Source organism: Pristis pectinata, chromosome 2 (genome assembly GCF_009764475.1).
Source record: "Pristis pectinata isolate sPriPec2 chromosome 2, sPriPec2.1.pri, whole genome shotgun sequence".
NCBI classification, from domain to species: domain Eukaryota; kingdom Metazoa; phylum Chordata; class Chondrichthyes; order Rhinopristiformes; family Pristidae; genus Pristis; species Pristis pectinata.
This window is the reverse complement of record NC_067406.1, coordinates 60,726,436-61,303,151: the sequence shown is the minus strand read 5'-3', so window position 1 is coordinate 61,303,151 and position 576,716 is coordinate 60,726,436. Positions and strand designations below refer to the sequence as shown.

At 39.0% G+C, this 576,716-nt stretch overlaps 9 protein-coding genes across 27 annotated transcripts; 5 read left to right on the top strand and 4 right to left on the bottom strand.

Moving 5' to 3' along the window:
* The first annotated feature begins 65,546 nt into the window (after positions 1–65,546).
* On the top strand, positions 65,547–75,361 carry exoc1l (exocyst complex component 1 like). Its single transcript, XM_052040224.1, has 4 exons — positions 65,547–65,673; positions 70,352–70,482; positions 73,643–73,814; positions 75,354–75,361. The coding sequence occupies exons 1-4, from the start codon at positions 65,547–65,549 to the stop codon at positions 75,359–75,361; spliced, it is 438 nt and encodes a 145-aa protein (XP_051896184.1).
* A 3,909-nt stretch (positions 75,362–79,270) lies between these two features.
* On the top strand, positions 79,271–138,285 carry exoc1 (exocyst complex component 1). Of its 4 annotated transcripts, XM_052010002.1 has the most exons (22): positions 79,287–79,378; positions 83,572–83,669; positions 85,022–85,153; positions 90,694–90,824; positions 94,103–94,262; positions 94,986–95,006; positions 100,951–101,138; positions 102,544–102,771; positions 107,692–107,824; positions 108,584–108,693; positions 112,937–113,086; positions 115,905–116,010; positions 118,209–118,253; positions 122,315–122,478; positions 123,960–124,070; positions 130,103–130,182; positions 132,314–132,551; positions 133,686–133,869; positions 133,968–134,167; positions 135,221–135,415; positions 136,151–136,304; positions 137,922–138,285. In XM_052010002.1, exons 3-21 carry the CDS (start codon positions 85,030–85,032, stop codon positions 136,301–136,303), a joined length of 2,721 nt encoding a protein of 906 aa, XP_051865962.1. In that variant the 5' UTR covers positions 79,287–79,378; positions 83,572–83,669; positions 85,022–85,029; the 3' UTR covers position 136,304; positions 137,922–138,285. The 4 variants fall into 4 exon arrangements, with proteins under 4 accessions (XP_051865963.1, XP_051865962.1, XP_051865964.1 ...); XM_052010003.1 differs by lacking the exon at positions 94,986–95,006 and having other exon boundaries at positions 79,271–79,378; positions 136,151–138,285; XM_052010004.1 differs by lacking the exon at positions 118,209–118,253 and having other exon boundaries at positions 136,151–138,285.
* Positions 138,286–141,687: 3,402 nt separating this feature from the next.
* cep135 (centrosomal protein 135) lies at positions 141,688–224,855 on the top strand. 5 transcript variants are annotated; one of them, XM_052009996.1, is made up of 27 exons: positions 141,693–141,825; positions 147,278–147,346; positions 153,724–153,873; positions 155,461–155,651; positions 157,133–157,300; positions 162,944–163,085; positions 169,938–170,022; positions 172,773–172,901; positions 175,051–175,266; positions 179,830–179,895; positions 182,050–182,200; positions 187,816–188,039; positions 190,492–190,647; positions 192,017–192,160; positions 193,753–193,830; positions 197,304–197,455; positions 202,219–202,334; positions 203,318–203,472; positions 207,572–207,627; positions 207,735–207,903; positions 214,220–214,330; positions 216,884–217,069; positions 217,895–218,104; positions 219,368–219,570; positions 222,764–222,868; positions 223,209–223,366; positions 224,574–224,855. In XM_052009996.1, exons 3-26 carry the CDS (start codon positions 153,761–153,763, stop codon positions 223,357–223,359), a joined length of 3,477 nt encoding a protein of 1,158 aa, XP_051865956.1. In that variant the 5' UTR covers positions 141,693–141,825; positions 147,278–147,346; positions 153,724–153,760; the 3' UTR covers positions 223,360–223,366; positions 224,574–224,855. The 5 variants fall into 5 exon arrangements, with proteins under 5 accessions (XP_051865957.1, XP_051865958.1, XP_051865959.1 ...); XM_052009997.1 differs by lacking the exon at positions 147,278–147,346 and having other exon boundaries at positions 141,688–141,825; XM_052009998.1 differs by lacking the exons at positions 147,278–147,346; positions 179,830–179,895 and having other exon boundaries at positions 141,692–141,825.
* Positions 224,856–233,081: 8,226 nt separating this feature from the next.
* On the bottom strand, positions 233,082–248,024 carry chst14 (carbohydrate (N-acetylgalactosamine 4-0) sulfotransferase 14). Its single transcript, XM_052010017.1, has 2 exons — positions 247,656–248,024; positions 233,082–235,232 (listed from the first exon to the last, which is right to left on the bottom strand). The coding sequence occupies exons 1-2, from the start codon at positions 247,899–247,901 to the stop codon at positions 234,414–234,416; spliced, it is 1,065 nt and encodes a 354-aa protein (XP_051865977.1). The 5' UTR covers positions 247,902–248,024; the 3' UTR covers positions 233,082–234,413.
* Positions 248,025–259,927: 11,903 nt separating this feature from the next.
* Positions 259,928–455,724, top strand: cracd (capping protein inhibiting regulator of actin dynamics). Of its 5 annotated transcripts, none has more exons than XM_052009994.1 (12): positions 259,928–260,071; positions 360,568–360,648; positions 419,757–419,925; positions 429,217–429,346; positions 435,815–435,976; positions 437,562–437,627; positions 438,087–438,284; positions 439,870–440,470; positions 440,786–442,573; positions 445,411–445,601; positions 450,106–450,271; positions 451,899–455,724. In XM_052009994.1, exons 2-12 carry the CDS (start codon positions 360,582–360,584, stop codon positions 452,057–452,059), a joined length of 3,699 nt encoding a protein of 1,232 aa, XP_051865954.1. In that variant the 5' UTR covers positions 259,928–260,071; positions 360,568–360,581; the 3' UTR covers positions 452,060–455,724. The 5 variants fall into 5 exon arrangements, with proteins under 5 accessions (XP_051865954.1, XP_051865953.1, XP_051865951.1 ...); XM_052009993.1 differs by having other exon boundaries at positions 439,870–440,515; XM_052009991.1 differs by having other exon boundaries at positions 439,870–442,573.
* Positions 455,725–459,497: 3,773 nt separating this feature from the next.
* aasdh (aminoadipate-semialdehyde dehydrogenase) lies at positions 459,498–494,467 on the bottom strand. 4 transcript variants are annotated; one of them, XM_052038386.1, is made up of 15 exons: positions 494,044–494,467; positions 490,648–490,768; positions 487,218–487,552; positions 480,674–480,866; positions 479,060–479,301; positions 478,139–478,245; positions 474,779–474,951; positions 473,663–473,882; positions 466,807–466,928; positions 464,947–465,814; positions 464,322–464,485; positions 462,953–463,078; positions 462,411–462,542; positions 461,687–461,845; positions 459,498–461,550 (listed from the first exon to the last, which is right to left on the bottom strand). In XM_052038386.1, the coding sequence occupies exons 1-15, from the start codon at positions 494,358–494,360 to the stop codon at positions 461,407–461,409; spliced, it is 3,423 nt and encodes a 1,140-aa protein (XP_051894346.1). In that variant the 5' UTR covers positions 494,361–494,467; the 3' UTR covers positions 459,498–461,406. The 4 variants fall into 4 exon arrangements, 3 of the variants coding, with proteins under 3 accessions (XP_051894346.1, XP_051894338.1, XP_051894353.1); XM_052038378.1 differs by having other exon boundaries at positions 459,498–461,845; XM_052038393.1 differs by lacking the exon at positions 494,044–494,467 and adding an exon at positions 493,641–493,655 and having other exon boundaries at positions 459,498–461,845.
* Positions 494,468–495,416: 949 nt separating this feature from the next.
* ppat (phosphoribosyl pyrophosphate amidotransferase) lies at positions 495,417–530,326 on the bottom strand. Of its 2 annotated transcripts, none has more exons than XM_052032001.1 (11): positions 530,029–530,326; positions 521,861–521,927; positions 519,648–519,854; positions 516,373–516,485; positions 514,041–514,186; positions 511,932–512,010; positions 509,254–509,405; positions 508,641–508,768; positions 506,760–506,981; positions 506,401–506,521; positions 495,417–499,600 (listed from the first exon to the last, which is right to left on the bottom strand). In XM_052032001.1, exons 1-11 carry the CDS (start codon positions 530,154–530,156, stop codon positions 499,422–499,424), a joined length of 1,542 nt encoding a protein of 513 aa, XP_051887961.1. In that variant the 5' UTR covers positions 530,157–530,326; the 3' UTR covers positions 495,417–499,421. The 2 variants fall into 2 exon arrangements, with proteins under 2 accessions (XP_051887961.1, XP_051887969.1); XM_052032009.1 differs by having other exon boundaries at positions 530,253–530,326.
* A 126-nt stretch (positions 530,327–530,452) lies between these two features.
* On the top strand, positions 530,453–555,772 carry paics (phosphoribosylaminoimidazole carboxylase, phosphoribosylaminoimidazole succinocarboxamide synthetase). 4 transcript variants are annotated; one of them, XM_052032040.1, is made up of 10 exons: positions 530,453–530,480; positions 531,003–531,037; positions 531,669–531,866; positions 532,688–532,866; positions 534,507–534,686; positions 534,769–534,882; positions 535,977–536,060; positions 536,574–536,754; positions 544,728–544,886; positions 545,382–555,772. In XM_052032040.1, exons 2-10 carry the CDS (start codon positions 531,022–531,024, stop codon positions 545,540–545,542), a joined length of 1,272 nt encoding a protein of 423 aa, XP_051888000.1. In that variant the 5' UTR covers positions 530,453–530,480; positions 531,003–531,021; the 3' UTR covers positions 545,543–555,772. The 4 variants fall into 4 exon arrangements, with proteins under 4 accessions (XP_051888000.1, XP_051887983.1, XP_051887992.1 ...); XM_052032023.1 differs by having other exon boundaries at positions 530,475–530,661; XM_052032032.1 differs by lacking the exon at positions 530,453–530,480 and adding an exon at positions 530,523–530,630.
* A 123-nt stretch (positions 555,773–555,895) lies between these two features.
* Positions 555,896–574,215, bottom strand: lonrf1l (LON peptidase N-terminal domain and ring finger 1, like). The gene is made up of 12 exons (XM_052031987.1): positions 573,428–574,215; positions 571,899–572,017; positions 570,358–570,480; positions 569,693–569,836; positions 569,277–569,502; positions 568,700–568,793; positions 566,805–566,919; positions 563,360–563,481; positions 562,412–562,570; positions 558,893–559,055; positions 557,944–558,093; positions 555,896–557,132 (listed from the first exon to the last, which is right to left on the bottom strand). Exons 1-12 carry the CDS (start codon positions 574,044–574,046, stop codon positions 556,968–556,970), a joined length of 2,199 nt encoding a protein of 732 aa, XP_051887947.1. The 5' UTR covers positions 574,047–574,215; the 3' UTR covers positions 555,896–556,967.
* Between the last annotated feature and the right edge of the window lie 2,501 nt (positions 574,216–576,716).

Below are 576,716 nucleotides of genomic sequence, written 5' to 3'. Positions count from 1 at the left end.
ATTAACACACAGAAGCATAAACAGTAAACAAATCATAAATGTCCACTTGGATAGGTAAATATAGTTCAATATGGCTAACATATAAGCCATTTGAGGTCAAAATTAACATAACATGCAAAGAATAAAGAGTGCCATTCATCAGAATTTCTATGCCTTGCTTTCCCTTACTCTTGCCGCCATCTTTTGTAACTTGTGACCCATCTACAACAGTATCATGAATTAAGAGAGCCTGACAATAACTTGAATTACTGTGGGACATTTTAATGTCAAAAAGGAGAATGAATGGTGACTCAGGAAAAGAAAGATTAAGAACCTGAGCCAGAAAAAATTGACACAAGAAAGGAGTTATAAGTAAATTTTCAATCGTGGAAAGATACATGGCAATGGGAAGATGATGAGAAATGAGGAGCTCCAAGTAGAGAGCTCCTGAGAAAGACACTGATGTGACTGAAAGTACAGTCAGTGGAGAAATGGAAGTTGTGGGGAGGAGGTGCAGCGGTGTAGAGGAATGGATGGAGAATAATCATGTAGAAGCCCAAAATTAACTCACTCTGCAAGAAATTACAGACAAGAATAAGGATTTATAAGTTAGTAGAGTGCAGGATGGCGAGCCAGCGACATAAGAGAACTAGAAACAACAGAAACTATTTCAAAAAGCAAAAACTGGCTGCAAAAGCAATGGGCCCCAATGTGTCCAGTGTGGCAACAGAGGACATGCTTCCAGCTGGTGAAAGGAAAGATGTAAGATTTGGGCCCCTGCCCCTCCCCAAGAACTGGAGGAGATGTGTCCACAAATGAGGGGGAGATGCTTCCAAACAATATTTGTCATAACTGAGTAGGTAGCTCGAGAATTCCATGCAAGAAACATTGTAAGAGGTAGCATTTAAATTTCTTTAAATGTATATGTCTATTTTACATTATTTCTCATGCATCTTAGCATTTCAATACCATATTGCTGACACAAATAGCATTTGTGACATATGTTTGACAATTAGTGTTAGAATTCCATTCAAGGTATTGCTCAATCTTCAAGAAAGCAAATGTGTATGTAAAGAATAGCTCAAGCTGCAAATGAAGAAACGGGGCTATTAGTGATTAAAATAAAAAATTATTTTTGAAAGAACCAGTGTTAAGGTAGCTCAGGAAATCGGTGGTTCAAATGTAAGATTAAAGAGAACAATGATATCAAAAACGGAGATGGAGAGACAGAGAGAGACAGAGAAGCCATCACCAGAAGGAAGAGAATCCACTGTCAATAGAACACAGCAAGAGGAAAAGAAACCCTTATGGCAGTCACTCAGGGCTTCCAAGGAACAGACTACTGCAATTGTTAAATATTGCTTTGCTTTGTTCTACTGGATGCAATTTAATTAACAAACCTGTTGTGCCTTTTACCAATATACCTGCACCCTTGGTGACAGGCAGGTCTCTTCAATTAGCTTAAATTAAATCTTTAAAGTAAGATAAAACTACAAATTGGCAAATCTTGTAATGTTACCTCAGGGCTGCAAGATGTTTAACAATGTTACCAAAGCTTTCAAGGTGAGGTCTCAGCTCAATTACTTGCTTGGACATTAGATCCTGATTTAAAAGAAAACAAATTGAGTTCAGCAGCATTTGCAGAGGCAAAGGCATGGTCAAATTTTGAGTCGTGACCCTGCATCAAGTCCTGACTATCCCTTTGCCTCCATAGATGATGGTTAACCCACAGACTTCCTTCAGTAGCTTGTCTTTTGCTATAGATTCCAGCATCTGCAACCTCCTGTGTTTCCATAAGATCTTGATATATCTGTTTTCTACGGGTAACATTTATAACTGAAGTCAATCCTAAATATCAATGCCTGTGCTCCAAGGAGGGTGCCTCACTCACACCCTAAAACTGGCTCACTGTCAAATACCTGAGGTGCATTGTAGCCACATTTCTGCACCCAATTTCTGCAAAGTGGGGATCCCCATTGTCTCTGATTCAGTGATCAGAGACATAGTTATCCACTAATTATCTTATTTTAGCCATGGCTCCAGAATTTGCAGAGTTTGCCAATCAATGTGTAAAGTCACATACAATGTTTGCAGCAAGATTTTTGCTTGGTTAAGAGGGAAGCAAAGAAAGTAAACCAAATGTCAGTACTTAAAGGCAAATAGATTAGTCATTCTTTCTCTGAGGCTGTCATTATAAATGTTGTTGGTTTCTTTTTCATTCTTAATATAGTAGAAATGTCATTTTCCAGTCATCTGTCATTTTTCATATTTCCTTCACACTTTAACTGAGGATTGATACACAAGATTGAGGTATTGAAGAGATCCTTCTCACATCAGCACCAAAATGTATATTAAGGAGAGTTAAGATATGCATCTGAACCTTGACCAAAGTGAACTATTGGACTTGAAACAGAAATAAGGAGCAACCATTTGAACAGGTTTGTAATGTTTTTCTGATGACCTCATTCAAAGACATAACGCATCTGCGAGACATGTGTAAGATAGTTTATATCAGATGAAATCACTTGAGAAAAATGATGGTTTTATAGGGGTAAAGCACTGGCATTAAAACATCCTCATATTGCTATACAAGTAAAAAGGATATGTCTATCCATACCTCTAATTGGCCCTTATTTTAAAATGTTCTACGAAAGTTAATTCCTGGTATTTAGAAATCAGCATAATTATTGAGTCCTTCTAGTCATGTACAATAAGGATTCTGATTGTTGATGATGCTGCTCTATACACTTGGGTTTAAGAAAAATGTGAATTTTTATTGTTCAATCAACAATGGGATTAAATAATTCCATGGTACTAAATGGTTAACCAATCATTACTTAAACTATCAGCATACTCAAGCATGTTCATAGCCCATGTTATTACTGTTCTACTTACCTGCAGTATAGGATATCTATAGAACATGTGGATCAATAGCCACACTTCTCTCCATTTATCTACATTTGACAGCCATTTAAATGGGAGCATATGCAACCCAGCCAGATTTTTAGTCTTGTGATTGGGACAGAGATCTTGTTGTCTCCCTCACTGCCTGGTACAAATGACAATTATCACAAAAAACAAACTGAACATATTTTCAGAAGTAAACTATCCAGAGGAAGCAAGAAGCAATTCAGAAAACTGAAGCATATTTTTTCTCTTCTATTGCCGTCATTTTTTGGAAAACCTGCTGATGCTGCCCACCAACAGAGTATTGCAGGGAGAGTGCCCTGTCCAATACAAAATACACCAACTACTCACTGGTGCCTGACCTACTGGAGAAGATGGTCATGTGTCAATCTTCAGTGACTTCTTGTTGCCTCTTAATGGAATCCATAATGGAATCTTTGAACATGTTTTCATCTTTTTCAGCTGCAGTGGATCAGCACTCGTGTATTAAGCGCATTTTAAAATGTCGCTCTCAGTCAGTTCCTGCAACTGTTTTTCGGAAACAGTCTTGACCTTATTAACATGGCAAAATGTCATGGAATCATTTAAGATGCTTTCGTTATGTCAACTTTGTTGTTATTAGATTTATGTGGCATGATTGGAAAACAGTTCATTAAACTGTGAACAACTAAGTTGAAGACATTTTGTCTTGTTGAGAAATGGCACTTTTCTGATTGATGTTCAGACTATGATTTGTATAGTTAAAAGACTGTGAATCATCAAGTCAGCACATCACTTCTAGCTGTACACTCCTCTCCCAATAATAGGAGCAGAGCCCTACAATCATGGAAAAGTTAATCAAAGAAAAATCCCAATTAACCCATGAGCTCTGCGTTGGTAAATTACCACAATATTTCATTAATATTGCAGGTCTCATGAAAAAGAGATCTTTGTTTAAGTTTTCACCACAGATATGAGAGGATTTATAGTATAATTATTGATAAAACTAATGACAAAATGTGCCATGTTAAATTTATATCGTAAGTACTATAAAAGCAATAATACAATAATGGGATTTTCTGGCAATAAAGATGTTGCTGCTATTTGTGCTCACTATCATTTTGAAATACCAAACAGCAACTTTGGTGTCTTCAGTTAAGGAGTTAAATGCAAATATAATGGTTGCAGTCCATTTTGCTTGGATTCTTCACAAGCTGCACAGATATATACCTTATGAATAGATCTGACATTAAAATATATTTGTTCATTTTAATTGAAGATATTTCCTCACATCTTAGTCCTAAGTGGCTGACCCCTTATTTTAAGTCAGTGATTCATGGTTCAAGTGTCAACCCAACCAAGTAGACACTCTCCTATCATTTATCTGGTAAAGAATCACTCAGTAGGTAATGCAACATCTGTAGAAAGAGAAACAGACTTAACATTTCATGTCAAAAATTCTTTGTTAGAACTAAGAAAGAGAGAAAGCAATACAGGTTTAATTTGCAGAGAGATTGGGAGAGTGACAGAGAAGTCAATGGGAATATCACAGATACACTGTTGGTGAAGTCATCCGATTGAAAGACCAATGAAGGTAGTTAGAAAAAGAGAAAAGAAATAAAGGATTGTTCTCATGGACTCAACATAACTTGAGGAACAGCTTCTCGCCTTCCATCTGGCACTGTTGCAGCCTTCTGGACTCAATATCAATTCAACAATTTCGATAGCTCACTTTCTCTGATTGTCCCAGAACTGACCAGTTCTACCACAAATTATCCATCTCTGTTTCACAGCTTTGGTCTCGCCTATCAGAGATATTCCCTTTATCCTATCTATTCCACTCCCATCCTCTCTGCAACTTAAAACTAACTAGTTTTCTTTCTTTTGCAGTTCTGAAAAAGCCTCTTCAACTTGAAATGTTGACTCATGTTTCTTTTTCTACAGATGCTTCCTGACCTGCTGAGTATTTCCACAATTTTGTATTTTTATTTCAGATTTCCTGCATCTGCACTTCTCTGATTTTCATTCACGCCGAAAAAAAGGCCTTCTAGGAATTTCACATTTCAATGGGATCACCACTCATTCCACTAAAATATAAGAAATACCAAATCTCTCACATAGGGCAATTCCCTCATCCAAAGGATGGATGGTTAGGGAGAGACATGGGAGGGGGGGTGCCAGTGATAGATGGTCGGGGGTAGATGTCCAAACCTGGTGATAAATGATCAGGGTAAATGTCAAAGCCCAGTGAAGGATGGTCAAGGGTAGATAGTGGATGGTCAGAAGGAGCTATCAACTTGGCGATGATAGTCAGTGGGAAACATTAGAGCCCAGTGATGGATGGTCAGGGAGAGACATCAGAGCCCAGTGATGGATGGCTTACCAGCTCCCTGAGTAATTCCTCCAATGAAGGCATATAAACTCTCTACTTGTCACTGATGACTTTTAATGTGGATCAATTTGCTCCCCCTCCACCAACCCATCCAACAAAATTGTTCCATTATGCACCGATGACTCCACTTGATATGCATTTCTGAATATGAAATTAGTCTATCTATACCAGCTCAGATTTTTGAATGTGCTGAAATTGGCTGTGCATTAGGAGTGTCTATTTTGATTTTGATTGAAAGGGACAGTACAATACAGTGGGTTCATTATTTTATATACATGAAGCTGATTGCAGATGATAAAGGAATACCAGAACTGTTGACAAACAAGTAAAATAAACAATTTTCAAAATGTTATGTTCATTTTTTTAAGAAATACTGTGCCTAAAACAACGTAAAATTATGTACAGATCCTCGTAAATAAAATAATGTGATCAGTGCTGTAAATTGGTCTAGAAAATCAAGAGTACAAATCTGATATGTAAAGTGCCTAATACTTTTAGGTCTGGTTCCTTTCTCAATGTTGCCTGAATTGTGCACACTTATACGAAGGTCTGAAAAATAGGTTTCACATTGCCTAATTTCTGGGCCATATATTAATTAGTTAAAATGGTAACCTGAGCCCTGTTTCCACATAGTAATTAAAAACAAGTTAGAATGTTGTCATTCCTAAATTCACAGAAACAGAACTCTGATTTGCACGACTGCCTAGCAGCTGCCTGATAAGTCGAGCCTTGTACAAGCTCCATTCTTGCTCTCTGGCAAAGTTCTCTTTGATAGTTTGTTCATCCGGGTATGTATTCACCAGCTCCAATGCAACTTGCCTTGACTTTTCTGGTGCCTCACCCAAGAAGAGTTTCTTTGGGATGAAAATACATTCAGCTCCATCACTAACCTGAAAGTAGACAAAAAGTCTACTGATTACAAAATTATTATAAAGATAGTCAAACCAATATATTTTGTGTGCCTGGTACACATAAGTTTAAAGCATATTATATATTAAACTAAGTTTTTACTCACCCCAACACTTCACTCTAATCTTTTTTTAAGTTTATTTGTTAATAGAATATAGACATCTTTGGCAAAACCAGCACTGATTACCCTTTACATTTTGCTCATAAACTGAAGGAGCAGTTCTAGAGTCGACCAGGTTGGTGGGTTCTGAGTCACATATCGGCCAGACCAAAAAAGCACTGCAGGTTTCCTTCCTTGTAAGAGATTCATGAACTGGGTGGGTTTTTACAACAAGCTGACAGTTTCCTGGATACCATTGCAGGTATTGACTTTATATTCCAGATTCATTTAATTCCTCAAATTTAAATTCCCAGGTGCTGTGCTAGGATTGGAATTCATGAAATTAATCCAGTAACAACCACAATGCAAATGATTTCAAGCTACTTAAGATCCCAAAGTTGAAGAATTTGTGAAGCCAGAGTAAAAATTGGCTGATTCTGACTATAACATAATGGGCCATCATCCATAGAACGGTAGAGCTCAGGAACAGGCCCTTCGGCCCACAATGTCTGTGCTGACGTATGCCAAATTAAACTAATCCCATCTGCCTACACATGATCCATATCCCTCCAGTCCTTGCACGTTCATGTGCCTGTCTAAATGCCTCTTAAACATTACTGTCATATCTGCTTCCTTCACCACCCCTGACAGCGCATTCCAGGCACCTACCACTCTTTGTGTAACTTGCCTCATGCATCTCCTTTAAACTTTTCCCCTCTCATGTTGAAGCTAAAGCTATCTGGAATTTGACATTTCCACCCTGGGAAAGACTCTGTCTATCCACCCTATCTATGCCTCTCATACTTTTGGACTCTTGACCTCACAATCTACCTCGTTATGACCTTGCACCTTATTGTCTACCTGCACTGCACTTTCTCTGTAGCTGTGACACTTTATTCTGCATCCTGTTATTGTTTTACCTTGTGCTACCTCGATGCACCATGTAATGAATTGATCTGTGTGAACAGTATGCAAGACAAGTTTTTCACTGTACCTCAGTACAAGTGACAATAATAAACCAATTCCAATAATTTTATAAACTTCTATCATATCTCTCCTCATGCTCCAATGCTCCAGAGAAAATAATCTAAATCTGCCCAACCTCTCCTTATAGCTGATACCCTCTAATCCTGGCAACATCCTAGTAAACCTCTTCTGCACCTTCTCCATAGCCTCCATATCCTTCCTGTAATGTACAACCTGAACTGCACACAATACTCCACACAATGCTCCAAATGTGGCCTCACTAAAGTTTTATACAGCTGCAACATGACTTCCTGACTTTTACACTCAAAACACCGACCGATGATCGCAAGTATCAAAGCTGTACAACTTCTTTACCACCCTATCTACTTACATTGCCAGTTTCAAGGACTTTTGGACTTGCACCACAAGGTCTCTCTGTACATCAATGCTCTTAAGGGTCCAACTATTTAACGTACACTTTCGTTTTAAACTTGACCTCCCAAAGCACAATATCTCACACTTGTCTGGATTAAATTCCTTCTGCCAATCCTTGCCCACATATCCAAATGGCCTACAGCCTGCTGAATCCTTTGACAACCTTCCTCACTATCCACAACCCTGAAAATGTTCATGTTGTCTGCAAACTTACTAATCAGCACACCTACATTTTCATCCAAATCATTTATATACATCACAAACAGAGGTTTCAACACCTATCCTTGTGGAACGGCACTGTTAACAGACCTCCAGTCAGAATAACACCCCTAAAGCATTACCCCCTGTCTTCTATGTCCAAACCAATTCAGAATCCAAACTACCAAGTCTCCATGGATCCCATTTGCCTTAATCTTCTGGATCAGCCTACCGTCAGGGACTTTGTCAAAAGCTTTACTGAAGTCCATGCATACAACATCCACTGCCCTACCATCATTAATCATCTTCATCACCTCCTCAAAAAACTCAAAGTTTGTAAGACATAACCTCCCCTGCACAAAGCAATGTTGACTATCCCTAATAAGTCTATGCTTCAAGCTCCTGCATGTCAAGATCTCAGAGGATCTATCCCAGGCCTAACACATTGATGCAATCATGAAGAAGGCACTCCTACTTTGTTAGGAGTTTGAGGAGACTTGGTATGTCACCAAAAATTCTTACAAATTTCTATAGATGTACAGTGGAGAGCATTCTGACTGGTTGCATCACTGCCTGGTATGGAAGCTCCAATGTGCAGGATTGAACGAGGCTGCAGAGGGTTGTAGACGGAGCCAGCTCCATCACGGGCACAACCCTCCCTGCCATCAAGGACATCTTCAAGAGGCATCCATCATTAAGGACCCTCACCATCCGGGACATGCCCTCTTCTCATTACTACCATCGTGGAGGAGGTACCGGAGTCTGAAGACCTGAACTCAACGTTTCAGGAACAGCTTCTGCACCTCCGTCACCAGATTTCCAAACGGTCCATGAATCCGTGAACACTACTTCGTTATTCCTCTTTTGCACTATTTATTTTTGTAACTTAAATTAATTTTTATGTCTTGTACTGTACTTCTGCCATAAAACAACAAATTTCATGACATATGTTAGTGATAGTAAACCTGATTCTGATGTTCCAGATGCAAATAGATCCCATCCCAAAGAATCTTCTCCAAAAATTTCCCTACCACTGACGTCAGGCTCACCGGCCTATAATTTCCTACTGCCCTTCTAAAGCAGAGGAACAACGCTGCCTATTCTCCAGTCCTCTGGGACCTCACCTGTGTCTAAAGAGGATACAGAGATCTCTGTCAAGACCCCAGCATCTCCCCTCTTTCCTCTTTCAATAACCTGGGATAGATCCCATCAGGTCCTGGGGACTTATCGACCTTAATGGTCTTTAAGAGCTCCAACATCTCCTCCTTCTAGATATCAACATGCCCTCAAATATCAGCATACCCTCCCTGATCTCGTTATCTTCCATGTTCCTATCTTTGTGAATACTGATGTGAAGTACTTATATTTAGTATTTCACCCATTTCCTCTGGCTCCAGGCATAAATTCCCTCCTGAAGTAATCCTACCCTGTATCGAGAAATGTCTTGGGATTCTTGTTAATCCTACTTGCCAGGGACATTTCATGGTCCCCTTTAGCCCTCCTGCTTCCTTAAAATTCCCCAAAGCAGCAGGTTGTGCAAGTGTGTGGATTTGCGCGGATTGCAGAGAATCAGAGAGTGATAGATCACACACATAAAAACCTCCAGTTGTTCATTAACAGAACATAAAGTGTCCACTGTCAAATGTTTCTTATGTTCAGTGTTATGCCACTGGGGACCTTACATGATTCTTTCATTTTGAATCTCAGTGCGCTGAATGCTAAGAAAGATGGAACATGGTAGACCATGTGGGTGAAGTTGGACTTCCTCCATGCTCTGAGATATTTCAAGCATGATTTCAAGGAACCTTAATAATGATCCAAGCACCTTAATGTGCATGAGAAAGAATCTGCATCTGCCCCTGATACCCTCTCTTAGTCCATATCTGAGTCCTCCAGAATAGAACAAATGTGTGGCCTCATCCACTGGGAAGCTGGCACATAAGCCATGCATTCCTCAGCCTGGATGCTGTCCACTTGCGGCTGGTGACAGAACTTGTGCAGATCCCACCCTTCTATCATCTGAGCTGATAGTTGCAGGTGTCAGGTGGAGTGACAGGGTATCTTTTTCATTTTCTATCAGTTCTATGCAGATTGGATTTCTCTGGTATCTGATGGACCATGATCCTCAACATTCAAGTTACCTATCACATATGTATGTCTAACCAATTTTGGTCATAGAACATCAGGTTGAGAACACTTAGTCAATGAAAGAAGTGACAAGTACAACTGAGGATCAGTAGTTTCAATTGCAATCTGAACAACGGAGGATCAAGTTGTAGATAACTAAAGTACCATGGATCCTCACAGCCAGACTATAGTTGGAGGGTTCTGGTAGAGGCACAGCCCAAGGTAACTTCCTCAAAGGGGAAAGCAATGGATATATCTACAGCAAAGATTAAAAGGGAGAAGAGAGAAGTTTAGAAATTGTAAAGGAAGAAGGAAAGTCAAGATGTAAGGCACAATAAGAAGAGAAGCAGAAAAACAGAGAGCTCAAGGCAATTAGAGACTGTTACCACTGAGTTCATGATATTTAACAGAGTACCAAATACATTGTATAACTGTATTTGTTGTGGCTATTAGAGTTATTTAATATTTATGTTAAGAATAATGCAAACATTTTACTATATACAGTCCATTTAAAGTTATGGAGACAATCACATTAATGTAATAATTATGGAACAGATGCCAGACCAGACATGTAAGAGATCTATATGAAGAGATGATTTACTGGAATCACTAGTGCATGAAGTAAACTTTGCAGAGATTTTAAATATAGATTTGAGTGAAGAATTAAGGGTGAAAAATTTGAGTGTATTTATTTGGTTAAATTTATAACAGTGTAAGTACCTCTGTAAATAATGAATTAATTGTATAATTTCAAAACATAAATAGCTATATGATGGTATAATTTAATGTGCATAAATATATTGATGGTTTACATGAGTTTATTACTTTTTAAAGGGGAAACAGTGTTTTATGTATGTGTGACTATATCTTTAAGAACTGAGTGAGCCACATGGTGTAACATTAATCCCTTTTTTTATCAATGTACTATTTCATTTAAGAGTGGCTGCCTTCAATAAAAATCATTAGCACCATCTAGGCCAAGTAATAGCACTTGGCACAACACCAAAGAAACCATGGACACCACAAACCTGTTAAGTTATCTGTATCAAGGTGACTTTATATTGTTTAGCAATGAGCAATAGCTAACTCATTGCCTCTGAGGAGATTTCCTTTACTGTTAAACACTAACGTCTCAGTAGTGTTAGTCATCACCGATGTTCTCAGTGGGACCATGAAATGATTTTAAATTACTTTTCTCAAATGACTGTAATATGTTCCCTGGGATCACCTCTGACCACTGAATGCAATGAAATTACAAAAACTTCTCTTTGGACATGAAAGGTGACAGGATGGTAACCGCAAAAGCAGAGATAAAATCTGATTAGATTGCCAAACTCATACTTTATGTGAATGCAACACAGTTAGCACTTTTGCACTATATGAGTCTTAATGATGATTTAATCTGTTATCCAGATACGTTAACAGACAGAAAACCAGAGGCAAATGCCAAATTCCTAGTCAGTTTCCTCAGTAAACAAGGTTTCACAGCGGGAGCGAGATATTTTACATCCTGAACAGAAGTGTAGGAAGAACATGAATTCAAATATTATATACGTATATTGTAAGGCCAGTATACAATAATCTCAAGTGCAGTAATTTCTCATTCAGAGTGATCGATTCTCTGCCAGTTAGTAATACTCAAATATGCTCTGATACTTCCACATAATTTTACTATCATTATTTTTCAAAGTTGAGTGGAGGTGGGGAGTGGGGTACAGAAGGGACATGCAGAGAGGCTTCAGGGATGCGAACTGGCTGAGTGAGAGGGTGAGGACATGGTAGATGGAAATTAATGTGGAAAAATATGAGGTTACTCACTTCAGGAGCAATAATAGAAGAGCTGATTATTTTTTTAAATTATGAGAGATTATTGGTATTGGTTTATTATTGTCACTTGTACCGAGGTACACTGAAAAACTTGTCTTGCATACCGATCGTACAGGTCAATTCATAACACAGAAAGTGTTGGTGTTGAAAAGAATCAGGGTGTCCCTATACATGAATCATTGGGAGTTAAATGTTCAGGTAGAGCAAGCAATTAGAAAGGTAAATGGCATGTCGGCCTTTATTACAAGAAGATTTGAGTTCAACAACATCTTGTTCCAATTATATAGAGCACCATTGGGAACACATCTAGAATACTGTGTCACAGTCTGATCTCCCTATCTGGAAAAGGATATACTTGCAGTAGGAAGATTGCAAAAAAAAACACATTCAGTAGGTGGATTCCTTGGATGGGGAAAAGTGGGAGCATTGTCCTGTGCTAAGAGATTAAGTAGACAAGGCCTATATCACTTGACCTCAGAGGAAAGAGAGGTGTTGTTATTGGAACATAAAAATTCTTATGGGGCTTGTCAGGGTAAATACAGGAATGATATTTCCCATGGCTGGGGTGTTTAGAACATGATGTCATAGTCTCAAAATAGGGAATTGACCATTCAGGGCAGCGATTAGAAAAATATCTTCATCCAGGGATCATGAATCTTTGGAATTCTCTACCAAAGAGAACTGTAGAGACTCAATTGCTGAGTATATTCAAAACTGAGTTCAATAGATTTCTAGATATTCAGGGAATCAAAGAATGTGAGTTTAGTACAGGAATGTGGTACTGAGGTAAAATAATCAAGTATGTTCTTATTGAATGGTACAGCAGACGCAAAGGATGAAAGGAATACTCCTGCTCCCAAATCTTACGTTGTCATTCTATTCTGCTCATCCTTATTAAAGAATCATTCAAAAAGAGGTAAATATTCCTTGCATTTTTCTGAAAAGTTGACAGAAATGCTCTTCTGTGGGTCCTGGTTTATAGATAACCACAAACACATATGCTCACACAAGTCACTCACATCAGCACTTCCCTCTCCAGATACTGGAAAGTGTTTACCCTTTACTCCCAGATAGACAGGAAGATTGCATTCATACAATTTCTACCTCTCTGCTCTTTTCAAATTTAATTCCACATAATGAACTAGCCTTTCATCACCCTCAACCATAAGACCTCACATTTTTCCTAAGTCATAGGTCATGTGCTCGTTCATTCCCTGAAGTCCCTCTGCTTTCTCCTCACAACCCACACTGCAACAGAGCCTTGCATCACAATGACAATATAGTTATGTGCATGTTTGAAGCTTGCTAACCTGGGATCCAAGAATATATCCAATGAATAAGATAATTTCATCTATATTTCTACTTCCATTGGAATTTAACCAAAATAGTGTCTCTCGTAATTTTCTAGTAAGCCATTCATGGTGTTCATGACATTGGTGCAGTGAGATCACAGAAAATGTTATTAATTATATTCAACTCATGTAAAAATTGAGGATAAAAACTCAAGAGAGTGAAACCATCTAATATTCCCAAAGCCCATCATGGAAGACTGACTTACTGTCTGAAATAAGGTAGGGCTAGTTTACAGAAGAGGATAAGCTACAAGAGAGAAAATACAGAATGATCAAACAAGCCCGGTGATTAAGGAAGGAGGAGATGGTATGAGGAAAGGTATGCAGACTAATGAGACATACTTGTAAGCTGAGAGTGAGCTAAAAACCCAAGGCCAATGCTAGTATATAGCAAAGCAGCTAGAAATTAAGCAAGCACCCAGATGTAGGATTTTTGTTCAGTCATCCAAAGTTTCGCCTTGGAATCTTTTTATAAATCAAGAGGCCCTGGAGTATGTGAACTTGTTATTGAGGGGGACCCCACTTACTGAGGTACCTATATGGCTCTTTCTGTCATTGTTGCAATGCTGGGTATCTGACTAGTACACCCTGTGTCATAGTTCTTTTGCACATGATGATCAAGTTCAGGGTATCAAGGGATATTGGGATAAGGCCGGAAATTGGGATTAGGATAGTCTTTTTTCCTCCCCCCCATTTCTCATTTCTTTTTCTTTTTTCCTTTTTCCTTGGAGCAGACTCGATGGGCCAAATGGCCTACTTCTGCTCCCTTGTCTTGTGATCTTGTGAAATGGGTGTACCTCCCCTCACATCAGGCACTCTGGCAAGTCAACAGAGCATGAACTGGATCTGGAACCCTTGATTGAAAGGTGCCAGCTCTCCAGCCACTGCCCCAGGGCAGCACCTGGTTTAGGGCAACTGCTCAAGCACGGGAACCGATGGAAACTAGTTTCACTCTGGGTCTTAACTTCTATTCAATTGATCCGATCATTCAGATCACCCTGAAATCGTTGGCAGTTCACATGAATTTAGCTAAAGTACCAACACCTGGGGAGGTGATCAAACCCAGAAGCAGACCCAGAGTGGCCTACGCAGACTCCTCACTACCGCCCCTGGATTCCTCGTTCCACTCCCAAGTCTCCCCATTCTTTTCTAGGTGCTCCTGACTCCTCTCCTTGGGATCCATGCTTCACTCTCCTCTTTGCTCCTTTCTCCCCAGGTTCCTTACTCCTGTGCCCAGGCTCCTGGCTCCTCTTCCCTTTTTTCTCATATAATCATAGAAACAGGCCCTTCGGCCCACTGCACCTATGCTGACCATCATGCTCCTCACTATTCTCCCAGGGCTTCTCAAGTTCCTTGATCTTCTCTCTTCAGATGCCTTGCTCCTCTCCTCAGTCTCCTTGCTCTTCTCTCTAGGCTCTTCACGACTCTCCAGAGAAAAAGCTATTCTTAGTCCCTAAGCACAGGAGTGTGTTATTTGATATTGGACAACAAGGTTGTCGGTGGTGGAGCAAAGGAAATTGGGGATGTGCAAAAGTTTTAAAGGAAAATATTAAAAGAAAAGGACAATTCCACAGTAGATTTAAACATGCTGAGTATTTAAAATTGTACCATAACATCATTTTTCAGTGATATTTAGAAGCCAAGGCAAGACATATCCAAAAATGTTGGTACTCGATTATTTAACAGCATGTTGTTTAACAGAAAGTAATTAAATCTTGATTAGTTACTGTAAAGCTTTGGGCAATCGAGACTCATTTTTCTCATCACTTTATCATCCCTATGAAACATATCACATTATATTAAATGTCTTATGTAATATTGTAACAATGCAGTTCCACAAAAACTGTTTGTAATAGCAATATTAACCATTGATCTTACCAAGCTTAATTGTAGCTTACAAGTACTGCCAGGAATTTCTGTCAGTCCCTGTGAATAGAGAAAGATCATTCTGTTAAAACAAGCCATCAATGAAATGACAGAAATGAAAAGTAACATCAAGCCTGCAATTGTAAATGTAATTTTTCACTCACACTTTCATGTACGCCAAGAAATAATATGTTTATCTTAGAAAATGGAAACAAGGTGCAGGGATTCTCCATTTGTACAACCAATTACATTGGCATTCACTCCAACCATTGAAATGTTCAAGATTAAGAATGACAGATCTTTATAAAGTATGGTTGTTAAGTGATATAGAGCAACAACAGTAAATGAAGTTAAGATACAATTCAACAATAAACTACTTGCTGGCAGAACACAAGGACAAAATAAATAAGAGCAGAAGTAGGCCATTTGGCACCAAACCTGCTCCACTATTCATTAAGATGAATGCCTCCATGATTCATATATAACAACATGCAGCTCCTTCTGAACATCAACACCTTTCGATTTCCCACCATTTTAAAATATTACACTTTTCTACATTTTCTGCCAAGGTAAATCACATCATATTTTTTCACGTTATTTGGCTATTTCCTTGCCCATTCCCTTAACCTGTCTACATCGCCTGAAGCCTTTCAGAATTAGAATCATTATCACTGACATGTGATGTGAAATTTGTTGTTTTGTGGCAGCAGTACAGCGCAAAGACATAAAGGTCCATAAATTACAAAAATAAATAAATAGTGCAAAAAAAAGGAATAACAAGGTAGTGTTCATGGGTTCATGGACCATTCAGAAATCTGATGGCCAAGGGGAAGAAGCTGTTCCTAAATCGATGAGTGTGGGTCTTCAGGCTCCTGTACCTCCTCTCTGATAGTAACAAGAAAAGGGCATGTCCCGGATGGTGAGGGTCCTTAATGATGGATGTTGCCTTTTGAGGCCTTTCTGTCTTAAACGGGCAACCCCTTATTTTTAAGCAGTGGTCCCTCAGTCTAGATTCTCTCATGAGAGAAAACATCCTCTCCACATACACTCTGCCAAAACCCCTCAAGATCTCTGTACTTAACTAGGGGATTAACATAGAGATCATACCTGTAGAAGAACAGATCAAGAAGATGCAAGAATACTTAAAAGCAGAGAACAAGATAAGTTTGACAATGAATAATGTAATCAGACTTAGAAAAATAAAGTCCTTGAACTGGATGGATTGTACAAGCACATATGACAACAAATAGAGAAGTGACAGAGGAGGCACTAAAGCATTATATTAATGTCTTAGAAAAGAGGATAGTATTGAAGATGAGTGGATAATTAATGTATTTAAAAATGGAGAAAGAACAAGTTAATGGAAAGACAGATCGATCACTTTAAAGGTGTTCACTGGAAAATAAAATCCAATATCGACTGTGAGGCGCAATATTGTGGTTGGAAAAATAAGGAGGTCAAATAGGTCTGGGAAAATAAATGAGGTAGAGGAGCAGAGTAACCTCTGAGGAAGCAGATACACAAATGAAATATAGCAACGCATGTTAATAAACCCCAAAGTTATCAAGCCCAGAGATTCATTTTTGAAGGATGAGAAGTGAAAAACAGAGAAGGCTTGTTAACCTTGTATTGTCTGTCAGTAACAATTCTGGTGTCTGCTTATTTATAAAAATATGGACAGACCAGAAAAGATGTGAAAAAGATTCTCAAGAATGATACCCAAGTTTAAATAGAGAAGGGAAGATGGAACACATCAAGAAAAGAATGTAAGTGTATAGATCTTGAGCATTATTGAGGAGAAATATAAGTGCTTAGAAATTGGACCTTTTTGCATCAATTTTAATGCACAAAATCAAGCATAAAATTCCTTTTACACATGTCTTCATACATTAGACATCACTTCTGGAGGAAATCCCGCCCTAGTGGAAAATTGAACCGAGTACGAGTTACCTCAGTGCAACTGATGCATCCCTGGTATCATTTGTGTCCATAATGATGTCACTGATATGTGCAATGTTTATTTCTGATTTACCATCAGAGGTTGGCACAATAATGAGCAATCATGACCTTTGTTTAGATCTGCAAATGAACTATGGAGCATAACCCAAAACAAATCAGCAGCAAAACATGACTTAAGAGGACCCACTGGGACATCAATGTGCCTTTGTCTGAGTTTGATGTCTGACTTTGTAAAGCTGTCAACTTCACACGTCATTGCTGGATCTGACAGTGATTATTGCAGCTATGGACAGCAGTGATACATGCTGCGATCGCTGCAGAATGAAGAGCCCTTCTCTTTTGGTGGCTTAGGGGCAATCAAGACACAACATTCGATCTGCACCAACAAGTGAAAGGGGATAAGGGTGTGGCCAGACATACTGCAACCCCCTCCCCCTCCCAAATGTTTCTCCTCAACTTCATGCCAGCCTTTTCTACAGCCACCCTGGCTGCCATGGGGATTGCTCCTCTCATTCTCCGATCACTTCCCCTGCTTCCTTCCAGCTTCCTTGTAGCAATGACACGACAGCTGCCACGGGGAACTGCACTTGCTTTAATGCAGAATCCCGGTGTTAACAATCATAGCAATTTTTAAAAGAGTAATGTTTCCCAATTTTACAATATTTTGGGTCCCCCAATTAGGCATGAACACTAAATGCTGCATTCATTTAGCACAGCAAATAAGTGTGAACTCCAATTTGCAGGCAAGGAATGATTCCATTAGAGAGGAGACAAGAACTAGAGACCATGGAAGCTGGATGCGCCGCCGGCATAAATGCATTTAAGCAGAAGGTAGAAAAACAGGGGGGAGACAGAAGGGGTTAATAGGGATTAAGTGAAGTGAGAGCAAGCTCATAGGTTGTGTAAGCACAAGTATTGACATGACTGGGTCAAGTGGCCTATTTCAGTGTTGTAAATAGTTTGTAAACTATCTCCTTCTCACTATGTGTTCATAAAGATATTTCACATCTTTCAGTTTCATTGAAGTTATTAAAGTAAAAATGGTTTATTGAATAATTGCAATGAATTTTAGAAGATTCTGTTTACCTACTCAAATGTTTTGAAATAATCCAATATAAAGTTGGATCTGAACAGAATCATTTTGATGCCCCACTAATGAAATTGATTTTATAAGCGTTGAACATAAAACTGAAAATTGTGCAGTACAGAATAGTGATGATGATTATAAGGAAGTCCTGATTTAATAAAGTAATGCAAAGTGTAAATTTATAAGAACTAATGGGTGTATACAGTGTAATGAAAATTAATGAAGTAGATCCTATCTTGTTAGCAAGCACTGCTTCACACAAGGGGTAGCAAAAATATGGAACTTCCTCTCCCAAAGTTAACTTAGCTGACTAAAAAGTTCAAATTAAGTAAGATAGTTCTTAAGGCCAGGACATTAACAGTTACAGAGCCAAGGTAAGTAAATATAGTTCAAATATACACCAATCACCTAAAAAGCAAAACAGTTTGGGGTGATTAACATACTGCTTTTGCACCTTTATTTAATTAATTGCAAAATTAAAAATATTGATGCTTTTCAGCAATTTCATGACTTTGTAACAGCTCAATGACTCAAATAAACAATCAGTAAAAGATAATGACTAACTAGTAAAAGCTAGCCTGTAAACAACTCAGAAAAAAATTAGCTGAATTGAAATCTTAGGTTTGTCTCACACCAAAATCAGCGCCCAGTAATCCTGCACTTGGTAAGAACATTATGCATTACTGTTACCACCGCAAAGTCACATTGGAGTCACAAGCTAACATATCGGAAATGTCAGTCACCTTTAGGGCCTCCAAAATTTTTACAAATTTTTCTTGCCCTAATAATTTAAAATAATTTTATTCATTATCATTTCTTGTACCTAATTTAACACTGTGTAAACAATACAGCAAAGCAGAAATTTAATCCGAAGTAAAATTAAATTATTCAATAATGTAAAATAATTCATTTTGATTTAGGGGTGGTAATATATAAATATACATTTGGATTTTTAAGCAAAATCCTTGTGTTTTCAAATAATATCAAAGTAATAACAGAAATTCATAATCAAACTGTTTATTTTGTGTATCAAGGTAGATGTGTGTCATAAAACAAACCTAGTACGGACAAGTGTAAAGCAATTACAAGGTCAACCAGGGAGCAGCATAAAACAGTCAAACTGTTGCTCTGGGGTGGGTTTACTTGGACTGCTACTGAAGTTAAACCAGGTGTTTGATGGAACTCCTGAGGAAATTCTAGGGATATTATTCTGACAAGTTGTTGAAGGATAGTGGAGAGGTGAAATCGGCAGTTGACAGCATACTACTGAAAGCTTGATACATCCTTATGAATAACGTCATCAAAAACAATATGTAAATGCAGCCACTCTAGAGATGACTTTGCAAGTAGAAACTATAAACTTCCTTGGTATCTTAGCTTTTATAGACATTTTTTTGGGCAGATAGACAATAGAAACTGAAAAGTCAGCTCTTCTGGGTCTAGACAATAAAACTTACAAAAATGCCTCCCCGTTCCAAGCTTCCTATTTTCATAAAAGTCAATCGAGGATACTCTTGTGATGGGTTAAGCAGAATCTTTGGAAAAAGAACAAGTCAAATTTTTAATATTATTCTATCATAATGTAGGATATACAAACAGAAAATGTTGGAGATACTCAGCTGTCAGGCAGCATCTGTAGAGAGAGAGAGAGTTAATATTTCAAGTTGATGACCTTTCATATTATTCTTTATGCTTTTCAACATGTAGGATATTCTACCTTTCAGCAACAATATGGAAAATAAAAAGCAAAAGATTAGATTACCTGATTGTAGGTTTAATTATTGGAACTTATATTTTTTACACCATTTGCAAAGAACAATTGCATAGAACAGTACAGCACAGGTACAGGCCTTTTGGCCCACGATGTCTGTGCCAAGCATGATGCCAAATTAAACTAATCCCTTCTGCCTGCACATAATCCATATCCATCCATTCTCTGCATATTCTTGTGTCTATCTAAAAGCCTCATGAACATCACAATTGTATCAGCTTCCACTAGCATCTCTGGCAGCACGTTCAAGGAACCTACTGCTCTCTGTGTAAATAAACTAGGTCCACACATCCCCTTTAAACTTGCCTTCTCTCACTTTAAAGCTTTGCCCTCTAGCATTTGGCATTGTTACCCTGGGATATACATTCTGGCTGTCTACTCTACCTACGCCTCTTGTAATTTTATAAACTTCTAACAGGTTCCGACACTCCAGAGAAAACAATCCAAGTTTCTCCAACCTCTTCTTATAGCTAAAACCCTCTAATCCAGGCAGCATCCTGGTAAACCTCTTCTGCACCCTCTCCAAATCCTCCACAGGCTTCCTGTAATGGGGCAACCAGAAATGACTGCAATACTCCAGATGTGGCCAAACCAAAGTTATATACAACTGCATCATGACTTCCTGACTCTTATGCTCTATGCCCCTGACAATGAAGGCAAACATGTCGTATGCCTTCTCTACCACTCTATCTACTTGTGTTGCCATTTTCAGGGAGGTATGGACAGACCCCAAGATCCCTCTGTATATCAATGCTGTTAAAGGTCCTACCTTAACTATGTACTTTCCCCTTATATCTGACCTCCCAAAGTGCAACACCTCACACTTGCCTGGATTAAATTCCATCTGCCATTTCTCCGCCCATAACTGTAACTGATCTGTATCCTCTCTTTTCTGAAAATAGCATGGTGTCACTATGTGGTAAATTAATTTGGTCGGAGGTTAATTTCCAGATGACTGAGGTGGTTAAACTATTTATTGAAAGTGCATTTTGATATAATGACATTGTTTATTGCCAGTTATGGTTTATCAGTGAGAATAGGATATTATGTAAATAGTTTGGTGAGTAACTGTGCATGATGAACAAAATGGGTAAACGATTCATGTGTTCTTTTGTGTGGCAAAATTGGAAAATATATAGATTTTCTCTAATGTATGTAGCACAGATTTTCATTTAGCTTCTTCCACAGATAGCAAAGTAATTTGGAAGAAGAACAAGTTCTACTTCACCTGGAAGGAATGATCGAGTCCCAGGACGAGGAGAAGGGAGGAGGTAGAGGAGCAGGTGTCGCACCTCATGGTTACATGGACAGTATTTGCCCACCACCTTCCCCCTCCAGCCCCCTTTACAGGCCCCATTCCCAACCTCTCCTGGCCACAGATACTTCAGTCAATGTCACTGTGTTATAAGAGGCATTGCAAATTATTATGCTTGGCTTAATAACTTGAAAGAGCTGCTGAATCTTAATGGGAGTTATGGTTCTGTTGGATACTAACAACCAATGAAGGACAGATTTAAGCAAATGTTGAATTCCCTCCAATTAACCAAAATAAGCAAGATATAAGATTTTAATCCACTGATTAGATCCTTGATTTACAGTGCTTAACCATCATTCTGCACAAATGTACCTGGAGATTAAATATATTATAAATCAAGCAAATTATAGTTGGTTTATTTAATGTCCAGGAACTTACCTGTTCTCACATGATATTTTTCTGCCCTGTTATTCAACAGAGGCACTAGCTGTTTAAATATTTGACATTACAGTTTCTTTTAGAGGACTAGAATGTAATATATTAGACATTCATATGCAAAGAATGTCAACAGTGATTCCTGGGTCTTATCTTTCCTCTACTCTGCAGGCAGAGTCAATAAACCAATACCAATTTTCTGAGAATAACTTAGAGGGTCACAGTGGACTTTAGATTTTCTTACCTATTTGAATTTTTAGAGCATATTTGGATGTAATAAACAGTCCTAACTAAAGTAAAATTAAATGCATGATATAAATAGATGGCATATCAATGAAATCATAACCATTTAGTTGTAATTCACCTACTCATTAGCGAGCTGCCAGTTACTGTCCATCATGGGGGATCATCTTCTGTGGTTATATGAGCTGCCTTTGGTCACCCTCCTTCAGGCACTCCTCCTCCAGTCACCCCTCCTCATCTCCACCCTCTGCTCTCCCTGCCCGTCTCACACTTCCTTGCATTTTAAAAGTACTGATAAAAAGGTTATCCCTAACTGCCCCTAAACCAAGGAGGAAACAGTTTCTAAGACAGCCACATTGGTGAGTGTGGACTCATATAAAGCTCAGAGAAGACAAGGAGAGCAGATTTCCTTCCCTGAAGAATATTATGGAACCAAAGGTGTTTTTACAACAATATAGTAGCTTCATGATTATTGTTACATGTTTTAACTAATTCCAGATTTGTTCCTAATTTATGAATTTTTCAGGATATGACCATTGCAAGTAAGACCACCATTCTTGAACCAATTTTTCAGGATATGACCATTGCAAGTAAGACCACCATTCTTGAACCAATGCAGTCCTTCTGATGAAGGATGGGTACAGAGCTCCAGGATGTAGGCCCAATTCTAATAAATAGTGATTTATTTCCAAATCAGGATGGTGTGCAACTTGGAGGTGCTACCCTTTTCCCTCTTGATAATCGCAGTCCTGGAATTTAAACACGCCAGTTACCATGGTGGGACTTGGCTGCCAGTGCAGCAACCCAATAACTACATTACCCAAAGGGGTATCTCTTGTTGCTTGTAAGGGATGTGTTTTCCTCTTCTGAAGAAAAGCCCCAAGGAACCTTGCCCTCGTAAAGAAGACATGGATATTCAATCATTATCAACTCTTGAAGTAATTGAATGATTGCATCAATAATCTGGAATCCTTCACTACATCATTTTCTCGACTAAATTTCATCCAGTGAACTCTTTGAGGATGATTTGCTTACATTCAGGTAGCTGCCTTCGTTCTACTACCGAAAGAATATGAAGGTTAATTCAACAAAAATTATTGCTCCTTTGCCTAATTATTTTTATATTAATATCAATATATAAAATCATATTAATATACATCATTCATTTATTCATATTGTAACAGGCTCAAAAGTTTTGAACCACACAAAGACTATAGTTTCTCCTATTTTTAAACAAAAAACAGAAACTTCAGTACTTTAGTCAAGTTAGCATGTGGACTAACACCAGAAAATGCTGGAAACATTCAGTAGGTCAGGCAGCATCAGTGGAAAGAAAAACAGAGCTAATGTTTAAGATCAAAGACTCTTCATCAAAACTGGGAAGGTAAGAAAATAAGTTAGCTTTAAATTGCAAAGAGGGTGGATGTGGGGAGTTAGATAGGACAAAGAGACTATCTCTGAGAGTGTGAGGCCGGGGTTTTCCATGTGATTCTAATGTTTACAGAGCTATCTGGTTAATAGATTAATGACCAAAGTTCGAGAAACAGTGAACAAACATTTAACAGCAGCAGTGTAGTTTCTGCTTAATAGTCAGCATGGTGTCAAATGTAAACTGATTTATCTTTGAAACACCCCTTTGATTCCAAGTGGTAAATGTGAACCTAATTGTAATGATCTTACCTTTTTTCTTTCTTTATTCTGCTCATTGTCTTCATTATGACCTACAGATTGGCACAATTAATAATTTTTTAACAATATGTTACAAAGGATCTTTAAGAACTCCAACAGATTAAAAAGAAAACAGATGTTGAATTTATGTTGAATTAACAGTCTTAAATTAAGGGTTAAAGGCACATACTCTGAACAGTTTGAGAAATCGGAGGCCATACCGAGTTGTTTAGTGCAGCATGGTAATCTGAAATAAAGAAGCATAGTTTAATATTGCATGTGTTTTGCACTCTAGAGCTATATCTGCTCACCACATACTCTATAAGTGCATTGCACTACAACGCGAGCAGAGACGTGTCTGGAACGTGAAATACAGGTAGCTGAGAATGGCTTTTAGGCTTTAAACAAACCCAGTTGAAATGTTTAAATGAGCCATTCTCAAATAGTACCTCAACAACTTAAGCACAGAGTATAATCTTTTATTCACTTGCAGGGAGCTGATAGCCATGAGTTGTGAAGACATTGGGGTGGAATGTAATTAATAGGCAGCCATCCAGTGGTGCTTACTGGCTTACTAGATGTCCGACAACTCAGGGGAGATCTGCCCACCTCCAGATGGGATTGGGACTTTTGGAGATGTATTTTGTTGTTTCTTGTGTCCCATTTTCCCTCACTTTCCTAATGGAACCAAAGAGCTGAAATACTTGGTCAGCTACATTCACCCCAGTGGTATCCTACAGCTCACAACATACACCCCGGACAGCTGGAGGGTCTGCCTTTCAAGCCACAGTGCGGAATATGATTTGGTTTCTACGTAGTACATCTTCTGTATCAGTTGAGGGATTCCTTCTTACCAAAAGGTTTGGTAGCCTCCTGAGTCTCATTGCCGTCATCCACAGAGCTGATAATTATCTCAGGCATAGATTTAGCAGATCTGGTTGAAGGTGACTCATCTGTGGGAACAACAAGGACTTCACTGCACTTATTCATTTGAACAGATCTTGCAGGTGCCACAGAGGCACATGAGAATTCAGGTGGTTTAATTATGCCAAACAAAGACTGACCTTACAAACTGATACTAACAATTAAATTTGAATAATGTTTACCTACTTTCTACAAAACAATTACTAAATGAAGGAAATTTAGTTTTCACATTTACCAGCTTCTCCTAACTCTGAGGGTGCTGTAAATTTTAATATTGAACCATTTAGGTTTTTTTTGTGCTTTGTCACTTTTTTGTTGGATAGTCTTTGCAGATAATTGATAGCTTTATTTTTCAATTTATGGAATTTTATAAACTCTGGACATATCTTCCTCTTCTGCTAAAACTGCTCAGCACCCTGCTCTTTCTAAAGGATCCACATAATTTTATGCTGTGACTCCTGATTCTCATCAGTGCTTTAAAACTATATCATTGAGCATACGTTGTTGCACTCAGGCATCTAATGGGTGATGAATCAATATGAGGAAAGTATTTTCTTCCCCCTAATTTGGTGGACTAATTTCACCAAAGGCAGAGGGATCATCGGCAATGGACAGCAGGGTGCTGCTGTGTTTTTAGCTTCATTTTTTCCTCCTCACCTGTATGCCCTGCCTTGCATGGTTCCATCTCCTCAGGTTCATTGTTTGTCCCCTCTGGGATGTGTACAGCAGCACTGCCTTTTACTGATGTTGGTGTGAGAGGCTTAGATTCCTCTATGCTCAGGTCTTGTTCTGATCCACTAGCACTGATGGAAAGTTGCTCTTCCAGGCCTATATTGACAGAAAAAGAACAAAACTTAAAAAACTGGCACCAATGAAAACCTCCAAATGGAGTTAATTTCCAAAACTATATGTGCATTGCTCTTGTGGCAATGAGAGAAACAGAGAAGACATGAAGGCAAGATGATATCAGTATGAAATTAAAGGATGCCTCTGGCTTCACTTTCCCTGCCTCCCTCTACTCTTATATGCTCAGGTGACCAGTATGGCAAACACTTGTTTAACCTGTGGCTTTCACAGTATCATGATCTCCTGCAGCCAAGTCATACGAATGTAAAACTCCATTGAAAGGCAAGAGCACCAAAGCTCTCTTGTAGCCATCTGAATAAGTGCTTTGCTGAAATATGGACACGAGAGATTTCATTATAGAGAAATATAATACGAGACTTTGCCATCAATCTGCAGTAATCATGGAACAAGTGGAGAGGCAACACACTGTGGCAGCAATCCTGTGTTGCCTCCTCAACACCTGATACTGTTCAATATTCCTGCCTTGTCAGGTCCATTAAAGTGGTGCATTTCTCCTGAAATTGTCCTGCAAGCTTTGTTCTCAGGGCAGAACCTGACAGCAACGCCCTGCCTGGCCTGTACAGAGCCCTCAGCGAAAGAGGGTATCTTGAAATACCAAAAAGTTCCTAACACCTACTTCAGGCACAAGCAGAGAGCTGGTGATGAGTCAGTCCTTCACATGCCCACAAACATGGTGTCATATTGATTCACAGTGGATTTTTCTTCATTTCACTTTAGATGGCTGACCTGATGAGTAGGAAAAGATCAGCTCTGTTTGAATTAAGCAAGATCTGCAGGCCTTTGCAGAATCCCTGCTGCAAACCTGTGATGTGGTTGGTGAAACTAAACAATGGATAACTCACTGTAATCAGCAGAACACAGCAACAAGGATGAACACGTTAGTATCAAATATTGACTGATTGCAGCAGCAGAATTCACCTGAGTAAAAGCATCAGCTTTTAACAATGAGGCCGCAGTTGATATGTGACTAAATGGAAATTTATCCAATTAGCAGTCAGAGTAGAAAACACACAAAACAGTCTGCGAGAAACCCATGAAAATGTGTTAATACCAAACAATGGCTGCGAGCAATATAGAAAGAAGACCGGAAAAGCAGTTACAAAATTCAAGCAGATTATGAACATGTTTAATAAAACTGCAGCACATCTGCCAGATTACATGAAAGTAACCCTAATCCAATCAAACATGCAAGACTTGTTTGTCAGCAATGAAAAATGTTAGGTTTACTCCATACTTAGTTTACCAGGAATTTATGTTCCTCCAATGTTTTGGCACAATCTCTATTCAGAGAAAAGGGTAAATGAACAGGGAGAAAGTAATCATATTGTCTTATAACATTTTGTTGATTATTACAGGAAAAGCTATGTAAAGATAACACCTATGCTTTTTTCTTTTGTACTACCTTGATGTACTTCTATATGGAATGATCTGTTTGGATGGCATGAAGCGAAGCTTTCCACCTGTATCTTAGTACATGTGATAATAATAAACCAATTACCCCAGTTATACTGGGGTGGAATATGTGAAGCAATTAACAGTGAGATTATCAATGTTCACCCCTATAATGAAAAAACATCAGCCTCTTGAGTTTGCATGTGCACACAAACAGGTAAAACCAAAGTGGAAGTCTTAGAGTTGCTATCAGTGATTTGCTGCTCCTCCACAGAAAGCAATAATTTGTAGAAATGAATGAACTCATGAGGACTCAAAACACTTACAAATTATTTATACTGAAAAATACCCTGAAAATGCCTGCTATTTGAGTTTAATAATTACCATTATAAAACATAAAATTATGTTACTAAAACATAATTACCATTTTACAACCTCTCTAGTTCCTAAAAATCTAATTTTAAATATTTGCATTTTCATTCTCTCAGACAAATACTTCAAAATTCAAAATCAAATTTTCTAGCTTATTTTCATATGTTTGCTACAATCTTTATTCACAATTCATAAAATATTCAAAGTTAATTAAAATTAGAGCTTCTTAAAATGAAAACTGAAAATAAGGTTAAGCAAGTATTTGTGGAGAGACAGAGACAGATTTCCCAATGAGTGGTCATTGATCTGAAATATTAGCCTAGAGAGTATTTCCAGCATTTTCTGTCCTTATTTTGGAATTCCAGCACTCACACGGTTTGTATAACAGATTTTTAATTTCTAGTTTGCCATCTTTGAGAATTGTTCAAGGTTTCTCAACTAGCTTGACCACATCACTGTCATTGAACAGCAGAGGGCATAAACCCAATAGCAACCCACATTAAGAAAGGCAAAATTCACAATTCAGGGAGTGATGGACCATTGTAAACGTCTTTCTCGAAGCTTAGCAATTTACCTAGCTTATCCATTTGCTACTGACCACAAAATTTGGCCAATTATCAAACACATCTTTAGGCAATAATCCAGAAGCCATGTCCTATTACCTTCATATTCTGGTTCCTCAAAGCTACTTTCCTGAAGTATTAGATGTGTTGGAGTAGCTATTTCCTGTGAAGTAATTAATATATTTTAGAAATAAAACATCATAAAAGTCTAAACACAGAGGTGCTAATATTTTACTTATTGTACATTACAGCAAAATAGCCTCATAATGCTTTGGTGAGAAGCCCAAAATTTGTTTTTTCTCCTCTTCATCCTTGTATAGCCACACTTAGCAACTTGGAAATCTAAGAGCTTCTCTAGCCATGCCAGTTGTCATTGTCTCACTGCTGGTTTATTTATGCTTTTGTACTGAGATGTGATCTTATCAAAACCCTCGATTAATGCAGTAAGACTTCCTTGCTTTTATTCTGAGTCGCAGATGGTGTGTTGACTCCCTAATGCCACTGAAAGGGTATTGAGTATTCTGCAAGGGGAATGGAGAGAGCCCGCGGTTGTTATACACATCAATATCAACAACACAGGTTGGATTGTCTTCCTAAAATCTGGTAAGGTCAGCAAGATCCCACAGATTTAGTGTTGCATCAGTGTTGGTGGAAGTCCAATGGTCCATGAAGGAGATGCACCTAAAATTGCTAAATTCTTGGTCAATCTGAGATGAGATGAGATACCTTTATTAGTCACATTTACATCGAAACACACAGTGAAATGCACCTTTTGCATAGACCATTCTGGGGGAAGCCCGCAAGTGTCACCACGCTTCCGGAGCCAACATAGCATGCCCACAACTTCCTAACCTGTACATCTTTGGAATGTGGGAGGAGACCAGAGCACCCGGAGGAAACCCACGCAGACACAGGGAGAACATACAAACTCCTTACAGACAGCGGCTGGAATTGAACCGGGGTCGCTGGCACTGTAATAGCGTTACGCTAACTGCTACACTACTGTGTCTGCCATTTATTGAAGGATCTGGGGAATGTTAATCGTTTTTCTTTTTTCAGATGATATAATCCAAATCAGAACACCTGCTTGTCTATGGGGAGTTTTTCATTACACCAATCAATAAGCATCAATATTTGACAGAGGAGACTAGACAGTGAGAATTAGTGAACTATTTGACACAGTGTAGTGCCAGTGACATCCCCAGCTTATACTCAGGTATGTCCACTGAATGAAGTGATTCATTCTACTACTCTTAAAGTTTGAAGATACCTAAATGGCAAAAGGGTGGTTGTTTAAATTACTATTTGGGGATGTAGTTATTTGGTTAGGTAGCTACTGAGATGATCATATCCCACAAGAAATACAAGGAAAAGTGACTAATTAGTGATGTTAAATTCCTATTGCAAAATAGGAAACACGGCAGCCAGTTACTGCACAGCCAGGTATCATAAACAGAACTGAGAGAACAACCCAATAACAGCCTAGAAATTGGCCAGCTTTCGTTGTGGATCTGCCACAGCAAGGCATCGGTCATTGTTCACTGCATACTTTCCTTCACATGTTGTACAGCACATGAAGTGAAATACAGCAAGTCCATGATAAGGGATAGAAGAGGGGGCCAGCAATTAGGGTCTGATTGGGGGGGGGGGATATGGGTTGGGGTGGTGGGGTGCCTGGTGTGGCCAAATATTATTGTCTGTATAGTGAGATTGGGTTCTGGGGAATAATTAGAAGATTGTAAGGAATAGAGTGCTCAAAGTGAACAGGTGAATTAAGAAAGAATTAAAGAGAGTCCACATGGGTCAGATTCCTAGCACTGTGTTGGGAGTTGCTCAGGGACACCCTTAAATAATGCTTCTCCAAAGACAGCAGCAAAATGAAACCAAGGCCATTCCAGGAGTGCCCAATGTCAGGTGCTCCCTGGAACAACATAACCTAATTTCTCAGCTATTGTCCCAAAGAACAACTGATGGGGAAATTGCATCAGATTGGCAAAGGCACAATTCGACCCAGAAATGTTCACCATCATGTTCCATCCACACTTGAAGTAAGTGATTTTCAGACACCCTGCACTGAAGAAAGCAGTGCTGCCTGTCCAGATTTCTAGGCCAATCTGTTGCACAGGGTTGCTTAAAAAGTAAATCTGGGCAGGTCAACAAGTAAAGTCCTTCTCTGAATATTGCCACAGGAACATTAACATATGGCTGAGAGGGCAGAATGGGCCACAGTTCAACACCCAGTACAAAAGATATTACCTCCTTAATTGCAACATTCCTCCTGCTTCACTACAGCTGATCAAGCTTAAATGATTTTCTATTCTCTGCAATGGAACTTGAACCCACATTCCTGTAGCTCAGTGGTAGTTTGAAAACATAGAACAGTACAGCACAAGAACAGGCCCTTTGGTAGACTGTGTCTGTACTAACCAAGATGCCAATCTAAACTAATCCCAGTTGCCTGCACATGACCCTCTTCCCTCCATTCCCTGCCTGTTCATATGTCTGTCTAAAATGTCTCTTAAACTTTGCTCTTGTATCTGCTTCTACCACCTCACTTGGCAGCCTGTTCCAGGCACTTACCACTCTCTGGGTATAGTAAAAAAAAATTGTCTTGCAAATCTCCTTTAAACTCCCCATGCCCCCACATCATACAAACTCAGACACAGTCCCCATGACGACTGCAATGACCCCATTTTCTTTGGCACTGGCTTTCTAACTGGAAATGAAAGGTGACAACATCTCCATCGAAGTATGAGCAACCATAATAATAAATATGTCATTCACTTTGTTTCCCCTCCTGATGCATTACAAAGCTGGGCATCACAGAGGGGGAGGATGTAGAATTCAAAACTTTTCCAGCCAGGAAATGAATGGTATAGCTCATGCACCAGATTCAAATGCAGTAAATGTTCGTCTGGTTCAGAGGAGCCAGAGTGCAAGGTTACTGCAGGCTGCTGAAGCACCTTGTGACTGGCTACCCCTTGGCAGAGTCTGTAGAAATCAGCAGAACCAGTTAAAATTAGCTGAAGTTATCAGGGCATCTTTGTGGCATTGGATATTTCAGCACACATTAAAAATGGAAGATCTGTTTCACTACAACTGATCGAGCTTAAATGATTTTCTATTTTAATCAAACACAGATTGGGTGACTGCTTTGTGGAGAACCTACATTTAGTGCACATAGGCAACTCTGAGCATCCTATTGTCTGCTACTTTAGTTCACCATCCAATTCTCCGACTGTTATAATGAGGCCCAATACAAGGACAGGTACTTGGATAGGAAAGGACGAGAGGGATACAAGCCTAATGCAGGCAAATGGGATTAGCCTAGACGTGCATCACGGTTGGCATAGACGAGTTGGGTTGTAGGGCCCATTTCTGTGCTCGATGATTCCATAAGCTCAAGGAACAGCACCTCATCTTCTGTCTGGGTACACTGCAATCTTCCACACTCAATATGAAATTAAGCAATTTCAGATGACTCACTTTCTCTGTGTGTGTGTCAGAAATGGCCCATTCTGGTGCCAGTTATCGGTCTGTAATGTTGACTTAGTTTATTACTTCTGCCATTGGCACAGGCTGACTTGCAGAGCATTTCCTACAGCTCAGCATTTCACAGCTTCTTCAGGTCCAGTTATCGGTCTGTAATGTTGACTTAGTTTATTACTTCTGCCATTGGCACAGGCTGACTTGCAGAGCATTTCCTACAGCTTGGCATTTCACAGCTTCTTCAGGTTCCTTGTTTCCCTCTCACTAACCACCCTCATCAACCTATCAACTAGATGGCTTTACCAACACCTTATTGCCAGGATAACTGTGGCCTCACCCTATCAGAAATATTCACTTTGTCTAATCTATTCATCCCCCATCCTCCAATTTAAAAATGGTTTCCTCCCTTTCCCAGTTCTGACAATGGGTATTCATCCTAAAACAACAGACAATCTGCTGGAAGAATTCAGCAGGTCAGGCAACATCAGTGTGAGGAAAGGAATTGCTGATGTTTCGGGCCGAAACCCTGATTCAGTCCTGATGCAGGATTTCGACCCGAAACATCAACAATTCCTTTCCTCCCACAGATGCTGTTTGACCCATTGAGTTCTTCCAGCAGATTGTTTATTGCTCCAGATTCCAGCATCTCCAGTCTCTTCTGTCTTCATCCTAAAACATTAACCTTGTTTCTCTTTCCACAGATGCAGCCTTGAGCTGCTGAGTTTTCCACCATTTTCTGTTTTTATTTCAGATTTCCAGCAGCTATAATTTTTTTGATTTTCATTGCTATTTGATCCTGAACTCAGGCTGTAGATAACAGCAGATTTTAGGTCATTCACCTCTGCCTGCTAATTTACAAGAACTTATTTTAAATGGGATCTCATTATTTATAACACCGTGGAAAGGAAATTCGAGTGGCTGCTTCATTTAAACATTCACTACCTATGGCACAATTTATATGTGCTCTTACAATGTACCTAATACAAATAATCAGTGGAAGTCTTTCACCCATTCCCCCAGCCCACACCATACCATCACACTCCAGCCCCATAAACTCCATCTCTGATGTGGATATTTCTTTAATAACTGAAAATACATTTTTACAATTTAAGGGACATAGAATTTGTTGCTTATTTCTGCTAAGACAATCCATGCATAGATTCGACAGAAAAACTTCCCTACTTTTCTTTAGTACTTCCCAAGGTTGGGAATAAAAATATGGATGTTAGGTGGTAAGGATGTGGAGAGTGATCCATTAACTGAGAAATTTTTTGCAGTTTAATCTTCTGATCACCACAGATGTATTAAATTTTACATTTATCAAAATTGTTTTTGCAGCTTTATCGCATAGAAAATGAATATTTTGAGACATATGAAGTTTATCAGTGTTTCAAGTTTTAATTGATGCAACAGTAACAATTAAATCTTAGTATTTGTATCTGAATCATATTCTGGCCATAATTTAAATAGGGCGATGATGCCAATGTTATATTATGATTGCCTACATTAATATGAGGTATCAGAAATTAAAGGGTTTTCTTCAAGTGGATGAAGATAGCCCAGTTTTCCCCAGAGTAATGAACAAGAAGAAAACACAGTGAAATATTGCTGCATGACAGAAAATGTTAAATATTTTTTTTTCCAAATTCATGTGTTATAAAACTTGTGCATTCCATTTCCCCACTTGAGATTTCTGGCACTAAGATTAATTCCTGGGAATAAAACATGATCTTCAAATATTGGATGAGAAATTGACAGAACAGATTCTGCATTGTCAAATCCAACCAATTATCATTTATTGAATTTATTAGGATGAAAAATTAGTACAGGTGGACAATCTCCTCTATCAGATAACTCTGTAGATAATGAAGACAACAAATTTTCCTCACTCTTTATACCTTCAAAAACTAACTGCTCTTTTTGTCTTTTCTTGATAATTCCTTTCTAAAACTCAACTTTCCTACCGTACTTCTGGATTTTCTTGTTTGCTCAGTTTTTGTTGCTTCTTGTAGACCTCCTGTCCCAAAGCTTGGAGAAGCAGGAACTCCTAGGAAGAAATGAAACTATTCTATCATTGATCAATGATACAGTATTTTAACTTATTATTAGCAAAATTCCAGTAGCATAAAAGGTTATTCATTCCATCACAATAGCAAAATAGCTTCCTTCTGAACGAGAGCTATCTACTGCAATCCACTTCCCTTGCCCTGAAAACTTAAACATTCTTTCTTTCTTAATACTTATCCATTCACCCTATTGCTTAGTCAATATACATTCTACAAGATTTTACCATCTCTTTAAAACATTTTTCTATTTCCCATTTTCTTTCTTTTACAGATGACTTAGTGTTGGTACACTTTGTTCATGATTCACCAGTGGAAATGTTCTGTCACAATCAACCTTCCCTGATCCTCCTGATCTAGGCAAGGTACACAAGATCCCCCTTAACTTCTTCTGTTCCTGTATTAAAATTCCCAAATTGTCATACCTTTATTCATAAGTCTAACCTTTCATTTCAGGTGTATTTCCACTGAATGTTCACTAAACCCTTCCTGTGGTTCTGGTGTATTTTCTTTAATTGTTCACAAAGAACTACCTGCAATTCTAAATAAGCTAAGTAACATCTTGTACAAACCCAACACACAATGCAGATTTTTATATTCATTGTTGTGAAGCACAGAACCTAAACAGTCTATTCAATCTTCAAAACAGATCTTCATGTGCCCAAATACCAAGGCTATCACTGCAACTAGATTGCTGCTACACTTTACCTTCACATGAAGAACAAAGGAAAATACCAATCAGGATCAAGACTGGATTGGGGAGTTGGGGAAGGGGATGCAGTGTGGAAAGAGGTTTGGCAGTCAGGGGCTCAAATATGGTCTGGAGTTGAGGCTGGGGTGGTAGGTTGAACTACCAAGGCCTGATCAGATGGGAGGTGTGTGTGGACATTGGGTGCCTGTTTGGGATCTGTGGGAAGAGTGGATCTGGAGCTTAATCAGAGCTCCGTGGAGGGGTAGGTAGGATAGTGATGGAGTGTCCAAGTCCAACAGCTTCAAATCGGTGCCTTGAGCAGAGAGGTTAGGGAGACAGCGGTTGCAGCCAGTGGGCTGTGCTGATCTGTGATGGGGAGGGGCTGTGTGGAAGATGGTGGGTTCAGTGGGATCAGATGATGGTGGGGAAGCAAAAGGGTTACTAAATGATAGTGGCAAATAATGATTCAAAGTCTGAGTGGGATCCAGCCCTGTGTTACTAAAACCTGGTTGTTCTGTAAAGGCCAATGATGGTTGTTCTTTGGAACAACGTGCATGCACTTGTCTTGCAGTACCTCAAAGGATGTATTGCATAGGGAATGTTGTCGACATGACAAGGAGCCATTAGCTAGTCCTCATGACCAAACCTCCAGCAAACTACCACTGTCACATTAAACTCAGAGGAAAACCCAGCCACCAATGCTTACAACAGTACACCTGTCCCAAAGAAGTGTAATGGGACCTCTGCTTTGACCAGCTAACCCATGTAAACAGACATAACTTTATCTACACTGGGGAGTTGGTGATCGCTGTGTAAGCAGGGACCTTGGCCAGTTTGGGCCCACGATAACTGTTGCACTGGCCAGGCTAAGCTGCAAATTGACTTAAACCAAACCCAAGCAACTCTCAGATCAAGTTTTTCCATATATGACAAGAAAAGGATCAGAATGAAATGTTGAAGTAAGCTAAAGTAGAGTTGAAGTAAGTTGGCTTAGCTTTTATACATCTCAACTAGTTCTGAACTTGCAAACACTTTGGATTTTTGCCTTAAATACCTCTGGTGTACATGTTATTCACCCATTCTTAGGTCAGAATGACCAAGCAGTTACCTGCTATCTGGTCTTCCTCTAAATGAACATGAACTTTCTTTGAAAAAGCAACATCAATCCATTCTATTGAGCAAGTTGAAACTGAGAAATGCAAATTCCATTTCTTCTGATCAAAATCCCATGTGTTGAATAATTCACATGGAACTAGCCTGGAGGATATTATTTAAATACTTAATTATGTTTTTCTATCTTCTCATAGAACAGTTAATTCGTTTCCAGGAAATGGTTTAATGAGAGCAGATTATAAAATTGATTACTTTTCAATGGTGGCTTGGAACAGTAGGGTTGGAAAATCTGTTCAACCCAGGAAGCATCATTGCTGGTATTAATCCTATTGTCACATGACATTTACCCATGCACAGTGAATTCAGTGAGGTGTTGAAAACCTAGAAATTTTCCTTTCTCCAGCTCTATTTCCCTGAAACCAATTTCACTATCAGCTGTTGAAATTCTAATGATCAGCTAACTCAACATTGACTGAGGACCAAAGCCAGCAGTTACTTCTGGCTCAACTCTTCATTGCAACTACTGTGTAATCTTATTAACTATTCATATCCAAAGCCTCTTACTCTGTGGAGATTTTCCTGTGAATTTTGTTTCCTTTTTCAGCAAAGTCGGCACAGGAGTGTCCTCCAGGAGCACAGTTGATTTTTTTGGCCGTGGTCTCTGGTCCTGATCTTTACCACGTTGATCCATTATAAGATTTGTCACCATGTAACACTGGCCCTGATAAAATATGAATAGCAAACAGTAAATAGTGGTAATGTTATACGATGAATGGACATAACAGTAGATGTTGATCTTTCTTATGTTGGTTTCAAATGCCTCACAAATCATAGGCAGCAGAGGATCTGGAGTGTCAATTAGGTCATGCCAATTAGGATAAAAACAGGAATGTTTAAATTTTATATGTGCAATATTTTTAATGCATTACTTATAAAGTTCACATTCCGTTTTTAACAGAAACTCATTAACCAGTATTCTGAAAGATCACACAAAGGAATGTAAATTACTTTGATTGTTTGACCTTTTGTTAGCCATGTAATTACTGCATAAGCCAAAAATCCACACCTCTACCCTAACTTGGATGGAAGTCTGCCAGAAAGATCAAGAACTTCTGCGTATGGCCAATGACTGAGTTTGCTGAAACATGTTGGAATGCAGCTTCCGGGCATTATAGGAGATGGGGTGCATGGCCAGGACATTCCCAACACTGGATTCCAAGGCTCTGGCCCTGTGTACAGATGTTGGACGTCAAACCAGGTATCCTACCTTCTGAGAGACAGGTGGGAAACCCATCTAACGTCCAGACTGGCATTGTGTCTTGAATTACAATGAAGAAAGCCTAGCATTCTTTGTTCAATGAGACTCTTGTTCAGATGGATCCTTTAAGAATCATACAACTACTGGTATAGCGATACAGTTAATAGAGTTGCTGTCTCACAGCTGCGATCCTGACTTGGGTGCTGTCTGTGCAGAGTTTGCACCATCTCCCTGTGACCAAGTGTGTTTCCTCCAGGTGCTCTGGTTTCCTCCCATATCCTAAAAACATGTGGGTTGGTAGGCTAATTAGCCATTGTAAGCTGTCTGTAGTGTGTAAGTGAGTGGCAGAATCTTGGAAAGGTAGATTTAGTGTAATAATGGGAGCTTAGTGGTTAGTGTAGACTTGGTGAGCCCAGTGACTTGTTTTGGTGCTATACCTCGGTGACTCCATGATTCTATAACTATCACTGACACCCAAGTTTGAGAAGCCAGTGGATTCAGCGACAAAGGTTTCCACCTGGGTCAGTCCATTGCTCACATAGGGTCTCACGTCATAGTGAATGCTCAGAGTTTACACTTTTGTATTGATAAACATAAACGGTTATTGATTATTTTAATTTTACAATTATATTTACTAACAGAAAATAAATATTTGATGCTATACAGTAAAACTCTGTTAATCCGGCACACTTGATACTTGGCAGTGGCAGACTCGCGGATTTTCCAGACTATTGGATGATAGTGACACCATTTTAAACAGCACTAAAGAACTTGCAATTGTCCATTACATACCAGCCTGAATTCTCAACATGTGGGGGGATAGAGGAAAACCAGAAATTGCTGTGGATTTATTTCACCTATTGGGCAATTATCCAAACTATATTTTCCAAATGTTATTTTTTAAATTGGTAAATTGGTTTTATTATTGTCACATGTACTAAGATATAGTGAAAAACTTTGATCTGTATGGATGGCATGCAAAAGATTTCATCGCATCGGTGCATTGAGGTATTTCAAAGGAAAACAATAACAGAACGCAGAATAAAGTGTTACAGTTACAGAGAAAGCACAGTGCAGATAGACAATAAGGTGTAAGGACATAACAAGGTAAATTGTGAGGTCATAGTGCAAATACCATCACAACTAACTCACACCACATATGCTGGGATTCAATGAATATATTAAAAGAAAGAAGGTAGTTTGAATAAGTGTGGAATTTCTAGAGGACAAGACTAGGGAACTAATAACAGGAAACAAAGAAATGGAAAATAAGTTAAATCAATACTTGGCATCAGTCTTCACAGTGGAGGACACTGCAGGTATCCCAATGATACCCAGTGGACTAGGTTTAAACAGTACATAAGAACTTGTAACAATCACTATCACGAGGGGCAAGGTATTGAAAAAATTAACTGGACTAAAGACCGATCATTTATGTTATTGACCTGGAGGAAGGAGCAGAATGTAGGGTATCCAAGTTTGTCAATGAAATGAAAGTAGGTGGGAGGGCATGTTGCAGCGAGGATAATTAGACTGAAATATGATATCAGGAAGTTTAGGTGAGTGGGCAAAAACTTGGCAAATTGAATTTAATGTGTGAAAGTGTGAGGTTATTCACTGCAATAAGAGGAATCGAAAGGCAGACTATTATCTAAGTGGAGAAGGACTGCAGACAGATAAAATACAGAGGGGTCCAGGTGCTTATGTGCATGAACCACAAAAAATTAGCAGACAGGTCACGCAAATGGTTAGGGAGGCAAATAGTATTTATGTGCAAGAGGGTTGGAGTTTAGAAATAGGGAAGTATTGTTACCAAAATAAAGTCCTGGAAGAACTCAGTACCTGTGGAGGCAAAGGGATGTTCAATATTTCAGGTCAAGACCCCACATCAGTCCCTGCATCAGACTCTGCTCTAGATTCCAGAATCTGCAGTCTCTTGTGTTTCTGAAATACTATTACAATTGCGCAGTGTATTGGTGAGGTTGCGCCTGGACTTCCATGCACATTTTTTTGGCCTCCTGATCTAAGAAAGGATAAATTGGTTTCGGAAGCAGTCCGAAAGAAATTCATCTGGATGAGGGTGTTTCCTATCGTGAGTGGCAAAAGAAATTACATCCCTACATACAAGATCTTCTGGGAGCATGACAGGGTAAATGTTGAGATGTTTCCACCTGTGGGAGGGGACATAGTTACAAGATTAGGGAGCAGTCATTTAAAACTGAGGTGCATAGGAACTTCTTATAAAGGGTGGTAACATCCTGGAGGGTTGTGGAGGCCAGATCATAGGGTGCACTTAAAGAGGAAGATCAGGGAGCTGAGGGCTATGAGGAATTGGCATAGAAGAGATGAGACCTGGGGCAGGTCAGCCACGATCCTATTGAATGGAGGAGTCGGCTTGAGGGGCTGAGCATCCTACTCCTATATTCTTGTGTCCTTATGTTTTTTTGCCATTCAACAGGAATAGGTTCTAAACAAGGACACGAGATATCTTCTGCAATATGAAGGGAACACTGGGACACAGGGTAACTTTAACTTTTGCCTATAATAAAATGCACAATATCAGCTCAGCTGGCTGTTAATACCTTTTCCAAATTTTATTTTCAATTAACAAATGACCAAGCCATTATATTAATTTTCAAACTAAAGTATAAAAGTAAAAACTTCAATTTTAACTGCAAGATGCTGGAGTCTGATTCTTAATTTCCACATCCTTTTCCTGGAAATATTTTCCAGGTTGCAGATAAAATAACTTACTTTAATTTGACACCCATGTGGAAATCTATTGCATGTCCTACCGAATCTAATAGTACTAGCTAAAGCATTGTTCCATTCTGAGCCTCTCTCTCCAGGAAACATATACTACTTTACATTGTAATGAAGTAATCTTTCCCTTGCTTTGATTTTCTCATTAGGTTTCTACACATCAGTCCTGTTCCCTCCCATGACAATGTTCTGTTGTGTCTCAGACTCTTATCATTTCATTAACACAGTGGCTTAACCGTAGCCTTTGCTCTTCTGTTACCAAAACAGTTGATGCTACTCTCGTTCACACAGATAATTTATTGGAATAGAAATTGAATATCTTTTGATTGTTTTGGAGACATAAAACTAACACAACAGATTTGCATGTCCATTGGCCCAGCTAAATTCAGCCAGGTCTTTTTGCTTCAAGTAGCAGTGTTGGATGCGATGATTGACATCTTGCCCACACTTTTGGACCTATTTCCAAACAGATTCCCTGTTGATAAAATTGCATCAGCCAGTGAGTTGTGATGGAGCATGGCCTACATCTGACCTCGGAGCACTTGGTATATAACAAAGTCAATTTACTCAGAAATCAGTCTATTTAAGAGAAGAGGAAACAGAACTTAACAACAGACATCAGGGCAATTTTTCCCAGTGAAAGAAAGGTAAGTTTGCCAAAAGTATGCAAAGAGTGGAGATTGTTCCTTACAAATTACATGTGTCAGAGCCATCTCAATTGCTTGCAGCAATGAGATCACTAGATTTGATTGACAGGGGAATTATCCATTTGTCCCTACCGTGACGATGAATAATAATATCACTACATGCACCCTTTCCCATCCCAACTTAAAGCTTGGCAATACAGGAGCCTAAACAACTGTACTTAAAGGGCCACAGAGCAAACCTGCAGATTCTGCTTTTTTTCTAATTAACTTAGGCTAGCAGGAGCTTAAGTGTTTGGCATGGCTAAGGTTATGGCTAGGGTGTGTGTTCCCCACATGCCCCAACTCGTATTTTCACTGAGCCAATAGCTTCTGCTCAGTTGAAACATGGAAGCAGTAAGCTCTATATCGGAGCATTCATAGGATTGTTGAATAACTGACTGAAGCACAGCACAATGTCCTCCAGCTTTTGGTACTAATTGCATCTGCAACTGTTTACTGTTTAGAGATAGAGAGAGAGAGTTACAGCACAGAAACAGGTCCTTCAGCCCAGCAAATCCACACTGACCATCAACCACCCACCTGATATTAGCAAACAGTCTGCTGGAGGAACTCAGCGGGTCAAGCAGCATCCATGGTAGGAAAGGAATTGTCAATGATTCAGGTCGAAACCCTGCACCAGGACTTTCCCTCCGCAGATGTCACTCTCCAGTCTCCTCCAGCTGTCTGTTTGTTTTTTTTTATTCCAAAATAAACTTTATTCATAATAAAAGACAAATTATACACAATTATAAAACTGTTCAAGCCTTTACATTCTTGTACAGCTAATTCATTAGTACTACTTTTCTTTATTAAAAAAACAGCACCGATGCCACAAGTGTAGCTCCCTGAGGGCTACTCAGTCCCGTATTTACAATATTTAAGGGACTTTCTCGCCTGTCCCCGCCCCTCCCTCTCCAGTGGCAGAAGAACCCTAAACTGTAGTCCTTCCCCACCGAGCCTTTGCGTTGGCTGCACCCAGCTTCAGTGCGTCCCTCAGCACGTACTCCTGCAGCCTGGAATGTGCCAGTCGGCAGCATTCCCCTACGGGCATCTCGCAGTGCTGGAAGACCAACAAGTTTCGGGCTGACCAAAGGGCATCTTACACGGAGTTGATGACCTTCCAGCAGCTGATGTCCATCTCTGTGTGTGTCCCCGGAAACAGCCCGTAGATCAGAGAATCCTCTGTTACGCGGCTGCTGGCGATGAACCGTGACAAGGACCAGGGCAGAGAGGATTGAGAACTGTGAGGTAGATGCAAGGAGGCTCTTATGCAATATGAACAAAGTGGGTTAGTGGGCAAGTGTATGGCAGATGCAGTTTAAGGTGGATAAATATAAGGTTATCTAGTTCTAAAAAAATAGAAAGGCAGATTATTATCTGAATGGTGACAGACTGGAAAAATGGAAAATGCAAAAAGCCTGAAAGCAATTCACTAAAACAACTGTTCAAGTGTTGTAATTGGTTAGAAAGGCACATGGCATGTTGACCTATACAACAAGAGGATTTTAGTACAGAAGCCAACATGTTGTTCTGCAGCTGAACAAGGCCATGGTAAGACTCCTTTTTTTGTGTGCTATTTTAGTCCCCCTATCTGAGGGAAGAATGTTCTTGCAATGGAGGAAGTGCAATGAAAGTTTACCAAACTGATTCCTGGGAATGGCAGCATCGATGTACGAGGAAAGGTTAGATTGGTTATGTCTATATTCACTGGAGTATACAAGCTTGAAAGAGGATTTCATCAAAACATATGGAATTCAAACAAGACGAGAGAGACAGGATACGGGAAGGATGTTCCCAGTGGCTGGAGAGCTTAGAGCTAGGGGTTGCAGCCTCAAGATACAGGGATCTGGGATCCGAAGAAACTTTTACACCCAGTAGGTGGTGACCCTGTAGAATTCTCCACTATAGAAGGCAGTGGAAGCCAAAACATTTAATCTATTCAAGAAGGGGGTAAATATATTTTCAATGCTAAAGGGATCACGGGATATGGAGGGAAAGCAGGAATAAGGTGCTGCAGTGAATGATTGGCCTTGACCATGCTGAAGGTGCAGCAGGCCCAAGGGGCTGAATAGTCTACTCATAATCCTTTCTTCCATGTTTCTATGTTTCCAAATATCATTAGCTTCCTTATTCTCCTGCTGCAGCCAGCTATAAGCCAACTAGCTGATTTTATTGACTTGTGATTTCCATTCATTCAACTGATGCCTGGGGGTAAGTTTAAACTTCATTAGAGCCATCCATCCTTGAAACAACCTCCGCAGCAGGACCTACAAGTCATCAACAGCAGAGAGAGCAGCAATGTTCACATTTGTACTGCTTCATTGTGAACAATTAGTGAACTTCTCTCCCATAACAAAACTAACACCATTTACGATGAGCTATAAGGCTTCAGAAACAGTTGCTTACTTTATCTGCAGTCCCAGATTGATTATACTACAAGGAAAAATCTCTGCGCAAGAATATCTTGTGCAAGAAATCTATTCAGATGAGGGAGAGGGAGTCGCATTGTAAAATTCAGTCAAACATTATTTAAGAGGTGCCAGAACAGGTGAACTCTATTATAGACCACTTATCCAACTTGTAGCCAACTCACAAAAATTAGGACTTATAAGATCAAGACATGTCTCTCCAAATGATAATGTGCTGCCAATTAAAAGGTGTGATTGAATCCATGGTACTTTTAAGGAGACAAAGTAACAGGGGTGCAGCTTTCTGGTTTATGATTCATTTTTGCCTTTACATATTGTAGTGCAGCATTGGTCCTGTTCAGTGCAGCATTACTTAAAACTTTTTAGACAAACACCTACGTTTAATGGAACTGAACAAACACAATGAGAGAAGGACAATAACATAACAACTTTTCTGAAAAAAGCAAACATTTAGTAACAAAGCAAGTCAATCACATACTGTGTAGTATTTATGTACAATATTGATGTTGAATCAGCTTTGACTCACACCCTTGCATTGCATTGCAACATGCATTGCCTAAGCAGGGAGCCTGTTGGCCAAAGTGGTGGTATCAATGCATGCACAATATTCTTTTGAAGTCATTGCTACAGTACTGGAGTGTGAATATGTGACAATGAAGTAGGATGAACCTTGAGCAGGAATGGAGGTCTTAATGGTAGTAATGAGACACCCGGAGTGGTATTTATAAGGCGCACAATTTACCTAAGGCTTTGCTGACAAGACAATGATAAATCTTCTTCAGTGTACAGAAGAACCGACTTACTCAATTGTTTGCTGGTGGGGTCTGCCAACTGTTCTGATTAACTCCATGTCAGCGTTCTTCCACCATAATTGAGAAACGGAGAAATCAATTTCACAGATCTGTGTTGTGAATATTATGGAAACTGGACACAAACCCACTGCCACCCCCACTCCCAACCCTGCCACTCTCTGGAGTAGTTTCAGTAGAGAAGTGCGAGCTTAAGAGCTCCAGGTTTGTGCTTTATTTACAACAATAATTACACATGGTTAATGGGAGAAACTGTGTTACAGGCCCAAGGATTGCATGCTGTGCACCTGTGAAAATCATTTCCTTGTAACCCAAATGAAAGCCTCTGTTCATCAGTACTTTAGTGCATGTTTAGGTGGTCAGTGCAATTTCTAGCCCATTTTGTTTAATGGATAAAACAATGCACATTGTGATTATCTTTACAGCCTAACCACTTTAATCATTTTGCCTAATACAACACTGTACAAGTCTAAAAGATGTGAAGGACTGAAGCGTACTTACTGATTTAACAATAACTATAAAAAAGGAGTTGCAGCTTTCTGGAACAACTGCTGTTCCTGATCTGTGAAAGAACCAGAAACATCATTGTACAAGCTGTGCAGAAAATAGTGATTTAAGATCAATTGTCAAATGTTCTCCAGGCTCAATTGTTGCTATTGATGGTAGTTGAACTGTTCTCTAATTACAGCTCTGTAAAGATATCAGCAGCCAATACAAATTCCCTGGAGTACTGCTGTGCTCCCACATCACTCTCTCAAATCTCATGCTGTTTTGTGTTTCTTTTGCTTTTATGAGGTACTCACTAAAATCAAATGTTTCATGTTTTTGCTTAGAATGATCCTGTCTGCTGGCACAATATTTTCTCTGGTAACCACAGATGGTTGTTGTCATAAAACAAGTTGAAAAAATTGTTTTGACCCTTTATTTCTGTCTAGCTTTAAAGCGTCATTCATATTTCATTAGGTATTTTATAGCTTGTTAATTAATCTGCAGGGCTCAAGGACTTCAGCCATAGAAGCCTGTGAATTTTCTCAAATTCAAAGAAAAATAAATTTTCCAATGGCAGTGTAAAGTAGGTGATATCAGCTTCACTGCCCTCATACCTCTGTACCAATATTAATTTCATGTGTTTAGTCCCACAATTTAAAAATTATTACGGTAAAGACAAAGAATGGCAATCACACACTATCCAATAACACTTACTGGGTTGAACACGTGCCTGGATGACAAGGTAAGGGTAGATTCTGGCTTTGCAGTATTTACTATGACTGTATAGCTTAGTAATATTCATTGTCCAAAGACAAACACATAGGTGAGGTGTTTCAGGGTTAATAACACCATGATGCCTCTTATCAACAAATGATACTGAAAGGAGGAGCCAAACAGGTAGAAAGTAAAGATTAAAAAATATCAATCTCTGAAAATCAAGGAAGAAAAATAATGTCTTCAATAAGGAAAACCAAGAAAATGTCTTTTTACATATTAGTGACATTTCTGCAAAACTTTATAAAGTTAACAATCTATATATATGGCTTTCAATAATTTGGGAAGCAACATTGTTGACAATTTTAAGAAAGACTTTACTTTTTAGTCACAGCAAAACAAATTTCCAACCTGTAATAACGTAGCAGGGAACTGTGGGAAAGCAATGTCAGTTTTTCTGTTGTCCAGGATGTAAATATCGGGAGTGACCTGTCAGAAATATAATTGGTAATAGAACATAGCTGAATACTGATAAATTCTAAAACGATTGTCCTTATGTAAGTAAGAATATGTTTTAGAGTGTATAACTCTCCTGCTTCATTGATTTTAATGTTATTATCACTGGTTGCCTAATGATCTCTGTAATATTTACACAAGCAATGGATGTACAACAGTAACATATGGGGCTTGATACAAGTTAGAGCTTGGTAACCGAGCAGGTCAACTATTATAATGTATCTCTGCCTATCAGTCAGAGGTTGCCTTTCCTGCCAAAACATATAAGTGTTTATGTTGCTCCCTTATCTACATATAAAAGTGGAAAAAGTCTCAACCAGCTGAAATCATTCGGCAAAGCTTACTTCAGGAAACTGGATTATGACGACAAAAACATATCAATATTCATGAGACCTGTGGGATTCCATAATTTTCTTACTTATTACAACAAAGAAGGAGGCCATTCAGCCCACCTAGTCCATGGCAGCTCCAACAGAGTATTCCCATCAGACCCGTTCCTCTTCTCTTTCTTTTCCCTGCACCCTTGCAACAATTTCTCTCTCATGCCCATCAACTACCCCTTGATTCTTTTTCCCATATCCTCACCAAGGTGTAATTTACAGCAGCCAATCAACCTTCTGGCACATCTTTGAGATGTGGGAGGAAACTGGATTCCACGCAGTCACAGGGAGAATATGCAAACTCCACAAAGTCAGGAATGAACAGAGATCTCCGGTGCTTTGAGACAACAATGAAGACAAAAGATTTTGTTTTGCAGGCAGTCATGTGATGATCACAAGTAACGCAAGGGCAATTTAATTTTACTGTCTCACATCTGGGTTATTTCATCAAGTAGTGATAAAATGCAATATAAGACAAGGTGAAATAATTGCAAATGGAACCATCACAAAGTGCATTCCCAGGGATGTAAGATAATAAATGGATGATGCTGATACTAGGAAAGTGCAAAAGAAATCTGCACCATTTATACTTGCCATTCTTTAGTTGCTTGCCATAATTAAGAGTGAATGTCTAAAACTGAACCTAATTTAAATTAACTTCAGTGCTGGACAGAAAGCATATCTTTTCCTATTAACATTCTGAAAATAGCTGGGTCACATAGTAGATTGAATCCAATGATCAGAGGAGAAAGGCAAATTTTTTAAAAATGTAGTTCCTTTTTCAAAAAATAGTATGAATCAACTGACCTGAAAAATGGGAGCCTAATCTCAAACACCTATTAATTTTCATGCCTAATATTACACGGTACATATATTGTTTTGGAGAGTCTCATAAAGCCTTTAAAGCAAGATTTATAGCTTTAAAGGAAAGCTGAAAGCTAATTTTAGTCCCCCCAGCCATGACGGAAAATTACCGCCAATCGAAGCAGTGGTCAATTGGACTCCACATTTCGTCGCCAGTAATACATTAATTGAAAAGAAGTGCCACCCAAGAGCTTACATTCTACAAAAATGCAAAGTTATAGCTAAAGGTAATTTCACATCTACTGTAACTTTAAATAAAAACAGAAAATGCTGGAAGTATTCAGCAAGATAGACAACATCTGTGGAGAGAAAGCAGTTTATGTTTCCGGCTTCGTATTAGTATCCTTTGTATGTTTCAGTCAGACAGGTGGTAAAACATATGAGAAGGTAAGACATACGAGAAGACATATGAGAAGGTTTCAGTAAGACATATGAGAAGGTTTTCTCTCTTGCCTAAACAAAATCTCTGTGGAGGCTGTCTACCAATTAGAAATTATTGACTTTGCATAACATGAGGGACCTGCCTGAGGAGAACAAGATCCTGCATCTCAGAGGAAGGTTATGGTGAAATGCTTGCATAAAATCTGCATCTTCACACAGTGTTGCTGTACTTCTTCCAACAACATGGACTTCTCGTAAGAACCCGCATAGAGTCACTCTTTATCGGCAACGTGCATCGCTTTAACATTTCATAGAACATAGAACATAGAATAATTACAGCACAATTCAGGCCCTTTGGCCCACAAAGCTGTGCCGAACATGTCCCTACCCCAGAAATTACTAGGCTTACCCATAGCCCTCTATTTTACTCAGCTCCATGTACCTATCTAACAGTCTCTTGAAAGACCGTATCGTATCAGCCTCAACCACCATTTCCGGCAGCCCATTCCACGCACTCACCATTCTCTGAGTAAAAAACTTACCCCTGACATCTCCTCTATATCTGCTCCCCAGCACCTTAAACCTATGTCCTCTTGTGGCCACCAATTCAGCCCTGGGGAAAAGCCTCTGAATATCTACCCTATCAATAACTCTCATCATCTTATACACCTCGATCAGGTCCCCCCTCATCCTCCATCTCTCCAAGGAGAAAAGGCCGAGTTCCCTCAACCTGCTTTCATAAGGCATGCTCCACATTCCAGGCAGCATCCTTGTAAATCTCCTCTGCACCCTCTCTATGGCTTCCACATCTTTCCTCTAGTGAGGCGACCAGAACTGAACACAATACTCCAAGTGGGGTATTTCCAACAACATTTCCAGTTGCAATGATTCATTGCACTGATGCACTGAATTGGACACTGAACTACCTCTAAATTTAAGTCTGTTCAATAAACATCCTTTTTGAATGTACATATGGATTACTAAATACTTTAGAGAGTTTTTGTTCTCCAGGTGGCTTGTGGCATTTCTTTTTCCATTTACTTTCTCATAAACAGTTTATTTTTAACCATTAATATTTTGGGAACACTTTCCTGACTTTTTCAAAACTTCAGTACAATCCAGTATCACAATTTATTTTGAAACTGTAGTCTTTAGTCTTTGATTTTTTTGACAGGAGTAATGTTTCCACCACAGAGGCAATAGATGAGACATAGCAAAGACACACACTACAACAACCCACATGGAGAAGCTACGTGTTGGTGTCACCAAATTCTCACACCACATGGCCTCTAGGGGGAGCCTAGCCATCTAGGCCATACCTCAAGTTCCACCCACTGGTGTAGGCATGCCACCACTTATGACAATGTCAGGATACAGGTGGAGCAGAACTTGAGCCTCAGTGATTGTATTATGAGCAGACCCCTCAGACATTCTGCATTGTCTCAATAATGCTGTCCAAAAATTCAATGACTTTTAAGATGCTGTCCATGTCAGTCAGGTTGCGAATGAATCCAAATGTGGGGCCCTGCACAGAATTGTCAATGTTGTCTCACTTCTAAGAATGAGGTTAGGGTTGAATTAATCAGGTCAATAATCCTTCAGCCAAGCAGCTCCTAAACACCACCTGATGGATTGTCAAACTTTACTGTGAAAGGGTGTGATGACTTCGATAGTACCAGGAAAAAAATTTAACACTCTTAGCTTCAGTGTGAATAAATATACTTATTAAACTCACCCAATGTTCAAAGGATACTTAAACATGAAACTCCAGCAATTCAATAACTGTTTAATCCAATGGGCTGCTAAATGTCAAAGTATAAACAAAAAAACTGAGTTCTAAATAATAAAATCAACTGCAAATAGAGGAACACTGCATTCTCTAGTTTCAGTGTACCACATCTGCTTTCCATCAGATTTAGTTGGTTACTATCCAACAGGTTGCAACCGTATGGTGCCTTCCTGATCATAAATCTTTTGAGATAGAGGTATTGAGCTAGTGTCCCTGTGAGCTATTGGTGTGTGGAGTGGCTGCGTGAGAGCAATAGATAAATTTTTTGATCAATGCCTCCCACTCGCAGAATTAGATTAGTCGATTTGAAAGACCACTATACAAAGAAAAAGCAAAAGAATAAAGTGACTGATATAAATTCTTCATATTTTATGAAATCATTGTAAAGTAGACTCATATAAATAAAAAAAACATTACTAATCTGTTTTTATCTTCCAGCCTCATTTAGTTCCACTCCAAGTACTTCAGATTGGGACAATCCTGAGCAAACTTCCTGTTTTCCTCTTTGGTAACTGCCAGTGTCATTCAAATAGGCAGTTGACTGTTTCTGTGCTCAAATTCTAATTCTACCTATGAAATGCAGTGCCTGTATGCAGTAATATCCCTCTTTAAGATCTGTTGCTCCTCAATCTGCATTAATCACAGAACTCTATCCACTCATAAAAAAATGAAGCTAACTTCAGTTGATTGGCTAAGGAAGCCCGCAATTTTAGCAACACTGTCCCTTGAGAATGACGTATTCCTGAAGCCTTTTTAGCCAAGATCATTGAACTGAACCTTAAATATCTAACAAAGATTCAGAACATTGAAAGAAATGCAATATTGTCAATACAAAGTAATTTAACAAGAGTACTAAGCACAACAGAAGTGTAAAAATATTGGCATTACATTGTACTTGAATGCCATCTAATGGTGATAAATAGATGACAGTCCCTGTGGGCTTAAATGCTGTGATTGAAATTCCATGGCTGTTTAAGCACAAACCAAACACAACTCCAATGGCAATGTTCCAGAATTTCTATAATTTAGACCACAACCCAGCTGTGCCAGGTCTCATCGACTTCAATGTAACCAAATTTCACAAGCAGTGTGAAATGCAGTGTGAAAGTCACCATGCAGTGTGACCTTTATTTATTGTGCCAAACCATTCATCCACACATCTCCTCAGAAAAAAATAGTTTGCACAGCACAAACCTGTCTCAGGCCTTAAAATGAAATTTAAATTTCTCTCAGAAAATAGTATTTTGGAATCCAAGCAAGTTGAGTAGGTTGATGCATGCACTGTGTTTAACAAAGGCGACAATTTTCATTTATTTATCATCCTTCACACAGAAGGAACATTACTGAGACTGGGCCACGAGGTAATTTTAAGGTAGATGGCCAAAGGTTTGTTCAAGGAGGTAGATTCCAAAGAGGATCTTAAAGGCAGTAATATTGATAGAGAGGCTTAGAGATTCTGTTTGATAGTGAATTCCAATGCTCGGCTAAAGGCAGAGTTAATCACATTTATCAGGCCAGAATCAGAGGAACGAGGTATTTCAGACAGGAATAGATTTTGTGATGATAACAGAAAGAGAGGGCAAAGGCTGTTGAGGCTTGAAAGCAAAGATAAGAATTTTATAGTTAACCTGCTATTTAGCTGGAAGACAATGTAGGTCAGCAAGCAGAGGAATAAGAGGCAACTGGAATGAAATTTGTGATGGGGACCAAATATGATAATTTTTCTCAGCCTGATATTCAGCACTAGATACTAGACAAGTGGGCTGATAATTGAGAGGCAGTGGAAGGAGTAATAGGGTGAAGCATCCTTTGTGGAGTCCAAAGTGTCATTGTGGAAAAATAGCCATTGCAGAAGATCCCCTGACCATGTGAATAATAAGAATGGAACCAGCCAAGGACAGTCCCACCAAACTGGATCATGGCGGAAAGCAGCTAGAGGAAAATGGTGTGGTCAAATCTGTTAAAGGCTGCAGAATGGCAATGTAGCATGCTCAGGAGTTAAAATGTAGTTGGAATGTAATTCCCAAAGTTCTTCACTACTTTGGTTGTCTTACCTTGTTTCTGAGTCTGTTATACATTTATCGAACAGCAATAATCACATTTTCTCCTGCAACTATTGGGATGGTAGTAGGCAAACTTTTATTCATCTTTGCTGCATAGCAATCCCTCTATTCTGTTGAAAGCAGTGCAATAGTGTCCCCACTGGTTGTTCTTCTGTCCTGGTATAATGGTCAGTGCAAGTGGTTTTAAAATGGTTACACACTTCACAACTACTCTGCTTTCACACATTAACCTTTTATGAATAAAATCATTCTCAAAACCAAACTGAGTTGCAATGTCCTCTTTTTCTTTGTGCTCTTTATAAACAAATTCTTGCTTTTCCTTTTTTTTCTTAATTCACTCTCTTTCTCACCCGCTATTTTTCTTGTTCTCTCAAATTAAACTCCACATTACTTCCTCTTCCAGCATTCACCATCACATCTCTGTCATTTTTCTGTGTTGGTTCATATGTTCTCAGATACAATGAGACAACTCTGTGTCATTGTTCTAACAAAATTCCAACAGTGAGTACAAAAGTACAATTAACAGCATTGATCTTGATAGCTTGCTTTCTGTGGAATTTCTGGCCTGATTGTATAACATTTAATGTAATTGAAATTTTACAGTACCCCAGTAAGTCTGTGATCACACTATACCGCTGCTCAAGAAATCTGGCCAATATGGATTCAAAGTCCTGAAAGTTAAAATAAATATTGATAAAAGAAACAGTAAAAAAACATTATATTTATTACATAATTTGGTTTACCTTATATGTGTGTGCATTAACTGATTCATAGCCTCATTGACCAGCTATAGGTCTTAAAATTACTAATACAATCCTTTGCTTGTAATATTCTTTTCTCATAAAGCTGTTTTTTAATGTTATTACAAGTCTAGATCACTATCTTAATCTGATTTCATGGGAGGATCAGAAATGCTTCATTCAAAGAATCCCACAGAAATGTGAAAGCAGAAACAAAATATGGCAGATGCTTGAAATCTAAAATAAAATAGAAAATGCTGGAAATACTCAGCAGATCAGGCAGCATCTATAGAGAGAGGAACAGGTTGAAATTTCAGGTCAACGACCTTTCATCAGATTTAAAATGTGAATTGTACATGTGAATTGTAGAATGTCAATTGTAGCAATGATCATTCAAGCAAATTCAAATGCTGCTTTTATCAGATTAAAAATTATTGTCCAATAAAACAAGTTTTAAATACAAACTGTAGTTATATAGGAAAATGTTTTGATATTAAAGGAATGTTTCTGACTTCTGACTACTTCTGTAGGATTCTAATTTAATTAGTTATATGATACTTGATTCTAAGTGGCAAGTTTCAACTGTTCACTAAAAGTTACATCAATATAAAACACAAGTTCCTGAAATCACCTCAATAGGGAAGAATTTTGTGGCCTACTCATCCTCTGCTGTTACCTGAGCAAGGCATAAGTAGAACAACAGGATTTCCATTGATGTTCCGCCAAAGTTATAGTCCAGGAACAAGTTCAAAGGAAATTCCCTGAAGTGTCTACACATTTCTCTTAAAATAAAATGGTTTCTTGTAATTCTGCACCACTGACATTAAATCTCTCTTCTTCTTCATAACATTCAAACTGAAACATTAATAATTGTGAGACCATTGGTGCAAGTCTAATTTAGAAATAATATGGCGTTAACACAAATTATGCAGCCATTATGCATTATAAAAATGAATGTGGAAAACAGAGATTCCTTTAAGTTGATGAATATTTAAGTTTGTTGTTAGATGTCTCCAGGAAACCAGACTATATCTTCTATCTAATTAGCTACAAGAACATCAGGTATCTTTATAGTCAGCTACCAAAACATTGTATATATTTGAGAACATTTCAATAGTTCATTCAGTAAGATCACTAACAGATGGTTACAGACATTGATGTAATGCTTTTGTGTCATTGCCAAGCTTTTGGTAACCATAGCTCACCAACGCAAATACACACCTCCTTGTTTATCAGCAAGAGCTCTGCATTAGTCTTGCACAAAATTGTAGAAGGTCTCGTTGTGCTGGTTAAAAGTGCACCATCCTGGAAAATAACAAGTTTAGAAAAAGTCAAAATACTCGTCAATTACTTAATAAATTTTAAATTGACAGTCTTCTTAAAAGAAAAATGATTCCCCCATTGGGAGGCAAACTATAAACTTACCAGATTCACTGGAAAAATTATTATAATACTGTGCAACAGCAAAATAGTAAATTAAAAGCGTGTCGGTGTATTTATGGGATTGACATTCAAAAGACCAGAAAATCTTCCAGTCCGGCGCCACCAAAGTCCCGAGTATGCCGGATTATCAGAGTTTTACTGCATTGATGCATTTTTGGGAAAATAGTTACATAGAATCTGCAGATTAGGTGTGTAGAAGCTTTAAAGTAAAAATATCAAGTCTGGGAAAGATTGAAGCTTTCAAGAGAAAACTTTAACAGAAGCACTGAAGTATACAAAATTAATTCTGTCAATAATTGCAATGAATCAATTGTGAAGTATCTGATATTTTGATTATTTAATTCTGTTTAACATCACATTTCTAGTTATTGAAAATATTTACATAAAAAATATCTTAATAAAGTATTTTTGGCAGCTTGTTAAAACTTGGTGACCGAACTGTGCAACCAATGAGGTGAATTTGCACAGATGGTATCAATAGAGATGTGGATATGGAATTTATAATGGGGGGAGTGGCATAATGTCAAGGAGTGCAGGTAGAAACTTTGAATGGTCATATTACTTTGAATAAAATACATATAGAAAATAATATCAGATGAAAGAAAGCAGGAGTAGGGCATTCAGTCCCTTGTACCTGCTCTGCCATTCAATAAGATCAGTGCCACTTTCCTGGAATAACCCTTACATCCCTTAATTCCACTAATATCCAAAAATCTCCATAAAAAATTAGTTAAGTGTTTGATGCAAGAAATCTTACCCCAAACAAATCACCCTCCTCAATTTCATTCAGAATTTCAGTGAAGCGATGTTGACTTTTTGAACAGCCATCGCTTGACTTAGCTACAAGTTTACCATTAACTACAAAATAACAGGCTTCTGGTTGATGACCTTTTCGTATCACTGTTGTTTTGGCCTCATATCTAAATGGAATAGAAATCACACAGTCAATTCTAAATTACATGCTTGAATTTTTAGTCTCTCTTTTTTCAGACAATGTCAGAATCAATGAGAAAAACATAGTCGGCATAAGACCATAAGGCAATGAGAAATAGGAATGTGTGTAGGCCCTTTAGCACCTTGAACATGCTCCTTAACTCAATAAAATTATGGCTGATCCAACTTTCCTCGAGTCCACTTTCCTATTCTTTCCCCAATAGCCTTTGATTCCCTTACCGATTAAACGTCTATCTTGGTTTTGAATATATTCAAAGATTCAGCCTCCAGAGCTTTCAGGGGCAAGGAATTCCAAAGACTCTCAATCCCTTGAGAGAAGAAATCCTTCCTCATCTCAGTCTTAAATGGGTGCACCATTACTCTGAGACTATGCCTTCTGTCTCTAGACTCTCCCGTGAGGGCAAGCAACCTCCCAGCATTTACCCTGTTAAGCCTCCTAAGAATCTTATGTTTCAGTAAGATTGTCACTCACTGTCCTAAACTCCAGTCAGTACAGACCCAAACTGTTTAACCTTTCCTCATAAGACAATCGCTCCATATCCAGGAGCATCCTAGTGAACTTTCTCTGAACAGCCTCCAATGGCAATTTATCTTTCCTTAAATAAAGAAACCAACACTGTTTATGATACTCAAAATATGTCTTCAATGGTGCCTTATTAATTTTAATAAGACTTCCCTACTTTTATACTCCAACCTCTTGAAATAAAGATCAGCATTCCATTACCCCTCCTGATTAAGTGTTGCATCTGTATGCTAGCTTTAAATGTTTCAAGTACAAGCTCCCCCAAATCCCTTTCTAATGCTTTCTGCAAACTTTTTCCTTTTAAATAGTCATCTGTTTCTGCACTCTTACAAATGATCAGACAGAGCTACCTCCTGAACCCTTGGTGGAGTATAATCTATTGTTAACCAATCAGAAAATGCAACAGTAAGAGTAGGGGTGGACTTTTAAAAAATAATGCAGATCATGGTTCTGGTATTGTTGCTCTGCAAAAGACTTCAGTGTGAAGTTTGTCCTGGCAACACCTGTTTTTGAGTGTTGTGAGTGTTTGGAGCTCCTAAATGCAGCTTGGGGTATGTGCGACATCTAGGAAGAGCATTTCATGGGACACCAGATTGTGTGGGCATGAGTGGATGTACAGTGAGCACATGCCAAAAGACAGATCACGTTAACATTGACTTAACGTTATCATTGAGCATTTTGAAGCTTATCAATCTGCCTCATGACCTCTCTCAACTTTGCATAGCTGAACACATGTAGGGAATTTTAAATTCATGCATTTGGCTGTCCATTCTACCTAGGGTAATGCAAGATGAGATGCTGTGTGGCAGTTATTGTAGCTCTGGATTATATAAGTTAATTCAGCCCAAAAATGGATTTGAAGCTGATATCTATGTGACAGATGCTCACTGGATAAGATCCCTTTGTACTAAAGGAGAGAACTGCTACTGCAGGTTTTTTGACGAATATGTCTTGGGTAATCAGTAAGAAATTCAATGCTCCTCAAGTTTGTTAAGAGCCTAATTGTAAAAGGCAAACAAGTCATATTTTATTCTTGGCTCATTTAAACTTTGCTCTAACAATAAATGATTGTGATAACTCAGTGGTAAATAATCAATAAAGCTGTCAGATTCATTGTTAAATGAACTCTAGTATGTCTCTGTAAGCCTGTCACTTACTGTTGATAGACTGCAGCTTGGCATATTTCCAATTGCACAATATGGGGCATGGCTTGAAATGCTTGATTCTTATGTAGAAGTGATTGTATCTTCAACAAAAAAGATAAGTCAAATTTTAATTACATAGAAAAATATATTTTCATTCCACCATATTTTCACCCTGATATTTGCCAGCAACTTATCCCAAATTTAATTTCCTTTACCTTTACCTTTTATGTTCTTATCCCATCCTCTAATCAAGTCAGTGGATGTGTGATTTTTTTTCTGCCACAGTTGATTTTCAATACATTCATCTCTTCCGATTTTAATACACATTTACTTCTGTTATGGGATGACCAATTCTCTGAATTTCTAAATAGTGACCAAAAACTTCACAGCCAAATTAGTTAGCTATAATTATGCCACCTTACAGCCTAAAATATATGGCTTATTTTGTGGCAATCTCCCCTTTGAGTCAGAAGGCTGTAGTTTCAAATCCCACTACAGGAATGGAGTGCAAAACACTGGCCACTTCACTGTCCTACTGCAGGAGAGTTGCTGTCATTCAGATGAGAGGTTCAGCTGAATTTCTTTCTCTCTCAGTTGGATCTAAAGAAGGATGGAGGAGTTATCCTTAGCATCCAGGCCAAAATGTAACCCTCTCTCAGCACCACTCAGAGAATTATCTGATAATTTTGTTGTTTCTGGAAGCCTACTATGTGCAAAGAATTTGTTTATGTTCTCTACATTACTACAGTGGAGCACTCTGCAAAGAGCACTTTATCAGACGTAATACACTTTGTCTTATACTGATATTTTGATAAGGTGCTATAAAAAAGCAACATTATATTATTATTAAGATTCACAGGTCTGTCACAGGACAACCAGATATGTGGCTTAAAATTCTAAAGCATGGTAGAAAGCCTGAAATTCAGTTTCCCATCTAAATCTCTGCACCACTTCACCCTGTAAATACTGCCTGACCATCAATAACTTTATGTCCCCTTAACTGCAACACAATAGTGGCAATAAAATGAAAAGAAATGTTTTAATTAATTAAACTATGATACAAATTTCAGGTTGTGGTGCCAAATCTACTTGAATGTAGTGATTATATCTGCATTATGGCTAATGACAAAAGGGAGTAAAACCTTGGCCAAAATAATTCAAGGAACTTAGAACACAGCATTAGGTAGGGAGTGTGATTTTCCATTGCAGCAACTTTTATGCTATTTGTGCCATCAATTATTCATAATGATAGAAGTAACATCCAAATATGTAAAGGGGTAAATTTAAAGCAAATAGATTGTTATTGTCCAAAGTTAGAGAACAGGAAAATGACTGAAGTGTCGCAAGGTTACAGATAACACATAGAAGTTTATAGTTCTGCATGAAATCATTGGGACGATCATGACTCTACCAACCCTTTGCTAGAAAAAAATAAATTAATCCAGCTGCCTTGCTTGACAGAGAAAAAAGCTCCCACATTCAATGGGACAATTCATTTTTTTTAGATCTTTAATTAGAAAGACCAGAATGGACTATAACTCAGGTTCACTGAAGGTATATGTGAGTTGTAAAGCCCATAATTTTCCTTTGATTTTATTTTTCGGTAAACTTCCAATTCCCTCGCATTGTTCGAACCCATTTAATATAAATCACCATTTAATGGCAAACATCTGCAACCTGTATATATTAAGTTCTTGACAAGATTTAAAGAACCTGCTAAAACTGGCCATCTTTCATAATTATCTCAATTAGAATCTTGCAGATCTGAATCTTAATAGGTTGACATCTGGCACTTTATCGTCATTCGCAATTACACAGTTTTAATTGTGACTCTGTTACCAATGAAATCTCATGTACGCTCCGTTCATGAGGGAGAACAGAAAGCAGGCTCTTCAGCTTCGCAGAATCTCTCTCCTATAATAAAGTGAAAGGTGGACAAATATATCAGCTCAGTCACAAAAATTTCCAAAGGCACTTCTGTAACACAATTTGACATAGAACCCATGGTCATGTCACAAATACAAGAATATTTTCAATAGAATGATAATGCGGTCGAGAATTGGTACAAGGGGATCAATATATTTCTTACTTAATGACAGTCCCAAAATAGTTCTTGAAACTATTCTCTTGTTCTTGTTTCTTCTTTGTTACATATGCAGTCCTAGACAATTTATTGCCTGCCTCGTGGTATTTCCAATCAGATTTTCTCATCTCGTTATTTTATTTTTAGGCATTTTGTTTTCAACAATGTCTCAATTAAAGAGGGAATAGAAAAACATCTCTGTTGGTCTGTCCTTGTACAAAAGTGGGGAATTAGGATCAGCAGCCATTGAAACACCAGAGTTGGATGGATCAATTCAATCAATCCACTGACATGAACTTAAAATCTATAAATACCTGAATGGCGAAGGGCAGCAGGTTTCCTTCTCTGAAGCACATTAGTGAACTAGCTGTGTTCTGTGATCATTGTGCACAGCTTCATGCTCATTTTGAGTGCGACCAATCTTTTCATTTCCACATTCTTACACTGCCGTGATATGATCTGAAGTTAGCTTTCCTGGACTGTAAATCCAGACTGAATTCCAGGTCCAGCATGGTCCACTATACCACCATACCAAGTAGTTCTTTGATCATCCACCTATTCAAGATGTCTTGCTGGCTTGTAACCTGTGAAGATAGGCCAAATGGCCTAATTCTGCTCCTATATATATGGTCTTAAGATTGAGTGTGAGTGTTCCTCATTACAAACGCCTGTCACTCAGGTTGGTTGCCATGGAAGGTGGAGGTGAGGAAAGGGCAGCGGCCCAAAGGTTTATTGAGTCAAAAGATGAGGGAGTGGTGGGGATCCCAGATATCAGTAGCCCAAGTATTCTTTGTAGGGTCAGAGGAACACTACTGTTCCACGTGGCCCTATAAAAATACGTTTTACATTTACAACACATCCTCTGGATGTTGAACAATTTTATCAACCACTGAGCAGATGGTCTAAATTATATCTGGATACAACTGATAACATAGGACAAAGATGCCTGTCCTAATCAAGCATCCTGGTAAACAGTGGCTTTACACTGCTGTGTAGTGTCTGTGGGATCTTTTCATTGCTGCTTACAATACAAAACTTTCCCATTTTAATTAACTTCCATTGTGCTTGTTCTCCATGAAGCCTTTAAGAATTCTCTCTCCGTGTCATATAAAGTCTGTTTTCAAGGTCTGTTTTTATACAGCACATAATAAAATATCCATGGTGTTTCATTGGGATTATTGTCAAACAAAACTAGACACCCTGAGCCATGTCCACACACATGAAGGCAGATAAGCTTCACCAAAAAAAGGTTCAAGCAATGTCTTAAAAGGGGAAGGAGTAGAGAAATGACGAGGTAAGGGAGGTATTTATACTCAAGCAGAGGCAATAACTTGAATTGGAGCAGCACAGATTTCTCGGAAGGTTAAGAGGCTGCTGAAGGTTTTAAAAATAAAGAGATACATGGAAGGGATTTGAAAACAATGGTGGAAGTCTTGTCATCCATTTGCTGCTCAACAGAGGCCAATGTAGATCAGCAAGCACACCAGCAATAGGCAAATAGGATGGTTCAAGTTAGCACACAGGCAGCAGAGATTTGGATGACCTAAACTTTTTTGAGGGTGGTGGTGGAAACTGGTCAGGAGTCCATTGCAAAGGTCAAGTCTAAAAGTAACTAGAATTATGAAAGTTACCACTAACACTTTTGCTTTTTGTAAAGTTGTGGATGTTGAAAAGCAATTTTTTGTCAGTGTCTGCTTTTCTTGTCTGATGATGAGCTACCCATCGTATCACTTTGTCTTTATGTATATACCTGCAAAACAAACCAATAGTTCAGTAGAATGAGCAAAGATGTACTGTTTCTAAATGTTCATACAGAGTTTATTTGGAAGTGCTCATTGCAGTAGATTATGGCTACCACTGTAGGAATAATGCCCATTTTTAATGTCTGAATAGCTTTGTTGTTCTGACATCAATGTTCATTGTTGCACTGCATGAGTTCAAAAAAAATGGAAGTTGGACTATCCCTGTACCTCCAAGTCATTGAGGAGTTAAAAATAATACTTATATTTACCATGCTCAGCAGCTTGGTCATTTACAAGCTCTCCAGTCAGCTGTGCTTATGGAGATATTTAGGAGTGTGGTCAGGATATATCTGCAAGGCTTATAATATTAATGGTGCCGGCATACATTAGCAGTTTGGACAGCTGCAGATTATTGATCACAAAAAATATAGCATTTATTAAATAGGCTACATTTTATTTGTATGATCAGAGATTACCTTTACTGTAATGTCAAGTTATTTCAATGTAAAGAATTATATTCACACCTTCAAAGTGCTCCCCAAGTCAGCAACTTATTGTGCATTCTGCACCTAGAAATTCCACAGAAAATGTTGTCTTGCTGTACTATAACTTTGGCAGAAGATTGGTAGAAACATCTTACAGTAAAGCTCTGATAATCCATTATCCGACTGTTTGGAAATCCATTTGGCATAGCATCTGGCACATCAGATTATGCTTACCACACTCCTTCTCTTTTCTCTTCGGGGCCCCAGTTCCAACTCTCCCTTTCCACGCTTTAGAGACCAAGTTCCCATGCTCACTTCCAACTCACAGAAGTCCTAGTTCCTGCAATCCCTTTCGATTTACCGGGGATTGGGTTCCCACGCTCCCTTTCAACTTGCTTGGTACACTTGAAAAATTTCTCATAATACTGTGTCATATTTAAAAATGTGAATTTAAAGAGTGCTGTGGTATCAATAGACATAACATAGAGTCCAGAAAATCTGCAAGTCTGGCACCACCGAAGTCCTGACCATGCCAGATTATCGGAGTTTTACTGTACTTGCCTCTTTACGGTATTTCTACCATGTTTCCACCAACTTTTACCAAAGACACGATGGGCATTGTTCACCATAACTTTCGGAAAGACATTATGGAGGAAGATTTTCACTAAATTATAGTCAACAACTCAATAAAGATATCATTGTCAAAGGATGCAGCACAGAAGGAAGCCTTTCAAACCATTTCTTCAAGTGAGCTATCCAATTACTTCCTTGGTTAAATTTCAAAGAGTCAGAATAAGCATGACTAGGTGCAAGTTAACATACAGAGTTTTAAATGAGCTCAGGTTTACAAAGATGCATAACAGGACTCCAGGCCAGAAAAATTTTGAAATAATTGAATGTAGACGTAATGAAAGGTTGATGAGCTAAGATAGGGCAGACAAAGGCAATTGTTGAGTAAGTGACTTTGGGAACAGAGAGGAATATGAATTTGAAAGCTCAGAACTCCAGTTCTGATGAAAGGTCTCAGACGTGAAACATTACCCCTGTTTCTCTTTCCACAGAAGCTGTCCGACCTGCTGAGATTTTCCAGCATATTGTGTTTTTATTTCAAATTACAGTAACTGCAGTTTGTTTTTGATTTCCATTTACCGAAGAATCACAGTGCTCTGCATTTAACTTAACCTCTGCCTTTTTCTCTTGTTTGTTTGGTTTCTGTCATATACCAGAAAGCAAATGGTGTAATACACAGTTGGCATGCCTAGGTTACCATGCACTGTGACAAAAAGGTCAGTAAAGCCATGCTTGGACATGAGTACAGAGCCACACTCCATAAGTAGTTTCAAGGACCAGGCTCAAGGACAGCTTCTATCCCACTGTTATAAGACTACTGAATGTTCCCTTGTACGATAAGGTGGAATCTTGACCTCACAATTTGCCTCGTTATGGCCTTGCCCCTTATTGTCTGCCTGAACTGCACTTTCTCTGTAACTGTAACACCTTTTCCTGCATCCCGTTATTGTTTCCCTTGTACTACCTCAATGCACTCTTGTAATGAAATGATCTGAATGGATGGCGTGCGAAACAAAGCTTTTCATGGTACCTCGGTACATGTGACAACAGTAAACCAATTTACCAATTTACCAAGCTTAAAAGGGAGCAAGCAGAAGCAATGCACCTGGCTTATCTTTAAACAGAATAAGATAAGATATCTTTATTAGTCACATGTACATCGAAACACACAGTGAAATACACCTTTTGCATAGAGTGTTCTGGGGGTAGCCTGCAAGTGTCACCACGCTTTCAGCACCAACATAGCATGCCCACAATTTCCTAACCCGTATGTCTTTGGAATGTGGGAGGAAGCCAGAGCACCCAGAGGAAACCCATACAGATACGGGGAGAACATACAAACTCCTTACAGACAGTGGCTGGAATTGAACCTGGGTTGCTTATGAAATGGAGTGGAAGTCTAACATATTGCCAATATGGAGTTCTGTCACACCTTGGAAAAGAAATTTGTCCTTGACCACATACACTAAATGCATAATATATTAGCATAGGCCATTGTACCCTGCTTCTCAATTTAGTTCTATTCAATCTCTCACTCCCTGTATGAAGAATAAAAGGAGTCTTAATGTACTTGGGCATTAATATTGCTGACCCCACTCTCAAATAACATTGTCATTGCATTGACTTGCATTGGCCACAAAGTACTGCATTGCATTGGGGAAATGGATTCCCAGTGGAAATCAGTCTATTCTCATGTTGTGGAAAATGAAGTAAACATCAAGAGAGAAGTAAAGAGGCTCTGAGTCAGGCTTCATAGAGGTCTGTCTCCTTCAAGCACATATGCACCTACCAAGATATACAGAACAGAAAGGACTACCACACGGAGTAACTGAGTTGAAAAGAATAGAGGCATTTAAGGGAAAGTGGACATGCACATAACAGAGAGTGAACAAAGGACTAAGCTTGAGAGATCATTGAACTTTTTTTCTGTACTACATGACAGTTCCAATGATGTTAGAAGTCTACAAATGCACACAGGCCCACACACAAAATACCCATGCATTTATATTCAGAGCCTTGCACATTCATGGCTCTTCAGCTAGTAGAAATAGCTACAGAGCACCTACCCTTTCAAATCCCTAGCAAATTTTAAGTATTTCACTGGCTGTGAAGTGTCATAGGATGTCCTGGTGTTGTAAAAGAGCTTACACACGTCTTTCCGGGTGTTACGGGAGGGGTAGAGAGGTTATGGTCAAGGTGTATACAACACTTTAGCTTGCACATCTATATCATATAGGTCTTGCATTTATATAGCATCGTATTCTGCCTCAGGACAGCCTAAACGTCTTTAAAGGCACAGGAGTACTTTTTTGAAGTGATATCCATCTGGTAATGTAGAGATCACATCACCCAGTTTGCACACAGCAAGCTTCCACAAAAGGCTAATTGTCAATGGTCGGGACCTTTATTTTGGTATCTTGATTCAGGGAGAAATAGTGGCAAAAACATTCAGCATCACTCTTACTCTTTTGAAATAACGCCATGGCTTATTTTACCTACAGCTGAGAGGATAATAGCTTTAACATCATATTTGACAATGCGATGCAATATTTTCTCATCCGAACTTACTCACTTTCCGCGCTCAAGTCTCCGGACCTAACCGTCCGACTCAAAGGCGATTTACTCTCACTGATTCAATGCTGCCGCAAGGCAGGTTTACAATTTGTACACTCACATATCGACGGCTTATTCAGAAGAACTGCCACGAGGTCCTTTTCTTCCAAGGCAGCACTATTTTCCGTTCATTCTCATAGCAACCTTTGTACACCTGCCGCAGTGACTACACTCTCCCTTCGTGGCTTTGCTAGTGCAGATTTCATTCGGTATGTTATCCACCGTCTCTCTATCCTCTATACTGCAGATACTTCACAAGAACTAAGTCTTGCTGTTTTCGCCAATGATCTGCGCCACAGAGAGCGCAATGAACCTTCAGGTTTCATCGGTTGCTGCACAGTTACCTGGAGCCGGGAAGGAGAACAGACTCTGGTCACATCAGTCATTTCTCCGACTTACCTCTTTAACGCTAGGTTCATCCCGCAGATAGTTTTCACAATCCCAGCGACTCTTCGGAAGTTCCCCTTTCCTCGCTGTAACCAACAGAACAGGGCGAATTAACTAGTACAGAGACAAATGTTTGATTATTAAAACATTTTTTTAAAAGCTGAAATTCCATAGCTGTTGAGTTCTGACCCCGGTGTGGTCCAGGTACATGGCTCGCAGTTGAGACACCAGTTTTCCTCGGATCGATTAGTAAGGTGCAGATTTTGCTGTTTTCGATCCCCTCCGCATTTTTCCTGCGCATTTGGCACAACTGCCTGATAATATGAAACCCTCGATGAAATTCAATCCAGGCTGGGTTCTCAAAAGCTCTTGTGTGTTCCTGCGCCTACCTTTTGAAACAATGTCAACCTGACCGGGCGGTTTACAGTTAAGGTGTGCCCGCTTCTGAAGGGGCTGAAGCACGAGTATCTGGCCAAATGTCAACTAGCCACACTTTTTAACTGCGATGATTGCTTCAAATCTTTGACTGCAGAACAGTTAAGTCAGAAATTAAGCCAACCTATAAATTCTGAAATGTTGTATATGACCCAACCATAATCTTGCATCTATATAGTGCATTTAACGATTTAAAGGTGTCTTATGGCGCCTTACAGCCAATGAAATGTATAATCTTTTCTCTAATGCATCGAGCTTTTTACTGATATAAGTAATGTCATGCAACAAATATAAACTCCAAAAGCACTCCCAATATTATTTCACCTCAAACAAAATGTAAGCCGTTCTTGGGAACTGATTTTATGCTGTTCCATTTTCCTGCTTTTCTGCCATGACGAATAGAAACATAGAATCACTGAATCATGGAATGGTTACAGTACAGAAAGAGGTCGTTCGGCCCATCATATGCGCATTGGCTTTCTACCAGAGCAACTCTCTAATTCCACTCCAGCCCCTTTTCCATAGCCTTCCAAACAATTTTCCATGACATATTTATCCAGTTCCCTCCCGATTCCCACTTTGTGCACTCCTGATTCAAAACACACATTGCTTTTCCTCATGTGATTCTTAATTCTCACCCCTTTTATTACCTGAGACCTGTAATCCTCATCTCTACACCAAAAGAAACAGCCTCCCACTCGCCACTTTGTACAGATCCCTCGCCATTTCATCAAGTCTCCCCTCAGCCTTCTCTATTCCAAAGAAATTCCAAAGAAGAGTTCTTCCTGCAGTTTGTTTTTAAGTCACATCTCTTACCTATGCTTGCAGTTGTAATCCCTCATCCCAGGAACCATTCTTGTATGTTTCCTCTGGACCCTTTCTAATGCCTTCACATCCTTTGACACATAAAATGGTAACCAAAATTAAACACAATCCTCCAGCTGATTCTGGGCCAGTGTTTTATAAAGGTTCAGCATGACTTCTCTGCTTTTATACTCTTTGCCTCTATTAATAAATCCCAGAATTGTAAGTGCCTTCTTAACCAATTTTTCAATCTGCCTCGTCACTGTAGATGATTTGTGTACACCTACTCTGAGGTCCATTTGCTCCTGCACCCCATTTGAAACGGTATCCTTTTTTCCTATATGGCCTCTCTTTCTTCTTACCAAAATGCAAACACGGATAGCAGTGGTTATTTTTGCCAATTCTCCACTTCCCTAATGTATCTAAAATGTAATAAGGAAATTTTGACTACACCTTAATAGAGGATGTTTAACAATAAGATCTCAGTTTGTAATGCTACTCCTCCAACTGGTCTCAGTAATTGTGGAGTGACAAGGTGGAAAAGAATCAGCCAAGACTCCCACTCCTACTGCAACCTGTTGGTGCACAAAGGAACACTTTGCATTTGTTTGTGTGTGTTGATGGCAGCTGAAGATAAGAAATAGCTTTGCTCTGGTACTTCCGCCACCAACTACAATTAAATAGTCTACTATCAATTAGTGTGTTTCGCATATGAAATGTCATTTGGTGAAAGTATTTAATCACTGCATGAAACTATACTTCCTGCATATCAGTAGGTTTAGCACAGCATGAGAGAAATCTGGAGGAGAGAAAATAGTTCTCATACTTCTATGTAAATTCTCAATCTATTTATCAGAAAACTCGGACATACAGTAATTTGCCTTCATCTAATCCAGCAAATGTTGGGACAAATCTGCACTGTTTTTAAACACTGGAGGAATAGAAGCAATTTGGCTGTATATGCACACGGGGGTTAGACATGTAAATGAAAATATGGGTGCATATAAATAGCTGTAAGAAGCTAGATATCGAAAAGAATGTCACCATGGTCCACTGAAGAATCAGAAACATAGCTAATACAACAGGGACAATGTAAGCTTGTACTCAGTATTAAAGCTACCTTATTAAAAAAGGAATAGGTGTGAAAAAATTGAAATGTCATATTATAGTTACTGCAAATCAAATAACAAAGACACATCTTATGAACTATAATATTAATTTTGAAATACATTTTATTTCTGTGTTATACAGTGAGTCTCTTAATGGAAAACATCATTAAATCAATATCTCAGCCTGGCTTTGAAGACTATAATGGAATTCATATGGATTGTAAATGACTTACTGGACATTTCTCAGGGGAACAATTCAGCTAGACTATTGACTAAAACTGCAATCCAATAATGTTTTGTGTGTCATAGTGTTTAAATCCATAGAAACATCACTTGGTTACCATTATGCAGATTGCATACATGATATCCTCTAATTTGTGTTCAGATACCGTGAGTAAAATAAGTTTGATTAATACTGTACTTCTGAAAGCCTGCTTAAGGCAATGGCAGCATTACTTAGGAAAGAGTTAAAGAAAAAGGTATTTCATCCAAATGGAGACCGTCTGTTTGCTGTGATTGAAGTAATAACAGATGAACAGGAAGATGAAAGGTATTACCTTTGCAGTTCAGGTAACTTCAGTGCTTATACACAGTATAGTATTGTCCTTATTTTTTCAGAACGTTCTAAATATATTTGAGGAAAACTATAAAGGAATAACTGTGAACTTAATTCAATCAAGAATATTTGCATGACTGTTTTATCAAATTAGTTGAAATTCATCCAAAACAGAAACAAACATTTATGTATTTAAGTGGACTTTAAAATCCTTTAAAATAAGATGCTCCATTCCTAATTAATCACCTGCTTTATAATCACAGTGGCTGCAGCTGTGTGCACTAAATTGATTAAATCTCTGAAATTTCAGCTTTTTATTGTAATTGTATTCCCTTTCCTGTTGCTTAATTTATGACTTTCTTAAACTGATGGGTCTCTATTATGTCCTCATTGAAATGTTTACTCATCTTTGCTGTCCTTTCTGTAATCTGCTGCTGCAGCATCTCAGCATTCATTGTGCACTGTTGAAATCCCCGGACAATTCAGCAACCACCAGAATCTATTTGTTACAATATCTGGTTTTAGTTTCATCTGATTGCATTTTTTTTCTAATCCATCTAAGGTGAAAGATGTAGTTTTTAAGTATCAAGTCTTGAATATAGGTTCTGGGTAGTCAGTTGATTGATCTCAATTATAGTTTCAGAAACTCTTAACATTTTGAGATTAGTGGCACTGGCACTGCAGAAAGAACTTCATGTACGTTAAATTAAAATAAGGTACAATTAAATTATACTGTATATGTTCTTTCGCTATTGCTTTTTGTGATGTCCATTGCAGAGCAATGATAGCACTCTTCTTTAAGTTAGAAATCTTCAAAGCCCATTCCTGGAATTTGAGCACATAATCTAACAATCAGAAAAGTTGCAGTTTCAGAAGTGTTGTCCATAAGAAGAAAAATTAAACTGCATATTTGGTGATTATGGAAAGATCCTTGAAGAAGAAATTAGGAGTTTTTCATTAATCAACATTATGAAGGCAGATTATCTGGTCATTATTTCATTGCTGACTGTGGGTTATTGCTGTGTACTGACTGAGAGCCACGTTTGATGCTTTACAACAAAGAATGTATTTCAGGAGAGAACAATTAATTTTGGGATATTTGTAAAGCACAAATTCATCCTATAATTGCAATTTTCTTCTCCCCCTTTGCTCAGTGAGTATATAAAAAAGCCAAAAGTTGGCGTGTAAGGTTTTAAACCTGGAGATTGCATGGTATATGCAGGAAGGACAGAACAGGAAATAATACCAAAAGGAAGTAAGTCCGCCTAAGCAAGGATGGCACTTGATTTATTAATGTTTCTCTCATTTGTTTCAAAAATATGAGGTGGAGTGAAGTGGGATTTTTTTAACTACCACTTGATTTCCATGAAATAAAGGAGCTTTTTAATGATTCGTGTCAGGCCTTGTTGTACTAATGTGATCCTCATCCTATCTGATCAAAGATTCATAACAACATATGAAATCAGTTGCAAACCACACATTCAGTCAAGCCTGGCTATTGTTGCAGCCGTGAGTTACACCTTTGCAGAATCAGTTACCGGACTGCAATTGCAGGTTCATGAATGCAGAATGTTTGCACTGCAACGCCCAAGGAGAAAGCTAAGGCAGACCACTTAACAAAGTACTTTCATCGGCCGGAGTTTCCTAGACTCTGAAACTCAACTGAAGTTCTCACTCTTGATTGATTTAATATGCCCAGTTAAATTCAGACTACTTACTAATTCAGAATCAGAAGCAAAGAGGGGGAAAAAAAACATACCACTGCCTTTTTTGTATGGTTTGTGGTTGTTGATTGATTTCTAAGTACATCTCTTATATTCATGCATTTACATTTAGGGTATGACCTGGGTTCAATTCTGGCCACTGTCTGTAAGGAGCTTGTACATTCTCCCCGTGTCTGCGTGGGTTTCCTCTGGGTGCTCTGGTTTCCTCCCACATTCCAAAGACGTATGGGTTAGGTAGTTGTGGGCATGCTATGTTGGCACCGGAAGCATGGCGACACTTGCGGGCTGCCTCCAGAACATTCTACGCAAAAGGTGCATTTCACTGTGTGTTTCCATGTACATGTGACTAATAAAGATATCTCATCTTATTTCTTGAATGTACAAAATAACTTGTAGAAAAACTTTGTCGAGAAGGATTATGTGCCCTGAATCAAGCACAACTAATTTTGTTTCCTTCCGTTTAAATGGAAATCCATTTAAAAGCCCCATCACAGGCAAGTCTAACTTCCACAAATAATTTTCCTATCTGCACTTTGCCCTGTGGGCGGCACGGTAGTGTAGCGGTTAGCGCAATGCTATTACAGCGCCAACAATCAGGGTTCGATTCCCATCGCTGTCTGTAAGGAGTTTGTACGTTCTCCCGTGTCTGCGTGGGTATTCTCTGGGTGCTCTGGTTTCCTCCCACATTGCAAAGACGTACGGGTAGGTTAATTGCGTTTAAAATGGGCAGCGTGGACTTGTTGGGCCGGAAGGGCCTGTTACCACGCTGTAAATAAAATTTTTTTTTAAATTTTAATTTTAAAATAGATACCTCTTGCAACAGCATAAAAGATAATACCAATACCCAGCCATCCAGATTCTGTAGTCTCGAAATGCAACTATGCAATGCCTGTTTTCAGATAAGATATCTTTATTAGTCACATGTACATCGAAACACACAATGAAACACATCTTTTTGTGAAGAGTGTTCTGGGGGCAGCCCGCAAGTGTTGCCACGCTTCCGGTGCTAACATAGCATGCCAACAACTTCCTAACCCATACGTCTTTGGAATGTGGGAGGAAACCAGAGCACCCAGAGGAAACCCACGCAGACACGGGGAGAACGTACAAGCTCCTTACAGACAGCGGTGGGAAGTGAACCCAGATCACTGGCGCTGTAATAACATTACGCTAACTGCTACACTACCGAGCCTGCCTCCTAACCCTCCAATAAGGCAAGTAGGAAACACAATGCCTATTTCTCAAATCAAGAACCACAACAGACTAAAATATACAAATAAGAATCTTGGTATTCTTGACAACTCTGCAAGTTTGGATTGAACTGAAATAGTTGGCACCGGATGCTCTCAGGAAAATCAAGTATACATGTGACCTTACAAGAAACTATGCACCAGAATCAACGTTAAGACTTTAAAGTATATTTACCTGGATGTAGCCACAAACTAGCCACTGCATTCTTCATCCTCACCAACTTCTGCACTGCACATGGATTATAGCTTCCACTGCCTGCCTAATCCACTGTTACCTTCATTCCCTGGTGACTGTAACCTCTTGATTAATAACTATTACCTCATGACTGATCTACAATCTGCAAACTTGATCAAACTCTTCCTGTTCCCAGTCAATTAACTAAATACCCCAGCTTCTGACCAGCTCTTGTAGCACAGTATTTATGTGGCTGATCCATTTGAGCTTGTGGTTAATGGTGACTCCAGGATGTTGATGGTGGTGGACCAGGCAATGGTAATGCCATTGAACGTCAAAAGCCAGTGTTTAGATATAGTGTTGTTAAAGGTAGTTATAGCCAGGAACATTTGAGGCACTTTTGGTATTTGCCACTTATCAACCTATGCCCAAATCTCATTTAGATCTTGCTGCACGGATGGGGCTGCCTCATTTGCTGAGATGTTACATTGTGAATTGAATATTGTGCAAACATCATTAAAGATCCTAACTCTGACCTTATAATGGAAGGAAGGTTATTCTTGAAGCAGCTGAAGATGACTGTGCTTGCAACACTGCCCTTGAGAACTCCCTCAGTGATGATTGACCTCCAACACCAATAACCATCTTTCTTTGTGCAAGATATGACTGGGGCATTTTCCCCTTGATGCTCGTTCCTGCAATTTTACCAGGAGGTCTTGAAGCCACACTTGGTCAAATTCTACCCTGATGTCAAGGACAGTCACTCTCAGCTCATCTCTGGAATTCAGCTCGTAGGTGCACGTTTGAACCAAGTTTGTGATGAAGTCTCAAGTGGAGTAGTCCTGGCAAAATGCAACCAGCATTGGCAAACAGACTATTGGAAATTAAGTGCTTCTTGATAATGCTGTAAACACTTTTAGTTCAGAATATATCAGCAAGTTTCAGAGAGAATAAACTGTATTGTTTTGCTAATGATTGAGAATAGACAGACAGATTAGGTGATAGTTAGTCAGATTGGATTTGTCCTGCTTTTCATATGTAGGATATATATGGGCAATTTTTGATTGTAGATCCCAGAAATTGCTGTATGTCCAGTATTTTCCTGATTTTTTCAGATTTCCAGCAAATGTATAATTTTGCTTTGGAATTAATACTTATTCCTTATTTTGTTTGAAACAGCCCATAAAATCCCAGGAATTTAAAATCTTGCATCAGTCAAAATCTTTTGGAAGACTGAGGGAAAAACATTGAATAAAAACTTGACTTTATGTTACTATTTCATAGCTTGTTATTTGTGAAGCAAGTTTAATATTATGGCCTACAGAGATGTAAGTAAATTCTGAATCTGACAACTTTTGGAGGGGTATACATGTGTAAAAATATGGGGAGACCATGAACACAATGAATACAAGACCATGCACCTATGTATTTTTGTTTAGCCTTACTTTCACCACCTCTCCCTTTTGCAGGGCCTGACGACATTTCTATTTACTACGCCTGCTACATTTTTTAAAAATCTAAATGCACCATCTTCTCATTCTAGTAACAAATTGCAAAGAAGTGCAAATCACATTTGTGAAAAATATGACTTCAAGTCATAATGGACAATTTGAAAAAATCACTACATGGTACCTTGAAGATCTTAAGCTTGTTGATGGAAAAGAAGCAGATCAAGTAAGTAGCTGGCAATATAGACCTGATTTATCTTTGTTTTCTATTTCCTTTTACATCATATAACACTCACTAACTGACCTTATATCATGTGTGTATTTTGCTAATTCCAAATCTGCAATTTTGCTCTCACTCTTTGAACTGTCCTTCCCATGATCAAGGCTTAGAATTCTAAAGGAAGGATACTACTGGAGGGAAAAAATTGCCTGCTTATCTGTTTCCATTGAGACCGACTTTTTTCATAGTTTGGAGGTTTTCCACTAGAAACGTGTTCTTCCTACCAAAGACTGTTCATGTGGTGGTGATTGGCAAATATATCATAGATGGGTGGGGCGAGAAGATACAGGAGGTTGTCACTTGTAATAGGTACGACAACAACATCGTTGGATCTACAGTTTTTTTATATACTTTATTGTTTTTTATGATTATCCATGCCATGATTGTTCTTCCAATCTCTTTGTATTACATGTACAAACATTTATGTTATATATTAATCTGTATTAATTTGAAAACTAATAAAAAGATTGTAAAAGAAAGACAACAATAACCTGCATTTATGTAAATCCTTTAGTTTAAAATATACTTCAAGTCTTCACAGAGAATTGGAATAAGTGACCAACAATCTGTTCAGAATGAAGATCTATGGGAGTTTTTTAGAATAATGGAGGAGAAATTGAGGCAATGGAATTCAGAGAGAGGGTGCCATTGATTATGAATGAAGCAACTGATAGTCTAGCAATTATAATAGTGCAACTGAGGGAGGAGCTGAAGGGTCTGTTTCTATGCTGTCTCTCTCTAACTTGTAAGGGGACTCTCCCTTTGATGCATCTTAACTTCATAGCGTCAGAACCCATAAAATAATCATAACTCGTAACTTCAATTTAAGAACCTTGAAAATATTGCAATGTAGGATTTATGATGGGCAAGGAAAACTACCTCATTGGCTAAAATAAAAACAAAAAATGCAATAAATACTCAGCAGATCAGACAGCGTTTGTGGGAAAAGAAACACATTTAATATTTCAGGTCAAAGACCCTTTGTCACAACTGAAAAACATGAGAGAGCAAATTGGTTTCTTTATCCATAGATTCAGAATAACTTATTGAGCATTTCTAGCATTTTCTGATTTTATTTCAGATTTCCAGCATTTACATTTTTCTGATTTACATTACCTCGTGGGATTTCCCTACTAAGGTCTCGCTTTACAATTTCTTCAGCTTTCTTCATGGTTGGAGGTATAATGCACAATTTATTGTGAAGAAAAGGGGTAATGCTCTTACATGCAAGACCTGAATATAACCCTGCCCATCTGACTGGAATGTTGCAGGGTGGGGGAAGGGGTGGGTTAACATAGCAATCAGGTGTTACCCTTAGCATTCCTTGTGTATTTCTGCCCACTGCCGTCTTCATCTGTGGATTTTTAAACATAGTAACAAAATAAGAAATAGGAACATGAGTAGGCCATTCAGCCCCTCATGTCTGCTCAGCCATTCAATAAGATCCTGGTTAATCTTTCCTGAACTAACCCCATCGCCCTTGATTCCCTTAATATTTCTATCTTGAATATACTTGCAATTAAGTCTCCACATCCCTCTTGGCTTCAGAATTTCAAATATTTTGTACCGTCTGAGTGAATAAATTTCTTCTCATCTTGATCCTTATTTTGAGACTGTAACCCCTAATTCTAGACACCCCAGCTAGGGAAAACATCATCCCCACATTCACCCTGCTAACTCTTGTAAAGCATTTTGTATGTTTCAATGAGATCATTTTACATTCTTCTAAACTCGAGGGAGTATCGGCCAATCTGCTCAATCTCTCTTCGTAAAATAAACCCCTCCTCTCAGGAATCAATCTGGTGGACATTCATTCCACTCCCTCTTTCACAAGTATATCCTTCTTGAGACAGGCAGTCTCAACCTGTACACAATATTGCAGCTACAGTCTCAGTAGGGCTCTATATGAATGCAGTAGGACAAGTTTATTTTTGTACTCAAATCCTTCTGCATAAAGGTAGACATACTGTTTATCTTCCTAATTTGAGAGGTATTGAAATCATCTACTGTATGCAAGAGCCTAATTAATATTCAGATTAGAAGTCCAATTACATTATTGGAATTACAATGCATCATTAACTGAGACTGCAACAATAATGAACAAAAGCAAAGCCCCGTGCAAAATCTATGATGGGCAGGATTCAAGTCAAAATTCTCCCAGGTAAGAATGATTTTTAAACATTTTTAGTGTTGTTTTGTGAGCCAGATTGGCAAATGCCTAGGGGTCCTAATCCCAGCTACCTTGTATTCTGTACACTGGTTCCCTCAGGGCTGACCCCACCAAATTTGCAGGGTTAGCAAGAAGGCACTGACTCCTCATACATTGTTCATCTGATGGGAAGTCATTGTTGAAATTTCTCAGAAACCTAAGTAGTGCAAACACTCAACAGACATAACCCAGCCACCAGCTGGAAACCCTGATGTCTGTAGTATAATTGGACAAACTTGCCCTCCCCTCCCCACCGTAGCTCCTGTTTCCCTTGGCCTTCTGAGGAAGGCCAATTTACCAAAGTTTTTTTCAATATCAAGTCTCTCTTGACCCTGCCAATTGGGACCACATCAACTGATGTTGTCAGTGAAACTCTTCACTCATTCAGTACCTTTCTTGTACTGATATTCTAGATTCATTGGAGGGTATATCATGGCATCAGCTGATACAAGGAGTCCTTACACTACCTATCTTTCTGTCATTTGTCTTGTAAGTGGCTGACAGCAACTCTGTTTCTTTATGTAGCTAGGAATTTGCACATAGCTATGGGAAAAGACAGGTGCAATTGAATTTCCATGAAATTCCCTGATGTTCTATTGGTTTATGACTGTACTTCTGGGAGGAGACTGGCCAAGTTTTCTCAGAAATGCCAACAAATATTTGGTGCAAGCTGATCAAAGTATATTAGTACCAGAATTCGCTTGTGCTGTTAGCCTTCATTATGGTAAAATTGAAGAGGACAGAAAATGCCCTTTGAGAAAAGGAACAAAGAGGTAGAAGTACTTTTTTAAATATATTGTTTTAATTACAATTTGGTGAGTTACATGCTTTGACAAATAAATGATAATAAATGAATAAAAACTATTGGTAAATTTGTTTTCATGTTTTAATTTTTAGGATAATCCACACTTTGATATGCACTTTGATAAAGTTTATGGCTGGGAAAGTTCCAGTACAGCTTCCAAGTATACCTTTGCCCGATGTTTGCAGGAGCTTAATCACCACTACCTGGGGAAGAAGATCACATTTGTGAATTTTGATGCTGATTTTCTAAATGATACCAGTTCAAGTATGAATAGAGGGGACTGCATGCTTGCTTTGAATATGTTTGTGTTATATATTTATAACTGTGCGTGTTTATCTATATGCAAATAAGAGTAGCACAAGATATTCAAGATAGCCTGTAATTCTCATGGCATTAACTGTTTGTTGGCTGAACATTAGATGACAGTCTTTAAGAAGTGAAGTATACTTTACTTCAGAGAATGAACTATGTTTCCATTATAGCTCTAATGGCATGACAAAATTGAACACCAGGGTTCAGATTCATTTATTTCGGGATTAGATCTGAATACTGATACTAGATACTGAATAAGCTATATAAGCATAAGTTGTAAGTACATGAATATAGACTGATAGCAGAAGACCCCTCTTCAGACTACAGAGAAATGAACAACATGAGGCTTAAAAACAACTATATCATAATGAAGATAGCTACTCTGAATATGCAGAATTCTGTTAAATCACCAAACTGTAATAGTTGTGTAAATATCACCTGCAGCCTGTTTTACAGTCTGTGTAATATTTTTGTCCCAAATTGAGAAACAAACAGGATTGACATGCTCTAATTCTTCTAAGACATAGCTCAAGGTTAATTTCACTCTCAATAAATGTTTACTCAACTATATAATGGTAAAAAATTTGGGCCTGGTGCCCAAAAATATGGGCTAATACTTTATTTTACCGTAAATAGGGCAAGGCCTTTGTTCAGATTAGTAAACAAAGAAACTTCAAACAAATGCATTTAAAACATATCAAACAGTGGAGCTTTGACCCTCCATATTAATCTATTCCAAGTCATAAATATATGAATTATGGAATCATATCCATAGCAACTGAAAACATTTTGTTATCCTCACACAAAAATATCATGTCTGTAGCAAGTTACTCGAGTTGGCTCAAGTAAATTATAAATTGGTTTCATCTTTTGTTTCTTACTTTTCCATCTGTAAGGTTTCAAGTCACATCACTAAATTAAAATCTCTGTGATTTTAAGGACAAACTCACAAGCTGCAGGTCGCCTGTCAAAGATGAAGGAGGCCAAAGGTAAACTAATTAATTTAAAGCAATATTTTGATGATGTCACCTTTTGAATTTGAACACACTAAGATTGCAACAAGGTGGAAAGATTCAGGGAGGAAGGGATCACTGTGGTTCTGAAATCCTAGAAAAGAAAGGGATTGTGTAGTGAGGTATCATCTCAACATAGTAGGGATGCCCCAGAAATTTATTGCAACATTATTCAAAGAAACTGACAAGCTGCTAACAGTTATTTGTTTCTAATTTTCCTGGATTATTTTAAATTCTGATTTTTGGAAAAATAAATTTCTGCTTTCGTATTTCTTAAAATGATTTAAATGTTCAGTTTAATCTCTCAATTTAAATTTTTTTTTGTCCTACTGTTGTTTTTTATGATTGATTTTTCTTTTCTGTACTATTCACCCATAAAAAGTTATCATTGAAGACAATGTTTCTTTCACCACAGAAACTGTTGTTTAAAATGCCACCAGGTCATTTGTGATCTGTTTCATGTCTCCATTCTTAACAGATAAATGATGTTGTCTTTATTTCTAATGCTGTTAATATTTATTTCATATATATTGTTATTTCTCTGTACTAATCCAAAAGTACTGTAATTACTTTACTCTTTATTAACCATCTGAATGCTTGGATATTAAATATATTACATAAGTATAAGTTGTACAAGTTATGTCTGTTTTGGTTAACATCTAATTTATAATTTGACTTTACCTCTTTACTAACCAAATTGCAATTAATTAATAATTTCATTATGTAAAATACTCAATGCTCCAGGGTGATAATTCTACACTTTGTACATAATTAAAGTGCAGTTCTCTTCTAATCCCTTATTCCTTTTCATATAAAAGATAAATTACAGATAGAATGCAGTGAGATATTGATGACTTTTAACTATCTGAAACTGACAGACAGGATTTTGAACACAAATGGGAGGAAAGCAGAGTTAATGTTTCAGGGAAGTGATGGAAGGTCATTGATCCGAGAATTTAGCTCTGTTTTTCATTCCCCATTTGAAACACTATTGTCCTTCATGGAAGAAAATCTGTCATCCTTATGCAGTCAACCCAAGTATGACTGAAAACCCACAAAAATGTGATTGACCTGACCTGCCTCCTCAGTTGAAGGCAGTTATAGATGGCTAATAAAAGTCAACCTCACCAACAATGTCTACATCCGAAGAACAAAAAAAAACCAAAAAAAAGTTGTCTGATCTGCTGAGGATTCACAACATTTTCTTTTATTTTAATTTCCAGCATCCACAGTATTTAGCTTTTATAAACATATACATCTGAATGTTCTCAGTGATAACATTTTCAGAAGCAAATGTACAAAACTGTAACAATTATGAGAATTTTACACTTTTAAAATAACTGCCTTAGATTCCTCGAGGAACAGACACCATTCACTTGAATGGTTCAATATGTTGCTACTTAGTTGAATAGCTGTTTAGTGGAAAATGTATCTCATTAAATAATTATAAACACTGATGCATTAGAAAATGGATTTGAGTACTGTCAAAAGTCTTGCTCTGTATGTTGAATTTGAGCAGAGATTTCTGATAGAATGCTTTTTTTTGGAGTTTTTCAACAGCTGTGAAGTAGAAAGGAGAGTCAAAATTATTTTTGTTTTGTTGAACTACAAGTATATTTCATCTTCCACAGCACACAAAATATATGATAGAACTGGATAGGAAAGGTATAGAGGGATATGGGCCAAATGTGGGCAAATGGGACTCGCTTAGATGGACATCTTGTTGGCATAGATTGCAATGGGGCCAGTTTCCATGCCGTATTACTCTATGACATGAGTAATTCTAGATCAGTTTTGTGTCTTGACACAAACTATAAAAGTTACTTAACTTTCCCAAATGTTTAACTTTTCACCGTAACTATCATTACCAACTTCAGAAGTGCTACTGACAATTAATATCAGTTGAACCCACACTTTGGTATATTTAATACTCTGGACATGCCTGATAATAGTAGGAATCAGAGAACCTAAGCTATGTTGGTTACACCACTTAACTCTTCAATCCATTTGAAAAGTAAACTTGCAAGGATTTGCAAAAAAATTATGCAGAAAATTCTGTCAAGTCATCATTGAATCAATTAATAAGATCTCTGCTTCCCCAAAATACTGCATTGTTCTGGATTGCGTTGTAAAATGTAATATCTTGATGTAATGAAACTTCCAAAATTCCAAAGTTATCATTTGACCATCAAAGTAAATTGAGCATTGTTCCAGGATTTAACTGATATGACCTAGGATTTCTTCACAACTTTTGCGAGTTTGCCTTTCAAAGACTTTAAAGACAGACTCATAACCAGACCCAACCTTGCATGAACTGAAACTGATATCTTTTGCTTTGTCATAATATGATGGTGCTGTCTACTCGTCAAGCTAGATAACTTTAAGTTACTTACTACAAAACACTTAATGTAAAAAATGACCCATATGTTTCCTATCAATCTAGAAGGTGGAAAATGTCAGTGTGGGCACTTAGTGTTTCAATCTTTAAAAATTTCAGTTAAACATTTTGTTAACAATCTTAATACCTTAGCAAAGAATGAAATTGACCTTTGAGTTATAAATCTCATCTTGTGAGTTCTTGCAATGGTGGCATCCTTACTTGAATAGCTGCTGCATTCTGAAGGTATACTTTAGAATTCACCTCCTGGAGGAATGCATCTAATAATCCCATTGACCAAGATGGAATCTGTGTCTCTGAATAAAGGGAAATAACTCTGAGCAGCCATTTCTGTTTCAATACAGTGCCTTAGATACTGCCTATCTCTCTCTCTTTCATTGATATGGGGTGGGTTGCAAGCAAGATTAGCTTTAATACCCAGCCCTAGTTGTCCTTGGGAAGGGAGTGGTGAAGTACCTTCTTGAACATGGTGAAGGTACTCCCACATTGCTGGTAGGCAGGGAATTCCTGATTTTTGACCTGTGACAATTAAGGGACGACAGTACATTTCCAAATGAGGACAATACAGGCCTATTATTGTCTATATAATTCACATGAAAAGCACAGTAAACAAAATCCTATTTTAACCTCATCCACAATATGCTTTTTAACACAGAACAACTTGCTCTGTACTTAGAACCAGAAATGTTCTGCAGTAACTTTATTGTCTCTTTATAATTTACTATTCTCAATCTTGCCATTTCAAGAAAGTTATAAATACTATTCATGAATTATTTGACTTAGTGTCAACTGTTTATGTCATACAATTATTTGGCTTATTAATTATTATGATATTTTTGGATCTGAACAAAATAAAATAAGAATATTTTTTATAATTTCGAGTTCCAAACACCCTGTAAGAGGTAAGATGAAAAAGTAGGCCTTGTAATATCGGATCTCAGTCATTTATTTGGAATGGATTTTATGGCAATTTATTGATATTTTCCATCACCAAAAGTAATAGTATTTTACAAAATTTATGGAAGTTTAGGAAGAAATGAGGTCAAGAAAATTAAGCCTCTCCATTGGGTTTGAAAAAGGAGAAATATTTAAAACTAAGAAGCATACACTGATATAAAGAAATGATTCAATTGATATTTATCAAGTTAAGAAACAGACCAGGTCAAAGTTACAACTAGAACTTGATGAAGGCTTTGGGGACAGAATAAATTCAATAGCAAAGACTAATGAACACAAATTGTAAAGCAAAAATCTGCAGTTGCTAGAAATCTGAAGTTGCTGGAACTGCTCAGCTGGTCAAGCAGCATCTCTCCTACCATTCTGATGAAAGGTCATCAACATGAAATGTTTATTCCACTCTGGATAATAAACCCAATTGTTCGTGTGAGTAATGGAGGCAGACAGGTTCTGATGAACGGTCTTCAATCTGATATATTGTCTCTTTCCATTAATGCTGCCTGACCTGCTGAGTGTTTCCAACATCTGTAGTTTTTCTGATTTTCGAGTTACAATGCCCACTTATTTTGAGGGAGGTGACAGATGGAATGGTCTTCCACAACCGGGTTATCTTTGTAATGATAAAGAAATATAGCAGTATGGAGATAAAGGCACCATCAACTGCGAATTCCTAAATATATAATATAAAACAACCAATATTATTGAAAATTGTGAATTAGTGACCATCGCACGATTCCATTTACGATTATTTCACAATTTGCATCATGCAGGATTAGAACAAAACTGTTGCTAAAAAAAGGCAAACTTGAAAATAATGAGGGGATAGTAAGAACTTTCGTTTCCAACCCATAATTGGCAGTGTGTGAACTTCATTGTCTACAATTAAACGAAACGAAATTATTAACCAAATCCACCAAATGTTGTATTAAAATCCCTGATTTCCTCATTGTGGATTTTCTCTGTGCTGCTGAGAGTCAGCGGGTTAGATCGGCCAGTCTCAATCATGGCCTTTTCCAAGTAGTCACACGGCAAGAAGGAAGGGGAGGGCGGTGGCGGCCGGAATTGACGGATGCGGCCGTTGCTGGCCTGAGATGAGCTGCTGTTGAAGAGATTCGGCTGATCCCCGGGGCTTTGGTGTCTGGGTGAAGGTCAGTTCCGGGGGGTGTGAAGCAGCGGTGTGGGGTCGGGTGGGCGGTGTTTGATTAGAGCGGGAGGGGCGAGGTTTGGCCCGGTCCCCCCGTTGGTTCAGGGATCACGGGGCGGAGGCTGTGCGCCTGGGGCTCGCTGAGGGTGTCATTTGTCTGGTGCGGCCGAGCTTGGACCTCAGGACCTTGTGGTGGTAATAAGGTGCAAGCGGGAATTGTTGTCTGATATATGTTTTCAGATGTTAAATGCAGCGAGGCACCAGTTCCTCTTTCATTGACTGGTTAGGCCTTTACGAATAGACCAGCACCTTTTATGTATATTAAGATAACAGATTTAATTTAGCTAAACGTCCCAAAGCGCTTCAGGGGAGCATTATTAAGCAAAGTTTAACAAGAAGAGTTTTTTTTGTGATTGTCATGTATAGGTTTTCTGTAACTGCCAGCATTTTCAGCTGTTATCAGGCAAATTGACGTCTGTGTCCTTTGTCAATTTTTTGATCGACCTTCTATCAATCCAGCAGGAGCCCTTGCAACGATTTGTGTTCTCTTTAGAGTTAAGTTGGCGCTTTCTGGTCATTCGATCCAGACTCAGACCTGGTCTCTCCCACATCCCTGTTGAAGCAGAGGCATCAGTGTGAATATCTTCGATATTGCACCATGCCCATTGGTCAGCATTGTAGCAAACTGATTTCTACCACAGCTGGTTTCTCAGATTCTGGGTAAGGCAAACAAGAGTTTCAGGGGGAAAGGAAATTCTTAAACAGAAATTGTTGTCAGTCAGTCAGTTACTATGTGCTGTGGCTACTGAGGTTGGTATGAGTGAATAAGTATAATTGCTAGACTATACCCTTTGGCCAGAATCGCATGGATTCAGAGAGGTCAGGCATAGAAATGAGTGTAGTTTATATCAGAGGATTAAAATATCTGTAGTGGTACTTGCACTTGAGATGGGGCCAATGAGATAAGATGAGATTTCTTCATTAGTCACATGTATGTTGAAACACACAGTGAAGTGCACCTTTGTGTAGAGTGTTCTGGGGGCAGTCAATCCAAAGGCTAATCCAAAGGCAAAGACACTTCCTAACATGAGGACACTCTCATGCGGTCTACGTTGTACAGAACTTGCAATGCATTACGCATTGGCTACTTTTATTATCAATATCTTGCTGCCAAGCAGGAGATCAACCAGTAAAAATTCATTTTATTTAAGAAGAGTAAGGCAGTGGCAGTCAAATGGACCAGTTTATCAAACAGCTGGCATGACTGGGAGTGAGCTGACATCAGCTGTCAAGGTTGCTCAGGTTTGGCTATGAGGGTTTGGCTTCCTGTCAGAACATTGTGCCTGGGGTCATGGTGGTGAATGGTGTGTAACTGGTGAGTTTGGGCTGCTTGTCAATAGATCTGCACCATTGGAGCAGATGACCAAAAACCTAGTCAAAAAGACAGGCTTAGATAGTATAAAAATAGAGGGGTTCAGGCAAGGGAATTCTAAGCTTAGAGGCTTGAGTACATACAGCCAATGAAGGAGGCATTTAAATTAGGGCAGCATTAAGAGGCCAGAAATGGAGGAAAACTAATCTTTGAGTTGGAGGGCTGGAGGAGAGAAGTGTTAAACAGAGGGAAGGCCGTACCATTGAGAAATTTAAAACAATGAGAACTCTAAAATTAAGTAGCTGACTAGATGTGAGCATGTGTGGATAAGATGACCACAGAAGTGATGGGCGAACTGGATGGTGCGTGTTCAACCTTGGGCAGCAGAGCTTCAGAGTTTTGAATTGCTGTAAGGAGATTAGAATGAGGGTGACCATTTAGCACTGTTTTGGAATGGAATAGCACTGTTTTAGAGGTAGAAATGGAGTGTATGTGAGGTTTGAATGCGAATGTGATCATCGTTACAGAGGCAGATAGGCAGTCTTGAGGGATATGGACCAAATGCAGGAAAATGGGACTAGCTCGGAAAGGCACCTTGGTCAGCATGGATGAGTTGGACCTAAGAACTTGTTTCCATGTTGTATAACTCTGACTCTCAAATTGTTTGGGGGTTGGGAGGGAGAGAGTGTTCCAGTTAAAGAGAAATGGCAGAGTAGTAGTGCAGTGTAGTGAAATTGATGGCACAGATAGAAATAAATTGGTGTGGATTGACAGCCATTATGGAGATGTTGAAAACTGAACAAGGCAGGGGCTGGAATACTTAATATTTTAGAAGAATAGCTGGAGGGATAAGAAGATGGCTGGCTTTGTTAATAAAGGATCAGAAATGATCAGACTCAGAAGATCAAGATGTAGAATCGGTTTGGATGGTGATAAGAAATAGCAAGGGAAAGAATTCACATTTGGCTGTTGTTTGTAAGCCACCTAACGGTAACTGCATAGTAGGACAGAGCACGAAGCAAAAAATGGGGATGTGCAAGCAAGCTCATTGGGTGATTTTAATCTTGATATAGACTGAGAAAAGTAACCTTCAAGTATGATCCTGTGTAGTCTCTTTGAACCAAGCATTATGGAATCAAACAGGTCAAATCTGGTCATGTGTAATGAGAGAGGATTAATTAATGATCTTGTAATAGAGGATTCTCTGGGGAAGAGTGTTTTATAATATAACAGAACGACATTCAGTTGAGAATGCAAAACTAAAATCTGAAACAAGTATTTTTAAATTAAAGACAGTTAGAAAGAAATGAAGGTAGAGTGGACTGAAGTGGACTCTGATTATATTAAAAGGTAAGATGATAGATGGCAGTGGCATATATTTAAGGAGATATTTCACAATTCTCAGCAAATTTGTAATCTATTGAGAAATAGACTCTACAAGGTGAACCAAGGAAGTTGAGGATAGTTTCACATTGAAATGCTCTGTTACCAAGTTTAGTGGTAGGCCAGAGGTGTGGAAAAAGATTAGAAACCAATAAAAAGGAGTAAAATAGATTATGAGAATAAGCTGGCAAGAAGTATAAAAGCATGTAGTAAGAACCTTGACAAGTGTATAAAAAGCAAGAGAGTAGCTAAAGTAAATGTTGGTCCCTTGAGATGAAAAATCTGAGGAATTAATGATGGAAAATAAGGAAATGGCAGAAATTTTGAAAACAAAATGTTAGGTATCTGTCACGGTTGAAAACCCAGACATTGCAATAATAGTAGAAAATACAGGGGAAAAACAGAGGGAGGAACTTAAAAGAATCGCATAAGGTACCAGGCAAACTAATAGCATTAAAGATTGACAAGTCCCATGGAACTGATTGTCTGCTACCTGAGGTCTTAAATAAGAAGATCACAAGATCTTCCAAAATTCTCCAGATTCTGCCAAGGTCCCAGCAGCTGAAAGCACACAAATTAAGAAACCTTTATACTGGGGGGGGGGGGAAAAAGGGAGCCCATAATCTGGTAACTAATTAGGCTGATATCTGCTGTTGGGGAAATACTGAAACCTGTTATTAAGGAGGTTGCAGCAAGATGATAGAAAATCATAATACAATCATGCAGAGTCAGTGCAGCTTCATGAAATAGTAATCATGTTTGCTGAACATTAGAGTTTTGGAAGATATTTGATAATGTGTCTCATTGGAAGTCACTGCACAAGGTAAGAGCCTATGGTATTGGGGTTGATGTATTTGCATGGATAAGAGGATTGACCAACCAACAATAAAGGGTCTGTGAAGGGATAATAGACAAAATACAGGGGAGGGAAAGAATTTAGCAATATGAGTACAGTGGTTACTAGCTGATTAAACCAAAAACAAAATTTGCTGATACTGAATGAGAAGATAATAAAAACAGGAAATGTTGTAAATACTCAGCAGCTTGGGCTGCAAATGTGGAGGAACGTTTCAGACTGAGGTCATTTCATGAAAAGGAGATGTTAGAAATCAAACATATTTTAGATTTGCAGAGAAGTGGGGTGGATGGGAAGAACAAAGGGAATGTCTGTCATGGGTGTAGATCAAGAGAAACTGACATGAGATAGTGCCAGCTGAGATAAGTTGATGGAAGCTTCTTAATTAGTTCTTGGTCATTACTCTATTCGTAGATCTTTGTTCTCTCCACCCTTCCCCTTTCTCTACAACTTAACACGTGTTTGATTTCTAATTATTCCTAGTTCTTATAAAAGGTCATCAAACTAAAACCTTAACTGTTTTCTCTCCTTGTAGACGCTGCCTGACTAGCTGAAATTTCACAGCAATTTCTACCTTTTGTTTCAGATTTCTGGCGTCTGCGGCTTTTGTTTTCTTTCCCATAACTGAGTGAAAAGATGTTGCATTTCTATCGCTGATTCTATCTCATCCAATCAAAGCAAAACGTGAGTTAAAATAAATTTGCCCTGTCTCATTGATGAGTAGCTCTAAGACATTGTATTATTCTCCTGAAACATTGATAGAAATTTTTTGTTTGTGTTGGGTGGCTTCATGCTTGCTTGTAAGTGTTTGCTGTCTCTAATTTGATAAGTTAAATAGTTTGAAACTCTCCAGAAGAGAAAGGAAACCGTTCTGGGGTCTTAGTTTTTTACTGTATTAATTAGTGATCTTGCTGAACAAATGAACCTATTTATACAAGTTTGCCAAGAACTAAGTTTTTGTACCAAGTAGTTTCAATGGGAGAGCAGAGTTTCAAAGGGATATTAATTGTGAATGAAGAAATTCTGGCAGTTGGAGCTAAACGTGAGGCAGAGTGAGATTATCAATTTTGGGCTTAAGACACTTGGTAAAATGTGAAGAACAACAAGATTTAAATGTCTGAAAAGAAATAACTAAGACGAGTGGGCAAGAACAAAATAATAACTAAAACTAATGGAATGTCAGTAGTTATCTCAAGAGGCCAGAATACAAAGCCATGCAATTAAAGCCACAGCTATATAAGTCTCTGTGACTAGCTTTGAGCGAAGTATCTTGAGGTGTATAATTTGGGCAGGTTGTGCAGCTGTTGGCAAACATTATTTGTTCAAGGCTGACCTCTGTTTTAAAATAAAGTCAAGCTTATCTTGCGTGTTCTTCACAGCAGAAAGGTGTAAGCCTTTGAGAGAATTCTCCCACAGTAAATTCCCACATGTCAAAATAAGATCTGCAAGCAAAGTAAAAATAAATATTTACAACCAGCAAAGTAATGCCCCTAACTAAGCCACAATTAACAAATGGTTATTTTTTTTTTATAAACTACTAAATGTTTCCGAGACATTCAGAAACATTTAGAAACTTTTAAGACCCCCAAAAAAATCAAAGAACTTAAAAAAAACAAAAACTGAAACACTTTAAAACACTTCCTCTAAATAGTCCACTTTCTTAAAACACTTCCTTAAAGCTCTTTTGAAAAGATAAATTAACGTCAATTCGAGATTTTAAAAATCATTCTTGGAGAGATTTAAGAGCACTTTTACAGTAATAATTAATCCAGAAGTCTTTAAAATATCAAATGTACTTAGAGCCCTTAAAGTCATTCTTTTCCATTCACATCAAAGACAGAAATATTCTTTGCATCCCAGACCTGGTGGAGAATCCTCTGATGTAAGTGAAGGGCATTTAGCTCAAGTTTCCTCCACCACCCACCCCCCCCCCCCCCCCCCCCCCCCCCCCAGCCTGATATTAAGTGCCAAAGGTCTGACTAGTTATTCCTTTAGTACTGATAAATCAAATGAAACATTTTTTTTCCTCTTGCCAGTGTTCAGAATGACAGCAATCAAGCATGCATTACAGAGGGATATTTTCACTCCAAATGATGAACGATTGCTCAGCATTGTCAATGTTTGCAAGGCAGGCAAAAAGAAAAAAAACTGCTTTCTGTGTGCCACAGGTACAATTTACTATAGTTTTCATTGATGTTTCTTTAGTGCATATTTCTATTTCAATCAAACCTTTTTTGTTAATCCCTATACATGAATGTTCATACCTATACCTTTTTAAGTAATCCCTATACCTTGGTAATGTCTTGCTTCTTAACCAATTCATAACTTTCAAATATTGAGCTGACTAATGACTGTTTTGAAGCTACTTTACTCTTAGCATTTATCTAACTACGTCATTAGACTTCACCCAATTAATGTCTGTTATTCTCAGGAACAATGACAGGGTAGGTTTTATTCCCTTAGTGATCTAGCCTGCTGAATCTTAATGAGGTGAACAGCAGTTTTTGCTCTGTCATCAAATATTTCACATTATGATTTCCCGTTAAACAGAAGCTTGAGTTGAGTTATAGCATTGCAGCAAGAAAGATTGAGAAAAGCCTGTGGCAAAGACAGTCTTGTTGATACTGGTATTCACTGTGTTTGGTTCTTTGTAGACTGTTGGTTTGTATCATGGTTTTCATGCCATCGTGAAGCAAGCTTAAGATGGAGACACATTTTTGTGAGCAACTGAACTTGAGAAGGGTGTTAGCAGAATCTCCTGATTGATGGAGTTAAAGGCTTTGGTAAGGTCAAAGATGGCCATGTATTGTGGCTGGAGCTGCTCCATGCATTTCTCTTGGACTTGTCAGATAGTGAAGATCATGTCCACTTTGCGTCTAGATGGACAGAATCCACACTGTGATTCAGGGAGCAGCTCTTTGGCTACTGGGACACAACAACAGAGGAGGACTTGAACAATGTCTTTCTTTGTTGGTAAAAGAGAGATCCTTTTGCAGTTACCACAGTAAGATGTCTCCTTTCTTAAAGATGCTCATGATTATGGCAACTCTGAGGTCTCTTCCCAGATGTGGATGATGAGATTGTGGATTTGTGTTTGAAGGTTTTCATTGCTGAGTTTTAGAATTTTTGCAGGGGTGCTACCTGATCTCAAGGCCTTGTAATCTTTGAGTGCGGAGATGGCCTCTTGAACCTGTTGTTGGTCAGAGGTGGCAGTAGGGCTGGCTTTAATAGGTTGCTGTGGGATAGGATACATCATGTTCATTTTGAGGACAAAGTCACAGTCAAGGAAGTCTTCAGGGTGTTTCCTCCAGCAGCATTGACTGCCTCTCTTATCCCTGATGAGTTCATCCCTATTCTTGGCTCTGAGTGGCTTGGGGCCATGGGTGTTTAAGGCACAGAAGAACTCGTGCATGTCACAGCCATCTGCAAACCAATGGGAAACTGTTCAACCCATGGCAACCACACTGCAGAACCAAGCTCACCTGAACCTCAGTAGTCAAGCTACAGTATGCAGACAATACTTGTGTTTGTGCATGTTGGAAGGCTGAGCTCCAAGGTGGACTCACGAAAGCATTTGATTGAATGGACCTTGCAATTAATGTCCACAAGACCAGGGTCCTTTGCCAACTTTCTTTCATTTCACCATACTGCCCTCCAACAATAAAAGTTCATGACAAAATTCTGGAAAATATGGACCACTTCCCATACCTTAGGAGCCACCTCTTGGAGAAGGCAGATGTTGATGATGAAATTCACCATGGTCTTGAGTGCCTCAGCACAGCCTTTGGTCAATTGATGTTTGAAGATCAAGACCTCAGATCTGGCTTAAAACTTATGATTTACCAGGCAGCAGTAGTACCTACCCTCCTAAATGCTTCTAATATCTGGACATGGATGACTTGCCTACATCAGGCATTTCAAGGCATTGTAAAAATGCCACCAGTGATTTCACCATCTGTCTATGGTTCCTTCATTGGCCTCATCAGCTACCTCAGAACCCATAAAACTGGAGTATAGGTAAGTCGTCCATGATCCTGAAGGACCGCATAAGGAGAAGAGTTTGTTTACAAATTCCTCCTCTACTCTTCTACAATTCTAGATCATTTGCATCATTGTTAGCCACTGGTGAAGTTCCTGAAGCCTGGAAGGTGACTAGCATTTCCATTGTTTAAGGAGGGTAGCAAGGAGAAGCCAGGGAACTACAAGCCGGCCAGCCTGATGTCAGTAGTGGGGAAGTTACTGGAGGGAATTCTGAGGGACAGGATCTACCACCATTTGGATAGACAGAGTCTGATCAGGAGTTGTCATGGCTTTGTGCATGGGAAGTCATGTTTGACGAATCTTTTGGAGTTCTTTGAAGAGGTAACCAAAAGGGTAGATGAGGGTAGGGCAGTGATGTTGTCTATTTGGACTTTAGCAAGGCCTTCAACAAGGTCCCGCATGGCAGGCTAGTCTGGGAGGTTAGATCCCATGGAATTCAGGGAGAGCTAGTTAGGTGGATTTAGAATTGGCTCGGAGGTAGGAAGCAGAGGGTGGTGGTTGAAGGTTGTTTCTCGGAATGGAGACTGGTGGCTAGTGGTATGCTGCAGGGGTTGGTGTTGGGACTCTTGTTACTCATTATTTATATAATGATTCGGATGTGAATGCACAAAACTTGTCGGCAACTTTGCAGATAACACAAATTAGGAGGTGTTACTGATAGTAAAGATGGTTATCATGGAGATCTGATCAGTTAGGGAAGTGGGCTTAGGAGGGGCAAATGGATTTCAATACAGATAAGTGTGAGATGATGCATTTTGGAAAGTCAAACCAGTGTGGGACTTGTACTATGAATGGTAGGGCACTAGGGTGTGTGATGGAACAAAGGGACCTAGGAGTAAAAGTGCATAGTTCATTGAAAGTGGCATAACAGGTAGTTGGGGTGGTGAAAAAGGCACTTAGCATGCTGGCCTTCATCTGTTAGGGCATTGATTATAGGAGCTGGGACATTATGTTGCAGTTGTATAAGTCGTTGGTGAGGCTGCACTTGGAGAACTGTGTACAGTTTTGGTCACCCTGTTAAAGGATAGATGTGGTTAAACTGGAAAGAGTGCGGAAAAGATTTACGAGGATGTTGCCAGGACCAGAGGGCCTGAGTATAGGGAGGTTGGCCAGACTAGGTCTTTAATCTTTGGAACGTAGGAGAGTGATGGGCGATCTTATAGAAGTGTTTAAAATTATGAGAGGCATAGATAAGGTTGACAGGAACAGACTTTTTCCCAGGGTAGGGGAGTCCAAAACTAGGGGGCATAGATTTAGGGTAAAAGGGGAAAGATTTAAAAGGGATCTGAGGGGCAGCTTTTTCACGCAGAAGGTGGTGAGTATATGGAATGAGCTGCCAGAGGAAGTGGTTGAGGCAGGTACAATAAATTTAAGAAGCACTTGGGATAGGTACATGGAGGGGAGGGTTCTGGAGGGATATGAGCCGAATGCAGGAAACTGGGATTAGCTAGGTCTACAATGTGGTTGGCATGGACTCGTTGGGCCAAAGGGCCTGTATCTGTGCAGTATTGTTCTGACTCTATACCATTTCCACTTTTGAGTCTGTTCTACTGTTTGTCATTATGCTGCTTCACCACTTCACTGCTGCATATCTGCCTCTTTTTCTTAATGCTCTTGGTATACCTCCTGCCTAATGCTCAATGTCTGTCCTCCCTTACTTCCTTTCCATGAAGCACCCTGGGATGTTGACCTGTTCAGAGGCTATTCATTTTTGTTAATTTTTATGTGAAAGATGATTTACCCCATTGAATTGCTGTCTAATTGTATCTGACACCAAACACTTTGCTGTGATATAATTCAAACAGTATAATTAAAATTTTGATTTGTGTAGTGGATTCTTGTTATGTCATCTGTCATCATGTTTTCAGTGATGGGATGTTGTGAAGTGCAGTCTATGCTGGAAAGTCGCAGCACTGGATCCTCTGCATCATCAGATATTATCCATATCCATGAAAATCTGTCACTTCACTTCACATGTTAGAGTACAGTAAGCTTTTCTATAAAAGCCTTTTAAATTGCTGATAAGACTTTTGAATAACCAGCACTTTTGGTATATCAGACTATTCCCAGAAAATAATCTGAGTATTTTTTTAGTGTTAATTTCTTTGCATGCATAGCCCCTCCCTCTGTAGACTAGTAAAGTCAAGTTTATTGTCTTATGAACAAGTACAGTGAGGTACAGCCACAACGGAAAAACTTGCTTGCAGTAGCATCACAGGCACGAAGATTCAGACAACATACAAAACATGGATAATTTATGCATAATTCATGACAGTGAAGAAAAAGACTGTGCAAAACAAGATACTTGTGCAAAAACAAAATACAATCAGAGACAAGTCCCTGGCAGTGCAAGGAGTGGTCTGTAATGTTCCGTTGCTGAGGGAGGATTAAGGTTGTGCAGTTCAGTTCAAGAACCCGATGGTTGTAGGAAGGTAGCTGTTTTGAACTTGGTGGTGTGGGACTTCAGGCTTCTCTACTTCCTGCCCCACAGTAGCAGTGAGAAGAGGGCGTGACTCAGATGGTGGGGGTCATTGATGATGATGGGTGCCACCTTCTTGAGGCAATGCCTTGTAGATGCTTTTGATGGTGGAGGGGGCTGTGCCTGTGATGGGTGGGCTGTGTCCACTACTCTCTACAGCCTCTTGCAATCCTGTGCATTGCAATTGCTGTACCAGGCCATGATGCAACAGGTTAGGATACTTTCAATGGTGTATCTGTAGAACTTAGAGTATTTGGTGACATGCCAAATCTCCTTAAGTTTCTAAGAAAGTAGAAGCACTGGCATGCCTTTTTCTGGATTGCATGTATGTGCTGGGCTCAGGATAGGTCATCGGAGATGTTGATGCTCAGGAGTTTAAAACTGCTAACTCTCTCCACCTCCGACCCACCAATAAGAACTGGCATGTGGACTCCCAACTTCCACTTTCTGAAGTCAATGATTAGTTCCTTGGTTTTGTTGGCGTTGATTGTGTGGTTGTTTTTGTGGAACCACTCAACCAGGTGTTCTATCTCACTCTTGTAGGCTGACTAATCACACAACTTTAGCCCTCGGGTGCTCCATGAGTTCCTCCAATTCTTGTCTAAAATCAGAATCTACTTGCTGCTTTCTTTATTGTCCTTTTGATACTCTTGATTTCAGTGCCTCTGATACTGTTAGTCCTTCTGCACTTCTTCTACCTTTTGAATTGATCTTGCTATTATTATGGATTTTTTTTTGCCAACCATGTCCATTTGTCAGATTGATGAATTGGAAACTTCTTTAATTAACAGGTTTGGTCAAAATGAGTGTTCTCTCTTTGGTCTAAATGTATGAATATGAAGTGACAGTCAAGTCCTCATAGCTAATGCAGTTGAAATATCTGAGATGAAAATTTTATTGTGATAAGAAATAATTTTCCTAGAAAAATGAGTCAAGGATTGCATAGAAGTGTAATTGAAAAGGTAGATATCATTTAAGGGAATTGTTAGATGAAATGAGGTTTACTGAACTCTTGAGGTTTTATGCAATATGTATCCAAAGCGTTAAATAAACACTAGTTCTGTAATAATCTTTTAGATTGCTGCTTCAAACCTTTTATTAAGACAAAATAATATTTTGGTGTTTACAGTTTGTTTTTATTACATGGTTCATTGATTTATTAACTTTTTATATATTTGATTTTTGCAGTAACAACAGAGCGACCAGTTCAAGTAAATGTTGTTAAGGTGAAGAAATCAGATAAGGGGGATTTCTACAAACGGCAGACAGCATGGGCTTTGCGAGATTTGGCTGTTGTTGATGCTAAGGATGCCAGCAAGGTACAATGTGAAGGTCTAAAAGGCCACTGAAAACTCATGTTTCAGTCAGATTGATTGCACTAATAATGGTGAAGAATTAAACATCATTCTGAATATTACATTTCCATTTTTAATTTATAACTAAAATATTAAAAATTTTAAGTGTGTTGGCGAAGTTTTGAGGTAAATTTTTGTTACCATCTTTGATCAAGTTGAGTCGCTTTGTTAATAAGATGCATCTTTTCGTTTGAACATGATGTCTTCTGTCTCATGGCCATTAAAATTACTGGTTTACTTCCCTCACCACCCCCCCCGCCCACACACCCAGCTTCACTACATTGTTCTCTCCTATACTAGCCATGGTCTCACTGTCCAAATGTAGGAAAATTACTTTGGGTTTTGTCAATCTTTTAATTGATCAAAATGTGAATTGGAAGTTAAATTGTGCTCCTAGACACTAGGTGCATTAGTAGACTCTCAGTAGGGAGTAATTTTCATCCTATTTTACTGCATATGAATTCACATTTATTATAGAGTAAGGTTTGATGGGGAAAAAGTAATGGATCAAGAATTGGCTAGAGTTCAAATTGTAATCTCAAAGTGCACATCCTGTCAGTTAATTGTGAAGTGGCAGCATTGATAAGCACAGAAGTCCATAGCCCAGTGACCAACTCTTGCAGTAAAAGTAGAATTTTAGAGTGGTAAAGAGAATCCAAGATAAAACTTAAATGGAAAAAAGTAGATATGAAACAAAGTCCAAGTGCACAGGAATATTATAATGTAGAAGTGCTTTCTTATACACTAATGTAAAACTCACCCCAACACCCCCCAAAAATATGTTTATTTTAAAAGTTTAAAACCCTCATGTAGAAGATATTCATCTTTATTCACTCTGTTCCATAGGTCTGTACCAAATTATACATTCTGTAAGGTGAGTCAGTAGCCCAAAATAAATGGATGAGTAATCTCAACAATTTAATAGGAAATCTTGCATTTCTGATTTCTGATTTTTGGATTGCAGTTAAGGGGGGCTTTTGCTGGGAAAAAGGAATTCCTGAGCAAGTGCACTAATGGCTCAATTGGTATGAAAAATTCCCACTAGAAAAATTGTAAGTAACATCCCCAGTTGGAAAGTATACTGATCTGTAAGATTTCCTGTTAGATTTTGTGCTGACAGTTTGGAGCCAGCATCAGGTAAGCAGCTCCCAATAGAGAAGTCCAGAACTTTTGTTGTATTTTTTTCCAGTGTTTATGTTGATAGAATTTATGGACCCAAAATATTTCAAACCTTAAGTTAGCAAATTGTTGAGTCTCATTAGGCTGGACTTTAGAACTGCAATGCAGCCACTGCCACAGCTCAAAGATGATCAGATAGAAACACATATTTAGATATTGCCAAGTGTGTCTCATTGCCACTGAGAATCACTTGTTTTTAAGATAGCAGATGAATTTAGCTCTGAAAAATTGGAGCAGTTTCCCTGTATTCTAAGTATGATGAGGAATAAAGAATATTACTTCTAAAATTTAATTAATGTTGACAATTCTATAGCCACCATTAACAATTTACATTAATACAGTAAATTTAGTGTATAAAAACAAGCCCCAGGTGAAAGAGATGTAATCAAACATATCAGAACAAAGCTTGTGAAGGTGCTACAAGTAGATCTGCTATAAAGCGATAATTGTGTTCCTAAGAAACATTGTGTTATAGAATATTGCGGTATTAAAACAATTGTGTCAATGGGAGAAAGGGGGTTAGGGATTATAGACATTCAGACATGCAATAACAAAATTATTTTTCCTGCAGGGTTTTCAAAAATAAAGGTGTTTTTAATCACCATGTTTATTTTTTTTACCTTAAAAATACTAAAGCCTTATGTTACATTGTTTAATAAAGTATCTTTGCACTAGTGTCAATAGAAGCGATTGCTTGTCAATTTCCAATGGTTTCCTGCAGTGAAACTAGCACAGTGTGTTCTTCAGACAATGGTGTCTGATTACTGCATGTAAACAGTTTTTTTTCCCAAGACTCTTTACCCAAGATGGCTTTTTTCCCCCTGCTTGTCAATTTCCAAAGTAGTTATAGTGACTCTCTAATTCCCGATCGAAAACCAATTTGGCCCAAGTAATACAAATAGTGTTCCCTAATTAATCAGTCGTGTTATATCTAATTCATGTTATGGAAACGCGTGTTATAGCAGAACTACCTGTATTAAGAACGGTAGCCAAGGGCTTAAAAGCTAGGTTTTTAAGGAGGAAATTAAATGAGAGTGGAGTGGGGGCAAGGAAGTTTGATGGAATTCCAGATCAAAGAATCCAGGGAGGTGAGAGACAAATGATCACAATAGTGGGCAAGGAGTGCACAAAAGTATAGAATCGGGAGTTTGGCTGAGGGAATGGAAGGAAAAGTTAAAGGAATGGAGAATGATACAGAGGGCAGTACAGGAGAAAATCTTGAGAATAAGAATTTAAATCTGGTCTCCCAATATTTCTGTGTAGTTTGGTGAAGACTGGAGCGGGACCTGTGTGGGAAAGGGTGCTTCGGATAAGCTGATGTTTATGGAGATTGGACGATGGGAAGGACTGCATTGGAGAAGTTTTATCAGAATGTGAAAAAATAATGTGAATACCCTTTGTGATAAGTCGAGGAATTGGGAAACATTATGCCAGAAATTGTTATTCTTTGCAATGGAAAAATATTGTAGAGTAAAACTCCAATAATTTGCTGTCTGACTATTTGGAAATCCATGTGATTCTGCATCTGGTTCACCAGGTGATATTTGCTCCCTTATCATTTGCTGGGCCCCAATACCCTCGTTCCCTTTACGATCGCTGAGGCTCTAATTCATGCACTTCCGTTTAACTTACCTGGTTCACTGGACACCTCATTAGCATGCTGTGTAACGCTGAACAAAAGTGAATTAAGAGCATTGAGGTATTAATAGAAATAACATTCAGTAGTCCAGAAAATCTTCTAATTCGGCACCTCTGCATGACAGTTTATTGGAGTTTTACTGTATTGACAGCTCAGTTGGGATTGAATGGATGTCTAGGTTAGTAACAAATAAGATTATTCTTTTAACAGTTGCCAGAAAGGATCCAATATGCTGATGCTAAGATTCAGTTACAAATTCTGAGCTTAATATTTTGAGTATATAGGTATTATCACTTTGAGAATACTGTTAGATTCCAAACTCTGTATATTTTAACATGTATCACAAACTGCTTCATCATGTTAATGTTTGTTTTCTAAAATCCAATTCTTTAACTAAATGGATTTGCACTATCCATGCTTGCAGGAGAATCCAGAGTTCGATCTACATTTTGAAAAAGTGTACAAGTGGCTTGCTAGCAGCACAGCTGAGAAAAATGCTTTTATTTCTTGTATTTGGAAACTTAATCAGCGATACCTTAGAAAGAAGATTGAGTTTGTCAATGTTAGTTCACAGTTATTGGAAGGTAAGTCCGCATAATGATGATGATAATACATTTCATTTTAGTAGAAATGAGTCTTCACAATACCTAATTTTCCTCCTTGTGTTATTATGACAGTTTGCCAGACATTAATTTTTTTTCTTTGTCTCTTCATGACACAGCTCATTCTGTTCCATACATCTTTTCAACTCCCATTATCTTTGCAGCTCAGTATTTAAAAGGCTCCTATGAAAAGTTAAATCAAAGCATTCATGTAATGAACAATGCTGAATGTAATTTTAATTTTTGAGCTTTCTTTGCAGGTTCATTATAATATTGGAACATAGTCATTGGTGTGATAGTGATTGCTTTACATCAAGTCTAATTTAATATTATTATGCTTTTTCACCATTTTACTTTGTGTATTTCATCTTGGCCTCAAATTTATAGAATGCACAGTGTGGCCAGTCTATAGGATGGTTGTGACACTGTGTAAATTCAACCATTTTGTGAATGGATATTTTAGTGGCTAGCATTTTCAATTCTGCAAACACATTTTTAATTTCTAACTTATTAAATCCTTGGAAAAGATTTCTGTTGCAGTGCCATTACTTGAAAACACATGGTAATGGTGGATATGGCAAGCCTGGCAGTGTTGGGAATTCACTGTAAAATGCTGCCTTTTGTAATCTGTATTGCTATCTGTTGCTATAATGTTTCTATGCTTATCTTCCTTTAATCTTCTTTCTCTATTCTTTCTCTGCAAAGAACTTCCTAAAGTTACAGAAGGTTGGTAATGTTTTCTTATTTTTGTTGTCCTGGTGTATACAGTATCGATAATTTATTGTCCACTTTACGTAATTAGGTCCAGAGGTTCAAATAAAGAAATGGCGTATTATCTTTCAAAAGTGCTTTTCATAACCTCAGAGCATGCCAAAGCACTTCACACGCAATTGGTAGAACCTCTGCTATTCTGAGTGTAAAAGGAGGCTTTATCATATATATGTGAATATCATTAAAAAGTGTTGGAATGTATTAGGGATTGCTACATTGTCCAATAACATAAATAATCCTTTTCGAGACTACACCATTGTCTTTTGGAGAACTCCAAAATAATCCTAATTCCTTTTGCTTCAATGATACTGACCTTTTTCTCTGTTAAGAATTCAAGGGCACTGGATCTTTGGGAATTAATTATTAAGATCCTGAAATTCACTGTATTTCAAAACAACATAATTTTCATTAACATTCCTAAAAGTTAGAATTATATACCTATCGTTTCTTGTTCATGTTTTGGCCTGTTTTTAAAAGAAGCTTTCCTGCATTTCCTATTTTTACTTCCGCAGTATTATATGAACCTGAAATTTTAACCTTCTTTTTCAGATGCTGAGGGATCTATTGTGTATTTCTAGCAAGTTTACTGCAGGTCATTTTGGAAAATGTGCAACTGCATCCATTCTGTTTTAAGACTGCGGTCAAGGGCTGTAATTTTTTTTTTCTGGAAGAATTGCGTTTTGCAACTTGAGTTTTGGATTAAATCCATGTCTAATGTTGGCTCTCGGGGTATTTATTTGCTGTGCGGAGCCCATCCACAATATAGACCACAGGACAAGTGATTTGTGCCCATCAGGAGCTTGCATGGCTTATCAGTCTGTTCATTTGTACAAAAGTAACAGATACTGTATGTTGGATGTTATTTTCATGGAAGTACAAAGGAAATTGCACCTTTATAGGAATAGCCTTGTTACTGTTATAGTTTTGATAGCTTGTAGACAACAAGAGATTGCTTTAAGGTGGAAGGGCGTTCAAGATCAGGAGAGGAGCATAGAGTCTATATGTATACAGCACAGAAACGGAACCTTTGGCCCACCACACCTGCACCAATCATCAGGCACCTATGTACAGGAACACTATTTTTCCTGTCACAATCCCATCAACCCCCTCCTACACCCCTCACCAACTATCCTGCCAACCACCACCTCTTGGGGCAATTTACAAACCAACCAGCATGCTTTTGGCACGTGGCAACTGGAGCGCCCAGAGGAATCCCATGTGATCACCAGGAAAAAGGTGCAAACAACACAAACGTCACCTAAGGTCAGGATGGAACCTAGGTATCTGGAGTTGTGAGACAGCAACACTAACTGCTGTACCACCTGCTGGCATGAACTGAATCTTTCAAGAAATCGTAGGAGAAAATATTGTAAGTTCATTTGCATCAGAGAGAGCAGAAGGTAACTCTTGAAGGAGATGAAGCTTTAGGCAGTAGATTTGAAAGGAGTTCTGAGCGGTAGTGTTTCAACAGCATAAGTTGTGTGTTGAAGTTATAGAGGTAGGTGACACCTCATGCAGGAGGAAACACAAAGGGTTACAGAGAGAGGGTGAAGTGAGTTTGCAGGCAATGTAGAAATGCTTCATCAGGATAAGTGGACTGACATCGGCACCCTCTCTCAGGCCAGCGTTCCCAGTCTTAATTACACTCGATTTGCTCCTTGGGGCAGGCCACGTCATTCACATGCCTGACACTAGAGTCCTGAAATAGATAACTTATTCTGAACTGTGAAGGATGAGATCAGCTGACAGTCAAATGAAAAGAATTAAGAATGTCCTCAAAACCTCCTTGAAAAAAATGCAACATCCACACCTGCTCCTTGAAATCCCTGGCCACCAACTGCTCAAATTGGAGAAGGAGCATTCAGAATGGCACTGTGAGTCAGGAGCATACAACAGCAGAGGGAGTGCACTACCTCTCGAACTGCCCATTCTCCTGCCTCATCTGGTAGAGTCTGTGGTTGAGATACGAGAAGGACGGAATTGCAACACAACAGTTGGCACTGCATCCTCACAGCTCCAGCAAACAAGTTCAGCCCTGACCTTGGATGCTGTCTTGGTGGTGTTTGCATGTTCTCTGTGTGACTGTGTGAGTCTCCTTTGGTTTCTTCCCTTGTACTGATAGATCATTTAGCCAATATAAATTATCCCTTAGTGTAGATGAATGACAACTTGAATGTATGAGAGAGAATAAATTGCAGGGCTACAAGGAAATACAGGAATGAGATTGATGGGCTTGTTCTACTGGAAACTGGCATCATCTCAATGGGCTGATTGGCTTCCTTCTGCATTATAGTAAATATTAGTCCATATTATCCAGGGTCTCGTCTTGGACCTTTATTGTTAGATGGTGGTGTTGTAGGACCAGGTTAGTAGAGGATTTTTGTTTTGAGGTTGTTTAGTATGTGGCCCATTGCCTCATGCCTCAGTAAGCAAGTTGGAGACTTGGAGTTCAATCTCTGAAAATGTGCAGAATTGTAGGTAATGGGAGCAGAGTTAGCCCATTTGACCCTTTGAGCCTACTCTGCTGTTCAATATGATCATGGCTGAGCATCCAAAGTTCAGTAATGTGTTCTAGCTTTCTCACCATATCTCTTCATCTCTCTATTCCCAAGAACAATGTCTCACTCCTCCTTGAAACTATTTAATGATTTGGCTTCAACTGCCCTCCTGAGGTATTGATTTCCACAGGTTCACTGCTCTCTGGAAGACGAAAGTTCAGCTCATCTCAGTCTTATTTGGGTTATCCTTAGACTGTGATCCCAGGTCCTGGACTCCCTGCCACCTAATCTAATCTAAGTCTTGTTAGAATTTTGTAGATTTCTATGAGATCACCTCTCATTCTTCTAAACTAGTGAATATAAGCATAATTGACCCAATCTCACTCCATGTATCAGTCTGATGAACCTTTGCAGCACTTCCTCCATGGCAAGAATATCCTTCCTCAAATAAAGAGACCAAAACTGCACATAATGCTCAAGATATAGTCTCACCATGGCCCTGCACAATCGCAGCAAGACATCCTTGCTCCTACAGAAGCAATGTCTGTGTACTGCAACTCAGTTACTGAGATTACGGTGACCTTGACAGTGGAGTGGAGGCGATGTAGTTTGAGCAGTTTCCCACCAAAGCTGTAGATTAATTCCACTCCAGTGAGAAGCTTGCATAATATGAGATGCAGTACTGGGCTAATGACGAAGCCTTATTTGACACCGGTCCTCACTGAGATTGGCTGAATCATGGACTCATTGGTTAGGATCATAGCTTGCATATCATCATGAACCAAGTGTAAAACAGACACATTTCTGTGGGGAGACAACTGTGAGGAGTGTGCTCTGCAGACTTTCCCAACTGATGGAGTCAAAGGCTTTAATGAGATTGAAAGGCCATGCATAATGTTTGATGCTGCTCTTTGCATTTTCTCTTGGAGTCATCACATGGTGAAGGGCATGTCTACTGTACCTCTGGAATTCTTCATACTTAGATTGACAAATGTGAGCCAGGTTACATATTGATAAAACAGTGGGAATCTTGTTCACTTCTGACGAAACATTTTAAAGTAAGATGCAGTTTTTAATTCAAGGTAAGCATCTATCATTTTGACAGGTGTACATTCTTGATGTGCATGATTACCTTATGTTTCTTGTGACATGTATTTATCCTATAATTAATAACGACTGTTTGCTTATTGGACCTGCTTTCAGCGAACCCTTATCTTGAACATAAAATTCACATTCCCTCTGGAACAACTGATCATATGGGATGTGCAAAAAATAATCCTCTGTTTTTGTAAATCACAAAATTGTAATATTAAACTATTCTTCCTCTCTGAAATCAGCACCACATGCAGAAATTATTTTCAAGACCCAAATTCCTACTTTAATAATCTATAATTGCATTGGGTCATCTTTCAGGCAAACTTCCTTTATTTCTATAGAGGAGAAGGAAAGTTCAAGGATATGGTACATTTTACTCCTAATGTATCAGAATGGCTTTTTACACTTTGTATTTTGGAACAACTTTTCAGCAAAATCTAAACCACTCATTTTAGGGATTCTTATCCTTTGCTGTGCTCTGAATATAGTGGCAGAACATCTGCCTAGATCTGCCAGCAGGTAGGCAGATAACTTGATTAATTCAATGAACTTAGAGCTAAACTTCTACTGGAAGACTGTGCCTGAGACCGCATTGGAGGAAACTACACAGTCCAGGGGCAGCAACCAGTTGCCTTGGGGCAGTGCAAGATCTGCCTCATCAACTTTCCTCATCGCAATTAGTAAATTGGAGAGATAATCCTTTTTAAATACTCTTAAGCCAGGTTAAAGATTTTAACTAAACATTTTCAAAAACATATTCAAAAGAGAATTCATCCACTCTAGCTCTTTCATCAATTGATTTTAAAAATGATAGTTTCATTAAGAATTGTAAATTCTGTACTTTTTTTAAAAATGAAGATATTTAAAGAATGATCTTTCTGCTTTTGAGCAAAAGCTGTTTGTACTTGTGTGAGTTTCTCCTAAGCTAAATGCACAGAAATCCACAACAAAGCCTGTTGTCAGATTATCCATCTCATTTCTTCATTGTATAGTACCTGTTAGAATTCGGTCATTTATTTGAACTCATAAGTACTTTGTGATCACATGTTATGAACTTACTTTCATTTCTAGCAGTGGGCTTTAATGAAATAGGCAAGACATCTTGCCAGTGAAAACTGATTAATCTAAAGTACACATTTTCTTACCATATAATGTGCATACATGATTAATATAGCAATATGGAAATCTATTTAAGCATAGATCAATTAGCAGTTAACAATTTATGGAATAAGTATCAGTTTTGAATTTGAACCCTGCTGCATATACCTTGCTTTGTTCACAAAAGAATTTCCATGCATCTAATAGCAATTACCCGGAATGCACTGACAGCAAGCTGGCTGGAGGTTCAGGAGGGAACTACCAGCCAAATGCAGCATTCACAAAGGCACATTTGGACTTCCACACCTGCACATTGCAGTGTGGAGTTTGATGCATGCATCTATTTGAGTGTAGGGCTATTCCATAATTTGCTGAGCCGAGGAACTAGACGTGCTGCATTCATACTGCATGCTGAAAATGTCATTTATATTTAACTCTGAAGCTGAGGTTATAATTCACAGGTTCTGGTGACCTTTGGGAAGTTTGTTTAGTAATTTAGTGATTTTATTTTTTAGTTTAGTAATCATCTTAAAAAAAAGTTTAGTAATCATCCTGGATCTATGAATCCTGACTATGATTGTCAGCAGGATATTCACATTGTGGGTAATTTTGCAGTTGGGCCTAAGCCCCTACATATCTCTGTTGAATAGCAGGGGGCATGGGGGGAAACCTTGTTAACCTTCATTATAGTTAACCTAGGACCCAGATGTAGTTTTCCCTCCCCAGCTGCCAACCCATCTGATACTTGTTAACACAGTACTGACCAGAATTCCCACAGATGCACTTACTGCCCTGCATAACACAACAACACTGCATAAATTTGGCCATTGTGATAGTTACTTGATAAGCTAAATCAACAAGTGTGTAGGCAATGCAGGGATTACATTACACTTAAATATTTTAAGTCTGTAATAATAAAGAAAATCATCATTATAGGTCTGCCAGTCTGTATATTAAACATACAAAGTTACCATCTTGCTTAAAAATACAAGGAGAGCTTCCAGAAAATACACTAGTTTTTTGTGTAGATTACAGGTGAAAGGTCTTTCTTTTTAACCAGTACACTATTTCTTCACCTGTTTAATAATGGTTCTGTAGAATCTTTTAAATGTAACCATAAAATAGTGTTCATGCCTTAATTTTTTTTAAAATAATACCTTAGTGTTCTAAAGAGTAATCGAGTGCCATTTTACCAAATTTCTCCAAAGAGTCTGTTCCAAGTGGTGAAAATCAGAGTGTGGCTGGTGGGGATGAAGAATCTTTGGATGAATACCAGGAGTTGAACGCAAGAGAAGAACAAGATATTGAGATAATGATGGATGGTTGTGAATATGCCATCTCAAATGCTGAAGCATTTGCAGAAAAATTATCCAGAGAATTACAAGTGTTGGATGGGGTGAGTGTAGAATATATAAAGAACTGTCGACAAGATGGGACCATTTTATCTAATGAAAATAAGATTTATTTATTAGTCACACGTACATCAAAACACAGTGAAATGCATCTTTTTGTGTTACTGAGAATGTGCTGCGGGCAGCCTGCAAGTGTCGCCACTCTTCTGGTGCCAACATAGCATGCCCACAGCTCCTAATGTGTACGTCCTTTAAATGTGGGAGGAAACTGGAGCACCCGGAGGAAACCCATGCAGACACAGGGAGAACGTACAAACTCCTTACAGACAGTGGTGGAATTGAACCCGGGTCACTGGCACTGTAATGGAGTTACACTAACTGCTACAGTACTGAAAATGCCTTATTGAGTAATATTATTATATTTGTTGTCTGGTAAATTGTTAAATGTATGTTAATTTGTGGTTTGTTGGATAATATTAAAATCATGACTACCGGCTATGACAAGCAGGATGATTATTTGCAATAACTCGTTGGCTGCCTCTCTAAAACTTGCTCATCGTGCAGACTCTTGGGTGACCAGTTATAACATTTAAAATCAGCTCTTAAGGATATTAAAATGGCCATCTGGCCTTCGGCAATGGAACTTATCACAACTGGGTTCATAGCTGCATTCTGCCATCTGCCACTGGGAATGTCTGAGATGGAGAGGTATCCCTTTTGCACACTCTGTTCACCTGCCATCACTAAAATGTACTGGGTGATGCTGCAGAGGATTTGATTTACATAATCAGTGGTACTTGGGTAAACCCACTTAATTTTCCTACATATGGAGATATCAAAAGGATATCTCAACAGCATTGGAATGCTTTGTTTGATTTGGGGCATTTGGAAAGTATTGGAATTTCAAAGCAATGCAGTGACAGATTGAAAAAGTTCTGTTTCTCCTTTCTTCCAGAAACTTTAAATCTTGTGTGCTTTAAAAAATTATCAATGAAAGATTTAAATTAGCTTTGAAAGCAACAGTGTTCACTGTTTAACCTACTCCAGCAGAGAGATAAAAGGCCAATAATTTGAGACATTCTGCTGTATCATTTTTGTTATGTGCACATTTATAATTTCTCTTGAAAGTATTACTTCCTATAGAAAAAATTAGATCAGATCCAATGTAATTCTCTTAACACTTTAATTTATTGGATCTGACAGAGAGCCAACACAGAGCAATACCTAAATGTAATTATTAAACAGAGTTTGCCCCTTGTTTCCCTGAGCAAGTTAATAAAAGAGCTTGATTTAAGAGAAGAATAGCCCACAGAGTTTGAAGTTGAAACCTGTCAGTTAGGACAATCTAAGAAATGATTTTAAATGATCTCTGATAAATGGTTTAAAAAGACAAAAATGTTACATTGCCATAAAATACTTTGTCTAATATGGAAATCTGCTTCATTCCAGGCCAACATCCAATCCATTATGGCTTCCGAAAAGCAGGTGAATATCCTAATGCAGTTGCTGGATGAAGCTCTTAAAGAAGTGGATGAGATTGAGTATAAACTGAGCAGTTATGAAGAAATGCTACAAAGTGTAAAGGAGCAGATGGATCACATTTCTCAAAGCAATGACCTCATACAACTCAGTAATACTAATAATATGAAGCTCCTGGAAGAAATTGAATTTCTTGTGGTATGTGAAATGTTCTTCCTCCTCATCTCCTCTCACTCATATATAATGAGTTTTTGTTGATTGGCGAGTTGGCAGAATTCACTTGCCTCAACAATTTTGCGATAAAATTTGAAACAATGCATTAGTTGTTCTCTTACTTTGTTCAATGTTTTCATGTGCTCTGCAATAGTGTTTGAAGCTATTGTTAAGTGCAGTTAGCAACTTTGAGTGCTTCAGGAAATTGTAGCACGTGGACCTAGAATCATAGAGCAATACAGCACGAATACAGGCCCTTCGGCCCAACGAGTCCATGCCGACCATGGTGCTCACCCAGTTAGTCCCAATTTCCTACTTTCGGCTCATATCCCTCCAGGCCCCTCCCCTCCATGTACCTATCCAAGTACTTCTTAAATGATAGTATTGTAACTGCCTCAACCACGTCCTCTGGCAGCTCATTCCATATACTCACCACCCTCTGGGTGAAAAAGTTGCCTCTCAGGCCCCTTTTTAAATCTTTCCCCTCTCACCCTAAACTTAGTGTCGATAATGCCCTTGCGCATGGAAGCCATTGAGTGTGTAATCCTGATGTCTGTTCGCATACAGTGAACAATTGATAATCATTTTGTGCTATTCTAGTGCATGTTCATGCTTTATGAATAGGGTGGGCTTCAAAAGGCAGATCTTTTTGAGGCCTACACTCTCCCTAGTAGTCACTGTAACTGCCCCAGATGCTCATCCACCATCAGAGATGCATGGTGCCTGTCCCCATTATGGACCCACAATTTGCGGGTGAATGTGTTCCAAAACGACCACATTATTTGAAATGGTTGCGGACTACTACTTTTAGAGTTCCTGCCATGTGTAGCAAGGTTTGGCTTTCTCAGATAACATGCAGTTTTTGCACAATTACATGCAAAATATCCAGATATTGCAATTCTAGTGAGCATGATGCGATGCATAAGGCTATTTCTCCCTCAGCCTGGATCAAAACTCGTGCAGATCCCTCAAGAATTGTCACTTCAACACATTTTGCATACAAAATAATTTCTAGGACCATATACTCAACTATGTCATTGAACTAATTGCGGTCCTGATAGCATTAGAAACCAGGAGGTATTCGCACCACTTTGTAAAGCCATATATGTGCATTTGCCCTTTTTATATTTTTTAACCACTACATTCCTATAATCACATGTAAATCTATATGAACAAAAAAGGAAACCTATAATAAAAGTGGAGGATGTGGAAAAGGTTATCAATGAACAGTGATCTTCATGAGACAGGGAGGATCCCGATATCATAGTTGGAAGGAAAAGGTGATGTATAGGTTGGAATTAACAGAGGAATTTTTAACAGAATTACCTGGTTGAAAAAATATCCCAGAATATTTAAAGAAGTAAGAGAAGAAATTGTGGAGGCTCTGACCATTATTTTTCAAACCTTGCAGGTTACAGGATTGGTGCCAGAAGATTGGAGCACAGTTTAATGTTGTATCTTTATTTGGAAAGAGGAAAGGGAATAAACCAAGTAATTGCATGCCAGTTAGTTTAACCTTGGTAGGCAAATAATTGGGATTAATTCTGAGGGAAATTGTACACCTTCATTTCGAAAGGCATAGGTTAACCAAGGACAGCCATCTTTAATTTGTTAGGGGAAGATTGTGCTAGACTAACGACTGAATTTCTGGATGTAACAAGGAGGGTAGATGAAGGCAGTATATTTCCTGGAGGGACTGCATGGATTTTGTCAAAACTTTTGACAAAAATTCCCTATGACAGACTGGTTAAAAAAGTAAAAGCCCATGAAATCGAAGGGAGAGTGACAACTTGGATCCCAGACTTGGCTCAATGACAGGAAGCAAAGGGTGATAGTTGACAGCAACAACCAAACTGTTGGAGGAACTCGACAGGTCAACCAACATCTGTGGGGGGAAGGAATTGTCAACTTGGGGTCAAAAACCTGTATCAGGTGAATCTCCGGTACAGCCTCTCCAGTGCCGTCACACTCTTCCTACAGTGTGGTGACCAGAACTGCACCTATACTCCAGCTGTGGCCTAACTAATGTTTCATATAGATGTACTATAACTTCTTGACTCTTTTATTCTATGCCCCATTGGTGAAGGCAGGAATTCCAGTAAGCCTTCTTTACCACCTTGTCTTCCTGTGTTGGCTGCCTTGGAAAATTTTTGGATGTGCACACCGAGATCTCTCTGTTCCTTTACTTCCAAGTGTCGGACCACTCCATTTTAAGTCCTAGTGTTATTTGTCCTCCCAAAATGCCTCGCCTCACATTTCTTTTAGATTTAACTTGCATCTGACCAGCCTGCTAACTCATCAATATTGTTCTGAGCTGAAGGCTACCCTCCTTATACCACCAATTTTCATGTCATTAGTGAACTTACTAACCATACCTCCTGCATTCACGTTCAGATCTATAACAGCAAAGGTACCAAGTACAATCCCTGTGGTGCGCGCATTGGTCACTAGCTTCCAACTGCAAAAACAACACTAAATCATCACCGTCTTCTATCACCAGGCTAATTTTGAATTCAATTTGCCAAATTGTCCTGGACCCATGGGTTGTTGTCTTTTGGACCAGTCTCCTATGTAGTACCTTGTCAAAGTCCTTGCTGAAGTTCAAATAGACTGCCATCGATTGCATGAACTTCATTGACACACTTAGTTACCGTTTTGAAAAATTCAATCAAATTAGACAGACAGGTTCTTCCCTTAACAAAGCTATGCTAACTATCCTTGATTAATTGTTCCTTGTCCAAGTGCAAATTAATTCTGGCCCTCAGAATCTTTTCCAGTAACTTCGTTGCCACTGTTGTTAGGCTCACCAGCTTAAACTATTTGCTCTTCTAAAGGAACCACATTTGTTATACTCCAGACATCTAGCATTTCTTCTGTGGCCAAAAGAAGGTATTAAAATTTCTGTCAAAGCCCCAGCAATCTCCTCCCTTGGGTCTTGTGGCAGCCTGGAGTATGTCTCATTAGACCCTGGAGATTTAATCACCTTTTGAGACATCTAATACCTCCCTTTTAATGGTAATTTATTCTCGTTCCACCGCCCACTCCTTGAATTCTCCAACTACAATGCTCTTCTTTATAGTAAATGCAGTTGTCATATATTCATTTGAATCCCCACCTATATTTTGCAGCTCCATACACAGATTGCTACTTTGTTCCCAATGGGCCTTATAGAGATCAGAAGTTGTATTGAAAAAATGTTAGTAGGGGATAAGGATCGTTTTTTTTTTGTTTGTTTTAAAGTATTTTTAATATATCGTTACTACAGTATTACATATAGACCAAATCTAATCTCAAGCAAGCCTGCATCCACATTTACAATGGAAATTAGTGGACGTTGCTGAGGTTGCACTTTCACTGGTGCAAGCTAATAATTAAAACATGGCAAATGTCTCTGTAAAATGTGGACATAGGAATTTATTGAAAAGTGCATGCAGATATAATATAGTCATAGAGCAATACAGCACGAACACAGGCCCTTCGGCTATAACATACCAGTCCTCGGAGCCAATCCATGCTCTGAGTTCGTCCGCCTTACCTGTTGAGCTTCGTGCATTGAACTAGAAGCAGTTTAATTGAGTATTCCATTCCCTCCCTTTACTGTGCCCCTGGCTATCCTGATTACTGAACGTGCTCTTGCTGGCTACTGCTTTATCTCATGATTTGCTCCGGTTCGGAGTGCCGCCCCCGGCAACCTAGTTACCTAGTTTAAACCTTCCCGTGTAGCACTAACAAGTTTCCCAGCAAGGATATTGGTCCCTCTCTGGTTCAAGTGCAACCCATCCCTGTTGAACAGGTTGCCTCTACCCCAGAAGAGATCCCAATGGTCCAAGAACCTGAATCCCTGCCCCCTGCAGCAGCTCCTCAGCCACAAATTCATCTGGCCTATCTTTATCTTTCTGACCTCGCTAGCATGTGGCACCAGGAGTAGTCCAAAGATCACTAGCCTTGAGGTACTGCTTCACAACTTCTTACCCAACTCCCTATAATCATTCTGCAGGACCTCATCTCTTGTCTACCTATGTCATTTGTAGCAATATGTACAACAACCTCTGGCTGTTGGCCTTCCTGCTTGAGAATTTTCTGCAGTCTCTCAGACATCCATGACCCTGGCACTCAGGAGGCAACACACCATCCTGGCATCTCTTCTGCAGCCACAGAATCTCCTGTCTGTCCTCCTTACTATCGAGCCTCTTATCGCTATTGCCCTGTCTGACTGCACCCTTTCTCTCTGAGCCTCAGAGGCAGTCATAGCGCTAGGGACCTGACTACTGCTGTGAGCTCCTGAAAGAACATCCTCCTGTTCGTGAGGAGAATAGTGACAGGGGAACCCTGCACTATCCCCTTGCTTTTCCTGGTGGTCATCCATCTATCTGAAGCCTCTACCTTGGGTGTGACCACCTCAGTAAAAGTCTCATCCATGATGCTCTCAGCATCCCGGATGATCCTGAGTACATCCAAATCCAGTCCTTGACACAGTTTGTCAGGAGCTGCACCTGGTTGCACTTGCTTAATTATGTTCTTGCTTAATTACAAGCTTATTTTCTGTGGCATTGTATTCTGTCATCATTAGGTACACATTTGGAAAATATGTGGGGCTTTTGTAATATTTATAGATAGAAGTTCCAGCCTTGGGACCCTAAAGAATGAATAGTTCAGCCTGGACACTGTCCTTTGGGTATATACCCTCCTCACAATTTACTTTGCATTCATTTTGTATCATTAGTTAACTTGAATGCATTGCACTTGCTCTCTTTATCTAGGTTATTAATACAGATTGTAAAACCTGAAACATCAACAGTTAGTATCTGCAAATCAGCAACTGATCCACTTATGGATTCATGCATTTTATGTTTTTAGGAGATTGTATGCCATGGAATCTAGACTGTACTTGTGCTTATTTTGCAGAATTATTTGGACCTATCCAAAGGCCACATTAAAGCCCTTACCGATGGAGATCTTTCTTCTTCTAAAGGTATTGAAGCATGCACCAATGCTGCCGAGGCCCTTCTACAGTGTATGAATGTGGCCCTTCGACCAGGTATTGTACCTACACTTTTATGATGGATTTACTTAATTTTTCTATATGAGTGATCAAGAGCTGTGAGTGGCAAAAGAACCAAAAGTGGTGTTAGGGAAAAAATATTATACACAGTGAATGGTTGGTGAGAGTAGAGGAGGCAGTTTCAGTTGTAGTGGTTAAAGTAAAACTGGATAATATCTGAAGGGAAAAAATTTGTATGACTGGGGAGTTAGGATGAGCTGATTGCTCTTGTATAAAGCTGGCATGGACTCAACCTGCTGAATGGCCCTCTTCCATGCTGCAACCACTTTGTGATTCTGTGAATACTTTTTGGCAATGCTCAATGCACCTTGTATTTGAGTAATTATTAACTGACCACTTATGCATTTAGCTATTTTTGCTTGACATGTCTGGCTTGTCAATAGAGTTCAATGCCCTAATACAAGTCCACACAACATTTGTATTGATTTAGATTGGGACATAACTCTGAAAGCAGCTTGTTTTAAGCGTTAATGTGACTAAATTAAGGAGACCAAGGTTGCATTAAACAAATTACAGTATACAACATGTGTAAGGTGTTAGTCCTGTGATTTGGGAGGAGGGGAACATTCAAAACCTGCTTTGAATTGCTAATTGAAAGCAGTTTTTGAATGTTCCCCTCAATTGCTAATGTCACTTCCTTTGCTTTTGTGAAATAAGGGTAAAATTGTTTTAATTTTACACATTTTGCAATTTTTCTTTAACTATTTACCTTGATTTTCGGATAATTTATTCCAGGACATGAGGAGCTTCATGCAGTGAGACAGCAGCAACAGCAGTTCAGGGATCTGCGCGAACAGTTTGCTAGGAGACTGACCAACCATCTTAATAATGTCTTTGTTCAGCAGGTATGCCAAGTACTGATTGCTTTCCTATAATGTGTTTCTCGAGAAAGAAATATTCCATTTTATCTTATTGCTGTATAAATGTTCATAATTTGTCTTTATTGATCATATTTAAATCATTGAAAGCATTCTTTCATTTATAAATGATTTGTCTTCAGATCCAAGATTAGATCATGGAATCATAGAATAGTTGCAGCACAGAAGGAGACCAGATAAATTCATCAAATTGTCATGATTTAATACTGAGATAAACAATGTAGATATTTGGCTGAAAATCCAAAGTTCAATTCAGTCAAGAATTTTCAGCAGTCATCCTGAAGAAGTGGCTTGTGGCCAGTAATGGCTCAAGACCAATCCTGGAAGTGGAAGCCAAGATGCACCTAATCTCAAAAAGAGCAGGAAGTCATGTCAAAGATAAGGGGGAAGACTGCATTATTCTTGTATGGCAGATTAGTTGTAACAATTGATGTTTACCTAAAATGGCAAGGGGTTTTATCTAATGTTTTGCATACCCTAGGATTTTCATCAAATGATTTTATCTTTTCATCTCTTTTTACTCATTTTGGTCTGTATTTATGTACTTAATAAAAAAAGAATATTTAGGGTTGCTTCAATGGTAGTGTGTTGCAAATATGTACTACTGGTTTTAGACTGATTACATAAGTTTGTGTCCATATTTTCTTCATCTCGAGGACATAGCAAAGAAGGTAGCAACCATTTTGTGACAGAATTGAAATATCGGTTACTGGAAAACACAAGGTGAATATTTGCAGTTGAATATTCCAAGGATTTTTGCATAGTTTCATTTTGTAAAAATAACATGCCCGAACTGTACGCAGAATTATACTTTCTCTAATCCAGGTTAAATGTATATTACACTATTTTCAATATTTTCTTTGAGCTTGTGTGCTAATAATCAGAAATCATCAGTACAAAATTCCAAGATTTGTCCTGTATGCATCCACCAAATTCATGGGATGTTCCATTGGCAGGCACAGAACTAGAGGCTTACTTAGTGAATTATGAGAGTTGGATAGCTGTCATTAGGACTCCCAGGTTGTGACTTTTACTGGGGCTCTCTGAAGAGTATCCAAACAAAGGTGTCACTCTTTCCTGCTAATATGAGAGTTATTGTACTTAGCATCAACATCCTTTGAAGTCAAGCTGCTCCCCACCCCACCCCACCCCCACCCCACCCCCACCATGACTGGAAAATTAAATGGTCTAGAAGAAGTAACCCAAATGCTGAAGAGAATTGTTAATGTGTGTATACCTTTGCATATTGGAGGTATAAACACACGCATATGTTCAGTTGATTTGGATTGTCTTAAAAATAACACTTCTAGATTCTTGTCACTTAGTAAACCACGTATATCTATCTGGCTGTGGTGGCTGGTGCTCTGAACAGAAGTTAGAAGAAACTGGGGTCATTGATAATTTTGCAGCTTTGTAACTAATTTGTAGATGTTGGTTTTTTTACACAGGCTCTTGTATATTTGCCATTGTCAGTATCCCGGTACTAGTAAATTTCTACATTGATTCTCCTTCTCCTCTATCACTCTTTTGTTTCATTTTTATTTTGTTTTTAATCAGTTTACTCAGACTCTCACCCTGTACTATCGCAGAGCCTCCTACCACTCAGTTTCTGTGAGTACCCTGAGCATGAGATACTTTTTCAGCTCTTACTGCTCGTTGGGCTTTTAAATCTTTGAGTACTAAATGCAATTTTCTACATGTGTTTTCAACGAGTTTTTTTTAACTGCAATATCATAAAGTATTCCATATTTTGAACAACAAACCTTCTCCCTTTCAGTAAATAAAGAAAAAAAAGTTGTAATGGCACTGCATTTGTCAGAATGTTAAATTTTAAGTTATTTGCAAGGCTTAGCAATAGCTGATACCTGCTTGGTATCTACCAGCACTGCTTCCTAATCTTAGCACTTGTGATCTTCCATCATAAACCCAGATTTCACTATACGTACCATTTATAAACTTTGAATTTAAATAATTGTCCTTGTGTTTGTTTTAATATTTTGCATGAGATAGTGATGTTGTTTATGACAAACGGAATGTTTTTTAAAACTCATCCTGATGGAGTTTCACAGCTGCAAATCTGGGAAGTTTTAAGTTAAAAGTGTTGCCTGAATACAGTTTGAGGCTGGTTCATATGTTGCAGTTCCTCCCACACAGCTTCAGACTAACCAGTTTTAATGTTCAGAAACCACTTGCGTACAGATTCCTTTTCTTAATAATAAATTACCAATTTGATATGGATCAGTAGGACACTTGTATTATTTGTGATCTTAATTTGTGCAATTCTAAAAGATAGCTGTAGCTTTGGCTGGCCTGCACATGTTAATTAGTAAAACTGTTTAAAAATCAATTTGCCTCCCATTTTGTTAAAATTTCCTCTAAAATATTTTAAAATATTTGTTTGAAATTGTGCTTTTGTAAGAATGGATGTAACCATTTTTTACAATTCTACATCCTTTGGCTGGCTAGCTGTTCGGAATCGTAGTTTCAATGGAAATTTCCTTACCGTTTTCTCTAATGGGAATAAGAGTTTACATGTCTAGACCTCGGAAACAGAATCCTTCAGGAAGAGTGCTTTATGTCATTTTGAAGACAGGAGCATTAGCTGGCTTCAGAGTTGTATCAATGAAGTAGACTGCCTTCTCTATAGATATTTTGAGGACAACTACCATTTTAAATTGGGGAAGGAACTACTTTGTTTCCAATTAACATTCAAAATAATTGGGAAGGAAATGCTTGCCCAAGCTGATAGAATACAGGCAGTATTCACAAAAGAAATAGTTCACCCATAATAGTTTGAAGGAGCATCTAGCAGAATAGATGGCTCGGATGGTGACTGGACATTCAAACCTTTAAGAGAAGTTACAATGACACTTAATTGTTACACTGGGTCAGCTGTGTAGCACAGGAGGGTTTGGTACCACTGGTGCAGGAAAAGCTGAGAGGCACTTGTTGATTAGTTTAAATATCACTACTAATGCATGATGATACCATTCAATTGTGACTTTTTTTAAAAATATATCAATTGGTGGTAGTAATTCTGATTATATTATCAGACATTTGCTCAGGGTGTCCAAAGTGCTTTGTAGTGTATTTGTTATTGTTGTAGAGATACATTCAGTGAGGGCTGACAAAATAAATGACTAGTTCATTTATTTTTTTCTGGTGATTGAGGGAGGAACACTGAGGACACTGGGAGACCTGTCTAGTCCACTTTGAATCAACATTGTGGCACCTGTCCTGTGCACTGGAAAAAGGAGATTAGGACTTCAACATCTGAAAAACAGCACCTTCAAATTGCAGGACTCTCACTACAGGATTAAGGTGACAGATTTAGGATATTTATTTCAGCTCTGGAAGTGCACAAACCTTCAGTATATTGGCTCTGGACAAGAGTGCTACTACAGAATAAAGCAGATGCCATATGGATTCACTGCTGTGATAGATAAAGCAAGACTTTGCCAATTGGGTGGCACAGTGGTGCAGCTATTTGAGCTGCTACATCACAGCTTCAGCAGCCCAGGTTCAATTCTGACCTCTGGTGCTCTCTGTTAGCACATTCACCCTGTAACTCTGTGGGTTTTCTCTGGGTGCTCTGGTTTTCTACTAAATAACAACAAAGACCTGTGGATGGACCTGGAAAAGATGTCGTTGAGGTAATAGAGAGTCTGGGCAGAAAGGCCCACTCAGCAAAATCCAGGCCCTTGTACTTAATCAAGAATAAAAACTAACAGGGCCTTACCTTCACATTAGTAATCCACTGTAAACTCATTGTAAGGTATCTGTTTCAAATAATATGTCTTCATAGAGAATTGACTTGCCAAAAATAACCTTGGATTTAATTATCAGCTGTTTTTTAACAAAATCTTGCCCATTTTAATTTGCTTAACGGTGTGATTTATGTAATTTATTTTTCATTGAGTATTTTCAGCTGGTTCCACTTTCTGTTGACAGTGAAATGCTTTTTTTCCTCTGTAGATTTATGAATTGAAAACCTAGAGCATAGCTCTTGTAATAGTCGTATCAGTGCACAGAAAGTTTTTATTAGTTATTTCCTTTATAATCTTCATAGTTCTGATGATTTCGGATATTGTGGTGTGGTAGAAAAGAACCAGTTTCATTTCTAGCTTTTGCCCTTAGATTTTCTCTAACTTATTTAGGATTTTCAGACCTTAACACAATAGTTGCTGACCTGTGATATTTTTGTTTTTAGGGGCATGATCAAAGTTCATCCTTGGCTCAGCACTCAGTTGAGCTGACTCTCCCCAAACACCTCCCATTCCATCGAGATCTACTTAGATATGCCAAACTAATGGAATGGTTGAAGAATACTGATCGTGAGAAGTATGAAGGTTTGAATAAGGTATGACTTCATATCAACCACTGCAATCAGTTTTGATTGTTAGAATGTTACTTTCAATAATTTGGCAGTGGATTTCTTTTGCTTCATGTCTTAGATATATTTGATATATTTGATTAAATGAGAGAAGCAGTCTAAATGATGCCAGCATTGATATTATCTTTCAGCTAGGAGATGTGTTTCAACTATTGGACTTTTGTTTTTGCTAGTCAGCAGTGAGCTAACTCGTACCTTTGAGTTCTGAATTACTACATGAAGAAAGTTGGTTCATGAGCTTGCATGGCAGGATTGGGGGAGAAAAATCTCATGTTCTCCCTGAAGTCTCAGATTGGGAGGGCCTTCAATGGCCTTGGACGTATGAGGGGTGGGTACCATCTAGCAGCCTTGCCGGGAAGGGTGTGGCAGTGGCAATCTCCCACTTGTACCACTTTCCCCTCACGCTGCAATCACCAAAAAGACATTGTGACAGGCAGCTAAAGAACTGCTGACTTGGATTAACAAGTAATTGGGATGTTGTTAATTTAAGATTAAGATGATTCAGTATAAAGTTTAAAAGCATAACTCGAGGGCTGAGGTCAGCCACTGAGCACTTTGAACTAATGATAGCAATTATGTTGTTGTGTTAATGACTAACTTACATGTACAGGTGATGCATCATGCAGGTTTGCAACGGAAGTAACATGAATGTTGTCGGAAAGGAAGAGAAGACTAAGTAATGGGAGCTCACTACTATGATCAGTTTTCTACCATATTTTATTCCCTTTAGCACGCTGAATACAGATTGTCTTTCAAAGTTCAACCTTTAGGTTCTTAAACAGAAAGTAAATATAATTTACTTTCTCAATGTATGAGTTTCCACAGTTTAAAATGGATTAGAATGAGGGACATGAATTGTATAACTAATTAGAAAAAATATTGCATTAGCAGAGATATCCCAAATGAAGCTCATTGTGATTTAGCTCGGCTCTAAATTTCATAAAAGGGGATCTGTACACTAGTGGACAAACTATGTAAGATTGTGTCAGTTATAATTTATTGGCACATGAATGTGCAGAGAATGGAGTGATATGGACACTATGTAGGCAGAAGGGATTAGTTTAGTTAGGCATCTAATTACTAGTTTAATTAGTTCAGCACAACATTGTGGGCCTTAGGGCTTGTTCCTGTGCTGTACTCTTCTGTGTTTTACTTTCCAAATTCAGTTTAATTTAACTGAAGGTTGACAACTATAACAAGGTTATAGGTACAAGAGATTTATTAAGTAAGTTGCATTCAGTACAAAGAAGCAGTTCTTAATAAAAATTGATAATCACCATCTGTTACTTGGAAGCTTTTCCTGTAAGTGATTGTGGCTTCCTCCTGTTGTATTCTGTTGACTACAAATCCTCTTCCTCCTTGATTGTACTTTCTCTCTGACACCTTTTTTCTATGCTCTTACATGGTAACTACTGGTCTCCTAAGTTATCCCTTCCATCGATGCTACATCTTAATGTTTTATTTAGTATTGGCTCTGTATCTTAAGCTTAGCTACTTTTCATGTGGGATTTTCAGTCATTCACCTATATTATTCATTGTTCTTGCTTTAGTAATAAATGCCTTTTAATTCTCTCATTATTCTGACTCCTACTTCAGGTATTGGAAATTATTACTAGCATGTACGTTCCTTGCAGACTTACTTAATATCCTATTTTCAGCACATCTCTCTGACCTTCACATCAAAGTCGTAAATCTCTTCCTGCATTAGTTATTCTCCGCGGTTAGCTTCTTTTTTGACTTAATTGAACATCATGCTCAGCCTCTTCATCTTACTCCATGCTAATACTGAGTACCTACATAATGTCATTGTTTTATAGTCCTGAATACATGTTGTAGTTATCTTAATCTTTTGGAATGTTACTGCTTGACAGTAATTATTAAGGCACTAAGATATATTAGAAACATGTCAATTTAAGCTAATATGTGCAAGATATCACACTGCTAGCTCAACAATCATTCATTTTATTCTGGACCCTAGACTAGCAGAAATAATCAACGTATAAAATGGACACTTCTGCACTTTGGAATTGCCCGAGAGGTGATTGATGCCACCTGACAGATCTTTGCAGACTTCTGATAGATACGGCTAGGAGGAGAGAAGATGAGATTAAATTACTTGGCAGTCCTCCTTCCCTTTTAATCTAGAAGTCCATCATCTTGATTTCAGTTATTTTGTAATCACATGTTTGTTCTTTAAGGTAACAGCCAATATTCACCCACATTTACAGATAATTCATTTCTAAATCCAACACTGGGAATAACAGTGAGATGGGCATGCATGGAAGGTAAACCACGTCTTTTTTGCAGGTGAAGTATTTGACAGTGGAAGATTAATATTGAGTCAGCCTTACAAGGCAGAGTTCAGGTTCTGATAAGTCTGCCAGACTGCTCTGCAGAATTCCAAGGTACAGAGGACTACCAACCAATTGATTTGGTATTGTAAGTTTGGAGTAGGAGTCTTGAGACTGAGAGTCGGAATTCTTTGCATGCAGTTCAGCTAATATTGGAAGTCACAGTTCCAACAGTAAATTGCACTTCAGCTCCCTAGACATGGTTAAATGGAGTTTGTCACTGCAAGGTGGCAATGTATATCTTACATAAACCAAACAGAAAACTTGCATTTTTATTCTGTAGGCTAGTTCTTGACTATAATTGCTTGACTCCAATTGTTTTCAGCAGTTGAAAACTGTGTGCCTTCATATATTTGCTTTACCTTGTATTTAAGTTTACACATTACTCAGAAGAACAGAGTGTGAAAATCTTCCCTGTTTTTATTTCTTTGCAGAACTATGTAGACTATATTTCCAGGCTGTATGAAAGGGAAATTAAGGAATTCTTTGAGGTTGCAAAGGTCAAGATGACTGGAACGTCAAAAGAAGGAAAAAAGTTTGGTAGGTCTACTCTTCCATTTGGAAGGAATGGTCTCAAGAAGTGAAATCCTTTGTCAGTAGAAACAAACCTTGCCTCCAAGACTTACAAAATGAAGAGATTTGCAGGAAGGCTTATGTTTCTTCAGTGACACTGGTGTTATTCCTCTTGTTGCATGTTGTGATTTAATTGTTTAATCATGCCCAGGGAAGTTTGCATAATTTCTTGATTACTTTTCATCAGTTTCTACAATATCTGTTTTAATTGACTGGAAAAACTAACATTATGGATAAAAGCAAGCTGAATAATTGGGTAATGTTGTGAATGTAGCCAGATGGAGAAATAGAATAACAGTAGGTTTTCAGGCAAAATTTTAAGTGGGTCATCTTTAATTAGATGTTGCAAGAATGTCATCTCATTTATTTTCTAGTCAGATTAGATTAATATGATGTCATGTTTTATTAGAATGAGTGATTCATCTATTTTGTGTGTGAAGCCAAATCGGTATAAGTTGATCCACTAAACTTTCACACCATTTTTGTCAATTTTAATGTTTACTTCAAATAATTTCAGATTTTTGCAGCTCCATTTGTGAAACGGCTTCATTCATTGTAATGAGAAATTTCTCATTACAATTATATTCCTCTGTAGACTATGAAAATGCTTGAGTCACTTCTTGTACCAGTGTAATTCTGCCACTATTTCAATGATTTCTATTGGTTCATTGTCATGGTTAAATGTTTTGTCTTTCCTATATTTGTGCACTTTGCTTATTTTTGGTTAAAACTTGTAAAGATTTATTGAGAAGAAATTATAAACAAAATATTTAGCCAAATTCAGCAACCTTAAAGTAAACCAGATTGAATTTGCTGGAAAGTTCTTGGCCTTACAAACTCTTTTTTATTCTTGCCAAGCGAAATGCCTTTCTGGTTTAAGTGGTTGAAGAAAATCGATATTAGAACATTTGTAATTAAGTAGTATTAAGAATGTTTTAGCTATTTCGATTTAAATGAGAGTTCTTTCCAACGTAATTGGATGCTGACCAGACAATTATTAGCCTGTGTTTAAGTCCAGTTTTGCTAGGCTAGTTTGAAACTGCTCCCTATGGCCTGCTCACTTTTCATAGCATTGTGCCTTCTTCTGCTTTAAGTTTGAGCAGATAAACATACAATGCATCCCGTTCTCTAAGAACAACAAACATTCTCCTAGCTCTACTTATCACCCTCATGATAATTTTAAATTGATAATCCTCCTAGTTGGCACAAACTTTGTCTAAAATTCTGTCCAAATTCACTTTGTCAAAAGCCTGCAGTTTTTAATATCTTAAGAAATCATCACAGATTTGGTTTAGGCACCCCAAGACTGCCCTTCTAACTCATTTCTTATCCCCAGCATCAGCCTAGTGATCAACACTGGAGTTCCCTTTAACAGTGAGTGGAAGAGGTAAACCATTGGGCTTGTATGGAAATGTGTCTGAGGCTGAACAGCAGGAAGGAATTTTGCGAGTTTACCTCAATGGAACATAAAGCTGTCAGGTCACTCAATATTTCCAGGTGGTCAAAAAAAAAAGGAAAATGAGTATTGAGTTGTAATTCTAACAAGACTAAGTTGATTTGAAGTGAAGTTGCTTCATGACACCTGCAGTAACTTTTATCTCTATAGCAAAAAAAGATGCAGAGTGACGGGTACTTTGCAGAAAGGCAAGCTGGTGGAGTATTTTTATGATTTTAAGGGATGGGGGTAGTGAAATAGAAAACCATTACGGGGTTTATAAAATGATTAGATATATAAGGAAATACAGTGAATATTCCTGTGCAATATTATTTTGGCCTTAGCAAGTCAATAAGGGTACTTTTCTAAATCCACACATTTCACTTCTCCAAAACCTATATTAATTTTAAGAACCTCATTAAAATCTCCCTCCTTGGTCTTCAAGTTTAGTACCCCGGCTCTCTCCTGGTGATAATCATAATGCAAGTTATGTGTATGTGAGTTTGCATTTATTAAGGTAATATCTGCTAAAGGAAGCCATGAAAGAATGTATTTTTGCACAGTAGTGGGCTTTGCTGATATGTAGAATAATAAGCAATATGTCTTGCATGCACGTGCATCTCTGTCTGCCTAGTATCTAACCAATGTGATTCTTCTGCACTGTTTGTGCCAAAGGCATGTAACTTAACCTGTCTTTGTGTTTTGATGCCTGCAATCTAATCCCATGTAGCCACACTTCCTCGAAAAGAGAGTGCTGTCAAACAAGATATAGAAAGTGAGTATTGCTTCCTTGTCAGGCTGCTGCCTAATAGTCTTGAGAGTCATTAACAACTTAACGATGTTAATTATTTTTTGTACTTATTGTGATGTTTACTATTGCTTGACTAATTTGGAAGTTTACATACTTGATTTAAAGTAATTCAGTGAAAGTTCATAGTGTTTAAGAATATATATTAAACGCTGTCACTTTCTTACTTGCATAATGAAAAAGTTAACATTTTAATATGTGGTGCATGATTTCAATCCAGCCACTCCACTTTCCTCCAATGTTAAGTTACTAGTCAATTGGTTCTTTTGGTTCATCTACCAAGGAGTGCACAAAGAAATTTGCACGTTACTTTTGCAATGTGGTAAGGCAGTTTGCAAACCTATATTTTTGTGTATTCTTGTGCCTTGCAACAATCTTGCATGAAAGGAACTATCTAAGTGCAGCTCCTGGTAATTATTGGCCGTAAGTTGACATTTAATGCAATGGAAAATAAAAATATTACGGTATTAGATGTGGAAGTTTTCTTTTGAAGCTCGTTGGAATAGTGTTGAGATGTAAGAATTTGCAGGCATTTTAACTTCCTCACAATCAGCCAAAAACATTTAATGACCAGTTAATTCTTAAAGCAGACATCTATTTTTCAGTGGAAGAAAATAGCTCTGTTTAAAAACTCCTGGAATTCCTTGTGAATTCTAATTTAGAGGTTTAAATACAGTTGGATCTCAAGATATCATTGTTACAGTGCTAAATTATGCAAAATATTTGATTAATAAAGATGTGTTTTGAGTATTTCATGAATTTAATTCATTACTAAAATTGGGTTGTTATGGATCTTTTGAGCTATTCTAATAGTGAATATTTTAAGAGTTAATGAGTCTTGATATGCTTTTTGGCCAATGCTGTCTTGTGGAACAGTAATGCTCCTGCTATGAGTCAAGTTTTAAACTGTAGGAGACAAAAATATCGCAGATAAGTGCTTAAAGTGGAGTGAATGAAACACTGCTTTTGGATCTTTGAATTGGTTTTAATACTACTCAGACTCATTAGCTGCAACATAGCTGTAAACACTATATTTAAAACAAAATTTGAGGTTGCATCCAGCCCATAGAGCCTTTTGTTTATATTGTATTCATGCATATTAAAAATGTCTTAAAGGTCTAAAACATCAAACAGAGGGGTAGGTGAATTTCAGTGAAAAGAGTTGAAGTGACTTGTGCAGATGATTCCTCACTAAAAATGGTGATCTCCAACCCATACTCATGACAGAGTGAGCAAGATGCATGCATGGATTTCTACATAAATTACTGCTTTTGCTCAGAACCATATCCATGGTAGTCATTTTAAAGTGGTGAGTTTCTCTGTGTTAGAGAAAGTATAAAGACTACTAATGATATTGAGCAAAAGATTCAAAAGATTATGATTTTGTTATCAATAATAGGTTCAAAAGTGGAAAACATTCCGTTGTCTGACACGTGTCATCATTTGCATGTAACGATGCTTATGGGGAGCTGGAATTGACTAAATTGTTCTTGCAGGGATCCTGTAAGGGCTTTTTGGGCCAAATGATCCCACAACACTATGATTCTAAGAATTTTGGTTTTCTTTTTTCCTGAAAATAATTCCACTTGTCCTTTGCATGCATTCAACAAAATGCCCATATTATCTTCTATTTTAATAAGCAAGGCCATTGTGTGCAAGTTTTGGTTCAGTCGTGGTACCCCATTTGCCTGAGTCAATAAGCTGACTATTCAAGCCCTACTGCAGAGATCTGAATACTTAATCTACACAGTCTCTGACACAGTATTGAGGCGGTGCTGCAATGCTGAGATGTCACCTTTAAAATGAGCTGCTCAGCCAAGGGTTCATTTATCCTTTTGGATGAATGTTAAAGATCTGAAGCCCCTATTAAAAGAAAAAGCAAACTAGTTCTCCAAATTATCTTTAAGCAAGCATCACCAAAACAAATTATCCAGCTATTTGTGTCACTTAATGATTTTTCTGAGTGCAAATTGATGATCTTGTTATTTTTTTTTATAATAGTGACATTTAGTATAAAGTATTTTGAGGTGTCATGAATGCTATATTAGTGCAAGTTTTTTAACCAAATATAAATGCAGTATATGTTGCCGTTTTGCTTTTAACCTAATAGTTAGTACCTGGGCTGGAACAAAGTGAAGCATTAGTGAAAGTGCACTTCTACATCAGATCATCATGACTGATAAATACATTTGTAACACCATAGATTTATAATCTAACAAAATCATCATAAACTGCCTTTCAGTTAAAGAAAGAGGTCATTAAGACCACACTGTGGTCACTGACGTATATACACTGTGGGACTTAACTACTGTAAAGTCAGCTGTTTACAAACAGTATGTCTTAAGCAGAGATGAAAGCAACTTGCTCCAGACCGGTACAGCACACTGGTAAGAAAGTTGTTGAAACTATGTCTGCAATATGACCTGTAACAATGAGAGATATAAGTTGCTTTCACCTCTGTTCTTAATGTATTTCAGTCCTGCAGAAATGTGGGAAAACAATTGATGAAACATGTTTGCATTTCTGACTCTTAACTACAGTGTTACTAGAATTGGTTAATACCATTCCCAGCACTATTTCCAAAATTAGTTTTTGGTAACTTCAAAGTAGAACTAGCTTATTGCCTGCACCCATAGAGATCTGACTTGAGACTGTCCAATCCTGGTGAACCATTAGTCACAAGAAAGAGAAATATGCCTTAAAGATTTCGGTTGGATTCTCAAACCAGGGTGAAGAATTAGAGTGTGATTCCAATGTCTTTCCTCTTTCTTTAATATTGTATTTTTTGACTACACCTTAACCTCTATAGACACAGCTGCTTCCTACCAGCTTTCTGATTCTTCCTTTATTTTGAGGTTTCTGTTGTTTCATTCTGCTTAAATTAAGTTTTCTTTACAATTGCATTTTTCAAAAACATTTGTGGGTTATCATGGAGATGAGCCTCGTATACAGCAGAGGCTGTTAAAGGTTGTTTCTGTATGGCTTCCCCCTGTGTCATTCTTAATGACCTCTGCACTGGTAATGTCCATTTCTTTAGATGTAAAGATTATATTATATTAGGAGAAAAGCTGGCACAGCAAGTAATGCCTTTGTGCTTATGGAATGTGAATATCCAGATGCTTAAGGATATCCTTTAAATTCTGGACAAAAATCCTGAAGGCTTTTAAAAAAAAACCTGCAGGTGCTGGAAATCTGTAATAAAAACAGAAAATACTGGAAACACTAAACGGGTCAGACAGCATCTGTGGAAAGAGAAACAGGGATGATGTTTCTCCACAACAATCCTGGCCCCATCTTTATCAGAGACATTTCCCTTGTCATATCCAGCCCTCCTCAACCCTCTTTGCAACTTAAAACTAACTTGTTGTCCCTCCTTCCCGGTTCTGCCAAAGGGCCTTCAACTTGAGACATTAGCTCTGTTTCTCTTTTGACGGATGTTGTCTGACCTGCTGAGTGTTTCTAGCATTTTCTGTTTTTATTTCAGATTTCCAGCATCTGCATTTTTGTTTTATTTACATCAAGAAAATCTTTGTTAAATATTAACATTAATATAGTATTGGATTTGTAAATTAAAAAATAACTGTTTTTCAACATATAATTAATGGAATGCCATAATGGATCACTGCAAAGTTGAGTTTCAATTGTCTAAATGGGATTTTCTCAACTCGGACTTGTTTGGTACTTTTAGTTTTGGTGCAGTGACTTGATTAATAGTTTCAAAAATATGTAACTGAACTCTACTAAAAACCTAGTATTGTCTTTAAATATATTTCTTATGTTTGACTGAGTTTTTCTTAATATATACAATATGTACCTGTGCTAATTTTAAGTAGCTGGTAATGAGCAATCATTCACATTGAAAATCCTAGGCCACTAATTATTATGTTGAATTATCCTCTAAGACTTCAATAAAAATTGAGACACCAAATTTTAAGGTCTGATATTCTACCCATACTGTAAATGTTTAATTTTGAGATCCCAGTGAAGTGTAATGTTGCTATCATTAATTTAGATTTATTGGACTGCAGGTCTTCATGGAAGTTCTGGAAAACTCACAGGTTCTACCTCGAGCCTAAACAAACTGTCCGTTCAGGGATCAGGAAATCGTCGCTCTCAGTCATCCTCACTGCTTGACATGGGAAATATGTCGGCTTCGGACCTTGATGTGGCTGATAGAACCAAATTTGATAAGGTACATACCATAGTTAGCTAATGCTGTGAATATTTAGCTTTCCAGTAGTTATTTTGTCTTGTTTGAACCTAGCTGCACCATCCATGTGCTGTTATCCAAATGCTATCATTAGTTGCTTCTGTTGAAGGAGTTACAGGCCTGTAGGCTGCTTTTTAAAAAAAGGCTTATTTTCTAGCCCTATGATGACATCTATAAGTAAGAGAGGAAAGCAAAATTCTCAGTTCATATACACTCCAGAAGGCACTAGATTTCCAAGAATTAGCTAATTTCTTTAAAGCAAAATCTATTAAATACGGTCCATGATTTATCAAAAATATAGTGTTGGCTGTAAGTAGGAAATAAAAACAGAAATACAGGTACTAGAAATATATGAAGAAAGATCAAGGACCTAAAACTTAAAATGATTCTCTCTCCACCGATGTTGCCAGATTTGAGTATTCAATGGCATTTTTGGTCCATATTTTACCAACTTCTCAATTTTGTTCAAGATAAGGATTTTGAATACTTTTGTATTGGAAAGTGTGACAATGCGAATTATATTATTTGATCCCTTAGGTATTTTGCATAGCCAGATTTTAAAAAAAGATACATATTTGAAGCCAACAAACCCTATGCCATGTCTCGTTGTTTTTGCAGTGACTATTATGTTTATGGTAGCCTTATTACAATGTATTCCGTTGTTGTGAAAATAGTTTATGCTGTTTACTTAGATGTAAAGTGTCTTGGGATTTCCTGAGGTTGAGAAAGCTGCCATATAAATGCAGCTTTTCTTTTGTATCAATTTTCTGGAGAGCAAAGATTTTCAAATCTTCTGTAAATCTTATGTACTTGTTTTTAAAAAAAAAATACAATAAATTTCACCAAAGATGCTTAGTGGCAAACTTTTAACCAGGTCTTTAGCAGATAAAATAAATTGGTAATCATGGAACATATGAATGTTAGAAATATGAACTGGAGGAGACCAACTGGTCCCTTAAGTTCACTCCACGTTTCTCAACCTCAGAAATTCCAAGACACTTGACTTGTACTTAAAAGATGTAGCATCACGTTCCCCAGAAGGTACAATCTGGAGAACATGTTCTCAGAATGCACTTTTATTTATCTTTTAAAACCTTGTATTTTATAGCCAATTAAGATCTTTTAAAGTGTAGTCACTGCTGTAATGTAGAAAATGCAACTTGTATCACATAATTTTGCAAGTCTAGCATTCATCAGGGATACATATTTTATTTGTTTCAATGATGCATGTAGAACAACTTTCTACCTGCATTTGTCAGTAGGAATAATAAGTGCCCTGCCCTGAAGATAAGAAAAATCTTGCAGCACAGAGAAGTATTATCTACATACAGTAGGTTAAATAAATACAGGTATATTTGATAATTTTTATTAATCACCAAATTCCATTTAGATAACATGGCTGAAAAGATGCAGCGTGTTATAAATCTTATAGATGGAACTAAATAATGTTTCCTTTTATGCAGATTTTTGAACAGGTCTTGAGTGAACTAGAACCTCTGTGTTTGGCTGAACAAGACTTCATCAGTAAATTCTTCAAGCTACAACAAAGTCCAGCTTTACCAGGATCAGTAGTGGTAAGATGTTTATACACTACATAAGTAAATAAGTTGATCTATAACTGTGTAAAGAGATCCCAGCCTAGAAACTGAATGGCATAAGTAAAGGCATGTTGAAGGGTCACTACTAAAATTCAATAATGCACGAGGTCCAAGGTGTTGTAGGGTTTGTGGTGAGATGGCAAGGTGGCAGGGGATGGTGGGCAAGGGTTGTTGGAGCAAATGATGGGGTGACTATCAAGAATTTGGAGATTTGGGTAGAATTCTGAGTAGGGTGGAAGGCATGTTCTTCATTGATAGGGAAATTGGAGAGGAGGCCACTACCGGTTTTGGTGGAGAGCACGGGCCATCAGTTGTTAGGGAGGCTGGGGCAAGGGTTAGCTGCCAGGGATCGGTCTGGAGGTTGGGGTAAGGGGTCAGCTGTTGGGAATTGGTCAGGGTGAGGGTCCAGCAGTTAGATCAATGGTCATGGTGGGAGATGCTCAGATGGCAGATCGGTAGTCAGTGGGTTAGTGGTGGAGGTGTTTCTGGGCAATATTTGTGAGCTGGAGTGGGAGGAGGATGAGGCTGAGGAAGAGCAGCTGAGTTAAAGATATTACTTGGGCCTACTTGAGCCAGATTGCCAGCATCTGATGGTGTAACCTGAGAAGTGGCAAAGTTGGGTTCCACTCTGTATATCTGGACAACTTTGTGCATTACCATGTTAGGTGCACACTGCCCCAGAAGGAAAATAATGGGCTCTGCATCTCGCAGTCAGTCTCTGATTTTCCTCTGCAATTGTTTTTTCATTGAAATTGATTCACATGGTGCACAAAAATATGGGGCTGTGCGATTAGATGGCTCTCATTATGTCTGAGAAGGGAAAGTCATCCGTGCATTATTTTTTATTTTGATTTTGTGATCTAAATGGATTGTTATAGTTTTAACATTTGACCCAAAAATGCTTTTATCCGTTTGAATACAGTGGCCTAAATGAAAATTGCAACCTCCAATCAAACTGTGGTGGATAAGAAAGCTAAATATATGTTGAGAGCAACATTTTTTTTTTGCCAGTGTGCATCTTCAATTGAAATGATTAATCTAGTAAAGGATTTATTTTAACCGTTAATACATTCTATTTCAGTTTAAAATGGAACTTAGTGATTTAGCCATTTATGGACTTAATGTATTTCCTTAGTATTATGCAAGTTGTTTGAAACCATTAAAATTGCATTGCTCGTCAATAAATATAGCGTCATGTAATCATTCCTATGAATAATAAAGTTTTACTGGAAGTTCAGCTGAGACATTGAAAGTGTTGTTACACCACCAGTTATAAATGCTTGGAAAAAGAGAATAATATGTGCTAGCGACTTTATACTTGAGTCAGTTTTGGCATGTAATGAAGTAATACTTAATTGGCCAAAACACCTTAAGCCTGTATTTCATCATATGGTTTATCAGTTTTTTGATGAACTAATAGGACAATTCATTTGTATAGTCAATAATTTGGCTGATTACATAATTTGTATCTGTGCATTAAATTCTGTTACTTTACTGAATAACTTCAAATTTAGCTATTTTAAATTTAAATTCAAATTTTAGCTCCCTGTACCTTTCCTCTGCCAAATTGATCATCTTTACAAGATCCAGTAGTCTGGATCACCAACCAGGCTGAAACCAGCCACTTTCTTTCCCCCTTCGTCACCCATATTTCCATATTTCCCTTCCAGTCTATTTTTTTACTGCAGTCATCCATTGTGAACCTCGTCCATGTTGTTTACAACCACATTTTCAAATACCTAGCCATTAGGCCACCTCTACTGCAGCTTGCATACTCAACCACAACTTCACCACCTTCAATGTTCAGAAAAAATTTCAATGTCACTAATCAGGTGGGGACTTCATCTTCACCTCCACACGTTCAAAGTGGAAAATGTGAGTATGCATTGGCACACAACTACTTAGCCATCCATTGTCACGCCATGATCTACCAGGCCCCTGTCTACTGAGTCAAGTCTGATCACTATTGTAAAATAATTCTGGATGGCAAAGATAACCTTGGATTTCTTTCCTCTGTTCTTTATATGCCTTGATTCTTTGTTCTTTTTTTTAAACATCTCTATCTAAATTGGAGGCCATAATTCTAAAAGAGATACAAGAACCAAGAAGCCTCAGGCTATATGATGGGTGTTTTTTCTGACTGGAGGGAAGTAAAGTTCATTTTGGTAGGAAGAATGAAAAAAAGCTATTTAAACTGGATAATGTAACATTGGTTAAAATGGAGAGATCTGGGTGTACATGTCCTTGAAAGAGGCTAGGCAGATTGAGAAAGTGGTTAAAAAGCATACAGGATCCTGGCCTTGCAGGAGTGCCATGATGAATCTCAATAAAACACAGGTTTGGTCACAGCTTGAAGTATTGTATCTGGTTTTGGGAGCTATGCTTGAGGGAAAAATATGAAGGCCTTAGAGAGGATGCAGAAGAGATTTGGCAAAATTTATTCCAGGCATGAGGGAATATAGTTACATGGATAGACTAGAGAAGCTGGAATTTCTGCTTGGAACAGAGGAAGTTGCAAGGAAATCTGATAGAGGTATTTAAAATCAAGAAGGGACTAAAAGAGAGAAACTGTACCCGTTGGTGGAAGGGTCAAGAATCGAGACCTAAGTTAAAGATTATTTGCAAAAGGAAAAAAGGTACCATGAGAAGAAACATTTTTACATAATTAGTGATTAAAGTTTAGAATATACTGTCAGGATTGGGACAGGAGGTGTGTTCAGAAGGGAGGTGGTTAGGTACTTGAAAGGAAAGAAATTGAACAATTATGGGGACAAGGCAAGGGAGTGAGTGCCAAGTGTACTGCACTTGCATAAAGCTGGTATGGAGTCGATTGCTGAATAGTCCTTTTCTGTGATCTTCCCGTTGACAACCTTTCCCACCCTCCACCACCACATCTGTTTGGCTGTAAATGCTGAAAATCTTTCTGGATTGTGTCAATGGAAGACCAGATCAGAATGATTGAACAGAATAGGGGATGAAGCATTTCTCCATTCCATATGTGATATCCACCTTCTTTCTCAAGCAACATTGTTGGTTTAATATAGGTTATCTGTCTGCTTTCTTTTGCTCAGAATAGTCTGGGGGAATGAAAGGATGTAGAGAAATGTATTTATCTAACAGAAATTATACTTCAATACTTAATGTAGAAATATTTTCGTTATTGTGCCCCATGATAAGAAAATGGCTTATTTTGTCTCCCAAGGCCTAATTTGTTATATAAATAACATGTATGTCAAGTATATTTATCATCATAACATTAGCTACTAGTGGAATTTGATATTGTGCAGTTTCTGTTTATCCCATGATATTATTACAGGTCTGTAATATACTATACAAAGCTATATATTAATTCACTACCCTCAGTTCATATAGCAGTTTTAGCAGATTGTTAAGCCATACTCATTTGGTAACTCCGACAAGTATAAGAATATTACTTTGACTTGAAGAGGAAAATTATGTATTTAAAAATACTTAGTAAAGCAGTTTACATGGACAAATTTTTGTTTCTAACTATTCTGATTCTTCTAACTGACCTGCATTGATCTGAGTGGAATTAATTGGTTTGCTTTAAATAAATACAAAGCATCAGGAGTTTTTAATAAGCAGTTTTTATGTGACTAATAGTAATACAATTGGATAATTGAGTGAATGAAAAGTCAATATATCAAGTTCTCAGGAGCGAGGCATTACAATGGAATCAAAACTGATCTAATCTTTTTTCTGGTAGGTTTTCACTCAAAGTGGGCCACTGTAGCATTTTCTTAGTTCAGTAAGATTATGACCTGTGTCCTTGTTAGTTGTAATAAAAACAGAAAATGCTGGTAACAGTCAGGTCAGGCAGCATCCATAGAAAGAGAAACTGTTTACGTTTCAGGTTGATATCTTTTTGTCAGAACTGGGAAAGGGAAAAACAAGTTTGTATCCAGTTGCAGTAGGGGTGGGAAAGGGATAGATAGAACAAAAGGGGAAGCCAGGGTTGCCCTGGGAACAAGCTGTTAATGAGGTCATTTGGTCAATGGGTTAATGAGGGCAGTTGGAGGGAGAGTACTGGGAAAAGAGTTGAGGGAGGGGCCCACTGAATTTATTTCTTCCTACACCGACTCTATTCTTTCTTCCCTGGTCAAGTCCTTTCCCAATATATCCATGGTGCCTTTGATGCCATCTGCCACTTTGACAGTTTCCCACTTCTTGCCCCCAATTGGATCACGTTCACCATGGATGTATAATTCCTCTTTACCTTGATTCTAGTCAGAATGGTCTGATGCCCTCCACTTCTTCCTTGAACAGAGACCCAACCAGTTCCCCTTTACCAATGCATTCTTTCACCCTGCTGAACTCATTCTCACATTGAATGATCCCTTCAGCTCCCCTGAATTTCTCCAGATCAAAGATGTAACCATGGGAACTTGTGTGAGCTGCACCTGCCTTTCCCTGTCAAGAGAAAGCTAGTGATAAACGTTCAGTACAAGCTTACAGACTTCCACAGCTACCTTGACTATACTTTCTCCAACCCTGTCTCTGGTGATGACTCCATTTCATTCTCCTAGTTCCATCTCTATCATGTTTGTTCCAATGACAAGACCTTGCACACCAGTGCCTCTTATAGTCTTCCTCCTTCCTGAACTATCGCTTACCCTCCACCATAGTTAACAGAGCCTTTTACCATTTACCGCACCTCATCTGTTACCTGCACCTTCTATTCTGAACTCTCTTACGGACGAAGCGAGGACAGATTTGACCTGGTCCTCGCCTTCCACCCTACCAGTCTCCAAATTCAACAGGTCATTCTTCACAATTTCTACTACTTCAAGATTCCACCACCAGACAAATCTTCCTCTCCTCTTCTAGCATTTCGAAAGGACTGTTCTCTTTGCTCTTACATCTCCACCAACCTCTTCGCTTCTTACAGCACTTTCCCATGCAACTGCAAGAGAGGCAACACCTGTCCTTTCACCTCTTTCTTTCCTGTGATCCAGAGACCCAAACAGTTGTGCAGGTGAAGCAGAGATTCGCGTACTTCTAATGTGGTCTCCTCTATGTTGGAGACCCAAATGCAGATTGGGTGACCATCTTGTGGTCCACCTGTATTCAGTGTGGAGTGAGACTCTGAGCTTCCTGTTACCTGTCACTTTAAATCTCCATCCCACTCCTGTGTGGCCTCCTGCACATTTCAACAAGGCCCAATGTAAACTTAAGAAACAGCACCTCGTTATCATTCTGGACACAGTGCAGCCTTCCGAATTCGATCAAATTTTACAATTTCAGGTAACTCGCTTTCTCCATCTGTATCAGAACAGGCCAGTCATCCATCTGTGATATTGGCTCAGTTTTAGTAAAGTTGAGCTGCTGGATATGTCCTGCAACCCTTCATTTCACAATGTTTGCATTCCTTTGTCTGTGTTTTCACTCTCTAACTGCCCTCATTTCATAGCTTTAATGAGCAAAGTACCACGTTCTCTTTCCCTAAATGCCCCCATCAACCAGATGAACTTGTGCACAGCTTATCTCTAGATCAACCCTGGCCTCGCCTTTTTAAGAGACAATTCTCTTTGTCCTATTCAAAGTTTCCCCCACCTTCCTTGTAGTTTGATATTAATGTAATTTTCCTCTTTCCCAGTTCTGATCAAGAGTCTTCAATCTGAAATTTTAACTTGGTTTCTCTTTCTACAGATAGTTCCTGAGTGTTTCCAGCAGTTTCTATTTTTACTTCAGATTTGCAGCATCTGCTATTTTTTTTATTTTTAGCTGTATTTGCTTACAATTGAAAGTGCCAATACAGTGCAATAAATGGGTTTAGTTCCTATTAGGGTACATATTTCATCAAATCCAGATAATACAAAAACAGTTGACTTTTTTTTCCTTTTTTTTAACTTCAGATTTTTGTTAAATTGGCAAATGATATATTAAAGTTTTTTTTTGAAACACTGACTTGTATTCTTTTAAAATCAGTCTAATTGTAATGATATCTATCAACTTGAAATTACTTTGTGTTTTATTCTTTACACCAGACAGACTCTAGTGAGGTGGATGGAGGACATCTGTCTCGGTCACATAATCTTTTGGGAGACAAGTTCTCGGTGCCATCTGAGTAAGTAATGCAATTAGATTTGACAGTGTATTAGTCATCAATATTTATTGCAAACTTCCCAGGACTGGTGACTTATTGAGGGATGTTTTCGGAGACTGCACATATTTATCAGCCCAAGATAATAAGTAAATACTTTAAAGGGGCCACAATGAACATTTTCATATATCCCATTAAACAGACAGAGAAATACTAAAATATCTTATTCATTGCAGTAACTTGATTCTTGCACATATTTCTTTTTAATTTGCGAGCAACTTTCATGATAGTCAAAGGCCTCTGATTGTAACAGTATATTAAGAAATGTTAGTAATGTGCAAATTAATTATTGACTTATTTTTAAAGTTTAGCAATCTGCTATGCAAAGAGCTTGTTTTTATAACCTTATATCTATCACAACCAATGCTGTATTTTTTTTTTCTTGCCCACACGTCACATCAGAATCTTGAAGTTCTGCATCAGATGTTGCTGTCTATATAGAATAGTTAGTAAAATGAAGCCATCATGGGCCACAATTGTGGTCTTTCTTGCAGAGGGCTTGAATTCAAAAATTCAGGTTTCAAACTGCAGGTTAAAGCTTGACCTCACAAATACTGAAGCCGTATGTCCAGCATAAGCTCCATTCATGCAACTCCATCCCCAATGTGTACTATCTTGTGCAGATAACTGAAAACAATAGTCATTGTAGACAAATCTAGAATTTAAAAACCTATATTACGACTGCTTTATTTCAGTGTTGCACTCTTTGCCATTTCTTAATAACCTTTCTTAAGGTTAAATAAAACAATCCACAAATCAGCAATGCAACTAACTTGCAATATATCCTATTTGGTCCTACAGACGTACGAGCTGCTTACTATCTCTTTTACTTATTGTATTTTCAACTTTATCAGTAGCAAAGCTTCTTTTTCAAGAGCAGGCCTTTGTTTCCTGACTGATATAGTGAGCCCAGGGACTGACAAATTGCCTTGTTACTATCCCTACCTTATTATATACAACAATGTCCTTCACTTGATTCATGGATGGAGATAAATTGATTACTATCTTAGGCTTTAAGTTATTAAATAATGTAATGAATACTAATAAGTAAACAGCAGACAAAACTCAAAACCAGTTTCCATTATTTTCACGTAGCTCTTAACTAGGATGTGTTTTCCTAACTTTTTAACACTAAAACTGGATTTATTTTGGTTTCGTTGGATTTGACCAATCTTCATCCTTTAACTGGGCCTTAGAACTGGAACCAACGAAGACAAAAACAAAATCTTCCTGAAAGTCAAATGAAGTGACTAATCAAACAAACAGATAATATGTTTCCAGGTACCATCCTCTGCAAGGTTACCATGCTCAACTTTGTAGAAGTTTATTGTACTTCCATTTGTCACTTAGTTGTGAAGCTCTATTTAGATGAATTAATCACTTTGTTCTTCAAGGAAATGTGCAAAATAATTCTCAACAGAAGCCTGTTTATTTTTATAAGGCCTTGTAATTTAAATATAGTGCTGCCTAACCTGCTGAGTTCCTCCAGCATTTTTTGTGTGTTATCCATAGAAAACCATCTCTTTTTAAAGGAATACAAAATTCTTGAAAAATCATCTGCAGCAGCTTTTGTATTTTGAGCTGAACTCTGACAATCAGCAAAATTTAAAGTGACTGCCAGGTGCCTGTACATCTTCAAATATTTTAAAACTGAAACGAACTCCATTTTTCATAATTCTAGCTCATCAGCAAACATATCCCTTTAATTGGTGAATGAACTCTGCTCTGGTGACATATTTAGGTTTTGATTTGTGGTTTTTCTTGGAAGTTTTTCAGATTTTGCAGTTTGTATTCTGCCACAGTGATTACAATAAGATTTCTAACAGAGCAAGGTATCTTCTAAGAGGTGCACTTTTTTAAACTTTATGTAAGATTATCATCTGAAAGTTAACACTGTTTCTGTCACCACAGATTCTACCTGATGTGCTGAGTATTTCTAGCATTTTCTATTTTTAAGACTTCCTGCCTTTGTAGTGTTTCATACCTTTTTTGCTTTGATCTGTAGACTAATGATGGAACTTTTATGTCAAGAAGGCTGAAAGATTTTTTAAATGTTTAATTATGTGTTTAAAAGCCATGTCACTTATAATTGCAGAAAAGAGGAGGCAAGCATTATTCGATCAATGATGATTAAAGTTTTCCGCTGTATTGAGCCAGAGCTAAACAACCTCATTTCGCTTGGAGATAAGATTGACAGCTTTAACTCACTGTACATGTTGGTAAAGATGAGCCATCATGTTTGGACAGCAGAGAATGTGGACCCTGCATCCTTTCTTAGTACCACATTAGGAAATGTTCTTGTGACAGTTAAGAGAAATTTTGACAAATGCATTGTAAGTATTCTTTTTTTGAAGTTGTATATGAACCAGTTAACCAGTCATGTCTTACTCTGTTGGCTTAAATGGATTTATTAAGAAAGTAAGCTTTAACAAGGGTAGACTTCTCAAAGTCTTTGGGGGAAAGTAATACTGGTTCTACTGACATACACAGGACCATTCCTATTTTTATTTACTCCCCATTAGTTTTTTTGCTGTTAATTCTCTCTGCTGAGGATGTTGACACATCGGTGGATATGCTTTGAGTGAAAAGCATCATTGAGCACCTTGGTTAAAGGGACATCCTCCACATCCTCCTTCAAGCCGATCCTGTCCTCAGCCACCCTGCATCAAAATGCATTTCCACAAAGAACCACCAGATCGTGTTTAAGAGTGGGAACTCCCATCAGTTTTTCCCCTTCACTCAGGGATACTGGGGTTAATACTTGGCACTCTCACTTCTTCTGAATTTTGTTAATGGAGCAGAGATGAAGAATGTGGGAATGGGGTATTCATTACATTAACCAAGTAAGCCTTTGCAGGGGCCATGCCTATTTATTTGGTGTAGTTCTTCTGTTAGTTGAAAATCTTGAATTTACACTGATTTTTTTTCCTAGCACTTGAGTGCAAGCGAGTTAGTTGTTTAATTTTGTGATGTGCAGATTCTACTGTGTCCTATTATTGAACAAAGCTACTTCTCGAAGCTAGGAACGGAAAACTTTAAATTGAACACTGTAGCCCATGAATAAGGAATGAGGCTTTGGCAATTTTTTGGCTGAACATTAAGATTTAAGATATTGTGTTCAATAAAGAAATCTCGAAATATTGAAAGGTTCTAGTGAACAATTGGTCTACAGCTCATGGCTGGACTGATTTCTGTATTAATGCCAGTATATGATTTTCGTGTTTATTGAATGACAGGCTAGTTACAGAATTCATTAAACACCATGAAGTATATATTATTCAAGCCTCTTATTAAATTTATTGAGAGAATTTGCTCCACCTCAAACAAAAATACTATCAGATATTTATTACAAAGGCTAAAGCAGTTCCACTAAAATTATAAATATTGCGCTGTGTCATAGATTGTAGATTTTAGACTTTTAAATTTCAAATCTGATGTATGAGTTTGAAATTTGTGTGTTCTTCCAGTGGAATCAAATTAAGCAGATGGAAGAAGTGAAGATATCGAAGAAGAGTAAAGTTGGAATTTTACCATTTGTAAGTGGGTTTGAAGAATTTGCTGAACTAGCAGAGTCCATCTTCAGAGCAGCAGAACGAAGGGGTGACCTGGACAAGGCCTACACCAAACTAATTCGGGCAGTTTACAACAATGGTGAAAAGCTGTTAAAATGTGAACTGAATTCACAGATTTAATTTCTGTATATTTAATTTTTCCTTTAATAATAATTTCTGATGCAATTTTATTCTCAGTGGAAAAAGTCGCTAATGAAAGTCAGAAAACTCCAAGAGATGTTGTGATGATGGAAAACTTTCACCACATTTTTTCAACACTCTCTCGCCTTAAAATTGCGTGTCTAGAGACAGAAAGGAGAGAAGCCAAGCACAAATATACAGAGCATCTGCAATCTTATGTGATATACTCTCTGGGGCAACCTCTTGAGAAACTTAATGTAAGTTTTCTGTATTCCACTCAAGGAGAAAGCTTCAACCTTGACTTTAAAGTTCCTCAGGAGGGGATTTTTGTGATGGCAGGGGTACCAGTTTTTTAAAAAAAGAAAAATAACAGTTTTGTTTGAGCATTAACTTCAACTAGATGCAATAATTCTTAACATTTTACATTTTCCTTATTTCATGTGACATCACATCAAAGGAATTTGGCAATGTCAGTCATGTGGGACTTTAAAAGTTGTAAGGAATCAAGATTCTTTGATTCTCAATAAAGCTGAACATCCATTCAGAGATAAATCTATGAAACACCAGATAAATTGAAGCTTTACTGATATCTCTAAATCTGGACAGCACAAAATATCAACTTTTGTTAATGATGGGGGAAAAAGAGCTGTGCTTCAAAACAAATGGAAAAAATATACAATTGATAAAGTTGAATGGAACTCAGTTCTGTTTTTTTAAGTTTTTGTATTTTGTAAAGTTGGAACTTCTAATGTGACAAAACATTGGCTTAAGTAAAACAAATTTTGAATAATTGGAAATATTATTCCAATTTATTTCATTTGAAACAGAATGTAAAACAGAAGTGTGTAGATGTGTTTGAAAAGTGACTTAAATTAAAAATAAATAGTGGAATATCAACCCAATTTTGGTGAGCAAGCTTTGGGAGAAGAACTTACAATATGCAGTTCCAGTCCTGAAAAACAGGAATGAACTGTTTATTCAAGCTCGACTGTTTATTTCCCTCCATAGATGCTGCCTGACCTGCTGAGTTCCTCCAGCACTTTTTGTGCATTGCTCCAGATTCCAGCATCTGCAGAATTTCTTGTCTCTATTTATTCAAACTATAGGTTCACAGTTTGCCTTGCTCGAATCACATTTGCTGTGAATTATATGCTGCATTACAAATCTTGGGGTTCCTACCTCTTTTTTCTTAAATTTAATTTCCTATTCAGAGAAAAAAAAATTATGAATTTAGACATTGGAACATTGAGTAAGCTTTATTTTAAGCATACATTGGTAGTGTTACTAACTGTAGTTTGTTGTTCATGCAGCATTTCTTTGAGGGGATTGAAGCACGTGTAGCACAGGGTATCCGGGAAGAGGAAGTGAGTTATCAGCTGGCCTTCAACAAGCAAGAGCTAAGAAAGGTTATCAAGGAATATCCTGGAAAGGAAGTGAAAAAAGGGCTGGACAACCTGTACAAAAAAGTGGACAAGCATCTCTGTGAGGAGGAAAACTTGCTGCAGGTGAGTGTCAATGGAGTATCTAAACTTAAATCTGCTTCAGTTTTTGTTTTGTGTGCAATGAACTGTCCAGGTGATGCAGTTTGAATTTCTGTGAAGTACTTATTTTTCCTTTGCTGACTATGATTCAGTAGTACTTGAGGAGAAAATTACCCTTGCCCCTAAACATCCATTATTTCTTGATGCTCATCAATTTGCTTTGTCAGAACATGTTTTTTTTTGTTTTAATCATTCCCACTGTTGATTGTTCTTTATGTAAATACTTCCTAATTTCAGTCCCAAATTTGTTTAAGTTTGTGGGCCCTTGCCCACTGTTGCGGAACAATGCTTGGGATTTTTCTCTGTACCTTTTTGTTTCTTGCATTCTGGCCTCAAGTCCCTACTATTACCTTGGTTCAAAGTTAGAGTATGTTCCTGCTTTATTTTCCGTCTAACTTGATCCAGTCATGTTGGGGGTTTACTACCTCTATTGTGTATGTGCATTCCTTCTCCGCCAATGACTAATTCTTTGATCAGGCAGGATTCACCATGACGTCTTCCCTGTTTTTGAGAGTTGGTGTTGAGTAGGTGAAGGCAAAAGAACTGGAAGGGATTTATTATGCAAATCATATACAAGTATTTTTTAAAAAATCTTTAGAATTGTGAAGCAATATATTGATGACATACTTGGTTTCTGTACATGCAAAGATTTTTTTTTCATGTCTTGTTGATTCTGATGTGTTTTTTTTCTTCCCAAAGGTTATGTGGCATTCAATGCAGGATGAATTCATTCGTCAGTACAAGCACTTTGAGGGACTGATAGCTCGCTGTTATCCTGGATCTGGGATTACAATGGAATTCACCATTCAAGACATTCTGGAATATTTCTCTAGCATTGCTCAATCTCACTGAAGTGAGTGAATGATAAGTATGTCCTATAGAATTTTCATGAGATATTCTTTGCTGATTCCTGTAAGAGGTTCCTTTTGGAGGAACTGTCATTTAACGTTAATATTGTCTGCATTTAGAAAAATGTTCACTCTAGTAGCCCAAAGCTGAGAAGCAACTAGTTTTTCTGGGATTGTCTACCATTAACTTGTGTGTATTAGTAAAAATATATGCTCCGATTAGGGATACAGATGTGCGATGCTCTGTGATGTGTTACTTCATATGATTGGAGGTTCCAGTTTAAAGAAATGTAATATGTTTGCAATTATTACAGTTTTTTTAAAATACAGCTTCTGACATCAAATAACAGTTTGATGTTACATACTTAATCTAATTACAGTCTCTGACCAAAGAGATGTTTATGGCCATTTAATTTTTTTTGTAGTTTTAAGGAAAGATTCATAGCTGTTGAAAAATTACTGAGCTTAAATGCATTTTCAAAGAAATAGATTTTAAAGAAGATTATTTCTTCTAACATAATTTTACCATCATGTATAATAAAAATATCTGCCGTATCTTAGAATAGAGCCAAAGGCCAACTAAGTAAACTGCAGTCCAACATATAAAATTCCAACATGTTAATTCATCTTTTTCTTCAAGTTTCTGTAGAAACCTATTAAACATTAATGTGTAATATTTCAGAACATTCAAATTGAGCAAATAGAGAGCAGATTTTAATGGAATATTTCACCCTTGAGAAACAATTTTTAAAAGTATTTATAGAAATATTTAAAACACACATCTCAAAATATTTATCTAAACTCCATGCAATAAATAGAATGCACAGAAAATAAATTTGGAAGATAGCTTCGTCTTTGGAATGGCAGAGAATTAAGCACCTGGCAAATTTTACACACTTAAGAATGATCTATTATTTATTTTGCAATGCTATGCAGAGTAGGACAAATCAAAACTAACACTGGAAATAAATGCATTAATATACTCACATATGGTAGTACTTGGTAATAAAAAAGAAAATAATCTTTAACCTAATATTTATCTAACATACAGAAGATAGTTCTGTGATGCTTCTAGTAGGCATATGCACTAATCCATTATAAACACTAATCATGTTGCAAAGTATACCAAATGATCTGCTCTTGTGCATTATTGTGAAAACAGTAATTTAGCATTTAAAACACCTAAAGATTAATTATTGTATTGCACGTTGATGTCAAAACAGCATGGAGGTTCTTTAATTATAATAAACCAACTAAAATAATTGGAGGCAGTAATCTATATTGCAGACCATTTGTTAGAATTAAGCAACCCAAATTTTATTGCAAAACTCATGACAGATGTATCTCTTAAATCTAGCCTATGGAATTCTTTCAACATTTATATCTTTTGAAGGCTTCTCCAAGTAAGAGGGAGATAGTTTTGTTCAGGATGTAAATGAAACTTGAGTGACTTTTTTTATATATATACTACATTAAATTAAATCATTTGATAACATTTTGTATATAGACAATATCTTGTCTCGTAACCACTTAAGCAGCATAGTCATTAAATATTAGTAAAGGTGATTTATAGATTTAACTGATCCATTTAATCATGCAATCTGAAAATATCCATGTTTCAGCATTATGAATGAAGATGCAATTAAATTTAGTAACACTGAAGAGGACATCAAGATATTTACATTAAGGTGCATACAGTGTTGTTACTGCAAGTACCTTTTATCATGTTGGTATGCCTTACAATATAAAACACATTTTAGATTTTGTATTTTGTTGATGCCAAACTTGTACCTTGATTAGGCTTTCAAAATTTACTGTTGATAGCTTACTTCACTTGACTTGCGTCATGTTGTCAATCTTTATAATGGGAATTTATCATTTACTCTGTAAACAGTAAAATTGTATGGGGGAGAAAAAGTGATTCTCATGACCTCATAACAATGTATCACTATTTAAAACACTATCAATAAAATAAAGTGAACTTGAGTGTTACTTTCATCTTGCTTTATTGTGTCATTGTCCGCACACCTGTGTGTAAGGGACATGTATTTGAAAAAGAAAATGCTGGAAATGTCCACATAGATGCGAGAATACACATTTCAACTTCCCTCACTGATGTTTATCAGAATGGAACTACTAGCCCAGATTTTCCTGAGAAGTACCAGCAGTTCTACACAGAACTGTAGGCTGTAGTATCTGTGACTATCAGGAAGATGGGGGATTCCAAGCTTCCTTAACAGGTTCTGGTCAGTCCATTGTGCCCTGATGTTAGTCGCAGCAAAGCACCACCTTCCTGCTATCCCCTTAAAGTCCTGCTATCCCCTGCCCATTGAGCTTGCACCAGGTCTGTACCATCACAGGAACAGCATTTTCATTCATCATATTAGAGAAAACCAACCATGAGGAGAAAACGGAGTTTCAGGTAACCCCATTTAATTGAGTTAACAAATTTATTGTTGAAGTACTTTCTGATGTTTTTAATTTACTTTTTTATTAATGTAGTTAATTTGTAAGACGGTTTGATTGTTTTTCAATGTTTGTCAATGGCTGAGAGAATTCTGGCAGTCAATAATCCAGGGGGTAGGGTTTAACCAGTCATTAAGGCATTGCTGTGGCAGGGCTTGTAACCCCTGAGTGGGATGTCCCTTACTGCACATGACCTTCGCATGCACATTAGAGCTAGCTTTGGTTGGGAAGTTGGTGATGGAAGATCCACTCCAGGTAAGTGTGAGTATAGTTGGTAGTGAGTGTGAATGGCTTGATACTACAAGAAATTCTGGGCCATTAATTTACCTCTTCTCTCAACAGGTTCTGATTTGCCTAATGATTTGTTTTTCTGAGGAATTTTCTGCTTGTTTTACAATTCCATCATTTGCAGTTGATATTATTTTTCCTTTGAACATGTAAATTTATTAATATTCACAAGTATTTTGTTCATTGCACAGAATTGCGAGCCAACATTATTTGACAATGTACACTACTTGCATTAATTAATTGTATTGAAACATCTGAAAAAAGCACTACTACAACCAGAAGGTTTTCAAATTCAATGGTCTTTGCTAGTGAGGCTTGAGGCCTTGTATTTCTGGAAAAAATGTTGACCACGTTTTTTTCCCCCTATATCAAACTGTCTGAAACCACTCAATTATGCCGCTCCCACCCTTGCCTCCAAACAACACGTGTGAGGACCTTGTGAATTTCTAAACTACATATACTGAGACTATCCTTTCAACTGCCTTTGCCACTTCCTCCCCCATGCCCACTGTGCCAAACCCTCCCTAAATTTTTCTTTCTGAGGCAATTATTTTCATCTTTCACTTTCTTTTTCATTCCAGGGGAACCTAATCCATGACACCCATCACTGATTCCCTAAGCCTTATTCCAACCTAACCAGACCACTCAACTCATCTTTCTAGCACCCACATTTGTTTAAAAAGTGAACGTTGGGTACGGTCCTTCCCCTTTCTGATTGGTGATTCGTGTGGAGACAAAAATCCCACCTTCCCACCGAGGACACCATCCATAATGTTGTGTGGCACTTGAACTGTCCAAAATGGGACAAACTCTGAATAGATCTGGCAACTCAAACCTGGGCATCCATGAGGCATTGTGGACCAGCAAACAGAACAGCTCAACACAATCTTTTGTTTAGAGAAATAAAGGACTGCAGATGCGGGAACCTGTCCCTCAGTCTACCAGTACTGATGTCAGGGAATCAAACCTGGTTCCTTGAGAGGTGAAGAAGGACATACCAGGGGCAGTACCAGGCACGTCTTAAAAATAAGCTGCTAACCTAGTGGAACTGTGATGCAATAGTCATTAAGTAATATCACAACCAATGGATCAGATCAAATTTCTGCAGTCCAACCACACAGTCAAGAATGACGGTGTGCAATTAAACAGCTAACGTGGGGGGTGGGGGGGAAGAAAGAGGCTTGAAGGATCTCCTCATCCTCAACAATGGCAGGATTTGGCAGGTATGTGCTAAAGACAAGTTTGAAGTATTTGCAACCATGTTCAACCATTTGTGCTGAGTTGAATGATCTACCTCAGCTTCCTCCTGAGGTCCTTACTGTCAACCAATTCAGTTTATTCCATATGATATCTAGAATTGGCTGGGAATAGAGGATACAACAAAGGCTATGGGACCACACACTATCCCAGTTGTAGTACTGAAGACCTGCACTCCAGAACTAACTACACTACTAGCCAAGCTGCAACACTGGTATCTACACAGAAATGTGGAAAACTCACCAATTCACAATAAGCAGGACAAATCCAATCTGGCTAATTACTGGTCGCCCAGTATACTCTCAATCCTCAAGTATTATTAACGGAGACACAGGTATTATTAACATTCAGCACTAACCATAATATAAAACTTTTTTTAAAAAAATAACGAAAATACTGGATATACTATGGGTCAGGCAGCATTTGTGGAAAGAAAAACACCGTTAATGTTTTGGACTTAAAACTCTTCGTCAGAATTTACCAATAAGCTGGCACCGATTAAAAGGCTGATGACCATGCTGATAAAAGTCACTTACCTCAAATGCATATCCTCCTTCAGGTAGGGAGAGCGGATCTCTACACAATATCCAGATGCAATCTTAACAGAGCTCTATGTAATCGAAGCAAGATGTTCCCACTCTTGTATTCAAATTATTTTGCAGTACTATTTGCCTCTCGACTTTGTTCTCTCAGCCTATATTGCCTTCTAGTTTTGCATCCTCACTAACTCTTGAAAGTCATTGGCCTCTGACCACTCAAAGTGCAGGAGTAGCCGGGTAGGCAATCATCACCTTAAGTCTTTAGATTCGTTTGCAAACAGTAGAATGAGCACACTGCATTACAAAACCACCTACCTGCCCCAACAGTAGGGTCCACCTCAAGAGCATCTGCAGAACTTGGGTGGAAGCAAATCATCCTCGAAGTAAATGCTGAAATACGAAGCCGAAGCACGAGATGGCACCATCCTGCAAAGCGCCGTTCCCCTATTCCACCACCGGGCGGCGCCGTCCCACTGGCTGCCATTCCCCCACTCTACCACTTGGTGGCGCCACCCCCCCCCCCCCCCCCCCGCGTGTGCCATTCTCCAACTGCGACGTGTGGTGCCCTCCGCCGGCTGCCGTTCCTCCCTCCCACCGCCGGGAGGCGCTGCGGCACCGGTTGCCGTTTCCCCCCTCCACCGCCCGGTGGCGCCGCGGCACTGGTTGCTATTGCCCCACTCCCACCGCCGGGCGGCGCCGCGGCACTGGTTGCCGTTCCCCCTCCCCACCTCCCGGGGGCGCTGCTGCACTTGGTTGCCATCCCCCCCTCCCACCTCCTGGTGGCGCTGCGACACCGGTTGCCGTTGCCCCCTCCCACCGCTGGGCGGCGCCGCGGTGCGGGTCAGCGGTCGCCCGGATGGGGTGCGCGCCATTTTCAAACGTCTTGCCGCGGCGGAGACCCGGGGCCCGGGATCCGGTGCGGGGGGCGGTGACGGCGCCGCGGGGAGACGGGTCCCGACGGCCGAGGAAGGCGGCGGTAAGCGGGCAGGAGCCGGGGGTCGGAGGGGGTCTCCCCTGACAACGTCGGCCCAGACCGGCCTTGAGCTAAAGTTGGGCGGCGGCTGGGGACGTGTCGGGGGCGGTGTCCGTGTCTGTGTCGGGGGCAGGAGGACCGGGGAAGGTCCGGCCCGGGAAGGGGGCGGCGGCGGCCGAGTGCAGCCTCGGACCCCGAGTGTTGCTTCACCCGCCCCCTAGCCAACTCCAAGCGGATGCGGCAGAAGGAGGTCCCCTTTCCCCCCCCCCCCCCCCCGTTCATGCGGCAGGAACGAACCTCCAGCTGTTAAGCCGGTTGCAGGGCGGAGGGGAGGTCCGGGGGAGCGGAGGGACGGCGATGTCCGGCCGTCTGTCCGATTAGTTGGAGGCCGAGAGATTGCGGCAGGAAATTCCGGAGCTTCGGGAGGGGAAGAGACAGCCGCAGGTGGTAAATACGTTGCATTCAGGACTCGTTAAGTGGTCTGCACTGGAGAGTGTATAACTAGGTTGTAGAGCTGGAGGGGATTAGAGGGATTAGGAACAACGGGAGGGATTTCACGAAGACATCAATTTGATCTTTAAAATTATCTGACCAGAAGCCAACCTGGTCAGGGAGATGGGTGAGAAGGACTTGGTGTGAGTTAGAGGTTGGGCAGAAGGTTTTCGGGTATCAATTTATGGGGTGGAGCAGAATGAGATTTAGTTTAGAGGTACCAGAGTGAAAGAGTATAATAAATAGAGTATAAAATGGAGTATAATATGGGAAAAGTTTTGCCAAAGTAGTAGTTGAGTAGACCTCTCGAGTCTGTTCCAACTTTTGCTTCAACGCCACTTTTTGCTATCTCCCTCACCCTCTGACTCCCCTGTAGTTTAAATGTCTGTCATTTTCTGCCTTGAATAAATTTAATGATTCCACCATCTCTGGATAGAGAATTTCTGAAAATAGTGACACTCTGAAATCAGAAATGTCTACTTATTCCTGACCTGAATGAGCAACTCCCTATTCTGAAACTACGCCCTCTCGTTCAAGAAATCCCCAATTATCCCCTCAGCAAACACCCTGTCATTTCCCCTTAGAATCTTAAATATTTCGATAAATTCACAACGTTTAATGCTCCAGTAGGATAAACTTTTTCTCGTGCATCAATCCTGTCATCCCAGGAACCAATCAACTAAACCTTCACTTCCTTGCTTTCAACACAAATACATCTTTCCTTAAATATGAAGACCAAAACTTTACACAGTGCTCCAAACGGGGTCTCATCAGCTCCCTGTAAAGTTGTAACAAAGCATTCCTACTTTTATTCTCTCTAATCTTTGCAACAAAGGACAACATTCCTTTAGGGTTCCTAATAACGTCATACATGCATGTTATTGTCTTGTTTTATGTACTGGGATGCCCTGATCCCTTTGCATCGCAACATTTTGTTATCTCTCCCTGCTTAAATGGTAACTTGCTTTTTCACTCTTGCTTGCAAAGTGGATAACAAACATTTTATAGAGAGACATTGATGGGTTAAGTGAGTGGAGTGGGCAAAAATTGGTAAATGGAGTATAATATGGGAAAATATCTATTTCGAAGGAAAAATTTTTTAAAAAAAACAAATCTTTATTTAAATGGAGAATAACCACAGAAGACTCCAGCCCAAAGGGACTGGGGCTGAGAGCGTCCTCATTCAGGAAACACAGCTAGCATAAAGGTGCTGTAGTTAATAAGGGAAGCACAGGGAAGACTTAAGACCACAGTAAAAAGGCACAACTGAGGCCACTTCTGGAGTGCTGTGAGCAGTTTTGGTCTTCTTATTTAAGAAAAGGCATATTGTCATTGGAGGCAGTTCAGAGAAGGATCACTAGGATAAATCCTTTGCAACTTCTGCCAGCTCCAATGTGATCTCACCACCATTCACATCTTCCCCTTTCCTCCCCTTATTATGCAGGGACAGCTGACTGGTGACTCCCAGGTCTGCTCTTCCATCCCCATGCACCACTCCCAGTCCCACGGTACCTTCCCAGGAGATGGACCACCTGTCCATTCACCTCTTCCCTTCCCACCATCCAGAGATCTGAACAATAATTTCAATTGAAGCAGTGATTTTCTTGCACTTCTTCCAATCTACTCAACTGAATTTGGTATTTACAATTTGGCCTATATATTGGATCATCAGCAAATTTGGCTACAGTACACATTGTCCTTTCAACCAAGTCATTAACATCATTAACATAGATTAAAAGTATGTGAGGGCCCAGCACTGACCATGAATTACTAATAACTAATATAGAAACACTTCCTGTCAGCCACTTTCTGTCAGTTAGCCACTTCCCTGTCCATAACAATATATTAATCCCAACCCTTTGCACTCTGTGCAGTAAACATTTGAGGCACCTTGTCAAAATTCAGATTGGCCACATCCACTGGTTCCCCTTTTTCCACCGTGTTTGTTACATCCTTGAAGGACTCTAACACATGTCAAACAAGATGTCCTTTTTATAAAGCCATGTTAATTCTGTTTGATTGCCTTATGTTTTAAATGTCCTGCAATTACCTCCTGATTAGTGGATTACAGAACTTTCCAAAGGTCAGATTTTAGGTTTACTGGACTGCATTTCACCACAACTTTGCTCTCATTTCCTCTTTAGACAGTAAGGATAGAGTTCCCCGGTCCTCGCCCTCTACTCTACCAGCCTCCACATTCAATAGGTCATCGCTTGTGATTTCTGCCACCTTCAACGAGATTCTATCACCGGGCACATCTTTCCCTCCCTTTCAGTGTTTAGAAGTGACCATTCCCTTTGTGGCTTTCTGGTGCACTCCTCCATCTCCACCAACAACTCAGGACACAGGGAATTGGGACTAGCTAGGTGGACAATGTGGTCGGCATGGATTCATTGGGCCAAAGGGCCTGTGTCCATGCTGTATTTCTCCATGACACTAACAACTCCCATCTCACAGACTTTTCCATTCAACTGCTGGAGATGTATACCTGCCATTTTATCAGGTATCTTCCTTCCATCCAGGAACTTGAGCTGTCCTTTCAGATCATGCAGTGATTCACTTGCACTTCCAATTGACTACATTGCATTCAGTGCTCACGATGTGCAGATTGGGTTACTGTTTTGCAGAGCATCTTCCTTCAGTCCGCAGGGACCTGTCACTACAATTCACAATCTCACTCCCAGTCTGACTTATCAGTGAATGGCTTCCTGCACCTTTCCAGCAAGGCCCAACATAAGCTTGAGGAACAGCACCTCATCTTCCACCTGAGCAGGTTGTAACCTTTGGGACTTGATACTTAGTTCTGTTTTGGGAAATGGTTTTCTTTGATTGTATCAGAATTGGCCAGTTGTGGATATCCATTGGTATTGGTTTATTATTGTCACTTGTACCAAGGTAGTGAAAAACTTGTCTTGCATACCGATCATACAGGTCATTGCACAGTGCAGTTACATTGAGTTAGTACAGAGTGCATTGATGTAGTACAGGTAAAAAAACAATAACAGTACAAGGGAACCATTATATAAGGGAACCGTTCAATAGTCTTATCACAGTGGGGTAGAAGCTGTCCTTAAGTCTGGTGGTACGTGCCCTCAGGCTCCTGTATCTTCTACCCGATGGAAGAGGAGAGAAGAGAGAATGACCTCTGTAACATTAACTCAGTTTTTCTCTTCCCACTGACACAGTGATGCTGGAGCTATATTTAGTCAGGCAAGAAAAGTCCTTGGACATTTGAGCTTAGTTATTTGGCAGTGCCACTCTAGTCTCTGACCTGCCATGAATCAAATAGTTGGTAGAGTTTCTGACCATTGCCTCCCTGGGATAGTAATTGTGGTGAGGTGAACTTAAGGGAAATACTGTTAAATGTCAAATGGAGAATTGTTGTTCAACACTTGTATGACCCAAATGTTTCTTGCCACTTATCAGCCTAAACCTGGACATCTTTGTGCAAGAGGGCACAGGCTGCTTAATTATCTGAAGAACTGAACAAAACTTCTGCGTGCTTCCATAATGAGTCTGTGTGCACACCAGTCACTGCTTTGTTAATTTATGGTATTTGTATTCTGTACATTTGTAAATGAACTGCAACATTTTGGGGTGGGGGGGTGGGATGGAGGCTAAGGTTTACATCGTGGAGTATGGAAGAGCATTTCTTGCTGAGGCGATAGTTGGTGATGTTTGAACTCAGAACTGGCATTGATTGATACTGTGCTGGTTGTGAAGCTAATGGTTTGAGTAACACTGCATGCTGATGAAATGGAAATAGTAGATGAAGGTCTATGTGGGAGTGGAGCCAGGCTGTAAGATTCAAGGTTGTGGGTGGAGGGAGAGTCCAGAGGATTGGAAGGACTGCAGCAGGATCTGTAACATAAACCTTGTCTGAGGAGGGAAGATTAAAGGTTCATGTGTCTTCCTATTTGGGAACCTGCTAGGTATTATCAAGCCTTATTAAAAGACTGTACTCCTGGCACAGAAAGTTATTGGGAATTTCGATTAGCTCGTGAAAGACTGCCATCACCTGCAGTTTCCCCTCAAGTTGCACACCACCCTGATTTAGAGAGATATCACTGCTCCTTCATTGTTCCTGGGTCTAAATCTTATAACTCCCTACCCAACAGCACTGTGGGAGAAGGTCTTTAACAGGTCAAGAAAGCCCAACGCCAACTTTTCGAAGGCAGTTAGGGATGAGCAATGAATGTTGCCCTTAGTCACCCCCAGATCACAAATTGTCAAAAATAATTAGCTTAAGACCAGTATTTGTAGTCTGCATTAGTACATCAATGTTCTGTTGGCCCAGGAACTATGATTGGAGGTGCAATGCAGATGCAGGGCATCTTTGTTACTGGAATTGCTTGTTGGAAAACCTGATATACGTCTGAAGTAAGGAGAGTAAAACTGCATCACTTATAGGTTCAGTGAGAGCACAGATTTGATGTGGGATGATTTGAAATAGTCCAGGAATAGAGAAAGAAGGTCAAGGTCCTCTAGCATGGCTGTAAATGGTTCAGAGTTTGCTTTCCACACACATGCGCCCCCCCCCCCCCCCCCCCCCGAATAACCTTGTGTATAGTATAATGGACAAATGTTAGGGTCTTATTGGTCCATGGTGTCAAGTGGTTAACAAAATTTGAGTCAGTGTAATATGTTTAATATAAGATTTTCATGTGATGCAGAAGTAATGTGTTATATTTTCAAAAATGTAATAAAGAAATAATAACATTTGCAGGAGTCAAATATCACAAATACTAGAAATCTGAAATAAAAACAATGCTAGAAGTACTTGGGTAGCTTTTGTGCAGAGGAAAATGGTTAATGTTTCAGGTCTGTCCTCATTCACGTGAAAACCATTCTTTGTTTCTCAACAGGCACAACCTCGCTGTTGAGTAAATTCAGCATTTTCTGTTTTTATTAAATAGTATTTAATGCATTAATCTTTGTCTTCATTCCAATTTCCACATTACAGTTGATGCAGTGAACTCCAAGCGGTTTGATTACTTAAAGTGTTGTGCTGAATAACTATTCTTTAAATAAGGTAACGTTATAATTAAAAGAGTCACAGTACATTGAGGTTTTATTGTGTAATTCATTAGTGAATATGTGCAGAATCTTTGGGCCAACTGTGATTGGGAGCAAACCTTATATCATGCATTGCTTTTGTTACCTTGTAAATTAACTAAACCACATAATATGCACTGTCACAGATTTATGAATATTAATACTCATTGTTATTTTCATACTCATCACCATTGTACAATACAGCCAAACATAGGATTTTAGCAAACAGAAGCTGAATTGTTTCCATGAAGTATAACTGAGACCATTTGAAACAAACCAAATGCCATTTTAGGGCAGCTGCAGTAGCACAGAAGCGAGTCTTTGTATACCAGCTGCCTCGCTCCCTTCTGCGAAGATTTTATGGAAATTGCTTTCAGCAATACAAAAGGAGATGTAAAAATGCATGTTCAGCAGTTACCTCAGATGCAAAATTTAAAATTTGATTCTACCCCCAATCGACTGCTCTTAATGTCGTCTGAAGTGGTCTGCTGAAGGAGTCAATTATTAAAGGACAATTTTGCTATTGTCTCCCCATGGTAGCTTGCCGTTATTGAAAAGCAGAGAGATGTTGACAGTGGAAATCAGAAATGAAAATAGAGAATGCTGGAATGCAGGTCAGGCAGCATCTATGGAGAGAAAAACAATTGAAGTTTCAGATCAGTGACCATTCACAAGCTTGGTATCATTGCCTAGTTGAAAGAACTTCTTTTAAAATGGACATGCAGCGAATAAGTGTAGTGTAGTTCAGAAGCTAGAAACTTGTTCATGATCCACAGAAAAATTTGCTAGCATTTGGAGCCTTCATTAAGGCCACAGCACAATTTCGTGTAGTTGTAAAATAAAAGAAAAATCATATTGGGTGCAGATTATCCTAGTGGGCTATTCCTCAGATTACATCTCAATTTCCCCAAATTTTTTGATGCCCATGGATCCATAATGCAGATTTGCAACTGGTACAAACAATCTGAAAAATCAGAACATTTTACTGTCAGGACATCAGAAACTGTTTACTTAAAAAGTTAGAGCATTTGTAAATATGGTAGAAGGGCCATCAAGGCTTTTAATTGACTACATTTATATAGTGTCCATTGCTTAATTTACTGTATGTTCATGTAAATGTTAAGAGTAACATAATTCTCTGTAGGTAGTGCTCTTTGGAAATTCAGGGCTACACTGCATAGAATGTTCTAACTATTCATCTGTATGATTAGGAAGTGTAAAATGTAAACAGAATAGGCCATTGACCCAATTTCTGCCATTTTAATGAGGTTAATTTAAGTGTGTTTGAAAGTGTTGATGCTTTAATGAGGCTAAAATAAAATAAAGTATTTTTTCGATTTCACTGCTGAAAAGGTTTTAACTCTTTTTTCTGGATTTCCCTCCCAGTGCAAACAATCTTGCTCTCTACATCCTATTTCTTCCCCTTCATATCTTGAAATCTTCGGTCAAAATCACCTTTTAACCTTCTAGTCCCTACTTGTCAATATATGCTGCATGTCCTCCAAAGTCTATATATTACATACCTAAGTTGAGATGAATAGAACTACTTACAGTGCTCCAGGTGTAGTCTAAGCTGCACTGTATGGCCACAGTATAACTTATATCTCTTTGTATTCTAGTCTATATTTTAATAACCTATATATGTGCAACTTTAAGTCAACTCCATCATTCACTGTGGTTAGCTTTTCATGCTATGTAAAGTTCTATTTTGAAGTTCTTTCTAAAATTTTTAGTTCTAAAATGAATACCATCATTTTTGCTTGCCTTGAATTCCATTTGCTGCAGCTTTGTATTATTAATCTATCAATATCCCTTTGTAATTTGTTTGTTTTGTTTACTATGTTGCCTATGAGGTATTGGCAAACCTAGGTATGTGGCTTTCTAGCCCATTATGCAAGGACAGAGTTAAGAAATCAGTTGTTAATGAAATTGGTACTGTGGTTACTAGGATAAAATCTGTAAACCACAGGAAACAATCATTGGACTGGTTAGAGGGGAAGAAAGATGATGCCAGGAATTCAATCCAGATGAGAGTAATGCATTTTGGAGCATTAGAAATAAAGTAGATGACCTAGTGGCACAACTACAGATTAATAAATACAACATTGTGGCAATCACCGAGTCATGGCTTTGTGACAGATGTGATTGGGAATTAAATGTCCAGGGGTACACAGTGTATAGGAAGGATAGGCGGGTAGACAGAGGGGATGGTGCGGCCATGATGGATGGTAATGATATAAAATCAATAGAAAGGAAGGACACTGGGTCAGAAGAGGTGGAATCCTTATGGGTGGAACTAAGAAATAGCAAAGGTAAAAGGACAATAGTAACAGTTATATATAGGCCCCCTAATAGCAGTCAGGAAGTGGGCTATAAGTTGCAGTTAGAAATAGAAAAAGCGTGTCAGAATGACAACGTTAGATAATTATGGGGGATTTTAACATGAAGGTGGACTGGGAAATCCAGCAAGGCAGTAGATCTCAGGAGAGTGAGTTTGTGGAATGTCTACGGGACGGCTTTTTGGAGCAACTTGTTGATGAGCCCACCAGGAGATCGGCTGTTTTGGATTGGGTGCTGTGTAATGAACTGGAGGTGATTAGGGAACTAAAGGTAAAGGAACCATTAGGAACTAGTGATCACAATATGATTGTGTTCAGTTTCAAATTTGAGAAGGAGAAGCAGATCACTGGTGTATTGATACTGCAGTGGAACAAAGGAAATTACAGTGGCATGAGAGAGGAGTGGCCCAAATTGATTGGAAGAGTAAGCTAGCTGGAGGGACAGCGGAGCAGAAATGGATGGAATTTCTACAAGTAATAAGGAAAATGCAGGACAGATATATTCCAAGAAAAAAGGCACAAATGTGGATAACGAGAGAGGTGAAGGCTAAAATAAAAGCAAAAGGGAGGGCATACAAGGAAGCAAAAATTAGTGGGAAAACGGAAGACTGGGAACCTTTCAAAAACCTGCAGAAAGAAACTAAGAAGGTCGTTAGGAAAGAAAAGATGAATTATGAAAGGAAGTTGACAGATAACATTCGAAAGGATACTAAGTTTTTTTTAAATATATGAAGAGTAAAAGGGAGACACAGGTTGATATAGGACCAATGGATAACGGTGTGGGAGAGATTATAATGGATGATAAAGAGGTGGCAGAGGAACTAAATGAGTATTTTGCATCAGTTTTCACTGTGGAGGACATCAGCAATATACCGGATAGTCAGGGGTCTCAAGGAATGGAACTGAGTTCAGTTAAGATTACTAGAGAGAGGGTGCTAGGAAAGCTAAATGGACTAAAGACTGATAAGTCTCCTGGACCTGATGAGGTGCATCCCCGGGTTCTGAAGGAGGTGGCTTTAGAGATAGCGGAGGCATTAGTGATAATTTTCCAGGAATCGATAGACTCCGGCATGGTTCCAGAGGACTGGAGGGTCGCAAATGTAGTTCCGCTGTATAAGAAAGGTGGGAGGCAGCATAAAGGAAATTACAGACCTATTAGTCTGACATCAGTGGTGGGAAAGTTATTAAAATCGATCCTCAAGGATGAGGTTATAGAATACCTAGAGTTGCAAGGCAAGATCGGTCTAAGCCGACATGGTTTCGTGAAGGGAAGATCCTGCCTGACCAACCTATTGGAGTTTTTTGAAGAAATCTCAGGTAGGGTGGATAAGGGAGAGGCGGTAGATTTTGTGTATTTAGACTTTCAAAAGGCCTTCGACAAGGTGCTGCACAAGAGACTGATTAATAAAATGAGAAGTCATGGAATTACAGGTAGGATAACAGAATGGGTGGAGCACTGGCTGGTTGGCAGAAAGCAAAGGGTGGGAATAAAAGGATCCTGTTCTGGTTGGCTACCAGTTACTAGTGGTGTTCAGCAGGGGTCGGTGTTGGGGCCGCTTCTTTTTACCCTGTACATTAACGATTTGGATGATGGTGTAAATAGTTTTGTGGCTAAGTTTGCGGATGACACCAAGATAGGTGGAGGAGTAGAGAGTATTGAGGAGACAGGAAGGTTGCAGAGAGACCTAGATAGTTTAGGAGAATGGGCAAGGAAATGGCAGATGAAATTCAATGTTAAGAAATGTGCAGTTATACACTTTGGAAACAGAAATAAATGGGCAGATTATTATCTAGAAGGGGATAAAATTCAAAGTACAGAAGTACAAAGGGACTTGGGGGTACTCATGCAGGATACCCTAAAGGTTAACCACCAGGTCGGATCGGTAGTAAGGAAAGCGAATGCTATGTTGGCATTCATTTCGAGAGGTATAATGTATAAAAGTAAGGAAGTGTTGATGAGGCTCTACGGGGCACTAGTGAGGCCTCATTTGGAATACTGTGTGCAGTTTTGGGCCCCATATCTTAGGAAGGATGTACTGATGTTGGAGAGGGTTCAGAGGAGATTTACGAGGATGATTCCTGGAATGAAAGGGCTTACATATGATGAGTGTTTGTCAGCTCTTCGACTGTACTCACTGGAGTACAGAAGAATGAGAGGGGACTTCATAGAAACATTTAAAATGTTGAAAGGACTGGATAGAGTAGATGCGGCCAAGCTGTTTGCCTTGGTGGGTGAGTTCAGGACCAGAGGGCACAATCTTAGAATTAGAGGGTACAGGTTTAAAACAGAGATGAGGAGAAATTTCTTTAGCCAGAAGGTAGTGAATTTATGGAATTCCTTGCCACGTACAGTAGTGGAGGCTAGATCATTGGGGGCGTTTAAGGAGGAGATAGATAGATATCTAATTAGTCACGGTATCAAGGGATATGGTGATAAGGCCGGAAATTGGGGTTAGAATAGTTTTTTTTAGCTCATGGAGCAGACCCCCCCCCATTTTTCATTTCTTTTTCTTTTTCCCCTTTTCTTTGGAGCAGACTCGATGGGCCGAATGGCCTACTTCTGCTCCCTTGTCTTGTGATCTTGTGCATTTTGGAGAGCAAGCAAGTCAAATACATAAAATATTGCAGAAAAGAGCCTTGGAGCATATGTTCACAGATTCTTGATGGTGGCAGAACTGGCTTTTATTGAACAAGGCATAAAAAGGTCTGCAAGGTCACATTAGAAGTGTGTAAAGCACTAAACGGCAGTTTGAGTACTACATATAATTAGAATTATCACATTATAAGGTGTGTTAATGTTGAAAAGAGTACAGAAGACATTGCGTGGCTGGACATGCTTAATTTAAATGTAAGATTAGCTATTTTGGGATTGATGGCATTAGAACATGCTGACAGATCGAGGTGTTGGAATTGCATATATAAACAGAATGAATAGGAAGATATCCCTTCACAAAGAGGTCAATAGATTGGGGGGGGGGGGGCATAGATTTAAGTAACAAGTGAAAGGATTAGAAGTGAGTTGCCCATCAGGGATATAAACTGATAATGTACTGTTAAAGCTCTACATAAGCTGCAGGGTGAACTTCAAAAGATTGTAGAATCAGATTTATTATCACTGACTTATGATGTGAAATTTATTGTTTTGCAACAGCAGTACAGTGCATAGACAAAATTACTATGTTACAGAAATAAAGAAATAGTGCAAAAAAAAGGAATAACAAGGTGGTGTTCCTGGACCATTCAGAAATCTGATGGCGGAGGAGAAGAAGCCTGAATCATTGAGTGAGTCTTCAGGCTCCTGTACCACCTCCCCAATGGTAGTAATGAAAAATGAAGCGAGAAACAAAGGATTTTCATGTCAGCTATACTATTTGTGTCAGATGGTTTGAAAGCATTTCACTTATGCCACCAAAGTTTATCCTGAGCCCTATTTTTAAATTTCTGCTTCCTTGTTCCTATCTTGCTGGTCAGTGGAAACAAACTGTAGATCTCTACCAAGTCATCACACCACGTACTGCTGCTGTGGAGAAAAAAAAACTTCAACTTCTTTGCTGCATTTAACTCTAATCTCTCAATCATGATGACATCCTGGGCATTGTCTAGACATGTCTAGTGGTTTTAGTAACATAGAAGTTAGCTTCTATCATACAACAACCCGTTGTTATTAACCAGTCTACAAATTGATTGTGTGCTCCCAGCTAATGAGCATTTAATTTAAATAAACGTAGTTTTCTATCGACAATCGTTTTTGTGTTGAGTTGCAGTGTTCCAGAGTGATTGTCTCCCATTGTTCTGTGGACTTTTCCCATTGTTCTAAGTTTGATGTCACGTCCTAACTGTAGATTGTTAATTCTCTCTATGGTGGTTAGGCTGGAGTATGGAAAGTGTGGTGTCTCTCCTTGCTACACTTGATACCAGTATGGTATTCTCCCTTGAGGTTTATATTCCTGCAATGTTTTGCCACCTTCTGTTTTGGTCATGCTACATTATACCTCCTACTTGTTTTAACATCTAGGAAATTTGCCTGAATTTGCCGTGAAACATTTATTGACATGACCACCACTTCAGAGAGAAAGTTTGTAAACCTGCGAAAGCGTTTGGATCAACTTGGCTATAGGCAGCCCCTTGGGATAGAGACACTCCCATTGGTGGAAAAACTTTTCAGGTATTTGAACATAAATCATTGTCTTTTGTTGCTCTAGGTGTTTCACAATTTCATTCTGCAGAGAAAAATGTTACAGCAGATGTAAGTGAGGACTAGGGCATTTCAGTTGAGGAAAACTAAAGAAGGTTGGGATAGGGTTAAAAGGAAGTCTTGAGGGAGGCGATGGCAAGGATTGGAATAGAGGATTGTAGCATGTAAGGGCAAGAGAAAAGACAGTAGGGAGAATGGGGAGTTGAAACAGGAAGAAGTAAAAAGGAAGGTGAGAGTTGAGGTTTATGGCTAGGAAATGTTGTCTCATTAGGAGGAAGGGGTTGATAAGAGTGGACATGATGTCAGGAGGTAGTTCTTTCTGTTTCCAACATTCAAGGAGCTAGGGAAAAAGATGAGGATCGAACTTCTGGAGATGGGATTGTGTTCTTGAATTGTGAATAAGAGTTAGCAGAGTGATTTTTTTTGTTTTAGAGGCTTTGCTTGGCATGTGAATGATTTTGGACTTCCATATTTTTCTAGAATGGTTTTCTGTGGGATGATATCAAATCCTTTCTGATTTGTCCTATACATCTTTATGGTCTTGTAATTCTGGCTGATGCTGAATCTTGCAAGTTTTCGTAGAGTTGTGGGGTGTTTTCTTATATTTCTGCTTCTACCAAATATTTTTTTTCTGGCTGTGGAACTTTTTTTGGCTTTTTTGTAAAACATCTATTTCAATTTTCTTATTCTGGAGATGGATTTTGAATGTTCCTTTGAAATCACTGTATCACATGATATATCTCATACCAGTTTTGATCTTTGCACATATTGAAGGTTATTGTTCCTCTGGAAATGTGAGATTTAGGTTTCCCAGACTGATTGCTGGGATGAGTAGTTTTCCCTATGAAGAGAAAGTCTGTAGGCCTATACTCGCTGGAGTTTGGAAGAATGATAATCATAGCAAAATATAAAAGATTCTGAGAGATTGACAGCAGAGGTTATTTACTGTAAGTGGAGACTTTAGAGCTGTTGTTTCTGGGTTAGTGGTTAGTCATCTAGCATTGCAGTGAGAAATATTTGCTCTATTTGTGAATCTTTGTAATCAAGGTTGGATATAATCAAAACTGTGATTACTAGATATGGATGCTTAGAGAATATTAGGAAATAGGGGCAGGCAAAGAATTAAACAAGGTAGAGAATCAGTCATGATATTGACTGTCAGAACATGATCAAGAGGATATATGGCTTCTGTTTTCTATTGACTGCCATTATACAATTTCCAATAATATTATTGGTGAAGTATGTTTTTCTTTAAAAGTGAATGTCACCACAGACAAGATTTTTATCTGCTCGTGAACCACACAAAAGTTTAAAACACTCTTTATGTTTAATCCACTAGTCTCCTGTTTTGAAGGGTCAGCTAACACTGCCTACTTCTTGGTCCTTACTTATAAATAACATAAGTTAATTAAATTTAAATGTATGCCTTGATGAAATGCAGATCTTAAAAACTGTGTTTCGCTACTTGGTAAACGTTATAGAAGGTACAATGGATTGAATTGGGGAATATTTCTATCAATGCATACCATTCTATACAAATATACTATTATGTTACAGTGATTTGGTACACACTACAGAAAGCCTTCGCAATGCTAAACTGTCGTCCGGAAAAACAGAAAAAGAGAGCAAGAACTTGGACTCTGTACTTGAGCCATATAGAACTGAGAATGCACGTCTTGTCCAGGAGAACAACAAACTTCACCAGGAATTACTGAGATTAAAAGAGGAATCGGATCAACAGATCAAAGGTATTGGTAGGCTGCATGCATAGCTTGGGGCAAATTCTCCAAGTATTTATTTAACAATATTACTGTTTTATTTGTACTTAAATGGGATTTATTTTGTCTTGTGTGTTTGTTGAAAGCATTCTAAACTCAGATAGCTAATTTCTTTTCCAGCTTTTAAAAAAAAGTTATTCTTTGGCAATCACATGCATTTATAATGCACTTTTAAAACTGCAGAATGTGCAAAGCCATTTCATAAGACAAAAAAAATCAACACAAGGGAAGAGACATTAGTAAGGGTGACTTAAAGCTTGATGAAAGCGATGGAACATAAAGAAGGCGAGCAAGTTTGAGTAGAATAATGGTTTAAGAGAAAATTCAAGAGTTTAGGGCCTTTATGGCTAGAGGCAGTACAGAGGCTGAACAAGTAGACAGAGTTGGCAGAAGATTATGCTCTTGGGTGGCACTCATGATGACAGGAAGCATGGGTTTTGATGAAGTAATGAATGTATTTGAACTCAAGGTGAAGAATATGAAAATAGAAAGACTGGACTGGATGTCAACAAGGGAAGAACTCATTATTGGGTGGAATGTGGCGAAGGCTAGGATGGAGATGGCAGTTTTCATTGAGCTGGAGTTTATGCAGGATGGTTCAATCTAAAGATGACAGGTTTATTATATTTTCCTTTCAAAGTTCCCCTCCTTGATGCACTTTGTTCCACTTTTTATTACCATTCCCTGTGCTTTGGTCTGACCTCTGCTTGGGAAATTTTAAAATATTTACATTGGAAACATTTATTGAAATATGTATGCAAATTGTACCATCTGTGCTGCCTGTCCAGAGACACTAGGGTGGTGTGGTCATGTACTTTGACTGCATCAAGTACCCACTGGAATATCAAAAGAAAACATGCCTTCTAAATATTTTTTGCAAATATATTTATCGTAACTTAAACATGTTAGTGGATTTCCCTATGTTACCATCTAAACACTTAATTAATTGACAATAACTCCCATTTACACCTAAATGGTGTTTAGAACAAACTTTTACATACTGTAAATGGTTCTGCAGTTTTACATTGAACAAAAAGTGACATGCAAATAATGCCACCTCGTTCACGGGCTATGAAAATAACAAGTGCGTGAACTCACCCACAAAAACAACATTGACCTGGAGCGACCTAGATCAGGATCTTTGTGATTTATTTCAGAATTCACTTTTACAGAGTAACTGTAAGCATCCATTAAGTTACAAGGCCAAAAATATGTTGTACTGTATTTATTGTCATTCTAGTGAGTTTAATGCTCTTGTATTTATCAACCCATAATAATTCGGTATTTAAGACCTGAATTGTGTATAGAAGTAAGTGTAAAATGTTCAATAAGAAGATTGCAAATTGTCATGTAATTTCTCCACTGTTTCTTGGCTTCTTCTGACATAATAAACTGACAGCTATGTTGTAAGATGCAAATTTAATTTACTTGTCTTTCCTTTTGCATTAAAGATTTAAAATACACCATTAGAAAATTGGAACATGACACTGCAGATTTGAAGTTCTTAAATAACCAGTATGTACATAAAGTACGATCTCTAGAGAAGGAGAGTAAAGCAAAGACTGAAAAGATCCAGCAGTTACAAGAGAAAAATCTGCAGGCAGTGGTACAGACACCAGGTAAGATTACTGCTATTTGCAATTTTGTTTTCATTCTTTTTAAAAGCATGTGTAATGATTTTACTGTAATTCACTATACAGTAGTGTGCTACTAAATATACATGTAACTGTTATGGATTAGAATTATGGCTGCAAACAGTGAAATGTAATGTGAACTTTCTAGATTATAGTTCTGCAGTTGTCATTGTCATTATACAAGTTCTTCCATGTAACTCCCTCATTTAAAATATTAAACGTGTATTATCTATACTTAAATAGAAAGCAAACTTTTAGACCATTTTGGATTAATGCATCCCTCATTTGGTGCTTCATTAATGGAGACGAGTATGGCAGAGCCATATAGGAAACAGTTCATAGCCGACTGCTTTAGTGGAGAGTGGTTGGTTATGCTCAGAAGTTTATTTCAGCAGTGAATTTCATGGTAAGAAGCAGTTGATTTGGAGATAAAAACAGAAAATACTGGAAATATTCCTCATTCTCAGATACTGTTTGACCCATATATCTCCAGCTTCTCTGGTATTTTGCTATTGACTGGTTCATTTAGGAGATATGCCATGATCTCGCTGACTAATGGAGCAGGCCTGATAGCCAAATGGTGCATTTGTACTCCTATTTAATTGGTGCAAGTGTAGCATTCTTCATTGGGAATTTTTATTTTGTGGAAATTCTGTTTATTTCTCTTAATAGTTCTGAAAGTGGTGCTTTAGTCTCTCATATTTCACCCAAGATACCATTCATGTGTATTTACGTAAGTTATTTTACTAAAGGTTCAGACATGTTGCACAGATCGGCACATACTTATGTAGAGGGTTGGAGCTTTCTGACAGCTTGTCAGCAGTTCTGCAGAAAGCCACTGGCTTGCTGAAGAGCACATACTCAGTGCTTCTATCAGTTGTTGAGCTGAGTGACTAGGTATACTCTGGCCCCTCAGCTTTATGCTAGCCATTGTCGGTGCATCCAGAAAGGCCCTATTCCTTTAAATGGAGTAACTGACTTTAAGTTTGTATTTGTATTTTTCTTTTTGTTCTGTGTATATTTGTGTTTTTAAATAAACAACAGTATAGTATGGCTTAAAGTTAATTTAGATATTTTATTTTTCTTAATTTTCAATTTTAATCATGTAAATATTTTTCAATTGTTTCCTAATGGCTGTGATCATCAGAGACATTTGGAAACTGTAGGCCTTCTAATGGCCTGAATGGTTAGAGGCCTGCGTGGCAGTCTGTGGTGCTGTCCGAGGCCCTACTTGGTGTTCACGTCCTGCTATGCCTTGCAGGACAGTCAATATGGCAAAGCCTTCAAGTTGTCAGGAACCACGCAGCCACAAAAGATTAGGGCAATCACAGGACAGGTATGGGAGCAATTGCAAGATGCTGGTTGGGTCCAGCAATGATTTGGGCCAGTGGTAAACTGATTCTGTGCTGATAGGATGCTTTCCATTGTTAAGTAACTATGTGACATTTGGATCCTGAGTTCGCCCAAATATCCATTTAATTGGTCACTTGTGAGCAACCTCAGATCATATTCTGGAAATATCCCACTGTGCCATCAGTGGTAATTAGTGATATTGCCTAATTTATTTATGATAAAGTTTTGATGCTGTCTTGATGAAATCTTTTGTGATAGTAGAGAGGTGTAAAATGCTTGTCCTGGGCAAATGCAGTGTAGAAAATTGTAAGCATAAAATATGGATCAGCAATGGTTTCTGGTGGTACAGCAGTGTATGTGAACAACATTACTTATTTCAGGTGGGCAACATAATAGCAAACTTTTGATTTCATTCTTGTCTGCTAATACTACAAATCTTCAGTAACACAGGGTGGTGAAGAAATTGTACAATGCAGTGTTCCAATTGGTATTGGTTTATTATTGTCACTTGTACCGAGGTACAGTGGAAAGGCTTTTTGTGTGCCATCCGTGCAGATCATGTCATCACATCAGTACATTGAGGTAGTACAGGAGAAAACAACGGCCGAGTGTAGAGTGAAGTGTTACAGTTACAGAGTGCAGCACAGGCGGACAATGGGGTGCAAGGGCCGTGACGAGGTAGATTGTGAAATCAAGAGTTCATCTTTAATGTATAAGTGGTCCGCTCAAGAGTCTTTTAACAGCTGGATAGAAACTGTCCTTGCTCCTGGTGCCTTTGGATTTGTGTTTAATAAATGACAATTGGCTCAGTCCTAATTCAGAACTGTCGAAATTTAGAACGTTCTCCTCATCTCTGTCTTGTCCTGGACAACAGCCCCTGATTCCAGCCAGTGGAAACACCCTGTCAGTGTCCATCCTGACATTTCCTCTCAAGATCTTATGATTCTGTGAAATTCCTGCGTATTCTTCTAACGGGTGACTGCAGGTTAATTGACCTTTAGCAGCCTCTCAGACCAACAGTTAGTCTGGTGAATTGACTTTATGACATGTCCATGATAAACATGTCCTTCCACAGTTGCCAGTACCAGAACTGAAAGCTACAGCTCTGCGAAGAGGCAAACTGATGGAGCAGCAACAACAACAAGGTCCTTGATGTTTGAGTTAGAGTGTTGGAAACTCTAAAGAAGACATCTGGCACTTGCAGAACTGAACCCTGCAGAAGACTTCTGAATTTCTGGGGAGAGACTCAAATTGTGTTCAGTTCTGGTCACTTCATTATAGGAAGGATGTGGAAGCTTAAGAAAGGTTGCAGAAGAGGTGTACCAGGATGTTACCTGGATTGGAGAGCATGTCTTATGAGGATAGGTTGAGTGAGCTAGGGCTCCTCTGTCTGGAGAGGAGGAGGATGAGAGGTGACTTGATAGAGGTGTACAAGATGATAAGAGGCATAGATCGAGTGGACAGTCAAGAGACTTTTTCTCAGGGTGAAAATGGATAACACAAGGGGACATAATTTTAAGGTGATTGGAGGAAGGTATAAGGGGGATGTCAGGGGTAAGTTTTTTTTACACAGAGAGTGATGGGTGCATGGAACGTACTGCCTGCAGAGTTTGTGGGGGTAGATACATTAGGGACATTTAAGAGACTCTTAGATAGACACATGAATGATAGAGAAATGGGGGGTGATGTGGGAGGGAAAGGTTAGGTAGATATAAGAGCAGGATAAAATGCCAGCACAATATTGTGGGCTGAAGGGACTGTACTGTGCTGTTATGTTCTATGAGGGAGAAGAAACTCCAGTGTCTTTTTTTTAAAAACATCAGTCGTAGGTTAATTATTGGAAGGTGTTCTGAGAGATCGGATGTACAATATTTGGACAGCCAGGGGCTGATTAAGGATGGCTTTGTGCATGGTAGATCGTGTTTAATGAATCCTGTAGAGTTTTTCGAGGAGGTTACCAAGAAAGTAGATGAAGGAAAGGCTGTAGATGTTGTCTACATGGACTTTAGTAAGGCTTTTGATAAGGTCCAACATGGGAGGTTAGTTCAGAAGGTTCAGACACTAGGTATCCATGGAAAGGTTGTAAACTGGATTCAAAATTGGCTGTGTGGGAGAAGACAGAGAGTGGTAGTGGATGATTGTTGCTCAGACTGGAGGCCTGTGACTAGTGGTGTGCCTCAGGGATCTGTGCTGGGGCCATTGTTGTTTGTTGTCTATGTCAATGATCTAGATGGTAATGTAGTAAATTGGATCAACAAGTTTGCTGATGACACTAAGATTGGAGGTGTTGTGGACAGCAAGGAAGGCTTTCAAAGCTTGCAGAGGGATCTGGACCAACTGGAAAAATGGGCCAGAAAATGGCAGATGGAATTTAATGCAAACAAGTGTGAGGTGTTGCATTTTGGAAGGACAAATCAAGGTAGGACGTACACAGTAAATGATAGGGCACTGAGGAGTGCAGAGGAACAAAGGGATCTGGGAGTTCAGATACATAATTCCCTGAAAGTGGCGTCGCAGGTAGACAGGGTTGTAAAGAAAGCTTTTGGCATCCTGGTGTTCATAAATCAAAGTATTGAGTGTAGGAGTTGGGATGTTATGGTGAGGTTGTACGAGACATTGGTGAGGCCAAATTTGGAGTATTGTGCGCAGTTATGGTCACCTAACTATAGGAAGGGTATCAGTAAGATTGAAAGAGTGCAGAGGAGATTTGCTAGAATGTTGCCGGGTCTTCAGGAGTTGAGTTACAGGGAAAGATTTGAACAGGTTAGGACTTTATTCCTTGGAGCGTAGAAGAATGAGGGGAGATTTGATAGAGGTTTACAAAATTATGAGGGGTATAGACAGAGTTAATGTGAGTCGGCTCTTTCCACCTAGATTAGGAGAGATAAGTATAAGAGGACATGGCTTTAGGGTGAAAGGGGAAAGGTTTAGGGGGAACATTAGGGGGAACTTCTTCACAGAGAGTGGTGGGAGTGTGGAATGAGCTGCCATCTGATGTGGTAAATGTGGGCTCACTCTTAAGTTTTAAGAATAAATTGGATAGATATATGGATGGGAGAGGTCTGGAGAGTTATGTGCAGGTCAGTGCAGGTCAATGAGACTAGTGGTATAAAGTTTCGCCACAGACTAGAAGGGCCGAATGGCCTGTTTTCTGTGCTGTAGTGTTCTATGGTTCTAAAAAAGATCACAAAAATAAGATTTTGCAATAATGGCCTGAGTCTTTGGCAAATATGCTCGCTACCTGCCAGTGCCTAGCTGTCTGCCATTTAGTACCTGCAAACTTCTTGGGTAAGCCAGCTCTGAGCTATTCAGAAATGCTCAGCACAGCCAAAGCAGAGTCTTTCTGATTGCCAGTGGCAAGCCCAGCCCACAGAGTTCACTTAATACCCAGTTAAGCCTAGTCCCCAGCTTAATGAGAACATTTGCACGTCTCAGACATTCAAAAACACTCAAGTACTAATTAAAATGTAATCGTACTTTTTTTCTTGAAATTTGATGAAATTGAAAACATTAAAAAATAATTTTCAGAATTAGCTTAATAAACATGTAAATGACCTTATTCTAACCTTTCTTCCTCGGAGCCACTTTTGTTCCCAAATGAATAGGCTCGCAACTCTTGCACTATGTCTAAGCTGGCACAAGTTCAACAGCACATTTCCCAGTGTGATTTTTGGGAAACCTATGAAAATTAACATTCCCTAGCTGAACTCCATGGATGCCCAACATTAGAGCACAACTGGAAAATACCCAGCAATCAGCGCTTCATAAATTTGGAACTTAGCAATGGTGCAGGGTTCATGAGCTTCCACAGTTGCAGAAATAAATGATGACTGTTCTACATGGAATTGCTGGCATTTCTGAAGAAGGTTCAAGCCACCGATATCACATTAACATCAACGTCACTAAATGGTAGATAAAAAATATTGCATCACAGAAGGTTAGGTCATAAAATGACATCACAGAACAAATAGACCTATGTAACCCAGTTACCAGGAATTTTGAATACTCCTTTAAAATGGAGGACTATTGAAATCATGGACGAAATGCTGGCAAACAGTAGAAGTGTCAAAATTAACTGGTGTTGGTGTAATTTATTTTATTTGAACAATGAAATTATTTCAAAACTGCACCTTAAAGTAAAGAAACCCTGGCAAACCAATTTTAGTTGAGAACCAAGTATGGAACGTATGTACAGCACAATCTGAAGAAACTTAAGTTAGATCCTAATGTTGGAATTTAATCTCAGCACAGAACAATTGACTTTTTGTTTTGCAGGTGGCAAAAAGCGCAACATTCCATTTCGCCGACAGCGAATGCAAATTGATCAGACGATTCCTCCATCAGGGATTGCATCAGCACCACAGATTCATATTGAAGATCCTTACTACCTGGACCTATTGAATGTAGCTGATGATAGGTATTTATAATTAGTAATTAATGAATTCATGTCTATTTAATTATTATAGAACCTAATAAATTATTAATTATTAAGACAGTGAAATACAGTATTTAATTTTGATATAGTTTACACATTAAAGCCAGAGCCATTGACTGTCCTAAAATAATATGGATAACATTTACATGATGGGGTGAATGAAGTGTGTCCTGATTCAAATTGCAAAATAAGGGGCACTGAGTTTGAATAGCACAGTTCAAGAGAAAAGGCTGGTAGCAGAGTGGAATCTCCAGAATTTTGTTGGTAAATGTTCTTAGGAGTTTGGTTAGTCAAGCATTCAGAACCTGGCATCAGCTATGATTCATTTGGTAACATGCCTTTCTGTGAGTGAGGATAGTGCTGAAATATTTACAACTATTTTCACTTAGAAAGGCTACTAGTTCTTATTTCTGTAAATCATTCCACGTAACGTCAACACTCAATAAGTGAGTGCACAGGACACAGCTATGGCTACTAATGCTGACAACATTATGGCTGTGGTTTAGAAGAATCAGCTATGTTTCTAGCTAAATTATTCTACTACAATTCTAGTATCTGTCTGACAATGTGGTGTCCTGACATGAAAAAGACAGGCAATAATAATTTGTTATATTCTATTGGCCTACTCCCAATCATCAGCAAAGTAATGGGAGGGGTCTTTAGCTGTCTGCATTCAGACAGCATGTACTCAGCAATCATCCAATTGCTGACATTTGGGTTTGGACCACTCAGTTTCAGACCTCGTAACAGCCTTGATGCGGACATACACACAAGGTGAGGTGTGAGTGACTTCCTTTGACGTCGACAGCATTTGAATGAGCAGGATACCATGGAAACCTGCTAAAACTAAATTCAGTGGGTATCTGGAAGAACAATTACAGTAAGCAGAATTAATTAAGGCATAAAGGAGATTAGTTGTTGTTTGAGGCCATCATTGATCTCTACCATAAGGTCAGATAATGATATCATAGTCTTAATGTGCAGAAATGGCAGTGGAATTAATGAAATGGTTGTTGCCCAATAGCAGTGCTTGAGCTAATGTTTGCAGCACACTTTGGCAAGGTACCAATAATATAAAAGGTGCAACCACCTCCATTGGTTGTACAATACTGAGATTCTCATCAACATCCTGGGATGACCTTTGGTTAGAAATTGGACTTGAACAGCCACATAAATTTTAGCTGGGTATTCTTCAGCAGGTGATTGCAAAGTGACTCCATCTATTTAAGGTGCATCAGGGAGTGTGTCAGGAATACTTTACACTTGATTACCATTTCATCCCCTGGCTTAAACATTTGTCTGCTCCATCCAAAGAGCACGATGTACAAGATTCATTGCAGGCATTTGCTAAGATCTTCATTTATCAAGCCCACCATCTTGAAGTCAAAGGAAGGAGGTGCATGAGAATACTATCATCTCCTAGTCATGCACCATTTTGACATTAACATGAATTATACTTGTTTGCTGGATCAAAATTCTAGAATACCTTACTGAACTGTGTCAAAGCGTCTTTGCCACACACGTTCTTGAGGATTGAAGAAGAACCACCAGAACCTTCCCAGGACAACAAGGAATGGGGGGTAAATGTCATTCGCAAACCATAAATTTAGTTACAAATCCTTAAATTTCCCTAAATTTACATAGTAGTTCCACATTACACTTAAAAGAAATACGTGCATCCTAATACCACTTCACGATCTACCTTGTGACCTTGCACCTTATTGCACTGCACTTTCTCTGTAGCTGTGACACTACTCTGTACTGTTATTGTCTTTACCTGTACTACATGTTATGGATTAGGTTGCTATTTGGTGAATGTCCCTTTAAGACATGGTACAGGAGTGTGTGTGTGTGTGGGAGGGGGGGGGCATCATTACGACAATAGCAGGAGATAACGACGTGTTGACGTTTTGGTTCAGTCAGAAAAGAGAGAGGAAGAGAGAGACACTGCCTGCTGGCCTCTATCGATGGATGAAAAACAATAACTGTGTCTGTCACTACAATCCACGTATGGATTTTTGGAATAATCCAGTGGAGTCCACTTTGTCGTTAACCGGTAGAAGGAAACAGATATTTCTGTGGACGGCCACGCCTTGAATGCCTTTTGGGCTGGCAGATACTTTGGAACAAAGCAGTGGAGATCATCAGTGACTGAGGTGTAATATGGGTTCCATCGTGGAACATTTGGATTTTGTACTTTCTCTACTCTCTCTCTACATTTTCTCTTCAGTCAGTGGTGGTTTTGCAAAAGCCTTTGCTCATGTTTCACCTTATGGCTTACTGAACTGAACTTTGAGAACTATTCCTGAACTTGGAGTTTGGGAATTTGCCACACACACACACTTCGGGTTTAGTTTTTGGGGGTTAATGTCTAATATCTAACATTTTTATTTTTTTTCCTCTCTTATTATCATAAGTAGTTATTAATAAAATAGTTTCTAACACTTATACATGACTCAGTGTGTTCCTTTTGTTGCTGGTATGTAACATATATCAATGCACTCTGTACTAACTCAATGTAACTGCACTGTGTAATGAATTGACCTGTACGATCGGTATGCAAGACAAGTTTTTCACTGTACTTCGGTACAAGTGGCAATAATAAACCTATACCAATATTAGTTGCACAGCTAGTAGAGTTATTGTCTCAGCTCCAGTGACCCGGGTTCGCTACTGACCTCCAATGTTGTCTGTATTTGCACCTTCTCCCTGTGAATGTGTAGGTTTCCTCCCACATCCCAAAGGTTGGTGGGTTAATTGGCCACTGTAAATTGCCCCCAGTGTATACTTGAGTGATAAAATCTGGGGGTTGTTGATGGGCGTGAGAGAATAAAATGGGATTAGTGTAAATGGATGCTTGATGGTCAGTGCGAACTTGGTGGGCCAGAAGGCATGTTTCCATACTATAAAACTCTATGGCAGCCCTTTATGTATGTTCCCAAGTGCTTTATAGCCAGTGAAATACTTTTGAAGTGCGTTACAATTGTAACGCAAGAAACATGGCAGCTAATTTGTGCATAGCAGATGCTACAGAGCAGCAGTACTAAAGTGCCATATAATGACTTGTTTTAATAATGTTCAAGTGAAGGATTAATGTTAGCTAAAGATAACTCCAGCTTTTCTTGAATAGTGGCATGGTATTTTTCCTATTCGCTTCACAATGTAAAGGCCCTTGATTAATGCCAAGACCTTTGATGGTGCAGCATTCCCTCATTTACTGAACTGAAATATCAGCCAACATTCTCTACTCAAATTTCTGGAGTTGGACTTCAACTTGCAACCCTTCTCAACTATGGTGTCAACTATGCAACAACTGACACAAAACCAGAAACTCTTGATAGTCTTGGATTTAAGTGTTGATCTCTCTGACATTTATTTAGATGGTTAGCATCAGCATGAAAAATGTGTAAACCACTGAATTGTGGACTTGATCGGTCAGCTTGATTATGATTTGTATTTGTCTCCTAAATCGTTTGTTGTCGTCATAATGGCCACATAGATGAGGATTTACTGTCCTTGTCTGGTTTGAAAGCAGCGACATTGGCCAGTTGCATCGTGGTAGACCATAGATGGTGACGTGATTTACAGAAACATCTGCAGTCCATTTATCACAATCGCAAATTGAGGAGGAAAAGTCAGAAGAAATTGGGTGACGGTAACCTTAAAGGTTATTTTTAAGGAAGCCACGCTGTTTATGGATGAAGCATATTAGTAATTTTTTTTACAGGAAGCTACTTGTATTAATCTATGGCTCAGTGAAGATAATTAAAGCCAAATTATTGATCTGGTTAGGAAATTGACAAATTGGCAGAAGATGCAGTAGGGATAATGGGAAAATTCTTAATTTTTTTTAGGATCTTGCTGGCAATGAACCATAAGGATCTGTGCTGGGTCCATGGAATTTAAGATTTTAATAAGCAACTTAGTTGAAGAGACAGAAAAGGAAGATGAAGCTTTAAGTTGCAAAGACATTGATAGCTTAAGTCATTGGCCTAAACTGGAAAATGGATTTCACTGTAGACCAATTGTGTTGATCATTTATTTGAAAAAGAAGTTTGCTGCCAGAGGAGGTGATTGAGTCGGGTACTTTAACAACTTTTAAAAGACAGGTACATGGATAGGAAAGGTTTAGAAGGTTTATGGGCTAAATGCTGGCAAATGGGACTAGCTTGGATGGGCATCTTGATCGGCATGGACCAGTTGAGCCCCAGGGCCTGGTTCTGTGCTGTATGACTATCACAGAACTTGTTAAATGGTAAAAATGTAACAGTCTTGGAAGTCCACTTTAGGTAACCCCCCCACCATGCTTCTCTTCTTCCCTTTGCTAGCCCTTTTTTTGTCTCTCTTCTTACCTTTGATCCATCCCCCCGTGGATCTGCTCTCCCCTCCTCCCCCGCACCTGCATATCAATGTCTCTTACCAGCATCTACAAATCACTATCCTGTGCCCACCCCACCTCCCCTCTTTTGTCCACCTATCACTGCTCTGTTTTTCCCTCCTATATATTGGACTTCCCCTTTTCCTATCTTAGTCCCGAAGAAGGGTCCTGACCTGAAACGTTGGTTGCCTGCTTTTCTCCACAAATGCTGCCTGGCCTGCTGAATTCCTCCAGCATCATCGTGTTTTTCATCTAGATTCCAGCATCTGCAGTCCTTTGTTTCTCTTATTTATATGGCATCTTTAACATAATGAAATATTGTAAGATAATTCACAAAAGCATTATTTGACACCAAATCACAGAGGAAGATGAAAGAGACGACACAGCTATTTTCATCATTTATTAAAATTAATTAAGTTAATTTTACTTTTTCTGTAGGAGCTGCAAAGCCATGGTGATGAGCATACCTGAGTTATATTACACAATCTCTATTGAACTTATAAAACAAATTAAAATTACATTAGATCTATTAATTGTCAGCTAATTGAAATCTTGATAGCAAATATTAAAGCAGTAAAAATGAAAATATGAGAAAAGAGAAGTCACAAAACATCAAATGGTGTCATTGAAATGTAAATTGTGAATTGAAAATGTTGATGTAATAGGAATGTTAAGCTTTTGAGATGTATTCCTTTAAAAGAAGTCTTCTCATTTTATCAAAAATATCTTCATTTTCATTCAATCTCAATTTCATGTCCATATTCTGTAGGGAAAGAGATGAGAGTCAGCCTTTGTAGGTAAAATCCAGGAACTTGCTCACTAAAATTGGCCTAGTCATTAGTGATCACAACCCATAACAAATTAGCAAACACAAAACCAGGAGGAGAATTTATTTTCCTTCGGATTGACTGTCAGAAAGGAGGAGCATATAATGGCACATCATATTTCCTTAGGCAGCTCTTCAAGGTTTTGACCAATTCGGTGGGTTTGGAATGGCTGATGAAGCCAATGTAGGATCCACAGACTCTGCCACAGGTGAGCAGGAAGTCCTTGATGGGGGAAGGGGTTGGGGCGTGTGGTTGGTTGGGTGGTATGAGAAGTGATGCATTCCTTCTGGTATTCTCGTTGGGATTTTGCACATGCCTGATAAAGGGACTCTAGATTCTGAATGCCTTCTCAAATTTTGAGTGTCATGGGCCTGCAATTCCCAAGGCACTCAGTGTTATATTGAGGGGTGTTGTACTTGCTCAGGGATGCTTTGAGAACATGCTTGAATCATTTCTTTATCCCCCTGGTAATTTCTTGCCATGACTCTAGGTGGAGGGGGAGTGCTTGTTTCAGGGGTCTGATATTGGGCATGTAACTGACATGGGCTGCCCAGCAGAACTCGCTAGGTTTAGTTAGACTCTTGATTTTGGCCTGGGAGGGGGCGCTTATTTTGTTTGATTTATCCTGCCAGTGTATTGGAGGGTTTTGCAGAAATATCTTGATGGTATTTCTCATGTGCTTTGAGCTGCATGCAAACATCCACGTGTCAGAAGCATACAGGAGGGTGGGAATCCCTGCTGTCTGGTAGACCTTGAGCTTTGTAGTAGGTTTAAGGTCGTGATCTTCAAACACTCCTTTTGTGAGATAATCAGAACCTGGCTGTGCTGGCACGCTGAAGGTGATGATAAGATATTTATATTGGCAACCTAAGTGCACTGACTGTTTCAAGAGTACTTTGGGAGATTCAAAATACTATGACGGTAATCAAATAAATATGATGCAATTATTAGTGCAATTAAGCATCAAAATTCTGTTGCGTGTCAGATGAATTGATACAAATTTTGAAATAGTGTTTTTATTGAGCCAAATCTAATTTCTGTTAATTTGGCTTTGTATATGGACGTGGTGGGCCAAAAGGCCCTTTTCTGTTCAACGATTCTATGTCTCATGATCAGATATATAATCATGATCTGATTTATAATAATGATCTGAAAAGACTGTCACAAGCTAGTATTTCAATGATTGTTAGATTTAATTTTAGTTCTTTTTGGTACAACCTTACAGTAAACAGAGCGACACTACTTATTAGTTTGGGAATTAACTTCAGTAAAGCATAAGAGAAGTCAGCCATTTAACCTTCAAGCTTGTTTCATCAGGGCTGTTCTGTACCTCAGTTCCATTTGCTTGCTTTTGATGCAAAAAAGTTTCTTTTGTTATCTAATTAAAATATAAATGGTTATAATCTTAAATGTAATTGTCCCAGCAACCATAGTCTTTTGAGAGAATGGATTTTACATTTGAGTTGAAATTTCACCATAAGTGACTAAACATTTAATTTAATTTTATTCTTGTCCTGTAAATCTTATTTTCTTTATGAAATCTTTACTTTAGTTGTTTTTTCTCTGATATTTTGATGCAAATAATCCTTGTATGATATTTACTTTAGTCTTATTTTTATGATCTACCAGAATAATGGGTCTTCAAGATACTGTTAATAATCTCAAGGCTGAACTGGATAAATCAGATCGTGAAATGAGAAAATTCCAGAGGCAGGTGAGATGGTCTCATCTAAGTATGCAAATTTATGTTTGTTACTGATTTGTTTTAAGAAAAAAAAAGGAATTATTTTCAGCTTGGCAAACATATATCTTGATTTTCTATCTAACTGATTGCTAACATAATTCTGGCATCATTCTTTAAAAATGAGATTACATCATTCACAAAAGACTTTAAATGTGTTTTGTAAGGCCTTCGTGGCCAAAGATGAGTTATAAGGCAATTATTACATTATTCTTCATGTTGATGGTCTACAAACCTGTCCCACAGGCAAGCTGTGATCCATTCTGAATGTTCCATTTTCACCCCATTGTAGCCTAGCCAGGTTGCATCCTATTTAACTTATTGTGCATGTACATTTTACAACATTCTCAGCCTGTTCATTTGAAAATGTAGCTCCAGTATTGATTTTCAATCTGCATTTTAATCTGCAAAAAGGGTAGCCTTCTAACCGGTTTCTTCCAAGGTGCTGAGAAAGTCCGTTTATGAAAAAGCAAATTGTGGCTGGATTCATTCTAATATTCCAGACTCATTGATGCTTCCTGTAAACATGAATGTGACATCAGCTGGATTTTATAGAGCTATTATCTCCTGATCTAATGTCAGAATTGGACAGTACACTGCAGAATTATTTGGAAAGGGAATTTTTAGTCATGGAAGAAAAATCATTGAAAGCCAGCTACTTAGACTATTATATCAAGTGCCTACAAATATCTTTAAGAAGTTACTCGCTTTCCTCTGGAATTGGGGGAATAGTTTTGGGGATTCTGAAGCCAACTAGCAATGGCTTGTTTCATATACCAAAAATGAAATGTTATGATAAGTATATTTTAAGCCTGTTAACTAGTGAGTCAGTTAATCATACATGCATTAAACTTTACATACCTTTTGGCAAACTGTTGAACTTCATGTAATATAGCCATATTAGAATAACTTTGCAGAATGGTTACTGATTATCAAAGTGAATTGTATCTCAACTTAGATCAAAATAAAAGGTATATAATTTATTAAAGAACACATCCAAAGCCAGTATTTAAAAAAAACTTTACTGTAAATTGCATGCAAGTTTGCATCTGAATTTTCAAACATAAAAGCCATTTGCCTCAAACATGCAGCCTCTTTCAAATTTCCTTAATTTTAAGCACCAATTGTGCAAAGGTTTTCTGACAGGGATGCTCCTTTAGTATATATCATGTGTAATTGAGTCTGCATTGCTTTTTGGTAACTAGGTGGACCAGTGCTGTCCGAAGCTGCTTTTCACGATGACAGCCCACAGCTGCTCAGAGAAATGCTAGTAGTTTCTTTTTCTCAAATCTTCTTCTGTTTCTTTCTATTTTGCCAAGTCTTTTCCATTGCTTGTCCACATCATGTCCAAAATATTTCAGTTTCATGAGTCTTGTGGCTCCAAGAGGACAAATAAGCTCCACTTAGCTCTCTTTTGTATAGTACAGCTTTACTGTCCATACATACTATTGAGAATAGTTGTTGATTTTCTTTAGTTCTTTTCATATCTTTCTGTTGGCAATCTGATCTCTGGTTCCTCTTCCTCTGAATTTGGCTTGCTCATTTGACAATTCTCTTTCTACTAAAGCTTCCTGTTTTCTCTTTAGGATCTTAAACATAACTTTGTTGGCACTTGTGATCTAGGCAGTGGTACAGTTGGTAATACACTCTCTAATATTCCCCTTTGAGATTGGAATTATGCACTGAATGCTTCTGTTTCTAGGCCAAGAAATCTTGCTCATGACCGAACAACTCAAAGGGCCATGATCCATTCATCTCGAGCCACTTTAAACCATTTGATGGGGTTGTCGCCATTACCTGTTATCGATCTGTTTCAGAATTCCCACACCCTCTGGTACCACAGGCTCAAAGATAAATTCCCTGTCTTCAATTTGTTTACATGTTGCAGTCTCAACTGTCTTCAGTGAATTTTCTGGAAATGTAAGCAAACCCCACATCTTTGTTCTCTCCTAGCCAGCGTGCCCAGCATTTAGGCCCTAGTTAAAGGCAGTCGGCTATGTTGGGCAGGTCATAAAGTTATCATGCCTAATATCACACTCCCAAAACAAACAACCTCTTCCCAACTTTCATGTGAATGTCAACTAAGTGGATAGAGGAAAAGATTCAAGGATATGCTCAAAGCCTCCTTGAACTAATGCAAGATCCTGTGGCTTTTGTTTGCCCTGGAATCATTAGCCCATATTTGCTCAATGTGGAGAAGATGCATTTGGGGTGGTAATGAGCCACTTAAGAACACACAAGACAGGAGTAGAAGTAAGTAACGCTCATTACTGAGGGACTACCTAAGAAGTCTTCAGTATATGCTTTTCAGTTTCTCTTGATCTCATCATCCTTATATTTGTTTTTCTACACTCATCATTGCTATTGTTTCATTTTTTGATCATCTTAAGAGGATCTCTTGGTTTTTATGTTCTCTTTTGGCTTTTCTGCTTAAGATGGTACTTGTCATTTCCACCTTCATTCTAAATTGTTTTCTGACTTCCTGCAAATCAAACTTGGCTTTTGTTTTTCCTGCAAAGTTCACAGCTTTTTCTGACTTACCAGCCCATTCTAAATGTTATTACTTTTAGCCCAAGGAACATTTTACTTTTTTCCCTTCAAAATGTATCCTAAGTTTATCTAACTTGTCTGTCAGTAAATTGAAACATGGAGCTCTTATTCATCTCTATTTTAAACTTTGGAAAAAAAAATTCTTAATTATGTCCTAATGTGTTCTTTTATAGGTTGAAGCAAGAGACGAGGAAATAGAGCGCCTGAACCGAACACTGGAAGGTGGTCGGCCTCATGATGTTATCTCCCTTGAAGCTAAAAGCAAAAGTAATGAGCGTCTAATAGCACACTTAAACCTACAGGTGTGAGTTAAAATCCTTAGTTTGCTAAGTTTAAGTAATAAGTAGCCGGAGGCTAAGATTTCATTAATCTTTTTAATTATTAAAGTATTCAAATCTTCCCCATGTATCTGAACATCTTGTTTTCCTGTTTTAAATGAAGGGGAAGTTCTGCTTCTTGCTTTGATAAATGTGTAATGCTGGTGGTTCTTTCATAGCATCAGGATATGATCTGAAGGCAAGTTAAACACAGCAGGATTGATTACCTGATTGTTAAAGATTTGATGTTAGTACTGACTGCCTGACACAAATGGGCACAGCTGGTCAAAATAGTGTTTTTATATTTATCAGTACTCCCATCAGCCTACATTCTAACTATACAATTTTGGATTTGAGGCATTTCTGAATACATTTGGGACCCTGGTGCCATTTTAACCAAAGAAAATTGCACAGTACTTCAACTGAGCTGCAGGTGACTGAACCATTAAATTATCTTGTCTGGTCTTGGAAAAAGTTACCACTTTTTCATTTAGTTGTTTGGAAATATCAAATATGAAAAATTACATGAGTAGGTCAGACCACGTCTGTGGAAAGAGATAGCATTTTATGTGGAAAACCTTTTTTCCAAAACATTAACTCTTGTTTCTCTTTCCACAAATGCTGCATGACCTGCTGAGTGTTACTTCCCTTTTCTATTTTTATATCAGATTTTCAGCATCTGCAGTTTTTGATTTTTATTACAAGTTACAAGGTTCTTTTACTTTGCCTTCTACTATCCTGTAGTTGCACGATATAACAATCATGGAACAGTTGAGTAATCATTGTTTTCATCTCAATTAATCAATGAAGACGTGAAGCAAGGAAAGCCTTGGTAATACAAAAGGAAACCATAAATCCACAATAACACTTTTCTTTAATGGATGTTATATTTGGTACATATTACCACATTTTTGCCCTTGTTACCCTCAGTAAGTTCTTGGTGCTGATTTCCTTAGCACAGAGACCATTTGAAAGGAATGTTCCTCTGTCCCAAAGAAATTAGCAGCAGCCTTAATCACCATTAGGCCTGAAAGGATATGGCAGATGAGGACAAGCACATGGGTGTACAGGCAGAATCATTTCCTTGGATCTATCGAAGGAGCAGGACCTCATCTTGACAGGCTTTTGCAGATTTCTGTATTCCCATCCAGTATAAGTTGTTCCCTACTGTTATGTTTTACCAATGGCATAAAAATCACCATAAATGTTAACTTGAAGCAAAGCATACCACTTCCACATCCTTGTCACCCAAACAGAATAAAACATATTTTGTCAAAGCTAAGGGGCCAACAGGATGTTTATTGAGCAATCCTCAGGAATGCTGAAGAGAAGGTTTGAGAGCGGTAGGAAATTCTTGACGTTCCCTGCAATATGCCTTTCCAATTCTTTGCAATGTCCACACTGCATAAAGGACATTCCTGACATATATTTGAAGGAAGTACAGCAATAAGTGTTCATCAGACCAGAAAAGCTAAGGGTGAGGAAGTATCAAAACGATAATAATGTTAGGGACTCTAACTCTCAGTTTTCATCCTGTCCCTTACATTGCCCTGCAGAAAGGGGGTGAGAATTTAGTAAGTGGCTGTAAAAGGCCAAGATATGTCTGAAGTATATATGTATTGAGAGGTGAGGTGAGTAGATGGAATGAACATGACAAGATAATGATTGTCGGACATCTCTGTGCAGGCCGACCTCCCGATAATCTCAGGGATGTTTCTGCTGCTTTGACCTTTTCCAGCGAGACAGAAAAGCTTGGGAGAGGGCAGCCTCTTCTCTGGCTGCAGAACATTCATGCCTGGTAACACACCACGTGCAGATCACATTTCTAAACTAATCTCTGTCCCATAATATTTTAGTACTTGGGATGGGGATGTTAAATCAAGTGACTGTGTCTTCATCTTCACTCTCCTCGCTCACAAACGCTGCCTGACTAGTTGCCTGGGAAACTAGTCACAAGAATAGGATTCTGTTGAGGGGAAATGGAAAAGATTGGTTCACGCTGCTTGCATAAGAATTTTGGATAAAGGTGAAGGGTAATATGAAAAGAATGAACTTCTGTTAATTCAAACACACATTCAGATTTTGGTATAGAGTGCATACTTGAGATTAACTTTGTTTCAAATGATAATTACAGGTTGAATACCTTCAGAGAACTAACTGTGATCTAGAGAAGCAGATGAAGGAACTTCTGGAGAAAAAAAGTGAGGCAACGAATGAGGTTGTAAACCTGAGCACTAAAAATGAGCACTTATGTAATGAATTGAATGAGATTGACCATTTGGCACAGCAGTTGGAACGGGATAAAGAAATTGCCCTAGAAATTGCTGATAAAGAAATTCAAGAAGCAAAGGTACTAAAATATGTAAGATTGATATCTCAGTACTCAGAAAATCGAGCTTTTCACATTTTGTGCACCCATTAATGCACTTAAGTCGTATAAAAATTTTGAATGGCTATAGAAAAGCTATGCACAAATATATTTTTGCTTTTAGGATAAGATGGTGAATTATTTTGTTCATTATTTATAAAATATAGTTTAGAATTATGAATTTGAATCCATTGTCATTCCTGCTCTTGAGGAAATGTTTTGATACAGTGCAAAACAAAGGCTGCCTTTAACAGAAATGCAATTATTCTGAAATATGTAATTTACTTCAAAAATGCTTTTTAATCCCTTATTTTGCAGTTTAGACACTTCATTTACAGTCTAGGTGTTATGCAGCAAATGATTCAGATCCTGAATGCCAAATGTCTTTCCATGATCTACAAGGCACAAGATGGAAAGATAATGGAGTACTCATGATTTACATAAATAAATGCATTTGCAAAAACACAACCTTAGAACCAGCCACAGCGTTGATTGGCATTCCATCCACCACTTTGTGAGGATTCCCTGTGAACAGGAACAGGTGCTTAGAGTGGTGGAAAAATGGACCAGGGTATTGAGTTGGATTGACCCTTTCAGATTATTGGAAGGGAGTGAAGGTGTGTTGGCGGTGACATCCCATTGGGGAGATAGAAGAAATGGTGACTGATGTTTGGTTGAATTTGGAAATTGTTGGGATGAAAGCTGAATACAAGGGAATACTCGTGGGTTTAGGAGGGAAGGGAAACAGGACAGATAAAACTCATGGGTCTTATAAAGTGAAACCCCCAGTTGTGGACAAAGAAAAACATACTAGAAGCAATTGTGTGGAAAATGTAACAGCAGGGCAGATTTAATGGAGTCTTAAAGAGAAGAATAGAAAAAAAAGTGAAATGAAAGTATTAGGATAGCTGTATGACTCAAAGAACTTACAGTAGATATTAGTTGCGAGGCGATCTCCAGAAATGGAGAAGTTGAGAAAGGGAAGAGTTGAAATTAGGATCACGTGAGGACAACAGTTTCAGTACAAAGAGTGTGCTGTCATTTATCCATATATAGTGTGGGTGATATCAGTTTGCCTGAAGAGATGAGCAATTAGTTTGTGGAAGTTGGAGAATAGAAGTTAGATATGTATTGGATTGTCACTAAAATTATTTTAGACCAATATGTTGAACATTTTGCAACTAATTTCTGATTGTTAGGTTTTTTTTAAGAAAATCTGTTGGTATTTTAATTGTGCACAGAGAGAGATTCATGGGGATTTCTTATTTACTATTTTCAGGATGAAACCAAGAGGCAGTGTAGAGAAATAGAAGAACTTCGAGAAAAATTAGCTAAATTCAGGGTTGTAAGTCGGTTTCCTATCTATTATAAGAACATAAAATACTACCTGCATATGTTTAAGGTTAATATTCCAAAATTGTTTGCTACTAATAATAATTCCACGACACAAAGCTGAGGTTGTCTCCTCTTCTTTGTTTAGTGAGAAATTTTGAGATTATCTAGCTTTTAATAAAACCTTTTTCTCATTTAAACACAGCCTGAACAGTGTTTCACTGGTGTTTTTATACAAAATTTGACACCAAACCAAAATAAGGAGATATTAAGGCTGATGACCAAAGCCTTTGTCAGAGGTAGGAATGATTTAAAGGAGAAAATTTGGGTTGAGGAGTTTAGGAAGGGAATTCCAAAGCCTGAAGCCTTGATGATGGAGAGTATCATTGCCATTGGTGGAAAAATTAAATTGTGTTTAAATTCAAGGGATGGAATTGGAGGAGCACAGATTCCCAATAGTGTTGGAGCTAGAGGAGTCTACAAAGATAGGTAAGAGCAAATAAAAACACCAAATTCTGGAAACAATCAGAGGGTCCAGCAACATCTGTGGAAACAGAGTTGATGTTGCAGGTCGAAAGACTTGTCAAAACTGGGAAAGGAACAAAAGTAGTTGGCTTAAAGTTGCAGAGAGGGTAGTGGAGGAATGGATAGGACAAAAGGAATATATTTGATAATGATGAGTTCTGATTCTTTTGGGGATACACTATAAATAAGGTTATCTAATCTATCTCAATGCACTCTGTACTAACTCAATGTAACTGCACTGTGTAATGAATTGACCTGTACGATCGGTATGCAAGACGAGTTTTTCCCTGTACCTCGGTACAAGTGACAATAATAAACCAATACCAATGGGTTAATTGGGGCAATTAGAGAAAGAGAGAGAGATCTGAACCAAAGAATGCAAAAGCTATGAAATGAGTATAAGTAGAAAGTGAGAACACCAACAAACAAATGTAAAAGTTAAAACAAATGTAAAAACAAAGGAAAAATGGATCAGCTGTGCTAATAGGAGAGACCTCCTGTAGTGTTTGGTTAACTGTTTGTATCTTCATGATTTACTTGGTATACTAAGTTTTATTTACCTACATCCCATTGATGTCTATTTTGGGTTCCACTCGGATTGTTGTTCCAGACCTCTCTTCAGCATAGACATATACATGTATGAAAGAATTAGAAGAGTGAAGTGAGAGTAACTGCTCTTGAAATCAGGACACCATTCTGCAGTGTGTGGCTTCAAATTGAAAATTGAAGTCAATGGAAATCGTTTGCAGTCATTGTTAACAATCTAGGTGGCTCTGGTTATTTAAGATTGGTCACCTTAAGATACCGATGAAAAGCACAATGATGCTGGAGGAACTCAGCAGGCCAGGCAGCATCTGTGGAGAAAAGCAGTTGGTTAACGTTTCGGGTCAGGACCCTTCTTCAGGACTGAAGATAGGAAAAGGGGAAGCCCAGTATACAGGAGGGAAAAGCAGAGCAGTGTTAGGTGGACAAAAGATGGGAGGTGGGGTGGGCACAAGGTGGTGATAGCTAGATGCAGGTAAGAGATAGTGATAGACAGGTGTGGGGGAGGAGGGGAGAGCAGATCCACTAGGGGATGGGTCAAAGGTAAGGAGAGAAAAAAAGGGGGGGGGTAGAAAATAGAAAGAGGCTATGGAAGGGAAGAAGAGTCATGGTGGGGAGGGGGGGGGAAGGGTGTGGTGATTACTTAAAGTGGGAGAATGGGAGAATTCAGTGTTCGTGCCATTAGGCTACAAGGTTCCAAGATGGAAAATGAGGTGCTGATCCTCCAGTTTGCGCTTGGAATTCTACTGGCAATGGAGGAGGTCGAGAACAGACATATCTGTGATAATGTGGGAGGGCAGATGAAGTGACTGGCAAAGGACTCACTTTCTCTCATCTCAAGGTATTGTTGCAGGTGTTCCTAGGTCCAAGCTTTAAACTGTTTCATCAAAGGCCTTTCCTTAACCATAGTCCGAACAACATTCGAGCAAGGGCTGACATTAACAAGAAACATTCATGCCATACAAGTAAAGGGCAATAATTAACTCCAACAAAAGAGACTCGAACCATCTTCTCTTAACATTACCATTGTTGAATTCTCCCAAATCAATATCCTGGGGTCACCATTGGACAGAACTTAACCTGTCAAAGTACATAAACACAGTGGCTATCAGAGCAGGTCAAATACCATGAATCGTCTCTTAAACCCTGAATATATCCACTATATCTACATGGGACAAGTTGTGAGTTTGATGGACATGTCATTTTTCTGAATAATTATCCCCATGATATTTCCAAACTGAATTTTCCTTGTTGTCATCACCACTGAACCATTTATTCAAACTGTTGCTGCATCTTGGAGACACGAGATTGTAGATGGAATCTGGAGTCAAAAAACAAACTGCTGGAGGAACTCTGCAGGTCGGCAGCATCTGTGAAAGCAGAGGGATAGTCAATGTTTCAGGTTGAGATCCTGCATCAGGGAGAGTTTAGAGGGGAGATAAGCAGTATAAAGAGGTGAGGAGGATGGGTGAGGCAAGAGCTGGCAGACAATGGGTGGAACCAGGCAAGAAGGGGGAGATGATGGGTAGATGGAACCAGGTGGGGGTGCAGAGAGAGTAGAAACAGAGGCTGGAATGTGATAAGTGGAGACTACAAAGGGCTGCAGATTCTGGAATTTGATAAGGTAGGTGATAAATGGAACCAGATAAGGGAGGGATGATGAACAGATGGAATCTGTGTGGGTGGGGATAGGAGACCTAGTGGGTAAGTGTGTGTTGGGCAGATGGAACTAGATAGGGGAAGGGAAAGGAACTGGGTAACAAGGTCTGGAGGAGTGGTTGAAAAGAAGGGGAGTGAATGGATTACTTTCCAGCCTCTGTCTCTACCTCCACTTTCCTCTCCCGCCTCCTGTTCCATCTGTCCATCATCCCCATCCTCACCTGGTTCCACATCTCACCTGCTAGTTCCTGCCTCACCCTCTCCTCACTCTTTATACTGGCTTATTTCCCTTCTACCATCTCATTTTCTGATACAGGGTATCAACTCGAAACATTGACCTCTGAATCCACAGATGCTGCTTGACTCGCTGTGTTCCTCCAGCAGTTTATTTTTTGCTGCATCTTCTTGGTGCTTTCCCAACCAACCTCCTGAACTCTATCTTAAAGAGTGCCATTTCTAGTAAGTAGTCTGCTTTTATATTTGCAGGATGAAATCCAGAAACAGCATAGAGAATTGGAAGGGTTTGAAGAAACAATTGCTAGACTGACCAGAGTAAGTCAGCTTTTCATTATAAGTCAATGTAGTTTTGAAGTCCTGAGATTTGGATATGTGGGGGATTTCGCATCCTGTATTTATTATGTAGATATAGTTCTAAATAGCTGAATGCTGCATTTGTATGATCAGAAAGGATTCTTTGGAGATACTTCAATGTCAGATTGGCAAATAGTTTATTTTGTACATGAATAGAAGGGGAGCATATTTTGAACACTTGTTCATTTCTTGATCTTTTTAAAGGTCGTCACGAACCAGCAACAAAAGAAACACACCAAGTCATGTATCAGTGTTAAAAACTACTTTATTGATAACTACTTATGATAATAAGAAAAATAAAAGTAAAGATGTTAAATCTTAAACATTAACCCCAAAAACTCTAAACTTAAAGTGTGTGTGGCAAACTCCCAAACTCCAAGTCCAGGAATAGCTTTCAAAGTTCAGTTCAGCAAGCCATAAGGTGAAACGTGAGCAATGGCTTCTTCAAAACCACCGTTAACTGAAGATAAGACGTAGATGTAGAAAGAAAATAGAGAGTAATTACGAAATCCAAATGTTCCATGATGGAACCCAAACAACACCTCAGTGTTTACTCAGCAGTGACTACTCCACCGCATCTGCCTCCCCAAAAGGCACTCGAATCGTGGCCGTCCACACAAATACCTGTTTCCCTCTACAGGTTAACGACAAAGTGAACTCCACTGCTTTGTTCCGAAGTATCTGCCACCCTGAAAGGCATTCGAATCATGGCTGTCCACACGAATACCTGTTTCCCTCTACAGGTTAACGACAAAGTGAACTCCCCCGGATTACTCCAAAAATCCATATGTGGATTGTAGTGACAGACACGGTTACTGTTTTTCATCCAGCGATAGAGACTAGCAGACTAGTGTCTCGCTCTCGCTGCCTGACTCCGATTGTCTGCTCCAAAAACGTGTTTATCTTCTGTTGACGTCATCACGCCACACACACACACACACACACACACACACACACACACACACACACACACACACACACACACACACACACACACTCCCCCCCAACACACTACTGTGCTCTATCTTAAAGGGACATTCACCACTAGTAACCTAGTCCGTAACAAGGTCATGTTCATAGAATTCTAAGCATAGAAGACAAACTGTTCAGTTGCCCATTTTAGTTCTTTTTAATTAATGTCTATGCCTAGTCTCACAATACCACTGTCTACTCGCATTCGTTTTCTACCTTGTTTTTCCTGAAATGACACAACATATGCGGTAGGAACAATTCTGGCCTAACTCAAGCTTACTTTGTAATACATCTTGTCTTTTTGTCATTGTGAATTCCGAATTCATGGTGCCTCACTTTCCTTTCTAAAGTCATTTTAAGCTGCTACTTTATGGCATTGTATTTTTTTTGCCAGCGTTGAACTATTTACAATTATAATGTCACTAGTAGTTTGACTTTAAATATACTGTACATGTAAATAATGTTGGTTATAAGTAATTCTTCCTACTTTTTTTATTGTATCAAAAGCTTTAATGGCAAGATACTGTACAGTATTTTAATCTCAGGATCTAATGACGTATGAACTACTCAAAGTTTGCTTTGGCTGTTTTCTTTGCTACATGTTCAAATTGACTTAGCTGCAAACTTTTAAAATTTGTAATTCTTACAAGGATATGATCATTTTGCTGCTCAGCGGTACAACCCATTGATTCCTGATGAAGGAAGTATCTGAGCTTGCATCTGTGGTGTCTTCAGTGCTTTAACCATAATTATAAAAAATGGTTGTAACCGCAGACACCATCACATTGGTAATCTTCTGCCGATAGCAAAACTACGGTTTTCTTCCACTAAGGTGAGGGTATCATTTAAACGAGGCAAACTTTGTTTCTCCAAAAATGTCTATGACCAAACTTTTTACAGGTCTAAGAACTGAAAATGGCACCACCAACCCAATACCCTTTTCTCAATATAACAAGCATCTGGAACTTTCTCTATAAAAGTAATTGCAGAGCAAATTATTTGAGATTTCTCCATTCATTTTGTTTTCTCCATTGAAGATAATTGGGAATAAGCTTGATGTTTTAACACTTCAAATGAAAACCGTGATGAAATCCTTACTGATAAAAACACTGAACTCTTTCTCTAAATGTTTAATTGTTCCAGGAATTGACTGCAACACATAATAATTACTCCAAGGTTCAAGAAGAGCTACAATGTAAATCCAAAGAAAATCAAACACTTCACGATTTGTTAAATCAACTAAAGAAGGAAAAGCAAAGGCTGCTTGAACGAGTTGATAAACAAGTAGCAACAGGTAGCTATAAATCTAAAACAAACATTGAGGAATCATTTTCCTAACACTGTCTTTACATCTGAAATAGGAAATATTAACTTCAGAGGTGTCGAAAATGCTAAATGCGGTTATTTTCTTATAATTGTTAGGCATTCCTTCTAAACTTCTAATGAAGTTGCCTTGTTGGTGTGTCGTTTAATATGTATATAAACTAAAAATAACCTTTGTTACAATGAAATGGGTCTAGCTGTTTACTTAATCTTGCCCTAGTTGCCTATGAGCTTGAACAATTTGGAAAGTGTACAACATGAAGTATATTTAATATCACAACTCTTCTAGTCCTGATCCTGTGCATATCATTGCAACTATCAAGACCACCCTGTAGGTTAACATCAGTCAAAAATAAAAAGGCAGATGGTCGAAATCTGAAATAAAGCAGAAATTGTTGGAAAATCTAAGCATTTCAGGTGTTTCCCCTTGTGAATGGTAATTGACCAAAAATGATAACTCAGTTTCTCCATATATGCTGCCTGGCCTGTGGAGCATTTCCAGCATTTTCTATTTCATCTCCTAATTACTGCCTTTACTCGTAGTTTAACAAATTGTACAAAACACCTGAGAAGTCTGGGTAAAATAAAACTTGTAATCATATTGCATTTTTAATGGAGCAAAACATCCTAAAGCATTTAATGAACTTTATCAATGAAAATTTCAGATGAAATTTGTTTCCATTGAATAAAACTCCCCACAAGGCTCGGATAATCTCTGGTGAAAATCTCCCCTTTTCTGAGGGTTCCTGATGACTGGCAGCTGTAATTTTGTAATGAAGTCTCACAAACTTATAGACTTGGAAGCAAAAATCGCATTATTAACATCACACTATGTAGAGTGCTAAATATTGGGAAGTATACCTTGAGTATAAAATAGAACTTAAATCAAGTTATCCTTTTTAAAATGTAATTTCATTTTGAAATATTCAAGGAAGGAAATAATAACATATAAAGTAATTAAGTTATTTTACGAACGACAAGTTCATAAATATACGAAACTCATATTGGTTCAAATGATTTCCCTTGTTTGTCATGGAGAGGTTGTAAACAGAGGCATGAACCTTGACATATGTTGAACTTTGCAATGTGAGGAAAGTTGTGTTTTAGAGAAGATCCAAATGGGTTTCCAGGTTGTTTTATAACTGTGGGTTGGATAGGAGCCATAAAGATGAAGAATGAAGAGTTTAATAACTGAGTTCTATGTAAGATGAAGGAAATCTAAAAGCTAGTCAGTGCTTTAAACTTCATGAAGAATTTAAGCTAATTAAAGACTTAGAGTACCAGAAGATATATCTGGAGGAAAAAACCCTCCCCCCAACCTGAAAATCCTTAGGGAAGAAATGTACAACATTTAAGAAATAGTTGGTGACAATATCTTGTTTTTTCCATTTATAGAAAACTGAAAAGCCTATGGGCAATACAGTCAGTTATATGGTCATGCACTGTTACATGGGCAGTATTCAGTTTAACTTAGGTGACCCCAACCCTTCTTGTAGGTGGCACATTTCTTGGAAGTAAAGTCCACTAAAGTTTGATAGTACCCCCATCAGGTTTTGGATATGTTTTTGAAGGAGATTTGGGGATTGGGGAAGGGAGAGCAAATGAAATAAGAATACAGATGACCCCCAAGTTAGGGGGGGGGGTTTGCATTCCAAGAAAACGGTCCATAGTGTGATTTTTCCATAATGCAACACCGCATCATCTGTGCATGCAACTTGAAAAAAAAATTGTGTTTATTTACATTTTTCCCCACAAATTCTGTAAGAGTGAATTTTAGAACCATACAGCACAAAACAGGCCCTTCGGCCCACCATGTTGTGCCGTCCATCAAACCACCCTCACACTACCTAACCCCTTCCTCCCGCATATCACCCCATCCCACACTCCTCCATATGCCTATCCAACAAGCTCTTGAACCTGTTCAATGTATCTGCCTCCACCACCACCCCAGGCAGTGCATTCCATGCACCAACCACTCTCTGGGTGAAAAACCTCCCCCTGACATCTCCCCCGAACCTCCCACCCATAACCTTAAAGCCATGCCCTCTCGTCTTGAGCATTGGTGCCCTGGGAAGGAGGCGCTGACTGTCTACTCTATTCCTCTCAGTATTTTATATACCTCTATCATGTCTCCTCTCATCCTACTCCTTTCCAGTGAATAAAGCCCTAGCACCTTAAGCCTCTCCTCATATTCAATACTCCCTAATCCAGGCAGCATCCTGGTAAATCTCCTCTGCACCCTCTCCAACACCTCCACATCCTTCCTATAATGAGGCGACCAGAACTGAACACAGTACTCTAAGTGTGGCCTAACTAGAGTTTTGTAAAGCTGCATCGTCACCTCGCGGCTCTTAAACTCAATCCCGCGACTTATGAAAGCCAACATCCCATTGGCCTTCTTAACTGCTCTTTGCACCTGTGAGGCAACTTTCAATGAACTGTGAATATGAACCCCCAGATCCCTCTGCTCCTCCACACTGCCAAGTACCTTGCCATTCACCCAGTACTCTGCCCTGGAGTTTGTCCTTCCAAAGTGTACCACCTCACACTTCTCCGGATTGAACTCCATCTGCCACTTGTCAGCCCAGCTCTGCATCCTATCAATATCCCTCTGTAAGCTCCGACAGCCCTCCACATTATCCACAACACCGCCTATCTTAGTGTCGTCCGCAAACTTACTAACCCAGCCCTCCACCCCCTCATCTAAGTCATCTATAAATATCACAAAAAGTAGAGGTCCTAGAACCAATCCCTGCGGGACACCACTAGTCACTGCCTTCCAATCCGAGGGCACTCCTTCCACCACAACCCTCTGCTTTCTACATGCAAGCCAATTCCTAATCCACACAGCCAAGCTTCCTTGGATCCCTTGGCCTCTGACCTTCTGAAGAAGCCTACCATGAGGAACCTTATCAACCGCCTTACTAAAATCCATGTAAACCACATCCACCGCACTGCCCTCATCAATCTTCCTGGTCACCTCCTCAAAGAACTCTATTAGGCTTGTGAGGCAAGATTTTCCCTTCACAAAGCCATGCTGGCTGTCCCTAATCAGTCCATGATTCTCTAGGTGTTCGTAAATCCTATCCCTTAGAATCCTTTCTAACAGCTTACCCACCACAGACGTGAGACTCACCGGTCTATAATTCTCTGGCCTATCCCTATTACCTTTTTTGAACAAGGAGACAACATTCGCAACCCTCCAATCCTCTGGCACCATCCCCATGGACAGCGAGGACTCAAAGGTCCTTACCAGCGGTTCAACAATCTCCTCCCTAGCCTCTTGAAGCAGCCTGGGGAAAATCCCGTCAGGCCCCGGAGATTTATCTCTCTTAATATTATTTAACAACTTCAACACATCCTCTCTCTTGATATCTACAACCTCGAGAACATTACCCCTACCAGCACTCCCTTCCGCATCATCGAGACCCTCTCCCTGGTGAATACCGAAGAGAAGTACTCATTGAGAACTTCTCCCACTTCCGCCGCCTCCAGGCAAATTCTCCCACCTTTGTCCTTAATCGGACCTACCTTTACCCTACCCATCCTCCTACCCTTCACGTACTTGAAAAAGGCCTTGGGATTTTCCTTAACCCTACTAGCCAAAGCCTTTTCATGTCCCCTTCTAGCTCTCCTCAGCCCTTTCTTAAGTTCCTTCCTCGCTACCCTATATTCCTCACGGGCCCTGTCTGAACTTTGCTGCTTATACCTCACGTATGCTACCTTCTTCTCCCTAACAAGTCGTTCCACCTCTCTCATCACCCACGGTTCCTTCACCCTGTCATTCCTTCTCTGCCTCACCGGGACATATTTATCCCTAACATCCTGCATAAGATCCCTGAACATCGACCACATCTCCATGGTACATTTTCCTTCAAAAAGGACATCCCAATTTACACTCCCAAGTTCTCTCCTTATAGCCTCGTAGTTCGCCCTTCCCCAATTGAAAAACCTCTTGTCCTCTCTGCACCTGTCCCTGTCCATGACAATTTTAAAGGTTATGGAGCAATGGTCACTGTCCCCCAAATGCTCACCCACCAATAGATTCTTCACCTGTCCCGGTTCATTTCCTAAAACTAGATCTAACATGGCATTCCCTCTAGTCGGCCTGTCAACATACTGCGTCAGGAATCCCTCCTGGACACATTTAACAAATTCCCTCCCATCTAAACCTTTGGCACTAAGCAGGTTCCAGTGTATATTTGGGAAGTTGAAGTCTCCCATTATAACAACCCTGTTATTTTTGCTTCTCTCCAAACACTGCCTGCCAATCTGCTCCTCTATATCTCTACTGCTACCGGGGGGCCTATAGAATACTCCTAGTAGAGTAACTGCTCCTTTCTTGTTCCTTAATTCCACCCATACGGACTTTAGAGATGATCCTTCTACAACATCCATCTTTTCCACAGCCGTAACAGTGTCCCTGACCAGTATCGCCACCCCTCCTCCTCTTCTCCCCTCTTCCCTATCCCTCTTAAAACACCGAAAACCAGGAATATTCAATATCCACTCCTCTCCTGACGTCAGCCACGTCTCAGTAATAGCCACGATATCATAGTCCCCCATACTTATCCAAGCCCTCAGTTCATCCCCCTTATCCCTGACACTTCTTGCATTTAAGTAAACACACTTCAGTCCATCTACCTTAATACTTTTATAGCCTGTATTCTGCTTCTCCTTCCCCAAAGCCTCTCTACCTGTTTGATCTAACTTTTCCCCATTCCCTTCTTCCTCTGACCTACTCCTCCGGTTTATTCTGCATCTCAAATTTTTGGGTAGTGACTTTGATTTTTGTAAGGGTGAATTTTTGTTACTTGAATGGCCATAATACAGGGGTTGCCTGTACAATACTTCTAGTTATGCCGTATTTTATCCAGCGATTGTTTATGCCATCAAAATTTGAGTTTTTGATGCTGAGGGGAATGCTAAAAGATGCTGACTTTGAGAACTTCCTTATAATTCCATTTCTGGCCAAGAAATGTATTGTTCATTTTCCACGTGTATTTTCTCATTTCACTTAAACTTCATGCTAAAGCTAAGACACAGTAATCAATAGTTACCTGAATAAAAATAAGGGCTCACTAGTCTCCAACTCTGGTTGTGGAGAATTTTCACAGAACTCACTGGGAACACAGTCTTTGGAAATGCTACCCTGGTATAGTAGGCTTTCTATAATGCAAATGAAAGCAGAGTCTACTATGAGATTTAGGAGAGAATGAAGAAAGCCTTATAAGGTGGGAACCTGCCATGAAATATTACAGCAGGAATTTAGCTGGGGTACAGCATAGTTATGGCTGGAGCTTATCGGTCTTTCCCCCTCTTAAATTTGTGATCCTGTCATGGTTATGAGGTTTGGAGCAGGAGGAAGAGAAGTTGAGAATTCATTGGAATGTTTTGTCATTTGGATTAGGCAGTATTTATACTGTTGATTTTTTCACCTGAGTAAATAAAAGAGCCAGTGGAAAATGTACAGTTTTGAAACAATTCACCTGTTCTGAAAAATAAAATTTAATCATGAAAACATGTATAGTTTCTAAATTACTGTTTAGGTTAACTTGATCTTTTTATGTTTTCGACACTAATCAGAACGAGAAATAGTGTTAGAATTGGAAAGAATGAGAACACAGCATGGTATTCTAAGAGGCGACACCTCACCATCTCGTCTAGACAAATTTGTAAAGACTTTAGAGGAAGAAAGGGATTATTACAAATGTGAAGTAGAATACCTGCAGGATTTGGTATCTGGAAGAAACAGCCCAATCTGCTCTCCAAGACGTGGGCGGAGTCCAACACGGACTTCACCTGTTAAGGTACTGAAGTGCTTAATAGATATTGGTGATAGTCTGGTGGTTTTAATTTTTAAATAGCTGAAATAATATGGATATAATATCTTTGTATATTGTTCTAGACTTGTATCTCGATAATATGTACCAGTAAAGTAAATTTAGAAATGTATGTTTTCGTATAAAAGCTATGTTCTCAGTGTATCTGAGGATACTTATAGAGGCCACTGTTATGCAATAATTGAATTTATTATTACGTAGTATTCTGGCAGTATTGTGCAATTGAAACTTGGTAATACCAATGGATTGCAGAATGAAATTGAAAATAAATAGTCTTATCAGTTATGTATATGTACTAAATTTATTTAAATCCCAGAATATCCAGGAAATGGTAGAGAAGTTATGACAAGCATATTGCAGGTGGGATGCTGCAAACATCCCAAGGAATAAAAGAGGCTGGGAATATAGCCTTTGTTTTTGAATTACAGGGAGAGGAATGGTGGGCATGGGATTGGTGAAAGAGCTTTAGACATACTGGGGAGCAGTGGAGTGATTCTAGGATACGCTACTTTTAAGTCATTGCCTCATCTTGGAAATGCAGCTAATTGGATAAGTCCAGAATTGGATGAGAATGATTAAAATGAAGTATTTGCAAAGCATGACAAAGCATTACAGATGTAATGAATGATGCACAACATGCAAGTACTTGAGTTTGTGTTATCTACTCATAGTGTGCTGTATGAAAGCGGCTTTATCATCAGTGAATCTCCCATCTCTGTCATAGGATGTTATCTTTAAGTATGTTGGGTTCAGAATTCCATTAGGGCCACATCACCTCAGCACCCACATGCTTGTTCCAGATTGCAGGAATGGATGTTTGGGACAGGCAACCTACAACATAAGGACTTCATTAGTAGTGAATGGGTCTAGTTGGGTTTTCGTTCGAGAAAGAAATGGAAGATGGGATAGGATCAGAGAAAAATGAAGGGAATGAAATAATGTCATTGGTCTGGCAAATGGAGTATCATGTAGGAAATTGTGAAATTCTCCATTCTGGCAGGAAAAATGTAAAAAGAAGCATATTACCTTAATGGTGAGAGATTGCAGAGCTCTGAGATACAGAGTGTTCTGGGTGACCTGAGTGCATAATTCTCAAAAGGCTAGTAATTAGGAAGGCAAACAGAATGTTATCATTTATTGCTAGAGGAATTGAATACCAGGAGGAGTGGTGGGTGAATATTCTTCAGTTACCTGGAGAAGTCTTAAGACTACATCTAGTCTACTTTATTGGTCTCCTTCCAACAATGACATCCTTCATTAAGTAAGTAATTCATAGGATGTTTTCTTTTGTGGGAGAACATAGAACTAGTGGTCACTGTTTAAAAATAAAGGGTCACCCATTTAAGATGGAAATAAGCTGAATATGTTTTCTTTCAGAGGATAGTCTTTTGAACTCTTGAGAGGGTGGAGGAAGCGGAGCCTTTGAATATTTTTGAGACAGAAGTTGTTAGATTTTTGATAAGCAAGGGATGAAAGGTTACCGCAGGTAGATGTGGTTTTTGAAGTTGTATTCATGGTCTTTTAAATAGTAAAGAAGACTTGAGGAACCAAGTGCCCCATACCTGCTCCTAATTCATGTATTCAAATGTAAATCGGTAATCACAGGTGGTTCCAAATTACAAAAGATGGAATTTGTTATCTAAATGGAATGAATCAGGAGTTGGGGATGGTTGTTCAGGAAGGCAATGTGGTTACAAAAGTGAATTTTGATAAATATTTGATCAAACATGAGAAGGGCAACAGAAAGCAATGAAGGTGAAGTAGAAGAATCAAATTCTTTTGGTGTGGCAGACAGTTCCTGGTGGGCATTCATGGAAATGAAAATAATTTAAATACAAACATAAAAGCAAAATTCTTCAGATGCTGAAAGTTTGACATGAAAATAGAAAATCCCCGCAGTACTCAGCAGGTCAGACAGTCTCTGTGGTGTGAGAACCAGAGCTAACATTTCAGGTCAATGTTCTTCAGTTGGAAAAAGTTGGAGTTTTACCCAAGTTTGATCAAGGACATATTTAGACAATGTGTCAAACAGATAAACAAATATCAGGGTGGTGACAACAGAATGTGACAAGCTGCTCACTACTAATGGGAATAGTAGAGTAAAATGAAATGTAAATTTTTCATTTCTAAAGATACCTTAATTAACTTGGATCCAAATTTAATTCAGAAATTTATAAATGTTTTCATTTTTTAATACTTACATCTATTTGAATAAATTTTCAGTTTCTCAGGCATTGGGAGATGTTCACAAGATAGTTCAAAAGCCTCTGGTAGTAGCTGGCTGTCAAATGCCATCGGGGTATTCAGGGATCAGGCCTTCAGCTGGTCACTGCCTAAGGCCCACATGACTCTTGGAACCTATACTTTTAAAACCATATTGAGAAAATGTCATTAAAGAAAAATTTCTTTCTTTCCACAGAGCAGTAGCCTCAGCTCTGAATTGTTGCAGGTTATCAGAGAACGGGATGAGTTGCAATCAGTGCTTGACAAATTTGAGCAACACATGGCAGAAATCCAATCAAATGTCAAGGTTTTGACAGCGGAGCGAGACAAATTGCTTATGATATATGAGCAGGTATTGATGGAATAAGAATGAAAATGTGAATTTTTCATTTGTATGTGATAAGATAGCCATTCAGCTTGTATAGCTTTAGAGGATTTACAATAAGGCCAATTATAAAGAGTATTACTGCTCAATCTCTAAAGTATGTCACTTGGAATTTGCACACCCTGCTTGTACCTGAAGCAGATTGGAGGTCACGACTAAGGAAATTAAGGTCTGTGTGAAAAGCTATTGATAAGCCATGAAACTCTCATGGTTTTTTGGCTTTTTTTTGGATCCATAACACTATCACTGTTCAATTGTAAATGGTCACAATTTACTCCTGCCTCTATCTTCAAATTCTTCAAATCGTACAGAGACCAAAGCTGTACACAGTAGACTAGATGTGATCTTTGCCAATAGACTTGCAGCAAGCAAGATAATTTATAACTCTAAAATTTCTAAAGCCCCTCCCTCCCCCCACGTGCCTCCCTCCCACCCTCTCAACCCCCACGCCCCATGCGTGCACCTCCCTTCCACCGCCCCTTCTCCACCTGCCCCCTGCCCCCACCCCCCCCCCCCCCCCCCCCCCCCCCCCCGCACCTTTTCCCTTCCCTGATCCTGGCTGCAAACCGACTATTGATTTTTCACCACAGCAGAGGGCATCAAATGTAATCATCACATTGCATAGAGGATTTGCTGGGCACCACAGGGGAGGGCCCTGAAGGAAAGTGAGATATTTAACAAAACTACCAGTAATACACTGCAGACCTCACAAATGTGTTCATCCATGGATAGTAACTCAGTGGATAACAAGCCCTTGGATTAGTTATGAAAGTTAAATCCCATGAAGCTTAAGGGCACGTAACAAGTTGGATCTAAAATTGGCTCGCTGGGAGAATGTAGAGGAAATGGTAGATTCATTTTTGTGATTGAAATGCTGTTACATTCTGTGAATAAGCAGTCAAACTATTGGGTCAGCTTAACAGCTACCAACAGATAGCCGTTTTAACATGGACACTTTATGGTTAACTGGCTAACAATGCAGCATAGTTTCAGGAGCACAGCCCTCTGCAAAGAGTTCTGGCAATATGAACGTGTTTTAATGTCATAATTTAAATAATGTTGAATTTCTTAATGAACCTAGCCCACGTCTGTTGTGCAGATCTCAGTACAGCAAACACTTCTTCCGCTGATCATAGTGCACAGTGGGTGTAACATATGCCTCGTGCCTCAACTCCCTAGGGATCATTTGCATCCATTGTACATCAGCAATACTGTGTACCATTTTGCATGCTGAGATGCTGGCAGTTTTAACTTGTGCATAAATGATCAATTTAAATAATTTGGTTTGTTGAAAAATACTGATTCCATGATTTCCTTAAATCGGAATTGGTTCCAGAATCAAGATGAATTGAACAAATTAAAAAAGGAGGTGCTAATATCACCAATATGTAAAATGCGTGTGGAAGAAGAAAGGGATGAAGCTAAAGCAGAATTGAAGAGAATGACAACTGAGAGAGATGGTCTGAGAGAGAGAGTGAAGGTATTTAATTAAGTAAATCGAGGAATGGCTGTGTGAAACTGGCATATTGATATGCAGACACAAGTTCCAATCTTTCCTGGACAACTAGGGAAGTTAAATTCCAGTAATATGAATACATTTAGAATAATAAACTTGCTAGTATCAGTAATGATGACTATAAAACTGCTGAATTGTTGTTTGAAAATAAAACATCATTAAGGGCGGGGATCACACATTGAATTAATTCTCAATGTCCATATTCCATGAATGAATAAATGGAGGTGACCCCATGTTACAGAGATTGTATTCCTAGAAAACCGTCTGTATGAAACCTTTGTAAAATACCAAGTTTTACATCAAGTGAAATTTCTTTGTGGTTGTTTAGGTTTACAATTGCATTTAAATTTGCTGGCCATGTTTTTTGAGGGTAAATAATATGGAAACCACATGGGGGGGGGGGTGGTGGCGGTGAGGGAAGGGGGGCTGCTAGACAGCAAAATGAACCTACCGCACTGGGAAAAAAGCCCTGTTATCTGCATATGCTTCAAGAAATGCAATTTGGAAAAAAAAACAAAAATAGACAAAATTTGTTTATTTTGCATTTTGTGTTTGTTTATTTTTTCCCTACAGAAATTCTATAAGAGCAAATTTTATTCTGTAACTCAGATTTTTGGGTAGTGAATTGTGAATTCTGTAAGGGTAAATTTTCGTAACTCGAAAGGTCATAACATGGGGATCACCTGTAAATAAAAATATTCAAATTATTTAAATTGGGGTAGTTTATGACTATTTTACTTACCTTTAAAACTGGCATTTTTAGGAAATTTCTACAGAAGAGGGACCCTTCTGTAGATACCATGCTAGATAAAATGTTTGCATGTCATAGGTTTACCTATTTAATTTCAATGTTTCTATCATTACTGAATGCTTATCAAATTTAATGTTTTATTCTGAAGCAGTTTCAAATGGACTTTTTTTTGTTGATTAAATTCTTTCATGATGTCTTGATTCTTTAAAAGTATGTCAGGCATGTTCTTACCAAGACTTCTAGAAAATTGTATTTTTATTGCGGGATTCATTGAAATTCAATTTGTCTTCTCATCACTGCTACAAGGAGCTCTGACTCTGCTTTACATAAGCAAGAATACCCATGTGGTTTACCAGATGACATAGTCAAGGGCACTGTATCCAGAATAGACTGAAAGTATCTGCAGTCTTTAAGGGTAGCACATGAAACTATTTGTAAATCCGGTTTCTAGTGGGTACAACCCTTGAAGAGTTTGCCCTAAATTTAGCACAGATGGTCTAGTTCCTGAGAGACCATAGAATGCATAGTGTGAAAAATGGAAAATGTTACGTCACGCACTTAGTCAATACCTATTTGAGGTTACTGCTAAGGCCACTTATTATAGAGGCAAAATAGAGTTTTGCCTTGCAGTCCCACTTAACCCCTTGATTAGAACAGTAATTGATACCTGGAAAATCTACTAAAATATATAAGTTTTAAAGCAAAGTGAATTTATATATATTCTTAAGTAACATAAACTTTATTTGGAAATGAAAAATTAAAGGATTGGTTTGAATTGTACAAATGTTAATTTTTTTTGTACTAGGGCATCATTGAAACAGCCGATTTTAACACAAAGCAGATGGAGCAGCAGATATCACAGTTAGAAAATAAAGTGTGTGAAGTAAGTATCCTGAGGCAAACGATGTTAATGATGGTTTCATGAATAATCTAGAATACATTTTATAGTCTAACTACTTTAGTATAGAATTTATGCTATAATGGCCACTTAAAAGAACATCTTTTGTATATAAAGTCATGAATGGTTGAGAATGACAAATAAAGCTGATTTGGAATGCAACAAACTGATTTTCAGAATGTTAATGGAAGAAAATATCGAAGTGTGCTTTTCATTTGAAATATCTTCTCCAGTTAAATATGTAAATAAATGATGTATTCCATTACTTTGTGAGATTTTTTGCAGATGTGTTAATTTTATTTTTGGCCCGAAAAATCCATGATTCTCCTTATTCTAATACTAGACTACTTGATACTTCCACCAGGAAATAATTGCAAGCATTTCTGAGAAGCTCTAGTGCAAATAAGAGGATCTGAATTTTGAGATATTATGGAGCTCATTCATCAAGAACAATCAAAGCTGGAAACCAGACAGACACGAGACTACAGATGCTGGAATCTGGAGCAACAAACAATCTGCTGGAGGAACCCACCAGGTTGAGCAGCAGATCTCCCCTCTCCACTCTTAGTCCTGATGCAGGGTTTTGACTCAAAATGTTGACAATTCTTTTTCCACCCCCCACATGCTGCTTAACCCACTGAGTTCCTCCAGCATATTGTTTGTTGCTAGAAGTCAAACTATTGTCTGCAAATTTTTGAAAGTCCTGGTGGCCAGGTGGTGAAACATTTAAGCAGTTTTTTTTTAAAGGAACTTTTGAATTGATAACCAGCAGATACAGTATAGCAGTGTTTATATTTTCAAAGCTTAATCATTTGCAAAATTTTCCAAGTATTGTTATAAGGATTGCATGCAAGCTATTTATTTCAGACTTTGTCTGAATTGATTTGCTCAACAAGAGCACACATGGTAGTATGCATCACAAAATATACTGGGATGAGCATGTTATTTCAGAGGAAAATACCAACTGCAGTGTATTGCATTGCAAAAGAATGATAGACTAAGACTACCACTTCTGTCATTTTAGTGGAGTATAATTGTAATGTCAGTTAATATTGCATCAGCTGTCATTCCAAATATGTCAGACATGTAATTCTGATGTTATATTTTTATTATATTAATATTGTCAATATTTAATCCAAGAGTATAATGTGTTTTAGTGGGTATACATACTGTTTTCAATACAAAAACAGTAAAACTGCCATAATCTACTATTGCATTGTTCAGAAATCCCAGTGTTTAGCATCTAGTCCCATTCCCACATTCCCTTTAAAATCATAGGGTGCTTTTTTTTATCACTAGCACCTGTAGGCTTAATTAAGAAATAATTATCATGTAAGGACTTGATTTTCTCAGTCCTTGATGTTGCAGTACTTGCATATGTTGGGCACCATCATATAGGATACATTGGTGTTTGAACCTTCAGCCATCAAATGCCACATTTTTATTGTGCACTATATTTAGAGCCGATCTACTGACCAGAAAGCCACTCCATCTTGGATAGTCACCAGTTCTTGGATCCCACCTTTCCTTGGAGCAGGCTCCAGGGACAGTCTTCTCATGGGAAACCAGTTCGCAGATGATTGGTGAAATGCAATGCAGGGCTTCCCTGCGCAGAAATTGAAGCCCTGCCCCAAATGGCTGACCTACTGATATTTGTGAATAAAAGCTATTAAATTATTTGAATTATTTGAAATTAAAACATGAGAGCACAATTAAATTGATACCTTGCTAAGTATGCAGAATATGTTCTCAGGGATGAGAAGAGATCATTATTGCAGTAAATGCAGAGATGTGTTGACAGAGCTGGGAACCTGGCACAAATTCCTACAATCCCTGCTGCTGCTGTGCATTGCCATGTTGGATATCTTGTGGAAGACTGCACTGTGCTCCTGTAACAATGAAATGGTTAAAGTAATCTCATCACTGCACGATAGCGTGAGCCACTGAGGCAATTCGCAGTGGCTTCCTGTGAGGGCTGGTGTTTGGTGAGCTGGGGCAAGTGGTGTGATTGCTCAATGCAGTGATGTGGGGCTTAGGGCTGCATCCTTACCGACACTGGGTGCTGCCAGTGCTGGGGGCTGGCAGTACCTGTTCCATGAGTTGACATATTGCCAGAATCTTAGACACTCTCTCATCATGACCTATCAGTCTGATTCTCTCCCTCTCTGTTTGGCAGCATAATTCTCCCCAGCTTGGACCCCTCTTATATGCACAGTTGCCAGTGACTGCAGTTGAGAAATCTGTAGGTTGAAGGGAACTATAGGTAAGCAAAGAGATGGGGAGACATCAATTTCCATCATGTTCAACAGGAGGTGATGAGAGAGACCCTGAAATCCAGATGATCTATTACCACAACAGCAGCTGCTAGTCCCCAGCAAGAACCTGCAAACATTATGTCAGCCAGGGTACAATGAGCATTTGCACTACTCCCCCTTGTCCACTCTCATAGGCAGATTCTGCACATTTCCTTAATGGTTCGTTCCATACCAAGCCATGTAGTAATGAGCTTGCAGTGCCACATTCCCTGCAGAGCAACAAGCAGCCCAAGTGGATGTCTTTTTTTCCCCAAAGTTTGAGGGGGCTCACACTCCAGGGCAAGGGCATGTTAATGAATCTGTACTCTATCGAGTAACCAACGTGGACTTTCGATGTCGAACCAATTGAATACATTCAAGTTGACTCAATTTAAATTACATAAAAAAGAGATTATCTTGTACTCTAACTTCTGCCCAAAGCTGTTTCTTCCCATTGACATCAATGAACCACCTGCCACAGGTTCAACAAATGGATTTCACAGCCTGTGCTTAAGTTCCACACAATAAAGTAGGTAAAAGCAGGTATTTCTAATCAGAATTGCTAACTTTTAAATGGCAGATGCTCCCCAACACTGTGGCTATTGTGCAGTATAATGGGTTTTCAAAAACAAGTGCACTGAAGTTATTTATCATGCAAGGTATTGGCTGTGTCTTTTATTGTTAAGGCTGCCTTGTTAAGTAAGCAAGTTTACAAATTTGTGAAAGTTGCAAATACAATTTGAACGAAATATTATGTAGAAAGTATCATCAATTCTTAATTTTAAGGGCTTCAAGTGTTTTTTTTGCCATGTAGGATTAAATTATGAAAAGATTTCTAGGTGTTGTCCTTGGATACATAGTAACTATTTGTATTGAATATCAGTGATTGATAGCCATCAGTATTTGAGATATTAATCATTTACTTTTTATCTTGCACCTTAAGCTTCAGTTTGCTGATTTATCCCATACTTTGTAGGAGTCCTTAGCTTCCTGAGAGTTATGGAGAGAAATGCAGCTATTCCTCATGGTGCCACCTGCATTTCTCAGGAAAATCCAGGCCAGCCTTTGGGTCAAAGTTCTTTGTGCCTTGTGAGATGCCTTATTTTATGTTTAAATGTTGAGTAGTCTATAAATGCAAATAGTCATTATAGTGTATTTTTACAGCTTGATAATGAATGCTTCACTTTCAAGAAGAAGGTAGCAACACAAATGGAAGATATAGCAGCACTTGAAGAAAAGACTAAGTTTCAATCAGAAAAACTCTTGCAGACAAGTGATGATGCTTCCCACCTAAAGGCAGAGCTGAGTTCAGTTAGGTGAGTGTTATTTTTGTGATGTAACATTTGATATTGCCAGTGCTAGTTTCTTGATTTAGTCTTTGCTATATAGATTTATTGCAAATAAATTCCAGTAAATCTAAGAAAGCCAACCATAAAAGTGAGACGAATGGACGTTTTGAAGCTTCTTTGTGGTATTATCCATTGCAATATAATTACATTCCCTGATGATGGATTGATTGGGTGTGGTGGCTAAATGAACTTGCTGGAAGCCGATGTACACAATGGGGACTCAGCTTATGGAAAATGATATGCCTAACAAATCAACAAATTTGGGAGAAAGGATCTGTTTGCCTGTTGTCACTATTTGATTCAGATTTTTTGCATACAGTTCCACCCTGTTGCCTTTAAACCTTAAACTAGATGCCATCCATTCTGTCATCTGCTCAAGTTGCAAGCCTTCAGCTACATTGCACATTGTCTGTACTTGATGTATGATTTGTTCCCATATGTAGTCAATTACTTCAATATTGTTCACGCTAATCCCAACCTTCATCTTGTCAACTCCCTGCTCGTACAGCACTTAAATTTGTTTCTATACCTTTTGTGAACAGCCAGCTCAGCAGAATGGAAATGTGAGCTAGACATTGTTTCTGGGGAAAAAAATCTTAAAAGTGAAGGTAAGGGGGATGAGAGAGCCTGAAGAAACAAAAAAGGACTTGTTTGGAAGCTGGCAATAACTCTAATGTGCAATTGATATTTCATGTGGGAGTGCGCCAGTGAAGGTGTTTACTACAATGTTCCTGAATAGAATACTAAATCTATCTGTAACAAAGTCAGTATAGCTTAAGAAAGGAATGTAAATTGTGCCCAAAATTTCATGCTGAGACAGATGATTAAAAAATGCTGGAAATGTGGTAAAGAATTAATTGTTAGGATTTTGGCACTGACTCACAATGGACCTCATCCACAGGGAAATATGCAGTGGATCAAAACGTGACCATTTTCACAAGATGATGTTCATTGAGGGCACAGTTATACAATATACTATTGGTGTGAACACTAAGCAGTAACCTTGGAATTCTAACAAATTAACTATTGCTTTATAATTTTAAAAGGTTACATTTATATAACATTTATAACTTCTACATCCCCAAGAACTTCACAGTCAATTAATTTTTTTTGAGGGTAGTTGTTATTAATGTAAATTAGTGTAGCAGTTCATGTGCACACACAGAGTATGAATATCAATTACTCTGTTCCAATGGTATTGTTGAAATGATAAATGTTCACAAGCAAAAGGGAGGCAACTCCTGTTCATCTTCGAATACTACTGTAGCATCTCTATTCACCTGGAAAGTTCTGAAAGACATTGCAGTGCATTGAAGTGTATCACTTGCTGGTGTGCCGCTTCCAACTTGCTAGCATCTGATTTCGGCAAAAGTGCTACTTTTGAACCACAATGACATTTAATTTTAGCTCAAAGCAAGGTCAAACAGGCATATATTTAACTAGATTTTTATTCAACTTGTTTTTAAAAATTACCGTCTATCTTGCACTCAGAAGTAACACACCTGATTTGGATTTTGTCTATGATGAGATATTTTAGATCACACTGAATGGAGTCTTCTGTTATTCACCACTATCAAGTAAATGTAGATTGGTGAAGTGCCAAAGCATGATCTGTTTTAGACTATTTTGAGCTCTAGTATCAGCAAGCAAAATAGAGTTTAAAGTTACCTGGACCTTTCTCTCAGTACTTAAGCAGTACAAAATAGCTTAATTGGGTGTCAAGATGGCATTATCAATTTTAAAAAGTTTTGTGTAATTACACATGACTTAAATGTAAAGTTCATAGCTTAATGGTCCATTTTAATTGTTTATATCACCTCAATGAGCCAGTTGAGATGAGGGAACTTCCACTTTCTAGACCCAGGCATGGTCAAAACTTCAAATGCAATTAAAGACATTAAGAGTAAAAATAAAGCGACCCTATTTCCATAAATCTGAGACACAGATGGCAAGAGTCCTGGTTCACTTATATGTGCTCCATCTGGTATAACTGCATGCAATAGTGCTGTTAACAATTTCAATTAACCACTATACTGGTAAGCTATAAATACCTATGAAGAAAAATGAAAATCCAAAATTTCATAAAACAATATGAGACCAATCTCCTATCACTACTGGCTGGATTCAATGATTGAAGAACAGTAAGAAAGTATGTATTCTTTGCACTGTGTCTATACTATTTGTGCAGAACTGATCAAGGGGAATATTGAAATTTTATGGAGTAGGTAGACCCGTAAATGGGATGGAAAACAAATGGAAAGAAAATGCCAGGATGGTTTGAAATGAAGGCAAAAGTCTGTAATATTGTTCAGTATTTTAACAGATTCTATTAGAGTTGAGACCTTCTGATAGACTTTGCACATGAGTTTATTTTCATTAACTCATTACTTTCTTGCTGCCATGATGACTAAGGACTTGGGATCAATGAAAAGAAATGGAAGCTAAACATGCAGCATTGCCCCAGAATTGGAAATAAGTAGCAAAGGAATAATGCGTTACAGTAACCCTGAAGAAAATGCCACACAAAGATCCAGAAATCTCTGCCAAGAACCTCTCTTTTTCTGATGCTTGTTTGTGTCAGGGCATCATTTCGAGAGGATCTCTGGTCCAGCAGCTGTGATATTAGCAAATTGGCTGAGCATCCAGTCACATTAAGGAATTCTCACTGCTTATCAGGAAGCAATAAATATTTTAAATTAAATCTTTAAATATTAAAATGTTATATATTGCTAAATAAAGATTGGAATATACACAGTAAATTAGAAGAGCCAAAATGTCATAAAACATTTTTCAAAAAAGCAGTTAAGTAGGCACTGGTGTGCATTAGGGCCAGATACTTTGTTAAACAGTATTTTTGGCTTAATTTGAAGTATAAAAACTTGAATCTTGTGTAACAAAGTGTAAGACTGTCAAAGAATTCTTAAATATAGCTGGATTATTTTGCAAGTAGCTTAAATTTAAGCCTGTTCTTTTCATTTGTTTTGTCATGGAGAAGCTTGCAAACAACGCAGCCTGTGAATGTACAGTGAATTACCAGCAGCAACTTCAAGATGTCCATGTTAATCTATACACATGCAGAAATCCTAGAGTTAGTGTAATTTTGTGCTATAATAAAAGGAAACACTATTTATTATACCATTGTTACAATTGAAAAATTCAGATGGTTAATGCTTATGATACTAGATTACTAAAATAATCTGAACCAACTGAATGAAAGTTTAGGACCATTGTATGAATAAATATGAAGTACGCTTGAAATAACTACAGCTTGTTTCTGTTGTTTCTTCAACACAGCGAAACAGCTCAAGATGCTTTGCCATAGGAAAATCAGAAAAATGGATGCTGTGAGAAAAACATGATCACAGCGCTAGCCTGAGGATAGATCTAGAGGAAGTGGTAGTATGGGGGGCCTAGATAGCCATTAATGGGACAAAGAGAGGGAGGATGAACAGAAAGCCAAAGTTGGAGCAATGGGATTCATTGCCTGTCTCTGCCCTGGCCCATTCAGTGAAACCTTCATCTATACTTTTGTTTCCTCAAGACTTTACTATTTTAATGTGCTCCCAGATGGCTTCCTGTCTCCTTGAACTTCCTCATTGAATACTGTTGCTTATATCCTAAACTGAAACAATTCCTAGTTATTGATTACAGTTTGCTGACCATGACCTTGATCCTGCCTTTCTCTGTAATCTCTTTCATTCTCAAAATCCTTCAAAATATAAGCAATTCTGGCTTTTTACGCATCCTAGATTTTAATTGCTCTCGCAAATGGGAGGTTGAAGAAAGTTCCAGGATTCCCTCTCTAAACCTCACCCTTTTGCTCCTCTTTCTTCCTTAAAGGCTCTCTCTCTTTAATCATTTTCTCTATTATCTCTTTTTTTTCTTGTCTTTGTATCAAACACTTACGAAGTGTCTTGGGGTGTTTTACTTAGTTAAAGGTACTATCTGTGTGCAAATTGTTGCATTGATCTTGTGGAAATATTTTACACCCAAGGTAGGACTGGGCAACTCAAAAAGTTGAAATCAACAGTAGATGATAAGTATTTGTTTCGGCTTGTGGAGACCCAGTGAATGTGGAGATCATATGAGGAAAAAAAAATGGTGCGCAGTGAGCTTTGAAAATAGGACAGACAGCAGGCAATACCAGCAAACCAATTCAGGCCAGGCTGTGAACAGCATTAGAGCATGTCATGCCAGCCCAGGCTGTGGAAACCATTATTTAACATTTGAATGCGGAGGGTGGGGAGTGCCAGTCACACAAAAGATATACTGATGGGCAGCTGGTCAATTTTTGCACAATATTTTTAATTGTGTGCATCTGAACCTTTCCAGAAGAATGTTTGGATTTCCACTAGATGCTGTCTAACTATACTCTTATAAATATTTTATTGTAAATATAAACCACAGCATTGCTATTTAACAATGTAATGTTTTATTGGGGTGAAATATTGCATTTTATTTAGCCACTTTTCTGTAATGTCTACTTGTAGCAAATTGATGGACAGCTGCTGTTTTAAAAAAAATCCATTTCCCAATGCATTCAGAGAAACATGATGGAAAGAAAGAACAGGAAATGCTAATCATTTAGTGAAAAGATGTTACCACCGTTTCATAGGTCATTATTGCCAGTGGGTTATGCATAGGATGTTTTACTAAATTCAAAAGCAAAATGTATGTGGATATCAATGATGATCCTCGCTAATGAATGCTGCATTGTATTACTGCTTCAGGTTGCAGAATGAACACCTGGAGAAATCGCTTGCAGATGTGCAGCATCGATTGACAATGAAAACCAAGGAGCTCCAAACATTTCAAGATCGGGTTGCCAGACATGAAGAAAGGCTAGGTAAAAATGATGAAAATAACATTATGAGTCATATTAATTAAACATTCAAGCCACCTGTCCAAGCTAGATTTCTAAAAGTTATGCTGGTATGCTCTGCTGCTTTTGAATATGTGTTCATAGTGGTCCTAGGCTTTCTAGCAGAATAGTTTGGCTTTCTCAAGGAAATCCAGGCTATTAGCTTTTTTTGTCCAATAGAGTTTTATGCAGCGCTAATAATCATTATTGTATCACTTTATATAGTTGAAGGAGGAAAGCACTCACAAATACAGTGCTCAAGTCGCAGGTTCTTAGTTGTACCTAGTTGATGGTTCTAGAACCTCTACCATTGATAGCTGTGCTTTCTTCAAATGGTTAAATCCCATATTCTAAAATATATCCTGCCTTATTTTTCATTCGTTTAAAATCCACCTTCCTTTATCTCTGTGTTTGGCTTGAAATCCAGCTTTTAATATTGCATTGGTGACTTGGGCATACTTCTGTGCTAATAGTGGAGGTCTAAGACCCCGTTCTCACTGGCAATTTCCTGACTGCACTCAGGCATTGCTGCATTTTCCTAGCAGCCAGCTTGAGGGATTTCCTGGCTATACATGTTCATATGGTACCTGGCACAAGTTCATGGACTCGGTCCATTTTAAGGCAGAGAAAGCATTGCAAGGGAAAGAATTAAGCTTTGGGATTTATTTTTTTATTTAATTGAGTTACTATTAATGCATTTAATGGTATTTGAGTGTTTTTAATGTTATTTTCGTAAATGTTTTAAAATTTAATAGCTTTTGAATATTTCTGAAGTTTGTAAAAAAAAACAAAATTAGTGATACAAACAATTTCAGAGCTTTGACAAATGTTTCGGCCAGGATGCATGGCATTCCCTTTTTCCGTAGATATTGCTGGACATGCTGAGTATTTACAGAATTTTTCTGTTTTCATCTAATATCCAACATTCACACAAAGGTCTTTGATAATTTCTGCATTTTATTGTGTAGGTGAATTCAGTAGGCAGAATTCTGCTCAACGTGAAGAAGTCAGCTTATTAAAAAGTACAATATCTGCTCTGGATCAAGAAAAGGATTGCCTGCAGGAAGTTGTGGATGACAAAACTGAGAAAATTGCAACTTTAGAAGATAATCTTGCCAACAGGGTAAATGTGCATTTTATTGTTAAGTGAATCTTCATTTGGAACAGGACTCCATTCAACATTCATTAAAAATAATAACTGGCAGACTGCCATTCACTGCTGAAATTAAACTTACATAAAAATCACATTTACAACATTGTCCCTTCACCTAACTTGTTTAGTGCCCAGCAGTTCCTTGGTCGTCTTAGGCATTCCTTCAGGATTGAGGGTGTCTTGCTTCCACTTAGGATCGGTGGGTTCCAAAGTGCCTAATTAGGCCAATGTCGGAACCGTAGCCTTTTGCTCTGATGGAGCATGAGTTGGCTGATGGGGCAGGCAGGTGGGTAGCTTGTGAGGTGGTGAGCTCCTTCTGACACTTGTGCAGGGCTCTGTATGCTCCAGATGCATAGCCTTGAGGTCCTCAATATCATCCCAAATGTTCCCTCTCTATCTTGAACAGTCATAGCCCAGGGATTCCCAGGAATCAGTGGGGTTGCACTTCAAGAAAGTTCAGAATACATACTTTAATCTTTTCCTCTGTCCAGCTGTTAATCTCCTCCCATGACAGAGCCTGAAATAGAGTGTCTATTTCAGGAGCGTAGTGTCAAGCATTTGACGACTGAGGCCTGCCCAGCATGGCCAACTGAAAATAACCAGGGCTTTAAGGCTGAGGATTTTGGCCTGGCAAAGGATATTGACGTTGGCTGGCTTATCCTTCCAGAGACAGCATGGGTGGTATTTTTCCAGTGTTTTGAGATGTGTTGTAGGGATTTCAGATCTCAAAGGATGTAAAATGGCAGGTATCACTGCTGTCCAGTAAGCCATGAGTTTTGTGACAAGTCTGACGTCTTGATCTTCAGATACTCTTTTCTTCAGTTGACTAGAGGCTGTACTGGTGCTTTGAAGGCACTGATGAATTTCATCATCAATGTCTGCCTTCACCAAGAGGTGGTCCTACAAATAGGAGGAGTGGTCTATGTTTTCCTGCGTCTTGTTGTGAACTTTTATTGGCAGAGGGGATAGTTGTTAGTGGACCTTAGTCTTGTTGACGTTGAAGGTAAGGCCATCCTTTCTTATGCTTAAGTGATCGAGTTGACAATGTATTGGAGCTCAATCGCCAAGCTTGCACAGACACAAATGCTATTTGAATAATGCAGCTCGACTACTGAAGTTCTCGTGACCTTGGTTCTGGAGTGTATGTTGAACAGCTTTATATTAGTTCTGAATATGGTAGCCAGAATGGTTGATAAGTGTTAGAGTAATAATGCAGTCTTGTTTGACACCGATTTTCTCTAAGATTGTTTAGTATAGTGGCTTGTATGTTGTCATGGAACAAACATAAGACGTGGAAGAATATCTAAGGGCCACTGAATCTGAGGGTATTCCACAGTCTCTCAGATTGATAGAGTCAAATGCTGTGTATGGTGGCTGGAGCTGCTCCCTCTATTTTTCTTGGAGTTGTCATGATGTGACAATCATGTCCACTCTGCTTCTAGCTGAACAGAATCCACATTGTGATTTGGGGAGCAGATCTTTGGCCACTGTGAGGCAGTAGTTGAAGAGGACCCTGGTGATGACATTACCCGAGTCACAACAGGAAGACCCCTATGTAGTTACCACTGTCAGAATTCTCTCCTTCCATGAAAATGATCATATTTACACATCTTTGAAGTCCCCTGAGGTATCCCTCTTCCCTGATGTGGGCAATGATATTGTGGATTTGTGATTGAGACTTCTCACAGTTGGTAATAACACCCTTGCTTCAAGTTGTATAAAACACATTTTCATTGCAGCATCGAGAGAGTACTCTACTCACAGCACTTTTTTCTTTAAAACCTGATGTTAAACTGAGATCCATACTGCCCTCTGAAATAGATATAAAAGATTGCATGGTACTATTTCTAAGAAGAGCAAGAGCTATTGGCGGCATCCTGACCAAAATAGATCCCTGGGTTATTTGGTTCATCACACACACACACACACACACACACTCTCACTCTCACTCTCACTCTCTCTCTCTCCCTCTCTCTCTCTCTCTCTCTCTCTCTCTCTCTCTCACACACACTCTCTCTCACACACACTCTCTCTCACACACACTCTCTCTCACACACACTCTCTCTCACACACTCTCTCTCTCACACACTCACTCTCTCCCACACACACTCTCTCCCACACACACTCTCTCCCACACACACTCTCTCCCACACACACTCTCTCCCACACACACTCTCTCCCACACACACTCTCTCCCACACACACTCTCTCCCACACACACTCTCTCCCACACACACTCTCTCCCACACACACTCTCTCCCACACACACTCTCACACACACACACTCTCACCCACACACACTCTCTCACACACACACTCTCTCCCACACACACTCTCTCCCACACACACTCTCTCCCACACACACTCTCTCCCACACACACTCTCTCCCACACACACTCTCTCCCACACACACTCTCTCCCACACACACTCTCTCCCACACACACTCTCTCCCACACACACTCTCTCCCACACACACTCTCTCCCACACACACTCTCTCCCACACACACTCTCTCCCACACACACTCTCTCCCACACACACTCTCTCCCACACACACTCTCTCCCACACACACTCTCTCCCACACACACTCTCTCCCACACACACTCTCTCCCACACACACTCTCTCTCACACACACTCTCTCCCACACACACTCTCTCCCACACACACTCTCTCCCACACACACTCTCTCCCACACACACTCTCTCCCACACACACTCTCTCCCACACACACTCTCTCCCACACACACTCTCTCCCACACACACTCTCTCCCACACACACTCTCACACCCTCCCTCCCTCACCCTCCCTCCCTCTCACACTCTCAGAGCCTACTGAGTGCAAATTGGCTGTTACATCTTTCCACATTACACTTGTGACTACAAGATTACATCACTTGCTGTAAGATGTTCCTGGGTAACATAGATTGTGGATATTGAATATATCCATGATTAAATGTCCTGCTTTTTCTAATAATGAATTTTTAGTCTCTCATGAATATCAGCACAAATGTGGGGCTTGACTTGTCCTGTAGCATGGACAATTAAGTTTTGATTAAGGAGGGAGTTGCAGATGTCTGATAAAACAAATTGAAATATTCTTGAGTAAAGGGACAAGGGAGTTTAATCTTAGTATTAAAGTACAATGTCAAATCACCTTTCATGCTGTCCGGCTATTTATGTAAAACCAAATTAGCAGTTGAAATTAAAATTCTGGTCAAGTAATTAGTAATGCAGAAGGGAGATGTGATCTGAACAGTTATTCCAGTACTCGTGCATGGAAGTGTGACAGATTTACCAATGGGCTCCAGAAAGCTGAAACTTACCCATTCTTATCTATAACATTGTAGAATTTCTGAGCTGTATACTTGTCAAGAAATGATTGAGATGAGGGTAGTGTGCACATCCCACAACTCAAATCATCTTGTCTCTGTGTTCTAATTTGCAAATGAGATTTTCTTATACTGCTACTGCCTTCTAATCTGTCCAAAAAAACATAATCTGTTGCCATTTCAGACAGTGCATTAGGGGAAATAAATATTTGAAATTATCCTTCATACTGCATTGGGAAATGCAAATGTGTTTGAATAATATTTTTTAAATGTTCTCTTTGTCTATGCTTATGTAGAGGGTAGTTGATCCATGAAATATCTTCTAACAACAGTACAATATCCTTGCATGTGAATCAAGGCCATGGGAATAGAGCCGGGCATGAGATTCCTTTATGTTGCTCTAATAAAGAGCTAGCACTAACTCAGCATAGTGTGAAATTTTAATCCCATCACCAAATTTAAAGCATTTACATTATTTATTCCCTTCCTTAAAAAAAAGTGGTGCAATCGGTCCCAAAACCATTTTGCACTTCAAATCCTCACTAGGTTGGGTATAATCCACTAATATTTTTATGTAAACCTCTCCTGCCCCAGTCATGAAGTTATGAGAATTGAATAAGGAAACAAAACGAACAGTTTCTACTTTTTTTGCAGAATGAGCACTACTGATATAGTAATGGGTAGCCTTGGTTTCCATTGCTGTGGAAATGATGGATCTACTTTTTTTTTTCTTTTATAGGAAAAGGCTTTGACTAATATGAAGATTACTGTCACTGAGCTGGAATCAGCGCTAGAGTAAGTGCAAAAAATTAAAACAACAGAATTGTTATACAAGATTCTGTTCTTTTTCCCTTTTATACAATGTATTTCCTTTTCAAAAAATAATCTTCATTTTTCAATAGTCTTTTGAACGACACTCTGAGTAATCGAGATCGGGAAATAAATTCCTTACGTCGTCAGCTTGATTCCGTTCGCAAGGAACTAGAGCAAGTTGAACAGTCTCGAAATGATGCTTTCAAAGAAAATCGTTGCTTGCAAGATGACTTGGCTCAAATGACAAGGGAAAATCAGGTAAAATGAAGTATCTATGCAGAAAATGTTGAAAACTCAGCAGATTAAGCAGCATATATGAAGAAATAGTTAATGATTCAGGATGAAGACCATTCTTCAGAACAAGGAAGGTGAAAAAACAAGTTAGTTTCAAATGACAGTGAGGGTGGGGGCTGGATGGATGGGGCAAAGGGAATATACCTGACAGGCTGGAGGCCAGAGTTGCCACAGTGTTCTTTACAAAATCGCCCAGTTATAGATTAATGGGGGTAGTTAGATAGGTCTCGTCTTAGCTTATACGGTTCCAATGAGAGTCCTCAATCAGAAAAGTTAACTCTGTTTGTCCTTTCACAAATGGTCCCTGGCCTGAGTGATTTCACTTCAGAGTTTCAGTATTTGTTTTCTTGGTTTTCAAAATGAACCATTTACTTCATTCAGTCAAAACAAGTTGTACCTCCTTTATCCATACTTTTCATCTAGAAACATTCTCTTCACGATATAAGTATTCCATTTTCATTTTGCTTTTATATTGAAGTGATGGTTTAAAAAAAACATACTTTAAGTCATTTTCTGATTACATTCTGCTTTAGGCGTACTTAATTGTGTGTTCATTGTAATTTTGAATTGAATGCAATTTCCTATTCATGTAAGGTGAAAAAATATTTTCATTTTCTCCTTCATCATAAGTTGTTTGATTTATTTGCAGTGGTAGCCTATAGATGTGGCAATTTCAAAGCAATTGCAACTGTTTTCACCACAAAACCCCACTCAGGTGCAGATCTGAAAATGGAGTGACACTGTTGCCGCTAGTGCAATATAAAAATAACTGACAAATACTTCCTAACTATTAGAAGAAGAAAAAATTACAGATGAAAGTCCATTTGGGCCTACTAGACTCATCCATCCAGAAGTAGCCTGCAGTTTTTTTACCTCAACCTACAATCTGTTATTTAGCACTGTTTATATGAAATACTTTGAATTTGTCTTAAATGTGCCTTTTGATTTCTTGAATCTTTGTCCTTTATTCTACTTTAAAATGTTTTCAAAGTATTTTTTCCAAATTTACCTTCCATGTACTTTAGAGCTACTTCATTTCAAGGCTGTAAAGGCCAAGTTTCTCTATTATTCTTCAATATTCATATCTCCGACAGCAGAGTTCTGACATGTGGCTCTTGATAAACTGCCTCCATTGCATGAATGTTGTCCTTCTGTTTTGTCAGCTAGAAGTACCCACTTGAATGATGTTTGGACTGGTTCGTATGTTTTGCTGTGAATTGTGCTCTAGTGGCTATGTAGTTCAACATTTTTTTTGTGAATTAAATGTTTTAATAATCATATTTTGAACATGACTTTTGTGAAAGCCCGGAGCTAAGAAATTGGATCCATTTACATACGTTTTTAATGTACAAATTGTGCATAAAAGCTATCTTAGATTCCACCACCAATTATTTCTGGGTGAAATCAGGTGCATTGGGAAATCTCGCTCTTCCACAAGCGATTCACCATAGCATGGCTGGTGTTGGCCCAGTGTTAAGTTGTCAACCTAATAATGTCGCAGGTCAACATCATGGACCAAAGGACCTGTACTGTGCTGTAATATTCTATGTTCATGGTACACGTTTCCTCTACTTCCAGTAAAAGTCGGAATGTTTTTGTGTGTGATTCATGACCTTCACTGTTCACTCATAGAAAAATTAGTAGAAGGTCACAAAGCTTCGGAAGTAGGTTTGCAATTAAAGGGAGTGTGCCGTGAAGTTGATGTCTTGCATACAGCATCTGCCAGCCACATCTTTTAATGATCAGCTTTATGTAAAATGATCCATCGATACTGCCTCTGCTATTTGTAGCCTACCTGTTCAAATCACTTTTGAGTTGCATGCTGTAACTGCAGACCACTTTATCAGCCCACACCTTGCAATTGTTGGGGCCACTCACATCAGGGAGTTAACCAGGTAAAGAGATCATATGATGGGTGTCCGGCTACAAAGGCTGATGTCATGCATCTCCCCCATTTCCACCTCCCCAACCTGCTGCCTCAACAAATCCCTTGAACAACTTAGGCCTAACTTCCAGGTTATTCTCCTCGGTATGGACTCTATTCATGTATATGACTATATTCATTACTGTGAGTCTCTTTTTCTTCTCGAGTTAGTGCACACTGTCGTATTTAATTTCTAATGTGCATATGAGCTATGCAATATCCTGTTTTTAAGGATGTCTTACTTGTCTCTGTCAGTAGCCTTCTATCACTCTTGGTTCAATTGTAGTACTGTTGCATCTGAGTCAGCAAGCTATGTGATCAATCATACTCCAGAGGAAGTTGTTTCTAGCTACTCTGTCAAGTTCTTCATTTGATCATTTCATCTATACCACAGTGAATCTAAGTACTCTATCCTCATAAACCTTTCACACCTGCTGGTGTTCTGCTGAATTTGCACAAGAATATATTATTCCTGATGTGTGGTGACCAGAAATTAACCTACTGGGCCAGTTCTGGCTTGGCAATCACCTTAGTACCATAATATTACTGCAATGGTTTTTTAGGGCAGAGTCATTGACCTGGTCATCTTACCTGCCTTATCAGGCCCTCCCTGCATTTTAAAGTCAGAAGTGAGAATGTTTACTGATAATTGTACAATGCTTAATTCTATTTGTAACTCCTCAGGTAATGAAGCAGGTCATGCCTGAATGCTTGAAGCCTAATACGGAAGCTTTGGCTAATAAGTAATAAGTAATATTCAAATCACCCAAATGTCAGGCAATGACCACCTCCAACCAGACAGAGTTACCACCTCACCTTGACATTCAACAATATTAAAGTCATCTAACTCCTTCACTATTGATATCCTAGAGTTGCTGTTAATCAGAAGGTTAGCTGAGCAGTTAAATAAATATTGTGGTTCAAAAAGGCTGCAACACAACCTCCAAAGCTACCCAATTTCAGTATTGTGTGTTTATTTCTCCTAACCGTCTCTTGTGTGGAACTTCATCTACCAGTGCTTTCCGGTAGATTGGTTAGACATGATTCCAGACTGAGTCCTTGTTCACCCTCCCTGTGCTAGGCACAGTACAAGTTAATCTATTCATGGGCCTCTATATAAGCTTATCTAAGATATCAGTTCATATATTTCTATTTTGGTTAATTCTGTGCTAGTTGGTAGGGCTACTTTGTTGTTCTTAGTGAACTCTTGGAAGAAACAATCATTTAACTTGTTAGCTGTTTAGTGTTCATCTTTTATCATTCTTGTATCTTCCCTGATTACTTTTGTGTTGTCATAATAAATACATTTCATCCTGTTCTATGTTTGAAATAACTTCCTTGCTCTTGTGACTACATTTTTGTTTTAGAATTTTTATATATATTGCTGTACTCATCTCTGTGATCCTCTTGATTTTCCTCTTACTGAGTTTATGCAAACTGTCATTTATAATTTCTGATTACGTTTTAATCCATTTATTCCTGCAGATACTGGAATACTCATATAAGCTGTGTAGCATCCTACTTTTAAAGATGTTCCACTCGTCTGTTTGTCTATCACCTGAGTTCCCTTCTGAACCTCTTGCTGTTACATCTGAGTCAGCAAGCTATGCATTTAATCATACCCAGACAATGCACAATATGGGATGATACTCCACTGCAGTTTTGGGTGGAGGTGTCATTGTTGGATACAACATCATAGCGTCTCAATCTACCCTGATGTGGTTGAAAAATATCCCATCTTATTAAAAGAAGAGCAGTAGAATTCTGGTGTTCTGAGCAATATTTCTTTCTTAATTAAATATCATGAAAACAGGTTATTTGATGACTTTTCTCTTTATTTTTTGGACTTTACAGTGCTTATATTGACTCTGCTTTTCTGCATTACAACACTGACAAGTGTCCAACAGTTATTTTTATTGGCTGTAAAGTGCTTGGGGCACACTGTAAAGACATGAAAGAAGCAATTTAAATGGAATAAAAACAAAATGTGCTGGAAACACTTGGCAGGTCAGGTAACATCTATGGGGGATAAAGGATCGGAGTTAACATTTCAGGTTGAAGACCCTTTGTCAAAATTGGGAAAGAGAGAAAGGTTAGTTTAAAGTTGCAGAGAGGGTGCCGGAGGAATGGATGGGACAAAGGGAATAGCACTGAGAGGGCAGGGTCAGTCTTGCTGTGTGGGGTTAAGGTGTTGATAATATATCTAGTTTATAGATTAATGAGGGGAGTTAGAGAGAAAACACAAACTGCAAAGCTATGAAATGCAGAGCCAAATGTGCTAGTGGGGAAAAAAAGTGACCCAATATTACAGATAGATGACCTACAGCTTAACTTGCCAGTTCCAATCCTGAGAGAGAAAGTGAGTTAGTTATTTAGTTATTTAAAATTGTTCAATTCAGTATTGAGTCTGGAATGTGAAATGTTAAATCTGTTTCTCTTTCCACTTCTTGAGTGTTTACAGCATTTTCTGTTTGTGTATCCTATTTCCAGTATCTGTCGTTGTCTTTGTTAGTTTTCATAAATGTGAGTTCCTGCTTTGATTTACAGTTTAATAAACATGTCCCTTTTCACTCCAGGTAAATGGTTTAGATCCTGATTATGTTAAAACACTTAAAGGACTGGAGAGCTGCCAGAGCTTGCTGGTGTTGGATTCGACTGTTTTAAGTAGTTTTTTTTAACATGTATAGTGTTTAATACACCTCAAGTGGCTGTACAAGGAATGGCCGCTTCCTAGCTTATTGGTTTGCCCATCAGGTGAATGCATGCTTTCTCATTGGTTGGTTTTGCCTTAGGCATCTAATAGGTTTCCTGATTGGACTGTTGTTAGCTAAGGAGTACCTCTTATCTCAGGTATAAAAGGTGTAGTTTCTTTTGCTGATAACTCTCTTGCTTATCTCTGTCTTGCCTCTATCTCTCTTGCTTATCTTGCCTCTATCTCTCTCTTGCTCACTCCCCCCCCAGGCCCTAGCTCAGCTTTAGTTCCCTTTGTCTCGGCTTATCTCCTAGTAGTAAAGCTGGTGCCATGTGCTCTGTGACTGTTTCTTTGTTTTGAACTTTTCCAGTAAAACTTTGTGAAGCACCAAGTTGTTTTCAGCTCATTCTTGGACTCCTGAAAGAACCTGTGGATTTGAAAATAACCGGATTCGATACTGGTCACACACCATTGGGAGTTCACTGTTTCTTCTGGTGCGCTCAATAACGCAGTCTTCTTGGTGTCTGGTCCCAGCAGTACAAACCGTAACAAAACGCAATTGTCTGTATCAGCCCTGAGTGACCTTGAAATTCAGCAATTCCCTATACCCTGCTCTGCCCCAACCTTCCTTCCCCCCCGCCACCCCCAACTTGCTGATGGTTAAATAAACTGCTCTCTCTCAAGAGGGAAGTGGTGTGTTCAATGATTCATTTCCTCTCCCAAGTTTATTATTGGAGCTTTCTTCTAACTCAGCACTGTTATGGGCAAAACATTTGTGCTGCTCTTGAGTTCAAATCAAAATAAAATTCTTTTGGTTAACCTGTTATGATGGAATGGAGGCAGCCGATATCATTAACAAGGAAATATGGTACAGTGTTGCTCGCTACCATTACACTCAGCAGTGCTTGTTGGATTGGATTGTGGTCCCGAGATGGAACTAATTGCTGCTTAGATTTTCACTAATGAGATGTAATGATCTGAACTCCCTTGTAGACGGATGCTAACTTAAGTCATAATCATCTCCATAAAAATTGCTTGAACTGGTTGGGAGTGTGCTAACCAACAGATTTGACCCATAGGAATGCTAACCAACAGATTTGACCCATAGGAATGTGTACTGATTCATTACAGTCCAGCCTGCGTCACAATGTCAGAGGTCATTCACAAACATAAGGCCTGGGAAGTTCCACTGCAATGCTGAACTCTTTGGATTTTCACTGACATTTTAAATACGATAACAGCAAATGGTTTTGCACACATTAACAGTACCCAAAATTTCATTTGAAATGTCTTATTGGAAGTAATATTGTAATCAGTGTAAGGCCAGCAGCTGGACTATTTTGTATATGAGAGAGACAAAGGACTGTAGATGCTGGAATCTAGATGAAAAACACGGTAACACTGGAGGGACTCAGCAGGCCAGGCAGCATCCATGGAGAAAAGCAAGGATGCTGACTGGCCTGCTGAGTTCCTCCAGCATCATTGTGTTTTTTTTTATCTTGTATATGATTCACTCTAGGTACAGGTGAAATGGTGCCATTCAAAAAGCTTTATATTTCAAACATTTTGGTTTTAGGAATAGTGAATGAAATACCATTTTGCATTATTTGTCTCTGCATTACACAGTTTATATCTCGTTGATAACTAACTAATCTTCATCTTAGGCAATCAACAGTGAACTAGAGCAAGCTTTGCAAGAAAAGGATGATTTCAAATCAAGAGTACATAACTACATCAATGAGGTGGCAAGAATAGAAAGCTTAATGGTTGCCAAGGTAAGAAATGATTAAAGGAAAAAAAACACGTGACAATCCCCAGGACCAGATATGGATTTGTGAAAGATCGATGATACTTCATGTACCTGACTGAATTTTTTGATACCTGACTGAATTTTTTGAAACTAGTAGATAGGAGAAATGTCTACAAATGTTAATGTCTGCACTTGGAATTGGTTTATTGTCACCTGTACCGAAGTACAGTGTAAAATTTGTTTTGCATACCATTCATACAAATCAATTCATTACACAGTGCATTAAGGTGTAGTACAAGGTAAAACAATAACAGAATGCAGAATAGAGTGTAACGACTACAGAGAAAGTGCAGTGCAGGTAGACAATAAGTTGCAAGGTCATAACAAGGTAGATTGTGAGGTCAAGAATCCATCTTATTGTACTAGGGAACCATTCAATGGTGATGTAACAGCGGGAAAGGAGCTATCCTTGAGCCTAGTGGTATGTGCTTTCAGGCTTTTGTATCTTTTGCCAATGGGGGAGGGGAGAAGAGTGTATGTCTGAGGTGGGTGGGGTCTTTGATTATGCTGGCTGCTTTACCGAGGCAGCGAAAAGTATAGAGAGAGTCCGTAGAGGGTAGGGTGATTCCCGTGATGTGCTACTTTGATGACTTTCTGAATGTAGCAAAATGAGTCTGGTTCCACCACTTTTTCAGACAATGAATCTCAGATCATAATGTATCTGACATCCACTGTCTGGAAAAAGTGGTGGAACCAGATTCACTTGTTTCTTAAAAAGGAATAAATTAAGTAATTAAAGCACAAATATTTTTAAGGTTTTGGGTAAAGAGCTAGGGAATGGGACTAATTCAATCCTTTTGCAAAAAATCCTGCAAGGCACAAATGATTGCCTCCTGTGCTGTAAGAATTCTATGATTCCATCTATTTCGATTTTCAGAAGACATCGATAAAATTTCTCATAAGGAATTAGGAAAACTTAAAGCTCATGGAATTGAAGGAAAGTTATTGACCTCTTTAAGAAATGGCATGACTGGTAAGAAACAGTGTAAGAGTGTAGAATAGTAGACATGTATATTCATGTTGGCAGGATGAAGCAAGTGGTGTCCTGCAAGGATTTTTGTGGGATTGCAGCAGTCCATCATATTAAACAATTTTGATAGTGGAACAGAGAGCCATATATCCACATTTGTTGATGTCACAAAGATGATGTCATTGTAAATAGTAAAGATTAAAGCATTAAAAAAATTACAAAGCTATTGGTAGATTTAGTGAATGGACAAACTGGCAAATGGATTTAAGTATGAGATTATCGACTTTGGGCCTGGAAAGGATAAAAGAGAGGACTTTTGAAATGGTTCAAAGTTAGAAAAAGTGAAGGTCCAAGGTTTAGGGCTCCACAGAAATAGATTACTAAATTATCATAGATATTGACAGAAAATAATCAAAAAGGCAAATGGGACAGCTTTCATTAAATCTAAAGGACTAGAATACACAGGAGTAGGGGTTATAGAAAAGAAATGTTTTGAACAGTTCTGGAGGGAATGCTCTATTCTGCATAAATTTACCAGAACGATATATAAAATTGTACAGTTAAATTTCTCTGAGATGTAATCAGTGGAATTTAGAAGATTAAGGAGTGCTTTGATTGAAGCTTTCCATGCACTAAGAGAAACTGTTTCCACAGTGCAAGGAATCTAAGATTGGAGTAAACAAACCTTTCTAGAAGAGACTTCAAAGCAAAGGGTGGTAGAAGGTTGGAATACTCTTCTGCAGGTAGCATTTGATGCTGGGTTAATTATTAATTTGAAATTCAAACAAGCAGGTTTCATAAATTCTTGTACTTTATCTTTCTTACACTTCTTTTCCTGTTCCTTCTCCTAATATTGCTGTTTTAAACACCTTTGTGTGATGTAGACTTCAAGGGTACTTAAAGCCCAACTTGTACGGTTGCTGAATCCCAATATTGGCTCAGCAGCACAAAAGTATTGTTTTAATAAAGTACAGAAACTATAACAGTGAATGCTCAAAATCTTTTGATAAATATAATTCAGTTCAGAGCTCACATGCACATGAGTATTAAAAATGTATTGTTCCAGAAACCAGGAACTTCTGATTAATTTTTCTGTGCTTTCCATTTTGTAGGCCCCCTTTTTGTGTAAACCACCTTTATATCTCAAGATATAAAGAGAGCTGTTCCCTTCCATGTGGTTCCATCCCAAGTTGAAATGGTAGATAATAGGTGTTCAGTGCCTGATCCTCACAATATACACTTGTGCTCTGGTAATTCTTGTCTGACAGCACTCAAAAGAGGAAGGATGATTCTGGGTTTTCTGTCAAATTACCCCTGCTTTATTGAAAATATAATTTTGTTTATGGAAATTTTATCAGTATTTTCTGTATTTGTAAAATGTACATTGGAAACCACTGAATTGGCCAGTGATTGATGATGGGGAAAAAGAGTGGATCAGTTAGATTAAGTTGATTGGTACCTAAGACTGATGAAACAAGAATGAGTATTAGTCTATATTATTCTTCAATCTTGAGATACCTACACTTAAGTACTTTTTTAAAATAATAGGAACAAGAGCTTCATCACATGCTGGAGCAATTCCGACTGGCAACTAACCAGGCTGAGAACTGGGAGCATAAGGCCCATCAGGCAGAGGGGGAGAGCAGTTCAATTCGCTTGGAGCTCCTGTCTGTAGATACAGAGAGACGACATCTTGAAGAACGAGTGGTCAAGCTAGAAAGGGAAATACAAGAGGTATTATGTATGACTAAAGTTGTAAAATCTAAATATTTTTAAACTAATATTTTACTTTACGCTGTGTAATACTGTTTCATGTTGAGTCATCTCTAAATAATTTTTAATCTGTATATAAGCTTAATTTGATTTAAGATTCCTACCTTGTGATTTAGAAATCGGTATTGACAAGATCCTCTAGAAGGTATCCACAAGCCAACACATTTCATGTTGTGTATTTGTTTTAAAATCAACCACCTTTCTTAAATCATTACTGCAAAGTGAAGCAAAATTTGGTAAATATCTCTTTAACGAGGCTTGGCTTATATAAGAGAGGGGTATGGTCATGAAATCTGATTGGCTGATAAGACTAATCATCTTCAGACTTAAAGTTCAAAGTATTACTATTAGATAATTGTGGTTTATTGAAATACTTATTTCATCGTGCCTTATGGCAGCAGAAGCTAGAAAGCACAATATTCATTTACACATTGAATCAACCAGTCAGACTTTCTAGCTTCAACAGTATATGTTTTCAAACTTCCCTTCAAATTCATATTATCCTGATGTTTTCTTCCTCCTGTTATCAACTGTCATTATTTATTCACACACTAAATTTCTTCTGTTGTTTCCTATTTCTGCTAGCATGTAAAGTCTACAGTTTGAGATAGAATGCTGTTCCAGGAGCTACTGTGGAAGGCTATACTGAAAGTAGTTCATAAAATGCTTTATTTTCACTTCAACTTGCTGATAGCTTGCCCCTTAGTTAACCTTCATTCTAAAGGTTACTTTTGTTTCAAGATTAATGGTTTTGTATATGTAACTGCAAATTCTTCTTTAAATTAGCACATATCTGCCCAACAAGCTTATGAGAAGGAGATTACGTATTCTGCTAAAAGCATGTCCAAATTGGAGGAAGACCTGCGACAGACACAAGCTGAGAAATCCCGTATTTTAGGAGATTTGTCCTCAATCAGGGAACTGTGTGCCCAACTCGATTCTAATAAGGACACTCTGTCACGGCAACTTACTTCCAAAAATATGGAACATGAAAGGGTATGGCTTGATAACATTAACTGTAGTATGACACATGTATCTTTAGATGTCATATTTTATCTTCCAATAGAGTTCCTTCTATAATCCTAGTCCAGAACCAAAGCAGGCTACAAACTGGAGGGTATTAAGAGTTAGAACAGGTCTTAAGGAGCATGGATTTATTGTAATTGGTTCTTTGTTTTAATTTCAGTCTTTCCGTTTTCAACGAATAGAATACAGGTGACCACTACCATCCCTCCCCCACTCCACATTAATGTGTCAAGAAATGCGAGTTGAAAAAAAGATGTTTATTTATTTACTTTTTTTCTCATAAATCCTGTGAGAGCAAATTCTGTTCTGTATCTCAAATTTTTGGGTAGTTATTTGTGAATCCTATAAAGGCAAATTTCCATTATCTGAGTGAACATAATGCAGGCGTCGCCTGTATAATGAAAAATGTACATCATCTAAATAGATGGCACACAGTTAGAATATTTTTGCCCCATTTCCCTCTTCCTTTTTCACACATTCTGCCCATACCATACATCCTACACCCAACTGGGTAAGGAAAGTGAAACACCATTTTCTGAAGTAAACTGCTCCTCTGATTAGGAGGCAAGTTCAGTTAGCATTAGCTGTATTGTGGTATCTTTAGCAATAATATTTTCTTGCCCAACAGTTCCTTCTATAATCTTAGCCAGTAACAAAAGCAGATTACAAACTAAATTGACATCTTTTAAGGGATAAGATATTTTTGTTAGTCACGTGTACATTGAAATGTGAAATGCATCTTTTGCGTAGTGTTCTGGGGGCAGCCCACAAGTGCCGCTACACTTCCGGCGCCGACATAGCATGCCCACAACTTCCTAACCTGTACCTCTTTGGAATGTGGGAGGAAACTGGAGCACCCGGAGGAAACCCACGCAGACACGGGGAGAACATACAAACTCCTTACAGATAGCAGCCAGAATTGAACCTGGGTCGCTGGTGCTGTAATAGCGTTACACTAACTGCTACACTACCTGGATTCCTGATTTCTGATTGGGGTTGACATCTTCCGATCAAGTTGATCATATCCTTGAGTTACCTAAGTGTGACATTAAACTTTCTAGCATCTGTACCTTCTGAAATGCTGCACATTATAGATGTTTCACTGCTATTCTAAGTTTACCAGATAATTCAGTGAAGATCTTGATTGGTTTTCTTAATCTTCCCCTGTACTGATGAATCTGATTGGTTATGTACTTTTTGTCCTCTCAAAACATTGTCCTAACATCTTTACAGACTTTAAGTGAACTAGAAGATGTAAAGACCGAAAATGAACTTCTGAAGAAACAACTGAGCAGTGAACGGGTCACTATAAAGAACCTTGAGACATTGTTAACATCAACACGGGAAAAGGAGCTTCAATGTCACCTCACAAAACATGAAAAAGAGTCGGAGATACAGCTTCTTGGGGATAAGCTATCTCTAGCAGAAAGCAAAGTGTGAGTGGTTCTTATTTAATGTCAATGCTCAGTCATGATATAATAGCTTTTTGTCCAAATACTGAAATGCTTCTGAGAGCACTCCTCAAATTTAAACCAGCTGTGTTTGAATTCCATTGTTTGAAAAACATTAGAGGCTTTTATTATGCTAAGGCATAAGTTTAAAAGTTCCATTAAATTTCACAAAACAAATTACTTTTGTCATACGAGGAAACTTAAGTAGTAAACCTAGTGAACACATTGGTCTGAACATTTGTTGAAGCGGGTTCGTTTGCCCAACTCATCCATGCCAAACAAGTTGCCTGTCTGTGTTAGTCCCATTTGGCTGCATTTGACCAATATCCCTCTAAACTGTTCCTATCTATGTTCATGTTCAAATATATTTTAAACATTGTAATTGTATCCATGTCTACCATTTCCTCTGGCAACTTGTTCCACATACCCACCACCCTCTGTGTGGAAAAAGTTGCCCCTCACGTCTCTTTAAATCCTTCCCCCTCTCACCTATGCTCTCCATTTTTTAGACACCCCTACCCTGGGAAAAAGCCTGTGACCATTTAGTTTATCTATGCCCCTTATGGTTTTATATACCTCTCTAAGGTCATCCCTCAGCCTCCTATGCTCCAGAAAAAAAGCCCCAGCTTTCTAGTCTTTCCTTGCAACTCAAGCCCTCCAGGCGAATAACATCATTGTGATCTATATTGAAACTGACAGCAACTGCAGGATTTCTGTGTGTGCTGAGTTTAGCCTGGATATCCTAAAACCACTGGCAGTGATTCATGCACTTCCACAGGCTGATAAAAGGCTGGTTGAATTGATGAAAACTTAAGAATTTCTTGAAAATCCTGATAGTCTTGAAAATTTGCCTGAGGCGTATCGTGTTTTTCATAAAGTGATGAAGAATTACTGCTTAGCTTAATCCCTCACATAATTATTTCAAGTTCGAATTGCCCAAATTTTGCAGAGAAGTATTGAAGTTACCTCAGTTGCAACTTTGAGATTTCTCCATGAAAGCCAGATTTCCCAGGGAAGGCCTAAGTTGGAGCACAATACCCACCACTCATTTGGAGGGGGTCATAGTGGAGCATGACATCCCTTCAAGCAACCTGCTCCTGGCTAGGTTGGCACATTGGTTTCAAAAGGAAAAAAAATTGCAAGGAACTATAATAAATTATTCGTTTTAATTGGTTCACTTTTTTTGCTATGTAGGTTTTCAGTATTTAAAATAGGTTTTTTTTAGTAACTGTTGAATAATTTCGAAAAACAGGAACATTTGGGAGCTTTAACAGTTGGCGAAGCTAAAAGGTGTGGCTAACTGTCAAGATTTTATGCTTGGTGTGTTCTGGCCTCCCAACATAATGCTGCTTGCATTGCAGGAGGCCTTGTCATGCCAGGACTTGCCATGACAAATGGAGACAGCTTTCTCTCCACAAATTTCCACCAAAGGAGCAAAGTAATCAAAGTTGTTTCTTTTTGTTTGCTTGCAAAAAAAGCATGAGCACTTTGCCAATGACAGTAGAGTCAGGCTGTAGGTTTAAAATTGTTTTAAAGATTTCAGCTTGTACCTTCATCTTATGTGTATGTCCTGCCTTTATTTAGCACTCTGTGGAATGCTTAAAATATTAGCCAGAAAAATTGTTCAGCCTGCTGTCTGTGAGAATTTTCTAATGTAATTGACTGCTTATCCAGCTTGATGGCCTCACAACTACTGAATGTCAGGAATTCCCTTGAACTGATGCCCAATGGAGTCTTATGCTAGAGAAAGGAAAGTTCACGCCACTGAGAGACCTAGATCTGAGTGGCAAGCCTTAGTTAGCTTTGCAAGTGCTAGCAAACTCCAGGTCTTTGCCCCATCGTCAATAAAAAGTCTTCACTGAATTAATTTTGGATTGAAAAATCATTAGAGAAATCGCAAGAGCGCTTATCCTTTTCAGGGGATTTTGCAATATCCTTCCTGTTACAAACTAACAAACATCATCTGGATTGTTTCTCTGAACTTGTTCAGAGCCATTCTCAACTTGCTAGTGAACGTTTGTTCATCGGCAGCTAGGAGAGAAGTTACAGATCTACGGAAAAAAACAAGTTTGAAGACCTCTAAGCTTTTTTTCTATAGACATGCTAAAGATTTATAATGGATTACATCCATTTCAAAAAAAAAACATGTGATCATCAAAAATTCAAAGTATAATGGAAAGATTGAGAGTTTAATAGTTAGAAATCTGTCATGATCTGCTAAACCCATTAGTAATTTCCTTGTAATTTCGTAACACTTGAGCAGCATCTTAATTTCAGAATAATGATGGAAGACTTGCATTCATGCTGTACCTTTCATTACCCAAGCTACTTTAGAGCCAATTCATTATGTGGTCACTGTAATGTTTCACGTGGTATTCTATCAAGTGATAGAATAGTGATCTATCAATCTTGGTTTGGCTGTTTGGATACAAGATGAGTCACAAGAGAGAAAGATGAACAGTTGAAGCACGAGTACTCTAGTGCAGTCAATTAGTGTAGATTGTTCAACAGAAAATTTTTATTCTGCTTCCAAAGAGGCTTCTAATTTCTGCATATAGTTGATGGTTAATTTTACATTCCAAGAAATGTAATTATAAGTTTTTTAAACCCTATTCTAAATAACTCCAACAAACATATTCAACCAAAAATGCCTACAAATATGCAAACTATGGTATTTTATTAGATGCATAACATATGGTCTTTCACTTGAGAAATAGTATCCAACGGGGGATAAGTAATTGTTCTAAGCAAGTGATATATTAACCATTTATCCAATTTATGTATGGTTATTCAGAAAATAAGTTGCTATTCCTCTATCTTAAATTGAAACAGTGTATGAGGCCAAAAATGGATAGGTCAGAATAGGAGTGAATGGAGAATTAAAGTGACAAGCAACTGGAAGCTCGGGGCTCAACTCAGCAATTTCAGATAATGGCCTTTCAAGATTGTGTCAGAACTAAGCAGTTCTAATGAAAGATTATTTAGTTTTTCCCTTCATCTACTAGTTATTTCTCTTATTTCAGACTTTCAACGTTTATAGTGTTGCATTTTAGACAGTGGCTAACTTGGTTCCTCACACATTTCCCATTGGAATTCACTTCCGTAAAATCCGGTAATTAACACTTTGAAATTTGATGGTCTGGTGTTCCTTATCTCCAATGTTACTAATTCTTCACAGATCAAGTCAGAATCGAGAATTAGTTCAGCTTCGTACTAAATCTTCACAGCTTCAAACTGAGCTTGATCTTATAAAACGGCAACTCACGACAGAACGTTTTGAAAGGTAATGTCTCTAGTACAGTATTAAAAATATATACATTCTTTATTTCAATTTTTTGAGGCCATTTGAATATCCTAATTTGGACAGGACAGCTTATCCTGATTGTTTGGAGAAATCTACTTTTGGTACATGGTTTGGGTGACTGGAAAATTTATCTACTTAGATTTTAGCTGTCAGTATTGCCTTCTGATATCGTGGACAGAACATTATTTTTGACTGTAATTGTTCGAGCATATACTCTTGATTATACATCAGAAATTATTGATAGTTTCTTGTTTCCAGGAAACAAAGTGTTTGCAGACAAAAAATGTTCTTTTTATCTTTCTAATTGTTGATTCTACAGAGAACGTGCAATTCAGGAAATGCGTCACCATGGCCTTTCTACCACCACCGTCAGTTCTTTGTCCCCTCTTAGAACATCAGTAAGCCCTCTTTGTCATTCCCAGGATGCATGCTCCCCTAAAGGAGTATCAGAATGTTCTACTGACTGTTAAATTGCAAGTGAGTAATTTATGATACTTAATAAAATCTGAAGAAATGAAACATGTAACTGTTAAAATAGATGTTCCAATTTGGCCAAAATTTTTAAATTCTTCTGTACATCAACAATATCAAGTGTACATTTTTCCACAATTTTGAATAAAGATACTTCCCCACATCATAGGAAAACATTCATTGTCTGACCATACTCATTCAACTCTTTAAGAACGTGGAATTATAATCCTGTGGACCCTCTGTCTGATCGTCCAGGGATCTCTGTTCCTTGATGAATTTACCATCCATCCAGTCTAATTATCTCAACTAGCTGTGTTAAATCTGACCTCTCTATCTTTGAGAAACTTTGTACATGTGGCACATTAATCTCTCTATCTTGAGATGTGCTTTACAATTTTCATACCCACTGTGATCTAACCCCCACCCACTACAAAGATTGCCACCAAAAGAAGAAAATGAACTGAGGACTGATACAGTCAAAATAAAATAAAGTAGGTTGTTCAGCACTCATACCTGATTTGTCCATTTGGATCAATCTGATATTAGCTCCTTTGCTCCATATACTTAAAATCTATCATTTTCAATCTTGAGGATCCCAGTATGACTGTGACTGAAGTTGAAAGAAGTGCTCACATTTTCGTGTCATTCAGTGATGTACAGGTTGCTCATTTATTCCCTAGCTTTCAGATTTTTGAGGTTGTCCAGACAGAGCGAGATATCTTTATGATGCTCAATAAGCCTTTTTTCTGGACTGGCAGTTTTTAAGATTTGTCTTCTATACTTGGTTTTAAAAATAATACAAAGGGTCTTCAAACTGAAAGATTAACTTTCCCTTTCCACAGATGCTGCCCAAAAAGATTACAGCATTTTCTGTTTTTATTTCATATTTCCAGCATCTGCAGGTTTTTAAAATTTTTTCGGAGGGGTTCTTAATATTGTTTGGGTTAAACCCATGGATAGGGTGTCTTTCTGATTACCAGTTCCAATTTTAAAAAGAAACTGTATTGGTGAGTGGGATGGTAGAGCTAGGATAATGTGATGTTTATTGAAGATCCGAAGGAGGGTATTTATTAAGAGAATTAAAGCAATTACACATAATGGTCAAAAGTGTACCTCTTTCAACACAAGCAGATTTGGTGTTAATGTAAATAACTGGCTCATTCTTAACTTAAAGTTAATATATTCGTAATAAATACTCTGCTTCTCTTTCCAGTTTTAGAAGTTTATTTTAAGGAGTAGACTTCACGCAGCCCAGCTGAATATTTCACAAATGGAGCCACAGGTCTCAACAAAAGAGCATTTCAGAAGTTGGATGCTGAATCTTTTACAGTATTAATTTCATCAATTTTTGCATAATTTTGAAATGAAGTAAACTTAATTTCAGGACAAGATTCTTTATTAGATGGTGTGGACTATGATAACTCAATTAGTTGGCTGGTCCATTATTCCACTCTACAAACTTGTCAGTTTTGCCATTTTAGTTCATTTAAAAAGATCAGCAATTCTCCATTTGTTCAAAGAACATCTCCCAGTATTTAGTCTAGCTTTGGCTTTCTGTATTAGTTTTCATAAGAAGTGGAACTTTTACACTCCATTCCCTTATATAATGTGTGGCACAAGAACAATAAGGTTGTATGTCTTTGAAAACAGCACAATAATTGAAGCATTATAATTGATTTTAATTTTCAGTCATGTTCTTTTAAGATATTCATTATCCACAAAATTAAATGTAATTCACTGTATCAAGTACAGTATATTAAAGTGATGACAAGTGAACCACATTACCAAAGGTCTTTCCCTTTGCTAAAGATGCAAGGAAAAGCTAGAAGGAAGTAAGAACATTCCCTTTCAAATTGGAGATTAAAATTATATAATCTGAAAATGGTGTCAAATATTTTAATTTTTTTTCATATACTTTTATAAACATACTAACAAAATGGGCTACTGAGATTCTCAGAGCTGATATCATGCCCATACTGTGCTGTAAATATCTGTATTCTATTGTGAATGGTTGCAAAGAAATTTTTATTCTGTAAAGATATTTTTATATTGAATTTGGTTTTCAATGTTACTGGTGGTTTATTTATTGATACATCTGCTCTCAGTAATTGAAACAACTATTTTTGCTAGCAGTGGCCAAGTTGTCTTTCATTAATAGCTATCATTGTTTACCATCCAATGTAAACCAAGTTTTGCCATCTTAGATTCTCTAGAGATGTACTGTAACTATAGTGAAATAGATTTACAGATTTTTTAATAAATGCACAGGAGGGCTATATATAACTAATCACTCAGCACAAATTTATGGGAAATGAGCAATGAATTCTTGAGACTAGTTCATGAGTATAAATCTGATATTTTTTTTAAATCGTCCATGTGCCATAGAGATTCCTGTGGAATTAAACAACTTAAATGGATGTCACTGATGGTTTGAATATTTAAAAAAAATCTTTTCTCCATTACAAATTTGATATACCATAATAACTTGGTTGCTTTGGATCTGATACAGCTGTTTAATGTATTTATCAACTAACATGAATGATGATGGTACCTCTTGAGGAGACATTTCTTTCTCGATACTTGGAAATGATTACCACTAAAATATCTTCAGCATATTCATAGTCACTAAGAGCTATTTTAGATATGCTTATTGTTTTATTTTTACAGTATGATTTTTGCCTATTGTAATTTAGCATCTATTTATAAAAATAAAAAGGTAATTCTTGTACTGTTTCAACAAATCACTCCTGAATTTTTTTTTTTACAGCTTATACCTGCTGTGGACTAATGTTCCTTTTATTCGCTTACTTAATCTAAGCCCACCTGATCATATTCATTTTACCCTATGGAAGAGGACCAATGAAAAATCTGTGGATCTTTGGTCCTCCAGAACAGTTGATAGCTGTAGACTTGGTTATATAAGTCTCAAGAACTCACATAGCTCTGAAATAAGTTTGTCTTAACTGATGGTGAAGGAGTTCTTCAGCCCTGACCTTAAGTTCTTGGGGGAAGGTTGGTACTTCTACCCTATGAGGCAGACTAAAAAAGCCTTTGAATTTTAATGTCCTAAAACCCCATTACAAAATGGATGTCAACACCTGGCACATGGAAATATGTCCGATATGTAAATTAAGTAATTTTCTCTATGGAAGAGAAATTATTTGTCTATACATTTAGGTATGTATTCTCTAAAGGTGCTACATAAAGACATTTGACAATGGATTCAGTTCTGTAGCTGAAGGAGTAGATACCCTTAAGTGTGGTGTACCAAGTTGATATTGTATTAAGGCTCTCTCCAACAAGTTTCTGTTCCTACATTTGTTTCATTATACTTTAACACAAAGTACCAAGCAATCCATGCAAACAAGGGTGGTTTTGGTACACTTCAGGGAGTTTTCTTAGACCATTTATAACTCAAGCCCACTCCTATGAAGAGGACCAAGTGGCACATGATCTCCTCCACCCACTTTTTAACTTTAACCTAGCTCCAACTAATTGGATGAAATTTAACCTGTTGGGGGCCAAAAGTCAGAGGGTGTGAGTTTAAGACCCACTCGAAATAGTAAAATCTAGCCCAAAATTCCATTGGAGGGAGAGTTGCATTGTCGGTACTCCTTTTGGATGAGATGTTAAAACAATAGGACTTTTTCAGTTCAATTTTCATTACCTGGTCATTATCACATGGGTGTTTTTGCTACATGCAAATTGGTAACCACATTTCTAGACTATATCAAAATGATTTTGGATGTAAAGTGCTTTGGAATATCATGTGTTGCATGAAAGTTACTATGGAAAGGCATCTACCTTTTTTTTAAAATATAGCAAGTTTGCCACTTGTTTCCCTTAACTACCATAAATTAGATCAAGACTAATATCCACAATTCATTACAAACTAACAATTTCAATCAGATGAAAGAAATAGACAATAACAATGGAGTTACCCTGCTGAGGTTAGGGAAGAATATCTGGCCATTCAAGACCCTTGTTGCAGTTCACATTACTGAGCACTGTGTATTTAAAATCCATGTGTCTTGCAATTCCCCTGCAGGAATTTGGCCTGGGGGTTCTGCTGGATTTGTGACAGAAGACCAGAGGAAACCATGTAAAATCTAAAGTCCAAACTGTTGGAATATTTACAGGCAGCCATTTTACCAAAATGGTAGTATTTCTGACATATTATGGAGTGCATTCCATTAAGCTATTTTAGTAATTTGGAAGGAAATACAAATAAAACATGAAAATAAGCCATTTCACATTAACAATAACTGTTCAGAATCAAGCATAATGGACACTCAGCACAAGAGCAAGTGTGTATTAATGCAAATCTTTCTTTGACAGTTCCCTGGTCAAAGTGAAAAAATATTTTCCAATCGTAGTGAATTTAACAAAATCATTGCAAGGTGCTACACAGGAAACAGTTTTTTTGAGGAGCACCTGAAAGGATGCAGAGGTTTGGCAGCAAATTCCAGAACTTAGGGACTTGGAACCTGAACATGTGACTACCAGTTATGGAGCAGTTAAATCTAGGGATGAGCTTGAAGATGGAATCTGCTAAGCACAGGTATCTCAAACTTACAGGGCTGAAGCAGATTAGAGGTGATGAAAAGTAAGTCCCACAGAGAGATGAGAGAGCAAGGATAACCTTTAAAAATCATACAGATAATTAACAAGGAGCCAGTGTAGGTCAATAAATCTGCTGTCATTACCCTCTTAAATAATATCACAATTGCAGTACTGGAACTGTGCGCCAGAACTAGTCTCACCTCAAGCCGCAATGTTGTAGTTCCCATCCATCCATCAATGTGGAAAGTTGACCAGTTCTGTCCTCAAAAGCAGAATAAATCCTAATCTAGGTAACTAGCACACTGCTTTAAAACATGGCAAAGCAATGGAAGGCTTTAACTGTGGTATCAAACTGTACTTTTTCCACCAATAATCTGTTCACTGATGCCTACTTTGGGTTTACCAGAACCAGTCCCGATTTCAACATAGCCTTCATCTAAAGGGTTGAATTCCAGAAGTAATGCCAAGGGCAATTAAGGCTGCAATTGACTGAGTGTGGCATCAAGGAACCTAGGTTAAAACAAATCAAGGGCAAAGTAGTAGTTTAGTCATACTTTGCACAAAAGAACATCGTTGTGGCTGCTGGAGGTCAATCATCCCAGCCCCTGTACATTACAGCAAGAGTTCTTCAGGGCATTGCCTTAGGCCTAACCATCTTCATTAATGACCTTCCATCCTAAGTGTTACGGATTAGGTTATTATTTGGTGAATGTTCCTTTAAGACATAGTACAGTTGTGTGTGTGTGTGTGGCATTATTACAACAACAAATAACGACGTGCTGACATTTTGGTTCAGTCAGAGTCAGAAGGAGAGAGAAGAGAAAGAGACACTGCCTACTGGTCTCTGTATCGATGGATGAAAAACAATAACTGTGTCTGTCACTACAATCCACGTATGGATTTTTGGAATAATCCAGTGGAGTCCACTTTGTCGTTAACCTGTAGAAGGAAACAGGTATTTGTGTGGACAGCCATGATTTGAATGCTTTTCAGGGTGGCAGATTCTTTGGAACAAAGCAGTGCAGATTATCAGTGACTGGAGGTGTTGTATGGGTTCCATTGTGGAACATTTGGATTTCATAATTTCTCTATTCTCTCTACATTTTCTCTTCAGTCAACGGTGGTTTTGCAAAAGCCTTTGCTCACATTTCACCTTATGGCTTGCTGAACTGAACTTTGAGAACTATTCCTGAACTTGGAGTTTGGGAATTTGCCACATACACTGAGTTTAGTTTTTTTGGGGGTTAATGTTTAATATCTAACATTTTTACTTTTATTTTTCTTATCATAAGTAGTCATTAATAAAATAGTTTCTAACACTTAAGACTATGTGTGTTTCTTTTGTTGCTGGTACATAACAGAATGTTTACTTGTGACTGCCCAATTTTCAATTCCATTAGCATTCTATACCAGCCTAATGTGAAGCACAACCTAGACAATAGAAGGGCTAAGTGATGAGTAAAGTTTGTGGTGCAAAAGTGGCAGAATGACCATCTGCCTTTGACATTCAGTTGCATTACCAGCACTGAATTCCCCTGAAATCTTGGGGGTCATTGTTGGCCAGAAACTCATCTGAGCCAACCAATAAATATTGGAGGCTACAAAAGCAGGTCAGAGTTGGGTATACTGCAACTTGCCTTACTGACTAGCATTACAGAAGGAAACCTTTCAGCCCATTGGGAACATGCTGGCTCCCAGCAGAGCAATCCAATTAGAGAACAAACATAGAAGTTGAAAAAATGCAGAACTATAACACATGCCTGGCAGTCAGGCTGTGCTAATGGAGAAAATCTGAGCCAGTATCATATGCACTGGCCAGTTCTGATACAGATACAGAAAGAGCGAGTGAGTTCCTGAAATCATAGAATTCAATATTGGGACCTGAGGCAGCAGCATGCCCAATAGGAAGATGAGCTTATTGTTGGGCTTTGCTACAACAGTGCAGAGGATACAAACAAATAGATCAGAGTGGGTTTGGGATGCTGAATTGAAGTGAACAAGAGGCTCCGAGTCACCCAAAGACCATTTTGCAGAGCAGTTCTGTTTAGTCACCCAATCTGCATTTGGTTTCACCAATGTAGAGTACACCACACTGAACAGCAAATGCAATTCAAGTTTGGAAGTAGTACAAGTGAATGGCTGCTTCACCTGGAGCAACTGTTTGAGTCCGTCGATGAAAAGGGAAGGTGTTGCAACACCTGTGGTTGCATGGGAAAGTGCATTAAGAGCAAGAACAAAAGAATGTACCATGGAATCGTGAAGATAGCACCTCAAATTGTTGAAAGTGGAGGGGAAGGGAGGATGCATCTGATACTGGAATCTCAAAGATGGTGGAAATTCTGAAGGATGATCTATTGATTGCAAAAGCTGGTGGAGTGGGGATGAGAACTAGGGGAACCCTATTGTTGCTCTATCCAGTAGTTGTGCTCCCATTGACCAGTTCGAAGGTGTTGCTATTGGAACTCACGTGGGCCAGGCTATCCTCATCTTATTGTGTGATACATTGAAGAGTCTTTGTTTCAGTCCTAATCATTCCATTTCTCCCCTTCCCCCTTTGTTCTCACCTTCACATAGTCCAATCTGACTCTTGCCTTCCCTTTCTGAATCTCCATCTCTTATCTCGAAAGACAAGCTAATAACAAATATCCATTACAAGCCTACAGACTCTCTCAGATATCTCACCTGTTCTTCCTTCCACCTCACCTGCTGTAAAGACTCAATTCCATTCTCCCAATTTCATTGTCTATCATAATTGCCTTAACGATGAGCTTTTCCTGGGATGGCTTCCTCTCTATTATAGCATACAGAGCCCTTTACCACATCCCATCTGAAAAAGGAATCTCAGGAATTAAGGAAATTGGGTAAGTTTGTAATATGGTCAACTTTAAGTATCATATAAATTAGAAAGGGATGATGGAAAACATGCCAATAGTAGAGATGGCTTAAAGGTCACATAGAAGAAACAGGTTACACTAAGAGCAGGGAATTGTTTAGATTACAGGACATGGCTGGCTGGAAGCAGTGATAAATGGAGGTTAAGATACAGTTTAAGTGCAGGACAACTGATCGTGAGTCACAACAGAAGGACAAGACCATAAACCAGAGCACCTAATTGCAGGGAGAATTGGGGGGGGGGGGGGGGGGGGGGGGGGGGTGGCGGCGGGTGGTGGTGGCACTGCTGTCTGGAAAAGGAAGCAAATTTCCATTTGTCAGGCAATTAGAGGCAATCCTGCAGAGATACAACAAAGATCAAATACTACAAAAGAAGTGGGTTGTTGATGAAATTGTGAAATCTGCATGTAGCTATTGTAACACAAATATTATAAATTGCCAGAAGTCTTTTGGATCAGTGGAGTATCTTTGAGCTCTCACTCGAAGTGCTCCCCATTGTACACTGTAACAGGCCTGAATAAACCAACTTGTTCAAGAAACTCACCACTGCTGTACAAGAGATTTCCTTTGTGTGCTATCCTGATCAGAGCTGTAATTAAGAGGGTGACTGGGCCCCACATATAAGCCAGATTCAGGGTGCAGGTTAAACACTCAAATTTCTCCAACACCATCTATTACCCCCGCACCTCTACTCTCATCACTTCTCTTCCTGGAACAGAGCAAGGACAGTGAAGGAAATCTACCAGCTTTTCCCAGCCACCTTATGCAAGGCTCCAGGCCTTCTTACATGGTTTACAGTTAAGTGCCCTGCAATGAGCTTCTGGCAATTAAGGACAGACAATAAATATGCCATTATGTTTACACATGTATAAATAAAAAGAACATTCAAGACCCATGAATTAACTAAAAAGACAAATGCCATTAAAACCTCCAAATCACACATTATCCTGGTTTGGAAATATCAGGTGTTCCATAAATGCCAGATCTAAGACTGAGAAATCACTATCCTGAAGCATCCTGGTAGTGCCTTTCTCACAAGGGCTGCAACAGTACAATTCACCATCACCACCACCTTCTCAAAAGATAATAAATGGTGACCTTATTACACAATTGAAAAATTCTTACATGCTTCAGAATTACCTATGCTTTTCAACTGTGTTCCAGAGAAATTTAAGACAATGGCACCTATTGGACAAAGTAGAAAACTGCCAGTCTATATCCAGTCAAGAAACAGCTGGACGGATCCAAATACTGCCCAACACCCTATTCTCATTCATCAGTGGAGCACTAAAAGATGTCTGAGAAGGCCTATCAAAGAGGCACTTACCCACTAATAGCCTACTTTTTATTGCCAAGTCAGAACAAACTTGACGAGACTTGAATTCCCATCTCCTCTTATTTACCCAGTCATTAACCAGCATGTTCTGCTACACATCTGCAATCAAATACATTTGGTCAGTAATTTATAGACAATATTTGTATTCTGAAAGGAATTTACATGGCTGACAAAATACATTTTCAGTTTAATTGGTGTAAAGACCTCCATTTAAGTGGTTCTTCAGGGGAGTTTTATTGATCATCAGTGGCAACCAGAAAGTTGAAGCCTTAAGTATATACCATCTGTGAGATACATCATGGCCAAGGTCATGGCTTGGACAAGATATCATGAACTTCCAGCTTCGCCATTAAAAAAAAGGAAAGGCTACCAAACTCATCCCAACATGCAAATATAAAACAATTCATTGATTTTCACTATGTCACAAACTGGAACTGCCTACTGAATTGAATTTACACCATTTGAGAGCTGATTAAGGTTGAGTAATAAATACTGGCCTTTGCAAGGATACACACATTGCATTAACAAATTGTCAACTTTCTAAAGCGAGTCTCTCTCTGTACCAACTTCTAGTTGGAGAATGCTAGAACTGCAAGATTCTAAAACATTTTCACCAGTACCCTTATGCCTTCTTAGCAAATGGAAAACCAAACTGTCTACTGTACTCTTACAACCTTGGCATGGCCACTTGCAAATTCAACAAATCCCTCTGCTTTTTAATTTTCTTCCTCCAGATATGAAATGGGTGCTTGGCAAATAACATGATTGACACTAGTTCAGTATATACTCCAGTCAATACTCAGGCAAAATACACCGATTGCTTTACAAGGTGGCAAGTATAGCAACAAATCCTGTCATCACACTGACATTTAGTTAAATGTTTGGGTTTTAAGTATAACACAAGTGGGGGGGAAAAAAACTAATATAGTCAAGGTGGCAATATTTTATTTGACTTGCAAATGTAACATCTTCATAAAAATATACTTTTCAAATGAAAAAATGTGCTATTAGCCATACCAGTTCCCAGTGAACTCTAATCCAAGCTACTCAGCTGTCTTTAGAATTTATACAATACATACATTAGATCTTCCACTACTCTGTGGAAGACATGATAAAGTATGTGGTGTTCCACACAATTAGCAAGACAAGCAAAACAACAATATCACAATCCTAGTACATTCTATGTACAGTTTAAAAAAAAGCATAAAATCCATATTTACAAGGTGATCAAGAATAGCCAATTTCTAATGCAACATTAGAGCTTCTGTCATTCTACAATAAAGCAGCTATTAAAAAGTAACCAAGTACCACTGATTCAAAGATACGAGCCCTGCTCCTTTAAGATAAAAACAAGCAGCAAAAAGACAACAGTCAAGTCCTGGTAAAAAAAAAGTGTTCTTATTGGTCCCTGTAAGATTTTATTGTATTGTCCTTCTTATGTTGTTTACTTATTACACAGCAGAATTTGAGTACTACAACACAAAGTTAACTAGAGAATTTCCTACTGCTAAATTAACATTAAGAATACTGTCAACTAATCAGTAAGAGGTGGTGTGAGGTTCAAGTCTGGGCTCATAGTCAATTGTTTGGAAAACTAATTTACTAAAGAACACAGTAAAAAAAAGTCAAAGGAACTACAGCAACTATTCCCATTAAGAGTATGGCAATTGTCACCTGAAAAATGCAGATAATGGAGGATAGTTAAATACTAAATTTACACATAAAATCTCAGTCTACACCAATGTGATCAGTGGGTTTAACTGACAGTGGAAACACTATCTCTACACACTGGGAATAACATTATTGCTATTTGCAGCTTCTGAAAAACAGAACAGAAAAATCTTTGAAGAGCAAAGAAACTAAACAAGTGAAGAGGAAAAGGAACAAAGTGAGCTCAGGAAAGTAGAAGTATGAAAATAGCTGGAAAAACATCTTTTAAAGTGTCTTGACAAAAGTGCAAGACAAAAACAATTACTGAAATACTGATCCTGGGGAAATTACACAAGTAAATTTGGACCAAATATTTAAAATCACAGAAAATATTCAAGTCACCTACTTTTTTTGGGGGGGGGAGGGGTAGAGAGAAAAAAAGGGTGAGAAGTGAGGTTTAGGGACAAGTCCATCACCCCAATGTTATATGCATATATAATAACCAAACAAAAGCAATAAGAGAATGCTATAGGAATGCTAATAATCCAATCATCATTTACAAAATAAGTGGCAAAACACATTCTCATCCATACACCATGGAGACAATGCTCTTCAATGCCTGCAATATTCATGTGTAACATTTGGGAGAGGATAAGCATATAATGAAAAATCTAGAATATACTTTGGTAGAAGTTCACGCAGAAGTTCTTGAGGCACTTTACATAGATAGTAATGCAAGATCTCCTTTGTGACAGGTTTATACCATGCTTGTCTTTCAGGAAATTCAACACGGTCCAAGGCCCCAACATTTTGAAGTACATAGTGTGCATCACTATGCAATCGTTCATAAGAACCAATGTAGTCATACGTCACAGCACATGGTTGACACAGATTATAAACTGGCATCCAATGTTCATTCATTGTCTCTACATCTTCATCCACCAAATACCGAAGAAATTCTGAAAAAGTAACATCATCCCCCTTGGACTGCCCAATGTTTTTCCTATATCTTCTCACTATCTCCATTCCATACCTCCTTTGGTATTCCACCACTTCTCCAAATTTATTTCTATAAGCTGACAATAATCGTTCCATTGGGTCTCGAACAAACATAAACTTGTAGTAATGTTTCAGCCTATATTTAATCTCACTGTTCTTTAAATCCCCAAGGAAGACCAAGTCATTTTTGTGGTCCATTTTGATCTGCACGTTCACGTTATCCAATGCGCCACTCAGAACTTTAATAACACGTTTCCAGTTAGAGCACGCAACTTTGGGCACATAACAATACAAAAACCTGTATTCATCATTAACTAGAATGTGTTTCAGCAAAGTCCGTCGTTGGGGTGAGGTTAAATCCAAAATACTGTGTGGCATTGTCTTCTGTTTGCAAACACTCCGAAGAGTCCTGTTCCGGATCTCTTGAATAATCTGAGAGGGATTTAAAAAAATGAAATTAGGGTGATGTAATAATAGAATACAAATATCCCCCATATACAAGATTAGAGTAGGCAAGCTATATTAACACTTCAGTACCTCACAGGTATTCTTCAATTTCTAAAAGTAGCTTGTACCTTGGAAAACATTTAGTGAAAATTCACAATTTTTCCTTAAATTTCAATACAAAAATATTGCATTCCAGAGCTCAAGATTTTCTTTCAAAGCAACACTTAAAAACAAATCACATATCCAAAATAAGAATACTTATGGTGATATTTTAAAGCTGAAGATAATAAAACACACCCTTTCAGGGTACACACCAAATGGAACATACAAGATCCTGAGGGGTCTTGAGAGAGAGAATGGATGTGGAAAAAGCATTTCTCTTGTGGAAGAATCTGGAACTAGCAGCCACCATCTCAAGAGATGGGCTTGCCTATTTAAAGGCAAAGATGAGGCAAAACTGAGGGCTGTAAGTCTTTGGAACTCTTTTTAAAAGGGCAGCGGAAGCATAATCTGAGGCAGGTTCTTGATAAACAAGGGGACCAAGAAGTACAATCCCATTTTTGTCTTGTTCCTTCATATTGAAATGCAAGTGGTAGTGGTACATAGACATTGGAACATTACAGCACAGGAACAGGCCCTTCAGTCACAATCTCTGCAATAAACAATCCCAAATTAAACAAATTCTCTTTTGCCTGTACATGATCCACCTCCCTCCATACTCATGTCTCTCACAGCCTCTTAAACATCACTATCGTATCTAAGCTACTATCATATCTGGTAGCTTTACCTGAGGCAGTGGCATGGTGAAGGTGGGGTAGGGGTGCAAGGGAAAGAAGCAGGAAGAAGGGATGGTGGATCAGAGTTTGAGTGTGCATATGAGATTTTCCCCAAGTTCTTCCTGTAACAATTCCTGGATGGCTAATGAAGGGGACAGGGTGTCAATGAAAATCTGGACAGCTCTCTCCTTTTTCCATTTGATAGAGCTCCTTCTAGCAAAGCACAGCATTTCCTATCAAACAGCAACAATCTAATGCTGTGTTGTGATTGCTATCTTGAAAGACAACAACCACTTTCTGATGTAGAATACCTTAAAGCTTTTTTGTATGGGGCCATTTAGGTGGTAGTAGTGATGTTACATCAATGACCTCGTTCTTTATGACCTCTGTTGCTCAAACTCCCAACAGATCCTGGTCCGGAATCTCATGGGGAAGAATTCACAATAACTCTTCCCTGACATCCTGGGCTGGATGGAAAAAGCAAACAACTGGACTATATCTTCTGAGACATTTTCAGGTTCGTAAACCTACAGGAGTTGTGCATACTCATGCCATAAATTTCCTCCATATAATATTCATTGTTGCAAGAGTTACATTATCCTACAAAAGCACTGATGTAACCAATACCTGTCCAAATATTAATCCTTTTCTATATTTCCCAAAAGGTGAGTTTGTCATTGCTGTTCGGTTCCAATAATAACACGCCACATTATTTACTGCAGGTAATATGCCTTAAATGTAGCAATGGTACCCTGGACCTTGGTTTGCAACAATGAAATGATGCAAGGGGCAAAAACTACTTGGACGTTGCGAGTCATATCCATGATGTTCATCAAATATCTTGGGGCATCAATGCTAAGCAAGGTTTTGCCCAGATTTTTCCTCATACAGTATTATTCAATGACTGTCATCCACACTTCTCAAATGCCAAACTTCCAGTGGTGTAGTGATCAAGTATTCCTTTGGAGTCCTTGGGTTCTTGAAAGGCTTAAGCTTGTAGTCACTCAAGGAAAAGAGCAAGGCAATCTCTGGCTGCCCAAAGGCCAGGAGTAGGTTTCACATTCCTCACTACGTACATGCATGTAGGCATTCTCTTCCAAAATAACCCTGTCCTATCCACATTAAAAACTTGTTCAGTTGAATAACCATCTTTCTTGATGATTTATCTCATTCCACTGGAAAATTTTTCTGCCACCATGGTAATTGCACTAATTGCCTCCTCCACTAGGTAAACATTACACAAGCTTGCATATTTCTCAAAACCATGGCGAATTTGATTAAGAGCATTCAGAAGACCAACTGCCCATCTCAGGTTTTTTTTTCAGATCATGCCATAATGACTGCTTTTCCCCTGAATCAAACTCAGGGGCACATATGGTTGATTCTAATCTTTTAATCATGTGATTAATACTTTTTCCATCTCTCCATCATAACACCTCTACCCTTCATAACACAATGCACTTCCCAGAGTAACATTTATAGCACTAACTTTTTATTTGTTAGGGACTGACTGCACACTGGGCACTGTAAAAATTTTTTCCAAACACTTCAGCTCTAATTAGATCCAACTTGGTAATAATGCTTACAGCTTGCACAGACTTCTTGGAGGAGCTGTAATCCCCAGAACTGCCAGGGCACTTTGAAGCCACCTTGATAGATGCATAGAATAAATTATGATGAATCCTAATAATCAGAGCTCTGTGACCTTGACAGTACTGAAGATGATAAAATGGCATGGCTAGAAGAATGAAATGCATTATGTTGGGAGATGGCATGCTTTTTGCTACATCAAAGAAAGGTTTCTAAATTGAGAGCATGTACCCTAGAGTCAATAGCATGATAGCAAAAATTTGTAAAATTAATGTTCAGAAATCAAGGAATACCTGCACCACACTGCAGCTGTAGGTTCCATCTTCCAGACATTAAATAGAGGTCACGTCTGCTGCCTCAGAGGACACAAAATAATCCATATTATTCAAAAGAGCCAAGTAGTGCTCTCAGAGTCATGACCAACATTAAATCCTTCAACCAATATCACCAAAACCATATTAACTGATCAGTTGTTTGTACTACCTTGACACGTGGGTACAAAGGCTGCCATATTTTCCCAACATTTAAAAATATTTCATTGCAGATTGGGATTACATTCAATTCTTTTTCACAATAAGAGTTATAGAATCAATTATTCCTATTAATTGTGCAATACATTTGTGGAGCATTGCACATATCGTCAGAAGCTCTTTGATTGTTTATGTATAGCACCAATTGAAGTGACAGTACAATTCAAATTAAAAAAAAAATTCTTCACTGGTTTACTGAATAAAGATATTAATTCAAATATCCTAACTTCAATTTCTATTTCAGGTGAATTAGTTGAATTCAAGCAGCACAAATTGAGGAGCTATATTTAGTCTCAGCAATGAACAAATTTAACAGAGGTAATAAACACTCAGCAGGTCAGGCTTCATTTGTAGAAAAATAATGTTTCAGGTTGAAGAACCTTTGTCAGAACTGAGAAAGAGAAAACAAGTTAATTTTAAATTGCAGATAGGTAGGTGGTGGTGGGGAAATGGATATAAAAAGTTACATCTATAACATGGTGAGGCAGAGGTTGCCATTGCAATAAGTTGAAGTGATCCCCCAATCAATGGGGGCAGTTAGAAGATGGTAATGCAAACAAAATAAAATGTTGTGAAACACAACTAATAAACCACATGAATGTATGTCTTTGAGAACAATGGGCAAAAAACCAAGGTGGGGCAAGGTGGAAAGCTTTCATTCCTTTTGTTTACTTTCTTGATGATTCCAATATCTACTTTGGACACTTAACTGAAATCTTTTGGATGACAGAAAAATGAAGTTGAATGTATGGAATAAAACCAAATGCTGCAAGTCTACAGACCATTCAAAAGGCAGATTGTAACCTCGAGTATGTACCCTTCTTCTGAACACATAATGACCAGCTGTGTTGCCATCACATTGTTTTAAAATCTAAAAATGTTGACCACAAGCCTTGTGCAGTTCTTTGAAAGAACTGCATTGAGTTCAATAGTCATCCAATTTTCCCTTTAAACATGTGGCATTGGCATCTACTCCTTTGTGGTCACAGGTCCCACGTTCTGACGACCAAAGAAAATATTTCAACAAATTGCTCTTTGGAGTCAGCATAGTTCTGAACCCAAATTTTTGGATTTATGTGAGGAAACATTTTTTTGCCTATATCTAATCTATCAAAGCCCTTCATAATTTAATTTTTTTTTGAAAAAACAAATCTTGTTAGACTATATTAAATAAGTTATAGGATTTAGACCTCTGGGTCTAACCATCTTTGTCTCTTATTTTTCCAAGGAGTATGTGTCCTCTTATTTGCCATTTCCATAGCTATTCTCCAAGTTTATGTACTGTATTTTGTAGTAGGCTTCATCAGTAATATCCATACCACCACACATTATCAACTTAAATTATACTTTAACTCCAGATTCCAAAATCATCTATACAGGTGACCTGTGGAGCTTAGTTCAAGTTTGAGATGTTTTCAAATGTACTCCCTTGTTTTTTCAAGGAATCTCCAACCCAAAACTAACTGCTTTTCTTTCCACAGATGCTGCCAGACCTGCTGCGTTTCTCCAGCATTTTCTGTTTTTAATTCCAGATTTCTAGTTTTCTTTTGCTATTGACATTTTTACTGGAGCATATCTGCTCACTTATAAGCCAGTTTTAGGTACAAAAGTAGTTTGAATGTTTGACTAAAAATGAAATGCATGCAACCACCACTATGGAACTGTTTAATTCTACAAGTTTGTTTTTAAATCAACATTCTTTAAAAACAAGTAGCAGATGTGTAACGTTGTTGGTAGCAAAAGTACAATGATTCTAAAAATCTGCACTGGAGATCAACTCCCTATCCTGAACTTAAAAAAAACTGCAAGATAACTTTCGAAGGAAAACTGTGCTGCAATCTCAGACCTTTCAATTTTTTGTTTAAGAAGTGCATTTGACAGAGCTGAAGAATCTGGAAATTACTGACATTTCATTTGAACTGAAATCTAGTTATTTTGCAGAGGCTATGGGATCCACTCTAGATGTCTATAGATTGTAGGTTGAAAGGAGAGTTAATTTTGAAACTGCATGATAAATTTGGTTTAAAAATTTCAGGAAAGTACACATGAATTCCTGACGTTTGTTCCCAAATTGCCACGTTGGAAACAAACTGGTTTCAATTTCCTCGATTCCCAGAGCTGCTTCTGCTTTTGCAATGCAGAGCAGAGGTTTTTCCCCACAATTGCATGGGATTTATAGTTCAGAAACATGTGATTCAGCTCCATTAATCTCTCCTGACTTTTATGCTCCACTCAAGGTTCCTTCCATCCTCCTTTATTAGCAAAACCATTTTCTCCTTTCTTTCTCATATGCTTAGTTTCCTTGGAATTGCATATATTGACTCAACTGCTTCCCAAGGTAGGATACTTCGCACCTTAACCATTCTAGGTAAATAAGTTTCTACCAAATTCACTATTTGATTAGCCATCATATTACATTTATGGCATATAGTTCTGGACGTACAAACAGAAATACCTACTCTGTGTCTATCCTATCCTATCGTATCTCAAGACTTTTCTACAGAAAAAAAAAGCCCTAGGCTGTTCAATATTAGTTTCCTGGCAGTTTATAACCTCTTGGCATCATTCTAGTAAATATCTTTTCAGTCATCTATAGTTCCTCTATGTCCTTTTTACAGAACAACCAACGCTGTCTATAATTAGACAACACTGAATGGCGAAGTTCTATACAAGTTTTAACACCATTCTTCCAATTCTACGTCCCCATAACCTTCAGTACTATGGTTTACTTTTTTTAAAATCATTTTATTATCTTGTACCTCTGCTTTTAGATGCCTCTATTCTTCTTCCCTTCTTAAACACTCATTTCCCCCTGTGACTATGTGACCTTTTGTTTCTTACTATCAAAATGGAAAACGCTGCACTTAAGTTCATTTGCCAATTACATGCCTGCTCTATAACTTATCAGATTTGCTTCATTTTCTTGCAGTCCTTCTCCAAAATGTCCAAATCAATGATACTCCCCAATTCAATACGGTCTGAAAATTTTGAAATAGTAGTTCACAATTCCAGTGTTCAAATCATGTATGTAAATAGACAAAAACAATCCCAACAATGATATTAGTTATTCACCACCTCATGTCAACCTTAACTCCTACTTATTCATTCTCCCAGTTCCTCCATCTCTATCACAGTTGCCTCTGACGATGAGATGTTCCACCTCTGAAATATCTTCCGACACCTTGAACTGCAGCTACTCCTCTTCAAGGAGGGAGCCCTTGAATACACAGTACTTCACCCATTTCCTGCACCCCTCTCCCCCCACCCCACTTTCCTCCTGGACACCAAGAACAGCTCCCCTGGTCCTCCCCTTCCATCTCACTAGCGTCCACATTCAATGGATCATCCTTTACAATTTCTGCCAGTTCAAACAAGATTCCCACCATATATATTCCCCTTCCTTCCAGTATTTAAGGGAAATTACTCCATTATCCCCCACCAACTATTTCCTATCTTAAAGCATTTCCCCATTCAACCACAGGATTTGCAAGACTTGTTCTTTCATCTTCTCCCTTCCCACCATCCAGGGACCCAATAAAGTCCTTCTGTGATTCACTTGCACTTCTTCCAATCTAATGCACTGCATTTGAGTTCACAACACAATTTCTTCTGTACTGGAGACCCAAAAGCAGATTGAGCATTTCCATTTTCAGAACACCTGCATTCATTATACAGGAGTGAAGTGACCCTGAGCTTTCTGTTTCCTGCCATTTTAATTCTCCATCCTACTCTGACCTGTCTATGGTTTCCTGCACTGTTGCAACAAACTCAAACTTGAGGAACACCTCATCTTCCATCGGAGTATATTGCAGCTAACTGGATTCAAAATAGAATTCTCCAGTTTCAACTAACTTGATCTACCTTTTTGTCAGTATCCAAACTAGCCATTTCTGCCAGACATCTATAATACTGGATCAGATTTTCTCTTTCCATTAGTTCAGTCTGGCCTGCTTGACATGTCCCAAAGCTCTGCTCTTAGCAACGTACAACACAATCGCATTCTAAGAACTCATTTGGTGTCTCCCCAGATATACTTACTATCTTTGTTCCACACTTCCCTCCCTACCATCTCTGCTACTTAAAACCAACTCATTTTCTCTCTTTTGCAGTTCTGACTAAAGGTCTCAAAACCAAAACTTTAGCTCTGTTTCTTTCTGAACTTACTGAGTGTCCAGCATTATCTGTTTTATTTTTAACTCCTACCCTGTTTTGTACCCAGATTGATGTGCATTCTGCTACCTGCCCTACATCTATAGAACAATACAGCACAGTACAGGCCTTATGGCCAACGATGTTGTGCTGACATTTTATCCTACTCTAAGATCTATATAACCCTTCCTTCCCACATAGGCACATGAATGATAGAAAAATGGAGGGCTATCTCACAGCCTCTAATGTATCTGCCTCCACCACCTCTGCCAGCAGTGCATTCCACACACCCACCACTGTGTAAAAAAAAAACTTACCCCTGACATCTCCCTTGTACCTTCCTCCAATCACCTTAAAATTATGCTCCCTCACATTAACCATGGTCACCCTGGGAAAAAAGTCTGACTGTCCACTCGATCTATGCCTCATCGTCTTGTACACCTCTATCAAGTCCCCTCTCATCCTCCTTTGCTCCAAAGAGAAAAGCCCTAGCTTGCTCAACCTATCCTCATAAGACATGCTCTCCAATCCAGACAGCATCTTGGTAAATCTCCTCTGCACACTCTCTAAAGCTTCCACATCCCTCCTATAATGAGGCAACCAGAACTGAACACAATACTCCAAATGTGGTCTAACCAGAGTTTTATAGAGCTGCAACATTATCTCGTAGCTCTTGAACTCAATCCCCCGACTAATGAAGGCCAACACACTATACACCTTCTTAACAACCCTATGAACCTGCACAGCAACCTTGAGGGATCTATGGATGTGGACCCCAAGATCCCTCTGTTCCTCCACACTGCTAAGAGTCCTGCCATTAACCTTGTATTCTGCCTTCAAATTTGATATTCCAAAGCGTTATCACTTCACATTTTTCCGGGTTGAACTCCATCTGCCACTTCTCAGCCTAGCTCTGCATCCTATCAATGTCCTATTATAACCTACAGCAACCTTCTACACTTCCAATCTTCATCAAACGCCTACCGTTACATCTTAGTGAATTTTTTTTTAAATCCAAAAATGTCTGCCCTTTGTTACTTCAAAAGGAATTCAGTGTTTGCTAGAACATGTGCCCTTTTGCATATATTAGCTGTGCTTCAGTCCTCTGGTACCATTCCCCAGGCTCTCTCTTAATATGCACAGACACAATTCATCCATATAAACTGGAACAGGATAAAATGGTTAATCAATTAATCCCCCTTCTTCTATTTTGGTATTTACCAGGATGATCAAAGTCATGATTTTACATTGCTGTCATTTCACTGACATCTCTCTTCCTTAGTGGCTCTATACCTTCTCTGATTTTTCCTTTGTTATTTCTGGGTCAGTAGCTTTCTTTTTTACAAATCATTATTTGCTTGGTCATTGGGTCACTTCTTACCTTCCCAGTTGTTTTTTTTAAACCCCTTACCTAACAACTTCTGCTGCTAGACCATGTACTCCCCACACCACTGCTAGAAAGCAATGGGTAATTGACTTCAATGGGAGGGAAAATAAGAAATCAGCAGGTGGGGCAGAATTGTTCGAGAGAGAAAAAGAGTTAATGTTTCAGGTTGATGACCTTCCATCAGACCCTGAAAAGACATTAGTCTGAAAATGGTAACTTTTTCCTCTCTCCATGGATGCTGCTTGATTGTTGAACAGCTCCAACATTTTCTATTTTTATTTCAGATTTCCAGCATCAGCAGCTTTTCCATTCTGGGTAATACGCTTTGGATTTAATTCCAGCCACTAGGCAGCAAGATCACCCATAAGAGAGATGGACATCCAAGAGGTGGAAGTGGAAGTGAAGATGGAAGTTGGTGATTCAGTAAATGGTCCAACCTCTCTCAAGAGAGTCTGGACAATGTCCCCTTGATTCAAAACTGGGCCTTGGTTTGATAATGCACCCATTTTCTAGGTCCACCCATCTTCAGTTTCTTCATCAATGATGTTGCTTCCATGGGTTTTGATTACACATTTAATTCCATTTCTGAGCAAAAAAAGCAGTCCATGCTCACAAGGCATAGGCCGGCAAGTGGCAAGTAACATTCAGGACACAAAAGTGCAAGCAATGAGCATCTCCAAGAAGAATGTTTAACTACCTACTTTAATATTTAAATGCATCACCAAGTCACTCATCATTTAGCAATATCACCATTGACTCAAAATTAAACTGGACCAGCCATATAAGTATTGTAGCTACAACAGCAGGTTGAGGCTGGCTATCCTGTGATAAGTGATTCAGCTCCCAATACCATGAAGCCTCTCCACCACCTACTCGTCACAAGTCAGGAGCATGGGGAATGTTCTCCTTTTGCCTGGAGGAGCATGGGTCCATTCATGAAGCTCAACACCATGCAGAACAAAGCAGCCAGATCAATTAGGACCTCATTGTGCAGTATTAACATTCATACATTCTACCACTGTTGCACCATTCCTCAAGTCTATACAGCTACAAAATGCACTGCAATTACTTGCCTTGGATAACCCTGTAGCACCTACCAAATCTGCTACCACTGCAAAGACAAGGGCAGGTGGGACATGGGAACATCTGAAAGTTCCTCTAGGCTATACACCACATCAGCCTGGAAGTATAGACCAATCATCTGAGGAATGGTGACAAGTCCTGGAATCCTTTACCCAACAGTATCACAGAGCAGCTTCTCCAGATCAGACTGGAGCAATTCAAGATGGTGCCTCACCATCATCCCCCCAAGAGCAATTACGGATAGACAATAAAGCAGCATCATTTCCTGCATTTGAAAAACGCTGATAAGAGGAGGTGACACAGAGGTGACAGTGGGGGTGGGATGAAGATTTGCTAATCATAGCTGATTTATTTGCAGGGGTAGTAGAAGAGATGATCAAGGACAGAGAATAGAATCGTACAGTACTGAAACGGGCCCTTTCAGCCCACTTCATCCATGCCAAGCATGATGCCCAACTACACTAATCCCATTTGCCTGCATTAACAGAACGTAGAAAAGTACAGTGCAGGAATAGGCCCTTCTGTCCACCATGTCTGCACTAATCATGATGCCAATCTAAACCAGTCCCATCCGCCTGCACATGGTCTGTATCCCTCTATTCCCCATCTATCTAAATGCCTCTTAAACAGTGGTATTGCATCAGCTTTTACCACCTTCCTTGCCAAGGCATTCCGGGTATCAATCATTCCGTTTGCAAAAAATCTTGCCTCGCATATCTCCTTTAAATTTTCCCCCCTTACCTTAAATCCATGCCTGTACTATTTAACATTTCCATCCTAAGATATCCAACTATTTACCCTATGACTCTCAATTTTATACACTTTTATCAGGTCACTCCTCAGCTCCAGTGAAAACAATCCAAGTTTATCCAAACTCTCCTAATAGCTAATACACTCCATTCCAGGCAACTCAAGAAGCGCTGGAGGAACTCAGAGGGTCAGGAGCATCTATGGAGGGAAATGGATAGTCAACATTTCACATCAAGACCCTTCATCTGGACAGAAAGAAAGGGGAAGCCAGTATCAAAAGGTGGAGGGAAAGGGTGGAGCAAAAGCTGGCAGGTGATAGGTGGATGCAGGTGATGGGGGTGATAGGCAGATGAGGGCAGAAACAATGTCAGAAGCTGAGCGGTAATAGCTGGAAGTGACAAAGGGCTGAAGCTGATTGAATATGATAGGACAGTGGAGCATGGAATAAAGGGAGGGAGGGAGGGAGGGTAGGGTAGGGGAAACCATTGGGAGTAGTGTGTAGGTGATAGGCAGATGGAAAGAGTAGGAGAGAGGAAAGACAGGGGGTGATGGGGGTCAGTTGTGTTGGGAGGAGAGAGAGGAAAAAAAAGAAAGAAAAGTAGGAGAAATGGGCCAGAGAAGGAGCAATTACTGGAAGTTTGAGAATTCAGTGTTCATGCCACCAGGCTGGAGACTGCCCAGGCGAAATAGGTGGTGTTGTTCCTCTAATTTTTGTTTGGCTGTGCCCTGGCAGTGGAGGCGGCCATGGACGGACATGTCAGTGTGGGAATGTGAAGGGGAACTGAAATGCCAGATATGAAATGTAATCAGCTCTCCAGATAAATAACACAAAGATTAGCGGAAAACCACAAAGCATTGCAAATACCTCCAGCTGCCACCTGGACACAACGTGATGCCAAATGCCATGGTCACCATTATAGTTGCTTTCAGCATTCACCAAAATGGCATTCAATGCAACTTTTAAAATCAAAACACCCTAGATATACAAAAACATATACACACACTCCCACACAGAGGAGTCAGAGTCATACAGCACAGAAATGGGCCATTCAGCTCAACTGGTCCATGCCGACCAAGATTCTCAGCTAAGCTGGTCCCATTTGCCCGAGTTTGGCCATATCCCTCCAAACCTTTTAGGAGATGTACTATCCCACTCACCATTTCTTCCCAAATGACATAGATAAGTTAGAATCCAACTGGTGTTTACTAATAATAACTGGCACCCCTGATAATGGCAAGTAGAAATCAATATTAGTTAAAATTGCTGTTATTCTTCACCATGTATACTTAATTTACAGTAAATCACACAAAGTAAACACTGACCACAAATTCTATCCTAGCATGCTGCAAGAAACCAAGCAGCATTGAGCTGAACTTTTCAAATAGGTCAAAAGAAATCCTGAAAATTGTTGCTTTAAAAACAAACACAAAAGAAATCCTATAGATTTCTATATTGTAATTTTCTCACAGATTTACAAGTTAAACTATCAGTAATAAGTCGACTCCAGTTCATTGTTTTCCATTTTCAAAAGTTGTTGGGATATTCCTGAATGCTGATAAGCTTAAACTTTTTCTATCAAAAGCTTCTTTGCCAAAGTTGAGACAGTTTATGGTATTGTGGCAGGCAAACAGGAAGAAAAGGGTACAATCGTAGGGGAGTTTGTCCGTCTAACCGTACCAGTTGAGGTTTTTTTTGTATTATAAAATCGGGAAGGCTGAAAGAAGACTTTGCCAACTTGCAGATAGCTGCACACAGGATTGATACCTGCACACGTGGGAATACATTCCAAGAGACTGTCAGGAAAGTTGCCCTCAGTCATCCAGAGAGTAAGTAGTTTTTAAAGAATATTTTCAGTAATTTCATAAAATCTATTATCTGTACAGCCTGTATTTATTTGCGCCATTTGCTTGGCTTTAGTATTTTCTTTGAAAGTTCTGGGTTGTGCTGCTGTGAGCTTTTACGATTTTGGCCCCACCCGTTGGGATTCAGGCCACACTCAGAGGGTGGGCTTAAGAGAAAACTACCTCCAAACAGCGACTTCCAGATGGCCCTGGCTCTGACAACCAGCGACCGCCAGCAGTCGGCACCGCCTCACATCAACTAACAGTACCCCCGTCTCTCTCCTTCTGATGCATTTCCCACCTGGTAATCCGGATCCTCGCCCCCCTTCCAATCCTGCCCGCCGCGGGAGTTGGGCCTGGAGCTGGTGCTGCTGCGGGACCGGCTCCGGGCTCCGTACGTGTGGCTGCTCAGCGTGTCCACCTCCGCCAGCATCCCCTTCTGGATCATCAGCAACAGCCCGCCCGACGCCACGATCACACCAAACGTCAACATGGTGGGGAGCAGCACTGCCCTGCGCACCGCCCGGGCCGCCTTCAGCCCTACCATAACGCTGGCTCCAGCTCACACCGACCGATCGACCCTCTTTTTTCTCCCTCTCTCCCCCTCCCCTTACTCAACTCGACCCGCCCCCCAACCCTCCATACTCCACCGCCAACGCGCATGCGCTGCGGGGAAATGCTTGGCGATCGGGAATCCTAACGATCTTCATCCCTGCCCCCTACCACTGCGCATGTGCGTAACGCGGCTCTGCCCTACACGTGCTGGGCGGGTCGGTACCGCCCGGCGGGGCGAAGAGGGGCGGGGCGCCGTTACCCTGGATACCAGTGCGGCTCGGAGGCATTGCTGGAGGTTAAATCCCCTGATCGTTTCGGTACAGCACCAACACCCATTTATTTGGAAGCAAAAGACAATTAGATGCTGCGATCTAAGATAAAGGCTTTTTTTAAAAAAAATCTTCTACATAGCGCCTTTAATACAGTGAAATATTCTCCAGCAGTGTATAATCATATTCAAATTGACCCAAAGGAAGAGCCATTGAAGGCAAGTGGGCAAAACAACTTGGACAATGGGATAGGTTTTAAAGAGAGCCTTAAGGATAGAGCGGCGGCGAAGTTTTCTAAAGTGGGTGAAGTGCCTGTGCAGACAAGTAGTGTTGGAGGAATACCAAGTTCTCAGTGGATTTTCCAGGAAGAGGAGGTTGCAGGGTTAAAGAACTGGGTATGTTCACTGATGATGATAACATATTTGATCAGAGAGGTGGTCTTTGATGCTATGGCTCTACATGCCATAAAGAACAGATCTATTTGTGTTTTTTTTTGCTCCAGATCCCAGCATCTGCAGTGTCTTGTGGCTTCACTAGATCTCTTGATCTTATTCAAATTAGGGAGGTCATTTGTACAATGCAACAGCTGTTGCAACCCAATACAAAGCAGACGTTTTTAGTTAATTAATAAGTAAACAATCGAACTCATAATGAAAACTTTTTTTGAACAGGCATTCCTGAAGGACTAAGTAAATAGGAGAAAAATATTTATTATTAATGTGGACAGAGGCAAACCAGTGGATATACTATATTTATATTTACAGAAGGCATTTGATAGGTTGCTGCATCAAAGTTTGTTGCAGGAAATAAGAGCTCATAGCATAGGTAGTAACATGAATCGAAGAATGCATGGCGAACAGGAAATGGAGAATACACATAACTGGTGTTATGGACTCAGTGAAAGTCCCTTTAAGATAGAGAGTGTGTGTGTATGTGTGTGTGGGGCGTACTTACGTCAATAGAAGATAAAGGACGTAATGACGTTGTTGAAGAAGAAGAAGAAGAAACATAGAGAGAGTACATACGAAATCCAAATGTTCCACGATGGAGTGGCGGAGACGGGCGCCTCGCGGCGTCCAGTGCGGTAACGCAAACGATCCCGGACGAGCCCCCAATTTTGTCACGAACCAGCAACAAAAGAAACACACTGAGCATGATTCAGTGTTAAAAACTATTTTATTAATCACTACTATTGATAATACGTAAAATAAAAGTAAAAATGTTAGTATGTTAGAATTCAAGAATGTTGAACCTCGAACGTTAACCCCAAAACTAAACTCTTCGTGTGTGTGTGTGACAAAGTCCAAAACTCCCAGTTCCTGAATGGTTCTTAAAGTTCAGTTCCGCAAGCCATAAGGTGAAACATGAGCAAGGGCTTCTTCTTCAACAACCACCATTGTCTGAAGATAAGATGTAGATGTAGAAAACATAGAGAGAGTACATACGAAATCCAAATGTTCCACGATGGAACCCAAACGACACTTCAGTGTTTACTCGGTAGTGACTTCCTCACCCCGAAAAGCATCCGAACCGTGGTCGTCCACACACAAATACCTGTTTCCTTCTACAGGTCAGCAACAAAGTGAACTCCACCGGATTACTTCCAACTTCCATACATGGATTTCAGTGGTAAACACAGTTATTGTTTCTCATCCATCGATAGAGAAAACAAGCAGGCTGGTGTCTCTCTCCCTTCTCTCTCTCTCTTTCTTCTTCTAACTTCTTCAACAACGTCATTACGTCCTTTATCTTCTATTGACGTAAGTACGCCCCACACACACATACACACACACTCTCTATCTTAAAGGGACTTTCACTGAGTCCATAACACTGGGATTTTTTCTTGGCAAGATGCAATGAGTGAGTGTGCCATAGGGGTTGGTTCTGAGGCCTCAATTTTTTCTACAATTTATATAAATGAATTGGATGAAGGAACTAACAGTATTGTTGCTAATAGAAAATTATGGACTTGCTCAGGGGGTCGGGTAGCATCTATGGAAGGAGAAACAGAGTTAATATTTCAGATCGAAGGCTCCTCGTCAGAACTGGGAAGGGAGAAAATGAATTTAGATATTATTAAATTTGCTGATGACACAAATATCGGCAGGAGAGTAAGTTGTGAAGAGGAGATAAGGAGGTTAAGTGAGTGGGCAAAATCTGGCAAATGAAATATAATGTAAGAAAACGTGCAATCATCCATTTTGGTAGGAAAAAATTAAAAAAAGCATTTTACCTAAATGGTGAGTGATTGCAGAACTCTGAGACATAGAGGGATCTAGGTTTCCGTGTACATGATTTACAAAAGCTAGTATGTAGGTTCAGCAAGTAATCAGAAAAGTTAACACAATGTTTTTTTTGCTAAGGGAAATTAATACAAAAGTAAAGGTGTTACTGACACAGGATCTTGACCTGAATCGCCAATAATTCTTCTCACTCCCCAGGTCTGCCAAATTCCTCCAGTAGTTTGCTAGGAATGTTACACTTAAATTATACAGGACACTGGTGAAACCACATGTGGAGTACTGTGTACTGCACAGATTCCCTTATTTAAGGAAGGATGTTTATGCATTGCAAGCAGTTCAGAGAAGGTTTAGTAGACTAATACCTGGAATGGATGGGTTGTCTTTTGAGAAAAGGGTGGACTGGCTAGGCTTGTATCCACTGGAGTTTAGAAAGGATTTGATTGAAACATTAGATTCTGATGGGTCTTGACAGGGTGGATCTGGAAAGTATGTTTCCTCTTGTGGGAGCATCCAGAGCTAGGGGATCACTGATTAAAAGTACAGGGTCACCCACTTCGGACAGATGAGATGATTTTTCTTTCCCCCAGGGGATAGCAAATTTTCTTAATTCTCTTCCTTGGGAAGCAGAGTCTTTGAATGTTTTTCAGGCAGAGGTAGATAGATTCTTAATAAGCAAGGGGGTGAAAAGTTACAGCAAATATCAACCATGATCTTATTAAGTGATGGAGCGGGCCTAAGGGGCTGAGTGGTCAACTCCCTCTCTTAATTTGGATGTTCATATTTACAGCGTAGATTATTCCAGGAATATTGAGCTACTCCAAATGACTGATGGGATAACCTAGGATCTTTATCAGATGTGAAACTTCAGTTGGATGTTCTCTGTAAAAGACTATGGAAGAATTTGAAAATAAGGATGAAAATTTTTTAAAAAGGGTACCTGTGGAGAGGAAACAGCAATTCATTACAGAGGTAATGGGTAAATGGAAGCATATTTTGTTTTTCACGAGCTTTCATTTATGGAGGGTATGGGCTGGTGCCTTAGAAGACAGCTTGTCAGCCAGGACAGCAAGAATAAGTCTGGAAGTCAATAATCTGCAGGACTCTTAGCAGTGTGGAGGAACAGAGGGATCTTGGGGTCCACATCCATAGATCCCTCAAGGTTGCCACGCAGGACGATAGGGTTGTTAAGAAGGCGTATGGAGCGTTGGCCTTCATTAGTCAGGGTATTTAGTTCAAGAGCCGCAAGGTGATGTTGCAGCTCTATAGAACTCTGGTCAGACCACACTTGGAGTATTGTGTTCAGTTCTGGTCGCCTCATTATAGAAAGGATGTGGACGCTTTAGAGAGGATGCAGAGGAGATTCACCAGGATGTTGCCTGGATTGGAGAACATGTCTTATGAGGATAGGTTGAGCGAGCTAGGGCTTTTCTCTTTGGAGAGAAGGAGGATGAGAGGTGACTTGATAGAGGTGTACAAGATGATAAGAGGCATAGATTGAGTGGACAGTCAGAGATTTTTTCCCAGTGCGACAATGGCTAACACGTGGGGACATAATTTTAAGGTGATTGGAGAAAGGTATAAGGGGGATGTCAGGGGTAAGTTTTTTACACAGACAGTGGTGGGTGCCTGGAATGCACTGCCGGCAGAGGTTGTGGGGGCAGATACATTATGGACATTTAAGAGACTCTTAGATAGACACAAGAATGATAGAAAAATAGGGGGCTATGTGGGAGGGAAGGGTTAGATAGATCTCAGAGCAGGATAAAATGTTGGCACAACATCGTGGGCTGAATGGCTACTGTGCTGTAGTGTTCTATGTTCTACATTCTAAAAAGCATGAAGTGAAGCAGGACGATAGACAATTTTTTAAAAAATCATATTTTGTGATATTTATCAAAGTAGATTAGAGAAATGATAAATATATGGGCCCTGAAATTCTCCAAGGGAAGTGGAATTTCAGAGCCAATGGATCTTCCAATTAAACACTGAAATAATTGATTCAATAGCTCTGTTTTGCATAAGAATATTATGATTGCTAATTTGATCTTTCAATTAGTGCCAGTGATGCTATTGTGCTTTGTGCTGGTGCCTCATATTTTGTGTCAAATTGAGCAAGTGAGTGCTCACTGTAGACAGTAACAGAAAAGCAGTTAACCTTTGGTGCTGAGGGCCCACGTGGCTATCATGAGCAGGACTCATTAAATCCCTCAATCTTATTCAAATTAGGGAGATCATCTATACAGTTCTTCTGATACTACGAATCAATATAAAGCAGGTATTTTAAGTAAATCAGTGGATACACAATCAAAATCATGAATACAGTGTTTTTTTGAAAGGCTTTCCTATATAATTGGGTAAATGTTAGAAATACAATATTATTTAAATATTTTAAACAGTATTGATTGTGCTACCGAAAATGACTGATGGGATATTAGAAGTCCTTTAGTAAACGTGATACTGTAGTCAGATGTTCTCTATGAAAGATCAACCAACCAGAAATAAATATTATCAAGCTGAGTCACAGTACTCACTCAAGTATGCAGTTAATGGCAAGATGACATGGCTTGAGTGAATAGCAAAGAATTTTTCTAGGAGGACTTGGAATACCTTAGAATCATATGAAAAGACTGCTGTCAATAAATTTTATGACACAAGGAAAAAAATAAAACAAAAACAATTCATATACAAAGGAATTCTTCACAAGATGACAGTTCAGACATGAGAAGTTAATCCCTCAGATGTCTAAATAACATTCTAATACTCATCAGACATTAAAGTGACTAAGCACACTAACAAAAGCCACTGTTGCCAATAAATCAAGAGATGAGAAACACTTATAACACACTACAAATAATTCATAAAAATAACTTGTTCAGTAATTCAACCAAATAAGAATGTTTCACCCCAGGTGATGTTAAAAGCAATATGTACTCTTAGAACAAAGAATGGTTGGCATAAATTGTTTTTCTTGGAAACTAAACAATAAATGATTCATCGCCTTATTTGCAGCCAGTGTAAATTTGAGCTCCAGTTCTCTGATGTCCATTTCCTAACCTGAGCCCAAGTCCCAGTCAGAAGTTAATGATAAATAGATCCAGAATGGGTAGAAAGAGCAGATGGAGGGGTCCAGGTCAATCAGAAATTCTGAAAGGATTTGGGATGAAGACTCCTGGCCAAATAAATGGAACAAAGATGAAGGCAGTGAAAGAAGAGCTCAACATAATGTTGGATTCAGAATTCTTTGAGATGGGGACATTGGGTGATGAAACTGAGGCTTCTACTGAGAACAGATTGCTGGGATCAGAAATGGGACAATCAGAAGAGATAGGGAAAGCATGGCAAGGGGGTGATAGATGAGTGCCAGAGGAAAGCGAAGGGGGAAGAAAGATCCAAATGAGTGTTATAATTAAAGAGCTGAAGTTTGCAACCTTTGCTGCTTAAGAGGGAGGGAAAATGTCTTTTGTTGAAGCACCAAATACAGTAAAGGATGAAGTGGAACTGTCGACCAGGACAGCTTTGTGAGTCAGTACTGTTGGAGACTGAGGTCTAGAGTACCTATATGTTGATTCTTGGCATTGCAACAAGAAAAGTGGTTCATACCTATAAACACAGATGAATCTGAAATGTTTAGGGTGGAATTTCTGTTGGAATCCGCAAGGAATAAGCTGGAGTCAAAGACGTTTGGTAAGGAAAGAGATGTGTCTGAGGCAGTGGTGTGTCAAAGGAAACAGGGATCATCAAGGGTAAGCAAGGTAAAAAAGACCTTGAAGAGAGGAGCAGAGCATGCATTCCTGGAAGAGAAGTGGCAATGAATTCATCAGTAATTAAAGCAAAAAAACTACTGATGTTGGCAATCTGAAAAAAAATCCCAGAAATACTCAGAAGGTCAGGCAACATCTGCAAAATGAGGAACATGAGTTCAAATTTCAGACTAATTATATCAGAACTAGTAAGAGTTGAAAAACAAGCATATTTTAAGTTGCAGAGGTAGTGTCGGGAAGGAGAGAACAGCTGAATGCCTGTGATAGGCTGAAGACCAAGAGAGACTGAATAATGCAAATAGAGGTGATGCCATTTGAGAGAGGTTGTTAATTGAAACTGATATGTCTGGAACAGTAACAGATAGCAGCGAATGTAAAGAGGAGGAAATGTATGAAGGCAGGAGAGGGGGGGGGGAATAGAAACAATGGCAGAACAGATACACCATACTGCAGTTGCTAGAAATCTTCAATAAAAGCAAATATGAAAATACCCAACAAGTCAGGTAGCATCAGTGGTAAGAAAAAAACTTAGTAAACATTACAGACCTTCCATCAGAACTGAGAGGCTGGTTACCTGAAATTGTTGAATTCAGTTCTGAGTCCCAAGTACTGTAATGTGCCCACTCAGATGATGAGATGCTGTTCCTTGAGCTAGGAGGAGTCTCACTGCTCCAGTGACCCAGGTTTGATTCTGACCTCAGGTGCTCTGAATCTCAGCTTCATTGTACCATTGTAAGAGGCCAAAGACGTACTGGTCAGAGTAGGATGGAGAATAAAAGTGACAGACCATATGGTCAATCTTGTGAACAAAGTGGAGTTTCACAATGATATTCTAGTGGAATGAGTGTTGCAGTCCTAATATCTATAAACATTTTATTTGTTTTCAGGAGTTGGTGAAGTGGTAATGCCATTTTTATGGTTCATACTCAATTGCCTGAGGGAGCGATGAGGCATCCCTTTGGTAATGGTGCTCTGATGTGTTTAAAAATGATGATCATGTGACCATCATTAGATAAAGGTAAGCATATTTGTTACAGACAACTTTCACTTAATATTATTACAGTTCCACCTACCCATTCTATTAAAATGTTAAGCAGTGTGATATTGTCTTCAGTGGATGGCCAAAAAGTTACAAAAAATGTTACAGAATGACATGATGTCTATTCCATTGTTATACATGGCACAGAAGGGATGAAAGCAATCAGCCTGAAACGTTAACCATTTCTCCCTCCACAAATGCTACCTGACCTGCTGAGTATTTCTATCATTTTCTGTTTTATCTCAAATTTTCCACATGTGCAGTATTTTGCTTTCATGCTGTAGAAATTAATCGTTAAGTGTGGGTCCTCAGGCTCCTGTACCTCCTCCCTGCCTGAAGACCCACACTCAACGATTCAGGAACAGCTTCTTCCCCTCCACCATTAGATTTCTGAACAGTCTATGAACCCATGAACACTATCTTGTTATTCCTTTTTTTGTACTATTTATTTATTTTTGTAATTTATAGTAATTTTATGTCTTTGCACTGTACTGCTGCCACAAAACAACAAATTTCATGTCATAAAAGTCAGTGATAATAAATCTGATTCTGACCCATAGGGTTGTCCGGAGGTGAGTTCAAGCTCCCAGTGCCTGGATTTGCTGGATGACTTATCAGTCTTTTGTGGAGCATTGTTGTGATTTGAATCTTGAATCATAGACATAGCATCTTGGAGTCAACAAAACACAACCTCTTAAACCAATCTTCCAGCCCCTAATGAAGGAAGTTAGGTATATAGCACACACATCCTGAAAATGCAGTACCTTTGGTAGAATATAATGCACATTTAATAGCTTCTGCATTAGCTATTAACCCCCATGCCCAGCAGCCTTCAGTTCAGACAAGGTTATATAAAGATTCTCGAGCATCAGTCCATTGACTATACACTGCCTGGGAAACTAGATTAAATGTTAAGTGGGTCAGAATGTGAAGCTGTGATCTGCTCACTTCAAACATTAAAATTGCCAGTCCTGTTGAAGCAGCAGGAATGCTGCACTGCTTAAGTAATTTTTTAATATCATATCATTTAGAGTTTTGGCATGGAAATCATCATCCTGCTAATGGCATCACTTTGGGTAAATTCTCATTTTAGTTTGGCTGTCAGAGGAATTGGTTTACTCCTTAAATTATTTCAGATGAAAACAAACAATATCACCTAATGTAGCTTTACACTGTGAGTGAATGGTGAAGTATCAGTAAAATATGTGTTTTGCTTGTCATTTTCCTAGATTAAGTCCTTCAACTTGTTTAGAGATGAAAGGAGAGATTTAAGGAGAGGAGGAATGAAAATTAATCCAAAGATGAGCTATCTTGGGCTGCAACTGCATTGATATTGATTACTACAAAGCATTATTGTTAGAGGTCGAGGTCATTGGAAAAAGGCATCGTAACCCAGTGCAGTGTCATCCCACACAAGACAAGATTACGCTAACCTGATATCTGGACATCACTGGATTAGTAGAGGTCAGTCAAGCCAGCTTTGATGTGCACAAGTGAAAATGAAAGTGCATCTAGTGTTTCTGCTGCTAGTCACCATTCTTTGACCATACGCAATAATGTCCTCCACAGCTGAATAACTCACCAACACCAATTCCACCAGGCTTGTATGAAACCAATCCCCAACTTGTAATGGGAATTTCAAGAAAGGAGGTGTGTATTAAATTGGATATAAATATTAATGAATTACTTGAATTTATGACAATACTGGTGGTCTTAATTACCAAGTTTTTGACAGGCATTGGAAGGTACAATATTTGCAATAATTAAAGGCACAAGGGAGGGAAATCAATCAGTGCTCAAGACCATGAACTCATTATAATCATCTTTATTGAGAAAGCTATTAGGATAATTAGAAGAGAGCCAACTACATCTGACTCTGCCAAGAAAACTGGATTAGGGTGCAACAACAAGGAATGGAGTAGGAAGAACGCGTTCCTAAGCAAATTTGAATGGTGGGTCTTTATTTCAAAGTCAGGTGAAATTATATTATTGAAAAGCTCTTCTTGGCATTTTCCTGTGAGTGTTAAGTGACCATTGATTTCTGGATGCTTTAGGCTTCTGTTTATGTTGGGAGGGATTGAAACATGCTTTGCAGGATGGTTGATGTCATTACGTGGATCATCACTGGAAATATTTGCAATTGGTATGATTTCACACAGAAGTAATTGGTGACACAGTTTACTTTGGGTTAAAATGATCTTGCATTGCATTGCCCAAAATAAACAGGGTAGTAATGTGGTGGGATGATTACCAATGCCAATTGAACCACCAACGTGAAGTCCCAAAAGAATTGCAAAGTATCATATAATAAAATTTTCTTATTTAGATTAAAATTATTCTGGACAATATGTCTTTTTCATTCCAATTAATGAAGTGTTTTTATACAATAGTAGAAACTTTCCACAGTTTCAATTACATACAGTCACATTTCCAATGCATGAAATAAAAATACAGGAAACACTCGGCTGGACATCTGTTGAAAGAAAAAATAAGGTTAATATTTCAGGTTGAAGGCCTTTTAGAAATGGGAAGGAAAGAATAAATGTTAATTTTAATTTGCAGTGAAGGTGGGTGAGAGATAATTAGAATGTAGGAAATATCTGTAATAGGATGAGTCCAGTGTTGCCATGGGGATAAATTGTAGAGCTCATCCAGTTGATGGGTTACTGGGGGTGTTGAAGTACAAACAAAGGTGTGTGAAAAGGTGCAAAGTGCAGAGCTGTAGGATATGCCCAGCATATTAGACTGTGCTGATGGAGAAAAACTGAGCTAGCATCAAGGGTGCCTTCAGAAAGTTAGCTTACGTTGTAGAAGTTGATATTGAGTCTGGAAGACTGCAATGGGCCCATACAGAAGATGTGCTGCTCCATAAACTTATTATTGGACCTCGCTATAACAGTGCAGGAGGCCACAGTCAGCTGGGTCATAGAGGGAATGGAGAATTAAGGGGACAAGCAACAGAAAGCTGAGGGTCATCTGTGCAGACCGAATGCAGGTCTCCTCAAAATAGTCACTTGATCTGAGTTTGGTTTCTCTAATGTAGAGGAGACCACATTGTGAATGCTGAATGCAGTAAACTAGATTAGAAGAGCAAGTGAATTGTGGCTTCACCTGGAAGGACTCTGGTTTCCTAGATCAACACACACAAAATGCTGGAGGAACCCAGCAGGTCAGGCAGCATCTATGGAGGGAAATAAACAGTCAATGTTTTGGGTCAAGCCCCTTCATCAGGACACATTCAGGTGGAATTACACCATCTGGAGAGTGAGTGGTAATGAGGAACAGCACCTTATGTTTCATCTGGGCAGGTTGCAGTCTTCCCAACTCCATTTTGAGTTTAACAATTTTTAGGTAACTCACTCTGTCTGTATCAGAACTGGTCAGTCCAACTGTAATATTAACAACTTTCTTTCTCCATTAACTCTGTCTGAGTTGCTGGGCATTTCCTGCAGTTCTGACATGTATTTCACAACTTTCACTTGTTCCTTTGTTTTCTCTTCCTCTAACTGTCCTCATTAACTCATCAACCAGATGGCTTCATCAATTGCTATCGCCTTGGTAATACTGGCCTCAACCCATCATTCCCTTTGCTCTTCCTATCCCTACCCCATCCTCCTTTCCCATGCAACCACTGGAGATACAAGCCTTGTCCTTCCACAAAGCTGTCCTGGTTTCCTAGATGGTGGGAGGGGGAGAACCGAAAGGACAAATGTTATATCGGGGGCAATACACAAGAAGTGCTGGAGAAACTCAGCAGGTCAGGCAGCGTCCATGGTGGGCGAGCCCCCCCCCCCCCCCCTTCTTATTTCTGGGTTCTGCCCTCTTCCTTTCCCGGCCTGATGAAGGGTCTCAGCCCAAAACTTCGACTGTTTATTTCCCTCCATGGACGCTGCCTGACCTGCTGAGTTCCTCCAGCACTTTCTGTGTATTGCTCCAGATTCCAGCATCTGCAGAATTTTATGTTGTATCGGGTTACTCGAGGGGTGGAGATATCTTAACAGGGAAGAGGTCCAGGTCTAGGCGCTAGGTGGAGCAACATCAAAGCTTTCTGAGAGCAGCAGTCAGGAAAGCAACAGACACGTGTTAACGCGCTTTGGTGGTGTTTCGCTGAAATGGATCAGCTGACTGTGGCTCCTGTGCCGAAACTCTGGAAACCCAGGTGATACTGCTGTGCTGCTTGGGAATGTTTCCTGATGAGCCGCCTCTCGGGGGCAACAAAGACAAACAAAAACAAGCACAGGACAAGCGTTTGGCTCTCGTAATAGAAGATATAATCGCGTTTGTTGTAATTATTCATTTATAAGGAGAACTTAATCTTCATCAAATACACTTTTGACAAAGAGTAGTATAATTGGGAATACCTGGTACCGCATTATAAACTGGAATACTTTTTTTCTGCTCCGATTATCGCGCCATTCATTCCTTTACACTGGATTTTACAAAGCATCATCGTAAAATCTGCACTAGCAGATTTGATTCCGTTTATTAATTACATTTAATATTGACTCTCTGACTGCTTTCAAGTGTGTCTTGCTTTAATAAAGCGAGCGCTACGAAAAGCATACTCCGCGCTGCTGCCTGGCAGCGACTACTATCGCTCCCCTCGTGGAGAAAGGGCTGAGCTCTGTTCCATATATGGAGAGTGGGATTAGTCAGGAGACTGAGCTCTCTCCTATATTCTGGTCCTCACTCGGCAGAAACAGCAATGGAAGTGGAGGAGATCTAAATCTCTGAATGCACATCGTTCCAGTGGCATATCTCAAAACAACAACACAACAAAACCACCATAATCTAGGATCAACGTAGAAAGAGAAGGAGCAAAACATGAACGGGAACTGAATTATTGTAAGGTATGGCAATTTTATTTTAAACCGCGGATGATGGATTGAGTTGGTTTCTATTTTATGGTACCGTAACCAAATTGTGATTACAGTGGTGGCAGGTTCACGGTTTAGTGAGTCATGTGTTCATTGGTGGTATAAGAAATAAACGACAGTAGTAACTGGCAAAGCTATGCAAAGGTCAACTGGAGGAAAGAGCAGTTGCTAAGTCACCGTAAATCGTATGTTGGTGAATAACCAAGCGGTTGATCGATCACTGACAAAGCAGATGGTGTTATATGATTTGTGTGTGTGTGTGTGTATCTGTGCATTTATGTATACAATCATACTGTATTACAGTTTGATTTTATTCCGTTTGAAAATCTCCCTGCCTCTGTTTTCAGTGAGCGCTGACTCATTTATATGGAGCAAAGAGCATGGGGTTCAAATCGGTGTCGGTAGAAAGAGGGTGGGTGAAAGCATTTCGTCAGCTTCAAATAACATAATTTATCAGCAATTTATTTTTTGTTTGACAGCAATTGTGCTGTTTCATTGCCTGACATGTTGCACATTTCATTTAGTTGAAAATCGACTGCTCTGTTTTTAGGGTATTAACCTTTTCTTGCTCTAGAACACACTAGCTTTATAAAAACAAAAAGCAAAATAACAGCTTTTCCATATGGAAAGTGATTTCGTTAATAGGCAGTTTGTTTTTATTAGTCGATGTATATTAAAACATGGTGTATGGGAAATTAATTACTGATAATATCGTGCACTGCCTGTGAAGCGAACAACGGTCAGGTTTCTAATGGGTTTGCTGCACGAACACGAGACAGATTCTTAGGATATCTAAAGAACTCAGCCATCTTTCAAAGCTTTCAGTAGCGTTCTTCTTTATTTTAACATTAAATATTTTCATCTGTATATTCTGAGGAGACGATATAATGATTATCCACGTTCCAGTACGTTATTCTTAATCAAATATCACAGTGAATTGAAATGAAGAAATGCAAGGTTCTTTTTTTTCCCAAACCATCCTTTTCTTTATAAATATGTTGCTGAGAGTGTGGTAATGTTGCATGCACAAACCACGAGTTAACATATTGGCTACTTCCTATGAAAAATTGACCATTTTTAATGAGTGGGGCTGGACAGTTATTAAACTCATTCCAATCTCATCGATTTATCACTGAATTATGCTAGATCAAAGGTGAAGCCTTAATGGTACGTACAACTCCTTAAGTGACATAGCCTAGTGAGTAGGCTATTATAAAGCACATTTACCTTCAACCCGGACTATTTTAATAGTTTGAATTAATGTTGTGAGTTATTGGTGGAACTTTAACATTTATTGATCCTAGTATCAAAATATTTTGCAGTACAAACTTATTGTTACAATATTTTCTTAGAATAATTTAGTAGCCACCTTATAAGAACCACATTGAAATATGTGATGATTGTTATAAATTCTGTAATAGTTACTGACCTTAAACATATGGCTTATGTCATAAATATTTAACTCTCTTAGAATATTAGTTTATTAACAAGGCAGGTGGAAAGGTGGAATTATAATTTCATAGTGATCCTGGGATTTCAGAGCTTTGGCAAATTAAAAATTCTTTGCCTTCTTGTTTGGAACAGTCAAGTAAGTACTGATAACACTAAGGTATTGTTGAATGAGACCCTTGACCAACAAAGTTCTTTATTTCATCTTGTGATTTCTATATTGCAAGTAAGGACAGGAACCTCAATTTGTGGAAACACATTGAAAATTTTAGCGACCAAATACCACATTAGTAATTAGAGCTATGTTGTAAGAGAGTCATTCTGAGATTGTGAAAGGGAAACTGCAGAACTGTTAAAACATTTTTAGAATATCAGTTTTAAACATATACAATGTCCACATAGTCTTTATCTTTCAAAATAAAATCAAGACTTGCAAAAGATTTTAGTTCAGAGCTCAGTTCTTTTCCCTTTGAATGCATTTTCTTCTTTGAATTGTTTGGCTGACTTTCCATTGTACTTCATGAATCCATACTACAAAATGTGGTCCTAAGATAGGAAGAATAAACTTATAGATCTACCTTCCACTACAGAGATAAACAGAGGTGTTTGAAGTAAGGCAAGGAAATCTAGAATGTGTCAGTAACCTTAACATGTTTGACAAGAAGGATATTGAAAATTAAACCTGTGGTGTTGACAGATTGGTGATTGGACTCAATATTTTCTTGAGCTGATGAATATATGTTATTAGTGTGTGTTTAGTCAGTACTAATGGGCAGGAGTTGTTAAGGTAACAGAAGTAAAAGTAAATATCTGCCCTTGCAGTGAAGTAGCACAATGATCTGTTTATAATTTAGTCATACTTTGTAATCAATCGATTGAAATAATCTATATAACAGAAGGAAAGATATTGGGGTCATTTGAAATAAAAGTAAATCCCCTCAAACCTAGTTCCATCAAAGATAATTACTCTAGCACATTATATGTGATGACTTTTCATGGGCAAAACTCCTCATTCCTGAAGTCTTATGTTTTAAATGATTGTAATTTTACCCACTTCTTCGTGTTTTCTGGTTGAATCATAGAAATTAATGGCTAAGAAGGAGACATTTAACCCATTAAATCCATGTTTACCAGAATCTCACCACAGCCCTCTTGATCCCTTTATTAACTTTAAAATAAAGTTTATTCATAAAAATATATGTAAGAAGTACAAAAAACAGTGCATGGCTTTCTTAACATTCATTGTGTTGTTCAGTCTATACATTCTTGGTGTTATCAGTTCTATACATTTGTAATGTGAGCACATTCTGCAGATAGGCACCATTGCCTTCATGAGGTTGGAGATAACTTATTTCTGCACCATTTCAGGGGGTTCTAAGGTGCCCAATGAAGGATATAGGACCTGTATATCCTACAGCAAGTGGGGCAGGAAGTGGTTGAGGAGGGAGTGGCTCAACAGCCTTTTGACAGGGCTTCTGCATACTTCCGACCAACTGGCTTGAGTTTCTCAATGCCATCCCAAGTGCTGCTCCTCCATCCTGAGCAGTCGTGGGTCAGGGATTCCCATAAATAGGTGGGGATGTTATACATTTACCAGGAGGCTTTGAAAATATCCTTGAATAACTTCCTCTGTTCACCTGGTAAACTCTCTTGCTTGTGGGAGAACGTCTGTTTCAGGAGTCTTGTATTGAGCATGCAAACCATTCTGCCTGGCCATTGGAGCAACAGTGTAAGTAGGGCTTCAATGCTGGGGATATTGGTCTGCTTATCCTGCCATTGGATTTGGAGGATATTGCTATACAGCATTGGTGATAGCTCTCCAGTGCTTTGAGATGACTGGTGTAAATAGTTAATGACTCAAACATATAGGAGGGCCAGGGTCACTCCTGGCAAGTAGAGCATGAACTTCGTGCCAGGTTTGAGATCTTGATTTTCCTTCAGATTGCTAAAGGCTGTGCTGGCACTATGAAGGCAGTCTGAATGGCATCACTGATGTCTGCTTTTGTTGAAAAGTGGCTCCTGAGATTTAGAAAGCCGTTCACATTTTCCAGGGTCCTATTGAGTGGTATTGTTGTACAACAGGAGCAGGTCAGCAGAAGATCTCATTGTAGTTGTCAATTCTAACACTCGTCTTATGAATGATTCAGTGAACAAATTGACAATGACTTGGAGCTTGGCTTCCAAATGTACAGTACACAAACATTATGTACTGCAACTCAATGATCGACGTTGGAGTGCTCTTGGTTCTGGAGCAGAGACAACATAGTTTGAACAGTTTCCTGTTTGTGTTGTAGATTAACTTCACTCCAGTGGAAAAATTGTTGGAGGTGAGTTGGAGCCTTGCAGCCGGGAAATCACATGCCAGGGCCCAACAACCTGTCTGTATAGCACTGGGAGATCACCAACTGCTGATATTGGGCAACATTGGGCAGGGAGCTGAAAAGTCTTCTGAAGTTCTCTGGGAGAAGTTTGGGGAGTTTCTAAATGATTTCTAGACTACTTGCACAGACCTAGAAGATATGAGTGCAGTTCACAGATCAGTGCTATTGGTTGGAGCCTCAGGAGATGGATAGGGTGTTGAAAAATTTGTACAAGTGAGGAAGGTTAAAGGAAATAAAAATAAGATTGACCTTTCCCATATCCCCCCAACTTAAATAATTGCATTTGGCCTCATGCTTCTACTGTGCTCTTCTAGAACATGGCACAGAGACTATTATGGGGAAATTCCATGGAGTACAGAGGGAGGATTGTACTGGGCTTTGGTAGTTCACCCATTCAATGAAAATAGTCTTCAGAAATAGCATAAATGTGGGGTAACCAGGTAGGAGAAGTGGGCAAAGCTTCACTCTAAGTTTGGAAAAAGGAGGTTCATCGTTTTCCAAGGTAAATGCCTTATCCATCCCTTTGGACTAGAAAGTTTACTGGTGCTCTGCTAAGGTAAGATTTTTGATTTTAATTAAACTCCAGTAGGAGCTCTATTTTCAGCTAACTTATTTGTAAACTCACTAGACTAAGTTCAGGAAACATAATCCTTAAACTGACAGGATTAGTGCTTGGGGTCACAGTTATGACGTGCGTAGCATATCAGCTAAGCAGAAATTTTGAAAGTTCAATCTTTTCAGTACCTTTATGTAGAAACTCTTATTGTTATTTATTTGTGGTCTGATGGTCAAGTGACCGAAAAAAAACAAATTAATTTTGAACATGTGAAAATCAAAATTGCAATTGCTGGAAATGAGAATAAAAGCTGAAAATGCTGAAAGCTCTCAGCAAGCTAGGCAGCATCTGTGGAAAGAGAAGCAAAGTTAATGTTTCATGTTAAAGACCTTTTATCATTTGAGAGTTATAGTCATGAATATCTTCAAATCTATAATGAGACGCTGTTTTGATGTAGATCCTTATTGATACTACCTCCAAGATTAATAAAGACTAATAAATATTTTAAGCAAATTATGCTGTCAGGCAAAAAACTTCATCTTAATTCTCTGCATTTTAAATAAGGAAACTGTTATAGGCTTCTTGTTGTTTGGAAGCAATTTGAACAGAAACTTGGCATTTGTGTCTTCATGCACATACTAAAAGAATCAATATCTGATTTGTATAGTTAAAAAAGCTGTGCTGTCACATTCTTCCCATAAAATGACAACAAGAACTGTACATAATGCTCTAGCTGTAGCTTAAGTTGTGTTCAATACAACTCCAGCATGACTACCATGCTTTGTACTCTGTCATTAAGGATAGCACCCTTATGCATCCTTTATCATATTATCCACCTATATGGAGGCCCTGGGGGAAATATGATGCTGCATTTCCAAGATCACTGTTCGTTTATGCTTCTAAGCATCCTACCATTTACTGTATATTCCCTTGCCATGTTTATTGTTCCCAAATACGTTACTAAACACTTCAGATTGAATACCATTTTCCACTTTACTGTCACTTGACCAGTCAATTGAATACATTGAAGATATTAGTGAGTTTAGTATAATTCAGGGAATAGAACCCAAATGAGATGATCATCCTAAAATAAAAGTTAAGCCTTTGTGGATAAATCAATTGTTATTTCTGCCTTTGTGCCTGAAGTTCTTTTAGACCAGAATGAATGGGATTTGGAAAAAGTATTTCCTCTTGAAAAGGAGTTTACAAACTTAGCTTAAACATCTGCCAATATACAAATACATGAATTAAGAGTACAAATTAGCCACTTGGCTCCTCAACCCTAACTTCAACTCTGCATTTCTGTCTACCCCAGTAACCGTTCGCTCCGTTATCAAGAATCTATCTACCTCTGCCTTAAAATTAGATTCTATTTCAATTGTCCTATGAAAAAGAGAATTCCAAAGACTCATGGCCCACTGAGAGAAAAATTCTGTCCCCTTATTTTAAGTGGGTGATCCCTTATTTTTAAACAGTGATTCTTAGTTCTAAATTCTCCCACAAGAGAAAACATTTTCTCTATATCCACCCTACCAAGGCACCTCAGGATCTTCCGTTTCAATCAAGCAGTAAGAATAGCACAAATTTTGTTTGTGAGTTAAAAACAGATTTCAGTTTGAAAGTCTGATGAAGAGAATTGAAATCCCCAATGAGAAAACTTTCACTATGTATATGTTTTTAAAAAAGATTGAATTTCTCCTTAAAAAAAGTGTCATTTGTTTTTTTCAATGGCTAATGCAGCCTATTCTAATCAATGTAGCTCAATTGCAGAAAACTAATCCAGATCCTTTGCTCATCTCTGCACTGAATGCCAGGCTTTACACAAATATTCTCTTCTTCGTAAGATCAAGACCATTCATGATGTTTATTGTGTTGTAGTTGAAGGGTTCTGAAAGGTTCATCTAAAAAGTTCCACTTGGTCAATGGATGAATCATCTCATATCCTGAGAAAGGATCAGACTATCTCGGCGGGGGGGGGGGTGGGGGTGGGGGTGGGAAGAAAGTACAAGGTTTGCAAACAATCCATTTTCGTAAAGATACTTTGTTGAATATTTCTTATGTTCTTATAATAATGCAGCTCTTCCCCTTTGTCTCTTTTTAAAAAAGATCTGGAAGATGAGGTTATAAATTTGTGACTGAAGTTCTTCTCTACCAATTTTTAGAACTTGGCTGGGTGATTGGAGGCAGAGGGTGGTGATGGATGAGTGTTCTTCTGACTGTAAATCTGTAACAATTAGTGTACCTCAGTGATCAGCACTGCAATCTTTATTGTTCGTCATATTTATAAATGACTTGGATGAGAACGTACATGTATAACTAGTAAGTTTGCAGGTGACATGAAATTTGGTGGAGTCATGCATAGTGAAGAATTGTCTAAGGATACAGCAGGACATATGTCAGCTGGAAAGTTGGGTAGAGCAGTGGCGGAAAGAATTTAATCCAAACAAGTGTGAGGCAAAACATTTTGGGAGGTCAAATTCTGGTAGGACATATGGAGTAAATGGCAAGGACTTTAGAGTATTGATGTACAGAGAGACCTTGGGGAACAAGTCCGTATGCTTGCCTTCGTAGGACGAGGTATTGAGTACAAGAGTGGGGATGTCATGTTGCAGTTGTACAAAACATTGGTAGACCACACTTGGAGTATTATGTACAGTTCTGGTCATCACGCTATAGGAAGAATGTGATAGCAATAGAGAGTGCAGTAGACTCTCACCAGGATGTTACCTGGAATAGAGGACTGTAGTTATGAGCAGAGATTGGATAAGCTATGTTTGTTCTCACTAGAACATAGGAGGCTGAGGGGTGACCTTAGAGGTTTGTAAAATTATGAGGGGCATAGATAGGATAGGTAGTCAGAATCTTTTTCCCAGGGCAGAGGAGTCTGGAACTAGAAGGCACGTGTTTATGATGAGAGGTGAGAAATTTAAAGAATTTCTGAGGTGTAATTTTTTCACACGGAGAATAATGAATATGTGAGATGAGCTACTGGAGAAAGTAGTAGGGGCAGATACAGTTTCAATGTTTAAAATGCACTTGGACAGGTTCTGCAACAGGATCTTTGACTTCCTGACCAACAGACAGCATTCGGTACGGATATGCAGCAACACCTCCACAATTATCCTCCATACCGGTGCCCCGCAAGGCTGCATCCTCAGCCCCTTACTTTACTCCCCATACATTCACAACTCTGTGGACAAATTCTGCTCTAACTCCATTTACAAGTTTGCAAATGACACCACCTTAGTGGGCCGTACCTCAAACAACTATAATTCGAATTACAGGAAGGAAATAGCCTAGTGGCATGGCGTCAAGACAACAACTTCTCCCTCGATGTCAGCAAATCAAAAGAGCTGGCCATTGACTTGAGGAAGCAGGGCGGAGTACACACTCCTGTCTGTATCAAGGGTGCTGAGGTAGAGATGATTGAGAGCTTCAAGTTCCTAGGTGTAAATATTACCAACAGTTTGTCCTGGTCCTGCCATTTGGATTCCATGGCTAAGAAAGCACACCAGTGCCTCTACTTCCTCAGAAGCCTAAGGAAATTCGGCATGTTCCTGATGACTCTCACCAATTTTTATAGATGCACCATAGAAAGCATCCTATCCAGATGCATCACAGCTTGGTATGGCAACTGCCCTGCCCAAGACTGCAAGAAATTGTAGAGAGTTGTAAACACAGCCTAGTCCATCACGAAAACCAGCATCCCTCCATTGATTCTGTCTACACATCCTGCTGCCTCAGCAAAGCAGCCAACATGATCAAAGACCCATCCCACCCCGGTCATTCTCTCTTCTACTGGGCAGAAGATACAGAAGCTTAAGAACATGTACCAGTAGGCTCAAGGATAGCTTCTATCCCACCTTGAATGGACCTCTTGTACGATAAGGATGAACTCTTGATCTCTCAATTTCCCTTGTCATGGCCCTTGCATTTTATTTGTCAACCTGCACTGCACTTTCTTTAAACTGTAACATCATATTTTGCATTTTTTTTTCTTTTTGTACTACCTTGATGTACCTTTGTACGGAATGATCCTTCCGGATGGCATGCAAACAAAAGTTTTTCACTGTATCTCGGTACATGCGAAATAATAAACTAATTATCAATTAGATAGGAAAGGGTTCGAGTAATATGGGCCTAATATGAACAAGTGGAGTTAGAGTATATCAGCATGGAAGAGATGGGCCGAGCGGATCCATTTCTGTGCTATATGTTTCTATCATTCTATGATTTGATGACATCAAACAGGAAAAAAAATTAACATATGGTTTAAAATGTGTGCATGCGCACACATACACATATACACGTTGCATCACTGCCAAAGCCACACACAAATATACCTTCAGATAGTCACACAAATTACATTACCGTATGTAATGAATTAGAAAAAGAAAAGGCATTTTTAAAAAATATATAAAGCTTATCTAATTTAAATTTTTGGATGAACAACCTTAAGTATTACTTATGGGTTTTCATTATTTCTGAACTAAAAACTAATTAAATACTGATAATTTATAAGATCAATTATGAATTTAGAATATTCTCAATATGAATATGTGTTCTCAATACGAATACATTGATCCACTAGTATGTAATTCAGAGCTGTCCAGGATTTCAAAAAACATGAAGCTGTATGCAAACAACAATGAGTGCATGGCATTGCCCATCGTATTGACATTTTTAAGTTTAAATGCAGATGATGAAAATGTTATGGCCGTTCTTGTCTCTGTAGTGCTTCGTTAAGCTGTGTAGTTCTGAACAAAAGAGCCTCGTGTTTAGTATATCCTATCAGGACAATGCTCAATTCATTTTGTATTGGGACCTCTGGTAATAGAATCTAAAGATTCTATTTTGCGTAGTTATAATTGGTGTGCCTGTTTCCCATGGAGGAATATGTTATTCTCAGAATCATTTGTTTGTCAGAATGGTTTCACTTGTCTGAGACATGCATAATTCTGTATCTATTTGCCCTTTACTCAGCATATATTATTAGCAGGCTGAAGAGTATGAAATCAAATTGGTCCCAACATCAAACCATTTATACATCATCTCAACAAAATGAGAAGGTAGTAATGTGTTTTTTTAGTTAATACAGCACAGAGAAGATTGGGGAGTGGGTAATGATAATTAACATTAATTAACACAATACAGCAGGTGTTCTTTAAAAATAGTATTTTATTGTGATTACCTATTCAGTTTTGAAATATCTAATGTCCTATTTTAGAATGGTAGAATAAATAAAAAATATATTTGTGGGCTGTTTCCTCAGAACTGTCTTTATCCTGTCAGTGTTATATGATGATAGACCACTGATGGGAGAAGGTGTAATGTGGCCTATGCTAGCATTTTCCAAATCTGCAAAATAGGCCCAGATTTACAAAATGTTTTCCACTTTCAAAAATATCTTAATTTCAGCTTTGTTCCTTTTAAGGAAAAATTGAAGATGCAACCTAACTTCAAGCAAAGAACTTTAAAGATTTTGTTAGTCATAAATTCTGAATGCTTCTTGTTTCAAACAGCTAGGAGATTTATCTGCCCTTTCACCACCATGCATTTTATTTAGCATTTATTTTTCCATTATGCTGTCCTGTGTGAAAATGGTTGACATGTAGTTTAATTTCCAAGTCATCCAAAAGGGTAGTATAAATTCTCACAAATGCGAGAGATGTTCTCAGAATTATTGCAAGGCAGATATTTCTTAGCAATTTGCATTCGTGAGGAAGTAGCACAGTTACTCTGAGAATGCAATACATCTTCACATTGTGTCTTTCTCTAATCACTCAAGTAAACAACTGTTACACAGAGTGATCTGGATAGATAAAGAGCACAAGGGAATAGCTGCTTCACTTCTCGGTCTTTGTAGAAGGTTGCCCACTCGGGACACACTTGCCTGCCCCTGGATGGTGGGAAGGGAACAGGGCAAGTGTGGCATCGCCTGTAGTTGCAAAGGAAAATGTAGTTGCATTAGTTGGTGGTTTCGGAAGAATGGACCCCACCTTCCCTGCAGCTTTGCAAGCTTCTTTTGTGTCCTTCTTATTTTTGATAAAGGGTCTTTGACCTGAAACATTAACTCTGTTTCTCTTCCCACAGATGTGGCCTGACCTGCTGAGTATTTCTAGCACTTTCTGGTTTTGTTTTAGATTTTCAGCATCTGCAGTTTTTTTTGATGTTCCAAAATGTCTAGAAAAAGTGCTTTTGATATTCACATTCTGTCCTCCACGTGCTACCCTATTATAAGGTGAACAGTTCGCTCACTGCAACAAAGGAAGGACGAGGAAAGAAAATCAAAAATAGTGCAGATACTGGAAGTCTGAAATAAAAACAGATAATGCTAGAAACTCTCAGCAGGTAAGGTAGCATCTGTGAAAAGAGAAACAGTTAACATTTCAGGTCCAGGACCTTCTTCAGATCTGAGAAAGAGAGAAAACAAGCTATTTTTAGGTAGCAGAGAAAGGTGGGTGGGGGAGGCTAAAACAAAGGGAATATTTCTGATTGGATGAGACCAAAGGACTGAATGTGATAGTTAAGTATTGGTTTATTATTGTCACTTGTACTGAGGTACAGTGAAAAAGTTGTCTTGCAAACCGATCGTACAGGTCACTTCATTACACAGTGCAGTTACATTGAGTTAGTACAGAGTGCATTGATGTAGTACAGGTAAAAAAAACAATAACAGTACAAGGGAACCATTATATAAGGGAACCGTTCAATAGTCTTATCACAGTGGGGTAGAAGCTGTCCTTAAGTCTGGTGGTACGTGCCCTCAGGCTCCTGTATCTTCTACCCGATGGAAGAGGAGAGAAGAGCGAATGTCCCGGGTGGGTGGGGATTTTGATTATGCTGGCTGCTTCACTAAGACAACGAGAGGTAAAGACAGAGTCCGAGGGGAGCTGATGTCCGTGATGCATTGGGCTGTGTCCACAACTCTCTGCAGTTTCTTTTAAAATCAGATTAAGCTTCTTTGTCTGTTGAATGTCTTGCTAATGGTAAGGTTGTCAGACATGCCCAGCAGGCCCACCTATATATATATATATATATATATATATATATATATATATATATATATATATATATATATATATATAAATATATAAAAAAAAGGAAAAACTGAGCCAAAATGATGACAGGCAGAAATGGTCAACTCTGAAACAGAAAGAAAGAGTCAATTACCTAAATTTGAAGAATTCGATATTGAATTCTGAAGGCTGCAATGTGCCCAGATGGAAGATGAGATGTTGTTACTCAAGCTTGTATTCCAGCAATTGCACTGATCTGAATTTAATTAAATACCAAAATGTAAGTGCTTTTGAAGTCTTGCACTAGTCAATGAAGATACTAATCTTAAAAATAATTCTACTTAAATGAGGCATATGCACATTCTTAGCATATTCAAGTGACTGATTTGGATGCAGAAAATATGTATTTTGATAGGGTAGGAACTTGGAGGTTCTGAACTTGCTGTGGCCCTTTGGTATTATTAATCTTTATTCTGAACTATATAACTTTAGTACTAGTGGTATCAGTTAATTATATTCCTGTACAAGAAGAGAAATTCATGGTACTACAGCACTGATTTAGGAGTAATAAAGTTGAGCATATTAATTGATCTGTATAGATTTAGCACTAGTGGTATCAGTTAACAACATTCCTGTAAGAAGAAATATGTTACATACTGCACTGATTTTGGAGAAATAAAGTTCAGTGTATTAAAGTGCTGAAGTCAGACAAATTTGACAAATGTACAAATATAGTGAGAACAATGGGGACGGAAGATATAATGAAAGGTTTGCAAAACGCTTTTTATTTTACGCTGTTGGAGTGACAGAGACTGAAAATTAATGCAGATAAATGGTAAAGTATTATGCAGAGGCCCAAGGATTGTGGGACATTAATATACATTGAATAGTTAAAGTAATACTGGTAAAATTAGAAAGAGCCTTGGGAGCATCAGTAGGCCTTCAATGTCCAGGCATTGTGATAAAAAAATTAATATATATAATGCTTTGTGTGCAGTAAGGGATTAATTTTACAACATTAGTTTGAAGCAGACCGCATTCCTCTCTACAGATTAGATCTGGGCTGCTCGACTTTTTCCAAATAAAAGAGTGGTGCTCAGCTGAGTGGAAATTAACAATAAGCAAACTTAAAATAATGGTGACTAAATATCATGCTTGAGATGCAGCCTTTGGTCAACAGTGCACAGTTCCAATGGAATTGTATGGGTGGATCTCATTATTGTCAGTAAACTTCCGATTCATGGGAGCAAATATGTTCGCAATCTTGGAAGCCTGGTGCATTAGCATCTGCAAATTCTCTCCGGTGTAAACACCCATGCTAATGGTGGCAAAGATTGGATTCTGCTGTGCACCATTTATAGCAGGCGATGGAAGCACTGCAATTTGTTCACTGCAGAACCCAAGAGTTTAAAGTTAATTTGTTTTATTTTGGTTTTTTAGATCTTGACTTTCCAGACTGAACTTTGGGCATTTTTTGCTGACGTCAGGCAGGAAATTGGAAGATGAAATTGGGAACAGATATTCTCAGGGAAAAGTACGGAAGAAGTGTGGCAAATATTCAGGGGATATTTGTGTGGAGTTCTGCATAGGCATGTTCCAATGAGACAGGGGAGTCACGAGAGGATACAGGAACTGTGGTGTACAAAGGCTATAATAAATCTAGTCAAAAGGAAAAGAAAAGCTTACAAGAAGTACAGAGAGCTAGGTAATATTGGAGATCTAGAAGAGTATAAGGCTAACAGGAAGAAGCTTAACAAGGAAACTAGGAGAGCCAGGATGGGACATGAGAAGGCCTTGGTGGGCAGGATTAAGGAAAACCCCAAGGCATTCTTCAAGTATGTGAAGAGCAAGAGGATAAGATGCGAAAGAATAGGGCCTATCAAATGCAGCAGTGGGAAAGTATGTATGGATCTGGAAGAAATAGCAGAGGTACATAATGAATACTTTACATCAGTATTCACTACGGAAAAAAGATCTGGGGGATTGTAGTGAGGATTTGCAGCAGGCTGGAAGGTTTGAGCATGTAGATATTAGGAAAGAGGAGGTGCTGGAACTTTTGGAAACCATCAAGTTGGATAAGTTGCCGGGACCGGATGGGATGTACTCCATGCTGCTGTGCGAGGCGAGGGATTAGATTGCGGAGCCTCTGACGATGATCTTTGCATCATTGATGGAGATGGGAGAGGTTCCAGAAGATTGGAGGATTGCGGATGTTATTCCCTTATTCAAGAAAGGGCGTAGAGATAGCCCAGGAAATTATAGACTGGTGAGTCTTACCTCAGTGATTGGTAAGCTGATGGAGAAGATCCTGAGAGGCAGGATTTATGAACATTTGGAGAGGTATAATATAATTAGGAATAGTCAGCATGGCTTTGTCAAGGGCAGGTCCTGCCTTACGAGCCTGATTGAATTTTTTGAGGATGTGACTAAACACATCGATGAAGGGAGAGCAGTAGATATAGTGTATATGGATTTCAGCAAGGCATTTGATAAGGTACCCCATGCAAGGCTTATTGAGAAAGTCAGGAGGCATGGGATCCAAGGGGACATTGCAATATGGATGCAGAACTGGCTGGCCCACAGAAGGCAAAGAGTGGTTGTTGAAGGGTCGTATTCTGCATGGAGGTCAGTGACCAGTGGTCTACCTCAGGGATTTGTTCTGGGACCCTTACTCTTTGTGATTTTTATAAATGACCTGGATGAGGAAGTGGAGGGATGGGTTAGTAAGTTTGTGGATGACACAAAGGTTGGATGTGTTGTGGATAGTATAGAGGGCTGTCAGACGTTACAGCAGGACATAGATAAGATGCAAAGTTGGGCTGAGAAGTGGCAGATGCAGTTCAACCCAGATAAGTGTGAAGTGGTTCATTTTGGTAGGTCAAATATGATGGCAGAATATAGTATTAATGGTAGGGTTCTTGGCCGTGTGGAGGATCAGAGGGATCTTAGGGTCCGAGTCCATAGGACGCTCAAAGCAGCTGCACAGGTTGACTCTGTGGTTAAGAAGGCATGTGGTGTATTGTCCTTCATCAATCATGGAATTGAATTTAGGAGCCGGGAGGTATTGTTGCAGCTATATAGGACCCTGGTCAGACCCCACTTGGAGTATTGTGCTCAGTTCTGGTCACCTCACTACAGGAAAGATGTGGAAGGCATAGAAAGGGTGCAGAGAAGATTTACAAGGATGCTGCCTGGAATGCGGAGCATGCCTTATGAAAGCAGGTTGAGGAAACTCGGCCTTTTCTCCTTGGAGTGACGGAGGATGAGGGGGGACCTGATAGAGTTATATAAGATGATGAGAGGCATTGATCGTGTGGATAGTCAGAGGCTTTTCCCCAGGGCTGAAATGATGGCCACAAGAGGACATAGGTTTAAGGTGCTGGGGAGTAGGTATAGAGGAGATGTCAGGGGTAAGTTTTTTACTCAGAATGGTGAGTGTGTGGAATGGGCTGCCGGCAACGGTGGTGGAGGCAGATACGATAGGGTCTTTTAAGAGACTGTTGGATAGGTACGTGGAGATGAGAAAAATAGAGGGCTATGGGTAAGCCTAGTAATTTCTAGGGTAGGGACATGTTCGGCACAGCTTTGTGGGCCGAAGGGCCTGAATTGTGCTGTAGGCTTTTCTATGTTTCTATGTCATTATTCTATCATTTGCTTGCCACCATTTTATCTGTAGTTCAGAATCCTCTTGGTCCACAGCTTTAAAACAGAATTTCTGTTGAGACAAGTTGTCAAATGTGACTGCACATGATAAATTTAGTATCATTATGTTGGACATTGCAATGGCTGCTCTGGATCAGGAAGAGGAAAACATCAACCACATTTAAACACCAGGTCTGTCACCCAGTACTTGTGTTATATGATCTGACGTCCTTCAGAAATTCATTTCTTCCATTGCTGTTAATACTTCAATGAGCCTACACAATGCAGGATGCTTTCATCCAGCAGCAGTTCAGAGTGCTATAATACGTTTTGTAGGAGGAGGTGGAATGGGCAGAGAGCCTTTTGGAGGCAGGATGGGGGTAGTGGGTAGTCAGGGTTAACATTTTCTATCTTGGTAATCAACAAAGGTCTGAAACTCCAAAACATGATTGTTAATAAAATGAATTGAAGCTTGTTCCTTGCTCCAACTGATGCACAACATGTGACCACACCTGGCCTATGTAATATTTCTGTCTGGCCCATCTCGGTGGCTTTGGCAAGTCCCAGTGGTCAGAGGACTTGATGATGAAAAATTGTGGCGTGTATCATCTGGCCTGCCTCAGTGGCTCCATGAGGTCCAAGTAATCCAGTTGATTGGACCATTCAAAACACAGACTGTTTCTTCTAACTATTCAGGAGGCTCAAGTGCTTTAAAAAGAGAGTGGGAGACATCAAGAACATTTATCTGGTGGGAAGAACTACTCTTTTGTTTGAGGAGTGAGGAAGCAGTGAGAGAGCAGCACCAGAAATGGTGAGGAGCAACACAAATGGTGAGAATCGAGGGAGCAGCAGAGACTTTGAGGAAGATGGGGTCTAGCAGGAGAAATTGAGTGTCGGACACATTGTCTGGGAGGATAAAAAGAGTGCAAGAATGAGAAAGTTATCTTGGAGAAAAATAAATGAAAAATTCCAAGCTCCAAGAGGATTGGGTGGAAAGTAATGCTTTGTTAAAATAAAACAGAAGACTTTAGATTATTTATCTAGTTCTCTCCCCCATACCCTTGCTATTTACCCCCCAAGACCCCAAAATACAAAGTTGTGCATCACAGCTAAGCCTGAATCATGGTGAGCTGTAGTATAGGAGTGTTGAAGCAGTCTTCTAATGCCTGGCTAAATCAAGTGAGGTTTTTATGCACAATTGCAAAAAAAAATAACTGAGATATTTGTGTCTGCTGTGTACTGTACAATGTAATTATAAACAACTTTGAATTCTTGCATTGAGAAGAGCTCAAAGATAGGTAGCTTTGTTTGCAATGGAGGAAGAACTTGTATAGGAAAAGGGTTAAGATTAATCATCAAACCCATAGCTAAACTGTGTTATGAACCTTCATGTACTCTATTCATTCCATATCAAAATATTGTCTCAAATATTCCTCTGCCTTTATGACTGTCTTGCCAATGAATTACCACCAAGCATCCCAAATACTGAATAGACTCTTTATTTCTCTCTGCCACAGAATTTCGTGTTTGACCTTTCACTGCTTTCCCTTGGGAAGTATGCAACGTTTGTGTCATCTACTGCTTTATCTCATTCCTAAACTACATTTCAGTGGATTGAGTGTGAGATTATCATCAGTGGAGATATTTTGAATCATCTGTGGTCTCTTCCAAGCAGTGGACAATTATGGGAACATTTTCAGTTATTGTGTGCTTACTAGTAAGCCTCCAACTCAAAATTACAATTTTTTAAGAAATAAGGAGCCTTTTATAGCTTGTGTACTAATTCCTTGGCTTGCGCCTGATATGTTCCCTGTGTTTGAGAAAATAATTGATAAAAGGGACCATCACTTTTTGATTGATAGCTACGGAGTTCTGCTGAATAAAATCTGTGCATCACTTGTAAAGAGATGGTTGTGTTTGGCTTTGTTAATCCTAATGGTAAAAATAGTCCTCCAATATGATTGAATTTACACATGAAGTCAAGTTCCCTAGTCCATGCATTGCTTTGTCTGGTATGACATTTCTAATATATCCTGGATCCCTTAATTGAGGATCTTTATCTACCCAAGATGACATTATTGTGAGAGCTAGCATTAGCAGCAGAGAAATACCAAAGTTAACAACTTTAACTTTGAAATCTATTTCTATGGAATGAGGTGAGTTAAGTGCACTGAGTTTCAGTTTGGAAACATTTAAACACCCTTGACTATTGCTACACGACCATCAAAGACACTTATCCAGCCACCCCCTGCCCACGTTTTGGTAAAACAGACCACTAGGCAGTGCTCCTTCTCCCTGCATACAAGTAGAAGCCGAAACGTGAGGATCCAGTACAGAAAGTGGCACAGTGCTGGTCTGAGGAAATAGATGAACTACTATGCCACTACTTTGAGTCAGTAGACTGGTCCATGTTCAAAGACTCGGCAGCCAACCTAGATGAGTATGTCACCACGGTCCTGAACCTTATCTGAAAATATGTTGAGGACTGTGTACCAAAGAAGAAAATCCGGGTGTTCCCAAACTGGAAACCATGGATGAACCAGGAGGTACACTCCCTACTGAAGTCCAGGACTGCATTGTTCAAATCGGGTGACCCTGACCTATACAACAAATCAAGATATGACCTATGTAAAGCTAACAGGGATGCCAAGAGACATACCAGTCCAAAATTAAGTCTCAGACCAGCCGTCAGTTGGTTACAGGCTACAAAAAGAAGTCAGGCAGCGCATTCCTTCCTGAGGAGCTTAACGCATTCAATGCACGTTTTGAACAGAAGGGGATTGGAATGTCATCACCCAGCCTGACAGCCTCCAATGCACCTGAACCCACAGTCACCATTGCAGACGTAAGATTAGTCTTCCGGAGAATGAACCCGCAGAAAGCATCTGGCCCAGATGGTGTCCCTGGCCGTGTCCTTAGATCCTGTGCAGATCAGCTGGCGAGGGTACTTGCAGATATTTTTAACCTCTCCCTGCTTCAATCTGAGGTTCCCATCTGCTTAAGAAGACCACTATCATCCCAGTACCTAAGAAAAACAAGGTAGCATGCCTTACTGACTACCGCCTGGTGGCTCTGACATCCACCATCTTAAAGTGCTCCAAGAGGCCGCTCATGGCACACATTAACTCCAGCCTCCCAGGCAACCTCGACTCACTGCAATTCGCCTATGGCAGAACCAGGCTTACAGTGGGTGCCATCTTCCTGGTCCTACACTCATCTCTGGAGCATCTGGAGAGCAAAGGCTATTGTTTATTGACTACAGCTCCACCTTCAATACTATAATTCCAAGCAAACTCATCTCCAAGCTCCGAGACCTGGGACTCAACACCTCCCTCTGCAACTGGATCCTTGATTTCCTGACTAACAGACCACAATCAGTGAGGATAGGCAGCAACACCTCCACCACAATTATCCTCAACACTGGTGCCCCACAAGGCTGCGTCCTCAGCCCACTACTTTACTCCCTATATACTCAAAACTGCATGGCCAGATTCTGCTCTAACGCCATCTACAAATTTGCAGATGACACCACCGTTGTGGGCAAATGACAAAGAGTTGGAGTACAGGAAGGAGATAGAGAACCTAGTGATATGGTGTCATGACAACAACTTTTTCCCTCAATGTCAGCAAAACAAAAGAGGAGGAAGGAGGACGGTGTACATATACCTGTCTACATCAATGGTGCTGAGGTTGAGAGGGTTGAGAACTTCAAGTTCTTAGGAGTGAACATCACCAATAGCCTGTCCTGGTCCAATCATGTAGACACCATGGCCAAGAAAGCTCACCAGTGCCTCTTCTTCCTCAGGAGGCTAAAGAAATTTGGCATGTCCCCTGTGACCCTCACCAATTTTTATTGATGCACCATAGAAAACATCCTTTCCAAATGCATTACTGCTTGTATGGAAGCTGTTCTGCTCATGACCACAAGAAACTGCAGAGTTGTGGACACAGCTCAGCACATCACAGAAACCAGTCTTCCTTCCATGGACTCTGTCTATACTTCAAGTTGCCTCGGTAAATCAGCCAACATAATCAAAGACCTCACCCACCCCAGACATTCTCCCTTCTCCCCCCTCCCATTGGGCAGAAGATACAAGGAGTCTTTTGGTGGTGCTACATGGAGTAGGTTGTATCTTGGCTCTGCTCCACTCACCTTTTAATTCCTCATGCACTACCTTTTAATAAGACTTTTATAATACTTTTACAAGATTAATTTTGACTTCTAAGTGTCGGAATGAATACCAGAGCTAAGGCTGGAGCTGACAGCAAGGGTAACGGAGACCCTCAACTCACTTTGGAAACTTTCTCTAAACTGGATAAAAAGCTTGACCAGAGATTTGCCACTTTGGAAATGCTGTTAAAAGATATTGAAGACAGACAAACCACACTCATACAGGAGAGTGCTAAACAACAGTAATTAATTGCTGAACTGCACCAAGCTGGCAAAGAGAGAGATTGCGTGCTGAAATTACTGGAAAAAGATTTAACTGTGACCAGACAAAGACTGGAACAGCAAAGACAGAGGATTATTGATTTAGAAAGCTGCAGTCGGAAAATAATGTGAGGATCATCGGCCTCTCCAAGAATGTTGAATCTGGTAATCCCATTGAATTCTTTTCTAAATTCTGATGGATATGTTTGGCTCTGAAGTTTTTTCTGACCGTCCTATACTTGATCGTGCTCATCGAGCGTTAAGACCAAAACCTCTGGCAGAGCAAAAACCACGGCCAGTAATATTGAGATTTCACTATGTGAGTACTAAAGAATATTTGATTCGAATTGCTTGTCATCGAGGAATGATCCAATCAATATAAAGATTGGAAGTTTCTTCTGGTTGAAGATTACAACCCAGAAGTTATGAAAGAGAGACTGCTTTACAAACCAATTATGTCATGGCTTTATCAAGGGAATTATCAACCTGTTCCCAGTTCCCAATTACTGTTCCCAGCCCATCTGAGAATTTCACTTCCTGACAAATCACGCCGATACTTTAACTCCATTAAAGAAGCCAAAGATTTCCTCCAAGGTTAACGTTTTGACCCCAGATGGTCAAGAAATGTGCTTTTCTTTGATTTACTCTTGGTTTCAGATGGTTAAGAAACGTGCTATTCTTTGATTTTTACATCTATTTGGTTTATTAGGCAATAATTAACTTACAGACTTGAGAGCTTTTTGAGTTCGAAGATATTTTCTTGCCTTCTGTTAACACTTCGTGCTTGGTTCTGGAACATGGGCACATCATATCTCTGCTTAACATTTCTTTTTTCCTGTTTATTATTTTATTTTAATATTTTTAATGGTTTGTTTTGGTAATAATTAAGAATCTGAGTGACTGATCGCTTTTTTTTTCCTTTTGAAATAATAGTAAGATTGTATTCTTTAAATGTCGATTGTCGGTATTTTTGTGTCTGTAGAACTCTGTTAGCAGTCTGTTTACATTTCAATGTTTGTGTTTTGGATATTTGTTATCTTTTGTTTTGACTAAAGGTGGTGTTTGGCATTCCTTTCAATTTGGAGATCTGCCACCAAAAGAGATGGGGTTAAATTATGTAGTGGGTAGCATTCTGGCTGTCTGTTGGCCAGTTTTCGGGCTTCTGTGGTGGGGGGTGGGGCTGTTTTAGGTTAGTTGTTTTTCCCTCTGGACTGATAAACTACAATTATGCCTGATTTGTCGCCATATCCGGCTCTTCTGAACTTTTTTTTCCTCTTCCTGTTTAGGAATTTCCTCTGCGGTAAGGTTAACCCTTTACATACCATATGTTTTTAATCTGTTAAAATGGATAAGATGATTAATTTTGTTTCATGGAATACGAACAGTTTAAATAATCCAATTAGGCGCAAGAAGATCTTTAAAGTTTTTCATAGACTGAATGCTCAGATTATTTTTGCACAGGAGACATATTAGGAGAGAGGATAATCAGCACATTTTTAGATTTTGGAGGGGTCAACAGTTTCATTCTAATTCACAAGCAAAGGTGAAAGGAGTCTCTATTTTTATAGACTCCTCAATTTCATTTGTTCATCATGAAACAATTTCAGACCCGAATGGTGGATTTCTATTAATTACTGGCTTACTTCACAATAAAAAAATGCTTATGGTTAATGTTTATGTACCTAATGTTGATCATCCCGAGTTTTTTAAACATTTATTTGCTTCTTTTCCTAATTTAAACAAATATACGTTGATTATGGGTGGAGATTTCAATTGCTGTTTAAACCCATTGATGGATAGATATGCGTTGAATCACATACTTCCAAACAAATCCGCTGTCTTTATTAATTCCTTCTTAGTTGATTCTGGAATCTTAGAAGTTTGGAGATTTTTACACCAATATGATAAAGAATTTTCATTCTTTTCTCATGTTTATCACAACTACTCTAGGATTGATTACTTTTTTATTGACTCGCGATTAGCTCCATCTGTTATTAAATGTAAGTATGATGCAATTGCCATTTCTGATCATGCGCCATTGAAACTAACAATTAAATTAGCGGACGTACCATCTGGTGTCAGACAATAGCGACTCAATTCTTCTCTATTGCAGGATTTAGACTTTGTTCATTTTATTAAAGAACAGATTTCCTTTTTCTTTTCAACTAATTCTATGGAAGAAATTTCCAGTGGAATATTATGGGATCCCTTTAAAGTTTATATCCGAGGTCAAATTATTTCATACTCTGCTGGATTGAAAAAACGAACTATTTATGAAATACACATATTGGCTGATAAGATTAAAGAAATCGATTAAAAAATACTCTGATGCTCCGAATTTGGAGCTTTATAATGTCACGAACCAGCAACAAAAGAAACACACTGAGCATGATTCAGTGTTAAAAACTATTTTATTAATCACTACTTATGATAATACGTAAAATAAAAGTAAAAATGTTAGTATGTTAGAATTCAAGAATGTTAAACCTCGAACGTTAACCCCAAAACTAAACTCTTCGTGTGTGTGTGTGACAAAGTCCAAAACTCCCAGTTCCTGAATGGTTCTTAAAGTTCAGTTCCGCAAGCCATAAGGTGAAACATGAGCAAGGGCTTCTTCAACAACCACCGTTGTCTGAAAATAAGATGTAGATGTAGAAAAACATAGAGAGAGTACATACGAAATCCAAATGTTCCACGATGGAACCCAAACGACACTTCAGTGTTTACTCGGTAGTGACTTCCTCACCCCGAAAAGCATCCGAACCGTGGTCGTCCACATACAAATACCTGTTTCCTTCTACAGGTCAGCAACAAAGTGAACTCCACCGGATTACTTCCAACTTCCATACATGGATTTCAGTGGCAAACACAGTTATTGTTTCTCATCCATCGATAGAGAAAACAAGCAGGCTGGTGTCTCTCTCCCTTCTCTCTCTCTCTTCTTCTTCTTCTACTTCTTCAACAACGTCATTACGTCCTTTATCTTCTATTGACGTAAGCACGCCCCACACACACATACACACACACACTCTATCTTAAAGGGACTTTCACTGAGTCCGTAACACCTCCCACCTAAAAAAAAATTTTCCCAAGAAAATTTTAACCGCGCATAAAGTTAGTAATGTTAATAATTATCATGCTACACAACTACAGACTATCAGATTAGTACAGATACATGTTTCCCATTTAACATCGGGAAAGACAATCAGCAATCACATTATCTTTGCCTTTAATGTGAGTTATCATGAGATCAAACTCTTGCAAAATTAAACTCCAGTTTAACAGCCTTCTGTTCTTGTTTTTGACTCGGCTCAGAAACACCAATGGGTTATGATCTGTATACACAGTCAATGGTTTCTGAGCGGTGCAAACATATACACTGAAATGTTGCAAGGCTAAAACAAGCGACAGTAATTCTTTCTCTATGGTGGAATAATTCTTTTGATGCTCATTAAATTTCTTTGAAAAGTAAGCTACAGGATGGTCAATATCATCAAGGTCACCCTTCTGCAACAACACAGCTCCTGCAGCTTCATCACTGGCATCTACTGCTAATGAAAATGGCTTTTCAAAGTCAGGTGTTCTGAGCACAGGATGGTAGCATAAAATGGCTTTCAGCTTCTCAAATGCTTCTTGACAAGAATCTGTCCAAACAAACTTTACTCCCTTCTTCTGAAGATTAGTTAGGGGAAGAGCAATATCAGCAAAATTTTACAAAATTTTCGATAATATCCAACCATTCCCAAAAATCTTCTAACAGTCCTCGTACCTGTGGGAATAGGGAACTCAGATATTGCTTGAACTTTTGCCTGAACAGGAGCTTGCTTGCCTTGACCTACAACATAACCAAGATACGTCACAGTGGCATGGCCAAATTCACTTTTAGCCAAGTTAACTGTAAGGTTAGCCTTGGAAAGTCTTTCAAACAACCTTTCTAACGCAGAGATGTGATCTTCCCAAGTATCATTCCCAGTCACTAAGTCGTCAATGTAGGCATCTGTATGTTTTAACCCATGAATCACTGAATTAATCATTCTTTGAAATGTTGCCGGAGCATTTTTCATTCCAAATGGCAAAACATTGTATTCATACAATCCAGAAGGGGTTACAAAGGCTGAAATTTCCCTTCCTCTATCTGTTAATGGAACACACCAGTACCCTTTTAATAGGTCAATCTTTGTAAGAAATTTTGCCTTTCCCACTCTGTCTATGCAATCATCCACCCTAGGAATAGGGTAAGCATCTGACTTTGTTACAGCATTCACTTTCCTGTAATCTGTGCAAAATCTAACAGTTCCATCAGGTTTAGGTACAATAACACAGGGCGAACTCCAATTTGAAGTAGAATGTCTAATAATATCATTTTCCAACATGTATTTGATTTCCTGATCAACAAGTTTACTTTTTTCCACATTCATTCGATATGGGTGTTGTTTGATTGGTTTTGCATCCCCAACATCAACATCATGGGTAATTATCGATGTTCTGTTTGGAACATCTGGGAACAGATTTTTAAATTTTAAAATTAATTCTCTCATCTGTTGTTTTTGTGAAACTTGTAAATGGTCCAACTTCGTTTCAATGTTCTCCATGATATCTTGGTTTTTTAGTTTCGATAGAACAACATTTGGTCTAAATTGGCCTTCCTCAACATCAGGCATTCTAGAAACAACCTTTACACCATCCACCAAGGCCACCACTGAATCCCTCTCATAATAAGGTTTTAGCATGTTTACATGACAGAGTTGTGTTTTCTTGCGTCTATCTGGTGTTTTGATTATATATGTTAGATCAGTCACTCGAGATTCAATAACATAGGGTCCAGAAAAACGAGCTTGCAAGGGATTATTTTGGCTAGGGAAAAATACCAACACCTTTTGCCCCACTGCGAATGTCCTAGGCCGAGCACGTCTATCAAAATATGTCTTCATTCTTATCTGGCTTGTTTTCAAATTCTCTCTCGCTAGCTGGCAGACTCTCTCCAACCGAGTTTTAAATTTTTGGACATAGTCCAACAGACTCAAGTGAACTTCCTCATTAACCCATTGCTCTCTTAACAACTCCAAAGGTCCTCTCACCCTATGTCCAAACACAAGCTCAAACGGACTAAATCCGATTGACTCCTGGATCGATTCTCTAACGGCAAACAAAAGTAAATGGATACCTTCGTCCCAATCCTTGGTGTTTTCAAAGCAATAAGTCTTCAGCATATTTTTGAGAGTAGAATGAAATCTCTCCAGAGCTCCTTGAGATTCTGGGTGATATGCAGATGATACAATCTGCTTTGCTCCCAGCTCATAGACTATTTGTTGAAAAATTTTTGACATAAAATTACTACCTTGATCAGATTGGATTTCTTTTGGCAAACCAAACAAGGTAAAAATTTTACAAGAGCCTTTGACACCGTCTTGGCCTTAATATTTCTAAGGGGTATTGCCTCTGGAAATCTAGAAGTGGCACACATGATGGTTAACAAATACTGATTTCCAGTCTTAGACTTTGGTAAGGGGCCAACACAGTCCACAATCACCTTCGAAAAGGGTTCACCAAAAGCAGGAATTGGTTTCAAAGGAGCCACAGGGGGTTTTTGATTTGGTTTACCTACCATCTGACATGTGTGGCAGGTTCGACAAAACATCACCACATCTTTTCTCAAACCAGGCCAATAGAATTGTTTCAAGATCTTCCCTACAGTTTTATTCACACCAAAATGACCACCCAAAGGCATACTATGGGCCAGGTTTAAAATCTCATCCCTATAAACTTTTGGAACAACAACCTGATGAATAACTTCCCATTCCTCAGTAACAGGAACATGAGGAGGTCTCCATTTCCTCATTAACACTCCATTTTTGACATAGTATCCAGTTGGCACCTTTTCAATCTCCTCACATGAGAGTGCTTTTTCTTTCAATTCTGTCAACTCAGGGTCCTTTGTCTGTTCCACCATAAAATCCTTCCTCGACAAAGACAAATCTTTAAATTCAGGCTCACTATAAGGATGTTGATCCTCCAGTGAAGACAGAAAAGTCTCAGATAAGGCATCAAAATTTTCTTCCTGTTTAGGACTGTCACAAGGAACTACATCAGACTGCACCGGACTGTCTGTCTTGGCTAATTCTTTAGCTCTAGCTCGAGTCACCGCACATGATGGGTAAACATCTGATCATCCTCAGACTCATCAATCCTTGGTTTGGTTGTTAACCGTACCACAGGATCACTTTCTCCATTTGCAAGGTCATTTCCCAATAACAAAGAAACTCCTTCCACTGGCAAACTAGGTCTTATCCCTATCTCGACTGGTCCTTCTACGAACTTTGACTTTAAAATCACCCTGTGAAAAGGGACAGACATGGTCTCACCTGTAACGCCTCGTACTAGATTTACTTCACCAGTGTCACTTTCTTCACCAAAATTTAAAACACTGTCCAGCAAGAGAGATTGACTAGCCCCGTATCTCTAAGAATTTTCACTGGCACCTGGGGTGACTCATCATTCAGTGAAACAAAACCCTCTGATACATACGAACGGAATTCCTTTCTCACCTCCTCCAACTTTTCCGCTTTTCCCTCTTGCAAGGACTGATCTTTAACAGCATCTCCTGAACCTTTTTGATTTTTAATTGCCTGAAAGCAAGCATTGGGCCCAGCTTCCTTCTTTTTCTTCAAAAGGGCACAATTAGATATCACGTGGCCAGGTTTCCTACAGTAATAACAAGTACGCTCAACAGGTTTCTCCAGCCCTGGCTTCTTTTCATCTTTTCCTTTTTGATTACCTCCCAATTTAATCTCTGGTTTACCTGGATTGTCTTTGTAACTCTTTTGAAAGGTTTTAGGTTGTCCCCATTTGGATTTATGGGTTAAAGCATAATCATCTGCCAACCTAGCAGTTTCTTGTAAAGTTTCCACTGCCTTTTCATTTAAATATGTTGTTAATTCAGCTGGAACACATCTTTTAAAGTCTTCCACTAGTATCAATTCTGTCAATTTATCATAATCCCCATCTACATTTTTAGCCAGGCACCATCGTTCAAAACATATTCTCTTTCCATTGGCAAATTCCATATAAGTCTGATCTGCAGATTTCCTCAAGTCTCTGAATTTTTGTCTATAAGCCTCAGGGACCAATTCATAGGCCTTCAAATAGCTTGTTTTACCTTGGTATAATCAGCTGCATCCTCAACAGACAAAGCAGAATAAGCTTTTTGAGCTTTACCTTTAATCACACTCTGTACCATAAGAGCCCATCCTTTCCTTGGCCAGTTTGAACTCACAGCAACCTTTTCAAAATGTTGGAAATACTGATCAACCTGATCTTCTTCAAACGGAGGGACTAATCGAACCTCCCTGCTGGCTGAAAAACCATCATCAGAATCAGATTCCGAACTCCTACGCTTCATTTGTAACTCATGCTGCCTCTTTTTCTCCTCGTTATCCAGCTCCATCCTCTTCAATTCCATCTGCTTCATTGCTAGATCAGCCTCTATCTTCATCTGAGTTAGCTTTTGTTCGGCCTCTATCTTTCATCTGAGTTTGCTTTTGTTCGGCCTCTAATCTCTTTTCCTCTCGTTCGGCCTCTAATCTCTTTTGTTCTCGTTCAGCTTCTATCTTTAACTGGGTTTGCTCTCGTTCAGCTTCTATCTTTGCCAGCTGCACCTGTGCCTCAGAAATTGCTATTTCACTGCCAGGAAACTGTTTTAACACTTCCTTCTCAAACACCTTCTTTTCCACATAATGGCCAGCTATCAGTCTCTGAATATCTGCCTTTCTCATAGACTGCTTTACTTCTGTAAGGTTTACCTTGTAGCAATCTTTATCAGATCATCCTTTTTCGCCACCTCCAATCCCTTTTGGGTTGGTGACTCCAAAAATGCCTTAATATCCATTGCTGCTCTATTCCACACACACAAGCCAATTCAAAAGAATTTATCAGACCTCCCTCAAAAATCTTTGGATTTAATCTCGAACAAATCTCGTCAATCTGGGGTACAATCCCAGACGACACTCGTTAACCTTGGGAACTATCCCGGACGAGCCCCCAATTTTGTCACGAACCAGCAACAAAAGAAACACACTGAGCATGATTCAGTGTTAAAAACTATTTTATTAATCACTACTTATGGTAATACGTAAAATAAAAGTAAAAATGTTAGTATGTTAGAATTCAAAAAATGTTAAACCTCGAACGTTAACCCCAAAACTAAACTCTTCCTGTGTGTGTGTGATAAAGTCCAAAACTCCCAGTTCCTGAATGGTTCTTAAAGTTCAGTTCCGTAAGCCATAAGGTGAAACATGAGCAAGGGCTTCTTCAACAACCACCGTTGTCTGAAGATAAGATGTAGATGTAGAAAAACATAGAGAGAGTACATACGAAATCCAAATGTTCCACGATGGAACCCAAACGACACTTCAGTGTTTACTCGGTAGTGACTTCCTCACCCCGAAAAGCATCCGAACCGTGGTCGTCCACATACAAATACCTGTTTCCTTCTACAGGTCAGCAACAAAGTGAACTCCACCGGATTACTTCCAACTTCCATACATGGATTTCAGTGGCAAACACAGTTATTGTTTCTCATTCATCGATAGAGAAAACAAGCAGGCTGGTGTCTCTCTCCCTTCTCTCTCTCTCTTCTTCTTCTTCAACTTCTTCAACAACGTCATTACGTCCTTTATCTTCTATTGACGTAAGCACGCCCCACACACACATACACACACACTCTCTATCTTAAAGGGACTTTCACTGAGTCCGTAACAATAAAAGGAAATGAACTTCAGTTACAACACAGTTTATTATTAACATCTCCAATTGAAAATCAATTACTCAGAACTAGGAGTCAGTTTTATATACATGGTGATAAATCTGGTAAATTGTTGGCCAACCAACTGAAAGTTGTTTCAACTAAACGTCAGATTATTAAAGTTCATAAATGAGAAGGTAATTACACGGTGGACCATGATCAAATTAATAAATCTTTTCAAGAATTTTATTCTTCTTTATATCAATCAGAACTTCCTGAGGACCCTACGTTAATGCATGAATTTTTATGGAATTTGAAGACTCCAAAATTATCACTTAATGAACATTCAATATTATATGCACCCATTACAGAGGAAGAAATAAAGAAAGCAATTTTTTTCAATGAATTCGGGTAAAATACCTGGTCCCGATGGGTATACAGTTGAATTTTTTAAATCCTTTTCTGATCTTCTCTCTCCTTGGTTAGGTAAAATTTTTAAAGATGCCCTATTAGTAGGTAAATTACCACAATCTTTTTATGAAGCAACTATCTCTTTAATTTTGAAAAAGGATAAAGAATCCTACTGAGTGTGCATCTTACAGACCTATTTCTTTCTTGAATGTGGATTCCAACATTTTTTCCAAAATATTGGCTTCTAGACTGCAAAAGGTACCCCCACATATTATTTCTGATGACCAGACAGGATTTATTAAGAATCGTTATTTGCATTTTAATATTAGGAGGTTAATGAATGTTGTATATACCCCTTCATCTGTAATTCCAGAATGTGTTATCTCGCTAGATTCCGAGAAGGCGTTTGATAGAGTCGAATGGGAATATTTATTTAACACAGTTGAGAAATTTAATTTTAGTCCAAATTTTATATCCACGATTATATTGATTTATCATACACCTATGGCTTCAATACTTACTAATAATCAGAGATCCCCCTTTTTTAGGCTTTTTCAAGGTACTAGGCAGAGTTGCCCTTTGAGTCCTTTACTATTTGACATTGCCTTGGAACCCTTGGCAATTGCCCTTCAGGACTCTAATAACATATTTGGTATTATTCATGGAAAGGGGATCCATAAGATATCACTATATGCAGATGACCTGTTACTCTATATCTCTAACCCGGAGAAATCTATCCCTGCAGCACTATCATTGCTTGCTCAGTTTAGTGTTTTCTCTGGTTATAGATTAAATCTTAATAAGAGTGAACTTTTCCCATTAAATATGCAAGTCCCAATTTATAGGCAATTACCATTTAGATTAGTGACTGATTATTTTACGTATCGGGGTGTTAAAAGTACCAAGAAACATGAGGACTTATTCAAAGTTAACTTTTTACCTTTAATTGATCATGTTAAACAATTGTTTACTAAATGGTCCCCATTGTCTCTATCATTGGTCGAATTAACGCGATTAAGATGAATATTTTACCAAAATTTTTGTATTTACTTCAGGCGGTTCCAACTTTCATTTTGAAATCCTTTTTCGATTCTATTGATTCTAATATTCTTTCATATATATGGCAGAATAAAAATCCAAGGTTAAATAAGAAATATTTACAAAAATTAAAAAAGGATGGTGGTATGGCTTTGGCTAACTTTAGATTTTATTACTGGGCAATTAATATTAGACACTTAATTTTCTGGGCACAAGATTTAGATGTAATTCAATATCCTCGATGGGTGTATCTTGAGTATGAATCAGTGCAAGGATCTTCATTAGCTTCTATTTTAGGAGCCTCACTCCCTTTTGCACTTACTAAATTGAGTAAACAAACAATTAACCCAATAGTTAAACATACGGTACGAATATGGTTTCAATTTCGTAAATATTTTGGATTGAATAAATTCATTTTAACAAGTCCTATTCAATCTATTTTTTTCTTTCAACCAGCTAGAATTGATTTAGCTTTTTCTTTATGGAAAATGAAAGGAATAACATGTTTTTGTGACTTATTAATTGATAACTGTTTCATATCTTTTGAACAGTTGTCTAATAAATACAATTTGCCTAGATCACATTTTTTTTTGATATTTACAGATTAGAAACTTTTTAAAAGTCACTTTACCTTCTTTTCTGATACTATATAAAACTGAAATTACAGGAAAAATCTTAGGTTTTAATCTTTATCAGAAGGACTTGATAGCAATAATTTATGATCTGATTATCAAAAAAGTCTAGACACTTGATATAATTAAGAATGAATGGGAAAGAGAACTCCAGGTACTTTTACCTGCAGAGACATGGAAGAAACTTCTTCAATTAGTTAATACATCTTCAATGTGTGCAAGACACTCTTTGATACAGTTGAAGGTGGTTCACAGGACCCATATGTCGAAGGACAAGTTAGCCCGTTTTTATCACCATATAAAACCCTATATGTGACAGATGTAATTCAGAGGTGGCTTCCCTGACACATATGTTTTGGCCCTGTCCTCTTTTGTAAAAATATTGGAAAGACATTTTTAATATTATTTCGACTGTATTGAATATTGACTTACAACCCCATCCTATTACTGCAATTTTTGGGTTACCAATGATGGATTCTGGCCACTTATCCACTTCTGCTTGTCGTATGATTGCTTTTGTTACATTAATGGCCAAGAGATCCATTCTATTTAAATGGAAGGACGCTATACCCCCTACCATATTTCAATGGTTTTCTCAAACTATAATATGTTTAAACATAGAAAAAATTAGGAGTGGTACCATTGATCCTTCGCTTAAATTTGAGTAAGTTTGGAATCCATTTATTCAATATTCCCATACAATATGAGCAGACCTTTTTCGAATCCCCTTCAATAACCTTTGAATATAGAGGAGTGGAGCTGACGACATAAGAATGTTTTTTTTTAATTGAAGAATTATCAGTCCAGTTTTGTTTTCTTTGAAGTTTTTGGTTTGCTTTTGTTTAATATTATACTTTTTTTTGATCTGGGTGTTTTCTCTTTATATAACTAAATTGCTTTTCAATTATTTTGTTTCCCATCATGTACACTTAGAAAGAATGCAGGAGGTCTAGATTACATATTTTACTCCTTGTGAGTATAAATATTAACTGTTATTATTGTTATCCCGATCTCTTTGTATCATATGTATAATCATTAATGTTATGTACATTAATTTGAATTAACTTGAAATTCAATAAAAAGATCGAAAAAGAAAGAAAGAAGATACAAAAGTCTGAAAGCACGTACCACCAGGCTCAAGGACAGCTTCTATCCTGCTGTTATAAGATTATCGAACAGTCCCCTAGCATGATAAGATAAGATTTCCTTATTAGTCACGTGTACATCGAAACACACAGTGAAATGCCTCTTTGCGTAGAGTGTTCTGGGGGCAGCCCGCAAGCGTCACCACGCTTCCGGTGCCAACATAGCATGCCCACAACTTCCTAACCCGTATGTCTTTGGAATGTGGGAGAAAACCGGAGCACCCGGAGGAAACCCACACAGATACGGGGAGAACGCACAAACTCCTTCCAGACAGCGGCTGGAATTGAACCAGGGTCGCTGGCACTGTAAAGCGTTACGCTAACCACTACACTACCATGCCTGCCCTCAAGATGGACTCTTGACCTCACAAACTACCTCGTTATGGCCTTGCACCTTATTGTCTAGCTGCACTGTACGTTTTCTGTAACTGTAACACTTCATTTTGCATTTTATTATTGTTTTACCTTGTACTACCTCAATGCACAGTTGTAATGAAATGATCTGTATGGACAGTGTGCAAGACCAGTTTTTCACTGTACCTCGATACATGTGACAATAATAAACCAAGTTACCAATTTATCATAACATTTAAGTTAGCTATTAGGAAGGAGAATGAGCAATCCAAAGTGAAAATAATTGAAGGAATGCTAACATCAATGGGATGAAAGTGGATCTGGTGCAAGTAAATTGGAACCAAAGTTGACAGGCAAAATTGTAATAGAACAATGGGTTGCCTTTTGGAAGAGATGGTTCAAGTACAGTTGAGGCACATTTCAATGAAGAGCAAAGGAAGAACAAACAGAACCAAAGTTTCCTGGATGGCAAAAGAGATACAGAGGAAGGTAACGCAAATAAAAGGCTGCTTATGACAAGTGTTGGGTTGTAAATACCAGTGAGAACTAGGCTATTACAAAAGAAGCAGCTTAGAAATGAAAACTAAAATAAGAGAGTCTAAGAGAGCATGTGAGAAAGGATTATCTACCAAAAAAATGAGAATCCAGAAGTGTTCTGTCGGCATATAAATAGTAAAAGGGTAGCTTGTGGATGAGTGGAGGCTTTTAAGGAACAAATTGGGAACTTCTACGTGGATGCTGAGGACAGTCTTAAGGTGTTAAATGTTACTTTGCAACTGACTTCACAAGGGTAGAGGGAGATTCCAAAATAATAGTAAAGAAGAAAATAGTTGAGACATAAAAGTTTAAAAATTGATAGCATGGAGGTATTAGAAAAGTTGGCAGAACTTAAAGTAGGTAAGTCACCAGGACCTAGGCTTCGTCCTGGGACATTTAAGGAAGTACGAGAGGAAACTTCAGGGGCACTGGCCATAATCGTTCAATACTTTTGGATGCAAAGGTGGTGCCAGCAGACTGGAGAGTGGCAAATGTTACTCCCTCATTTTAAAGAAAAGGGAATATGAATAAGACTAGCAACTGCAGGCCAATCGTTTAACCGCTGTTGTGGGAAAGCTTTGAGAAACATTGATCCAGGACAGGATTAAATGTCACCTGGAGGAAAACCAGATTTAGGCAAGCCAGCACTGATTTATTAAGATCAAATCATGTTTTACCAATTTGTTCAGATTTTTTTTTGTCAAGATAATTGAAGAAGGTAATGCAATTGTTGTTGAGGTACATGAACTTACAGAAAGTTTTCCAGTGGCATTTCCCTGGGATTGGTGGCAGGGCCACTGCTTTTTTAGATCTAAGTTAATAAACTAAACTTGAGGATGCAACTATAATTTCTAAATTTGTTGATGGCACAAAATTTGACAATATTGTGAACTGCAAAGAGCTTAGTGATAAATTGCAGAAGGATATAAATAAGCTGGTAGAATGGGCAAATGTGTGGCAGAAGAAATTTAATGCAGAGAAATGTGAGGTGGTGCATGTTGGTAAGAAGAATGAGCAGAGACAATATCAAATAAAATATACTCTTTTAAAAGGAGCACAGGAGCAAGGGGACTTGAGGATAAGGGTGCATAGGTCATTGAATGTGGTAGGGCAGCTTCAAAAAGCAGTTAGTAGTACTTACACAATTATGGGCTTATCTAAATAGAAGTGCAGAGTTTAAAAGCAGGGAAATATTTACCTGAACTCAGCTGGAGTATTTTGTTCAATTCTGGTCACTTCATTATAGGAAGGATCTGGAGGCACTGGAAAGGTCTAGAAGGGACTTGTGAGATTGCTTCCTGGGATGAGTCACTACAGTTATGAGGATAGATTGGAGAGGCTGGGATTGTTTACTTTGGAGAAAGTTGGGGAAGACCAAATGTATGAAATGAGGAGGGATCTGGACAGTGTGAAAAATGGGAGGCTGTTTCCATTGCTGGAGCAGTTTAGAACTAGAGGCCTTAAAAGTAAAATAGAATTAATTGTGACATGAGGAGAACAGTTTTGGGAAGCTCCTGGTTGGGTTCTGGAATGCACTGCCTGTGGGTCTGAATGGATACTGCAGGCCAGGTGGATGCAGGTTCTATTGTGGCATTCAGGCAGAGGCTGAATAAATATAAATTTAATAAAACTTGCAAGGCTACAGAGTAGGGTCTGAGCAGCAGATAAACTCACCAAGAAAAAAAGTTCATCAAATGCTGTAATTCTTTTTACAAGGTCCCTAATGAGTATGGGATTTGATTGTTGTCCTCCACCTGCCCCCCTACTCCCACCACCCCCCCCCCCCCCGGACAATTCCTGTCCTGTTTGTGGTCAGAATGATACCCTCTCTCACACTCCCCATTGCAGTTCTCTGGAACTTGCTTCACTCATTCAACCCTCTAAGATCTCTACACACCTTCTAGATTCCTGATTTTTCTTCACTCTATGAATTGGTGCCTGACAATTTAGGTCCTTAGTTCTGGAGTTCCTTCTCCATCTCACTACCTCTCTTTTTTCCTTGTCCAACCTTTTGGTCACATCCTAAACAATGTCTTTATGTAGCTGTGCCAAATTTTATTTGATAATCATTCATGTGACGTGCCATGGGATGTCATACTATATAGAAGGAATTATAAAAATTAACATTGTACTTTGCAAAGGTAACAATTTAAAATAGCTATTATCTTCCAGACCAGAAAGCCTAATTACAAATGGAAAAAAAATCAAGTCTTTTCATTGAAAGAGGGTAAATAGTTGAAAATTGTTTCAAGTTCCCAAAGGGTGGGCGGAAATAGACCACTTTTAGTTGTGGAAAAGTCGGAAATGAGCATGCGTAGATGCAAGAATGAATGTGATAGGTTTTAGACTTCCTTGCACAGAATTACAAGACTGTAAAAACCAGTATTTGCATCCAACATTCATTGTTAGTTGAAGAAAATGAGATAATGAGAAATAATAATGGAATTAATTAATTTGATTAGAACATTCTGCCCAACATTTATCCTTGTTGAGGATATATGTTGGGCAGAATGGGAATATGTGGTGTGTATGTATTTTGTTTTGTACTTGCCTGAAGGCATATGTACCTCACTTTACCTATGAGGGAGTTGTGTGAGTGCCACTTGATTTTATCATTAAAGCAGCCAACAGAGGCAAACTTGTTATTTCAACAATTTTTATTTAGATCCTCAGGCAACATGTGCTACTGATCCCCTTCAACTCTTGCTGGTTTATACCATTAACATCCACTGTTTAAATTTAAAAAATATTGCCTCCCATAAGCCAATCCTTAGGCAGGCACGGTAGTGTTGCAGTTAGCGCAATGCTATTACAGCACCAGTGACCCGGGTTCAATCCCAGCCGCTGTCGTAAGGAGTTTGTACGTTCTCCCTGTGACTGTGTGGGTTTCCTCCGGGTGCTCCAGTTTCCTCCCACATTCCAAAGACGTACGGGTTAGGAGGTTGTGGGCATGCTATGTTGGCGCCAGAAGCGTGGTGACACTTGCAGGCTGCCTCCAGAACACTACGCAAAAGATGCATTTCACTGTGTGTTTCAATGTACATGTGACTAAAAGATATCTTATCTTACTTCTTTGACAGAGATTGTGGCCGTATGTCCTAATATCTGTTGCCTTGTTTAAAAACTAGCCTGATTATATATCATGAAGCACCAGGGAATTCTCATGATGTTAAATATGCCATGTTACTGCAGGTTTTTGTTGTTTGCTGGCTGTGGCTAGTGAACTGCTACGTTCGCCTTTGAAGTCTGCTTTGATTTTGCAGGACGATGACAATGGCGTGTTCCCCTCTTCTCACTGAAATCATGCTGAAATTGCCACTTCTGAATTTAGGAACAGGTGATCAAATAAATACTTGGCTAGTAATAGAAATAGTGGTCACATCTCTGGATTCTGTAACTTGATAGAAAATAAAATGTTGGATATTGCTGAGCGTTGTTACGGACTCAGTGAAAGTCCCTTTAAGATAGAGAGTGTGTGTGTATGTGTATGTGGGGCGTGCTTACGTCAATAGAAGATAAAGGACGTAATGACGTTGTTGAAGAGGTTAGAAGAAGAAGAAGGAGAGAGAGAGAGAAGGGAGAGAGACACCAGCCTGCTTGTTTTCTCTATCGATGGATGAGAAACAATAACTGTGTTTGCCACTGAAATCCATGTATGGAAGTTGGAAGTAATCCGGTGGAGTTCACTTTGTTGCTGACCTGTAGAAGGAAACAGGTATTTGTATGTGGACGACCACGGTTCAGATGCTTTTCGGGGTGAGGAAGTCACTACCAAGTAAACACTGAAGTGTCGTTTGGGTTCCATCGTGGAACATTTGGATTTCGTATGTACTCTCTCTATGTTTTTCTACATCTACATCTTATCTTCAGACAACGGTGGTTGTTGAAGAAGCCCTTGCTCATGTTTCACCTTATGGCTTGCGGAACTGAACTTTAAGAACCATTCCGGAACTTGGAGTTTGGGACTTTGTCAAACACACACACGAAGAGTTTAGTTTTGGGGTTAACGTTCAAGGTTTAACATTTTTGAATTCTAACATACTAACATTTTTACTTTTATTTTACGTATTATCATAAGTAGTGATTAATAAAATAGTTTTTAACACTGAATCATGCTCAGTGTGTTTCTTTTGTTGCTGGTTTGTGACAGCGTGCAGCTCTTGCTGTGAAGGCAAGTGGATGCTTTCAGGATCAATTCACATTTCATTTTTTCACAACCCAAATGCTGATTGGCATTTTTACTTTATGTTGATTTGCTTTTAAAATAGTGAGAATTGTGGCTGACTTAATTCTCTGTGGACCTACCATTGCAGGAAGGGTCTCTGATGCTAAAATGCTGTATAAGAATGACCTTATGGCAGGTGCTGAGAGGCAAGGGAGAGCTGAGACATACATCTTGGAATGGAAGAAAGTAGCAGCTAGAACTTAAACCTACTTTTGAAAATAATGACAGTAATTCTTAAAATATAGATATCGTAGCAAAGACTAGGTTATTACAACCTGTATAAAATATGGCAGAATCTTTTGAAAAGCATAAGTCATTCATTGCACTGGCACAAACAACATTGCTGCCCCAATGTTCAACTTAGCAAATAAGTGCCAGAATTCAAATAGTCTGCCATAATAAAGCACCAGCTTCGACCCCGAGGTATTATCTTGCAAATATCATTGATGAATTCTCTAAAATGGCATTTTATTTGTATCACCAATAGAGTGGGTAGTATTAATATAACAATTGTCAAAGAGAAGTATATTATTCATAACAAACCAATGTGCATAAGACATAAGGAAACACTGGGCCGGGAAAAAAAAATTAATCTATGAAGGTAATTCTGGAATTTTGGGCCTTAGAATCTGCAGATGGTGAACCAATGAAAATTCCAGGATGGTCAAGAGGCAACTGCAGATATCTTAAAGGATTGTACATCTGAAAAGGTTATAAACATGGGAAGAGACAAGGCTTTGTAAAAGGATGTATCAGAATTTTTGAACACAAGCATTGGTGGACCAGGAGCCAATACAGGTCAATGAGTTCGGGAGTAAAAGGTGAATGGAACTTGATGTGAGTTCAGATAAGTGCACCAGATTTTGAATGCGCACTGGTTTCTAGAGAATGGGAGGCTGGCCAGAAGGCAGCTGATAGTTAAGGATATACTAATGAAGACTGAGTCTAAGGTGTTTGGTTGGAATCAGCAAAGTAAATTTTCACAATATACTTGCCAGAATGTGAAGCAAGTACTCTTCTGACTCTTCATTCATAGAGTAAAATACTATTCCCCACCTCTCTTGATCATTGCTGTTAATCCACTCAGTCACCACTGCATCTCTTCTCAATTAGTCACTTCAGTTGCAACTGTTGCTTTCCCTCCACTATCATTTCCTGTTATCGTTACCATCTACACTCCAAAATATATTCACTCCTGCCCCCCCTCCCCCCCCACCATTTGATGTAGCCTCTTTCTCCTGATTACCAATATGTTGCCATTGTTTTTCCCTATTAGCAGTCAATTTAATATAAGTGGGGAGATAGGGAAGGTATCGGTAATAAAAAGCAACTCATTTAATGCCAAGTGATAGCAAAGTGATCTCCTGGCACTCATTGTTAAAGAATTACTTAGTATTAGTAATTATTTACTTTGTGGCATATTCTCCCATTAACTGTTTATTGAAATCATAACCTGCCTTTTCTAATAAATCACTTCCCTTAAATTATCCCACATGTTCCCAAGCCTCTATAATATTTTATGATTGCCTTTTAGTTAATTAAACCCTAATAATATTTTATGATTGAGACACAGCAGACAGCAGCTGCTGCACTGTGAAGTAAAAAACAAACTGCTGAAGGAACTCAATGGGTCAAGCAGCATCTGTGGAGGCAAATAGATAGTTGATATTTTTGAGTTGAGACCATGTATCTCAATTGAGAGTGTAGAAGGAAGATGGCCAGTACAAAGGGGTGAGAGGGAGGGGTGAAACAGGGGCAGGTAGGTGATAGGTGGAACCAAATGAGATGGGGAAAGGGGAAGTTTTGAGACAGAGGCTGGTTGGGTGATAGGTGGGAACAGATAAGGGGAAAAAATGGGTAGATGGAGCCAGATGGGGGGAGAAGATGGAGAAGAGAGGGAGAGGCTGGGTGGTGATAAGTGGAACCAGATAAGGGGGAGATGATGAGCAGATGGAACCAGATGGAGCAGGAAAACTCAGGTGGATAGGTGTGTGGGTGTTGGGTGTGTTACCAGGTATGAGAAGGTAACGAATCTAGTAACAGGGGGAAAGGGGTGAATAGAAAAGGTGAAAAAAGGGAGAGAGAACCTGGGTGGACTGGTAAGGGTGGGAAAGGAACACAAGAGGAGTGGGTTACCTGAAACTGGAAAACTTACTGTTCATACCATTGGGTTGTAGGCTACCCCCCAAAGTGGAATATGAGGTGTTGTTCTTCTTGTTTGCATTTAGCTTCACTGTGGCAGTGGAGAAGGCTGATGACAGACACGTCGATATGGGAAGGGGAGTTGAAATGATCTGCAAACCAGAAGTACAAGATGGCAGTTGTGGACAGAGTGCAGCTGCACTGCAAAATGGTCACCTAGTCTCAGAGATGTAGAGAAGGCCTCATCATGAGCAGTGAGTGCGATAGGTCAGGTTGGGGGAGTGCATGTGAGTCTCTGCCTCACCTAAAAGAGCTGCTCATGTCCCTGGATGATGGTGAGGGAGGAGGTGTACAGACAAGTGTTGAGTTCCTTAGTGTTGAGTTCCTGCCTGCTTCTATCTCTTACCCAAGATCCACAAACAGGACTCTCCCGTTTCTGCGTGCTCTTGCTCCACTGAACTTATTTCTTTGTACCTTGACTCTATCCTGTCTCCTCTTGTCCAGTCCCTTCCCTCCTACATCCGGGACACCTCTCATGCCCTCCACCATTTTGACAACTTTCAATTCCATGGCCCTAACTGCCTCACCTTTACCATGGATGTCCAGTCTCTACACAACTCATTTGCCCTCAGGAAGGTCTTAAGGCCCTTTGCTTCTTTCTGGAACAAAGACCCAACCAGTTCCCTTTCAATAACACTCCTTGCTCATCAGCATTATCCTGCTGCCTAACCAAGTGAACCCACGCCTCATGTTACTGTCATTTATGCAAGATCACAACAGAAGCAAATTTGCCCCAAACCTTTTTAATGCAAGGACTTCTCTTGGTTTTTCATTCTTCAAAGATGTTGACAAACATAAGGGAGTGCACAAAGCTGTTAACAAAGACAATTTAAAACACATTCTGAGAAATACTTTCACAGGGATTGACTATAAAAATAATTCAATTGCCAATGATTAAGCTCTGGAATTCTCACCCTGGAGATATCTTCCCCTCTCTCCCTGTTCAGGTTGCTCCTTAAAACCTAGCTCTTTAACGGCTGCCCTCTTGGGCTAGATAGTACTTGATCTGACTTTCCTGCCCCATACATTTCCTGGCTGCACTTGGTATTTACAGCTCAGCCATTCGAGGTCTTGCTGCTCTGATAATAGAGACACTCAAAAATATTTCAAACATAAATAATTAAAAAAATAAAAATTAATGAAATATAAATTTATTTAACAGTAGTCCATCTGTCTGTGATGCTGCTGCAAGCAAGTATTTCATTGTACCTGTACCTTGCCGTACTTGTGCATAATGACAATAAACTCGATTTGACATGACTTGAACTAATTAAGAACATTTTGGCTGCAGCAGGTGCAGGCAGCTGATCTGAAAGAGGTTCAACAATGGCACTACATGGAAGAGTGCAGGCTCCAGTTCACAGATGCCACATTGGAGGTCTTGATGCAGCTGTTGGGGAGATGTCCTGTTTCTACAAGGCCTTTGGAAACTACCTCATCCACACTCAGAAGGAGTAGGGACTAGTTGTTGTCTATATTCTGGCTCTGAGTAACTGGAAGGAAAGTTGGCAGAATGATTTCAAATGAATGTTTATTGAAAGTGAATGCTTCTTCAAATTCTGTATCACACCAATTGCATCAGCAGCCTCAAGCACTGCTCGGTACCACATCCTATCGCCCACTTGCCAGCATTCTCTATTAATCAGACTCATGACTAATCTCCATATGCCTCATTCCACCCTCACACATGGCACTCCTGAATGCTTTGCATCTGCAGTTCACAGGCTTTACACATTGGTATCTAACTAACTGAGCACAATCCAAACAGATGGACAACACTCTCTGACATGTGTCTCCTTCTCTTGAAGAGCATGTTACGGTATAACCAAAGCAACAAATCAATAGTTGTGATGCATGACTAGGACATCTTACCTCCATGGAGGATATGGTGCTGGCTACTCCAGGAACTGTCATTACAGAATCCATGGTCTGTTTCAGAGGGGAAACCATCTAAGACAGTGATAGCCTCATACCTAATCCTCCTTATCACGTGCCTCTTCTCTATCCCACAAAACGCAGTTGATGTAAGCTTCCATCCTCGCCAAATTCCCAGCTTCATGACTTTCTCGTTTCAGATATCTGGGAACTACAACCTGCGTTAGGCAGTTGTAGAAGACTGAGTAGACAGTGAAAGTGAACACTGTCACCCAATGCAATACACCAACCCAACAACTTGTATTCTGACATGCTGTGTAACTTAGAGGTTAGTTTACAGGGGGATCTGTGAGTACTGAGCCACTGGCCATGAGTTGACCACATTTAGAAGCCAGATTGCCAAAGACTGAGGTCACACACGAATTTTGCAGCAGATAAATCATTATCAGAAGCACCTGTTGTAACTTTTGGAGTGGTGCAGTTCAGTCTGGAAATGGTTGCAAAGGTGCACCACTCTAGAAATAGGTGATTTTTTTTTCCCAGACATAGAGCTGCAAGCAATGCAACACGTAAGAGTTTCTAAGCTGAAATCTAACTTCCCCTTAGGTTTTTCTTTGTTAATAACCAGAGGACACAAATACTGTGTCCTCTGGTTATTAGCATTGCAGTTGCTGGAAACAGTTTTTCTTGACTTGTACGCCTGCAGGTTTTGGACCCTCTCCATCAATTTTCCCTTTAACCTCCTCTGCTTTAAGGAAAACTGCCACAGCTTCTCTAGTTTCTCCACAGATCTGAACTGCCTTATCCCTGATACTATTCTAGTAATATCCCTGATATTATTCTGTACCCTCTCCCAAATCCATCAAAATGCATTTAAAGTTAGGTAAATTAACAGGAGACATGAGATTTAATGAAATAGTTAAATGTTAGGTGGGAAAGGGGGCTTTGAGCAGGGCTGAACATACATTAAGCAAAGCAAATCACAGATGTTACAGTGCTTAACACTTTGCGGCTGTATATAAAATAATAATTAAAAATGTTTATTGACGTTCTCTGGAGCGAATAAAAGTAAATTTGTTCATTGTTAAAGAGATACATGGCATAAATAGTTTATATCTTCCAGTTATCTGTATTCTGATAATATAAAATAATGTAAATGTATTTTCATATTCATAATGAGCATGCATAAGTGATGATTTTAAAGATATCTTTTCCGAATTCCTTTTTGCATTTGTTTCAGCTGAATAATAATATTGCAATATAACTTGACTGTATTCAGTTGTGCATTGGGACAGAGATAATAAAATTATTGTGCTGATACAATGAGGTGAGAATTGTTGTAGCGAATTGAACAGGTAGTTTACCTTCACAGAGCGTGCACACTCCCATTCCTCAATCCAACTATCTTCTCTTACAAGTGGACTTTGATCTGCCCTGAATTCCACAGTGGAGCAAGTGATTTATTTTACATGTGCTAACTCTAGGATTTGGATAAAACAGAAACAGCTAGTTACTAAGGATTGATTACCACTTTCCCAGAATGGTTCCTCATCATTTAGTTCTGTTTCCCATGACAAATAGATGCAGAATTTTATTGATGCATTTACTGCCAAAACAGATTTGGTCTGCAACTACACAAATGGTACCTTTCCTCTATGCAGAAACAAATTTCATTAGAGATTTGGCAATCGGGATAACATTGGAGGCTATTTCCCTCATCACACTTAAATCATGCTGCTATTTCACTCTCTGCTGTGATCTAATTTGTGATTAAATACACTTTTCTGCTAATTAACACCTGCAGAAAAAAAACACATCCAACCATAGGTAAATTGGGTGTCACTACATAGTCACCATCTCTGCCATGTACAATAAATTCCATACAAAACTTTGGCTTTAAAAGCCTGAAGAATCCAGGAAAAGAGAAGGAGAGGACACAGTTTTATGTTTTTTTTTATTATTTCTTGGATGAGATGAATCGTTTCCCAATATAATTCAATGTTGCCTTATGAATATTTATATAAATACATCAAATGTCTCTGTTTTATTTTAAGTAGATTAAACTAAGAAGATAAGTACTGATGAAGGAGGCTACATATTCATTTGTTGTATTCTAATCTTAGAAATCTTTGGGTCTCTAGTTGAATCATCCTCTGGGTTTAACTTGTCAAAAATGAAGCTGTTTTAGTCAGAAGCCTATTTTACCAACCTATCCAGATTCCTCGGGTGAACTTGGAGACAAGTGAAATGATACATAATTTTCTTAATGATTTCAATTGGGGACATTGCACAATGTAAGAAAGAAAGAAAAAAGTTGGCAGGAAGTCCTTGACAGAAAAAGAGGATAGATAGGTTGTTACTTGTACTTCAGTGCAGAGATATGTGGAGTAGAAGGCTGATCTTAAATAATAAGAAATATGGCCTAAACAGCAAGTGTCTTATGAGAATGAGGGGATAAAGATCTAGGAATGCAGACTTCTAGGGACAAACCTCTAAATGGCCTACTGAACCAATATAGCTGTAATGGAGTAGAATGTAGTGCCATCTAAATCCTGAGGACAGATATCCATGACTGGAGTAGGCTCAAGTGAAGTTCCCTTATGACAACCCACCTCCATCAGCTAACGTAAGACAAAATGGCTCAAACTCTCTCATTGCAGGGCATCTAACACTCTCCCCATGCCAAAGTAATCGGGCATCATTTAAATTTTCAGCTTCTAAAGCAGGTAAAACACACTGAAGTCTTTGAGTTTTATAGCACAGAAACATGCCCAACTCATCCATGCTAACTAAGATGCCTTCCTGAGCCAGTCCCATATCCCTCTAAACCTTTCCTATCCATGAACCTGTCCAAATGTCTTTTACTCACTTCCCCGGCAGCTTGTTCCATACAGCCATCACCCTCTGTGGAAAAACATGCTCTCAGGTCCCTTTTAAACCTTTCCCCTCTCACCTTAAATCTATGCCAACTAGTTTTAGATTCCCCTTCCCTGGGAAAAAGATTATGACCATCCACCTTATCTATACCCCTCATGATTTTATAAAACTCCATAAGGTAACCCCTCAGCCTCCTACACTCCAGGAAAAACAGTCCCAGCTTTCCAGTCTCTCCTCATAACTCAAGCCGTCCAGTCCCATCAACACCCTTGTGAATCTTTTCTGCACCGTCTCTTGCTTAATCACATCCTTCGTATAATGTGGCGACCAGAACTGTTCACAACATTCCAGGTGGACTGCCACCGACACCCTACGTAGCTGTAACATGGCGTCCCAACTCTTGCCCCATCCAATGAAGCCAAGTTTGTCTACTTTCAGGGAACTATTTACTTGTCTCTCTGTTATACAACATTTCTGAGGACCTTGTCATTTACTGTGTAAATCCTGTGCTGGTTTAGCTTCCCAAAATGCATCACTTTGCACTTGTCTGAGTTGAATTCCATCTGCTATTCCTTTGCCCATTTTCTCATTTGATCTAGATCCTGTTATAACCTTAGACAAACCCTCTTCACTGTCCACCACACCACCAATTTTGGTGTCGTCCACAAACTTACTTACTAATTATGCTACCTACATTCTCATCCAAATTGTTAATACATCGAACATTAGTACTAATGGTCAGTTAGCTTAGTCTAGGCTGCTTCCCAGGGTCCTTTCTAAATGTGTCAATGGAACCCATGGCATCTGTCACTGGTTTTGCCAACATGGTATTTAATCAATAACAGGTTGTGGATGGGACATTTTGTGGGAGGAACTTGTTTTGAGCAAGGCCACGAGAAGTCCCAGTATAAAAGAAGATCCTGGGAGGAGTGCAGGCTGAATGGGCTACACTGTCTCCAGTAGATATCATATGAAATGATATGGAATAAATGAGGAAAAAGAAAATATAATCTACTGGTTACCAGGTCCTGATATCTGACCATTTACTCCAAAAGCAACATGCCAAGCTGTGCAACAAAAAAAAGTTGATTTTTCATAAAGCAACTGATACACACTTTAAACACTCCTGTATGTCAGGAGATTGGGCACATTTCCTCTCCGTCCACCCTCCTTTGCAGTACCTTTATCTGGGAATTCCTCATGTTCAAATACATGTGCCTGACACTAATAAGAGTTAAATCTGGAAAAGAGGTTGTTGTTAGATGGTGATTAAAAGAATCTTGGAGCCAAATGTTAAAACAGGCTGGAGAACACTCTAACGCCAGGCAGACTCTGGTTGTCCAGGCCTAGCATCAGGTGACCCCCAAGCCTGAAATTGCATGTGATCCAGGCCCAGCAGTGAGTTTGGCAAATGTCCCAGGCCTGCCATAGGGTGAGTTCCTGCAACTGGGGATATAGTATGGGGGGTGGGGGTGGGGGGGGGGGGGTTTGCAGAGGTCAAGTTCCTACCTTGAGTGTCAACTGCAACCTTGACAGCACTTTTCCCATTACCATGTGTTACAGGAATTCTGGGTGTTGACACTAGCAGCTGCTTATTTTTTAGGAGTTGGGGTTTCTTGGCTTCACCCTCACAACCAAAATAAGTTTTATGAAAAATTGACATCCTGTATTAAAGCTATAGTGGACAGATATCTTCCTGTTAGCCAACAGGAATTTAAATGAAGCCTTTTATTGGAGTTTTAGGTGAAATTCTTACATGTCCAGGAATCCCTCTCTCTGACACAGGTCTTTGATATAAGTGGCAAGGGTGGAAGTCTTGGTTGTGGCTGCTTATGCAGGGTGAATTTCTGGTGTTGCTGCTTTGCTCAACAGATCTGTCTTAATAATCATTAGGACAATCATTACTTCAGGCTTTTGGACCTTTAAAATCTAAAGTATAGATGGAAAAGGAGACAGGTGAAATAAGACACTGGGTTTTACATGGAGACATTATATTTAAAAGAAAAGATGTGATAACTAAATTTGTGCAAGACCTTGGTTTATTTCAGCTGGAGATGCTATGTATTTCAGGGCAATGCATTGTAGGAAGATATTATACCCACAGAGATGGGAAAAAGTACAAAGAATACTGTAGAATAGTGCCAAGAATTAGAGTTGGATGTAGTGATGCAAAAACCTCAAATAAAAATCGCGCTTTTCTCCCAAAAGCAAGGACTACAAAAGATCTAACGAGACTTCCAAACGTTTGAGAGATAATAATAAGATAAGTAAGAATGGATTGTTTGCAATGGTCCACTAGTCAGAAATATGGTTGTAGGGCTTGGACTATTATTGGACAAATAGTGGAATAGGAAAAATCTTGCATGTAATGTTGTTGGAACACAATGCTTTGACACAAGTGATAATTATATTTTAAAAAATTATATAATTTAAAACTGAATTAGTTTTGTATTTGAAAAAAGGAGATTGCTGGTGGACAACAAAGTGACATTAGAGTGAAACTTATACTATCAGAGATGTGGCTGAATGATCTCATTCTGTCCTCTTGATTCCAGCTTATAATGTGTAAGAAAATCAGCTGAAATATCAGAATCAGCTTATTTTGCAGATTTTTTATAATAATGGACATGGAACAATAACTAGATCTTCTTTTACTATAATTTATTATCTTGAAACTAGATTTTTATTCCTTTCTGCTGGTTATTTCAATTATATTTATTGCCCTTTTCAAATGAACAATTTAGCTAATGAAAGTATCTACTGTGCTTCTTCACTGCTGCATCTACACACAGCTTCCCAAACATTAGGCGTCATTAAATTAATAGTTTTGTTTTAATGAAATGACTTTGTGCACCAGTTAAAGATGCTAGGTGCTTTAGTTTGGCTTTTCTGGTACCAGTCAAAGATACAATTTTTTTTTAATAAACGTGTTTATAATTACAAGAAGGGAAAGCTCTTGAAACACTCTAGGGTTGGGAAATTTCAATGCCCCATATTAATCAGACAGTGGATAAGAACATAAAAATTAAGAAAATAGGAGCAGGAGTAGGCCACTCAACCCCTTAACCCCACTATTCAATAAGATGATGACTGATCTGCCCCAAGCCTCATCTCCTCTTCTGTACCATAGCCCTCAATTCGCCAAACTTTCAAAAATTTATTTACCTCCTCTTTATATGCCTCCAATGATACAGTCTTCATAACCCCCTGTGATGATGAATTCCAGAGATTCACCACCCTCTGTGAGAAGTTCCTACCCACCTCAGTTTTAAATGACCACCCCTTTATCTTGTTCCCTTGTTCAGCACTTTTTCCACTGGTGGGAACATCTTGACCTCTGCCCTGTCATGCCCTCTTAGAATCTAATATGTTTCATTAAGGTTACCCCTCAATCTTCAAAACTACAAAGAATATAGATCTAATTTTTCTAGCTGCTCATGATATGAGAACCCTCTCATCTCAGGAAATAGCCTAGTGAATCCTATTCATATTGCTTCCAATGCCAGTATATCCTTTCTTAAATAAGGAGACCAAAACCATGCACAGTATTCCAGATGTGACCTTACCAATACTCCGTACAATTGTAACAATACTTCCATGTTTCTAAACTCCAAGCTAAGGCCACTATCCCATTTGTCTTCTCAACCACTTGCTGTACCTGCCTGCTAACTTTTTGCAATTCATGCACAAGAACGCCTAGATTCCTCCGTACTTCTCTCATCTGCGATCTTTCTCCATTTAGATAACAGTCTGCCTCTACATTCCTCTTAACTGAAGTGCATAACCTCACAGTTCCTCACATTAAAATCTATATGCCAAGTTTTCACCCACTCACTCAACCTATCCAAATGCTGTTGTAAAGTCTGAATTGGAACATGCTCTCCCACCTATTTTCATGTCATTGTCAAACTTTGATACCTTACACTCTGCCCCCTCTGTGAGATTATTAATATAAATAGTGAATAATTGAAGAACTGATCCTTGGAACACCCTAGTAGTTACATTCTTCAAGCCTGAAAAAGACCAGTTTATTCTGATTCTCCGTCTTTTATGTGAAAGACAGAAACTCAGAATAATGTGAGCATCCCCGTGGCATACTTCCCCATGAGCTCTTATCTTGTGCACCAGCCTTTTATGTGGCACCTTATCAAATGCCTTCTGGATGATACAGAGATATTATTAGTTCACACTTACGATAATCAGTTCATTTGGCCCGGATATATATGGATGCAGAACAAACTGGATGAAGGGGTCTATTTCACATTTGAAAAAAACCTCTTCTTAAAATGTTTATTTTTATCCAGTTTTTATTTAACATTCCAAAGAGTTATTGTATAAAATTCAACAGGTTCTCTAAGATAGCTCTTATTTAAAACAAAATCAGGTGTTGAATTATTTTCTTAATTAAGTAACTGGGCACCTTTAAGGCTATAAAATACAGTTCTGATTCACAAGAGTAAATTCTGTGACCTGAAGCATTAATTATATTATTGATGAATGGTATTTCTGCATCAGCACTGTGTACAAGAACAATTATTGTTGTTTATTCAAATGGCTGCAATGACAGGATGCATTTATACTTGAAGATCAGGAAATATTGCTATTATGTAACTGAAACCAGTTAGATCAACCAGCAAGAAAACAACTGTAAATGTCATAGTAAAGACTGGAAAATGCAAAACCAGAGTTACTGTATTTCAGGGGAGAAATTCAAACTCATTTTGTCAACATTATTTGTTGATAAGTGAAGATTGAAAGGAATTTTTTTTCATTGTGATCTCTTCCATGTGGACCCCCGCAGAAGTGAACTATCTGCCAATTTGGAATTTTTTGTATGACATGCAAGGAGGTTATTCAGTCCATTATATCCATTCCAGCTTCCTAGATTGCAATCCAGTCAGTTGCTCTAACCCACTCTTTCCTCATGGTCCTGCAAATTATTTTCCCTCGAGTACCTATCTAATTTCCTTTTGAAATCCATGGTTGACTATTTCTACCACCTCTACGGGCATGAGTCCCAAATCATTACCACTGTCTGTGTAAAACAAAACTTGAATTTCTCTTACCTTCTGTCCATCACTTTAAATTTGTATCTCCTATTCTCTGGATTATCTGCTGATGGGAACAGTTTCCTTCTATCTATTCTAAGCCAGTCATTTTCTTGTAAATTCTATCAATTTCCTCTTAATTTTCCTTGCTTGAAGGAGAATACCTCCAGCCTCCTCAGTCTAACCTTGTAGCTGAAATTACGCTGCCTGGAGCCATTCTAGAAAATCTCTTCTGTCGCATCTAAGAAATCTTCACCTCCCTCCTGAAGTGTTTCTGGCAGAATTTCATAGAGTGCTCCAGTGAGACCTAACTTGTTTTTAATAAATGCCCAAAATTACTTCCCTGCTTTTGTAAACTATGTCCCTATTAATGAAGCCCAGGATAACAAATACCTTATGTATTCATTCTCAACATGTCCTGGCATTTTCAAAGATTTCTATGCATTTACATCCAAGTCCTTCAGAACTGTAGCAAAAAACAATCTGCTGGAAGAACTCTGTGGGTCAAGCAGCATCTGCGGAGGCAAATGGATGGTCGATGTTTCAGATCAAAACCCTGAACCAGGACTAGTAATGACATGAGTCCTGGTTATGCCAGTGCAGGAGACCACAGACTGATATGTGGGAGTGGGATGGAGAAATAAAGTGGCAGGCAGCTGGGAACTACCCTGGCAGACTGAATGCTGGTGCTCCATGAAGCAATCACCCAGTCCGAATTTGGTTCCTCCATTGTGGAGGAGGCCTCATTATGAACACTGAATGCTGTGTACTAGATTTGGAAGAAGTGAAAGTGAATCACTGTTTCACTTGGAAGGATTATTTGCATTCCTGGATGGTGAGAAGGGAAGACATAAAAGGACAGTTGTTGCATCTCCTGGGCTAACATGGGAAAGTGCTGTAAGAAGGGAATGGAAGAATGGACCAGGGAGTGGCGAAGTGATTGGTCCCTTTGAAATGCTGAAAGGGGAGTGGAGGGCAAGATGTGACTGGTAGTGAAATCTTATTGATGCTGGCAGAAATTATAAAGGATGGCCCTTAAAACCAGAGAGTGATGGGAAGGAAGATGAGGACCAGGAGCACTCTATCCTTGTTCTGGAGATAGGAGCAGAGGGGTGTGAAATCGATAAGATTTGGTAAAGGGCTCTGTAATCAATTGAAGAGGGTAAGCTATGGTTCAGGAAGATGGAAGACATCTTAAAGGCACCTGTGTGGAAAGTCTCATCATTGGAGCAAATAAGACAGAGACAGAGGAGCTGGGAGAATGGAATGGAGTCCTTACTGAAGGCAGGGTGAGGGGAAGTATAATCAGGATAGCTTTGGGAGTCTGTAGGCTTGTAATGAATGTTTGTAGTCAACCCATTCCCTAAGGTGGTCAGTGATGAACCATGTGAAAGCGAGAGCTGGATGGGAATTTCAATACTCTTGCTGCCAATTTCCAACCTACACTCAGAACACTTTGGGCCAAAAGACTTGAACACACCATCCAGTCTCGCACTTCAGTTTAATATTGAGGGTGGGCATATTGAAGCAAAGTGCCATTTGCATTTCAGATGAATGAAAAACATTCTACAACTCTTTGAAGAAAAGCAAGGGAAATCTCCCAGTGTTCTTGCTAAATTTTATCTAATTTCTTATCCATGTCACCAGTCTGATGATGTACCTTCAGCAGAACTATCATTTTAAAAGCTTCACTCTATTTTTATGAGCTCAAGCAAATACTGCAATCTAATTTCCATAAATCTAATTATAATTAGAGTTACTGCACATGTTTTACAGTAATAACTACTCCAGTAAATATGCAAATGACCAGTGAAATTCTTGTGGAACTACTACTTCAACCCATCGTTAGGCACAGTTAATTTTCCACTGAGGTAAGAATAGTGTAATTCACTGCATGAATTTCTGGGCCTACTTCTTCAATGGCCATTATACATCACCTCCAACCTCCTTAGACAATGAATAATTCAGTGCTGGATGCGGTAACAGTCAAGCAGGCTGCTTTGTCCAGGATAACGTTGAGCTTCTTGAGTGTTGTTGGAGTTGTACTTCTCCAGTCAAGTGAAGGGGATTCCATCACACTTCTGATTTGTGTCTAGTAAATGGTGTAAAGGCTTTAAGTTATCAGAAGGTGAGTTGCTCATTGCATGATCCCCAACTTCTGACCTGCTGTTGTAGTCACAGTATTTATGCGGTGGACCAATTGAGGTTCCGGTTAATGGTGACCTCCAGGACGTTGATGATGTGGGATTTGGCAATGGTAATATCTTTGGATGTCAGGAGTAGGTGGTAAGACTCTTTCTTGTTCGAGACAATGCTTGATTGGCACTGGTTAAGCTAAAACAAAACTGAGCCATAAACAATAATGTTAGATTAAAAAGAACAGATTTGGAGCAAAGAAAGACTGGAACATAAAACAGAAAATTAGGAGAGGGTGCAAACTAAAAAACATTCTGTCAAGGTACAAAGGCCAGAGTTGCATGTATGCTTCAGGCACTTGAAGAAAGGAACTTAAATTAAGGCTAACAGTAAGGAAGAAAATCTGGGAAAATCATAAATGCAGGAAGGGAAATACAATAATAAATTGGCTTTTTAAAAGGGTGGTCAAGACTCTTGCATATCTGAGATCTTGAAGGAAATTCCATGCAGCACCATTCCTGATGGGCCACAAAAAACTGTGTTTGCTGAGAGCAAGGTAGGTCAAAAAAAATCAAAGAATTTTGAAAGGGAAGTCTGTTGGTACCGGAATGTGATTTATGGTTTTGGAGAAATGCCTTGATGCCTCTTTTGAGAACTCTGAATTGTGCCCACTATATTCTTCTGATAATAATCTCAGTCAATATGAATGCCACTGGTGCATTCTTACAGATGTTAGGTAGCAGTCCTGTGTTAATAACTCCTATAATCTGGCAAGAGATCTGTAGCTTTTATTTTGAGCATCAAGGGGTTTTGCTCCAGCGTAGTTGCTTTGGCAGAGTAGACCCATTGGAATTTTGGCTGCGTTCAGTTGATCTTTACTCCAGAATATAGGTGGAAATAATAGAAATATTATCCACAATTTTACAGTATTTTTTGGAGACAAGAATTCTCCTAAAAGATTTACAGGTTATTTAATAAGATGATAAAATGAAAATATCCAGTAGTATGAAAGCCGTATGAGATACCATTAGTAATCATTTAGCAAGGCATAAACAATCATATCCAGATTTGTAAAGGATAGGTCATCCTTGACCAATTTGAATTTCTTGTGAAATTTACATAGCTCATTGACAAAGTGCTTGCAGAGGATACGATATCCTTATATCCTTTCACATAATATTTGTAACATATTAGATTTGATACAGATATCATATCCTAGGATACTGAAAGCAAAATGGCCACATAGACAGAAGGATGGTTGTAAGGTAGGAAATGGAGATTTTAAATAAATTAATCTTTCTTGGATTAGGATGATACAATCAGCAGTGTGCCCCAAGAGTGTGTAGCACACCTACTTATTCTCTATGTACATGTGTGACTTGGATAAGGACATAGAGGAAATAACAGAGACACAAGAGACTGCAGATGTTAGAATCTGGAATAACAAATGATTTGTCAGGTCCTGATGCAGGGTTTCGACCTGAAACGTTGACAGTTCCTTTCCTCCCACGGATGTTGCTCGACCTGCTAAATTCCTCCAGCAGATTGTTTGTTGCACAGAGGGTATAATGTCAACAATTTCCATAATATTGAACCAAGGCTGACTAACTGTCGTAAAATGTGAGAATTGAACCAGTATATAGACAGTTAAGAGAGTGGAAGGATATGGGCCAAACAATGCAAATCAACATGAAGCCATGCATTCCGGTGCAAGTGGATGGCCTTGCCCATAGGCAACATTTACATCACATTTGGATGAATGGCAATGATCATTTTATTGGTTGGAAGGTCACTGGTAACAAATCCCTGAACTTGTGATATTCAATGCCAGGTACTGAAAGCTAGAATCAGTAAACTTTAGAAAAGAATGGAGATTCTCTATAGAATAGATAATGGAAATGTACCCCATTTGGAAATGTTCTTAAGGTGCTAGAGAGGGAGATGGATCCAGTGGTACTGATATGTGTAAAAGCAAGATTATGGGTGAAAGAGATAATAACATGAAAATGGGATTCTAGGATTAAGGTAAGTCATCAAAAGTGATATCATCTTGCATTTATGCAGTGCACTTAACATAGGAAGATGTCAAAGGAAGAAGAAAGAGATAGTGGTGAGCTAGATCATGCTAAATTTGACCTACCACACACACTCGGGCCTTGTGTTAATCTCATGCCTGCTCTCACCAGCTATGGCACCTGCAGGATACATGGCAGCAGAAGCCTCATTCAGGGCTGCAAGTGCTGACCTGGCTTCATGCAGCAAAACCTGAGGCCCTGCCACCTGCATCAACTTGAAGGACTTTGGCAAATTACTGCTTTCAAAGGCATCTTCACTGTTTTTAATTGTCTGAGTATAGCATGATAGTAGCATGCTTTGACAGGACAGCTTATGCAAATATGAAGTTTCACACATTTGCTGAGATCTCCTGAATTATGCGCTTTCAGTCTAACAGGAGTATCCACACATGTCCATGTCATTCTTGAGAATGGTTTAATAATTTTAGAATTACATAAATAGTAATTATTGTTAGTGTCTTGTAGATTTCTCAACATGTTCTGCGGATTGATTTTTTTTGCCTTTAAATGAAGATTTAAAATTCCACGTGGGATAGCACAGTGGTTCACTGTGACCCAACATCAGTGCATATTTATGGTATGCATGAAGATTTGCCACCATGGGCGGGTTTGGGCATGTCATCTTAGCCAATATTTCATTTGTTATTTCTCTTGACTTATTTGATTTTCCTTGTTGAAATGGTGAAAAGAAATTCATGACTTTTCCCAGCTCTGGTTTATTAATTAAAGGTGCATGCAATTCTACAAAAGAGCATCTGCTGAGTCATTGATCAACTGATGAATTGCACAATAACTTCGACAGTGTTCATTTAAAGAGCTGTTTCAGCAATACACTCAGGATCAGATATTCATTTTGTAATCAATAAGTAGATATTGAGAATACAATGGTTGCTGTTGGACAGCAATAGGTACAATCACCAGGGGGGAGAGGGGAGATGTTCAGTTCCTATGCCTGATGTTTAGGACATGGGTGATGTACCTTCTATTGTCCTTGTTCTAAATTCTAGAATTGTATTGACATTCTCCCAGTCCATGTACATGTCTGTCCCAGTGACATCAAACAAAATCTGTATTTACTGGACCATCAGATGTGTCTGAATCTTACTTGGAAGGTGTGAAATGGAAAATTTCTGGAGACAAAAATGACAATCCAGGCATTTCTAAGTTTCTGCAGAGCTTTAGAATGATTGGTTTGTTTGTCTTGCCGAACACAGTTATGAAGATGTGTTTAATTTTGTCTGATTTGCTCTACGTATATTGAACTGGATTCATTTTCATTTTGTGCAGACATTTTTCATCAGTTGAGTTTCTGTACACAAGTTACTGTTTGATCAAGCATTATGATTTGATGGGGCTTTGTTGAATGGTTACACTTAAGCCTTGATTTTTATTTCTGTAAATTATAAGCAGGTATGTATAAGTAGTTGTACCAGACATTTTAAACAGAGGACCATTGAAACATTCAGAGGAAATCTTCTATATTTGCTTATAATGGCCCAAAAACGTCATCCTGATGAATGGTTTATTTCAGTGCGCAATACAGAATCCTCACACTCCCTCTCCCCCAACCGTAAAGGTTCATGATGAAAACATGCATCAAAGTCTACGGGGCAGCAGTAATGAATTACCTACAGTAGGTACCTCAAAGGACTGGAGAGATTCCACTAATCCTGTCTCTGCAAAATCGTCCAAATCCACTGGCAGAATAAGAGAACCAATGTCAGTGTCTTCTCCCAGATCAACATGCCCAATGTTGAGGATCTAATTACACTCAGTTGCTTCCAATGGGTGCGCCACACTGTTGACATTACCAACACCAGAAACAGGCAATCTACTCAGAGCTCCATCATAGCAAGTGATTGGCCAGAGAACAGAGGAAACACTTGTTCTCAAAGCATCTTTGAGAAGATTTAACAGGTTCACTGACTCATGGGAATCCCTGGTTTATGACTGATCAAAATGGAAAAGGAGTATTCAGGACAGCAGTGAAAACCCAGAGTCCCTTGGTTGGGAAGAGTTGATGAGGACAGATGGGTTTGAAACAATCTGTGGGAAAGGAATAAAAGGAAAAGAAACCAGATGTTTCTTAATGTTTTCTTCAGGCTTTCATTGCACAGCATCATGCTAGCTCCAAATAGCAGATTTAAAATTCAGTAAACAAAAGTAATTGGCTTCCAAAGGGCTTCAGAATATTTTACAGAGGCTCAACAAAGGGAGAAGATGGGCAGTCAGAAAAAGATTTTTGACTCCATTGTACTTAAAGATCTGGTCATTTCAAACTCAGCTTGGCTCTGATATTAGGCTGCTTTGTGATTTCACAAGATGTTGTCAATAGAGGACACTCAGACAGGGAGGATCCTGTATGATTAAGGTAATTTACCTGATTTTCTTTGTTTAAATGGAGATAAAATTAGAGGGGAAGATGAAGTGTGTCAGATTCTGGCACCAACGGCATTTTAGTTTTTACAAGAACTATATAATTTGAATTCATGTTTGTTGCATTTAAAAGAACATCATATTGTGTAAATCTCCCAAGTTAAGTATGCTTTTGTTATGCTTTATTCATTATTTCAGTGGACTGACCTTATACCATCAATTGTCAAGTGATTTTTGACAAAATTACTGTCCCATTTAAAAATGTGTTTGTATGCACGCCATATCACTGGGTTAATACAATAAGATCAGAGGTTTCAAGTTTCTGATGAGAAACTAATCAAAATAATTACAATCACTTGGAAAAATCATGTGAAAAGTTTTCTGCCTGTTAATTTCTCCTAATTTAGGTCACTCCTTTAAAACTCTCTTCTTGAATCAGCTTAGGGTACTTTATTAGGTTGAAAGCAAGTTGTGTTTCAGTTCAAAATCTATTTTTATTTTGTTTCAGTTTCTAACTTGCCATTATTTTCTCGACTAAACTAGATGTCAGCACTATTAATGAATGTTCCATGTCACTAGTTTTGAATTTTCTTTAAGAGATTTGGAGTACTGCTTAATATTGTTAAACGTTTTGGAATTTCTACCCACTATGTCAAATGTAAACTTTTAAGTGCACTTAAAAGTGTCTGATCGGCAATTTATTCTATCAAGAAATGGTTTGGATGATAAAGTAACAAATAATGTTGTACTTCTTAAATTAATATTTCAGTTTTGCAACAAATAATACTATGCATGTTATGGCTCATGGCATTGCATATTTTCATTTAGCAGTGTAACAAATGGTAGGGAAGTTATTGGGGGGAAAATTTCTGAGAGACAGGATTAATCTGCACTTGGAAAGGCAGGGGTTGATCAGGAATAGTCAACATGGCTTTGTTGGTTGGATATCCTGTCTGGTTGATCATACTTCCAACATGATATCTAAATCATTAAATTATATGACAAAGAGTAACTATCCCAGCACTGATCACACACTTCCAATCACAAAAGCAACCCTCCACCATCACCCTCTCTCTCCTACTACCAAGATACTTTGGGTCCAAGTTGCCAACTTAACTGAATTCCCAAGGGCACTGATCTTTTTAAAGAAATAACAAAATATATTGATGAGAACAGTGAGGTTGGTTTTGTCTATATGAACTTCAGTAACGTCTTTGACAAGGTCCCACATGGAAGGATGGTCAAAAAGGTTAGAGCCCATGGGAACCCAGGCAAGTTGGGCCCTGGGAGGTTTTGAGAATCAGAGGGACCTCGGTGTACAAGTCCACAGATCCATGAAGGTGATAGCACAGGTAGATAAGGTAGTGAAGAAGGCCTTTGTTAGCCAGGGCATGGAATATGAGAGAGTGGTACAACTTTATAAAACTTTGGTTAGGCCACAGCTGGAGTATTGTGTGCAGTTTGATTTCCCACACTATAGGAAGGACATTGCAGTGGAGAGGGTGTAGACAAGATTTACTAGGATTTTGCCTGGGATGGAATGTTTTAGTTATAGGAAGAGACTGGAAAGATTGAGTTTGTTTTTAGAAAGAGGTATACAGAATTATGAGATGCATAATAGGGTGGATAGTGAGAATTTTTTCCCCCCATAATAGAGATCTATAAAACCAGAGGGCATAGGTTTAAAGGGATGAGAAAGAGGGTTAGAGGGGGCCTGAGGAAGAATTTTTCATCCAGAGAGTGGTTGCAGTCTGGAATGTATTTCCTGAAGTGGTGGTGGAGGCAGATACTCTCTCAACATTTTAAAGGTATCTGCACGAGCACTTGAATCACCAAGGCATAGAAGTCTATGGATCAGGTGCTGGTAAAAGGGGTTTCTACAGATGGGAATTTAATGGTCACATGGACATGGTGGGCTGAAGGGCCTGTTTCTGTGCTGTGTGACACTATGATTCTAAAGCACAAAATGATCTGTGTCATTAGGAGGTTTCAGCATTTCAAATCTTTCTGATGCTTCCTTACTTTAATTGTAATATATAATACCTACTTCAAAACATACAGTTTGAGCACTTTTGTTCCTTATGCTAATTATTCTCATTATGTTTAATATTGACCTAACAAATTCATTTTTGTTGTTTAAGTGATGTCATGACTAATGAAACTGGTTCTGTCTCCTTCAGCCATGCAAGATAGCATATAAATTAATCAGCCAGAGCAGCTGTGTGACAATAATGCAAATACAGGAATATTTTGGATTAAGTAGCTTTATGTTAAGATCTAATGAATGATGATGGTGTGTGGATAATTAGTTATTCTATTACCAGAGGGATTATAAAAACACTTTTAAGGTATTCTTTTGTAACCATTTGCAATAAATTGGAATTTCTAACTTTAAGATAGGAAATCTAAAGTAGTTTCATTTCAGAAAATTATAGATACCAATTGCACGATGAGGAATATAACATTTTCTTACTGTACATTTCACTAGCTTAATGTTTAATTAATTATTGTGTATAGAGACTACGCAAACAAAATCATTGTTGTTGCATCTAAATCCTGGAACTCCATCTCACAATACTGTGGGAATGCTCCCACAAGGAGAACTTCAGCATTTCAATAAGGGCACTTCCCACCATCTTCTCAAGGGTAGTTAGAGATGGGCATTAAATCAACCATGCTGCAAGTATATAAAGATGAAGAATATGTATGGCAACAGGATTGGTGCAGGGGAAAGGATTGACAGTCTTGGAACGTTATTGCAAATTCTGGAAAAACGGAAGGCTTCACAAATGGAAAGGACTTCACTTGCACCGTTTCATCACAAATGTCTTTGTGTTGTTGGTAGGAGAAGCCTTGAGAATGGATTTGTACTAGTTGCTGGATGGTGGGGAAAGTCTTAACTTTGGGGTGGGAGAAAGGTAGGAGTGTGAGAATGTTCACAAGCTTAAATTCCTATAAGGTGGGCAAGATAAGGACTGGAGAAGAAGTACAAGTTTAACATATTTTGCGTGACGTGACATCTTGATATGAAAATTGAAATCTAGGTCAAATTGCTTGCTGGTTAACACTTGTTTGAACATCCAGTCATAATTGTAACTAGCTGTTTAGAGTAAATATAGGGCAAGTTTAAGTACTGCTGAAGGAAGTACGGACGATTGAAGGTTTATTGCTCCTCGTGCTGTGAAGTAAAGCACTTTTTCCATTCTTCATTATGCCAACAGAGCACTCTTCTTTCAGTGGAAGTGAGTATGAAAAGCCTACATTTCCAATTTGTGGTAAAGTGCTTGTAGGGAAGTTCAACATTATGATGATAATAATAAACAGGACCAAAGTGATGTGTTAAATCAAGACTTTCAGATAGGTTACTTTTCTTAGCTCTGCACCTGTTCGTGCTAGTTTCACATACTGGTCAAAATAGTATTCTAGGACAGAGCAAGATTAATTAATACTAGAATGTAACCAAAGACCAAACTTAAATACCTGTTGAAGAAGTATCATCAGGGGTCAATGTTCTAAAGAAATTAAATCAAGATTGAATGTCAGGATTATAAATATATAGTGCATTCACAACACATGAATATATGAACTGACCAGAAACAAAGAACTAGAAACATTAATAACTCTGGAGAGAAAAAGTACAGGGTAAATGACTTAAGTTTACACAGATCTGGAAACATTATTTTCCTCATTATGACATTTTCAGAGGTGACAGGGAGGATTAACAACAATGGCGTGGTCAGTAAAGGGTACGATCCCAACAAAAAGACATATCAATGTCCTTGTGTTTGCAATAAGATAAAATTCATATGGATAGAATAAAAACAAAACAGGAAGGAAAATGATATGATTCGGCTCATGCATTGCAAGCATTGAAACAATGGAGATGAGTTAAAGGTCAACATCTGCAGACAATTCAGAGAGACAGGCAGGAACAATAATGATTTTAACCATCCCAAGGTAGGTTGATACTTGGCACTGAAGTGACCAGTACATTTAGACTATCTAAAGGCAAGTTCCAAGATTAGTGTGTTTCTGGTCCAAAAGGAAATGCAAGTTGACGGATAGCAGATCTGAATGTAGGAGAAAACTTGGACTATAGTGAGCAGAACATTGAATAAAAATGATGATTCGATCTAAACAGGAAAGAAGCAAAGTTCAGCAAAAGAGGCAGCTTTGTTCATCCAAATTAACTGAGCGGAAAAGTTTACAAACAAGTTACAGTACTGGCATGCATTAGAGATCAGTAAAATAGACCCACAAAACTGTACAGATTATGCAGCTGTAACAAGACATCCTGAGCCATGAAATGAAGAGATAAAATAAATATAGTTGTGATTTTAACTAATTGAGAATATGGAGTTAGCAAGATGAGCATCAAGCTCATAACAGCTCATCAACATTAACCCTTGGCTATTTTCACACCCAAATTTCATACAAATGCACCATGCCTGACTTCTGCCAAATTTAGCCTCAGGAATTCTCAGCTGGTGGGCAAGATTCGGGTGTGCATGACAAGAAGCCACAGCAGAGGACTTACCAAGTAGCCATAATTTTGGATATCTCAGTCAGAATGGACTGTATTCCTCTTCTAATTTTATATTTCCTCTACCAAAACAAAAAAAATACGGTACAACAGATACTTAAGCAAAATAAATTGCACTTCCCTAGACTAATATTTATGGTGAGTATATGACACTTTATGAAGTGAAACTAAAGAAAACCACAAAATAGTTGATGAAAGCACTGGGTGAAAGTTTGATGTAACAATGAAACAGGCCTCCCTTTATGAAGCAGTAACCAAAATGGCTGAATAGATCAACAATTCAGCATCAGTTTCCGATAAACAATGAGTCCTGACAGAGTTGTTCGGGTGCTACTTTGGAGCAAAAATATTATTTTTTATAATACCTGTGGACAGGCCAACAGCTTCTACAACCACTTCTTTTTTGTATTGAGGATGTCATGGACCTCAATACTTCATTTGTTTTGCTTCCATCTTCTGTACATCTGTGCTTAGGATGCCAAACATCGCATTATTAGCCCCTTGGATTTGTTTATATCGTAGAAAGGTAAAAAAGCAAACCCATTATTTTTTTGTTTAGTGTTACATTTTGAAATAATTCAGCAGGAAAAACAAAAAAAGCAAGAAATCATAATTATTCAGCTTCATGTGGAGTCTTGTTTCCAACAATACAGTTTGGCATGAGGCCAAGAGCTGTTGCATATTTGAAATAATGTTACAGTTTGACTAAAGTAGGTTGAAATGAATTTGGCTACATGCCAAAGATTCTTAGTGGATTAAATGTGTAGCCCTCTTTATCAGTGAATTGCCACTTGATCTTGAAGGTTGAAATAAATTGGACAATGATGATAGGCAAGAATCTTGAAGATCAATTCTAACAAAGATAGAATTGCAAATTTCAGTGATAATCCTATTTTTTTTGGTAAATGTAGGATCGTATTTCCTCTGGCATATAATCAGTGCCACTCATGTTCAGGAAAAAAAAGCATGTACATTTAAATGCATCAATATGTTGCCGTGAAAAAACTAAAACAATATGTCCTTTGCAATGAATAATTGAACCTGTTTGTTATCAATTTAAATATGTCCAGATGTGTACTGAATTTGCAGGAGGCTCAAAAAAGTTGGTTGTAAGGAGTGTATTTTCTTTACTAAAGGCTTGGTCTGCTCTGGTGAGATCATTAACCTTCTTCCTCTTCAAAGTAGTTCTGGGGTTCAAGAAGGTTGGAATCCATGTGATAAATACCCATTTTCATAACACACACATCAAATGCTTAGTCCATCTGTGGGCCCCCAAATCCTGACAATTTATCCCTCTGTGTCTGTAGCTTAGTTAGGAGGACATCAAAGGAAAAGGCCTTGGCAAGGACATGAGTGCACTTTGGAGAAGCCTACAATGCAGGTAAATGCCCACATCTGCTTTGCCAGCTCCTGTGGGCTGAAAGAAAAGTAGTTGAAGTGTCGAGTTTAGGTAACCTCCCTGATGGAGCAGTGGGCAGAAAAGTGCAAAATATAACACAGGTCACCTACAGTAACCTGGAATGATCCTGAGTTTAGGAATCTGAGGATGACTGTGATCTTCCATTGGCAAACATGTATTCAATACAGGCACATGTATTCAATTATGTTTGAGGTTTTAGGAGGTCATAGATCTTAGTGAGGACAAAGAATACACTTTGAATGATGGCACTTCACATAGCATTATTTCAGGAGATATGAGGTTAGTAATACCTGGTGGTTCTGTGAATAAATAAGAACTGTTGTTTTTCAGGCCAGCTATGTTGAAAATCTCACTGCTGACAAATTTTGCATGGTGCACTACTATTGGTGTAACATGGAGAAGTTTTATGCTGGAAAAAGTGATGGGGAGAAGAAGATTCTTTGCTGAAAAGTGAGGTGTGTGTCTTAACATTTGCAGGGATATCCAGAAAGGTACACAACATTTCTCTACCCTGGGTTAAGCTGATTTTCAACAGCACAGCACTTTTTTTTCCTGAGATGTATGAATGAATTTCTAACCAATTGTTTCAGGTTGATGATTTTTTTAATCAGAAGTGGAAAATAATTTAGAGCTAAACTTGTTTTAAGATGTGGAGAGAGGAGAAAGAGGAGGAGAGGACAAAATAGCTTTATGACAGGGTGGAAGACAGGAGAGGTAAGTGATAGACGGTACAATAGTGCAAAGTGAAAGTGAGTGGAGATGGGACAAGCAAAAGAACAAAAGGTCTATTTAGAAAGGTGTAAATGGGGGAAGCAGAATTATTAATTAAGATGTCCTGATAAAAAAAACAGGATGCTAAGCATCTGAAATGATAGTGCTGGAAATACAGATAACCTGTGATTGTCAAGCTCAGTGTTGAAATCAAAAGTGAATAATGTGCTCAGTCAGATGAATTACTGTTCCTTGAGTTTATGATGTGATTTATTGGAATAGTATATGAAGTTCAAGATATAGAATCAGAGTGGGAATGGAATGGAGAAATAATGTGGCAGATGACCTGAAGCACAGGGTCTCCTTACAGACAGGGCTCAGATGTTCACACAATCTTGGTTTAGTCTGCCAATGAGCAGCAAATGCTACATACCAAATTGGAAAAGATCTAAGAAAGTTGTTGCTTGAAATTATGTTTGGAGCCACAGACCATCGAAGGGCAGGTATTACACCTCATACAGTTACATGGAAAGGGAGTGGGGACTGGTGGAGATGAAAGAGTGAACCAGATGGTCCTGAAAGGACCAGGTTTTTTGGAACACTGAAAGGGAAGGAGTGGGAAAGGTGTGTGGTGGTGGTGGCGACTTCATGTTGAAGGTGTTGGAGGCTGGTGGTTGGAAGGTGAGGATAGAGGGGAACCACCCTCCTTGTTAAAGTTGGGGAAAGAAATGATGAGAGCAGAAGTGCTGGAAATAGAACAGACATATTTACCATAGTGGACAGGTGGAAGATCCTGCAAATTCAGGGTGGTGGTTAGAGCGAGTTGTAATTTGGAATTGGTTTAGTATTGTCACTTGTACTGAGGTACAGTGAAAAACTTGTCTTGCATACCGTTCATATAGATGAATTCATGACACAACGCATTGAGGTCATACAAGGTAAAACGATACAGAATGCAGAGTAAAGTGTTACGGTTACAGAGAAAGTGCAATGCAGATAGACAATAAGGTACAAGGTCATAACAAGGTAGATTGTGAGGTCAAGAGTCCATCATCGTACTAGGGAACTGTTCAATAGTCTTAAAACAGTGGGATAGAAGCTGTCCTTGAGCCAGGCTTTCAGGCTTTCGTATTTTCTGCCCAATGGAAGACGAGAGGAGAGTGGGTGGGGTCTTTGATTATTCTGGCTGCTTGACCGAGGCAACAAGAAGTATAGACAGAGTCCATGGAGTGGAGGCTGGTTTCCGTGATGTGCCGGGCTGTGTACACGACCCTCTGCAGTTTCTTGCGGTCATGGGCAGAGCAGTTGCCATACCAAACTGTGATGCATCCAGATAGGATGCTTTCTATGGTGCATTGATAAAAATTGGTGAGTGTCAAAAAGGACATGCCAAATGTCTTTATCCTCCTGAGGAAGCTGAGGTGCTGGTGAGCTTTCTTAGCCATAGCTTCTATATTGTTGGACAAGGACAGGCTATTGGTGATGTTCATTCCTAGGAACTTGAAGCCCTGAACCCTCTCGACCTCGGCACTGTTGATGTAGATAGGAACACGTGTACCACCCTCTTTCGTGAAGTCAATGACGAGCTCTTTTGTTTTGTTGACGTTGAGGGAAAGGTTGTTGTCATGACACCATGTTACGAAGGCCTCTATTTCCCTCTTGTATTCCGACATTGTTATTTGAGATACGGCCCACTATGGTGGTATCACCTGCAAACTTGTAGATGAAGTTAGAGCAGAATCAGGCCATGCAGTCGCGAATGTATAAGAAGAAGAGTAGGGGGCTGAGGCCGCAGCCTTGTGGGGCACCAGTGTTGAGAATAATTGTGGCAGAGGTGTTGCTGCCTATCCTTGCTGATTGCAGTCTGTTGGTCAGGAAGTCAAGGATCCAGTTGCAAATGGAGGTGTCGAGTCCCAGGTCTCGGAGTTTGGTGATGTTTGCTTGGAATTATAGTATTGAAGGTGGAGCTGTAATCAATAAGCAATAGTCTAACAAAGGTGTCTTTACTATCCAGATGCTCCAGAGATGAGTCTAGGGCCAGGGAGATGGTGTCCGCTGTAGACCTGTTTCCACTGTAGGTGAATTGCAGTGGGTTGAGGTTGTCTGGGAAGCTGGAGTTAATGCATGCCATGACAAGCCTCTCGAAGCACTTTGTGATGGTAGATGTCAGAGCCACTGGGCGGTAGTCATTAAGGCATGTTACCTTGTTTTTCTTAGGTACTGGGATGATAGTGGTCTTCTTAAAGCAGCTGGGAACCTCAGATTGAAGCAGGGAGAGGTTAAAAATGTCTGCAAATACCTTCGCCAGCTGATTGCACAGGATCTAAGGACATGGCCAGGGACACCATCCGGGCCAGATGCTTTCCGTGGGTTCAGTTTCCGGAAGACTGATCTTACGTCCTCAACGGTGACTGTGGGTTCAGTTGCACTGGAGGCTGTTGGGGTGAGTGATGACGTACCAATCTCCTTCTGTTCAAAATGTGCATAGAATGTGTTAAGCTCATCAGGAAGGGATGCACTGTTGTCGGCGATGCTGCCTGACTTCATTGTAATGTTGTTTTGTTGCTAAAGGGGCAGCTTCCTGAATTTTGCAGTTGTGTAAAATGAGTGACTTCATTGGAAGTACTAATCAGGACAGATGTAATATGTGCTGCCAAGTTGCTAATACCCCTTTTTTTTTGTTCACACAAAATCAAGATTGACACTACACAACTAAAATTTGCTTTGTTTTTATATTTTTGTTAATGCAGCAAATAGAAGTGCCATATTTTTTTTATTCTTACTGCTGGAGGCAACAGCTTAAATCTGTGAGATGGGTTTGTATTGAGTTTTGAATTGTAGGTTTCTTGACACGTATTCATAAATGCAGTTAAAAAATAAAAGTTAATGAGAAAGAATAAAAAGTCTGCCAAAGGAACATGATTTTATAGCCAGATAATAAAGAGTAATGTAAATTGCGATTTGTATATAATGGCTAGGATGCTTTGCAGTTTAACTGCCAACTATAAATAAGTTAGTTGTACATTAACATGGCTGGGATTTAAGAGGTAAATATGGAACAGCCAGTTTATTATATTCATCCATGGTACATTCACAGGTGGCTGCTCTAATAGGAGGACATGCTTCGCAAACTGCAATCATATTACTTTGAGCAGGCAATGAAATACAATGGAGCTAAAGTTTTTGTAATTAGAATCATCAGTGGTAAATGCATTGAGTTTTGAAATAGAATTTCACATTAAGCCCTGTAATTTAAAATATCAACCCTTTAAACTATAATATAAATAAATCTTTTGGAAAAGACAATGGAAATAAAGTGAGGAAGGAAAGTGGGGTGGAAATCCTCTGAGAACAGAACTAAGATATGAAAGATAAAAAAATAAACTTTCACAAATACAGAAAGACACATTGTGGGATACTAATATATGCACAATTGGTGTTTTCCTCTGAAATTTTGGCTGTGGTGTCAGTTTTTTTTCTAATGAGTTAATGCTTCCGTTAAAATATCTTCTTTGGACTAATGTCCAGATGCCTTGAATTCTACCACAGCATCTGGAGGAACTTAATTTCGTTATTTAAATAAATCTGGAATTAAAAAGTATTAGTAATGGTGACTGTGAAATGACTGGATTGTCTAAAAAGCTACCTGGTCCACTTATATTCTTCAGGGAATGAAATTTGCGATCTTGCTAGGTCTGGAGTCCTAATACAAGTCTGGAACCTCCCACGGGTCCTTGGGTGTCCTCTGAAATGGCCAAGGTAGCCCCTCAGTTCAAGGAGAATGAGGGATGAACTATAAATGCCGGCTTTGCCAGCAACATCCGCATCCCATAATCAAATTTAAAAAATCTGGAGGAAATTGATAGAAATATAGTTCTGCTGTCAGTACTCAAAGTAATGCCAGATGCATGTGTATGTAATGCTTTGTTCTCTATTTAGAGATAGGCTATATCCTATTTATTTTAAAGGTATCCATTACTTACCTCACACACCATGATTGCAACCAGAAAACCAGTGTTGTTATACTGTACATGTCCTGAAGGTCACGTCCTGGACATTTGAAACTCATTGTGGAATGGAAAATATTTAGCCCTGGGCAATAGCAGTTAAATGAGCTTTCAATATATTAAAAAGTCTCTGCCAAACAGTTTATTTTCAAGAGTAAAGACAGTAATAAGATTGTGACAGAATCTTAACAAGATGATCATGGCTGTGTTTGCAAGTAGTATGACCATTGGCCAGAAAATTCAATATCAAATCCAGTGCTCCTATTACCATTTTATGAAAAATATTCTCCAAAATATCTAATTACATAACCCTTCATTTCTTTAACTCTAGGCACACAACTATGAGTGGATGACTGCAGCTTTACCGTACCTGTGTAGGAAAACTAAAAATTATAATAATGAGAACGAAGTATTAAAATTATATTTTTGTTATGAAATTAATTAAATTCTTCACTCATTTTTTAATGCGTATAATTTGGTTGATTTTGAGAGGATCACCTCCTGAAATTTTACTAAACATGCTCCTTTCCAAATTCTAATGGGACTCTCAAGATTTGATTTGAAGCTTTACATCCAATCCCACAGATAGATAATAGCTGGTGTTGGCTCTGACACTTCAGAGTTAAAACTGGGTGTTGCCAAAAGTGCACAGTGAATGGACATTCAATCTTTGTAGTCGATTATTTTGCAAATCTTGTTTAGCAACATTGGTGAAGATTAACACTTTGAATAATTGTTTCTATCCTATGCAGTGTCAAAACAACAATCAGGAAACTATTCAGCATAAATAAAATGAAGATGTATTTTAACCACCATTCAAAACCAATCATCCAAGGTGACTTTTAAAAGCTATCACTAAATGTCTATTTTCATTTTAAGTGTTCAGAGACTGATGAGAACCACTCCAAACCACTTCTTCCACTCATGAACAAAATAAGATCATAATATGAATCCAATCTCTGATGCCTTTGCCTTGCCACATGTCCTGTTGCAATACTCCAGTTGGATTGGGCAAATGTCAATGTTGCTCTGCTAGCTGAATCACAGGATCCTCATTCCTTTATCTGCAACCAGTTCTTGAAGCTCAGCATAACAGAGATGGTTGATGGTGAGATATTTCACAATTTTGTCAACTTGGAATAAATATCCCGCTGATATTGATAGTTCCTATTGAAGATTGTCAGATAGCTTAGTTTCAGTAAACTTCAGAGTATGCACGCTTAAATCCTATTAGATTTGTTTTGCCTATGTGGAAATCTTCCAAAGAAGCAGCTATGCTTGGCCAAGCAATGTTCTGACTATTAAAAATCTGTAATGAATAACTTCATGCTTCCGTTCCATTTCTTAAGCCATTTCTGTACTTCGTAATACCACAGAAGTCATTGAAAATGGCACCCAGATGGTATCATCTTCTCCTACAAAACCAACAAAAGAACAAACATTCAGGACACCATTTGGTTCTCTTTGTGCATCGCTCAATATTTCACCTAATCTATGAAAATGTTCATTTGCACAATTGGTTAACTTGAAGGGTCACCTTAATAACTAAGAGTTTGAAAAACACTAGTGAGGAAATTAGGTGGAATAGCTGTACAAATGATAGGAAGCAGCTTAGTGTGGTTACATCATATCTCTGTAAATAGATACTGAACAGACAAGGAGGATGGTAATTCTTTAAGGAGAGCTGAAATTGTTCATCTGTTTTTAATGCCCACCTTCTGCTTCCATGCAATTTTTTTAATCTTGGTGTTTTAACTGCCTCTTCATTTCTTCTCCAGAAGACACTCATTCATATTAAACATGGTTACATAAAAGGTACAAGATAACATCCTCCTTTTCCCACATTTTTATGTGTGGGTTGTCCATGTTGCTGCTCATTGTTTGAGCCCAGATGGTAATTGTCGACGAAATATTCAGTCAGTGAATTATCAAAGCAGAATTTGGTTCCCATGTTTCTGCATGTATTTCCTTGCAAGAGGGAATTTATAATGATAATAATAATTTATAATGATAAATAGTTGGAATATTCTTCATCTAACCCAGGTCCAACTAATTAATTATCATGCTGATATGGACAAGTACTACTTTCCTTTACCATTGTTGGGCCAAAATTTTGCAACACTTTTTATAGCACTGTTAGAACTCTATTTCAACATAATTTCAACAGTTCAAGAAGTTAGTTTACTGAAGAACAAAGGAATGGATAATAAATGCTGCATTGCTAGCAGCACCCATATCTCATGTATGAATAAAAGCAAAATGTGAGCCTGAATTGTTGTTCAGGACAAGGTGATAATCTGGGTCAATAAACAACAAGTTTGCATTTTCATTGCTCCTTTGATATAAAAAATGACTAAGGTTCTTCACAGGAACATTACCAAACAAAAATCATAGTGAGCCATAGAAGGGACAACTGGGGTGGCCAAAGGCTTGATCAAAGATGTTATGGAGCAACTTATAGGAGGAAACATGAAAATGCAGGTATGCTTCGGAGGGAATTCCAGAGTTTAGGTTTTAGGCAACTTGAAGGCATATCTACTGGTGGTTGAACAAAATAAATTAGGGATGAACAGGAGAACAGAATTGGATTTATTGATATTTTCATATATTTAACAGACCATGCACAACACTTGTATTGGGATGAGATTGAAGTTTAGTATACATCAGTTTCTTAAAATGATGTCCACTTAGCTAGATAATTAAGATTTTGTTGCTTACTTTCTTTTGTGTAATTAATAATTATTCACCTTTTTAAAACATTTGTTATCTTCAACAGTGGCTAGAAGTTGAATAATATAACTATGCATAATAAACAATTAAATAATGTGAAGGATTATGCTTCGTAGAATTCCAATAAACTCAATAATTAAACATAAAGTGCAGAATGTGAAGATGAGTGATCCATGCTTCTTAAAACTATGATAATTAAATTAGTAATTAAATTAATCAAGTATTAAAAATATATTGCTGGTGCAATTATTTTGCATGTTAATATTTTGTTTCAACTGCTAAGGAAGTTTATTGTTGTAATATAGTTTAGCCTAGAAATTCATTGGCATTTGCAGAAGTGATTAGGTATTACTGAATTAAACTTACACAAGAAATGCCTTCCTTTTGCACACTATGTCAGAGCAGACCGCACAAAGGGAAAAGGTATGTTCTGGACTGAGATCAGGGAGAGATGTTGAGGATGGGGAGATGGCTGTGCATGGGAATAGGGGTAATGGGTGGATTTTGGCAAGGATCTGATGCCAGTGCCTGGTCAGCTACAAGTCTGTGATCAGGGGCATGGAGTGATCAGGGCCTAGAGGGCAGGCAGTTGATAGGTCAACGTTAGAAGGAGCTTGGATCATGTGCCTACATGGGGGTCATGCCTGGCATTGTGTATGTGAGGGTGACGGGTGCGGTTGGATGCCTGCAAAAGAGCAAGTAATTAAAAGGGTCCTACCCAAGTTCAGTTCCCAGCACTGGGCTTGAACCTGCTCAGGGAGGCCTCCCTTAAATCACACAGTTGCAGAGCATGCAGTGATTTTAAACCTGGTTGGGATGACAAGTGTACTTTGGAACCCTAAAGAGTCAATGATGTTATAGTGAAAATTTATAATTTGAGCATTCCTAAATCAAAACATTTTTGCATTTGAAACTCCTCGAAGAGTCTTCATTTGCTCCTGTCAACAAATTTTTATGATCCAAGTCATTTAACTAGAAAAGCAGGCTCATCCCTGAAAAAAAACATTTGCAGGCCATCCCTGGGTGATGGTTCTGTTTTTACAGATGCCCTTAAGTAGATTTTGTCCACAAGTCAGAAAATACACATAAATCACTCCATGGAAACAATACCTCAATTGTATTATGATGAATGACATCAAAAATACATAAGACGTATTTGAAAGAACAATTACTAAAAGTGGAGGGAGAGGGGAAACGCATTCTGCTGTTCATAGGAGCGAATGTATGTACGTACGTCGGAATTTTGAATTTATAATATTTTGGGAGATCGTTCGTATGTATGGGTAAATCAGGGATGGACTTTATCATGATAGCACATAGAATACATTCCCAGGAACAAGAGCACTATGGAGTCAATGCTAAAAGGGATCAGTGCAACCTCCGGACCTGATCTCAGTCCAGAGCATACGTTTTCCCTTTGTGCACTCTGTACTGGCACTGTGTGTAAGTCTGATTCAGTAACACTTGATTAATTTTTGATCAACTGTTGCTCTTTGTTCTTCACCTATGATAACAACTTTCCCCAAAGTAAAAGAGTTGCTTCTAACTCACTTCTATGATATCCCAGCAAATACAATTTATATTTTTTCACGGTTCAAGAATAAAGTAATGGCATGATAAAGGCCATCTTATGTTTAAAGGGCTGAATGCATCAAATCTGGAATTACTATCATGATGAATTGATTACATGTTATGTCACTTTTTAGCAAGTTATTTTCACACTGCTGGTGAGATACTCCCATGGTGATGTTTGATAAAATGTAGTATTTCTGGGGGAAAAGATTCAACTTTGGTTAAAGTGGTAGATGTGTATTGGTTGTGAGTTGTATGTCTGTGTTTATATTCCTTAATCATATACCTTTTTAATTCATTCAGAATTATTCTATCATACTACCACTAATTCATTCTCATCATTCTAGCACCTTATTAAGAAAATTAATTTTCAGAATTTCCTATTCTGATTGATTATCCTGATCTTAAGTGTCTCCAAGCACAAAATAGGAATAGCTTTCAAAAGTGTGAGTAATCTGCAATTTTCTTTAAAAAAAGGTATATGCCCTGAGGAGTGTAACAACATTAAAAGAACTATTTGTATTGTTGTTTATTTAGCTGGATCAATATGTGCCACACTTTTAGGCAAGATTTGTTAATACTATCTGTTTACATTGGTTCTGTTGATTTGTCATAGAGATCTGCACAGTGGAGAGCAACACTTTGAATTAGTTCCAGAGGGTGGTGTACAACATGGCAAGGTGGTGTTTAAAAATTCTCAAAATATAAAGTAAGTCAGCTTTTGAAAAGACAAGAGTTAGTTCTCCACTTCTTTGAGAGAAGTGGAATTTTATGTCAGTGGGCTTCATTATGGGAATGAACAAAGTGAAGAGCAAAAGGCATGCATGGACTAGTTGGAGCTGTGTGTGATTATTTTCTGTTTTCCCCATTATACCACTCCTTTCGTGAAGTGATCCTTGTATTTTGTCCATTATTTCTTTCTCTGCCTGGTTTTCCAAAACTATTTATATACTATTAAACCTATTCACTGGAAGTGTGGGGAAGAGCAAGAAAGTGATCTGCCACAATTTTATTGAATAGGTGAAGCAAGCTTGCAGAACTCTATGATACACCCCATCATTTTTTTTTGTTCTTATGCTTTTACAATAATAACTTTCTTAAAGGGAAAAAATTGTTGCAATGGGTCTGCTAAATGCTAATTCATTTTCACATAACAGCAAATATGCTGAGACATTGTTTCCCCTTTTCATGGAACTTCATGGTTTCATTCGTCCAATCAAATTTTCTTCCCTGCCACAGGACTGAAATGACTCTCATCAAGTCACAAACCACATCCAATTGATCCTGACTCTGGTTATCAAGCTTTTCCCTTGATTTTCTCACCATGGCTGCAGACTTGATCATGGTTGACCTCTATGCCCCCCTTCAATGCATTTCTTCTATCTCCCAGCTTAATGTGGCTGGACTTCTCTGGTCCCATATCCAAGCATTTGTTAACTCTAACCTCAACTATTTCTGTGTACCCTTGGCTGGCCTCACACTTTCCACACTCTGTGAAGTTAAAATCATCCAAAATTGTGCCTCCTGTGTCCTAATTTGCACCAAGTCCTGTTCGTCAACACCCCTATGCTTGCTGAACTACATTGGCTTCTGAATAAACGTGTCCACCTTTGAGAATTTCTGTTTATGAATCCTGCCATGATTCGCCCCCCCCCCACCTCTGCAATTTCCACCAACTTTAATAGCCCTCCAAAATATACATGCCCCTCTAATTCTAGCTTCTTAAGCTTTGCCGCCATTTATCTATTGGTGAGCGTGTTGCCAGTTACCAAAGCCCTAAATTCTAAAATTCCCTGCCTAAACCTATCCACCTTTCAGTCTTTCCACATTTAAGATTCTTAAAACCTGCTTTGACCTCTGTGATAATATCTCTTTGATTCCATCATATTTTGTTTGCTGGTACTCCCCTAAAATGCCTGAGGCATTTTATTCCGTTAAGAGCAGTATAGAAGTCAACCTGTTTCTGTTGTGGTGCGAGCACATTCATGGTTAAAATTGTAACTTTCTACCATGATGGTTATCCATGTTTCACTATGCATCAGTAATTCACATAAAATGCCAAGAATTAGATTAACTTTGTGTTCTTTCATTGAATAAGGAAATACATTTTGAATTGGTTATGATGAAGACATAAAGAATTCTGATATTCTGAGATGGGATAAGAAAATATGGTGGGAACTCTTTCACCATTTCCATTGTGGAACAAAAATCAGTTCATGGGGCACAGAATCCTTCCAGTGCTCCATTTACCTGTAAATAACTTTCATGAAGAAGCTGGCTTGAGGATCTGCATTGGCAGGAAGAATTTCACTCCCCTGGATTTTGGAGAGAGCATCAAATTGGGTTTGAGTCCAGTCTAATGATACCACACTAAACTAGGCTGCTCCTTCACAATATTCTCTAATCTGAGAAAGCTCAGCACTTCATTCATGTCATAATTGATCTTCAGCGTTCTGGTCACTGAACTTTGCAAATAGCTTACCCAATTTCCTACACCCCAGCTCCCCACAGCCTCTGCACTGGCAATATTTACTTTAAAGAAGGGTATCCCAGATGAGATTCTAATGACATTGATGCCATCAGGGGTACGCTGTGAACTATAGACTGGCTAGTAGTGGAGGGCTGAGGTGAATGCCACTTGCGTTTTTACAACCCAGTAATTAAGTTCATCAACAGCAGATGTTCATTATAATTTCCCTTGTTTTACATGATATAGGAAAACTGCAATCATGAATACTAATTGGTTTTAGTTATTCAAATCCAGAACATGGTATAATGACTAAGTTTTCTTTGGTACACTTTTTTTTAAAATTTCCATCTATCTTCTCCTGTCCTGAAACTGCTGATCATGACAAAATACCATTGGCAGGTCCTCAGTCTGCCACTCAATACTGAGACTTGGCAGTGAGCTGTTTAACTACTTCCTTACACATTGTCCATAAGATGAAAATAGGGTGGGAGGAGGTGTTGTGGCAGAGAGTAGTTAGGATACAAGTACACTGGAGAGATGGAGAAAAATGATTAGGAGTAAAACCAGTGGCTGACTTTCCCCCCCCCCCCCCATAGCCAAATGCATCATGCAGTTTCCCACTTATATCCAAGGTGGAGGGAAAAGAATAGACATGTAAAATATTCTGTGTCTTTCCTTTGACTGCAAGACCCAGTGTGGTACTAATACTAGATGCATCTTGCTGATGATGGTAAATATGTCTATTTTTAAGACCTCTTACCTTTCTCATCAGCACAAGCTACCATCATTTATCAAATGTAAAATCTGATTTCCTGAAGGCTGAACGTCCTTTATAAATCATAAAACGTCTCTTAAAACATTTGCATTTCAGATAATTGAATATCAAAATAAAATAACTCAAGTTGTTCTTCCATTATTTTTACCTGGTTTCACATTTCATTGTGCCAACATTTTAAAATATTCATCTCTTCAAAGTATGCTATACCATGTTGAGGATGTGATTTATTCAGTAACATTTTTTATTCAGTTACAGACTGCATGCCAATATGATTAGTGGAATCTGTTGCAGCATGTGTTGAATTCCAACAACACAGGAATAACATCAGCATGTCCTGAGCCCACTTTTAATTTGTGTTGTTGTCAAAGGAAGAAAGAATCTGAGAAGGTGAATCAGACTAGTGTCAAAGTAAAACAAGTATGAATAAAAAAGCTATAAATTAGAAATTGACTTGGCAAGTGCTTGCAAGAAGAACGCACAATGGATATTTTTTAAATGGTAATATTAAATTCATAGGATACATATAAGAACAGAAGAAGTAGGAGCAGATGTGGATTCATATCACCCCCAGTCTACTCTGCCATTCAATAAGATCACAGACTATCTGATCTTGGCTTCACTTTCCTATCTGTAACCCGTCACACCATTATTGTCCAATTATCTGTTTATTTTGGCCATGTATAAACACAATGATTCCATCTCCACACCTCTCTGGGATAGAGAAGTCCAAAGGTTAATGACCCTTGGAAGAAATTGCACTTCACCTCTTTTGTATGGGTGGCCCCTTGTTTCGAAACAATGCCCCACTTTTAAACTTCCCCTCGAAGGGAAACATGTTCTCAGCATCTACCCTGTCAATCCCTCTCAGCGTCTTATGTTTTCAGGAAAGCTCTGCAATCCCATTGCCCCAGAAATCAATCAATTTTGCCAAACTTGCACTTGAGGCAGCTATCTCTCTGAAGTTAGGAAACCAAAACACTATGCATTTCTTCAGGTCTGGTCTCCCCAAGACCCTGTACAGCTGTAGTAAAGCAGCTCTACGGTTATACACCAATCTGTTTGCACAATAGGCCGACATTCATTTGCCTTCCTAATTACTTGTTCAACATTGTTTGCTTTGTGTTTCATGTGCATGGACACCCAGGTCATACTGTACAGCACCATCCTGTTGTCCTCCATATAATCTGCTTTTCTGTTCTTTCTACTATTGTGGTTAACCTCACCTTTGTCCCTGTCCACCTAATTTTGCCCCAGCTGTGATTAACACGCATTCATCACCCTCTCAAAGATGACACCAACAACATTTGCGCCACCTGGCCCATCTTGGTCTCCACCTGATCAAAGACACTCCCTTTGTTCTCTGCACTCCTCTCACTTTTGGCAACTTAAAATGAACTTGTTTTCTCACTTTCCCAGTTCTGATAAAAGTCCATGGACCTGAAACGTTAACTCTGTTTCTCTGTTCATAGATGCAGCCTGACCAATAATCCAGTATTATCTGCTTTTTATTTCAGTTCCAGCATCCAACTTGTTTGCGTTTCGAACCTAGAGAATTCTTGCCTGAGCAAGAGAATGAGGCAGAGAACAGGGGCTGTTTTAGTCCTAGTGACATCATAAGAGTCATGGAGTCATACAACACAGAAACGGGTCCTCCAGCCCACCACGTCCACGAGGAGCTTTTTTCCCATCCAGACAAATAACATTTGCCCACATTAGGACCTTCTCCTTCTATGCCTTCCTTATTTAAATGTCTATCTAAATGCCTCCTAAGTGTAGTAGTTGTATTTGATTCCACCACCTCCTCTGGCAGCAAGTTCCAGTATCAACCACTCTCTGTGTAAAATAAAAACTTACCTCTCAAATCCCTTTTAAAACTCCTTCCTCTCACCTTAAACCTATGCCCCCTTGTTTTTGATATCATTACCATGGGAAAACGATTCTGACCATCTACCCTATCTATGCCTCTCATAATCTTATATACTGTACTTCTAACAGGTCACCTCTCACACTTCTATGGTCCAGGAAGCCCAGATCTACCTTTCACCATAAGTTATCTTGTTGTATTATGTGTGTGCAAACAAAAGTCAAACACTTATTACCTGATGAAGATATTATATCTTGTAAAAACCGGGATGTTTGGTCACCAAATCAATGAATATTGGATCCAATGTGATTTTTGCCAACCTAAATTCATTCTATTTCTGCTAAATCTATTGTAATTATTAGAGCAAAAGGAACACAACATAACTGTGTCGTTCTTACAGCCTGCATTTTACACTCTGTAAGCCATTTCCATTAATGGATGCTAACTCAGCAAAATTACAATTGTGCATAGAAAATGCAAATAAATGATGTTGGCAGATACAAGTTGACCACTATATTCATTCCTAAAATACTATGTTCTAAAGAACTAATAAGCTTGGACCAGAGAGCCCTTATGCTACTATGTATAAGTATTTGTAATTCAAGAGAAGCTATAAATGGTTGGACTAAAACTAAACCTTCCTTGTGATATTAAAAAATGACTTAAGAATTATACCCTGGAAATTAGATTAATCAGTGCAACTCTTTACGTGCAAATCCAGCAAAAATCGATGCAACCTGGATAAATAGTGCAAGTGGTAACTTTCTGGTGAAACTGGACCAATTGTGAAATTGGATCTGGCACTTCCATGAGCAAGCCTGATGTATTTATTGGCATTAGACGTGCACCTTATGCCATAACATTTTGCATCCTTCCTTCAGAAATAGGGGAGAAAATAAGTTAGTTTTAAATCACAGAAGTGTGGGAAGAATGGAAGGGAATATCTCTGACAGGGTGAGGCCAGGGTTGCCAAGAGGATAATTTGCATAGGTCATCAGTTGGATGCATTAATGGGGGTAGTCAGAGGGGAAAAAAAGGAACAAAGGCTATGAGATAAGGACAGCTAAAGAATGAGAATACAAAGACGAGTGAAAAATTACAAAATACAGGACTGTAGGATATGCCCAGATGTCAAGTTGTGATATTAGAGTGAGAAAAACCGAGCCAATACCACAGAAAGATGACTTGCAACAGAAACTGATGGTCCTGAAACAGACAGGAGAGTGAGTAACTTGAAGTAACAGAATTTAATGTTGAGTGCCCAGAATGAAGATGAGACGCTGCTCCTCAAACTTACGTAGAACATTGTTATATCTGTGCTGAAACTACAGGCAGATAGGTTAGACTAGGACTTCTATCCGAATCTTAAAGTGGAAGGGAACAGGAAGCTCAGTATTATTCCTGTGGACCGCATGCAGGTGCTCTGCAAAGTGGTCATCCAACCTGTGTTTGGTTTCTCCAAAGGAGACCACATTGTAAACACCAAAATGCAGTGCAGTAAATTGGATCCAGAAGGTGCAACCTACAGCAATTGTAGAACAGTCTCTGTACAACCAGGAGCTAACATCAGACCTGACTTGGCAGCTTCAGAATTGAATTACAGAGGATGATGCATTGAAATGTAGAGGCTGGTGGGCTGGAAGGTGAGGAGAAGGGGAACTTTATCCTTGCTCTGGGTGGGAAGAGAAGGCTGAGAACAGTAAATAAACAGACACCGTTGAGCCCTGCCAATGTGGTGAAGGGAACGTCAAGGTTAATGGAAAAGGAAGACACCTCCAAAGCACCAGCGCGGAAAGTCTTGTCATGAGAACAGATACAACAGAGCTAGAACAACTGGGAGAATGGAATAGTGTCCTTACAGGAAAAACAGTTGGAAATGTAGTCAAGAAAGCTGTTGGAATCTGTGGGCTTGTAATGAGCAATAACCTAGTCTGAGATTCAGAAAAGGCACCTGATCATTAAACTGTGGGACATAAGTGGAAAACGTGCCACGTTTCTTCCATTTACCTGTTCATTTTGGAATTTTTAAAAACTTTTATTCTAACATTATCTTAGAGTGGACACTGTCCAATTTGCTAAAGATGGGTAGTTAATAGAGGTAGTTAAGGTCCATGTGAGCATGAAAAATGTAAGTAGAGAAAAAATTACTTTGAGCAGGGCCAAATCAGCCAGTCTTTGTCCAATATGTGGAGATGGGTTAAATGTGGCAGCTTAACTCTTATGTGGGTCAGCATACAAACTTTCTCATACACTCCCTCTTGACACGGAGAAAGGGTGGGAGAAGTACCACTATCTTCCCACCAAACAGTACTTAAGGGGACATAGTAAATGGGGTAGTTAAACCAAATTCCATCCCAAATTCTTGTCCCAGGTAGAAGTCTTTCTCACATTCCACAATCAAAAGACTTTCAGGCCCTATGAATAGTTTTGTCTTTTCACCATGAAATGCAGTTTTGTATGGGTGTGGCTTGTAAAATCTACTATATTTTTGGAGAGCCTATGGATTTAACTTGAAATGGAGCTTCACTATGCACATAAATTTGCTTAGATTTAGATATGATTTATTGTTCAGGTGCTGGTATGTCTAATGGTTACACAATGTTCTTTGGGCAGTTAACCATCTGATAACTCAACTATTGATGGTGAGTTGCAGAATGATATGCATTTAATTTACTCATTCCGAGGATTTGGGTTCAATCCTGACCTTGGGTGCTGTCTGGATGGAGTTTGCACATTCTTTCCTTGATACTATGGGTTTCCTCTGGGTGCTCCACTTTCCTCCCACACCCCAAAGGCATGCTGTAGTTGCAGAAGGCAATTTATGGCCATTTGTGGGAGAGAATAAGTTGCAGTGTACGGGGTAATAAAGAGAAGGTGAATGGGACCATTGGGATTGTTCACATGGGAGTCAGCATGGACTCGACGGGATAAATGGCCTCCTTATGTGCCATTATAAGTATAAGGCATGCAGAGAATTTAAATGTAACACAAAGCTCATTGGACTAAAAAGACAATTTAGAATTAACCATCTGTGTATGTTTAAAAGATGTAGGATAAAATAATAGTTGAGGTCCAGGATTCTCCGAGTGGGAGGTTTCTGATTTTTTTTTACTGTGCTGGTAGTGACCCCTGTGGAAAATTCACATAAAAGGCCAGCATCTGGGTGGCCTAACTGGTGAAACTTTAAAGGGACTATTGGAGGCTGCTCAAGCAAAACCACAAAACTTTTTTTTTAAATTCAAGTTGTAGCCAAGAGGAGCAGGAATGCTATGACAGGAGAACTTTACTGTGGAAAGAAATTGTGATCCTACCCTAGCTGTAGAATCTCACTACAGAATTAAGGTACATATCAATAGAGTTTGAGCCATGCAAGATGTACCAGGGCTTAAATAACCTAGTCAGTGGTCCCTTAACAAACCAGAAATTGAAGACCTACAAGCAAAAATCTGCAATGCTAGAAATCTAAAATAAAGACCTAAAAAACTGGAGTTACCCACTAGGGCAGGTACATCTCTGGAGAGATAATGATCATAAATTCTGAAACATTGCATTTAAGGTGTAGAGCGTATACAATCTCACTGGCTCTCCACTATGCTTTGGAGCACATAGACAACGGCAAAACATAAGTCCAGTTGCTGTTTATCTATTACAGCTCTGTGTTGAACCCCATCATCCCCTCAGTCTTAACCACCAAGCTTCAAAACCTGGGCCACTGTACCACCTTCTGCAACTGGACCCTCGACTTCCTTATCGGAAGACCACAGTCAGTGCAGATTGTTAATAACATCTCCTCCTTGCTGACAGTCAACATAGGTGTACCTCAAGGATGTGTGCTTAACCCACAGCTCTACCCTCTCTACACTCATGCTCAAACGCCATCTATAAATTCGCAGACGACACCACTGTTGTTGGTGAAATCTCAGATGGCAACAAGGAGGTATACAGGAGTAAGATAGATTGGTTGGTTGAGTGATGTCACAACAACAATCTCGTACTCAACATCAGCAAGACCGAGGAATTGATTGTGGACTTCAGGAAGGGGAAGAACACACACCAGTCCTCATTGAGGGGTCAGCAGTGGAAAGGCTGAGCAGCTCAAGTTCCTGGGCGTCAACATCTCGGAGGATCTACCCTGGGCCCAACACATTGATGGAATCACAAAGAAAGCACACCAGTGGCTCAACTTTGTTAGGAGTTTGAGGAGATTTGGTATGTCACCAAAGACTCTTGCAAATTTCTATAGATGTTTGGTGGAGAGCATTCTGACTGGTTGCATCACAACTTGGTATGGAGGCTACAATGCACAGGATTGCAAGAAGCTGCAGAGGACTGTAGACTCTACCAGCTCCATCATGGGCACAACCCTCCCCACCATCGAGGACACCTCAAGAATGCAGCATCCATCACTAAGGACCCTCACCATCCAGGACATGCCCTCTTCTCATTGCTGCCATCAAGGAACAGGTACAGGAGCCTGAAGAACCACACTGAACATTTTAGGAATAGCTTCTTCCCCTCCACCATCAGATTTCTGAACAGTCCATGAACCCATGAACACTGCCTTGTTATTCCTTTTTTTGCACTATTTATTTATTTTGTAATTTATAGTAATTTTTACATCTTTGCACTGCACTGCTGCCGCAAAACAAAAAATTTCACGTCATACAAGTCAGTAATAGTAAACCCGATTCTGATTAATTCTGTTTCTCCCTGCACAAATGCTGCTCAACCTGCTGTCTATTTCCAGCACTTTGTCTTTATTTTGGAAATGTGAGGTTTCTGTCTGGAAGGGAAGCCAAACAGAGTTATTCCTGGAATGGGCTGAGATTTTCTGAAGTTGTAGGGAAGTAGCAAGAGAGTGAGAGGAATTGAATATCTCTTTCAAGAGCTGCTAAAAGTAATGGGCTGAATGGTGTATTTCTGTGCCGTATGATTTTAAGGCCTAAAAATCGGATCACAAATCACCATACTGCAGACCACTTTCAACTGAAAACTATGATATTTGCATGTCCTCTATGCATCCAAGGATCCTGGACATCCACAGTGATGTCCAACAACTTTCAACACATACCAGGTCACTACTTCTGTGATTTTCAAACCTCCTTGGGCCAGTCATGCAGAAGCAGGCAGCTATAGTACATGTGAAAGAAGATGTCTAAGGCTCATGCTGGCAACCCAGTAGGTTTTGGTGCTTGCAGGCTCTCCTTATGGCCCCCAACAAGCACCTTTCCACCCAAGCTCATGAACCTCCCACTACTCAGTCCTTACCCACTCAAAACTCAGCATTCTCTCCCTGACAGTGTACATCTCTTCCCCCTACCAAACTGCCCCCCTTCCCCATTCACCAACCATGCCCCCTACACAAAACACCTATTGCACCTCTTGACCACAAAACTACGGAAGCAACCCTTCCCACTACCAACTCGACTCTCTGACCACCGATGGCAAGCCCACTCTGACTCCCGATTCCACTTCCAGAGTAGTGAGCCTCAACTTGATCTCCTTATCCCTCTTCCCCTCCCCTCCCCTCCCCTTCCCCCATCCCCCAGCCCCATCCGCCCAGCCCCCTCAACCCCACATCGCCCTCCCACCCCCATCCCAGCCCCAATCCCCCCATCCCCCATTCCATTCCCCATATCCCATCCCATCCCAACCCCCATCCCATCCCATCCCATCCCCCCCCATCAATTGATCCTGATCTCTCTTCACTCCCCCACCGCAACTTCTCTCCCTTGTGACCATTCCCATTACAACCTTACACATACCTGGATTTCCTTCACGCACACAGATCAGGAAGTTCAGCTTACGGGGGTGCGGCGTGACGCCAACGAGGAGCCAGCCTGACCAGTGAGTGGGCAGTTAGAAGGTGGCCATCGGTGAATCTGCTCGCTTCCAACTGTAAACAGAGATGTGTGCTGGCACTTGGGGCTGTGCTCAGGTAAGGCAGTCTGGCCCAACGTGGAAAGTTTGCTGCACATCTACACTGGGTTCTAATGTTACCTTCATATAACAGCATAACCCAATGGCACAAACTCTGAGTGTTTCAATGGAAAATTGTTATTTAGAAATGATGGAACATAAATCTCAAAGCACCGATCAAAAATGGCCAATCAGCAAACAGGTAGAATCTTATTTTACATTAATGCAGCGTGTGAAACTTAATGCTGTAAATACAGTTTTATGACATGATGAACTCAAAAGTGTCCTTAAACATATAAATGTAGTCACATTTGGTGAACGGGTATATGAAATTTATCAAACCGAATTCTTAATTAGAAATGCATTGTGTTGTTAGAAGCCTTGGTTTACATACATGGGGCTTTGTATAGTTATCATTCGTTGTTGAAGTGAACCAAAGCTGTAAATCCCAATGTGGAACTCTGTTTAGAATTTCCAAATATTTGAATAGCGCCCATTCAAAAATACATTGCAACACCAAATGCTGAGAAAGCAATCTCTTAATTTTTTAGAATGAAGCCCATCGTTTTAAACCTACTTCTCACTCCTATCTGAAAGTTGGGAAATCTTCAGACTGAAAACCAAAATTCCCAATAAATTAATAGAATTTAAATGGGTTTTGTTTTTCTGTAAAACATCAAAACTACATATTCAGGAACATCATTAATTTCGACAAACATAAATACCTTATTAATAAGTTCACTTACTAAGCAAATTTGAACTTTTACCCTTTGGTTCTAATTTCACTTGGGCACATCTTTCACTGCTGAGTTTGTAACAAATGTGATAACAATTATCCACATTTTAAAAAATATCAGAATTGTGGTGACTCCAGAAATGCACTTCTTCTGTGTTTGGCAACTTTTTACTGTGTTACAACTTCTAAACCTCTTTCAACACTTGTTTCAAACGTTTTGCACTGCCATCATGCTAATAGGGTTGGTGATAAGTTAGAGCTTGTAAACTGGCACTCGAATAATATACAAAGACGTCAGATTTCATGTGACAAAATTAGAGTCTGTGCTTTCTAAATTCAGTACCGCAATGGCCATGTTGATAGTTTTGGGAAGAAATATTCTTACTGTGGACTAAAAAGCAGCTGTCAACTTGTTACTGTGGTCGTAGATTGGTATTGGATAGTTAAAATTGTCCTTGTCAATGTATTTGCTGTAATCCATATTTTTCAGGAAATTAGCACGATAGTGTAGGGGCTAGTGTAATGTTATTACTGCACCAGCGACCCGGGTTTAATTTCCACCACTGTTTGTAAGGAGTTTGTACGTTCTCCCCATGACTGTGTGGGTTTTCTCTGGGTGCTCCAGTTTCCTCCCACATTCTAAAGATGTACTGGTTAGGAAGTTGTGGGCATGCTATATTGGCGCCGGAAGCGTGGTGACACTTGCGGGCTGCCCCCAGAACACTCTACGCAAAGATGCATTTCACTGTGTGTTTCAATGTATATGTGACTAATAAAGAAATCTTATCTTCTCTGTTGGAGTATTGGTGAATTGAGGCATATCAGACCTAAGTTATGTTTCTGTTCATTATTTTATATCTTGTACACAATGTTCCTTTGTTAACACTGGAATATGTAAAGTGGCCCAGAGGTGGCTGAACACCCTTCATATCCCGATACATTACCTATAATCAGTGGTAAGTTCAACAAACAATTTTTCTGACTGGGTTTGAAGAACTTTTCTTTTTAAGTGAACCAAATGCATTCAGTAGAATATTTGGTACCCAGATGAGTGCTTTGGTTCATCTTGTTTATGCTGTTTTGTGATGATCACGACAAAAAGTAGGGCACTTTGCTCATTGCACATAAACACTACACTATGTACCTTTCTAAATTCAGTTCTGTATGCGTGGAAATAATACTATTCACACTTTAATTGGTAGTGAAGAGTGAAACTATCAGTGAATAGATCAAACAGATAATGGGTTTGGATGTAACATTAATTATCTATCTTTTGGAGATCATCACATTCAATGTTTAATTGCACTTCTACTTGTACTGTGTTCTCAGCTTCCCTGTGTCTGCTATTCATGATTCTTTGCACTGCCATTGGGAGAACTTGCTCCTTTTTCGCACCATGTATCCATACTGCTTATCAGTCATCTTTGAAATCATTCCATAGTCTTCCTGCAGGGCTCTTGGATAATTTATTTAAAGGCAAAATTAAAAGGCGTATGCTGTTTGTCACAACAATTACATGATCACAACGTTGTCATGGAAATGTTATAATAGTGACATTTTGGAGCAAATATAACCTACTTTTATTTGTAGTATACTCAGATTTATTATCAATGACTTATATGACATGAAATCTGTTGTTCTGTGGCAGCAGTCCAGTACAAAGAATAAAATTGTTGTAAACATTCTCTGATTCTGAGTAAAAATATCTTCTTCACTTGTTTGCTGTTAACTCTTGATAGCTACCAAGGTTATCACCACTAAAGGGGAAATTGGAAATTGTAGATTCTGTCTGTGAGTTAAAAATATGAAATGGCCAATATAATTTACCAAAATAAAGTATTTGATTTCTGATCATTCCTTCAACATTGGTGAAAAGGATAAATAAATGAAATAAATTGCTGACTTTGTGCTAATATATCTTCTTGCTAAGTACATTTAAAATGGTAGGAGCAAATTAATTCCTTGCTATAAACATACGAATGTAGTAGACAAAAGAATATTGTTACAGATCAGTGCTTTTCCACTGAAAAGCAGATTGGTGGATGAAATCATTCAATGTGGGACCCTGCACGAATGGTTTGTAACAGTTATTGAACAATGCATCTCCTGTCATTTTTGCTGGCAGAAGAGTAACATATTCTTCACACAAACTGAAATCAGTTGCATTTGTGGGCATAACATAAGTCGGCATTGTCAATCAGGCTCTGTGTTTGAAAATGTTCCTCCTTTAAGACCCTTGAAATGAAAATTTAGATTTATTACAAGTTTGTTATAATTTACTTTCCTCTCTTCCGCCACCCATAAAGCTGGCAGATTTCAATTATCTTAATTAATTGTCTAAATTAATTGAAAAACTGGAATAAAAAGTCTTTGAGATCACTGAACCTGTAAGATGTAGTGTAGTAGATCTATTAAGATGTAGTTAGATTTCAACAAGGCATTTCACCTAAGAGGCTGATGCATAAATTAAGGACCCAAGGTAATGGAGGAAGTGCATTAGCATGGATTGAAAACTGGCTGTAACGTAGAAAACAAAGAATACGTGCGTCCTTTTCAGGCTGGAAGGATGTAATTGGTGAATTATCCCAGGTTTCTTCAGAGAGGTCGGTGCATGGTTGGAGTCCATACATAACTGACCCTTTGAGTAGGAAAAGCTTGCTGGAGGGTGGGGTTTCATACAGTTCTGTTGGAAAGGACTTGGATAAATATTTTGATGGGACAGCCTACAGAGGAAAATGGATTGGAGTGAAAAATAAAATAATTGAGTTATTGGCAGTCTGGCCAAAAAAACCTGTGTGTTACGTCACCAAGCATGACAGTATCTTTGCATAGGCCTTTTGGCAGAGCTTGTAGCTCATTTTTTTCTAGCTTGGAAGGGGTGGTCAATTTCATTAGCGCACTTGTGAACTTAACCATAAAATAGTCAACTACTGGCCAATGTCTAAGTTTCCATTGCAGCACAGGCAGAAGCTATTCAATATCAGAGTGATATGGTGAAACCCTAGACTCTGGCCATGCAAGTTCAGACTGCTGTCACTAGGGCTGGGACACCTATTTTTTTTTATTTTCTTTTGGTTTACAGGCATCATGTTCAATGTTCCTCCTTGGCCTTGAGAAGGTGGTGGTGAGCCACAACAAAAGGGAAGTTGCAGGTTGTCAGAACAGTGCAACAATCTGTATGCTAGTGGTGTATTCAGTTTGCTGATTCAGTGCTCCAGAGAGTGGCAATGGCTCCATGGTGTAGTCTCTGCTGTTTTCTCTCAGGATGACAGCATTTGTGATCTCATTATTGCCCATCCGCCATGGTATTTATGTCAACAAGATGCTGTCTAAATGCAGCCTGAATCCAGGCCTTTTAGAATGAGAGCTGCTTGTGATCAACGTCCAAGACCATCCACTGTCTCCTACTGCCATTCTGCGATCAGAACACTTGGAGGGCAAAGGTGGATGGAAGATAGACACTAGGGCAGTGCACAGGGATGATCAGTTGATGTTTAAATATAATAACACTTAAGAACTTGGTTGGAATATTTTTATTGTGTTCATTTTTATTTGGTATCATGACCAGTTGTTGTGAAGGTCAGTAACAGAAGGAAGATACAGTATGAAACTGCAGTAAATAGGGGAAGATGAGGTTGTGTTTATTGGTAGTGCAGTGGATGAGTTGGTATTGGTTTATTATTGTCACTTGTCCCGAGGTACAGTGAAAAACTTGTCTTGCATACCGTTCAAACAGATCAATTCATTACACAGTGCATTGAAGTAGTACAAGGTAGAAACAATAACAGAATACAGAGTAAAGTGTCACAGCTACAGGGAAGTGCAGTGCAGGTAGACAATAAGGTGCAAGGTCATAACAAGGTAGATTGTGAGGTCAAGAGTCCATCATCATATAAGGAACAGTTCAATAGTCTTATCACAGTGGGATAGAAGCTGTCCTTGAGCCTTATGGTATGTGCCCTCAGGCTCCTTATCTTCTGCCTGATGGGAGAGGAGAGAAGACAGAATGACCCGAGAGGGTGGGGTCTTTGATTATGCTGACTGCTTCACCAAGGGAGTGAGAGGTATAGACAAAGTCCATGGAGAGGAGGCTGATTTCCGTGATGAGCTGGGCTGTGTCCACAACTCTCTGCTGTTTCTTGCGGTCATGGGCAGAGCAGTTGCCATACCAAACCATGATGCATCCAGATAGGACGCTTTCTATGGTGCATCAATAAAACTTGCTGAGTGTCAAAGGGGACATGCCAAATTTCTTTAGCCTCCTGAGGAAGTTGAGGTGCTGGTGAGCTTTCTTGGTCGTGGTGTCTACGTGGTTGGACCAGGACAGGCTATTGGTGATGTTCATTTGAAGAACTTGAAGCCCTCTCAACCTCAGCACCATTGATGTAGACAGGTATATGTACACCGCCCTCTTTCCTGAAGTCAATGACCAGCTCTTTTTTTTGCTGACATTGAAGGAAAGGTCGTCGTCATGACACCATGTTACAAAGCTCTCTATCTCCTTCCTGTACTCTGACTCATCATTATTTGAGATACGACCTACTACGGTGGTTTCATCTGCAAACTTGTAGATGCAGTTAGAGCAGAATCTGGCCACACAGTCATGAGTATATAGGGAGTAGAGTAGGGGGCTGAGGACGCAGCCTTGTGGGGCACCAGTGCTGAGAATAATCGTGCTGGAGGTGTTGCTGCCTATCCTTACTGATTGCGGTCTGTTGGTCAGATAGTCAAGGATCCAGTTGCAGAGGGAGGTGTTGAGTCCCAGGTCTCAGAGTTTGGTGATGAGTTTGCTTGGGATTATAGTATTGAAGACGGAGCTGTAGTCAATAAACAATAGTCTAATGTAGGTGTCTTTGCTGTCCAGATGCTCCAGAGATGACTGTAGGGTCAGGGAGATGGTGTCCACTGTAGAACTGTTTCAGCAGTAAACAAATTGCAGTGCATCGAGGTTGTCTGGGAGGCTGGAGTTAATGTGTGCCATGACCAGCCTCTCAAAACACTTCGTGATGGTGGATGTCAGAGCCACTGGTTGGTAGTCATTAAGGCATGTTACCTTGTTTTTCTTAGGTACAAGGATGATAGTGGTGTTCTTAAAACAGGTGGGAACCTCAGATTGAAGCAGGGAGAAGTTAAATATGTCTGCAAATACCCCCACCAGCTGATCAGCACAAAAGCAGAGCACTCGGCCAGGGACACCATCCGGGCCAGATGCTTTCCTCGGATTCACTCTACAGAAGACTGATCTTACGTCCTCGATGGTGACCACGGGTTCAGTTTCATTGGAGGCTGTCAGGGTGGGTGGTGACAATCCATTCCCCTTTGGTTCAAAACGGGCATCTAAAAGAAGGATGTTTTCTAGGTTGCCTCCCTCCCTTGCATTGTTTCTTCTTTCTTCTCTTATTACATGCAACAGCTCTTGGCAAGAGCTGTACCCGCCTGCAAATCTTGAAACTTGGTTTGCCAAGGAGAGTAGGGTTTGTCTAGAGCGGACCATGTAACAAAATTATCGGTCCATCATGTCTACCTTCTGCTCTCCCTTGTTTTATGTAGCAACATGTCAGTCATTGCATCCATTTTGTCTGCACGTGCACTGGAGCTAAGAGTCATGTTGCCAGAAATTAGCCTTTGGTTTGTCACTGGCATACTGGCCATTGATTTGCACGTTGCACTGTAAGTTGTCCATTCCTTGCCGGATATTGATGTAATGGAATCAGTCCTGGTTGCAGTGCATCTCTCAGTGGATGTGTGGCACCTGCAAAATGTCCTGGGTGCAGTTTAAAATAATTCTGGATGGACTTGCATCTGGTTTGTGCAGAGAGACAAAGCCCTTCAGTACCAGTACAGCATTTGCTGTAGACTTCACCAACAAAACAACATTCCGGAGAGCACCAAACCTTTATCGAGTCATTGGAATAGACAGTAAAAATCAATCAGCAACTTCTCTCCAGGAAGCTGGTGATCCATTTAAATTGCCCTGGTGGATGTTCAGCTGTGTGAAGTGAAGAAAGGGATGTTAGCTGGAATGTCCAGGAGCAGTGGTGTTAAATCAGCAAGTGCATCAGTTTGCCTGAGGTACCGAAACCTTTCAGAAAGTGGGCAATAATTTGCTGGTTAAGGAGGTTTATAATCAGCTGTCTGTTTTGCAATGACGATGATGATCACTTGTGCTCTTCAGGTGTAAGGGTATCTGCACTCGTACACATGGAGCAGCCGGTGACGAGACTTGATTCTAATGGTTCTAACAATAATTTCAGTGTGAGCGAAGCAACTTAGTTACCTGACACCCCAGCTTGTCTCTGAATGTCTCCAGTTATAATTTGCAACATTTAATGTGGAACTATGTAACTGAAAAAAAAATGCAGACAGGTAAGATTTGAAAATGGTTAATTTATCTTTCATAAGGTATTGAATAGAATGGAATAGTTTTTGGCATTATATTGTGATAAATACAAAGCAGAATGTATTAGTAAAAATGATTACTCATTTGTTATACTGTTAAGTCAACTAAATGTACAATTGTCTTCTGGTGTAAAAATAAACAAGTTAATAAATAAAGGAAATACTGAGAAAGGGGGAGGATCAACAAACAAGGTAGTTTGAGTAAAGTAAGAATGTTTTGTTTTCGGTGCAAGAGTTAATTTGTTATTGACATTTTAAATTACAGTTAATAAAGGACAATTTATTATTGCCGCATTTTTTTCAAAAATGAAATTAAGGCATTAAGAAATTAATAAACTCTATATTCAGTATTTTCTTTTCACTCCACGTTGTTTCACAGGGCTCTATGACAGTTACTGATCTTCCTTGTAGATCTGCAGTTATTAATAATTCATTGCAAGTCTGTTAATTGCTAATGATTTTCAAGATGTGTGGCTGTGCAAGAAGGTTAGGCAGTATAATAAGCTAGCCTGCTGAAAAAGGCATTAAATTTACTTTATTGCAATTAATTAATTAATTTAGATTAGCTTTTAGCAAAAAGCATCATAAAGCAGTCACATTTTGAAGGTTACGATGAAGCAAGGCCCCATTGTGAAATTAGAACTAATAACATGTTGAAGAACTGACCCCCCTGCCCCCACTCCCAATAGCACACACACTTTGTCTTAACCTATCTGTAATGATTTAATACTCCTTGGCAAAATAGAACTTGTTTGAAGAGCTTACTTATTTTTAAGCAGGAATGACCTATTAGTCTGAGGTAAACCTAGATGGAAATAGTAAACCGCGTACCATCTGATATGCTGCTTTGTATAGCTGGGTACCTTTTGCTCTTAATGCTCTGCCTTTTGTCAAACATACATTTGTTTCTGGTCACTGGCATGGCAACTGCAGACGTAACCATTAGTTCTTGTACTTCGCTGAATGGTATTACTATTCTCGCGAGCTCCGTCTCCATAAGAGCTTGGTTTGCTCTGCCAAATGCAAGTCTGAGTAGCTTGTTTCAGGAGATGGTTTGGATTCATAATGATATGCAGAGCAGCAGTATGTCTCAGGAAAACAACATGCTCTGCCTTTTCTAAAGGGGCTTGGAATGTTTTGGTGCAAGTCCCTTTCTTTCCATTGAGCTCAAGATTAAAAAGATGAGAGAAAACAAAGCGTAAGAATCACAGAAGAGGTAATAGGGTATAGAATATAAGAGTTGGGACACTGTAGCAACTTAACAAAACACTGGTTAGGCTGCAATTGGAGTATTGTGTGCACTTCTGATCACCTCACTATAGGAAGGATGTGATTGCACTGGAGAGAGTGCAGAGATTCACAGGATGTTGTCTGGATTGGAGGACTTTAGTTACGGGAAGATATTGGATAGACTAAGCTTGTTCTTCCAGGAGTGAAGGAGTCTGAGGGAGGACCTGATAAAAGTATTTAAGATTATGAGAGGCATAGATAAGGTAGATAGTCCCATAGGTAGGGTAATTAGTCCATGGTAGGGGTATCAAAAAGAAAAGGGCACAGTTTTAAGGTGAGAGGCAGGAGATTTAAAGGGAATCTTAGGAGTAAGTTTTTTACACGGAGAGTGGTTGATATCTGGAACTCACTGCCAGAGGAGGTGGTAGAATCATATACAGTTGCTATCTTTAAGATCCATTTAGGCAGACACTTAAATGAAAAAGGCATAGAATTCCTAAGGTGGACAAGTGGGATTAGTGCAGATGGGTAAAAAGCTCGGCATGGATTTGGTGGGCCAGAGGGCCCATTTCTGTGTGTACCAGTCTCTGACTTTGAGGTGGACTAGTTATCAAGCAAATCCAGATGTCACCTGCAAAATGTATAGATTTGACAAATTTATCTCAAGACTTCATATCAATATGTAATCACTATATTCTTAATTTACTAGTGTCTAATATTTCAAACAACACTTACTATACATTTTTCCTGCCAGTAAAGTGACAGCTTTAATCAGGGAATTGTTGGCCGATGCCGTGAAATCCTGTTTCGATTTGAAGTCCCAGAAAGCATACTGGTGATTGTAGCCTGACCTTGGGCTAAAGATTTTAGTCTCTGATTGAATTCTTTCTTTTTGATACAGGATGCCAGTTTATTATTAAAATCTGAAGGAAAACTTCTAGGTCATAATTTTAGTATCAAACATTGGGAATATTAATTTTAAAATCTTTTAAGATTAAGCAACTTTAAACAGAAATATAAAATGTTTGTTTATTATAAGCAGTCAAGGTATTGACAGGGACTTTCCTTGGAGTTCCTCCAGTTCTGCTTGTAGTTACAATTAGTGCAGTGAGTGCAGATCTGAGGAAATTATTGGCCAGATAGGTTTACCATGAACCTTTACCTTTTCAGAATTGCAATTAAAAAGGTGGAAGAACACAAATATTATTTCAGCTGCATAACCATGCAAAACACAAGTAACCAATAGTTATGTTACAATAACAAGTGATGAGGTCCCTCAAGTGTGTTACCTGTCATGGTCAAATTGTTTTTCAATTTGCCAGGTGAACTATGTTTCATGCTTAAAGTCATATACTGTATATCTGCATTTCATTGAAAGTTCACAGTTGGATTGGCTTGTTAACTAGTTTTGCTGGGACATCTACAATTTAGTTGCTAATATAATTAAAAAATTATTTCTCAGCAGTTATATTTAGATGCAAAAGGTGGCTGAAAATTATAGACATTTGATGGCATCATATCCAGACGACAACCACCAATATTTTTTATTAATTTTCCGACATGTGGGTGTCACTGGCAAGACCTGCATTCACTACTCTCAGCAAAGTGGTGGGAAGCCGTCTTCTTGAATCATTCCAAACCTTCTGGTGAAGGTACTTCCACAGTGCTGTTGGTTCCAGGATATATTTGTACCTTTGTACAAGTACGAATGAAACTGGAGGAGGCTCAAAAAGTGAGAAATGATTAATCAAGCTAACTAAAAACCTGTCAGCCTAATTTTGGCAGCAGGCAAGCAGATCGTATAGTATATAGATTGCACAGAACTTTTAACACAGAGATAGCTTATTCATTCACTTTAACTTCCTCCTGGTCTACTACATCCAACCACGTCAATTTATCTTTCTATTTTTCTCCCTTGTATTTCTCTAGCTCCCCCTTAAATGCACTGATGATTTTCATCTCAAGTACTCTATCCAGTACCAGCTTTTACATTCTAACTTCTCCCTGGGTTAAAAGTAATGAATGTCTACCTGCAAAGTTAGAGGTTTAACAAGAACAGCCCACATAGCCTTATAAGAAATGTGCCCTCTATAGCAATTTAATGGAGCTTTTGGCAATTTGCAGTAAGCTTGAAGGACTGAAAATAGAGAGTGGGGAGATGGGGCTTGGGGAGGGAGGCTTAGGTAGAGTCATAGAGTCATACAGCATGGAAACAGGCCCTTCGGGCCATCTGGTTCATGCCGATTAAGATGCCCCATCCAAGCTAGTCCCATTTGCCAGCATTTGGCCCATAACCTTCCAAACCTTTCTAATCCATGAACTGTCTTTTAAAAGTTGTTATTGTACCTGCCTCAAACACTTGCCCTGGTAGCTGATTCTGCATAGCTATCACCCTTTGTGTAAAACAAAAAGTTACCCCTCAAGTTCTTCTTAAATCTTTCACCTCTCACCTTAAACCTATGCCCTCTAGTTTTTGATACCCCAACTCTGGGGAAGAAGACTGAGTGTATTCACCCTATCTATGCCCCTCATGATTTTATACACCTCTATGCTCTCCTACGCTCTAAGGAATAAAGTTCCAGCCTGTCCAACCTCTCCCTATAACTCAGTCCATCAAGTCCTGGCTGGATCCTTGTAAACCTTTTCTGCATTCTTTCCAGTTTAATAATATCTTTCCTTTAGCAGGGCGACCAAAACTGAACACAATATTCTGAGTGTGGCTTCACAAGCGTCCTGTACAACTGCACCATGACCTCCCAACTTTTATACTTAATGACCTGTCTTATGAAGGCCAGTGTGCCAAAAGCCTTCTTCACCACCCTGTCTGCCTGTGACTCCACTTCCAGTGAACCAAATAGTTGTACTCCAAGGTCCCTCAGTTCTACAACACTCCCCGGGGCCCTTCCATTTACTGTGTAAGTTCTACCTGGATTTGACTTTCCAGAATACAACACCTTGCACTTATCCGAATTAAACTCCATTTGCCATTCCTTAGCCCATTACTCAGCTGATCAAGATCCTCCAGTAATTTTTGATAACCTTCTTCATTGTCTACTATACCACCTATTTTAGTGTCATCTGCAAACTTACTAACCATGCCTTGTGCATTCTTATCCAAATCATTGATATAGATGACAAACAACAATGGGCCCAGCACCAACCCCGAGACACACCACTAGTCATGGGCCTCCAGTCTAAGAAACAACCTTCCAACATCAACCTCTGCTTTCTACCATCAAGCCAATTCTGTATCCAATTAGCCAGCTCTCCCTGGACTCCATGCGATCTGAGCTTCCATAGCAGCCTACCATGTGAAACTTACTGAAGTCCATCTAACTACAGCCTACCCCCTTGTCCTCATCAACTTTCAAGAATCACTAGATTCAGGAATGGTTCCAGAGGACTGAAAAATCACAAATCTTTAAGAAGGGAGGGAGGCAAAAGACAGGAAATTATAGGCCGGTTAGCCTGACTTAAGTGGTTGGTAAGATTTTAGAGTCCATTATTAAGGATGAGGTTTCATGGTACTTGGAAGCACATGATAAAATAGGCTGAAGTCAGCATGGTTTCCTTAAGGGGAGATCTTACCTGACAAATCTGTTGGAATTCTTTTGAGGAAGTAACAAGCAGGATAGACAAAGGAGAGTCAGTGGATGTTGTTTACTTGGATTTTCAGAAGGCTTTTGACGAGGTGCCGCACATGAATCTGCTAAACAAGGTAAGAGCCCATAGTATTATAGGAAAGGTACTAGGGTGGATAGAAGATTGGCTGACTGGCAGAAGGCAAAGAGTGGGAGTTAAGGGGGCCTTTTCTGGTTGGCTTCCAGTGACTCGTGGTGTTGGGTCTGCTACTTTTCACGTTACAGGTTAATGATCTGGATCATGGAAATGATGAAAAACACTACGATGCTGGACGAACTCAGCAGGCCAGGCAGCATCTGTGGAGAAAAGCAGGCGGTCAACGTTTCGGGTCAGGACCCTTCTCCAGCATCTGCAGACCTTTGTTTCTGATGGAATCGAGGGCTTTGTGGCCAAGTTTACAGATGATACAAAGATAGGTGGAGGGGGCAGGTAGTGTTGAGGAAACAGGGAGTCTGCAGAAGGACTTGGACAGGTTGGGAAAATGGGCAAAGAAGTGGCAGATGGAATACAGCGTAGGGAAGTGTACGGTCATGCACTTTGGTAGAAGCAATAAAGGCATAGACTATTTTCTAAACAGGGAGAGAATTCAGAAATCGGAGGTACATTGGGACTTTGGAGTCCGAGTGCAGGATTCCCTAAAGGTTAACTTGCAGGTTGAGTCGGCAGTAAGGAAGGCAAATGCAATGTTAACATTCATATTGAGAGGACTAGAATATAAAAGCAAGGATGTAATACTGAGGCTTTATAAGGTGCTGTTCAGACCACATTTGGAATATTGTGTGCAGTTTTGGGCCCCATATCTAAGGAAGCATATGCTGGAGAGGGTCCAGAGGAGTTTTATGAAAATGATCCTGCGAATGGAAGGGTTAACATATGAGAAGCGTTTGATGGCTCTGGGCCTGTACTCCCTGGAGTTTAGAAGAAAGAGGGGGGATCTCATTGAAACCTACCAAATATTGAAAGCTCTGGATAGAATGAACATGAAGATGTTTCCAGTAGTGGGAGAGTCTAGGACCAGAGGGCACAGCCTCAGAATAGATGTCCCTTTAGAACAGAAATGAGGAGGAATTTCCTTAGCCAGAGGGCGGTGAATCTGTAGAATTCATTGCTACAAACTGCTGTGTAGGCCTGATTAGAAAGGGCATCAAAGGTTGTGGGGAGAAGGCAGAAGAATGGGGTTGAGAGGGAAAAATAAATCAGCCATGATCAAATGGCAGAGCAGACTCGATGGGCCAAATGGCCTAATTCTGCTCTTATATCTTATGTACGTATATCTTATCCCTCAGAATCCGCTCCAGTAACTTACCTACCACAGATGTTAGACTTACTTGCCTATATTTCTCAGGTTTGTCTTTGCTGCCCTTGTTAAATAAAGGCACAGCATTCTCTACCCTCCAGTCTACCAGCACCTCACCAGTTGCTAATGATGATGCAAAGATCTCTGCCAGGGCTCCTGCAATTTCTTCTCCAACCTCCCACTGTGTTCTTGGATATATGTGGTCAGGCCCTGGAGATTTGTCTACCTTCATACTTTTTAAGACATCCAGCACCTCCTCTACTGTAATGGGGACGATCCCCAAGTCCTCCCCATTTACTTTTCCTAGTTCCAAAGTCTTCATGTCTTTCTCCACAGTAAAAACAGAAGAGAACTATTCATTAAGGACCTTGCCCATCTCCCGTGGCACCACACAAAGGTGTCCCCTTTGGTCTTTGAGGAGCCCTATTCTCTCTCCAGTTACTCTATTTCCCTGAATATACATAAAATCTCTTTGGATTTTCCTTAACCTTCTCTGCCAAATATACCTCATGCCCCCCTTTTGCCCTCCTGATTTCCTTCTTGAGTACACTTCTGAGTATACTCCTCTAGGGATTCACTTGATCCCAGCTGCCTGTACCTGACCCACGCCTCCTCCTTTTTCCCAGCCAGGGCCTCAATATCTAGTGTCATCCAGGGTTCCTTACTCCTACCAGCCTTGTCCTTCTAACAGGAACATGCAGACCTTAAGCTCTCACTGTCTCACCTTTAAAAGCCTTCCACTTGCTTGTGGTCCCTTTGCCCACAAATAACCTACTCCAATCAACCTTTGCACGGTCCTGTCTCATACCATCAAAATTCGCTTTGCCCCAGTTTTAGAACTTGAACTGTGGGCCAGTTCTGTCCCTTTCCATAACTAGTTTAAAACTAATAGAAACATAGAAATAGAAACATAGAAAAACCTACAGCACAATTCAGGCCCTTCGGCCCACAAAGCGGTGCCGAACATGTCCCTACCCTAGAAATTACTAGGCTTCCCCATAGCTCTCTATTTTTCTCATCTCCATGTACCTATCCAACAGTCTCTTAAAAGACCCTATCGTATCCACCTCCACCACCGTTGCTGGCAGCCCATTCCACACACTCACCACTCTCTGAGTAAAAAAACTTACCCCCGACATCTCCTCTATACCTGCTCCCCAGCACCTTAAACCTATGTCCTCTTGTGGCCACCATTTCAGCCCTGGAGAAAAGCCTCTGACTATCCATCCGATCAATGCCTCTCATCATCTTACATACCTCTATCAGGTCCCCCTCATCCTCCATCGTTCCAAGGAGAAAAGGCCGTGTTCCCTCAACCTGCTTTCATAAGGCATGCTCCGCATTCCAGGCAGCATCCTTGTAAATCTCCTCTGCACCCTTTCTATGCCTTCCACATCCTTCCTGTAGTGAGGTGACCAGAACTGAGCACAGTACTCCAAGTGGGGTCTGACCAGGGTCCTATATAGCTGCAACAATACTTCCCAGCTCCTAAATTCAATTCCACGATTGATGAAGGACAATACACCATATGCCTTCTTAACCACAGAGTCAACCTGCGCAGCCGCTTTGAGACTCAGACCCCAAGATCCCTCTGATCCTCCACACTGCCAAGAGTCCTACCATTAATACTATATTCTGCCATCATAACTGTGGTCACTGGTCCCAAAGTGCTTCCCCACTGTCACCTCAGTCACCTGCCCCGCCCTATTACCCAAGAGTAGGTCAAACTTTGCCCTCTCCCTAGTAGGGCCATTTATGTAATGCCCAAGGAAACTTTCCTGAATGCACTTAACAAATTCCACCCCATCTAAGCCCTTAACAGTATGGCACTCCCAGTCTATGTTAGGAAAGTTAAAATCCCCTACTATGACAACCCTGTTATGCTTACAACTCTGCACAATCTCCCTGCATATTTGTTCTTCTAATTCCTGTTGACAATTTGCATTTAGGCATTTTGTCTAAAGTGACATATAACACACCATGCTATAAGTACAAAATGGAATCAAGGAAAATATTCAAGGGAAACATTAAAGAGAAGAGAAAGGCTGATAGACAACATGAAGGAAGAGTGACAAGTAGCATAAAGGGGAACAGCTTATAAGCACACAAAAGGAGTAGTACAATGAGAAATCAAACCAGCTGCAGATGGAGAAGGAAATCCTGTTATGGAGGATGATGGACAGTAAAAACATGAAATGAGTGCTTTAGATCATTAACAATGAAAGAAACTTAACCCATTTAATCATCCAACCAAACTGATCCCAGCACAACTTTTGTAGTATCCAATTGTTTTTACTTCTATTACTCTATTTGGATATTTATTCATTGTTAGTTAAACTTTATCTAACAAGAATCTCCTAATATCTATCTTAAAATAGCTTAAATCTCTTCTCCTATGTTTAACTCCTGCACTGTTTTTTTTCTGAGCCCGTCAATCTCGTGCATTTCTGGAAGTTCACCTTTATCGCCACCTTTTCAGACTGGTCAGACCAAGTTTTTCCTGCCTTTTCACGTAACTCCTACTTCTGATACTGCAAATAAGTCTTGTGGCTCTTCTTTGGATTGATTCCTCTGCTTAAATATTGTTATTCATTTGCAATCAAAAATGAAGTTGATCAGAGGAGTAAGGTGATTTAACACCACCTCCATATATATTCATTTGTTTAGTTAATTATAGTTTAATATCTTGCTGATTTTATTGTGTTCTGCTTTACATTGGTTGGAGATGTTCCATGTAGATTCAACTAAGATCCTAGGCCTTAGCTAATTCTAAGCTGCCATTTCTGAAGTGTATACGTAATTTATTTTCCTTTTCTGTGTTCATCTCAAGAAATGAGGGGGGTGGAATAAGCCTAAGCGTGAAACTGCTGAAAATACCTTTGATTGGTACCTAAGTTACCACCCCCTGGCTTAACTGATAGTTAAAGCTGTCAAAAACATTGAATGTCTCTGACGTTCAGGAAGATTCAAAAGTATTTATGAAGTTAATCTGTTTATAAATAGATTCAAACAATTACAAAGTCAAAATTTACTAACATTTACCTTAACCCCTTGCAACAGTGGTCTTTTGTGTAGGAGACTAATTATGAGGGATTAAGGTATATATATGTTAGAATGGAGATCCAACCTGGTCCAGGTTCTTCAAGTGACCCCCTAGCATTGGGGCTGGGGAATAAACACAACTTTGCATTTTACTGCTGGACTTCATGAAGCTTTATATGAGGAACTAAGGGCAGTTCCCCACAAAATCTAGCCCATTTGTCAGCAAAGCAGAAGTACTAGGAATTGGAGGTAATTTTGTGACATAGGTTTTAAATTAGTTGTGACTTGGAAAGGACAGGGTAAAGGGAATCAGACATGGTATTAAGGACTCAGATGAAGGAGTAAAGAATCAAACAGCCACCACTATTTATAGTGAGCATGGCTATGTGGAATGAGATTTGCCTACAATGGGATGAATTCTGTATCGTTGATAAAATAATTCTGGTTGATTACCCATCATTGGCCACTGAGCTTAATTTGAATTTACAATGAATATCGTTTGCTAAAACTTGGAGTCTTTTGGCACATCAAGTCTTTGCAAAACCAGGTCAGTATGCATCGTATAAGAACATAGGAAATAGGAGGAGGAAGACACGCCTTTCAAGCCTACGCCACATTCATCAAGCTCATTGTCAGTCTTCTATTTCAGTGTCACTTTCTCACACTATGCCCATATCCTTGATTCCCTTCATGTCGAGAAATCTATTGACTTCAGTTTTGAATTAATGCAGTGGCTGAGCTTCCATAGTTGAGTGAAGTAGAGCATTCAAAGGTTGACCACCTTCTGGGGAAAGAAATTCTTCTCACCTTCAGTCCTAAATTAGCTACCTCACATCTGAAACTGTGCCCCTGATCCTGGACTGATTAATCAGGGGGAAGCATTTTCTCTCCACCTAGGCTGGCAAGCGCTATAAGAATTTTGTAGTTCCAATGAGATCTTTTCTTATTCATATAAACTCAAATTCAGTTCCAGTCTACTTAATCTGTCCTCATATGGCAAACTTGCCATCTCTGGAGCCAGCAAATAAACCTTCTTCTATTGGGAGGTACATCCTTCCTTGGGTAAGGAAACCAGACATGTACACGGTACTCCAGATTTGGTCTCACCAATGCCGAAACAATTGCAATAGGACTTCCTTACTCCATTCTCAAGCCCTCTAAAATACCATTTGCCATACTAATCAAAGAATGTGCCTGCATGTTGATCTTCAGTGATTTGCGTACAAGCACACATAGGTTCCTTTCAACGTGAACGTCACCCAATCTTTCACCATTTCGCAAACGCCACATCGTTCATTTTAGATTCCAGCATTTCCCAACAACTGATGTTAGGCCAAGTTGATAGTTCCCTGTTTTTCTTCTCTCTCCTCTTTTACATAGTGGAGTCATAATTGGTTCGCTCCAATCCACAGGAATAATCACAGCACCTGCAGAAGCTGGGAAGATAGTAACCAGAGCATTCACTATCTCTCAAGCCATGTCTTTCAAAACCCTGGGATGTAGATAATCAGGTTCTTGGGATTCATCAGCTTTCACACTCACCAACTCCTCTGGTACTATTTTTTTTACTAATAGTTCCTTCTCTTCCTCTTTCTCACTAAAAGCCTTGATTCTCTAATATAGCTGCAAGTATTATATATCCTCCATGAGGACAGACGCAAGGTTTAATTTCTCTGCCATTTTCATTCCCCATTATAAGTTCTCCTGTTTCTGTGTGTAAGGGGTCCCCATTTTCCCCCTCTAATCTTTTCTTTTCTATACCGGTCAACACTCACATTCTGCCTTGCTTTCCTTTATCAACTTCTTGGCCCTTCTTTAACGAGCTCCCAATCCTCAGGGCTACTCTTATTTCTGACAATTTCATAAGGCACTTCTTTTGATTAAGTACTTAATTTATCTGGCCAGCAACCAATAAATCACTTTACCTTTTGGGTTTCGTGCCTTTTTTCCCCCAACTTGTGCATTATTTCCTTAAATGCCTTTCAATGTATTCTCCCAATCAATCACTGCCAATTCTCCTCTCAGTTTAATATTTTCCTACATTTAGATTTAAGACTCTAGTTTCACATCGATCTACATCACTTTCAAATTTGTTGTAAAGTTCTATCACATTCATATCACATATCCCCTCAGGCTTTTTGACAACGAGATCATCAATCAGTTCCTTCTAATTTAATGAAACGAGATCCAAAATAACCTTTTTCCTGGTTGATTCAACACTAGAGGGGGTGGTGTGGGGGGGGGGGGGGGGGGGAGGTGGAGAAATAAAGAAGCAGACACAGCGTTTCAGAAGATATTTTGTATAATATGCAGTACCAGTTACACAGTGAAGGTTCAAAGGTCGTTGACCTGAAATGTTTGTCGTCTTTCTATCCTCACAGATGCTGAGCTTTTTCCAGCATTTTTTTTATTATGAGCAATGATCTGAGCATTCAGCTACTGACAAAATACTGCAGTTCTTTACCTAGTTGTACAATAGGCACTAAATGGAATTGCCACAGTACCAAATTTGTGTGTATGATTTGCCTTTCTGCATTTGATGAATCGTTATCAACGCCGACCCTCCTGTTGCTGTGCTGACACCTCCTTTGCACAGAGCTGTAATTTGTAAATCTCCTCTTTAAAAAATTGCACAACTGAACTCTAACATAATTTCAGTTTATCTATGATATTATCAATGAGCAGGTTTATCAAATTTAGCTAAAATTTGCTCTCTTTGCCCTCTCATCAATGGAATAAGGTGGAGCGTTATCAAAAGATTATTGGTTGATATCTCATTTACCTCAGCAATGGCCGGTTTTATTTCAGCCTATAGAAATATTATGTCTGATGGGGAGGAATCAGTAGACATGAAGATGGATTGTTCCTTGCTAGGGTGTCACGTCAGTCACTAAAGATGACTTAAAGTCCCAGATCTGAGTATATCATAAGAAATCTGTATTGTGTTTATTTTTTTCAGTGCAAGATGTTATCATGACAACAGAAATAATGGACATTAAACATGATGTTAATACAAAGTGTACTAACACCAGTGCAGCAGGTAAACAAATGTAATTGTTTGATTATTATTCTTTTAAACCTCTGAGGTGACTTTGAATGCCAGAGAACCTCCTCTGCCAAATGTTTTCACAGGAAGTATTTTACTACCTTTACAGAATTAAATTGAATTCTGGTTTCATATATGGATTTAAGACTCAGTGAAACACTGCTCATCTCCTGGTGATGCTTCCTGCTGAATTCCCCAAATTATGGCTACTGGTTAGATGGATTTCTCAGGAAGTTTGATTATAATACCTGATTTCTAATATTTACAATATATCTTCTGCATTTCCAAGATAGTTAGGGTTCTGGATTTGTATTATTTCAAAATTTGAGAAGCCAGCATTAGAGAAACTAAAATATATTTGTTCAAAAAGAGATTAAGTCACAATACTGGAAGACTTTTCTTAGCTAATTCTGCTGTGTAAAAAGTAATCAGGATTTTTAAAGTTATCTGCTGAAGAGAGTTACTGCTTTCATATGCAGTATGTTTCTTATTTGAGTATAATGTGAATTTGATTGTAATGTGATGTGAATTCTTCTGCCTAGGAGTCAGTAGCATTAAATCACTACACAGTTGCTCTGGACATTGTACTTTGCTTTAGAAATTCATTTCTTTTGATTTCAGTGGAAGTAAAATTCATAGGCAGATTAGACAATTGACAAATTAATCCTATACCTTTACCTACTCGCCAGGAGCTCCTTGGGATTAGCAGAGCAATCAAATGTTTCTTGTCAACTAAACCAGAGAGCCGTAGAATCACAAAAGGATGCAGCAAAGAAGGAGCCTCATTGGCCCATTTAGCCTGGTCTACACAAGCAATTCAGTGCAGCCCCCTCTGCTGACCTTTCCCCATAATCCTACAATCTTTTTAGAACATAGAACATAGAAAAACTACAGCACAATTCAGGCCCTTCGGCCCATAAAGCTGTGCCGAACATGTCCCTACCCTAGAAATTACTAGGCTTATGCATAGCCCTCTATTTTATTCAGCTCCATGTACCTATCCAACAGTCTCTTGAAAGACCCTATCGTATTCGCCTCCACCACCGTTTCCGGCAGCCCATTCCACGCACTCACCACTCTCTGAGTAAAAAACTTACCCTTGACATCTCCTCTATATCTACTCCCCAGCACCTTAAACCTATGTCCTCTTGTGGCCACCATTTCAGCTCTGGGGAAAAGCCTCTGACTATCTACCCTATCAATACCTCTCATCATCTTATACACCTCTATCAGGTCCCCCCTCATCCTCCATCTCTCCAAGGAGAAGAGGCCGAGTTCCCTCAGCCTGCTTTCATAAGGCATGCTCTGCATTCCAGGCAGCGTCCTTGTAAATCTCCTCTGTACCCTCTCTATGGCTTCCACATCTTTCCTGCAGTGAGGCGACCAGAACTGAGCACAATACTTCAAGTGGGGTCTGACCAGGGACCTATATAGCTGCAATAATACCTCACGGCTCCTAAATTCAATTCAAAAAGGAAAAATTTTTGTTTTCCTTTCTATCCAAATTCCTTTTGAACACCGTGATTGAATCTGGCTCCACTACCCACTGTGGCAGGGGCATTCCACATCCTAACCACACAGTGTGTGTCCAAATTTGATATCCAGGTTTGCTGACAACTCAAAATTAAATGGCACAGCAAGGAAGTAAGTTGCTAAGATGAGAATGTGCAAAGAATTCATAGAAACATTTGATAGGTTATATCAGTAGACAAAAGAATTGCTGTTGAAGTTCAGTGTGGGGCACTTCAGGATTATCTAATTTGGATTGCAGAAGAGATGGATGCTAGAAGTTGGTGTTAGAGAGTCCAGAAGGGGAAATAATGTAAGAACTAGAACTGGGTCATTCAGGGGGAAGTTAGGGAACACCATCACACATTCGATGTTATAAATCTGGCATGTTTTTCCCCAAAACATTGTTTAGGCTAGGCCATTAGAAAATTTCAAAACAGTCATTATATTTTAGTAAGGCAAGCATATTGATAAATTTGAAATCCAGGTGCTTAAACTGAATTACACTATACATGATCTAAGTAAGTGGTACTTAATGGTCTCTTCATGGTTCTAATACTGTTACCTACTCATTTTCAAACCTGCTGGTTTCTTCCATAACAATCTTGCCATTTAACCAGAATTAAAGAAAAATAATGTATTGCCACAGATACAATAACATTCCAAAATTGATATATCTATCTCCTACTAAATATTAAAATTCGTTATTTTTTCCATTTGTTTTTGACATTAATAAAGCTACGTTTAATGCCATTTATGTCTTGGCATTAAATTTTGAGAAAACAGATACTTATCAATGTGAGTGGTAAACATCCTATTACATTCCCTATGAATCCTTTAGGAGAGAGCAGATTTCAGTGGTCAGGAGGTGAGCCTTTTACTGCAGAGTACTCGTTCTCTTCCTTGCCCTAATAGCTATGGCTGGTCCAACTGAGTTCTGGTCAGTGATGATATCCAAAATGTTGAATCAGCTATGGTGGTGCCATTTCAGAGCAGTAACTAACAGGGCTTTCTCTTGTCCAGGGTGTTCATTACATGGCATTGAAGTGGCATGAATGTCTTCCCCTTTAGTCTAACTGTAAACATGTTGAAAATCAATAATTCAGGAAATGTGAAACAAAAACAGAAAATGCTGGAAACAATCAGCAGGTCAGGCAACATCTATGGAAAGTAAAACAGAGTTAATGTGTTGGGTTGAAGACCCTACATCATAACTGTCGAAAAAGGGAAAAGAGAGTTGCAGAGAAGGTAAAAGGAGGGATGGATAGGACAAAAGGAATGTCCATGATAGATTGAAGTCAAGAGTTGCTGTGGGGTTGAGTTGTTAATGGGGGCAGTTATAGGGTGAAAAGTGTGATGCATAGCAAATAGCAGGTTAGGATAACGGAGAGGGGAAAAAGCTGAGGCAGTATCACAGGTGGATGATTTGCAGAAGAAATGGTCAGTTCTGATACAGAGTAGCAAGTTGTCAATGTTGGCAAATGCTGTATTGAATCTGGTCTTGATTAATGGTCAGCAGATCTACAAACATACTGTAATGCAGATTTCACAACTGCTGCTCCTGCAGAGAGAAACACTCGATTTCCTTTGCATTTGATTACAACATTTGAGGTCAGAAACTCAGCAGAGCAAGGGTCTATTAGCTTGAAACTCACATTTTCTAGGCATGTGCTGTCCATCTTCTGGACAAATGGGAGACTTTGAGAAAAGATCTCTTATTTCATTCGTGTGTGTGTGTGTGTGTGTGTGTGTGTGTGTGTGTGTGTGTGTGTGTGTGTGTGTGTGTGTGTGTGTGTGTGTGTGTGTGTGTGAGAGAGAGAGAGAAAGTTAAATTTAGTGTTCAAGGGGAGCATGGTTATAACATGCTTGTCTTCTAACTGAGAGATTGTCTGCAAAAGTCAGAAAACATGGTAGGATAAATTTTAATTGATGTTACTGTACAGACAGAAGCATTGTGACATTGCTCTTGAAATGTTGAAGAGATTCTATGGCACTGTCCCCAAATTGGACAGCCAGAAATGTGGATTATTACTGAACTGAGTTCCCTACCTCAGCAAATGGCTTCCCTCAAACTTGCCTTGCTGCTATCCAGTTTCTGAGCCAGTGAATGTTGTGTCAGTTGGCTAGCTTGGGGCCAGTGAGTTGCAGTGGGGTATCCATGCAGTAAAGAGACCTGGATTTCAACCTGGACTAGGCTTCCTCTCAACTGTGTAATGTACTGATCAGTCAGCCAATATTTAAGATCAATCCCAATGTTTCCTCCGTAAATGTAACAACTTCCACAATGTGGAGGACAAATGATTCTATTTGTCAAGCAGGCTTCTAAAATTAATCTTATTGAGTGCAGCATTTTTCTTCTCAGAGTACATGGGAAAAGTACAAGAAATGCACATTTTGTTAAAATAGATAATTGGATTTCAGGATGACACTGTGTTTGAGAGAGATAGATTAATGGGAGACTGAAATCCTTTGAAGAATTAGATTAAAGTGAGAATGTGATATTGTAATATATGGGAGAAACTAGCAAGCTATTCCGAATGTTTTGGAAGTTGCCTTATTGGATATAAGGTATCTTCTCAATTATCACTGAGGATTGAAGAAGGTGTCAGCATTTACCAGTTCCTATTCCATGATAGGGTTGTTGGTGTTTGTATCAGAGTGTTATTAGCAGATGGATTGTGACAAGTTACAATTGTTCTTTAAAGAGACTGCATAATAGAGGGAAAAGACCACTTGGCCCATCAACCCTTTTAGTTACATAGCTCATAAATAACATGTACAATTTTAACCAATGCATTCATTATTCTAAGAGAAACAATGGGGTAGTTCTTGCATTGTCCTGAAATCACTGGCGGCCACCTTGTGGGAGTATTTGTTTCATCATGACCTCTGGTGCAATTTTCTACTGAGAGCCCAGCTTCCAGCAATTTGCTCTACCTCAGCACCAGACAGGGGCTGTGTCAGTGTGCACAGCCCCTACTCAGACTCTCAAACCCACTGACAACCAGGCTGGGGCTCTGTTTTAGACAAACGGAACACATAAAAAAAGTTTAAAAAACATATTTACATTTTAAAAGCTAAAATGCACACCTACACACTAAAACAAACAAATCAATTAAAATTAACAAATACATAACAAAAGCTCAACTAGTTGCCTTTCTCCAAATGTCTCCCATCCAGTTGAATGGGGATTGCCACACTTGCACAGATTTTAATCTGGCACAGGCACAGAGGCAGATTTCCCAGCCTGTAATGAAAATCAAAAAATACTGCAGGTGCTAGAAATCTGAAATGAAAATAGAAATGCAGGAAACAATCAGCAGGTCAGGCAGCATCTGTGGAAAGAGAAATAAACTTAACATTTCAGGTCAAAGACCCTTTATCAGAACCGCAGCCATATTACTGGGAAATGTGCAGAAGATTGTGCTGCCCCTTTGGGCACCATGAGTGGCACAGTGGCAGCTGGCATCACTGGCGGCAGGACAGAAGACACCACTGCTGATTTAGATTGATGCCAGTGACCCATATCCCTCTACACCTTTCCTATCCATGTACTTGACAAAATGTCTTTTAGATGTTATTATACCTGCTTCAACCACGTCTTCTGGCAGCTCATTCCATATAGGTACCACCCTCTTGTGTGGAAAAAGTTACCCTTCAAGTTCCTATTAAATCTTTCCCCTCTCACCTTCAACCTATGCCCTCTTGTTCTTGATTCCACCAACCCTGGGAAAAAGATTGTGTGCATTCATCCTATCTATGCCCCTAATAATTTTATACACCTTGATAAGGTCACCCCTCAGTCTCCTACGCTCCAAGGAATAAAGTCCTAGCTTGCCTAACCTCTCCCTATAACCCAGTCCCTTGAGTCCTGACAACATCGTTCTAAATCTTTTTTGCAATCTTTCCAGTTTAATGGCATCTTTCCTATAGCAGGGTGACCAAAACTGAATATAGTACTCCAAATGCGGCCTCACCAATGTCTTGTACAACTGCAACGTAACATCCCAACTTCTATACTCAATGCCCTGACTGGAATTGGAATTGGTTTATTATTGTCACATATACTGAGGTACAGTGGAAAAACTTGTCTTGCATACTGTTCATACAGATCAATTCATTACACAGTGCATCGAGGTAATACAAGGTAAGACAATAACAGGATGCAGAATAAAGTGTAACAGCTACAGAGAAAATGCAGTGCAGGTAGACAATAAGGTGCAAGGTCATAACGAGGTAGATTGTGAGGTCAAGATTGATGAAGGCCAGCATGTCAAAATCAGCCTTCACCACCCTGTCTACCCGTGATTCCACTTTCAGGGGACTATGTACTTGTACTCCTAGGTCTATCTGTTCTACATCACTCTCCAGGGCCCTACTGTTCACTGTGAAAGTCCCACCCTCGTTTGATTTCCAAAATGCAACACATTGCACTTATGAGTTAAACTCCATTTGCCATTCCTCTGCCCACTTACCCAGCCAATCAAGATCCCACTGTAATTCTTGATAATCTTCTACACTGTCAACGACACTACCTATTTTAGTGTCATCTGCAAACTTGCTAATTGTGCCTTGTATATTCTCATTCCAAACTGTTCACAATGCATGACAAACGACAATGGGCCCAGCACCGGCCCCTAATGCACACCATCAAGCCAATTCCCTATCCAGTTAGCTTGGTCCACCTGCATCTCATGCTTTCAGAGCAGCCTACCATGCAAACCTTATCAAAGGCTTTGCTGAAGTCCATATAGACTATGTCTATCACCTTGCCCTCATTGGTTATTTCAAAAAACAACTCAGTCAAATCATGAGACATGATGTCCCTTGCACAAAGCTGTACTGACTATCACTAATCAACCCGCCTTTCCAAATGAATGTATATTTTATTCCTCAGTGTCCCCTCCAGTAACTTACCTAACACAGATGTTAGGTTTACTGGTCTATAATTCCTGGGTTTTTCTTTGCAGACCTTCTTAAATAAAGGCACAATATTAGCCACCCTCCAGTCTTCCAGAATGATGATACATACGTATATCTCAGCCAGGGTTCCTGCAATTTCTTTTCTAGCTTCCCATAGTGTTCTTGAACATGCCTGATCGGTCCCCGAAGATTTATCTACCTTCATACATTTTAAGATGTCCAGCACCTCCTCTACAATAATGTGGACTATCCTCAAGACATCCCCATTAACTTTCCTGAGTTCCCTTGTCTTTCTCCATGGTATTAACAGAAGTATTTATCGAGGACCTCGCCCATCCCCTGCGGCTCCACACATAGATGTCCACTTTGGTCTTTGAGGGGCCCTATTTTCTTTCTGGTTACCCTTTTTCCCTTAATATAAAATCTCTTTGAATTTTCCTTAATATTCTCTGCCAAAGCTACTCATGCCCCCTTTTTGGCCTTCCGATTTCCTTCTTAAGCATAATCCCGTATCCCCTATACTCCTCCAGGATTCACTTGAACCTGACTGTTCCTGACGCATGCCTCCTTTTTCCTGACTAGCTTCATGTGTGCCCTTGTTATCCAGGGTTCCCTACTCCTGCCAGCTTTGCCCTTCTCTCTAACCAGAACATGCTGAACTGGTTCACAAGTTAAAGCGCTAAATTGAAGTTTTGATGGTATAAATTGGTAAATTGATTTCTTATTGTCACATCTACCGAGGTACAGTGAAAAACTTGTCTTGCATACCGTTCATACAGATAAATTCATTACAACAATGCATTGAAGTACAAGGTAAAATAATAACAGAGTGCAGAATAAAGTGCTACAGTTACAGAGAAAGTGCAGTACAGGTAGACAATAAGGTGCAAGGTCATAACGAGGTAGATTGTGAGGTCAAGAGTCTAATTGTACTAAGGAACCTTTCAATAGTCTTATAACAGTGGGATAGAAGCTGTCTTTGAGCCTGGTGGTACATGCTTACAGGCTTTTGTATCTTCTGCCTGATGGGTGGGTGGGGTCTTTGATCTTGCTTGCTGCTTTACTGAGGCAGCGAGAAGTGTATTAGACAGGAATTTTGCTGTCTCACTCACAAAAGCATCCCACTTGCTGGGTGTCCCTTTGCCTGCAAACAAGCTACTCCAATCAACTTTTGCAACTTCTTGTCTAATACTGTCAAAACTTGTCTTGCCCCAGTTTAGAGTTTTAACTTGTGGAGCAGTTCTGTGCTTTTCCATAACTATTTTAAAACTAATAGAACTATGGTCACTGATGCCAAAGTGCTGACACCTCAATCATTTGTCCTGCCCTCTTTCCCAAGAGTAGATCAAGCTTTGCTCTCTCTCCAGGTCCTCTATATATATTGCCTGGGGAAACTTTTCTGAACAGATGTAACAAATTCCACCCAATCTAAGCCTGTTGTTGTCAGGGGAAAGGAGCTACGCAGTTGATCCAAGCAATAATCTGGAGGAGAATGCAGCTTTGAAGTTTCTCTGACTTTTAAAAACAATGGAACAAAATTAAACTGAGAACAAAAGAAACAGAAGCAGGAGTAGCTCTATGGCCCTTTGTGCTTGCTGCTATATTTTAATAATTTTATGACTGTTCTTATTTTCTTGTTCCAGTTTCTACTAGATCACCATGCCCACTGATCCCATTAGTGTTCAAAAATATGTCAATCGCAGTCTTGAATAGACTTGAGCACTAAACGTCCACATCTGCTGAAGTTTGGAAGGTCATCACTAAATGAGCCTCTGGCCCTGCTACCTCCTTTATAAGAATATTGCGTGCATGATACCAGGGCCAGGAGACATTAGGTCCCTTAATTTCTTAAATATTTTCTCTTTTCTCCCCCAGTAGTAAGAGACTATTAATGTGATAATTCAGTCTGCTCATGCACAGATTGCCCAACTATGTTCTTTTCCCTCCCTCAAATCATTTGTGTGGTCTGGCATTTGATCATTTGCATCTACTTCCATCTTTTTAAATCTCCATCAGTTATTTTCAAAAAAAAACATATGCAGTTCTTTTTGAAGCTAGTACACAGAGCATCAACTGTTACCCTGGGCATTTATTGACTATATCTACCAGAGTATGTGGTTAAAAACGTGACGTCTATTAATTTCCATGTCTGCTTCTCTTAATTTGAATGGTTAAATTATAATTATTTGTTAATTAAAACTGAAATTGTTCAAAAAATGCACAAATTTTATCATATTCATATTACTTAATTTACCCAATTTTGTAGTTGTATGTTTTCCCCAAGCAATATATGACTTAAAATAAACAAGGTTGCAAATTTACTCATCTATCTATATCTACATTACAATGTTTCTCAACACTTTAAAAATGTGAGTCAACATAAATGAAAGTTGTTGAATGTAAGACGGATTTATCTCTGTAGGGGAGATAAAGTTATGAATATCAAAATAGAATACAGTATGCCTAATTTGGGAATATTAGCAATGATGTGATGAAGCTTCAGGTGAAAATCAAAATTTACACATAAGATTACAAAACTATACCATGAGTGTGTCAGCACTTTGTTGGCGGAACTTGTGCTTTTGAGTCAGAAAGCTGTCAGTTTAATTTAACTGAAATCGTGAGCAGAAAAATCTAGGCTGATGCAAAATGCTGCATGATTGAATGTGCTTTCATTTGAATAATTTAAACTGAGGCCATATTTGCTTTCTTAGAGACTTCTTTCACTATCTATCTCTCAATTATCTTTTTACTAAAAATAAATTGCTTGGTTATTATCACATGACAGTGTATGAAACTTGCAGTGCCCAAATTGGCTGCTGTATTGTCTACATTGCTACAATGACTAACCTTCAAAGGAATTTTTTTTAGTTGTAAAGTGCTTTGGTACGTTGCAAAAGCTATATTGTACACACTTTTAATTTCTTTACTCTTTATTGTTATACCGCAGGAAGGATGTTGATATAGTAAATGAAAAGTACAATGCAGATTAATTAGGATGCTCAAAAAGAAAATACAAAGAAAGTGCTGAAAAACTGGAGATATTTTGCTCAAATAGAGCAGAAAGGTAGTGATTAGGTAGACATTTTTACAATGATGTGACAATCAGACTGGGGCAGATAGAAACAGATTGTTTCAAATGATTAATGGTCTAACCATGGAGATATCGGACTGAATCGTACTTACCTTTTAACTAGCAGTTCTTTAGGTTTGTCTATCCCTCTGATCCCTGTTCAGCTGCACCTGCGTGTAGAAATGCAGAGATCACAGACAAGTTGGTGATCAGATGCCAGTGCATTTAGGTAAAAAGATAAATGTAAGTTAAGTTTTTATACTGTTTTACCTCGTGTTTTAAATTAATTTCCAGTGTTCTTAATTAACTTTGGGTTCTTTTTTGGAATCATTTTAAATTGGTCAACTCTCTTTGTGTAGCTTTTAAATATCTCTGATTACCGAGTTCAAAAGCCTTTGAGAGCAGCGATCTGTAAAAAGGTTATTATAGAGACAGGGTCTCAAGGTACATTGCCTGAGCTCTAGATGTTTCACAGGGTACAAAAGGATAGCCTGCTCATTCCTTTGTATTGGAGCACATTAGTGTGGATGGGCATCGTGATCTATGGGCTGGAATGATGGGCTGAATCTAGGATGATTCAAAACCTTGAACTTTGCTTTGTGAGATCAGTTAATCAGTACATTGACCCTTGTTAAACAAAACTACACCGGATAACAATGTTCAGAGTACACATGCACATCTAGAAATTCTTGTATCTGGTGCAATATTTTTTGTGCACTCTGCAAAGTAATTTAAAATCCAAACGCTTAATGCTGCCGATTCCATTGTGTATGGGTTGCTGCTGAGCATGTACAGTGAACCTCCAAAGGACAAAGACTACACAGTTGGAAAATTAAATTTTCAGAACAAGTGTTTTTATGGCAGTAATTGTAACTTATCATGTTATTATTTATTTACTTACCACTGCATGCACCAGCCTCAACTCTCTATGGTGTACTTAGTGGGGAACTCATGGAGAAATTCATGAAATTGTCTGAAGTACTGACGTTCTTTAGTGAATCCCCTGCAGCGGAACTTGTGTACAGCCAGGCACTCTTGAATTGGCAGCAGCACTATCCTCTTCCCCTAACCTGCCTGCAGCTCATGTACCTATTGTCCCACCAATGCCATCCTCTGAATTATGTCCAGTGTTAGTTTCTGAACAGTTGGCTTGGAGTGTGCAATTTAATAATGGTGTGTCTTCATCACTGTTGTCTTATTGCTGCTGCCCTGTCTAACCAGGTTGCAGTTCTTGGGTGTCTGAAAGGAAAGCATAGCAGTAAGATTCTGGCTGGCAAATTGGGGGTGAGGTGCGGCTGGTGTTAAGTAGGAGATATATGCTTACATTACCTGTAAATCATATGAGTGTGGATTGAGAGGGGATGGCATGTGAAAGGAAGATGAGGATTCCTTCACCTTCAATCGTTTTAATTCTACTGCTGACCACTCCCTCAACAATGGGTGACCCAATAGTGATCTGCCTCATCTCTTCCTTGGAGGTTAGTATTTTCAGGCACACCAGCCTCTCTCTTGTGGTACCCTGGCTTTTGTTTTAAGGACAATCCCATTTAACCTTCATGCAAATTTGAAACATGGATGACGAAATGTCTAATATAGCTTGCATTGAGCATGTGTTTGACCTATGTCTGGTGAGTACAACATGCCAGATTAGTGAGAATACCCTTGTGTTAATCAGGGTGCCAGCCTGATGTCAGTGTAGGTCCCATTTCTTCTGTAAGTTCAGGGCTTTTGCTGTTTTCTGGCTCCTGCTCATCGTATCATGTGCAATGCATGCCATAAATTGCTTTTTTCAAGACAAAAGCAGCCAGATGAGCAGTCCTTAAAGAGAATGAAGCTGTCACAAAAGGGTTGCTAAAGAAATTGTTCCTATTATGTCTGTGGAGCTAGGAGTCCTTCTCCTCATTGAAAGTCACCTTGTGCACTACTACCGTCTTTTTCTTATCCTTCTGAATTCATGTGTGCCCGGTGTTATCAACTCTGCTGAATATTACCATTCTATTTAAGGTCAGCATTCTTGGTATTGGTTCATTATTGTCACTTATGCCAAGGTACAGTGAAAAAATTGTCTTGCATACCGTTCGTGCAGATCAATTCATTACACAGTGCATTGAGGTAGTACAGGGTAAAAACAATAACAGAATACAGAGTAAAGTGTCACAGCTACAGGGAAGGGCAGTGCAGGTGGACCATAAGGTGCAAGGTCATAACAAGGTAGATTGTGAGGTCAAGAGTCCATCTCATCATGTATGGGAACCGTTCAATAGTCTTATCACAGTGAGGTGGAAGCTGTCATTGAGCCTGGTGGCATGTGCCCTCAGGCTCCTTTATCTTCTGCCTGATGGGAGAGGAGAGAAGAGAGAATGACCCGGGTGGGTGGGGTCTATGATTATGCTGGCTGCTTCACCAAGGCAGCGAGAGGTATAGACAGAGTCCATGGAGGGAAGGCTGGTTTCCGTGATATGCTGGGCTGTGTTCACAACTCTCTGCGGTTTCTTGTGGTCCTGGGCAGAGCAGTTGCCGTACCAAGCCGTGATGCATCCAGATAGGATGCTTTATATTTTGTTACGAACCAGCAACAAAAGAAACACACCGAGTCATGAATCAGTGTTAAAAACTACTTTATTAATAACTACTTATGATAATAAGAAAAATAAAAGTAAAAATGTTAGAACGTTAGAAGTAAAAATGTTAAACCTTGAACATTAACCCCAGAAACTAAACTCATTGTGTGTGTGTGCCAAAGTCCCAAACTCCAAGTCCAGGAATGGTTCTTAAAGTTCAGTTCAGCAAGCCATAAGGTGAAACATGAGCAAAGGCTTCTTCAACAACCACCGTTGTCTGAAGATAAGACGTAGATGTAGAGAACATAGAGACAGTAATTACGAAATCCACATGTTCCACGATGGAACCCAAACGACACCTCAGTGTTTACTCGGTAGTGACTTCCTCAACCCGAAAAGCATCTGAATCGTGGTCGTCCACACAAATACCTGTTTCCCTCTACAGGTCGGCCACAAAGTGAACTCCACCGGATTACTCCCAGTTTCCATATGTGGATTGTAGTAACAGACACAGTTATTGTTTCTCATCCATCGATAGAGAAAACTAGCAGGCTGGTGTCTCTCTCCCTTTTCTCTCTCTCTCTTCTCTGACTGACTTCGACTGCCTTCTTCAACAATGTCATTATGTCCTTTACCTTCTGCTGATGTAAGCACGCCACACATATACACCATTATGCTCTATCTTAAAGGGACATTCACCGAGTCCATAACACCTCCCACCTAAAACAACTGTCAGTTGTATGCTGATGACACAAGAAGAGTAATTTCACATGTTTTTAGGCACAGTTACTACTGAATTTGCAATTAACTTCTAGACCAAAATGTTTTAATGTTTAATTAATTAGTCACAGGGTTTTGTTGTATTGGAATAATTCAAATCAGTTTACCAGCTGCACTTTCGAGAAAATAATTTTCACATGTCTCATGTCTACCTCTTTTGAAAAGATTCTCTGTAAGAGTAACAGGTTTATCCAGTTCAATAAGTTATGGAGAAATAGCCATTTTATCCAGAGCATTAATTTCAACAAGTTGAGCGCATGGTATTATCTGCTGATATAAATCCATCATTGGGATTTTCCTCTTAATGCGATGAGGTGAATAGACTGAAAAAACTGGGGCTACTCTCCTTGGAAAAGAGGAATCTGATATAGATCTTTGAAATTATGCAGGACTGTTATGGACTCAGTGAATGTCCCTTTAAGATAGAGCATAGTGGTGTGTGTGTGTCCACACACCACTATGCTCTATCTTAAAGGGACATTCACCGAGTCCGTAACAAGGACAGAGAGTGCAGATGGAGATTATCAGGGGATGTAAAATGAAGATGGTTAGCAAAAGTACAGAGGTGTCAGGAGCAAAATCTTTTTTAGGCTTTGATATCGCAAGCCGACCCCAATGCTGTCAATTGTAGAACAAACATTCAGTGTACTCAGCAGTTCAGTGCATGCATCATTCTGCTTTGCAATACGAGCTAACTAAACTAAGCTGCATTGTATGTATGCTTCTCCTTTAGAGGAAGACCAATGAACAATGGTCCCATTGTGTACCTTTGAATCACTCCATCAGTTCCTAAACAAGAAGGTGAGCCAGCATTCATTTGACAGCTTCACAGGTTCACTGAAGCCTCATTTTTATAAATGAAATCCATCTGCAATCATCTACTTGTTCTATCTGTTTCATTCACTGAATTATTTTGCAAGTTTGAGCTGATTTCCTGCAGATCAGACTTGTGGATAATCTTGTACTTGAATGTGAACCTTGGGAGGTTAAGGTTTTGGTCAAAGTTAGTCTGCTTCTGAGTTGCTGGTTTGCTCAATTCTCATGAATAGGATATCTCTTAATCCAGAACTCCACAACTTAAAATTAAGATATTATATTTGTGAAACTGATATTCTAAGTTTCTGATTTTGACTTAACAAACAATGCTTTGTGCTCTCGGCAATGCATTTATCCCACTGCTTACATCTCTTTTACTACAAATCAACATAATTCATACTTCTACCAGTTAAGTTCCCAAAGGTGAATGGCCACATTTTCTCCCCCAAGGTAGGGGAGTCTAAAACGAGTGGGTGTAGATTTAAGTTGAGAGAGGAAAGATTTGTACAGAATCTGGGGGGCAACTTTTTCACAGAGTGGTGGGTATGTGAAATGAGCTGCCAGAGGAAGTGGTAATATAGGTAAAATTATAACGTTTACAAGACATTTGGACAGGTACATGGATAGGAAATGTTTAGAGGGATATGGGCCAAATGCAGACAAATAGCTCAGGGCATGGGGCAACTTGGTTGGCATGGACGAGTTGGGCCAAAAGGCCTGTTTTGTGCTGTATGACTCTGTGATTTTATGACTCTATGAATAACTCTATGAGTCACAAGAAATGACAGATGCTGCAATCTGGAGCAAAAAAACAAACTGCTGGAGGAACTCAAGTGGGTCAGGCAGCATCTATAGGGGTAAATATACAGTTGAAGTTTTGGGTCTGAACTGGAGAGGAGGAAAAGTGGAGAGGAGGAAAAGTGGAGAGGACCCTTCATCTGAACTGGAGAGGAGGAAAACTCCTTCAAAGTGCAGACTCCCTTCCAAATGAAGAGTCTCGACCTAAAATGTTGACTATCCATTTCTCTCTACAGCTGCTGCCTGACCCGCTGAATTCCTGCAGCAATTTGTTTTTTGCTATGAATGACCTGCCTGGTTACTGTCACACAAGAGGAGTTTCTTGGGATTGAACAGGGCCTTGTGCATAATACTGCTCTTTCATTCATGCCATATCAGCAAGGATTTTGCCCTAATATCCCAAGAGACAGCTCCATGATCTGAGCAAACTCTGGCAATGCAAGTTATGACTAGTGATTCTACATGGCTGTCAACCTGTGCAATAAACCCTAATGATCTGCTTGGCATTTGTGGCTCTCTGTCACACTTGTCTGTAATTGATCGCAAAGCCTGTGCAAATTAGAAGAAACAGCCTTTTCAGTCTAAGGTTGCTGCAGAGGTACTCTCAGCATTCTTGAAGATTTACATGATAGGCACTTCATTCCCAGGATGTAGCTGTCTCATCACCATTTAGAAATGCTCTCTGAAATCTGGACTGAATTTAATATGAACATGTAGAGCATCTTCACTTCTTAAAGGGAAAATATTTCATAAACAAAGGCAGGGAGCTACAGTGGAAAAACTATTAAATTAACAATGATTTCACCAGGTAAATTTTTTTTTGATGAAATGTTTAGAGACTTGTTTGTGCTGTTAGAAGAGAGCAGGTAGTTGTATTGTTTTAATTTTAAGAAGGGGAAGGGAACTTCATCTAAGGGGAAAGATGAAAAATAACTGGCAAGGGTCACTGATCTAAACATTAGGAGTGGGACAGCAGTTCTGATAGAGTTCTGACATTAAGACCAAATAAGAATATTCATCAAAACCTTAGCTGTTGATATAAACAAAAACTGTCATAGAGTCATTCAACATGGAAACAGACCCACCAATCCATGCCAACCAATGAGCACCCATCCATTATTAATCCTACCTTCCAGCCAATAGCCTGCAATGCCTAGGTGATTCAAGTGCTCATCTAGATGCTTCTTAAATGCTTTCAGTGACTCTGCTTCCACTATTCTCTCAGGCAGTGTATTCCAGGTACCCGCCACTCTCTGGGTGAAAAAAGTCCCACTCAGAATCCCTGTAAATCTCTTACCCCTTCCCCTAAATCTATGCGCTCTAGTTTTATCTACCTCTGATATGTGGAAAAGTTTCCTGCGGACTACCCTATCGATACCCCTCATAATTTTATATACCTCAATCATGTCTCCTACTAACCTCCTCTGCTCCAGGAAAAATAGATCGAGCCTCTCCAGTCTCTCTTCATAACTGAAACACTCCATCCCAAACAACATCCTGGTGAATCTCCTCAGCACCCTCTCTAGCATTATTACATCTTTCCAATAATATGGTGATGAGAATTAGACGCAGTACTCCATCTGAGGTCTGACCAATGTTTATAAAGTTGGAGCATAACCTCCCTGCTCTTGTATTCAATGCACCAACTAATGAAAGCCAGTATCCCATATGCCTACTTAAACATTATCTACCTGTGTGGCCACCTTCAAGGATCTTTGAACTTGTACACCAAGGTCTTCTATTCCTCTGTTCCTCAGTATTCACTAGGATCCTACCATTCATGGTGTATGACCTAACCTCATTGGTACTTCCAAGATGCATCACCTCACATTTATCTAGATTCAACTCCCGTTTTCCATTTCTCAGCCCATTTCACCAACACACTGATATTACCTCGTAACCCAAGATTACCCTCCATACTGTCAACGACTGCACCAATTTATGTGTCACCTGCAAACTTGCTGATCATGCCTCCTACATCCACGTCCAAATCATTCGCGTATTTCACAAGCAGCACGGGTCCCAGCACCGATCCCTGTGGAATGCTGCTAGTCACAGGCATCCAATCACAAAAACAACCTGCTACTATCACCCTCTGTCTTCTATCGCTAAGCCAATTTTGGATTCATTTTGCCAATTTACCCTGGAATCCATGAGCTATAACTTTATGGACCAGCCTCCCATGTGACACCTTGTCAAATGCCTTACTGAAGTCCATGGAAACCACACCTACTGCACTGCCTCCATCAGCGCACTTTGTTACTCCTTCAAAAAATTCCCTTTTGAAGTGTCTCCCTACACCTTTTATACTCTTCACACTCCCAACACCAAGGGTTCCTCTACTTGTCACCCTTGGCTTTCACCCTTAAAAGAACATGTTGGTCCTGATCTCTTGCTGTTTCTCCATTAAATACTTCCCATTATGCAGGTGTAGACTTACCTGCAAGTAGATGCTTCCAGACTACCTTTGCCAGATCCTGTTTTGTTTTAATGAAATTGGCCTTCCCTCAATTTAAGACCTTTATTCTGGTCCATCCTTATCATTATCCATAACCACATACAGATTTATGGTCAACTACCTGCAAATGCTCCCTACTGACACTCACTCCACTTGACTGGCTGTATGCCCCAAGCTAAGGTCTAGTAATGCTTCTTCTCTTGTTGGTCTATCAACACAGAATGTCAATAAGCTCTTCTGGACACGCCTCAAAAATTCCACCCTCTCTGAGCCTTTTATGCTTGGGCAATTCCAGTTAATACTTGGGAAATTGAAATCCCTGAGTACTATAGCCCTGTTTTTATTACGTCTCTCTGCTAGTTGCCTACATTTCTGTTCTTCTATCTCCTGTTGATTGTTAGGAAGTCTGTAATACACCTCCCAGCAAAGTGACAGCCCCTCTTTTGTTTCTAATCTCAAACCATTTGGCCTCGTTTGAGGAGCTTTCTAGGATATCCTCCCTCAATGTGCCTTCTTTGACTAACTGTTCAATGCCACTTCCTCTTTTACATCCCCCTCTTCTTGCCTGTGAATCTGTACCGCAGGATACCATGTTGCCAGTCCTGCCTGTCTTATAACCATGTCTCAGTGATAGCAACAATATCGTAGACCCACGTGTTAATTAAAGCTTGAGTTCATCTACTTCACTAGTCAGACACCTTGCATTAAAATAGATGTAATTTAGCTTTGTATTCCCCTCCATGTACTTTTACCTTCCTGCTCTGCATACCGGACTTTCCTAACTTTATCTCCTCTAGATGACTGTACCTCCCCATCTGAACATCTGCTCTGAGCCCCATTCCCCTATCAACTCCATTTAAACCTTCCTGAACGGCAGTAGCAAACCTCACTGCAAGGATACTGGTCCCATTCTGATTTAGGTGCAACTCATCCTGCTTGAATAGGTCCCACTTACCCCGGAAACAGCCCCAATGATGCAGGAATCTAAAGCCCACTCCCCTGCACCATCCCTTCAGCCTCACATTCATCTGACCTATCCTTCTGTCCCCATTTTTAAAAAATCCTGCTCTTGTTGATATCATCAAGAATTAGTGAGTGATGGATCTCGTGGTTAGAAGGGGTTTACCTACAGTTGCATTTTGGCTGTCAGATGATCATGTTTCATAGGTTGGATGTTTCCAAGATTGGTGCATTAACAGCACCACCTGCTGGTATCCTTTCATTGAAGCAGAAGGCTGTCAATGTACTGCCTGGGTTATGAACTTGATTTATGAACTCCCCAACATATGAACAAACTCCCATAAAATTCTCTCTCTCTCCCCCTCTCTCTCTCCCCCTCTCTCTCTCCCCCTCTCTCTCTCCCCCTCTCTCCCTCCCTCTCTCTCCTTTTCATGATTGTTAAGTCTTATCAGTCTTGTGCTTTAGACAACAACTGCAGAGGTATGGTTACCATATGGAGTGATTTTTGTGTATTTTCTGACAGATGGACAAAATTGACTTTTGGACATCTGTAAAAATAGAACCTGTTCAGTACCTGGGGATAGCCTGTACCAGCTACTACCCGGTATCTGATGAGCCTCTGGAATATTACTGAATTAGATGCAGTGGCCTGGAAGTTCCATCACGGTTTATTTCAACACTATGCAAATAGAGCTTGATCATATCGGCAATGAAATGTTTTAATGACGATCTCTGCATCATTTCACGTCATTCTGGAAGCTTGACCATGCGCTTCCCATCAGGAATTGCTCTTGTATTAATTACATGTTTTTGGCAGTTGACATGTATATAATGTCATTCTTCATGTAAAACAGTAAAAATATGGTCACGTTATTTTGAACATTTGTTATTTTACATAATGTTTTACATATTTTCATAATATTTTGCTGTTGTGCTATTTAAAGGGCTGCTGTCACTTTCAGTTTTAGCTTCTGCAGTTTGCTGCAAAGCAACTCTGGATGCTAATTGCTTAATCTGAAACCATTTCTGAGAGGTTAAGAGTGGATTTGAGGAGAGTTTCTGGCTGATAATCTTTCATCAGAACTTATCTGGATGCTGTACAGTACACACCTTCAGCGTTTCTTGCTTTCTTATTTCTACTGCATCCTCCACAGCCAATAAGAGAGCAGAGCCCTTGTGAAATTGGTCCGCTAACAATGATCATGAGTGCAGCCTCTCTTATTGGGAGGCATTGCCTCATGAAAACATACTTATGCTGTTCCACTTGCCAATGCTGATACTCCAGCATGTGTCACTGTGGCTTAAAGTTGTTCTAATGCTCCAACTAAGGGGCAACTGAATTTCTAGCCTAGGTGTTTTTCACAGTTAGAGAAGATCATTTCACACAATGATCATCAAGAAGCGCTTAAGACATTGACCAGTTGTCAGCATCCTGTGAGGGAATTATTAAAGCCTGGCTTTATTCATTTTAATTAATGATTAACGGACGTAGATATTATTGATGAAAATAGAGAAGTGTCATTTGCAAGGAGATCATATTCCCTTAAACATGTTATATTTTAATCAGTAAATGAAAATGAAAGCTGCAGATGCAGGAAATCTAAAATAAAAGAAAATGCTGGATGGCACAGCTAGTGGAGCTGCTGCCTCACAGGGCTGGAGGACAGGGTTCAATCCTGACCTTGGGCCCTGTTTGTATGGAGTTTGCATGTTCTCTCTGTGACTACATGGGTTTCCTCCAGCCGCACCAGTTTCTTCCCTAATCCCAAAGACGTGGAGGTTAATAGGTTAATTGGCCACTGTAAATTGCCTCTTGTGTGTAAGCAAAAGTGTCAAGTGAGTGGTAGAATCTGGAGAGAGTTGTTGTGAATGTGGGGAGAAAAAAAATAGAATTAACGTGGGATTACTGTAAATGGTGGTTGATGATCAGCATGGACTCGATGGGCCAAAGGGCCTGTTTCCATGCTTTATCTCTCTATGAGATCAGCCGGCATCTGTGGAACGAGAAACCAAGTTAATGTTTCAGGTCTGAGGCTCTTTGTCAAAAGCGACAAAGGATCTTGGACCTGAAAAGTTAACTCTTTCTCTTTCCATTTATGCTGGCTGATCTGCCGAGTGTTTCCAACATTTTCTGTTTTTATTATATATAATTATCAATTATTTGCTGAAGTGAGCAAGACCAGTGCACTTCACTCTCATGACCTTTTCTGGAATGATCAGGCTGTAGAAGTAGTTGTTGGCTAAGATGAAAAAGCAAAAGGTACCAAAGGGGGAGACAGTGAAAATAGGAAGGTTGTCAGACTTTTTTAAAATTAAATGCCTTTGTACTGCTGAGATAAGAACAGAATTGTTTGAGGCAAGAGGAAAGGATGTCTGCATGAAAGAGTAACAAAATTACCTCCAAATGGAAAATGTAGTACCTGAGGAGGAGAGCTGCATGTGAGCCTTTTGCTAAAGAGGGTTCGGAGGGAGATTAGTGATGTGGGATTCAAGGCTTTAGAGGATCAGGGGAGAACAGTGGATGGAGTGCATCAGAGTACCAGGAGATGAAGGGGAGGTCCGTGGATGGAAAGGATCAGGGCCTTGGAGTGTGTCGGAACTCAGTGGGATCCAGAGAGTCAGAACTTCAGGGAGTTGGGGAGATTGATAGTTAAATGTGTCAATACGAGGTGGAAGTGGGGTCTGAGGGATAAAAGGTGATATGGAACTAACTTGAGAGAGGTCCCTGTCTGGTGCTGGGCTACAATGAGCTAGTTGGCCTGGAGTGTCCAATGATGGTTGCTCTTCGTATAACTTGGCCTCATGTCCCCGCTGTGCTCCAAAATGCTAATTGCATTGGGAATGTCATAATTTGATGCACATCTGACACAAACTACATTTGAAATGCAAACACAACTCGTAAGATTTCCATAGTGAAGTGAAGCAATCAGAAAGTAATTGTGATCATGTCTCACTCAATGCTAAGTGCACTTTCAATGGAGCAGCTCTGGAAAAAAAAGAGCTATGCCATATTATTAGGCCAATGTTTTTACAAGGTGGGTCAGGAGGGGAGGAAGGGAGGCTGCTCCACTAAGCAACAATCTGCTACCAACAATTTCATATGGGCTGGGCAAGTAGCAGCAAACAAAATTAAAGCCAACAAAAATAAAACATAGAACTTGATAATTTGGTGATGGGCGTCCCAATAATTTACTCAACTGACTTGCTCTCTGGACCATGTACAAAATCGGAGGAAAAGTCTAGTGCATGATTTTTCAAGCAAAGCTTTCAGTTTTCAAAATTAGAAAAGAAATTGAGGTGCTTTTGGAGCAATGTGTTCATTAATCATAAACAACTTCTGTAATACTGTTCTCATTATAGACCTGGGCCCGAGTCACATTTCTGAAGTGTTGCAGGGTAATTCTTCCAAAAAGGAATCAGTTCTCACACAGTCCTTGCAATAAAACATAAATAGGTTGTTTCATAAAGTTCCATTGTATCTTTATTCAAAACATCAAATTGATTAATTTCCCTAATATGTTTAATAGTATCATTCCTTTTATTAAAAGTAAATTGGTTGGTGTGAGACCAGCATGTTCACCACAGAAATATTAGCTGTTCATAATTTCCTGCCTCTTGGTATTTGTTAAATGCATGGTATAATTGTATGTTTCTGGAGAGCTCTGCAATAAGAACTTAATAGGATTTTTGAGGGCCCAGCAACAGAGTTTAAAATGGTAATTGTGTATTTTCATATGGCAATTCGAACTGAGCAAGATCTCAAAGATAGACAAGGCCTGCCTCAAATCATTTGAACCTTTCAGCAAGAGAAATTTGCCACTATACTGTTTTAGCACTGAGGTTAATGAGTGGAAAGTTGCTAGCTGGTTTCTTAGTATGTGAACAACATTAGAAAATCTAATATGGCATTACATCTAGTGAACAAATTACAGCAAGTTTGGTTGTTTGTAGATCTTCAGAACTATCTGCAAAGGGCAATGGTTGAAAAGTTAGATTGCAATATTTCAACTTGGAATGGATCATCAGCTCAGTAAGACAAAAAAGTTTCTTACTGACATTTTGGAAGGTATCTTCTGCTCGGTTAAACAAATTTAATTTATAGAAAAAAAGTGCACGTATGTGCAGATTTTGTTGTATAGATCACTGGTGCAGTATTAGTGGTCAAAGGTGAGTTGTGCTCTTGATCAATATTCACCCCATTGCCTAGCTTTCACAAGGTTATATTTTAGATCTTCTTATTTTCTGCCAGACTTTCATCTGTCAAGACCTTTGCAATTAGTTCATTTCATTAAATTTTTGGTATACAATTGACCATTATCTTATTTTACTTATTTATTCTAAATGAATTTGCATGGAGTCTACACTAACCTGTGAAAATACTTCATAGAAATCTCTGCTACAAGATAAAACTGAATTTTAATAATCTTTAGCTGTTGACCTTCTAAACATGGTGCCTTGCAGTTTTGTATATCCAATAGATAGGCCGCAAAGCCTGTTGTTCTGGATGTCTATTCCTTTGCCTCATTTTCCTCCTTTAAGAAAACCTGCTTTAAACTTTAAACTTTATTTATACAGCATGGTAACAGACCCTTGCAGCCCAACGAGCCCGTGCGGGCCAAATTATGGGCCCAACAAGTCCAATTACACCCATGTTAACCTACTAACCCATACGTCTTTAAAATGTGGGAGGAAACCAGAGCATCTGGAGGAAATCCACGCAGTCACGGGGAGAGTGTACAAACTCCTTGCAGACAGCGGCGGGAATTGAAACCCGATTGCTGGCGCTGTAATAGCGTTATGCTAAACGCTACACTACTGTGCCGTTTTTTAAAATTTTTTTTTATTTACAGCGTGGTAACAGGCCCTTCCGGCCCAACGAGTCCGCGCTGTCCATTTTAAAACCTAATTAACCTACCCGTACGTCTTTGCAATGTGGGAGGAAACCGGAGCACCCGGAGGAAACCCACGCAGACACGGGAGAACGTACAAACTCCTTACAGACAGCAGTGGGAATCGAACCCCGATCACTGGCACTGTAATAGCGTCGCGCTAACCGCTATGCTACCGTGCCGCCCACGATTTCGACTAAGTTTTGATCATTGATACTGATATCATAATTTGGCACTAATTCCCTTAACACTGTGACTTAGTGTCAAAATATGATTGATAATGCAGCTGTGGAGTGCCTTATTTCTAGGGGGAGCTTCAGTGCTGTTTATGACATCAAGATAAGCCTTCTCCCACAGGGCCATAAATTGGCCCAACTCCACTCATGCTTCAGCTCATTTGCTGCTGTCTCTAAACTATTACAATGCAGTTATGGCTAGTTTCCCACATTCTGTTCTCTGCAAAATAAAAAGAAACAAAATTTGTTTTTTCTTTCACATTTTGTGTTTATTTTTTCCCCATATGAATTCAATAAGAGTGAATTTTTCAATTTTTCCATTTTCCAATAAATTTGAAAATTTTTCATTTAATACTGTTTGGGGCAATATATCATATTCCCAGAAAAGACTATAAGAACACACAAAATAGAAGCAAGGGTGTATCATTTGCCTACTCTCACCTACTCTCTAATTCCTCAGTACTGACTCCAAATTTTTTGATGCTCTTAATATGCAGAAGTCTATTGATTTCTGTTTTGAATATACTTGGTGACTGAGCCCCCATGGGGTGAGAATTCCAAAGATTCCCTACCTATAGGTGAAGTAATGTCTCCTCGGCTCAGTTTTGAATGGTCAGTGTCTTATTTTTAGACTTTAGCCCCTGGTCTTAGGTATCCCAGTCATCATCCCTACATCTACCCTGTCAAGTCCCATTAGAAGTTTGTATGTTTCAATGAGATCACCTCTTGTACTTCTAAACTCAGCAGAGCATAGGCTCAATCTGCTTAATCTCTCCACTAAGGACAAACTCCTCATCTCAGGAATCAATCTGGTTGGACTTTGTTGCACTCCCTCTATTGCAAGTATAAACTTCCTTTGGTGGGCAGAATTAGACCATACACAATATTGCAAGTGTGATGTTGCCAGGACTCCACATAAGTTGTATTAAAACCGTTCCCTCTCATACTCAAATTCTCATACAATAAAGGGATTAGGAATCGTCTTCCTAAAGAATTAGGAAGACATTTCTATTTGTCTTCCTAATTCTTACATAACAGAGTTATATTTATTATTTTCTAATCTGTGGGAATCTTTTTAGAATCTGTGTATGTTAGCTTTTACTGATTCATGTAAAGGTCCTTCTGAACCCTATAACTTTTCAATCTTTCACCTTTTAAAAACACCTTTACTATTTTTTCCATCATAGTGGATGACCTACATTTTCCACATTATATTCCGTCTGCCACATGCTCGTGCATTCACTTAGTCTAACTATATCCACGATACCCTTCTTCACCATGTTCACAGCACACTGCCACCCAGGTTTCTATCAGCAGCAGTGTGGGAAATATTAAACTTGGTCCCCTCATACACATCATTGACGTAGATTCTGAGCAGCTGGGGTTGTAGCACTGATCCCCCAAGCACTCCACTAGTTTTAGACTCCCAAATCAAAAATGATCATTTATTTCAACTGTTTTCTGTCCATTAACCAAACCTTCTCTAGAGTATACTACTCTAATTCCATGTGTTCTGATTTTGTGTGACTGCTTTACTGAAGGCCTTCTGAAAATCCAATTATACCATATCCTCTGGCTTCATGTCACCTATCGTACTAGCTACAACCTCAAAAAAACTTGAACAGATATGTCAATCATAATTTCCCTTTCATAAATCCATGTAGATTTGGCATAGTCGACCTATTTTCAAAGTGTCACATTATCATTTCCTTAAGGATAGATTCCAGCATTTTCCAAACTTGTGATGTCAGGATAACTGGTCTACAGTTCCCCATTTTCTCCCTCCCTCCTTTCTTAAATAGTGGAGATGTATTTACTATCTTCCAATCTGTGCGAATCTTTCTAGAATCTACGAGATTTTGGAAGGTGAGAACCAGTGCATCTGTCTCATTAAACAACTCTTTCAAAATTTTGGGATGCAGACCATCAGGTTCTGGGCATTCATCAATTTTCACTCCCATTATTTTCTCCAATCCTTTTCTTTAATGTTTGGTGATTTTTTTGATACCATCTGTGATTGATTTGATTTCATTCTTTAAGAAAAAAGCTGTATATGCTGTTGGCTCAATAAAGTGACATGGTAAATGAGCAGACTTTTGCTCTTCTAATGAGCTGATCATGTACAAATGCAATAGCATTCATTTTTCTGACGTGTTTATACGGCAAAGTGATTCACTGGTGCAATACATTAGAATATATTTTCCAAAGATGGCCATATGCTAGGGATGTACCCAGCCTTTGATTGTTTCAATGTGCACAGCTAAATCTTCATCACTCTATGTGGGCAAATTCTGTGCTTGGATAAGATTTGGGAATCATTTGGGAGTCCTTTGCTTTGCAGGAGTGGGCTGAGAAGGGATCAGAAGTAGTGAAGCATCCTACTTCTGTTTCGTCTGCCCAGTCTGTTTTCTGACCAGTCATGAGAGTGAGTTCCTAGAGCACCTGTGTTTTCAGTGGGAACCCGCCAGTACCGGGCAAAGTCAGTGTCCTGAATGGAGTCTTTTCTGTACACAATTATAAAACTAAACATACAATAACTTGAAAATAATTAAGAACTGAAGTGTTCACTGAAAATATATTTCAGAACACATTCTGTGAATTTTTTGTACACTTTGAACCCAATAACAGGCTCTTCTCTTGTGATACCTATGCTAACTCACTTTTGGAAAGTGGGTTCATATTACTTCAGGTTTGACTAAGAGCCTTGTTAAACTTATTGCTGCTGTCTACTCCTGATAATTAGGTCAATCTTTTACTTAAATTGAATGAAATTTGAATAAACAATACAACAAAGAGGAATTCTTTATCACATAGATTGTATGCCATAATTCTCTGTTCCTTTCAAACTGTGTTTTTCGCTTTCCAGTATTATCTGTGCTATTATTGTAAGGATAACTTGAAAAATAATCATAATAAATAATAACCATAAATGGCAGCTAACTTACAATAACTCCGAGGAGCTTGTCTTAAATATAAGAATGGATAACCTAATAATGTATAGAATCCATGTGTTCTCAAAATAAAGAGTGCATTATTTGGATCATAATAATATCTTTTGTCCCATTCTAGGGAATAATAAAGTTATTGAGGATATTCACCTTACCAATGAATATTTATTCACTGTGCCATTATTTCAATGTGGCAACTTTTTTTTATGAATTTGCGCTATTCATTACAGCCAGACTTCATGGAAACATCATATTTTGTTAATTTTTGTAAACATTCTCATTCAATACCAGAAAAGTCACATTTAACTTTCTTTTGAGCAAACTCCAAAGCAGCAAAGATACCATCACCCTGAGTATACCATTTTGACCTGGAGATAGGTGTCAGTTCCTTCATTGAGTTCATATCCTGCATTTGCTACCCACCAAGGCTATGGGAACATTTTAATCATATGGTCTGCAACAGATCAAGAAGTAAGTAGGCCACTGATTTCTCAAAGGAAACTAGACACAGATAATAAACAGCAGCATTTCCAGAATAATTTCCTGTGAATTCATTTTTTAAAATGTATGTGTACAAGATGGTGTGTATTAATGAAGGATAATTGTGGCAATCAAAGGTTAATAGTAAACAAATAAATCAAATGATCCCTCATGCCATGTAGATGTCAAGTCTTGGCCATTAATTTACTGTGCCTAAGCAAGGAAAATTCATCCAAAGATTAAGGGGAGATCACTTTTTTTCCTTTGGGAGGAGCAAATGTTCAGATGCTGTAAACCAGTCAGGTTGTGAATTTGTTGTGCCGAAGACAGCAACCAATGTCTTGTTCTTGAAATGTTGCCATCGGGTGGCAAAACTGAGCAAAGCAGGTTGATCATTTTCAGAAACGTGTTCAAGGACAGATTGAATTTGTACAAATGCCAGAGACTTTCATGTTAGTGCTGCTGAGGCATTTTCTGGTTCTTGGCTTCGTAAGGGTCTTTTTGAAGTGTAGTTGCAGCCTGGTCCTAACAAGGACATGCTTCACGTTACAATCAGCATTATCCTCTGATCGGGGGTGTTATTGCTTATGAATGGTCTCTGATAAATTACAAATCATGATAAACAAGTTCTCCAATGCATGACAAGTTTGACATGGCAATTAGTATCAAGAAAACAGTTGGTATTATGGAGTGCCAACATGCCACCTGAAGCTTGTGCCAATAATATAGGTCACTTCTTCGGTCATGTCTCAATTCTTACTAGCTCCCTTAATCTTAATGGATAACTGGAACAGCCTCTGTCATTTTTGCAACTGTACTTCATACGCCTATAGCAATAGGTGCTCACCTTGAACACTAAAGTGTCTGTGCATCAGACGGGTATCCTCATCACTCCTCATTATGATGGTGAAAGCTGTGTCTTTTCCAAGCATGAGCAGGGACTGAACAACTCCCACCTTTGATTTCTCAGAAAAGGCTTTTGCAGTCACTGGGGACCAAGATATCACCAATAGTGAGTTCCTTGAGACCAGCTGTGCAGACTTTGTTGGGTAGGGTATGTGGAGGTCCTGCCTCCAGATCACCTTCTGATGGCTGTGCTCTGCACCCAACTCAAGGATCATGCCTAATGCTCTTATAAAATGACAAGTTTTCAAGAAACTCAACTTCTGCACAGGCAATAGAAAGACACGTCCATTGGGTCAAAGCTGACCCATTCATCATAAAGAGCACAGATGAAGTGTGCAGGCTAGGCAAGAAGCAAGGTATGCTTCCATCTAAAGAGCTAGAGAGCTGATGCTGTAATTGGGCTCTTCTCCCACACTATTGCTGCACACCATTGGCTGACTAATTTGTTGATTGGCCATCTATATCTATTGCCCATGATTTATCTGTTACTATTAGTGAATCAGAGACTGCACAGAAAAATGTTCTGATTAGAGGTAGATATTTTGGTATTGCTATATCTTAGAAGCTTAAGGAGATTGTCATGTCACCAAATATTCTCTCGAACTTCTATACATGCATTGTTGAAAGCATCATGGCCTGGAACAGCAATTATAATGCACAGGAACACAAGAGGCTGCTGAGAGTAGTGGACATAGCCATTCCATCATAGGCATAGCCATCCCTACCATTGACAGCATCTACAGGAGGCACTGCCTCATGAAGACAGCATCTACTATCAAGGATCCCCTCCATCTTGAGCATGCCCTCTTCTCACTGCTACCATCGGGCAGGAGGTATTCGGGCAGGAGAAGTTCCACATCACCAGGTTCAGGTACAGCTACTTTCCTACAACCATCAGGTTCTCAGAAACTGAACACTACGGACTACCTCTTGTACTACCATGGACTTGTCTGTTTTTTTTTTGCACTTATATCCTGTTTTGCATGCTTTTTTCACTGTCTTGTATAATTTATGTATAACTTATGTGTGTTGTCTGAATCTGTGTGCCTGTGATGCTGCTGTAAGTCTTTCATTGTACCTGTACCTCACTGTACTTGTGCATATGACAACAATCTTGACTTGACTAAACTATTGGGGTCCATCTAACTGCCCACCATTATTTTCATTAACAACTTGGGAAAATAGTTTTTTATTGCCATGCTCTGACAGTTGAGTTTGCTTGTGGTCATCAGACAAATTATACTAACTCATACATTATTACTGTGGGTGTTTATAAAGAGAGGTTATAGCAGTAGCACCATCGTGCTCAGTTAGGGCATGCCTTTGGTTGGTAGTTATTTGGGGCAGAGACATTTACTGTCTAAAACACATCCAACCAAAGAAATGGGTTTGATAGCACATTTGAGCTAGGAAACCATGTAGTTTATTATGGACACTATTACTTCAGACTGAGGTTGAAAGTTTCTTGTTAATAGATATTTTAAGATCTAGGTAACTAACAACAGCCAGGAATTGTATGAAATTTTCTTGACAATTGCAGTAAGTATATTAATCTTTGCATTGATTCATAAGATTGGATTCTGCAATATTCAGCCCCTACAATTATGGTTTAAATACAGAGTTTCCAGTAAGATTATTTTCTTCCTTTTCCTCTTTCTATCATTCTCCTCCCGTGTACATTTTTCACTTGCTTTAATGAATTGAAGTAGGTTTAGTTTATTGTTCAGTAATATGTTGTAGCAACAAAAACTGCTCAATTAAGGTCACTTTAAAAGAGAGTGACCAATATATGGGGCAAATATATTCAATAGAAATTTAGTATTTTATGATATTGATAAGAAGATTGGTGACTAGAAAGTGGTTGCCGTAATTGAATTCTGAAAGTTGAATTGTGAGCTGTTGTTTGAGAAGATGGGTGATAAAATATATGCCTGGATTTTAGAATGTTTGAAAGGATGCAGGATTTATTTTGTTTCAAGAATTATATTTTGGAGAGCACACGCAGCCCTATACAGTACAAAGGTGTGAAATCCTTTGTACTGAGCCACAGTAAGAGACCTATAATTGACCACTGAAAACAATCTCAAATGTTCTTAGAAATCTAATGCATGTTGTTACTTCTTTATGAAAACAGACAAATACTTATCCAGCTATTAATTGCCTTAAAAGGAGCAGGAATTCAATCCTACTGAAGTTCTATTGATCTGCTATAACTTCATTAGAAACCCATGGACACCAAAGAAAAATAGTCACAACCTGCTTCATTTGTGGTTTCTGCACATCTTCAGTTGAAATTATGATGGATAATTGAGAGAAAGCCAGGAATACTAATGGCATGTGTCTCTTGCCGCTGCAAACCATGGGCATGTGCAGGGGAGGAGAGGGGATACAAGACCCAACTTACAAATATCATTAAGCATATTAATGCTATTCATGTATGTGCCTCTTCGTACAATATGTCATGGCCATTACAAAGTGCATCTCCAAAAGCAATGCAATTTATAGCACAGGCCCATCCCATCCCATCCCATCCCATCCCAATTGCATTGACTTAGTATCTGAAGGGTTTGTTGTGGAAACATTATGTCCACTGCAAATATTAATAACTATATGAAGTAAATTAACTATGCCAGTTAAAAATTTTTTTTAGTTTATCAATCTGCAGGCCAGTTTTAATTTCTTTGAGTTCACCACACTGAAGTAGGTGTTATTACAAAGCTACATGCATAATTATGAAGCACATTTTCCACCCCAGTGCTAGCACTCACACTGGGGCTTACCTGGGTATCCATGCAGATATCCTGGTTCCCACCACTAAGCAGTGACAGCAAGTGTCTTCTGCCCTGCAAGCTCTGGCTTTGGCTGCTGCTGTGTTGCTGTAGTAGATCCTCATGATTAAACTTAGTATAAGCACAGCAGGCAAAGGAATGGGAGAAACTGTCTGGAGAAAAGTAAGGTTATTTTTATTATTATTTATTTTAGTTTCAGAGTTCTAATTTGATTTATTTATGTGTGTGTGTATTTAAAGTGTTTCAAATATAAAAAATAACTTTTTAATATACACCAAGCATTACTGAATTTGAGAATCTTTGGCATTCACAAACATTCAATGGCCCTGGTCACACTGACAACCTTGACAACCCCCTGAGTCTGGAGGCTAATGGTAAAGACCCACTGATTATCAAAGTGGTTCTCTATGTCCAGCAGGCTGCCTGTGTTGTGATGGACCTAAGCTGCACTGAGCCACCCAATGTGTTGGTAGCTGGGGTCCAGGAGAAGACTTTACAAGGAGACACTCTGGAACAAATAGTGTGGCCCAGAGGCAAGTGCCAGTGATTTTGGTGCAACAGAAGATTTGCATCATTATTCCAGCACACATTAGTCAATTTTTAAAAAAACATAATGCTAATTGCGTTGTCTCAAATTTGAAACAATTAGATTTCAGATTCCCCTTGGAACCTTTGAATTACATATTTACTCCTATAATTGAAAATGCATTTGTAATAAAACTACAACATAAGTTCATTTCATTCCACCATTAATATTATTCCCAGCTATCTGTTCTGGTAAATGTGTTTGTAGAACTGAGGAAGTGCTGCACTCTTTAAGATGAGATGTTAAACTAAACTCCCTTCCTTATTCTTGCGTGAATGTAAAAAGTCCCTGACACTATTTGAAGGAAACCATGGGAAGTCTCCTGGTATTGTGGCCAATATTTATTCCTCAAATAGTATCATTGTTCAAATAGATTACCTGCTCATTCATCTCATTATTGTTTCTGGGGTTTTGCTTTGTACAAATTAACACAGATTTCCCAATGTTACAACAATGATTATAATACTGAAGTACTCTATTGGCTGAAAACACAGAGATAGAAGTAGACTCTTCAGCCTCTCAGGCTTGCTGCCCATCAGTCTTGGCTGATTTTGATTTTAAGTTCATCTACCCCTCTTGATTTCTTAACATAGTGGTTTTGTCTTTGAAAAAATTATTTATCAGTTGCAGTTTTTAAACCTTCAGTTGACCAAGCTTCTTGCAGAAGAGAGGGTTCTGTATTTCTGCTTTGCCGTATATGGTGAAGTATTTCCTGATAGTGTCCCAGAATGGCCTAGCTTCAATATACCGATTATGCTGTTGATTTGGACTCTCTTATCAGAAAAGGATTTCTTTCTATCTACCATCTCAAACCCTTTAATCATCTTAAACACCTCAAATAGATCCTTTTAATCTACATTCAAAGAAATAAAACTCCTAAAATATGCAACCCGTTCTTGTAACATAATAGTAAATCTGCACTGTACCTTCTCAGAAGTGAATATATAGTTCCCAAGGTGCAGAACTGAATGCAGTATTTAGATTGCATCGGAGCTTTCTGTGTTCGATAGATAACTGCCAACCTTCTGGAAAAAAAGGATAATACTACATAAGTGGATGACCTGATTCTATTGTACATTGAACTCCACACGGAATAGTTTATCCCACTTCCTTAATCTGTCAGTTTTCTTCTGTAATTTTCTTTCCCCCATCAACACTATTTATTGCACCACTTAAATGCGTAGTTCTCTTTTTATTCATTCAAGTTGTTTATAAATACAATGACAAAGATTATCTATCACATTTCATTGCTTTCAACACTCCTGCAGTCTTTGACTTTATTGATTACACTATATTCTTTCCACTGTGACCCTGCTGGATATGTTCAAAATTGCTTACTTCCATTCACATCGATCCAATTATAGCCAAAGAATTACCTGCAGTACTTCTCTTCTTAAACCCAATCCTTCCGCTGTCCCCCAAAGATTAGTTCCTCCTATTTCTCAGCTTTGTGCTGTCATATGATATCCAGATCTACCACACCACACCTCCCTTGACCTCTTCTTTTGATCGCTTGTCTGATATCCAGCACTGGATGAACAAAAAAATTCTTCTAATTTATTGTGGTAACTGTTGCCATGGTCTTTGTCCCCATTACAGAGTCCAGTTCCTAGCAGAAAATTGGAATATCTAGTGAAGAGCAAGAAAGAAGCTTATTTAAGGTTTAGGAAGCAAGGATCAGACAGGGCTCTAGGGAGTTACAAGGTAGCCAGGAAGGAGCTTAACAATGGACTTAGGAGAGCTAGAAAGGGGCATGAGAAGGCCTTGGCGAGTAGGATTATGGAAAACCCCAAGGTATTCTAAATGTACGTGAAGAATAGGAGGACGACTAGAGTAAGGCAGGACTGATTAGGAATATAGGAGGAAACGTGGAGTTGGAACAGGTAGGGGAGGTCCTTAATAAATACTTTGCTTCAGTATTCACCTGTGAGAGAGACCTTGATATTTGTGAGGACAGCATAAAACAAGCTGATAAGCTAGAACATGTCGATGTTAAGAAGGAGGACTGAAAAACATGAAGATAGATAAGTCCCTGGGGCCAGAGGATGTGACAAAGCACATTGATGAAGGTAGAACAGTGGATGTGGTGTATATGGACTTTAGCAAGGCATTTGATAAGGTTCCCCATGACAGGCTCATTCAGAAGGTCGAGAGGCATGGGATCCAGGGAAACTTGGCTGTGTGGATTTGGAATTGGCTCGCCCATAGAAGACAGAAGGTGGTTGTAGATGGAGGTCAGTGACCGGTGGTGTTCCGAAGGGATCTGTTCTGGGACCCCTGCTCTTTGTCATTTTTATAAATGACTTAGATAATGAAGTGGAAGGGTAGGTTTGTAAGTTTGCAGATGACATGAAGATTGGTGGTGTCGTGGATAGTGTAGACAGTTGTCGAGGGTTACAATGGGACATTGGTAGGATGCAAAGCTGGGCTGAGAAGTGGCAGATAGGGTTCAACCTGGAAAAGTGTGCAGTGATTCACTTTGGAAGGTCGAATTTGAAGGCAGAATACAGGGTTAATGGCAGAATTCTTAGCAGTGTGGAGGAACAGAGGGATCTTGGGGTCCAAGTCCATAGATCCCTCAAAGTTGCTGCACAAGTTGATAGGGGTTGTTAAGAAGGCATATGGCCTATTGGCCTTCATTAGTTTTGGGGGATTGAGGTCAAAAGCCGCGAGGTAATGTTGCAACTCTATAAAAACCCTGGTTAGACCACACTTATTGTGTTCGGTTCTGGTCACTTCACTATAGGAAGGATCTGGAAACTTTAGAGAGGGTGCAGAGGAGATTTACCAGGATGCTACCTGGAATGGAGAGCATGTTTTATGAGGATAGGTTGAATGAGCTAAGGCTTTTCTCTTTGGAGCGAAGGAAGATGAGAGGTGGCTTGAGAGCAATGTACAAGATGATAAGAGGCATAGATCAAGTAGACAGCCAGAGACTATTTCCCAGGGCGGAAATGGCTAACATGAGGGGGGATAATTGTAAGGTGATTGGAGGAAAGTACAGTGGGGATATCAGATGTAAATGCTTTACACAGAGAGTGGTAGGTGCGTGGAACATGCTGCCGAGGGTGCTGGTAGAGGCAAATACATTAGGGACATTTAAGAGACTCTTAGATAGGCACATGGATGACAGAAAAATGGTGGGGTATGTAGGAGCGAATTGTTAGATAGATCTTAGACTAGGTCTAAGGGCCTGTACTGTGCAGTAATGTTCTATGTTCAGTCAGGTTCATTCTTCTCCCTGGCAGTTGTTTGCACCTGAACCATACTACCTACATTCTAAGTTTCATTTTAGCCCAAGATGATGCCAATATGGTATCCAGTTCCATGACTAAGATTGTCTCTTTGTACCTTCATAACATCACTTGACTCCACTCCCACTTCAGCCCATCTTCCTTAAAAACCTCATTCATGCCTTTTGATTCCACTAGATGATTATACGAATGTCCTCCTGGCGGGTCTTCCAATATCTACTCTCCACAAACTTGAAGTATTAAACTTTGCTTCATGTGTCCTAACCCACCTCTTGTACTTACTGTTTACGTTTACTTCCAGTTAAGTAATGGCTTAATTTTAAAAACAGCCAGTGTTTTTAAGTCTTTCCATGGTCTTGTCTTTTCTTATGTCTGTAATCTCCTTTTCTATAACAATAACGAATAAATCCATTTATATAACTAAATACCCAAGCGAAATACCCTGAGCAAAAATACCCAAAACACTTCATTTAAATCTTTATAAAATTGCACGGTATCGATGGTCTTCCAATTCAAGCCCCTATATGATTGAGAATGTCATTGCTCCATTGTTGGTGGCCTTGCCTTCAGCTGTCAAGACCATAAGCTCTGGAAATGCCTCTGTGGATAAGCATTGGAGATGGACGGTCTGATCAATTATAGCAAATCCTGCAGGCAGTTTGAGAAGGATGAGGAATAATAATTGTCTTAATCACAATAAAATGCCTTCTGGGAGTTTGATGAGAGATGTTTGGTAATTGCGGCAGGGACAAAGTTTCATTGGAGGGATTCAAGTATGATCAATAACACTCTGTATATTAGAGAATGTAGCAAGTTGGGGAAAAATACTGCTGTTGATACTGTTGAGTGGGATGTGTCGTATACAGCTTTCAATTCTTTCTTAACAGATTCATATATGATGCTGATTGTGAAATCTGCGAACTGTTCCTGCTTTGCCACAGGAAATGTGCCAGAAGAAAGATTTCTGCTGCACTTGTGGTGAAGTTGGCCCTGAGACAATTTGTGAGCAAAGTGGTCATTTGAGATGATTTCTGTGGTCATCTGAAAATTCTCAGTGGCCCAAAAATTAGGGGCAGTGTTGACTTCACATTCCCTCCCAGATGAGTGTGATGATTAGCTGACCCCAGAGATTGTTTTTGAATGAATGATGTATCTCGGTCACAGCCTTCCACCTTCAAGTTAGATCATCTCGTAGGAGCATTGGTAACTTCTGCCGTAGACCATTATCTTCCATTTGCTATAACTTGCAAATCTCATGACTTCTACATTCCCAAATTACTCTCCTTGTCCATTTCCACATTGTGTACCCAAGTGGGTGCTGTACTTTTTCCGTTAGGCAGAAAATTCGCACAGCTTTACATTCAGATATAGAGTTATAGGGAAATACGAAACAAAATGCCAAGTTTGTGCCAATAATCAACCATCCATTTACATTAAAATTATACATTAATCCCATTTTGGGCTTGATGCACAATTCTACCACTTACCTACGGATTAGAGACAATTTAAAGTAGCCAGTTAACCTACCAACCTGTATTTTTTTGGGATGTGGGAGGAAACCAGAGCACCCATAGGAAACCCATGTAGTCATAGGGAGAATATACGAACACCACAGGATTGAACCCAAGCCTCTGGTGCAATGAGGCTGCGGCTCAAATAGCTGTGCCACTGTGCCACCCTAGATGTTGAAGATGGATGTGTTACAGTTTTGTGGAAGACTTCTGACAAACTGTTGAGTGAAGAGGGTGTTATCTGCATATCTGATTAATTACTGTAGACTATTCATCTGTATTTGGGATCCAAAGGAACTATGCTCGCAATTTCATAACTACCACAACTAAAAACAAAATGGAATACGATTACAGTTTAATTTACTTGGTAGAATTATACAAAATTCGATGTTAAAGAAAAAATTAAACTTCAGTTGTTCAAAGGAAATCCATGGAGTACATTTCATTGGAATTTTCCAATTCCCTCTCCTCCTTTAGTAGAAGGTTGGTGGAAAGACTGGGGGATGAAATAAATGCAAGTGCATACAAGTTACAGCACAAGAGGGAGAGGTTCTCTGTGTTTGCAGGTGTTGTATCATGCAGAGAACTTTAATGTCCGGTTGTAAGATTAATCTTGCATAAAGACCAGTTTACTTAAAGTACGTTAACGTTTGTGATTTTGTGGGCCCTGCTATCTATGAACGATATGGCTGAAAAATCCCTTCAGTTATAAGCATCTATTTCATTGCTGATGATTGGAATTTCAGATTAGCTGACTAGGAGCTTGGCACAAGAACCACCCACAGATGGTGAAACACAGAAACAAGCAGATACTTCCTGTTTTGATTCCTTGAATTTTGATGCTTTCAAAGATATAACACTAATCGAAATCACCTCATTTCAAACATACTTCCTGTGAGGTTAAGGTAATTGCTTAATTTCCATAGTTTACATCACATTTCAATATGCTTCATTTTTAATTTTGGTTACCTCCCCAGAGTGCAGAATCTAATGCAAAAGAAGAACTCATCAGTTGCTGTACTATACCAGATAGGAGTCATGCATTATTCAGTACTTACTGCCTTATGTCTTCCTTCCAAGCAACATGTCCATCTTATCCATCCAGTATGTCCTCTCCGTACACAGCTCCTAGCTTGAGCTTCACATATGAGATTCTTGAGCAGCTTCACATATGAGATTCTTGAGCCACCTACTAGTTAATAGTAGCCAAGAAAGATTGGAATTGGCATTGCCAACATGATCCGTATGCAAGGCTAAAGATCTCCACCTATTTTACATCAATGATGGCAGGATGGGTTAAGGGTATGAACTGTATCCATCAGATAACCCTGTTCTCAGAACTCCACTTCTAATTCAATTACTAAAACTGAGCCACTGATTACTTAGTCCATGCACAATTATTTTGCTGGAATGTTTGGAGATTTCTTTTAAAACTTACAGGAAAGGTTTGCATTGGGACTCAAACTCTTCACCTCAGGTAAAGTGCTGCCAATAAACCACTCCCATGCAATATCCATGTGTTTTATAGCCTGAACTTTCTGCCGGTGTGCTGATTGCCAGTCTCATGTCCACTGTGCTCTGATGCTGGACTCCTTCATGGGATGCAGCAGTAGGTGGTAAACCTTCAGAGTATCACAGCAGTTGCACCAAGTACAGGTTCAGTGACTGCATTAATTTTCATGGCATGGCATGGAGAGATATAATTTTCAGGTTATTTATATTTTTTAATTGATTGAGCTAACAGGTATGTTTGTAAATGTTTTCTAGTGTTTTTATTTTTTTCAGAATTTATTAAGAAATTGATGGCATGTTTAATTTTTAATGTTCTGTGTCAGAGTCATTGACAAGAATTCAGGTTGTTTGATAGCCACTTCAGCCTGGGGGCTTGGATTCACTGGCTGTCAGAGCATTTCTGTGGGATTTGGGATTATAAAATCCTGTGCTATGCAGAGCTCATCCATCAGGCTGGATTCTGTCTCCCTTAGGAAGTTAAGAGTCTGTTTTGTATGTAGGCGAACAATGAGCTACTCCAAGGAAGTTCTCGGCCAGTGAATTTGCATGCATAAGTGGGTTTTTCAAAAACTTATCATCAACTTTGGTTCTTAATAATCAGTTTATGTTAACCAAAGTGATTTAAATTTTAAAGAGTAAAGTTCTGAATAAACTACTACTTTTGAATAAGTAATGGCACTGATAGATACCATATTTCTACTAATTACCATCACTCCTTTCCATTGTCATATTAAAAAAATGTGTGGATGAGTTTCACATATGCTATATATCATGATGAAGAATTTTTGTTTTATTTTGTGTAGAAATATGTTAATTTTGCTTATGGATGAAGAAAACTGCATATTTAATGTGTACTCATAAAAGTATTCTTTAAAACCATCTTTAAAACAGATGGAGAGATGCAGAGCTGTGATACCACAATGTGAACAGGCCTCAGGGCTGTTTTATTTTATGAAATACTTTTGCTGGAAAGCACTTAATGAAATACAAATTGCAATGAAAATTCAGAGTCACAACAATGAGCTGCTTCAGCAGGATATTTCTGGCCTCAACAAAATACAGCAATTCATTATCCTTGGAGAAGTGGAATCAAAGCAAACTTTCTGAAAGATTTTCAAAAAATAGCCTCAATTCAGCACTCTCAAAGTATACTTGGCCTCAGTATGTTATCAGCCACCATCCTGTTCATGCCTGCGGGTTAGATTATGTGATTGCATAAACTGGCAGAGTCACCAGTCACGGCACTAAAACAAATTTTGGAGGCTAATTTCCTCAAGATTTTTTTGTGCTGGTACAACAGATATTCACTAAATGGTCCTCCTATGAATCTGTGAATCAATGTGGGAAAACCCCTGAAGTCTTTCTTCCCATTCAAACACAGGTGTTCTTGAATATTGCCGAGATATTTTAATTAATGTAGGCTGTTCCAAAAGTTAGAAAACCAAGGCTTGCATTATGCAGATTATGATATGTTAACTTGCTTCAATTCTTGCTTCTAAGATGGAGATCTAGGGGTCTTAGCTCAATTGCTTGGACTTGAACATACAATCTAAATTTATACTGAAGGAGTGCTATGTTATCAAGGATTGTCATCTTTTTGGTTATATGCTAAATCAAGGCCATGTCTGCCTGTTAAGATAGCTGTATATGATTCCATGATGCCATCAGAAGAAGAGCATTGATTTCTTCAACTCTTGGAAGGTAATTCTTCCTCATACAAAATCATTAAAAAAAAATTGATTCATTGGTTATCTCATTTACCATGTGGTATTATTAAGAGTTCAGAGATTCTTCAGTGGTCTACAAGCAATACAAGACCTTCTAAGAATTGAGCCATAACCTTCAGGGATATGAACTAAAAGATATGAATTTAGATTTAACTTGAATTCCATTTTTGACATAATGGGTTGAATGGCCTCGGAGCTGTAAATTTCTACAGTTCCATCTGTTTACTATCATAAAAACCATAACCAGAAGTTTAATATTATCTAAACCAAAGCAATCTGATTATCACCAGTTTATCTGTCACCTTAAAAAACCTATTCTCTCCACACTCCCACAGATTTACTTATCAGGGAGTGGTCAGTAACAATACACCAACCTCCTATAGGTTTCAAAAACAAATGTGTGCTTCGTGTCAGCAATAAAGGCTGCTTTGCAATTTGGGTCTTAAATTGAAGTTGTGAAGGCAAAATTTAGCCAGTCATAGGACAATGTGTAGTGAGTAGTTTACTTAAGAAAAGCAAGACGATCCACTAATGTAGGGCAGCACTTTTGTGCTATTGGACAAATCACCAAGTGATAATTGAAACAAGTGAGTTTTATTCATTTATTCAGTCTCTTAATAATTATTTTTTTGTATTTGGGGATCACTAGTCAGGCCAGCATTTATTGCCCACCACTAGATGCCTCTTGAACAGCTGTAGTCATTCTGGTGAAGATCTCCTGTAGTGCTATCGGGTAGGGAGTTCCTAGATTTAGACCCATTAATGATGAAGAAATGAAAATATATTTCCAGATCAGGATGATGTGTGACTTAAAGGGGAACCTGCAGGTTATGGTATTTCCATGTGCCTGAAGCTTTTGGACTTGCTGGTGGCAAAGGTTGTGAATTTAGGAGGTATTGTTAGAGCAGTATGGGAGAGCAACTGCAACATGTTTTGTAGTACTCTGCTCTACTGATGGATGGAATTCCAAGATTCCTCTCCCCCCACACACTATCACTGATATGTCAGTCCTCGGCCTCCTCCACTGCCAGGAGAATTCCAAGCGCGAACTGGAGGAACAGCACCTCATTTTCCCTCTTGGAACCTTGCAGCCCTACGTCATGAACATTGAATTCTCCCACTTTAAGTAATCCCTTCCCCCTTCCCCACAATCCCCACCCCACCATGCTTCTTCTCTTCTTCCCTTTCTTAGCCGCTTTTTTTCTACCATTTTTTCCCTTTCTCTCCTTACCTTTGACCCATACCCCAGTGGATCTGCTCCCCGCACCTCCCCCGCACCTGCCTATCACTATCTCTTACCTGCATCTACCTATCACCAGCTTGTGCCCACCCTGTCTCTCCTCTTTTGTCCACCTATCACTGCTCTGCTTTTTCCTCCAATATATTGGGCTTCCCCTTTTCCTATCTTCAGTCCTGAAGAAGGGTCCTGACCTGAAACGTTGACCGCCTGCTTTTCTCCACAGATGCTGCCTGGCCTGCTGAGTCCCTCCAGCGTCATCATGTTTGTCACTTGATAGAACTATTGTTGACAACTTCCTCACTTTACTGATGATTGGGCAGTGTGGGTCTGTTCTGGAACGTGGGGGTTTACTGCTGCCAAATTCAAGTTAAGGTCTCTTTGTTTCCCGGAGCTATGCTAAAATCGTGCCCAGGATTTTGGGATAGAAGGCCATTTAGTCTAGTAAATGTAAGGCTTTATGCGAAGTGAACTTTATTGACCTCCTCTCAGTTTTTACTGACCATAAAACTACTATGACTGATTTGAGAAATGTAAAAATGACTCTTATGGGCTATGCTTCTGAGTAAGATCAACAAAATAGTTTTATTCTGTATTTTGTCAAACCTGTGAACCTGATACAACACACAAAGGAGTTGGAGGAACTCAGCGAGTCAGGCAGCATCTGTGGAGGGAAATGGACAGTCGATGTTTCAGGTTGAGACCCTTCATCAGGACTGGAAAGAAAGAGGGGAGATGGCCAGTATACTTGGACACTAATTTTAACCGAACCTGCCTTCTGAAAATGGGTCAGATTGACTCAGATGCCTGTTGGAGAGGTTGCAGAGAAATATAATGCTACCCTTCAAGAAAGGGTGAAGACAGAAAACAGGAAAGTATAGGCCTGTTAGCCTATCATTTATTTTTGGAAAGATTCTGGAATCCATTAATAAGGAAGTATTAACAGGACATTTAGAAAATCATAAGACAATCGAGCAACCTCAACATGGTTTTATAAAAGGGAAATCAAGACTGAAAGATTTGCTGGAGTTCTTAAAAGCTCTAACAAATAGGGTGGATAGAAGGGAACCAATAGATGTAGTGTTTTGGATTTCCAGAAGGCATTGAAAAAGGTGCCACATAAAAGGTCACTCCACAAGATTAGAGCGCATGTGGTTGGGTGTAATATATTGGCTGGATAGAAGAGTGGCTAACTGATAGAAAACAGAGAGTCAGGATAAATAGGTCACTTTCAGATTGACAATCGGTAACTAGCACTGTGCTACAATGATTAGAACTGGGGCCTCGACTATAATCTATATTAATGATCTGAAAGCAAGGGAGGTGGGGGTGAGCAGGGGGATGGGTGGGATGGGTTCATATCCAAATTTGCTGATGATACAAAGATACGTGTGAGGACAGCACAAAGAACCACAAGAGAATGTAAATAGGTTCAGTGCACAGCCAAAAATTTGGCAGATGGTGTATAATGTTGGAAAATATGAGGTAGAATGAAAAAGCACATTACTACTTAAGCAGAGTGAGATAACAAATTGTTGTAGTACAGTGTGTTCAAATCTCTTGCAGATATAGTAAATAATTAGAAATGGATTGTTGGACTTTATTGCAAAGTGTATGGAATATAAAAGTGGAAAAGTTTTAATGCAACTTTACAGGATGCTGGTGAGACATGGTGTACAGTGCAACATTTTCATTTTTATACTTAAGCATGGATATACTTACCTTCCAGGCAGTATAGAGCAGGTTCACTAGGTTGATTCTTGGAATCAAGTTGACATAAGGAGAAAGTTTGAGTCGGCTGCAGCTATATTAGAGTTTAGAAAATGAGAGATGATCTTCTTGAGATGTCCAAGACTCAGGGCATTGACAGGATGGATGCTGCAAGGATATTTTCCTCTAGAGGGAGTATCTAGAACCAGGGGGCAGAGCATGATTTCAGACCAAGGGGTTGCCCACTTTGGATGGAGGTAAGGAGGATTTCTTCTCTGAGACACATGGATTTTTGGCGTTCTCTACCCCAGTGAAGGTGAGGATATTGAATGTATTCAAGCCAGAGGTTGGTTGAAATTTTAACTAAAGGGGAGTTGACCTGTATGGGGAGAGGGTGGGAAAGTAGTGTTTGGATCAAGATTGGATCAACCATGATTTTATTGAATGGTGGAGCAAGATCGAGGGGGAATTGCCCTACTCCTCTCTCTTATGTCCATACATGTCCTTATGCTTCACATTTATGTTGCTTTCAATTCATGTTATTTTAAACAGATGGGTGTGTTTCGAAAGCCAGATTTACCCCACCCACAATATAACCTTTACACCTAGTTTGTTTGAATGTTCACAGCTTCATAATTTGGACTTGAATCACGCCTTGAGTTATTCTTTTAATATTGCACAAATTTTATTTGTTTAGGTGCAATTTATTGTCCAAAACTCATGTGATTTATTGAAGTACATAGAGCATATTTGATCAGGTGAAGTTCTCAAGTTGGGGAAGAATACCTATAAGGAGTTTCAACACAAGATAGAAGTTTTATATCAGTGGTGACCTCAACCCCCAATATCATTGCACTGTACTGCTTGTGTGAGGCAAGAATAACATTGAGTTTGAAAGAAGGTAGCAGAATTTTGAATGAGTTGAGATTGAGTTTTTTGGAAAGTGTCCTGTGAGAGTAGGAGGAGCTCTGCTTGGTATCTGATTTTGCTTACCTTCTCAATTGTCCACTCTCTCCCTCACGATATCCCCTATCCCCTATCCCAGGCTCCCCCCACTCTCTCTCCCCACCTATTTCCCTGCCCTGGTCTCCTTCAGCTATCCAGCTGCTGGCCTTTCACACTCTCCCAGAGCAAAGCAGCCCACAAGAAGTCACAGACTACTCTTTTCAATGCCACTCTTCAATTGTTGATTGCCTCCCACATTTCAAATATAAGAAGAGGAGGACATACCAGGGAAGCTCAGAGACACAGTAAATTTTGACCAACTTCAAAAGAGGAGGCAAACCCGATTGTGGTATCTACAGAGGGGTCTCCCTGTTGTCTGCCACAGGAAAAGTCATCACCAGGATCCTCCTCTCTCTCTGCCCCCAGTGGCCAAAGAGCTACTCCCTGAATTGCAGTGTTGATTCCATCTGGAGTCACAGTGATTGTGATTGTCACCATGCAGCAACTTCACTAGAAATTCTGAGACCAGCAAAACCACCATAAATGGAACTTTTGATCTCATTAAAACTTTCAATGCTGTTGATCAAGAGTAGTTGTGGAGCATCTTGTGCCTGCTACAGGATAGCCTGCAAGAAGTTATCCTAACCAAAAGGTTCACATCAGACCCAATTCCAGTGCAGGCTGATGTCAGGCATTATGGTGTTATTGCCTCAATACTATTCTCAATCTCTCTCACTATAACATGGCATCTTCCCTCCATCAGGCTTCCTGCTGTGGCAGAGCTGATCTACTGGACAAATAGAAAACCTATTAACCTCCACTACAGGATCAAGGTCACTTCAACCTCAGCCATTGAGCTGCAGTACACAGATGATGCTTGTCTATGCGCATATTTGTAGGCCAAGTCTCCAAGTTATTGTTGACTAGTTCACTGAAGCTTACAAGGAAATTGGCCTTGCATTTGACATCTGCATAATAAGGGTCCCCTACCAACTTGCACTATCTGTACACTACCACCCGTGTCAATAAAGGTCCATGACAAGTTCCAAGAAAACGTGAATCACTTCCCATATGACAGGAGCCACCTCATGGCAAAGGTAGAAATTATTGAAGAATTCACATATCACGTATATCACAACTGCCTTTAGTTGTCCGAGGAAAAGAGTGTTCAATGATGAAGATCTCAAATCTGCCAGAAAGTTTATGGTCTACTGGGCAGCAGTGATTCCTGTCCTCCTGCAAGCTTCTGAGACATGGACTACCCATGGCTGAGCCCTGAAAGTACTGGAGAGATATAGTCTCTACAAATCCTCCAAATTCACTGCCTGGATTAATAAACCAATGGTAGCCCTCGCTCAGACCAGCATCCCCAGTGACGAAGTTCTAATTACACTCAGTTGAACTACGTTGTTAGCATGCGTGACACCAGATCTCCAACAGATTTCCAAAACAGACACTTTGTTTTGATCTTCGTCACAGCAGGAGATGATTAGGACAGGCAAAATGATTCAAGGAATTTCTCAAAGCCTCCTTGGAAGAAATTGTAATGATTAAAGTCATTCAATTAAACATAGTTGAATTTCCAAATGGAAACCTTTCAAAAAGAGAGACATCAGAGTTTCCAAGCCTGATATAATATTTATTGTTCTTCTGACTTTTCTTGCCACCTGCTCCTGCTATCCGCTATATCGCAGTCCAAAATGTCTGAATAAGTTACCAAGATATCCGTGGTGTCACATCAAAGAAATAATTTTTTTCACCATCTGCACCTGGATGTTTTCCTCACAGGAGAAGCAAGGAAGTAGGGAGAAAAAGGCATTCTTGATATAACATTTATACTGCTCAATAAAATCTTCTCTTATTTTATGTATTCCCAATAGTTATTCTCTAAAGAATCATAAAATTTTCCATTATTCCTTTTGTATCTTGAAACAAATCAGCAGATACTTTCACTGCAAACATTGATTGTTTGCATTAAAGTGAAAATAACTTACATTTCCACTGACATTGTGCTCTGCGCATTCCTTTGGTAAAAGTAGTTAGAAGGTTTCCTTGATATCACGGGCATTGTTGTCCTACTTCGAAGGCCCCAACACAAAATTGGAATTAGTTTAGTAAAATGTGAATATCTCTTTGCTTTGGATACTCACAGAGAAACCAAAGGGGTGGGATCAAGTAGATTTTACTGAAAAACCTCTCTTTGTTAAATACATCAAGTTAGTAAAACTGCCACATAGCACACTCCCATATGATGCCTGACGTCTCCAAATACTTGCCTGAAAGAAATGCCTTTAATCTTAAGGGAATTGTTACAAAATTAACAATAAATGATCAAAAAAGAAAATTAAAGAATATTCTGCATGCCAGTATATTTTTGTGCGAAATATCTGTTTAGTTCTAAAAGTTTAACAACTATTTAGTCAATGGGGAGGTGGTGTATTCGCAGGAACAATTGCCACAAGTTATTATGTGATTTATTGCACAATTTCTTCCTCAGAGAATTGTGTAAAGGGAGGTTTATTTCATTAGGATTGATAAAACAGTTATGTTTAATGTTGCCTAGTGGAATTATCTTTAAAGAGATTTAATTTCTCTACATTCAAACATCTGTTAGGAACTTAATTTTTTCTTGGACACTGGTCCTGAATACCAGATTTCATACAATTGGCTTTCAGCATCCAGATTATTTGATAATGTGTGAACTGTAAGGTTTACTTGACATGAGCCTGTTTTTTTTTCATGGGTGTACTATATCTTCATACAGGGATGTTCAGATTTAGCCTTGAATTTCTTTCATACCCACCATGGAGAGAGCAATATTTGATAACTATTAGTGTTGAAAGTATCATGAATTTTAGAGCACCACTTATATTTGGATGGTGACATCCACCTATATATTGATCTTTCGGATCTGAGGACTTTGACAACACATAGAGGTAGAGGGAACAAGGTCCTTGGATGATCTGTGGAAGATGGGTGCATTGTGTCCCCAAGACATTGCAATGAATCCCTCAATAATGTTTACCCCCATGACTGGCTTTTCATCACTGATTTCAAGGTATTAGTAGAACTGATAGTCTAATTTAGTGTGACTTCAAGGTAATGTGTTTCTCATGTATTATTTTTGTTCCACAAAGTTGAATATTTAGCATTTTATTGGGCTGAGAATTGTTGAGATGGAGCAAGGAAACAGCCATCAGGTTCCTTAGTTGCATTTAGTTTCAAATGCCAGATTTGGAAATAATCTTCTTGGCTGTGTAGATTGTTTCTCAGAACTTTTACTATTACCTCAACAGGTTCTTTTTCCCACGGCTAATGTCAATAAATGTAAATTAATTTCCGTGATGTTAGCAGCAGGGTATCACTGACGTTTAGTTTGAGGGAATGGGCAAAAGAGTGGGATAAGCACAGACCAGTAGGGTGGATTGTCATTGAGTATTGGTCAACACCTCAAATCCTCATCAAGGTATACCCAGAATCTATGATTTGATAGAAACCATTTATCAGTGCCTGCACTGAACTACGTTTTATGATAATTGCCAGCTGTAGCAAGTTGTTGTCCTCAGACAGTGCTGCACCTGATTTTAATGTTTAGCCGAAATCTCTCATCCATGTGATTGCACAATGCCAATATAATTGATTACAGCAATTTGTCTCCTCTTCAGATATTATGGCTTCCAGCAGGGCAAGGGTTACCTGCTCCGTGATTATAAATTGCAGACGGAAGAGAGTTTTGAATCAGATTTATTATCACTGACTTATATGACGTGAAATTTGTTGTTTTGCAGCGGCAGTACAGTGCAAAGACATAATTTCTATAAGTTACAAAAATAAATAAATAGTGCAAAAAAAAAGGAATAACAAGGTAGTGTTTATGGGTTCATGGACCATTCAGAAATCTGATAGCGGAGGGGAAGAAGCTGTTTCTAAATCATTGAGTGTGGGTCTTCAGGCTCCTGTACCTCCTCCCTGATGAGTAATGAGAAGAGGGCATGTCCTGGATGGTGAGGGTCCTTAGTGATGGATGCCACCTTCTTGAGGTACAACCTCTTGAAGATGTCCTCGATGGTGGGGAGGGTAATGCCTGTGATGGAGCTGGTTGAATCTACAACCATCTGCAGCCTCTTGTGATCCTGTGCATTTGAGCCTCTATACCAGGCTGTGATGCAAGCAGTCAGAATGCTCTCCGCCGTACATCGATAGTAATTTGCAAGAGTCTTTGGTGACGTACTGAATCTCCTCAAACTCCTAACGAAGTAGAGCTGCTGGCGTGTCTTCTTCATGATTGCATCAATGTGTTGGGCCCAGGATAGATCCTCCGAGATGTTGACACCTAGGAACTTGAAGCTGTTCACCCTTTCCACTGCTGACCCCTCAGTGAAGACTGGTGTGTGTTCTCCTGACATCTCCTTCCTGAAGTCGATAGTCAATTCCTCAGTCTTGCTGATGTTGAGTGTGAAGTTGTTGTTGTGACCCCACGCAACCAGCCAATCTATCATCGCCATCTGAGATTCTACCAACAACAGTAGTGTCATCAGCAAATTTATAGATGGTGTTTGAGCTGTGCTTAGCCACACAGAAATGAGTGTAGAAAGATCAGTGGGCTAAGCGCGCATCCCTGAGGTGCGCCTGTGTTGACTGTCAATGAGGAGGAGATGTTATTACTGACCCGCACTGACTGTGGTCTCCTGCTAAGGAAGTCGAGGATCCAGTTGCAGATGGACGTACAGAGGCTTAAGTTTTGAAGCTTGATTGTTAGTACTGAGGGGATGATGGTGTTGACTGCCGAGCTGTAATCGATAAACAGCAGCTTGACATATGTTTTGCAGAGAGCCAGTGAGATTGCGTCTGCTGTAGACCTATTGTAGACCTTTGGCGGTAGGCAAATTGCAGTGGGTCCAGGTCCTTGCTCAGGCAAGAGTTAATTCTAGCCATAACCAACCTCTCGAAGCACTTCATTTCAGTAGATGTGAGTGCTACCAGGTGATAGTCATTGAGGCAGCTCACCCTGCTCTTCTTGGGCACAGTTATGATTGTTGCTCTTTTGAAGCAGGTTAGAACCTCAGACCACAGCAGTGATAGGTTGAAGATGTTCTTGAAAACTTCAGCCAGTTGGTCAGCACAGGTTTTCAGAACCCGTCCAGGTATACCATTGGGGTCTGACACCTTGCGAGGGTTCACCCTCTTGAAGGGTGTTCTGATATCACCCTCCGAGACAGAGATCACAGGGTCACTGGCTGCTGTGGGGATTCACACAGGTGTAATGTTATTCTCCCTTTCAAAGCGTGCATAAAAGGCGTTGCCTCTAGACTTTCAAATCAATAGCAGGCATCCCAGGCTTCCCTGCTGTAATGGTTTTTGCCTATTTCCATTCTTTCAGGAGTGATCTAGTGGTATGTATATCACTGTAAAATGTTATGTTCTAATGCAGCTGCCTTGGTAAGCAATTAGAGTGAAAATTCAGCAGGGACTGATTCACTGACGATAATAAATACAGTGGCTGCTGCAATTTAATCTTATCATTATTCCTCATTCAAGTATATCTTTGGATGGTCACCACAGGGGTGTGGTACAAAGTGAGGTGATGAATTAATTCAAGGACCCAGCTCTAATGCACCACAAAGATACCAACAGAGTGAAGTAATGTTAGCAAACTAAACTGTTGCCAATAAATTATAATGTTACATAAACCATGACTTCCCATGATTCTTCAGTAAGCTGCATCATTGTCAGTAGTTTGAAACGAGACCCATTCTGTGTTGTAATAATATCAGCATTTACAGTGAGGTTGGTGATTTTAATTTGCTTTAAATTATATTGGCAATTTAAGAGAAGATTGTCATTTTTTTGTTATTTTGTCACTATGATTTTCCTTGGGTGCTTTTATTGCCACAGATACAACTTGAAATGTAGAAATTCCATATGGGATTCTGTTATTTCTGCCTAATTTGATCCTCCACCACCACCTCAAAGTGATGTGACACTGGAGGTATAATTTTTTAATCTTTCTCTTACTAAATTTCTGGCGAGTGATGAATTAATGATGTACATTTTCCAAACTAATTGGACTGCTTTTTTTCCCAATTAGTTTTAATTTTCTGAACCAAAGCAATGCCAGCATTTATTACCATCCCTAGGTGCCCTTGAGAGGGTGGTGATTAGCTGTTTTCTAGACTGCTGCAGTCCTCTAGATGAAGTTGTCCCATGAAGCTGTTGAATGGGGAGTTCCAGTACAATGAACTACTGGCAAAGTAATTCCAAATGTAAAGTAATTCCAGCTGATGACTGACTTGGACGGAGCCCGCAGGTGGCTTTGTTCCCATGCCCTTGCGACCCTTCGTATTGGTGACAGAGGTTGTTGGTTTGGGAGGGGATACAGGAGTAGCCATTGGAAATAACTGCAAGGCATTCTGTGGGTGGTTCACATAGCAGCTATTGTGTGCCAGTGATGGAGAGGAGAAATTTGTATTTTGCTGAAATGAGATAAATCATGAAAAGTTTATGCCTAAAAGACAAGCAGGTCCCCCAAATACATCAGCTGGATCACCTTCTGATTTTGGGTTGTGGGTGGGGTGTCTCTCACCCTCATCAATGGTAGGTATCAGAAATTTGGACATGCATATCACATGACTTTCTGATGTGATGTACTTGCAGGCGAAGCTTGCCACGGGCTATATATGGTTGGAAAAGGAATCATAAAAAGCTGATTAAAATCATAATGGTAAAAGCCTGATGGATTCTGTTCCTTTCCCAAGCAAATCAAGGATTACATTTTTGTTTTTATTTATGACATTGATTTTTGAAGTCAAAAGGGTACAAATTACTCCCATTTTTCTAGATGCATAAAGAGCACAACAATCGCAAATGTTCCACCTGAAAATTCCTGGAAATAATCATAAACTATAATGACTGGAGGATTTTTAGTGGCCAGGTTGGCTGCCTATTTCCATTCGTGGGAAATAAGCATTTATCTCCCACTGCTAATTACCCTGATGGCAGTGAGCCATCATCCAGAACAGCTGCAGGAAGCCTACAGACTTGACAAGTCCCCCGGTGATCATTTATAAATGTTTTGGTTAAAAATGTTTAGTCCTTAACTGTTTCTGGTTTCATTATCTACTTGAATCCCAGAGTTCATTAAAACGGACTATTAACGGTTTCACCTGGCCAAGTTTCTATTTTCACTGAATGTCAATATCAGGTCCAATATTGCTTCCTATCCACCATACTGCTAGGTGCTGCATTTCAGGATTTTGATACTTTGACAGCAGAATAATAATTACTTATTTTTCAAAGTCAAGTTGGTTAATGACTTTGACAGGAACACACGTGTTAACATTTCATGCATCTTTTGCCTTTGTCCTATATGATAGGTGATAGATAGGGCTGGGAAGGTCAAATAGAAGAGCACTGGGGAGAAGAAGAGCTCCAAGATCATGGAGTTGGTGTGGGGGCTTGGTGGGTGTTGGGTTAGGTCTAGAAGTGCTCTGTGGTGTGTGGATCATTCCAGATGACGTGATAAATCAAGAATTCAGGAACAAAAACCAAATTGCTGGGGGAAACTTAGCATGTCAGGCAGCATATGTGGAGGCAGTGGGATATTTTGGGTTGAGACCCTCCATCAGGACTGAAGGGAGATGGTCAGTATAAAGAGCTGAGGGGGAGGGCTGAGGCAGGAGTGGGAGACAATTGATGGAACCAGTATGAGAAGGGGATGATGGCCAGTAGAAGCCAGGTGGCGGGGAAAGGAGAGGGAGGTGGAGGTGGAGGCTGGAAGGTGATGAGTGGAAACAACAAAGGGCGGCAGATTGTGGAGTCTGATAGGTGAGGCAGGTGGCAAGTGGAACCAGATAAGGGAGGGACGATGAGCAGCTGGGACCTGTTGGGGGAGGAGATGGGAGACCCAGTGAGCTAAGTGTATGGATGATGAGCAGATGGAACCAGGTGGGGGAGGGGAAAGAAAAGGGGAGCAGGGGAAGGTGGTTTTGGGGGGAAAAAGGGAGTTGAGAGTACTTGGGTGGATCAGAAGGAGAGGGTAAGGAGCAGAAGGGTTACCTGAAATTAGAAAATCCATTGGGCTGTTTGTGCCTACCCAGATGGAATATGAGGTGCCATTCCTCAAGCTTGCGTTGGCCTCAGTCTTGCATTGGAGAAGGCCGAGGACAGATGGGTCAGTATAGGAATAGGAAGTGGAGTTGAAATGACATGCAGCCAGGAGCTCAAGATGGTCATTGTGGATAGAGAGCAGGCACTTGGTAAAGCATTTGCCTAATCTACACTTGGACTCGTTGAATTAGGGGAGACCATGTCAAGAGCACCGAATGCAATAGGCAAGGTTGGAGGAGGTGCGCGTGAATCTTTGCCTCATCCGAAAGGGCTGTTTAGGTCCCTGGATGGTGGAGAGGGAGAAGGTGTAGGGACAGGTGTCGCACCTCCTATAGTTGCAGGGGAGAGTGCCAAGGGATGGGGAAAAGTGGGTGGGGAGGGAATGAGTGAACCAGGGAGTCATGGAGAGTGTAGTCACTGCGGAAAGCAGAAAGGGGTGGGGAGGGGAAGATGCAACTGGTGGTGGGATTGCATAGCAGCTGGCGGAAATGATGAAGAATGATGTGCTGGATGCATAGGCTGGTAGGGTGATAGTTAAGGACCAAGGGAACTCTACCTCTGTTCTGTTTGGGGGAAGCCAGAGTGAGAGCAGATGTGCAGGAAATGGCTTCCCAGACTTTGATACCAAGGCCTTTGTTAAAGCTGACCCCTGATGCCAACCAACACTGGAAAAGGTGAAATCTATCACTGATCATTGTAGGAGATTAGCCACAAATGCTATCACACTACCCCTATTTCTCATCTGATTTTACTGTGGAGGAGCTCATGGAAGCACAGGAATTCAGGGAAAAGAATAGTGATGTCCACAAATATCCACATTACAAAAGCAGAAGTGCTGGCGATCTTAAAACGCATAAAGATGGATAAATCCCTGCACCCTGACCTAGGACCTGTATCCTAGGACACTGTGGGAAGCCAGGGAAGAGATTGCTGGGGCCCTAATGGAGATATTTGTTTCAATGTTAACAACAGGTGAGGTACCGGAAGACTGGAGGTTGGCTAATGTTGTGGCTTTATTTAAGAAGAGCTGCAATGATAAACCAGGGAACTACAGGCCAGTGGGCGTAACATCAGTGGTGGGAAAGTGACTGAGAGAAAGGATTTACCTGCATTTGGAAAGGCAGGGACTGAGTAGGGATAGTCAGCATGGCTTTGTGCTTGGGAAATCATGGCTCACAAATTTAACACCCAGGTACGTAAAGTAATCAGTCACTAATCTAAATGGTAATTGCCTATAAATTGGGACTTGCATGTTTAATGGGAAAAATTCACTCTTATTAAGATTTAATCTATAACCAGAGAAAACACTAAACTGAGCAAGGAGTGATAATACTGCAGGGATAGATTTCTACGGGTTAGAGATATAAAGTAACAGGTCATCTGCATAAAGAGATATCTTGTGGGTCCCCTTTCCACGAGTGATACCACGTATGTTAGAAGAATACAGATTGCCAATTGTCAAAGGTTCCAAAGCAATATCAAATAATAAAGGATTTAGAGGGCAACCCTGTCTAGTGCCTCGAAAAAACCTGAACAAGGGGGATCTCTGATTATTAGTAAGTATTGAAGCCATGGGTGGGTGGTAAATCAATTTGATCGCGGATATGAAATTTGAACTAAAATTAAATTTCTCAACTGTGTTAAATAAATATTCCCATTCGACTCTATCAAATGCCTTCTCGGCATCTAGCGAGATAACACATTCTGGAATTACAGATGAAGGGGTATATATAATATTCATTAACCTCCTAATATTAAAATGCAAATAACGATTCTTAACAAATCCTGTCTGGTCATCAGAAATAATTTGTGGAAGTACCTTTTCCAGTCTAGAAGCCAATATTTTAGAAAAAGTCTTGGAATCCACATTCAATAAAGAAATAGGTCTGTAAGATGCACATTCAGTGGGATCTTTATCCTTTTTAATAATTAAAGAAATAGTTGCTTCATAAAAGGATTGTGGTAATTTACCCACTGTTAGGGCGTCTTTAAAACTTTTACCTAACCAGGGAGAGAGAAGGTCAGAAGAGGATTTTAAAAATTCAACTGTATACCCATCGAGACCAGGTGTTTTACCTGAATTCATTGAAGAAATTATTTTCTTTATTTCTTCCTCTGAAATGGGTGCATCTAATATTAAACATTCATTAAGTGATAATTTCGGAGTCTTCAAATTCCTTAAAAATTCATGCATTGATATAGAATCCTCAGGAGATTCTGACTGATATAAAGAAGTATAAAATTCTTGAAAAGATTTGTTTATTTGATCATGGTCTACCGTATAATTACCATCTCGTTTATGAATTTTAATAATCTGATGTTTAGTTGAAACAGCTTTCAGTTGGTTGGCCAACTATTTACCAGATTTATCACCATGTATATAAAACTGATTTCTGGTTTTTAGTAATTGACTTTTGATTGGAGATGTTAATAATAAACTGCGTTGTTATTGAAGTTCAGTTCTCTTTTTATAGCGCTCCAGATTAGGAGCATCAGAGTATTTTTTTATCGATTTCTTTAATCATCAGCCAATATACGTATATCATTATTAGTTTGTTTTTTCAGTCCAGCAGAGTACAAAATAATTTGACCACGGATATAAGCTCTAAAGGTATCCCATAATATCCCACTGAAAATTTCTTCAGTAAAATTAGTTGAGAAGAAAAAGGAAATCTGTTCTTTCATAAAATGGACAAAGTCTGAATCTTGCAATAAAGAAGGATTGAGTTGCCATTGTCTAGCATCAGAGGGTACGTCCACTAACTTAGTTGATAGTTTCAATGGTATGTGATCATAAATGGCAATTGCATCATACTTACAGTCAATAACAAGTGGAACTAATTGTGCGTCAATAAAAAAAGTAATCAATCCTAGAGTAATTATGATAAACATGAGAAAAGAATGAAAACACTTTATCATATGGGTGTAGAAATCTGCAAACTTCTAAAATTCTGGAATCAACTAAAAAGGAATTAATAAAGACAGCAGATTTGTTAGGAAGTGCAAGATTCGACACCGATCTATCCATCGAGGGGTTTAAACAACAATTGAAATCTCCACCCATAATCAACGTATATTCGTTTAAGTTAGGAAAAGAAGCAAATAAATGTTTAAAAAACTCAGGATGATCCACATTAGGTGCATAAACATTAACCATAACAACTTTTTTGTTATGAAGTAAGCCAGTAATTAATAAAAATCTACCATTCGGGTCTGAAATTGTCTCATGATGAACAAATGAAATTGAGGAGTCTATAAAAATAGAGACTCCTTTCACCTTTGCTTGTGAGTTAGAATGAAACTGTTGACCCCTCCAAGATCTTAAAAAGTGCCGATTATCCTCTCTCCTAATATGAGTCTCCTGTGCAAAAATAATCTGAGCGTTCAGTCTATGAAAAACTTTAAAGATCTTCTTACGCTTAATTGGATTATTCAAGCCATTTGTATTCCATGTAATGAAATTAATCATCTTATCCACTTTAATAGACTAAAAAAAAACATATAGTATGTAAAGGGTTAACCTTATTGCATGGGAGATTCATTACCAGGAAGAGGAAAAAAAGTTCAAAGAGGAGCCGGATATGACGACAATTCAGACATATTAGTAGTTTATCAGTTCAGAAGAAGAAAAAAAACTAACCTAAAAACAGCCCCACCCCCCACCCACCAAAGTCCAAAAACTGGCCACTAGGCAGCCAGAATGCTACCCACTATTACTTAACCCCCAACTCTTTTGGTGGCAAATCTCCAAGTTTAAAAGAATGCAAGGCACCATCAATAGTCTAAACATGAAGGCAGCAATACCCAAAAAAAATTTTCAATGTGTAAACAGACTTGCTAAGAAAGTTCAACAAAGTCACAAATATAAACAGTTGACATTTAAGAAATGCAGTCTTATTTTAATTTCAAAGAGAAAAAAGCAATCAGTCACTCAGTTAAGTTCTTGATTATTACCCAAACAGAACATTAAAAATATTAAAGTAAAATAATAAAGAGAAAAAAAATATTAAATTGAAACATGGTAAGTATTCATGTTCCAGAACCAAGCACGAAAATATTAACAAAGGGCAGGAAAGTATCTCCGGGTTTAAAAAGCATTTAAACCTGTAAGTTAATCATTGCTTAGTAGACCAATTAAGTATAAAATCAAAGAAAAGCACATTTCTTGACCATTTGGAGTCAAAAAGTTAACCTTGGAGGAAATCTTCAGCTTCTTTAACAGAATTGAACCAGTGGCTGATTTGTAAGGAAGTAAAGTTCTCAGGCAGGCTAGGAACAGTAATGCAGGTTGATAATTCCCTTGATAAAGCCGTGACATAATCGGTTTGTAAAGCAGTCTCTCTTTCATAACTTCTGGGGTGTAATCTTCAACCGGACGAAACTTCCAAGCATTATATTGGATCATTCCTCGACGACGAGCAATTTGAATCAAATGTTCTTTAGTACTCACATAGTGAAATCTCAATATTACTGGCCGTTGTTTTTGCTCTGCCAGAGGTTTTGGTCTTAACGCTCGATGGGCACGATCAGATATAGGGCGTATAGAAAACACTTCAGGGCCAGACACATTCATCAGAAGTTTAGAAAAGAATTCAATGGGATTACCAGATTCAGCATTCTCGGAGAGTCCAATGGTCCTCACATTATTTCTCTGACGGTGGCTTTCTAAATCAATAATCCTCTGTCTTTGCTGTTCCAGTCTTTGTCTGGTCACAGTTAAATCTTTTTCCAGTAAGTTCAGCCTGCGATCTCTCTCTTTGCCAGCTTGATCCAGTTCAGCAATTAATTGCCGTTGTTTAGCACTCTCCTGTATGAGTGTGGTTTGTCTGTCTTCAATATCCTTTAACAGCATTTCCAAAGTGGCAAATCTCTGGTCAAACTTTTTATCCAGTTTAGAGATAGCTCCCACAGTGAGTTGAGGGTCTCCGTTACCCTTGCTGTCAGCTCCAGCCTTAGCTCTGGTATTCATTCCGACACTTAGAAGTCAAAATCAATCTTTTAAAAGTATTATAAAAGTCTTATTAAAGGGTGGTGCATGAGGAATTAAAAGGTGAGTGGAGCAGAGCCAAGATACGACCTACTCCATGTAGTGCCACCAAAAGATCCCCATGACTCACAAATTTGATGGCAGTTTTGAAGAGGTGATCGAGAGGATTGATGAGGGTGGGGAGGTAGATGTTGTCTACATAAACCTTAGCTAGGCCTTTGACATGGTCTCACATGGTAAGCTGGTTTGGAAGGTTAGATCCCATGGGATCCAGGGTGAACTGGCCAACTGGATACAAAATTGGCTTGGTGGTAGGAGTCAGGGGGTGGTAGTGGAGGGTTGATTTTCAGATTGGTGGCCTGTGACCAGTGGTGTGCTGCAGGATTGGTGCTGGGTCCACTGTTGTTAATAATGATTTGGATGAAAATGTAGTTGGACATGGTTAGTAAATTTGCGGATGACACTGAAATTGGTGGTCTAGTGGACAGTGAAGAAGGTCGTCTAAGATCACAACAGGATCCAGATCAACTGGAAAAGTGGGCAAGGAAATGGCAGATGGAATTTAACTCTGATAAGTGCTAACTGTTTCATTTTGGGAAATTAAACCAGGGCAGGACTTGCACCATAAAAGGCAGGGCCTTGGACAGTGTTGTAGATCAGAGAGACCATAGTTCCCTAGAAGTGGCAACACAAGTTGACAGGGTAGTGAAGAAGATGATTGGCACGTTTGCCTTCATCGGACAAGAGGAACTGAGCAGGTCAGGCATGGAGGGAAATAGATGATTGATGTTTTGGGTCAAGACCCTTCATCTGCACTAAAAGGTAGAGGGGAGGTGGCCAGTTTAAAAATGAATACAAGAGTTGGGACGTCATGTTACAATTGTACAAGACGTTGGTGAGACCACACTTGGAGTATTGTATGTAGTTCTGGTTGCCATATTATAGGAAGGATGTGATTAAGCTAGAGAGTGTGCAGAAAAGATGCACAGATTGCCAGGACTGGAAGCCTTGAATTATAAGGAGAACTGGGATAGGCTGGAACTGTTTTCCCTGGTGCGAAGGAAGCTAAGAGGTGACTTTATAGAGGTTTATAAAATCATGAGGGCCATAGCTAAGGTGTGTGGTCAAAGTCTTTTTCCCAGGGTAGGAGAGTCTAAAACTAGAGGACATAGGTTTAAGGTGAGAGGGCAAAGATTTAAAGGACCTGAGGGACAACTTTTTCACACAGAGGGTGGAGTGTATATGGAACGAGCTGCCAAAGGAAGTGGTTGAGACAGGGACCACTGTATAATAACAACATTTAGAAGACATAAGGTAGGGACATGTTCAGCACAACTTTGTAGGCTGAAGGGCCTGTGTTGTGCTGTAGGTTTTCTATGTTTCTATGCTTAGGGGTATATGGGCCAAACAAAGACAAATGGGACTTGTTCAGGGAGGCAACTTGGTCAGTATCAGCAAGTTGGGCTGAAAGGCCTGTCTCCATGCTGTATGAGCAAAATCAAGACTTTGGAGTTTCCAGTTTTTTTTAGTTGGTTCCGGCCATGTTATGCCCACAGCTGAAAATGAAGGGTGCTTCTGAAGGGCAGGGTACCCCCTGTGCTCAGACAACATATTTTGGTTGCAGGCCACATACGCAGAGTACGGCACTGATTGGATTCCTGCTAATTCAGGACCCATTTCTACAAAGTCAGCAACATTGCTTGGAGACTAATCATCTGTTCTGATACACTCATTCAAAGTAGAAAGATTATGCAATATTATATTGCTGCATGCACAGCATTTAGGGTTGGTATCATGGAAAAATCTTGCTCTAGTTCTTGTGTGATACAGCCTCTAAAAGCACTATTTATTATTCCAGCAAAATCCCAAACCTATTCCTTTAAAAGTACATACATGTTTTCTAGAAGTAGAAACTAGAGAAAACTCACCCCCACCTCCCCTTAAATGTTTACTTTCTATCTGCAGTTTAACCTATTTACAAGTTATTTGGTAAAGCAATTACTTGGAGTAGCATTTCCTCATTTTTGTCACTTAAGCATTTATGCTGTAAAATATGTTTGAAACAACCTTTAATAATTTCCATTATGTTGTATTGATATTGTGAAAAGTCTTGCAGTTTTCTAAAAGTGAAAGTGCTGTATGTCATAAAACATTAACTTTTATTTTGATTTAATGATTGATACTCTAATCACCACTGTGATTGAGTTACGGTGTGTGCTTATGAAGGTTATTTTGGCCAATTCTTGTTTCCTTATTATAGCAATAAAAAATCTATTTCTCCATTTTTTGACCTTATTTGCAGCTTGTTAGTAGTGAGACTGCATTGGTTTGAAATGTTTTGCTTTTGCATATGTGTTTGCATTTTAACTTTTTGCTGTATGATTTCGTCCTAAGATTCTGTAACAATCTTTTCAGAGTTCTTTTTTGTTTACAATTTTCTGGAATGCCATTACAAGGGGATATCAACTATCAGTGTAAGCAGGTTTGCTCATAATGTATATGGTATGTGATGCATTAGATTATTTTATATATAAGTTTTCAGTCTATTGGAAATGAGACACGGACTTAGAAATTAGAAATGGACATAGCACATCGTTTTGTCTGGATACAATGGAATTTTATCAAAGCCCTGATTAAGTGCAGTTGGGTACCTAAAGCAGTTGGGTATTTCTAGATTTTTGCACCAGAGATGCACAGTGATGCCATACGGCATGCAACCAACCTCCTTTCCTCCTCATCTTTTCCCATCCCCATTTCCTTCGAGTTGGATGTTGGAATGTCACTATGGTGGGGCTTGCACAAAAGTGGTGTGGGCTCCCTCTGCATTGCCATTTTTACAGGCTTGGTATAATTTCCAGCCTGAGGAAATGGTCTTTATTAATAGAACAAATTGTTGACAACGAATCTGCAGCCATTTTACACATTGCCTGATTTTCTTTCTCAGCTGGAGTGTATTATGGGTTCCTGATTCACTATCGCCTATTTTATCTTAGCACCAGCGACTTATTTCACCTTGTAGACTCAAGCTGGCTAAAACTTCCTCTATAAAGGCCTTTAGGGACTTGCATTTGCCTCATATACATTGCCAGGAGGTACAGTGGTGAGACAAATTGTGTGTCTAGGAATGATTAGAATTACTGACACCTTGTCTGAAATCCCCTAGCAGCTCTGCAATTTTAAGAGCTTGAAGTGGGTATGAAGACAAACGCATTCAATACATGTATATGTTCTTTTTAACTAAAAGAAACTCCGATATGCATGAAGAGAAAATGCTTGATTGATTTCATAATTGCCCTTTGACCATATTTTCCATATGACTGTACTGTTTATTCCAGCATTGAACCCTTGGCATAACAGCAATTAGTTTACATAAAAGTGTATGTGAATCTTGCAATCAACAGAAAAGAAAAAGCAGGGCAAATTCCAAACATTCAGGAAGCTGTTCGGTAAAAAGAGAAAGAAGGTGCCTCCAACATTTGCTGAAAAATTAAATCTAAAATCCAGTCACTCATCTGGGGATGTTCGAAATGGCATTGGATCAGCTACTGAGGAATCGGAAGATGAATTAAGGTAAAGCTGCCTTGAATAGGTGTTTTTTCTCACAATTAAAATCTTATAGTAGAATGAAGTCATGATTAATGTTTCACACAGCAGCATTTTTTATTCATTCACACTAATTGTTGGAATGATAAATTAGAATTACTATGTAATGAAAGAATTGCGTGAACAATTTAAGGAAACCTCTGAACAGCAACCTCTGCGAAAATGCTATGTTAAATTATAAGGAATTGAATTACATTTTACGCAAATATTTCTATAGAGGACGTTCTCAATAAATGATCTGATAAATCTTTATAAAACAGTAATCCAATAAAAACGCTAGGAGTGAAACCACAGAATACAGAAACAATTCTACCTTAATCATTGGATTAAATTGCACCTTTTGATAATGATAGCAGGCATTTGAATTTCAATCATGAATTCGGTTTTTTGGACATATGGTTTAAAATACAATTAAGGGTACCTGGTGGTTGTCTCACTCTTTTGGGGTTTAGTGCCTGGTGTTGTTAGAAATCCTATTAAGGTGTTCAAAGGAGGTGCAGTAAATGTGTGAAGAGTTGGTGCACTATAAACCATTAATGAGTGATAAACCATACCATATTCATATAAAGTTGGAAAATTCCATTTTCAGGTATTATTTGTGTAGTTCTGAAAATTAAGTTTGAATTACTTGACCAGGCAGAACTCGAAGCTGAGCCACAACTTTCTGCATTTGTTTTACACTTGCAAACACAAAGGATTGTTACTTAGTTTCAGCTCACATTAACCTTGCCAATTATTTTGGTCTTCTGCCACTTCTGATTTTTCTCCCCAGAAACTACTAAAGTTGAAACAATCCTCTATCTACCAGAATCCAGTTGCTATATTGCTCTACCAAAGTACTTGATATAGATCAGCTTGCTTGAAAATTTCAGTTTAATGAAGGCACCTTTGCACCTGCACAACCCTTCTGTGGAATGTACAGAATGGAAGAGAAATATTGCTCATTTTAACATAAGCTTGTCGGTGCTTCTGTCATGACTTCTAAGTTCCCAATTGAATCAGAGTTAATTTCCCAGGTGAAAGAGTAGGGAATACACAGGACTAGGACAATGAGGTTCTGGTGGCAGAGAACTGTGATTGCCTCCTGTTTTATGCTGCTAAAGGCCTTGAGGTGTCATACTGCGGGATATTGGTATTGGTTTATTATTGTCACTTGTACTGAGGTACAGTGAAAAACTTGTCTTGCATACCGACCGTACAGGTCAATTCATTACACGGTGAGTTAGTACAGAGTGCATTGAGGTAGTACAGGTAAAAACAATAACAGTACAGAGTAAAGTGTCACAACTACAGGGAAAGTGCAGTGCAATGAGGTGCAAGGTCACAACAAGGTAGATTGTGAGGTCAGAGTCCATCTCATTGTATAAGGGAACTGTTCAATAGTCTTATCACAGTAGGATAGAAGCTGTCCTTAAGCCAGGTAGTATGTGCCCTCAGGCTCCTGTATCTTCTACCTGATGGGAGAGGAGAGAAGAGAGAATGTCCTGGGTGGGTGGGGTCTTTGATTATGCTGGCTGCTTCGCCAAGGCAGCGAAAGGTAAAGACTGAGTCCAAGGAGGGGAGGCTGGTTTCCGTGATGCGCTGGGCAGTGTTCACAACTCTCTGCAGTTTCTTGCAGTCCTGGGCAGAGCAGTTGCCATACCAAGCTGTGATGCATCCAGATAGGATGCTTTCTATGGTGCATCAATAAAAGTTGGTGAATGTCAAAGGGGACATACCAAATTTCTTTAGCCTCCTGAGGAAGTAGAGGCGCTGGTGAGCTTTCTTGGCCGTGGCAGCTACATGATTTGACCAGGACAGGCTATTGGTGATGTGTTCCAGGCTATGGAGGATATCCTCATGATGGAGCTTAGAAATTGTTGCGTGCCAACCTGGTGGCACATTCAGGGGAAGCTTGGTGTGCTAGTGGAGGTAGAGGTTGATCTGAGTCACCGATATTGGGTTTGGGCATCATGGACCAGCTTGTTTTTGACATGCTGGGCAACTACTGGCAGTCTGTCGCCAAATTGATATCGAATTTCAGGCCACTCCTTTGGTAGTATTGAGCCTCACACAAGGAGGTGATCAGGAGAAGGAATGCATTCAGGATCTGGATAGGGGAAGTAACCAGGAGAATGCCAAGCAAAGCTGAGTAAGAATCTTAGACTTCACATTTATTGATGGCAGTCCCCAGTGATCCCATTAAGACTGGGGTTAGGATACATGTAACCCAGCTGCTTTGCCAGCCCTTCTCAAATTAGTGACCCAACCACCCAGGAGAACAAGGGCAGCACCTCCCCTTACCATCAAGTTCTTCTGTAAATCGCACACTTGGGCACGGATTTACCATTTGTTTGTCCCTGGAACACATTCCTGGAACTGCCTACCCAACTGTAACGGAAAATAAGCAGGTTTTGAGGATTCAGATCAATGAGGGAGAAAGGACACTTCAAGGTTGCTACAGGGTATTTATTTAAAGTATAACAAGAGATAAGAAAGATTGTATATATGATATACAAAACAGTAAGTCTAAAACACAGTGTTAAATAATTGATGAAAGAACAAGTCTCACGACCTTCTGCTCGTCGGGGACTCCAAGTTACGATGACTGGTGTGGAGAATCTTAGGTTCTTGGCACCGACCGGGATTCCGGTCTGAGAAGAAGTCCGATGAGCTTGTTCACTACTCACACTTTAAGTAATCAAGAAGCCCGTGCTTCTTTTCTAATCAGCACAATTCAGTCAGCTGCTATTCTAAAAATAATTATTTCTTAATGAATTTTACATTGTCAACTTAACCAGTCTCGCTTGTCTCCACGAAAAAACAAGTTATCTTGTCATTTCGCATTCCTTAATGTCTCACATCTGCATGCTGCATGGCCTCAAGAACCCTATGAATCAAGACCTTTTGTTTTATTTATCTTTCTGATTAACGTACCTGCTCATTGCGGAGGCAGTGGGCTGACGGCTCCATTTTGTAAAAAGATCTACTTTTAAACCTGTCATTACACCAATAGAGATGGATTTCACCACATAAACTGTAACAAGTCAAGGAAGAGGCCGTCTAAATATGGGAGATAAAAGCAGTCTTGCCAAAGACGTCCACATCTCAAGAATAGAAAACTGCATGTACTAGGTTGTGATTGCATGCATTTCTCTTAGTATTTTGTTTCATAATGAAAATTCCACAGGAGCTTGGACACAGGAATATTTAGAGATAATTGAGCCAGACTGGGTAAAAGTGACAAGATCCCTTACCAAGACCACACCCGAAATAACCAGATTTATGAAATTTATGTTCACAAATTTATAACGAATGATTTGAATTTGGAATCTCCACAGGGTTAGTCTATACAGTAACCACCAGCCGCCATCTCCAGGTCTCTGAGAGACCAAAGATATGATGTTGTTTGCAGCAGCTGCCATAGATTCTGCACATCTCTTGCCACAGCAATGAACGAAACATTGGGAAATAAAGTCTTGTCCCAGGACCTTTCTCCCCTTCCTTTCAATTGTGACATTCAAAGTGCTGGCTAAATGGAAATTGCACATCTGTGATGGAAAACGATTGATCAATTTGTAAACTTGCAAAAATAAATTGGTTTATTATTTTCACATGTACTGAGGTACAGTGAAAATCTTTGTTTTGCATGCCATCCATACAGATCATTTTATTACAACATTGCATTGAGGAAGTACAAGGGAACGTAATAATAGGATGCAGAATAAAATGTTACAGTTACAGAGAAAGTGCAGTGCAGGTAGACAATAAGGTGCAAGACCATTACAAAATAGGTTGTGAAGTCAGGAGACCATCTTATCGTAATAGGGGACCATTCAATAGTCTTACAGCAGCGTGACAGAAGCTGTCCTTGAGCCTGGTGGTGCGTGTTTTCAAGCTTTTGTATCTTCCCTGTGGAAGGGGAGAGAAGAGAGAATGACTGGGGTGGGAGGGGTCTTTGATTATGTTGGCTGCTTTCCCGAGGTGGTGGGAAGTGTAGACAGAGTCCATGGAGGGGAGGCTGGTTTATGTGATGGAACTGTGTCCACAACTCTCTGCAATCTCTTGCGATCTTGAGCAAAGCAGTTGCCATACCAAGCTGTGATGCATCTGGATAGGATGCTTTTTATGGTGCATCTATAAAAATTGGTGAGGGTTTTCCAATCATACTTACTATGCTTACAGTTTATATCTTCGTGGGCAGTCCCTCAGGATCAAGGATGACCTACTTCCACTCCAAATGTGGATTCCAAATGGAGCAGGTGGTAGTCAATAGGATATGTGAGTGGATAGTTTGTGAGTTGGTTTGCTCCTTCTGCCACTTACACAGGGCCTTGTGTTGGAACAATAGGCAGCCTTCTTGGACATTGTTGTTCACTGACAGTGGTTCAGTTGTAGGTCCATTGATTAATATCATGGCTTGCGTGCCATTATGGAGCAAGTATAAGATGTACACGAATTTCTATGGGCAGCCGAATATGAGAAGAGTGTTTCACAGTCTGTTCATTTTGAAGCTTTGGTGAAGTTGGGAAAAAGCTATGGATAATGGCTGGTGCTGCTCCCTGCATTTTTTTTGGAAATGTTGTGCAGTGATGATAATTTTCCACTGTACCTTTTGGATAGATGGAATCCACAATGTAATTCAGGAAGAAACTCTTTGCCACTGAGAGGAGGTGGTTGAGGACAATGCTGGTGATGACTTTACCTGTGTAAGGCAGCAGGAAGACCCCTCTGCAGTCACCATTGTTTCTTGAAGATCATGATTACATATCTCTGCAGTCCCCTGAGGTATCCTCCTCTTTTCAGATGTGGATGATAAAGCTGTGGATTTGTGACTGAAGCTCTTCACTTTTGCCTTTCCAGATTTCAGCAGGGATACCCTGGAAGGAACATTTGAAAGCAAACTCAACAATACTCTTAGCAATCATGTGTAATACAGAAACACATACTAGAGTTATTCTGGGTTGGAACCATGGGGGGGATCAGAATGGGGGTAGAAAGTTGAGTCAGGAATCTGTGAGGTGGGGGTCATATGGAAGAAGAATTGTATCCTGAACTACGACCAAGGATTGGGGAAGGTGGTGGCATTGGAGGACTGGAGATCAAGGTCTTCACATCAGGACTCCCAGTGAATCTTGGGGTCAGCTGTTCAGGGCTTGGGTCTTGGGTTTGGAGTGAGGGGTTGGGAATTGGGAGCGAGGTCAAGATCCACTGTGTGTTAGTGGAATTGGTGGAACAGGGTGATTGTATGGGTTAGCTGCAAAATGATTAAAGTATGGAACAGTCATATTTCACTATAGAACTAGGAAGACTTAGTTGTTCCAGGAATGGCCAGGACATCATATGCCAAATTTCCCTGCAATGCTGCAGGAAGAGTGTGGCATGGGGAATGATGCCATTGTATGTGCCACATATGGATTTGTGGTTCATGTCTGTGGAATTTCTAGAGTCATAGAGTTATACAGCAAGGAAGCAGGCCCTTCAGCCCAACTCATCCATGCTGTCCAAGGTGCCTTCCTGAGCTAGTCCCATTTGCCTGCATTTGACCCATATCCCTCCAAACCTCTCCTGTCCATGAACTTGTTCAAATGACTTTTGAACATGGTAATTGTACCCACTTCTACCACTTCCTCTGGCAGCTCTTCCATATATCCTCCACCCTCTGAGTGAAAACAATTGCCCCATGGACCTCTTTTTAAATCTTTCCTCTCTCAACTTAAACCTATGCCCTCTAGTTTTAGATTCCCCTACCCTGGGCAAAAGACTTTTACCACCCACCTTGCCTATGTCCATCATGAATTTATAAACCTCTATAAGGTCATCCTTTGGCCTCCTTCACTCCAGGGAAAATAGTTCCAGTCTCTTCCTGAAACTCAAGGCATCCGGTCTGGCAACATCCTTGTGAAGTCTAAGACTTCAAAACAGCAAGAGGGGACGTAATTAAAACACACAGAATCCTGAGGCATCTTGACAGGATGGAAGTAGAGGTGAAGCTTTCCAGTGAGAGAGATTAGAAGTCGCCCTTCAAGACACAGATTAGGCAATTTTTTTCCCTTATGGGATTAGTTGCTGGAGTACTTTTCATCAAAGGAGCAGAAGCAGTCTTTTAATATTTTTAAGGCAGAAGTAGATTCTTGTTTATCAATGGGCAAATGGGCTCCTATCTTGGAAGATTTTATCCAAAGTATTCTTAAATGTTTTGCAAATTCCTACTCTTTAAAAAAAGGCTGCTTAAAAGTTGTTTAGGTGCTACAAATATTCAATGCTTTCCTGAGTTGTTGAAACCTCTAGGGTGTGCAAGAGATGTTTCAGAACTTGCTTCCGACTTCAAGCTTCTGCACATACCAGATCTGCCTCTAAATTACTGGTGGGCACGAGCATTAACTTGAGTTATGGTTGTTTCTTTATGTTCACCCACTGGTTCTTCTACCGTTACCTGGTCATGATGCAGTTGTTGGCTTTATGAAAGGAGAAAAGCAGAACGATTGGGTGCCGATGGAATAGGAAGGGGTTGGGGGAGAGTTGATAGCAGCTCCTGTAGCTTGTAAATTGGAATACATTGTATGATGAAAGGGAAGGTGGTATGTGTGAAGGAGCATTAGGTGTGAGAATGCGCATATTATCACTATTTCAGCCCCACCAGTGGTCTTGGTCTCTTCTTTTCATGTAGTTACACCTGTCCCTTGCCAGCTAAAATGCTGCTGCCTCCATTTATGCACTACCTTGTCCTGCGAGAGAGAGGAACTGCATGTTAACCAATGTGAAATCACAAAGGTCCCAGTGCAGTTAAGGAAGTGAGAGAGAGAATCCTCTCTACAAAGTCCATAGAAGCATGTGTACAATGAAAAGGAAAATCATAAAAGCTTATTGTGGGAGGCCTATCAGATATTGCACACCAATGAAAGTTAGAATGACCTTGATCTTTACAGAGCCAGATTATTTAAACATAGAGCTTCCTCTTCTCTTGAGTAACTGAAGGCTACATTGAGAATAATGTTGAGACTTCAGTTTGTTCTTTCAGTTTCAAGCTAAGGACTATGCAGTTCATCTTTGGGAATGCGACACCTTCTCAATAAATTGTAAATAAATGAAATAAATGATTCAGCCACTTTTACACTATCAACTGGCTGATTTGAAAAATTGTTAATATTTTCAAATATAAAGTCATCCCAATTGTAATACTGAATTGTTTTAGTATTTTAATACATTTGCAACTCTGATATTTATATTTATGACAGCAATTGAAACTAAAATAGTGGATTTAACTTCATTAATCTTTTGGTTCTGTAAAATCAGATTTTGTTTAATAATCCTTTTAACTGTTGTCATGTTATTATTCTCCTACTTTTTTGAGTATGTTTGATTCCCATTCTATCAGAAAGTTGACAATGACGATACCTTCATCTTTTAACAGGTTGAAAGGTATTTTTGATTATACTTCAGATTGTGGATTTTAACAGCTTTCAGAAGTGTTCAACTCTTTAAACATTTGGTTGCACTCTACTTTGGTTGTCATCTTTTGTAGCATGTGCCATGAATATACATATATTCATTACTAGGAAAGAAAATTGATGTTTGAAAATACATTTTTATTATATGTTAATATTAATGAAAAAATAAGTAGCTACATGGCATGGAATTTTTCACAGTTCATTTGGACTAAATTACATTGACACTTAGCAATCATTGTGGATGATTGAGTTGGATCTATTGTCTGATATGTGGTTGAAATAGCTTTTTTTTATAAATGTCGAAAACATTTTCTATCCAGTTTTGTATAATCAGAGTACTGATAGAATAAATAACATTACTTCGAAAACCCAAGTTACAATTTGAATGAAAGTTATGTCTGACAGAGAAATTACTGATATTGGATGACTCAATGTAGTTTTAAAACTGCCTTGTAATTTGTTAGTTACCAGTGACTGGTTTTGGCTGATACATTACTTTCTGAGAAAAATATAATTGCATTTTAAAACCATGCATAAGTGGAAAATTGCAGGACATTTAGAGTGAATGGATCTATTGTAGGCCACAAGAGTCTCACTCCAAGAGTCTCAGAGCAGCTCTGGAGACTCAAAACATAAATTTTCATTAGCTGGTACTTTTAAAGATTATATTTATAAAGTCTATTTTTTGGTGTTTATGACCATATTGTTTCATGTATTCCCTCTGGACTTAGTTTCATCTCAAGGTTATCATCACTGCTCTTTATTAAATAAGGCTGTGGCAAAAACTTGCAGCTCACATCAAGTGACTTGTGAAAAAAAGGACTGAATCTAGTCATGAACTTTCCAAAATTCCATACGTTTTCCAAAACTTGTAAAAGTGCCAAGAACTAAGAATCAGAGATGACTGCAGTTCATCACAATTCACACTTCATTGGCCTTTTTTCCAGCCTTATTTTTGTGTATGGCTTATAAAGGCAATGTATAAGCAGGTGAATTGTAGAGCACAGACCTCTTTCATGCACTTTGCAATCCCAGTGGTTTTAATGAAAATTGAAGTGAAATGGGGCAAGGGGAAATCTATAGATTAGCACATTGTGTTTTTCCCCTCTGAGACTTGGGTTTGAAAATGTCACAGTCTTATGAAGTCTGAAGGACGCTGTTTTATGGAATGTTACTTCCATCATTATTTCCCTTACCTTTTCATTCGAGACACCACCCTGAGGAGGGGAAAGGTATTTCCATAAATGCCAGTCAAGATGTCCAGGATGAGACTGAAAATTATTACGTTTTGGAATTTTAACCCCAAGCACAGAGTGCTGAACATTCACAGCCATAATTTTTCAGAATCACATATTTTTCACATATATAAATTACAACAGCTTTGTAGAAGTTTTTTCCTCTTGGTGTAGTTGTTTCAATTAACTCATCAACACTAGCCTCCCCCCTCACCTCTCCTAAATAACTAGAACACCAGAGCCTGTTACCTTCACACAAAGGCAGTGTGATCACAGATGTACTGGCATTCTATATGTCATTATTTAGACGGATTATTGAACTGCTTATACAGGCAAGTCCAATTCCTATGTTATGACCATAATGGTGATCACCTACCTGACCTACAGAGGATGGGAAGCCTGGAGAAAGCTGTGGAAAGATATAATTGGATAAATACTTATGAGAATTCAAAGGAATTGAAATATAGAATCTTATCTTAAAAGTGGAAGCTAAATTTGGCAAGTATTTATTGTACACTTTGAAAAGTGATAAACATTAAGTGAGGTAGTAATGTATTTTGTGCCTTGTAACTTCATTTATGAAATGTTGACAGGTCCACAAGCACAGGAACCAGGGCATTGTCCCATGACAGTATATTTATCCCAGCGGGTTCATCATCCAACAGAGCAGCAGCACAAGTGACATCTCGGAAAACCATCCCGGGAAAAGTTCGAACCCTTCAGGTGAGATGTCTTGTAATGATGGGGCAATACCTAAGATAGACATTGACTGTTAAATTCAGTTTGAATCATTAAGACCTGACCTGTACCAAATCTTGCACATGTTATTCTCTTTGTGAGTGCAATGGTTGTCTCCAACCAATCCCAGTCTGGAATGGATTGGTTCTCCTTCATAAAATCCCTTACTTTAGTGGAGTGAAATAGTGCTATAAATTGGGCATTTACTGCCAGACTTGAGATTCTTATCTCTAATCCAACACGTGCTGATTGCTTTTACAAACAGTGCACATGGGGACACATTTTCTCCTGTTATTAATTTGTCACTGCTTACAAGGTTACTGGCTCCCAGATATGCAGAGAAGTGGAGCAGCGAGTTAGTTAACCCTCTAAGATCCAGAAAGGGGTGATGGGGTGAAAGTCTTAATGTGCCAGCTGTAAAAATCTTTGTGTAGGCTCAGCATAATTTGTGTGTGCAGGGTCACATCACAGGGAGAGCTGATTTTTCATTTTGCTTACACTGACTTTGAGCCAGAGCTGAAGAACAGCACATGCCATGGATAATACTGCACAGGCGCCAGCATTTTTTGTGGGTTACTGAATAGCATGTGCTTTAAGCATTTTATTTTGCTTACTGCACAATATTTTGGTAACTATTGCTTATTTAAGTTATGACCTTGCATGCACACTCTTAATTCAGCTGTGAGATTGGTCGGGGGATAACTTTCAACTTACTGCTGGAGTTCTCCATAATAGTAACCGCACAAATGATTTAAATGGAAAGAAAATGTGAAGGTGGCATCCTTAAAGGATGCCAGTCTCCAACAGTACTTATATATTACAGCATTAAGTAGTAAAGTGTTCTCAGTAGCACGCAATGAAATACATAAGCAGCAACTGATTTCACATCCTGTAAAGATTAGATTAACCTAGCTTGCTTTAAGATCAGATTTTTCATTCTGGCCTGTTGGATGTATGACTGCTTTTCTGTAACAGGAGTGCCTGTCACTGGGCCTTAGATGCCAAGAGGTTCCTGGTGGACTTCAGGTCAGACAAACACTCTATATGGTGGAAATGTTTCAGACTGTGTGATCCCCATGAATGCCATCTCGACCCAAGGAAGGATGTAAACTGACCCTTAGCAGCAGGTTCCTATTCTTGTACTACAAGTTTTGTGTCTACATTAAGCATTCATTTGAATATAATGTTGTTAGCCATTGCTGAAAGCAATTTGAACATCATACATTCAAAGGTGTCCTAATCTTTAAGTATAAAAAGCGTAATCCCAAGACGTAACAGTAATGAGCATGTTTGATAGGAACTGCACATCCTGTTTGGCTTACAATAGGGTGGAGTTCGCTTAGTTTGATTTAATCGAAATAATGCATGTCCTCACTGCTTAGATTTTCTATGATTAGCTGGACCTAAAAGGTGAACTCTGAAAACCAGATATATTTGACAATAGAGCATAAGAATGGATATGTTAAGTGTTTATAAGTGGTGAACACTCACCTCTGGAGATTTGCCTCTTCGTATGTCAACATCACATTGAATAAGGAATAGAGAAAGCAGGGGGTAATTCTACTCCAAAACAGAGATCATGTACACACAGAGTTGGATATACTAAGTATTTCAATTTAGCAACGTGGTCCAAGATGACACAAATCAAAAAATCTACTTATGCTGGAACTCTAAAATAAAAACAAAAAATTCTGAAAATACTCAGCAAGTCAGGTCCAAACTATAAGTTGAGTGGGAGAAAGTTTAAAGGGTATTTACGAGGCAAGTTTTTTTTTACACAGACAGTTGGGGGAGGTGATGGAAGCAGATATAATAGCAACATTTAAGAGACATTTAGACAGACACATGAATAGGCAGGGATTAGAGGGAGACCAAGAGACTGCAGATGCTGGAATCTGGAGCAGAAAACAAGCTGCTGGAGGAATTCAGCGGGTCAGGCAGCATCTGTGGAGGAAAATGGGACAGTTGACGTTTCGGCTCAAGACCCTTCATCTGGACCGAAGGTGTGGAAGGGCGAATATAAAGAGGTGAGGGGGAGGGGTGGGGCAGGAGCTGGCAAGCAATAGGTGGACCTAGGTGAGAAGGGGTTGATTGTCAGATGGAGTAAGGTGGAAGAGGGAATAGAGGGATACAGAGCATGTTCAGGCAGATGGGATTAGTTTGATCGGCATTGTAGATGGGCCAAAGGGACCGTATCTGAGCTGTATAGTTCTATACATCTTACCTTTCCAATCTTACTTAAATGAAATATTTAGGAGTAGAATAGGCCTTTTGAACTCTAACATCACACTTCCAAACCACTGCCCAGATTACAATGATTTTAAATTCTTGGGATCTCTGTACGCACTATGTTTAAACCTTCAGGACCTCTGTCCCCATGTGTTTACACTCTAAGAGGGCCTCTGTTTATACTATGTAAATAATGGGGATCTCTATTCCCGTTATTTATAATCTCCTGGTGCTCACCTCCCGCTGTCTAAACTCTTGGGGCATCTATTCTTGCTGTGTTTAAACTCTTGGAGCCTCTGTTTCTGCTGCGTTTAAACACTCTGGTCCTCTGTTCCAACAACTTAAATTCTCGGAGTCTCTGCTCCCAGAGTTTTAGTATTTTTTGCATTTCCTGTTCTTATTTCGGACATCCAGCATCTGCAGTTTTTTTTACTTCTGTACATCTGAGTTACTCCCAGAGCTCTGAGGTCATCAGCAGAAACCTCAGCAGCTTTGGCGAAGATTAGAACTTCACAAAATAAAACTATTAAAAGCTGTTAATCAGATCCAGTAACAGTAAGAGTATTTTGGGTATCTTCAATACTTTATTTATCAAAGGGGAAATGTATGTTCTGTAAACCAATCTGTTAATGGTTTTGCTTATCCTTTCTGCTATTAATAACCATGCTACATAATTTATGTTCTTGCAGTCTGATGGAATTTTAATTTCACAGCTATCTGAGATCCAGGAGACCTTCTCAGTGAATTAGGTGCAGGTGCTGTTCAATTCTCTTTCACTAGGTGTGGGTTACATTAAAGGCTGCTCCAGTTCATTAGGGAGAAAAGCTTCAATCGTGGAGAGGCTTTTGGCACTGAACATAAATACCAAGTAATTTCAGAGGAAAAGAAATAGGTAAAAGACTCCGAGGTAACAATGTGCATCTGATTAAAACAGAGTAAATTGTGGGGCAGAGTCTCTGTTGGCCTCTTGCTTGGTTATTCTGCAGGAAAATTGCCATTAGGAAAGCTGTTTGAATTTCCTGTTGTGTACCACTGTTACTGGTATTGTTAAATCTAATTGCAGTGCATTTAGGAACAATTATTACCTATTTTTCATGTCTCTTGAACCTTTATTCAAATGTATCTTTCAGCCTGTCTTCTTGAACATTACTCTGGCACAAGTACGTTCACTCCCTTTACCCCTTTCTAGTGAGTAGGCTTTTGACTTTCTGTCCAAGTATGAAACCAGAATTTTTTTTTCTATTCATTCATCACTGAAAATACCCACATTTATTGTCCATCCTTAATTGTTTTTGAGAACATGGTAGTGAGCTGCCTTCTTGAACCACTACATTCTCCATAACAAAGGTACTGATACAGTATTATCAGCTAGGAATTTCCAAGGTTTTGACCTAGCAATGATGAAGAAACATTGATATATTTCCAGGTACATAACTTGGAGGGGAAACTGTAGATGGTGGTGTTCCTATACACCTTCTGTTCTATCCTCTTTGGTAATAGAGGTCACAGGTTAGGGAGGTGCTGTGCTGTTGGAATAGACTTGGGAAGTAACTGTGGTGTCTTTGTAGATGGTACACACTGTAGTCATGGTGAAGGGAGCAAATTTTAGGATGGTTTATGTGGCGAAAATCGAGGGCTACTTTGCCCTGGATGCTGTCACACTTCATGAACATTGTTGGAACTGCACTCATCTGACAAATGGAGATTGTTCCCATACATTTCTCACTTGTAGATACCTTGTGAAACCAAAAGGTAAGTCATTCCTTGCAGATTACCCAGAACTTGATCACGGTATTAATATTCACGATTCAGTTACAGTCTGGTCAGCTGATGGTATGAAAGCCAGTAAGTGATTTAGAGTCCCTCTTGTTTGAAATGGTCATTTCTGGGCACTTCTGTGGCACAAATGTTACTGCTTTATCAGTCCGTGCCTGAATATCATCCGGGTCTTGCTGCATCTCGACATGGAGCTCATGAGCACTTGAGAACTGATTCAGGAAACGCTGCAGTATTCAGCAACATATCAACTTTTGACCTCGTAAAGGAGGAAAGATCAAAAAGGTCATGAAGCAGCTAAATATGTTTGGGCCTTGACCTGAGGGAACACTTACAGCAGTATATTGGGATTGAGATGAATGGTCTCCAACAACTACACCCATCTTCCTCCTGCATTGGGTATGACAACACCCAGAAAGAAACTCCATAATACCACATTCGCATACCATCTTGATGTCACTTCACTTCTGGATTTCAGCTTCTTTGTCTATATTTGAATCAAGGTTCCTTGACAGTACTGTCAATGATCCTTCCGTCACGTTGCAGAGTGATTTGAGAGTTGACTGACAGAGTGGTAATTAGCGGGACAGGATCACGATCTATCTTGCTGTTTGATGACATGAAATAACCTGAATTCTTCATTTTTTTGGCATATACTTGTGTTTTTGCTCTGCTGCAACCAAAGGCTAGTTATGGAGTACAAATTCCCAGCACTACTGCTAGTATTGTGGTCAGAACGTATGCCTTTTCCATTTAATGTGTACTCAATCACTTCTTGATATTAGGTGGAGGGAACAATTTAAATGAAGACTGGGTTCAGCAAATGGTGTCAACTTAAGGAGAAGCTGTGTTGATGTTTTCAATGACCAGCTTTTTTTTTCCTTTTCTCCACTTTGCTTTGTATTTATCTTTGCTGTGCTATGTATTTAGTTCGTGCTTTCTTCTTAAACCTTAAATTCCCCTTATCTTTCTTCAGGCTGCTTCTTCAGTTGTGTTTGGTTTGCTTTTGTTTTTTTATTGAATATATCTTTCCTGGGCTCTATTGAATGCCCTCTCTGATGTTTCACATTTCTGTTTAAGATATAAGATATCTTTATTGGTCACATGTACATCGAAACACACAGAGAAATACATCTTTTTGCATGGAGTGTTCTGGGGGCAGCCCGCAAGTGTCACCACGCTTCCGGCACCAACATAGCATGCCCACAACTTCCTAACCTGTACGTCTTGGAATGTGAGAGGAGACTGGAGCGCCCGGAGGAAACCCACGCAGTCCCAGGTCATTGGCGCTGTAATAGCATTACACTAACCGCTACAGCAACATGCTGTCGATGCTGCAGGAAGCCTCGGTGGGTAAAGACCGCCAGGCATCTGTGTGGAGGAGTGAGAGGTTCGAGACTTTCAGCGCAAGTCTGAGGTGGGCGAGTTAATACTGTTTTCCAGTATTGCTCATTTTATTTTCCCAAGGCACACTCTCTGCTTGTCAGTCACGCTTTCTTGACTCTATTACCCAGTCTTTGATATTCTACATAAGAGGTTAGGAAAGTATCCCGTACACAGTTTGAGTTCTGTTCCCTTATCCATTTTACCTCTCTTCTCTCAGCAATTATTTTGAGGGTGATTAAAATTCCCCATAGTTATTATTTTTATCAATTTCCTCAATATCTTTGCAAATGTATTTCCCTAACTCACTTTCACTATCAGATATTCTCCAGACAAAACCTTGCAGAAGAAAAAGCATCAATCACTCTTGTACATCTAGTCATGCTATTTCAATTGGACAGATCGTCATTGCACATTTTTGTGTTGCTGTTATGTTGTCATCCCTAAGTACTGCTGCTCCACCTCAGCTTTCCCCCCGCTACCAGTTCTACCCATTTTCCTATTTTGAGACCATTCAGTATTTATTGTGGAGTGAACAGGCCTATTAAAAGAGAAGCACAATGTATTCAACATTTCTATATGCTATGTTGTTCTTTTTGTTTTAACTACCCATAATGAATATTAAGCATTTTTCAAAAATGATTTTTCCCCAGTTGGGAAAAATATACTAAGCACAATTGAATCTGTATATCCTATTTTGGGTAGGGGAAAACTGCAACATTTTAAGCTATTGTGTCGTATATATGGCACAATAAATTACCATTACATCTTCCTAATGGACAGGGTTGCTTTTAAACAGTTGCTTGCATTCCGTTGAATACATGTTCCCTTTAGTGTTGGATGGGACCAACAAAACTATTAATGGTTTCACAGAGGAGGAGGATGGTAAGATCGAATGTACTTTAGTGGACCTTTGTGAACTTTGCCTTCAGTGTAAAATTTGGACATGGGATACATGCAGAGTTTGTGTTTTGCTTCGAGGTGTTGTTAGTAATTATAAGTTAACAGTAAACAATTTGCACACATGAAGAAACAACTTATTTTACATATTGTGCTATATTTTAGCATCAGCTGGAAAGGAATATTAAATTTGGTCAACCACTGCAGACTCTTACTGTGAAGAAAATGGAAAATACCAGAGCCAATTCAGAAGTTGATGGGTTTTCCAGAAGTGCGTTAGAAGAATGCACCCAGCGGGAATTCCAGTTACCTGGTTCAGGACTCAAGGTAAATGTTCAATTTTCTCTAGATTTCATCAGCTCATCTAATACTTTGTATAAGTTCTGAACCATATTTTCAAAAGTAAGGCTGTCCATTTGCCACCATGTTTTCCACGTCATCCGAGTGATTATTTTAGTCGTCATGGGTTCATTTTTGCAACACCATGGACCTGACAATATATTTACAAACATTAGCCACAAAATAGCTGAACTTGTAACTGTCTGTCCTTGGTGGAGTCCTCTGGATTACCAGCCCAGTAATTTAGCCACAATGTTAATGTTTGTAAAGGCAGAAATACCCGCAAAAAACACTAGCAGTTTTGAAGAGATTCTGAATTTAGCCCCTTCAAGTTTGAATGGGCACTTTCTTAATGAGAAATAGTGTAAGCCCTCTCCATTTGTTTACAAGTAACACAGTAAAATTACTGCATTGACTAATCGTGGGTTTAGAGCATTTTTATGAAAATGAATAAAAACAGAACACAGGAAGCAGCAGCATCTGTGGAGGGCAAAAGGTTTAGGTTGAAACCCTGCATCAGGACTAAAGGAACAGGAAAGATTGCCAGTATATAGCAGTATATGTGGGGAGTTGGGATAGAGGCTGGTAGATGATAGGTGGAACCAGACGGGGAGGATATGATGGGTGGATGGAACTGGTGGGGGAGGGGTGGTCGTACAGAGACTGGTAGTTGATGGGTGGAACTAGGTGAGGAGGGGATGATGGGCATATGGAACCAGTGGGGGACATGGGAGGGAAGAACAAAGGGAGAAGAAAACTAGGTGAACAGTTGGGTGTGTGTGAGAGAGGAATATCAGGGGTGTGGGTTACCTGAAATTGGAAAATTTGTTATTTTTACCATTGGGTTGTAAGCTACCCAAAACAAATTAGATGTTGTTCTTCCAATTTGCATTTTGTCCTCTCTATAGCAATGGAGAAGGCTGAGAACTGACAGGTCCTTGTGGGAATGGGAAGGAGAGTTAAAATGACATGCAATGAGACGCGCAAGATGGTCAGTGTGGATAGAGTGTTGGTGCTCTGCAAAGTGGTTGCCCAGTAAACTTGGCATAGACCTCTTTACCATCAGGTACAAGTGTGTTGGATTACCTGCAGTAGTTGACCTATGTCTTGGAAATAGTACAGAACATGGGTAAAAATAGTTAAGTTGCAACAAACAGACAATAAGCATGGAAGAATTTAGTAAGAAAGAAGCTAATTATTTGAAGATCATTTTCTGGAATAAAGAAAATGAAATGACAAATAATACATAAATGTGGGCTTTCCACAAATACTGAATGCATTATTTGTAAATTTTATGCTATCATTACATTACATCTGGTTTGCATTGCTAAAATGAATTTTGATTCCTTTTCTTTCATTGTGTTTTCTGTCTACATAGATTAATGGTGAGGGGTGAAAATGAATTATTGCTATACCATTTAGAGATGAAATTGAAATTTAATTCAAACATTTTTGTTATGCAGTTTATTATTAACAATTCCCATTGAAATTTAAATAGCTTTTCCCCTGTTTTCCATTTTTATCTCATATTTTCAGTGTTAATTCATCCTTCCATTCATTTTCCCTTCTCCAGTCTCATGACCTGTCCAACAGGCTAAGCCCAAGTTTAGGTGAAAAAGGCAGTGAAGCTGAAGAACAGGTAACAAAGTTCAGTATGACTAAGAAATAGTTAAGTTGTTTATTTATATCTTCTAAGCTGGAAAATAAATGTTAAAAGAACAGTTGGTATAAAATTGACATAATTTTGTTCTGTCTCTAAACTCTACAATGTAATATTCTAGCCAGGAACAATATAGATTACTTTTCAAGCTAGCATTGTGCACAAATATTTAAGTGTAAACAATGAGTACTGGAGATGCTCCACAAGTCAATCTTAGCGTTTGTGGAAGGAGAAGTATCAAGCTAATATTTAATATAATAAACCTTAATCATAAGTATTCTGTTTTAGTTTCCAGTTTCCCTGTGTCAGCAGTAGTTTAGTATTAATTCTAACTTAAAGTTAAGTAAATCTTCATTACTGTAGAAATCAGTATTTGTATCCTTCATGGATTTACAAATCTCTTATTGTTTAAAACCAGATGTACCCTCCATCTTATAGGTTCCACAAGCTCGATCGTCAAGGCCTGCCAGTGCCCTGCCTTCAGCAAGCTCTGGTGGAACCATTGAATCGATTAATCTTGATGCAGTCCCACAGTCAATGAGCCGCCTCGACAATACTGCAGCTAAGCACAAACTTTCTGTCAAGCCACGGAATCAAAGAATCTCAAAGAAACATGGGAGACTGTCACTGTCACTGGTAATTGTACTGTTACGTATATTGTGAAAGTGTTGTACATTTTTGTTTTTGAAAGTCACCATAGTTTACAGTCACCATACATATTATAAGTATTGTTAACATACCACAGGAAAATCATCAATTTAATTAGATGATAATTTTCCTATCATACAATTAAAATGTAGTTGAAAATGGCTAAACAATTATTCTCTGAACTATTAAGTTATTCTTTATCATTGAATGACAATGTAAGTTTTATAAGTATGTTGAAGGCATAGAATACATTTACCAGAAGAAGCTAATTTATAAGAAGCCATTTATCTTAGTTTGCTCTCTGCTAGCAATGCTTTTCTTTAATGTTTTTAAATTTATAGAACTAGCATTTATTGCCGATCAGTTGTTTCCTTTGAATTATGTTGCTTGTTGGATCATTTTAGAGGGTGGTGAAGTGTCATGCACACACAGCTATGTCATTAACTAGCTATAGACCAGAACAGGTAAGGGTGAAACATTTCCTAAGGGACATTGGTTTTGCACAACCTTCCAATCACATTATTAGTCACAATGAAGGATACCAGCATTTTCATTCCTGATTTATTAAACTAACTGAATTTAAAAATTCCCTGGTTATCATGGTGGCATTCAAACTCATACCTCCAAATTATCATTTCAGGCCAATTATCATTAGTACAGGCCTTTAACGACAATGCCCTGTATTCCACAATAATCCAAAACTGTTCCCACTTCCTTCTTTACACCATAACCATATTCTTCCTTTGCTTCAAATATCTATCCTTTTTCCCTTAAAGCAATGATCAAAACCAATGCAATTGACAATACACTCATCATATCTCTGTTATTTTAACTATTAAACTTTCACTTAGTTTTGTAGCTGTGTTCATAACTAAAGTTACACTTCGCCAGTGAACCTCAAGACTCCACTCCTTTGCTTTAATAAATGCCCTATAATAGTTTACCCAAAATTGCATTACCCAAGGCCAAAGAAAAATTTTCTCTAACTTTATCATTACCTTTTAATTTCTTTTCTCCATGCTTTTATTTATAAAACCAAAAAGCAACTACTTTTTATGTTTTTATCTTCTGACATGGCAATTTCAGGAATTATACATTTGTACCTTTGGGTCGCTATGTTCATCCTTATTCCAAAAGAAAGGTTTACTCAAAATTATCCACAGTGAACTGCACTTATAAGCTGTTTTCCCATTCTACTGGCATCAGGTTAAATAATTATCTCAGATAAGTAGAATAATACGATATGGGAGAAAACTTGGAATTATTAATTAATATTCCAGTCATAGTTGTTACAAGGCTGTTTATGAGCAGATATGTTTTCCTTAAGGGCATGGTCCTCTTTTTGTAACAAACATATATTAAGCCCTTGACGCACACTTCAACTTGCGTGAGCTAATTTATAGAAGGCATGCATCTAGAATCAACATCAATATATCACTAAATTATCATTCTTACCAGCAAAGTAGAAATATATCATCCTGGAACAGTGGAGGGGATCAAGATGAAAGATTTGTGAAATAGTGTATATTATATTGAAGATTTTGGAAAGAATTAAAACCTTTGCATCTTGTAGGATATGCAGAACGTGACTGTCCACGAGTTTGAATATGAACTAGAAGAGAAGGTGCATATTCGTGTGGAGAACGGACAAAAACATTATAATACAGCAGAAGGGAATAAAAAGGAAGAAAAGGGGCATCAAAAGTATGAGGAACAAAGATGTAGAGAGGAAGCGAAGAAGTATAAATGGCAGGAAGACCAAACACAATATGAATTTGCAGAACAAAAGAGACTGGAAGATGGACAAGGGCAGGAAGCACAAAGAGTACACAAACAAGCAGTGGAAGAGCAAAAAGTACAAGAGGAAGAGCAGAGACGAAGAGAAATGGAGGAGCAAAAATTACGTGAGGAAGAGCAGAGACGAAGAGAAATAGAGGAGCAAAAATTACGTGAGGAAGAGCAGAGACAAAGAGAAATGGAGGAGCAAAAATTACGTGAGGAAGAGCAGAGACGAAGAGAAATGGAGGAGCAAAAATTACGTGAGGAAGAGCAGAGACAAAGAGAAATGGAGGAGCAAAAATTACGTGAGGAAGAGCAGAGACGAAGAGAAATAGAGGATCAAAATTTACGTGAGGAAGAGCAGAGACAAAGAGAAATAGAGGATCAAAAATTACGTGAGGAAGAGCAGAGACAAAGAGAAATGGAGGATCAAAAATTACGTGAGGAAGAGCAGAGACGAAGAGAAATGGAGGATCAAAAATTACGTGAGGAAGAGCAGAGACAAAGAGAAATGGAGGAGCAAAAATTACGTGAGGAAGAGCAGAGACGAAGAGAAATGGAGGAGCAAAAATTACGTGAGGAAGAGCAGAGACGAAGAGAAATGGAGGATCAAAAATTACGTGAGGAAGAGCAGAGACGAAGAGAAATAGAGGATCAAAAATTACGTGAGGAAGAGCAGAGACGTCAAGAAGTAGAGGAGCAAAAAGTAGGAGAGGAAGAGCAGAGACAAAGAGAAATGGAGGAGCAAAAATTACGTGAGGAAGAGCAGAGACGAAGAGAAATGGAGGAGCAAAAATTACGTGAGGAAGAGCAGAGACAAAGAGAAATGGAGGAGCAAAAATTACGTGAGGAAGAGCAGAGATGTCAAGAAGTAGAGCAAAAAGTAGGAGAGGAAGAGCAGAGACAAGAAGTAAAGGAGGAAAAATTGAATGAGAAAGAGCAGCAATGTCATGAAGTAAAGGAGGAAAAGGTATGTGAATTGGAGGAGAGAGTTTGTGAAGAAGAGAAACAAAATAGAAAACTAGAAAAGCAATATCATGAGATAGTGGATTTGAAAACAGAGAAAGAAGTAAGATGTTTAAAAACAAAAGAGATTATTCAAAGCCAGGAGAAAGAGAAAATATGTTTTAGTGCCACTGGAAACAAACAATCTCACGAAGAAACACAAAGAAAAGATTTGGAAAAGCAAAAACAACAGAAAATAAAAAAACAGTCAGATTTGCAGAATCGACAAAGGGTAGATGAAGAGAGGCAAAATGATGGTAAAGTGATAAGTCAAGAAGAGCAACAATCCCTTGAAGCACTGGAAGAGGAGCAACGTAGAGAAGAACTTAGATGGAAAGAGTTGGATGAAAGACAAACTACGTCACAGCCATTTTCATTCCAAGTTGCTTCAGGAGAGAAACAAATCATCTTTCCAAAAGTTAATCTGACTCCTGTGACACATCCAAGAGAAACCGTGCCTTCTTTAGATACAAATATTTTGCATTCATCTTCAAAGTCAAGTAAAGGTCTCTCCTCTTCAAGTTATGTTCCTCACACAGCCATTTTGGTCACTGGAGCTCAACTTTGTGGTACTGCTGTTGATCTGAAACAGATTAAAGATACTGCCTGCAAGTCATTGCTTGGTTTTTCAGAAGAGAAAAAAGCTGATTTGCCATTTATTGAAAGAACAAGCAAGTCAAATCCTGATATGAGGAACAGAATTGGAAAGTCAAAATTCAATCCAGGACAATCACTTGACCAGTCAAGAGCTTTAACTGAGTGGGCTACCATTAGGGCTAAAATTCTTAAAAGTTCTAATGAAAGATTGCAAGAAAAGGAAAGAAGGGTCCATGGCAGATTTAGTGATGACTGGACTGCATACAAAGTTTCCAATGTGCATGGCAGTTTGAGAAAAACATTATCTGCTAACGCAAAATTTTCGATAACACCTGCATGGCAGAAATGGGCAGATGGCAATAAAGTCAATGATGGTGACAAAGTAAATATATTTCATGAAAAAGAGAAGCAAAATACACCTGATGAAAATGTGCCTGTGGCTAATTCCACAATGGATTCTTCTGAATCTAGTAGGTCTTTGGGATCTGGAGACATTGCACAGGATGTAACCAAAGACATAAAAGGTGGTTCCCACTCAGAAAATCACAATATTCGGATAACAGATGCTGCTGAAGGCTGCAAATTTGCCAAAGATCTCCCATCATTTTTAGTTCCTAGTCTTCCTGCAACATCAAGGAAAGAACATTCCCTGCCACAAGCTCAGCTTCCCATTGGTAACCGAGCAGTTACAAATGTGACCTCACAAACTGAGGGGATGATGGATACATCACCATTTGGTATAAAATTACGGAGGACCCACTATTCCCTTCGGTTCCACTATGAGCAGCAAGGAGAACAAAAAAGGAAGAAGAGATACAGTGCTGGAGATAGTATGGAAGGCATTCCAGCCTTCCTAGCTGCAAAAGAGAAAGAAGGTGAATCATGCACTGTTTCTGGTAAGCAAAGCTCTTATACCAAGAATAATAAGAATAGTAACATTTTGAAAGACAGCTTAAGTAGTATTTCAGATATTTCACAGACTGGGATTACACATCTAAGTAGTGCTGATGTGGCAAAACATATTAAAAATAAACTTGCTGCACTTTCAAATGAGAAACTTTCATCAAGACCACAAACATCTCAAAAACCAGCTTTAGCACCCAAACCTATACAGTTCACTGCACTTCCATCCCCTCACATTACCTTAAACAAGACAGACTTTATTGACATTGCAGATCACAAAAACACAAAGACTTCACTTGATTCAGATGTGAGAAAAGAAGATGAGAAGAATGGTACCTCAGTGCAAACATACAGATTAAAGAATGAAGAAGAAACAAAAGATAAAAAATCTCTTTTCCCATCTATCAACCTTCCATGGAGGGCAGACAAAAAAACAGACTCCATTAAGAAAGGTAGGCAAAGTGTGAATTCTTTACAACCATTTTGGTTCCATTGTGCTCTATTAACAATGGTAGGATATTCTCCTTATTAAAAAGGGCTCCTCCTTTCAATTCCTCAGCATTGGGTGATTTAAAAAAATTGAAAGACTTGCATTTACAAAACACCTTCTATGACCCCGCACTAGCCCCCAGCTGCCTCAAAGCACCATACAACCAAGGAAGTCCTTCAGTGCTATCAAAATTAGTCATTATTGTAAGAAACACAGCTATATGTTTGTGCACACCAGATAGTTTGATTTTAGGTGCTGGTAGATTTATTTGTAGTAGTACCACATGATCTTTTACATTTTCTTGAGGGGGCAAATTAGGCCTAGATATAAGGTGATCTCCAAAAAGTGACATCTCCAACAGAGCAGCATTGTATCAATGGACTGGAATGACTCTCTGTATTTCCTTTATTTTTGTACCCAAGTCCCTGGGTGATAAGTCTAGTGAACAACTTCTGTATCATATTAATGCACCCAGGATTATGGAATATATCGTAGGCTTGACAGGAATAGGGTACAGCAATCTAAACATTTCAAAGACTGCCTTTTAAACTTAAAAAACTCATTGTGAGGCATGCACAAATAACCTTACGACCTTATAAGCTTACCATGATGGCTATGTTAAAAAGCCCATCCCAGGAACTGAATACCAAATGGAGATTGATACTTTGGTGCTGCATGATAGGGAGAGACAGAATGAGAGAGACTTTTGGACAAAAACATCAAGATATGTATAATAAGTATTCAGAAAAAATATATACTTTTTCTCTCTTTTGTATTAGAATGCCCAATTCTAAAGATTTTTCAGAAGGCAAATAAATATGAATGTTTTCCAAGGGGCAGGAGTGCAGCTCCCAGGAAAATTAAAAACCTGTCCTGCTCATGGTCTCTTGACCTGATCGTCCGTTTCCTCCTCTTTCCTAGGTCAAGTCATGCTGTGCTGGGAGCTGGCTAATTTGCTACTCTCCCACAGAGAGTGAGCTCCACTGGTTAACTACTCAGCACCCACAGTTCTCAGGGCATTTGAACAAAGCAACATACCTTCCCTTTACAAGAGTGTAACATACCTTCCCTTTATTTCCTAAATTGGAACCCTGCATTATGTGTTGCAAACATATAATATGCCATGTCTGAATAGGATTCCCTAACAAAGCTGGGTCTTGCTTCTGGAATAACTGATGGATTCGGTCTCACAAATCAATCAGTATATCCCGAATTTCCACATTGAAGTGCATCTGCACAAGTCCATGACCTACTTCACTTTCACTGGCTGAGCACCAGCAGTTATGGTCACAACAATATGATTCAGCCAATGGGTTAGGTTTGGTTAAAATCTGCAACAGCAAACATGTTATTATCACTGTTAACAATTGTATTTTAAAAAAATTAAATGTCTTCTGTTGAATTGAGTTAGAGCGCTAATATATTTAAGACACAGCATCTTCATGAATTGCTGGTTAACTTTTTTTTGAGCAGTGGTGGAAATAAGGAGCTTAATTCCCCGTGTATGGTGTTATCAGTTGCTGCAGAGATAGACATTTTATTCCTAGGTGAAGTGAGGAAAAGAGCAAAGGAAAAGACAGAAACCATAAAACAACTCTATAGTGTCATTTCATGACAAGTTTAGAATTACACCAGGCATCTGCAATCTGATTGTTGAGTTCCCCTGTAGATCACATTTTCTCAGGAAGGGCAGACACAGTAGTCTTATCCTGAGAACTAATTTATACCCATGTTATCCTACTAAATGTAATAATTAATGTCTAACTAATACAGTAGTGTAGCGGTTAGCGTAACGCTATTACAGCACCAGCAACCCGGGTTCAATTCTGGCCGCTGTCTGTAAGGAGTTTGTACATTCTCCCCGTTTCTGCGTGGGTTTCCACCAGGTGCTCCTGTTTCCTCTCACATTCCAAAGACGTACAGGTTAGGAGGTTGTGGGCATGCTATGTTGGTGCCAGAAGTGTGGCGACACCTGCGGGCTGCCCCCAGAACACTCTGCGCAAAAGATGCATTTCTCTGTGTGTTTCAATGCACATGTGACTAATAAAGATATCTTATCTTATGTATTGGATATTTATCCCACACAACTTGAAATCCCCATTTCTTTGTTCACTAATTTTTTTTTCCCCCCTGAAATTATTTAAATGTCAAGATATCATCTGGGTATACGTGGGATAAAGTCTGGAGTCAATGTTGTGGGCCGAAGGGCCAGTTCCTGTGCTGTACTGTTCTACGTTCTATTAACCTGAAATAATCTGAGGATAAGTGCATCTGTTTAGCTAGTTTGATTTGCCAACGTGCTTTTGGTTAAAAAAAATCATTTCCGCATTCTGTTTGCAGAAAAACCAATCCTTCAGAGCAGACATTCCCTGGACAGTTCAAGGCTTGTGGACAAGGTGGAATCTGCCCAACCTCTATGGATTACACTGGCAATGCAGAAGCAGAAAGGATTTCGTGAACAGCAAGCAAGCCGAGAGGAGAGAAGGCAGGCTAGGGAAGCCAAAATAGCTGAAAAACTGATTAAAGAAAATGTAAGCACTTCCACTTATTCCAAAGTGAAGTTAGATTGTTAGATTATTAGATTATTTGACTGTTAGATTGAATTGAAGGACTGCGTATCAAGTCTGGTGGGAGCTAATGATACTATTAATTGTGTTGTGATGATAAGATTCTACTACTTTTAATACAACTATATTATTTTTACTGCATTCATAATGATAGTTATTTGTACTGCATTTATCATTAGATATATAGCTGGTGTTTGAATATTTTTCAGTCTGCTTTCAATGTTGTTGTTTAAGAGATTTGGAACATTGAGGGAACCCAAGTTAAAGAAATACAGATATTTGTGGTTTACTCATCCAAAAAAGATAAAATGTGACCATATTTTAATATTTTCTACAAATTTTAAGTTCCTGATTCACTTTGTAGAGGACAAGAGCATAAGAGAAAGAAATATGGCTCACAACAACCATCAGTTTTAATTACATTAGTATAGCGTCAGCAATGTGGCTTAAATGTTATAAAGTTCAGCATAGATATTTCCAATTTGTCACAATCCATTTTTGTCACTGCCTCCTTAAGGGTAGAAACACAAACTATTCTATCCTCCTCCAATTAACCTTCCCATTTAATCCACCACCTCAATCTAGATCTAGTAATGTATAGTGAGATAGTTAATTGATAACCTATAGTATGTAACCTCTGTGGTAGAGTGATCACATAGAATATCACACTGAGTTTGGAATGAATTTGGAAACTATAGTTTTATATCTTGAATGTAAGAACCTATGACAATAAGAGAGGCAGGTTAGCAAAGGTTATTAGGGAATCAGGATTTAAAAGGTATTATAGAAAATAGTGGCATGTTTAAAAAAATAATTCATGATTTGGCATGAGAAAAAGAAACCCCAGAGGAAAAGTGGCTCAACAATGGAAAAGATAAAGATACTTGTAACTTAAAGAGACTTGTAATATCATGAAGAATAATGTCACAAGATTGCAAAGATTTTAGCATTCAGCTAAAATTGATGGAAGGGGGTTAAAAAAAAGAGACAAACTAGCATGAATCATTAAACTCTATAAATGTTAAAGCTTTTTTTAAAGATCCAAAAAGGAAGTGATTAACAAAAGTACCATAGGGACAGAGAGACAAAAATTATAAAGTCAAATAAGGAAATGGCAGAAAGATTAAACAAATACTTTGGGGAAAATTTCATCCTTTATCACTATACCAAGCATACACTAAGTGTGCGTAAAAGTATTGGCCCTCAGTCGCACTCAGTACTGCATGTTTGTTTCTATTAAAGAATTAATGCCCTATGGATAAAAGGAAATCTAAGTACTATACTAAGATTTTCAGAAGGCATTAAGGTTGGCATCGAAGGTTGCTGTGGAACATAAAAGATCATGGTGCAGGAGGAAACACATTGGCATGGATAGAAGGTTGACTAGCTAGCAGAAAACAGAGGATAGGCATGAATGGATCTTTTTCTGGTTAGGAAGATGTAATGAGTGTTGTATTACAGGGATTGGTGCTGGGGCCTCAACTTTTTACAGCTGAATTGTTAGTAAATTTGCCAATGTCACAAAGATAGGTATGGAATTAAGTTGTGACATAAGGAGGCTACAAAAGGATATAGATAGGTTAAGTGAATAGGCAAACATCTGGCAAATTGAGTATGATTTGGGAAAAATGTGAAGTTGCCTATTTTGAATCAGAATCATTATCACTGACATATGCCCTGAAATTTGTTGCTTTGCAGCAAATTTCACGACGTATGTCAGTGATTCTGATCAGGAAAAATAAAAATCATATTGCTAAATGATGAGATTGCAGAGATCCAAAGGATTTGGGTGTCTTAGGGCATGCTTCACAAAAGGCTGATGCACAAGCACAGTAAATAATTCACAAAGCTAACAATGTTATCATTTACTGCCAAAAGGTATTGAAAATATAAGTAGGGAGGTTGTGTTTAAGTTATAGAGAACATTCGTACACCTGGAGTGCTGTGACTCCATACTTAAGGAGGTTTAAAGGAGGAACCTGGAATTAGGTGCCTTACAAGGGATGGGCGGGCAAGCTAGACTTGTACCTGCTGAAATTTCCAAGAGTCAAGGTTAATTTGAATGAAACATACAAGATCATGAGGGTTCTTGACAGAGTGGAATCAAGAGGCTGCTTATTCTTATGTGAGAAGCTAGAACAAGGGGTCACTATTCTAAAAATGGCAACCCCTTATTTTTAAATATTATATAGTATAAAGTTTCTAGTTAACCCAGTGAATTTAAAAGGAGCACAGGAAACAGAACCCAGCGAGTCAGACTCTGAATCATTGGAATTTCTGAACCATAGGATATTGAGATATTGGAATTTTATTGTAATAGACTTCAACAAGATTTCAAAACAGTGGCAGAACGGGTCGATAGATAGCAGATGAAATTTAATGCCGAGACGTGTGACTCGCTATTCATCAGTTTGTGGGGGGCTGAAATGCAAATATAAAGCATAAACAATAAATTAGATTTAAAGCATTTAAAAATGGGCAAAGAAAAATAGAATAAGAATATGGCAAAGAGGTCATCAGAAAAAGAGAATTTTTTTAAAATCTTCATCACACACTCAGTTCTGAAGGAATGAAACACTGGTAAAATTACATTTTCAAAGCCATTGGTTGTTTTGTGGTTATTATAACTTATCACATTAAACAAAGCCAACAAATGGAGGTTGGTACACTTGACTGTAGTAACTCTAACTTCCGGCTTGTTTCTGCTGAGTAAGTAAATCAACTTTGTGCCCTGAATTCGGTGTTTAACTGTGCATTGTCTCTTTTGAAGTTTGATGAACATCAATAACCACACGGTTACTTTCAATTGAAAATCTAGGTCTATAACTACTGTTTGCTCCTAATGATACAAATATCAAGTATACTGGTGTGAATGTCTTTTACCAATATTTCAATTTAAGAACTAAATTACATTGGTTTCTTTTCCACATACTAACAAGATATTTGTTTTCATAGTTGGAGAGAGCCGGTCATGGATTAACAATAATCATTTTTATTCTGGCATTGTGTACAGACAAGTGGCATCATATCCTGATAATTGGCCTTCTGATTAAGTAGATAATCAGATGATTGCTCGGACCATAAAAGTGAACATACCAGATATTTTCAACTGAAACCAAGGCAAGCCATAAATCTTGCTTTGACTCAAATCTCCAGCCAAGGCAATTAAAATGTCAGTGTTTAAATACCTGAGGAAAATAATCTGTGGTATAAATCTCTGACAAAGTTCATGCAATGAAAAATAGTTAATTTGAATCAAGCTAACACAGACATAAAAAGTGAAGGAGAATTTATTACACATGGCCTTGAAAATCAGCTGGCACGTAGAAATGTGCTATGTTCTTTCACTGTGGGTGAAAAGCAGGAAACAAATTTCCCAATATAACTGCTAGAAAACTGGCACTGTAGCTTGTTTTTTCTTGAAAAATGAATGTAGTTGTGAAGCTGTGGAAGAGAATGATTAGTGATTAAGACATTCAGCTCAAGAGCATCAGAGAGAAACTTTTAATGGATATTAACAGAAAATATTCAGATCTTTTTAAAAATTAAAATATGGTTTGAAAAACAGTTTGACAAGACAATTGCTATTTTGTAATGACAGTTTTGAAATTGAGATTTGGAATTTAAAAAAATGTCAGTCACTGTTTATTACTTTCAGAATATTACAAAAATGGAATAGATTCTCAAATCATTGAATACTAGAGGACATAGCTTTGAGGTGAGTGGGGGAAAGTTTAAAGGAGATTTGAGGCAAGTTTTTATTTTACACAGAGGTAGGTGCCTGGAGTGTGCTGCCAGGGTAAGTGGTGGAAGCAGATACAAAAGCAATGTTTAAGTGGCATTTATACAGACACATACATGGGCAAGGAATAGACCACATGCAGGCAGATGGGATTAGTTTAGATTGGCATCATGATTGGCACACACATTGTGTGCCTCAGGGCCTGTTCTGATGCTGTACTGTTCTATAATTGTCCTGAAGTTTCTGCAATTTTTTCCCCATTTTCTCTGAACATTTTAATATTTAAGACATGATAAGAGATTGAATTAACAGTCAAATTTAATTAAATTGGAGTAAAAAAAAACTTGTTCACTCTTCAACTAATGTGGGAAGTTACACCAGAGGTGAACCAGTTGTTGGGGGAAGGGAGGCAGTAGTGGAGCTGTTTAAAATGGAATGTCAGGAAACCTCCAGAGATAATCCTAAACTGGATGTCTTTCCTCAAATGAACTTTATATGTAAAATATCTAATGCTATTGTATTGAAGATCAACAAACCTTTGGGTCAAATTAAGGAATGTACCTTGACACTAATAATAAACATTCATAAAATTTACCTTGCTATTCAAATGTTATATAATGGCTGAATCACCAAATGTAAGCAATTGTATTTCAAACAAATATGTTAACCACCTGATTACATGCAAGACACATTGATGAAACATTCTTTTACAATTTGCCAATACAGATAACAGTCTCCAGCACTACAGACATTAAAGCAGGCACTCATTATATAAGTACACTGAAGAAATCCACTCAGGATGAAGAAAAGAAAATTGGAACCAATATTGTATCAAAGGTGGAACGTCGTGAACATTTGAAAAAATCTGCCACACTTCCAACTTCTGTCACAGGTAATTGACACATTTTTTAAAATTTAAGAATACATTTCAAAAACCATTTCTATTTTGACATTAATCAAATAATTCTGCTGCTTCAAAGTTGTTTTGGGAATATGAATCCTGAAACATTGTGCTCTTAATATTTCTTCTGCACAGTGTGAGAAACTCGTCACTGAGCCTTCACTAGTCACCAAGATTTCATTTCCAATGTGATAGTCATTTTATTAACCTTTTAGTTAAGAATAATGGCCCTGAAGATCCTCAAGAGATAATGTTTTATGGGATAGGAAATCTCCCATCTTTATCTGAATCAGCAAACTGCTCTCTAAAGTGCCAAGAAAATCACTCAATTGTACCAAACCATCATGACTTGTCCAGAAGATGCCTCACTACCACAAACCTAGGTAAATGTTGGTCTTGCCAGCAACGTCCACATCCGCAAATGAAATTTAAAAAGTTAACAATTTGTTTTTGATGAATACAAAGTTGTTAATTATTGTGTGCAAGTTAGCAATGAAATTTGTTTTGTTCTTAATTCTCACATTCAAACCAAAAACATACTTCCTCTAACTGTTTCTCGGCTTTACCTGTAACACAAAGTTAAGGTTTAGTCAATAGCAGAATACCAAGTTAAAATCAAATTGAGAATTTTCACTTTCAAAACAACTTTGACTAAATAAATTATTTCTCCTTTGAAAACGGTGCTGTACAGTTCATTTTTAATATGTGGGCAAGATCCCCTGCAGAAGGGACCCAATAACATTAGAAGCAGGGTCAAAACTAAGTGGAAGTACAAGAAGTATGCTAGACTGCTGGCAAAGGATTAGGGCTATTAATGACAACTCACAGTAATGGAGGAAAAAAGATCACAATACCAAAAAAAACAGCTCTTCCCCTCATTGCACTGAATTCCCTCAGTCACCAAAATCCTCATCTGCAGTTTTCCATGGAAATGGTGCCAGTGTTACTTAGATGTACATGAACAATACCCTTCAGCATTTACACAAGCAAAAATTCTGAAGATACGAGTGAATCCCTGTCGTCGGTAATAATCTGGTAATCAGTTTTAGCTAGTCACCTAAATAACTGTGCAAGTGCCACTAGCAAGCAGTTGCTTATCAATGAATAAAAATGTCAAAGAAACTACAAATTGATAGAGATTAAATGATAAATGCTTATCATAATCGTAAAACTACAGCCTGGAAAAAATTGAACCATTACAATTTACCCACTCCCCAAATTATTGGCTTTGTGCTCTTTAGAAGCATGTTGTATTTCCATGTTCACTGAGTTAAATGGCACAGGAGTGCTGGTAAGAAAAAAATCCTTCGCTGACAATCTCGTACATTTTGTCAATTTGAGTGGGAATTACTACATATTACACTCTCTTGGTGATTTTTGTTTTAGAAGTCTCCAGGATGACTCTTTAAACATTACCTGTGACTACAATTAATCAGTATTTCAAAGACACTTGGACCAGATGGGGGAAAAATGATAGTGCATTGGATAGTCGTAAAATGAATTTCTTTACAGTAAGCTTTTCCTACCTTTTAATTGTAATGTCTTTACCTTGTATCTTACTCTTCAATACATTCATTTTTGTTTTTCTTGTTTTTTTTTACTAAATTCTCTTTACTAGTTGAAATTTGTGATTCGGTAGCTTCAATTCCACCAGTAAAGGAATTGCCGAAGAGATTCTCAACTCCTGAGGCTGCACCAGTATCAGTGGAACCTGCCTGGTTAGCCCTTGCCAAGAGAAAAGCTAAAGCTTGGAGCGACTGTCCTCAGATAATTAAATGACCCCAATAGATCTGGGAACTGCCACCACATCCCGTATAACTATCACTAAATAAATAGTGCTAAAGTGTATTTTTTGCATATAGATTAACAATTTTAAAAAAATCACTGCATGTGCTGCAGACATCACCTTTCTCAGTAAATCAAGAATGCAAATAACGTGTAGGTTGTAAATGTATATTTCCATTCACAGGCTCTGTAGTTTTTCCAATATACAGTTTAAATTAAAACTTTAAAGGAAATGCAATTGCCACTGCATACATTTAAATGTTGTGCTCTTCAAATGTTAAAGGTATTGTTAACTCCAGCTGCCACCACTTTACACCCAAATTTTCTTTCAGGAATGGTTAGAAAAGATCTTCCCTTTGCTCTCAGATTTATCATTTTGATTTGTAATGCTATGTCATTTAAATTGGACCTTAGAAGAAATGTAATGCAATATTAACTATTTTCATAATTATAAATTAAGTTTAATTTTATTTCTTAAATTACATTTAATACATGTGGGTTAAATTCTGGCATACATGCCTGTGATTCTGGAATACAAAGGTTTCTTCTGAAGTACTAACTGGTTAATGTTGTCAATACTTATAACAAGGTTTAGAGATTAGCTGAACTGTAGACCGAAATGTCAAGGTAAATATTGAAACAAATTACATACAATAGTTAAAAGTGACGAAAGATTATTGCCTCCCCTTCTCCATTATTTTTATTTTTCACCTTTCCTGTTGAACAAATTTTGAGTAAGTAACAGAGGTTTATAAAGTAAATATCTGCTTCATTGAATGTGATTGTGGAGTTCTGCATCGTAAATTATATTTTCAGCACTGCATTTCAGTGTGGATCTGCTCTGAACCTCAGTGGTAGTCTATCACTTTAAATCTGTCTCCAACTGCACAAGCATGCTTTATTTTGCATACTCATCTTTAAGATATAAGATTTAAGTACACGGGGAAAATAGATTACTGTTACGCTTGTAAAGGAATTGAGGGAATACAGAAATAAAGTCCACAAAAAATGCCATTTGTGCCATACATTACTTACCACATTTAGCACTCATGCTTGTGTCTTTTCGTGTAGCTACAGGTGACCCCTGCGTTATGGCAGTTTGGGCAAAAGAAATCTGCTGACTGAATTCACAAGATCATTACCAAAAATCTGGGATAAAGAATAAAAATTTGCATACAAAATTTGTAGGGAAAAAAGTAAATAAATAACAAACCCATCCCGCCCCCAAAACTCTCATTTCTTGATGCACGGTTGTTATATGGGCCGTTTCCTAGGAGCACAAATTCCCACCCCCAACCCCCGTTACTCAAGGGTTGCCTGTATTAAGTTTCGAATTGCTCAACCACTTTCTCTCCTTTAATGAATTTCTTTCCTTTTTTTAAAAAAGTATTTTTACTTCCTCTTTCCTCTTCATAATTATTTCTTCTTTGGTTCCCACTATTTTTGTTCTTCTTCAACTGAATTGCAAATAAGTATTTATTGAGTACCTTGAATGTCTGCTCTGTTTTCATTTTTTTTAAATCCTATTTATTTTGTTGACAGCCTGATCCTCTTCTCTCAACACTTACGTTTCATTTCTCTATTTCAGTTTCTCCCTAACAGGTTGATTTCCATATATAAAAAGAATGCACATTGGCATTTAACATCTGGCTCAAAAGTGCTTGTCAATCTTGCAAAATTTGCTAAAGGAAACCGTGTTTACAAATGTGAGACCTGTATACTGCTTCTTAACTTATCATATCTATGACTATTCCAACAGCCAAATAAATGTTATTCACTGAACAATGGGCTTTTCAGAAATATCTTTGGCTGGAAGAAATTTGAACAGGACTTACTAGCTTTTGTTTTCTATTACTATGGAGGGGAAGCAGCTGCTTTGTGAATATTTAAATCTTGAATCATTATCTCATATTTCACAAATGAACAGAATTCAACTGCAAATTAGTTTCTTAAATTGAATATAGTTTGCATGGATTTTTCTAAATTGATCCATTTTTGATAAAGTCATCTTCTACAGATGTTCCACCACTAACACAGTCCTATTGTTCCTTCAGTCACTGGGGACCAAAGTATTTAGAAATTCAAAACACATGATGATTTTGCTAAAATTGCATTGCTGCAAGCATATTTTCCATTGTATTAAGTTGCAAAGGATAGTAAAAGACATGTAAAGGATAAAAGGAAATTCAAATGGGTAGATAGTTTAATATAATTATTAGTTCCTGGCTGGTTAATTGTTCATTGGCACTACAGTTACATTTCTTGTTACTCAGGAATCAACTGGTTTGCACTTTGAAAAGCTGACTTTTATTAAAAGTACACAGCCTTCATTCCATCACAAATAAAATCTTATTCTGCCTACCTGAATGCAAAATTTAAATTCACAGGAATAAATCAGATTTTACCTTTACCAGCAAAAATATCACCCCTATAACATGCTTGAAGTAATGGAATTTTCAGCACTTTAAAACTAAGCATTTATGTTTTTAAAAACATCAAAAAGAAAACAGGATCACGACTGAAATTATGGCAGGAACTTAAGTAGAAATGGCAGCAATTCTGCCTATACTGCAACCAGGAACAGAAAATAGAAGGCTGGATAATTCAGATTAAACAGCCATTTTTTTTTCTTCCATTATAAAATATAAGCAGTTATCCACTAAGTATTTCTTTTGCCAATTTATGCACTTTATTGTGGTGTTTTTAAATTTCATGAAACTTGATTTAGGTCAGTATTTGAGAATCTACTTCTTTGGTTTTCTTGATGAACTGATGCACACATAAAACAAAGATTACATTTTAAGTACTATCTAAAGTAATGAAAGCACTGTATACTATGTCATTTGCTTATGTAATTTCTTTCTATTAGGGAATAAAATGTAACAAAAAATACAAACCCCACAGTTTTTATGTAGCATGTCCAGATACACCTTAAATGTTCTAATCTAGAAGCTCTTGTGGGCTTTCTATTAAGATGTTTTATTACAGTAAAACATCTTTCCAGGTAGGATTCAACGTAAATGCTATTATTATTGTCAACATACAGATTTTCATGCATTTGATTGATACAATTCTGACATTTGAAATTTATAAAAGATGGGTTCAAGTGTATTAAAATGTATGAAAAATAATAAAAAGTGCAAATTGTGTATATGTATAGATATAATGCAGACAAACCAGCACAGAAAACTTAACCATCCTGTTACTCCAATAACGAAAATATTTGGAGTGCCAACTTAAAGTCAGAAACTGAAATGCCGTATCTGTATGTTGTCCAAAACCTTTGCTTAAGCTACTTTGCACTAACAAACATTAAGTACTATTATACTGTCACTTTATATTAATCCTTGAAATTCAATCATAGCATTTGTTGAGCTAATTACATGGAGTTCCCATTTATTAAGCACTGAAAGGAATAAGCACTGTGTAGTTAATATAGAATAAATTATCAAAATGTTTGTTCAAGGGCAAGATTCTTATTTTTTTTGGAATACAAAACTTTTGTCTTGGTGAATATTTTGTTTATAATTTTACAATTTCATTTATCGTTTTAAAAACAATGTAGACAAACTATTTCTGAAATCATAAAAGTATAAAATGGCAAAGTTACATATAATTAAAATAACTATTCCTAATATTTCACTCATTTCATTGTATGTGATTTTATGATACAATGTTACTGTAACTTGGTTTAATTTTATTTTTTAAAGTGTACAAAGTGCGATTGTTTCTAATTGTGTTGCCTCTTTAGGTTTACATACCTTTGAATTCCAACACTGCACTTAATCCTGTAGTGTATAATGGAAAAGTGTTGTATGAAATAAATACCTTTTATTGACCAAACTTTTTTACCTTTAGTCTTTTGCTTCTTAAGATCTCAAAGAAATTCCATAAGAAAGCTGTCTCGATTTTATCCAGATATACACACTAGTGATTATCTGCCTCAGCGATCCCACACCAGTCAGACCCGGCATTGAACTGGAATCCCCATTCATTTGAGTGGAGTTTCCCGACTCAAAAGATTAGGAGGAAAACGGTAATCATTCCTTGCTGTTTTAAAGTGTTTTTCATAATCAAACAAAATGTTAAATTATGCACAAAAGTTTTAATAGATTTTAAATTTCTCTGAATTTACGGACTCAGTGAATGTCCCTTTAAGATAGAGAGTGTGTGTGTGTATGTGTGTGTGGGGCGTGCTTACGTCAATAAAAGATAAAGGACGTAATGACGCAGAAGAAGAAGTCAGAAGAAGAAAAGGAGAGAGAGAGAGAGAGAGAGAGAGAGAAGTGAGAGAGACACCAGCCTGCTAGTTTTCTCTATCGATGGATGAGAAACTATAACTGTGTCTGCCACTGAAATCCATGTATGGAAGTTGGAAGTAATCCGGTGGAGTTCACTTTGTTGCTGACCTGTAGAAGGAAACAGGTATTTGTGTGTGGACGACCACGATTCGGATGCTTTTCGGGGTGAGGAAGTCACTACCGAGTAAACACTGAAGTGTCGTTTGGGTTCCATCGTGGAACATTTGGATTTCGTATTTACTCTCTCTCTGTTTTTCTACATCTACGTCTTATCTTCTGACAACGGTGGTTGTTGAAGAAGCCCTTGCTCATGTTTCACCTTATGGCTTGCGGAACTGAACTTTAAGAACCATTCCGGAACTGGGAGTTTTGGACTTTGTCTCTCACACACACACACACACACACACACACACACACACACGCGAAGAGTTTAGTTTTGGGGTTAACGTTCAAGGTTTAACATTTTTGAATTCTAACATACTAACATTTTTACTTTTATTTTACGTATTATCATAAGTAGTGATTAATAAAATAGTTTTTAACACTGAATCATGCTCAGTGTGTTTCTTTTGTTGCTGGTTCGTGACAGTTAAAAACAATTAAGATGACTCCCAGGTTTGAGGGGAAGAGAGATTGTGTCCCCAGCAATGCCACCTGTCAGACATTCCATGATCAGGGTCCCAAGGTCTGCCACCTGAAGCCTAGCCATCACTAAGGCCTCACTTGCTCTGCCTGATTCCCAGTAAGTTTGAGTAGGGGTCAAATCAAGATCATCAGCCCAATAAGTATATATTCAGTTTTAAGTTGCTGAAGAATAAATATAATCCCATGCAGGCAGCTAACAAAATCAACTATTATTTCAGCAGGCTACTCAAAAACAATTTTTATCCTAATCCCCAACTGAATTTTTTGATTGGCAGTTTTTCCCTATTTGCAACATCTTGACAAATGATAGAAATACAGAAAATAGTAGGCCATTCAGCTCCGAGTCTGCTCTGGCATTCAATATGATCATGGCTGATCGTCTATCTCAATACCACATTCTCACTCTCTCCACTTACCTCCCGTTGCCTTTTGTGTCCAGAAGTCTCTTTACCTCTTCTCAAATACATTCAGCGACTCAGCCTCCACCATCTTCTCCACAGGTTCATCATTCTCTGAGGGAAAAAATTTATCCTTATCTTGGTCCTAAACATCTTGCCCCATATTCTGAGACTGTGACCCCTCATTCCGGACCTCTCAACCATGGGGGGAAACATTCTTCCTGCATCCAGACTAGCTAGCCCTTTTAATGAGACGACCTCTATTGAATACAGGCCTAATCGATCTAATCACTCCTCACATGACAGACCTGCCATCTCAGGAATCAGTCTGGTGCACTCACTCTACAGCAAGAGCATCTTTCCTTATCTAAGGAGATCAAAACTGCACACAATACTCCACGGTGGTTCCATGCCCTTGGGTACAAGGACACCCAGATGCATTTGTACATCGATATTTCCCAACCTATCACCATGCTTCATTTTTCTATTTCTCCCACTGAAATGAGCAACATCATGAATAACAATAATATACTGCACCTGGCAAATGAATAAAATCTCAAAACAAGAAACATTAATTCTTTTCTATCAAAGACTAGCTATAGTTATTTGATATATTGTGTAATCCAGAAATCTGGTAAAGGCAAATCAACTTTCATCTTTCCCTAGTGCAAAACCAAGCTGCTACTGCGTTACAAATTTTGCATGGAATACCATTATTTAGGTTACAATTCCACTACAGAACTAGATTTTAACTGCAAGAACAGTTTTAGTGGTGCAAAGCAGTGATGAAAGAACTTACAAATGTAATAAAACATTAATTTCATTTGATGATCTCAAAAAGTAATTCTTCCATCTTATTTCAGACTACACATCCTTCATTCATACAGTTCCCCTTAACAACATAGTGATTGAATCACTGCAGCTTCAAAAGTGGGAACTCCAGATGTTAAACATGTTATTTAGAGATTCACAATGATGGCGACTTACTGATGCTTGATTGGAAACTAAGTTGGTTATAATGCATTTCCCAGAGTTTGATTACTAGGTAATACAGATTGCATATCCCTGGGAGTGTGCCGTGGTTGAATGCCATATTCGACTTCAGCATAGACCAACTGCAACCCGATAATTATTTTGAGAGCATCTTCACTGTAAAGATTATAACGAGTCAAGGCAGTCACCACCCATTTGGGACATTCACACTCTCCATCATCAGTGCAACATGACTCCAGTATGAACTACCTACAAAGATGCTGGTCTCTCATAACATCTCCCAAACGTACAACCTCCTTAGAGAACAAGGACTACAAGCTCATGGGAAGACCACCTTTTCTATGTGCCGCAAGTAATACACCATGCTAACCTGGGTCTAAGTCCTGAAGCTCCCAACTCAGAAAGCATTTGGGAGTATCTTCACTGCAAAGATATTAGTGGTTCAAGGTTGGCAGTGCGTACTCAAAGTTTATTAGGGATGGGAAATAAATGCTGGTCTTGCCAATGTAAACCACTCTCCAAATGAATTAAAAATGAACACATAACCATGAATATAAACTACTCAATAGCACCATCTAGTGGCATTCCATCATTATCATGGAGCAACATTCAAGTATTTATCTATCCGTTAGCTAGAGTTGGATTCCATCCAACAGCAAGGGAAAGTACATATGTGGCAGTGTGTTAGCCTTTCTTAAAAAAAGGAAAAAATTACTCATTTCAATATGAACTCTGTTAGCAAGTCCAGCATTTGTTGCTGGCGTCTCATTACGCTTCTGAAGACAGCAATGGGCCTTGCTGTCTATGTGAAGAAGGTTCAATAACATTACAGTTGGGATTTTTAAGACTTTGATCCAGTATCAATGAGGGGATGGTGATGTATGTCTAAATTAGATGGTGTGTGTGACACGAAGGTAAATTTGGAAGCAAAGGTTTTACCATGCATCTTAAGTTTCTCGGCACTGAAGACTCTGGATTTAGAACATTTTGTGGAAGTCTAGGAGTTGCTTCAGTACATCTTCTGGACACTAAACACAGAAATCATAGTGTGTTGGTGGTAAAAGGAATGGCAGCCTAAGACAGTGGTTGAACTGAGCGAACAATTAGTTTAAGCTGGGGTCAGTCTGCAGATCAAGCAGTTGCTTTGCCCCAAATGATTTTGTGCAACATGAGGTGCTGCAGCCAAATCCTTCCAGGCAAGTAGATCTTATACAATCACATCTCTTCAGAATACCGAAGTGTCACCTACTTTAGTATTTGTGAGTGGTTCTCCAATGCAATTGGATGCTAAAAACTCCTCAATAAAGGGTGCTTCATAATTAAGGCATTTATTCGTTCCACCATTTTGAAGAATTACTTCACTACGAGTATAATCAGAATCAAACACATTAAGAGAAGACACAAGAGACTGCTGGAGGAACTCACTGGGTCAAACAACGTCTGTGGATGCAAAGAGATGGTCTGCATTTCAGGTCATGACCCTGCATCAGCACTCATGACAACCTAAGGTCACAATCAAAAATGCAGAACCTTCCCTTTGCCTCCACAGATGCTGCTTGACTCGAGTTCCTCCAGCAGTTTGTTTTAAGTGCATTAATATTGTTTATAACAAATATTATGACCCATTACAATTCAGGTTCTATTCCATGCAAATAAACTTTAATCTATAGCAACCACACAGGAACATTAAACTATTGACAGAATTCCATAGGAATTAACAAATACTTTATTAATATAAAAATAATTTAATGTCTTGTGCTTAAGATATTACAAAATCAATGACCAATAAATTTCGTTTTGCTTCAATGAGTTTTGTTTCACAGTAGGCTAGTCAGTCCTCTAGAAATTTGTACAGGTCTACAACAAAGCACCAGTATCCTAAGAACTCATTATGAAAGGCAAGAGAATAAAACTGAGTCATCATGTCTACCCCTTGGTTGTGATAGTTGGAGCATAATAATATAATGAAGAATTGAGAACAATTCTTAAGAATGACATGAAAAGAGACTTTGCAAAGTCCGAATAAACCTTTGCTACAATGAGACCCATGTAATGGACCTCCATGGAAAAAGGTCCTTGGGCCCAACTAGTCCATCCCATTTGCCTGCATTTGGCCCATATCCCTCTAACCTTTCCTATCCATGAACCTGTCCAGATGGGTCTTAAATGTTATTACTGTACCTGCCTCCACCATTTCCTCTGGCAGCTCGTTCCACATTCCCATTATTCTCTGTGTGGAAAAACTTGCCCCTCAGGTCCCCTTTAAATCTTTCCCCTCTCACCATAAACCTTTGCCCTCTAGTTTTAGATTGCCCTACCCTGGGAAAAGACTGTGACCATTCACCTTACCTATGCCCCTTATAAGGTCCTTCACTCCTGGGAAAACAGTCTCAGCCTATCCTTATAATTCAAGCCCTCTAGTCCCAGCAACATCCTTGTGAATCTGTTCTGCACCCTCTCTAGCTTCCTATAATGGCAAACAGGAATTGCTCACAACTTTCCAGTTCATTCTTCTAAGCAGATGGCTCAATACCCAGGTCTATTCATTGATGGAATATTTGTCAATGAAGTCTGGTTCTTATTGCATCCCTTGCACAACTTAAAATAGTACCACCATACACACTATTGTCATCATGTCAGAACTTACACAAAGCAAAGTTTCAAGATGGCAATAATAAACAATGGGAGGGCTGCACAAAGTGGCTTATTGCTTAGTTTAAATTCTTATCATGAAATCTGATGTCGATTTAATATTCATCTTTCATAGGTCATGGTCACCTTTCAACCATGTCTGAAAAGTCCACTAATTCTCAGAGTGGTAGAGGATATTGTTCGAAGTCCATCTAATTTCATAACGGCAAACTTTTCTAAGTAACACTGTGCATTGGTGAGATCCTGTTCATGTGATTTAGGTTACACAAAAATCTGCTGCGCCTGTAGTTCAAATTTTGCCATTGCCTGCATTTGAATTATGATAAAAATTGTACTTACATAGAAGGTACAATTAGTTATTCAGGAAATTACTCACTTTCACCCAAGGGTATTTTTTTTTGTTCTGATGTAGAGATCTCCAAACAATACACAAAGTTATTTCTACAACCCACAATAAGTTTCTTTTCCCATAAGACTGGTGAAGAGAAGACTTCACCTGGAAGGGAATATGAAGTAATCAATTCTCCTGTTGCAGCAGCAAGAATCCATAAGCTTCCATCAGCAGAAATCACAGCAACCAAAGTTCTACCATTAAAATCAGAGTTGGGAAAAATAAATGGAACTGCATATACTTGCTTGGTTGTTTCAAACTTCCACGCCAGATTTCCATCTTCATTCAAGCAATACACAAAAGAATCATAAGATCCAAATATTATTTTCTGGTCTGTTGCAGAAAAGTTGAAGATGCAAGGTGAAGAAAAGATGGGGCCTCCTGTTGAGAACTGCCAAAGCTTTAAAAGAAAAATAACTTTGTTAAAGAGAGGAACAAATTTAACTTATACAACAGTTTAAATCCATGCAACCTCGCAGACAATTCTGCTTCTTAAGTGTAATTTGCTATGTAGTTAAATGCAATACAAGCACATGAGAACAATGTTGTATCATGAGAGATGAATATCAGCCAGAAGAAGAGAACTCTCCTGCTTTTCTTCAATAGATCCTCTGTATCTACTAAGGATTGAGGGGGCTCAGTTCTGAGAGTGCAACATGTCCTCATTAAATACTTTAAAGAGTTAACTTAGATTATTGACTCAAGTCTTTGAGGTGGCTTCCAACTCCATTACCTTCTGATTCAGACTAGTCTACCACCAAAGTGAATTATCCCGCCAGCTCTATAAATGTACCCATGAACTATTTCTAATTACATAAATCAACATATACATATTAAAACCTGGAATAAGGCCTGGAACTTCAGTTACTTAAATTTATTTTAGACATATTTTAAAATGTGACCAAGTTTAGTCGATACCAAGTCAAAATATTTGTTAGGTATTTCAATGTCAACTCAAACAATACCTGATCGCCATTATGGCCAAAGCAATGCAGGCTCCCATCAACACAACCTATGTACACAGACCGAGAAGTACACTGTGGTGAAGAAAATAAGGGCTTGCCACAGGAACGTTTCCAAACTGCACTTCCAGTGTCCTGTTATAATGCATTAAAAAAATCTTAGTCTAAACACTGCTGTTTCTCTTTTTATTTTCATTAATGGTTGCAGAAAAATAATTTTGTCATAATTAATTTCCACTATAAACATCAAATATATGTAATCACTGAAAAAAACATACCATGGATATGATTTGTCCAGAAATTAATCTAAATAGAAGTTTGATGTATCTGACATAAACTGAGTATTTAATGTTTGTTGAGCAATGTAAGTATTACAAATTTAAATCATAACTTAGTGTAATTATAAATAGAAAATTATTTAAATTGTCCTAACTACAAATATAAATTCTGTAAAATGTATTTATCTAATTGTAGTTTGTATTATTTTAACAACTCAGACAAATGTTGTAGCATAGATTGAAGGGTGCTGTGGCACATATACTTACTGGATTGACAGCTACCAATGAATCCCCAAGAGTTCCCACATAAAGTAGCCTTGGTGATTTGTTTAAACAAGGAGTTGAGAACACTGCACCTCCTCCACAGTGCAATTTCCAGGCACAGACTTTATCCTATTCACAGAAGAAAAATCTTTACGATTGTACAGAAGTTAGTTATGATACTTAAAATAACAATTTGTGTTTTTGTTAATAAACATTGGTCTGCTTATAACATGGCTCCAACAGCCCAGTGTGAAAATGTTGATAAAATTATCCACTAAAATATTATCTTAGACAGACACGCTCTGAAGCTGAATTTTGATGAACACAATCCAATTCCTAAATCACTGGATACAAACCTCCACTTAACACAAACCACTATGAGCACAGATAATAGAGAAATCCCAAAACCTTGAAAATGTCTTCCAAAATCCTGGATATATATAATCACCTCTGTCATATCAGTATCCAAACCACAATCTACCTGCTGCTGAAAGCCGTAACCATTTTGTTTCCTTAAAGTTTGACTATTTCTAGTCTCCTCTCATCTTTCAGAAGACCATAAGATATAGAAGCTGAATTACGCCATTAGGCCCGGCAAGTCTGCTCCACCATTCAATCATGGCTGATTTTTTTTCAATCCCAGTCTCCCAACTTCTCCCCATGATCCTTAACTCCCTTACCAATCAAGAACCTTTCAATCTCTGCCTTAAATACACCCAATGACTTGGCCTCCACAGCCCTCTTATGTAACGAATTCCACAGATTCACCACCCTCTGGGTGAAGAAATTGCTCAGTTCAGTTTGAAAGGGATATCCCTACATTCTGAGGCTGTGCCCTCGGATCCTAAACTCCCTTATTAATGGAAACATCCTCTCTACGTCCACTTTACCCAGGCCTTTCAGTATACTATAGGTTTCAATGATATCCTCCTTCATCCTTCTGAACATTGAGTACAAGCCCAGAGACATCAAATGCTCCTTGTACATTAAACCTTTCATTTCTGGGATCGTTCTTGTGAACCTCCACTGGGCTCCCTCCAGGGCCAGCACATCTTTCTTTAGAATCGGGGCCCAAAATTGCTCACGATATTCCAAATGCATCTTTATGAAGTTCAGCTCATTCAAAAATCTGCTGCCCGTATGAGGAATGTCTCGAAGTCTCACTTCTGTGCTCCTGGTCTGACAAAGCCTCACATTTAAGATTCTCATTCTTGTGTCCTAAGCAGTCCAAGGCTTTTGCTCCCAATTATCTCTGAGCAACAATAGGCATCTTTTCCCAAAAGACTAATGAAATGCAATATTTCTAAGTAAAACAAATTAACTTCTATTAATTGTTTTCATAATGAATAAATGAACTGCATAGATTCCTTACAAGAATATCCAAAGCATATACATGCTGATCATGTGATCCAATGAAAACCAACCCCAGGTCAGGATCCACAATAGGAGAACTTTTCACTGAATTTTGCGTGCAAAAAGTCCAGTATGTTTCCCCATCGATGCTTCTCAACACATATATGAGACCATCATAACAACCTGGAAAAATAAATCACAATATAATTACTGCTTTCCTCGTTTTAATATTTGAAATCAGCAATCAGAAAATAAAACTAGCAATCGGGGTTTCAAAACAGGGGACTTGTTACACAAATGCTGTTCTTATTACTCTTTCAGGTGTATGAAAAAGTCCCTACTCTTTGTTGGTGCTTCTGTTTCTCCTGTTCCCCCCCCCCCCCCACAAGGATCAGAACAGTGAAAAAAACTCAAACTGTTTTACTTGCAAAATGTTGCTTTCTGCTTGCGAAGGATCATACTGCATCAACACAAATAATTTGCCTTTAGGTTTTTTAAAAATTTTATATATGAGGAGATTTGAGAATTCTTGTTTGCAAGTGGGCTCATTCATCTTAAATTCTGGACCCTAATGTCATATAATTTGTGATTTCTTGTTTCAATTAACAAAGTATAGCCTGAACAATAAATATCACGTTTCATACCCACGATAATAAAATTTCCACATCTAGACATACAAGCAGATGACTCAATCCGATCTCCAAGAATCCTCTCCCATTTTATTTCTCCGGAAAGAACATCAATTGCTTGCATCCTGTGAGAGTGAGATCCAATGTACACAGTTACATCTGAGCCATCATTTCCTGATATTACCAGGAGAGGTGATGCATCCACACATTTTGCAGTGTCAGATTTCCATCTAATTTCAAATGATACAGTTCTGGAATAAGTTAGGCGATTATCTGGAATGAATTTCCCATCTGTATGTGATGGATTTACTATTTGGCTTTCAAACAACTCCAGCCAATTATTCTTATCTGGTGTTTTCTCTTCACTTAATGATGTATCTTCATTCATAATTTCAGGAACATTAGAAAAATTAAGTTCTTTCTTTTCTTCTCTATTTGAAATACCTTCCATCAATTCATTATCTTTTTGTATACTAAGTCTATCTGCAGAGTTATCATAACTTAAATCTGTGTGTAGTTTTGTGATTCTACTCCCTCTACTTATGGTAGTAATGCTACCATTAATGGCTATTGATTTCCACTGGTTAATTTGTTTTGAATAAAATCCTGCACTTTTATCTTTCATTTTTTTTCGTTTTGTTTTCCTTTTATCATCCAGTTCTTCCTTGTTCTCAATTCCAAAAAGTATTGCATTGCTAATATAATTGTAAATATCTAGAAATGAGTCGTATAAAATGACTTCAGTAAGTCCAAATATCCTTTGTCCTACAAATGTCTCAATTTCTTCAACAAGTCTCAAAGCTTTTAAGGAATCCCCTCCACTGTACAGGAACATGCAATCATCAGAGGGATCAGTCAGATCTTCTGGAAGATCGAGAACAACCTGCAAACAAAAAATTGCATAAGAAAACTGTATGGACCACGTGTTAGATCAGTAATTCTATTAGTTATACCAGAAAGATAATTCATATATTATGACATGCATTTTACTCTTTACTGGCTACTCACTATCTAGCCTCAGAATTCTTTGAAAAAGTGAAAGAGAAAATAAAATGCATTTTATTTTAAAGTTTATTTTGACTTTGATGAAAGATTGGGAGATTTTTTTCCACAACATGCCCCTCAACGATGTTCTCTCTTGCTTACATACTAACAAATTCAGGGGAATAAATAACGGACAGAACTCTAAACCAAGCAACTGACTAAGTTGGAACTGCACAGGCTTTAATTTATTTTTTAAAACTGTTTCTGAAACGTACATTTATGAATGCCAAACTTCAGGAAAGATGTGCAGGCTTTGCAGAGGATGGATTAGAGATTTACCAATCTGATTAAAGGCATGAGGCACTTTAGTTATGTGAATAGACTAGAGAAGCTGGGATTGTTCTTCTTGGAACAGAAGAGATTGCAAGAAGATCTAATAATGGCATTTAAATCTATTAAGGGTAAAGACAGAGTAGGAGAATGTACTGGCACAGAGGTCAAGAACTCACAGACATGGAATGAAAATGATTAGCAGAGTGGGACTAACTGGATTGCTCTTGTATACAACCAGTAAGGACTCAAAGGCCAAGTGGCCTCTTTCTGTAGTGTAACCATTCTGTGAACTTTAATTTCATGTATATTCTACACTGTATCCAAGAATTAAGCATTGCCATAGAATGGTATTAAGAGCTTGGGTTCAGTGAAATTAGGAACATATCAACCACGGCGTCACTGATTGGCAAAACAATAATGAGGTTGAATGGTATCTTCCCATTTCTATTATAACCAATGATTAAAGAATTTAATTGTGGTCTGTTACCTATTCTCTAACATATGAATATATAAATAAGAAAATGATGCCAACAGCAGCAAAATTTTTAAACAGCTTACCTTCCAAAGTCGATGAATACCTTCCCAAATTTCTTTTCTCCCTAGCATGCGAATTGAGTTTGAGTTTTTTGCTTTGGTTTTTTCTTGATATATCTGAGTCAAAAGAGTTTGGTCTATTTTGCCTAGATGCAGCAGATAATTAAAAAAAAGTTGAACAAACATCAGCTTGGTTGATATATATCATAGTTGTTAAATTACAAGACTGCTAATTCAGAGATCTGGATTAACAATATGGAGCTTTTTCTTCAATTCCCCCCCATAATTGCTGGAGAATGTTTAGTTAATTAACATACACAGAACTTTAAAAAAAAGCTAGCAGTTTGTTATAAAAATCCATCCAGTTGACGATATACTTCAGGGAAGGAAATCTGCCCTGTTACATTGACTAAATGTGACTGTAGACCATAGCAATGTGGTTATATCACAAATGCCTACTAAAATGGCCTCTTTATCACCTTCAAGGATCGTTAGTGGTAGGCAGTAAATGCTGGCCTTGCTGATTCTTACCTCACATAAGTAAAGAAAAAAATACTTATCTTACATTCTAAAGAAAGATCCAACTGCAAGGGTATTGTGGGAGTGCATAAATTTAAAATAATCTTATTAAAACAAAATTAAGCATAAATAGGACACAGATTTAATAATGGAATAGATACAATCAAAACTGAAAACTATAAAGACAGAAGGCACAAATTGAATTTACTAGGTAGAAATGTCCTCCCCTTGCCTTTTTAGCTTGGAGAGAAATGACACCTAGTGCAGCAAACAGTGAATTCACTGAACTATTCAAACAGAATTGCTTAGATTTTTGAATGAATAAAGTTAAGCCAGTTTGGCAAAAGCAAGTGCTTAAATAAGGAAATGGGCAAAAGGCTTGAATTTAGAAAAGCATACAGTGAGACAGGCAAAAAAAACCTAATAATACATGCGCTTTTCTGTGGTATTTCATGCAGACAACCAATAGATTGAGCCATGCCTGGTGGATACAGATGTTCAAGGTTATCAAAATGGAGGCCAACACCAAGGATCAAGCATGGCTGGTTGCCAAATTACAATTTTGGGTATACAAATGGCAAGTGTGTGTGTTGGGAAGGCTAGTATAACTCAAATGAAAAAAAAAAGCCTCAAAGGCAACACGGGGTCCCTCAGAAGACTTAAGGGGCTCAGCAGGGTTTCTTAAAGCGGATTGTGCCTTACGTAGGTTCAGCTGACATCAACATAGTTCTGCAAATTGAATGGTAGGCCATCACATTATTTCTAGAGAAGTGTATGCAATTCCCTCACCCAAAATCTCTCAATACTTAAAGAAACACTTACTAAAAGCTTTGTCATTAGTCTGACCATTAGTGAGAAGCAAACTTTGGACAGCTTCTTTTGCTGCAATAGATAGACCTTTTTTGGTGGCACACACTTGAAACAAAAATGAAATTGCAAAATCGTATTTCCAAATGTACAAAATAATTAGAAAGAGAAAAAAAAAGACCTAAAAAATATCAATGGTTTGACAACCTTAGAGTAAGAAAAAGCAGAATATATACAATATATACAAGAGTTTTCATTGCAACAAACACAAAAAAGGAGCATATATTCAAAAGAAAGACAATGAAATGAATTAACATAGAAGCCCAGGAGCTCAAACATACATTTTCACCTGCTATGAATTGTGAGTACAGATAAAGAAACCTACAAAGTATTCTCAGTTTTACAAAAAGCTTGAAGACAAAAGTGTACACTTTGGAAAACTTATATTAGAAAGACAGCATGTGGCGGCTTCTTGGAAGGGAAAGGGTTAAACATTTAAAGCAGATAAAGATATATACAGAGCAGGGCAAAAATTAATTTTAAGTGGCTCAAGCAAATTTAAGGCCAAATGAAAAAGTAAACAACCGTAGATGCTAGAAATCCAAAATAAAACAGATAATGCTAGATACGTATACTCAGCAGATTAGCAGCATCTGTGAAGAGTCAAGCAGAATTAACATTTCAGGTTGATGATCTTTCATTAGAACCGGGAAAAGTTAGAAACCAAACATGCTCTGAGAGAAGGCAGTACAAGGAGAGGATGGAACATTTCTTGAATCAATGATCATGTCATATCTTGAGATGCGTCTGCACATGATTTCTTGCTCCCTCACTCCAACAGCACTGACCATCATTATTTCACAGTTATCCTGGTCCATAGCTCCACTTCATTTTTTGCCAAATTCAAAGCTTTAACAAAAGTTATTTCTTTTTCCTTTCGGACAGCAAATCCTGATATTCCTCCAGATCTTTCTCCCCTTTCACTTTCCTCTGACTCCATTTCTCCCTCAGTCATACCCTTTGCTTTTTGCTTTCACTATCCCTTCTGACCTCCTCCTATTTGACCTCAAGCAATCAGTCATCAGCAGAAGCCTCAGTATCACAAGGAACTCTGAGCTCAACAGGAGGATGTATAATTCTTTCCCCACTGCTTTCACCTCTGAGCTCACTTCTTTAGTCAGGAGTCTTCACCCCAGACTCTTGACATTTTCTCCAATCTTCAGAATTCTTGATCCAGTTCTCATCCTCTCTAGGTCACCACTAAATGACAATGTGATAATGACTCTCCGAATTTTTCCACTGCACTTACTCATTTTAACCTATCCCCCTTCTAGAATTGCAGCACTCTGCTCACTTGTTAGCGCTTCTGAAGATAATTTGTCATCAAAAGCATTAACAAGGGTAGTACCCAGACTGAAGGCAATGGTCGATAGGACTTATTCTGGCTGGAGGTCCGTAGCCAGTGTGTTCCATAGGAATCCACTCTGGGACCTCTGCTGTTTGTGATATGTCTAAATAACCTGGATGAAAATGTAGATGAATGGGTTAGTAAATTTGCAGACAATACAGATTGGTGGTGTTTTGGATAGCGTAGAAGATTGCCAAAGGATACAGCACGATAAAGATCAGTTGCAGATATGGATGGAGAAATGACAGATGGAGTTTAATTCGAGTCTAAAAAAGTGTGAGGTGTTGCACTTTGGGAGATCCAATGTAAAGGGACAGTACACTGTTAATGGCGAGACCCTTAACAGTGTTGTTGTACAGAGGACCTTGGGGCCCAAGTCCATAGCTCCCTAAAAGTGGCTGCACAAATTGGTAGGGTGGTAAAGAAAGCATATGGCATGCTTGCCTTTGTTAGTCAAGGCACTAAGTTCAAGAGTTGGGAAGTTATGCTGCAGCTTTATAAAACTCTAGTTAGGCAAAATGTGGAGTATTGCATTCAATTCTGGTCACCCCATTATAGGAAGGAATGTGGAGGCTTTGGAGAGGGTACAGAAGTTTACCAAGATGCTGCCTGTATTAAAGGGTATGTGCTACAAGGAGATTTTGGACAAATTTGGGTTGTTTTCTCTGGAGCAGCAGAGGTTGAGGGGAGACCTGATAGAAGTTTATAAGATTATGAGAGGCATTGATAGACAGCCACTATCTTTTTCCCCAGGGTCGAGATGTCTAATACTAGAGGTCATACATTTAAGGAGAGGGGGACAAGTTCAAAGGAGATGTGCAGGGCCAGCTTTTTTTTTTAAGCAGAGAGTGGTGGGTGCCTGGAATGCATTGCCAGGGGTGGTAGTGGAGGCAAATATGATAGAGGAGTTCAAGAGGCTCTTAGATAGGCATATGAATGTGCAGAGAATGGAGGGATATGGACATTGTGTAGGCAGAAGGTATTAGTTTAAACTAGTAATTAAGTGCCACATTAGTTCAGCACATCATCGTGGGCCAAACGGCCTGTTCCTGTGCTGTGCTGTTGTGTGTTCTATTGTTGGTGTATGGTGAACTAATCTCTCCAGAGGCTGAATGCTAGCTCTCTGATATCTCTTTACACCTTCCTTTGAACCATGACCATCACATTACTGTCTCCCAATTACTTAGCTCGTTTTCTCTGGAGATCTTCCCTCCACAGCCTGCAGACTCAAAGTTCCCAAACCTGTCCTGGCCTGCTTCTCCCTTCATCCCAGTATCTACAAGCAGGACTGACATAGCAGACATTGCTTCAACCTGTTCTTGTCTCACAGAACTTATCTTTTCCCCAACCTGACTCAGTTTTCTGCCCTTGTTCACAGTCTTCCCAGTTACATCTGTGACACTTCCAATGCCCTGTAGCCTCCAGGCCCCAGCTGGCTCACATTCACCATTGAGATCCAGCCCACTACATCTCCATCCATCACCAGGATGGCCTGGGGGCCCTTTGCTTCTTCCCTGAACCAATCTCCAACCAGTTCCCCCCACCCCTCCACCAAGACCACCACTCCATCTGGTGTAACTCATTCTCAAAATAAACAAATCCTCCTCTAATTCCACACACTTCAATCAATTCATGGGTCCACACGTTTGTTTGAGATAGAAGGTACTTAGGGTAGATAGCCAGTGTCTATTTCCCACGGTAGGGATGTCTAAAACTAGAGGGCAGAGGTTTAAGGTGAGAGGGAGGAGGTTTAAAGGGGATCTGAGGGGTAAATTTTTCCACACAAAGAGTAGTTGGTATCTGGAATGGGCTGCCAGAGGTGGCGGAGGAGGCAGGAAGAGGCACCTGGACAAGGTAGCTGAATGAGCAAGGCAGAGGGATATGGAATTAATGCAGGTGAGTGGGGTTAGTATAGGTAGGCATAATGGTCAACATACAGTACATGCAGTGGGCTGAAGAGCCTACCTCGATGCTGTACAGCTCTCTGGCTCTATGGAACAATGCCATTTCAGTCCTACTCAGGTACCCCCTCTCATCTTTTTCTTATTGATCACTGTATTTTGCTGCTTCCTGCTCTTGTACAGAACACAAAAATGTCATCACCTTTGCTGCTAATTTTTACCCTTCTCCCACTTTCACCCAATCTCTGACAATTATCTGTTGCCATCTCAGCAGACAGGTTAGCTGTCAAAATTTATTACAAGCCCACAGACTCCCAGAGCTATTTTGACTACACATCCTCCTATCCTCCTTCCTGTAAAGAATCCATTCCATTCTCCAAGTTTCCCTAGCTCCTTAGTATCTGTTGTGATGACAGCACCTACTACACGAAGTGCTTCTGAGATGTATTCTTTCTTAACTGCAGTTTTACCTCCACCATAGTTGTATGGAATCTCAAGCAAGCCTATGCCATTTCTTGCAGTTCTGCTCTTACCCACCTTCTTCCTACCCTGATTAAGGACAGAGCTCTCCTTGTTCTCACCCACCCAGCCTCGGCATTCAATAGATCATTCTCCATAATTTCCACCATTTTCAACACAATGCCACTATAATCATTCCTGCTCTTTCAGCATTCCCAAGGGACTGTTCTCTTTTCGTTGCACTTCCAATGAAACTGCAGTAAATTTCCATATATATTTCCTTACAACTTAGACAGAGGCCATTTCATCCACTGAGTCTATGCCAGCTCAGAGCATCCCATTCCCCTATTAATTTTTCCCTGTAACCTAGCTTACCCACATTCCCTCTAGCTCCCCTCCCACTCTACCATTCACCTACACAAGGGCCAATTAACTGACCAAGTGGCATATTATTGGGACATTGAAGGAAACCAATGCACGCTGGGGAAACCCATGTGATCACAGAGAGAACATGCAAACTCCACCCAGACAGCACCAAAATCACAGAGTAATACACCACAGAAACAAACCTTCAGCCCAACTCATCCATGCTGACAAGGTGCCCACCTAAGCCAGTCCCATTTGCCCGCATTTGTTCTGTATCCCTCTAAACCTTTCCTATCCATGTATTTATCCAAAAGAGGTTAGGATTGAATCTGGGTCACCAGAACTGAGGCAGCAGATATACTAACTATATCACTGTATAAAACGTGCCCTATTGCTTCTTCCCTTCCCACTATCCAGAAACCCATGCACTCCTTCTAGGCAAAGCAGCAATTCACTTGTACTTCTTACAATTTAATGTAATACATTTGTTCATAACATGCTGTCCCCTACAGAGAAACCAAATGCAGAATGGCTCATTGCTTTGCAGAACATCTTTTCTCAATCCCCAAGAGCAACCCATCCCATCTCCATCTTGCGCACACACCATCTTTCGACTTCATTGGAGAAGTGCAAGGTGCCAATTTCAGCTCGAGGAACAGTATCCTGACCTTTGACTAGGCACATTGTAGCCCTCAAGGCTCAATGAATTGAACAATTTCAGATAAGTAGTCTTTTCAATTTGTATCAGAAGTGACCAGTTCTAATGAAAGGTCATTAACCTGTAACGTTAACTGTCCTTTTCTCACCACAGATTCTGCCCAACCTGCTGAATTTTTCCAGCAATCTCTTTTATTTCAGATTTCCTGCAACTGCTATATTTTGAAGCTCTCAGTTCCAGCAGTTTTTTTTGTTAAAAATCACTCTCCATAATTCTCATTTGTCTTCTTCTATTTAGATCTCTTTCAGACAGATCAGCTGCCATTAACAATCCTTCACATCCCTCTCCCAGCTGGCACCACTATCATTTTTGTCATTCGGTATCTCTTAGTTTCCACCCTACCTCAAACATTCTGTTTTGTTCTATCCACTGCTCCTTCTCTGCAACTTAAAACATGTTTGATTTCTAACTTTTCCTAGTTCTGTTCATCAACCTCAATGCTAGCTCTGTTGCTCTCTGCCCAGATACTGCCTGACCTATTAAGTAAATACAGCAATTCTATTTTCATGATGCAGAAATTAACCTCCTTCTCTAACATAGCGTTTGTGCTATTCTCAGAATCCAATCTGTTAGTATCTCTCAAGACTGTGCTCCATTTTCTCAGCCAAAATTTGAATAGGACTTGTTAACAATGCAAATTAAACATTACATTCAAGAATGCAAGATCAGATATAGAAGATTCCATTAAAATTTGTGATTTACCATGAGCTGTAAACGGTATTGAACTGATCGGGACAACATCATCTGGAATTGCATGCGAAGGGACCAGTTTTCCAAGATTAGAGAGGATACCTCTGCAGAAATTAGTGGAACTCTTGTTATGTTGTTCAGGTAAGCTCCTGGGCACAACAAACAGAACCATTTTATCTTGATCACACTTGGTCATTACACAGGCTTCCACTTCCTTCAAGCTTTCAGCTACCTAGAATTATTTAGAATTTATTACAATATTTTCACAATTAAATTCAGTAATCTTTATCAGTCTTGTCAAATTTAAACGAAAACAATCAAGAAAAGGGTCGCAATGTGAAAGAGTCATCTCCCAGGGGCAGATCTTGCTACAAGCCCTTTGGGATAGAGAATTCAAAATTTACGATCTTAAGCATAAAGAAATGTATTTTTAATCTCAGACCCAAATGACAATTCCTTACTCGAGACCATGCCCTTTTAGCTCAGGACCCCTACACTTCAGTAGCAGCCCCTCAACATCTACGTTGCCAATCGTTTGTTGATTCTTGAAGTGCTCAATTAGATCAATCTCATTCTTCTAAACTTCATTATAAGACAGTCTTACTCAGTCTCTCCTCATGGATCAATCCCTTCAAGCCAAGAATGAATTTAGTGAATCTATGGTGGACTGAGTCCAAGCCCAGTATGTCCTTTTATGGATAATGGAGATCAAAATTTTATCTAATACTCCAAGTGAGGTCTCAGTAAGGCCATGAAAATAAACTTTTCCTTTAGCTCAACCCTTTTACAATAAAATGCCGACATGCCATTTGCCTTCATCAGTGCTGTATCACTCTGCTTCCTTTGTTTTATGAACCATCATACCAAGATTCCATTGTACACAACAATTACTTGTTCCTTGCTATTAATGATTTGAACTGCAACATCCAAGTGAAACGCATCGATCGTGTGACACCCAGTTGGTAACTCTACCAAACTGAAAAAGACCTGTTCATCATGCCTACTGTTTTTAGTCTTTTAGCCAATAATCAACCTCTGCTAATATATTAACAAATCTCCATCCAATGAGCCCTTGTACAAGTGTTACTTGTATCGCATATGATAAAAATAGATTTACAATAGAATTACCTGCTGTATGCTTTCAAGATTTACACGTTTCCCATGACGTTTAATCTGGTTGTCTTTACGACCCAAATAATACATCAGTCCATCTTTGACAATTACCCAGTCCCCAGTGGCTCTCATAATTCCTGGGGACACAGTCACTTCATTGTTTAGAAAACACACACGTTCTTCACCACCTGGAGAAAAATTAAAGTACAAAATGCAATTCACTACCACATAACATTTATAAACAACAGATCTAGAATTCTGCTAGTAATGCATTCACATGGCCACTTGCCTTGGTATTAAAATGGTTATTTTAATTAGTGGCAATATTTCACTAACACAAATGTGCAACGCTATGAAAACCTGTATCTCCAATTATGCATCCCTTTAACAGACTGCATGAGGAAGCATAAAATGTGAAAACTTAAATGCACATAAAACTTCTGAACAGTGTAACTGAAAAAGATGCCAAGTAAATGGGGGAGATGAACGAGCTCTGCTCATCCATGGCAACATCAGCCTGGCTGAAATTATGTGATCTAATCCATTCCCTATGGTCTTCAGAGAGGACCTAAAACAGCAGGATTTCTGGGAATAAAGTAAGAATAACATAAAGAGGAGGCTAGAAGTACCAGGGGAAGATCCATCATACCTGCCTCCCAAAATCCCCACTATCAAAGAAGTCCATCATCAGTCAATCTGATTCACTCCATGTGAAATCAAGAAATGCTGGAATACTGCACAGGCTATGGGACCAGAGAACATTTAGGCTGCAGTATGGAAAAGCTGAGCTCTAGAAGTAGCTATATCTCCAGCTAATCTGCTTTAATACAGTAACAACACTTAAGTGATAATGTGGAAAATTGCCTACATATGTCCTGTTCAGAAAAAGCTGAAGAAATCAAATCTGAATGATGATTGTCCATTCAGCCTGCTTTCAATCAGTGATGGAGGGTATTGTTGACAGTGCTATCAAACGACACTTACTCATCAACAATCTGCTCAGCAATGCCCAGCTTGAGTTTCACAAGGACCACTCAACTCCAGACCTCATCATAGCATGGACCTACGAGCTGAAATCCAAAGATGTAACAAGATTACTGTCTTTGAAATCAAAGTAGCATTTGACCATGTGTGGCATCATGGAGCCCTAATAAAAGCGGAGTCAATGGGTTTCAAGGGCAATCCATTTCAATGGTTGGAATTGTACCTTGCACAAAGATCATAATTACTATGATCTGTGGGTATAAGAACAAGTTAGAAGCTGGTATCCTGTGGTGACTGACTCACCTCCTAACACCTCAAGGACTTTCTAGCCTCTAAGCATGCCAGGAGGACAATGGAATATCCTCCACTTGCCCAGATGAATACAACTCCAATAACACTTCAGAAGTTGGACATCACCCAGGACAAAGCAGTCTACTTTATTGGCAGCCCATCCATCGACCCCCCCCCCCCCCCCACCCAAACATTCATTCCTACCAACCACTGGCTACAGTGTTTGCCATCCACAAAGTGTTAGATTACTCCAACATTACTTCTCAAACCACATCCTCTACCACCAAGGACAAGGGCAGCAGGCACATGGGAACACGATCACTTTCAGGCTCCCTAAGTCATACACCTTCCTGCCTTGGAAAGATACTGCAATTCCTCCACCTTTCAGTTGTTCTAGATCTTAGAATGCTGTACCCAATTGCATTGTGGGAGCTCTTTCACCACAAAGACTACTGCAGTTGAGTGCTTAGCACCACTTTCTCAAAGACAACTAGGGATGGGCAATAAATGCTGTCTTTGCTACTAATGCCCACATCCCAGACATTAGCAAGCTCTTTAAAAAAAAGTTTTACTTATTTTTCATTCATCTTAAAAAAATTGTTGGCCCAGAATATCCTGCGAGTTGGAACCATGCATGTTCACCACAGATACACACATAAAGTCTGAACTGATCTTTTATAGATCCACCATTGTCAACTTTTGCTCTCAAGCCAGCACGGTCCTCTATGACAAGGTCCTGAAATGTGACACAACCTTGTGAAATATAGGATTAGCCAGCTATCAAAAAACAGATGACACAAAGACTGGTGGCATTGGGGATAATGTAGAAGGTTGCCAAAGGATACAGCAGGACAGAAACCAGTTCCAGATATGGGCAGAGAAATGGCAGATGGAGTTTAATCCAGGCAAGTATGATGTGTTGCACTTTGGGAGATCAAATATAAAAGGGAAAATACACAGTTAGTGGCAGGACCCTTAACAGCACTGATGTACAGAAGGATCTTGGGGTCCAAGTCCATAGCTTCCTGAAAATGGCTGCACAATCATTAGGGTGGTAAAGAAGGACTTTATTAGTTGAGGCGCCGAGTTCAAAAGTCAGGAAGTTATGTTGCAGCTTTATAAAACTCAAGTTAGGCCACATTTGGAATACTACATTCAATTCTGGTCACCCATTATAGGGAGGATGTGGAGGCTTTGGAGAGGGTGCAGAAGAGGTTTACCAGGATTCTGCCTGGATTAAAGGGCATGTGCTACAAGGAGAGTTTGGACAAACTTGGGTTGTTTTCTCTGGAGCAGCGAAGGCTGAGGGAAGACCTGATAGAAGTTTATAAAATGATGAAAGCCATAGATAGACAGCCGATATCTTTCTCCCCAGGGTCAAAATGTCTAATACTAGAGGGCATGCATTTAAGGTGGGTTGGGGGGGGGGGGGGGGGGGGTAGTTCAAAGAAGGTGTGCGGGGCAAGTTTTTTCTTTTACACAGAGAATGATGGGTGCCTGGAATGCACTACCAGGGGTGGTGGTGGAGGCATTTAAGAGGCTCTTAGATAGGCACATTAATATGCAGAGAATGGAGGGATATGGATCATAGACAGGCAGAAGGGACTAGTTTAATTAGGCATCATTAACTTAATTAGTTCCTGTGCTGTACTGTTCTATGTTCTAAATGACATTTGTTCTGAATTTAAATATAAAAACATTCAAAATGTTATTAAAAATCAGGTAGTTCCTTAAAAACTTTGAAAAATGAGCAAAATTTAAACACATCTTAAAACACCCAAGAACATATTAAATGTGTACAGTTATTTTAACTCAAAAATTGCAAATGCAGTTTAATGTCAGAGTGTATTCAAGAAATTACTAACAAAGGGCTGCCGGCAAATCAGGATTTCTGCATTCTTGCAAGAACCCCAAAACATTCTGAATAGAATGGCACTAACTCCAACATTTGACACTGAATGACAGAACTCGAGTGTGATCAATCAGAATGATCACTGTCAGTAATATCTTTTTCAGAATTATTCAAAACTCCTTCTTCCATCAAGGTCAAGAACAAACTAATTATTTCAGAATGAAGCTGTGAGAAAAATAAGTCTCTACCTATGAAAACTTGCCCCTCTCCTTCATGGACTACCTTGCCAGAGTCATCTACAACATCCAAAATAGTTCCTAAAAGAGGAAATCCTAAAGGCACATGGTCTTCACATCTAAAACACAAACAGAGATAACAATTAATCTCAAATGACAGTTAAGATACAAGCAACTTCTAGCATTCACAAACATCAATGAGCATTTTTTAAAAAGTAACTGATTCCAGGTTTACATTCTGTTTATGTCAGGGCAGTTAGATACCAATGATATAATAACTACTGGTGCTTTACATGGATCATCAAATATTATACCAAATTTTTGACATGACATGAATAACATATTTCGTAGGGAACAGAAGAGCACTTAGTGTCAATGGCCTGTCTTCTAAGAAGAACACCAAATTATTGGACTGAAAAAAAATTGTACAGCCTCTGCTCAGTTCAGTTACATGATTGAAATGGGCTGGATCTTTCTATCTTTTGCTGAAAGGTCCAATTGGATAGCTCTGATTGTCAAAGACATGTAAAAAATTAAAAATGTATTTTGTACAGCTGGGAAAGCCCTTCCCCCAGCTCTACAGGCTGTCAAAGGCTACTGGGGCAGGAACTCCTTACTGAATGAATCATTATAATCAAGGTTCATTTGCCTACTTGTGAACATGAAAGAAATCATTAAAATTTGAAGACAACTAAAGCTATTTGCTTGGTAACCTAACCGACATTTAAATCTAAAATCAAGTGCCAAAACAGTTCAACAAGTTATTGAGCTCCTTACTGTTCTGTGTGACTTTAGTAACATGTATTGGTGTCACGATGTGAACCAGCATGGACCCAATGACCTGAATAGCCTCCTGAGGTTATTAGTTCATCATGAAGAGTTTTTGGACACTCTCATTTTTCTTGTTTCACATCATAAATTATGCAGAATTACCGTTTGGTACTATGTGGGGTTTCTTCATGAATCTTGTAGTATGTGGCCCAACATGACACTTCAGTAATCCCATAAAGATTGAAAATTTGGGTTTTGTTTCCTTCCTCACGCCAATTTTTCAGTACATGTAGCGAAGGAAATGGTTCACCACCAAGTGCTAACACACGTAGCGAAGAATTAGCTGAAAGCACTACAGAAGTCAAAACTTTGGATCCAAAACTTTTAATTAATGTTGGGGTGGCCTGGAGAAAAAAAAGGAATTAAGTTGTCATTATATTTCACAATCCACATTAGAAAGATCTACATCCAGGTTTATAGCTGCCTCTTTACAGCTACTTATTGCCCGATTCCCAATTTTGTGCCCCCATTTCTTGAAAATCAGACTGTTATGAGATCCAGTTCTTAGAATATTGGCTGAACTTTCATATTCAGAAGATTATTCCTCAAATGTGAAGTTAGGTACCAAGTATTAGCGGGCTAATTAATTTGAGTGAGCATCACAGCCAACTCAATCCTGTACTTACATAAACATCCCAAAGAAGACTTTTCAATATGGGCTCAAAAAGTAGGGGTTAAATGACAGCAGTTCAAACCAAATGACGATAATCTACAGGAGCCGAAGATATTTGGGGAAAGATCAGATAGCAATCCATTTAGTGCTTTCAACCTATTTCACCATTCAGTGAGATCATGGCTGAAAACTGTGACCGAATTCTACATTACCAACCAACTTTGTTGCATACTCCTTCATCTTTGTCACATTCCCTTTCTTCAGTCTTAAGATTTAATGAAGTGACCTAGCCATTACTTGTCTTCTGAAAAAGCTGCAAGCTTCTACCATCTTTTACATGCAGAGTATTTCTTGGCTCTTGAAAGAGACAATTCTACAGTCCTCAAACAGTGTAAACAACTTTTCTCCTCCCTCTCTATCACTCACCTTTAATACCTTTAAAACTACAGTCAAATCATTCATTATCTTTCTAAATTCTAGGGAGTACTATTCCAGTTTGTATAATAAAGGTGTGGAGCCCAGGTATCATTCTGACAAATTATGCTGCACTCCTACCAAGCAGTTTGTTATTCATATAGTGCAATGCCCAGAACTATTTCCGGCATTGCAAATGTTAACCCATGTTTAGCTTTTGCAAACTTACCCCTTGCATTCTAACTCTCTAAATATTAGTACTCTGCTAATTATTTTGTTTCTTTTTAATATTTATGATGTAGCGGTTGCTACCGCGGAATAAAACAAGACTCTACTCGGAGGATTGCCAAACAAAACTGGTTTATTTTCCCGCCTTGCGCGGGCCCTTTAAGGGAGAATGTTCCCGCCCAAAACAACCGGCAATGACGTAAGTCCTACGTCATCAGGACTTTCCCGCGCGCGGGTTCTCCCCGTCGCTCGGAAAGACGAGGCCCGCCGCCATCTTGGGCCTCGTCGCTCCGACGCCGCGCGACCCGACTGCCGAGCCGGTTCGCCCGCCTAGACGGTGAGTCGCCACAATGACATTATAACAACTAGGTACTTGTAAATAAACTATAATTTGATATACAAATAAGTTGTAAGCCAATGTTATGTGACATACAGAACAATAACTTTTCACACCACCATACCTGCATTACAGACACCTTGTGATGACTAAAAAGAACCTCTGTTAGTCTCTTTGGCATCATTTTAATGACTGGTGGAACAATAAGCAGTGTAGCTCCACTGCACAGGGCCATAAATATTTCAATAATCGAGGGGTCAAATGTCAGAGGAGAGGCCATAAAAACTACATCATCTGATGAAATATCAAAGATTGACCTGCAAAACAAAATAGAACAAATTGAAAAGTAAAGCAGCAAAAATGAGGCTTGCTAAGTTTAACATTTTATGAAATATTTTACTGTAATCAATAAGATCACAGTGAATGCATAATTGGAATTGATTTGACATTGCAAGTCAGGAGTAAGTGATGGAAAACTTTCAGTATAAATTAATAACAAAACAACAAATTCATATCCCAATCTAGTCTGAGTATGGCTTTTGGTTTAATCAAACCACTAACTGTTAAACTATTTCAATCCTTTGTTGTCACTAAAGTAACAGATTCAATAATGACAAATAATTGCAATATCATAAAATATGCCTGGATGAGAAAATCCTCAGCCCATGAAAAAAGGATTAGGCAAGATAAATCTCAACCCTTCAGGATCACCAGAATTACCACCTTTCCATTAGAAAAAGAATTCCTTCATTTTTTGCATTAAGGCTTCTCAATTGTGGGATCAAGTTCTACTTTGGGCATTGGACCACAACAATCTAGGGTGAAGCTCCAGGTTAGTACTAAGAGAGTTCTGCACTGTGACAGGCTTTACCTACTTTCTCTGGTGGATGCAAAATATCTCAAGGCACTATTTAGAAGAAGAGCAGGGAATTAACTTGGTTGCATGGCCAATATTTAACCCTTGCAGCACTACAAATGTGATTTAATCATAGAGTATTACAGCACAGAAACAGGCCCTTTGGCCCAACTAGTCTATGCCAACCTGATCTTCTGCCTAGCCCATCTTCCCGCAACCAGACCATATTTCTCCAAAACCCCCCCACCCCCCCATCCACGTATCTACTCAAACTTCTCTTAAATGTTACAACTGAACCCGCATCTACCACTTCCAGTGGCAGCTCGTTCCACACTCGCACCAACCTCTGAGTGAAGAATTTTCACCTCAGATTCCCCTTAAGTATTTCATCCTTCACCCTAAACCCATGACCTCTAGTTCTAGTCTCACCCAACGTGAGGGGAAAATGTCTGCATGCATTCACCCCATCTATACCCCTCATAATTTTGTATACCTCTATAAGTTCTCCTCTCATTCTCCTGCACTCCAGGGAATAAAGTCCTAACCTATTTAACCTTTCCCCATAACTTAGGTCCTCAAGTCCTGGCAACATCCTTGTAAAGTTTCTCTGCACTCTTTCAAGCTTATAGATACCTTTCCTGTAGGTAGATGACCAGAACTGCACACAGTACTCTAAATTCAGCCTCACCAAAGTCTTGTACAACTTCAACAAAACATCCCAACTCCTATACTCAATGCTCTGATTTATGAAGGTCAATGTGCTAAAAGCTCTTTTTACCACCCTATCTACCTGTGATGCCACTTTCAAGGAATTATGGATCTGTATTCCCAGGTCCCTTTGTTCTACTGCACACCTCAGAGCCCTACAATTCACTGTGCAAGTCTTATCTGGGTTGTCCTCCCAAAGTGCATCACCTCACACTTGTCTGCATTAAATTCCATCTGCCATTTTTCAGCCCATTTTCCTTACTGGTCAAGGTCACGCTGCAAGCTTTGACAGCCTTCTTCGCTGTCCACTACTCCCCCAGTCTTGATGTCATCCTCAAATTTGCTGATCCAGTTTACCACATTATCATCTAAAGCATCAATATAGATGATAAACAACGGACTCAGCATCAATCCCTGCGGCACACCACTAGTCATGGGCCTCCAGTCAGAGAGACAACCATCTACTACCACCCTCTGGCTTCTCCCACTAAGCCAATATTGAATCCAATTGGCTACTTCATCCTGAATGCCAAGCTATTTAACCTTCTGGGCCAGGCTTACATGCGGGACTTTGTCAAAGGTCTTGCTAAAGTCCATGCGGACAACGTCCACCACTTTTCCTTCATCAGCCATCTTGGCAACCTCCTCAAAAAACTCAAAAAAAGACTGGTTAGGCATGACCACATGTGCCATGCACAAAGCCATGTTGACTACCAGGCCCCATCTATCTAAATACATATATATCCTGTCCCTTAGAATACCTTCCAATAATTTACCCACAACTGACGTCAGGCTCACCAGCCTATATAATTTCCCAGCTTATTCTTAGAGCCTTTCTTGAACAACGGAACATTAGCTATGCTCCAGCACCTCACCCGTAGCTAAGGACATTTTAACTATCTCTGCCAGGGCCTCTGCAGTTCCTGCACTAGCCTCCTACTAGATCCAGGGGGACACCTTGTCAGGCCCTGGGGACTTATCCACCTTAATTCACCTCAAGACAGCCAGCACCTCCTCTTCTGTAATCTGGATATGGTCCATGACCTCACTACTCTATTGCCTCAGTTCTATAGTCTGTGTCTGTCTCCAGAGTAAATACGGATGCAGAAGATTCATTTAAGATCTCCCTCATCTCTTTCGGCTCCATGCATAGATGACTATGCTGATCTTCAAGAGGACCAATTTTGTCCCTTGCCACCCTTTTGCACTTAATATACCTCATTTGATCCTAGCTGCCTATACCTGATATGCACCACCTTCTTTTTCTTTACCAGAACCCTCAATATCCCTCAATAACTAAGGTTCCCTTAATCTGTTAGCCTTGCCTTTTATTCTAACAGGAACATACAGATTCTGCACTCTCAATATTTCACTTTTGAAAGCGTCACTTTGCTGGAAAACAGCCTATCCCAATGCATGCCAGCCAGATCCCTTCTGATGCCATCAAAATTGGCCTTACTCCAATTTAGAATCTCAACCCGAGGACCAGTCCTATCCTTCTCCATAATTATCTTGAATCTAATGGAATTGTGATCACTAGATCCAATGTGTTCCCCTACACACACTTCTGTCACTGTCCTGCCTCATTCCCTAAGAGGAGATCCAGAATCACGCTCTCTCTAGTTGGGACCTCTACATATTGATTAAGGAAACTTTTCTGAACACATTTGATAAACTCTATCCCATCCAATCCCTTTACAGTATGGGAGTCCCACTCAATATGTGGAAAGTTAAAATCAACTACTTTCACAACTTCATATTTCTTGCAACTATCTGCTATCTCTCTACAAATTTGTTACTCTAAATCCAACTGACTATTGGGAGGTCTATAATATAGTCCCATTAATGTGGTCATCCCTTTAATTATTCCTCAGTTCCACCCATATTGCGTCAGTAGACGAGCCCTTCAGTACGTCCTCTATGAGCACTGCAGTTACGATTTCCTTGAAGAGTAATGCCACCCCTCCCCCTCTATCATGTCTAAAATATCAGAACCCCGGAACATTGAGCTGTCAGTCCTGCACCTCCTGCAACCAAGTCTCACTAATGGCTACATCATCATAATTCCACATGCTGATCCATGCTCTAAGTTCATCTGCCTTACCTACAATCCTCCTTGCATTGAAATAGATGCATCTCAGAACATTAGTCCCACCATGCTTATCAACCAGTCGATTTCTGTCTTTGCTTGTAGGCTTAACATCTACTTTCCCCACAGCCACTCCACTTGCTGCCGTCACTCTGGTTTCCAGCCCCTGCAACTCTAGTTTAAACTGCCCCTCCCCCAAGTAGCACGAGCAAATCTTCCTGCAAGTACATTGGTTCTCCTCCAGTTCAGGTGCAAACCATCCCACTTCTACAGGTCTCACATCCCCTGGAAGAGAGCCCAATGGTCAAAAATCTGAAGCCCTTCCTCCTGCACCATCTCCTTAGCCACATGCTAAACTGTATTATCTTCCTATTTCTTACCTCACTAGCATGTGGCACAGGTAGCAATCCTGAGATAACCACTCTGGAGGTGCTGTCTTTTAACTTGACATCTAACTCCCTGAACTCACTTTGCAGGACCTCATCACCCTTCGTGCCTATGTCAATGGAACCGATATGGACCATGACTTCTGGCTGCTCACCCTCCCCCTTAAGAATGCTGTGGACTCGATCTGAGACGTCTCTGACCCTGGCACCTGGGAGGCAATATACCATCCAGGAGTCTCGTTCTCATCTACAGAATCTCCTGTCTGTTCCCCTAACAAATGAATCCCCTTTCACTACTCCACTCCTCCTTTCTCCCCCTTCCCTCCTGAGCCATAGAGCCAGACTCAGTGCCAGAGACCTGTATTACAGTAAACGTGCCTATATATCATTAAAAATAAATAATCTGCTTTTCGTCACACTGGTGCTTGTAGATACCATGCTTGCAACAACACAGAATCCACTGCAAAATGATTTCATTGGTTGAAGAGAGCTTTGGGGCACCCTGAGATTGGAAAGTTGCTATATAAACACAAATCATTTTTTCTGCTTTTAGCAGACCTGAAACAACCGTGCTAGGTTTACTTTCTCAAGCCTGTTAAACCTTATATGCCATTTTAAGATCTCCTCTAAAGTGAAAGTACTAAATGGTTCCTCTTGTATCTTCCTTCTGTGTTTCAGGTCTGCTAAAAGCAGAAAAAATGATGTGTGTTTATATAGCAACCTTCCAATCTCAGGGTGCCCCAAAGCTCTCTTCAACCAATGAAATCATTTTGCAGTGGATTCTGTGTTCTTGCAAGCATGGTACCTACAAGAACCAGGAAAGGGTTTCAATTGGCACCTTCAAAATACACCACCCAAAACCATATGCAGAAGTCTGACTGACCACAGCAGCTTCAAAAATATCTTTGCAAGAAAACATATTAATCTTGTATTTCAATGCAAGGTTAATGTCCCTTTTTCTGCCACCTCAGATTCTCTGGGCAATTTAATTGGCATGCCTGGGCTTCCATTTTTCCCAGTAGGTTCTATCCCACACTGTGGCTGTTATTCTAATTTTCAATATGCAGATAGATATTTATCTGATTTAACTTAGTTGGTGCTAATTGCATATTTGATCTAAGAGAGATTCGGAAATTTAAAATTACTTGAATAAATTAATCCCACTGAATATGTTCTATTTCTCATCTATATGCTTTTTCTTGGCAACACATCTCAAAAGGTCAGTTCTCACATGCATGCTTGTGACTTGCATCTTTACCTTAGCACCAACTCTATATGTTTATCACTGACTTTATCATAGTCATAAAGCTTTCAGGATCCGTGACCAACTTTCATCAGGCAATGACATGATGAAAGGTCATTCTGATGAAATATACTTCCCAGAACTAGAACTCTATATCTCTACTCAATTTCTGCCTGATTTGTTGAATATTTTTAGCATTTTCTATTTAAGTTTCAGATTTACATTTGCAGTAATTTGCTTCTGTCAAACTTCTTACTTGACAGTCAGTAATGAATGACTAGGAATATTCTCCTGAGAAAACCAAAGCAATTGCCTTCAGCTCCCATCACAAACTACTATTTCCCAGATAATGATTCCATCATTTTCCCCGTCAACTTCAGAAAATTAATCAGATTATTCATAACCTTTGTGTTACATGCAACAAGTTCAGCTTTAAATCAAGCATCCATTTCATCCTTAAGATCATCTACTTTCTGCCCCTTAATAATGTCAGATGCATTTGAGCCATATCTGTTGCAAAGTCCATTATCCATGTCTTTCCTACCTATAGGCTTAATGGTTCCAATGTACCCCTCGAGGGCATTGCCTGTGCTCATCTCCATGAAGCCAAGGTCACCAAACACTCTGCTCTCTTGAATTTCCTCAAGTGTAATTGTTCCATGTTAGCAGCCATGCCTTCAACTGCTAAGACCTTGAGCTCTGGAGTTCCCTTGTTGAACCTCTGTGGCTCTCTACAACTCTTTTCTTTTTTAAGATACTCCATAAACTGCAACTCTCTGACCAAGATGTTTTGGTCATCTACCCTGGTATATCCTTTGTGGCTTGATGTTAATTTCTTTAATAATGCCTCTTGGACATACTTGTGTTACATTCATGCAGCAGATTCTGTCCTTCAATCACACTGGGTTTCTTTGCCATTGGACTAAGACCTTGCTCTGTCATGGTGACGTAGTACCTGGGGTACAATGGCACCCCACACTGAAAAGAATTCCCACAGAGACATCTACCACTATGTGGTAGCAAATTATCTTCAATTCTACAGGAATACCCAAGATGTTGACCATGACTATTGACTCCTTTTCTGGCCCTGCTCTGTTTCCCCATATCCCTTAATACCTTTGATTAACATTAAACTATAAATCTTAGATTAAATTAACAACTGACTAGCACCAATCATCATTAGCAAGACATTCCATGCTTCTAAACCTTAGGTGCATTGAAGTATTCCTAACTTCTCTACTGAAATGTAGCTTATTGCTCCTTGACCTAAATTCCCCAATCAGTGGAAATCATTTCACTCTATCCAATTTACCATATCCCCTTAACACTATGACATTAATAATATCTGCAAGTCACAAGTTCATAATCCTTTGTGACTAAACTTACATGAGATGCTGTATATTGGGAACAATACATTGATGAGGTACTCGAACAATTTTTGGAGCTCCTGTAGTACCTGAAGTTTGCAAAATATAGGCCAAGAAACCACAGCAGTCCACATATTTATATTGATGACTTCCTCTATCCTTGTCAGTTGACTGCAGTCTCCCTTTTAAAACTTCTACTTTACTGCAAATGACATTTTCTTTGCTCTTTGGTTCTGAAGCAAAGGAATCCACATCAGTCGTCAGCCACTGAATCTTCACAAGTATTACATTTAGTTTTGGTACATCACACTCAACATCAATGTGCAACCAGGCTGACAACGAGTCTCTGAATTTCTGTAATATAAAGTTATAGTACAATATTATATATTATCTTGTAAAAAAATTAACTTCAAAAATCCATAATTATTTGATCAATGCAGGGCTTATACGGCTGCCAAAAAATACAGAACATTAATAAATAAATAAGAAAGCAGCCTGATATGTAAATGAGAATAAAAAACAAAAATGCTGGAAACACTCAGCAGGTTAGGCAACATCTGAGGAAATAAAAACAGTTATGTTTCAGGTTGAAGTGGGCTTTTGAGAGAATGAACTCCTGCTTATTTACTCACAATTTTATACATCTCAATTCAGCCTCCTCTCAGCCAGCTCTGTTCCAAAGAAAACAACCCTCAATTTTTCTTCACATCTAAAATTTTCCAGTCCTGTCAATTACATTCACAATTTCTCCAGTGTAATCACATCTTTTCTGGAGTCAATTTCAGTTCCAATTTGTCACTCTCCCTTGGATCCCATATGGATTTACTGTAAGGTGGTGACCAGAACTCGATGAAGTACTTATGCTGTGGGCTAACGTTGCATAGTTTTATCATTACCTCCTTGCTCTTATATTCTACGCCTCAGTTAATAATGGAAAAGTCATTCTGCGCATCTTTTCATAAACCACACTGACCTGTCCTATTACCTGTAAGGATCTGTGGATATGGACTCCAAGGTCCCACACCATTTAATATTCATTTACCGTACATTCCGTTTCCCTTGCCAAATGTATCACCTCAAACTTTTCTGGATCACATTTTAATTGCCATCCAACTAACCAAACTATCTTTCATCTTACTGGTTTCTTCTTCACTGTTAACCACACAGTCAGTTTTTATATCATCTGCAACCTTCTTTCTTATGAGCCTACACCAAAATCTAAATATTTAATATACATTACGAAAAGCAAGAGAACAAGTTCTCAGCCTTGAGGAACACCACTGGTAACAGCCTAGCAGTGATAGATTCTTTGCTTCTGTCACTGAGCCAACTTTGGGTCCAATCTGCCATTCTCCCTTAGTTCCCATGGGCTTTTACTTTTATTGACCAGTTCATCTACCCTCTAACCCACTCTGTCATGTCATCAAAAAATTCAGTCAAGTTAGTCAGACAATACCTTCCCATAATAAATCCACACTGAATGTCCCTGATTAAACTGTGCCTTTTTCAATGAAGGTTTACACTGTCCTTCAGAATTTAGTTTAATAGCTTGTCAATCACCAAAAGTTAAATAAGTGGTCTGTAACCACTCGATTTATTCCTTTACTATTGTAAAACAACAGAACAATGTCAGCAGTCCACCAATCTACTGGCACCACTCTTGTAGTCTGGGAGTATATTAAAATGATGGTCTGAACCTGTGCAATTTCATCCCTTGTTTCTTTTATCAGACACTTTCAGAATTTGAAGAGCAAGATGGTTAAACAAACAGGCAAGAAGGTAGCAGGCAGAACGTAATGTGAGAAAATTCAAAGTAGAAGAGTAATATTTAAAAAAAATAAACACCAATGTATTGAGGGATTTTTCCAAAATGCAGAAAGTAAATCATAAAACTTCAGTAAAGAATTAAAAAGGGAAACAAAATTTAAGTGTTTACTGCAAGGTTAGAGTCTATGAAAAGGAAATTGTGCCCAAATTGTTCATGGCTTTAGCGAGATCTCATTTGGTGTCACATTTAGTTTGGTCTTTCTACTTAATGGAGATTATCCTGCTTGAAAGCAATGTATTGATGATTCCATGGATTAGTTCTTGGGGTAAGAGGTTCCCAGGAAGAAATACTGGGTTAAGGTAGCCTAAACTTGCTAGAGTTTAGAAGATTGAGCCGAGATCTCACGAGACATTTTAAGAAGGATTGACAGGGTAGATTTACAAACTATTTCCTCTGGCTTAAGATGCAAGAACTCTCAGAGACCACCACCACCATTTGCATCTTTCAGTCTCTCTTGACCTCCACTCTACCACAAATATTCGCTATGTTCTCTCCATTCCTTCCCCTTCTCTGCAACTTAAAATATAATTGATTTCTGACAATTCCTAGTTCTGCTGGAAGGTCATGGACTTGAAATGTTAACTTTTTTTTATTTCCATAGTTGCTGCCTAATCTGCTGAGTACTTGCTGCATTTTCTACTTTCATTGCAGATTTCCAGCATACACTATTTTTTTCCAGAACTAGCCAGAGTAGGGACTATTTAGAATAGAGACAAAGAGAAATTTATTTTTCAAAGTCTTTGGAATTCGCTGTGGAGACTGATGAATCTCTGGGCACCACAAAGAGAAATTTATTTTTCAAAGTCTTTGGAATTTGCTGTGGAGACTGATGAATCTCTGGGCACCAAGGAAATCAGAGGATGTATGGATTGAGCAAGAAACTGAATTTGAGATACAAGATTATCCAATATCTTATTGAATGATGGAGCAGGGTCAAGGGGCCATATGGCCTACTGCTGCTAGTCTTTAGGTTATGGAAAATGTATCCAATTTTTTCTCTTGAAAGACCCAATGTCTCAAGGATTCTCTGTGTGAAGGTACTTCATATTTCCAACACTGTATGTAAAGTGATATCTCCTGGCTTCCTGAATATCTCCTCTCTCCAAGGCCTTAGTAAGAATTTGTTGTAGATTTTCCAATTGGGTGGACTTATTTTCTCCTTATTAAACCACGTCACAGTTCAGACAACGGGAACAAAATGCCCTTTAATGTGTGTCCCACAGAAGGCGCGTGATCCAGCATCAGGTGTCATTGAAAAAGAAAGCTGGATCTGTTAATGGATATGGTTAAAGTCGTGATATTCACAATTTTCGAATTTTAAAGGAGAAAAGATCAACAGTTGGGGTCTGGGACAAAATAATTATCCATAGATTTGAAAGGAAGAGACCAGGAGGCAGTGTACGTAAAAAAAAACTACCATGAACCTGGTGCAATATGTAAACACTATGTATTTAAATAAACAGTTGAAGTAGTAATGACTTTAAAACTGAAAACAATCACTAGAATTTCACTTTAAACAATATATGAGGACTTAATTACTTCCCAATAAGATAAAAGTAGATTAAGCATGCACTTTTTAATGAATATTATTTGTTCATATCTTTATAGCACAGCAACTCACTTGTATCATATCTTTCTGAACAAGGATGTACTTCAATTTGCACATTTGAATAAAATATGCTGATAAACGAGGTGAACTTTCTGGATCAACTGGACAAAAAGCTGCTCCAGCTTGAAGAATTCTGAAAGTGAATAGAGACATCAAACACTTATTTCTGAAATATTTACTGTCAGCCATATGTTGTACAGTATAATAAATGGGTAAAAAATAACTTTGATTTCTTGTGATGTTTACTTATTAATTTGTTCTTTTCTAATAGAGAGGCTACTGAAGTACATGTGGCTCTTGGGCAATGACAATGTGGATAAAACATCTGGGTAAAGAATAAATAAAAGAGAGTAATGGGGACAGTTGACCTAATGGTGAAAAACCCAACCAAACTTAAGGATCCAGACACACAGATTGTAATATTATAAACAGAGTACAGAAAACAATCGGGAAGAGGAATATTCTGCTTTATCCTTCGCAAATCACGGGTCTTGCTTCAGTTAGTATGTCAAATTACATTAGAAGGAATGATGAGGCAGAAATTTATTGAAATAATATCAAGGATTAAGGTCTTCAGATTAGAAAGGCTGGGATCGTTCTTCTTTAGAGATATGACTAACGGAATCATTAAAAACAGCTGTTCAAAATTAGAGTGGTTTGATGAAATAAATATGGGGAAAGTATTTCAGCCAGCAAAGCAGTAGTAAATATAATGGCAAAGAAAAATCCACAAAAGAAAGTTTTTTTTGCAAAAAACACAGCAAATTGTTTTGATTTGGAAAATACTACCTAAAAAGATGGCGAAAGTAGTTAAATTGTAACTTAAAAGAAGTTGGATATGTATTTGAAAAAAAAAGATTCCAGAGCCATAGAGAAGGAGCAGGGGAGTATCATTAACTAGGTGTTTCTTTCAAAGACTCAAAATAAAGATGATGGGTCAAACACCGGGTCACTCCTGTGGACTGAATTCAGGAATGCCACAAAGCAGTCCACAATTTGAGATTGTTTTTTTCCCAAACGTAGAGGAGACCACATTGTGAGCACTAAATGCAGTACACTAGATTGGAAGAAATGCAAGTGAACAGTTGGTTCACTTGGAAAGATTGTTTGAGTCATTGGATAGTGGAAAGGAAGAGATCAAAGGACAAGTGTTGCACCTCCTGCGGTTGAATGGTTAAGTGTTAAGGTGAAAGAGCGGACCGAGGAGTCGTGATTGGAACAGTTTCTTCATAATGACGAAAGAGGAAGGGAGAAGAAGATATTTTTAGTGGTGGAATCTCCTTGAAGATGGTGTAAATTGCAAAGGATATTCCACTGAGTGTGGAGGCTGATGGAGTGAAAAGTGAGGACCAGGGATCTCTATCCTTGCGCTAGGAGAGAGAAGCAGAACTTCAAGGTTGGCATTCTTTGAAGAGAAGTGGAAATTAATTCAACAGTAAATGAACATTTAAAAAAAACTGCAGATGACGGAAACTTGAAATAAAAACAGAAAGGTTGGAAACTCTAAGAGGATCAGGCAGCATCTGTGGAAACAGTTATTTTCTCACTTCTGACAAAAGCTCTTCAGCTCAAAACGTTAACTGTTTCTATTTTTATTTCAGATTTCCAGGATCTGCAGTTTTCTTAGATTTTCATATTTATATGGTTGAGATACTCTTTTTGAAATTGTATGATGCTGTATTTACGCACAGCTACTTATAGACGTTAAAGATAATCTACAGTTTTTAAAAGAACCAGTCAAAATTAAGGTGAATAGTATCCAAAACCTTCCTATCACAGCAAAAGGAACCTAGAACTATAACCACAGGACAGAAATAAACTGTACAAATAAATGTACCAATATAAAGAAAGTAATCCAGACATAAATGCTTACCCATTTAAGCAGCCTTAGGATGTAGAAGTCAATGAGCTCTAAAATGATTATGATTAATAAATTCATGAATATACCTTTCATAAATAAAGCCAGAACTGTTCCATTCACTTAGAGAATTCTCGGAAAAAGTAGTCCCGGAACAAGAGTTAGCCATTAATCTTTAACAAACTGTAAACTTTTTAAATGATGGGTATTCAGCTCAACACCATTTATGTGTCTTTGTCCCATGTTCCTTGATGCCCTTACCCAACAAATATCCATCAAATGATCTTGAAAATTTGATACGATTTATCCTGTCTATTGAGATATAAAAATTCCATATTTCCACCATCCTTTGAATGAACAGAAGTGCTTCCTTATTTTCCTCCCAAATTACAATCTAGTTTTGATATTATGTCCCCTAGTTCTGTAATACATCATCAAAAGAAGTCACTTTCTGTGTACCGCTATCACACAGTTGTACTTAAATAGAATTGTATAAGGCCATTCAGTAGTCTTCTAACTTCTGGGAGTCCATTCCATCCTCACAATTCAATCTTTCACCTCCCTGCATAATTTTGGTAAAACTAGGTCAATATACAGCTTTTCATCTGAAACAAGTGCTGAGCAGAGATTGAAAAAGCTTGTTGCTAATGACAGGTCATCATCAGTAACAATTTTAAAATTACATTAGGCATTCTTGTTGGACTGGAGGAAAAAATCTCATCTTCGACAAACTAGAGGGCAATAAATGTTGTCATATCCTAAAGAAGTGCCAGATTTTAAGCCACCCAAATCTTTGTTGATCTGTATTATTGTGAATACTTCAGGAAGCAATTCTGAGCTGTCCCACAAGGAATCACCTTCATTCATTGAGGACCTGTTTAAGGGGACTGCTTGTCCCCTTCAAGGGTTATCTTAAGCTTACATCCAAGCTCCTTCTGGAAAAGATCTTGTGCCTTTCTTTCCTAGAGCCAAGTTTCTCATACTTTCTTGTGACACAGGAGGCCCACTGAGATTATGCCATCAGTCCCATTCCACCACTTTATTTCCCTATAACCTATTGCATCTTACTTGCCCAATAATTCACTTCCCTCTCCCCTCCCAACTACACTAGGGCAATTTACAGTAGTCAATGAATCCATCAACACACCTTTGGGATGTGGGAAGAAGCCAGGACACCCGAGAGAAACCCATGCAGTCACAGAGACCCCACGCAGACAGCATCCCAGGTCAGTACTACGTCACTGTAATGAACATCAGTGTTCTGGAATAAACAAGCAACCCAAAACAGAAACAAATCTCTCCCCACCCATCCCCATTTGCCAGCCACAGGGATGTTTAACCACACTGAGTCCAACCAACAGAAATTACACATTGAATTGCTGCATGCTCCCACTGGAACTGCACGCCAAAACCAATGGGTTTTTCGCTTACAGTGATTCACAGAGGTTCTCGGATCTCATTGCTGTTTTGGTCATGCCTTGAGTGCATAAAAAAAACAGGTAAATAACCTGAAGCGGGCAGTGGAACAGTAGAAGAAAACGAAAGATTACCCTAAAATGCAGCTGGGCAGGTTTACGGTCGGCTGGCAGTACAACCCAATCGCATAACCACGGCTGAAATCGCAGTGTAGCTGCAGCCGCTCCCGGAGCGCGTCTCCCAGGCAGACAACCCGGCGGTAGGTGTAGCACCACCGTCCCTCCTCCGCGCCGCCGGCGTAACGTACGGCCGTCCGCGCGCCGTGCTGCGCCGCCGCGCGCGCCACCAGGCCGTGCAAGCGGCCCGGGTCCGCTCCCGCCACGGCCAACGGACGACCGCGGGCGTCGCCTCCCACCTCTCCCTCCGTTCCATCGGCCGCTGTTTTGAACATGACCGACAGCTCGTCTGGGTCACAGGCCGTAGCCTGACTCAAACTCGCTTCCTGTTGAGAACCGGCGGAGCCTCACTGGGTCGCCAACCACACCGTCCATTGGCTGAGTTAACGTCATGACGTAGTGCAGAACGTCATGTACCTCAGAGGAATTGGGAGGGTCCCACAGCAATTTGTTTGTAAACATGGAGCGGTGCTTTATGTTGAAGTCTGCAAGAGATTTTAGATTGTGTCTTATATTATTTCGTATATAAAAACGAGTTCAAGGGTTGAGAACACATGAGACTGCAGATGCTGGAATCTGAACAAAAAACAAATTGCTGGAGGAATTCAGCGAGTCCAGCAGCATCCGTGGAGGCAAATGGGTCTTCGACGTTTCACGTCAGGAGCCTGCAGCAGGGTTCATTGTTTGAATACTTAAATTAGATCATTTTTACACTAATGAGCCTCAAGCAAAGGAGCACTCTGACAGACACTACAGAGGTCCACTCCCTTCTCAGGGCTACGGGAAGTGGATCATCTTCATTAATGACCACATTGCAAAATAAGATCTTTATCAGTCACATGTACATAGAAACACAGTGAAATACATCTTTTGCGTAGAGTGCTTCTGGCGCCAACATTAGCATGCCCACAACTTCCTAACCCGTACGTCTTTGGAATGTGGGTGGAAACCAGAGCACCTAGAGGCAACCCATGCAGTCACGGGGAGAACATACAAACTCCTTAGACAGCAGCAGAAATTGAACTGGGTCGCTGGCGCTGTAATAACGTTACGCTAACCGCTACACTACCGTGCCTGCCCATCTACTGACACTTCAAGGACAATTCAGCGCTGATAGCAAGGAAGTCTAAAGGTAGAAGGCAAGTCTCCCGTCAATGATCATAACATTTCAAAGAGGCTGATGGTAGAGTTATTGAATGCCAAGGAGCTTTTGAGAACCACTTGAGACAGAGCAAGTTGGCACTATAAGCATATTTGGAAAATAAACAAAACACACTGGTTAGTATCTTTCAATGACTTTAATTGGTCATTGATCTAAAAATGCCATTCATATAAAAGTAAAAACAGGCAGACATTTCTGAATACATCAAGGAAAATCTAATTTTACATTCCCACTCTCTTTTAGATCATTAGCCTAGTAATGAACAAATGCCACCATTGGGTTACATTTAAAACAAATAACCAAAGAGAAAATATTGACACTTAGGGACCTGAGGTGCAACTTCTTCATGTAGAGGGTGGTGAGTATATGGAATGAGCTGCCAGAGGGAGTGGTTGAGGAAGGTACAATAACTAGATTTAAAAGACACTTGGACAGGAACATGGATAGGAGAGGTTAAGAAGGATATGGGCCAAATACAGGCAAATGGGATGAGCTTAGATGGGCATCTTGGTTAGTATTTGCAAGTTAGGCTAAAGGGCCTGTTTCCATGCTATATTACTCTATGACTCCAATGTACCTTCAATGGTAATTACACATCTCATAAATTAGAATACCAATTCCCCTAACGTAGGAACTAGCATCAAACTACATTCAGATCTCTCAAAGCAGAAAAAAAAAGTAAAATAAATTGGCAAACTTTAGTTCAGTAATGTTGCATTATTATAGGCACAATTTAGTAATTAAACAGGGGTCCTCTACCCTCTCAGATAGGTCCAAAAGATCCCGATATTATTCCATGCATAACTAAGTTTTATTCCAAATGTCCTTGCCAATATCACAAAAACAGAAAATTTTTAAAAATTGCAGATGCTGGAAATCTAAAATAAAAACAGAAACTTCCAGAAATACTTAGCACGTCAGGCCACATCCGTCAGAAGAGAAACAGTAAACGTTTCATGTCGAAGATCCGTCATCTAGCTGCTGCCAAGTAGTTCCAGCATTTTCTGTTTTTAATCACAAAAACCTGATAGGGTTTATTATTATTACATTGCTTTTTGTGTAGGCTTGGATTGCACAAACTTATGGCCACATCACCCTTCTTATCTTTCATTGATTACACTTTAAAGGTGCTTTATAGCTGCAAGTTACCCTAGGATAATCCAAGAAAGTATGTAAATAGGTCTTTTTTTTCCCCCCATTTCAGTCACAGAGCACAGCAACAGGCCCTGACCATCAAGTACCCATCTGTACACCAAGCCCTTTTTCTAGCACTAAGCCCATAAGCCTTCTCTGCTTCAAACAAACCCTGCCTATCCAGTCTTTCTTCATGTGAAACTCTCTATCCAAAGCAACATCCTAGTGCATCTCCTCTGCACCCTTTCCAGTGCAATCACATCCTTCCTACAACGTGGTAACTAGAACTGTAAATAGTACTCCACTTTCAGGGGTCCTCAGACTTGTAAACCATGGCCCCTCTGAACTCCCTTGGGCCATTTGTTTGCCATTCATCGTATATGTCCCGTCCCTATTAGTTTTCCTAAAATGCATCAGCTGACACTTACTAGGATTAAATTCCATCTCCCATTGTTCTGCATATCTTACTAACTCATCAATATCATCCTTTATCCTGTCTCCCCTTGTGACCATCAACAACACCAGCAATTTTTGTATCATTTGTGAACTTGTGAGTCATACTTCCTACATTCATATCCAGATCATTAACGTATAACATACACAAAGGTCCCAGCATCGATCCCTGTGATACACCACAGGCTTCCAGTCACTAAAACAACTGTCCATCATCACCCTCTGCATCCTATTACCAAGTCAATTTTTGGATCCAATTTTCTGACGTCCTGGATCCCATGGGATCTGACCTTTTGGACCAGTTTCCCATGTGGAAGATTGTCAAAGGCCTTACTGAAGTCCATATAGACTACATCAACTGCACTGCCCTCTTTGACACATTGTCTCTTTGAAAAACTCAAACTGGTCAGGTAAGATCTCATCTATGCTGACTCCTTTGAATTATCTCTGACTTTGCACCTATAATCTTGTCCCTCAGAATTTTTTCCCAATGACTTTCCTACCACAGGCATTAAGACTGACAGGCCTGTAATTACCAGACTTAAACCATTCATTGACGAGCATTTGACTTTCACTGAAAATCTCAAAACACTTCATAGTTAATGGGTTTCTTTGAACTGCAACACTGTTATTGAACAGGCAAATATTGCAGTTCAATTTACCCAATGCATTGGCCCTATCAGCAGAAAGCAAGAGCCTGTTTATTGTATGTCAATGGTTGAGGAATAAGTTGCCCAGGATATTGGGTAGAGCTGCTTGTTCTTCTTGAATAGTCCTATGGGATCATGGAACCAGAAGGTATCATGGTTTCACATCTCACTTGAAAAGACAGTACCTCTGACAATCAGTAGTCTCTATGCACTGTACTGAAGTGCCATCCTAGACAACAAAACTAAGAATGTCATGCATTTGTACATCTGAAACAAATAGTGACTCATCCAAGTCATCAATAGACTGTCATTTTCTTTGAAGATGTTGACTTCCCTATTGTGTTTTACAAACATTTATTGTTTTCATTTAAAATTCCAAATGAAACTAAAGACATTACTATTCAAATGGAAGATCACAAAATATGTAACAAAAAATATTCAATTGGTAATTCTTTGAGAATAGTGGACAGAATTACATTACACATTTGATGCTATTCTGGATATTGTTCAAGCAAAGGGGACGGACTAAATGTTTTATGTAATTTGTTATGAAACAACTTACAATTTTCCACCATGGATTTGCTACACCTAATGAATGCTTAACATCATAATACTGGAATGCAAAATGATTTTCAGCCAGAAAATAGAAATGCTAAAGTTGTGAAGTTGTGATTTCACTTTCTTTTGCCAATAGTCAATATTACAAATCAGATAAATACTGCAACACAATGCATTAAAAACATAAAATGGACTTTAAGTTCCAGAAGTACAAATTATTTTATCAATTCATCTTATTAATTCTCAGAATTGATTATGGGACAAAGTTGACTTTAAAAAATAAGCTTCAGTATTACATAAAGGTGGCATATTGAGCCCACTATCTACATCATTCATGTGAATTTTTATACAAGACAAAGATAGCATTACATTCTTAATGTACAATGATTGATAACTAATATTCTAAAATCAAAAGATACAGGAGACTGAAAGCTTCTTTCAGGAGACTGAATGTAAAGAAAATCCTTGTAATCGAGAATAAAAGGCACATTTGATTTGATAGTTATAGACCATCCAGATGTACATTAAAGTTAAATGTCCACTTCCAGAAAGTAAACTACTTTACTTTTAAACTATGCAGCAGCCTTTGACAATTTAAGTAGATGATGAATTAGAGAGCAGCCAGTTCAAGAGTATTTGGACAATCAAATGCTTAACTCAAATGAGGTACAATGTACAAAAAATGTACTATCAAATGCTTAACTCAAATGAATGAAGTCTTGTACTATTTAAACAAAAGAAAATTCTTCACAAAGTCCCTTCACCTGACTTCACTATCACCTTGATCTGGTGGCATTTACAAAACATCATGCTTTTGCTACACGTGACAAGAAGCTACACTGCAAAACTTAGTCATCTTAAGTATAGTTAAAAACAAAATTGAAACAAAACAATGAAGAATTGTTAAAATATGTACAAGCATTTTCCAAGGTCATTCCAAACTCTTCCAAAATTGTTTCTCCATAACAAGTTTAATCATTTTATGCCATAATTTCCAAAATATTTTAATCAATAGCTGAAAATGCATTTTTTGTTGATAGAATGACTTCTAATAAATGCAATTCATCTGACCATCCTCCAGAAACAAGCAAGATCTGTCAGAATGTCTACAATTAAGTGATGCACTCTTCCAAGGTACCATAGAAATGCAAAGAGAATGTAATTGAGGACATGGATTTGTGCATGCATAACTAAATAATTCCGGCACCACCAAGAAAAGAATGCTTGGAAATGTTTGGAAGGCAAATAAGAATACTCAGTTGATCTATTGATAAAAAAATACATATGGATGTTGACCTGAGCACACCATGTTCTTAGAAGATGACTTTAAATCTGCGAAATAAGAACTGAATAATAACAGCTTCATAATCAAGGCAACTTCACCATTCAAGCTCCACAGGGTATTTTCCTGTGAGACAAGCTGTACAGTGACCAATTTGTCTCACTGATTTTTTGTCATTTTCCGTATCATATAGTATGGAATTTGTTTGCCTCTTAATTCCCTCTTGTACAGCAGATATCAATCCATCAACAGAGAGGTAAATCACACTAGTTGCACCTTCAAAACAAAAGGAAAACATCATTTTAAATGTTTGTTAATCTTTATAACTATATAAATAAAAGCTGCAGCACTTTCCACAATATGAATCTTGAAATAAAAGCTACAGCACTTTCCACAATAGGAATCTTGTACAATATGAATGAAAAAACTCAGTACATTTTGCTCAAAGTATTATTAATTCAGAACTAATGGAAGTCTTAGATCTAATACAGTATATACTAAGCAAATCAGAAAAATAAATATTCTGGAGGAAAAAACAATGGAAATATTCATTTAAACTTGAAAAATTATACATATGGACATTGACAAATAACAGAGCACACTCATGCTCATAGAGGGTGCCTTCACATCTGCAAAAAAAACTTACTGAATAGTACAATTATATAATCAAGGCAACTTCACCACTCAAGCTCCACAGGGTACTTCCCTGCGAGATAAGACAGACAGTAATTCATTTGTTTCACCGTTTTTTGGGTCATTTTCAGTATCATTTAGTATGGAATTTTTTCAATGAATATTGTTTTCAATAAGTTCGTGCTCAAAAGTATAACAGTGTCAGACTGTCCAGTAAGGGTGCTTTTTGGAGGTGGCAAAAAATGGAGAAATTAAGGTTTCTTTTATCATTAAAATCCCTCTATTTTCCTTCTCCAGAAAACCAAAACTGCAAGACAGCTACCACTAAATTTGATTAACTACTCATATCTATGGTAGACCTAAATTTCTAACAACTTACAACAATAGGTTACATTGATAGATTAAAAATAAATACAAATATATACATTTATTGGCATGACAATGTAAATTACTTTTGTAATTAAGAGGCAGTAGGAATTAACATTTCCTAAAAATTGTTCATCTCTTGGTACTTTTTGTACCCATTTCTACAAATTCAGAAAAGATAAGAAAATAAGCTCCAGAAGCTGATTCAGTGCTCCCAACTGAGAGTGGGTCTCAGAGGAAGACCCAAGCAGAAAATGAAAATGCAGCTTGCAATAAGATTAATTTCAATGGACCAAAACGTACTCGTCTCTGGCTTGGCAATTCCTTGGATAAGCAAAGATGAGCTGAAGGTCAAATATAAAATCCACTTCGCTGCTGGACTCACCACTGAGTCTGGCAGCTAAACAAATGTACTGAGCTGAAGAACCAGCTGCACTTTGCATCTAGTTCCTTAACTTTATGCCATCATTAGCTGGTGTTATTACTGCAATCCCATACATCTGAATGGGGTCACTGACATGAACAAAAAAAACAAAGTACAGATTAATGGTTTGCTTATTTTTCTTAATATTTCAACTTATTACTTTATTTTATTAGAACTATTTTTAATTTTGATCAGCAGAGGTATCTAGAACAGCCCATGCAAGTGGTGAACTGTCATTGACCATCAGGGCCTCATGATCTGGGGCTTAGTTTATGACCCACTCTGCTTCACAGCCACAACACCAAGTCCATTGGTCCTGTTGAGCCACAAAAGGGAAATGAGGCCAGGAGAATAGACTATATGATACAGGAGCAGAATTAGGCCATTGGGCCCCAAGTCTATTACACCATTCAATCATGGCTGATCTTTTTTCCCCCAACCTCATTCTCCTGCCTTCTCCCCATAACCTTTAACCCTTCTACCAATCAAGAACCTATCAATCTCTGCCTTAAGATATACCCAATACTTGGCCCCCACAGCCCTCTGTAGCAACAAATTCCACAGATTCACCACTCTCTGGCTGGAGAAATTCCTCATCTCAATTCTAAGGGGACATCCCTTTATTCTAATGCTGTGCCCTCAGCTTATAGACTCTCCTACGAATGGAAACATCCTCTCCACTACCACACTATCCAGACCTTTCAGTATTCAGTGTAAGGGTCAAGCTGGATAAAAGGACAATTTGGCTCAATGTGCAAAAAACTCACGAATTCACGCTGATAATCTTCCATGGTGAACTGTTGTAAACATTTCTTCCTATGAACACTAATGAATGCTAACATCAAGTAGAGGCTTGAGATTTACCTCCAGGATGATAAGGTAATAGAATGATTTAAAAGAGGTTAAATGTGACAAAGTAGTAATGAAGAAATGTCAGGATAAGGGAATGCGAAAGAAATTAAAGACTGCCAAGGTAGGGAAATAAAAGTAGCTATAAATCTACACAGAGTACATGAGAAAATCTGTGAATCATGACAAAAATCAACAGCTGGATTATCATGCAACTTGAAAGGAATTAGCAACTAATTATAACTGTTTGTGTAGTATTTAGAATGAGATTAATGAAGTATTAATTACACAAAATAGTAGAGCTCTGATTCAAAAATTTAAATTATTAAATGCATCATACAAAATCCTTACAGTTAACTTTACTGTTTCTGCTTGAATTTTCATTGTTTTGCTGCATGAAAGGAAAGACACTGTTTGACCAAAGTATACAGTACATACAGATTTGACCAAAATTTGATGTACAGATTAGACAGCCAAAATACAGCTGTCCAAAAAAAACCCAGAATTGTCTGGAAACAGAGTACTTTTGAAAATATAATCAATTCAATGAAATTCAGACTTCCTATACAACACCAGAACAATTTGGCTAGGCCTTGGTTCTCAATGGCATGTTGGACTAGTTATCAGCTTTGCTGCATGCCGCTAGTCCTATGCTCCAAGTCAACCTGAACGACCCTACACACCATTCACAACTTCTGCCACTTCTGATTTTCTGTTTTCTTTTGTTGCAAACATGTCAAAAAGGACACCCGATACCCCATTTTAGTAGAACTGCAAAAACAATTAGTTCTCTATTTGACAAGTACAAAAAAATGCTTTCTGTACATCTACATTGTCCAAATATAAAAAGCTCAAAGTGACCAGTACATTTGGAGGCCCTGGAAACAAAGTGCATGCATTCAACTACACTATAGTAACACTCAGGTACAGGAAGGGTGTTCGCTGTAACACAAATGGATGTTACTGCAGTCAGAAGGGAAGTTGGCATATCGCAACCAGAAAGATGCTGCCAATTTGGTCAGTCAGACCCAAAGGAACTACAGCCACCTACATCAGCCAACTCAGAGGTTTGACGTACAGTCTAAAAGGGCATAAAAAATACCATATTGGGCATAGTAATGGGCATAATAATGGACATAGTATTGGGCATAATAACTATTTATTGCCATCTTCATTAAAATATTGGACAGAATTATTGCCATTTTCATTAACTTATTGGGCTTAGTTTTTGCTATCTTTCTTTCTATCCATCTCTATCAGGGAACAAGAACAGAACTTACTTCACACAAGTAAACTATGTTTTTATTCCCTGGTAAAGATCAGTGTGCTGGATTTAATTCTCTCCATTTGACTGAGTTCTTATCATCACAATTCTCGAGCTCGATTTAAATAAATCAAAAAGTCCTGGAATCTCATTGGATTCAGAGTTGCAAGGAAGTAGTTAATCAAATTACTAGCATTAAAATATTTCATAGGTGCATTAAAAATTGAGTCTTAAATGAAGTACATTTTCCATTATCAAAAACTAAATTGGAATAGTAAACATATATATGATGAAAAAATTTTTTTTTGCAATACATTCCAGACTCAATAAATATGTTTCTGCTGCATGCAAGGCCCTGGGTCTACTTAGTCTGCTTCTCAATAGAAAAACTAACCGAAGCAACATTTGAGGATAATAGTGACCAAAAACAAACTTAAAAACAGAAGTTCATTCCAATAGAACGAACTGGACAAAAAACATTCTGGGACCTTCAGGACAAAAGAAAGCAAGAGAATCCAACTAGTGGAACTTTAAACAGAAGGTTAGAGCGATTACACTGGAAAAATTAGGACCAACAAAAGCCAAAAGAAGGCTTTTTAAAATCGGTGGATTGGCAACGAAAGAATAGTCAAGTTTCAACAAAGAAAGAGAGGCAGAAGCAAGCTTGCACTATGCTTATGCTAAAGTGCAAGAGAATCTGACCACTGAAGGTAGAGGAATAGCTGATGAGAGATGAAAGGAAATAATTAATTGGAGTTGCTTTAATCTTTTTTATATGACTAGAAAAATGTTTTGAGTGATTCAGCTTCAATAATTAAATGTTTTCATTGATTTTTAATGAATTTTGAAAGTCAGAGACATCTGGCAGCTGTCAAGCTTGTTTTCACCTCAGGAGCTTTGATGCTCAGGGTTGGGATTGTTCTGGCCATTATGTTGAGCAGGGCCCTGCCACTATGCAGTGCTTTGACATTTTGGATCAGAGTGGCTTCTGGCAATAAATTAGCATTGACTGATCCAGAAAAGGCAAGTCCATACTTAGAATCAAGTAATCATTACGACATACAAGGAAGGACATTTGGAGCACATAATCGATTGCCAAGCCATCTGTTCCATCCCATCTACCTACTCTTTCCCAATATGTCTGCAATTTACTTTTCATCATGCCTATTTAATTCAATTTTGTAACCCCTGACTGTTTCCACAATGTTCACAAGCAGTAAATTCAAATAATAATCACTCTCTTTGCAAAGAAACTTTTCCCTCATATCCTCATGACTTTTGCCCATTATGTTGTATTTGTTTCATCTGGCTCTTCTTCCATTTTCTTATGGGAAAAATATTTGTTTGCTTACTCTTGTTGAGCTGATTGTTATCTTGTACTGTCAAATCTCATCCCAGCTTTCTTTACACACCGGGTACACCTCTAATCTAACATTATAGATTAAATTCCACCTCCAAGAAACACTAAGATAAATCTCTGCTAGTAAATTGGTTTATTATTGTCACATGTACCGAGGTACAGTGAAAAACTTGTCTTGCATACTGTGCATACAGATTAATTCATTATAACTGTGCATTGAGGTGGTACACGGTAATACAATAACAGAATGCAGAAACAAAGCGTTACAAAGAAAGTCCAGTGCAGGTAGACAACAAGGTGCAAGATCATAACTAGGTAGATTGCAAGGTCAAGAGCCCATCTTATCGTATCAGGGATCCATTTAGTAGTCTTATAACAGCAGTATAGAAGCGGTCCTTGAGCCTGGTGGTACCTGCTTTCAGACTTGTATCTCAAATAATGATGAGTCGGGGTACAGGAAGGAGATAGAGAGCTTAGTGACACAGTGTCATGACAACAACCTTTCCCTCAATGTCAACAAAACCAAAGAGCTGGTCATTGACTTCAGAAAAGGTTGCAAAGGGAGGTGTTGAGTCCCAGGTTCAAGAATTTGGTGATGAGTTTGCTTGGAATTATAATATTGAAGGCAGAGCCGTAGTCAATAAACAATAGTCTAGCGTAGGTGTCTTTACTGTCCAGATGCTCCAGAATGAGTATAGGGCCAGGGAGATAACATCTGCCATAGACCTGTTCTGGCAGTGGGTTGAGGTTGTCTGGGAGGCTGGAGTTAATGTGTACCAAGACCAGCCTCTCAAAACATTTCATGATAGTGGATGTCAGAGCCACCAGGCAGTAGTCATTAAGGCATGTTACCTTGTTTTACTTAGGTACCAGGATGAAAGTGGTCTTCTTAAAGCAGGTGGGAACCTCAGATTAAAACACGAAGTTAAAAATGTCTGCAAATACCCCCACCAGCTGATCTGCGCAGGATCTAAGGACACGGCCAGGGACACCATCCGGGCCAGATGCTTTCTGCAGGTTCACTCTCCAGAAGACTGATCTTATGTCTGCAATGGCGCCAATGGATTTAGATGCACTGAAGTCTGTCGGGGTGGGTGGTGACATTCCCATCCCCTTCTGTTCAAAACATGCATTGAATGCATTAAGTTCATCGGGAGTGGATGCACAGTTGTCGGCGATGCTGCCTGACTTTGTTTTGTAGCCTGTTATAGCATGTAACCCCGGCAACAACTGACAGCTGGTCTGATACTCGATTTTGGCCTGGTATTGTCTTTTAGCATCCCTGATAGCTATCTATCCCTGATAGTTGTATCTTAATTTCTTGTAAAGGTCAGAGTCACCTGATTTGAACACCGCAGTCCTAGATTTCAGTAGGGAGTGGATCTCACGGTTCATCCATGGTTTCTGGTTTGGGAACACCTGGACTGACATCTTTGGTACACAGTCCTCAACGTACTTGCTGATAAAGTCAGTGATAGTGGTAACATAGTAACCTAGGCTGGCTGCTGAGTCTTTGAATATCGACCAGTTTACTGACTTAAAGCAATTGCATAGAAGCTCATTTATTTCCTCAGACCAGCACTGTATGATTTTCTGTACTGGATCCTCATACTTCAGCTTCTGTTTGTATGTAAGGAGAAGGAGCACAGCCTGGTGGTCTGATTTACCAAAAGTGTGGGTGTGGGGTGGCTCAGTAGGCATCTCTGATGGTTGTGTAGCAATGGTCAAGGATGTCTGGGCCCCTGGAGGGACAATTCACTGCTGACAGCAAGTTCTGACCCAATAAATGTGCAGAGCAATGCCTGGGCAAAGAATAATAATTGTTTTGCTCTTATAAGCAATTAAGTTTGTATCTACTACATATTTATCAGTGATAACTAGTGAAATTATCTAAACTGGTAATGTTCTGATAAGGACAAATGAGTGCAGATTCTGGAATCTGGAACAAAAAACAGAGTGGTTGAAGAACCTAGTAGGTTAAGTTGATGTTTCAGGTCATGACCTTGCATCAGGACTAAATGTGCTGATGAATGTTGTTTCATTGGCAGTGGTCCAAATCTCAAACAAAATCAAGTAGAATTTCACTACTTCAGACCTAATAAACCCCTGTAAAACAATGAAAAATTGCTATATTATCATCAGTTTACACTTTTCATGGCAAAACAGATAGTTCAACAAACCTATATATCCGGCAAGGTCTTCAAATTCTGGTTTGTTGGCAATCAGTTCTTCTTTTGTTGGTATGTTAATTCCCATATAACAAGGGAATCTTATTGGAGGTGAAGCCACACGAATGTGTACCTATGAAAGTAATTTTATAAAATTTAGAAAAGCAAGACATCTTTGGATTATTTAAAATGCTCTATCATTTTGAAAGGTAAGCAAAGCACAAAAAAGCTCTATGTAAACATTGATATAACTGGTACTTTTTAAAAAAAAGTTGTTATTTTAATTTGATTAATATATTTCATGTTATGCATATAGTATAATCATGTTAAATTTTAACAAAAACATCTTCCAAGGCATCTTTTACTAATACCTCTTTGGCACCTGCTTCCTTTAGGACTTTAATGATTGGAGAAATTGTATTTCCACGGACAATCGAATCATCTATTAGCACAATCCGCTTTCCAGCAAAATTATCACTCAGGGCTCCAAATTTTTGTGCCACTCCAAGCTGCCGCAGTCTTGTATTTGGTTGAATGAAAGTTCTGCCCACATAACGATTTTTGCACAGTACTTCTACATAAGGCAGCCCTGCCTGTAAAAAAACAAAGTAACGACATGAAAATCCCCTCCCCCCAAATTAACATCACCTAATTTTTATCTTAAAAGATTCCTGTTCTTAAGAGTATTTGAATTAACTGCCAGTGGGTTGGGTGTGTGTGTGTGCGAGTGAAGAATTATGCTTTTTCTCAAGAATGTTATTCTATTATTATTTGGGGGAACCTTTGCAATGTTTTGAGTCACTGAAACCTACTTGTATAGCATCCATGATACTGCAATGTTACATAGCTACTATATTTACTACACTTTGACTAAGTTGATGTAGTAAGAGGAAGGGTTACTGAAATGGTCAGAAGTCTTAAGTGTGTACTTAGTAGGCTTAGATTTAAAAATACATCAGTAAACATGGATAAATATTGACCTTCAACACATATATTAGCAAAAAATTAAAAAATCCATCATGAATAAATGTAACAAAAGATCTGATTCTTCATCCCTACTCCCCATATGTAGAATTGTTGCCAAATACATAGGAATTAAAGTAGATACGGTTAATTGATATATGTTTACTTTTTATATTTTCACAAATGTTTATAAAACTTTTAATGGCATATTATTGACTAACTGTCCAGCCAACACTTCTAATTTTGTACAAATCCAAATAAAGAGACTGATAAAAAGAAATAAAATTAATTATTCTTAGATATTTATGTTACTATATTTAACAAAAAAAATCAAATTCTGCTAAGCCTATTTAAATGCAGTTCCTGGGATTTAACATTAGGCGCACTGCTCCTTATAGATTAACAATCTAAATTTCAGTCAACAGAGCATGATTTGATTTTGTGGGTGATGCAGAACAGTGAAACATAGTGAACACAGAAGATAGTAATTGAGTTCAGAAGGACATCAAAAGACTGATGAAATGGTAAAACAGATGAAATTAATTTCAAAGAAAGAAATTATGCTTTTTGGTAAGAATAAACGTGACCATACAAACCAAACTATATAATTTTAAAAGGACACAGGAACAGAGAGATCAAGAGGTATATGCACGTAGTTCTTTGTAGAGGGTAGGACAATTTGATAAGGCCATTTATAAAAAGCATACATACACAAAGCATTCTTCATTGATAAAGACAGAGCACAAAAGTAAAGATGTTACATTAATCTTTCAGAAAACCCCGATTTGACTCCTGCATTCATTTCTGTGGACTAGTCTTTGGGAAGGATTTAGAAGGTGCAAAACAGATTAATAGAATGCTACAAAGGATAAGAGACTAGAAAAACAAAGCGAGACTGAAGCAGCTAAGGGCATTCTCAAAGCCGAGCAGGTTAAAAATTTTTGTTCAGGTGCCAGAAAGGAAATGGTTTTTCATGACAGGATGGTTACAACTATGGGACACAAATTTAAGGCAACTAGTAAGAGAATCAGGATGTGACACAAGTAAACTTCAAAACAAAACTTATACACTAAGTTGTAGTGATCTCATTAATGCTGCTAGGTTTGGTAAACTTAGTTTTAATAATAACTTTCTAAAAAAGCAAGGGTTTGGAATTAATTGGATGGCTCCACCAAAAAGCCAGCATCGGAACAATCCCCCAGATGGCCTACTCCTATGTTTTATAGCTCTACAAGTCTAACTACAGTTTCTTTGATCACTGGTTTAAGAGTCTGGAGTTCTCTACATACCTCTTGTGCATAACCAAGTGCTGCTGGAGTTGCTGATTCTGGAACTGTACTCACTAAATCTGCATCCACAGGTGCCTCAATAGCAAGTTGCCGCCCACATCGCTGCCTGACTGTATAGACCATCTGTCCTTATTAAGGAAAGGAAAATGATATACAAATGAACACTGCACAGCTGCACTGAAAAGTATAAAAACATGTAAAAACAAAGAAATTGGGATAACAATTTTCTCTTGCCTTAACTAAACAAAAAAATCTTTTTTAGTATGGCAATTTACATGTGAAGTAGGAGTTTTAGTAAGATTTAATGCATAAACAAGGTATCATGACAAAAAATACAAAATGTAGATTTGATTTTAGGCCCATTTTGTAACTATAAACAGAACTGTCAAAGTAGCATGAGCCAAAATATAATAATTACAGCAGACAACTGTAGTTTTTATTCCTTTAAAGGGCAATTTGTAATAATGCAAATAACCTTTATTACAAAATTTAAAAATGTTTTATAACTACAGCAATGTTGAAGATTTAGTAAACCAGGTTATACTTTACAACAGGATCCATATGAAAAATTATAAGCAGTTATCCAAAGAATTCTGTTAAAGTTCATAATTACCTTCAAATATGGAATCAGGTCTGGCAAAATAGACATACTCAAAGATACAGAATGCAGGTGGATCTTCCCCAGCCCTTGGTACAACATCAAGTGTCTGGATTCCATTCTTAGAAATCTGCACTATTTCTCCTGGTAATATTTCACGAATATACCTAGAAAAATAGTAGAGGAATAATAGTTATGAATTTTTCCAAACTTCATTCAATATTTATAAATGGCAACAAGGTAGTAATGTCAAAATACAAATATTAATGGTAGATCTTAAAGTACTTCTGAAAACCAGTATCATTTACGGCTCCAGTCTCTTTACAAACAGCTTTGAACATGTAACCCTGCATAACCCTAATGCATTCCTGGGATTAGACCCAAAGTCAATTTCACAATTGCTTACATTAAATGATATCTTCCTGACACAGGCACGTTCCCCAACATATCAAGATCTGCTTTCATCTTTATCATTTCAGGTACTAAAGCCCACAAATATAGTTGCCATTTGCAATTTTATCTGCAATCCATACAATACCTTCACATGGTATTGTGAAGAAATGAGTTAAATACTGATCCTTAGAGACAGCCATCAATAACTCCAGGACAAATTCAATCTGGCTAATTATCACCCAATCAATCTACAAATCGAAGTGTCATGGATGATGCTATCAAGTGCTAATTACTACCCAATACCTGCTCATTTAATGCGTACGTTGGGTTTTGTCAGGACCATGTTGCTCAAGTCCTCATATCAGCCTTGATCCAAACATGGATTAAAAGAAATGAATTTCAGAGGAGGGACAAGAGCAACTTCCCTTCACATCAACGAAGCATTTGACAGAGTGTGGCATTGAGGTCATTGAGCCTGGTAAAACCGAGGTCATTGGATATCACAGGAAAAACAGTCCCGATTGCTTAAGTCATATCTCGTAGAAAGGAACACAGGTGTAGTTGATGGAGATCAATCAACCCAAGTCCAGGAATTCACTGTAGTTCCTCTGTGCAGTCCTAGGCCCAGCCATCAGCTGCTTCATCAATTACCTTTCTTTCCTTATCAGCTCAGAAGGGGGGCTGTTTGCCACTGCAGACATTTTTAACCTCTCCCTGCTTCAATCAGAGGTTCCCACCTGCTTTAAGAAGACCACTATCTTCCTGGAAAAACAGGTTAATGTGCCTTAATAACTACCACCTGGTGGCTCTGACAATCACCATCATGAAGTGCTTCGAGAGGCTGGTCATGGCACATTAACTCAAGCCTTCCAGACAACCTCAACCTACTGCAATTCGCCTACCGCCAAATCAGGTCTCTGGCGGATGCCATCTCCCTGGCCCTACACTCATCTCATTTCTTCATTTTGACATATCTAGAAATAATTACTTGCAAAGCTTGGGCAAGGTAGAAACTCAAGAAAAGAGCTAGACAGCTCTCTATGGCTGGCAGGGAGGTGATACGATGAATAGTTTCTTTCTGCATTGTAAACTTCTATGGTCAACTCTCACCTGTCCTATATCTCCTGATATAACTTATATTAAATTTTATTTTATAACACTTCTGTGAACTGCTTTGGTGTTTGTTACCACATTAAAGACATTACATAAATGCATTCTGTTGTACAGAATAATGTGTAGATCTTAGAGTTTTACATAATTCAATAATGTTCACAGACTTAGAAAGATTATTAATATAATTCTACTTCATCCCTACCAATAACAGCATGATCAGAAAATAAAAAGAGTACCATTAACTCTCATTTGGTAGGTCTTTGCCCTTTTTAACTTCAATTTCTTTTAAATCTTAGGAAATAGTAGATAATAGCTTTTACTGAATACAACTCCTCATTAATAGCTTGCTGCTATTTCTAGTATGTGATGTTAAAAAGAAACCACACTTAAATATTTTTAAACACAAGAGGACAGATGCAACTAACTCATCCTTTAAAAGAAAGGAGTCTAAGCAGGGAGGAGTCATTTCTGTTTGTATTATAATGCTTGGAATAAATTTTAGAATTATTCTTTTCTTCGTCAATGCCCTCGGGTCAAGGATGACTTGGTTCCATTCCAGTTCTGAGAAGTGGAAGGTACTGTGCATGAATTCTTTTAATGAAAGGGGTCCATTGCACACCAGCCATCACAGGGACTTGATAGAGCATGGTATTGGCCCAAAGGCAATTGGTTGAAAACTGGTCTCTGCTCTACACACACAGTCCTGACCACATGCTCTTTCTCTTAACCCTCCCAACCCTGATCTTTTCCCCCACACCCCAGCTTCAGTTCTACCTTTCTGTTACACCTCCCACCCCATTACAGTCTCCCTCCTCCTTTTCAGCTCCCTCCCATTTACTCACCTCGTTCTCTTTCAATTCTCCTGCTCTCTTCCCCATTGTGAGGCCCCCCCCCCCCCCCCCCAAACCATCCACACCCTCTTCAGGGCTCTGTTCTCCAAATGCTGACCAAACCACACTCTGCCCAGTCCCAGAAATTGCACTGCCCCAATCCTCCAGCACTGCCCACAACCCCTGAAACTCCCAATGTTTTCTGAGAGAATCTTCAGAGGCATATTCACCTATGGAAATACCTGTCTCAGCAACCAACCTGCCTTTAAGCTGTAGCCTTCATATTATACATGCTAGGCAAGCTACAAGTCTACAGATACACCAAGCCCGAATTAAAATGTCAAAATAAAGCCTTACCTAGCTCCAATAGATTGGAAACTACACGATTCAGAAGAAACCACCCATCCTTCAGGATGTGTTTCAATATCTGATTTTCCTACATTCAAAAGAAAAAGCACAAATGCATCCAAAAATTTCAGACAATTGCTAAATAATCTCAATTTCAACTTCAGAAAGTTTTGACCCAAAATAAAAGCATTACTACTTTTAAGCGGATGTAATCTGCTTGTCTGATGAGTAAATGTTGCCCTTCCTAGCCTCCCCAACTGTCAACCCTTAAATTGCTTTCCTGTTATCAAATCAATTGTCTGATAGCAAGTCCCCAGTAAGTCAAAACCTTTTCCTACTTTGCACCCAAGACAAATTCTATCCTCGATTCCCTGCACTATTTCTCAGGCCACCTACTTAAGACTTAACTTACACCTACCAGACCTTTCTTCACATCCTGTTTTAACCAGGACTGAGTTTTAAATTCAGACCTGGACCTAGAAATTCATCAGAACAAAAAGTCAGTGACCCGAGTATTTCCTGTATTTTCTGTGTATTTTCAGGTTAACAGAATCTGTGCTATTGTGCGATATAACTCTCAACTATTTCTGTCTGATAATTTCCATTTAAGTGGCTGGATGTTCCTGGATGCCTTACCAGTTCAAGGTTATTCAATGCAAGACAAATGAGGATGTTCACTTCTTCATACCGAATTTTATTTGTCAGTGTAATTGCTTGCAAATCATTCCTCCTGTGATTTCTTGACTACCTGGCGACCACAATTACTATCTTGGCTTGGAACCATTTACTAACCTCACCAGATTTCTGAAATTAGGGCCCAAGATTTAAGTAGGGGAAGGGAACAGAGCATGTGTCGACAGAAGTGGTTAATCAGAGCACATCTTTTGGAAAGTGGAAGCTTGGCTGACTTTGAGAATCGAGCACAATTTTTCATAAGCTCTTCTGGGCACTTAGCAGCTTATCTTATTAAAAGTACCACTCAATGTTTCTTTTACAGTTGAGAATTTCAGAGTAACTGTAAATCACAGCTGAAAAGTCTGTTATTATAATGGCAGAAACTGGCTTGCTCAACTTGGGAAATTCAGCTGGTTCAAATGTAAAAAAACAAGAATCATCAGTTGTACTCCTCAATGCTGTACAAGCAAAGGAAAGACAACTTCAGGCAGTCCTCTTGTGGAACTCACACCCTCTGAAAAGGGAAATTTGTGTTTTCATGCACTCTTGATATTAAAGACAGGCATCTAACTTTTATTTCAATATTTTATAATCTATTGTGGCCCTTACTTAAGCTATATTTCTACTCTGAGCAGTTGTACATGAAGAACGAGTACTTTACACCAGGGTGATATGGGCTGTTTTCTCCATTAGTTTTGTCTTCCTGTCCCAAGATTACCACTACAAATACTGCATTCCTGCCATTCCTTCTCTGGCGAATATGACTAATCTGACACATCATCCATGCCAAGTGGTAAGCTACTCATCCAAATTGGAAATAGTCATCCAAGGAATAATCTTATTAACTAGCCATTAATTTACTGTCTTCTGTATGACAGTCAGAACATAGTACATATCATTTTACTATTTTTTGAACTTCCTCACAAGGCCACTGAAACTCTATGAAGCTATTAAATTCCAAATTCCCTTCAACGATCAATGAAACATCACAGCCCATAATGGACTGGAAAGACAACAGGTGAAGCATATTCTCATTAAGACCATTTTATTTACATTCAGTACAGTGAATAGTGTCAATCTAATTCCACCAGGATTACCAACCTGCATGCTTCAAATAACATTGGGGTCCCAAAAGTGTCAGGTGATTCAAGTTCACAAAATTTGGACCTCCCACCTCTCCATGACCAGACACCTACTGATCCTGATACCCACTGTAGCTAAAATCACAGTGCTCAGATGCAGGAGTCTTTATTTTCATTATTCTAATACTTTCCTGCAACTTGGGAAGGGGAACAAGGTCTGAATTTAAATACCAAATTTTGGGTCTTTTCAATAAATGAGAAATAAAATGGACATTAGATGTTAACAGGTTTCATACACGAAACAAAAACACACAAGGTTAGGGGCACATTTTAAGTTTAATTCCTAGATTTTTTTTCTTACCTGAACTATGCAGCTCGGAAACTGGTACAAGGCAGCCAATGCACAAGGGACGATTTCCATAAGGGTCACGGACAGCATAGATTACATCTTTATACATAAGCAGTATTGAGTAAGAGGTAGGTGTTGCAGTCATTAAATTTCTAATCCTGGAAATGAAGATCAACATTGGTCTTAAAACTATTTTTCTCTCTTCCCAGTTCTGATGAACTCTGTTTCTCTTTCCACAGAAGCTACCTAACCTACTGAGATTTGTCTGGATTTTTTGTTTTTATTTCAGATTTCCAGCATGTTTTTTTTTATTTTCATCAATATTGGCCATTTGAGCTTCCCAATTATCAGCAACAAGCAAAACCACAAGATTCTCTTCATTAGGTTACACAACTAGCTTTATTGGAGTTTAAACTAATTCTCTGCAAATATTTGCCATAAATACTATATTTGAAAACATTTTTCCTCCCCCTAACATGCAGATTTCAACTGGAAATGTGAAAAGGCATCATCATTCCTTTAATTTTTATCATCTAGTTCCACATTCCAAATAAGGGAGGGGATTTACCAAAGGAAGTTCATCATGAGTCAGAGTACAGGAAGGAGATAGAGAGCTTAGTGACATGGTGTCATTACAACAACCTTTCCCTCAATGTCGGCAAAACAAAAGATCTGGTCATTGACTTCAGGAAGTGGGGTAAGGGCGGTGCACATGCTCTTGTCTACATCAATGGTGCTGAAGTCAAGAGGGTTGAGGATTTCAAGTTCCTAGGAGTGAACATCATCAATAGCCTGTCTTTGTCCAACCACAGAGACGCCATGGGCAAAAAAATTCACTAGCACCTCTACTTCCTCAGGAGGCTAAAGAAATTTGGCATGTCCCCTTTGTCCCTCACCAATTTTTAATCGAGGCACCGCAGAAAGCATCCTATCCGATGCATCATGGCTTGGTATGGCAACTGCTCTGCCTGTGACCACAAGAAACTGCAGAGAGTTGTGGACACAGCTCAGCACATCACAGAAACCAACCTCCCCTCCATGGACTCTGTCTGTACTTCTCACTGCCTCAATATATATTGATAGCGACAAAGTAAAAGAAATTTTGTTATCTAGTTCATTGCATTTCATGAGTTCACGTAATTTGCATAACCTCTGTGAACAGCCAGCACGGTGTTACTTCTCAACCATCAAGCCTTTGTATCTGGGTTGATGTCATGAGGTTGCACCATGTGTCATGCTAGCTGCACAGCTTCGTACAGCATTGCAACACTGAAGTTCACGAGTGAATGTGCAGCAGCTCCTGGTAAATCTGCAACTCAACTCCCTGTAGAGAAGGCACTTAGGTTAGTTAATGATTTTTCTTCTTGTTAAATGTTGAGTAAACGACAAAACTTTTTTCAACAAACAGTGGAAAAATAATGAGAACCATTTTTTATGCAACTTTAACATGTTGGATGTCGTTTTAAAACATATATATTAAAGATTATTCCAAAACTTGTACAAAGTCCGGAATTATCTAACAATTGCACTCGGACATTTCTACATTGTACTATAAAATGCCATTGATGTTTTATTTTAGTGCTACGATTGCTTTAGTGCAACTAGCAAAAGACAAAATGTTAATAAACCATTATGAAAATATATTCCTCTGTATAATCTTTAAGAATCACAGTAAATGACTTTTTTCAAGTTGGCTTTATACAAAGACAGAAAACTGATTTTAAAAATTGATGATTAGTTTGAAAAATGTCAAATCTATTAAGACTCCAAACTCAAACTCTGAATTGCTAATCACCCAATTAAATTAACAATCACAATGAGCTTTCTACATAAATTAATAAAAATAGAACAAATATTCTTCAGCTTGGTAACTACTCTCAGTACACTGCAAAATTATATTAATTTGTTTATATACCTAACCCCCTCAATTCTTCCATTTGTTAAAATAAAAATGATTTACTAATAATGATTAAAGGTACTGGAAAACATACCATATTTTGAAAATATGCCATTAATTCCCTGTTTGAATGATGACAATTAATGTATTTTTTGTTACTTAAATATACAGGCTGGACATATATTTTATAGCATATATAGAAAACTAGGAAGAGAGAATATGGCCAGTTTACTTATAAAACTGCTTTATGCAAAAAACACATTTGCACCAATTGCATTATCATTGTCAGTATGAGTAGCTTTTCCTAACTACAGTGAGTCTCACCCAAATTTATATCAGGGTTACACCATGCAGCAAATCCAACTATACATTAACTGGACTTAAAACAATCACTGTTGTACTTTTGCAAAATGAAGCTAGAAGTCTTAGGAAAATGGTTTCCTCTACCTGGCCACCCAGTCTGGTGTGTCAGCTTCTTCCTTTGGTGGTGTCAAAGCCAGAAGTTGCATAATAAGCTCACTGTCAGAGCTGGTTGATAAGCCAACGCCATGACGTAATACCTGCAATATCAATTGAGAAGTTAATTATTTTATTCCACTTGAAGCACACAACAGGTATAAAATACAACATTCAATGTGAAGCTTTGAAATTGTTATTGCTTACACTGGAAGAACACACACAAAAAAGGAGCTCCACCATTCAACACCACCATCTTCAGCAGGCAGTTCTGCATCCCAGTTTGTTAACAGTGCCTCAGTGACAATAATATCAGACTATTGCAGAGATGGTGAATGTACTGGAGAGGGTGCAGAGGAGATTCACCAGGATGTTGCCTGGAGTGGAGCAGTTCAATTATGAGGAGAGACCAGATAGGCTGGGTTTGTTTTCCTTGGAGCGGAGGAGTGAGAGTGGTGACCTGGTGGGGCTCATACAAAATTATGACGAGGTTAGATATGGTAGGTAGTAAGAATCTTTTTCCCCATGGTGAGGGGATCAAAGACAAGTGGGGACTGGTATAAGGCAAGAGGGTGTATGTTTAGAGGGCAACTGGGGGAAATCTTTCGCCACAGACGGTGGTTGGAATCTGGAACGCACTGTGTGAGGTGGTGGTGGAGACAGGGACTCTGTACACTTAAGAAGCATCCAGACAAGTACGTGAATCACCAAGGCGCAGAGGGCCATGGATCTCGAGGGGGTAAATGGGATGAATATGGATTGGTGCAACAGTCAGCATGGACATGATGGGCCGAAGGGCCTGTTTCTGTGCTGTATGACTCTATGACTTCATGAGAATAAGATGTTATAACTCTTTCCACCTAATCCTCATCTCTTTTAAATGCCTGAGTGTAAACAACTTTGCCTAGAAACACCAGCACTTTTTTGTTCCAGCATCATACGCACATAAACACAACTTCCAGAGTGGAGTGCAATTGCAACCACACCTGGGCTAATTTTCACCAATGCCGAAATTCAACCAGGCTCTACACCACCTGTGCCTATTGGCACTACTTGGCAAGGAATTAACATCGCCTCATGGAATTCCTGAGATGAAAGAGTTGACCTATTAAGAATGGCTAAGAAGTTAGCTCTGTATTCTTTGAAGTTTAGAAGAACAAGGAGTGCTCTTATTGAAACATAATATCCTAAGGAGGCATGACAGCGTAGATGTTGAAATGTTTCCATTAATGGGAGAGCTTGAATGAGGGGACATAGTTACAAGGTAAGGGGCTGGTCGTTAAAAGTGAAGCGTGTAGGAATTTCTTCTGAGGCTGAGGACTATCTGGATTTTTCTACTGCATTGGTAATGGAGGCTACATAACTAGAAATATTTAAAGAGGAGGTGGATAAATTTTTGAATAATGGGGAATTTGTGGAACTGTCACAAGAGTTGAGACCTGGGACACATTAGCCATGATCACATTCAGTAGCAGGTCAAGCTTGAGGGGCTTGTTCTTGTGTTATGTAGAAACTTTTAGGGATTCTTAACACAATTGTTTGGAATGTTAATCAATTCTGGGGGCACTTAAGTTAAAATTACAGCCTATTCCAAATAAGGAAGAACATGAGCTTCCTTGAAAGTAACTTAATTTATGGCAAATTTGAACATTTGATCCTGCCAAATGTCCAATTTCTGCAATGAATACATTTAAATAAATCTACTGAAATTGAAGAGTATTTTTCGAAACATAACCCCTCTAAACATTTTCCTCAATATTGACATCTGAGCACTACTTTGAGGTTCTAAGCTCCATATCAGACAATCCAAGGGCAAGAGATACCTTATGTAATGGAGGTGATGAGGATAAGGTTATATGACATCTGTGAAAAGGCAAGCAAAGGAAAACTGTTCTGATTAGCTTCCTGTGCAAGGGCTAAGGGACAAAGACTTAAGGCTTTGAGCAAGCAATACATGGGGATGTGAGGAAGTTATTACTTTAATTAAAATGCAGCGAGTGGAATAATAACCTAGTCAAACTCGTCTAAGAGGCCAGTGGAAGCAGAAATGATCAATGATTTCAAAAGAAAGTTGGATAGGCACGAGCGAAATAAACTTGCAGGGCTGAAAACAGGCAAATGGGACTGACTACTGTTCTACAAAGATCCAGCATGGACTTGATGATCCACATGGACACCTTCTATGCAGTTACAACTCATTGATGGTATGGGTTATCTTTGCTTAGGCAATGCTCCAACTTGAGCATTCCCAAAGCAAAAATAGCAAGCTTTGTGGATGAATTGGCAATGGAGTTGATGTCTTCTCAGTGGATCATTCAAATCAGATTGCAGCTGTCACAGAGAATTGCAGGAATGCGAATAGGATATGCCTCTCGTTAGTGCAATTGCTAGATGGCGATTTGCCTCAATGAACCCAAGCAATTATATTGCTTTGGCTGCATTAAAATTGAGGTGCTATTTCCCTCTGCTTCATCTATAAATATCTGTGCAATAACTGGCTGCCTTGGATAAATCATGCTTTGTTTCACTGTACATCCATATTTCAGGAGCAACCTGAGTAATACTTATTATTCATCTACTTAATGTCACAAGGTCATGCAATCATGAGGCATGACTGGCAATCACACAAAACCCACTTCAGCACTACAACAGAGGCCTTTTCTCTACAAGGAAAGGGAGAAACCATTAGTTGCAGTGTCTCAATGACTTCAAAGGATCCTTTATGCTCTCTAATTTTTCAGTGACCATAAACATACGAATGAAGGATTCATGTAACAATGAGGTGCAAAACTGTACCAGGCATTCCAGAACCATACCTTAAAGCTGAGTTGTGTGCTAGACAGGAACAGCAGCTGAGCAATTAGTCATTAGCCTCATCAGCCCCCACCATAAACTTCAGTTGTTTCAGAGCACTAAATGTTTTGTACCTTGTTCAAAAAGATTGCATGTCACTATAGAAACGGAATGTCAGTACTGATTTTTGAGCTCAAGTTTATGAAATGGGAGCTGTATTGAAAATCTTTTGATACGAGGCAAGTGCTAGTGACTGAGCGCTAATTGCACAAACATCAAATTTAAGTAACATATTTACCAGGAAATGAAATTTGGACCTCGATCTCATCTCAATTCAATCTCATTTCACTTATCCATCCATAATCTATTGTGTTGTGAAGAGTTAACATTTACTAAAAGGCAAAGTAATAGTTCAAAATACAATACTTTCTTCTATCAATATTTCATCAGATATAATTAGACCAATGCTGTACCTTCATTTTTAGTTTTTTTGCATTGACTAATTCTCCATTGTGAGCTACAGCAATTTTTCCATGAAGGGTTTCCACCACAAATGGCTGACAGTTCTGTAATTCGGAAATACCCGATGTAGAATATCGCGTATGTCCTATACCCAGATTTCCACCGCGAAGCTTTTTTATTTGTTCTTCACGAAAGTTATTGTTTACGAGGCCCATTCCCTATAAAAAGAAATACATTTTTAGAGCTACTCATGATCTCCATAACATTGAACTCAAAACTATCACAGTTTCAAAGGGGAACAAAAAAACCTCTAATTCTTGATAATTACAGTGTTTCTCTGAATGTATTTTGGAAATCTTACATAACACATAGGCAACTGCATTCAATACATATTTACCACAGTTGCATTTCTACTCCAGGATTTAAAAATACTGTCAATAGCTGTTTGTTTGAACAGTACTTCAAAGAAGTAAAAACTGTAATAAAATTTATTGTTACAATTTATCCTAACACATGGAATTGCATTCACCTTAAAGGAAGCTTTTGGGGAAGCAATATGGAGTAAGTTGTTAAAAACCCATAATGAAAGCAAACAATAGATCATGGACATAGCAATTCATTACAATTTTTAAACTGATGAGGCAAAGACCAAAGTTCATCCTGGAGTATCTTTATCTTCTCTTTTAAAGTTACAGCCTCAGTGATTAAAGTATTTACTTATACCTAATATTAATCGCAGTTGCCCAACTTATTGATGTAATGGCTTGGGCCCTGCAGCTTTGCCTCCAAATTTGTTTTAGATGGCATTTATAAGAAAAATAAATCCCTACAAAATTAAAGTCAAGTAATCTTGTTATTTGTATTATAATTTAGACAGGAAAGTGAATGGGCAAGGGCATGGTAGAAGGAACATAATATGGAAAAATACGAAGGTATTCACTTTGGTAGAAAGAAAAAAGCAAAGTAAATAGCAACAGACTGAAAGACATTTTATTAAATGGTGATAAGAGGGATCAAGGTGTCCTTATACATGAATCACTGAAAGTTAACATGCAGGTTCAGCAATTAGAAAAGCAAACAGTACGATGGCCTTTCTTGCAAGAAAATCTGAATACAAGAATAGAGATGTTTTGCTCCAATAACTTTGAGCCCTGGTGAAACAATAATTGGAATATTGTGTAAACCATATCCAGAATATTTTGTTCAGGTGTGGTCTTCCTACCCAAGGAAGAGCACATTTGCAAAGGAGGGAGTTCACCAAATTATTTCTTAGGATGGCAGTTTTGAGATTAAGCAGCGTGTGTTTATACTCATGGGTTTAGAAAAATGAGAGGTGATCTCATTGAAATATTCAAACTTCTTAAGTGTCTTGACAGGGTAGATGTTGAGCTAATGTTTCCCTGGCTATAGTGTTTAGAACCAGATATCACAGTCTAAAAATAAGGAGTCGGTACTTTGAGGCTGTGACAAGGAGAAAGTTCTTCAGCTAGAGGGTAGTGATCTTTGGAATTCTCTGCCCAAGAGGATTATGGAAGCTCAATCGCCAAGTATATTCAATTCAGAGATTCATCTAATTTTAGGTATTAAAGGAATCAAGGGATATAGGGCAAGTGCAGGAAAGTTAGGCAAAACATCAGCTGTGATCTTATTGAATGGCAGAGTAGACACATCAAGCCAAATAGCCAACTCCTGCTTCTATTTCTTACAGCATGAGATCTAACGGAGTTGGATAATTTTTGTTCCAGAAAGATTATGCTTTAAAAAAATATTTTATATACTGAAATAGCTGCACAAATAATTAAAATTGGATTTAAAAATTGCACTATTGTTATGTCAGTTGCAACCTTTAAATGATGTACACGAGGCACGTTGTATTTGAAACTCTGTTAATTAAAAATGTTTATTTTTGCATCTCTGGCATCTGCTGGCTACAAGGATTCTTGAACCCACAACTGATAAAGTTGGAAAATAGAAAATGCTTGCCATGGAGATTTCTCAGTCTTTTGGGGAGCATTTTTTCTTAGGCCAGCAACAAATCGTGCTTCACTGCTGACTGTAAGTTCTTGGCCAAAAGGCAGTTTCCCTTGATTTTACGATTTTCATTCCTGGGTGGTCCAGTCAAACGAACATGAAATCAGTTTGGACATTAAGTAAACTGATAAAATCCACCAAGTTAACTATTTTATGTTGTTTAGATCAATACAATGTAAAAACGAAGACATACCTTGTGTGTCATGTATAATGGTGAGGAACTCCCATCACTTGTCACAATTCCAGCACTTTCCTGACCTCTGTAAAATAAAAGAATATTTTTCAGAAGTTTCAACAATAATTACAAAAGTACATGGTTTAGAAATAAAATCAAGTGTTTTTGCACTGAAAGCAATTACCCTCCATAACTTTTGAGTTCCGCTAAGTAGAAATTCAAACCATTTTAACTTTATTCTTTTAAAAATGCAATGCACAAAAATCATTCCTGTGTGTTAATTATTTCAAGAGGATCTCATATCCAAAACAAACACTCTAATGTGATAAACAATATTCCAATGATCTCGTGCACGCAGTACTGCTTCCATATCTGTTTGCCAAAATTGACAAAATTCCACACAATTCTATTGTTTCTCCCCAACACATCAGTTTGGAATAATACAAACCAGAGATCAGACAACAGAGTAATACCTGAAAGCACATGGAGAGATCTCTTAATAGATTACTTTTTCATCTGCTTTAGAAAGTTTGGATTTCTCTTGTTAGATAATTGTATTCCTTGCTACTGCCTTAAAAATTGATATTCAAGACACTTTGGAGCATCCTACAGTGCACTGTACAATTAGTTTATAAAATTAAGATTATTTCAAGTGAACAAATTAAAAGCAATATTACCGTAGTTTTTTTCTAAGACATTGGATATCCGAAATAAAAACAGAAACCTATAGAAATACTCAGCAGGTCAGGTAGTATCTGTGGACAGACAAAATTAACACTTCAAGAATTAACCTTTCATCAGGACAAGAAACAACTAAAAATAACTCAAGTTTTGTCTTGCAAAGGAGGGATAACCAAGAGAATGTCTGTAGTTGGATGCAGACCAAGACAGACCACATGATGCAAATGGTGATGGTGTCCTCAGAGGGTGGCAAAAACATTAACCACAGCTGATCTGTCCGGAGGAGGTGGAAAGAAGATGATGAATGAGGACACAGAAGAGAGAAAAAAGAATGCTGGAACAGTGAGATGCAAAGCACTGCAGTTTCCAGAAACTTGAAATAAAAAGGAATGCTGAAAATACTTATATTGGGCGACAGCCATAGAGACAGTATCAATGGGTTGATGATTTTGAATATCAAGTATAATGGTTGGTTATCTGATATTAATGAATTCAATGTTGAGTCCTGATGTTTGTGAGATGCTTAGTTATTGGATCAAATGTTCAGCTCTCCCCAACCCCACCTCGTTATTTTGGGCTTCATTAGAATAGTGAGAGAGGCCAAAGTGAGAGTAAGATGAAGAGTTTCCTGACAACTGGAAGTCTGAATGGGTATTCCACCTTGTGATCACGAATCTACATTTGGTTTCTCTGATGTTGAGGAGAATGCAGTACAATAAACTGGAAGAAGCATGAGTAACTCTGCAAGAAGCGTTTCTGTCCTGGATGGCTGAAGAGGTAATAATATAGTAGCTGCACCTCCCGTGGTTGCAGGGGAAAGTGCCATGAGAAGGGTTGCAAATGTTGGTGGAGATGGAAATGCAAACTAGGGTACATAGAGGAATGCCAAAAAGGAAAGAGAGGGGAAGATGCATCTAGTGTGGCATCACATTGAAGGTGGCAGAAATAATGGAGGATAATCTGTTGAATGCAGAGGCTGCTGGGATGGAAGGCAAGGACAAAGGGAAACCTAACTTTGCTCTGGGGAGGATAATATGTTACATTAAATTATACAAATGTCAAAATGTGATAATGATTTTCATTGTGAAGAAAACTTGCAATATATTAAGCATTCAGGGGAGGAAGTAAGGTAAAGGGAGAAATATACCACATGATATAACTACACAGTTTGGGGAACAGCTAAGTGTGAGAGGTGCTTCTTTGACCAACAGTGAAGTTACTACAAGTTTAGTATCACAGCATTTAGATACAAGAACTCGATTGATTAGAGTTCACTCAACTTCTAAATGTTATGGTAAAAATCACCATGAATTTGCTTTACATTAAAACAAAAATAATATTTTGGTTATGATATAGCTTACTCTTCATAATTAGGCAGATTTCTTGCCTTTTAAATAATTATCAAATATAGTTACTCAATGAAAAGTAAAGGGAGCAAAGTTATTTGTTACATCTAGACAAACATTTACACAAGTGAGAGGGATAACTGAGAGGGAAGACATTCCAGAAGGAATCAATTCTTACACAATTTTATACTATCAGTAATAAATTAAACTACTAACACACTCAGTACAAATAGTGCTCTGTTTAAATAACACGAACTTTGTAGTACAAATAAATCATTTGGTTATTGATAAATGGGTTTTATCTAGCAAAGAGCAAACAACATTGTTACATAATTGTTGTTTCTGGATAACCATCGGGCTATCAAGTCTTAGTGCCAGTAACCCCTTTGTCCACATAACCCTTAATATATCCAATTTAACATCGGACATCCTAGACAGTAGATTAGCTACATGTCACGTTAGCCCAACAAAGAGGTAGGACTATTCCAAGTAAATTTATACACTTAAATTTCCTATTAATATGGTTAACATTTGTTCTCATTCATTTTAACACAAAGTTTCGCACTAATGCTCCAAATTAAACTAATTGAACAAGCATCAAAGTGAACTTGTCTTTATAGGTGATCTGTAAAATAAAATTAGCTAGTTATAAGAGGCAAGTTCCTCAAGTCAGACTGTGTACTACAATAATTTTCCAGATGTCAGCACCCTTAATTGAGGCATACAAATAGACTTTCAAGCATGGGTAATGTAGATCCACTGCAAGTGCAGTCTAACCAGGGCTTTGATTTGTACCACACCTTCTAGTCATCCTGAAATAAAGGCCAGCATTTCACGCACTCTTTGAATGTTTTCTTATTACAACAATATCTGCAAACATTCATTCTTCATCACACTTCCAGTAAGAACCCTATCTTTGACATCCTACATTATTCCAATGTCAGCTTAAGGAACAACACCTCATCTTTTGACCAGGTATTTCACAAACTTAATGACTCAATATTCAAATGTATCTCACATTAACAGCATTGTGATTTTTTTTTTCTTCTCCTGTATTGCAGAATTCATTCCTTAACACCTTTTTATACATCCTTCAGACACAGCTCAGGTTATTCACTGACTTTTACCACTCTCTTTCAGACAGCACCACCACTCTAGTCATTCACTCTCTCTCCTCATCTTCACCCTGTCAGATCTTCTCTTTCATTCTCTCCAACACCCATGCCCCTATCTCTGCAACTGAAACTTGTGAAATTTCTAACTTTTTCCACTCCTTGGAAGCAAATCTCAAGCAATTTCAACAGTGCTTTGAATGCACAGCTGAGCAGAGATTTCCAGAATTTTGAGAAACAAAATGGGAAGTTTTTTCCCCATCAAGAGATTAAACAGCACTCCATAGGGGTATTTAATGTTATAATATAAATACATGCTCAGTGGTTACAACTGGTTCCTTGAAAATGGAACATTATCAGCACAAGGATTGTGTGATGATTACTCCTGCCAACACTGTCTTGAACATAGAACACTACAGCACAGTACAGGCCCTCAGGCCCACAATGTTGTGCCAACATTTTATACTGCTCTTAGATCTATCTAACCCTTCCGTTCCACATAGCCCCCTATTTTTCTATCATTCTTGTGTCTATCTAAGAGTCCCGTAAATGTCCCTAATGCATCTACCCCCACAACCTCTGCCGGCAGTACATTCCACGCACCCACCACTCTCTGTGTTAAAAAAAACTTACCCCTGACATCCCCCTTATACCTTCCTCCAATCACCTTAAAATCATGTCCCCTCATGTTAGCCATTGTCGCACTGGGAAAAAAATCTCTGACTGTCCACTCGATCTATGCCTCTTATCATCTTGTACACCTCTATCAAGTCACCTCTCATCCTCCTTCACTCCAAAGAGAAAAGCCCTAGCTCATTCAACCTATCCTCATAAGACATGTTCTCCAGTCCAGGCAACATTCTGGTAAATCTCGTCTGCACCCTTTCTAAAGCTTCCACATCCTTTCTATAATGAGGCGACCAGAACTGAACACAATACTCCAAGTGTGGTCTGACCAGAGTTCTATAGAACTGCAACATCACCTCGCGGCTCTTGAACTCAATACCCCGACTAATGAAGGCCAACACTCATATGCCTTAACAACCCTATCGACCTGCGCGGCAACCTTGAGGGATCTATGGACGTGGACCCCAAGATCCCTCTGTTCCTCCACACTGCTAAGAGTCGTGCCATTAACCTTGTATTCTGCCTTCGAATTTGATCTCCCGAAGTGCATCACTTCACACTTATCCAGGTTGAACTCCATCTGCCACTTCTCAGCCCAGCTCTGTATTCTATCAATATCCTGTTGTAATCTACAGCAACCTTCTACACCATCCACAACACCACCAATCTTTGTATTATTTTTATTTTGTGTTTTTTTTTTCCAAAATGCTCTCCCACCGAGAGGTCTGAAACCTGATCAGGCTCATTGCCTAGTACCAGGTCCAGTATGGCCTCTCCTCTAGTCGGTCTGTCCACACACAGTGTCAGGAATCCTTCATGTAAGCACCGAACAAACGCCATCCCATCTATCCCTTTTACACTAAGGAGGTGCCAATCTTGGGCAAATGTATCTGCAGTAAGCAGACTGGTGAGGACAAGTAGGCCTGTGCTGCGCATTGGTTACATTAATCAAAGATATAGACTGAATTTTTGCTATTTTGGGTCTGATTGTTTAGTAGAAAACATGGCCAATTTGATAGTAGTTAACACATAATAATCTGACTGGTTCCTGCTGAAATGAGTAGCTATTTCTGGCTTCCATCTCACATTCCATTACTCGATTCTGCTAATTTTCTACTCCAGACACTGATCATTGGCTTCTTCCTCTCTTGTTCTTTATATAACTGTTCTGGATTTTACAGCAGCTTTTCTCTATTAAGGCTTGTCCTGCATAAATTCTACCATTTGTATGGGACTGCAAATAGAAGTTACAAGGGGGACCTGAAATTGTCTTTAGAGTTTGCAATGATCCTGATTGCTGCTGGAAAGGGCAAATTAAAATTATATGCTGAAGATCTACCAGATAAAACAGTCACTAAAGAGACACAAACCTTTCCATATCAAGTGGTCTCCTTGGCTTCAATGCTACTCTGATAACAATGTTTGTCATACAGCAATGAATATCATAAGCTATTTCACATTATCAAACAAAAATTTATGCATCATTATGATGTATTTCTGGGGTAAATTTCCAAAAGTTTTGCGGAAGAGATAAGTTTTAAGGAATGCCTGAAGGGTTGAAAGGGGGTAAAGGGGTGTTAGAGGTATGAAAACAGGGAGCAAACTGTAATGGAGGAATTTTTTCACAGCAGAACCTTATCGCCTATTTAAAAATAACAAGCCTGTTAGGAACACTGTTTGTTGTATTCTTTGAATAGTTTTTCAAATTGTTGAGCGTGTGCAGGATATAAAAAATAAATAACTCGTGATGCATCCATTCAGTGATCATGCATAATTGCTAAACAGCATTTGACCCTTTAATTACATTGGCATTAGGAGCATTTCCACTGTCTATTGGTTATTGGTGAGGTTCACTGAAAGTAAAACAAAACTCAATTGCAGTCAGTTTTTATTTAATTTTTCTCATCATTTAACATATTACATTTGAGTTTTCGTAGAAGCACTGGAAGGAATCTATGCTGGAAGTTTCCTGTCTTTATTCACACTGCCTCAGCATGAAAGATCCTTTGCAAGCTCACTCACATCACCAACAGCTTGATCAAATCCAGACCTCACTAGTACATCTCCCCATTAAAAATGTTATTCAAAATTTAATTACATAAAAAATACAGAACAAACTTCTTAGCTCATAAAGCGGTTATAATGTCAAACTCACTACAAGCAACTGAAGTATATTAAATGCACACAAGACCAAATTAGAAACATGGGATTCAACAAGAAAGCAGTTTTGTTTCTGGAAAAGTTACCCATAAGTCTGCACTAATATCTTTGTTCAGAAAAGAGCTTTACTTTCTAGTATCTGGTCATTGGTTACAAGGTTGAAATTTATTGCTGATCTCCAAGAGCCATTGAAAAGATGATGGCAAGCCACCTGCTTGAATCATTGTAGTTTTCTAGTGAAAGTACTCCATAAAGCTGTTTGGTGGATAATTCCAAGATTTAGATCCAGCCATGTTGAAGGAAACATGATGCACTTCCAAGTCAGCATAGTGTACAACTTGGAGGAGAATCTAAATGCTGTGGTGATTCCATGCATCCATTGCCCTCCGTGGTAGTAGAGATCACAGATTTGGGGAGGTTCTATCAGGTAAATAACTGAAATACATTTTGTAGCACATACTGTAGCCACAGAATATCAGTGATGGGGGGAAATGAATGTTTAAGATGGTGGATGGGATGACAATTAAGCAGGCTTCTTTGTTCTGGATGGGAGTGAGCTTCCTGCATGTTACAGAAGCTGTACTCTTCAAGGCAAATGAAGAAAATCCCATCACGTTCTTGATTTCTGTCTAGTTGATGCTGGATAGACTTTGAGGAACCAGGATGGTGGCACTCAAGAATATTAATGGTGTTAGAACTTGGAGATGGTAAAGGTAGTTGCTCAGACTCTTTTTGGAGATGGTCATTGTCTGGCACTTTCATGGGACATATGTTATTTGCTAATTATCAACCCTTGCTTGGATGTCTAGGTCTTGCTGCAACGCAACATCCAGCAACCATAACAATCTTCCTTTGTGTGAGACATACATCCCATTACTGAATAAAGTACAAGAGAAAGGAATACAGGGATAAATGCATAGCATTTAGTTTAAGTAGGGTGAGAGTAAGTTTGTGTGCATAGAAATATTTGATTCTACTGGTGTGTATGTATAATTAACTCTAGATTACACTGGGGAATCTAATACATGTGATCAGAACATTGTTCTAGAGGACAGATAGTAAAAACTAGATTAATTATAAGTGCACATATCATCCAAATACAGGAATGCAACAGAAATTTTTAAAAAATATTCACAGGATTCTTGATGACTCGGCACCGATACAGTGTACGAAAATGCAAAGTACTAACTGAATAAAATTCTCCCATAGGTAGATAAATAAAGTAAGGGATGTGGGGATAGGGCAGGAAAACAGTGTTTGTTGTAATAAGACTCAAAATGATGTTTTAATGCATTTTAGTGCCAATGCTGAATATTACTAGTACACTGACAAATATGGAAAAGGTTTATAAAAAGTTGATTTTAACTGAACAAGCCATTCAATAAGTAAACGGTAGCACTGAACTTTCTGTTTCCTGTAACCAAAAACTGGCAAAGTACAACCAGCTTCAAAACTACATCCAATAATGTCAAAATGGTCCAGCTGAAATATTAACTCTACTTTCCCCCCTCTCCATAGATACTGTTGGATTTGCTCTTAATCAAATTTTAGCACCTGCATGTATCTGCTTCTGTACAGTTAAAAGGCATACTTATAAACACAAAATCAATACAGTATTTTTCCTTCCACTATGTTGTGTCGGTTTCCTTCCCACCATCAAACAAAAAAGGATCAGCTAGCAGAAACACTCGAAAAAATATACTACCGGCCTCATATACTTAAATGGTCTCGTCAAGAAAAGGTCTTCCACTTGAATGTTCTTCTGCCTGCACGTGCTACCTGATCTTTGCATTTTCTAACTTTATTTCGGATCTCCCAACATCTGCAATGTCTAAAGAGTTTGTGGAAAGACTGGGAACGAAAAGAAACACTGATCCCTCGTGCATCTCCCCGCTGCAGAACAACGACGTTAAGGGAACAGTTCACTGAACTCCTGGAATCATAGAACAGTACAGCACAATACAAGCCCTTCAGCCCACAATGTTGTGCCGACCTTTAAACCTCACCTAAAACTATCTAACCCCTTCCTCCCACATATCCCTCTATTTTAAATTTCTCCATATACTTATCCACTAATCTCTTGAATCTGACCAATATACCTACCTCCACCACCACCCCAGGCAGCGCATTCCATGCCCCAACCACTCTCTGGGTAAAAAAAAAACTGCCTCTGAATGAGAATATGTTTTTTTTTGTTTTGCAGCCCGCTGCCGGGTGGTTACGGTGCAGCGGCACCGGGGGCCGGGGCTCCGCCGCTCACCTGTGCTGCAGCGCCACCAGTCCTAGGGCGATAACATGCGGGATGTCCAAGTGAGTCGGCCACGTGCCCGCCGCCACACAGCCGAACACGCCGCACTCCTCGCCGATGCCCGACTCTTCAAACTCCATACTGCCTCCGCACAGCTTCGCCGTTCTTAATCTCCACTACTTTTACAATAACTAACAGGGAGAAAAATAAATATTTGCCCGACCCGACCGACTCACTCTTTCTGTTATGAAGGAAGTAAATCAGGCTGCGTACCCCACACACAACTGCGCATGCTCGGCCCTGCCAGTTTGGACTGCACCAACACTTTGAAGGTGGTCACGGTGCAAATAAATGCAAAATAAATATCTGGTTTGTTGGGAGAATTCGCTGTAATCCTTTCGCTTTGTTATGTACTAATGTATTTCATCCTTATTTCAAACGTTTTGCCTCGATTCTGCGAGCAGGTCACTTTTGTTCTCGATACTTTTGTCTCTTTTCCCCCTGTATTGTTGTGGTACACCCTCCTCCATGCTGTAGAAGAAGAATCGGCGCGCGGGAGCTGGCCCAGTGGAATCTCTAGAAGTTTAAATCCGGGCTGTGTCGAGGTTGTAACGGTCGGTGGCTGGATGAGGCGGCAGCCCGGTGGTGAGTGGCGCCAGGCAACGCGCCACGGGCACGGCTCTGGACGGGAGGAGCTACCGCTGCTCCGGGCACCGCAACCGGGTCCTCATTACCTGCGCGGTTCCACATGGTTATGTCCGGTGTGGGACTATTGCAAGGAAACCCTCTGCATCTGTTGTTTTACTTGTATTAAACAGAAAGCGCTGACCCTCTCCTTATTTGTAGGTCGGCGACCGGGTGTTTGCGGATTTCTTACGGGCGTAAGCGAGTGATTTGATTCAAATGTGTGCGGGCGAGTAGTCTGAAGGTTGCGCGGGGGTGTGTGTGAGAGAGAGGGTAAATTCTGATTTTATTTAATATTTCAGAGTTGTAAAGTTACCCAAGATGGAGAAGGTTGAAGGTAAATGAAAATGTTTTCCTGCGTCTAGGTTCCACCATCTGCAGTCCTTTGTTTTGCTACTTGATCATTTCTCCTTCATAATGTGCCGCCTTTTAGTAATTGCTTTATTATGTTGTCACATGTACCGAAATAGTGGAAAGCTTGTGTTTTGCATGCCGTATGTAATTACATTGAAATAGTAAAAACGGATTTCAGAATCGTGTGTTGCGGTTACAGAGAAAGTATAGGTAGGCAAATAAAGTAAAAGGGCCACAACGAGGTAGATTGAGAGCTCGAGCTCATCTTTAAGCGTATGAGAGGTCCGATCAAGAGCCTGATAACAGCAGGATTGACCTGTCCCTGAGTCTGGGGGTTTCTGTTAAAATGCCGACGGAAAAGGGAATCTTCTTGAAATCTGTTGCGGTCTTGGGCCGCTCTCTGGTGCATCCCCTGATGAGAGCTAATGATGCCCCGGGAAATGGTCTCGCCAAGCAGCCGATTTCCAGTCCCAGCTAGAGCGACTCTGGAGTTCAGGTCTTATTTGGTCTGAAATAAGTGCATGATTTGGCTATTTATTTGTCTGTTGGTCAGTTCTGTCTTTGAATTTCATCCAATGACCTTTTTAACACCTGCAATTGAAATATTCTTTCAGAACATAAAATAGGGAAAAAACTGAATGAAGGAAAGACAAAGGAAGTGTATGAACTGCTGGATTGTCCAGGACGAGTGTTAATCAAGTCTAAGGACCAGATTACAGCTGGAAATGCAGCCAGGAAAGATCAAATGGTTGGTAAGGCCGCTATCTCTACCAAAACCACTGTGGCTGTCTTCAAACTACTGCACGATGCTGGTAAGAACAAAGAGACCTTGGGTTCAAGTACATTTGTTGCCTGAAAGTGGGAACATACAGGGTGGTGAGGACTGCAAATGGTATGTTTGCCATCATCAGCTAACATGGCAGTACAAGAGTTGGTTGTCATGTTACAGTTATATAAAATTTTAGTTAGGCTTCATTTAGAGTATTGTGTGCTGTTCTGGCCACTGCACTGTAGTAAGGTTGTGCTTAAGCGAGAAAGAGTGCAGAAAAGATTCACAGTGATGTTGCCTGGATGGAGGTCTTGAGTTGTCAGGAGAGATTGAATAAGCTCACACACACAAAATGCTGGAGGAACTCAGCAGGTCAGGCAGCATCTATGGAGAGAAATAAACAGTTGAGGTTTCGGTTGAAACCCTTCATTTTTCCCTAGAGTGAAGAGGGCTGAGAGGTGACGTGACAGAAGTATATAAAATTGAGGGGCATAAATAAGGAAGATAGCTAGTGTCTGTTTCTTGTGGTAGCGGTGTCTAAAACTAGAGGACATAGGTTAAAGGTGGGTGGGAGGAGGTTTATAGGGAGCCTTGGATAATTTTTTTTTCCCCACAAAGTAGTTGGTATCTGGAGGTGGTGGATGCAGGAACAGTAACAACATTTAAAGGGCATAAGGGGATATGGAATTAGTGTAAACAAATGGGATCACTTTAGCTAGGCATAATGGTTGGTATAGACACAGTCGGCTGCAGAGCCTGTTTCTGACCTGTGCAACTGAGTCTATAAGAGTACCTTGCTGCTGAAGTCTTTTTGAAGGGATTTATTTTTGAGTATTTGTGTTAATTATTTCTATTGTTCAAAAGGGATAAAAACTGCATTTGAGAAGCAGTGTGGAGAAACAGCATTTGTGGCAGCGAATTGTCACATGATTCCAATTGAGTGGGTCTGTAGAAGAGTTGCCACTGGCTCTTTTCTGAAAAGAAATCCTGGTGTAAAAGAAGGATTTAAGTTTTTTCCTCCAAAGATGGAAATGTTCTTTAAGGTATTTGTAAAACTTTAATATCCCTTATTCTGACTTTGTAGTTAGTCTTTTATATTGATAGTCTTTTTTTTGTTCTGTAGCTGCACAAGGACAAGGAAACATTGTAATGGGGTTGTTGATGCAATTCAACACTAAATATGACCAGTAAATTTGATTCTGAATGGATAGAGTTTTTTGCATTAACTTTCAGAACTTTTTTTTTCTTTTGCATAGTTGGAATGCTCTTTGGAAACTATTGAAGATTCAAATATTTTTCCTATTGCAATGTTGCTAAGTAGAGATGATGCTTTGAAACAAAAAAAGGAACCATTTTCTATAAACTTTTGTACTATGTACTTGTGGGCTGGCAGGCAGTTATCACAACTTTTAAAACTGACTTAGGCTTAATAAGCCAATAGAAAGCCTTCTGTGCTATAAGATTGTGAAGTAGCTGACGAAAATACAGGTGGACTCTGCATGCACTTTTCCTCAGTGATGTTCTCTGATTGGCTTGCTAATGATTAAAGCTGTGTATGATATTTAAAAGATGGATAATGAACAATAGGTGGAATCTAGTCATGGCAAGTGCAAAGTGGTGCAGTTGTGAGGATCAAAAAAATAGAAAATACCCAATGAATAATAGTGCCCTAGGGAGTATTGCAGAATAGGGGCCTTGTCCAAGGATCCCTGAAAGTGGCAGCAGGGGTAGATAAGTGGTGAAAGCAGAATATGGGCTACTTGCTGTTATCAGCTGGGATTTGGAACATAGGGCAGAGTGTGTGGTACAACTTTCTAAAACAGTGGTTAGGGCACAGCTAGAGTACTGGTATACAGTTCAAATCACTACTCCTATAGGAAGGATGTGATTACACCAGAGAAGGTGCAGAGGAGTTTCATCAGATGTTGTCTGGAATGGAGCATTTCAGTTGTAAGGAGAGACTGGGTTTGTTTTCCTTAGTTGGGGTGGGGGGGGGGGGGGAACCTATTGAAGTATACAGAATTGGGGGCCATATAGAGTAGCAGAGATTTCTAATACTAGAAGGCATAGGTTTAGGGTAAAGAATAAGAAGTTTAGAGGGGATTTGAGGAAGAATTTCTTTTCTACCCAGCAGGTGGTTGGAATCTGGAATACTCCCTGAAGGGGTGGTGAAGGCAGGTACTCATGGCAATTATGTATCTAGGTGAATACTTCAATTACCAAGGTATAGAAAGCTAAAACCAAGTGCTGGTAAATGGGATTAGTATAGATGGACACTTGCAGTCAGCATAGACTGGTGTGCTGAACTAACTATTTGTGCTATATGATTCTGACTTTTAAATGAAGTTATTAGTGTTGTCACTTTTGAAGTGAAGGAAAGCCAAGCACCAATATTTGACAGTCTCTCAAGCAGCAAAGAAATAATGACTGCTGAGGGATAAATATTGAATAGGGCGCAGGATCATCACAATAATGCCAGTGGTCTTTTGTGCCTTTTTCTAAAAAGAGCATTTGCATGATATCAAGTATTTGAAAGGTCAGCACCTCCAGCCATGCAGAAATCCTTCTGTTTGATTGTCAGCCTAGACTTTGTGCTCTAGCAACAGACATTTAATGAGATCCTCTTTTGTCTTGTGGTAGGAGATTCCTTATGAAATAACTAATTTTCAAGAGTTTCTTTTAGGATGATGCTAACAATGATCCACAATGGTCTGAAGAACAAGTGATTGAAGCTCGGTTTAACTGTGGAGGGCTGCAAATTGAGCAGTGTGAAGTAGACATTATGAATCGTACCACCTTGGCTGTATTTGAGATATTGGAGAAGGCCTGGGCAACTCAAGACTGTACACTTGTGGATATGAAGGTAAGTAATTATCTTGTCTATGAAAGAAGCAAGCTATATTACTTTTTTTTGCATGAACTAATTGACAGCTTCTTTTCGGCAGGTGGAGTTTGGGGTTTATGCTTGTACCAAGGAGATTTTACTTGCTGATGTCATTGACAATGATTCCTGGAGATTGTGGCCTTTGGGGGATCGAAGCCTCCAAAAGGATAAACAGGTTTGCATTCAGTCTGCGGCTTTGACTTTTTTAAACTAGGTTGGAGGGAAGACTCTCTGAAGAGTTGTGTAGCCTACATTATCTAAAATCCCAGATCTCTAATATTTGGTGAGATGATCTTCCTCAATACTTTGGGATTTTTGTCAGAGGCCAAGGCATCTGTCATAAGGAGGGGTGCAGGGAGATAATAAAGACTGGATAGCACGAGGCTTCTTCCTAGCCTGGCAGAGTTAAGGCGAATATTGCCTTGGATGTTTTTGTCCACTATGCTGGTCCCTGTGTTAGTCTTCTGTTTTCTAGTTTCTTCTTTGCAGGCTTCCTGTTTCTTCTAAATCAAAATTGTGTATACATCAATCTCATTAGCTTACTTTATATTAAATCATATTGCTCAATGTCTTTCTAGAATGGGTGTTTCTCCCATATTACAACTTTGGAGAGTGGAATGCAGTGCAAATTTCTGCTTTGCCCCTTTTTTTTTCCTGAACAACTCTGCCCATTCTTGAGCTCAGCTAGATTTAAAATCAAGTTTTGGGAGAATTGTATTAGAATGAAGGGTCTCCTCTTGCGATTGGAGTTTTCCTGCTTCATTGTTACTGTGAAACTTGTCAATGCTCATTTGTAATTTTTATAAATGCTTGCTATATGGATTAGATTTAGGGTAGTGAAATAAAATCAGCATTGTGGAGAAGTTTTAAGCACCATGATAAAGGTTGCTAATACTAACTGAAGTTGATGTCTGTGTTTTCCCCAATTTTGAAAACACAAATATGCTTCCTACCTAGAGAAGTCTCTGGTACCTTGCTCTCAACCAACTTAAGTACAGAATGCTTTCAGATTTTAGTTTTGCAACATGATTACTTTTGAAATTCCTGTCTTTAACTTTTAAGTGACGCAGGATACAGCTGGCTATTGTTTTCTTCATTAAGCTATTTAAAATAAGTACTTGTGTTGCTTCCTAACTGCAGATATAGTTTAGTTTTCAACAGTGTGTTGCCTTTTTTTTTAAATAAGTGTTTTGGTGTCACCAGTGATTAACAAACAGAATTTTGTCTATTTATGGAACTGCTGTGTTAGTTTGTATTTTTGCCTTTCAGGTTTATCGTGATCTCAAAGAAGTGACTCCTGAAGCTATGCAAATAGTCAAGAGAAACTTTGAATGGGTAGCAGAAAGAGTACAGGTATTATCAAAGTTTCTTTTAAGTTTATAAATCACTAGGCATATCTTTTATGGAGGTTGTGATTTGTCCGGTGGTTAAAGGAGGCACTCTTGTGTTTATTTCCATATTTGTCTGCCAACCTGATACGTCATTAAGTGTGGGAAGAACTAAATCTTGGAAGTCCAATATTTGTCATTCAGTTTCCAACACCAATATCTTCTCTCCCTTTCTAAAAGTTAGCCGACTACTATGTGCTCTTCGAATCTCCAGTCTTGACCATTCTATTGCTCTCCTGAATAACCACATTGTTTTTATTCTAAAATTTAAGCTAATCTGAAATTCTCCCCATAAGCATTTGTGCTGGACTGCATTAGTACCTGATCCAACAAATTTTCAAATTTAAAATTCTGAATTTATTGCCGTAGTACAAATGCATAAAAATGAAGAACTTGTTAATGGAAATACTTTCTCAATTCAGTTAATCTTTTGCACTAAACTGCATTAACTTGCTCATTGGTTCAAATATCCATACAGAATCTGCTGGTGACAAAGACTTCCGTTAGAGTGGTGGTAATTATGGGATCCAACAGTGATCTTGGTCATAGCCAAAAAATAAAACAAGCATGTGCAAATTATGGTATACCTTGTGAACTGCGAATTTCATCTGCTCACAAAGGTACAGATGAGACGCTGAAGATCAAAGCAGAATATGAAGGTAAGCAGAATAACAAATTTTGTGAATACACAAGTCTTGGGGGTGGGGTGTAAATGCTAACTCATAGTTTTTGTGCTACATTACTGAGCCTTGACTTTAGAAAGATCATGTACAATTGGGAATTTAAAAAGCCTAATTTGTGGATTTCTGTATTTTTTTTGAAAATATAAATACAACATTAAGTGCTGCTTATAAGTGGGAAGGAGGAGATCTCCAATTGATCTCACTACAAGATAGGTGAATTTTTGCATAAACAAGCTGTTCAATTGCTTGACCAATGACTGAATTAGTTGATTTGAAAAGGGTTCCCATTAGCTCTACCCAATTTTGTTCAAATTTTAAATTGATTTCTGCACTGCTACTTGTGGGGAAAATTGATTTTTTTTTAATCTCGTCTCCTTTCCAAATGGCTTCCAAAACACAATATCTGCAATCTTGATCTTGGAATCTCACAATCCAGAAGAAAATATTCAGTTCCATTCCATTTATATGCAATTCTTTTCCTTTTCATATTTTAAGTATTGCACAAAGCCTGTTGAACAAATCAGCTGAAATAAATGTTTAAATGTACTTGTTCATGCACTGCAGTGTCCTAACTTTTCCAGTTCATTTGCTTGCAGGTACTTTGTATGTTTCCTTTTTTAGTTTTAAAATACCCAAGAAAATGGGGACTAATAAATCTCTTGGCAGCAGATAGTAAAGTAAACTGGCAATAGTGGTAGGTGGCCTTGTTTCTGTTATTTCTAATTTTCTCCTCTCTTGCAATTTCCCACCATACATATTCTTTCTCTTGCAATTTTGTCCTCCATCAATTCCACCTTGGTCTTGTTTTCTATTTTCCTCCCTAAATTTTCACCCCTAACCTCTCCAGGGGATAGAAGATAGAAGATTTGACCAGGGGAAAAAGATAAATGGGGAATGGAAGCAGAGAATAGAATTGTATGCTGTCTTCTAGATGGGCATGTGTTCTGTTTATCCAACTCTTGAATTTTCTCCAAAAGTCACCACATACTCTCTGGCACTGGCAATCTATTTGTATTTACCATTACTAATGTGTATGATGAGTTGCATTTAAATTATCTATCCATTTGTTTATCTTTTAAAAGCACTGATAAATTGGGGTTGTTTCTGTGTAGTCATCCCCAAATCTCTGAAAATGCAAAAGGTTAAGGAATTTCCAGTGCAAGTCACTTGTGCAAACAAAAAATGTCATTTTTGCTTCTCTCCACGGATACTATCTGACTGCTGAGTATTTTGAGTACTTTGTTTTTATTTCAGCCTCGCAGCATCTGCTGCTTTTTTGATTATCAAATATATCTGCATATGTTTGCCACTTTTTTTTTTGAAAGATCATTTTGAAGCCAGGTTTGACCACAACACTGTCGATGCTTCCAATCAAAATACTTGGGAGTTTTTGTGAATTTTAGACCTTTTGAGGCTCTAATTGTGAACTTTGTTAAACACAATGTGTAATATTTTAAAGTTATTAAGCACTTAATGTCCTAAGAAAATCTACCATAAATCATTGCAAACAGCTAGTGTATTGTTTTTAATTTATTGTTACTCAAAATTGACTACAAATGTTCAACTGGATGCTGATTTGCATGTTCCTATTTTGTGATAACCCTTAATACTAGCCATTATCTTTGACTATCACAATTTTGTTTACTTCAACAGGATTAAGATTTGTCACTTCTTAGTTTTGTTTTACTTTCAAGATTTAATTTAAACTAACTCTACATGTATATTAAAACACAGTGAAATGCATCTTTTGCATAGAGTGTTCTGGGGGCAGCCTGCAAGTGTCGCCATGCTTCCAGCGCCAACATAACATGCCCACAACTTCCTAGAGGAAACCCACACAATCATGGGAGAATGTACAAACTCCTTACGGACAGTAGCCAGAATTGAACCCAGGGTGCTGGTGCTAACTGTTACATTACTGTGCAATAGATCTATTAATTAAATTGCATCCAGTACAAAGAAGCAATACCGTAACAGGCAAGAGGTGTTGTCTCTCCAACCCTATACTTTGTGCTTTTTCTTTGATTTTTTTTGCATTCTAACAATTTCCTGAGTTATCTTGCCTCATGTCTGTCTTTTGCTGATTAAGCTATTTCCTTATCTTTTTGTTTGCCTTTTCAGAGACTGAGCAACTCCTTGAATGAGACCTTTACACCAATTATCTAGAATTCTGTCATAAATGTTGCTTATCTCAGTGATGTGCCTCTTTTACCTTCTCCTTTGTTCTTGTTTCTGTTTCTTTATTAATATTCTGCCCCTCATTTGGTAGATTTAATATGCACAGTCTCACAGACTAAGTTTGTGCCCTGACTTTTACATTCTGCACACTAAACGTAATTCTGTTATGGTACATTTAATTTCAGAGTGTTATTTTTGTCCACTTGTATTTTGTTGCTTGAGCTTAAAATATTATAATAAAGTTAACTGATGCTGTAGAACTTTTATCTTAATGTTATCAATCTTTACAATACTGTTTCATTTTAGCAATACTGAAACACTGACATATAAGAAACACTTTAAAATAGGCTTGTACCTTTTAAAAATGTTGCACCATTCCTCTAAGCTACCTCTTTCAGTATCAGCTCTCCATTTTAATTCTGCCTAGCTTCTGCAGCTTGCAATTTGGGTATGTCTGTATACTTCTCAAGCCTTTTTCATAATACAAAAATTGCTTGCTTTGGACTGCTTTGTCATGTGTCAACCTTGCAATTATTAATGAAACAATTACAGGTATAATGCAAAAGAAAAGGGAAATAGTGCCTGAAGTGTGACACAGAATGCTAGATTTAATGTTTTTTTTCTTAATCTAATTAAGATGCATAATGTGAGTAAGTTAATCATCCAAGTGGCTTGTGTTGGGATCACCAGATTTTTTTTCCCTTTGTCACAAACCAGCAACAAAAGAAACACACTGAGCATGATTCAGTGTTAAAAACTATTTTATTAATCACTACTTATGATAATACGTAAAATAAAAGTAAAAATGTTAGTATGTTAGAATTCAAGAATGTTAAACCTCGAACGTTAACCCCAAAACTAAACTCTTTGTGTGTGTGTGTGACAAAGTCCAAAACTCCCAGTTCCGGAATGGTTCTTAAAGTTCAGTTCCGCAAGCCATAAGGTGAAACATGAGCAAGGGCTTCAACAACCACCGTTGTCTGAAGATAAGGTGTAGATGTAGAAAAACATAGAGAGAGTACATACGAAATCCAAATGTTCCACGATGGAACCCAAACGACACTCCAGTGTTTACTCGGTAGTGACTTCCTCACCCCGAAAAGCATCCGAACCGTGGTCGTCCACACACAAATACCTGTTTCCTTCTACAGGTCAGCAACAAAGTGAACTCCACCGGATTACTTCCAACTTCCATACATGGATTTCAGTGGCAAACACAGTTATTGTTTCTCATCCATCGATAGAGAAAACAAGCAGGCTGGTGTCTCTCTCCCTTCTCTCTCTCTCTCCTCCTTCTTCTTCTTCTTCTGACTTCTTCAACAACGTCATTACGTCCTTTATCTTCTATTGACGTAAACACGCCCCACACACACATACACACACTCTCTATCTTAAAGGGACTTTCACTGAGTCCATAACACCTTGTTCTTCCAGAGATTTATCAAAGTTGGAATACTGAACAAAGAACAGCTTGTCTAACTGTAATAGTATCATATGTAGTACATGAAATTATTTTCTGTTGAGACCTTGCTTTCACTGATGATTTTTAGCTTGGGGTTCATAATTGATTAAATTATAGTATAAAGAGATGCTGTCTGCTATAAAATTTTTACCAGTGTGTAATCAGAAAAGTTCATTAGCCTAAATCTTATTTTGGGATTCCTTAATTTAGGATTTGATAGGAAAGCAAAATGCATTCCACAAGAAATCTCTATCCTTGTGACCTCAATTATGGTTCATTACATGTAACTCTTGTACACTTCACCTCCTCTCAGCTTCTATCTACCTGAGTAGCTTTGCTGAAATTAGGAATAATGAAGTCATGATTCCACAAAAACAAACTCGTGGGGGGGGGAAGCTCAGCAGGTCGGACAGCATTTGTGGAAAGAGAAACTGTTAATGTTTAAGGTAAAAGTTCTAATTTCAGATTTACAACATCTGTAGTTTTTTATAGAACAATTACAGCACAATTCTGGCCCTTCGGCCCACAAAGCTGTGCTGAACATGTCCCTACCCTGGAAATTATTAGGCTTACCCATAGCCCTCTATTTTACTCAGCTCCATATACCTATCTAACAGTCTCTTGAAAGACCGTATCGTATCAGTCTCCACCACCGTTTCCGGCAGCCCATTCCACGCACTCACCACTCTGAGTAAAAAAACTTACCCCTGACATCTCCTCTATATCTACTCCCCAGCACCTTAAACCTATGTCCTCTTATGGCCACCAATTCAGCCCTGGGGAAAAGCCTCTGACTATCTACCCTATCAATACCTCATCATCTTATACACCTCTATTAGGTCCCCCCCCCCCACCCCACCATCCTCCATCCCTCCAAGGAGAAAAGGCCGAGTTCCCTCAACCTGCTTTCATAAGGCATGCTCCGCATTCCAGGCAAGCATCCTTGTAAATCTCCTCTGCACCCTCTCTATGGCTTCCACATCTTTCCTGTAGTTAGGCGACCAGAACTGAGCACAATACTCCAAGTGGGGTCTGACCAGGGACCTATATAGCTGCAACAATACCTCACGGCTCCTGAATTCAATTCCCCGATTGGTGAAAGACAATACACCATATGCCTTCTTAACCACAGAGTCAACCTGTGCAGCTGCTTTGAGCATCCTGCGGACTCGGACCCCAAGATCCCTCTGATCCTCCACACTGCCAAGAGTCCTACCATTAAGACTATATTCCGCCAACATATTTGACCTACCAAAATGAACCACTTCACACTTACCTGGGTTGAACTGCATCTGCCACTTCTCAGCCCAACTCTGCATCCTATCTATGTCCCTCTGTAACCCCTGACAGCCCTCCAAACTATCCACAACACCCCCAACCTTCGTGTCATCTGCAAACTTACTAACGCACCCGTCCACTTCCTCATCCAGGTCATTTATAAAAATCCCAAAGAGTAAGGGTCCCAGTACAGATCCCTGAGGTACACCACTGGTCACTGACCACTCAGAATACGACCCTTCAACAACCATTCTTTGCCTTCTGTGGGCCAGCCAGTTCTGGATCCACACTGCAATGTCCCCTTGGATCCCATGTCTCCTCACCTTCTCCATAAGCCTCGCATGGGGTACCTTATCGAATGCCTTGCTGAAATCCATATACACTACATCTACTACTCTCCCTTCATCGATGTGTTTAGTCACATCCTCAAAAAATTCAATCAGGCTCGTAAGACAGGACCTGCCCTTAACAAAGCCATGCTGACTATTCCTAATCATATTATACCTCTCCAAATGTTCATAAATCCTGCCTCTCAGGATCTCCTCCATCAGCTTACCAACCACTGAGGTAAAACTCACCGGTCTATAATTTCCTGGGCTATCCCTACTCCCTTTCTTGAATAAGGGAACAACATCTGCAACCCTCCAATCTTCCGGAACCTCTCCCGTCTCCATGGATGAGACAAAGATCATCGTCAGAGGTTCCGCAATCTCCTCCCACAGCAACCTGGGGTACATCTTATCCAGTCCCGGCGACTTATCTAACTTGATGCTTTCCAAAAGTTTCAGCACCACCTCTTTTCTAATATCTACATGCTCAAGCTTTTCAGGCCACTGCAGGTCCCCACTACAATCCCCCAGATCTTTTTCCATGATGAATACTGATGTAAAGTATTCATTAAGTACTTATGCTATTTCTTCCAGATCCATACACACTTTCCCACTGCTGCACTTGATAGGCCCTATCCTTTCGCATTTCATCCTCTTACTCTTCACATACTTGTAGAACGCCTTGGGGTTTTCCTTAATCCTGCCCGCCAAGGCCTTCTCATGTCCCCTTCTGGCTCTCCTAATCTCTTTCTTAAGTTCCTTCCTTTTAGCCTTGTACTCCTCCAGATCTCTAACATTACCTAGCTCTATGTACCTTCTGTATGCTTTTCTTTTCCTTTTGACTAGATTTATTATAGCCTTCGTACACCACGGTTCCTGTATCCTATTGTGACTCCCCTGTCTCATCGGAAAATGTCTATGCAGAGCTCCACACAATTATCCACTGAATATTGGCCACATATCTTCAGTACTTTTCCCAGAGAACATCTGTTCCCAATTTAATCTTCCAATTTCCTGCCTGAGAGCCTCATAATTCCCTTTACTCCAAGTAAACACCTTTCTAGCCTGTCTGTTCCTATCCCCCTCTAGTGCTAACGTAAAGGAGATAGAATTATGATCACTATCACCAAAATGTTCACCCACTGAGAGATCTGACACCTGACCAGGTTCATTACCCGATATCAAATCAAGCACAGCCTCTCCTCTTGTAGGCCTATCTACATACTGTGTCAAGAACCCTTCCTGAACACTCCTAACAAACTCCACCCCATCTAATCCCCTCACTGTCTGGAGATGCCAGTCGATGTTTGGGAAATTAAAATCCCCCATCACAACAACTCTGTTATTCTCATACCTTTCTAGGATCTGCTTCCCTATCTGCTCCTCAATAACCCTGTCACTACTGGGTGGCCTATTTTAAAAAAAAACACCCAGCACAGTTATCGACCCCTTCCTGTTCCTAACCTCCACCCACAGAGATTCCGTAGACAATCCCTCCACGACGTCTGCCTTTTCCGCAGCCGTGACACTATCTCTGATCAACAGTGCCACTCCCCCACCTCTCTTGCCTCCCTCCCTGTCCTTCCTGAAACATCTAAAACCCGGCACTTGAATCAACTATTCGGGCCCCGGAGCCATCCAAGTCTCTGTAATGGCCACCACATCATAGCTCCAAGTATCGATCCAAGCTCATCTGCCTTGTTCACAACACTCCTTGCGTTAAAATAGACACATCTCAAGCCTGTCTGAACACGTCCCTTCTCTATCACCTGCCTATGGTACTTACTCCTAGCTTCCTCTATTTGAGAGCCAAACACCTCTTCCCCACTCTCTCCAGTACAGATCCCACCCCCCAACAATTCAAGTTTAAACTCTTCCCCAGTAGCCTTAGCAAACCTCCCTGCCAGTATGTTGGTCCCCCTGGGATTCAAGTGCAACCCGTCCTCTTTGAACAGGTCATACCTGCCCCAAAAGAGGCCCCAATAATCCAGAAAACTGAATCCCTGCTCCTTACTCCAGTCCCTCAACCACGCATTTAACCACCTCCTCATTCTGTTCCTATACCACCTGTCGCTTAGCACAGGCAGTAATCTGGAAATTACTACCTTTGAGGTCCTGCTTCTCAACTTCCTTTCTAATTCTCTATAGTCTCTTTTCAGGACCTCATTCCTTTCCCTACCTATGTCGTTGGTACCAATATGTACCACGACCTCTGGCTGTTCTCCTTCCCCCTTCAGGATATCTTGGACACGATCAGAAACATCCCGGACCCTGGCACCTGGGAGGCAAACTACCTTCCGAGTTTCTTTCCTGCATCCACAGAATTGCTTTTGATTTTCATTTACTGGTGTTCAGACAATATTTCTCAACAAACTGGTGTTGTTGCAGTAATCTCTTATCTGACTTCATAATTTATACCACAATACCTTTTTCTGGACTTTATGTATTGATTAATGACGTTTCCACAAAAGGCATGCCTTTCAGCTTTGCATGCCTGCATTATGAACATTTAGTTCAATTGTTACTCGTGCAACAGATGTTACTTTTGACTTTCAAGACTAATTTGTGTTTTGCAGGAACATGCTTGTGTGTTTGGTTACTGTATTTGAAATTCGAGATGCAAGTGAAACTTGTGATGTAAACATAAAGGATTGGATTTCTGATAGCATTTACAAGTTCCACTTTTGTTTCTTAACTTTTAGGTGATGGTGTTTGTACTGTATTTGTGGCAGTTGCTGGTAGAAGTAATGGTTTAGGACCAGTGCTGTCTGGAAACTCCACCTGTCCTGTTATAAACTGCCCTCCCATATCTGCTGATTGGGGTGCTGAAGATATTTGGTCATCATTGCGAATGCCTAGCGGTAAGTTGTTGGGAATCCTCTGGACAGCTCCTTAGTTAATGTATCCAGCTTAATTTAGTATTAGTTGCATTGAAGAAATTTGTTGGACCTTGTCCTTATTAGCCTGTGTGTCAAGTATATCTGGATATGAAAGCTTGGTTAGAGTGAACATCACATAGACATGAAAAGGAAAAATTTCCTTTGGGTTACCACAAAGATCAGTGCTTCACTATTTACAATGTATGCCAAGGACTTTACCTCTTCATATGTAGTTACTTTACCAGTGCTTTTTTTTCTATAACTGAGATTGTTCATTGATGCATGGTAAAAATTAGAGGGAAGGCTCATTTAGTGTTTTTATTCAATCATTGTAGTTAGAATGGAGAATCTGGGGGGGGCGGGGGGGGTGGTGGGAGGAGAGAGGGGTGCCAATTTTATTTTTCTGTGGTAAAAATGCTTTTGTTCCTTTTGGAAAAGATGGACACTTTCTAAATGTACTACATATTGTTTTCCTAGGTCTTGGCTGCTCCACTGTTCTATTTCCTGAGGCAGCTGCCCTTTTTGCTGCTCAGATCTTTGGTCAGTTTGATCATTTAGTGTGGGCCAAGCTACGGGCAAACATTTTGAGCACTTGGATCTCTTTGAAGCAAGCTGACAAGCAGTTAAGAAACCTGTGATCAAAAAGTTGTACCTTATGAAAAGTTCTCAACTATTTTTAGAGAAACAAAGATGCTAATTTTGAAATTTAAAATGGTCTTCATTCAATATCAATATGCTGGTGATTTGGTTGTATTCTACCATGTCCCTTTAGAACAGTTTCTTCTGTAAATTTTAATAGGTTGCTTATGAATATGTGAGCTCTGTTACAGCAAATCCCTTTTTAGATATTCCTATTCTAACTGCTGAATAAAAATTCCATAAATAAACATCCACTTCATCTTGCCTTTTGAAATGACACAGGTATTCAAGTTAACGTTCCCATTTCTTTGAGTAAGATGCATTAATTAATCACTTAAGGAGTTACTCTAACAGAAGTGAGCTCTTCAACACCTTGGCTGAAGAACATTTTACCTTTTTCTAACAGTTTGAGCCATAGCTGCTGGTTCTTGCACCCTCAAACAAAATGCATCTGCTTAGATGTCAGCATTAGTATTGATATCAATGTTGGAGGGTCATCCTGCTACCATGGGGTTTCTTTCTCTTCCCTCTTTTTCCCAACGTGGCTGCATTAAGGCAGGTAAAGACTGTTGTAACTAATTTAAGGGATGATGTGTAAATGTGCATCAGCACTTGAGCTGGAGCCCCAACAGGATAAAATTGCAACAAGTTAGCAACTGCTTGAGTTGTTGGGTACAGTGGTCTTTCTGATATCAGAGTGTAAACTTGTTCAGGGGTTTGCTTATGTATTCATTATGAGAGTTACATTAGTCTTGCTACATTAGTCATTCGATTAGTCTTGCTGTCAAATGCATTGCAGGAACAGTGAAATTGTCTTTCTATTATAAACTAGTTCTATAAATAAGTTGCCGCTAGCTTTTATGGAGGCTCTACTGCTTCTTAACAAGTGGTGGGTGAACTTTGAACTACCTTGAATCAGTTGATAATTATTAACAAAAGTGCTAAGTGTTCTGATTGTAGTGGGACAAGCCCACTGACGGGGAAAGTAGAATGGCAGAAATTTTATTTTCCTTGGCGTATATGTGAAGGTGGTGAAAAATGAGGGCTAATGTTACTAATTAAGTAAGCACATGATAAAACATACCAGACAATGCATTTGAATGTTTTTTTTAAATCCATCATGATTAATATAGTTGTTAGGCAAAGATTCACTGTGTCATTTCAAATAAGACTCATTAACTTTTTAGTTTCATAACTCTTCTAGTTGCTTGCACAACTCTTTAGTTTACTTTCACGGCTTCCAAAACTCACTACTTGTATTCAGATATTGCCCACTCTTGATGAACCTGGATGCGGTTTGATCTTGCTGTGAGTCCCTGACTCTCCTCTTCAGTCGTTAGTCTCTGGAGTCATTGCTGTTGCTCATCTCATAAGGCATTTTTTTTTAATATATATTTCTTCACATACCTTCCAAACTTTATCCATATGAACATGTGTTTCCTTAACTTTTTCAAATTGTAATCTATCAGCTGTCCTGTCCCCAATGCCCCCATCTGCTTGTTCTGTCTTCTGGATAGCTCACAGTGGGATGTTTACAATGGGATAGTCCACAGGGCTATAAAGCTGTCTCGGCTATGTTCTGAATTGAGACTGAGGTGTCAATTATGTGATCTTCGTTTGCTGTGCCTCCTTGTTCTGTGGTTTCCAACATCTCTTCTGAGGCAGCAAAGTTTCCTCCCAAAGCCTGATAGGATATTTGGCATCACTCTGGCTGTTACACAGAGAGAAGATATTCTTGAATTCCCAATCTCATTATTTGGGAATAAGGGCTAAAGCAGCTGGAGACCTGTCTAAACTGCACTCTATTGCCACACAGTCCAACAAAACAATTTAATACTTGCATCTTTGTATTCAGGTCTCACAATAGCCTTTTTTTTTTGTTTACCAGTTATTTCCTCCACCTATCCTACAGTTAAAATCAGATTAAGATTAAATACAGATCCTTCCCAGGTTATGACAAAGTTCAGTTCCTGTGAACTGTTCACAACCCAAACAGTTTGCAAGTCAGAAATGTTTGCCACAACAAACTAGTAAAAACTTATTAGAGTATTTCTTCATATAAATTCTAGGTACATTAAAAGTTCAGAATGAACACTAGGAGCAAATTTCAAAAAGGGTAAAAGAGGCCTTACTGAAACATCAGAAACTTGCTCAGCACTGGAGGCCATACTGTAAAACTATAGTTTGCACAGGCAATTTCAGTGACAAACCTGCATTTATGTAGCATATTCAATAATGTAATATGTTGCAATGCACTTTGCAGGAGCTTAAGACAAAACTTGACATGAAGTATTAGGACTAATAACCAAAAGAGTGATCATATAGATGCAGTTTGAGAACAACCTTAAGAGTGTCCTATAGGTCTCAGGATGGAATTCAGATCCTTTGACATGATTTTCCAAATTATTCTTCAACATGCCATTTTAATATGTGAAACTTGACACAACCTAAAAGCTAATGATAACATCAACATAATATGTTTTGACATTAGTAAAAGTGCATATAGAACAACAGTAAATTTGTTTTAAAGTTCTGTAAAAACATTGTGCTCACCAGGCTCATCCTTTCAGGGGCCCTTTCTACTGCATAGATTACAAGGCAATAAGAGTTGAAAGATGAGTAACATTACTTGCACATAGTCTGCTGATGAAAATTTGGCTTATGTACAAACAACTGAAAACAGAACTGGGAAAAAATGTGCCGGACTCAAGGAGAAGAGAAATGGAAGAATGCAAAGTTCTGAAAGTTATACATTACCAAAAAAAAGAGTAGAGAGAAAACTTATTGGGATCAGTATTTTATCTCACACTATCCCATTCTCCCATCACTGATCTATATTTGATAGCAAGTAAAAGTACAGTTAGGAAGAGCATTGGTTGTCATCCTACATCAGCAACCTATTCAAATAATTCAATAGTTATGAAACATCAAATAATATTGCATGCAGAAGGATATTGGCCATAAAGAAAGGCAATGATATGTTATTAATTTAAATAGAAGGAAATGTTGCTTGCTTCAAGCCCAGATGACAGGAGAAGCAGGTTTAGTGAGACCATTTTTATGATTTATTACTAAGTCTGCACAGGTCTAATGTGCATTGTGTATAATTGGTGCCTCTCCCACTCTGTGTGTTTACAGTGGGCTGGTAATGTGATTACCATTGGCTGTGCAGAAGTCCCAAAAATCACAACACACCAGTGTTCTGGAGTGAAATGCCTTTATTTGAGGTTGAGTATAATAATCTTAATGTAACAGCTGACATCAGGAGCCCCTTTCTACCCCTCCTTGCCTATGTTATTTTCACAACTATTTTGGTAGCCCATCCCCTAATGGTCCCATGAAGAATGACTTCTAGTGAATAACTATTTTCCTGATTGCACTTCCTGTCTCAGCAGTCCACAGCCAGATTCTTTTGGTGGGGTGATTAGTTCCCTTCTACTTGACTGTAGTAACTTCTTGACTGAGGGATTTCACTTTTAAGGTAAAATCCCACTGCCACAAACAATTGAAGGTACAGATTTCATTTTGATTTGATGTATTTTCACACACTTCCCTCCCTGACCTTTGCTAAAAATATTTCAGCTACTTATCCTACTCCCCACACGTCTTCCTGTCTCACCTGTTATTACAGTCTTTATGCTGTAATATCATAATTTTAAATTATATGCCTGGTGATCAAATACATTTCAATGAGTTACTTCAATGTTTTTGATGTGGAAGAATGGTTCCACAAACTTTTACAAAGGGAGCACATTTTATGTGATAAGGCAACTTTGACATTTCAAGTAACTCCATGTATCTTAGAAACGTTCTCCTAGTATTGCAAATATCATCTCACATCAAGGAATACAATAATTGTTTCCTGGAAAAACAAAAGCACAAAACCAGTGCCTGTGATTAATACACATTCATCTGGAACTTGGATTATTTACCTGACTCAGGTCAGAACAGCTTCACTCTCTGTCAATGGTCTTCCTGTGACTTAAATATGCTTGCTGCTTAGATGGTGCTTGTGATAGGGTTGTTCTAGACTGGCCTCCTAAGATTCTCCAAATTGAAATTGAAGAAGCTGAATGTGCATCTTCCTCACAATGCCACATAATAAGGATAACTAATTAGACTCATGACAGGTCCTTGTTGTCCTTAACTTTCCCTTCAGATTTAGCTAATTTCAGCTGATTAATGTGGAACCATTCAACCTGCTTTAGCAACTGTATACACTAACAGGCTAGCCTTGTCCACTATAAGATAGGGTCCTTTTTATAGGGTTCAAACACTCCTACCCTTGCTTAATTTCTCACCATAGCCTGGCCCCCTACATTCACTCTTGAGCTTTGCCTGAAATGAGGTAGAGTCAATTTTGCTGATGAATTTTCCCTATGTTTTCGGCTAGTACTGATGTGTACCTGCTTCAACAATTTCTACAGCTCTTTTGTGGAAGTTCTAATTTACCTTAGTCGTTTGTCAGTTAATATAAGAAGAACCAGTAAACATGTCAAAGTACATATGGATTCCCTTGCTACCAACTCATTGGAGAGTATCCACTTACCTTTTAGGTGCTGCTTCTGATCCACCTTAGAAACAGCAGAAGTACCTCAACTCATTTAATCCACAATCCCTGATGACAGCAGGTTATGAATCATGTGCCATTTCCCTTCTATGCCTACTAACATTGGGGTGGCCTGTAAAATGTCTTCTCTGGTCAGACTAATCCTGGGGGGTCCTTGCCAAGATAACACTTTCTTGAGTTTGCAATGCTGGGAATCCTTTGCAGGGGAATGTTCCCGCCCATATGAAGTTGTTCATCAGCACCATTTTATTATTACCTATTTTTAAGAGGTTGGCACAGGCCACAATAAAATGAATTTGGACACACTGCCTAGGCCCCTCTGCCCTAATAGTGCTTTGATTTTGAGGGGTTGGTTTGTTGGCTGCACACAGCAGATAATTTTTGCAGTAATCCTGTGGGGCCACCATCTCACTTCTATCAGTCAATTTCCAGTCACTTCGAGCTCTAAACAATCAACTCCTGGCAGCTCAAGCTAACTACAAGAACTGTTCCCAGTATACCTCCAGCACTACGTCTCCTTTACATCTTTTAACTGCAAGTCACTACTCCAAAAGCTAGTTAAATGGTTAGTTTTGTTTCCCACTTTCAAAGACTCCTGTCTCCTTGGCCTCTTTAAGATAGGATTTTTAAAAAAAGATTTCTTTATTAGTCACATGTACATCAAAACACACAGTGAAATGCACTTTGGGTAGAGTGTTCTGTGGGCAGCCCGCAAGTGTCGCCACGCTTCCGGCGTCAACCCAGCATTCCCAAACTTCCTAATCTGTACGTCTTTGGAATGTAGAGGAAGCCAGAGCACCCGGAGGAAACCCACACAGACAGAGGGAGAATGTACAAACTCCTTACAGACAGCAGCTGCAATTGAACTCAGGTCACTGGTGCTGTAATAGCATTACACTAACCACTACACTACCGTGCTTGAACTGCTTTCAACACCATATCTTCCCATTATACTTTCATGAGGTCCAGCAGTATAAAGATTGTATTGCTTGGCACTGGTCACAGCAGTCCCAATACTAACTGATGTGGATACCTTGGGAATTTTTTTTCTGCTGCCCCCCTCCTTTATCAGCCTTATTGTTCCCTTCCCACTGAGACTCAAATGGGCTTTAACTTTCAGGATATAGTACTGCTTTCCACATCTGTGATTGTTCTCAGCAGTCTTGCTGTAATTGGGGTTTCTGTCCACAGAGGTAAAACCTTTTCTCAACCATAGTCTTAAGTACACAGAGTCTGAGCACACTGCATGTGGCACATGAAACACTATGGGATCTATCAGCATGTATACACACTAGCCAACTCCACCTGTTGGGCACTACAAAGTAGGCACTTTAAAAGCCAATTCTTTTCCTCACTAAGGGTCGTAAATTCCACATCCTGTTTTGCTCTCCCCCTTTATATAACTCAACCCATCCACATACACAAACATCTCTGCCTTCTGGTAGTTTGTGACATATTCCAGGAAGTGGCTATAAAGAATTTGCCTTCCCATCCTGCACAAATCAAGCTTTAGAAGGCATTGACCTGCAAGAGATAGAAAAGCTATGCAAAGTGGGGAGTCAGCAAGTCTAGACAGAGGCTTCTGGGTTTTGCCCTCAAGCTTTTAGAATATTGATGATATAAACTAGCATGTTTCAACAAAGACGTTTGAAATGTCAAATTTTTTTTTCATATGCTCCCTTGGTAAATGTAAAATTCCATAGAGCCATTTTTTCATAACAAAAATATTGAAGTAACCCAATGATCAACTCCACCCATCTCACTCATCATACACCCACTCAGTCATTACTGGAGGGTAGGATTAAGAATGGGACATAGAACAATACAGCACAGTACTGGCCTTCAGCCCACGACATTGTGCGAACACTTTATCCTATTCTAAGATGTATCTAACGCTTCCTTCCCACATAGCCCTCCATTTTTCTATCATTCAAGTGCCTATCTAAGAGTCTCTTAAATATCCCTAATGTATCTGCCTCCACCACCTCTGCCAGCAGTGCGTTCCACGCATCCACCACTTTGTGTAAAATACTTACCTCTGACATCTCCCCATACCTTCCTCCAATCACCTTAAAATTATGGCCCTTCATGTTAGCCATTTTCGCCCTGGGAGAAAGTCTCTGACTGTCCAATCGATCTATCCTCTTATCTTGTACACCTCTATCAAGTCACCTCTCATCCTCCTCCTCTCCAAAGACAAAAGCCCTAGCTCACTCAACCTATCCTCATAAGACATGCTCTCGAATCCAGGCAGCATCCTGGTAAATCTCCTCTGCACCCTCTCTAAAGCTTCCACATCCTTCCTATAATGAGGTGACCAGAACTGAACACAATACTCCAAATGTTGTCTAACCAGAGTTTTATAGAGCTGCAGCATTACCTGGCAGCTCTTGAACTCAATACCCCAACTAATGAAGGCCAACACACCATATGCCTTCTTAACAACTCTCATCGACCTGTGTGGCAACCTTGAGGGATCTATGGACACAGACCCCAAGATCATTCTGTTCCTCCACACTGCTAGAAGTCCTGCCATTATCCTTGTATTCTGCCTTCAAATTCGATCTTCCAAAGAGTATCACTTCACACTTTTCCAGGTTGAACTTCTGCCGCTTCTCAGCCTTGCTCTACATCCTATCAATGTCCTTTTGTAACATACAGCAACCTTTTACACTATCCACAACACCACTGACCTCTGTATCATCAGCAAACTTACTAACCCACCCTTCCACATCCTCATCCAAGTCATTTATGAAAATCACAAAGAGCAGGGGTCCCAAAACAGATCCATGTGGAACACCACTGGTCACTGACCTCCAGGCAGAATACTCATCATCTACCACCACCCTCTTTCTTTTACAGGACAGCCAATTTTCAATCCACACAGCCAAGTCTCCCTGGATCCTATGCCTCCTGACTTTCTGAATGAGCCTTCCATGAGGAACCTTATCAAGCACCTTACTAAAATCCATGTACACCACATGCACTGCTCTACCTTCAATGTGCTTTGTCACATCCTCAAAGACCTGCCCCTCAGAAAGCTATGCTGATTGTCCCTAATCAGCATATGCTTCTCCAAATGCCCATAATTCAGTAATTTGCCCACCACTGAAGTAAGACTCACTGGTCTGTAATTCCCAGGGTTATTTCTACTCCCTTTCTTGAACAAAGGAACATTTACCACCCTCCATTCATCTGGCACTACTCCCATGGCCAGTGAGGACGCCAAGATCATCACCAAAAGTGCAGCAATCTCTTCCCTTGCTGAATACTGAAACAAAGTATTCATTAAGGACCTCCCCTACCTCTTCTAACTCCAGGCACATTTCCTCTTATCCCTGTTTGGTCCTACCCTCACTCTAGTCATCCTCCTATTCTTCACATACGTGTAGAATGCCATGGGGTTTTCCTTAATCCTATTCGCCAAGGCCTACTATGCCCCTTTCTAGCTCTCTGAAGTCCATTCTTAAGCTTCCTCCCAGCTACCTTGTAACTCTCCAGAGCCCTGTCTGAAAGTCCATTCTTAAGCTTCCTCCCAGCTTTCCAGAGCCCTGTCTGATCCTTGCTTTCTAAACCTTAGGTAAGCTGCTTTCTTCCTCTTGACAAGATATTCTACGTCTCTTGTCAACCATAGTTCTTTCACTCTGCCATCCTTACCCTGCCTCAATGGGACAAACCTACCCAGAACCCCATGCAAGTACTCCTTAAACAACCTCCACATTTCTGTTATGCACTTCCCCAAGAACATTTGTTCCCAATTTACACTCCCAAGTTCCTGCCTAATAGCATCATAATTCCCCTTCCCTAATTAAATACTTACACTGCTCCTATCCCTTTTTACGAAGGCTATGGTAAGGGTCCAGGAGTTATGGTCAGTCTCCCAAATGCTCTCCCACTGGGAGATCTGAAACCTGATCAGGCTCATTGCCTAGTACTGGGTCCAGTATGGCCTCTCCTCTAGTCGGCCTGTCCACATACTGTGTCAGGAATCCTTCCTGAACATTCCTAACAAACTCTGCCCCATCTATCCCCTTTACACTAAGGAGGTGCCAATCAATATTAGGGAAGTTGAAATCACCCATGACAACAACCCTGTTATTTTTGCACCTTTTCAAAGTCTGCCTCCTGATCTGTTCCTCAGTGTCTCTGCTGCAATTGGGGGGTCTGTAGAGTACTCCTGATACAATAATCGCTCGCTTCCTGTTTCTGACTTCCACCCACACTGACTCAGTAGATGATCCCTCCAGGAGGTCCTCCCTTTCTACAGCTATGATACGGTCCCTGATCAGCAAAGCAACTCACCCTGCCTCTTATCTCCGTCCCTGTCCCTTTTGAAACATCTAAACCCCAGAATATCCAGCAGCCGTTCCAGCCCTTGTGACAGCCAAGTCCCTGTAGTGGCCACAACTTCACAGTTCCCTGTACTTACCCATGTTCTAAGTTTATCACCCTTGTTCCTGATACTTCTCACATAAGACACACTTCAGTCCATCCAACTGACTGCAATTTTGCCCTTTCAAATGCCTATCCCTCAGTCTTTTTACACACTGCATCTACTTGTACACTAAATGCACCAACCTCTATATCAGATTCCCATCCCCCTACCAAACTAGTTTAAACCCTCCCCAGCAGCTCTAGCAAACCTGCCCACAAGAATATTGATCCCCCTCCAGTTCAGGTGTAACCTGTCCCTTTTGTACAGGTCATACCTTCCCCAGAAAAGATCCCAATGATCAACAAATCTGAAACCCTGCACCAACTCCTCAGCCAAATCAACCTATTCTTTATCCTCACTGGCACATGGCACAGGCAGCAATCCAGTGATTACTACCCTTGAGGTCCTGCTTTTCAGCTGCCTACCCAAGCTCCCTATATTCCCTCTTCAGAACCTCATCTTTTCCTACCCATCTCATTGGTACCAATATATACCATGACTTCTGGCTGTTTGCCCTCCTTCTTCAGAATGCTGTGGACCCAATCCAAGACATCCCAGACCCTGGCACCTAGGAGGCAACATACCATCCAGGAGTCTTTCACGTTCACAGAATCTGTCTGCGCCCCCCCCCCCCCCCCCCTTTACTACTGAATTCCCTATCACTACCGCTCTCCTCTTCTCTGCCCTTCCGTTCTGTACCACACAACCAGGCTCAGTGCCAGAGACCTGGTTACTGCAGCTTTCGCCTGGTAAGTCAGATTCCTCCCCAAAACCAGCAGTATCCAAAGCAGTATATCTGTTATTCAGGGGAATGGCCACAGGAGTACTCTGCACTACCTACCTATCAAATTCTCAGACAGAACGATGGAGATATGAGTAAAGGCACTAACTGAAGCAGTATTAACAGCAAATCTTAATTAGTCAGGTGAATGACACACCTGCAAAGGCATCTGGGAAACAGAAGGTGGGTTTCGATCACAGGTCCACAACTATTTTGTGGCAGCTCAGCATACCAGTACCGAAAATGTAGGTGCAGTCAGCCACTCTTCCTGCTTATATTGCTACAATTGCTCTGAGATTTTAAGTTTTGTAAACATGGAGATGGAATAATACAATTTGCTATCTTTGAAAGCTAAAGTGGTAAATAACTATTCAACAAGTGAAAATAGTAAAAAATGTGACAGGTTAAAATAGTGTTTTTAGACCTATGCACTACAGAATAATTGAAGCATCTATCCTGTCATCAACATTAGACATCAAGTCTGTAGAAAAATATATCAAGATTAAGTTTTAGGCACACAGTGAAATGAACCTCCTTGATTTTATATAAGCAACATGACTACATAGTTTTCTAATTTTTGACATTTTATTCAAAAATATACAAGCTAGATGGAATTTTGTAGAAATCTTTTACAAGTAGTTTACAGATGAGGAAGTCAACACCTGGCATAATTACACTATGTCAGCATTTAAAATCTGGAAAATTACAAACTCATGGAGCAAAAATACAAACCATCACATGACCAAGTGTACTGTAACCAGTGGACAGAATTTCGCTTTTTAAAACAAAAACAGCTTAATAGTTCACTTATAAGCAAACAAATACATTAGCTAAATTTAAGCTATACTGAATTTATATAAACCCAAATCTTAAAAGCATCCAGCCATTTTGAGGTTAGTTACTTATTTATTGTAATTAAAACCTTAAGTAATGAAACAATTATAACTGCATAGCACAGTGATACATTCTAGTTTTTTTGTATTTGTCAAAAGGTATCATTAAGAGAATCTAGAATCCTAGTGATATGCATTGTTTGCACATTGGGGTAATAAATCATTGATGCCTTGTTTTGTTCCCTTGCTTACTTTACTGAATAGCAACAAGAAAGGAGAAACAAATCCAGCCAGAGTTCCTCCTTCTGACCATTATACAATTACTCTGGCCTCAAAGTGGACATATGGCATCAACAGATAAGGGCAATTGGGAAAGCTCCCATGGTCAACAAGTTGACTGCGTAACAAAGGAAGCAGTCTGGCAAATAGCAGAGGCCTGCCTGAACACATGGAGCCACCACTTAACAAGATTCAGTCAGGTCAGAATAGGCTCCAACAAATCAGATATATCCATTCAAGTTTATGATAACTATATTGCTCAGAGTTCAGGACATACCTACAAGTATTGAATTCACTCAAGCAGTATCCAAATTGGTACAACTTCAAAAAAAAATACAAATATCATGGAATTACATCCATTCAAAAATGGTTTATTACAACCTTTCTTGGCCGAAAATAAATGACAGGTTTTCTTCCCATTTACAGCATATTTACATTTCCTTTCTTTCTTACTCTGAGCCATATGAAAACGTAGCTAGTCATTCAAGAAAATTAGGTGATCTTTTAATAAAGTCCATTTGGATTTTCACTTGGGTTGATATCTTGCACTGGAGAAATACGTCAAAATATTCTGAATTTTAATTAAGCGATTTTTCAAGGATGTCATGGACAGCACAGATAACTGGTATCTGGGATCCACAGGAAGAACAGCTAGAAGCCACCAACACCAAGCAGGTCCATTTGGAGGTCCCTAAGCACAATAATATTAGGAAAACATTTGCATTTATACATATTTCACAACCTTGGAATGTCCCAAAATATTTTACAGCTGACAAGTACTTCAAGTTATGATCACTGATAAAATGTAGAGCAATATAGCAGCAAAGTTATAAAAATCAAAAGCTCCATAAACAGCAATGAGATGTGACCGAATATATTTAACTTCTGCCAAGGCACTAAATTGTTTTGTATGGCTATTTAAACCAACTGATCTACCTCAAGATGAAAGCTTATACAGACACCACAATTTCAAAATTCAGTTAACTTCATGTTTAAAGTGTGACAAATGGAACATGTTTAAAACCTGACATCCTCCATTCCATTACTGCTTGTCACTCACCATCACCTCACTTTTAGCACATCTTTCAGCCTTGTCATCTAAGTTTTCATTTTAAAACCCTCTTTCTGCCCCACATTTTTAATGCATTTTTTCACTCAAATCTCTTCCCTAATAACAGCTGTTTGAATTTTCATGTAAAATGCCATGGAACCTAGATTATCAAGTAATTTATAATTGTGCTACATAATAGTTAAATAGTGAGCTGGTACTATATGAAATAACATCAACCTTATAACAAGTGAATTTCGTAGAAGTCTTATTTAATGAACTTCTGGTGCAGTATATTTAGCTGCTTTTACTGTGGGTTGTATCAATAAAGGTTAGAATTTGAAGAGCCCAAATTCATTACAACTTCTTGAATTTAATACTACAGAGAACATAGAAGTACAGAACAATTCATCCTTGCATCTATATCAAGCACTCTACTTCCTATGTGCAATACCTGTATATTTTCTTCCCTCTCTGGCATTGGTCCAAAATGCTGGAGGATTTGACTACGGAATCTACTCTTCAGGTTTTGAAACCAGTTGCAGGCTTGTAAATATACCTCATCATGAAGATCCACCAGCTTACCCAGCTCCTTTCCTGTGACCTGTAAACACATTTAAACATTGACTTTTAAAGTTAGTTTTCCCAATACAATGCCGGTCAGTGGTATAGACAATGCTGAAAACAAAGACAGACATGCCAACTATTTAAATCAGTCAAGCATATCTGTACACCAACTGATCCAACAAAGCATATAATGCTCATAAACAAGATAAAAACAAAGCTCAGGTTAACTACAATATCATCATTGTGAAAATAAGATGCATGAACAGTTGCTTTCATTTTATTGCAGTGTCTAAAACACCAATTGTATAAGTTACAAGAAATGCAGCTAAAGAAACGACCAGCAGTTTAAAGAGACATGGATTAATGCCAGGACAAAAGACCCTTTCACAAACCACCACGATCTGAGTAGTGAATGTGCTCCTACAGAATTGGATCAGTAGTAAATATTTGGAAATGATCGGAATCTCCATTTTCCTACTTGCTCTTCTAATGAAGGTGTGGGTTTGGAAGATGCTAATGAAATTTTACCACTCTCAAAATGCATCCCATGGACAGAACACACTTCAGCCATGATATGTTGATGGGGAGTGGGCAAATGCCTATGCTAATGGATGAGAAGCTTTTATGTTAGTGTTTTTTTAAAAAAGAAAAAGGCATATAAAAGCTCTTTTCAGGAGAGTAAAGATAGAAAGTTTAGAAACAGTTCCAGTAGAGTTTTACTCAGACAAAAATTTGAACTGGGGACATTGTATTTTCCATACATTGAAATTAATGGAGACCCACAGCATTGCACACTTGAATTTACCATGTTAGTAAATGCTCCAAATAATTTTTACCTTTACATCTTTTAAGTATTCAATATTGGCAATGTAATATCCATCTTTTTGTCCTCTTTCCAAAACTTTAAAACAATTTCCTCCAACAGTATCCACAACCGATCGCCCATCAGGAAGGAAGTGAATGCTTCTTATGTGTAACATACAGCCATAGTCAGTAAATCTATAAACAATGGAAATCACTTTCATGTAAGAATCTGGGATGTTAAAAATAGATATTGCATATTTTACCACTTTTCTAATATAAAACATAGAACATGCTATCGATTGTGTTATTCTCCATTTAAGATGTCCACATATCAAGTGTCACAGGCATAAAGAACCATAACGATTTTGCATGATGCTTTATAAATTATGGTAACAGTTATGAAATTTGCTTACTTTGCAGTGGCTGAACTCCAAAATTTTAAACCTCAAATTTTTTAAAATAAACATGGAAGAACATCCACTGCAATTGCTGCTACAAAGATGCAATTTCATAATCTTATACAACTTCCAGGCCCTGTGCTGTTAAAAACAAATCTAACTACAACAGTGAGACTACCGTAAACTCAGGGGATGCACACTGATTCTTTACTGCCACGACAAATACTTTAAACACACGTTACTAAATTAATTGGATTATGGAACTGTTCCTGCAAACTGAAGGGTTGCAAATGTAACCTCATGATTTTAAAAAAATAATCTACGAACTGGTTACCCCAACATCAATTATAGGGAAAACGCTAGAGGACATCATGAAGCATGTGATAAACTTAGAAATTATCAATGGGATTAGACAAAGAGCACATGGATTTACAAAAAGGAAATTTTTGACAAATTACAGGGAGGTTAAGGATGTAACTGGTAGAATATATGAGAACCAATGGAGAAGACATTTGGATTTTCAGAAGGCTTTTGACAAAGTTCCACTTAAGAGACTAGTGTGCAGAATTACTGTGGGATTGGGAGTGATGTATCGGCATGAATTTGAAATTGGCTGATAGACTCAAAATAGTAGGAATTAAGTGAGACTTTCAGGATGGCAGGGGTCACTGTTTGAACCCCAGTAATTTGTATTAATAATGTTAGGAATTTTTTTCATGCATGAGATTGGATGAGTTGCAATTTAGACAAGTTGAATGAGTGGGCAAGTACATGGAAAATGCAGCATTACATGAAGTTAATCCACTTTGGTAGGACAAACAAAGGTGGAGTATTATTTAAATGGTAATAGATTGGGATAGCAAAGGCAACTGGGTGATCTTGTACACGAAATGCTTAAAGCAAATATGTAAGTGCAGCAAGCAGTTAAGACAAATGGTATGTTAGCCTTCAATGCAAATGGATTGTGTACAGGTGCAAGGATGCCTTTCTACAATTACAGGGCTTCATGAAACCATCTTGGAGTATTATGTGCAGTTTTGTCTCCTCACCCAAAAAGGAGCACACTTGTCATGGAGGGAGTGCAGCAAAGATAGATTGATTTCTAAACAAAAAAGAGAACAGATACTACGAGAGAGAGAGCAGAAATATGGTACGAGATAGAGGATAGTCCAGGATCATACTGAATTGTGGAGCAAGTTTATAGGGCCAAATAGCACACTCTGCTCCTATTATCTTCCATGTTTCTGGGATGAACTTTCCATCAATGGAGGTGACCAAATTTGCTAATTACACACAGATGGGTTGTAAAATAAATTGTAATCTCCATTTGTTCTCTAAACAAAGTAAAGAAAGTATAGGTCAATGACTGGGCAAAAATCTGGCAAATGTGGGAAAATGAATTTATTTTGGCATCAAAAACAAGGAGCATATTATATTTGAGCACTTATGCAGAGAGATCTGAATGTCCTAGTGCATGATTTCCAAAAGGCTGTTACACAAGTATATCAAGTAATTGGGAAAACAATGCTATTGTTTATTGCTCAGGGAAATTAATACAAAAATAGGGAGGTTAAGCTTCAGTTATACAGAGCATTAGCAAGATCTACCTGGAATAGTGTGAAAATTACTGGTATCCTTGTTTAAGGACATTATGGATGGAAGCAGTGCAGAAGTTTATAAACCTGCACCCAGAATGGGCGAAAGGGACAAAAACAAAATTGAGGGGTCTTGCAGTGTGGAGAGGATGTTTTCTCTTGTGAGAGAATCTTGAACAAGTGCTCACTGTTTAAAAGAGAGGGGCCTCCCATTTCTAAAAAAAAAGGAGAAATTTTTTGAGAAGAGTTTCAAGATGCATGACTCTCAAAGGATGACGGGAGGAATCTGAATATTTTTAAGGGAGATTCTTAATAAACAAGGAGAAGAAAGGTTACAGTGGGAAGACTGGAAAGCAGGATGAGACTGCAATCAGATCAGCCATCACCTTATTAAATGGCAGAGCAGGTTCAAGGGACTGACTGGCCTACTTCTGCTCTCAACTTGGATGTAATGTTTGGCTTATTGTTAATACACAGTGAATGGCAAGGCCCTGGGGAATGTTATTTCAGAAATCTTGGGGAGAAAAAATGTACAATCGCTCCTGAAAAGTGGAGACACAGGTAGACTGGGTGAAGGTGGCGTATGGCATGCTAGCTTTCATCAATGAAACGGTGAGTATAGCAGTTCGGACATCATGTTACAGTTGTACAGAACATTGGTTAGACTAGATTGGAGTATTGTCTGCAGTTCTGGTCGCTACACTACAGGAAAGATGTGCTAATGCTAGAAAGGGTCTAGAAAAGATTCACAAGGATGTTGCCTAGATTGGAGGGCTTGAGTTATCAAGAAAGATTCAATAGGCCAAGTTTGTTTTCTCTGGAGTAAAAGTGACATAATAGAGGTATATAAAATTATGAGTGGCACAGATAGGGTAGAGAGCCAGTGTCTGTTTTCCATGGTAGGAGTATCTAAAACTAGAGGGTATAGTCTTCAGGTGAGAAGGAGAAGGTTTAAAGGGGATCTGAGGGTCAAGTTCCACCCCCCACCCCCTCCCCACACACACACACACACACACACACACAGATTAGTTGGTATCTGGGAGTGGTGGAGGCAGGAACAGTAACAATGTTTCAATGACATCTGGACCGACACTTGAATGAGCAGGGCATAATGGGATGTGGAATTAATACAGGAAAGTGGGATTAGTATAGATAGGCAAGATGATCAGCATAGATGCAGTGGACAAAAGGGCCCATTTCTATGCTGTAAAACTATAACTAAGGTATGGATGTTGTGCCCTAGGGTAACCTAGCCAAGGTAATGTACTGTGGCAAGGTAGGAGAGCAATAGCAACAGTTCAGGATTTTACATTCAAATCTTTGGTGATTAAAACTAGAATTTCATTTTCTCCCCCTTAAAGAAAAAAAATCAATCCACCTTCAACATTACATACTAAAAACTTGTACCCAAAAACCCTTTGCTGTTCCATAACATTTTGACATCTTTGTTAGGCTCAATATCTCAAATTTTGATTAAACTATTTTTTGAAGCATGTCATGGAAAACAGACAACCAGTATCAGGGAACAACAAGAAGTCATAATTGGTTTTAAACATACCCTTTATGTGGGTCACTGATGCACATTCCAAACTGTTTTGTACCCGTATCAATGCATCTTCGAATCATAAGCCTATACCGTGGCTCAAAAACATGAAGCGGGCAAGGCACAGTAGGATATGCCATTGTGCATACGAAAATAGGAACATTCTTGGTTAAACTGAAAAAGAAAAGGGAATTAAACTGTAGTATCCATGAATCGTCTACTTTTCTTTTTCAGTTCCATCACTCCATACAAGGTCAAGGGAAAAAAAAAAAATCAATGAATAAACTTCACATTCTCCTCATGCAAAATTGACTAAAGAATATCAGTACCTGTTCATACATTCAGGTTCTCACTCACAAAAACTCAAAATCAGTTCATTTTTGAATTGAATACTTGTGTGGAGAGATATCAATTACAACTGACTGCCAGTGACAAAGAAATATTGTGAACTTCTGAAGGTCTATTCTAATGCATCTCTGAAAAATAATCAAGAGCTGTAAGGGCAATGATGTGGAATACATTCCCTAGCTTACATTTCCGTTAACAAGCACACAATTTGATTTACATACATTAAATAAATTATTCTCTGTCCCAACCTGATGACAAGTAGAATCACTTGTGGGTCTGTGGGCAGTATTCTTGCCTAAATCAGAAGATTATGGCTTTAAGCTCACCTTCAGAGACTGAAGCTTGGCTGACACCCCAGTGCAACATTGACAGGAAGCTGCATTGCTGGAGCCAAAAGCTTTTGGGTGTGTCAAACACTTGTCAGTTCTTTCAAATGGATATAAAAAAATCTTTTTAGCATCAGTTCTTGTAGAACAAAGTATCATTCCCAAATTCCTTCAGTGTCTCTTTCCTAATAGCATCATCGTGAATGTACATCACTTTTGTTTTTTTTTAAAAAAGACCTTTCCTAAGACAGGTACAATAGAACAACATTCGTAGTTAGCACCAACTTACTTAACTAGTTCAGCAGTTTCTTCATCATGAACCCTTTTCCTTTCACACAATTCTTCAGGAAGGTACCTTGCAATTAATTCTTCCAATATACAGGTAACACTGTAGTTCCTACTTTCAAGATACTAAAGAGAAATAACATTATGAAAAAAGACTCTTTCCTTGCACTTGTGCTTTAATACCATTAATTGACTTAAATTCATTCACTCATTTATTTGAAAAGCAATTGATATCACTGAATGCCAAGTTTACCATTCTAATCAATGACATCAGGAGATGTTTTATGTGCAGCATTGGTACCTCATGTATAAATGGTGGGCAGCCATTTGTTACATAGTAAACATTTAGCACGTCAAACTGAAAGCTGCGCAACTTTTCCATTTTCCAGTTAAGATAATTGCACCTCCTATACTATGTTTAAACTTAATTACATGCAAAATATAGTGTTCGTCTTAAGTAGAAGCCAGCAATTTCTGCATAGGGTCCTCAATCATTTGTTTGGTTAGAGTGATATAGACTAGCCAGCTTGGCAGCAGACATTTGGTACCTTTTTACTCAACATCTATTTGCCGTTTTTATATATATATATATAAAATATAAAAATCAGGAAATTATAGGCCAACAAGTCTTATAAAAGTGGTAGGGAAATTAAAGATTCTTGGGTATTGGATCTACTCACATCTGGAAAAGCATGAATTTATTAGAGAGAGTCAGCAAGGCTTTGTGATGGGGGAGATCAGGTCTTACAAGCATGATTGAGTTTTTTTTGAGATGACAAAGATGATTGATGAAGGTAGGGCAATGCTGTATACATGGATTTTAGTAAAGCATTCGACAAGGTCCCTCATGGCAGGCTGGTCCAAAAGATTAAGGCACATAGGATCCATGGAGATTGGATTCAAAATTAGCTTGGTCATGGAAGACAGGGTAGTGTTGGAGGGGTGTTATTCTGACTGGAGGTCTGTGGCCTGTGGTGTTCTGCATGGATCAGTGCTGGGGCCTCTCGTTTGTGAAATTTACAAATGATTTGGACAAAATTGTAGGTGGGCTGATCAGCAAGTTTGCAGACAACACAAAAATTAGAGTTGTGGATATTGAGACAAGTTGTCAGACTGCATCCAGTCCTGATAAAGGGTCTCGACCTGAAACATCAGCTGTCCATTTCCCCTCATAGATGCTGCCTGACCCACTGAGTTCCTCCAGCATTTTGTGTTGCTCTAGAGAAACGGCAGATGGAGTTTACTCCAGACAAATGCGAGGTGTTCCACTTTGAGAGGTCAAATGTAAGAAGGTATCAATAAATGGCAGGACCCTTCGGAGCACTGATGTACAGAGGGATTTTGAAGTCCAAGTCCGGTACTCCCCAAAAGTGTCAACACAAGCAGATAGAGTGGTAAAGTCGGTTAGTGCATTAAGTCAGGACATCATGTTGCCACTGTATATAAAAAAAATCTTTGGTTAGGTCATATTTGGAGTATTGTGTGTGAAGTTCTGGTCACATTACAGGATGTGGAAGCTTCGGAGAGGGTGCAGAAGTTATTCACCACGATATTGCCTGGAATACAGTGTATTAGCTATAGGAAGAGGTTGGACAACGATGAATTGTTTTCTCTGGAGCGTCAGAGGCTGAAGGGCATTCTGATAGTATATAAAATTCTGAGAGGTAGAGATAGGGTACATAGATTTCTTTTTTCGAGGTAGAGATGTCGAGTACTAGAGGGCATAGCTTTAAGGCGAGGGGGAAAGTTTAAGGAGATGTGAAGGGCAAGTTTTTTCTTGAAAACACAGGGAATACCATGTGCCTAGAATGCACTGACAGGGGAAGTGGTGAAAGCAGAAACTATAGCAACATTTAAAAGGAGTTTAGGGCATTTGGATGGGCAGATGAACAGACAGGGAATTGGGGGTAGAGAAAAGACATGAACCACATGCAGGTAGATGTACAATTTACATTGGCACCATGGCCATCACACACATCGAGTGAAGTGTGTTCCTGTACCATGCTATTCTATGTTCACCATAGCTACACTACAAAATGTTTTGAACAGAAGTTTAAACAACAAAGCTTGTTCAATTAAAAATGGAAAGGCAGCAATCATGCACTTCAGCAATGTTTTCCAGATTGCAGTTCGAGTCAACAACCTCTGATCACCTTAGAAAGCCCCATTCATTGTGGTTAGCCTTGTTATTTCCTGCACACCTCCAACCCATCCAGTGCAGCATCAGAATATAGTCTGTATTCCAAATGGAATCACTAAGCCATTCAATCAGTCCATAAAGAATAGTAGTTTTGATGACAAGATTACTGTACCACATAATTCCCCCAGTACTTAAAAGGGGCCTCAATGAATTAAAGATGTCTGATTATAGTAGCTAAAGACAGTGATAGCCTTGCAAATGGAACATGGCCAGAAAGCCTTTCAAGCCTGCTCTCTTCAATAAGGTGCAAGTGAAAACATCTCAATTCCCATATTCCTCAATTTCCTTTGTACCAAAGACTGTAATCTTGAACTCAACATCTGAAGCATAGAACCAGAATTCATAACACTGAACTATGAAATTTTTCCACATCCAATTTTTAATCATCTGACATTCTACCAAGAGACAATGCTCTCAGTCCATGGATTAGTATTTCATGAAAGGAACTTGCAGTGGAAAGAATATAGGAACTCAAGTTCATCTAGAGCACTGAAAATGCTTTACTGTTTCTCAGTTATATTTTGTTCAGTGTGAATCATTCTTTAGAATCGTTGAACAAAAGGTCTAGTATATTGGATAACAATGATGAGATACTAACATTTGACCACTAGCATCTGGACTCAAATCTAGCCCAAACAAATTGACAAGGAACTCTTACAACAAACAGCAGAATCCACATGAAATAAGCTTAAGCAGATTCAAATGAGCTCTTCATATTCAGAATACAAAAATGTTGTAAATGCAAAAGAATGATGCTCATCTCACTAAGGCACTTGGTGCGAAACAATATAATGGTGTAATAAGAACTGCTCTTTAGTTACAGTATTTATCAAGGCAAACTGCTGGGGCAGAGTAGAGTTTACTCCATATCTGGTGGCAATACCCAGATTTGGGTGCTTAGTGCTACAATGGGCATGTTCTATCCCTCAACATAAGTACCTGGATCTTTGAGATCATGACTACATGAATCAGAGCTGTCTAACTTTTGAATTCAGGGTATACTTTCCTAATCTAATTGAGAAAAGATTGGCAGCCTTCCACTGTAACTAAGGGTTGTAAGTAATCACTAAATTGCCAAATGGATGCATCCAATTGGTAGAAATAAATTGGAGGCCCTTAATATTCATTTAGAATTTGATGGTATACCTTAAACCAATAAAGACAATATGCACATTTTCCTCTTAAATGAATGACACTGTTAATATTAAATAATAACCTCAAGACATAAGCATCATGGTATTAAACTTACTTCCTTTAGACTACCTTTACATAGTGGACACATAGGGCTATGGTCCAAACTTCGTTCCAAACAGCCTTTACAGAAGGTGTGGCCACACGGTGTAGTGATAGGCTTCAAAAACAATCTGCCAATGTCAAAATTCAGGGGAGAAAAAGCACATTTAGAACCAAATATTACATGAATTAGTTTTTCATTCTATATTTTCTGGGATCTGGGCATCAATGGGAAGAACAGTAATTATTGCCCATTCATATTTGCCCCTCAAGGCAATTACAACAATAGGCACAATAAGGCATTTCCAAGGGCACTTTAAGATTTAACCACATTCCTGTAGATCTGGAGTCAAAAGACCATCCAGATAAGGATGGTTTTTTGGTTCACAATCTTGGTAGTTTCTATGGTTATTATTAAGGTGTACTTTTTTTTATTTAAAATTCCAGGTTATTAACTGAATTCAAAATTCCATAGCTGCTGTGGTAGGATTTCAACTCTGGTATTTGCATTACTAGTCTGGTGACAACCATTGAACCCCATTTAGTTGCAATGAATAAAAAGTACAGCTGCTTACTGAAACTCCAATGTAAAGACACATTTAAAAAAATCCAAATAAGACAAAACAATGCACATGAACACTCCACAACCAGCCAAGGTAAGTGTGTACATGGCCAGACTGGGGCCTGGTCAGGCAAAATCCACTCAATCTGGTCATAAAAGAGATGGGGAGGGAAAGGTTGCCAAGATAAAGATTACATTGAGATAAAGGAATGTTAGGGGGTGTGCTGAGACTGAATCCATAGAGATAGAACTGTGAAATGAATAGCAAAGTAGTACAATTTTCCATAAGCATTAAAGCCAAAATAAAAAGCGGCATAGAGTACAAAGTACAATGAAGCAATAGATAACTTCAAGATAGAACAAAAATACATTTGGTCAAAGGAAATTAGAACATCCATCACTGCCCATCATAACAAGTTTCCATTCCATATTTTCTTAAAGCCTACCCAGCTCTCAATCCCGTTCCCCAACTAATTTTCCCTGAAACCAATTCTCCCCATATTTCTATCAACCCCTCCCAGATTCAACCATCCACAACTGGGGAAATTCAGAGTGGCCAAATAACGTATCAACCTGCACATTTATGGGCATATAGGAGACCCACGTATCACAGGAAACATGCAAACTCATATGTAGAGTCCTGGAGGTCAGGATCAAACAAAGGCTATTTGAGCTGAGGCAGCAGGTCTACTAGCTGTGCCACTATGTTACCCAAGGAGAACAGTTGCTGTAGAATTGGAAATTACGTGGAGCAAATAAATGTTACCAAATTCAATACCAATTATGACTATTCTCCAAAAACAAGTATGCTGGACTAACAAATATCAAAGGATGATAAAGGAGATAATTCTGTCTGAGTGCCTAGCAAGAGGAAATATTCAAATAAAAAAAAATGGACTACAAAGTAATTACTATATTAAGACATGAAGCAATTAGAGTCCAAGTAGACCAAGTCATATATAGAAAACACTAAAGGTACAGGAGGAAATTGAAGGAGCTAAAAGCAAATGAAGAAGAGGCAAAAAAAACAACAAAATAGGTAAAGGCTTCGGGGTGGGGGGGGGGGGGGTGGTGGTGGGAGTGAAAGCAAAAGTAGAGGGGAGCTAAAATTTCCAAAATAATTTTGAGCAACCAATTACAAGTCATCTTGGAGCAAAAAAAATTATGATTTTTTTAAAAAGCAAAAAACTAAACCCTAAAATACATGGATAACCCATGTGAGTACTCTTACCCATCTACTTATTTACTGGGTTGAAAATATTTCAGTTCTGATGCAGGTGCTTAAAACTTAGAACAACTAGCACACATTGACATTTCTTAATTGGGCATTTGCATTGACTATTTCTTACCTCATGCAAAGAGGACATTCAAAATCTGATGCATCTATCAGATCTTTTGGTATTGTACTCTCAGAACATGATGAATGGCACAGTTGTTCGGTATCTAAATAAAGACAGGTAAATTTTAAATTTTATGAGGCTAAATCTCTCCATTGATCAATTTTACAGCTCAACAGGACTACTTTGTATGACAAGATGGTTGTCAATAATTAAATGCATCAATTCACATTTACTTAAATCTTAGCAGATTTGCATAACAGTAGTTTTCCCTGTTTGAGTGCTAGACAAAGCCCTGTGCAAGAGCAACATGCCTCATTTCCATAATTACATAACAATCTAACAGTTTAAAAACCTCAAAATACAAAAAGGGAAAAAAAAAAATCACACCTTGCTCCTGTTTTGACTCTGTAGTTATATAAAGTATTAAGAAATATTAAAGTCACATTAATTAAGCAGTTACAAGTTAGATATGAAGAGAGCATTGATTTCACTTTTACACCTAAAGGAGTTTTAGGTGCCAAGTTTAAAGGTGCATAACAGCACAAGTTCTGTAAACTTGCAGGATAAAATTCAATGAACAACAGACCCTGCTTTTGGTATTTATTCTTCCAATTGACAGCATCCCTTATTTCCTGATCACTGAAAGACAGTTTTCTTTTCATGTTAACCGTTTTCTCTTGGCTTGAAAGTAGTGGAGCTGAAGAAATCCTTTTCAATCCAACAGTCTTCCCCACCGAATGTGGCAACTGAACCAATTCTGTCTGATTCAGACATACACGCTCTCCCTTCGCAGTGTTTGATGCATTTGATATCTGCTGATTCACAACAAAATATTATTAGTGCAATCAGCTGACGTGCACCGAATTATTAACACAATCAATATCAGTGAAATGCTAGAAAGGTCAAAATGCAGAAAGACTAAATTGCACAAAAAAATGAATACAGCCAATGAATAAAAGCATAACAATTTAATATGCAAAAAATAAAAATCAAGAAACTCACTTCATTTTTCAGCTTGGTTGAATATGACAGTATTTTACAGCAGTCAACAGCAGTAGACAATTGCACTGTCAAATCTTTATTCCTACTGTGCAGTAATTCTTCTTTGACATTCTCAGGACCAGGTGACAACAAATAAGATAAAATCTATTTGTGAATAAACATGATGTTACAATCTGAAAGTAATCAGGATACTTATAAAGACACAGGACATGTCATTCAAATTAACAGGATAATCCCATTAGTTCCATTCTGCCGCTCCTTATTTCCCTGTATCCCTGCAATTTATTCTTTCCTCACACATGCCCATCAACTCCTCTGATTCTTTTTTGCCATTAACCTACACTAATGGACAATTTATAGCTGCCAATTAACCTACAGACAGATATTGGCATGTGGGAAGAAACCCACTCAGGAAACCCCTGGAGAGAATGTACTCCACATAGACAGCACCTAGGTCCTCGAAGCCATGCACCACAGTGCAAGTTCTTTAAAAGAAAATGTCATGCATACCAAAATAATGAATTTCTATATTGTCTTCATTTAAATCATTCATAAAGATTAGGAAAATGCCTGGAGGGCATTTAGTGCCTCAAAAACAGCACCAGCCACCAAAACAATCGATTCATATCAACTATAAAGTCTTTAAAATTGCAGAAGAACATTACCTTTTCCAATTGTACTTTTGCTGGAGTAAAATTTTCATCCAAAGCCAAACACTGAAGAAATGACTGTATGGCTTCATCAACTCGACCCATTGAATACAGCACTCTAGCTTTTCTAAAGTATCCCTGAAAGAGTTAAAACAGTTTTTAAATAAACTTTTAGAGGTTAACATGCAAAGGCTACTGCAATTCGGACTGTAAACATTCAGTAACAAACTTCTGACTTGAATTTCAAGTCCATTTTCCAATGCAACTTCCTTTCTAGATAGCTGTTTCAAAATTCAAGTATTTACATAATCATTGCACCCAAGTTTTGAAATACTTGCACAATGAATTTGAATCATAACCTCTCATTTCTTGTTTCACTATTTATAGACTATGTAAAATAATTGTTCAGCAGTGGAATACATTTTACATATAGGAAATAAGATTAACTGATATTTACACTATTTACGATTTCTTTTAAAAAAAGAGAATGGCAAGACTATGTTACAACAACAAACCTTTAAGTGTATTGTGAAAGCTGAAATGTGCTTTGTAACATATCTTTTACTTTCAATTTTAGCAAGACAATACCCAAATATTATTTAGAATTCCCATTAACTAAAAATCCTATAACATTATTTACACTTGGATCTGAACTGAAAAACTTTAGCTAGATTATAGCTAAAACTTACGTAATTCCAATAGTACTTTTACATACCCCCCAATAACTATTTTTAAATTACACCACTAAAAAGTTTCAATATTGACTTAATGTCTACTTAATATTTTGATGCACAGTGAAAACATTTAATTCTTAGATTACTCACTGAACTTTTGGCACTGGCAAGCACAACATTAACATGATGCTTTAACTATTTGTACTTTAGCAATTAGACTGATGTGGATTCAGTGCATATTAAAAATTTCAGCTTCCTAATGCCTAAAGATTAAAAAGTGTCTTTGATTTCAAGGACAGGAATGTTACCACTGAAATTTGGGTATATTGGAAGTGCAAGGGAGATGGAAAAACTATGGAGATGGATTTTAATTATCTTGTTTCAGAGCAAGACTGAACAGCTATTGTCTTATCCAAAAAAAGGCAAATATTAAAGCACATGGAACAACAGTAGAAATTCCAGCTCTTCCTTGGAGAAACATGAAATTTTAAACACCCAGCTAAACTACCAAAACAGTTAGTTGAAACTTTCTCTTCATTCAAAAGATGTGAAGATAATGCAACATTTCATGGAGTCAGAGTTATACAGCACAGAAACATGCCCTTTGGCCCAACTTGTCCATGTCAAACAAGTTGCCAAGTTACCCAAGCTAGTCCCATTTGCCTGCATTTGGCCCATATCCCTCTGAACCTTTCCTATTCATGTACCTGTCTAAAGAGACTAGTATAGAAACAGTAGCCTTTTAGAACTTGGATTTAGTTACCTTGATTTATAGGTCCTACTAAACAGGACTGTAGAAGATATGATGGGATGAATTGGACTGATCAATTTATTTAAATTGGGCTAAATTGTATTGCCAAAGAAGCTGAAAATACAACCTACCTCCGGCCAAGCAGGCATTCTTGAACACAATGCTTCTACATCTTCCATTGCTTCTTCGAATAGCTGAAGACCAGCATATGATTCAGCCCTGTAGCTCAGTAAGGCAACATCATTGGGTTCTAAAGAAATGCAGAAGTAGTGTTAAATATCCAAAATAGTATTTGACATTCAAAATTCAGTATAAAGATTAATATTTTAGTTCAGACCATCACTAACAAGGCTGAGATAGATTTTTGTATTCCAGAAAGCAAGAATTAATGGGATCAGGTAAGAAATGTGTAAATCAAAAGATCAGACCAGCTATAGACCTCAATACACAGAGTAGCACAGTCATGCTCCTACTCCATTTCCTATCGTGTCTTTAACAAACATTTTACATTAATAGCTTGCACATTTGTTATGCTTGGCACCTTTCAGATATGTAAATATCCATCTACATAAAACACACTGGCTAGTGATCAACATTCAAGAATTCTGTGTTTACCAGACAGAATATATCTAGAACACCAGAATCCACATCATGCTTCCGCGAATTTAACACTTAATATTCAGGTAAACCACCCCGTTCCCCCCCCCCCCCCCGTTCCTTTCCCCACTCCTATCAGCCCACCTATCTTTTCCATACTACCTCCCCCGTTATCTAGATTCATTAACCTCCCTACCTGGCTCCATCTGCCATCCGCTACCACACCTGGTTCCACCATCACCGACCAGCCCGTCTCACCCCTCCCTCATCTCTTGATACTGGCCATCAACCCCCGACACTCAGTGCTGATGCAGGGTTCCGACCTGAAACATTCAGCATTGCTTTGCCTACACCTATGCTGCTTGACACGCTGAGATCCACCAGCACTCTGTGCTTTGGTTATGGCAGCAAATTTGATGAAATATCCTCACCAACATAATTATACAACATATTTGATTATATGACATATCTGATTACATGAAACAAGATGGACAAATGCCATGACCAACAGAAAGAGCTCAGAGTAGCTGGAACTCCAACGCCACCGTTTGAAACAGCTACAAAAACTTTGCATAAGATAAGCAGGTCAACTCCATAAGATCAGTATTTTCCTGCCTTTCCTTAATAAAAAGGCCTTTCGTTTTGAACGCAACTCATGACAGAGCCTCCATCTCCCCCCAGGGTAGAGAATTTCGAAAGTGAGTGAAGAAATTCCGTTTCATAATAAGTAATTGTAAGGGATTATATAACCAGACTGATGTTGCCCTGGAGAGTGAATTTAATGCTCACTGGAAGAAAAATTGCACATTTAAAAGTCGTCGCCAACCTCCTTAAAGGGGCGAATTCCTGCCGAGTGGCCCTCCAAAGCCTGTTATAAAACACACGCAGCCAATGACTTCACCTCGGTTATGCAACCCTGGTGTAGTCGGCATACTGTTACATAATGAGATCAGCTCCCGGTCAGTAAGCGGGTGAACGCAATCCCACTAAGGATCCACCGAAAAGAACCACTCCATTCACTAACCCGCCCCCAAACACACCACGCACTCGTCCCGATACTCACTTAACTCCCCTTGTCCCACTAAGGCCAACACTTCGGGGTAACGACCCTCGGCCAGCAACTCCTCCAGTCTGATGTTGTCCCGAGCACGGCTCACTTGGGCCGGGAACCACTTGGCCATAAGATGAGACAGGATCACGTTGGAGCGCAGGGACCGCACCTCGATCCCCGGCGCCGCCGCCGCTTCCTCGCCGCACAGCCGGCACCGGGGATCCCAGAGGAGGCACAGCCGGCACCAGGTGTGGCCGCAGCGCAGAGTGACCGGGTCAGCAAGTGACTGCCAGCAGCCGCCACAGTCCAGGAGGTCCCTGGCTTGGGTCAGGCGGCCGGCGGCGGCGGGGCTCGGGCCTCCCGCCGCTCGCCGTTTGAAGCCGAGCAGTAGGCAGTCCACCAGGCCGCCCAGCTGCACGGCTCCGCAGCCCGCCGCCAGCGAGCACCGCTCCAGCACCTCCCGCAGCCGCTCGGCCGACACCCGACCTGCCGCCGCAGTGGCAAACCCCCCGCATTCCCAGGGTGTCTCTACGGCCGCCGAGTCGACCACCCGGCCCCCGCAGCAATAACAGCCCCAGCTCCCCTCACTCGGCAGCGGGAAGACGCCGTCCCCGCTCCGCCCGCCCGACATGTCCCGACCAACTGACTGGCGAGCGAACGCGCGCGCCCTCGAGCAGGGGACCGGGCGGCAGCCGCGTGACTGCGAGCGCCGCTGCCCATTGGCCGAGGCTGGCGAAGGGGGCGGGCCGCGCCGTGCAGTTACAAAAGAGCTGCGGCAAAAGTTTCATAACATCCTGGTCTGGGATGGGATGGGAGAAATCATATGTATGTTGTTGTTTTCTTAAATACTTGCTGGAATCAATTACAGTTATGTGCAATCCTTTCCGATGCAACACGTGGGGTGGCTTCCTCAGTGCTGTGCATAGGAACCACTACGATGCTGGAGGAACTCAGCAGGCCAGGTAGCATCTGTGGAGAAAAAGCAGGCGGTCGTTGTTTCGGGTCAAGACCCTTCCTCAGGACTGAAGATGGGAAAAGGGGAAGCCCATTATATAGGAGGGGGAGGGAAAGGCAGAGGCGGGATGGGCACAAGGTGGTGGTGAAGGTAAAAGATAACGATAGGCAGATGTGGGGGAGGAGGGGAGAGCAGATCTACTGGGGGATGGGTGAACGGTCCAGAAAAGGCGTAGGGGATCAATATATACATGTATACAAAAATATATGCAAAAACACAGTGTATTGGCTCTTTACATTCAAAGTGTCATTCAGTCTATGCATTCACAGTGTCAACAGTTCTATGCATTGGTAGTGTTCGCACATAGTGTATATTTTTAATTTCAAAAATAGACTTCATAATAAAAATATATACAAAAGATGAACACAGTGCAAAGCTCTTTACGTTCTTTGTGTTGTTCATCTGTACATTCAGTGTTACTGGTTCTTTACATAGTAGTGCAACTTATTTTGTACATAGCACCATCACCTCTCAGGAAAATCAGCCAAAGACCCCTCCTAATCTGGATGTTCTCTCTTCTTCCCCACCCCCACCAATTGTGAAGAAGATAAAAAAGCCTGAAAGCATGTATCACCAGGGTCGAGGACAACTATCCTGCTGTTATAAGAATATCGAACAGACCACTTGTATGATAAGATGGACTCTTGACCTCACAATTTACCTCACAAAATGGCCCTGGCAGTGGGATCCCATTGGAGGTGGCGGAAGTTGTGGAGAATGATGTATTGGATGCGGAGGCTCGTGGGTTGGTGGGTGAGGACAAGGGAACCCTGTCTCTGTTACGTCAGGGGAGGGGTGGAGTGGGGTGAGGGTAGACATGTGGGAAATGGAGGAGATGCGGGTAAGGGCTGCATTGATGGTGGTGGATGGTTGTCTTATGAGGATAGGTTGAGTGAGTCAGGGCTTTTCTCTTTGGCGAGAAGGAGAATGAGAGGTGACTTGATAGAGGTGTACAAGATGATAGGAGGCATAGATCAATTGGACAGTCAGAGACTTTTTCCCAGGGTGAAAATGGCTAACACGAGGGGCCATAATTTTAAGGTGATTGGAAGAAGGTGTAAGGGGGATGTCAGAGGTAAGTTTTTCACACAGAGAGTGGTGAGTGCGTGGAATGCACTGCCGGCAGAGGTTGTGGGGGCAGATACATTAGAAACATTTAAGAGACTTTTAGATAACCACATGAATGATAGAGAAATGGAGGGCTATGTGGGAGGGAAGGGTTAGATAGATATTAGAGCAGGATAAAATGTCGGCACAACATTGTGGGCCAAAGGGCCTGTACTGTGCTGTAATGTTCTATGAAGGGAAACCCTGTTTACTGAAAAAAGACGACATCTCATATGTCCTGGAGTGGAGAGCCTCATCACAGGAATAGGTGCACTGGAGGTGGAGGAACTTGGAGAAGGGGATGGCATCCTTGTAAGTGACTGGGTGGGAAGAGGTGTAGTCAAGGTAACTGTGGGAGTCAGTGGGTTTGTTAAAGATGTCTGTGGTTAATCAGTCTCCGGAAATGGAGACAGAGAGATCCAGACAAGGGAGAGGGGTGTCGGAGATAGACCAAGTAAATTTGAGGGCAGGGTGGAAGTTGGAGGCAAAGCTAATAAAATTGATGAGGTCAGCGTGGGTGCAGGAAGCAACCCCAATGCCATCGTCAACGTAGCGGAGAAAGAATTGGGGAGCATTACCAGTGTAGGTTTAGAACATGGACTGTTCCATGTAGCCGACGAAAAAGCAGGCAGAGCTGGGGCCCATGTGAGTGCCCATGGCTACACCTTTAGCTTGGAGAAAGTGGGAGGAGCCAAAAGAGAAGTTGTTGAGAGTGAGTACCAGTTCAGCCAGACAGAGGAGGGTGGTGGTGGAGGGGAACTAGTTGGGTCTGTTGAGAAAGAACCAGAGAGCCTTAAGGCCTACCTGATGGGGGATGGAAGTGTACAGGGACTTGATGTCCATAGTGAAAATGAGGCAGTCAGGGCCAGGAAACTGAAAGTTGTTGAAATGATGGCGGGCATGCGAAGTGTCACTGACATCGGTGGGAAGGGACTGGATGGAAGGGGGACAAAATGGAGTCAAGATATGAGGACACGAGTTCAGTGGGGCTGAAATTAACTAAATAAAAGTCCAATTTAACTTCTGGCGTGTGGATTTCCTGATGTCTGTTCGTCACAGATAAAATGCTGAGGAAAACAAAGACAATTGAACAGGGAGGAGAACTGATAAGTAATCTCATAATAAACACAACAGTTTTGCAGCAATTGTCTTGACTGATTCTGTGAAAGGCAGTGGCTT

What these genes read in the sequence shown, in the direction of transcription:
- exoc1l (XM_052040224.1), top strand. Translation starts at nt 65,547, where the DNA reads ATGGCAGCATTACTTAGGAAAGAGTTAAAGAAAAAGGTATTTCATCCA. An exon ending in GTATTACCTTTGCAGTTCAG is followed by an intron (nt 65,674 to 70,351) that starts GTAACTTCAGTG and finishes TTCTCATTCTAG; the next exon opens with TAACAAATTGCAAAGAAGTG. An exon ending in ATGGAAAAGAAGCAGATCAA is followed by an intron (nt 70,483 to 73,642) that starts GTAAGTAGCTGG and finishes TTTAATTTTTAG; the next exon opens with GATAATCCACACTTTGATAT.
- exoc1 (XM_052010002.1), top strand. Translation starts at nt 85,030, where the DNA reads ATGACAGCAATCAAGCATGCATTACAGAGGGATATTTTCACTCCAAAT. An exon ending in GAATGTGGCCCTTCGACCAG is followed by an intron (nt 107,825 to 108,583) that starts GTATTGTACCTA and finishes AATTTATTCCAG; the next exon opens with GACATGAGGAGCTTCATGCA. An exon ending in AAAAGAAGGAAAAAAGTTTG is followed by an intron (nt 116,011 to 118,208) that starts GTAGGTCTACTC and finishes AATCCCATGTAG; the next exon opens with CCACACTTCCTCGAAAAGAG.
- cep135 (XM_052009997.1), top strand. Translation starts at nt 153,761, where the DNA reads ATGACCACCACTTCAGAGAGAAAGTTTGTAAACCTGCGAAAGCGTTTG. An exon ending in AAAGCTTAATGGTTGCCAAG is followed by an intron (nt 214,331 to 216,883) that starts GTAAGAAATGAT and finishes TTAAAATAATAG; the next exon opens with GAACAAGAGCTTCATCACAT. An exon ending in AAAATATGGAACATGAAAGG is followed by an intron (nt 218,105 to 219,367) that starts GTATGGCTTGAT and finishes ACATCTTTACAG; the next exon opens with ACTTTAAGTGAACTAGAAGA.
- chst14 (XM_052010017.1), bottom strand. Translation starts at nt 247,901, where the DNA reads ATGGTAGGGCTGAAGGCGGCCCGGGCGGTGCGCAGGGCAGTGCTGCTC. An exon ending in GCGAGGATCCGGATTACCAG is followed by an intron (nt 235,233 to 247,655) that starts GTGGGAAATGCA and finishes AATCCCTCTCAG; the next exon opens with ATTATTCAAGAGATCCGGAA.
- cracd (XM_052009991.1), top strand. Translation starts at nt 360,582, where the DNA reads ATGACAACAGAAATAATGGACATTAAACATGATGTTAATACAAAGTGT. An exon ending in TACTAACACCAGTGCAGCAG is followed by an intron (nt 360,649 to 419,756) that starts GTAAACAAATGT and finishes TGCAATCAACAG; the next exon opens with AAAAGAAAAAGCAGGGCAAA. An exon ending in GAATCGGAAGATGAATTAAG is followed by an intron (nt 419,926 to 429,216) that starts GTAAAGCTGCCT and finishes AAATGTTGACAG; the next exon opens with GTCCACAAGCACAGGAACCA.
- aasdh (XM_052038378.1), bottom strand. Translation starts at nt 494,360, where the DNA reads ATGTTCAAAACAGCGGCCGATGGAACGGAGGGAGAGGTGGGAGGCGAC. An exon ending in CTGCCCAGCTGCATTTTAGG is followed by an intron (nt 490,769 to 494,043) that starts GTAATCTTTCGT and finishes ATTCACTTTCAG; the next exon opens with AATTCTTCAAGCTGGAGCAG. An exon ending in ACCCCACATAGTACCAAACG is followed by an intron (nt 478,246 to 479,059) that starts GTAATTCTGCAT and finishes TTTGTGTTTTAG; the next exon opens with ATGTGAAGACCATGTGCCTT.
- ppat (XM_052032001.1), bottom strand. Translation starts at nt 530,156, where the DNA reads ATGGAGTTTGAAGAGTCGGGCATCGGCGAGGAGTGCGGCGTGTTCGGC. An exon ending in CAAAAAAACTAAAAATGAAG is followed by an intron (nt 516,486 to 519,647) that starts GTACAGCATTGG and finishes TTGATATTGCAG; the next exon opens with GTATTACGTCATGGCGTTGG. An exon ending in TTCCGAGCTGCATAGTTCAG is followed by an intron (nt 512,011 to 514,040) that starts GTAAGAAAAAAA and finishes TTTTGAATGTAG; the next exon opens with GAAAATCAGATATTGAAACA.
- paics (XM_052032040.1), top strand. An exon ending in AGATGGAAATGTTCTTTAAG is followed by an intron (nt 532,867 to 534,506) that starts GTATTTGTAAAA and finishes AGTTTCTTTTAG; the next exon opens with GATGATGCTAACAATGATCC. An exon ending in GGGTAGCAGAAAGAGTACAG is followed by an intron (nt 536,061 to 536,573) that starts GTATTATCAAAG and finishes ATATCCATACAG; the next exon opens with AATCTGCTGGTGACAAAGAC.
- lonrf1l (XM_052031987.1), bottom strand. Translation starts at nt 574,046, where the DNA reads ATGTCGGGCGGGCGGAGCGGGGACGGCGTCTTCCCGCTGCCGAGTGAG. An exon ending in GAATGCCTGCTTGGCCGGAG is followed by an intron (nt 570,481 to 571,898) that starts GTAGGTTGTATT and finishes TAACTCTTTCAG; the next exon opens with GGATACTTTAGAAAAGCTAG. An exon ending in GTAAAGGTAGTCTAAAGGAA is followed by an intron (nt 563,482 to 566,804) that starts GTAAGTTTAATA and finishes ATTTCTCTTTAG; the next exon opens with TATCTTGAAAGTAGGAACTA.